At 43.7% G+C, this 428,840-nt stretch overlaps 1 protein-coding gene across 5 annotated transcripts; it reads right to left on the bottom strand.

Annotated features, from left to right (window-relative positions):
- Positions 1-22,120: 22,120 nt before the first annotated feature.
- On the bottom strand, positions 22,121-266,686 carry MITF (melanocyte inducing transcription factor). 5 transcript variants are annotated; one of them, XM_030208542.1, is made up of 11 exons: positions 266,406-266,686; positions 108,257-108,503; positions 55,090-55,317; positions 48,389-48,547; positions 44,036-44,131; positions 42,698-42,815; positions 40,980-41,018; positions 38,449-38,505; positions 36,430-36,505; positions 30,740-30,887; positions 22,121-27,790 (listed from the first exon to the last, which is right to left on the bottom strand). In XM_030208542.1, the coding sequence occupies exons 1-11, from the start codon at positions 266,507-266,509 to the stop codon at positions 27,392-27,394; spliced, it is 1,671 nt and encodes a 556-aa protein (XP_030064402.1). In that variant the 5' UTR covers positions 266,510-266,686; the 3' UTR covers positions 22,121-27,391. The 5 variants fall into 5 exon arrangements, with proteins under 5 accessions (XP_030064402.1, XP_030064405.1, XP_030064400.1 ...); XM_030208545.1 differs by having other exon boundaries at positions 42,773-42,815; positions 108,257-108,506; XM_030208540.1 differs by having other exon boundaries at positions 108,257-108,506.
- Between the last annotated feature and the right edge of the window lie 162,154 nt (positions 266,687-428,840).

Genomic DNA, 428,840 nt, shown 5'->3' on the forward strand with positions numbered 1-428,840 from the left:
TATATCACTCTTCTTCTCTTGATTCTCTAATGTTCTGTAACAACATCACTCTGTATTTATTTCATCACCGGAGGTGGCTAACACCTCACGGTACTATGTAAACCACATTGAGCCTGCAAAGAGGTGGGAAAATGTGGGGTACAAATGCAATAAATAAATAAACAAACAAACTAGAGTATATAGAGTGTACAAATCTATAAACATTCAAGGGGGGATTCTATAACTGGGCCACTTGTATATGTAAACGTACAAAAGACCATCACTTTCACGGACAAGTGTAAACCTACTCACAAGTGGCAGCAGAACGACTATGCCCTATTCTGCAAAGACATACGTAACAGGGAATATTCATATGAGTGGAGCGTGGGAGGGGCATGGGCAGAGCTGCCACTTAGGATGCAATGTACAGAATTCTGTAACTCACACACACCCTTAGGGAGGACCTTAGTGTCCTTGGAGGTGTATAGAGGGTCGTCCTGTTCAAGTATTCTGGGCCGTTTCCATTGAGGGGGCCTTGAAGATCAGATATAGAGTTTTAGGTTTAGCCCTTTGTAGTCAGACCATTGTAGAGTGCATTACAGTAATCCAATCTCTCTATATGGATAATATTTGACCATGTGGAAGATAATTCTATAAAGTGATGTCTAGTTTTAGGTGCTAAAAAAGCTCTTATTTGGAGCCTCTTCTGTTCAGGAAAATAGGAGAAAACATTTGTGCCTAAATTGCTATAAAAACAACAACCCACATGTATAAATTATAGTATTCTAAAGTTGTGCTCAAACATGTGCACCCCCATCCACTTCACTCACTTTCACACTATGCCAGCAGCGTAGCTTGGAGGGACCCTTGGGGGCCTGCCCCCCCCACTTCAGGCTCAGGCCTCCTCCAACACTGTGGCACACAATACATGGCTGGAATGGGTGCTTAAGCCCCACCAGCTGAAGTTTCGCAGCTGGAGCCCAGCACATGCTGCCTTAGCAACAGGAAGTTAAAAGAGTGCTCTAGCCCAGGGGCGTATCTGAACTGCGGCGGTAGGGGGGGCCAGGGCCAGAGTGAGGGGGCACATTATAGCCCCCCCCCCCGCCGCCACCGCCGCTATTGCTGATCCCCCTCCCCCCAGCCGCTGCACATTATAGCCCCCCCCCGCCGCCGCCATTGCCGATCCCCCTCCCCTAAGCCGCTGCCATTGCCAATCTCCCCCCCCCCCCGCTGTTGCTGTCGCCTACCTTCGCTGGCAGGGGACCCCAACCCCCGCCAGCCGAGGTCCGCGTCCTCCTGCCGCTGCCGGTAAAAGAATTCCGTCAGCTGGCAGGGGAACCCCAACCCCCGCCAGCCAAGCCGAGGTCCTTTCATTTCTTCCACTAAAGCTGGCGCCGAAAGTTTCTTCTGAGTCTGACGTCGCTGCACGTTGTACATGCAGGATGTCAGACTCAGAAGAAACTTTCGGCGCCAGCTTTAGTGGAAGAAATGAAAGGACCTCGGCTTGGCTGGCGGGGGTTGGGGTCCCCCGCCAGCTGACGGAATTCTTTTAAAGGCAGCCGGCAGCGGCAGGAGGACGCGGACCTCGGCTGGCGGGGGTTGGGGTCCCCCGCCAGCGAAGGTAGGCGACAGCAACGGAGGGGGAGGGTTGGCAGCGGTAGGGGGGTCCAGGGCGAAATCTGCGGGGGCCCAGGCCCCTGAGGCCCCACGCAGATACGCCCCTGCTCTAGCCACCAATGTCGGCACTTCTGTGCATGCTCAGTTCATGTATTTGAACTGAGTATGTGTGGAAGTGCTGGTGTCAGAGGCTGGAGCAGCCTACCTACTTCCCTGCTTGTCAGACAGCATGTACAGTGCAAAACTTTGGCTTGTGGGACTTGAGCATCCTTGCCAGCAAATGTATGATTCAGGGATGCAGCAAATATTGGCAGCAGGGAGGAGGAGAAGGGGAAATGCCTTGGCCCCCTCAGTCCACCCTCAAGCCCCCTCCAAATCAACTTCTGGCTACGCCCCTATGCAATCACATTTAAACACCATTTTCTAGACTTGTGCCAAAATATTGATATATCTACACATATGCCCATAATTATTGGGCTGTTTAACTTGCAAAGGGGATAAATGACTAGCTTATCTGCATAAATATTTGAAAATGTACAGATAGGAAAGTTATGTATTTGTCACATAACTCACTTTGAAATTTGACCCCCAGATTTTTTTAAATGCACAGACATAACCATCAGTTTTCTTACCTAGATATCCTAAACAAACACTAATCTTCCATTTCTCTGATGAAAAATAATTGTTTTCCATAATGAAATTGAAGCTTGCAGTGAATTCTTTGTACTTAAAATTGGGTGTCAACCTGAATTCGTTTTGGAGTACAAACACTTTTGGAAAATAGTTGCAAAGGTGTTTGCAGTTGCACACCAAGAATAATTAAATGAGTAATTCATGCCCATATTGTCTAGCTTGTGTAATTAATCATTTGCATAATTATCTTTGGTATGCAAGCTTTTTCTCCAAGATTCATCATAGAAAATTATTCTACCCAAAGTTGTCTTTTTTTCTGGTGATCTCCAATTTTGAGAAACAGTAAACCCACTAAAGGTAAAGGAAACCACAATAAGCAAATCAAAAAAATTCATCTGAATGTAGTGTTTGCTTTTCAACCCAAACTGTTTATACCTACAGTACAGAAAGCAGAAGAAACAGTATTTACCAAGCAAATATTGAACTTCAGAGTATGTGAATAAGTTAGCTTGAAACTCAAACATTAAGGTCACAGCAAAATATGCTGAACGTCAAGAATTAAATTTATAAGTGAATGTGATGAACTGTTCTGTCAGACAGTAAAACAAACCCAGTTTAATCTTGATCAGCACTACCATATGTATGAAATGGCATGTAAAATGACGGACTCTCCAGTACTGCCATACTGGTCTTACATGGGCCGATTCTATAACTGGGTGGTACAATATAGGCATCTTGATATCGCATGCTGTTTGTTAATTCTACAACAGCTTCTGGGCACCAAGATGTTATGGAAGACTACCATGTCGGCAGTATGTGCCATCCAAAGGTGGAGGAATGAAAACACCTCTACGAACAGTCAAGGAAAAACACAAAGGAGTAGGGATAGGAGGCTTGTTTATTGCAGCAATTGCACCACTAAGACTCAACACAGTGCTGTGTTTCGGCATGTCTGCCTGTGTCAGGAGTTTATGGATGTGCAGCCTAATCAAACAAGAGGTAATCGATACTCTCTTCCGAGCTAAAGGCAACATTTAAACCTTAATACAAGGATTGCACGTCATTGCGAGAAAAACATCTCTGCGGCACCGTGTCAAATCTTAGTGGTGCAATTGCTACAATAAATGGCTTGTTTTGGACTCAAGCCTCCTGTTTTCTGTGATTGGAAGGGCCATCACACATCCTACTCCTTTGTGTGCCTACATTTTGGCATGGCCTCTTATGCCATGTCAATGGCAGGCATAAATATGGACACCTAAATGTACCAAGCAACACACAAAACTAATAGTACCGTAGAAGTTGGAGACATAGCCATGCCCTTCCTTGCAGTTACACGTTAAGTAAGTGGTGCAATCTGGAGGCCATGTCACCCCTTTCCATATGTCCGGTTGCGTACAGGATTCCTTATAAATTTAATATACTGTCACATCAGATTCTGTCCTCGAGCCTACCTTCTTTTCATGCTGCCTCTTGATTTGCTATTCAGCCATGAGAACATGTTGTTCTTTCCAGCAACATCTTCTAACAATCCCTTCTTCCCATCAGGTTTATCTGGATACCTATAGAAGTTCTTGTTTCAGCATGATGGGGCCAGCTTTCCAGAATTCCCTCCCTCTTTCCTTGAGGACAGAATCATCTTTTAATAGGGTCAAAAGCGTATTAATTTTCCATTACATTTGAGACAGATTGTCCTCAATGATTCCGCCACATTTGTCTCCTCTCTGGAGGTCTAAAATCATGAAGAGAACTAGTTTACAACTTGTATTTCCCTCCCAAAATCTAACCTTATTATACTGTAAACTTTTCCTTCCCTTAAAAGTTCTTCTGTACGTTTCTTTTGTTTTTATATTTATATCTGTCTGTCAATATTGTCTGTTGTTGTATATCTCTTTCCTTCCCTATGTATGTAGACCGCTTAGAGTTTCCATATTTATATTTGCAGTATATCAAATAAACTGAACCAAAATCTGTGCACATAATCATAAACTTATCCAAGTAAAGGACAGTATTCTAGAAATATCAGTACACAAAGGGCTCCAATGGTTAGGCAACTGCCTATAGAACAAGAGGGACAGTCAAAATATTACAACAAAGACTTGCTCAAAACTCATACTTTTTATGTGTGTTGTTCTTGACCCCCCCAATAAACAGCAATTCTTCATTAAGGTAAATATAGGCAACAGCCTATTCCCCATTTAAAATGCAATTAAAATAGTTTACTGTGTGTGGACATCTTCTCTTGTTACTCTTAAATGCTATTCCATCGAGTACAGTTAATCTTCACTGGCAAAGCTAAGTCTCAGGGGATGCCGGATAGGGAATGCAATTTCTGGTAATAACAGCTCACAACAGTGAATACTATCCACTTATCCTCACAATTTCCAGCTATTTTGGACTCCTTTCTGAATTAACCTTTCATATCAGAAGGAGCAATTCCACACACTAGAGACTCCGACACAATTTCATGCATAATTTATTCACTCAAGTTCAACATGAAACGCGGAGTCCTTGACTTTGTCAAGGTGGATATTGTCGGCAGACCTACATGCAGGCAGTAATAGAGGAGAGAGACAATCGCAAGAATGAGATGCACAGCTCAACCTCTTCCCCTCTTCTGCGTGAAGACAAGAGGACAAAACCTCCGCGTTCTTGCAGGATGCACTGTAATCAGAAGAATCTAGTATAAGAACACTCCATTCCTATGTTGGAATTATGATAACAATAATACCGGAGACAAAACATTCTGAATTACTTTCCAGAACTACCAGATATACATAAGTAATCTCATGTAGTATCAAATCAGGCAAAATAAACGATTACCAATGACATCCCTATACAGCTAATGGGGGGGGGGAGGGGGAAGGACAGAAAACATGTTTATTATTACAAAAGCAATTTCAAAAAGTAATATTACAAAGTTTGATGAGACTTGTTAATTATTAACTAGTAAATAAACATCAAATTAAAAAATGCAAGCATTCCATTCCAAACATGCCCCAGCATTAATAAATAAAAATGATTTTTTTTAGAGTGTGGAAAGCATGTGTACGTGCCAAAGCTAGGGACACTTTTGGCACGGAAGGGTCCACGACCATACAGCGTGCGCCAAATCGGCAATGCCGCCCGGCTAGCGCGTGAGCCAAGCAGTAATTATAAATTTGGCATGCGCCGAATCTCACTGTTGAAAATAATTTTCTATTTTCTACCGTGGACCACTTACCCAGCAGAAAACAGCAGTTGGCGCACACTGCATGCTTACTGTGCGGGAAACGCATGAGACCTTACTGCTAAGTCAATGGTTGGCAGCAGTGGCATAGCTAGGTGGGGCCACGGGGGCCTGGGCTCCCCCAAATTTCATCCAGGCCCCTGGTTTTGCTGACAGGGGTCCCCAACCCCTGCCAGCAGAAGCCTTCTTCAGCGCCGGTTTCCAGCGCGCCACGTTCCCTGCCCTGTGCTCTTTCTTCCTCCTGACGTCCTGCACGTTCCTTTACGTGAAACTGAGCATGCTCGGTTTCACATAAAGGAGCGCGCACAGGATGTCAGCAAGAAGAAAGAGCAGGGCAGCGAATGCAGCTGCGCTGGAGACCGGTGCTGAAGAAGACTTTGGCTGGCGGGGATTGGGGACCCTCACCAGCAAAGGTATTTGCTACTGTGGGGTACGGTGGGGGGAGCGACGAGCCGGTGAGGGGAAGCAGCGAGGTGAGGGGGAGCGGAAAGGTGGCAGGGCAGCAGACTAAAATGTGCCCCCCCACCTTGGGCTCTGGCCCCCTCCCAATGTGAGGTCTGGCTACGCCCCTGGTTGGCAGTAAGGCCTCAGGCCAAAAATGGACATACACTAGTTTCAATTTTAGCGCATGTCCATTTTCTGGCCCCTTTTAAAAAAGGCCCTTTTTCCTAGATGCGGTAAAAAATTGCCTAGCGCTTGGACTACCTCAAGCCACTTTTTACTGCAGCTTAGTAAAAGGATCCTCTTGTTAGAATTCAATTAAACTTTGTAATAATATTTATTGAGATTGCTTTTTTATATGTTTCTCTGTTCATTTTTCCCATCACTCTTTTTTTTCTGGTTTTAGTATAAAATATGTTGCAGTGCTATTTCAGCATGGCTCTAAAATAACCTCTTTTGAAATGCTAGCAAGACAGCGATTGCTTGGGTTGGTCAGGTTGGCCCCTCTGGTTTGTCTCCCAATTGATTTTCCATTAGTAGTGAAAAATCTGGGGACTGCTCTTGATAGTTTGTTCTTTGGGGTAGAAGAACTCAGCTGTTGTTGGGGTTGGAAGGGTAAAGGGGGTGAGGGTGGGGTTATTATAGTTGCCCGGTGTTATTATTGTTTTCTATTTGTGATTTATAAACAACAGTTGCACAGAATATTGTTCCTTTTAATACTTTAATAAAAAAGATTGAAATATAAAATCGTAAGTGTTCGAGGCTTCTGCTGATGAGGACAGAGCCCGCGCGGACAGGGCAGAGATAGAGCCCCGAGCCTGCAAGGACAGAGACAGAGTCCAAGGGGAGGGGAACAAAACTTTGTCATTCTCTACTCTGAATGAAACACAACACCAGCTGCATCCAGCCCAGGGGGTTTTGCTGTTTATTCCTATATTTTGAAGCATAAAGTGTTCTCACATTAGTGATGGATTCTTTTTAATTGTGGTCCCATTTCTCTGTCATGAACTCCCTTAAACAGTCAGGCAAGTGTCAAACTATCTGTGTTTTCATGAAAGAATAAAGGTCTGGAGTTTCCCATCATTTTTGGATGGCTTTTTGGTGGCACATGATCCTTATTGTAAAGTTTTCTCTCTGTTTGCTTTAGTTTTATGTGTGGTGGTTGTTAATTGGTATTTTATTTTGTATATTGACCTGGGGATGTCCTGTTGGAATTGGAAGGGCAGGCTATAAATCTTTTGATAAAAAATGATAGGCTAGTTAAAATCAGAGTAAAAAAAATAGCATTTAAAATATACAGGATAGACAAGAAATAAAAAAGATGGGTAAAAACAAATTTTAGAAGAAAAGTCCAGATATATTTTAACTTCTCTGCATTAACTTCCAAAAACATCCTGGAAAAAAATCCCCTTTAATCCCTTGGTTTCTGGGGAGATAATGTGAAAACTGGGAAAAGATCTTGACCAGATCTCTACCAAATGAGATCATTGCAACAAGGAGCATTCTGGTCTGCAACTTTAACTGAAAACTCTGGGGTCTACTTCATTCTTTGCGAGTTGTGGTTGTGATAGTGGGAGGGGGAAGAGCAATTTTATAAGCATTTCCCAGATGTAAAGCATTTTTTTTACCCATGTTGAAAATAGCTCTTGTTAACCCATTAGTGCCCAGTGTTCCCATATGTGGGAACAGATATGGGCACATTGGGCACTAATGGGTTAAATTGCGTGTGCCTGGAAAAATAGTGCATGAGATTTCCATGTAACATTCCTGGAGGTGAAGTGTGGCAGACCAGGGGTACAGTTGCAATGTACATACACACCTTATAAAATACAAGCATATAGCAGGGAATACATGCACATATGCCCAAATTATCGCACAGTAATTGCAAAGCTTCTGAGTTAACTATTGAGGGCATATTCACCTTCTTCCCAAAGAGTTAATGTACAATTTCCTTAACACGTTAACTGTTTTTATTGCAGAAAGAATTAAAAAGTTCAAGCTTCCCAGGCTTTCCCTCACCTCCTGCATGATTCGTACCCATTGATTGGGAGGGGGGGGGGGGTCTTTAAAGTTTAAATGACACAGGAACCATTTCAAAATACTAATCTAGCAGGGCAGGACCAACTAGTTGGATAGACTTTAAGGACTCCGCAAATGAGTGAAGCATCTGGGGAGTGAAGGCAGGGTTAGGCCCATGAGCTTAGGGGCCCTTTTACTAAGCTACATTAGGCTCTAATAAACGCCTAACGTAACACGAAATGGACTACCACAGGACATACTACAGCATCACATGGTAATGCTGAAATCTGTGTGCATTAACAGCGTGGTATAAACTTTTGGGGGGGGGGGGCGTGTCAGGGGAGGAAAGTGGGCATTCCTGCACTAACCAGTTAACACTGTTATATTGCTACACACTAACTGGTTAGCTCATGGATACCATCAGGCTTATTTTCAAAAGAGAAGGGCGCTCATCTTTCGACACAAATCGGGAGATGGGCGTCCTTCTCTCAGGGTCGCCCAAATCGGCATAATCGACAGCTGATTTTGGGCGTCCCCAACTGCTTCCCGTCGTGGGGATGACCAAAGTTCCCGGGGATGTGTCGGAGGCGTAGCGAAGGCGGGACTGGGGCATGCCTAACAGATGGGCGTTCTGGAGCGATAATGGAAAAAAGAAGGGCATCCCTGATGAGCACTTAGCCGACTTTACTTGGTCCATTTTTTCTTACGACCAAGCGTCAAAAAGGTGCCCAAACTGACCAGATGACCACCGGAGGGAATCGGGGATGACCTCCCCTGACTCCCCCAGTGGTGACTAGCCCCCTCCCACCCTGAAAAAAACAACTTTAAAAACTTTTTTTGCCAGCCTCAAATATCATACTCAGGTCCATCGCAGCAGTATGTAGGTCCCTGTGGTGGGGGGAGGTGTGTGCGTGTCAGCGGAGACATAACGAAGGCATGGACGTCCTTCTTTCAAACATTTTGGACATCCTGAACTGCCCCCCCCCCCCCTCAGGGATGACCAAATTTCAAGGGAGTGCAGTGGAGTGGAGGAGTGGCCTAGTGGTTAGAGCACTGGTCTTGCAATCCAGAGGTGGCTGGTTGAAAGCCCACTGCTGCTACTTGTGATCCAAAATCCAAAAAAATAAAGGGGGTGTCGGAGGCATAGCAAAGGCATGGACATCCTTCTCACAGAAACATCCACATTTGGACGTCCTCAACTGCCCGTCGCAGGGACGGAGGTATAGCGAAGGCACCTAACACTTGGACGTCCTTCACCCATAATAAAAAAAAAAAAAAAAAAGACATCCCTGACGAGCACTTGGACATTTTCACCTGGTCTTGTGTTTTTTTTAAGTTGTAGACAGCTATTATACACGTAGCTTGTCTGCGTGTATGAAGCCGTCTTCGGCATGCGCAGAGCAGCCAAGCATAATGCTTGGCTGCTCTGCAATGGCTTATTTATTTATTTGTGGCATTTATATCCCGCTCTTTCCCGCTCAATAGCAGGTTCAGTGTGGCTTACATGTAAGGTACAAAGTATAACAGAGATATTACAAAGTATGGGACAGAGTGTCGCATAGATGATAGAGTTACATAGAGTAGGACAAAAGTGATAGGTGTGGGGAGAGAATTGGAGTGTGGATGGTGATAGTGGTGTGACTTAGGATTGGGGTTTAGGATTTGTCATTTGGGTAGGCTTGTTTGAAGAGGTAAGGCTTCCCCTCCTTAGGAAGGAAATCGTGTGCAAATGAGCTAACAGCGAGCAGCTCATTTGCATGCAATTTCCTTCATTCATGCCCGTTCCTTTCCGAATTGCTAAGGGATCAGTAAGGGAAGGGCTTTTTCTGTTCAGTTAGTGCATCAGTTAGTCCACTGCAGTGCCCCCTAGGGTGCCGGGTTGGTGTCCTGGCATGTCAGGGGGACCAGTGCAGTACGAATGCTGGCTCCTCCCACGACCAAATGAGTTGGATTTGGTCGTTTTTGAGATGGGCGTCCTTGGTTTCCATTATGGCTGAAAACCGGGGACGACCATCTCTAAGGTCGACCTAAATGTGGAGATTTGGGCGTCCCCGACCGTATTATCGAAACGAAAGATGGCCACCCATCTTGTTTCGATAATACGTTGGCCATCATTTTGCCAATGCTGCGTCAGAACCACCAGTCGATATGTCAAAGTCCGTTCAGTCTGCCGATGGTCGCAAGAAGGGCCATTAATACAAAAATTGGAAAACACCTGTGGTAATTTGAAGGGGTTTATAGAACACTTCCCCTCACCCTTAAGAAAAGTCCCTCTCTAACTAACCTGGGCCACCTTAAGAGCACAGATCCCTCCCTGGGAGGAAGTGAGCCATGAGAGGCAGTGTTGCCAGGTGGGCGGTTTTACCGCCCAATTGGGCGGTTTTCCGCGACCCGCCGCGGGAAATTTTTCCCCGCGGCGGGTTGCGGTTTTTTGGGCTGGTTTTTGGGCTTCAGGGCGGGGTTTTTTTCGGCCGCGGGGGGCGGGGTTAGTGACGTTTTGGGCGGGGCCGATGACGTGGGAGGCGGGGCCGATGACGTGGGAGGCGGGGCCGGTGACGGAGGAGGCGGGGCCGGTGACGGCGGGGGCGGGGCCGGTGACGGCGGGGGCGGGGTTGATGACGGCGGGGGCGGGGGTGATGACGCGGGGGTGGGGGTGTCAGGGGCGGGGTTTGTGTTTGGGCGGGTTTTGGGCTGTTTCTTGTGCGGGATTGGGTGGGAAAAAAATTTTCCACCTGGCAACCCTGATGAGAGGTGGAGTCAATACCTGGGAAGTTTAAAAGACAGGGCCAAGGTGAGGGTAAGGAGGCCCAGGGAAGGAAGAACTGGAAGCCCAGCATAGGCCTTTACTGAACACTTCCAGCAATTGAACATTTAAGAGTTCATTTTACAAATGTGAGATAAAAAGTGGTCTTAGAATGCCCTTATGTGGATCTTTTCCACACATAAGGGCATGCTATGGCAACTTTTTACCTCACATTTGTAAAATGAACCCTTAAATGTTCAATTTTAACAAAGTTAGGGGAGGAGTGTTTGTTTGCTTTTTTGGTAAGGGAGGTATTTTTTCTTTTTTTCATTTGTATTGTTTGTAACATTTTTAAGAAATGAAATAAATCACAAACAATACATGAAAAACAAACAAAAATAATTAAGCGTACATCCCTCATACATAACCGTATTCCCTGAAACATGCATGAAAGTTAGCAGCAAGCATTCTACACTGCTAAAATGTTATTCACTAATATATTTGCAGATTGGGTTAAAGCCCATCTTAAACGGGGAAATAGTTTTCATTCAGTGTGGGCAGTCTCTGAGCTACTGCTTTGAAATGGGCATCAGATGCACAACAGAAAAAGTTAAGGGGCCCTTTTACAACGCTGTGGTAGAGCAACCGAAGCATTGGCATGCACCAATTTGGCACTACCGCTGGAGTCAGCAGTAGTGACGCCCCGTCCATGCACCATTTCCAGCGCCAGTGCAGAGAAGGGCGAGGAAAATGATAAAGGGGATGGGACGACTTCCCTATGAGGAAAGGCTAACGCGGCTAGGGCTCTTCAGCTTGGCGAAAAGGCGGCTGAGGGGAGATATGATAGCGGTCTATAAAATAATGAGTGGAGTTGAACAGTTAGATGTGAAGCGTCTGTTCACGCTTTCCAAAAATACTAGGGGGCATGCGATGAAGCTACAATGTAGTAAATTTAAAACTAATTGGAGAAAATCTTTCTTCACTCAACGTGTAATTAAACTCTGGAATTCGTTGCCAGAGAGTGTGGTAAAGGCGGTTAGCTTAGCGGAGTTTAAAAAAAAGGTATGGACGGCTTCCTAAAGGAAAAGTCCATAGACCGTTATTAAATGGACTTGGGGAAAATCCACTATTTCTGGGATAAGCAGTATAAAATGTTTTGTACATTTTTGGGATCTTGCCGGGTATTTGTGACCTGGATTGGCCACTGTTGGAAACAGGATGCTGGGCTCGATGGACCTTTGGTCTTTCCCAGTATGGCAATACTTATGTACTTATGCCACTGGAAAGTGTTTTTATTTTTAGCACCGGGGGCTTATCCATCCCCAGGAGGCGGTAGGGGCTTCCCCGGAAAATGACCACATGGAAAGGTGTCTACTTACTGCACAGCCATTTCCTTTTTTTCTGCCTTTTACTCACTGCAATTAAAGGGGCCTCGGCGCATGGTAAATTCACTTACCAATGCCAACCTAAGGCCCCTTTTACCGCAGCTTGGTAAAAGGTGCCCTAAATGAGGAATCTCCCGTATATGCCCAGTTCTTTCCGATAATAAGTCCTATGTGTTCTCTGCCTTCAGTGATTTGCTTCTACAAATTCACTTACACTTGGCGAGCACTAGAGAGCAACAGCAATTCAATTAATCTCAAACCGACTGAAAGAAGAGCAGACTGTAGAATATGCACATCATATTGAAAAGCTACTGTGATGTTTACTCTTGTGTTTAGAAGCAACATTTGTCTTTCAGACATCTGATTCAATAATAAATCACAACTGATACAGTTCAAATAGAACTTCACCAAGGGCTTATTTATAAGCACAGATTATTTGTAGTGTTTTTCTACATAAATAGAGAAATTGGAGTAGTGGCATTTCATCAATGCAGTAGGAGAGAAATTAATTTTGATTTTTCTACTGTGCAAAGAAAATGCTCTAGGTATGTTTTTATCTATGGGGCCTTTTCACTAAGGTGAACAAAGCCCTAACGCAGGCTCAGCACATGGAAAAATGGGTTACCACAGGACACACGCAGGCATCCTGTGGTCATTTTGCAATCTGCCCACCTTAACCACGTTCTAAAAATTGTTTAAAACTTTTTTTTTTTTTAAGGAGGGCATGTCAGGGGCAGAGAGTGGGTGTTCCTATGCTAACCAGTTAGTGTATCTAAATTACTTGGCAGACTTCTACGGTCTGTGCCCTGAGAAAGGCAAGGACACATCAAACTCGGGTATGCATATAAAGTATCACATACCATGTAAAATTAGTTTATCTTGTTGGGCAGACTGGATGGACCATACAGGTCTTTATCTGCTGTCATTTACTATGTTACCGTGCTACCTGTTTAGTGAATGGATAACGCAGGAGCCCTTATCATCTACAAAATAGTAACATAGTAGTAACATAGTAAGTGACGGCAGATAAAGACTTGTATGGTCCATCCAGCAGGTGGGACAGTCAATTTTAAAAATGACTGCAGGCTAACGGCAACATTAGTGAATGGCCATTAATAGCAAAAACAGAATATTGGGGGTTTTTACGGCTGTAGTAAAAAATGGTCTTAGTACGCAGGAAAGACCCTTTCCTAAGGGCAAATTAAAGCCTATTTTGACCACAGCTTAGTAAAAGGACCTATATGTTAATTTGCAGCACATCTGGCAGAATGTCCTGCATCGCTCGTTCTTTACCCGCTAGGGTCATCAAAACAAATCAGTTCTAATGGTCTCTGGGGCCCTTTTACTAAGCCGCGTAGGTTAGGGTTACCATGTGTCCAGATTTACCTGGACATGTCCTGCTTTTGAGGGCATGTCCGGGCAACCGGGTGGGTTTTGCCAATCTGCCCATTTATCTGGATTTCTGGACAAACGGGCAAGGCTGGTGGGTGGGCCGCCCACCAGCCTGCCCATTTGTCCAGAAATCCGGACAAACGGGCAGATTGCTAGCCTCCCCTCCCCTTACTTACTAGTGCCCTGGTGGTCTAGTGACCTCTTCCGCCTTCGGGGCAGGAAAGAGCCCCCTCTTTCCTGCCCGGAGCGCTGCCCTGCATGCATTCTTCCTGTTGCTGATCCTCGGTGCCGATTCAAAATGGCCACTGAGAGTTGAAGTAACCTTGCAAGACTTCAACTCTCGGTGGCCATTTTGAATCAGCGCCGAGGATCAGCAACAGGAAGAATGCATGCAGGGCAGCGCTCCGGGCAGGAAAGAGGGGGCTCTTTCCTGCCCGAAGAGGTCACTAGACCACCAGGGCAGTAGTAAGGTAAGGGGAGGGGGGTGATGGGAAGGGGGGGCGACGGGGTATGTGACAGGGGGGAGGGGGAAATGTGACAGGGGGGCACAGCGAGGGTGTGAAAGGGGGCAGGATGGGTGTGAAAGGGGGTGGGGTGTGTGGTGGGGCGGGGCATGTGTCCTCCTTTTTGGGGGACAAAATACAGTAACCCTAGCGTAGGTGCCTTTGCGCATCCAATGTGCGTCAATTTGAAGTTACCGCCCAGCTACCACGTGGCCCTTCTGGTAATTTCATTTTTGACGTGCATCCGCTACGTGCGCTGGAAAATAATTTTTATTCTGGCGCACAGCACAGTGTAGATGATTACCACACGGTTAACGCATGAGACCTTACCACTAAGCCAATGGCTGGCAGTAAGGTCTCAGACCCAAAGAGGACATGCATTAATTTTTAATGTGCCACATGTCCATGTTCGGCAAAAATTACAGGCGCACTGAAAAATGGATCTGTGCACGCCCAATACATGCACCTACACTAGCGCAGCCCATTTTCAGCGTACTTTAGTAAAGAGGCCCCCCTACCTTAGCTTAGAATCTGCAACAAGACATGACATCATCAGTATTTATTATTAACTCAATGCATTTTAATAAATGTAAGCAAAAAACCCAATTTACAGAGGGCTACTGTCACTCCTGTGGTTATGTATTTATTTATGCATTCTTGTATCCCACTGTTATCCAAAAACAAGGTTCGGTTCAAAGTGACTTACAATAGTGTTTTTTAATGTGGGGAGGGCATCTATAGTTCGTGTGGCTGTTCATAGAGTTTTTGAAGAGACAGATTTGAAGTGGAAAAGGTAGTGGTAGCTTTTGTGTTCAATTGTAGAGTTTTGATAATATTTTTTTTGCCACAAAAGTTTGACGCAATGCTTCAGTACACTGTCCTGCACACACAGCTACTCTTTCATCTTCAGACACCCCCACCCCGGCACAATTCTGTATGGAAAATGAAGAAAATGGTTTCCTGCACCATTTGCTTTACTTTCCTCATCCACAGGGCAGAAGCAATGGTTAATCACTCCTGTCCTGTGCAGACTTTAAGGTCCACCCATAGGGTGGGAGATTTGGCAGGGAGATGCAGAGGGATTGGGAGAGTGGCAAAGAGGGCACAAGAAGATTTTTTTTTCTTTCAAGCAGGAACAGGAGAGGGAGAAAGGTGCCAACAGGTTTGCTGTTTAATTTTTTTGTAAGTTTTAAATAAATAAAATAAATAGAAGCAAAATAAATTAAAAATGTCTCTGCACCCTAGGAGCAACTGGGTTGGCATATGCACATTTAAACCCATGGAAAGGATAAGTGACTGTGGGGAGAATTGAAGGACAGGAATGGGACAGAGTCCAGGTAAAAAAGCAATGTTGGGAGGTGGGAAGCTATCAACGTAAGTAACCATTAAGATGTGTTGTTTTACTATTAACCCCAGTCAGAGCTGCCGAGAGACAAAGCTGGGCTTGAGGCAAACAGCAGTGAATGAGAGAGCGAGTGCTCTGCTGGCTATAGGTCCTTCCTTCCTGCCATGTCCCGCCTCCTGTGATGTAACTTCCTTTTTCCGCATAGGCAGGACATAGCAGGAAGAAGGACCTGTGGCTGGCAGAACAGCATGTTTTTATTAAGCTAGTCGCCAGCGCCGGACCCTTCTCAGAGGCCGGGCCCGGGGAATTTTGCCCCCCCCCCCCTCCTGGCGGCCCTGACCTCAGTTATTAGGTCTCATTGCCTAAAATGTGTTTATTTCTACATAATTGCTATACTGCCTTCATTAACTGGCAGACCAAGGAAGTTCACAATATAAAAATTACAAACAAAAGCACAGGAAAGGAACTACAGTGATTCGACAGGAAAGTAAATTGTCATGCATACAAGAGAACCACATACACAAGATGACAGAAGGGAAAGAAGGGGGTAGAAAAAGACTAAATGGGGGAGGGGTATAAGGGAACCATGGGACAGGGGAGATGAACCTGTGCTTAAAATAAGGTGAGTTGTGGGGAAATAATGTCTTAAAAGTAGACCATACTGATAACTATGCGCCTTGCTATTTTTTCTAGGTGGGCTGTGCTGGGCTGCTTTATTTATTTAAATAAAATGATAGGAAACTTGAATGAGATTTAAACTCTTTCATAGACACTTCCTGTTTGTTTTTATATGAAAGCACATTCATAGGAAACACATTTACCTCTCTCTCTAGCTCACTTCCTGTAGATCTAGGAAGTGACCCAATGGTCAGTGCAACGACCTGAGAACCAAGGTTCAATTCCTGCATCTGCCACAGACACTCTGTAACCTGGCAAGTCACTAGCCATTGGATCCTGTATAGGTTGCCCACAGTTAAGCAAGCAATTTTGAGCACAGATCGCAGATCCATGCATAAACTGACTAAATAGGTACTATCAATCAATTATTGGCATTAACAAATGCTAATTGGCAGCCATTAGTAGTTAGGAACACAAAAAACGTTAAGAACAGCCATCCTGGGTCAGACAGTATCCTGTTTCCAACAGTGGCTAATCCAGGTCACTGGCAGAAACCCAAATAGAAGCAATATTCCATGCTCCCAATATCAGGGACAGCAATGGCTTCCCCCATGTCTATCTCAATAGCAGATTAAGGACTTTTCCTCCAGGAACTTGTCTAAACTTTTTAAAACCCATAACCACTGTTACCACATCATCTGGTAATGAGTTCCAGAGCTTAACTATTCGTTGAGTGAAAAAATATTTCTTCCTATTTGTTTTAAAAGTATTACCATGTAACTTCATTGAGTGTCCCTTTGTTTATTCTTTCAAAAAGTAAAAAAAAAAAACCAACAACAAAAAACCTATTGATTCATGTTTACCTGTTTTATACCACTCAGGATTTTGTAGATCTCAATCATATCCCCCTTCCAGGTCCATCTTAATAATGGGTTTTGGACTTTACCTCCAGGAACTTGTAGAAACTGGATCAGAACAGATAATAATCAGTATCTAGATAGTGCAGCTGAGTATTAAGTCTGACCACTGCAGTTCAGTTTATTGTATTATAACTGGAATTTATAATCTTATGATACTAATATACCATAGTCATAAGTTGCTAAGTTCCAGAACATACAGACTCTGAGACCATACTCCACATGCTCTGGCCTAGGAGTGAGGTTCATTCCTGTAATGGTATGTGCAAAACTAACCCATTTGGAGAAACTGCTCCCCCCCCCCCCCCCCCAAAAGACACTGTCTGACTGCATTATTTTCAGTATTTTATCTTGCACACTTTTCAAGCTGTGTTTTCTATATTAACCTGAAAATACAGTGCATCACATTTAGATAAACAGCTGGGATCAGCCACATGGTGTTCAGCTTTGATGAATGGAGTGTAGCACAGCATAAGTGGCCATCATGTCATCTAACCAGCTTAATAAAAACATGCTGCATTGTTTTCAAAACACATTTCCCAGGCAATGTGTCACACCAGGTAATATTGTCCATGTCTCACAAAGTCAGGTAAGCTAATGTGGCATGATTCATGGAGCCTTTTATGTTCCTGTCTAGCAATTCATCACCTGGGAAATTTGCAGAACAAAAACAGATTATAGAAACAAGTAATGAAAAATGCAAGTATTGTTGTTCATGGGGGGTTCTGGTGTTCATATTTTACTGTTTGGTGTATTTTTTAATGATTATAAAACCCCCAAGTAACTCTAACCACCTGTAAATAAATTGGAAATTCATTGCAGAGAAGGGCGATGAAAATGATAAAGGGGATGGGATGACTTCCCTATGAGGAAAGGGTGAAGCGGCTAGGGTTCTTCAACTTGGAGAACAGACGGTTGAGGGGAGATATGATAGAGGTCTTTAAAATAATGAGTGGAGTGGAACGGGTAGACGTGAATCGTTTGTTCGTTCTAAAAATACTAGGATTAGGGGGCATGCGATGAAGCTACAAAGTAGTAAATTTAAAAAGAATCAGAGAAAATATTTCTTCACTCAACGTGTAATTAAACTCTGGAATTCGTTGCCAGAGAATGTGGTAAAGGCAGTTAGCTTAGCAGGGTTTAAAAAAAGGTCTGGACGGCTTCCTTAAGGAAAAGTCCATAGACCATTATTAAAATGGACTTGGGGAAAATCCACTGCTTATTTCTGGGATAAGCATAAAATGTATTGAGCTTTTTTGGGATCTTGCCAGGTATTTGTGACCTGGATTGGCCACTGTTGAAAATAGGATGCTGGGCTTGAAGGACCTTTGGTCTGTCCTAGTATGGCAATACTTATGTACTTGGGATTCTGAATGGAATGTTGCTACTCTTTGGGGTTCTACATGAAATCTTGTTACTCTTTAGGATTCCAGAATCTTGCTATTCTTTGCAGTTCTACATGGAATGTTGCTACTCTTTGGGATCTTGCCAGGTATTTGTGACCTGGATTGGCCACTGTTGGAAACAGGATACTGGGCTTGATGGACCTTTGGTCTGTCCCAGTATGGCAATACTTATGTACTTATATATTTAGTGTTGATGTACTCAAGATCCAACCGATTGCCTTGAATCAAAGCTGGAATTGGGACTGCACCACATTAAGGGAGGACCGGATGGATTCCATCTAAACTAGCATGACACCCTGCCGCTGGCACCTACATCTCTAAAAGAGGCAGAACAGTTTTTAAACTAGATCATGAAGGGAAATGGTTACCCTATTCACTATGGAGGTAGTTCTAGGAAAGTATGTACATAGCAATATTTTGGCCACACAGTCTAGAAATTGGTCAAGTATTCCTGATGAGGCAGCCATGAGGCAAGTGAGGTGGTAGAGTCAGTGGGTAGGAATAAAATGCATGAGTGGGTTACAGGAGAGTCGTGACCGGGGTGGAGGAGTCTGAGAGGTGATGTCATCATGCACATCCACCTCCTCGTTCCCCTCTGCCTCTCAATGATTTTGCTTGTTCTAACTTACAAAGATTCTGGTGGCTTTAATGTTAATCAAGAAAACAAAAGCACACATGAAACTCAGTGGAAAAAAAAAACCTAATTCTTTAATGTATCTGTGAAGAACAAGAATTCAGTTTCATTCATTGGATACATTACAACGATCCATCCTTTACTGTGCTATGGACCAAACACATATTATTAACATTACAGTACCAAACATGGCAAGAGGCAGTCATATTTTTATCACTTTTTCAAGAAAGATAGGTTTACTGTATATATATATATATATATATACACCAAATAAAATTAGCTCCTTCCCAGTGCCTTTTATATACCCCCTCCCCCACATAAATGTAAGTGCATTCTTTTGTGCTTTCCCATGTTTCTACACCTAATTAGTTTCACAGGGCCTGATTCAACAAGGCAACCATATACCTGAAAACTCTTACTGGTAAGAGACTGCAAGCTGTAGAGTTATTGCTTTGTACTGTAAACTCCTACATCCCCGCACCCCCCCCCCCCCCCCCCATTGCCCTTTCCCCTCACAAAAAAACTGCATTACATAGCTTCCCATTTATTGCTTGATTTTGGCAAAGAGAGGAAGTTTGGCACGTCATTCTCTTTTCAACTGAGCTGTACAAACACCTGTGTCGAAAGGTAGCTAAGAAAGAGAGACAGATTATTTCACTAGAAACAGAAAGCCCTAAAGTGAATGCCATGAGTTTGTCAGTGTCCAGTATTGTAAGCAACAGCTTTTCTGATGGCCTTACATTGGATGACAGTGCTGTATACTTTGGAACAAGAGATCTGAAGCTTCAGATGGTATCACTCTCTTGAGTCAACTACCATAACAAAAAGGACCCTGGGGGTTAAACACCCAAACACTGGAGTATCAACAGATGCAAGGAAGATAGAGCGGAAAGAAAACTTAGCCACATTAAGGAGCCAAATATCGTTTTGCTGAATGGCTATTTATCCACTCCAAGTACGGGCACTGTTGAGGGCAGAGTTAGATTGGGGGATATAAGTTAGCTTGCTAATATTGGCCAAGCCTAGAGCAGTTATTGCATGCTTAAATCTAGCTGGCTAGACTTGGTCCACCTAGAGTAAAGTAATTTCAGTCATAACCTAGCAAGCTAGGCTGCAGTTAAAATTCAGCTTAAGATAGCCAACCGAAACATTATCCTTTCTGCTGAAAATAAGACCCTTTGCTAATTCTTTCCTGCCAGCCTAAATTACCATCAGTTGACAATAGCAAGATTGGCCTCAGAACAAGCATTCCATTCATTAAATTCTCCGGTCCTTGATAGCCAAAAATAAGATTTGATTTTCAGGACATACATAACAAATAGCCATCTGATCTATCTGCCTATATTTGGTCTACCAGCAGGTTAATTTGCATATTTCAGTTACTGTGGAAGCCAGGCCTGTTTATGGCCCTTGAGGACTGCAGCTGACTAAGATGATCATACATCTTTCCCAGCTGGAAAAGTTGCAACATGGCTGCCGTCACCAGACGTCGAACCAAGAGACAAATGCTAGAGTGCAGCAAATATTAGGCATAAGAATCTCGCAATAGCTTCAATCCTACATTAAGATCAGAATGAATACAAATTAAAAAAAATAAACACCCTGAACTTCAAGTTCAGTTACCGATAATTTTTATTTACTTATCGCCATGTGATTATGTCATTTCAAGACATCAAATACATTTAGGCACATTTGCTGAGCTCTGTTACTCAACATTCATAGTCATAACACCACCTGGATTTTCTGAATGACAATGATACTAGCTTTCAGAAATATAAGTCACTGATGAAGTTGCCAAAACTACATTACATATAGGGGTCCTATTACTAAGCCGCGTACGCATCTACATGCGCCCAACGCACAGCAAAATGGACTTACCGCTTGACTACCGCGTGGCTCTTCTGGCAATTTCATTTTTGGCGCGTGTCTGCTATGTGCGCCTGAAAAATATTTTTTCTTTTCTGGCACGCATAACGGATGCGCACCAAGTGGCATTTGGTGCACGTAGGACATTACCGCCCGGTTACCGCGTGAGTCTTTACCGCTAGGGTCAATGGCTGGCGGTAAGGTCTCAGACCCAAAATGGACGCGCGGCAATTTTCATTACACTCATTACACTCCAGTGCTACAAACATAAATACATTTTTGTAGCGCTGCAAATGACAGTGCGCTAGGGGTGGGAAGAACCGCCAGGCTACTGCGGTAGCCCGGCAGTACTTCCTGTATAGCGAGTGGTAAGGCCACGTTGGGCTTGCCGCCGCTTAGTAAAAGGATCCCTAAGCACTTAGACACGTGTACAGTCACATGCCTTAACCCCTGAATTCTATAAATGGCGCTCAAAATTGCGTATGAAGCCAGTAATTAATATTTAGCTGTTCATCAATTACTGATGGTTAATGGCTCCAATATGGATTTGTATTAAATTCCAATGTTACAAAACTGAAAAGTTGCCAGAGATCCTGGACTGAGATAACCATACTTATTTGGGAATCAAGACATTACTTGGACAATTTATTTATTTATTGCACTTGTATCCCACATTTTCCCACCTATTTGCAGGCTCAATGTGGCTTACAAAGTCCTGTTATGGCATCGCCATTACAATTGGTGGTACAAAAGATCAAGGATGACAAAAAAGAACTAAGCAAACAGTTATAGAAAGAAGACTTTCAGAATAAGGGTGGACTGTTGAAGTGTTATGATTAAGCAAAGTGCTGCTAATAACACAAGTGGCCAACTGGGGGGCAGTATTAGAGCAGGGGACCCTCAACCCTGGTTCTCAGATGAAACTTAGCACGTCAGGGTACCTATAATGAATATGGATAGGATAAATTTGCACGTATTCTCTCCATTGTATGCAAATCTATCTTGTGCATATTCATTATGGTTATCCTTTAAATCTGGTTGGGTGTATCCTGAGGACTGGCTTGAGAAACTTCTAGAGTAACATCTCATACGGTCTCTTCTATTTTCTTCTTCTTCATTTTATTGTCATTTACTTTTGAATGGACAGAAAATTCCATCATCTTCTCATCAGAAACGCAGCAGAAATCTATCAAGCAACAGCTATACTTGTCCTTTTCTATCCCACATCTTAACACTCTGCATTCTTACTTCCACAGCAACGAGAATTACCGAAAACCTCACCACTAAAAATGTTCTGTGTAAACTCTTCTTTCCTTATTTTGAAGATAAAAGAGTAAAAAGAGAGTAAGAAGGAATGAGAAATGCACGTTTTTAGTGGTGATGTTTTTGAGTTCTATTTTTTTTTTTTTTACTGTTGATCTATTTATACTCACAGAACTGAGTTCCCTGTTTTACATTATGGGGGTAATTTGTAAATGTTCGGAACACTAAGATATCCACAAATACATGCCAGATGTACCTACGTACTATTCTGTGATAGTGTGCATTCTACCAATGTGTGTGGTGATGGGAGGACTCTGGGTGTAGCATAGGCAGGAGAAAACAGTTATGTGTATTATGTATAGAATATATACTATAAGTTATGATGTATCACCAGCATTTAGGCACAGACTTTCACTAGGTCAATGACTAGTGTAAGTGCTCATGCCTAAGCACAGTTACACTAATAATCTATAAAGGAAGGGAAGTACCTACTTTCCTTTATACACCTTCCCCCGGATTCTATTTGGGCAGCTCCCAAGATGTGCATGCAACTTAATTGGTTAACGAGCTGTTAACCATCAATAACTGGATGCTAACAACCAATTGACGTTAATTAGAACGGATTAGGATTTGCACATACATCTGAATGCGCGCTAGTCTATAATGCACTAAATCCCACAGTGTGGGACCCAAAAAGGGGTGTGACCATAGGAGGGAGATGAGCGGGTCAGGGGCATTCCAAAAAGTTGCATGCAGTGTTATAGACTAATGGATCGGTGCATCCAATTTGGATGCCAGGATTCAGCAAGTGTAAGTGTGACCCCTAGAGTTGGGCACGGAAATTGGCAATGCTATTCTATAAAGGGTATGCGCTCATTATAGAAATAGTGCTTCATGAGGAGAGTCAACATGGCACCCTAGAGAGCAGATGAGCACAGTGCTCCTCTCTGTTTCAGACCTTATGCCTAAGAGAAGACCGAGGAAGTCTGCTGCTCCATCGGGGAAAGTAAGTAGTACTCTGTCCTATATTCAGCAGAAAATGGAAGCTTTTACTGTGCACTTATCTACCAGGGTAGTCCCGCTTCAAGTGGACGAAGGTGAACGGGAGCCACTCCATTTTGGGTAAATAGCATTTCGCTATCCTCCAAGGAAAGAGAGCCTCTGGGTAATCCTGCATGAAGGCAGAGGAGTGAGGTGGAAATGAGCAGGGCGTCTGTTGAAGACCGCTCGGCTGTCGACCCCTTGGTCCTGGGAATATCGAAGAGTGTTGGCATCCCCAAAGCAGGGTGAAACACAAGCAGGAAGTGATCCCGGAATAGAGAACGTCATCTCAAGTAGTGAGCAAAGGGAAGCCAGAGGAAACCTAAGGATGGAGGCTCAGCTTGGAAGGGTGTAGGCCACTGTTTTTTAACCAGCGAAACCTGCAACATTTACATTAAAGGAAATGTAGAAGACCATTCTTGCTCTGGGTCAGACTAACTTCTCAGACTGCCATATGTCCTGGAAAGATCTCCAACTTAGAACAAAGGGTAAACGAATATGATTCACAGTTAACTTTGGTTCAGAATCTATGTGATACTCTCCCACAGTGCAGCACTTAGAGTCTATATCTGAGGGCCTTGTTAAAGGCCAAGCAAATTTGGAGGTGAAATGTGAGAATCTGAAGAATCAAGTTCAGAGGAGGAATCTCCGCTTGATAAACTGTCCCTATATATTTGGTATTTCTAAGCAAGGTATGTTTAAAAGTTTATGCTATTCAGGCGTTGCATGTGCCAGCCCAGTCAATGCCACCTATATCTAACGTAATCTGACTTCATTTAAGAAAAAAACAAAACAAAACTGGCAGAGATGAAATTGATCAACTGTTTCCTATATCAGAGGATAGTTTAAATCTGACTGCTTTTCTTGAATCATCTAAGGAATAAGTGACAATTCCATCCACACTGGTGGTCACAATGACTTTGGATTACGATCGTGATTGGTTCTTGATGATGTATTTCAGACACAGAGAAACTTTATTTGCATCTTGAAAGTTAGAATTTTAACAGATGATGCAAAGGCAACTTAGAAGCGTTGAACAATTCTGTTGATGAGACCTAGAGTTTTGCTCTAGGGGCTTTTTTCTTAAGTTTCCTTGTAAATGTATGATTAGATATAATAATGAATCTTTTATCTTCTTTGAACCTTCACAACTTATGATGTTTCTGAGTAACTAGATGGTGGCTCAAGGACAAGTTGTGATGGGGCTGCAGGCTTGATTTAGTTTGCATCTCTCTCCGTTGGATAGTTGCATAATATTTGCTCTCTAGGGAATGTTTTCTTTTTGGAGATTTGTTAAGAATTACCTATATTTTATCTCTTTTTTTCTCCCTATTATGGAGGACTTGTGCAATATGTGGTGTTACTTTTATTTCCTCTTTATTACCACCTATTTATTGTCTATCTTCAAGAGATGTCTTGATATGTAATTGAAAAAGTAAATAAAGATTAAAAAAAAAAAAGAATAACGCAGCAATCTTTTCTAGTGCCCATTTTTGAGCGACAATTATAGAATTTCCCCCTTTATGCTGATCAAGCACCATCTGGGCACCTATGTAAAGGTGCACAGTTATAGAATTACCCTTCTCCCCCCCCCCCCCCCCACACACAAGTGCTACTCTATAAAGGGTCACCTATTGGCGCCTACTTTCCTTAATAGCAGGGCTGGGCAACCTATGGCCTGCCATTGAATTTTGTGTGGCCCACAAGACCATGGGAAGTAGATACAGAAAATGTCATTAACCAGAGTCTGGCAAAATACTGTATTTCACAAATATTGTCAAAACAGTCACTCTAGAAATTTGTTTCCATCGTTTTTGGTTACATTTTTACTTACTTATTTAATCACAGAAAGTCTACTGAACTCTGTGCATTTCCAATTCTAACATTACTGTAATGTTGCAGTCCATACTGACTGCACAACAAATAAGGCAGTATATTAAGACTAAATAATAAATGATAATATTGAAATTCATGCAGTCCTCTGTGTATAAAGGTTGCCCCACTCCTGCTTTAAAGAATACTAGTATAACTGCGTATATATGTTTGTATGTGGTCAGCTTGGGCCACGGAACTGGTGTAAATGCTTGCGCCTAAATTCCAGAGATGCGTGCATAGGGTTCCGAATGTTAAGATGCTATTTCCGCACTGAATTTTCAGCGCAAAAATAAAAGTACTCTTAACGGATGCAAGGTGCCAAAACGGGGCAAAATGGCGCAAAACCACACTTACATGCTCATTTACAGAATAGTGCCTAGTGTTTCCGTGTGGATCTGCAAAGGGGGAGTGGCCGTGGGTGGACCGGGCATTCCCTTAAAATGTGCATAGCGTTATAGAATTCAGGGGATCCGCGCTCATCCCAGAATGCCCGTTACACAATACCGTTCAGCGATGAATACTGAACACCATTTATAGAATGTTCCCCATAACTTAACTCATGCGAGGAAGTGTGAGCCCCCAACTAACTGAATGCACACCTACAAACTATGCACAATCGAATACATACATGTAGTTAGAGAATGGCACTTAGCCGGATTATTGCTTTCACCCACGTATTTGCGTCCACTGTCTAGAACTACCTTACTTGCCTTTTCTTCCCTATAGCCGTTCACGGTTGACCTTAACTCGAACTCCTGAACTGCATGATCCCAGGGGGGGTCTGATAAAGGACAGTGAAGTTGGCACTGCTACTATACTGGTAAGATTAGAAAGTATTTCTGCTGTGACACAACTGGAAACTCTTATCTTCTCTGATAGGCAGCATACTACACTCATGTTCGCAATAAATACCATCCAATGTTTTCATATGCCAAACTTCAGTCAGTGCTTGCTTAGAGAAGACTTTAATTTAAGGCACTTCATTCTGAATGATATAAGCTTTCCTGCCACTTACAAGTCACTAAGAGGCTCCTATTGCAAAACCCATTTCGCAATTTGCCTTGTAACATATGTCGTCCCTGTAAAACACATCTGCCTGTTATCATTTTACAAATAAAACTACTGTTATTGCATAGGTCTACACCTGAATAGATAATACATGGAAACTACATTTACAACATGGTTGTAAGTTAAACTAAGAATATTGTTATCAAGTAACAGTTATCTGCATACACAATCTGTACATTTTTTTTACTCAATCATAACTGCTGATATAAACAACAATTTAACAACCATCCTGGGCATCTTTAAGCATTCTGTCGTTAAATTTCAAAGCATATTGATCTTGTCTTTCTGTACCACTAAAAAATAAATATAATTAATAGTTCTATGAAGTCTCATTTTTGTCTATTTCATACTGTACCTTTAAATGTGTTTTTAAAACATTTTCAGGTGAAATAAAATAGAAAGTCACTTTTCGCAGATGCCCCTGCTCTTTCACAAGGCAAGATCCCTGCAAAAAGCTTTCAATCAAGTCTTTACGAGCGAGCGACACACCTCAAACTGAGTTTGAAAAAGGATTTAAACTGCAGCCAGGTTTCAGATGCACTCATTAACAGAATACAAAAAAAAAGGAAAAAAAAAGTACCTCAACTGAGAATCTCACTGAAAAAAAGTCCATGGAAATAAAAAAGTGAACTGTACAAGACGATTTTTAAAATTAAAAAAGGTAAAAGTCAATTATAAATATACAACAAAATCTACTCAGTTTGAAGACTTAATTTGTTTCCTCACTGAAATATATTTAAGAAATATTAGTGCTACTGAGGACTTTTGTTTGCTACAAAATGAATTTCCCATTAAAATTTCTATCACCTTTACAAAACAAAAGCCTTTGGCTAAACCTCAGACCAGGGTGTGTGCATGTATATATAAAAAGACAGAAAAAAAAAACCTTTTGCTTTTCGTAGCAATATGAGTGTTAAAACAAGACCGGAAAGAAAGACCTCACTGTATATTGCAGTTATTGCATTATAAATTCTCCTAGCGTTGTATTACTTTAATACTTTGTGATATGAAACCTAAACCATTTCGATAGATACTCCTTCTTTTAAGGCAGCTCTTTGAAATTAACACATTTCCAAGTAGATACCTCATTTTTTGGTTTCTTTACATTCATTTCTAAGTAATTAATTTACACTAGCCAGACATCAAGGCTGAATAGAGACACAACAGTCTTCTGACCTGTGGTTCTACTGCTTTCAATCCACACGACAGATACTGGTATGCTTGGAGAGCAATACTTTGGAGGCAAGGAGAGATTTGAAATGGAATACATACATTTTGCACAATAAAAAATGTCTATGATGGGCCACTAATGAAAGAAATTCAATTTAAAAGCAAGAGAACCTTAAAAAAATGAATTCTGCTTGAATCTACCGATGAAAAAGGAAGTTGTTTATACAGGGCCCACCCTACTGGTGATTTGCTAACAAGCATGATCGGCCTCGTCCATGCTCACACTACTTCTTCTGCTACTTGCTTTCGAAGCGCCGGGGGACAATGAAGAAAGCAGTGGGTCGGTCACTCCAGAAGAGAGAGTATCATCCATCAGAATGTCTTCCAGTTTGGGTCTTACTTCTCTGGGGACGCTGTAGACCCCAGTGGATTCAGTTAAGTCCTGTAGATTGTTACTAAAACTGATGGTGCCATCCGTGAGATCAAGGGTCGTGGTGCACGAGAGGTCTCGTGAGTGCTGTAAGTTGTCTTGGTTGCAGCTGTCTAAAACCGGCTCCTGTTTGATGACCCGGTTCATCAGGTCTGGAGAGCAAAGACCCACAGAAGGGACAAGGGAGAGTCCGTGTGCTCGAGCCTGCATCTCAAGTTCCTGTAAAAACAAACAGAACCCCCCCCCCAGCAATTGGAATAAATGAATATTGCAAGCTTGCAGTATTTAAATGCTTATAATCTGTTGTTCTGAAAACAAGTGCATCCACAGAGTGTCACTTTAAACAGTTACGTAAAGCCCCAGTGGCATAGCAAGGGGGGGGCGGGACGGGCGGTCCGCCCCAGGTGTCAGCTCAGGGGGGGGGGCTCCCTGCCAGCTCCCCCCCTCGGCGCATCGACACCCCCCCCCCCCCCCCCCCCCCGACCAGCTCCCGCACCCTACCTTTAAAAATAATATCGGGATCCGAGGCGAGGTGCCTGCCCTGCACGTAAAAGAAATGTGGACCGTCGGGCTTTCCCTCACTCTATCTGTCCCGCCCTCTGCTGATGCAACTTCCTATTTCCGCAAGGGCGGGACAGACAGAGCGAGAGAAGGCCCGACGGTCCACATTTCTTTTACGTGCAGGGCAAGCGCGAGGCGCTGAACCTCGCCTCGGATCCCGATATTCTTTTTAAAGGTAGGGTGCGGGAGCTGGTCGGGGGGGGGGGGTGTTGATGCGCCGAGGGGGGGGGGGATGTCATCGTGCTGCACCCGGGGGGGGGGGGGTGCAACAGCGAACCGCCCCGCCCCGGGTGGCAGCCCCCCCTGCTACGCCACTGTAAAGCCCCATAGGCAAGATTTTACTTCGGCTGGTTTTGGAATGTAGATTAAAACATAGTCTAAATTTGTAATTCAACAATATTTTCTTTCTTTCTTTAGATTTATTTAAAGCCTTTTGAAGAAATTCACCGAAGGCAGTGTCCAGCAAAAACAGGGGTCCTTTTACTAAGGTGCACTGAAAAATAGCTTGCAGTAGTGTAGGTGCGGGTTTTGGGTGTGTGCCGATCCATTTTTCAGCGCACCTGTAAAAAAAGCCCCCCCCCCCTTTTATTTTCCTTAAAATGGACGTGCAGCATAATCAAAATTGCCGCGCGTCCATTTTGAGTCTGCGACCTTACCACCAGCCATTGACTTAGCGGTAAAGTCCCAGGCGGTAATGACCTACACGCGCCAAATGCCACTTTGCGCATGTCCGATACGCGCAACCGAAAATAAAAAAATTATTTTTCGGCTGCTCATATTGGACGTATGCCAAAATGAAATTGCCGCAAGAGCCATTCGGTAGCTGGGCGGTAACTCCATTTTGGCACACGTTGGGCGTGTGCAGAGTCTTACATGGCTTAATAAAAGGCCCTCACAATCTGGACATAGGCAATAAATACTTTCAGCAGAAAAACTATTCAAATGACAGTATATATTGTATCTTAGCGCGTATCCTTCCGGCACCTAACTTTGGGCGCCATTCACTGAAATCCGGCCTAAGTGTTTACAATGGGATTTAATGCATGACAGCCACTTTTGCCATCTACTAAAATCCATGTTAAACATCTACTGCAGATTAATAAATAGACTCCTTTATCACCTGTTGTCACAGGTACCCACTTAGATTTAACCTTCTTGTAAAAGACTTATACACGGATTGAAAGAACGCTGCAAACTGCTCTGAACATCTTTGGATAAGCAGTCTAAAAATCCAAATTAGCAGTAGTTCTGCCTCTCTTAACCCCATAAAGCCACCCAGGGAATCACAGTTCTCCAGCAGTTTCACGGGGACCACTGGGCAACTGCCAGAGAGCTGGGTGCCCAGCACTGAACAGAAAGCTTCAAACTGTGGAGAAAATAAGCTTGCATGTCAATATTTTTCCGCTTCTGAAAGTGGGAAGCATGACATTTCAGTGCCAGATGCTTGCAGGGGGAGCAATTTTTTCTGGAGGTTAGGTGGGTACATGTCTTTAAACTAGAATTAGCCATTCTATCGCAGAAGAGGTGAGATGCTAGTTTGCACCATGCAAACCTGACACATATAACGTTAAACTCTTACAGCAAATGACATCTATACATGTTCCACACATACATCTGTTACAATAGCTGATGCTGCAAATAAGCGGCACTCACCGGACTCTAGATCCAAAGAATGCACTAAGATCTTCTTTAAGCTCACATACAACATATTCAATGCACACCTGCTATTTGTGTTTTCTACAAAATGAGACCAAATAAAGTGAAAGCTATATCCAACATGATCAAAAAAGAAAGAATATCCCACAATAAATAAATCATTCAATGGGGAATATAAATATTAATGTGAAAAGTGGGTGACTCTCAGTTACCTAAGCTAGGACGCCAACAGCGTCTGAAGCTTACTAGGATAACAAGAACTCTGAGCACTATGGATTAAATGCTATAGCATTTGATACCTAGATACATCTTTGAGTTCACCCCCCTTTCATGTGTGCATGTGATAGTGAACAACTAAAGTATCCCCAACTCCAATATACAATGTCCCCGAATCAAGCAAAGGAGGAAAAAATTCCCAAAATGCTTCAATGAACTGTAAAATTACTTACCTTCCAAGTTCAGAAACCCTTCAGAAAGTTCAATAAGTTCTAATTGAACTTTTTGAAGGGTTTCTGAACTTGAAGATAAGTAATTTCCTTGAACTTTCTGAAGGGTTTCTGAACTTGGAAGGTAAGTAATTTTACAGTTCATTGAAGCAATTTGGGAATTTTTTCCTCCTTTGCTTGATTCGGGGACATTGTATATTGGAGTTGGGGATACTTTAGTTGTTCACTATCACATGCACACATGAAAGGGGGGTGAACGCAAAGATGTATCTAGGTATCAAATGCTATAGCATTTAATCCATAGTGCTCAGAGTTCTTGTTATCCTAGTAAGCTTCAGACGCTCTTGGTGTCATAGCTTAGGTAACTGAGAGTCACCCACTTTTCACATTAATATTTGTGTTTTCTAATTTTCTTCATGCATCAACACCTGTCCTAGTCTAAATTGCTAAAAGGCATTATTTATAGGAGAACGCTTCACACAGAAACGTCTATTTCTCGGCCAACCTGAATTCTCAGCAGCAGATGCCGGTTGGCATGCTCCAGTTTCTTCTGCCGGTTCTCGAGCTCTTTCGTGCGCTGCTGTTCCCTCTGCAGTTTTCGGATGTAATCTACGGAGGCTTTCAAAATGGTTCCCTTGTTCCACCGCATGTCCCTGAAAATAATCAAATCCCCCACAAAAATTTTTTTTTTAGAGGCTGTCTTAGTTGAAAGCAAAGCAACACACAGGAGGGTCTGTTCAACATGCAAATTCATCCAAGACCAGAATTAAATGCCAGCATGATGCCACGTTTCTAACCTGCCTCCTCACTAACACACTGCCAACAGTTTCTGAACCAGTTCATTTCTGTTGCTTTTCTTACAAACTTAGGGGCCCTTTATTGAAATGTATTAAGCACTTAACATGCAGCTTGTGAAAACTGGGATTACTTTAATCAGTGGGATTTGAATTAGAGACTTAAGTATATGCATTGTTAAATAACTTCTGTTTTTTAAAAGAGAAAGAATGTAATCAGATGTATTATTTCTAACTAATATTGGACAATAAGTATGTTTTCAATGAAATGATTTGACTATACACCGTATTAGCCTTGAAGAAGCCAACCAGATTATCAATGTGGAATAATGAATTAGACGAGTAATAATCTGTGGATAATCAGGTTAATACCACTTTTTTTTCTGTTTACTGTTTAATTGATCTCCTTGTCTTGTTTCACTCTCCCTATTTAGTGGTCTAAGGAAGAGAATAGAATTACCTGACTGAAATAATTCCTATATATTACTTTCTCTGTATTTCCGGCAAGTTGTTTTATCGCTTGTAAAAATTTAAATGGTTATAAATAAAAAATTTTAAATTTTAACATGCAGCTTACCATGTGGAAACTACTAGCGTACAACTACATTAATATGTTTTGAGGTATTTTAACAGTTATCACACGGTAAACTGTGCATTAAGAGGGAGAAGTCAGTAAAAGTTGCCCAAAGCTAGGCTAAGTGTGATTTTTTATAATGGCAGGTCCACACAGAACAGCTATTATAAAATACTAGCTTAAGTACTCATTTTTGCACCTAACTTTAGATGCGATTGCATAGCCAGCCAAAGGCTGGTATAAATGCTCATACCTAACTACTACAGAAACAATCCCAGAAAACAAATATTATATTATAAATTATCCAACTCAAGTGCAACAGTGAATATAAAAAAACTTTAGAATTTTTTTTTTTTTTTTACATTTTATCATTTGTAGCTACCCAGAAGCCTGGCTAGTTGAATGCATCTATTTTTTCTCAAATGCAAATGCTGCCCCTTCATCATTAATACAAGTTTTGTAGAAATTCCTTCTTAAAAGCACATATTCAGAAATGATAATAAAAACCAATAAACTACTTAGCTTTCAAGCTGTCAAAATTGAAGCCTCTGCTAACATGGCCAGGTTTCGATTGCTTCATCAGGGTAGAGGTCTGAACCACATTGCTGCAACACTTCTTCCCTGATGAAGCTACTTTTGGGGCATCCCCGCAGTGGAGTCGGCACTTAACCAGTTAAAGATAAGTGCATAAACAGGACCGCATAAAAGGCAGTCCCTACCTTTACGTTGTTCTTTATATCGCACTTAACCAGCTACATTTTGGCTACTCCGTGTACCCAGAAATTCAATGCCAGAGCCCAGACATGGCCAGCATTGAATTTCAGGGTATAAAGCCAGGGGCAGCAAGCAAACTGTGATCACTGCTGGTTGGTTGATTATCAGGCCCTTTGTTTTTGTCATTTTAGCATGCAGTGTGCTGTTTTAGCATGCGTTAGCACATCAAAAGCAAACTAGAAAACATTAATCCACAAGATTATCCATGACGAATCTCTAAGCTATATGCTCAATTTGATTGACCTTCCAACCAGAAACATGTCTGAATCTTTGCGAAATTACCTCAACCTGCATTACCCCAACTGCAAAGGACTCAAGTACAAAACCTATTATGGATCCAACTTCTCCTTCCTAGGCAGCCAACTCTGGAATGCCCTCCCCAGACCTATCCGATCAATCTGTGACTATCTACCCTTCCGGAAAGCACTAAAAACCTATTTATTCAAGCAAACCTACCCAAATGACCTAGACTAATCTCATGAACCCATCTACCTAATACTTAACCATGTGATAAAGACATTGACCCAAACTATATCTCCCAACTTACTCCCTTCTCCATTACCTATCTCTCCCTACTCATCTCTTCTATTTTTCTGATATATTCAACTTTTACTTTCTCCAACAATATTCTGTATTCCCTATTACTATGTAAGCCACATTGAACCTGCTTTGAGTGGGAAAGCGCGGGATACAAGTGTAATAATAATAAAAAAAAAGGAAGATGAAAAAAACCCCAAACACTTTTGTGTATCCGCACCCTTCCCGACTCTCAGTTTCAAGCATGAGAAATCTAATGGCTATGCTGGCAATCTAACTGACATGAACAAGGGGAAAACACTAATTGGTTTGAAGCCTCTTCCCCACCCTCATCCCCCAAATTAATTAGTTTTCTATTTTCTATTAAAATTAAAGGAACAAAGGGAATCTCTAGAAGCAAACAGATAATTTTATAAAATCATTTCTGCATGTAATGACATGTGATATGAATTGAAAGTAGGACCACTTTAGCTGCATTTATTTGAATGACATTTGGGATTCATGCACATCACTCCATTGTTTCTTATAAAACAGCATCAAGCGTAAAAGCACATGCGATGTCATGAACACACATACTTGTATCGTAGGCACCATCGGGAGCACTGGCTGAGCGAAGTTCACAAGTATGCACAATGATTGTAAACCACACTAATCTGTGGGCATCCTTGCACAATTTGGGCTACATTCTATATATGGCGCCTAAAAATATCCACTTAAACGGTATTCCAAAAGCCACGTCTAAAGTTTGGCGCGATTTATTGAATAAAGGCTTAAACGGAGAGGTCGCACAGAAATTAGGCTCAGCCATTTGCACCAATGAAAACGTGGTGCAAATGCCTGCACCTAAATTTACATGTGGAGCACCCATATTCTGTAATTACGCACATAACTCACAACCACGCCATTCCATCCCAAAACTCCCAAGATTCTCCCATTTCTGCACCCCCTTTTTTTGCACCATGCATAAATTTTAAACGTGGCTCTCACACCTAAATTTATGCGCATAGGTCCCAATTAAATCTAATTAGTGCCAATAATTGCTTGTTAAAAGCCAATTGTTGGCACTAATTGGCTCAGTAGGCCATTGAATTGCATGCACAAATTAGGAACGCACCTAAATTTGCGCATGCAATTTTTTTGCGACTTTTATAGAATCGGTGGGTTTACACACTGTGCCTGAATTTAAGGCATAATTTCTGCCACTAGGCACCTATGTGTCTTTATTAAATAGCACCCACGTAAGCACCCAGTTATAAAATTAGCCTTAAAAAGGGCTACTCAAGATTTTAGGTGTCAATGACAGCATTTTCTGTGCTTTTATACTTGAAGAACAAAGTCACAGCGGAAGAGACAGAAAAGATGATGCTCAAGAACTTCTACTGGACTAAAAAAGTTCACAGCAAAAGTTTAACAACACAATATGGACTCGACACGAGTTGTGTTTCGGCCACTCTGGCCAGCCTCAGGAGTCCCTAAAATAATACATAACATATATATGATAAAAATAAACAGTAAAATATAACGACTGTATATGAGATATATATAGATAGAATAAATTAATACAAACAGCGAAAAAGACCAAAATTGCTCATGCAAATGATATCATCTCTCTATATAAAACGCACCTCCAACGTTCGAATGAAGCCTCTTTTAGCCAAAAGTGAAGGGGGTGAGATCGCATTGTGTCTGCCCCGCCCACGCGTCAAACGTGATGACGTCGAGGGCGGAGCAATGACACTCAACCAATCGCAACGCTCGGCAGCGAAGCGTCAGGGAAGGAGGCGGCGCTCTCAACGTCTAGCCTTCCCTTCGCTGTGTTCCGCCTTCTTCTGACGTCAAGGATGACGTCAAAAGAAGGCGGAACACAGCGAAGGGAAACCTAGACGTCGGGAGCACCGCCTCCTTCCCTGACGCTTCGCTGCCGGAACCGCCACGGAGGTACATTTAAAAACAAGAAAAAAAAAAAAAAACCATGTTGGGGGGAGCGAAGAGGGTGGCCACAAAAGAAAAACAATGGGAGCGGGAGGGCAAGGGAGAAACGACACCATGGATGCGAAGGGGGGGGGGGGGGGGGGGGGAGAAGAGGGCGGCCCAGGCTGGGAGTGGGACATGGGAGAGAGAGGAGCATGGATGCAAGGGGGGGTCATGGAAGGGAGACAGGGGACTTGCTGGAAAACGATGAATGGAGGCGGCAGGGGACAGAGGAGCATGGATTGGGAGGGCAGGGCTCAGGGAGAGAGGGCAATTGCTGGAAAGGGATGAATGGAGGGGGCAGGGGACAGAGGAGCATGGATGGGCATGGATTGGGAGGGCAGGACTCAGGGAGAGAGGGAAATTGCTGGATAGGGATGAATAGAGGGGACAGATGGGCATGGATGGATATGGATTGCAGGGCAGGCCTCACGGAGACAGGGCAATTGCTGGATAGGGAAAAATGGAGGGGCCAGGTGACAGATGAGCATGGATGGGCATGGATTGGAAGGGCAGGACTCAGGGAGACGGGAATTGCTGAATAGGGATGAATGGAGGGGACAGATGGGCATGGATGCATATGGATTGCAGGGCAGGCCTCAGGCAGAGAGGGGAAATGCTGGATAGGGAAAAATGGAGGGGCGAGGTGACAGATGAGCATGGATGGGCATGGATTGGAAGGGCAGGACTCAGGGAGAGGGGAATTGCTGGATAGGGATGAATGGAGGGCACAGATGGGCATGGATGCATATGGATTGCAGGGCAGGCCTCAGGCAGAGAGGGGAATTGCTGGATAGGGATGAATGGAGGGGCCAGGTGAAAGAGGAGCATGGATTGGAAGGGCAGGACTCAGGGAGAGGGGAATTGCTGGATAGGGATGAATGGAGGGGACACATGGCCATGGATGGATATGGATTGCAGGGCAGGCCTCAGGCAGAGAGGGGAAATGCTAGATAGGGAAAAATGGAGGGGCCAGGTGACAAAGGAGCATGGATGGGCATGGATTGGAAGGGCAGGACTCAGGGAGAGGGGAATTGCTGGATAGGGATGAATGGAGGGGACAGATGGCCATGGATGCATATGGATTGCAGGGCAGGCCTCAGGGAGACAGCGGAATTGCTGGATAGGGATGAATGGAGGGGCCAGGTGACAGAGGAGCATGGATTGGACTCACACTTTCACTCTGACTCTCAAACACTCACTCTCACATACACTCTCCCAAACACACACACTCCGAGGAAAACCTTGCTAGCGCCCGTTTCATTTGTGTCAGAAACGGGCCTTTTTTACTAGTATATACATAAACAATCTCATGTGACTTAAAAACAAGTAAAAACATCTAGGAATCCATATATTTTTATGTGTTTTCCCTAAGATTGTACAGAAATGACTATTACATAAAAATGAGAAGGTAATCAAAATGCAAAAAAAAATAAAACTCAAACATACAGATAGGTATACTTGAAGAAGCATAAAGTATAAAATTTCAGGGCACGTTCTTCCCCCACAGATATTCAGGTGAAACAAATTTTACACCTTACTTACGGATCATTTGACTTGGGTATCAAAGTGCCTAATTCTTTAATACGATCATTGATGTTAAACCTCCTTCTCCGTTCAACTACAAGAGATGAAGATTAAGAATTTTACTTTCAAAATTACTAATTGTTTCAAGGTAAAACAATTTAGGAAGCATTCCTGTTCTTTTCGTTATTAAATCTTAATAGGACAAATTTCCGTCTGTGTGCACTCAGTGTATTACTTAGGAAAGGCTATCCCAGAGTTGAACTTCAGGATCTTTCTATAGAGGTTTAATCTTAAGCATAGACATTATTTCAAAATCCATGAAGCAGGATAAAGCTTTAGACAGAGTCAGTTGGAAGCAGGTTGATCAGTCAGTCATCCACAACATGGAAACCAACCACATACAAATTCTAAATGACAAAACCAAAGGTGGTCAACTGTGTAAATCCATCAACTGAAAGTTTCAACTGTGTCACCGGTAGTCTCACTTATGGGTCAAGAATTGGTCTTATTTGTTATTAAGTAGATTAAGTGAAATGGATATAAGTGGTTTGATTATAAATTGGTTTTCCCACTTTTTAAAAAATAGATCATATTTTGTCTTGGAAAATGGAGTAAAATCAGAAAGTTGGTGGTCAAACTGCAGGGTTCCTCAGGGTTCCCCTCTGTCCCCCCAGCTTTTTAATCTTTACATGAGTCCTTTAGGAGATTATTTGTGACATACCTGTGCTCCTGTCCTAAACATGATTCTGTAGATGAGATTATTTCTGTTGTAAAACACTACATTGCAATAGTTGAAAGTTGGGCTATGTCCAATTGTCTTAAATTGAATGTTAAAACAACTAAACTATTATGGTTTGGGAATCAGCAGCGTGTTTTAGAGAGTCAATTGTTTTGAGCTCTGGAATCTCTTTGAAATTTGAAACCAAGTCCAGGGTTCTAGGAATTAAGTACATAAGTAAATGATGTCATTTCTATCTGAAGTGCTATGGTTTACATTGACAATCATGTAAATTCCCTTCCTCCGCTTTGCACCTTAAGCCAGAAAACTCCAACAATACCTTGAAAGACCTTACGTTACCGTTCGGAGGGCTACACTATCCTACACTAAGCCTGGGGAATTGGGTTTGATTCGCACTACAGCTCCTTGTGACTCTGGGCAAGTCACTTAACCCTCCATTGCCCCTGGTACAAAATAAGTACCTGAATATATGTAAACTGCTTTGAAGGTAGTTGCAAAAACCTCAGAAAGGCGGTATATCAAGTCCCATTTCCCTTTCCCTATTTGAGATTCTACATGGAATGTTGCTACTATTGGAGATTCTAGATGGAATGTTGCTACTATTGAGATTCTACATGGAATGTTGCTATTCCACTAGCAACATTCCATGTAGAAGCTTGCCCTTGTAGATCAGCAACGCAGCCGCGCAGGCTTCTGTTTCTGTGAGTCTGAGAGAAACAGAAGCCTGAGCGGCCGCGTTGCTGATCTGCAAGGGCAGGCTTCTACATGGAATGTTGCTAGTGGAGGAGTAGCCTAGTGGTTAGTGCAGTGGACTTTGATCCTGGGGAACTGAGTTTGATTCCCACTGCAGCACCTTGTGACTCTGCGCAAGTCACTTAACCCTCCATTGCCCCAGGTACAAACAAGTACCTGCATATACTATGTAAACCGCTTTGAATATAATTGCAAAAAAAAAGTGCACTCTTCCAAGATACAACATTTCTTTAAACTAACTTTTGTTTCTATTTTAACTAAAGGTTTCACATTAATTAATAAAAACTGCAAAGGGAAAATTGCAGTTGTTAAGATTTCACATTCAATAAAACATATGCTGCAACTACATTAAAAATATACCATTAATATTCAGTGCTACTTTAACACCAGTACTTCGTTTGATGCTAACTTTTATGCTATGTGAAATGACTGGCATGTTTCCGATAAAAATGTCTAATTAATTTACACAGAACAGTATTGTCAATCAAAATGCAGTATGAAGAACCTACAGACAAATATATATATGAAATGAATCAGCAACGTACTTAAATTGTGATTGTCCTTCTTTTGCCTTTCTTTAGCCAACGCTCTTGCTTCCGATTCTAAAAGTACAATAAATATTTGATGAGAAAAAGTTAAAAATCTGGGAGGATGAAACAGTAAAGTAACTTGAATTCATTTCGCCTCACGATTATATAATGATTCCTCTAAGAGGCATTTTCTCTAACACAATATTATCATTCATGGCCGAGTTGGATTGCTCCCTTAGGGCACTTTTTACAAAGCGGCGGTAAGCCCAATGCAGGCTTACCGCTCGCTAAACAAGAAGTATTGCCAGGCTACCGCAGCAGCCCGGCGGTACTTCCCACCCCCAGCGCACCGTCATATCCGGTGCTACAAAAAAATATTTATTTTTGTAGCACCTAGATGTACCCGGCGGTAATCGGGCAGCGCACGGTTACTGCCGGGTTAGTGTGGGAGCCCTTACCGCCACCTCACTGGGTGGTGGTAAGGGCTCCCCCCTGAAATGGCCGTGCGACAAGTGCTTTACTTGCCACATGGCCATTTCCTGCAGAAAAGAAAGACTACCTTCTTACTAGCTGTAGTAAAAGGTGGCCTCGGCACCTTTTGCTGCAGCTTGGTAAAAGGACCCTTTAGTTTTTTTGGAATATCTGTGCAGGCTGTAATACCTTTTTAAAAGGCCAAAATCAATGGCCAAAAAGTGAAAATAGTGTTGTCACTTATTCGCTTTTCACATATCTGAAAGAGACTTGTAAGTCTCCAAAGCTCCATGTACTGCAACACCTTTCTATTTTGGTGCTTTGAAAGGTATCACAACTTACAAAGTTTCCCCCACAACCAACAATATGGCTTCTAGGACCTTTCCTTAATTTTGCAGCTGTAATCCTCTGCTATTGAAAAGGCTGAATTACGAGAAGGAAAAAAAAGTTTGAAATAAAGGTTGCAACATGAGGAAAAATAAAAGGAGTGTGTCCACCGAGCAAACAAACACTGCAAATTATTTAAGCTCTTCAACAGATTCCTAAAAGCTACAAAAAGGATGAAAAAGGAGGAGAAGTTACAAGGCAAGACCTGCAGATTAAAAGAATAAATTTGGTCTAGTCAAGAAAGAGAAAAAACTCAGAAAGTATTCTAAAACAATAAGAGATTTCTATTCGCGGAGATATTTCAGTTTAAATTATAGTACCAGAGGGGTAGAAATTCAGCCAGTGACGGTGAACTCAGTTTTAACCACCGCTGGCATCAGAACTTAATATTCAGGTTTATGCAGTCGACTACCTCTTATGCAGTTAAGTGATATTAACTGCCTAAGCCAGACTGCATAAATATAGGATTGTGTTTTATGCAGTCCGATACGGTTGCTTAACTTAGGGGTCCTTTTACTAAGGTGCGTCGAAAAGTGGTGTGTGCTACTGTAGATGCACGCAGGTCCATTTTTCAGCGCACCTGCAAAAAAGGCCTTTTTTTGCCGAAAACGGATGCATGGCAAAATAAAAATTGGCATGTGTCCATTTTGGGCTCCATTGACTTAGTAGTAAGGTCTTGATGCGTTAACCGGGCGGTAATCGTACCGCCCGGTTTGCGCCACAAAGTAGAAAAGAAAAAATATTTTCTGCCACGTGTATCGGATGCGTGTAAAAAAATGGAATTACCACCCGGGGCTCACAGTAGCCGTGTGGTAGTTCCAAATTCACGCACGTTGAATGCCCATAGGTGCCGATGCGCCTTCGTAAAAGGGACCCTTAGGCAGTTAAGTGCTAAATATCAGCACAACCACATAAGTGCCAACTCTGTCCCCGGACCACCCACAAAATAGCTGGCTTTCACTTTAGCCATCTGTGGCGACATCCAACAGCACTAACCAGTTAACTGTCACTGAATATCAGTGGATAGCACCGTACAAGCGATTCAACTGGCCAGGAGCCGATTCTAGCTGGTTAAATCACTTTGAATATCGACATATTTCAAGCAAGAAGAGGAGGAGGAGGGAGAAAGACAGGTAAACAATTCAGCTGGGGCAAAATTTGGAATTGTGAAAAAAAAACTGCCTGAACAGAAATATTTTGAAATTGTGGAAATAAAAAAAACAGTCCGAGGATGAAACTGGAGTTTAAAGGTAGAAAAAGAAGCCTTGATGGGAAAGGGAAGAGGAGGAAGGCAAGGGTTGGACAGCATACTGAACAGGTCTTGAAGGAGGATGGATTCAAGAGATGCACTATGGAAGGATGGAGGGGTCACAAGATTATTATTACACTAGAACTTGGTACACTATCATTCTCTCTCCAACTCATATTACTCTGGAGATTATCACCATTACATCAACACCCCCACCCCCTATGACCAAGAGAAGAATTTTGAGTGAGCTTTTGGCACGTTCACCCACCCATGCAAGCAAAGCCATGGAGTACCCTTGGTGTTCACATCCTCTCCATCCTTTCAGAGTTTGGGAAAAAAGCTAAGGGCTTTTCTTAAATTCAAAGATTTGATTTTGAGGAAAATCTGTTTTATTATACCATTCATTATTCTTGTGGTTATACATATTCACTTTTATTACCTGTACTGCGCCATGAGTGACTTGCGTCAGAATGGCGCACTAAAAATAAAAACAATTATTAATGATCATGATAGCCAAGTTGTTCGATATCATAAATGTCTCAGAAATATCAACGACTATTGCTATATTTTGATTCACACTTGACATGTTCTCTTAGTACCAGCTCTGCACCACCATCACATTCCAAGTCCTGTTTTGAGCAATCTCATCCTTACACCTGCAAAACGGTGTGCAGAAAGAATCTTATCGCCACCACCCGGAATAAGATACAAATATCTGCCTGCTGCAGCAGCCCAGTAGTTAGAGCAGCAGAATAAGAACCAGGGAGGCTAGCACTCAAATCCTGCCTCTTACACTGGTATTCCTTATGACCTTGGACAAGTTCCTGGAGGAAAAGTCCATAGTCTTATTGAGAAGGACATGAGAGAAGCCACTTGTTGCCCTGAGATTTGTAGCATGGAATGTTGTTACTCTTTGGGGATTCCAGAATGTTGCTACTCTTTGGGGATTCCAGAATGTTGCTACTCTTTGGTATTCCGGAATGTTGCTACTAATTGGGTTTCTGCTAGATACTTGTGACCTGATTGGCCAGTGCTGGTCGCAGGATACTAGGCTAGATGGACCACTGATCTGACCCAGTATGGCTATTCCTATGTTCTTATGTCATCCTTCATTGCTGTGATCCCACCTGGGCAGGGACAAAATTTGTGTACTTAACCGGCTATCCAGCGATATTCAGGGGGAGATAGCCTGCTATCTCCTGCTGAATATTGCCGGTTAGTGCTTATCCGGTGATATCAAGCGATATTACCGGCTATCCACTGATATTCGGCGCATCACCAGCTACGTTTGGTGGCCATAGCAGCTTTAAATTTAAACCAGTGAAAATACACCCAGATATTCAATGTCAGTCACCAGAAATGGCTCAGGCTCAGTGCCGACTGCAGGAGGCAGCCTGGCGACCTCCCGCGGTCTGAATATTGGGTCCTAAGGGTCCTGTTTACTAAGCTGCGCTACAGGCATATGTTTTTAATGTGCGTTAACCGTGTACACGCAATAACTGTGTACGTGCCTACAATATCCCTATAGGCACCTACACGGTTAGTGTAGGCACGTTAAAAAAGTTAACGCGCCTTAGTAAACAGGGCCCTAAAACTTTAGGGGTCAATATTCATCAGAGTTCATCAGGCTGGGAGCCAACATTTAACCAGACAGTACTGCTGAATATTGGCTTGATCACTGCGGCACTGTCAGGTTAGAATCAGGGCAGTTTGAGGGTGGAGTCAAGGTGGAGCTGAGATTTACATGGATACTGACAACATTGAGTACTGGTGCCTGCACAGTTAACCAGGCAAGTTGGACCACACAGAAGGCTGTCCTAACTTTACCTGGTTACCTATGACAGTACGGCACTGAATATTGGCCAAACCCCATTCCCAGGTGCCACCACAAAGCCAATGCTTTTGTCAGGATAAGGCCTGGCAGCCATTACCTGCGTCTAATTTAGCTGGCAGCATTTAAACCAACATTAACCACAGCTGGTTGAATACTGACCCAATAATTTCTAAATAGAGGAAAAACAAGACCTTGATAGATGTTATATAAAATTGCTTAAAAGTAACCATTCGGTCCTTTATGTTACTGCGATAGAAAGGTAGAACCCAAGATTCTTTCAGGACTTGGCATCTTTAACGCAGTCTTTCAAGGTCCGTATTTACCTGTGAGCTCCCTTTTTATGTTAGGAAGATTCGCAGGACAAGAATTGCTGATATTAAGACTGGGAGGAGGCATACCTTGATTACTATAGATGTCAATCAAATTACCAGACACAGGTAACTGGAGGGAACAGAAAAGAATTTGTTTAAATTTGATTTAGTATGAAATAAAGGTTGATAATCCAAACACTCTTGAAGTATCAAGCAGTTAGCTTATTTAAACTAAGGCATACGTGTAGTTATGATATTTTTAAAGAAGGGATTAAAAGACTATTTTTGATCTAGTATCTTAATTATAATCTACTATAAACTGTGTTACTGGTATTGGCGGGCTATAAATGAACTAATTGTAACTGTATTAGACTAACTTTCGATGGGAAAATTAGCTAAGTGAGAATTGTAGAAGTGGAAAAACAAGAGGAAGTCGAACTTTTGATTATTGTGGCTGTCAAACAAATTGCCAGCGACAACCCCAGTTGGGACATTCCAAGGCGCCCTTTTACTAAGCCACGGTAAAAAGTGGCCTGCAGTAGTGTAGGCGCGTGTATTGGGTGCAAGCCCGCCCACTTTTTACCGCATCTACAAAAAAAGGCCTTTTTTTTTAATGGGACAGGAAAATGGCCTGTGGTAAAAATGAAACCAGTGCACACCCAAAACTGGCCTGAGCCTTTAACGCCACCCATTGATCTAGCGGAAAAGGCTCACACGCTACACACGTGGTGACCATTTGGCATGCGCCAATTGTTGATTACCTTCGGAACTGGCGCACATAGGAAGAAATAAATAATTCATCCACGTGTTATGGGCGCACATCATATCTGAAATTACCACCAGGAGGGAACGCTGGCCTGGCAGCAGTCTCATTTTGGTGCGCTCTGCACATGGGTAGAGTTTATTGCAGCTTAGTAAAAGGGCCCCTGTCTTAAAAATACTCTAGGCTAAGGTAAACTGTTAATTAAAAACAAACAAACACAGAATGGTTCTGACCAGTTTTGCAGATTATAAATATTATTAAATAAATTAGCCATATTTTATAACGTAAGTGTGCACTTGTGAATTCCTCCCATGCTCTGCCCTGTTATTCAATTAAATTGAATGCACAAATTGGGCACATGCCCACATTTGTGTGCATAAGTTTTGACGAATTTTATAGAATTTGGAGGTCTATGTACATTTTCAAGGCCTCCATTAGGGAAGAGAGTCTTGCCTTTTTAAAACTGATCATACTCGTAAACATTCATCCCATTTATTCACTTTCTTATCCCATCTTTCTGTCCAAACACTGAAAAATGGGTTCCAAATACAACATCTCTCACCCGGAACGAAAGAAACGCACTGTACCGTGTTTGCCATTTGTAAAGCAGGATCCATCAGGCCAAGAATTTCTTCGTTATAACTTGATTCAAGACTAATTATGTCATCTATGACATCATCCATCTGTTGCAGAATAAACAAATATAATTAACATTCACCAATTCTATTCAATTTTCTCCCCAAGACTTTACTACATTAATAAACCCAATGTTTTGAAATGAGTAGTTTCACTCGGTGTCCAGCTAAACTATGCCAGTAAGCCAGACATGCAACAGTTGTAAAATTTTTCAAACTGTTATTTAGTATTTTCAGGAATATATAGGGCTCACTAACACGTACTTACTGTAGCTAAAAAATGCTTTACTTCGGGGCACGCTCAGTAGTTTTGGGATTGCCGCATGCTAAAAAATAACATTTTTCTTTTTAGTTCTGGGGGCAGGTCTGGGGATGGAAAGTGGGTGTGTTTTGCACTAAGGAGGAGCTTCTATATATGGAGCCTAAAATATCAGAGCTGAAATCAGTGCCAACTAGATTTAGGCGCTGATTATAGAATATGCTTAGTTGATATTTCAACACCTAAATCTGCGCACATCCATTTACACCAACTAAAACATGGTGTAAATCCCGGAGCGTAGATTTAGAACCATGCCCCTTTCCCCCTGCGCTCATTAGAAATTCGGCGCACATCGTTACAGAACACGCTTAGCGAGTTGTGCTCCTAAATTCTAATCAGTGCCAATTAGTGCTCGTTATTGCTTGTTAAGTGCTGATATCAGCGCTCATTTGCTTACTAAACCAGTTAAGTTACGAGTGGTGTTCCGCGCTGATCTTGGTGCCCAAGTCTAAGCGCACTATATAGAATCCAAGGCTAATCGATTAGCACAGCTACACTGCCATGTGTTAACCGATTAGCATGCGGTTAGTGAGTTATTCCTTATCACCTACAAAATAGGTGGCAGTAGGGGTTTGTATGCTAATAGCCATGTGACCATTAATGCTGGAAATAGAAAAATCGGCCATTTTAGCCCTGTGGAAAAAATGGCCTTAGCACGCGGGAATGACACAATTAAGGATGTGCTAAGGGCACTTTTTAATGCAGCTTAGTAAAAGAGCCCCATAGTTTCTGAGTTTTATTCATGATTTGATATCCAGTCCATTGGAGACCATCTCGGTGGCTTACAATTAATTTTATAAATGCACTTTATTAAGTTTAAGAAAACAAAATACAACATAAATTGGAAAGAAGAGGAAGCAACAGCTGTGTCTGCGGACCTCTGGCTCGCCTTATACTCCCCAATAAACCACCAACAGCCAACAAATGGATCTAGGCAGCTGGATCTACAGAAACTAAGGCCAATTCGTCGAGGCATCACTAGGTCCTATGGCCCGCCTTAAACTTATCAAATAACTTTTCAAGACGTAAATAAAGTGGTAGAGCATTGTAAAACGTGGGGCCAGTGATGCTAGAATGTACTTCGGAATGTGTCCAGAAAGATGGTTCAGGTCTGTTTAGTAAATGTGGCTGTTGGGTTCTATTCTGATGTTGGACGAACCCTAGGAGGGGAAAACAAAGGATGTGGATATTTGTGTGGCAGTAGAAAACAGACCTCCATGAGGAGGAATAACCTAATGGTTGAAACAGCCAGCTGAGAACCAGCACGGAGACCCAGAGGTTGACACTTAGGTCTAGATTCTATATAAGGCGCCTCAAAAATCCGCAAGGAAACAAAAATACGCCTAGGCGTATTCTCTATAGTACATCTAAATTTTATAGAATAGGCTTAAATTTCCGTGTGGTATATAGAATACACCGAGTGCCTCTCCACGCCGTCAAATTTGGTCGCGGCCATTTATGCCATGTTTTACTTGGTGTAAATCCCGACGCCTAAATCAGACACAGAGCAGGTATATTCTATAACAATGCGCATACAGTTTAGAAACGCCCGCACTCTGTCCATAGCCACAGCCCCCTTTTCAACTATAGAACTTAGGATTTAGGCGCACCATGTTACAGAATACACAGCGAGTTGTGCGCGTTCATCTTAATACAAATTAGTACTCATAATTGCTTGTTAATGTCCAATTAACAGCGCAGATTAGACAGTTAACAATTAAGTTATGCACATCAATACAGAATATGTTTCGATTTAGGGGCGGAAATTAAGGCACCATATAGAGAATCCTGCAGTTGAACTCCCAGTGCAGTTTTTATAAATTGTATTGTTTTTAATTTTGAGCACTCCAGGGACAGAAAAATACCTATTGTGGTTTATTCTTTAATAAAAGGTGGTATATCAAATTTTAATAAACCATACTGTGACTTCCTTTATCTTCATTTGCTGGAGAATTGCCCAATCAGAGCAACTGTCTGTAACCCGGACCTGACAAGTACCAGATCTAAATAAGAACGGCCATCTTTTTAGACTTGGACATCCCTTCCTCTTCTGTGACTGGAGTTGGTTATCCATATTTTGGGCCCTCCCTAGTTCTGCCCAAAACATGCTCAGACCACATCCCCTTGCCATATGGACATACTGTAGTGTTAGACATCCATATCTTGCCTTTGTAAAATTGAAATTTGGACATCCACGCAACATGGACATCTAAATGGAAGTTTTCAGATGTCCAAAACAAAAGCAGAGCTTCTAAAGTGACCACCTTAGCAGGGGCGGATTTTATTTAGGATGGTCTAAACATCTAACTCCATATGTTATGCACCTATATAAGTCTGATAGATTACAGTGGTTAAAAACTTGCCTGGCACATTTTCATATCAGGAAATACTTTCACTAATCTTTCAGAAGTTACCCCCAGAAAACAGATAATACACAAAGGTTTCCACTTAGAATTTGAATCTAACATGGGATTTTAATGCATGAATGATGGGATTCAAGTATAAATGAATATAAGACTCAAAAGTAACTAGAATACATCATTGCACCAACACTTTATTCTGTTAGACCTTTAGGGAGTGAGGTTGTGTTAACACTAAAAAGTGCTGAAATCTAAATATATCAGTTCTGGATGCTAAAAACCCTCATCACATTCCATGCAAACATCTCTCCTGTACATCTGATACTTGACTATATATCTATTTAGCTAAGATGAAGTGCGCGATCTGAACTCTGAGCCGAGGATTATCCCGTCTTGGTATTTTGGCCGAGACTGAGAACCTGTACAACGTAAGAAGTAGAGAGGGTTTAACATCCTGCCACTTGCCCCCCCCTGCAGACTCTGGTCAAACTAGGATATTAAACCTCCCACTAAAAAAGTATCCTAGCAGTAACAGCTAAAGAGAGAAGCTGGGAAAGATTAGCTTTTAAAAGCAGTAGATATAGTCAAAATAAAAATATATGGGCCCCATAGATTTAACCGATTTAAACTGCATTGGCTGGCTCTGCTGCTGGCATTAAGTAGCACTTAACCAGACAGCGCTGCTCAGTATCAGCTGCCACAGTCACCCTGGCATTATCCAGCTACTGCTGGGATGGTCCAGGGTAGGGTTACCATATTTTGTCCCCTCAAAAGGAGGACACATGCCCCACCCCCACCACACACCCGCCCCCTTTCACACCCTCATTCCGCCCCCTGTCACATTTTCTCCTCCCCCCCCGTCACACAACCCGTCACTCCCCCTCCCCTTACTACTGGCCTGGTGGTCTAGTGATCTCTTTGGGGCAGGAAAGAGTCCCCTCTTTCCTGCCCGGAGCGCTGCCCTGCATGCATCCTTCCTTTTCCTGATCTCAGTGCCAATTCAAAATGGCCACCAAGAGTTGAAGTGATCTCGCGAGGTCACTTCAACTCTCGGCAGCCATTTTGAACTGGCGCCGAGATCAGGAACAGGAAGGATGCATGTAGGGCAGCGCTTTGGGCAGGAAAGAGGGGGCTCTTTCCTGCCCCAAAGCCGGAAGAGGTCACTAGACCACCAGGGCAGTAGTAAGTAAGGGGAGGGGAGGTTAGCAATCTGCCCATTTGTCTGGATTTCTGGACAAACAGGCAGGCTGGCAGGCAGGCTGTCCTATAGGATGGCCCACCCACCAGCCTCCCCATTTGTCCAGAAATCCGGACAAACGGGCAGATTGGCAAAACCCACCCGGTTGCCCCTGTACATGTCCTCAAAAAGAGGACATGTCCGGGTAAATCCGGATATATGGTAACCCTAGTCCAGGGGCAGAGTCGAGCAGAGCAAGGACTCAGGAGGGGGAGGGAAGTCAAGAAAGACAGGATGCCTAGAACTATGACCCAAAGACAAAACAATAAAGACAAAATTGCCATTAAATGCAATCTACATGGCACTCTCGATTTAAAGAGGAGACACTACATAGCTGTCTCTTGAACACAGAACGTGAAATCAAGGGAAAACAGGAAAACTTAAGTTACCTTTGCAACGGTGCTGGTTTTCTTCAACATGTTCTCATTGGATGCAAAACCACAATGTGTATCCGCTTTATAATTCCAAGTCCACTCATCATGCTCTGGGAGTGACATCAACATCGAAGGCTCCTGCACCGAGGTATATGCAGGATTCATGGTTTTTGGCTGAAAAGAAAAATGTTTTGTTTTTAACAATGAGAGCAAGAGCCACCATAGCAAACATCAATATCCCATCAACATTTATCTGATTGCCTCACAAGCAAACAGCCCAAAGCTGTGAAGCTAAGTATGACATATCCTTCCCTCCATGATCACATTGCTAAGATCATATATTAAGCAGGGAATCTGTGACACAAATGGGCTATTTTGAACTATACTGCATGCACAGTGATAGAGATGTCTTCTTTTGGACTATCTGATAAGGAAAGTTGTTTGGCAATCCAATAAAGGTTGAATGCAATGGATTTCTGCTCCTCTATCAATATAAGTAAATCGGTGTCTAGCTGTGCTAAAATTCAACTACAAAGGTAAAAATCTATAATAACTTTACATTCACTGTACACAGTGCTGATGTTCCAGCTTAATTCATTCTCTACCATACAAACTACCTTGCAAAGGTGCTTCTAACTTGATATTTGTGGTTGGATTCATGTTTTTTTTCAATGGACATAGATGGAGGGGAAAGGGTGTCTGGCGACACATCTTTTGGAAACTATCCTTGCAGACCCTGATTCTTGCTGTGAAATACTAACCTGACTGCACCGAGTCTCTCTGGATATCACATCTATGTTCTAATTTCTGGCTACACATTCTATAAATTAGCATCTCAGTCTAGGTGCCCCAGTGCCGTCGACTTAGTGCAAATTCTATAATGGCGTCTTGGTGCTAAGGTTCCTTTATAGGATAGTGTAAGTTGGCACTGATGTGCCTATGCTTAGGTGTGCCCTCTTATGCCATATCAATGGCGAGTGTAAGTTGGCGTGCTTAGTTCCACCATGGAATGTTGCTACTGTTTGGGGTTCTACATGGAATGTTGCTACTATATGAGATTCTACATGGAATGTTGCTATTCTTTGAGATTCTACATGGAATGTTGCTACTCTGAGATTCTACATGAAACGTTGTTACTATATGAGATTCTACATGGAATGTTGCTACTATATGAGATTCTACATGAAACGTTGCTACTATATGAGATTCTACATGAAATGTTGCTACTGTTTGGGATTCTACCAGGTACTTGTGACCTGGATTGGCCACTGTTGGAAGTAGGATACTGGGCTATATGGACCACTGGTCAGACCCAGTATGGCTACTGTTATGTTCTTAAGACACTCCTGCCCTGGGATTGGTAGCATGGAATTTTGCCACTCTTTGTGATTCCACTATTGGTCTGACCCAGTATGGCTGTTCTTATGTACTTATGATGTATATAAACTACATGTGCAACTGGAAGACACACCCATGACCCACCTATGCTATGCCCACATGTACAACCCCCCCCCCCCCCCACCTTGCAGTTGGACACTGTGGGCTACTTTCTATATATGGTGCTTAAAATTTCCGCCCAGATGTATTCTGTAAGATTTAGGAGTGGTATATATCATACGCTTAGTTGATATCCCAGGCCTAGAACTGCGCGCCTCCATTTACACCAATGAAAATGTGGCTTAAATTCCTGCACATAGATTTAAGTGCACTACACCATATGCTATAACAATGCACTTATATTTGGGAACGCCCAGGAAATGCCCATTTCCCTGCCTATGGCCACACACCCTTTTGAACTGCGTGCTTTAGAATTTAGGTGCAGTTCATTACAGAATATGCTTAGCGAGTTACACACATAAATTCTAATTATTGCCAATTAGTGTTCATTATTGCTTGTTAAGTGATGTTAAAAACGCTGATTGGCTTGTTAAGCCAATTATGTTATACATGTTGCTATGGAATACGCTCGGATTTCAGCGCACAATGTTAGGTACGGTATATAGAATCCGGCAGAACCTTCTAGAATAGCACCTAGGATACACATGCAGCTGCCAATTAATGGCACCTTTGACACGCATAAGGGGAGCGAACCGCTAGACACCAGCTTATAGAATGGTTTCGTATATACTTTACGAAAGAGCAAGGATATTAAAAAGAACAGGAAAATAAAATGAGTATATTCATAAAAGGACATGCACACACTACTCAGCAAAACTATCGCTTGGCAGTAAGAGGGAAATAAAGCATTGCTTTTGTTAAACTGATTTTTATTTTAAATTCCCAAAGGCTCTCCAATGCATCTCAGGATTTTGCCTTGTATATTTTACATCTTACAAGATCTAGAAGCAAATTCATTTGGGCACAATTGTGAAGAAATGCACTGGCAGTGAATTTGAAAGACTGAGACCTTATCAAACGTACCTGTAGTCATATGTGCAAGTCAAATCTGTTTACGGAACACTGAGAATCCGCCCCAAGAGGCGAATGAAAATGTTGTTTTAGCTATACTGACCTTTCATACAAATTCCAAACTTGTTTTCTTTTACAAACTATGCAACTGTGTGAAAAACTTATGACTCAGTAGAGAAGCAGCAGGAGAGGAATCAAAAAATACTGAAAAGAAAAACCCATAAAGACCTCTACACTAATATCGAGGGCAAATTTCAAAGGCATTTCCTTTTGAAAATAGACTGAAACTGTTCACTCTGCATGGGAATGAATGGGCATCCTTTTATCTGTGGAAAAAGTAGGTGGGGTTAGTTCAGGGGTGGCAAACAATACATCTGGTCTTATATTTTCAAAACAACATGGGCTCAGTATTCAGAAAATGCTGAACCTCTGATTTATGTATGTTAAATTGTAAATTGTTTAACTGCAGCTGCCCAATGGTTGAAAGAACATTGTCTGGTTTTGAATACAGATAAAACCTTGACATGTTGGACTACTGGTCAAGGATCTCAGCCAACCTTAGTGTCAACTTTGTTAGGTAAGGCTATTCCGTTCATAGCTAGTTTTAGGTATCTGGGGATAATAGTAGATTCGCAATTGACTTTCAATAATCATATCTCAGAAGTTATTAAAAAGGATTTTATATAGTGAGGGTATTAAGCTCAGTGAAACATTACTTTGATGAGAAAACTTTACATACATTGTTTCATGCATTATTTTCTTCCAAGACTATGTAGAAACAGTGTGTTTTAAGCCTGTAAAATGTATTGGATATTTTCCTGTCTTAAATATGTCTGAAGTGTATTTCTGCCGTTTGACCAGCAGATGGGGCATGATTATGCTTAAAGCTGTTACAGAGGACTGACTTCTCTTTCTTTTAGTTGGCACTCAGATAATAGGAAGTGCCTGTAGTGATGTAACCAGTTTTTATTTCAAACTTGATTGTTCTGGGCTCTGATTGGTTTACTACTACTAGTATTAATCATTTCTATAGTACTACTAGATGTACGCAGTGCTGTACACATTAGAGAGAGAGAGATCTTTTTGCAGAAGCTCTGTGAACAGATATATGTCCTGATCTCCCCAGGTACTTTCTAGGAAGTATGCAAATGTTTATTTCATTTTCTAATTGATCCATTTTTCAGTTACTTGTTACTGTTTGCTATTTGCACATTTTTTTTTGTCCACTGTTCCAAGTTCTGAGAATAAACACATTTGTTTGTTCGTTCTGCCTGTCTGAACTGATAAAGAATTCTGGTGGTTTGTGTGTTGGGTCTGTGAGTGTTTTTGGGAACTGTGAGACCGCTGGGAGTGTGGGTCCAGTAACCTAGAAATCACTGTGGATAACTGGAGAGCGGGAGACTCACCCAGAGGCAGTTCTGACCCAGTCGGTGGGAGGAGGGTGCTAGTGTAGAGCACAAGCGGCAGGTGTAGGCGGACCTGAGCTGTGCTGGGGATAGGGCCTCTAAGTGGTCGCGAGGTAACCCCAGGCAGATGGCTAGGCATTTCATGACAAACAGACTATGGTAATGTAGTATATGCTGGATGTTTAAAATCTAACCTCAGGTATTTGCAAATGATACAGAATGCTGCTCTTAGACTGTTGGATAACTACAGAAAATTTGATCATATTACTCCTCATCAATTGAAACATCATTGCTTACCTATGAAATACAAAGTTGATTTTAAAGTGTTGACTCTGGTCCACAAGGCATATTGGGGTAAATTCTATAAATTACACCTAAAGATTTGGCGTGGAAATCCCCCCCCCCCCCCCACTTAAGTGCTATTCTATAAGTTAGGCACAGTTTATAGAATAGCGCTTAAGCGCAGTAGTTGCGTGTAAATTTTGATGCATCCATTTGCACCTACGAAAACATGGTGGCAAATGCCCTGACCTAATTTGCGCACAAACCTCCCTTATTCTATCATTGTGCACATAACTGTAATCCACACCCGTGCTCCACCAAAACACCCATGACTCTCCCATTTCCACGTCCTCACTTCTGGTACATGCATACATTTACATGCGTACATGTTAACTGATTTCAATTAGTGCCAACAATTGATTGTTAAAAAGCCAATTGGAACTAATTGGCTTATTACTCAATTCATTTGCACACTCAATTTTTGGTGACTTTAGGGGGATTATTCAATGACCATTCTGTATACTCCAGTCAGAGTCCTAAGATCTTTACAGGATCACAGGATGGCTATAACACACTTAAAAGAGCTAAATGGGCCTCAACACAACAGAAGCCTTTTTTTATTTGGCCTCTTCTTTGCGGAACGGATTCCTTTCTTATAGTCATGAAGAGACAAATTTGACTAAGTTTAAAAGCTTATTGAAGCCCTTTTTTTTCTTTTTAAATTTTTAGAAGAATTTATAGAATAATGAGAGCAAACAATAAACAAAATGTACATTCAAAAAGGCATGGTACAGTGCTAATAACACAAAGCAAGTAACATCTCAAGAAATCAAGTTATAAGCACAAAGTCAAACAGAGCTCTCAATGAAAATCACCAAAGTGGAGCACTTCCATTTTTACAAATTTTCCAAGTATGAAATACCCAAAAAGAAGTCCTTCTACAACCCCAACCCCGTAAAAAAAAAAAAAGAGGGGGGGGGGGGGAGGAAGATGGAGGGGTGGGAAGGAAAGAAAGGACAGAGCCACCCCGTGTCAACTAGAACAATGACTCAGAAAAGGATCCCAAATAGCTTCCCATTTATCCAAACTTCGACCTCTTACAGCCCCTAAGTCTTTCCATTTCACAAATGTACCATAATTTATTCAGATAAACTATAGATATTATTAGAGAACTGGTTTCCTACTATTACTATGCATATAAATATAGAAACACAGTCTCAAGTATGTAAGCATAAGTATAACTTTTCTGGAGGAAAACGCCTCTAGAAGCACCTTTCCGTATTTATAACAAGGTGAGGGCTAGGGCTTCATCACCATCATCGGCTAAAAACCTCCTTCATCATCGGCGGCTAAAAACCTCCGCCGATGATGATGAAGCCCTAGCCCTCAGCTTGTTATAAATATGGAGAGGTGCTTCTAGAGGCGTTTTCCTCCAGAAAAGTTATACTTATGCTTACATACTTGAGGCTGTGTTTCTATATTGATATGCACCATAATTTATTCAACCATTAGCGGTTCTGCACAACACAATCTTAATGAGACGTGAAGTATGTATATTGGTATGACGCTCTTGGTCGAATGTTTGCAGGCTTTTCTATAATGTAAACGGCATTTCTCATGTTTCTATTGTACGACTATTTATTGTAAACCGCTTTGTTTGATAAAAGTTAAGCAGTATATTAAATCTGTAAATAAACATAAACCACTTAGGGGTCTTTTACTAAGCCATGATAGCGTTTTTAGCTCGCGGTAGAAATCAGCTGGCGGTAAACACCGAGACACCCGTTATATTCCTATGGGTGTCTTGGCATTTACCGCCAGCTGATTTCTACCGTGGCTTAGTAAAAGACCCCCTAGTACTTGGGATAGCGTGGTCTAGAAATTTTTAAATAAATAAGTTGGCCTCACATATTTGTGCCCTATTTTCAGCCAAACTTAGGAGCACAACTTTTAAGCTGAAAATTCATCTTAAAACCATTCGTTTCATTTGTGAGGCTAATTTATGAGCCTAGTACTCAAAATCAGTGCTAAGCTTCTAACTTCTTTTCCCCACCCTAAATTGGCCCCTGTTATCACTCACTTTTTCTGCTCTTAAATTTAAAAGCGTAGTGAAATTTTTAGTAAAAATTTATGAGCTCAGCCCTAGTAACTTTTCAAAGAGGCCAATTTATGAACATAAGTCTCATAATTGTTAATTATATCTTACTTCAATGCCTATCGCTGTTAACTGTTATTTCTATCCTGCTCTCAATTTGCAAAAATTGTACTTCTTGCATTGTAACTTTACCACAATATTATTGTAAGCCACTCTGAGCCCGCAATCAGTGGGAAAAGGTGGGATACAAATGTGATGAATAAATCCTTTGAATCCCAGGCCCCATGTGTTTTGTGTGGAAAAAAGATCTGTACATAAATTAAGTTCAAATCACTGTGAATGTTTTTTTGCCCTAGGAAAGTTTTAAAAAGAAATGTGCACACACAGAGAACTGGTGCAGTTTGTGGGGGTAAAAGTACATGTGGAATTTTAGAAATCTGTCCCCATATCACCAGGATACAAAACACAGAACAGATCCAATTGCAACATAAGCCAAACGCAGAGCAAAGTAGAAATGATGTTACCTCTTTTTCACAGCTGGAGTTTAGTGTAAGCATGGCCATCGGACTGTTGGGCGCGCTGCTTCCAGGTCCGGGTGGCATGACGTGGTCACCAGGCTGGTTCGGGCAGGGTAGGCTCAGAGCTTGGTTGGCATGTTTACCTCCTAAAGTGGTAGAAAGGTACTGCTTTACCTGCTGTCTTTGTGCTTGCTGAATGTGGTACTTGGTTGGATTTTCAAGGTGAGTCTGCACCTGAAAATAAAATAAACAGTCTTACTTTAAGTGAACTCTATGGAGTATAGAGACATGGAAGACAGATCTAGAAGATTCAACAAGGAGCAATCTGCAATGTCCCCCATGCACTTAAAGGTTCGTGTCACATGAAGCCTACAAAAAATACAGATTTCTATTCGACAATTTAAAGGAAGCTTATGTTTTCAGATTATGCTGCTCATTTGGTTGGTAAAGCACAATGAGCATGCTTTTCAAGGCTTCACAAAGACTTTCATAGTAGACTTTCAGAAGTTTAAAATAGCATGAAATGGTGCATTTTTTTTTACATTCTTTCGTATTACAAATACTTAAAGCCAGGCTTAAATTTCTATAATTTCTTTACTAATAGGATTGCCTGAGACTTTTCAAGTCCTTACTATTAGGGAACAGGAAAACTACAAATATTAAATGGGTTTCTACTGACCCTTAATGAATATTTCTGTAAGATGTCTCAGCTTTTAAATGCAACTTAGAAAAACTGCTTGATCTTGTTCTGAATACATCTACTCATGTGTACATATACACAAATATACACACACCTGTGTGCACACAAAAACACTATCCTCCAAGAGACTCAAACATATCATTTATTGATTATGCGATCATGGCAGTTTCCAAAATTAAAAAATAATGAAATAAAAGAAAGGAATATCATGTAAAACAGGGCAGACCTAAAACATTCATGTTTATGCAATATTTCAAATACTGCTTTTCCAAAGGTGTCCTTTTACCAAGCTGTGGTCTTTAATGGTCTTTAATGCATGGGGAAAGGGGAAAGGGAAGGGGAAATGGGACTTGATATACCGCCTTTCTGAGGTTTTTGCAACTACATTCAAAGTGGTTTACATATATTCAGGTACTTATTTTGTACCAGGGGCAATGGAGGGTTAAGTGACTTGCCCAGAGTCACAAGGAGCTGCAGTGGGAATCAAACTCAGTTCCCCAGGATCAAAGTCCACTGCACTAACCACTAGGCTACTCCTCCCAGGATGCGCTAAGGCCATTTTCACCACAGCCAGGAAATGGCCGATTTTCCATTTTCTCCAATTAATTAGTACAGAAGCTCTTACCACTACCATTTTGTGGGCAGTAAGGGCTCACTCACTAATCAACGTGCAGTAATGTGGCTGTGTTAGCTGATTCACGCTGTCACATCCACTCTCTGCCCCCCAGACACGCCCCCTCCGAGAAAAATTCAGAAATTAGTTTCAGTGCGTGATTTGCGCATGTACACTGAGATTTACTGCAGAACGTCTCAGCACATCCTGTAGTAAGCCCTTTTAAGCTGTGGTAACCGCATGCTAGAACGTACTGCAGCTTGGTAAAGAGACCCCAAAGATATCTAGTTTATCTTTTTAAGACGTAGGTTTGAGTTCAGTAATCAAAGATGCGTATGAGGTTGGGGAAAGGGAGAAGAAGAAAAAGAGAGATTAATTTCTAATACTGTGATATAATTTAGGATGGTCCCAGCAAATATAGGGGTCCTTTTACTAAGCTCCAGGAAAAAGGGCCCTGCGGTAGCGGCGAGGGCTGTTTTTCCCATGTGCCAGGGCCCTTTTTACTGCAGTGGGTAAAATGTCCCTCCAAAAAAAAAAATGTCCATACGGTAAGACAACTCTTACCGCATGGTCATACGGCGGGGAGAACTTACTGTCACCCACTGAGGTGGTGGTAAGGGCTCCCGCAGTAACCGGGCAGTGTGCGGCAATGCTCGATTACCGCTGGGTTAACACCACGCTACAAATAAAAAATAATTTCCCATAAATGGCATGGGCTCAAGCCATAACTACCGCCGGCAGCCACATTGGGCCAGAAGTAGTTCCAGGATAGCGTGCGGTAAGCCTGCGATGGGTTTACCACCACTTTGTTAAAGGGCCCCATATTGTATTAACTTACATACATTCCTGCATATCTGTGTCTATCTATATATAAATTGAGAGAGAGATACACACACAGATCTATATATAGCTATTCGTGTGTGTGTACAAACAGCTGCTTCTATGTATAAAACCCGTTTAACATGTAAAGAAGCCTTTTACGTAATTGCATGACTTCATATGCATAGAAAAAGAACATACACTGAAAGTGTGAGCCTAACTTATGCAATCTGGGCTAGATTCTATATATGGCGCCTGAAAATTCCGCACGGACAAAAATAACCCCGCCTAGGTGTATTCTGTAAAGTACACCGAAATTTTATAGAATAGGCTTAAATTTCCATGTGGTATACAGAATAATGCCGAGCACCTCTCCACGTGACCAAATGTAGTCGCGGTCATTTAAGCCATGTTTTACTGGGCGTAAATCCCGACGCCTAAATTAGGCTCAGAGAAAGTGTATTCTATAAGAACACTCATAGATTTTAGAAACGCCCACGCCCCGTTTTCAACTATGCACCACATTGCAGAATACACTTAGCGAGTTGTGCATGTAAATCTTAATTAATGTTAATTAATGCTGATAGCTGCTTGGTAACATCCGATTAACAGTGCTAGTTAACCTATTGTTATAGAATACGCTTTGATTTCCGTGTGGAAATTACAGCGCCAAATATAGAATCCCGGGGTCTATATGTACAAGCTTCAGAGAGTGCAGTTTGGGTGCCGCAGAGACAGGGTTGTGATGTTCACACTTACTTTATAAAATACATGCATGCACGCATACGGACGTGCATAAATTTGCACCTTTATCAAAGCAGGCTTAAAAATGTGTTTGCTGGCTTTTCTGTGTCATTGGCACTGGATTCGGGAGCTCATTTTATAAAGGTACACAGACATTTTTGGACTTCTCACATAGGTGCCCTATTACAAAGATTAAGCCCATCTGTTCTATGCATGTAGAAATGCAGTTTATTAAATACTAGTAAAAAAGGCCCATTTCTGTATGAAATGAAACAGGCGCTAGCAAGGTTATCCCCCCCCTCCCTCGCTCTCTTCCTCTGTCCCCTCCAAGTCCCATGGCCCCCTTTCCTCCCCTCCGATTTCCAGGCCGTCCTCCCTCCCCTCCCCTCTCCCACTCCCCTGCAACTCAACACTTTGTGCATAAGTTTCCATTGGTGGCGCTGCAGGTCCCCGGCCGCCAGAGGTCGCTAGTTCGCAGCTCCTCTCTGCCCCTTCCCTTGGCCTTTGCTCAGCTGCCATGTTGCTGTGTGTGTGAGAGAGTCAGTGAGCGCCTGTGAGCTGCGGCTGCTGCAGCAATGCGCCAAGAACCGGGAGCTGAGTCACCGCCAGCACTCGCACCGGACCGCTGTTGACTCCTTTTCACAGCAGTGCAGAGATTTAAGCTGACAGTCACCATGGAGGCAGTGAAAATCTTCAACAGCGAGGTGCGTAGCGCGGCTTCCAGCTTTCTCCCCTCCCATTCCTCCGTAGAGCGATAATTTACCGGTCGCGTGCTTCCCGCATCTCTCATTGGGATTGTAACCACCTCCTGACGTCAGGCAAGCAATGGTTCTAGTGCTGGCCAATGACGTCAGCAGGTGGTTACGATCCCAGTGAGACACATTCGAACGTTCAAGGAGCAAATTATTATATTAGATGCACCTGCATAACAACCGCCATCTAACTCGGTCCCTGGGAATGCCGCTTAAAAATAGATACACGTTCCATGAGTGCACGTTTTATGCACGTATGTAGTCGTTTACATAGATGACAGCAGATAAAGACCTGCATGGTCCATCCAGTCTGCCCCAACAAGATAAATGCAACTGATATGATGTGATACTACCTATGCATACTTGATCTTGAACTGTCCTTGCCATTCTCAGAGCACAGACCACAGAAGTCTGCCCTGCACTGGCTTTAAACCCCACCAAAGCCAGAATAACATTCAAATGGTGGATTTCTACCGTCCATCTTAGTCTTTCTTCCCTTTTCCTTCTTACCCTGTTCTTTCTCCCCTATCTAATGTAATTGTAATTGATTCTTCTGTGCATTGTAAGCCACTTTGAGTCTGCTTCATGTGGAAAAAAGTGGGGTATAAATGTTCATAAATAAAATAAATAAATAAATAAATAAATAAAGTGCATTTCTTTTCAAAACTCTATAGCTTAACCTCTGATTATATTTAATTCATCTCCCCTTTCGCAATGCACTCCCTGGCTGAAGAGATTATCTAACCTTCCAACTGTTCCAGTTGCAAAAACCTGATTCTACAAGTCACCTACTTGTCGGGCTTCTCTTACCTCTGTACCAAATGGTGGAATTCCCTCCCGAAATTCATCAGAGGGTAACCTAATTATTTGATATTCTGGAAATACCTTAAAGCCTCTCTGTTCAACCAATTTCTCACAGATGATCATAATTAATTTAAACCCCTAACTGTACAATCATTCAATTTCTCAGTCCCATTCTAATTATTATTATGCATGGATAACTAAATTGTTACCTTTTTTCATCTTCTGTTTCCATATTACATATTGTAATTACATCATTTGCTGTGTTACTACTACTTAATGTATACTGTTAATTACAACAAGTTGTTAGCCACATTGAACCCGATCTATTGGGATAAGGGGGGGGGATATAAATGAAATGAAATAAATAAAATAAAATAAATCTACAGGAGCTGCCAACAAAGCCCCATTCCAGCCCATTCGGTTCCATCTAGCCATAATCAGGGCACAGACCACAGAAGTGTGCTCAGCACCAACCTGATTTCCCAACTACTGGCGTTGCATTCTAAGCCCCACTAAGTTTTGTTTTCATTCCTTTCTTTTTCCATGTAGGAATCCTTTGTGTTTATCAATTAATTAGTTAGAATTTTAGAGAAGTGTTTCCGTTTAGAGAAATAGTTTTCTGCGTGTGAAACAGGCTTTACCAGTAGAAAAAGGTTATTAGAATTACCTCCCCAAATACATATATTACATAAACACAGAAAAAATTGTGCATGTATGAACTAGGTGCATTCATATATCTATATATGTAAAGAGAGAAAGAATTCATTTTGAAATAAATGCAAAGAACATACATATTTCCATGTTCTGGACCGACTTTGCATTGTGTTCAATAATCTTTCAGCTAAACTAAGTTACACCGCATGGACAAATAAAATAACCTACCTGGTAATGATTATAGTCAAGCATTTCTGGAACACTAAGTTCAGGATTCCCAAGTCAGCAATCGTTTGGCTGCTATTTTCTTCATATGCACAGATCTAACCTACATCCTTGCTCCCCATCCAAGGGTTTGTAAGCGAGAACATCAGAAGCTGTGCGAGCACCTCACAAGGAACCTCATTACAGCCGCCCAGCTTATAATAACCTAAGCTAATTAGTTATGCATGGAAAGAAACAAACAGTTCATACAAGGAGCTTTTTTTGCTCTATGAAAGTCGAGTCCTAAATATTGCCTGCTATTTTTTTCACGGTTTTGACATCATGCTTTTCCATAAGCATAAAAGGACCTTTTTAATGATGAGCTATCAAAGTTGGATTGATGGCTAGCTGCAGGCAAACTGACTATTCATCTTTAGTTCCAGCTATACTAATACACAATGGTATGTCGCTTGCAGTAGGGTTAAAAGTTGTAGTCGTGCTCTAAAAATCAGACACTGCATTAAAATTTCTACACTCGAGTTTACTCTGTGCATGTCCAGCAATTGATTATTGGAGTACAGTGGCCACTCTATTTATGTTAAGCTGTAAGAAAAGAAACTTTGCATTTATGATAATTTAGCAAAGAGATCTTTAGGTGTTGTTATACATTGTCTTCTGATTACATTTTATCGCGTACTAGAACAGAAATAAGCCGGATTCTGCACAGAATGCTGAGGCAGGAAATAGGTGATATTAGAGTGGGGACTGCAACAGTGCATGTAGTTTTGCATTTTCAAAACAATGCACATTGGACTGGATTCAGTAAACAGCGGCCAAAAGGTTTGGCACAGGAAGATCCGCGTTAAGCTGGTACTCTATAAAGCAGGGGCTTAGCCAGACTTCGGTGGGAGGGGGTCCAGAGCTCGAGGTGAGGGGGCACATTTTAGCCCCCCCTGGCGCCGCAGACCGCCCTGCCATTGCCGACCCCCCCACCAACTTTGACCTCCTCCCCTACCGACAACCCTCTCGACCCCCCTCCCGCCGCCGCCGCCTACCATTGTACGTGCAGGACGTCAGACTCAGAAAAAGAACGAAGCCTTGCGGCGGGGTAGGGTTGGCGTCGGGAGGGGGGGGTCAAGAGGGTCATCGGCAGGGGAGTCCAGGGCAAAATCTACAGGGGCCCAGGCCCCCGTGGCCCCACATAGCCACACCACTGCTATAAAGGGCACTCCGTGCACAGTGCCCTCTATAGAATAGTAGCTTAGGTGACCTTTTACTAAGCGGTGGTAAAATGTGGCCTGCGCTAGTTTGGACATGTGAAATTGGCACGCACTGGATCATTTTTTACCTTGACGGGTAAAAGGGCCTTTTTTAAAATGGGGCAGTAAACGGCAGTGCCATAATATGAAAAGTAGCGTGCGGCTATTTAATGCCTGAGCCCTTACCACCACCATTTTCTTGGCGGTAAGGGCTCACGCGCTACTCATGTGGTAATTGGGCAGTGCGCGATTACTGCTGGGAACGCCCCCTGCGGTAGAAAATTATTTTCTATTATTGGAACAGCATGCACCAACTCCGGAATTACAACCAGGCGCCCATGCTACCACGGCGGTAGAGTCGATTTGGCGTGTGCTACCTGTGCGTTAGCCTTACCACAGCTTGGTAAAAGGGCCCCTTAATGCGGATTTTGCGCCTAACTTTGGGCGCCAGCATTTATGCCAGCCAAAACCTGGTGTAAATGCTGGTGCCCAGTTTACAGCAGTTGGATGCCTAACTTCAAGGAATACCCCCTGAATCCGTCCATGTCCTTCCCCTAGCCACACCCCTTTGGAGATGGACGCTATAAAATTTAGGGTGCAGAAGATGCACAATTGCGCCTAAGGCAGATGCATTTGTATGTTTTATATCACTGCCAATGTACATCCATTACTGATTAATTAGCATACGCATCTGCCCGACTTTGGGTGACCTATATAGAATCGGGGGATTGTGTGCAAGAACAGGAGATGGAAGAGTCTGCAGCTTCTTGATCCTTTGGCAGTTTTCAATGTGAAATAAATGAACAGACTTTCACTCAAAAAACTAGTGCAAAATCCATGGCTTTGCAGCAATTTGGCCAGTATGAACCTGTCCGCTTTGGGACATCCAGTTACCATTTTTAAACTTGCTCCCTGGGACAATGCTACAGTGTGTGAAATGGACGTTTGTTCTTTTCTCTCTCCTTTTACCAAATATAACTAGAATGGAACACAGACTGTTTAAGATAATATACTTTATATGGAACAAATAGTAACCTAGTAACGTAGTAAATGTCGGCAGATAAAGATCTGCACAGTCCATCCAGTCTGCCCAACAAGGTGGACAAAATTGAATTTGGCAATCCTCTGTCTCTCCCTGCCAATTTCGGGGCACAGAACATAGAAGTCTGCCTGGCAACGGTCCTAATTCCTAGCTTCTGAAGTTGTTGATGCCCATCCCAGCCTTGATCCTGATCTATTTTTGCCATTTATGGGACCCAGGACCCAGACCGTAGAAGTCTGCTCGGCGTAGATCTTACTTCCCAACCTCCGAAGCTGCCATCAATGCTCACTTCAGTTATGAAATCAGATTACTCCATAGATGGATACCTTTCTATCCTCACTCACCTCCTATATCTGATTAACTCATGTACAGAGACTCTCTCTAGCAATCTCCCTAGGTAGCTCAACAATGACAAGCTCAATGGAGCCTTGAGCATTTATTCATGTGGAGATGAATTAGATGAAGACTCATGACAGCTCTACTGGCTGCCACAAGTAATCACTTTTAGATCATCATTGAAGCTAAATAGTATTTATATCCAGGGGCATAGCCAGACCTCACAGGGGAGGGGGCCAGAGCCCGAGGTTGAGGGTACATTTTGAGTGCTGCCCCACTGCCTCGCCTCCTTGCCGCTTCCCCTCACAACAAACAAAAACCTTTGCTGGCGGGGGTCCCTAACCCCCGCCAGCCAAATCCTTCTTCAGCGCCGGTCTTTAATTTCACATAGTTTATTTATTCCTCCAAAATGTAACCAAGTTAAAATTGCGGCCTCACTCTTTCATTGGTGGTACCTATAGGCGTAGGTTTCTGAAATGAGGCCATTGCACGTGGCAGTGGTAGCACTTACACACGGGATCAGTGAAATTGCCACTTCCACATGCAAGCTGCTCGGCCCATGCCGTTCATTTTTTCAACATGGCACATGACAGCAAATATGTGTGTGTTGACAGATCCTTTTCCAAAATAAGGAAGGGGAAAGGGGATAGAAGCATGATGACAGATAAGGGCCAAAGGCCTATCCAGTCTGCCCATTCTCAGTAACTACCAACTCTTTCTTTCCTAAGGGATCCCACATGCCTGTCCCACGCTTTCTTAAACTCTGACATAGTCCCTGTCTCCATGACCTCCAGCAGGAGGCCATTCCATGCATCCTTCACCCTTTCTATGAAAGTATTTTCTTAGATTCCTCCTAAGCCTAATTCCTCTTAACTTCATCGTATGCCCTCTCATTCCAGAGTTTTCCTTCATTTGAAATAGGCTCACCTCCTGTACATTAATGCCACTGAGGTGCCCCTGTCCCTATATGTTTTATGACCAAGGCTGCTTACCAATTTCGTAGCTGCTCTCTGGACTGACTCCATCCTATTTATATCTTTCCGTAGGTGCAGTCTACAGAATTGCACACAGTACTCTAAATGGGGCCTCACCAGAGACTTACACAAGGGTACCATCAACTCTTTTTTCCTGATGGTCATCCCTCCTTATGCACCCAGGCATCCTTCTGGCTTTTTCTACCTGTTTGGAGACCTTAAGGTCATCAGACACAATCACCCCAAAGTCCCGTTCTTCTTTCATACACAGAAGCACTTTACCCCCTATATTGTACCGTTCCCCTGAATTCTTATAACCCAAGGGCATGACCCTGCATTTCTTAGCATTAAATCTTAGTTGCCAATTATCAGACCATTTTTCACATTTTTCAAGCTTTGCTAGATCCTTCCTCATGCTATCCACACCCTCTGGGGTGTCCACTCTTTTACAGAGGGGGTCTTTTACTAAAGCTTAGCTTGAGTTATCTGCAGCAGGGCTCATTATATTCCTTTGGGCCCTGCTGCAGATAACTCGAGCTAAGCATTAGTAAAAGACCCCCAGTTTGGTATCATCCACAAAGAGACAAACCTTACTAGACAGCCCTTCTGCCATAGGGGCTGGCTCTGTGGGTGCTTGAGCACCCACAATATTGAGAAAATTCCTTGTATGTGTCCAGGGAGGGGTTATTTCCATTGGGCTGAGCACCCCAATAATTTTGAAAAGTTGGCTCCTATGCCTTCCGCAATGTCACTCACAAAGATGTTAAAGAGAACCTTTCTGTAGTTAAAATGAAAGCATTTTACATATTATATACAAGAGCTTATTTTGTACCTGGGCTATGGAGGGTTAAGTGACTTGGCCAGAGTCACAAGGAGCTGCGTTGGGAATTGAACCCAATTCCCCTGGTTGTCAGTCCACTGCACTAACCATTAGGCTACTAATCGAAACACCACTAAATTGAGCATGTCCAGATCTGGAAGTCTCAATTCTGATCTCTACATTCTATGTAAAACAGGAACCTATGTGTCGTTATAAAATATTAACATCCACTGTAGAAATTGCATCTCAGATGTAGATGTGGACATGTACACATGCTCAATTCAGCTTCAGTTTATGAATCACTAAACCATTCAGAAAACTGTGCCCAAACATACAATCAAACCAGAAACAGCAATAGATAGATCCAACTTCAGTACTGTACACGGCTGTAAATCATTGGCATAGATATGGAACGTGATGATAAAGTTGTGAATCAAGTCAGTTTAAGGTCCAATATGTAAATTAAACAAAAGTAGGGAAAGAACAGACCCCTAAAGTTAGGGTTACCATATTTTGCTCCCCAAAAAGGAGGACACATGCCCCGCCCCACCCCCTTTCACACCTTCGCTCCGCCCCCTGTCACACACACCGACACCCCCCCTCCCCTTACCTTACTACTGCCCTGGTGGTCTAGTGACCTCTTCGGGGCAGGAAAGAGCCCCCTCTTTCCTGCCCTGCATGCATCCTCCCTGTTGCTGATCTTGGCGCCGATTCAAAATGGCCGCTGAGTTGAAGTCTCACGAGGTCACTTCAACTCTCGGCGGCCATTTTGAATTGGTGCCGAGATCAGCAACAGGAAGGATGCATGCAGGGCAGTGCTCCGGGCAGGAAAGAGGGGGCTCTTTCCTGCCCCGAAGGCGAAAGAGGTCACTAGACCACCAGCGCAGTAGTAAGTAAGGGGAGGAGAGGCTAGCAATTTGCCCATTTGTCCGGATTTCTGGACAAATGGGCAGGCTGGCGGGTGGGCCGTCTACATGTCCTCAAAAAGAGGACATGTCCGGGTAAATCCGGACATATGTAACATAGTAGATGACGGCAGAAAAAGACCTGCATGGTCCATCCAGTCTGCCCAACAAGATAAATTCATATGTGTATACTTTACTTTGATTTGTATCTGCCTTTTTCAGGGCACAGACCATACAAGTCTGCCCAGCAGTATTTCCCGCCTCCCAACCACCAGTCCCGCCTCCCATCACTGGCTCTGGCACAGACCATATAAGTCTGCCCTCCACTATCCTCGCCTCCCAACCACCAACCCCTCTTCCCTCACCTGCTCCGCCACCCAATTTCGGCTAAGCTTCTGAGGATCCATTCCTACTGCACAGGATTCCTTTATGCATATGGTAACCCTACCTAAGGTACAGTATCCCCATTGGGTCAAATAGAGACCCATTCCACATCATCAAACAAGAACATTGCTGCCCTTCCAACACTACATCCTTTCCTAAGGTATTGCAATAACCTCTCATGGTCTATGGTATCAAATAATCGAATGTAAAGAGACTCAAAGAGGTAATATCAAGATTCACAAAAAACTCTTATCTATGTCAAAGTCCAGCAATGTTTAATATAATCCTGATGCAGAGTATGATATTAACCTGGAGGAAAAAGCTTCAGATCTCCTTCCTCCACCTCAGCAACAAACTTACTATGTGGTAGGATTTTTTTTAGGGGTTCAACTTTTACGTCAACGGCATAAAAAAACCTCCAGTTTCAAATCATTAAAACTCTGCAACTCTGTATAAATGACTTCGCTCAAAAAAAATGTGGAAAAACACTTAACTTGTGCCGATAATCCAAACACCGACTTGTGGCCAAAGTTTCGCCTATTTAGCTGTTTCAAGGTGTGTCAATTTTATATTGGTCTTTTACTTAGCTCCTCAGTACCTCTCCACTCTCATCTCTCCCTACAGTCCTCCCCAGGAACTCCGTTCACTGGGTAAATCTCTCTTATCTGCACCCTTCTCCTCCACTGCTAACTCCAGACTCCATTCCTTTTATCTTGCTGCACCATATGCCTGGAATAGACTTCCTGAGCCGGTACGTCAAGCTCCATCTCTGGCCGTCTTCAAATCTAAGCTAAAAGCCCACCTTTTTTATGCTGCTTTTAACTCCTAACCCTTACTCACTTGTTCAGAACCCTTATTTTATCATCCTCACTTTAATATTCCCTTATCTCTTGTTTGTCCTGTCTGTCCTAATTAGATTATAAGCTCTGTGAGCAGGGACTGTCTCTTCATGTTCAAGTGTACAGCGTTGCATACGTCTAGTAGCACAATAGAAATAAGTAGTAGTAGTAGTCTTGGGATTCCGGAATCTTGCTACTCTTTGGGATTCTGCACGGAATCTTGCTACTCTTTGTCCTTATCCCTTATTTGTTCTGTTTGTCTGTCCTAATTAGATTGTAAGCTCTGTTGAGCAGGGACTGTCTCTTCATGTTCAAGTGTATAGCGCTGTGTACATCTAGTAGTGCTACAGAAATGATTAGCAAGATTCTGGAATCCCAAACACTACTGCTACTACTACTTCTCTTTGTCCTTATCCCTTATTTGTCCTGTTTGTCTGTCATGATTAGATTGTAAGCTGTGTCGAGCAGGGGCTGTCTCTTCATGTTAAGGTGTACAGTGCTGCGTACATCTAGTAGCGCCATAGAAATGATGAGTAGTAGTAGTAGCTGCACACTTCTCTGCATTCACAAGATGGATTTTATCATACTCCTAGCTATAGATCAAACGTAAATGATCACACCTTGCATTTAAGCATATTTTCATTGTTTGCACTAGTAGGTTCCTCCTTTTCCGTATGATAGTCTTGAAATAAACACTGTAACTAGCACCTTTCTGGCGCCCTGTTATATAGGTTTACCCTACACATGTCTTCAGTTTACTCACACAAACATGTTGCTCCTGCCTCTAGAAAGAATAGACTCACAGCTACAAAATGACATAAAACAACCAAGTCAAGAGAATTCACTTCTTTGAAGATTATGGAAAGGATGAGGCCGTACAGCAATGAAAATATGAAGCAAATCGAAGGACCCCTTTTAAATCAGTTAAAATGCAATTGCCAAAAATATACTTGAGTTGTTCTGTAATAAGTTGTGAGAAGCATAATAATATTCCCTATAACTGCAATAATTAATATTATGATAAACAGTGAGACTTAAGAGTATTTTCTATGCAATTTGACCCGAGTGTGAAATTCTGGTTCATTTGAACCATTTTACTATTCTGCTCTGAAAAAAAAAACACACACCCAGAACAACACTGCACCCCAGGCAAATAGCTTTAAATAAGACATGTGATGTTCCCTCAAGTCAACATAAAAATAATCTCATGCAAAGTTCATCTTTGTTCCAGCAGTATCAAAGCATCTGGCTTGAACTCAATAATGTATTTCTGCAGAGATGCACATAGGGTTTTTTTTTTTAAATCCATCCAAAATGATATTTATCATATTTACACTCTTAAATGCTCAATGGGGATCACACCATCTCACTGATAGATCCTTTGCGGGAAAAAGGGCCCTGCAGTAGAGGCGGGGGCCATTTTTTCTGCACGCCAGGGCCTTTTTTTACCGCAGTGGGTAAAAAGCTCCCCCATATAAAAATGGCAATGCGGCAAGATAACTCTTACGCGTGGCCATGTGGCGAGGAGCACCTGTCACTCACTGAGGTGGCGGTAAGGGCTCCTGCGGTAACCAGGCAATGCGCAGCGATACACAATTACTGCCATGTTAGCGCTGGAAATGGCGTACACTCAAGCCGTGTTGGGCCGGCGGTAGTTACGATTTAGCGTGCGGTAAGCCCACATTTGGCTTACCAACGCTTTCTAAATGGGCCCCTTAGAAGGGCTGAGGAGAAATACGAATAGATTCCCAGGGCATATTTATGAAGGAAGATACCAAAATGGGTACTGGTTTTAATAGACTGCCCTAGGATTGGAGTTAACTTATTTAAAAATGTCTTATCCACCCATCTAATATCTACATCTAGGCAGAGTTCAAAGAACATACAAAATAAATACAAACTCAAAACCCAGTCATAAAATACTCAAAAAATACCAATTATTAAACAATAATTAAACAATACAAAGCATGAAATCATCCTATAATAAATTAACAAATTACACGATAACACTAAGAGGTCCTTCGACCAAGCTGCAGTAAAAAAGTGGACTTATCGCGCCCTTACACGGGTCTTTGACACGCATTAAGGCAATCTGTACCGCAGATGGAAAATGCCCGAATTTCCATTTTCCAAAACATTGCCCATATGCTCAATTCCTTCTGCTCCCAATTTCTCCTATGGTTAATTTACTTCCGTTAACCCCATTAATTTTGCATTTACTACAAACTGTATAGTCTTCTTACAACTTTGTAATTCTTTATATTGTTACTATGTAAGCCGCATTGAGCCTGCCATGTGTGGGAAAGCGCGGGGTACAAATGTGATAAATAATAATAATACACTAAAGTTGTCAGCACGTGGCCATTAATAAAAATTAGTGTGCGAGTCCTTACCGCAACCTACTGCTAAATGCGTTAAAGCATTTTGCGGTAAATTATCTGTCAGCGCATGCTGATCACTGGCTACTTTTTGTTAAGGAGGTGGCATGTCATGGGTGGGGAATGGATGTGGAAGTGTTACCTAGGTAGCGTCTTTTTGGGATCTGCCTGGAACTTGTCAACCAGAATGGACACTGGCAGAGATGGGATGCTGGGCTGAACGGAACTTCATCTGGCTTGGCCTGGCTTATCTTATTTCTTAGGAGGGATGGACATATATTCTAAATGTAATAAAAGTGCTCATCCTTCAGAGTTTTGCCAATATAGAAAATCTTTCTTTCATAAAACATAATGTTATCCAACTGACCGTATAAGGCTGAAAAATATAAAAACTTCTTGTTCTTGAAAAAAGTCAAACGATAATTTATTGCTCTTGAGCTCTGTATACTGATTGCTGGGGGCCTCATTACATGCCTAATATTTTGAGTCGTGCGTAAGAGAAGCAGGAATTTGGATCAACAAAGACGCTGTTTTACTTCTTCAGTTCTACTCACAAATGTCAATATTGCAGTTGTTTGCTGAATTCTTTGAAATAAAGTTTGGTTCTGCTCAAGGCATCTAAGCCTAGGCTGTCCACTAACCACTACAATTTTACCCCCAAAAGTAAGTGCCACAGGGAAATGTGCCTCATTTATATTAAATACTGTGACAGGAGTGACGCACATGGTCTGCTAACTCCCATCATTTTCCACTCTTTTATGCATATCATACCCTTCTTTTAGATGCTCAGGGGGTCGTTTACTAAAGCTTAGCTTGAGTTATCGGCAGCAGGGCCCATTTTATTCCTATGGGCCTTGCTGCAGATAACTCGATCTAAATGTTAGTAACAGGGGCGTAGCTAGGTGGGACCACGGGGGCATGGGCCCCCACAGATTTAGCCCTGGCCCCCTCTACCGCCAACCCTCCCCCGACACTTTCGACCCCCCCCTCCCACCAGGTACCTTTGCTGGCGGGGGTCCCCAACCCCTGCCAGCCGAAGTCTTCTTCAGAACCAGTCTCTGGCGCGTTCGCTGATCTGTTTCTTTGAGTTCTGACTCCTGACGTCCTGAGTGCACACATTCCAGCAAAAGTACCTGGTGGTGGGGGAGGGTCAGCAGCGGAAGGGGGGGTCGAAAGTGGCAGGAAAGGGTCAGCAGTAGGAGTGGGGGGGGGTCAAAAATGGTGGGGGAGGGGCGGCAGTGGCGGGGGTAGGCGGCGGGCTAAACTGTGCCCCCCCACCTCGGGCTCTGGACCCCCCCCTCCCGCCGAGGTCTGGCTATGCTCCCGGTTAGTAAAAGACCCCCTTAGTGTTCAAAACTATTTAATTTTGTTTTAGGGGCCCTTTTACTAAGTTGCTGTAAAAAGTGGCGTGTGACAATGTGGGCACGTGAAATTAATGCATGCTGAGCCATTTTTTACCGTGGCGGGTGAAAAGGTCTTTTTTAGATGGGGCAGTAAATGGCCACGCATATTTACTGCCTGAGCCCATACCGCCACCTATTTACTTGGCAATAAAGGCTCATGCACTACGCATGCAGAAATCAGGCACCGCACGGCAATGTGGCTGCGCTGTCGATTACCGCCAGGAATGCCTCCCCCTTGTAGAGAATAGAAAATAATTTTTCTACCATAGGAAACAGCACATGACAACTTCAGAATTACCGCCAGGTACCCGAGCTACCCCAGCGGTAGTGTCGATTTGGCGCGCATTTGCCCTACCGCGACTTACTAAAAGAGTGCCTTAACAAATTCATATCTCACTGGATCCACCATTCTGAGTTACATAAAAACATATTTAAAAAAATCAACACAAAACAAAGGGGTCCTTTTACTAAGTTGCACCGAAAAATAGCCTGCACTGGTGTAGACGCGTATATTGGATGCGCACAGGTCCATTTTTCAGAATGCCTGTTAAAAAGGCCATTTGGGGGGGGGGGGGGGGGTTGAAAATGGACGTGCAGCAAAATAAAAATTGGTGCGCATCCATTTTGGGCCCAAGACCTTACTGCCACCCACTGACCTAGTGGTAAAGAGGGGAATAATCGAACGGGGACGACCATCTCTAAGGGCGCCCATCTGTAAGGATGGCGCAGCGAAGGGGCGGGGAAACCCTTATTATTGAAACAAGATGGGCGTCCATCTTTTGTTTCGATAATACGATCGGGGATGCCCAAATCTCAACATTTAGGTTGACTTTAGAGATGGTCGACCTAAATGTCGAGATGGGCGAACTTAGAGATGGTCGTCCACGGTTTTCACCCATAATGGAAACTGAGGACGCCCATCTCAAAAACGACCATATCCAAGTCATTTGGTCGTGGGAGGAGCCAGCATTTGTAGTGCACTGGTCCCCCTCACATGCCAGGACACCAACCGGGCACCCTAGGGGGCACTGCAGTGGACTTCACAAATTGGTCCCAAGTGCATAGCTCCCTTACCTTGGGTGCTGGGCCCCCCAAAACCCAAAACTGTACACCACTACCATAGCCCCAATGGGTGAAGGGGGACACCTACATGTGGGTACAGTGGGTTTGTGGTGGATTTTGGAGGGCTCAACATTTACCACCACAAGTGTAACAGGTGGGGGGGGGGGGGGGCCTGGGTCCACCTGCCTGAGGTGCACTGCACCCACTAAAACTGCTCCAGGAACCTGCATACTGCTGCGATGGACCTGAGTATGACATTTGATACTGGCAAAAAAAGTTTTTAAAGTTTTTTTGAGGGTGGGAGGGGGTTAGTGACCACTGGGCGAGTCAGGGGAGGTCATCCCCGATTCCCTCCGGTGGCCATCTGGTCAGTTCGGACACTTTTTTGAGGCTTGGTCGTGAAAAAAATGGACCAAGTAAAGTCGGCCAAATGCTCGTCAGGGACACCCTTCTTTTTTCCATTATCAGCCGAGGACGCCCATCTCTTAAGCACGCCCCAGTTCCGCCTTCGCTACGCCTCTGACACGCCCCTGTGAACTTTGGTTGTCCCCGCAACGCACTGCAGTTGAGGACGCCCAAAATCGGCTTTCGATTATGCCGATTTGGGCGACCCTGAGAAAAGGACGCCCATCTCCCAATTTGCGTCGAAAGATGGGCGCTCTTCTCTTTTGATTCTGCCCCTAAAAGTCTCACACGTTAAACGGGCGGCAATGGTCTATGCGCATACAATGATGATTACCATCTGGTAATCGGTTAGTGGATGTGTGTAAAAAATAAAATTACCACCCGGGCCTCGCGGTAGCTGGGCGGTAGTTCAAAACTGATGAGCATAGGACGTGCGTACACGCCTGCGCAGCTTAGTAAAGGGGCTCCTATGTAACATAGCCTCTTCTGTCTTCCAATTCAGAAGTTCTTCTGGGTAGTCCTGTGGATGTGTTTAGGTTGAGGGAGGACAACAGTGCACATCTATTCAGTTTTCATAGTAGGTGTATCATTAGGTCCTAGTACCCCTGACCGTCTGCACAAAAAGCAGGTGCTAGAGGTGTGCAGACATTGTGTTTAGTTTTCTGTGTCATGTGCAGCTTTTTTGTTTTGTTTTGTTTATGTGAATATGAAGTTTGATTTTGATTTTTGTCTTTATACATTTTTGTTTCACTTGAAATATTTTGGGGTTTTTTTTCCAAAATAATATTCATAGTAAAGCAAAATAGAAAAGATAACAGTATATTGGATTGTTTCAAGAATATTTGATTAATTAGGAGATGGCTGCAGATGCTGCCCCAAACAAAGAAAAAAAAAGCCAACTTGTGGCAAATCACCCCAATTCTCCTGATCATTTATTTATAACATTTGTATCCCACATTTTCCCACCTGTTTGCAGGCTCAATGTGGCTTACATAGTTCCGTAAGTGGTGACTACCATTTCCTGAGAGGAGAAATACATAGTTGAGGAAGAGGAGACAGAGTGGATTAGGTTATAGGAGGAAATCATAACTTGAACCCCCAATGACAACCCACACCTCTTGAACATCACCCAACCCCACCCGATCCCCATCGTCCCCCTGGCACGTATCACCACCCATACAAGAGGCAACCAATTCCCACCAGCACTTACTGGGGATATCAGTAGCATGGAAGTGCATTTTAGAAAGGATGTCCTAGTCGGTACATCACATATGGATGTCCATTTCTCATGTATTTTACAACATGCTGTATGTCGGCGGATCCTATTCTAAAATACATGTGAAACGGATGTCTATGGCTGGTTACACCCAGCACTAATATCTATTTTACAAACGGAGGGCCCTGTTTACTAAGGTGCGTTAGTGTTTTTAGCGCGCCTACACTTAGCACGCGCACTAACCATGTAGGCGCCTACAGGGATATTGTAGGCACATACATGGTTAATGCACGTTAAAAATGTTAACACGCCTATAACATTGCTTAGTAAACAGGGCCAGAGCAAAACAAGGATGTCATCGTGGTAGCATAGGAACGTGTATGTTATATAAAACAGCCAAATAGTCAAACAACCAAACCTTAATGTGAAGAAGTAGTGGGCCGAGACCCAGAGGACCCCAGTTTGGATCCCAATGCGTCTTTGTGATTTTTTTTTAAATTGTGAGCCATCCACTGTGATTTCCTTTACTCCCTTTAGTGGAGAACTGCTTAATTGGAGTATTTTTCTGTACCCGGGATATGCCAAGTGCCAGGTCTACACACAGATGTCTATCTTTTTCGACATGGAAGTTCCTTCCCCATTTGAAATTAGAGTTGGATGACCACATTTTGGCTCCTCCTAGTCTCACCCAAAACACATCCTATTGCCATAAGAGCATATTGCAGTTTTATACATCCATTTCCCAGATTTATAAAATTGGGATTTGGACGTCTATGCAACATAGATGTCTAAATGCTGGTTTTCAGATGATCAAAATACGAATACAGCTTCTAAAATAGGGGCCATAGTGTTGGGGCAGGAGAAATCCTCCTTCGCTCTTCAGCTGCCTTGCAAAGAAGCAAAGGCAGCTGTAGCTTCTGGACAGGAGTATCAGGATCTGGAGTCTTGGAAGAAGGAAACACTAAAGCAAAGACAGCTGTAACCTGGACTGGAATACAAGGATTTGGAGTCTTGAAAGGAAGTGGCTTTGAAGCACAGGTTAAAGCACATATTTAGGAATCTTTGAAGCAGGTGAAGGAACTCAAGATCTGAGGATGATGGCAGTTACAAGTCCTTCAGATTGCACAGAAGTGGGCTGTTCTTGTCCAACAGGGCAGTAACCCAGCATAAGGTTTTTCCTTTGAGTTGTTGACAAATGAAGACCAGTGGCGTAGCAAGGGGGGGCAGGAGGGGCGGTCCGCCCCGGGTGTCAGCTCGGGGGGGGGGGGGGGTGCTCCCTGCCAGCTCCCCTCCCGGGTGCAGCACGATGACACCCCCCCCTTTCTGCGCATCAACACCCCCCCCTGACCCAGTGCCTACCCTCTTCAGCTCTCTCCAACCAGCTCCTGCACCCTACCTTTAAAAAAATTTTGGAAGCCATGGAGAGGCGAGGCGCAGCGCCTCGCGCCTGCATGTAAAAAAAGCGTGGATCATCATCGGGCCTTCCCTCACGCTGTCTGTCCCGCCCTCCGCTGACGCAACTTCCTATTTCCGCAAGGGCGGGACAGACAGCGTGAGGGAAGGCCCGATGACGATCCACGCTTTTTTTACATGCAGGAATGAGGCGCTGTGCCTCGCCTCTCCATGGCTTCCGAAATTTCTTTAAAGGTAGGGTGTGGGAGCTGGTTGGAGGGAGCTGAGGAGGGTAGGCATTGGGTCGGGGGGGGGGGGTGCAACGGCTAACCGCCCCGGGTGGCAGCCCTCCTTGCTACGCCACTGATGAAGACCACCTGGGAATCCCCATATGGGCACCAGGCAGCACTGGAAACAGTTCATAAGGAAAAACTCTAATGCAGAGCTACAATGTTATCCAGTTCCAGTAGGGAGAATTTTTTTGGCCCATCCCGGTTTTGAACTTACAGCCCAAGGCAGTAAGGGATTTACCTACAAAGTTCCATAATACATCATGATAGGCTTGTCAGAAAGCCAAGAATCTCCCTCCTGGAACTGGATAACCTGGCAGCTTTGCTAATGTTTCTTGGATGCCATCAAACTTTTCAGGGAAAGGCTCAGAAGATTCCTAAAAGGTTACTAAAGGGTTTCAGGCAAATGGAGTAATTACAGCCTTTACTTTTTTTTTTTTACAGATGGTTTCACAGAATTTCTGAACAGGAGCACTAACTGGACAACCAGGATGCAGAGAAAGAGCTTGATCAAGTAAATTTTACATAAAATGCATCTGAAAATCCATTTCTATCCAGTCTGAAATGCATTGTATGTTGAATGAAGGCCTCACCTCCCTCTACACACCTCCAAGGTCACCAAGGTCTTCCCAAAGAGTATCCCCTTATCCACACCCTCTCCGAAAGACATTACATGATGTGATACCCGCAAGCAAGTCTTCTCCGGAGTAGCTCTCACGCTCTGGAATGCACTGCCTGAAAGGCTTTGCTTAACACAAGACTATCTCTACTTTAGGAAGCAGGTGAAAACTTGGCGCTTCACCCAAGCCTTTAATGGAAGAGCTAACTTACTAGTCACACAAACATAAGGAGCGACACCGGAAGTATATACTATAGCAGGACATGGTTTAGCCACTCCTACCCTGGCTGAGATCATATTCAAGCACCTTTCTGACTTCACATGCAACTTTCTTTAAGTTAGGCCCCTTACTTTCTAACTCCTGTTACTCTATCCTATCTATCTATATGTTCCATCTTTACTTACACCCTATGCTGTCTATTCAAATGTTGTATTACATATTGTGTTGACATTGTAAGCAGTATACGATGCCATACTTTGTATTGTTATTTGAATATTTTTACTGTTGTAATTGTCTATTGCCTATGTTTGACTTATTCTTGCTGTATACCGCATTGAGTGAATTCCTTCAAAAAAACGCAGTAAATAAATCCTAATAAATAAATGTATTAATATGTGTAACGCATGTTAATAAAAGTCATGCTCTTCATCAACAGGCCCCATTAAAAATAACGTGGAGCTTGCTTTTAAAAAAAAAAAAAAAAATCACATTAACGCATGTTACAGTTATAGAAGAAACTTCAAGACAAATTTAGTGTACTAATATATAAATTTCTTCAGCACAGTACATTTTTGAAATAGAGTGTAAGTATAGCCCCCTAAAAATCAGAAATAGAAATTGTTAACCATATTGTCGCCTCAGGGATCACTTGCGGTATATAAAGTGCAGAAAATAAATAAGGATTTTTACAACTCTTTAATAACACTTGTGCGACATTTGTTTCATCCTGATAATTTATTATTTAAAGAGCGAGATTAAAGGGCAATAATAAAAGTTTCTTGGGGAGAACTAAGGAGAAATGAGACCTTACCTGCTAATTTGCTTTCCTTTAGTCCCTCCAGACCGGCCCAGTGGCATGCACAACCCATCAGTCCAATCCTGGGCTGGTCCGGAGGGACGCTAAGGAATATTTATTTAAAAAAAATATTATATGTATTCCTAGACGAAGGAGCTGTTTGAAATCTCTGAACATATATTTACTATCAGTAGGGTTAAAATTAAAATATACGAGTTTCTGATCTCTTCCATTAACATGTGAAAAAGGTTATTTTTACTTGAGTACATATAACAGGAAGCCAAGTGCATTGTACCAAAAATAGACTAGGTGGTGCAAAGCCAGTGGCAAGGCTGACATTAACAGATGTCAGTCCAGAGCTATTTTAAATCCATAAAAACTTAACATAAGCTTTAAAAATAGAGCCCGTAGGGTTCTGCTATGAGAGCAGAAATAAAACAAGTTAAATAACCTAAAATAGTCTAAATAAAAAGAACATTTTTACAGGTTCTGTAGTGAAAAGGAAGATTAGTGTTAGGGGTGTCAAAAATGTTAGCTGTTGCTTATTCATTAAGAAGTCTCAAAGCAGTAAGCGCTGAATAAGGACATGATATAGTACCCAATGAATGCAAAAACAATGGCCGCCTCGGTGTCATTCAGTGCTCAGGCTCAGCAAAGTGATAAACTGTTCAACAACTGCACATACATTGGGACAAAGATAAATGGCAATTACTCATCCCTGAACAATGAATGAGCTATTTGCTTTGAAAAGATGTTTCATACTTTCTGCAAAATGCCACTGAAATTGTTTATCAAAAGATACAAGATTTTATTACTTCAGAATTGTATTGGGTGGCTAAAATACCCCAACGTCTTCAAACCTCAAGAGTTTACAGAAGAGGACTTTGGAACCTAAAGCTCATCCCCCAGAATGCCAAATGGCTTTTCAACTGGGTATGAATAGAAATCAAACAAAATAAAACATGGAAAAGAAAATAAGATGGACATAACGTAATACATGATACCTTTTTTATTGGACATAACGTAATACATTTCTTGATTAGCTTTCGAAGGTTGCCCTTCTTCCTCAGATCGGAAATAAGCAAATGTGGTAGCAGATAGTATATACTAGTAAAAAAGGCCCGTTTCTGACACAAATGAAACGGGCGCTAGCAAGGTTTTCCTCGGAGTGTGTATGTTTGGGAGAGTGTATGTGAGAGTGACTGTTTGAGAGTCAGAGTGAAAGTGTGAGTGTGTGAGAGAGAGAGTGAGTGTGGGTGTGAGTGTGTTTGTGACAGAGTGTGTGTGTGAGAATGAGAGTGTGTGCAAGTGTGTATGTGAGACACAGTGTGAGAGAGAGTGTGTGTGTGTGGGCGAGAGAGAGAGTGTGTGTGAGACACAGATTCTCTGTGAGAGTGAGTGTATGAGACCAAGCGAGTGTGTGAGTGAGTGTGTGGCACATAGAGAGTGAATGTGATACAGTGTGAGATAGAGTGTGTGAGAGTGAGAGTCAGAAAGACATTGTATATGAGAGAGAGAGTGTGAGCCCTGCCCTCCCAATCCATGCCCATCTGTGCCCTGCCCCCTCCATTCATCCTTTTCCAGCAATTCCCCTCTCTCCCTGAGCCCTGCCCTCCTAATCCATGCCCATCCATGTTCCTCTGTCACCTGCCCCCTCCATTCATCCCTATCCAGCAATTCCCATCTGTCCCTGAGGCCTGCCCTGCAATCCATATCCATCCATGCCCATCTGTCCCCTCCATTCATCCCTATCCAGCAATTCCCCTCTCCCTGAGTCCTGCCCTTCCAATCCATGCTCCTCTGTCACCTGGCCCCTCCATTCATCCCTATCCAGCAATTCCCCTCTCTGCCTGAGGCCTGCCCTGCAATCCATATGCATCCATGCCCATCTGTGCCCTCCATTCATCCCTATCCAGCAATTCCCCTCTTCCTGAGTCCTGCCCTTCCAATCCATGCTCCTCTGTCACCTGGCCCCTCCATTCATCCCTATCCAGCAATTCCCCTCTCTGCCTGAGGCCTGCCCTGCAATCCATATGCATCCATGCCCATCTGTGCCCTCCATTCATCCCTATCCAGCAATTCCCCTCTTCCTGAGTCCTGCCCTTCCAATCCATGCTCCTCTGTCACCTGGCCCCTCCATTCATCCCTATCCAGCAATTCCCCTCTCTGCCTGAGGCCTGCCCTGCAATCCATATGCATCCATGCCCATCTGTGCCCTCCATTCATCCCTATCCAGCAATTCCCCTCTTCCTGAGTCCTGCCCTTCCAATCCATGCCCATCCATGCTCCTTTGTCACCTGGCCCCTCCATTCATCCCTATCCAGCAATTCCCCTCTCTCCTTGAGGCCTGCCCTGCAATCCATATCCATCCATGCCCATCTGTCCCCTGCATTTATCCCTTTCCAGCAATTGCCCTCTCTCCCTGAGCCCTGCCCTCCCAATCCATGCCCATCCATGCTCCTCTGTCCCCTGCCTCCTCCATTCATCCCTTTCCAGCAATTCCCCTCTCTCCCTGAGCCCTCCCCTCCCAATCCATGGCCATCCATGCTCCTCTGTCCCCTGCCGCCTGCATTCATCCTTTTCGAGCAAGTCCCCTCTCTCCCTTCCATGACCCCCCCTCGCATCCATGCTACTCTCTCTCCCATGTCCCAGCCTGGCCCGCCCTCTTCTCCCCCCCCCCTTCGCATCCATGATGTTGTTTCTCCGCTGCCCTCCCGCTGCCATTGTTGTACTTTAGTGGCCACCCTCTTCTCTCCCCCCAACATGGGTTTTTTTTTTTCCTTGTTTTTAAATTTACCTCCGTGGCGGTTCCGGCAGCGAAGCGTCAGGGAAGGAGGCGGTGCTCCCGACGTCTAGGTTTCCCTTCGCTGTGTTCCGCCTTCTTTTGACGTCATCCTTGACGTCAGAAGAAGGCGGAACACAGCGAAGGGAAGGCTAGACGTTGAGAGCACCGCCTCCTTCCCTGACGCTTCGCTGCCGAGCGATGCGATTGGTTGAGTGTTATTGCTCCGCCCTCGACGTCATCACGTTTGACGCGTGGGCGGGGCAGACACAATGCGATCTCACCCCTTTCACTTAGAATGTTGGCTAACAGAGGCTTCATTAGAATGTTGGAGGTGCGTTTTATATAGAGAGATATTATAGTACTATAGGAGAAAAAAATAACGTGTTTTTTTTTTCATGATAAATAATCTCTGTAAGCTCTTACAGCTCCAGTATACCCAGTGCAAAATAAGACAGCCAATGTAAATTCTCAAATTGGACATATTACAAACACTAAAATGAAAATAAAATGATTTTTTTTCTACCTTTGTTGTCTGGTGACTGTTTTTCTTTGCATATTGGTCCCAGTCTGTGATTCTGCTTTCCTTTGTTTTCGCTTAAGTCTTCTGTGCCATTTGTCATTTTTGTCTCGTTTTTCTTTGCTTTCTTCAATATTTTTCAGGCTCTCTCTCTGCCCAGATTTAATTCATTTTTACTATCCATTCTTTAATTTCCTTCATCTACCTGTGGCTTTTCATCTTTTCCTCACCCTTGTTCTCCCCATGCCCCTTCCTCTTATTCTCCAGTCTTTCTCTATTCCCCTTTTCCTTCCAGCAGCTCTGCTTTCTCTCTCCATCCTTCCAGTGTCTCCCCTATTTCTTTCTGCATTCTTCCATCCAGCGTCTTCCCTCTTTCTCTCCCCCATCCTTCCGTTTTCCCTCTCTCTCCCCATCCTTCCATCTGTTTTTCCCCCTCTCTCTCCCCATCCTTCCATCTGTTTTCCCTCTCTCTCCCCATCCTTCCATGTTTTTTCCCTCTCTCCCCAATCCTTCCATCTGTGTTTTCCCTCTCTCTCCCCATCCTTCCATCTGTTTTTCCCCTCTCTCCCCATCCTTCCATCTGTTTTTCCCCTCTCTCCCCAATCCTTCCATCTGTTTTTCCCCTCTCTCCCCAATCCTTCCATCTGTTTTTCCCCTCTCTCCCCAATCCTTCCATCTGTTTTTTCCCTCTCTCTCCCCATCCTTCCCTCTGTTGGTTTCCCTCTCTCTCCCCAATCCTTCCCTCTGTTGGTTTCCCTCTTTCCCTCTCTCCCCAATCCTTCCCTCTGTTGGGTTCCCTCTTTCCCCAATCCTTCCCTCTGTTGGTTTCCCTCTTTCCCTCTCTCCCCAATCCTTCCCTCTGTTTGTTTTCCTCTTTCCCTCTCTCCCCAATGATTCCCTCTGTTGGTTTCCCTCTTTCCCTCTCTCCCCAATCCTTCCCTCTGTTGGTTTCCCTCTTTCTCTCTCTCCCCAATCCTTCCCTCTGTTGGTTTCCCTCTTTCCCCAATCCTTCCCTCTGTTGGTTTCCCTCTCTCCCCAATCCTTCCCTCTGTTGGTTTCCCTCTTTCCCTCTGTTGGTTTCCCTCTTTCTCTCTCTCCCCAATCCTTCCCGCTGTTGGTTTCCCTCTCTCCCCAATCCTTCCCTCCGTTGGTTTCCCTCTTTCTCTCCCCAATCCTACCCCCCTCCCCGCGACACTCCGGGCGAGTCCTGCACTTAGTTTTTTTTTTTTAAGACTCAGAACGTGCGAACGATGCAGCCGGCAGCGATTGAAAGAGGCTGTCTGGGCTGGCGTCTGCGTCGGAGCTTCCCTCACCCTCTGCAAGTCCCGCCTTCGTTGTTACAACTTCCTGTTTCGCGGGACTCGCAGAGGGTGAGGGAAGCTCCGACGCAGACGCCTGCCAGCCCAGACAGCCTCTTTCAATCGCTGCCGGCTGCATCGTTCGCGCGTTGTGAGTGTTAAAAAAAAAAAAACTAAGTGCAGGACTCGGCCGGAGTGTCGGGGGGGGGGGGGGGGGGGGGGCAAAAAAAGGTGCCGATGCATTGGGGGGGGGGGGGAGTTTTGTTTAGTGTTTGTATCAGAAGGGGGGTGCTGAGTTGCATGAATTCCTAGGCAGGGGGAGGAGTAGGGAAACACGCTACGCGTGTTTCCCTACTCCTCCCCCTTTCCTTGTTTTTTTGTGGAGCAGCTGTGCTGGCGACGTCATCCTTGGCTTCACCCAACTCAGCCAATCAGTCATCCTTGGCTTCGCCCAACTCAGCCAATCAGACGTGCTGCACGGTCTGTGAGTGTCATTGCTCCGCCCACGAGGTCATCACGTTTGACGTGTGGGCGGGGCAGACAGTCATGGATGAAAAATTGATCTCTGGCGCCTCACATTTAGAACGTTGGAAAAGTGAGGCTTCAGAACGTTGGTGGTGCGTTTTATATAGAGAGATGGGGTGTGGCTGAGGGCGGACCTATGAGTGAGGGTGAGTGTTCCTGATACCCTAGCCTACCAAGAGTCCTACCAAGAGTGCAGGAGTTCAGTGCTTTAGTGGGTTTTATTTATATAGAAGATAAGCATTACTTTGACAGTCTGACAGGGTGGGAGGGTGGGGGTGGGTAGGAGGTATACATGCTTTGATGTCCCCATGCATACCTCCTACCCATCCCCACCCCCACCCTGTCAGATTGTCAAAGTAATTCTTGGATGTTTCACTTATATATACTATCTGCTACCACATTTGCTTATTTCCGATCTGACGAAGCAGGGCAACCTTCGAAAGCTAATCAAGAAATGTATTGTTATGTCCAATAAAAAAGGTATCATCTTATTTTCTTTTCCATGTTTTATTTTGTTTGATTTCTATTGATAACCTTAAGAGAGGACTAACACGGCTACCATACCTCTCAACTGGGTATGGAAAGCCTGAGTGAGCATCACTACAAATGCAAATTGAAGGATTTTTTTTTTTGTTTTGTTAGTAGCTCACTTTTACTGCAATATCACCTACAATCGTTGATCTAGTTTAAAGTGTCATAGGCTGTCCAGACTATGAGTTGCTTTATTTTAGGTTTCTGCTCAATGAGCCCTGCTGTTAGTTATGTTATGTCCACACTGCCTACATTGTGTGCTGTAAACAGGCTTTTCTTTGAGGGGGTACTTGGGGGTACTGAGTACCCGCACTTTTTCCATTGTCTGCTAAAATTGACCCATGGACCCCAAGTTTTAATGAAAGAGCTCAGGCTCCACACACCAATTCTGCATTGTCATAGATTCTATGACTGATTGCAGGGGGCCTGGCTATTGTGGGGTGGGTCTCTCAGTGATCACCCCACCCCTGAAGGGTGGCCTAGCATTTGAGTACCGGCACCTTTTTTGCTAGAAAGAACGCACTGGCTGTAACAAAAGGCATAAATCACCCCCCATGACCATGGTCAATCATTTTGAAGAGACATCACCTTGAAGCATTATTCATGCAACTTTAACTGTGTTTATGTTTATACCACCATCCCTGAAAATCATCGTAGCACTCTACAAATAGAATTAAAAGAAAGCATAAGATTTAGAAGATAAGAAAAAGAAGAAAAGACAAGGACCACAGAAAGGCAAAAACAAAGAGGGGTCCTTTTACTAAGGTGTGCTGAAAAATGGCCTACGGTAGTGTAGGCGTGTGTTTTGGGGGCGCGCAGATCCATTTTTCAGCGCTTCCGTAAACAAAATGCCTTTTTAAAAAACTTTTGAAAAAAATGTACGTGCAACAAAATAAAAATTGGTGCGTGTCTATTTGGGGTCTGAGAACTTACCGCCAGCCATATAGCGGCAAAGTCTCACTCGGTAACCAGGTGGTAATGACCTGCACGTGTCCAATACTAAAAAGTATTTATGAGACGCATGCCAAAAATGAAATTACCGCAAGAGCCACGCAGTAGCTAGGCAGTAACTCCATTTTGGCGCATGTTGGGGCGCACGTAGATGCTTACGTGACCTAGTAAAAGGGCCCCAGAAGTTCTACCACAAGGCTATGGGCACCAACCACAGAATCCAATCATTCAGTCCCCAAAAGCTTCGGAGAAAAAGTACCATATATACTCATATACGTTGATCTTGTGTATAAGTTGAGGGAAGTTTTAGGACTAAAAGTGGCCAAAAATGCTGCAACCCGTGTACAAGTGAAGGGTGAGTCCCACATTTCTCTCTCTCTCTCTCCCTCCAGGTCCAACACTGCTCCCCCCCCCCCCCCCTCTCTCCAGCATCTCCCCTGTCTTTCCCAAACCCACAGCTTCACAGATTTCAACAAGTTCACAACAGTCTTAAAGCCAGAAGAAAACAGCTAAATCAACAGATTATAGTACATAAGGATTCACAGAGCAGTGGCGATCATAGGTCGGCTGCCACCCGGGGCAGATCGCCGCTGTGCACCCCCCCCCCCCCCGGGTGCAGCAGCGTCCGTCCCCCCAAGGTGCAACATGACCCCCCCCCCCCGGTGCATTCTTGGCTGCTGGAGGGTGCAGAGAGCAGCCGCGCACCTGTCGGTTCTACTGGCTCCCTGCTCCCTCTGCCCCGGAACAGGAAGTAACCTGTTCCGGGGCAGAGGAAGCAGGGAACCAGCAGAGCCGACAGGCGCGCGGCTGCTCACTGCACCCTCTAGCAGCGTGCAGGCGGGGCGGGGCGGGGCGGACCCCCCCCCCCCCCCCCGCCCTTGCTACGCCACTGTCACAGAGTAATTGCTTGGGACCGACACCTCTATAATCCTGGTGTTTTTCCTCTTTTACCAATACATCCAGTCATTATAGGGGTGTCCCAGGTGATCACAGCCTCTTCACATCCTACAGTTCTCTTAGGGTCATAATCCCAATGCTTTTAAGGTACACTTACGTTGTAATGCTTACCGAATTTCCAACGAATGAGACACACCATCTTGCTGTGCTTTTCTAAGCCTAGGTAACCAGTGATGCTCCCTCATTACAGGGCCGAAATCCACTCCTGCTATATATTAGTCACTGTAGAGTGATAGGCTCAGATCTGATCAACTGCAGATTCCCAATAAATGGTTGTTATTCGTACTATCAAAGGAGATAAATAATCCATCCTTTCTGCGTGATGAATTTACCTGGCTGTGGTATTTTGGATAGTCTGAAGCCTTTTCATAGCAACCTGATAAACTCTATTATAAACAGTATTACAGTAATCAAGGTGAACATGAATTGGAACAAGTGTGGCATCCTTATCGAGCCCTAATGGCTGCAATTTGATGATGAGCACAGAAACAAGACTCTACTAATGAAATGAATCTGGGGTTTAAATGTTAAACCACACTCAACAGTTACTCCCAGAACAGGGAGCAAAAAGATCAGAATGAGTGCCTGTCCATCCAGAAGAGGCGTGAAAGAAGAAATAAATGCTTGGCCTGTCACATACGTAGTTAGACATTTCAGGGACTTAAATTTGAGAAAATTAGGGGTGAAGCTATCAACCTGGGCTAATGTTAAGTCAGATTATTTTAGCATTGAATAAAATGGGAATTGTGGTAAAATAACCTGACTTAACAGCAGCCCACATTGATAACTTTCCCTCTTAGTCTGTAATCAGTACGCCCCTTATGATAGCCAATCATTAAATAGTGGTAAACTGGATGAAATGATATCCATATAGAACAGCTGAACAACATTAGTAAAGGGAAAGGGACTAACTTCCCTCTGAACAAGAGTGGCAAGGGGACTAAGGAATAAATTGAACAATATTAGTGCCAACACTGAGCTCTATGGCACCCTAGTCAATAGGGAAAGAAAAGATGGCATTTGCCAGAACTCTGAAAGTTCTCCCAATCAAATATGAAGTGAACCATAGAAGAACAGCACCTCTATGCTAATAAAAGTTAGTGGACAGCCAGGCCAAAAGGGACTAATAAATCCAATGAGATAATGGTAGCATTTTTATCTGCATCAAGCTGTTATCTAAGTTCACTCACTAACAGGCCAATTTTCGAAAGAGATGGACATCCAAAAAGTGACATAAATCGGCACCTGGACGTCCATCTCACAGAGAAGTCCAAATCTGTATAATCGAAAACCAATTTTGGACGTCTTTCTCGGACGTCCATCGCAAGGACATCCAAACCTCAAGGGAGCGTATCGGAGGCGTGTTCAAGGCGGGACTAGGGCGTTCCTAAGACTTGGACGTCTTTGAGCCATAATGGAACAAAGCAAAGACGTCCAGGACTAAAACTTGGACGTTTTCACCCAGACCTGTTTTTATTACGAATAAGGCACAAAAAGGTGCCTGAAATGACCAGATGACCTCCCGTTACTCCTCCATTGGTCACTAATCCCCTCCCACCCTCAAAAAACATGATTAAAAATATTATTTGCCAGCCTCTATGCCAGCCTCAGATATCATACTCAGGTCCATGACAGCGCATGCAGGTCCCTGGAGTAGTTTAGTAGTAGGTGCAGTACACTTCAGACAGGTGGACCCAGACCCAGACCCCCCCCCCCCACCTGTTACATTTGTGGAGGAAACAGCGTGCCCTCCAAAACCCACCAGAAACCCTCTGTATCCACATATAGGTGCCCCCCTTCACATGTAAGGGCTATGGTAGTTGTGTACAGTTGGGGGTAGTGGGTTTTGGAGGGGTTTGGGGGGGGGGGGGGCTCAACACACAAGGTAAGGGAGCTGTGTACCTGGAAGCATTTTATGAAGTCCACTGCAGTGCCCACTAGGGTGCCCGACTGCTGTCCTGGCATGTCAGGGGGACCAGTGTACTAAAAATGCTGGCTCCTCCCACGTCCAAATGGCTTGACTTAGGACGTTTTAGACTTGGAAGTCTTTGCGTTCGAAAATGGCCGAAAATCAAAGAAGTCCAAAACCAAGGACGTCCATGGTATTTTCAAACACAAAGATGGACGTCCATCTTTTTTCGTAAATGACCTTTTCCCCGCCTCCAAATTTGGATGTTTTACAAAGACATCCAAATTCCAACTTATTTATTTATTTATTTTTTAATTAGGATTTATTTACCGCCTTTTTGAAGGAATTCACTCTTAGACGTTTCTTTCAAAAATGCCCAAGTATACTAAACATGTTTCAGTACTATTATGTTTGAGAAAGCTGAAATCTCGTGGATAAAGAGTACTGTTTTTTTTTTTTATGAAAGATAGAAGTTGTAGCAGTATGATCTCCTCCAAAATTTTGGATTTTAAAGGTGCATTGGATACAGGCTGGTAGTTGGCTAGAAGTAAGAGGTCAAGAGTTGGCTTCTTAGGTGATGGCCAGCTTTCTACTCTTTCAATCCACTCCTGCCCCCCCCCCCCCCCCCCCCGGAAATAACCTCCACATCCTCATCTTCCCAGCTGGGATAGAAGTCAGAGGCTGATGAGCAATCCATCAGAGTTCATACCAGCATGCATTGCAAAAGGCCCTAATAAAGCAACACACTGGTTATACTTAAATATGCCGCCACGCATCATACCACTTGAAGCCCACTTCAGACACAGGCAGCTCCTTGTGACTCTGGACAAGTCACTTAACCCTCCATTGCCCCATGTAAGCCGCATTGAGCCTGCCATGAGTGGGAAAGCGCAGGGTACAAATGTAACAAAAAAAAACCAAACATACTCATTAGGGATGTCCTAAAATCTTGAACTGTTGGCCGGTCCTCAAGATCAAAGCCTTAAGCCAGGGTAGGTCTTAAGGTAGAGTTCATGTTATTTTCAAAAATTGAGTTTAGCAAATTAATTGATGAGATCACTGTGGATGAAGGACCTTTGATACAGAATGTTATATTTCAGTCCTATTCTTTTGGCAGAGCAAAACCCTCAAGGATATACTAGAATGCCTGGACCGGTTTCCTTTTGACAATGGAGCTGGTTTGCCAACTCTAAGAGAGGTACCTTTTACAATAATCATAGAATTTCACAACTTAGAGGAATCTATACTTCCCCAGTAGTCATTTACAATTATTCATTTTCAAGACTTTGAAAGCAGTTATATTACTCCCCCTCTGTGTGACATAGTTTACATTTCCTACAGTCCCCATAGCCAATAATTCAATAAAAAATAGCTAGGTCAACCATCAAAGCCATTTGCGCAATCAGCAGCAGTACTAACCATATAAGTGACCTTTTCAGAAAATTGTGACTTGAGCAATGGTTAACTTTTGGCCATTTAAGTTGCTAAACAACCAAGCATTATCTGTTTTGGTACGGGTGAAGTTAGGGGAATTTCAGGGCTGGCCAAAATGTTATCCTTCTAAACAGCAATTTTCAAACACTAGTCAGATAATTTATCCACCAAGTCTAGCTGAATGAATGTCAGATATATAACTTTATACGGATAGGTTAACCATTTCAAAATGAATGTATATGTTCAACAAGTAGCCCTAGATGTTCATCATCACTAAATATCCATAAAAAGTTACACAGTCATCTTATTGAAACTTTACCTCAACTCCTTTTACTTGTAGCCATCTTTCTAAGGACATGCTCGCGGTATGATGTGACAATAAAATCTCAATAAAAATCCATAATGCAACAACAATTAAATCCCCCCTTAAACAATAAAACTCCCTAACAATATTATAAAAATACTAGTAAAAAAGGCCCATTTCTGACACAAATGAAATGGGTGCTAGCAAGGTTTTCCTCGGCTCCCCTGCAGCCACCCATGTCCAGCGATCCTCCTCTCCCCCTGCAGCCACCCATGTCCAGCGACTCTCCTCTGCCCCTGCGCCCACTGCAGCCACCCATGTCCAGTGAACCTCCTCTCTCCCCTGCTCCCCTCCTGCCACCCATGTCCAGCGACCCTCCTCTCTCCCCTGCCCCCCTGCAGCCACCCATGTCCAGCGACCCCCTGCCCCCCCGCAGTCACACATGTCCAGCGACCCTCCTCTCTCTCCTGCCCCCCCTCCAGCCACCCATGTCCAGCGACCCTCCTCTGGACATGGATCAGCTGAGAGGCATGTTTTTTTTTCCCCCCGGGTTCTGAAGTTGACATCATAATGGCTATGGTGATGTCAGCCTGATCTACGGAGCCTAGCAGACCAACTCGGAATGAGCCACGGTCCCAGGCAAGTCAGAACATTGGAGGTGAGAATTATTATATAGGATATAAAATGAAATTTAAATGCATCACTTTTAGACCCAACCAAAATTCAAACAATACAATGATCACTTAAAAGGCCATAAAGAATAACCAAGATTTAATCAACTATTCTGACCATCAGTCTATCTCCATTAAACTGCTCTTCAAAGTTATGTTTATTTTATGAGTGCTATTTGCTTTTTAGATGTGCAAAAAACAACAGCATTTAGACATGTATATTAAACATACATCTAAATCCTGATTTTACAAAAACCTTGCACGTGGGTGTGGTCTAGGTGAGTTCTGAATAGGACTAGCCTGGGGCAAAAAGAAATACATACATTCCCCATTTCAGAAGGGGTTATGTGTTCACCAGCATGAACATCAAGGATTTACACTTTCTCCTGGGGATGTCTAGGTTTTAGAAAGTTGATTGTTTTGCATCATTCCACTGGAGGGAGTAGAAATGGTTGCCCCCTTAATCTCCATGTTTTGTCCCGCCTTCCCCATCTCCAGAAGCAATAGTGGCAAAGTATATCAGGCTGTGACAACATCACAAAAAAAATACACATGTATGTGTCCAAAATGGCCGACACAGAGGTGAATGTTCCAGCACATGCATGTATATGTTGATATTTCAGAACATATATGTGTATATGCCACCACATACAAGATTATGTTATCGTGTTGACCCCCCTTGATATCTTAGATGTTTCTGGTTATAAATGGATGCTCCTGCTATATACGTGACCATCCTCTTTGTATTTACAACTTGACATATCCCAACCTGGAAGTCTCAATTCCAAATGGAAAGTCCTTTCTAAAATGCAACGCCACATTCTCTCAATAGACAAAATTTAAATTTTTCAACCAAGCAAACAAACACAGACTTTGTTATTAGACCCAGATGATCATGCTTTATAAAAGAATTCTTGGTTCAAATTCACTCTATATTTCAGCAGACCTCAGCGATATCACTCCAGCAGTGAATTTGAACCAAGAATTATAACAAAGACTCTACATAGTCTCGACATATAAAGCATCTGGAAATTATATTAGCAAAACACCAGTGAAAAATGATCAAAACCTGCAAGAAAAAGGAATCTTTTATATGTCCAATAACCTAATAAAAACAACCGTTCAGAGCTGCCAAACAAGGGACAGATGGGTATGCATAGTGAATCTATTTATTATCTGTATTTATTTCCCTTTTCATCATTTCTGTTTATCCTCTTCTGTAATGCCCTGCTCCTCACTCAATGTCAGATCTTACTTATGCCAGCAAGTACATAGCTCGCTCTCTCTTTCTTTCCCTTTCATATTGCAAGTCAAGGGTTGCAGTGACCTTCTATGGTCAAAATGGTAAAATACGTTTAAATCCTACATATGTATTGTAATACTGGGACAGACCAAAGGTGCATCAAACCCAGCATCCTGTTTCCAACAGTGGCCAACCCAGGTCACAAATACCTGGCAAGATCCCAACAAAGTACAAAACATTTTCTGCTGCTTATCCCAGAAATAAGCAGTGGATTTTCCCCAAGTGCATTTTAATAATGGTCTATGGTCTTTTACTACTACTACTACTACTTGACATTTCTAGAGCACTACTAAGGTTATGCAGCGCTGTACAGTTTAATAAAGAAGGCCAGTCCCTGCTCAAAGGAGCTTACAATCTCCTTTAGGAAGCCATCCAAACCCTTTTTAAACCCCGCTAAGCTAACTGCCTTTATCACATTCTCTGGCAGAGTTTAATTAAATGTTGAGTGAAGTAAATTTTTCTTCAATTCACTTTAAATTTACTACTTTGTAGCTTCATTGCATGCCCCCTAGTCCTAGTATGTTTTTGAAAGAGTAAACAGACTCTTCATGTCTGCCCATTCCATTCCACTCATTATTTTATAGACCTCTATCATATCCCCCTCAGTTGTCTTTTCTCCAAACTGAAGAGCCCTAGCCACTTTAGCCTTTCCTCATAGGGAAGGCGCCCCATCCCCTTTATCATTTTTGTCGCCCTTCTCTGCACCTTTCCTGGACTGCAAGCAAGATTGGTCACTGCAATGTAATCACTGAAAGTTAAGTTTAATGTTTAATAGTACTTCATATGCCGCCTTTCAGCAGGAACCAGCAAAACAGCCGACCAAGCCCCCTAAAGTCTTGAGAGAAACAATAAGATTTAAGAGAAGATCCACATTTCAGATAAAGTGAAAGGGGATGTTCCCTACTTTTCAAACTTTTCATCTGTGCCAACAAAAACTGAACTTCAAAAAGTCAGCTTTGATGCAATATTGTTTTATCCTGTGGAAGAGATGGCCGTTTTTAAGACTAATTTTTCATACCTCTTTAAAAAATGAATATAAATATATAAATGACACAAAGAGCACAGTATATCTTTCTAGTGTACCAATAATTGTGACGCATGCAGTAAAAAATACTTGAAAGCAGCATGTGTGTCCAAATGCAAGCATGACTAGCCTAATGGTTAGTGCAGCAGGCTTTGATCCTGGCGACCTGAGTTCAATTCCCACTCCTTGTGATCTCAGGCAAGTCAGATAAATGAAAAGTTGGATAATATGGAGAACACTGCATAAACCCTCAAACAATACATAAACAAAGGCATACAGTTCCCAATTTTCAAAAATTGTTCTAAAACAAAGATTTTTAATAGAAATAAATGCGATGGTCGGATAATCGAGATTGTACTATATGTCCAATCATAACGTATATTGGACCTCTGCATAGCTGCTTCAGGATCCCCAATATTTCAGAGACAAAAGGCAGTAAGCTCATTATAGAGATATCAAGCAAAACATGTTTTTCCCCCCCCACAAATCAGTCAAAATGGACTTATTTCCCCCCCCCCCCCCCCCACAAATCAGTCAAAATGGGCTTATTTCCTTTTGCAATGGCAGGGTCATATATAGCGCTGTTTCTACAGCACGGATGGGCAACCACTGTCCTTGAGGGCCACAACCCTCTCAGGTTATTAACATTCCCACAATGAATATGCATGAGATTGATTTGCATGTACAGCTTCCGCTGTATGCAAATAGATCTCATGCATATTCGTTGTAGCAATCTTGAAAATCCAACCAACCAGTTTGTGGCCCTTGAGGACCACGGTTTTCCATCCTGCTCTACAGAGAGACAGAGGCAGAGGTAGATACCGGTAGGTAGGTACCGGGTTACCCAGTTCCAGGCTGGAGACCTTTTGGGTCAGTCCTAGTTTTACATCCCAGCGCAGTGTGGGATTTGTGGTGTCTGGTCCTGCCCATTGAAATCAGTGCTGCAAATCTCATTATGCAACAGGATGGGGTGGTCAGAGATCCAGGACTGTCCCAGGGTCTCCGGGCTGGGGCTGAGTGATGTGGCATCTCTTGGTAACCCTAAAATTATACTGAGCACATTGCAGGCACAAGAACACAGATTTCAAATATGAAAGCAACTTAAGCCTGGGACTATAAGAAAACGAATAAAAATACATGGTGAATGAAGAATGAAAGTAAACAATGAATGAGTGGGGAAAGGGTATAACTAAAACCATGGAATGCTGGTATGACTGCACGATGGCTATCACTGTTATGTGAGTCTGGTATATTTGAACTATTTTGATTCTTGCAACTTGCTTCTCACAGGTCTCCCACTTAGCCATCTCTCTCCTCTTCAATCTGTTCAAAATTCTGCTGCACGACTAATATTCCGCCAGTGTCATTATGCTCACATTAGCCCTCTCCTCAAGTCACGTCACTGGCTTCCTATCCGTTTCTGCATACAGTTCAAACTCCTCTTATTGACCTATAAGTGCATTCACTCTGCAGCTCCTCAGTATCTCTCCACTCTCATCTCTCCCTACATTCCTCCCCGGGAACTCTGTTCACTGGGTAAATTTCTCTTATCTGCACCCTTCTCCTCCACCACTAACTCCAGACTCCGTTCCTTTTATCTTGCTGCACCATATGCCTGGAATAGACTTCCTGAGCCGGTACGTCAAGCTCCATCTTTGGCCGTCTTCAAATCTAAGCTAAAAGCCCACCTTTTGATGCTGCTTTTAACTCCTAACCCTTATTCACTTGTTAAGAACCCTTATTTTATCATCCTCACTTTAATATTCCCTTATCTCTTGTTTGTCCTGTTTGTCTGTCCTAATTAGATTGTGAGCTCTGTCGAGCAGGGACTGTCTCTTCATGTTCAAGTGTACAGCGCTGCGTACGTCTAGTAGCGCTATAGAAATGATAAGTAATAGTAGTAGTAGATATCTAAGTTATTAAGAATTCTCCAGATGGTGATAAAAGGTATAACAGTGCATTCGTACAGGTCCAAAAATGTGAAACAAGTGCATTACTCAATGCCGTTCTTGTTTAAAAGCCAAATTAAAGACTCAAAACTTGTTGATAATGAACCAGCAGGTATTATTTTAGATCAACTGGTTTTTATGAAATGAACCCAGGAATGAAAGGAGCCGGCTAATTACCGACATTCCTTCATGAATTATCTACTGATGTGTGGTAAATCTCTGTGTGCCTTTGTTGTGATCTCCAAATTTATCCTTTACTTATTTCTTGAAAGGTTAAAGGTTGTACTGCTAATTAAGACACCAGTCAAACTGCACACAGAATCGTTCAAGGTGTTCTTACTTCCAAGATTTGGCAGCTTGGCCTGGCACCTCCTAATCTAATTTTATTTCTTGTAGTACAGTGGTAGGGAAAATCCGGCTAATCACCAGCGGCAGACAGGTTGAGCTTGCCATGCAGTGCTGGGGCCAACTGTTACATATCTGTAATTTAGCCAAATAATAATTTCCCTAACCCTTTCTGAACAGCAGAAATGTCTAGAACTTGTCACTTTCTATCCAGTCACTTTCTTAGTTTCAGCTTTTAAACATTAACTATTCTAAAAATGCTGAACAAACGGCACAAGTACATTTGGAGAGCTTTTCCGGTTCGCTGAAGGTCAGGCTCCATTTAAAACGAGGAGAAAATCTGTCCACAGGGCTTTTCTTTATGTGGTAATCTGTTCTGTCAGAGGTACCACAGAAATGGGCAGACTCTTAAGAGCTGCCACACTGGGTCAGACCAAAGGTCCATCACGTTCAGTGCCCATTCCAAGTCACACGTACCTGGCAAGATCCCAAAAAGTGGATTCAATGCCACTTACTCCAAGAGATAATCAGTAGCTTTCCTCAAGTCTAGCTGCTTAATAATGGATTATGGGCCTCTTTTTTCCCTGAACCTGTCCAAACTACTGTACACTACTTGTTCTTACTGCTTTCTCTGGCAACAGAGTTTAATTGTCTGTTGAGTGAAAAATAATCTCTTCCTCTATTTGTTTCAAATGTGCCCCTTAGTAATTTCATACACTATCCCCTAGACCAGTGATGGTGAACCTTTCAGAGACTGAGTGCCCAAACAGCAACCCAAAATCTAATTATTTATCGCAAAGTGCCAACAGGGCAATTTAACAGGTGATGCATTCCCCCCTCCCCCTCCGAGGTCCAGGCCCCCCCCTCCCTCCCAGTTCCAGGGTCCCCCCACCCCCCACCCCTCCAAATTTTAAAAGTCATCTATCTTACCTCGTCGGGGTTATGGCGGCAGCATGCGGGCTCGGCTCGGTGCTTAGTTCAGTTTTCCCTTCGCTCTCTCAGCTCTGGTCCCGCTCTCATTTCCGGTTTCCGCAAGGGCAGGATCAGAGCTGAGAGAGAGAGAGAGAAGGGAAAACTGAACTAAGCACCGAGCCGAGCCTGTATGCTGCCGCCCTAACCCCGACGAGGTAAGATAGATGACTTTTAAAATTTGGAGGGGTGGGGGGGGGGACCCTGGAACTGGAAGGGAGGGACGGGGCCTGGAACTCGGAGGGGGAGGGGGGAATGCACCACCTGTTAAATTGCCCTGTTGGCACTTTGCGATAAATAATTAGATTTTGGGTTGCTGTTCGGAGGGAGGGGGCCTGGAACTTGAAGGGAGGAGGGAACAAACTTCCGGTGGGTGAGGCAATGGCACGCGTGCCAACAGAGAGGGCTCTGCGGGCCCTCTCTGGCACACATGCCATAGGTTCGCCATCACTGCCCTAGACTTTGTAACTCTTAGATGGTACACTGCAACTTCTTGGCTACAACTGTGTTGTTTTTGTAATGGTCGGTAACATTTCACATAGAAGCAACTGCAGGCTGGATTGGGTGGGGGGGGGGGAGGATGGAGAGACGAGGAGCCTGGAGAAGGGGACAGATGCTGTCAGGTGGCAGTGGAAGCAGGAGGCTGATGCAGGAGAGTGAGAAAGGAGAGCAGGAAGTAAGTGGGTGGGCAAATAGAGGGGGCGTGTCAAGATGGCGGATTGACTGGAGGTTGCCTCTCTAGCTCCTTAACTTTTCCGTGGTGCAACGTTTTTTTTCTTGCTCTACTGTTTTCTTTTTTGCTTCAAATGCCGCACACTAAGCGGAAAGGAGCGGTCAAGAGCATACCGGCAGCGGCTTCGGAGGCCGCTCTGTGTCAGACGACGCTCGACAGGTATGCCACCAGCAGTCCACGATTTGCCGGCTCGAGTATTCCCGCGGTGAGAGACGTAGGTGGAATGCCGTTCTCACAGGGAAGTACAACAACATTGTCCTCGCCGGAATTAAATCCTCCGCCTTGCCCAGCCGGCCTCGGAAGTGAGCTGGAAGTCCCGGAAGTGTCCGAAGTTGGCATGAGGGGAACTCTTTCTGCCGGAGCTCACACCGAAACGTTGGGGAAAATTATTAACTTCGAGCAGCATGCTCACGAGGCGATAACCTTAGAATCTATCTGGGCTGCGATACAAACACTCACAACAACAGTTGCACCAATCATGAGTAAATTAGACTCATTGACTACTGCCTTTGAGACTTTTAAGAAAGATTCGGAAAAGGCGAATATAGCCGTCCAAACGGATATCTCTAATCTAAAAGTAAAAACAGATATGCTTATCAAGGACAAATTAATGACAAAAGATCGAACAATTCAAAAATTATAATAGGCGTTTAAATCTACGCCTTCTGAACTTTCCAAGAGCTTTAGAATTAACAGCGGCTGCAATGTTTAAAAGATATTTGATTGAAGTGCTTCAATATTCCCCAGACCTGATTCCTCCTTTTAGCAAAGTATATTACCTCCCCGACTTAAAGCGTGGAGAAAAATCGAAAGAACCTGATGGTTTACAAAATTTGACTGATTTTCTTGAACAGATTGATACTATAGCTCTGGAAAGGAAAACTTTACTAGTTTTGATGGTGTTTGAACAAGATTTGAACTCCTTAATGAAAATATTCTTCAGAAATTCAACAAAAATGTTTCTTGGCGACAGAATTTGGATCTACCCTGATGTGGTGAGAACCACTCAGGAAAGACGTAAAGCTTTCTTAGCACTTAGAGAAGAGACACGAAGTTTGGGGGCTAAATTTCTTCTTTCTTATCCCTGTAAATGCTTAGTAAATTACCTTGATAAGAAATATGTTTTCTTTGAACCAGTGCAACTGAAGGAATTTTTGCAAATGAAAAAAGTTACCAGTTAGTATTCTAGAAGTAAAAACTTGGATTTATTATGTTAATTCGTGGATATCTCCAGGCCTTCTTTGTTATAATTTCATTTCTTCTTTTAAAATATATACCACCGATGTTTCTTAACGCCCCCATTCCTATTTTCTTTCTCTGTTGTTTGAATTAGGTGATCTAAGAAAGAGTTATATATCTTCATGTTGATTTCTTTAAATAATATTTACTCTGAATTTCTGTTGCAAGATGTAAATGCTTGTATTTAAATTGTGAAATTTAAAATAAATAATTTAAAAAAAGAAGTAAGTGGGTGGGGGGAAGCAAAGGCATATATAGTAGAACGCAGACGAGGAGCAGAATAATGGATGCTGGGGCAGAAAGGAAGAGTGAATGAAGGAAGTAGGTGGGAAATGCTGAGAAAGGGGGTTTAAGGGAAGAAGCAGAGAACAGATGCTAGGGATGTGGGTGAGGCAGAGTCAATAGGTGGTTTGGAAAAGAAGAGGGCCATGGAAAGGGTGACAGTCAAAGGAACGAGACAGATCTTTAAAGGAGGTGAGAGGGTAGAAACGGGGAAATAAAAGGGGGAATGGGAGCCTGGATAAGATGGTAAGATATATGAAAGGAGCTGGGGGTGGAGAGGGGATGAGTGGCAGAGGTAGATGACGCTGGAGAATGGATGAGTACAGAGGATGGAAATGGGAGGACAGAGAGGTAAGCGTAGGAAGTGGAAGGAGACTGAAGACTACAGAGGGAGAAGGAAGAATAAAATAGCAGATAAGAGAAATGGAGAAAAAAGATGAATTAGAAGGATCAATGTCAGAGAAAGATGTAAGGGAAGAAGACGGGAAAATTGGAGGGTGGACAATGTAACACCGATTTTTAAAAAGGGTTCCAGGGGTGATTCTGGAAACTACAACCAGTAAGCCTGACTTCAGTGCCAGGGAAAACAGTGGAAACTATTATAAAGAATAAAATTACCGAACACACAGACAAACAAGGTTTAATGGGACAGAGTCGGCATGGGTAAAAGGGCCCCCTAAGTTTGTACCTGAGGCGATGGAAGGTTAAGAGACTTGCCTAAGATCAAAAGGAGCAGTGGTGGGATTTGAACTGGGCTCCCCTGGTTGTCAAGCTCAGAGCTCTAATGACTCCTCCACGATTTATTTCCGTTCTGCCGATTACATGCTTCTTCCTGGCAGTTTAGTAAATCCAGCCTTTAGATGTAAGCACTCTGGGGGCAGGGAAATACTACTACTACTATTTAACATTTCTAAAGCGCTACCAAGGTTACGCAGCGCTGTACAATCTAACAAAGAAGGCCAGTCCCTGCTCAAAGGAGCTTACAATCTATACCTGGATTTGATCTGATAAACCGCCTCTTGCCAGGCATTGAGGTGCTTTACAACCTTCATATAAACAGCATTATAACATCATAATCAAAAAATTACATTCCACCATCAGACACTGTACTCATACTATTTGCATAAACACGCGTTCATCTTTCTGTGAAAGTGAAGGTAACCAACTTCAACACTTGCAGCAATGTCGTTTGCAGGCAGGCAGGCGCGGGGCGCTGCCTGCCATGCCGCTTTTCAGATTTTTTTTAAAGGCACAGGATGGAGAGGAGACGAGGGCTGACTGCAGTCTGCAACGGAGCACCCCCCCCCCCACCCACTGACACCCGGGGCGGACCGCCCTCACCGCCTCCCCCTTGGTACGCCACTGCTCTCGAGCCAAACGACTCGCGTGCCCACAACAAGCGCACTTGTGCATCAACTGCGCTCACTGTGTCTCGCCGCTCGCGCACAGCACCAGCTGTCATTTCACACACTGACAGACGATAGTCGACCATTGCAAAGAGGGAAGAATGGTGTGGTGCTGAAAACCGGACCGAATTCTTTCAGCAGACGAAAAGTTTATCCAGGTGAGTGCCCAGACTCTGCCACACAGATGCCGCTACACTCTCCCCCCCCCCCCCCCAACATCATACACAAACTCTGTCAACCTCCACCCCGTGGGATATGCATAAAGGAATTCTGTGCAGTAGGAATGGATCCTCAGAAGCTTAGCCAAAATTGGGTGGCGGAGCAGGTGGGGGAAGAGAGGTTGGTGGTTGGGAGGCGAGGATAGTGGAGGGCAGACTTATACGGTCTGTGCCAGAGCCGGTGATGGGAGGCGGGACTGGTGGTTGGGAGGCGGGAAACACTGCTGGGCAGACTTGTATGGTCTGTGCCCTGAAAAAGGCAGGTACAAATCAAGGTAAGGTATACACATATGAGTTTATCTTTTTGGGCAGACTGGATGGACCATGCAGGTCTTTTTCTGCCGTCATCTACTATGTTACTATGTATTCCAGAGAAGGGGCCCGGCTTCCTTAAAAGTGGCTTTCTTGTCCTTGAAAAAACAGATATCTGCAGGGTTTGCACCAATAATCTATGCAGGATTAATACCCATGGAAAAAATATCCATACAGATTTGTGCTTGCTTTTTCTGCAGGCACTTTCTTCAGGCAAATCATCATGCAACATTTTGAAAATCCAAAGCCATGGAAGCTATTTTCTCCCTCTCCTAGTCCTGCCTGGGGCTACAATGTCATAGATACAAGGGCAAAAGTCCATGTTGTTGAACAATGAGCATACTTTGATCTGCACAGAGGGTGGGAAATTTTCAAAAGACAAACTTCAGTAAGTAATGGCTTTGAAAATCACCCTCCCTGAGTAAAATATGTCAGGCACACCTTTTCTTATCAAAACCAGCTCTTCACTCTCACTGAATGACAGTTATTCTACTATCTTCTTCTTACACAGTCTATTCAATATCTAACCTCTGCTATGTTTTTATTATTTTTATTTTCTCCTAAACCTGAATGCTCTACAACAAATTACATGCATACAATGAGCAAACTTAAAGTGGGTGCTTAAGAAAAAGAAAGATAAACTGATTTGTCTAAAGTAATAAATACCAATGGTAAAATCAAGATTTCAACTTGCAGCTAACAGTTACACTAACCCCCAGATTCTACATAGTACGACTTGAGTTGGGTGCGCAAATCAGGTCGTATTCTGATTAGCGCGTGCAACTTAATCTTAACAAGCCAATCAGTTTCAATAACTGCCATTTAACAAGCAATTGATGCTAATTGGCTTTAATTAGAATTTATGTGCACAACTTGCTAAGCATACTCTGTGAAGTGATGCGGGTAAATTCTAATGTGTGCAGCCGAAAAGGGGGTGGGCGTTTCTAAAAATGATGTACGCTGTTATAGAATACTTCTGCTCCGCGGCCAAGTTAGTCACTGGCAAGACTAGATTTAGTTGTGTGGATGGGCCCTAGGCATCAATATATATAAAAGGCGAGTGTCGTACTCACTCGCAAATGAGCAGTAGAGACCTTCTCTGCCCCGCCCCCGCGTCAATACATGATGACGGGGGGCGGAACAGAGAGGGTCTGTACTGCGCATTTCTGAGGGAGGGACACCGCCATCTAACGCTCCCCCCACCCGAGTCGCCGCCGCCACCCACCTTCTACCCGGTCGGGCCCTCGCTCCACTATTGAAACAGCGAGGGTCCGGGAACGCAGCACTGAGCTCTGCTGAGCTGCTGACATCGCCCTTCCTTCTTCTTCTCTGCCTCTGTCCCGCCCTCGACGACGTTACGTCACATGAGGGCAGGACAGGCAGAGAAAAAGAAGGAAGGCCGACGTCGGCAGCTCAGCAGAGCTCAGTGCTGCGTTCCCGGACCCTCGCTGTTTCAATAGTGGAGCGAGGGCCCGGCCAGGTGGAAGGTGGGTGGTGACGGCTCAGGGGGGGGGGCCCGAATTCGGAGAGGGAGGGGCAGCGGCGAACTCGGCAGCGGGGGCGGGCCTTTCAACCCCCCCTTCCTATAATAGCCCGTTTTACGGGCTCAAAGGCTAGTATTCTATAAACTGTGCCTAGCTTTAGGAGTAGTTTATAGAATACACATAGGGATACATTTTTTGGTGCCGATTTTTACGACGCCACATACAGAATCTAGCACTGAATGTATCAGAGGTCAGCAAAAGTAGGTGCAGTGGGAAATTGTGTCTTCTCTAACCCACAGAAAAAGTCCCATCTTAGCCACAACTATACTGACCCCTTTCACCTTTATCCTATGCCCCCTTGTTCCAGAGCTTCTTTTCAAATGAGACTTGCCTCCTGTGCATTTATGTCAAGGAGGTATTTAAACTTCGCTAGCATATCTCTCCTCTCCTGCGTTGCTTTCAAAGCATACGTATTGATATCTTTAAGTCTGTCCCCAAATGCTATATGATGAAGACCACTGACTATTTTAGTAGCTGTCTTCTGGACCGACACCATCCTTGTGTCTTTGTGAAGGTTCGGTCTCCAGCATTGTACACAGTGCTGATAACGAGCGCTCACCAGAGATTTAGATAGAGGCATTATCACCTCCTTTTTCCTGGTGGCCATTCCTCTCCTATGCACCCAAGCATCCTTCTAGCTTTCAACATCACCTTTTCTACCTTTAGATCATCACATATGATTACACCCAAGTCCTGCTCCTCTTCCGTGCACAAAAGTAGTACTTCACCCCCTAAACTGTACCGTTCCCTCAGGGTATTTGTAGCCCAAATGCATAACCCTCCATTTTTTAGAATTACATTCTGGACCAAGCTTCACTAGGTCCCTCCTCATGTTATCCACACCATTAGGGGTATCTACCCTATTGCAGATTATGGTTATGCTCTTGTGCAGACAGCTATACCTTCCAATATGTCATACCTGAAAACTGGCCTGGCACATCCAGCTACCTCACTGGGAAAGTGAAGTATTATGAAAGGAAAACCTATTCACCTCTCAATATTCCAGCATAATACAGGGATAATACATGATATAAGGCATCAAGGAAACCAAAGAATGTGCAAGAAAAGAGATTCACGCTTCCAAGAAAAGGTCATTTTAAAAAAATCATAAAATCTAAAAACAAGCATTTTCAGTTACAGAGGACATGGTTATAGTTTAAAGCTATCTTGTATATTTCTGTAGGACTAGTGGTGAAAGAGCATGACTGATGGGTTAGGTGATACGTGTGCAGTGTGGATGTAGGGAGCACATGGACGTGAAAGAAGTTATGAACATAAGGTAAGACTGAAGGGGAGGGGTCACTTGTTACTGAGTGCATCAGACTGGTTGTGTAGGACACAGGATTTGTCACATTGCTTTTAAAAGAACAGATGCCACAACCTCCTGAAAGCGGAAGAGTACTTAAAAGCTGCAAGAGAGAGGCTGCCCAAAGGGAACTTTTGAGAACTCTATCCCTGACACTTCTTTCATGCTGCAAGTGAAAGAAAGAAAAGAGGTGGTGACAATGTATGACTCACACAATTCTCTGTGGAAAGAAAAGAAAATCTGAATTATCTGTTCTCCCACTGAACATATCCTTATCCCTAAACTAGCACCTCCCCCTACTTCCTTTACCCCCCTCTCCCTTTTAATATTACCTACCTACACATCTCCATTACTCTACTAGCTTAGCCTGTTTTCTCTGCACTATACTTTGTTTAAAAAGGGGTTAGACGGTTTCCTAAAGGACAAGTCCATAAACCACTACTAAATGGACTTGGGAAAAATCCACAATTCCAGGAATAACATGTATAGAATGTTTGTACGTTTGGGAATCTTGCCAGGTGCCCTTGGCCTGGATTGGCCGCTGTTGTGGACAGGATGCTGGGCTCGATGGACCCTTGGTCTTTTCCCAGTGTGGCATTACTTATGTACTTACTAGTAAAAAAGGCCCGTTTCTGACACAAATGAAACGGGCGCTAGCAAGGTTTTCCTCGGAGTGTGTATGTTTGGGAGAGTGTATGTGAGAGTGACTGTGTGAGAGACAGAGTGAAAGTGTGAGTCTGGGTGTGAGTGTGTTTGTGAGAGAGTGTGTGTGTGAGAATGAGAGTGTGTGCGTGAGAATGAGAGTGTGTGCAAGTGTGTATGTGAGACACAGTGTGAGAGAGAGTGTGTGTGTGAGAGAGAGAGTGTGTGTGAGACACAGATTCTCTGTGAGAGTGAGTGTACGAGACCAAGCGAGTGTGTGAGTGACTGTGTGGCACATAGAGAGTGAATGTGATACAGTGTGAGACAGAGTGTGTGAGAGTGAGAGTCAGAAAGACATTGTATATGAGAGAGAGAGTGTGTGTGTGACAGAGATACCTCCCTTCCTGTGTCTCTCTGGTGTCAGGCCCCCTCCCCTCTGTCTGTGGTGTCTGAGATTCCCGCCACTGCACCCAAGCAATTGGTGTGCTGGAGGAGGGGGAGGGGGGATTGTTGGGGGGGGGGGTTCAGGTTGGAAGAAGAGGGGTGCGGGGGGGTCAGGAAGCGAGTGTGTGTGTGTGGGGGGGGGGGGGTTCAGGAAGCGATGCCAGATGACTGAGTGTGTGTGTGGGGGGGGGGGGAGGGCAGTGGGTTCAGGAAGCGCTGGCAGATGAGAGAGAGAGTGAGTGTGTGTGTATGGGGTTTCAGGAAGCGCTGCGAGATGAGTGAGAGTGGGGGGGGGGGGTTTCAGGAAGCGCTGCCAGATGAGAGAGAGTGAGTGTCTGTCTGTGTGTGTGTGTGTACGGGGTTTCCGGAAGCGCTGGCAGATGAGAGAGAGAGAGTGTATGTGGGGGGAGGGGGGTTCAGGAAGCACTGGCAGATGAGAGTGAGAAAGAGTGTGTGTGTGTGTTGGAGGGGTGTGTGTGGGGGGTGTGTGTTGGGGGTTTCAGCTTGGAAGATGAGGGGTGTGTGGGGGTGTCTGTAAGTGCTGCGAGATGAGTGAGTGAGTGTGTGGGGGGCGGTTTATCAAGTGTTTCCACATGAGTGTGTGTGTGTGTGGTGGAGGGCTTCAGGAAGCGCTGCCAGATGAGCGAGAGTATGTGTGTGTGTGTGTGGGGGGGGGGAGGGGGTTCAGGAAGCGGTGCGATATGAGAGACTGAGTGTGTGTGTGTGTGTGTGTGTGTGTGTGTGGTGGGGGGGGGGGTTGCCACATGAGTGAATGAGTGTGTATGTGGGGGGCAGGGATTTCAGGAAGCACTGCCAGATGAGAGAGAGAGACTGAGTGTGTGTTGGGGGGGGGGGGGCGTTGAAGTGTGGCCAAATGAGAGTGAGTGTGTGTGTTTTGGGGGGGGGGGGGGGGGGTCAGGAAACACAGCCAGATGAGTGAGTGTGGGGGGGGGGCAGGGGTTTCAGGAAGCGCTGGCAGATGAGAGTGTGTGTGTGTTGGAGGGGGGGGGGGCGTTGAGGAAGTGTGGCCAAATGAGAGTGAGTAACTGTGGGGGGGAGGGGGGTAAGGAAGCGGTGCCAGATGAGGATGAGAAAGTGTGTGTGTGTGTTGTATGGTTCAGTTTTTGGGGGGGAGGGAGGATCCTGCTTTTTAGAAGAAGAAGTAATGAAGCGTGTCCTCCGCGCGATGCCCCCCCTCCCGCCGCCATCCCACCCACAGCGATGCACCCGGTCGCCGCCATCCCACCCACCGTGGCCATCGCACCCACCATCGCGTAGTTTTGCTGGCGGGGGGACCCAAAATCCCGCCAGCAGAAGTCTTGTGTGTGTGCTGAGTGAGTCAGACTCCTCCAGCGATCTTCGGCGTTGCTAGCCTGTGCAGGGCGGGGTTCTTTGCGTCTGACGTCCTGCACGTGCAGGACGTCAGATGCACAGAAGCCCTGGCTGCCTGCACAGGCTAGCAACACCAAAGATGACGCCGTAGTCAGCACACAGGACTTGTGCTGGCGGGGTTTCGGGTCCCCCGCCGGCAAAGCAATGCGAAGGTGGGTGGCTTAGTAGGGGGTTGTTGCGAGGGGGTGTTGGACCTCCTTCTTTTGACCTGCAGCTTTGGGGGGGGGGGGGGGTTGGGTCGGGGCGGAGGTGGGCGGATCTACCATTATGTGGGTGGGGCTTCTAGTTTTTGAGGTTTGGCATGCGGGCGGGGGGGAGGGGGGTGTTGGATGTCGGGACTGTGGACTCCGGAGCTTTGGAGGTGTTTTCCCTTTCCACGGGTGGGTCAGCAGGGGGAGGAGTAGGGAAACACCTCCCCGTGCGTGGGTGCGATCCGTGTTTTTTTTTTCCGCCCTCGACGTCATGACGTTTGACGCGAGGGCGGGGCAGAGACGGCTGGCTGGCTTCACCACATGAATCCACGAACCCCTCAGGGAGTGTTTGAGTGACTTCAGAACGTTGTCTTCAGAACGTTCACGGTGCGTTTTATTATATTAGATATGTAAGCCGCATTGAACCTGCTATAAGTGGGAAAGTGTGGGGTACAAATGGAACAAATAAATAAATAAACAAACAAACAAACATAATGGCAACTATTTGATAAAAAAAAAATGAAGCCCAGATAGGTTTACTCCTGCTGCAGGCCACGGGCAGGAATAAATGTATTCCAGAGGAAAGCTTGAGAGAAAACAAATAAACCCTGGACAAGGGACTAGGCCAGTGGTCCTTAAATCAATCCTTGGGACACACCCAGGCAGTCTGGTTTTCAGGATATTTATACTCCGTATTCATGGACGAGACTTTGCACGCACTGCCTTCGCTGTATGCAAATATATCTCTTCTGTATTCGCTGTGGTTATCCTGACAACCAGACCAGCTGGATATGTCCTGCAGACCCAGACTAGTTGAGTAACTCTTGTGGTCTGGCTCTGGCCAAGAAAAGACAACGTTAATGTAAAGTTCACAGCAGCTGCACATCCTGCTCAAGCCAAATATATTATTTCAAATCATGGTGAATATCTTGTGCAGATGCCTCCCAAACAGACAACTTCACAACAGCTGTTATTTAGGAAAACCTGAATATTTGCTGTTAATGACCCAAAGGGGGCTGAAACTTGTTGAATAGATCTCTAGGTTGGCATTGAATATGACTAAAGATAACCCCAGATGCTTCAGTCCTCATATAATTCCCTAACATCAAATGATAGAGGTCTATAAAATCTTGGATGGAGTGGAACTGGCAAATGCAAATTGATTTTTACTCTTTCAAAAAAAGCACAGACAGGGAACTTGCAATGAAGTTGCAAAACGGTACATTTAAAATAAATTTGTTGCTAAAGGATGGGGTAAAAGCAGTTAGTGCAGTTGGGTTCATAAAAGATTTGGACAAATCCGGGAGAAAAAGTCCATAGACTGCTTTCAAGGTAGACCTGGGTAAAGCCACTGCTTTGCTTTGGCAGTGAGAAGTACGGAATCTAGCTACATTTTGAGATTCTGAACGGTATTTGTAACCTGGATTGGTTACTGTTGGAAACGGGACACTTGGCTTGAAGGACCTTTGATCTGACTCAGTATAGTGATTCTTATGTTTATGGTTTCCTGCACTAGGAGCCTGTACACTTGAGGAGTTTCCTTCTGAGGCTCATAGAAATGTCAAGTAGTAGTAGTAGTAGTATTATGACTTCGATCAGTTAAACCTTTTTTTGACCAGGTAAGTCCTTTGAAAATCTGTACAGGTACTTTGTGGCTACTAACTTCCAAAGGGGGGACAACAAGTACTGCTCCCCTTACAAAAGCTGAATGCAATATACGCTGCCAAAAAATGCCACATACAAAACAGATAACATGGTCTAAAATGACTCAACATTTCAATAACTTCTATGGAGACACTATTATCTCCTTCACGATACTGATCATTCGACTTCCTAGAAACAAAGGAGGGGTTAATGGCCCCTTAAAATAAAGCCTTTGAGATTAAAATAAATGAGACCAGATCCCGTTACCTGAAATCACCTCAAACCAAACACCCAAGGTCTTTTCTAGACATTCCTGCCCACAGGAAATATGACATCCATCATTTCCACCTCACTCCATCTATGGATACATAATTATAGAAGGCTATTCTTAACTATAACACTATAAACACTCCTGCATGACCCAAGATTGACCATCAGGTACAATTAGTTGTCGGGAATATTGTAATACTGTACTTTACTACAGCGCACACAATACCTCTACTGGTTTCAGCACTATGACTTATGAGACACTCTGATCTGTCTACACCTATTTGTATGACTAATTGGAACATGACATGGAACATACATATTAATATGTTTGATGAAGTTTAACCTTACTCGTGGAATGTTGCCTGTTAATTGGATGGCTTTATGTATGGCTAAGTTATAACCTTACTTGCTCAACTGGATTGTTCTCCACCTTTATCTTTACGGTTAAAGCAGAATATAAATGCCAAAATTAAAATTAAATATATCACTGGTGAGACTTTTATCCCAGAATAAAAACCTATGTTTTTGACCCAAGTGGACAGACAGCTTCGCTATCTTCCCTGCCGTGGCTAGAAGCATCCATTTTGCATCAAAAGCAGCAGAGAAGTTCCAAGTTTACTTTAACTGATAAACTGCAAATCAATAGTTTTTTCCATATGGGGTTTCCATGCTTGCAATAAGACTATCAAGTAACTAACAAAATAGACTAAAAAACAACAAACAAAAATAGAACAAGACAAACATAAAACAGCAGCCAGAGTGTAATTGATGGTACGAGATCTGTGACATCAAAATTATGCAGTTACTGTAACAAAATGGCTACTCTCAGGAGCAATAAAAAAGTCCTGATTAGCCCAAGTTGTCTCAGTCTATTAGGCCTAGAACGTATTGTCCAAGCAGTAGATACATTCACCTTCCAGGCGAATAAGCCACCCTGAAATCTGAGCTAGGTATAAACCTTGTTCCTCACAGATTGATTGATTTACATGTAGGGAACATTCCAAATTAAATAATTAGATGGACCAATTCAGGATGTACATGTGCTCGGATATCTCTGTCATTGCTGGATTTGGTTGCTGCAAAGAACCACAAAACAGGAAAGAAAGACATAGACTAATATTGCAAGCTTATATAAAGTAGCTTTCACCCTCCCACTTAAGAAGCATCTTTAGTCCACCATAGTCACTAAATACTTTCAAATGCCTGTTTGACTAAATACAACAATTATTACAGTCTATGCTGTAGAATCTCTCGTAAGGCCCTAGTCACTCAGGGACAGATTCAAAACTCTTATTAGCTACATAGTAAAGATTTATTCATGGACAAAACTCAAAATTAGTCAAGCTCAACACAAGAGGGTCCACAATGAATGCTCAGGGCAGTCTGAATCTACAAAATTTATTTCAGAATTAAGCTACATCTATGTATTCTCTTGGGGCATGTTGCAATACTGTTCCTTCTGCATAATTTCCCATGCATTTTACCATGCTTTTGGATACATTTTATGGAAAAGTATGGAAAAGTTTTCAAAAATCAGAACAGAATAAAGGAAACAACACAGCTATGTATGTACACACTTCAAAATGAGTTTCAATCTCACTTCGGCAGCCTTACCTTCAAGTCCTCTTCTCTTCTGTAAGTGCCTACAAAACCTTTGCTCCTGTATCAACCAGTTAAAAATGCAGTGGCCACCCCTTAGGCTCCTCCAAGACCAGAATGGCAACTCATGCTACGTGTAATCAGTTTTCTTTTGAGAGACAATATTCATTTTCCACTTTTTCATCAGGAATAAAGGGGAGGGGAAAACTTCATTCTTTAACGAAGGTGCACTGTACTGTGTTACTTTATCTGGACTAATTCGCAGTGTGTGAAATTGAGTCTATTCTTAGGTATGTTACAATTTTCCAGTAATTAGGAAGGAAGCTGCATGTCCCCTGTTGGAGAGATACTAACAAGCTCCTGCAGTTTCTATTCTAATGAGGAGTCAAAGCTACTGAAAGCAATCAACTCATTTGAGCAAAAAAAGGGATTAGGAAGGCTGGTTGCAGAGGCTCCAAACTCCCCAAGCCTTTCATCTTTCTGGAACGATACGAGTTTCGATTTTGCTAATTTACACATATTTACAAGTCATAAAATCTAAACACAGTTTGGTGGAAAATGAATTATACTGTAATAAGCTAAGGTTATTAATATGGATACTTTTTAAAGAATTTATTTTTTCACATTTAACTAGAAAAACCTGTGTCCTTATCGTATTCCTGCTTGGTAAAGGGTGAGATAACCACAGCTTACACTGCTCTCTAACCCAAATTTACTCTGCATATAAGAAACTCTTCCACCTGCTTCATAACCAGCAGACTTAAAAGATCATGAACGAAAGAGCAAAAGGATGAGAAATTACATGAGATGGAAGAATAACAGCGAAAAGCTAAGGCACAAGTCACATACCTTGAGGACTTCCATGGGTACCTGGGTGGCAGGGGGTAAGCTGGCAGGGATGCTGACGTTAATGGCTGGTGTCTGACTGATTGGGACTCTGTGTTGCATGAACTGAGCTGCCTGCTGCTTCTGCTGCTGTTCTCGACGCTCTTGCTCCTGTAGCTGCTCACGCATGAGCTGCTGGCGTAGCAGAATCCGTGATGTCATAGTGGAGGAGCTGAGTGGAGGCTTGGAGGCTCCCGGATGCTCTGCTGAGCTGCTGAAGGAAGGCATAGGCTAAGTTACCCAAATGGCCAGGAGAGAGGATGAATGTACATTCCATTCGCAATCTCAGAGCACTCAGTACTCTCGAAATGGTGAAAAGTGACTGCATGTATGTACAAGGCACAAGCAGGGTGTAATGCTTCTCAGCATAAAATGGTGCTCGAGGGCTTGTCTGTATTTAGAAGTCATTAACAGTCAAGTTCAAATTCTGCCAACCTGATAATAACATTTTAAAAATACAACAACAAGCTAAATTCTTGCGTACGACTGCAGATTGCTTTATTATAGCAAAGTCTGTGACACAGCTTTTTGCTGTGCGATTTACTTTAGGAACATTCCTGTAATGCCTGATTCATTTCTGAAGAAAAAAAGCTAATCAACTTTTTTTTGCTTTTTCTTTAAATCTTGAGTATCATCACAGGCAGAGCCAAAACTATATCATTATTATGATTACATAAAATGCACAATATTTACTTGGAAACATACAGTAAAGTCCCTGGTTCAATCCCCTTTCCTCCCTCCAAAAAGAAAAAGTCTACTAAATTCATTCAGCCAGCGTAAACTTTTGTTACAGAGAATCTGCGATCTTTACAGGGATCCTTCTCCTGAATAGAGACTTTAAAGTCTATAAAAGACCGTTTGGCTCTTGCTGGACTGATGCGCAGTCAGAAAGAAGTTATTTTGTTTTTCAAATGAATACACCGTCCATCACAATGCAAAAGACCTGATATTAAAAGATAGGAGGAGAATGGTATCAAAATCAAAAATCATCCTGCTATTATCAACGTGGTTTATAGAATACGCCTAGCGGCCATACCTGCTCATAGGTGCGTCTATTTACGCCAAGTAAAACTTGGTGTAACTACTAGCAGCTAAGGCACAGAGCAAGTGTATTTTTTATCTGTGTGCATAGGTTTTCGGAATGCCCATGGTCTGTCCATTCCACACCCAAGGGCATGCCTCCTTTTTTGGCAGCACGCATTAGAATTTACACGCATCACTTTACAAAATACGCCTAGTGTGTGCGTAAATTCTAATTAATGCCAATTAGGGTCAATTGGCGCTGACTGGCTTAAGTAATTTAATTGTGCATGCAACAAGATTTGCATGCGCAATTTTGATCACACTATGCAGAATCCGGGGGTTAGTGCACAAATTGTGCAGTTTCTAGAATAGTACCATTTACGCATGTAAACTATTCAATTAGTCACTCATTGGCACTAAAACCCACCAATAATAGGTCATAGTTGAATGTACTTTGTGTAAACTGGCACTAATTTGCACTTAAAGGCTACACATTAATATTAGTGCCTAAATTCTACAGTGCGTAACTGCAAGAGGGGTGGAGCAGGGGGATGCCAAGCACTTGCGCATTAACCTTTTAGAATACCAGCGATCACACATGAGCATTTATGCCTGCCATCGAGCAAGCATTAAGTGCTGGCACCTAAATTTAGGTGCATAAGTATGAACTTGCACTCATATTTCTATATCAGCCATTATGCAGATAATTGCTGTTATAGAATTCGCCCCTTATATTTTTATTTATTTGCTGCATTTATATCCCACATTTTCCCACCTATTTGCAGGCTCAATGTGGCTTACAATATAATACAACTACAAACATATTGATGGAATAGAAAATCAGAGTATATATAACAGATAAGGTATATAGGAATATTGTGGCAATCATATTAACGGAGAAGAATTTTAGAAATATTGCTATTAAAGTGCATACGAGAATTATGTTGAGTAAGAAGTGGAAGAATGGGTAACAACATAACATAATGATATCAGGACATGGTGTAATTATCAGTTAATTAGGATGTAAATAAAATAGGCAAATTAAAAGAGTTCCAATGTAACGTGTCTGGTGTAGTTATGACATCATTGATGAGGTTGCTCAGGCATTGGTGGAATAAGGCATTATGACATCACAATATCAGAAGTGAGCCGAGTATAGGGCAATCAAGTAATTGTGACATCACTGATGAGGTTGCTCAAGCATTGGTGGAATAAGGCATTATGACATCACAATATCAGAAGTGAGCCGAGTATAGGGCAATCAAGTCATTGTGACATCACTGATGAGGTTGCTCAGGCATTGGTGGAATAAGGCATTATGACATCACAATATCAGAAGTGAGCCGAGTATAGGGCAATCAAGTCATTGTGACATAACTGGTTGCTCTTAGGCATTGGTGGTGTCAAAACACATGCAGACTGAAAAATTGCAGGAAGTCCTTAGAAAACTGGAAGACCGGGCATTCAAAAGGCAGATGAAATTTAATGTGGACAAATGCAAAGTGAAGCACATTGGGAAGAGCAATCCGAATCATACTTACCTGATGCTAGGGTCCACCTTAGGAGCACTCAAGAAAAATATCTAGGTGTTACTATAGACAATATGTTTAAATATTCTGCCCAGTGTCTGACGGGGACCAAAAAAGCAAACAGGATGCTAGGAATTATTAGGAAAAGGATGCAAAATAAGATCAAGAATATTATAATGCTTCTGATCCGCTCCATGGTGTAACCTCACCTTGAGTATTATGTTCAGTTCTGGTTGCCATATCTCAAAAAAGATATAGCAGAATTAGAAAAGATTCAAAAAACAGCAGCCAAAATAATAAAGGGGATGGAACACCTCTCATATCATGAAAGGCTTTTCAGCTTGGAAAAGAGACGGCTGAGGGGGGATATGATTGAGGTCTATAAAACCCTGAGTCATGCAGAACAGGTAAAAGTGAATTGATTTTTCACTCTTTCAAAAGGTAGAAAGACCAGGGGACACACAATGAAATTACATGGAAATACTTTTTAAACAAATAGGAGAAAATATTTTTTCAGTCAAAAAATCTGGATTTAAAAAAGGTTTGCACAAGTTCCTGGAGGAAAAGTCCATAGTCTGTTATTGAGATAGACATGAGGAAAGCCACTGGTTGCCCCGGGATTGGTAGCATGGAATCTTGCTACTATTTGGGTTTCTGCCAGGTATGTGTGACCTGGATTGGCCACTGTTAGAAGCGGGATACTGGCCCAGATGGACCATTGGTCTGACCCAGTAAGGCTATTCTTGTGTTCTTACGTATCACTTGTATTCTGCTGACATTTATCATACTTCTGAAATATAGTTGTTCTACTGAGCTCTCTAAGAGGCCCTTTTACTAAACCGTGGTAAAAGGTGGCCTGCGGCAGTGTAGGCACGCATTTTGGCCATGCACCGGGCCAGTTTTTACTGTGTCTGCAAAAAAGGGCTTGTTTTTGTAATGGGATGGGAAAAGGGCACGCAGTAAAACTGAAACCACTGCGCATCTAAAACCAGCCTTGGCCCTTAAGGCCACCCAGTGATCTAGCAGTAAGGGCTCATGGTGACCGGTCAGCCCATGCCAACTGCCAATTACCACCAGAAATGGCATGCATGGGAGGAAATAAATAAACTACCCAGGCGTTATGGATGCACACCAAATCTAAAATTACTGCTGGGGGTGCGGTAATCTCATTTTGGCGCACGCTGAACGCGAGTACAGCCTAAGGCACCTTTCTAAAAGGGCCCCAATATTTCTAACACTATCGTATTATTGCTTTTACTAGGATTTAATTCATCGTTTACATCACTGACTGTATTTATGCTTATATTTGATCAGTTTATTTTTTTTACTTTCTTAGCCTTTACGTATCGCCTTTATGAAGAGATTCACCCAAAGTAATGTACAGCAGGTACAGTTTCAGATAAAACATACAATTTTGTTAACAGCATAACAATAGTAAAATGACCAAATATAAGCTAATACAATCAACGAGGAAAACTTGTTACAGTGTTAATACAATGTAAATTATTCATTTCAAGCGGTTCCCGTTGTAGATCACCTTGGATGAATCTCATGATAAAGGCTGTTAATAAATCCTAACAAATACATTTCCCTTACAGTAAACTTCCTACAAATCTTCAATCAAACGTAGGAAAACAAAAAGTTATTATGAACTGCCTTTCCAAAAAAAAATCTGGTGGTGAATAATAGCAGCAAAACAATAAAACAGAAGCACAACTGAGACAATAAATAAAAATGTCATAATTAAGAGCAAAAAAAATAAACAATTGCAAACAATAAACACCAGAAAGCTATGTGGATGCTCTCTGTTTGGCGGGGAACAATTCCCTAACAGGATGTTTATGTTTAATGTCCAAGAAGACATCTATAGTATTTTAAGCTTTTGATAAAGACAACGTAGCAGAAAGCCCACAAAAACACAAGACGTTTATAAACCAGGAACGCTTACCACAGTAATATACCGAGAGCCTAATTCTAAATTTTGAAGACTACTTGCATAGAGGGGATTTATACATTTGAAAAGTCTAAGAGTCCCTATTACTAAGCCGCGTAAGAATCTACACACGCCCAATGCGCGCCAAAATGGAGTTACCACTTGACTACTGCATGGCTCTTGCGGTAATTTCATTTTCAGAGCGCGTCCGATAAGCACGTCTGAAAAATATTTTTTTTAGTTTCGGGCACACGTAATGGATGCGCGCCAAGTGTAATTTGCCGCACGTGGTCAACGGCTGGCGGTAAGGTGTCAGACCCAAAATGGGCAAGCGGCAATTTTTATTTTGACGCACGTTCATTTTCAGCAAAAAAAAATATTAAAAGGCCTTTTTTACAGGTGCGCTAAAAAATGGATCGGAGAGTGCCCATAACCCACGCCTACACTACTGCCATTTTTCAGCGCACCTTAGTAAAAGGACCCCAAAATTAGCCAGTCAGACTGGCCAATCTTGCATTTTCTAACGTGTACATTTCCACTCTGAGGAAGCACAGAATTAGTGTGAATACAGTTGGGTCAATATCGACTGGCAGTGGTGATTGCTGATTCAAAAAAATTAAATAAGAACGTTACTAAATTTATACACAGATGTCATAGAATAGCAACAAGGCCAGATGCACGCACAAATCCAAATTGTTGCAAATTATTGATTGTTGACACCTCGTTAACTCATGGATGGATGGGAGAAAGGCAAGGTAGGAGGGAACTAGCTAGGGCATAGAGGTCTATTATTAATTATTGAAGCACCATAGGATGCATATCAGATAAGTACAAGGAAACATACAGCACCTCAGGAGGATCTATATTCATCATCTTCTAGCAAATCAAATATTAAATACACTTAGGAGTTTATGATGTCAAAAATGTAATTATCACGCCTGTATCACTCCTGCCTATCCATAGGTAATCCAAGTGGTTTATAAAGGAACACAAATAAAATGCAACAAATCAATAAACAGCCCAACAACCTACTACAATTCACATAACTAAAATAAATAACCATAAATATTTTTAAAGGATTTAATAAATCAACACCACCCAGAACCTAAGGGAGAAACACCAAGCTCTATCTATTTCTGTGGACAACACAGAGAGCAGAGCTGCATTTCAAAGTATGAAAGACCTCCATGGGAAAGGACAGCCCAGCCCCAAATGTTTTGAACTTCAAGTTGCTGTACTAGGGCAGTCCAAGCAGTTTTAATCTTTAAAATCAATTTACAAATACATGTATACAATTGCATAGAGAAGCCAGAGCTCTTGTGACAGATATTTCATTTTTCCCATCTATGTATATGTTTAATTCATTGTTCGAGAACACCCTTTCATTTATTAATTTATTTACACATGTATTTAGTCCGCTCTGCTGATAATGCCCAGAATGGGTTAAAAATGTAAATACATAATCATAGTAACAAACACATATATAAAACATCATAATATAAATCATAGGGTACAAAACCCATCATCTACAATACCCCATAACAATATTAAGCGCACAAAAGCTAGCTTGAAATTTCTGGAATCTCTACTCAGTTGAACACCCAAGTTTTAATACATTTGCAAAACTCAATATTCCTAATGAATAAAGGAAGACAATTTCCACACAAATACCAAGGAACAAGAATAAGCACACTTACGGGTTCACAAAAGTTTAAAAGAATTTGCAGTAGGAAGAGAGAAACGCCTTCACCTTGAGAACGCAAAGAATAACAAGGTGCATATAAAGGAAAACTATTACACATTTTGGCGCTACAGAATGAAAAACTTTAAAAGCCAAAACTAACAACTTAAAACAAAGCTTCTCAATAGACAGCAAATGCAAAGATATTAGAACAGGAGAAATATGACAACATTTTGGAGAGTTAGTCAAAAGATGGGCAACCTCTTCAAACTTTTGGCAGGCAGACCTACAAACAACGCACTGCAATAATCTATACAACATATTACAAAGGCATAAACCAGTTGAGCAAAATCAGAGAGAGAAAAATAAAACAGAGTATATTTCAGCTGCCAAAAATAGTAAAAATAACAGCTGACCACAAGAGAAATGTGAGTCTCAAAAGAGAGACCAGCATCTAGGTCAACTCCCAGACTACGTACCTGGTTCTTAGCAGATATAATAGAACCATCCCATGATAATACAGGCCAAAAAAAGGAGCCACTTTCTCTATGAATGCATAAAAATTCTGTTTTAGCTGTATTCAACTGGAGCTTGTTCATAATCATCCATTTCTTTATAGCTGTCAAGCAAGACAGAACTTTTCAAACTGACCATCACAAGAGACAACCAAAGGAACATACAGCTGTATGTCATCGGCAAAAGAGTGGACATGAAAACCATAATCCAAAACACAACTGGCTTAACGAAGAAACTAAACAGTAGTGGCGACATTGGTATCGTGTTTTCCCCTTCACTATACCAATGTCTGTACTGCAGAATTACCTACAACTGAAGTAAAGGTTCCTCACTGTGTCCTTAATATTTAATGCAATCCTTTATACCCAAGGACCAAGTACATGATTTTCTATTTCACACAGAAGCACTTATACAAGTACTAAATATATCACAGAGGAGTTTTTTTTTTCTAATTTTTTCATCTGCATATGTTTAGGGTCTTTCGATTTTAATTTTAGAAACTGCAACAAAGCATTTTTGCTGACACAGTGCCAGACTTCTCACTAAAAAATTCCTTTCTCTGAGATCTCCCCAACCATCTCACCTCCAGCAGCACTTCTCATTATTATACTTCAATTTGTAAGCACACAGCTTAGAAACCGGGGATCAACTTTATTCTTTTTTTTTTTTTTAATTCCCTACTGCAATCAGAAAAATTGCTTTCGTTTCTAATAAGTTGGTTACACTTCCTTGCTTAAAAACAGGCCCCATGAAGGCAGAGTTCCTTGTCTTTCAAAATGGTTGTTCTACAAAAGATCAGACACAGATTTTTTTTTTTTTTTTTTTGCACATGCCATCTGAGTTACTTTTTATTTATTTATTTAAATGTCTTGCCATTGAAGGCCTGTCAGATTGAAACATTCCCAGAGAGGCTGATCCGTTTGATAAAAGAAAGAACCCCCCCCCCCCTCAAAACTTGTTCTAGGACTGATGCTGCTGTGGAATAATCGCGTTAATTAGCTGCTCAAGAGAAGCCTGTGAACTGGTTAAACAATATTATAATCCCTTCAACTGAAAATACAGTAACCTTGCACATATCAACTGCAGTGTCTAAGGACTTTTCAAGCCAGTTTCTTAGACTGCAGAATGAGATCTATTTACACATTTAAACTTGTTTTAGAGTTAAACTTTTTCTAATTTTAGTAATTACAAATCTATTTTCATTGTACTGTCCTCAAATATCAAATATGCAAAAGCAATAGACTCCCATTTGAGAAGAGGAATTAGAGGGATATAATATCCATGCAGCATACAGTCAATTCAAATCTATGCTCTGGCTTAACCTATCAATGAGGAAGATCTGACTCGGACAAGTAAACAGATGAACAGAAGCTTTTCCAGTGAACAACAGACACATTTTTGCTTCAATGAACTCAGAAAAATGGAACACTGTAGACCCCATGTAGAGGGTAATCTTCTATATAATAATTTGTACCTCAACATTCTATGGCTGGGTGGCTGGCTGGGTTCGTAACATCCTGACATCAGCAAGCCTCCAGCGTTCCCTTCCCTCTCACTGTCCCGCCCTCGTGTAAGGACAAAATGACGTCAGAGGAGGGCGGAACAGTGAGAGGGAAGGGAACACTGGAGGCGAGCTGACGTCATGATGTTACGAACGGATGGGAGGGCAGGGCACAGGACAATCGCTGGACATGGAGGGGAGGACAGAATCGCGGGACATTGAGGGCAGGGCAGAGGAGAATCAATGGACATGGATGGGATGGGAGGAGAGGAGAGAATCACAGGACATGGATGGGTGGGCAGGGCAGAGGAGAATCACAGGACATGGATGGGTGGGCAGGGCAGAGGAGTATCGCTGGACATGGAGGGGAGGCCAGGGCACAGTACAATCGCTGGACATCGAGGGGAGGCCAAAATCCTGGGATACGGAGGGGAGGGCAGGGCAGAGGAGAATCGCTGCACATGGAGGGGAGGTCAGAATCACGGGACATAGAGGGGATGGGAGGGGAGGGAAAAATTGCGGGACATGGCGGGGAGGGCAGGGGAGAGAGGAGAAATCACTTTGACAGCCTTCCTAGGGCCCGCTTCATTTTTGACGAAACGGGCTTGGTTACACTAGTTCTCTATAGATCACCTAAATGTAGGCATTAGAGCAGTGGTTCCCAAACCTTGTCCTGAAGGCACCCCAGCCAGTCAGGTTTTCAGCATATCCAGAATGAATATTCATGAGAGAAATCTGCATGCACTGCTTTCACTGCTTGCAAATCTCTCTCATGAATATTCATTGTGGATATCCTGAAAATCTGACTGGCTGGGGTGCCTCCAGGACAAGGTTTGGGAACCACTGCATTAGAGTGGTGTGCCCTAAGCGCATTTACACCCCTAACTTTAGGCATGAGCAATTAGGTATCTAATGCTATAACTCAAGTGCAAAGCCCCTCCCCCGATCTGCTCATGCCCCTCCCAGGTCCACATTCCCCTTCCAGTTATGCGCGCAATGAAAGATATAAATCCGCAAATGAACCTTTTCCGGAGATGGGAAGGCCGTAAAACTAGAGGGCATGAAATGAGATTGAAGGGGGGCAGACTCAAGAAATATGTCAGGAAGTATTTTTTCACGGAGAGAGTGGTGGATACTTGGAATGCCCTCCCGCGGGAGGTGGTGGAGATGAAAACGGTAACGGAATTCAAACATGCGTGGGATAAACATAAAAAATTCCTGTTTAGAAGGAATGGATCTTCAGAAGCTTAGCCGAGATTGGGTGGCAGAGCCGGTGGGGGGAGGCGAGAATGGTGGTTGGGAGGCGGGGCTAATGCTGGGTTTTTACGGTCTGTGCCCTGAAAATGGCAGGTACAAATCAAAATCAGGTATACACATAAAGTAGCACATATGAGTTTATCTTGTTGGGCAGACTGGGTAGACCATGCAGGTCTTTTTCTGCCGTCATCTTCTATGTTACTATGCTCAATTTAAAGAATACTGCCTAATGCAGTTATATGCTAGTTAGCGCCAATTAAGGTCCAATTATAGTCAATAACTGGTCCTTAATACTAATTAGCAGCTAATTAAGCTATTAAGTTATACACAGAATGGACATTATTCTATACCTTGCATGTGCAACTTTGCATACTAAATGACACCTAAAAAATCAGCACCGAAGAAAACCATGCTAAGGGGTCCTTTTACTAAGCAACGGTAAAAGGGGGCCTGTGTTAGCGTCAGCATGTGTTTTTTACGTGCCGGTAAAAGGCTGTCTTTTTTCTGAAAAAGAAATGGCTGTGCGATAAGTGAACCACTTGCCGCACGGCCATTTCAAGGGGGGGGGGGGTGAGCACTTAACGCCGCCCACTGAGGTGGCGGTAAGGGCTCCCGCTCTAACCCAGCAGGTAAGCTCAGGCGCTACAAAAACAGAAAATATTTTTGTAGTGCAGGAATGGCGCGCACTGAGGGGGGGAATTAACGCTGGGCGCCAACCCTTTAGTAAAAGGGCCCCTTAGTGCTGTTCTATAAACCTCACCTAAAGTTAGGTGTGGTTTATAGAATAAGCATAGTGCCTGTCCCCCCCCCCCGACTAAAATTAAGGCGTAACCATTTACGCCAACAAAAAACCTGTGTAAATGCCCGAACCTAACTTCAGTGCAGATCGGGAGCATTCCATAACACTGCACGTAATTTTAAGGAATGCCCATGCCCCTCCCCATTATAATTTACGAGCACATAAATTCTAATTAGTGCCAATTAGCAATGATAATTACTTCCTATCGGTCAATTATTGGTGCCAACTGGCTTGTTAATCAATTAAAGCTGCATACACAATTTGGCCGCACTGTAAAATTTCCACACGCATCTTTAGTCGCCATATATAGAATCCAGGCCTAACAGGAGTAGAAGTTGACCAGAGGACGAATCCAACACTGGAGATAGTGCTAAAAAAAACCTCTTTATCAGTTGCTTGAACAAAAGGACTCGACACAGTCCGTGTTTCGGCATCACAAAACGCCTGCCTCGGGGGTCACAATGGTGTTCAAGGGTAACACTGTACAAACAAAACTGCCCAAATGCATGTGATTGGGAGAGGAAAAAACTGAGCAATCAACCTTTCCCGGGACCGTGTCGGGTCCTTTTGTTCAAGCAATTAATAAAGAGGTTTTTTAGCACTATCTCCAGTGTTCGGTTCGTCCTTTGGACATCCTCCCATCCTGTTTGATTGGATTATCTGACGTAGAGGTCTTTCCTGTTTGCTGTTCCTAACAGCAACATCAGTATGCGCTAGGTGCAAAGACTAATTGCTGGGGGCATGCCCCGCATGTCCTCCTAAATTTACACATGGACATGAGCACTAGTGTGCATAGAAGTCACAATTAGCATCTCCCATTGAGCAAAGTCACACCAACTGCACAAATGGACATTAGCACACATTAATTACCGTACACTTACTGTATTATGCAGTCCATGCCCAATGTATGCCCATGACCTGCCCAAATCCTGCCACCCCCCCCCCCCCAACACCATATACAAGCTAATGCACAAATTAGCACGTGCAAACCTTCATGACACTGCGGTAGATGCTAGTGCACTTCTGCAGAAGCAGTTAATATGCCATAATTCATGCAATAAACAGCTTTACGCATCTTAGTTATAAGACCCCCTATATGGGGTCTACAGTGTATTTAAAATACTTGTTGGGTTATTACTGTAACAAAAAAAATCCCTCTAATTTCATAAAAAATGAAGCTCGTTGAACATTGTGTTTTTTTAGACGTGATTAATTCATTTGTTCCTAAAGCAAAAATATTTTTGGAAATCAATTACTTCTACCTCATTTCTGCAGGTTTCTGAAGTTAAAAATCTTCCAGACATTTAGCCAAATGTCTAATTATAATCTCAGGAGCCTGGACATTGTAATAGAGGTAAAATAATAATCGTCAGGCTCACAATGTGGTCATTTCATTTTCCAAATTTCCAACTCAAGTTACTAAAATCCACTAATGTCATTAACGTGATTTATTTTAGCACAGGGTCCCATTTTCTACGATGAGACCTAGCTGTTAATAATGCACATTAATGCAGCCGTAGCTGTTAGTTACTGTAGCTGCTAATTAACAACTGACAATAAGAAAATAAGTCTTAGATTTTTTTTCTCTCTTTTTTGGTAGAGGGAACATTTTATTGGGTTTGTGTGATAAAAATACTTAATGCTGACTACGGCACATGTAATTAAATAATACACACTTCCAATATGCAAACTGCTTCATTTTAAACAAACTCGCTGGCCTCTGGATGGCAGCAGTGTATACGGTGGGAGACATTTGGGAGGATGTTCAGCAAAAGTGGAAAATATTGATCATGGTCTGAAAAAAAAAATATTCAGAGCAAGTCAGAATATACAGTTCATTAACACCCTCTCTTCCGCCCTTGGACATACCTATACTGCTTTTGTTCACCTCCCGCAGTCTTAAAAGATAAAATGTGCCATCCTGCTCAATACTGCAGCTCTACTGCAAGAGTGCAATACCCATTGCAGCCCAAAACATTTTATATTGCTGGAAGAAAACCAGAAAATCTAGCTGTAACATGCTCTTCTTTTATTCCTGCATTAAACACCTCCACAAAAAAAAAAATGTAAGAACCTGCCCCTATTTTAAAACATTTGTTAATTTCTTTCTTGCCAAAGCCTCTTTCTATTGAGAATCATAGCATTTGCCTTTCTAAACAAATGCTTATTCAGCTTTAATGCTTATTAACCTAGATCAAATCCTAATCTAAGCTTCCTCTTCCCTTCATTCTGAAATGTAGTGTTTCTCACAAACTTCACCGCACTAAGGGGCCCTTTTAATATGCCGCGAAGGGCGCCTATGCACGTATAATGCGCATCAAACTAGAACTACTGCCTGGCTACCACGTGCCCCAGGCGGCAATCCTAATTACCAGCTGATTTCTACCGTGAGCTAACAACACTACCACAGCTCAGTAAAAGACCCCCCTAGATAAGGACAGAAGAAGAAAAGTGAAATGAGAGGCTGGGACCAAACCATTTACTAAAATAAAAAGCCCAGACAGCAAAGGGAGAACATATTTTATTTAAAAAAAAAAAGGAACTGGAAAATGTCATCTTGAAATGTGCAACTTTGTAAACCTCTTTTCCCTGCTTGCCAGTTTAAGCAGCATAGAAAGTTTGAAATAAACAAATACATTTCACACAGCAGAGAAGGAAATACATTTCTGTTTCCCCAGTGTTGAATTATATTCAGATTCGGAGTTCCAATTTCTAGTCTGTGGTGGCTTATTCTGTATTTGAGAGCTCTCTCTCTCTTTTGCAGGACTGATAGAAATGAGGTATTCTGCTAATTTCTGTGTAGGGGATCTGTAGCAGTCTGACTTGTTCTGATTTCCAGTAAGAAGTATTTTGGTATTCTAGGGTGCTGCCTTTTAAAAGGTGGAGCTGTGACTATTTGAGCCTTGGACTTCGTGCTGTTTTATCATGACAGATTGTCTATATAAGTCTGGAATGTGTTCTTTGAAGTGTTTGGTTACTAGACCTCTGAAGGAGTTTTCCCCTTCCCCCTCAGTCACCACTACCTTGGGAGAGAGGATTGTACAGCCCATCTTAAATTTTTCTGCCTGGGGCCATTTAATCTTAGCTATGCCACTGCATCCCTCACATTTTTTTAATATCCCATGATATAAAAATAAAAGGATTGCGAGGGGGGGAAGAAGTAATAATAATAATAAAACTTTATTTATAACCTGCTATATCTGAACAAATCACATACAAAGTATAAAAACAACGAAACATAACAATAAAAACCATTTTATCACTCAAAAAAACTGTACAAAAATTTGCTAAATAACTCTTAAAACGTACTACAAGGTAAATATACATATTATTAAAATAAAACAGTATCATACAACAAAGGAACCAAAAGCCTGAGAAAATAAATAAGTTTTTAAACCTTTTTTAAACTGATCTAAATTCTGCATCAAACGAAGGTCAACGGGCAATGCGTTCCATAATTTCGGACCTCTGATGTAAAAAAAAATAGAAGATCTACATTCTTCCAAATAGACCTAATGAAATGAAGGCACATCAAGTAGCTGTTTCTGAGCTGATCTCAAAAAATGAGCAGGTTGGTAACACCTTAGCAATGGCCCTGGGAGAGATGTGGGTGCTTTGCCTAACTACTGCAAAGGTCTAAAATACAAACTAATGCATGCGTCAAACTTTACCTACTTGAGTACACAGTTATGGAACGCACTGCCGCGCAACTTAAAAACGATCTAAGAACTAACCAACTTCCGCAAACTACTGAAGACCCATCTCTTTAATAAGGCATACCACAAAGATCAACAAATGTGAACATACACCACTCCTCCACTTATATTCAGAATTGTCTTATAATATTTGCTTTTATCATTATCATGTTACCCAAGCTTCTTCTATAACACTAAATGTATATCTTCTAACATATTTCCACCATTCATGATGTATTGTAAGCCACATTGAGCCTGCAAAAAGGTGGGAAAATGTGGGATACAAATGCAATAAATAACTGAAAGTGCATAATGAACACCGTGCTTCCCCATGCCAACTGAAATTAAACCTACAGATGCTCCAAATACAGTTCACATTGCTAACATGTCATCAGCTACTAGAAGAAAAACAATTCTTCAATCCTCTGACAAAAGGTCAAGGCTTGGCTCCCCTTCGCCAAGTAATTTGGTAAGGCCTCAGCTGCTGGGGGGGGGGGGGGGGGGGGGGGTCTGTTCTTTCTTCAGCATACACAGCGGTTTGCAGATGAAAAAGTTAAAGGTCTTCACTCCCAGTCCCTGAGGGTGCCAACAGGTCAGGTTTTCAGGTTATCTCTAATGAATATGCACGAGAGAGATTTGCATAGCTTACCACCTTGTGGTTTAGTAAACATTCCTTTTCTTGCACGCTAAATTGATTTAAACATGCTCTATGGTACGAATTATGTGCCATAGGTCGATTAAGCACATGTTGAAAAGCACATATTAAAACGCTATGGTGTGCATTAGCAAATTTCTATTAAAATGATTTTGTGATTGAAACTGGAAAAAAATATGAAAATATGAAAAAATTAAAACAAGCCAAAATGTTTCTTGCCTGTGCACATCCCTAGAATTCCCAAGCTATACATATTTTCAAGATATACCCAAGGCATGAGATCATGTGTATGCACCATTGATTGGCTGGTTGTACATTTTTGGCTGGTTGTAATGCTGTATTTTGAAGCACAATCCTATTTTTATAAGGTGACTGCTTTTTTTCTTTTTAATAAACAGATTGGTGAGACTTCCGGTGATGCGGTGAGCGGAGCAGCAGCAGCTGAACTCGGCTCCGAGGTCTCCCGCCCCTGAAAGCGAAAACTAACCGCAATTAAATAGTCTTAAACCGACTAAAATACAAATGTGCGACGAATAATACATGGAAAAGTTTTTACAAAAAACTCCACCTGGGATGGCACAGAAATCAACGCGGAAAGAGAGGAACAAGACAGGAGTTGGCGAATCCAAAATGGCGGATAACGCCACGCTGCCAACTCTGATTTTCACTGACGCTCAGTTGGAGCAGCTAACCGCGGCAGTGATAAAAGCGCTAGACCCGCGCTGGAGTGCGCTCTCACAGCAAGTGGAGGAAATTAAGACCGGCCTCGACGGGCTGGGAATTCGGACAGGGGACCTGGAGACGAGAGTAACAGCACTCGAGGACGATGTCCGCTCACAGGCCCCTGATATAGTGAGCCTTAAAAAACAAGTGGCAGCACAAGCAATAAAATTGGAGGACCTGGAGAATCGCTCCCGAAGGAGCAACATTCGAATAGTGGGTGTCCCGGAGAGAATTCCGGAACAAAACTTGGAGTCATGGCTGGAGGCGTGGCTGGCAAAAGAACTAGCATTGACAGACTCCGGGAACCCGCTGGTAATCGAAAGAGCGCACCGCGTGGGTCGGAAAGAGGAAACCAAAAATCGCCCCAGAGTAATAGTAGCAAAAATCCTCAATTTCAGACACAAAGTGGAAATTATGAGGGGCTTTCGGGTAAAAAGAGAGGAGCTCAGATATGATGGACACAAAATCTTAATCTTCCAGGACTATTCACAATCCGTCCAAGAACAGCGAAGAAGCTTCCACCCAGTGTGTACCTGGCTAATTAAAAAGAACATAAAATTTGCCCTAATGTTTCCAGCCCGCTTGAAAATTTTACACCAGGAGAAATGGCACCATTTTACAACAGTGGCTGAGGTGAAATCCTTTTTAAAAGATAAAGGGTATGAAGTTGAAAGCTGAAGGTTTTTGTTGATTGTGGTTGTTCGTTGCCATGTTAAAGATTTACCTGCTTAAAAGTACTGTTGGTTTAGACAAAAATGTTATTGGAGGGACACGGGGGCGGGAGCCTCTAGCCTCTAACGGGAGCGGTCATTTTGCGAGTAGCATCGCGAAATGAGAGGGGTGATAGAGGAGGGAATGAGAAAGGGATAAGGGTTGTAGGGGGGTGGCCCGGATTAGAAAAAGGAATAAAAGGTAAGGAAAGTTTAAAGATACAGACGAGGGAGGGTGGGGGCGGGGGGCAGTTAGGGGGGAGGGTTGGGAAGGGAAGAGGCAGGGAGGATTGTCGGAAAAGGAAAAACAAGAAAGGGGTGGATAAGGGGACAGAAGTAACCTTGCACCATTCAGAGCAATATGAAGGAAGTTTAGGAACCATAGAAATACTTGCGGATGGTAACACTTGGGGGAGAGGAGGGACCCATGAGAGAAGGTTTAAAGGTTGGGGACTATTGATAAAACATAAATACAGCTTCAAATGACACAAATTAAAAAAATTCGTTTCACTTCGTGGAATGTGGGGGGAATCACATCGCCTATAAAGCGGGCAAAAATCTTATCGGCTTTACGCCGCCAAGGGACTGACATAGCATGTATACAAGAGACCCGCCTTTCTGAGCTGGAGCATGAAAAACTAAAAAGGTCATGGGTAGGGGAGGTCTTTTCAGCATCAGCAAATGGGCGGAGACGGGGAGTGGCGATATTGATAGGACGGGGGGTGGCAGCTAAGGCTGAACTACTCTCCAAAGACCCACAGGGAAGATATGTGCTTGTGCGGCTATGGCTCCAGGGGAGGCAATTGGTGTTATTGGGCTTATACGGCCCAAATGTATATGACCCGGGGTTTTATCAGTCCCTTGTACGGAAATGTGCAGTGTTAAAATATCCACTGATAGTGATGGGCGACTTTAACTTAGTGGCGGACCCAACACAAGATTGTTCGAGACCGAACGGAGACCAGAGTAGTGGCCAAAGAGCACGGGCCTTAAATACGTTTATGCGCACCTTGGGGGTCCTGGATACATGGCGCACATTACACCCAGGTGAGAGGGACTTCACTCATGTGTCCAGGGCCCATGGGACCCTGTCAAGGATTGACTACATCATGGTTAGCAGAGAGGTATTTGCAGAAATAATACGAGCAGAGATAGGCCCAGAAGAGATATCCGACCACAGCCCGATATGGGTGGATGTGGAGGCCCCCAGTTACTATCAAGTGGGCAGGGGATGGAGGTTTCCGGGGTACCTATATAGAGACAAAGAATTTTCACAATATCTAACTCAAAAATGGGAAACCTATGCAGCATCTAATGCACAACATATAGATAACCCCAGTCTTTACTGGATGACTGCAAAGGCAGTTATAAGAGGTGATGTGATAGCGTATGTGGCAGCACGAAATAAAAAGATAGCCAGAGCCATTACACAATTAGAAAAACAATTTCAGAGAGCCAAACGGCAGTATGTGAGCAACCCAAATAAAAAGACATGGGAACGGCTAAAAACGACACAGGTAGCTCTTAACTCCCACATTCATGAGAAAGCTACTAGAGCGATGTTTTACCATAGATACAAGCTGCATAGGTATGGAAACAAAGTGGGTTCAATGTTGGCAAAGTTGGTATCGAATTGGAAACCTCATAGGGTGATCACAGCGGTGAAAGATAGGCAAGGGAAAATGAGGACGAACAATGAAGAGATAAAGCAGATATTCGCTCAATACTATTCCCAATTGTATAGGAAACAGCAGGGGCCCAGAGGGACATCATTACATGATTACCTGAGGGAGGTGGGCACCATGCATTTGACAGACCAGGAGATACAAAGTTTGAATGAACCTATCCAAGGGAAAGAGCTTCAGGGGGTGGTTCGAGGGCTGGCACTACACTCGGCGCCGGGCCCAGATGGGTTTTCCGGGGAGTTTTATAAGTTGCTGCCAGTGTCATTTATGGGAACTTTGGGAGCTTACTTTGACAGTGTGGTTCAGACTAAGAGCTTCCCCCGGTATGCAAACGCGGCACTCATAACCCTATTGCCGAAGCCCGGAAAGCCAGAGGACCAAGCGGAGGCATATCGGCCCATTTCTTTATTAAATGTAGACAATAAGATTCTAGCAAAAATCCTAGCAAACAGGCTATCGAACATATTGCCTAGGCTGATAGGAGAAGAACAAACGGGGTTTGTGAGGCAGAGGCAGGCAGGAGGGAACGTCCGTAAATTACTAATGGCAATAGCTCGGAGCAAAGCAGAAAATATAACAACATTACTCCTCAGTCTCGATGCCGAAAAAGCTTTCGATAAAGTAGATTGGGAGTTTATGTTTGGCACACTGCAACATATGGGATTTCACGGGTGGTTTTATGATGCCATAAGGGCCCTCTACACTGAGCCAACAGCTGAAATCCTTATCAATGGGGTGAAAAGCGAAAAATTTGAGATTTGTAGAGGAACGCGCCAGGGATGCCCCCTCTCGCCTTTGTTATTCATTTTGTCCTTAGAGCCCTTGCTTAGAGCAATAAAGCTGGAAGAGGGGATACAAGGGGTTAGGTTGGGAACACAGGACATAAGAGCGTTGGCATTTGCAGATGACTTGCTGATCTTAATTACGAATCCAGATAGCTCCCTACCAAATATACTGAAATTAATCGACAAGTACAGTAAGTTATCGGGTTTCACTTTAAACTTCACAAAATCAATAGCTATGATGGTGCAAGGGGAAGGGGCCGAATGGCAAAGAACTCTCAAGATGACCTGGGTGGAGGAAGAATTTAAGTATCTTGGGGTCAGGGTACCAAAGGATTTATCACAACTATACACATTAAATGTCACTAGGTTACTGGGAGACACATGTGCTAGGTTACAGCTTTGGCAGGCATACCCACTTTCCTTAATGGGACGTATTGCCATAATAAATATGATGATAGTGCCAAGATGGCTCTACGCATTCCAGGTATTGCCTCTATATCTCTCCATTAAGGATGAGAAAATACTAAACAAAGCCATTAGTAGATTCCTTTGGCGGGGGAAAAAACCCCGAATACCTCTGTCGATTTTACATACACCAGTGGAATATGGTGGCCTGGGACTCCAGAATATAAGACATCTGACGGTGGCAAGTGGCATGCGCCACATAAATGACTGGTTGAGGGGCACGACTTATTTCTCAGCCACCATGTTGGAACAGGCAGCGCTACAAACCATGCACTTTGGATATTTACTACATGCACCACGGTCAAAAGTTCCAAAGGAGTTTGAGGATACAGGTATTTTCACAACAGCACGTGCAGTCTGGGGATGGATTTGCAGACTGCATCGATTTTCAGCAAGGACAACACCATACCTGCCTATTTGTGGGAATTTAGATTTTCAGCCAGGACAACTACATAAGGCCTACCGGAGATGGAAACAACAGGGCTTGGTGTACTTGGTACAGGTGCTGACAGAGGATGGGAAAATCAAACCCTTTCATCAATTACAATCAAAATATCATCTACTGTCGTCTGATCTGTTTTATTACTATCAGCTGAAACATTACATAACTAGCTTACCCTGGGATTCCTTAACTGAAGATGTCCAGGAGGAATTGGCGGAAGCATTTACTATCAGATCACAACAGAAAGTACCACTCACATTCCACCATAGACATATAAAAGACACAATTCCTGAACTGGACTATAAGAAGTTAGCAGAGGTATGGAGTGGAGAACTGGATGGGACTATAATGGCAGCAACTTTGAAAGATCACATCCTAGGGTTGAGACGGATGACTGCAATGGCGGGGCATTGGGAGCTTCAGTACCGGATGGTGATGCGAGCCCATATACCACCGAGGAGGGCCTTTCATATGGGGCTCTCCCCGGATGGAGCATGCCCAAAGTGTGGAGCTGAGGGAGCTACACTTGGGCACATGTTCTGGACATGCCCAGTCACGCGAATATTCTGGGAGAGACTGTTAAGATGGACCTCAAGTATGTGGCAACTCGAGTGGAGCCCTGGACCGGAAATGTTGTTCGGGAAACTACAAATGCAAGGCCAGGTGGTCCCGGGCATTCGGGAGTTTGCGGCTCGGGCCATCATTGTGGCCAAAAAAACTATACTCGCGGCTTGGTTGTCCCCAAAGCCTCCTCAAAACCAATACTGGAGAGGGGAGATGATACAGCTGATGAGATTTGAGAGATTAGAAATCAATCGTCGGCCCCCAGATGGAGAACTGAGATTTCAACGCAGATGGGGCCCCTTTCTAGACTCTATGACACCTGCGGCCAGAGGACATTTATTGAATATGTAAATAAAGCAAATGCAAAAGATTGTATATAAAAGGACAATGGGACCTGCCTCTATAGGGGGGGGGGGAGGGAGGGGGGATAGGTAGTAGACCTAAAGGGGAGGGGGAGGGATGCTAATTCAAGGGAGTGGGAGTTATAAAATTCAGTTGTTAAGAAAATCCAGTCACTGATAACAAATATAGAAACGACTGTATTAGTGGAATATGTTGTCTGGAAATTTGCATTACAATATGTTGTGCTGAGTGAACAACTAATAAAAATCAGTTAAACATAAACAGATTGGTGTTTCAAATTTGAGGTAGTCTACCAACCTATTAAGACTTAACCCAAGCCACACTGCAAATCCATGAGTCCTGATCGTTCACTGAGGGGTCCTTTTACTAAGGTGAGGCAAAACTGGCCCGCGGTAGCATGACCACGTTTTTGGTACGTGCCAGGTCAATTTTTACCACGTCTGGGGAAAAGGGCTTTTTTCCAATGGGCCAGGAAAGAGCATGTGGTGAAATTGAAACCAGCGCGTGGCTATTTATGGCCCGACCCCTTAACACCATCCATTGATCTAGCGGTAAGGGCTCTCTCGGCACATGCCAACTGCCGATTAATGCTGGAAACGCCGCGTGTGGTAGGAAATTAAAACATAATTTGTCCCGGTGTTATGGGCATGCACCAAATCTGAAATTACAGCCGGGGGGGGGGGGGGGGGCGCTAGCCTGGCAGTAGTCTCGTTTTGACGCACGCTGCACACGTGTAGAGCCTACCACGCCTTCGTAAAAGGGCTCCTAAACTTTGCAGGTTCGGACCAATTTTTTGGCGCCATATATAGAATCCACCCCTAAGCGTCAATTTCTACAGACTTTTTATAGAATCCAGGGAGCAATGTTAACAATACACTTAGTAAATCTCAAAAGTGGAAACAAACTGCAACTCGATATCTATGGTTATCCAAAAACTGTAACAAAGAGTCCAGTAATACTTTATGGCAGTATACAATACTTCTTTAAAACCGAGGAAAAGACCTCAAAACACCCAAACGCTTACTTTTAATTTTCAGCGTCTTTAGCGGGGGTCGTGGTATTCATCACTGGTCATAAAATCCTCGTAACTTATTTTTTATTTAGTTTGTCAATGTTTAATATATTTCATCAAATTTTATTTATTCTTTATTAAAATAACCTTTTCTTTATTTTCAGGAATTATTAAAAAAATATTTTTGTGCAAAGACAAATATACGGTCAAACAAGTTAGACCCTTTGTTCATAAAATAAAGAAAAGGTTATTTTAATAAAGGATAAATAAAATTTGATGAAATATATTAAACGTTGACAAAGTAAATAAAAAATAAGCTACAAGGTTTTTATGACCAGTGATGAATACCACGACCCCCGCTAGAGACGCTGAAAATTAAAAGTACGCGTTTGGGTGTTTTCAGGTCTTTTCCTCATTTTTAAAGACATATTGTATACTGCCATAAAGTATTACTGGACTCTTTGTTACAGTTTTTGGATAACAATACACTTAGGAAACATTTATTGAAAAAAAAACCCTTTATAATGAAAAATTATTTGCATTAACATTCTCGGTCATACATACATGAGAAACGGGGATCTAATCTCCAATTTATGGGAAACAGACAGCAGGTTCACTGTAACGATATAACACTTCCTGCTGAATCCTTGTGTACCAAACTACGTGCTACAAATTATACAAATCCCTCAGTGTGGGGTAGGAGGTATAGGGAGGGACAGGTTAACTGATTAAAACTGGGGGTACACATTTGAAATGCTGTAATGATTTTGCGTTCTACAACCAAAGGAGTGTCAAAGATTTTCTGCAGGGCTTTGCACTCAATTCCTGATCACCATGCTTAGTCACCAGACACAAAGAGGCTTCTATCCAGCTTTTCTGCTGGTTGGCATGGATTTACATAACCAACAAGAAAATAAATTCTTGGCATTGTGTGAAATCCTTCACACCCAAGAGCAGTGCACTTTACCTGAGGAAACTGTTCTCTTCTACTGGAAATGAGATAGGTAGTGACTCTGATCCAAAATCTAGTTTTCCATACAAAGGGCTACTGATACCTTCCATGTAGCAAAATGCTAAATATCTAAATCAACCTCTAACTGCACAGCAGTGAAGGAAGGAAGAAAGGTATTTTTAGTACAAAACAGGGCTGCCATGGGGGACAAAATTCCTCAGACCAGATCTTCAAGGAGGGTCTGGCAATGGCTTAGATTTTCACGTGGAAATTAAGGCGTGATGTACAGAATTTGGGGAAAGTGTGTGCCTGCTTTCATGTGAGCTGCATGTGTAGATGTTCCCAGGAAGGTAGCTTAGGTGGAACAGAGACAGGTTGCAATGTATGGGCATATTATATGAGTGTACACTGGTACAGTGCATGCATATATTTACATTTTGTTCAGCACGCATGTGGAGTGGAGTGGAGGAGTAGCCCACTGGTTAGTGGACTTTGATCCTGGGGAACTGAGTTCGATTCCCACTGCAGCTCCTTGTGACTCTGGGCAGGTCACTTAACCCTCCATTGTCCCAGGTACAAATAAGTACCTGTATATACTATGTAAGCCGCTTTGAATGTAGTTGCAAAAACCACAGAAAGGCGGTATATAAGTCCCATTCCCTTTCCATTAATGTGCGCACTGGCATTTGTGCGCCGTAGGTTCTGGATTTGGGAACCTATTTCATAAACTCTATCTGTAGATCTTCAATCCTGACTCATGCGAGGCGGCCAGCCCAGCCTATTTCCAGGGTAAGTAGCAGTAGAATGTGGGTGGGATCCAACCAATCAGAAGCTGTGGGGGCAGATTATATAAACATACATACACATACTATAATGCCCATTCATGCACAGACACACATGCAGGCATATGCAAATATACATGTATGACATTACAGCCCACAAAGCCAAACATACACACACAAATTAGAGATATATGCACATGTGCATATGCAGAGCGGTTGGAAAGAATTCCATGAGCCATGCTCCACATGCTTTCTCCACTTGTTGATTTTTCATGCAGGCATCCTTTTAGAAAATCGAGCCCTAAGAGTATAATTTTATTACAGGGATGTGAACGCGTATATGTTGCATCTGTGATAAAATTGCCTCTCTGAAATCTGTCACTGAGGGCCCCTTTTACCAAGCTGCGGCACAAGCTGGGCCTGTGCACCAAGACCCCCTTTTAAAGCAGCAGGTAAAAGGTAGGTCTTTCTTTTCTTTAGGAAATGGCCGTGTAGCAAGTGAAACACGTGCCGCGTGGCCATATTTTTTTTTGGGGGGGGGAGGGGTGGGAGCCCTTACCACTACCCATTAAGGTGATGGCAAGGGCTCTCGTACTAACCCGGTGGTAACCGGGCAGTGCACAGCACTGCCTTATTTCCGCCAGGTACATACCGGCGCTGCGAAAATAAAAATGACGGTGCGCTGGGATTGGGAACTACTGCCAGGCTGCTGTGGTATCCCAGTTGTACTTCCTTTTTAGCGAGCAGTAAGCCGCTTTGTAAAACGGCCCCTAAGTTACACCTGCACCAAGGCAGGACTAACCTCGTACATGGGTGAACCAGTAAGAACTGGGTCTTATACATTTATTTTAGAAAATGCATAGGTGCTGATACTGCTCCAGCTCTGCTTATTCTCTAGCTCTGTGAACAAATGCCCATGTGAAGGGCAAATGAGTGCAGTATTAACCAAATGGTTAGAGCAGTGGGTTAGAAATGGGGAAGCCCAGTTCAAACCTCACCGCAGCTCCTTGTGATTTGGGCAAGTCATTTACTCTTTCATTGTCTCAGGTACAAATTCAGACTGTGAGACCTACAGAGACAGAAAAATATGTACTATACCTGAGCTTCTGGGCTTCAAGGCGATATATAAAAAAATAAATAACTGGGCACAAATGGTATAGCGTGTAAGGCAAGAGGGGGGCAATCTATTGGGGGGGGGGGGTGGCATGGCAGTGCTGCCACTTATGCCGAATTTTGCTAGGATTGTATAACGGAATCTGGATGACCAAGCGACATGAAGTGGGAACAGGAATGTAGATAGCTGTGTCGCTTATGGACGCCACTGAAATGTCTATACGCCACACAACTATGATATGATAGAGGTGTACAAAATAATGAGTGGGGTAGAGCGGACTGATGTGAAGCGTTTGTTTACACTTTCTAGCAATAATAGAACCAGGGGCACAAGATGAAATTAGAATGTGGTAGGTTTAACACAAATCGGAGACAGTTTTTCTTTACTATGCGTGTAGTTAGACTCTGGAACTCATTGCCGGAGAAGGTAGTGACGGCAGCTGGCCTTGCTGAGTTCAAAGGGGGTCTGGATAGATTCCTGAAGGAAAAGTCCATTGATCGTTATTAAATTTGAGGTTTTTGCCAGGTTCTTGGGGCCTGGATTGGCCACTGTCAGAGACAGAGTGCTGGGCTTGATGGACCTTTGGTCTTTTCCCAGCATGGCGGTGCCTATGTGCTTATGTACGTTCATCAACGGTCTTTATCAAGACCAACGACGTTCTAATTTTAAAGACACACCATTGAAAATATTTGCGCTTGCCAAATATTTTTACTAAGAGTCCTGAAGCAGGCACTATGTGCCGAAACAAGGTAATGTGTTGAGTCATCATTTAATAAAAGTTTTTTTTTTAATCTTCATATCAAGAGTCCTTGGTCTGTTTTGAAGAGTCAGATCCTGTTCCCACTTCTCACGTGGGACTCTGGTGTTCTTTCCACTGCTGTGGTTCTCGACCATGTGATGTTACAGAATAGCTCTCGCCACGCGGCACTGGGTCACCTGAAAGGAGACACTTACTCACAGAACCGTCCTCGTATTGAATGCAAGTAGGCATTACGAGCCAGGTATTCAAAGGCTTTATAAATTTAACAGTGACCACTAAACATACAAATGCCTTACCTGTGAGTTTTCAGCACCACTACACATGGGCATTTGTTCTATATGGGCTAGATTCTATATATATATATATATATGGCGCCTGAAAAATCCACGCGGAATAAATTTCTGCCTAAGCATATTGTACAAGCCATGCAAATTTATGAATGGTATATAGAATTACACTTAGTTGCTATCCCAGTGCCTAAAACTATGTGGATCCATTTACACCAAGGAAAACTTGGTGTAAATAGTGGCTCGTAGATTTAAAACCCTTTAGTGTCCAATGTTCCCATCAATCTGTTCCCATATGGCTTATTACGGGGACATTGGTTATTATGGGAACATTGGACACTAAAGGGTTAAGCACAGCAAGGTGTATCCTATAACAGTACATGTAAATTTACGTGCGTAAATCTAGGCGTGCTATATAGAATCCGGGGGCACATACAGGGGTACCACAGGGATTGCCAATATCACTAATAATTTTCAATGTAATGATGACGCCACTCAGAACAAACAAGTTAAAGCATTTTGTGGTATTTGTCTTGTTTCCATGTGCTTATCCGCACATAGCAAAGTTTCAAGAACATTTTTGGGAGGGAGCATAGCATGGGTGGAGAGTGCGTGTAAATGGCTAATGCAGAGTTAATACAGGAGTACTTAGCGCCCCCTAAAGAGGGGGCAGTAAACTCTAGGCAGCTACCACGTACTAATGACACTAGCCCAAAATAAAAATGTTAAAAAGTGGCATGTTAGATCTGCAGTTAACGCACGAGAAAACCACGTTGAACCGCTTTAACCACAAATCTTAACACAACTTTCGTAAAAGGGTCCTTTAGTCCCTTTACCTTCAAATTGAGACCTCTATGCCTAAATGTAATGAAACTGTCAAATATCAACGGCAATACTCTACTATATTGTCTACAATGCTCAATACATAACTAGTAGAGATAAACTAGGGAGTTAAATGCAACGTTTGTTAAATGTAATGAAAGCTTAATTATTTTACTCAGTATTTTGGGTAGTAGAGTTCTGCTCTGCGTGTGCAGGGGCAGATATCTATGACAGGCCCCCACCCCAAAGCTCATTTTAAGTTTTTTTTTTTAATTTTCTACCTGATTTTAATACAATGTTTGTAAACTGCTTTACATAAGTATTGCCATACTGGGAAAGACCAAAGGTCCATCGAGCCCAACATCCTGTTTCCAACAGTGACCAATCCAGGTCACAAATACCCAGCAAGATCCCAAATATGTACAAAACATTTTATACTGCTTATCCCAGAAATAGTGGATTTCCCCCAAATCCATTTAATAACGGTCTATGGACTTTTCCTTTAGGAAGCCGTCCAAACCTTTTTTAAGCTCCGCTAAGCTAACCGCCTTTACCACATTCTCTGGCAATGAATTCCAGAGTTTAATTACACGTTGAGTGAAGAAATATTTTCTCGGATTCATTTTAAATTTACTACATTGTAGCTTCGTCGCATGCCCCCTAGTCCTAGTATTTTTGGAAAGCATGAACAGACGCTTCACATCTACCCGTTCAACTCCACTCATTATTTTAGAGACCTCAGCCGCCTTTTCTCCAAGCTGAAGAACCCTAGCCACTTTAGCCTTTCCTCATAGGGAAGTCGTCCCATCCCCTTTATCATTTTCGTTGCCCTTCTCTGCACCTTTTCTAATTCCACTATATCTTTTTTGAGATGTGGCGACCAGAATTGAATACAATATTCGAGGTGCAGTCGCACCATGGAGTGATACAAAGGCATTATAACATCCTCATTTTTGTTTTCCATTCCTTTCCTAATAATACCTAACATTCTATTTGCTTTCTTAGCCGCAGCTGCACACTGAGCAGAAGGTTTCAACGTATCATCAACGACGACACCTAGATCCCTTTCCTGGTCCGTGACTCCTAATGTGGAACCTTGCATGACGTAGCTATAATTCGGGTTCCTTGGTAAACAGTTAACAAGCAAATTAGCCAGTGCTGTAAGTTACCACACCTCTGTGCTAATACTATGCTAATTCATGTTAACTGCTTAGTGTCCCCTTTGTAACTCAGGCCCCCGTGTGCGCTATTTTCCATTCCCACCCAAAAACACTCCCCAGGAACAGCTCCCATACTTTTAGTTATATTCAACGAGGGCCATTTTCAGAGAGCCGATTTAAGAATTCAATCACTATTTACTCATATAAATGGCACTGAAAAGTACCTTTCTTTATTAATTCATGCCTGCTGGACCTGGTTTCCAATCAGATGGTGCAAATGCTGACTTCTCATTGGCCAAGACATCCTCAATCTCAAATAATCGACAGTTTGGCAACACCATCAGTAACGTGACACTTGAGATGTGTACAAACGTTTGCAGCAGAAGCCAACAAGATGGGCAAAATTTGTCTATGCAGAAATACCGGCCAAAAAATGTTCCCTTCTGGGAATTCTATCATCAAAGAATTTAACAGGAACATTTTGGATCAAGTAGTCCAAAGAACTTCTGCAGAATTACCCAACTTCTGGTCATTTTTTAAAATTCCTTTTCGTAAATCCTTCATGCCCACTGCCACCTAGAAATCTTTAACCCTTGGTTTTTAAGTTCCCTTTTTTTTTCACATAACTACGTCCTAAAAATAGCTCTACAAGTTAGTGTTTTTCCATTTTTTTTTGCAATCCGCCTTTAAACACACCTTTCACAAGCTGGTAGGCATAATACCTTCCCAACTTAATCTAAACCTCTCTCATAACCCAAGAACATTCAGTAAATAATTAATACACTCCAGAGGTGGCTTTCGCCCGAGTCTTGACTTAATAAAATGCCAGAAGTTGATCTGCTTGAATGCCTGTTCACTTAGGGATAGAGCTTTCAGTCAGACTGTACATCTTAAGTTGTGTTACTACTGTTACTATGTAGCAAAACACATTACAAATGGTTTACGGGCAATAGCTGCATTCCAGAGGCAGAAGGGAAAGACACTCAAACTTCTTTTCAAAAATCGGCAGTACACAAACCTCTTTAAATCACTACCCCCTTCATTCTTTACAGTGTGCCAAAAGATAACCGCCAATTAAAACCCTAACTTTTGCCACTCAATTGGAAGGTTCAGCAGCAAAATGGGGGTGAAACGACAGTTAGATGTCGAAGGGGTCCTTCTACTGAGCTGCGGTAAAAGAGGACATCTGCGCTAGTGTCAGCGCGCGTTGACATGCGCCAAGGCCCCCTTTTACCGCAGTGCGTAAAAGGCTGTCCGTTTTTGGGAAAACGGACGTGCAGTAAGTGAACCACTTACCACATAGCCATTTCAGTGGGGAACCGCGCTAACCCGGCACTAACTGGGCAGTACACGGCACTGCCCGATTACCGCTGGTTAATTTCTGATGCTACAAAAACGGGACATGTTTTTATAGAACCGGAAATGGCACGCACCAGAGGTGGGAATTACCGCCAGGCTCCTGGTGGTAGTTCCAGATTGACACACAGTAAGCCCTCGGTGGGCTTACCGCTCCTTAAGGACCCCTAACTGTACTTAGGCGCTATTCTATAACTGGACGCCAAACTGTTCTAGCATATAAATGCAAAGGAAGTGATCACAGGGGCGGGTCATGGGCGTTCTATTTATTCAATACTGTCAGGCAACTAAGCTGCCTTTAGGCGCTCACATTGATCCCTGCCATAGAGCTGCATTAAGTGGTGTAACCTAGATTTTGATGCTTAATTGCTGATTACGATAGAATTCTATTAAAAGAAATTAGGCACACAAATTTGCCATTACAGACTACAAGCTTAGTACCTAGAATTGGGTGCCTATCTTTTAGCATCCTTTATAGAACTGCCCCCTACAGGACATAGAGGAGATTGTACATAGCAAAAGCTGCCACTGGCAGTGTATTGTATAATATTAGTGCATCAATCATTTATACTAGAGAATGACGTGGGGATGGGGACCCGTGGTAACCACGTGGATGGGACGGGGACATATCCCGCAGGGAAAGATACCACAGGGATGGGGACAGAACCTGCCCACTTTGTCCCCGTGCCATTTTCTACTTCAAAGCCCGTTAATGAACTGGACTGTTATTTATGTTTGAGTGATTCCTACAATGATATTTTGATTTTTTGGAAAAACAAGCAAACATGCTGGCCACAACTAGCAAAATTTGCATGGGGGATCCCGTACATCCTGCTATCAGCACTTCTTCTAAGAAGACTTCTTCTATTGCAGGAAGGACTGTGAAAGACAGGAGAGCTAGACTGAATCCTGAGATTGTTGATGACTTCTTATTCATCCACAGATTTAAAAAACCATAACAGTGCTCCATAGGGCATATTTTTCCCCTCTAAGAGTTGTATTTTGTACCCACGGACATTTTAACAGGATGGATTAGGATTCTTTGGGGTAGTAGAAATTAGCTATTGTTGGGGATGGAAGGGTAGAGGGTGGTGGTGGTGGGAGGGTTATTATAGCTGCTCGTTGTTATTATTGTTTTCTATTTGTAATATACACAACAGTTGCACAGCATATTGTTCCTTTTTATACTTTAATAAAAAGATTTAAATATAAAATCATAAGTGTTTGAGGCTTCTGCAGATCAGGACAGAGCCCATGAGGATGGGGTGTGGACGGGGCCAGAACCTGCCGGGATGGAGACAGGGTGAGGATGGGAACAGAACCTGTAGAGATGGGGTGGGGGCAGAGACAGAACCCATGGGGAAAGGGCAGGGACAGGGACAAACTTTGTCCCCATATCATTCTGTAATTTATACAGCACGATACCACAGAGTTTAAAAAGGGGTTAGACAGTTTCCTAAAGGACAAGTCCATAAACCTCTACTAAATGGACTTGGGAAAAATCCACAATTCCAGGAATAACATGTATAGAATATTTGTATGTTTGGGAAACTTGCCAGGTGCCCTTGGCCTGGATTGGCCGTTGTCGGGGACAGGATGCTGGGCTCGATGGACCCTTGGTCTTTTTCCAGTGTGGCATTACTTATGTAAAGGAAGCACACTTCAGACACATTCTAAAATGCGCTAAAATCTGTTTAACATTCACTAACAGCCAGTGTTAATGCATTGCAAATGAAGCTTGCACTTCCGTAGATGGTAAAGAACACGTGGACATGCAGACAGAACAAACTACAATAGTGACAGTGCAGTTTGGGGGGGGGGGGAGTGGAAAAGGGGTTAATGCACAAAGTCGACAACAGAAGATGAGGTCAAAGATTATGATGGCCCAGAGTAGTGGACAGAGCAGAAAAAAGGAGGGCTGGGTAGGTGGTGGAGGGACTTTTATGTCCAGAATGGTTGCTGTGCAGGAAAAAGATGGGGGAGGGAGTGGGACAGGAGTAGGAAGAGACGTGTAGAGAAATTATCAGGAAGTGAAAAGAATGCTCAGATCTCTGCATCCCACTTTAAATTTGCCTAACACCAGGATACTTTATTTGGTATTTTAATTTGGATTACCATTCAACAAGTTATAAGCGATTGGAAGGACATCTCTTTAAATCCAGTTGTTTGGTGGAATGCAGTATGCTTTGGTTTTAAATAGGAAATGAAAGCATCTGAAAAAGAACAAGAAAACATCTGACTGTAATGAAATTAAGGCAACCTGTGGAGGGCTATTTTATTAACAATCTAACTTTAATCCTTACATGCCATTTGCGTACAATCTTTTCTTTTATTTGGACTGACGGGCTGGATTTTTTAACAAGTACTGTTTTTGTTCTCATAATGTACAAGTTAGATTATTTTTATGCAATTGATGAAGGAGAAAAACATTAAGTGTTTGAACTTTAAAATGGAAAGTAAAAAGAATGGTGTTGCCTCAAAAGAGTTTTGCTTATCATAAACTAGCCATTCCTATGCAGCGTTTCACATGAACCAGTGTTCTTTACTTTTGCTGATGAATCTATATATTGGTTTCTCAATCTCTCTATTAGTGACTCACCAGGGGAGGGGGGGGGGGGCCTTTCACTTAACAGTGGCAACTTAAATTTAAAGACATACACCTGTATAGTGGACGGATAGACTAATGTTAGCCCAGTGGGATAAGAACCTGGGGAACTGGGTTCGATTCCCATTGCAACTCCTTGTGACTCTGGGCACTTAACCCTCCATTCCTGCAGGTACAAAACTTACAAAGATTGTGAGACCACTAATGGAACCTACCACAGAAAGGCAGTATTTTCAAATCCATGATCCTTTACCCTGTGTATCTACTGTTTTCTGAATTACTACATATGTCAACTTTCTATGTGCTCTGAAAATGAGCACCTATACTTCAGGCGCAAATCAATTAAATCCCATCATTTGAAAAGGTTCATTGATGTAGCTGTCAGCCCAAATACACTCTTATCCCGACTGAAATGGAGTGACGGGTATCGTGATGACAAAGTTTCAGATAAAGGAAATGAGCGACAGACACAGGGGTACCCATAGAAGGGAGCATTCAAAAACAGATGTACAGAAACAAACAATTGTGGCCAATTATCATTAAATTCTGGGGAGGGAGGGGGCAGGCGACCTCCCCCCCAACCCTTGCATGGTGTCATCTAGTGACCAGGCAGTCTTTGCATCTTGATGTCTTACCTGCTTTCTTCCTTTCCTAACCTAAACAAACTGAAGGGAAAAGTTCCTTACCGCTGGAAGCTCTGGAAGGAGCAGGGCAGGAACATGTGCAGCTTCAGCGGCTCCATCTTCGTCTCCTTCCAGGTGCTGCGCGAGCCCTTGGAGCCCAGAGTGAAAGTCAAAGGGAGCCCCGGCCGGGGAGGGGAGGGGGGAAGAGGGAGGTGGCGCCGGGGGGTGGGGCTGGCGAGCGGGTCCAGGCAACGCCAATCCGGGCTCAGCTCTCGCCTTGAGCCGCCGGTGCCTTTCCCTGGATCAGGCAGACCTGTTCAATCCAGCGCCTACCTGGGTCTCTCTCTCTCTCTCCCCCCCCCCCCCCCCCCGGCCCGAAACGTGGACTTTCCCAGGCACTTCTCAATCTGTTGATTGCACAGGCTAAAAATAATTCCTGTGCATATTTTCCATCGGGTTACTTGCTGCACTGCTGCTGTGGCTTAGGACACTTGTTTGCGTTGAGCTGCAAAACCTTTTCTTTCTTCTCTTTCTTAAGCCCCCCCCCCTCGATCTCTGGAACTAATACCCCCAGGTGCCACAGGTCGGTGTGGCTGTGCTGACTGCAGGATCCCAGGGCTATGTTCGGGTGGGTGAGAACCAAGGCGTGATCAGACAGTGCCAGCAGCAGGTCCTGCAAAATGTCCTCGTCCCCATCCTCGCGACAGCCTGTAATTCAGTTTAGCTGTTACTATCATTATTATGTTTTTAAGCAGGTTGGGGGTCATTTTATCAACAACCTGCACAGCTGAAATCTACACCAGAGTTTCTCATCTCAACCCGTTTCTCGGAAAACATCAAGTTGGTCTGGATTCAGGGCTTTCACAATAAATATTTATGAGAGAGAATTTGCATGTACTACCTCCACTGTATACACATCTGTTTCATGCATATTCATTGTGGATGTCCTGAAAACCTAACTGATTGGGTGTGGCCAAAGCCAGGACTGAGAGCCACTGATCTACTCCTATAGCTTGTGCAGCCTCTGCAGGATTTTCAAAGCAAAGGTTTTGAAAATTACCCCAGAAAAACTGTGGAAACATATAGGGTCTGATAGTCAGCCATCCATGGTGAGTGCTGTGCGCAATGCTGACAGCGTTATTGCAGGAAATTCAAAGCCAATTAAGTGCCGCTGAATATTATCAGCTAGCCCCCACCAAGCCATTGAACAGGTCAACAGCTGGCTAAATTGTATTGAATATCAGGCCCATAGTTTTCCGAATCTGTCAGCTTGCTTAAAGAAAAAGCTCAAAGGCATTAACAACCCACTCCTAGCAATTTAAGTGATGTTTATAGGTCAACCCAAGGTGCTTTATATTCTCCCTGCAGGGCTGGACTGCAAATATTCAAGTAGCATTTTCAGACTGTGATTCATCCTCAGGAGATGCACACCTAGCTGTTAACTCCATCTCTAAAAATCAGTATCAAACTGCAATCCAATCTACTTGAATACATTCATATCCCTAGGTGCCAAGGCTGTGGCTGATGGAATCAAATTTATTATTAGCATTGGTAGGAATAGTAAATTTACAATGATCACTCTGCACGTACAAATTTAAATGCTAAGCAACAACATAGTACAAGGTGAAATGAAGTGTGTTCTGTGTTTATTTGAATTCCAGCAATGAATGACTGAGCAAGTCTTACTCATAATTGGGAAGGAAAGCTCCAGATGCTAAGACTAGAGTTGGAAACTAAGAGGTAGCAGATGTGTGAGGCATTTCCTCCTCCACAGATGCAGAAAGGACAACTCCCCCCCCCCCCCCCCCCTTATTTTCAACTTCTGATCTTGGACTTTTGTGATCTCGGTTTAAATTTTAGATTTTAGTTGCACAGACTGGGCAGCTGTATCTGTTGAAACTGATTAAAAATCAAAGCTGGAACAGGCAGTTGTCAAGCCCTATGACATAGTGCTGTACCTTCATCTGATGACTGTCAGAGTAGGGTTGCTATATTTGCTCCCCCCAACGCTCCCACTACGCCCCCTGTCACACACTCCACCCCACCCCTCGTGACACACAGCTCCTGTCACATCCCCTTGCCCCTATCACACACCCCTAAAGGTGTCCTATCCTCCCCTCCCCTTACAAACAAGGTAGTAGGATTATGTTAGGCATCAGAAAAAGTATATATGGATTACTACCAAAAAGTAGATAAATGAAGGGTATCAGAAATGATCTTCTCTGATATAGGGTTACTATATGTCTGGTTTTACCCGGACATTTCCTCTTTTTGAGGACATGGCTGGGCAACCGGGCGGGTTTTGCCTGCATGCTGTTCCTTCAAAATGGCCGCCAAGAGTTGAAGCGGCCTCGTGAGACTTGGCGGCCATTTTGAATCTGCGCCAGGACCGGAGTCAGCAAGGAACTGCATGCAGGCGCTGGGGGGCCGGAAAGAGGGGGTTCTTTCCTGCCCGGAAGAGGTCACTAGACCACCAGGGCAGGAAGGGAAGGGGAGTGGAGGATAGGACACCACTAAGCCGGCCCACCAGCCTGCCCGTTTGTCCGGAAATCCGGACAAATGGGCAGGCTGGCAAAACCCGCCCGGTTGCCCGGCCATGTCCTCAAAAAGAGGACATATGGTAACCCTATGTCAGAGAAGACCATTTCTGATACCCTTCATTTATCTACTTTTTGGTAGTAATCCATATATACTTTTTCTGATGCCTAACATAATCCTATTACCTTGTTTGTTTTCATGGGATATAGGGCTCCTTTTACTAAGCGGTGGTAAGCCCAACGCGGGCTTACCGCTCGCTAAACAGGAAGTACCGCTGGGCTACCACAGCAGCCTGGCGGGACTTCTCACCCCTAGCGCCCCATCATTTCTGGCGCTACAAAAATGTATTTATTTTTGTAGCACCAGAGTGTAGCCGGCAGTAATCGGGCAGTGCCGCGCGCTGTTCGGTTACCACCGGGTTAACACGGGAGCCCTTACTACCACCTCAATGGATGGCAGTAAGGGCCTCCCCCCACACACAAAATGGCCACGCGGCAAGTGCTTTACTTGTGCACGGCCATTTCTTGCAGGAAGGCGAGACTTCCCTTTTACCAGCTGCGGTAAAAAGGGGCCTCGGCACATCTGTAAAACACACACCGAAGCCAGCTCCAGCCCCCTTTTGCCACAGCTTGATAAATGGGGACCATAGTTAATATCTTCCCTATTTTGTGGGTTTGCCCTTCATTTGTGGCAGGATATAGTATAGATTTAACATCCCCCTTGAAAAGTGCATTCTGCATATCCCAAGAACAGAAAAGTGCACTCTGCACCTCCCAGGAACAGAGGACTAGTTATTACTAAAGAACTAGGCAAACTGGAACAATAAAGACATTTATTAGGGCACCTTATAAATCATCTTGTTAGAATTTCATTTTATACCAAGAAAGCTGCTCATTTACTGCAAAATGAAAATAGCAATGGTCCTTATTTTAGAAGCCCTATTCACAACTTAACACGTAAATACCTAAATTTACTCATGTGTAAACCACACTTTTATGCCAGCATTTATTAACATAGTAGATGATGGCAGGAAAAAAAAAAAAAGACCTTCACGGTCCATCCAATTTACCCAAATAAGATAAACTCATAGCATATGATGCAACTTATAGGTTTTTTTTTACCAAACTGCAGTAAAAAGTGGCCTTAGCGCGTGCTGACGTGGCTCATTCCCACTCGCTGCCATTTTTTCCTCATGGGTAAAATGGCCACGCTCTAATTTTTACACTTAGCGCATGAGCCCCTACCGCCATGAGCTGTGCTAACCGATAAGGGCAGAACACACCTAACTCTCCATTCCCATACCCAATGTCAAAATTACCACAGGATGCCTGAGTGTACCCGCAGTACAGCATTTTAAGCTGTGGTAAGCACGCATTCGTGGGGATGAGGAAAGGGAAATGGGACTCAATATACTGCCTTTCTGTGGTTTTTGAAACTACATTCAAAGAGCTTTACATAGTATATACAGATACTTATTTGTACCTGGGGCAATGGATGGTTAAGTGACTTGACCCGAGTCACAAGGAACTGCAGTGGGAATTGAACCCAGCTCCCCCAGATCAAAGTTCATTGCACTAACCACTAGGAATCTCCTCCGCTGCTTGAGCAGTCTGCCATTTTCAGGACACAGACCATAGAAGTCTGCCCAGCACTGGCTTTATTTTCCAATTACTGGAGTTACGATCTCAGCACTGCTAAGTTTTGGTTTGATTCCATTCTCTTTCCATATAGGAATCCTTTGTGTTTATCCCACACATTTTTTTGAATTCTGCTACCGTTTTCGTCTTCACCACCTCCCCTGGGAGGGCATTCCAGGCATCCACCCCCCTCTTCATGAAAAAGTAGTTCCTGATATTACTCCTCAATTGACCCCCTGTAACCTTTTTTATTTATTTTCATTTCTATCCCACATTGGCTAAGTCGCCTTATTTTCTAACTCCTCTTACTCTCTTACCTATCTATATGTTCCATCTTTGCTTTACCCTTCACTGTAAATTAAAATGTTCTATTACATATTGTGTTGACATTGTAAGTAGTATACTATGCCATACTTTGTATTGTTATTTGAATATTTTTACTGCTGTAATTGTCTATTGCTCATGTTTGATCTATTCTTACTGTATACTGACTTGAGTGAATTCTTTCAAAAAGGCGGTAAATAAATCGTAATAAATAAATAATTTTTTTAAAACTCTACACTTGTATACTTGCAGTAGCTGTAGATTGCAAGGGGGAGGAGCTGGGGTGTAACTAAAATCTGCATGTATTTCTAAAGCAGAATGCACTTGCATTTCCCACCATATCAACATTTGGTCTTAACATAGTAACATAACATAGTAGCAGAGCCGGTAGTGGGAGGCGGGGCTGGAGGTTGGGAGGCGGGGATAGTGCGGGGCAGACTTATACAGTCTGTGCCAGAGCCAGTGGTGGGAGGCGGGACTGGAGGTTGGGAGGCAGGGATAGTGCTGGGCAGACTTATACGGTCTGTGCCAGAGCCGGTGGTGGGAGACAAGGATAGTGCTAGGCAGACTTATACGGTCAGTGCCAGAGCCGGTGGTGGGAGGCGGGGATAGTGCTGGGCAGACTTATACGGTCTGTGCCAGAGCCGGTGGTTGGGAGGCGGGGCTGGTGGTTGGGAGGCGGGGATAGTGCTGGGCAGACTTATACGGTCTGTGCCCTGAAGAGCATAGGTACAAATCAAAGTATGGTATACACAAAAAGTAGCACACATGAGTTGTCTTGTTGGGCAGACTGGATGGACCGTGCAGGTCTTTTTCTGCCGTCATCTACTATGTTACTATGTATGTTACTATGTAGATGATGGCAGAGAAAGACCTGCACGGTCCATCCAGTCTGCCCAACCAGATATCTCATATGTGCTACTTTTTATGTATACCTGACCTTGATTAGTATCTGCCATTTTCACGGCACAGACCGTAGAAGTCTGCCCAGCACTAGCCCCGCCTCCCAACCATCAGCTCCACCCCCCCACCACCGGCTCTGCCACCCAATCTCCACTAAGCTTCTGAGGATCCATTCCTTCTAAACAGGATTCCTTTATGTTTATCCCACACATTTTTGAATTTCGTTACCGTTTTCATCTCCACCACCTCCCGTGGGAGGCCCAGTTGAAAAAGAAGGAAGCAGATGACCATATTACACCTGTGACTGACCCAACCGACTGGTTCAGCAATATGGTAATAAAATAAAGCCTGAGAAGCTTAGAATTTCTACTGATCCAAAGTTTCTATACCTTTCAGTGAAGAGATCTCACCGTAGCAAGCAAATACTGGAAGATGTCTTATATGAGCTGCCCAAAGCTCACTTGTTTACAATTGCTGATACATGATTCACTCCTGCAATGTAAATTAGGGGGACTTTTACAAAGGTGCACTGAAAAATGGCTTGTGGTAGTGTAGACACGGGTTTTGGGTGATCGCCAATCCATTTTTCAGCGCGCCGCCACTGCCTTTCACATGTAGGTTTGGGCCAGATTAAGGGAGCTCTTCCCCTTATTCCCCCCCTCTACTCTGAAAATAAATAAGGATTGAGGTCTCTGTTGTTAATTAGCTGCATGTACACAGGTAGGTTTGCAATATTGCAGATAATTAAAGGAGCAGCCTAATGGTTACAGTAGCGGGCTAAGAACCAGTGAAGACATAGTTCAAATCCCACTGCAGCTCCTTGTCATCCTGGACAAGTCACTTATCTTCCACTGTCTTGTGCCAAATTAGGGGCCCCTTTTACTAAAGGGTTTTGAGCACTTAACACAGGGTTAGCATTCAGTAACAGACTACCGCACGAGAACGTTAATTCAATTCAGGTCTTATATACCACTAATATCCCCTTTCCAGGGTTCAGTGCGGTTTACATTGATTCGACTGTAAAATTATAAGCTTGTATAAGGAGATTAAGCTATAAGTCTCAAGGGAGGTAATGGCATAATTGCAAGGAACTGATGGGACAGTCTTTGGTGAATAAGAGTGCAGTGAGGAGGAGATCATCCAGTGGATTTTGGGGAAAACGAACATTTTTAGTTTCTTTCTAAAGCTAAGGTAGTTGTTGTCCCTTCTAATGGCAATGGGGAGGGAGATCCATAAGGCAGTTCCAATCACTGGAAAGACTGAGTTGCAAGTCTTCAACAATACCTACAACCCTAGTAGGGATGGGAAGATAAGAAGAGCTGGTCTTTTAGTCTTTTTGAACAGACCAGATTTAGAGATGCTATCTTGGTCAGTAGATTAGATGTAGAATTTGAAAAATAATGCAGGAGGCTTTAAGGGATTATGTGGCAGTTTCTGAATTTATCTGTGAGCGGGTGTAGCATGGGTGGAGAGTGGGAATGAAGGAAGCAGCTAGTACATTATACTTAGTGTGTGCTAATTGCCTAACGCAGAGTTAACATGGGAGCACTTAGTGCCCCTAAATAGGGGGCAGTAAGTGGACCCGTGTTAACATTCTGCAGGTACTGCATGCTAATGGTTACATGAACCCAGGACATGCAGTAAAAAAAAAAAAAAATAGAATGAACGACTCTAAAAAGCAATACATTAAATCTAGGCTTCGTGCATGGTAAAATCCTGCGTTACAATGCGTAAAGTGCAGATTTTATTGCACTTTAGTAAAAGGATGCCTTAGATTGTAAGCCCTCTAAGGACAGGAAAATATGTAAATGTGACAAAAAAATGCCGATGCTTATATATGTAGATTGTGAAATATCGACTTATACGTGTATACTGCTGAATTTTCTCCATTCAGGGCTACAATGTGATTCTATGTAAAATGTCTGCTCCTACCACACATGCACTCCTGCCTGTATATTACAACAGGCTCTATGTTGGCAGATGCTCTTCTAAAATACCAGAATTGTACATTAATGTATCAATTCTGATTTCTATATTCTATCTTAAAATGGGGCTATGTAATAGTATGAGAGAGCATAGAGAGAAAATAATCCTCATCTTCTAGTTCTCAAAATCCTAGTCAAGAATCTTAAAGATGTACAATCATAGATTTGTGGTGTCTGAGAAGCTGCCACACAAACCGTTGCACCTCTTAATCTTCGGAATGTTTTCATGAACCAAACCTTCAACTGATGGTTAAGTCATAGGCTTTTTTTTTTTTGTTCCCTATGCTCTATTAAGTCTTCTGAAAATGCAGAATTAAAGTTTATGGCAACCATCAAGTCCCATTGCATCGTGGAAATAGTGCTACTGGAAAAAAATGCCAAAAGATTCAGTCAAGGCCCAACAAGTAAGATTTTTTTCAGGACTTGACCTTTACTGACTTCATGATGTAGATACCCTGACGACAATCAGGAAGGCAAAATATTAGCATATTTGACTCCTGTGGAAATGAATTTTAAAGAACCAAACACTGCAACTTCTCCACAAGTCATTGTTGAAAAGGATAACACCCCTCACCCACCAAAAATGTTACGAATTTCATCTGAATTGGATTTTATGACCCAACCAAATTAACGTTCTTCAACTTCTAGGCAACCCCCAACTTGAAACAGTCAAACTGTTCACGCATCTGTGGCTGGAGCAAAGAGTCCGATCTGAAACTTGGGAAAGATAATGCCAGAAATTACTCTGAACGGAGCCGTTAGTCTGAATCAATCATCACGTTTTGCGACGTCTACAAATTTTAATTTCTGAAAGGGGATTAAAAAAAACACATCCCAATAAAATTATGAATTAAGTGTCCATGTGTTAATATAGTACCGCTAGTTATGAATAGCTGCTTTTCAACTTCTAAGAATCAACAGTCACCTTGCTAGGGATTTGTTGAAAGCAGTTCAGTCAGTTTCTGCTTTATCAGTGAATACAGACGACGTTAGAGTGAGCCTGCAATCTACCAAGTTCAATGAGAAGTCTGAAAACTAAAAGGAAGTAGAACAATAAGTGAGAAGACTGGTGTAGAGATATGATTATGCCACACTGATAATGTCTCTATTCTACAGGCGTCAAACCAGTTTATCCTCCTTATCAGAGAAAGCAAACAGGAGAGATAATGTGGTCGCCATCAAGAGCATTAAATATTTTTTACTCGACGGCAAAAATATCATTTTTGGTGCTTATCCATGGCTTGGCTGTTAGCTCGTGGCAGTAACGCACATTGTGAACTGTTTAAAAAGCACAAAGAGTGCTGTAAATATTTGCAGGCAACTTCGTTATGGTCTACAGAGCAAGCAAGAGATTGGCCACAGGCACTTCCACAGGGGCTGCGGATAAATAACGGAGGGTGGTATGAGAGAGTGTAACACACGTCAGCATAGCTCAGAACTCTGGCAAGCTGCATGCTTTCCCAGTCCCAAAATCTGCAAACAAGCTAATTGAGTAATGAAATACCTCTTTTGTTTAAAAAAAAAAAAAAAAAAAAAGAAGGTGAAAAAGGACTGGCCTGGTTCCATTCCCAGAGCAGGTCATTTGTTCCCCAGGTTGACAAGGGTTGCTGCAAAACAAGGAAGGAAGTCCCAGTAACTGAAAAACGTGTCTACTGACTGGATTTATAACTCATCAAGCAACTGCCTTGCTAGTTTCACACACACAAGGACTAACATTGGCAGCAAATACTTTATTGTAGCAGGAGTTGCTTTTCCACTCCTACCCTAGCTGAGATCATTTTCGCGACCCTTTCTGTCTGCACCTACACCTTTAAGTTAGTTCCCTTATTCTCTAACTCCTGTTACTCTATCTTATCTGTCTATATCTTCCACCTTCGCTTACATCCTATGCTGTCTATTAAGATGTTTTATTGCGTATGGTGTTGATACCATATTGCTTTGGGTGAATGTTTTCAAAAAGGTGGTAAACAAATCCAAATAAATTATGCATGCAGAATGGATGTGAAGGAAAAATTAGGTCTTTCCTGATAATTGTCTTTCCATTAGTCCTTTCCACTATTCCAGAACCTGTGGGATAGTTGTGTCTATCAACCAGCAGGTGGAGATAGAGAGCTGAAAACTGAGCTGAGACATATCCTTCTTGGCATCCAGTCCAGCTCCTCAGTATTTGCGTAGTAAGGAGAAACTATGAACAAACACAACAACCTCAAACAACTCACTAACCGAACACTAACCAGATGAGCAAATATGTGTGGATCTCTCTCATCTCTGCACAACTTGTAGAGAACACCAGGTATGTAGGAAACACCATTCAAGGTGACAGTCATTATTTGACCCATTACTTCACACCCAAAAGGGCAGTTTAACTAGACGTGACTTTGACACTGCATCTGCTGCCCAATGCCGCAACCAGTTGCCGACACGCCGTGACAACAAAAGACATCCTGTGGGCCATAACCCATGTCATAAATAGCTTCTGGCAAGTAGGCAAACCCTACTTCCACCTGGGTGTTATGGTGCCCGTCTTGTGTTGCAGACTGCTGACGCCACTTCAGGCATGCTCTAGCCACAAATAAGCTGCAAACTGTCGCTTGAAGACCCAAAGAGGCCACTTCAAAGGCTTGTTTCAGCAAGCCTTCTAGCTTCCTATCTTGTAAGTCATTTAGGGCAATGCCTCCTTCCAATAGTAAGGTGGTCTTCTTAGTCACTGCCATAAAAAAGGGAGTCCCACCCTAGGAAGCTGCAATTTCTCTTTCTCCTCTAGAACCAAGTTGATATAATATTTAGAACTATTATAGAAAGGAGTGGATGCTTATTTTATGTGTGAGTTTGTTTGGTTTTTTGATGTACACAATGATTTTGCACGCTGTATTGTACACTGCCAAAAATGGTAGATTGTGCAATATAGAAATCTACTAAATAAATAAATATTCAGTGGAACCTAATCAGTTAGAAAGCCTTCTGTCTGGTTGAATTCTGCTGGCCTGCTCTGTCCCTGACATTTACTGGCACTTAACTGAGAGATGCCACAGAATCTCAGTACAGACCACTGCGGCGCTATTAGTGGAGTGGAGGAGTGACCTAGTGGTTAGAGCACTGGTCTTGCAATCGAGAGGTGGCCGGTTCAAATCCCACTGCTGCTCCTTGTGATCTTGGGCAAGTCACTTAATCCTCCATTGTCTCATGTACAAACTTAGATTGTGAGCCCTCCTGGGACAGAGAAATATCCAGTGTACCTGAAGGTAACTCACCTTGAGCTACTACTGAAAAAGGTGTGAGCAAAATCTAAATTATTATTAGGGTATTATTAGGAAAGGTATGGAAAACAGATGTGAGGATGTTATAATGCCATTGTATCGCTCCATGGTGCGACTGCACCTTGAGTACTGTGTTCAATTCTGGTCGCCGCATCACAAGAAAGATATAGTAGAATTGGAAAAGGTGCAGCAAAGGGCGACTAAAATGATAGCGGGGATGGGACGACTTCCCCATGAAGAAAGACTAAGGAGAAGAGTCGGCTGAGGGGAGACATGATAGAGGTATATAAAATATTGAGTGGAGTGAAACAGGTGGATGTGAAGCGTCTGTTCACGCTTTCCAAAAATACTAGGACTAGGGGGCATGCGATGAAACTATAGTGTAGTAAATTTAAAACAAATCAGAGAAAGGTTTTCTTCACCCAACACATAATTAAACTCTGGAATTCGTTGCCGGAGAACGTGGTGAAGGCGGTTAGCTTAGCAGAGTTTAAAAAGGGGTTAGACGGTTTCCTAAAGGACAAGTCCATAAACCACTACTAAATGGACTTGGGAAAAATCCACAATTCCGGGAATAACATGTATAGAATGTTTGTACGTTTGGGAAGCTCGCCAGGTGCCCTTGGCCTGGATTGGCCGCTGTCGTGGACAGGATGCTGGCCTCGATGGACCTTTGGTCTTTTCCCAGTGTGGCATTACTTATGTAGTAATGGGGAAGTGAGTGGAGGAGTAGACTAGTGGTTAATACAGCAGCCTGAGAACCAGGGGAACTGGGATCGATTCCCACCGCATCTCCTTCTGAGCCTCGGAACATCACTAAACTCTCCATTGCCCCAGGAACAAAGTAAGTACCTGTGTATAATATGTAAACCACTTTGATTATAACCACAGACAGATGGTATATCAAATCCCATCCCCTTTCCTGGGGCAGAATCGAGGCTCATCATTTAGCAGTGATTTTCAGTCCACTGACCGGGTAAGTGCCTGAATAAAGTTAGGACAGGGAAAAGGCTGTTCTATTTTTAGCCACTTTATTATTCGAGCACCAGTCTGAATATCGGCTGGTACCTAGTTAGCTTCTGGTGGCCACCAAAGACTTGGATATTGAATATCCAGGTCATTTTCTGCCCATGGCAGTCAGCACCTCAATATTGGCCTGTTTTAAAGTTTGTTTTACAGTCATTTTATGCGAGACCTATTCATGTATCCATATTACACTATATATTTTTAATATATGTTTTGTAGGAGTTATCTTATGCTGTTTGCCTGAATGTGGCCACATCAGGTTTCCTTTGATTTGCTCCACTAAACGTTTCTGCAGTTGCCATACTGCCTTTCTGCCTTGTGTTGTGTGCCCTGGTGCACAAGACAGTTAGAACTCCGCCTGAATATTACCACAATAATACAGTACCAACTGTACATCACTATCCAGGAAACACAGAATTCTCATTGAAGAGGCACCAGATACAAATTTCAGTTAGCAACTAGATATCACTTGGTGAATATTTACTGGAGCATATTTACCACTCCCTGAACTCCCAAACCCCACCCCTGGCTCCAAATCAGTCTCTCTTTCTTTTCCTCCCTCCCTCCCCAACCTTATTTAGGCTGACTTGACCTGTCGGGTCTCTGTTGCCCCACTGGCCTGTTCCAACCTCTTTGCTCCCCCCCCCCCCAAAATGCATGAGGCAGACCACCTTCTACCTCTCCCTGTTCAGTACGTGAGCTCTTACAAAACATGGCAGCACCGGTGGTTGGGAGGTGGGGCTAGTGGTTGGATGGCAGGGCTAGTGCTGGGCAGACTTCTATGGTCTGTGCCCTGAAAATGGCAGATACAAATCAAGGTCAGGTATATATATAAAGTAGTACATATGAGTTTATCTTGTTGGGCAGGTCTTTTTCTGCCGTCACCTACTATGTTACTATGTACCTTTCACTGCACAGAGCGCCCCTTAGTGGATACAGCCAAACAGCTAGTCTACACATCAGGGCCGCCAAGAGAATGAGCCGGGCCTGGGGCAAGGCCGCCGACGCCCCCCCCCCCCCCCAAGATCATCGTCGCTGCTGGGTTCCCCCCCCCCAGGATCGTTGTCATCGTTGCAGTCGCTGCCGCCGGGTTCCCCCAAGGATCGATGCCACCGCCTCACCCTCCTCGATCGCTGCTGCTGCCCGCCCTGGGTACCTTGGGTGGCAAGGATCCCAAGGCCCCGCCAGTAGATGAGTTCTCCAGCGCTGCTCTACTTTCTTCTGCCGCGTGGCCTTCCCCTGCGGCTGCTTTTTCTTTCAGGTCACGTATGCACAGCCTGAGGGGAAAAGCAGCCGCAGGGGAAGGCAAAGCGGCAGACTCTGTGTCTGTTCCTCCAGGTCCTCCCCAGCCTCCAAGGGGGGCCCGGTGCTGGAGTTCTCTCTCTCCTGCTCCTGTTGGGACACGATCTCCCGGGTCCCGACAGGAGCAGGAGAGATAGACAGACCCCGGCACCAGGCCCCCCCCTTGGAGGCCCGGGGAATTTTGCCCCCCTCTGCCCTGCTCCACATGAAGCCATCTGCAGCAGTTAGGTGCATTATAAACATAATAGACAGATAGATACTAGATACTAATATGATACATAATCTCTTAACAGTACTTTAGTTAACCTAGCATTGAGCATGTATCAAAATAAGTTAGAAAATGAAACCACCAGCATTCAGCCTTTTATTGTGTCTTGCTACAGAACAATTAGAAGCGCACAGTATTTATCTTTAATGCATGAAACAACTGCATTTGGCCAAAGTCCTGAAAAAAATACAGGGTTTTGTCCATTTGTGCCTGTGTTATAACTCTATTTTACTAATGCATCTGTACACTAGAGGGAGCCAGATTTCTTATCTCACTGGTATGTCTAATTCTGTTTGACAGAATCGATACCGATCCATAGTCAATAAAGGCGCCTGTGCACGGAGTACTATTGGTCTGAACTTCAGCAGTAAACCTACGCAAAGATGCATCCCTTCAGATCTCAGCAGTCTGAAGAAAGGCACAAAAGAGGGCAGTGCAAACGTTTTCAAAACTGATACATTTTGACCCCTGCCATCAATTTCAAAAACACTTCGCTACATTGGTCTATGATACAGGGACAGAGGCATCTGGGGATTGCTCCCCCCCCCCCCAACTACCCACCGAGGACATCCCCAGCACATAGTGGGGGACAGGCTGAAGACTTGGGGGTGGACTATGTTTGAAAGAAGATCGGGGGTTATTTTGGAACAACAAAATTTGCAAGGTTTAATCCAAACTGTATTGTTTATTTTACATAATATATAGAATTACTTTAAATGCTTTTCCATATCACTATTTTTTTTTTTACATTATTCAGTTAGCAACCTTATACAGACTAACCGGATAAAATTAAGACAGCAAAAATGTTGTCTTAACTTTATCTGGTTAGCTATCTTGATATGGCCACTAACCAGTTAGTATTTCCGGGTTAGTGCTAAACTGGACATTCCGCATGGCCAGTACCGAGGTACCAGCACCATAATTGGCCGGCATTTTGCCAGAACGCTGACCACTATGGTTACATTATCAGTTGGCCATTTTTTTAAAATCTTGCATTACCATCCCAATTCCACCTATTTATTTATTTATTTAGATTTTGCTCACACCTTTTTCCGTAGTAGCTCAATGTGAGTTACATTCAGGTACACTGGATATTTCTCTGTCCCAGGAGGGCTCACAATCTAAGTTTGTACCTGAGGCAATGGAGGGTTAAGTGACTTGCCCAAGATCACAAGGAGCAGTGGTGGGATTTAAACCGGCCACCTCTGGATTGCAAGACCGTGCTCTAAGCACTAGGCCACTCCTTCACCTAGTCCTGCTATATTCTTTTGTGCTGGCCTGAAGTCATCTGAAGAATGATTTAGACCTTCCACCTTTGCCTAACTTCATTCCTCCCTCATGAGTGGAGGAGTGGCCTAGTGGTTAGGGTGGTGGACTTTGGTCCTGGGGAACTGAGGAACTGAGTTCGATTCCCACTTCAGGCACAGGCAGCTCCTTGTGACTCTGGGCAAGACACTTAACCCTCCATTGCCCCATGTAAGCCGCATTGAGCCTGCCATGAGTGGGAAAGCGCGGGGTACAAATGTAACAAAAAATCAATAAAAATCTGGATGCTCTGCCTTTGCCATCTTCTTCCTTAGGTATCATAGATGTCTAGCAAATAAATGAGTCGAAGAACCAGTTCCCCTTGGGATGTAGTTAGAAGAAAAAATATAGTGGGGATCACTGGGAAAAGAGGACCGAGGAGACCTGGTTCTCAATGAGATTCCTTTGTTGTGTGCAAAAAAGCTGTTCCAAAGAGTCGACACAGACCGTGTTTCAGCAGTAATACCTGCATGAGGAGTCCTAGGTTCTGATGGAATTCATCAACCAGCAGAACAAACAAGAACTAGATACAACGTCCGGTTACAATAACTTTGTACCAAATAAAACGCTTGTGTAGCCCTTACTTAGAAATTCTGTATCAGAGTTTTACACAGTCCATCCAAGTTTCTCTTTACTTCCTAAAGGGGAGGGGGTACACTGCAGGGATGAAGAGACAGCATGGCAAACAGTAGTTCTGAGTTGCTGTATCGCCTTTTGCCAGCATTCTGAAACGAAATGGCAGCTGAAGAAGCAGTTAGAGACTTATCTCCCACTTCTGGGCTGAAGTCTCGAGATAACAGCTGCATGATTTCACTGCTGTTATCATAAGAACTTTGTCTTGTAGCAAGAGGTGAGGTGAGATGAAGAGCGGAAAGTAATATTTGCTGCACACTGTTTCTTAGATCCCAAAGACTGGGGTAAGGGGGATTTCTCAGCCCCCCCCCACCCCGCCATATGAGGTGCTCCACAAAATTTTGCTTGAGAGGACCCTCATTTGAAGTTGTGCCAATTGACCTGATTACTTTAATACCCCATTGAGGTTTAACAGTAAGATACAGAAACAAAAATACACTCAAACTGTATTTACCTAATACTAGTAAAGCTATGAATTGGTGGGTGGTTCTGTTAGTCTTTAGGGTGTTATAAATTTACTCTGTCTATATACAGTGAAATACCACATGCAATTTAAACTCAGCTGGATCTAGGTGAAATATTTATCATCAGGCACCCTATAATAAAAAGAGAAAGCACCATCCAAAACCTTTTCAGGCACACGCACATCAGCCACATCCAGTGCGACTGAAGAGTTTAGGTTCTTCTGGGCAACTTTCAAGAATACTGGGAACAAACCTCACTCCTGAGCCGGGGTATGTTGCTAAGGATCTCCATGTCTCATCTCTACACTTGCATTGTGCAAAAGAGTGCATTTCTCTGGAATTTATAAGGCATAATATATACAGTACAGCCCATATCATGCAATGCAATAAAATGCAGAATTGCATAATTAATCAATTAATTAATTAGATTTGCTCACACCTTTTTCAGTAGTACCTCAAGTTGATTCGTTTTCTGAAACGTTAGGGAGGACCTTCATGTTCCATTGTGGGCTCCGGCTCCTATTTCCGCATAGCCAAGGTTGTAAGCATTTCTGAAGTAGCGCTCGCAGTCAGAAAGGAAAAGCAGGACAGCCCGCCATTTTGATATCCCTGGTTGACAGTGGCATACTCTGAGGCTCATTTTCAAAGCACATAGACTTACAAGTTACATAGGTTTCTATGTAACTTTGTGCTTTGAAAATGAGCACATATGAGTCTCCTGTGCCTTGGAGTCACTGCTTATATTCGCACCCCCCCCCCCCCCCCCATAAGAACCACTTCACGAAGTCCCCATGCTTTTGTTTTTGTTATGTTTTGGCTCCTCCTTCCGTGTCCTCCTCAAGCTGTCATCCAGGGCTTCAGCCCCCTCCTGACAACCCTCACCAGTACACCAGTGGTGGTTGGTATTTACCAATATCAACGGATACCTCATTCCCTTTGAATCTGTTCTATGTGAAACCATTTTACAAAATCTCGAACGACCCTTATATGCTGTTCTTTTAATATATCCAAATAGATGAATACTGAAGTCCTCACCGTGAACAGCAACTGCAGGAAGGTTGTATGCCCAGAGCCTTGAAAACTGCATTGGTCCGGCCACTATACCTCAATGTACTGGCTAATTACAGACACATCTCCTCTCTTCTCTTTGCAAAACTAATTGAAAGGGTGGTATAATGAGTTGATTGCATACCTGAATATTCATAACTTATTGGATAAAACCAGTTTGGGTTCCCTGAACATCACGATACTGAAACTTTGTTTATCTTTCTTCTTGATTTAGTTAAGGCAGGTTTTGATAAAGGTAAACATTTTCTGTTGATTACATTAGATATTTTTTGTTTTAAATATTGTTAGTCGTTGTTTAGCTATTTTTTTTTTTACTGTGTATGTATATTGTTCTCCACTTGGAATGTTGAGATATGTGAAATATAAACACAATTAAATAAATAAGAAACATAACTCCCTGAATATTAATATCTTTGGGATATTTGATAGCCCTTCATAAAACTTACAATAGTATTGACAAGCTAAAGATCTCACAAAGCCAAGCAAATACAAGAAAAATAGTTTCCAGGCTGCAATGCCTTGCAGCAAATAAAACAATAGAACAACAACAAAAAAAGACTTTCATAAACAGATGAGCCTTATGCTGTTCTCAAAACTGGATCACAGAGATAATTTGTCATGTTCAGGGAGTACTGCATTCCATAAAGTGGCATCTTCTACATAAAAAATTGAAGAGCAGCATACATCAAGTCTAATGTGCCAACATGATGGTACATGCATAAGTAAGTATTGCCACACTGGGACAGACCAAAGGTCCATCAAGCCCAGCACCCTGTTTCCAACAGTGGCCAATCCAGGTCACAAATACCTGGCAAGATCCCAAAAAAGTACAAAACATTTTGTACTGCTTATCCCAGAAATAGTGGATTTTCCCCAAGTCCATTTAATAATGGTCTATGGACTTTTCCTTTAGGAAGCCGTCAGACATTTTTAAACCCCGCTAAGCTAACCACCTTTACCACATTCGCTGGCAACAAATTCCAGAGTTTAATTGCACGTTGCGGGACAGTAAATTAATTACACATTTAATTACACGTTGCTGGTAAATTCTCAGTGAAGTGGCAATAGCAAGAAGGGCTTCACTATTCAAAGCTTTGTGTATCAGGCTCAACACATTAAGTTTCACATGCCATTGTATCGGAAGTCAGTGACCTCCATTTTCTCTCTCTGTGGATAACACTCTCATCCTCCCTATCTCATCAGCTCGTAACCTTGGGGTCATCTTTGATTCCTCTATCTCTTTCTCTGCACATATCCAACAGACTGCTAAAACCTGTTGTTTCTCTATAATATCACCAAAAGTTGTCCCTTTCTGTCTGAGCACATTATCAAAACCCTTATATAAGTCACTGGCGAGGCCCCATTTAGAGTACTGTGTGGCGTCAATATACAGGAAGCAAGCCTTTTTCACATGAAGGAAAACTCTGGATTGAGGGGGCATACAATAAAGTTAAGAGGAAATAGACTTAGGAGGAATCTAAGAAAATACTCTTTCACTGAAAGGGTGCTGGATGTGAGGAATGGCCTCCCGTTGGAGGTGGTGGAGATGAGGACTGTGTCAGAATTTAAGAAAGCGTGGGACAGGCATGTGGGATCTCTTAGGAAAGGAAGAGTTAGTGGTTACTAAGGATGGGCAGAATGGATGGGCTATTTGGCCCTTATCTGCAGTCATGTTTCTATGTTTCCACACTCTTATCACCTCTTGCTTAGACTACTGCAACTTCCTTCTCACAGGTCTCCCACTAAGCCATCTTTCTCCCCTTCAATCTGTTCAAAACTTTGCTGCACAACTTATAGTCCACCAGTGTTGCTATGCTCATATTAGTCCTCTCCTTAAGTCGCTTCATTGTCTCCCTATCCATTTCTGCATACAATTCAAACTCCTCTTATTGACTTAGAAGTACATTCACTCAGCAGCTCCTCAATACCTCTCCACTCTGATCTTTCCCTACACTCCTCCCCGGGAACTCCATTCATTAGTTAAATCTCTCTTATCTGTACCCTTATCTACTGCCAACTCCAGACTCCATTCCTTTTATCTTGCTGCACTATATGCCTGGAATGAACTTCCTGAATCAATACGTCAAGATCCAGCTCTGGCCATCTTCAAATCTAGGTTAAAACACCACCTTTTTTGAGGCTGCTTATCTCCCATTCTATGCTCCTTATATCACTCCTAAGGAATCATCCTACATCGTAAAGCTGATTTGCCGTAGCACAAGTTATTTCACCTAAACCTGGTAGAGACATAACCAAAGTTCAAAACTTCCCTCCTATATCTTTACTTAATTTAGACTGTAAAATTATGGCAAAAGTACTAGCTTCAAGAATAGAGATTATTCTTGACTCTTTAATGCAGCCCAATCAAGTTGGATTTATGTCTGGCAGATTCATTGGTAATAATGCTAGAATATTTCATGACCTTTTGAATTTTACTAATACCAAACTCTCTTCTTCTACTTTGGTTCTTTCTTTAGACACAAAAAAAAAGCTTCAACATCGTCGAATGGACCTATTTATTTAGAATTCTTGATTGGTTTGGATGTGGTTATGATTTTGCTAAATGAGTACAAGTATTATATACTAAACCATGTTCTAGAATCCAGATTAATGATGATCTTTCTGATAATGTCACTCTCGGAAGGGGAACCCGACAGGGATGCACATTGTCCCCTCTCTTGTTCAATTTAGCTTTGGAACCCCTATTGATTGCCATTAGAAATTAATCTAATATATCTGGTATTGTTATTGATAAGAATGAATACAAACTCCTGGCATATGCTGAGGACCTCGTGATCTTTGAATACTGAGTAAACTGGAATAAATCTGAAGCCGTCTATGAACACCCATACAACACAGACGGATATGAGTTTTACTAATTTTCGCTGGTCTCTGCTATGCATTCAATATCTTGGCAAACTCTTTCATAGAGCTAAAGAACAACTGATGGAATTAAATAAGAATAACATGTTTAAAAAAAATAGATACCTTACTTCAGAGATGGACCCCATTAACTCTCTCATGGTAAGGTCGACTTGAAACCATAAAAAGGACACATGCCTGTCATTAACTAATATATTAGTATGCTTCCAGTGTTAGCTCCTCTCTTTTTACAAAAATATAGATTAAAAAACTTACTAAATATTTATGGAAAGATAAACAGCCCAGAATCGCCCTAAAAACAATTAAAGTTTCTAAATAAGATGGAGGAGTTGGATTCCCATATAGGATTTCTATACTTATTACCTTGCTCACCTTCTATGATATGGAGCCCAATAGATCTCCAACATAGCCATAGACCTGATTTACTCCTAATAGAAGAGGGGGGAGCGGAGAGTGTGCATTCCATGACGTTGGGAGACCGGGAGATCTGAGGACGGTGCCACGGTCATCTTTGAGAGCCGCCCTCCTCTGCATAAAGTGAAGTTGCTTCTGAAGTGCCTTGAGGAGCAGAAGTGTGCATTCCATGATGTTGGGAGGAGCTAGGGAGATCTGAGGACGGCCCCTAGCTCCTAGAGAGCCAGCCTCCTCTGCATAAAGTGCATCCACAGGCACATGCCCCAAGGGGCACGCTAGGTTCCTTGGGAGCTGAAAAGCCGGGGGCTCTGCTCATCTCCTTATAAGGTACTGACATTGTTTTTCTAGTTACTTATGTACAATATGGGGAAGCACAAAGCCAAGGTGAAATCTCATTTTCCAACTGAGATGGTCAGCACCCCTAGGTGCTGGGACCAATGGTCAAGCATGTTTATAAATAACTCAGTAGTAATAGAAATCTCTGTGGTCTAGTGCCTCTCTGAGTTCTGGGGGCAGACCGACCCCATCTCCACCAACCACCCCCATAGTCACCCAAAGAGAAATATTAGTGGAAATGTTTGAACCTTTTTAGGTTCTTTTTTTGTATATGATTTTATTTGTTCTCTGTTCCCTCATTGATGTGGACTGATTGTTTCTAAGTTATTTGTGTATATGCAATTTAAGTAAAATTCTAAATTAAATAAAACAGAATATAAGAGGCACTTTTATATACTATCCTGCTTATTTTTGAAGGAGATCGCCGGCCATCTTCCGACACAAATCGGGAGATGGCCGGCCATCTCCTAAACCCGGCCAAATCGGTATAATCGAAAGCTGATTTTGGCCGGCTCCAACTGCTTTCCATCACAGAGCTGGCCAAAGTTCAAGGGGACATGTCGGCAGGGTAGCGAAGGCGGGACGGGGGCATGGTTACGAGATGGCCGGCTTCGCCCGATAATGGAAAAAACAAAGCCGGCCCTGATAAGCATTTGGCCGACTTCACTTGGTCCCTTTTTTTTCAGGACCAAGCCTCAAAAAGGTGCCCCACCTGACCAGATGACCACCGGAGGGAATCGAGGATCACCTCCCCTTACTCCCCCAGTGGTCACCAACCCCCTCCCACCCAAAAAAAAATTTTTTTTAATCAGTTTTTTTGCCAGCCTCTATGCCAGTTTCAAATGTCATACCCAGCTCCCTGACAGCAGTATGCAGGTCCCTGGAGCAGTTTTTAGTGGGTGCAGTGCACTTCAGGCAGGTGGACCCAGGTCCATCCCCCCCCTACCTGTTACACTTGTGGTGGTAAATGTTGAGCCCTCCAAACCCCCCAAAACCCACTGTACCCAATATAGGTGCCCTCCTTCATCCCTAACGGCTATGGTAGTGGTGTACAGTTGTGGGGAGTGGGTTTGGGGGGGATTTGGGGGGGGGGGCTCAGCACACAAGGTAAGGAAGCTATGCACCTGGGAGCAATTTTTGAAGTCCACTGCAGTGCCTCCTAGGGTGCCTGGTTGGTGTCCTGGCATGTCAGGGGGACCAGTGCACTAGAAATGCTGGCTCCTCCCACGACCAAAGGGCTTGCATTTGGCCGGGTTTGAGATGGTCAGGCCCGGTTTCCATTATGGCCGAAAAACGAAGCTGGCCATCTCTAAATCCGGCGATATCTAAATACGGCGATCTCAACATTTGACCTAAATGTTGAAATTTGGCCAGCCCCAACCGTATTATCGAAAGAAAAGATGGCCAGCCATCTTTTTCGATAACACGGTTGGCTCCGCCCCTTTACGGAGCCAGCCCCATTCAATTATGCCCCTTTATGCCTCTTAAACATCTACATTATACTCTACTTTCAATCCTTCCCCTGATATAGAACCTGCAAGATCTACACTTATAGCTTTATATACGTTAGATAAAATCTTACCTTCTTTTTGTTGGCAGTCTTTGATTGCACCAATTTGGCATAATGCTAAGATGCCGATAGACAATAGAACCCTATATTTGCATTCTTGGTGTACGCTTGGAATATGGTCCTTAAATCATAACATTGAGAATTCATTTCTATGTTTTCAAGATTTAGTGGTAAAATATAAAACTTTCTACCACACAATTTTATAAGTGGGTACAACTGCAACATAGCATTAAGGGCACCTTTTACCAAGCTGCGGCAAAAGGGGGCGGCATCAGTGTGTGTTTTTCACATGTGCCAAGGCCCTGTTTTACCACAGCTGGTAAAAGGGAAATCTCGCTTTCCTACAGGGAATGGCCGTGCAGCAAGTAAAGCGCTTGCCGCACGGCTATTTCAAAAGGGAGCCCTTACCGTCACCCACTGAGGTGGTGGTAAGGGCTCCTGCACTAACCCAGCGGTAACGTGGCATCAAGCGGCACTGCCTGATTACCACCGGGTACACACTGGTGCTACAAAAATAAATATTTGTAGAACCAAAAATGATGGCACGCTAGGGGAGGGAAATATTGCTGGGCTGCTACGGTAGCCTGGTGGTACTTCCTGTATAGCGAGCGGTAAGCCTGCATTGGGCTTACTGCTGCTTGATAAAAAGGAGCCCTAAAAGAGGTTTTCCTAATATAGCAAACCTTAAACCGATTTCAGATCTAGAAAAAGACTGTAACCGAGCCATTGTATTGGACCATACTTCCTCTTTTTTTTCTACAAGAAAATGAGAAGTAAATTATTTCCCCTCAGTTCATCATTGAGAACAACTTGGGAAACAGATTCCAACTGCAATGGTACTGAAGTCAAATGGCACGTTTATTTTCAATGTATTAACAGACCCACCTTTCCACCAGCCTTGCACAAACATTGAACTTTCTAATCCACAGAGTACCATGGACTCCACGTAAAATGCTTACGGCTGGCCTTGTTCCTCTACCAGAGGAGACCTAAAGCACATGACATATTATTGTGCCTTGATTCTATCGGTTTGGGCAGAAATTAAAAATTTTCTCTCTATAACAGAAGATTTGATTTTTCATATAATTATGTTTAGATCAATAGCTCTGTCTAATCCCTTAAAAAAATGGCAATCTCGTTTACTAGATATCGTTTTAGCCATTACCATACAAATGATTTTTTTCACATCTTTACTAAATATCACTTTTTGGTGGATTCATGGATTTGAATGCAAAGCTGCTGAATGTACTAACAGATACAAATCTGTTGATAAAGTTTGATCACCAATTGCCTCTTTTTAAAATATATCTTGATAGTTCATAGGCAACCCTATTAGGTCATTGACTCATAATTATATTTTTATTTTGGTGTGCTCAAGTCAAATTTTGTGATACTAATATTTTTTTAATGTTGTTCTATACAGGTACTATTTTGTTTCAATGTATGTGTGATACATCCTCTCATCTCGCTGTATGGTTTAATATTTATATCAATGCTGAAAGTTTCTGTTCCTTACTGTTAGGCACTGTTAATATTTTTTATAGTTTCAAAAATAACAAATTATGTGAACGTAAAAAAAAGAAGCATAGTGTAAGTGTCCCATATACAATAAGTGTAGTCTCTATTCTCACCTCTAGTATTTGAATTCCAGTGCTGTCAAATGTGTATATTTTTGATACTGTTTCATGGTAGTTCTATCACTAGGGTTTTTTTTACTGTTTTGAAGTTTACTTCATTTATTGTATTTATGTTTATTCTTGGTTTTACTATTATTCCCTTACTCTTAGTTGTTCTGTCCGTTACCTGTCTTATTTAGATTGTGAGCTCTTTGAGCAGGGACTGTCTTTTCCTGTATGATGTACAGTGCTGCGTATGGCTTGTAGCGCTATAGAAGTGATAAGTAGTAGTAGTAGTATTATGCTGTTAACAAAATTTTAAGTTTTATGTTAAACCGTACCTGTTGTACACTGCCTTGGGTGAATCTCTTCATAAAGTCGGTTAATAAATCCCAATAAACAAACAAGTAAGGTTGGAAGGTGGAATTAACACTGATTGGTAGAATTTTCTGTCTAACAGTATCCCATTGCAATAAGACACTGACAGAAAATTCTACCAATCAGTGTTAATTCCACCTTCTAACCTTATTTATTTATTTATTGGGATTTATTAACCGCCTTTATGAAGAGATTCACCCAAGGCAATGTACAGCAGGTACGGTTTAACAGCATAATAATAGTAAAATAACCAAGAATAAACATAAATACAATAAATGAAGTAAACTTTAAAACAGTAAAAAAAAAAAAACACCTAATAATAGAACTACCATGAAACAGTATCAAAAATATACACATTTGACAGCACTGGAATTCAAATACCAGAGACATAATACAATGTTAGCATAATACTAATGATACACCTAATAAAGCATGCATTAGAGCATTCAACTAACATAGATTTACTTGTCCATTGCTTCTTGCTTCTGGGTCTGTCTCTCTCCTACTGCTCCTATGTGCTGAGACCCTTGCTTAGTAATTTATTAAAATTAAAATTTAGAAGTACCTAGGGCCTTGTTTACTAAGCTGTGCTGTAGGTGCGCTAACGTATAGCATGCACTAACGCTAAAGACACCCATGGGTGGCTCTAGCATTAGCACGTGCTAATTTTTAGCAAACGCTAAAATGTTAATGGACCTATAGAGCGGCTTAATAAATAGGGTCCCTAAGCATTTTCTCCAGAGACTCTAAGGGGAGGGGGGAGTTATAAATGTGGGCTACTGTCCCACTAGTAGCCTATGTAGATAATCCTCCCCCGGTTTAATGAGAGAAGTCCTTTAGTAATCCTGGCCCTTATTATGATACAGAACTAGCTGTCAATGAACTGATGAACTGATACCCAGAGAGCTACTGTGATTTGCCTGCCGTAGCACAAAAAGCAGGGACTGGAACCCAAATAAAAAGCTGTCCTTTCCTGTAATTAACTGGCATGCGAATCGAAAAAAAATATCTACTTAAGTCATCCATTCATATGCTTTTTCTAACCAAATGATGGAAACCACATCCCTGATGGTTCAGCTCCTGCAGCCACTATTAATACACAGTTGTTAATCACACGTATAGTTCTTTTTTTCATCTCAAAATGTAAGATCCTTAGGAATTTAATTGCTAGCACGTTTCCCACATGATTCAGCATGAGAGGGTTTATGTCTCTCTAACATTGAGAGGTAGTCAAAATAACATTGCATCTTTGCACAATGAACTTTCTGGCATTCACAACCCCGAGTGTCTTCCGGGTGCTGACAGCCAACGTGAAATATGACGAACGCACCAAAACATTCAATACAACTTAACAAGCTGCCTGCAGAGCTGAAGCAAGCAAAAAACAAATGATTCTGGAGATAACAGTTACTGTACCTTGGAATTCCTCGCCGTAGCTTTTGGCCAAGTAAGCAGAGGGAACTCATGCCTGCCACACTGACTTCTGACTTGTCAAAGGCAAAAGAGCTGCACACAAATGTCTTAGCCAAAAGCGCCTTCAGTTCTGACACCTCTCATTTTCCCCCTCCAACCCCCTCCCCCTCACTATTAACTGTCTGGTCTTTTTTTTCCCCACTAAAGAACTTCTGCAAATCAAAATGGATGAGTAATGACTGATATTTTCTGAAGCTGCCAAGTCTCACACTGAGTATGGTTTGGTTCCCATTGCTATTCACATGCAGTACTGGCCTCCCATGCAACTTAAGTGTTTGTTGATGCAAAATTTCAATACATATTTGCTAACTGAAAATCCGGTAGTTTTCCTGTTTAATAAAGTTTCTGTGTATTAGCAAACTCATCATTTTGGCATAACATTAAATTATGCTTCTGAGGTCGGCACTTAAAAATTCTTCTTTTTTTTTTTTTTTACCTAACAGAAAAAATGTACCACTTAAACACAGTGGTCCTGCATGCTGACTCTATTCACTGTAGTGTTCACTGAAGTCATCCTACTGACAGAGACAAGATCCTGGACAGATCTGAATGTTTTAAAGTAATTAAAACCTGTTGTATTCTCTTCTGGACAGGGTGAACAACATGAAATACTGTACATTCTGAATTTCATCAGTAACCCAGCCATAAACTGGGAGCTTTCTCAGGGGACAGGATGATTAGGGGCTGTTCAAATGGAATAAAAACAGATTACAGATTCTCATGAGTTGTTAAAAACAGGTGTCTTAAAATCCAATAAGAAGTTTTCTAACATAGATCTGCCTTTACTACTACTACTACTACTATTTAGCATTTCTATAGCGCTACAAGGCATACGCAGCGCTGCACAAACATAGACGAAAGACAGTCCCTGCTCAAAGAGCTTACAATCTAATAGACAAAAAATAAAAAATAAGCAAATCAAATCAATTAATGTGAATGGGAAGGAAGAGAGGAGGGTAGGTGGAGGCGAGTGGTTACAAGTGGTTACGAGTCAAAAGCAATGTTAAAGAGGTGGGCTTTCAGTCTAGATTTAAAGGTGGCCAAGGATGGGGCAAGACGTAGGGGCTAAGGAAGTTTATTCCAGGCGTAGGGTGCAGCGAGACAGAAGGCGCGAAGTCTGGAGTTGGCAGTAGTGGAGAAGGGAACAGATAAGAAGGATTTATCCATGGAGCGGAGTGCACGGGAAGGGGTGTAGGGAAGGACGAGTGTGGAGAGATACTGGGGAGCAGCAGAGTGAATACATTTATAGGTTAGTAGAAGAAGTTTGAACAGGATGCGAAAACGGATAGGGAGCCAGTGAAGGGTCTTGAGGAGAGGGGTAGTATGAGTAAAGCGACCCTAAAGCAGGCTGGGATGTGAAAGTGGCCAGCATCAAAAACTGAATGATACTGTTCCAATCTCTCTAAAGAGGTTCCATCAAATGCTAACCCCTACCCTCTGCAATATTGACATACACATTTCCCCTAAGCATTGTTCCAATGTACATTGCAATTTTGATTCAACAAACATCCACATGTTCATTTCTGGACTGGATGAACGCTGCCACATTGAAGAAGAAAATGGAATCTTTCAAATTGATACACATCAGATTGAAGGAATTCATATTTGAGGGAATTTGATCTTGTTTCACTGAAGCCTTGTTGACTAACTGGCCAATCCTTTGACCACTAGACCTCACACCTCTCTTCTATTCAAAGAACACTAAGCACTAGCACAGGGGTGGGCACCCATAGTCCTTGAGGGCCACCAGAACCCAGCCAGGTTTTCAAGATTACCAACATAAACCTGACGGGGTTGTGGTTTTCAAGGACCGTGGGTGTCCACCTCTGAACTCGCAGCTACTCAATGGCATGAAGATATACTAGAATATCTGAAGAAAAAAGACGTGGAATTCTATTTTGGATCAATTTAGGAGAGCTAAAGCCATGGTCTAATGTTAACACATGAAAGAAGGATGTCTTCTACTGGACACAACATGACAACTCATACAAGATAATTAACATAATAAGGAAATACCAAAGAGTAAAAGAGTCTGGGGTTTGGAGAAGGTGGAATGAAACAAAGATTTTCATCTTGTACTATATTTCTCTCTTCAATGGCACCTAGTCCTTGGAATTCTTTGCCGATAGAAATGAGGAATGAAGAAAATTATGCCGAGTTTTGTAAGTTACTGAAATCATGTCTGTTTTCTCTCTTATATTGTTAATTCTCACTTGTAAACTGGTTATTTTATTGTATAACTAGATTTAATGATTTGTTGTAAACTGTCTAGAACTCATGGTTTTGATGGCGTATAAAAGTTATCATTATTTAATATTATTAGAGGAGGATTTGGGATGGCCATATTAACTGTTCCAGGTTTTGTTTTTAAATTTTTTTTTTTTTTTTTTTTTTTTACAGAGTTGGCAACCCTCTTTTCAAGATCCAAAGCATTTTTGGGTAAATAAACAGCCCACAAAAGGACAGCATGTTTTTAAATGCCGTTTTATACCTGGATTTAAAATCCGGGTATAAACAGGGTGCAGCCAACTATCTGGGTACAAGCAATATTCAGGCCAACACTGAGGATAAGCAACCGAGGGGTGCTTTTACTAAGCTGCGGTAAAAAGGGGGCCTGCGCCAGCATCGGTGCCTGTTTCTGACATGCACTAAGGCCCTCTTTTACTGCAACGGGTAAAAGGCTTTTTTTTTTTTTGTAAAGAAATGGCCATGCAGTAAGTTTGCACTTACTGCAACCATTTCGGGGGCGGAGCACTTACTGCCACTCGTTGAAGTAGCGGAAAGGCTCCCACACTAACCTGGTGGTAACCGGGCAGTGATTACCGCCAGGTAAACACCAGCATTACAAAAATAAAAATATTTTTGTAGCACCAGAAATGCCACAGGGCTGCTGCACTAGCCCAGCGGTACTTCCAGTTTAGTAAGCAGTAAGCCCATGTTGGGTTTACGGCCACTTAGTAAAAGACCTCCCCCCCCCCCCCCCCCCCACAATGAAGTTAAGATAGCTTTATCCAGTTCTTATCCGGTTGGCAGACTGAAAATCGCCACTAACCAAGTAAGTAACTAACCACTAACTAAGAACAACTCATAAAGAAACTTCAGACCACTCAAAATACGGCAGCCATGCTCATATTTGGAAAAACGCGATTCGAAAGTGCCAAGCCCCTCCGTGAAAAATTGCACTGGTTCCCAATCAAAGAACGTACTGCTTTCAAAATCTGCACCCTGGTTCATAAGATTATCTATGGCGAGGCCCCGGGATACATGACAAACCTCATCGACCTACCAATCATAAATACAACCAGATTAACACGATCATATCTAAACCTCCACTACCCAAGCTGCAAAGGACTCAAACACAAATCAACCTATGCATCTAGTTTTCCTACATAAGCACACAACTATGGACCGCACTACCGAAAGCCGTGAAAACAACGTACCACCACCTAAACTTCCGGAAATCACTAAAAACTTACCTGTTCAAAAAGGCATACCCTACCAACCCTACTGAAATACCTGAACCCTGCAACACTACGAAACCAAAGAACATAATGGACATAACTTAACTCTTCCTCTAAATGATTCCCTAATATGTTTGTTCCACATGAACCTTATTCTTCCATAACATCACTGTGTAACTGTTTATACCGGAATTGGTGAATGCCTTTACGGTACTATGTAAGTCACATTGAGCCTGCAAAGAGGTGGGATACAAATGTAACAAATAAATAAATAAATAAACAAACTCTGCTGTTGCTCCACCTTTGGACTGCCCCAGTACGACCCAGAGAGTGTCAAACAGTCCACCCGGATATCAGCAGTACTATCCGGGTTTGTCCTGAATAGACCAGGCAGGAGCCTCCCTTGCCTGTATAAATTCTCTTGAACATTGGGCTTCCAGGGCTAGATTCAGTAAATGGCATTAAAAAGATATGTAAATCAAAACAAAAAAAGTGGAAAAAGCCAACCAAAAAAAAAAAAAAATGCTGATAAAACAACCCAACATGGGCCGTGTTTCAACAGAGACTTTGTCAGGGGAATCTTAATAAAAACAAACATAAATGAATGAATTAAAACAAATAAATACAAATAGAGTAATAATCCAACAGACAAATAGAAAACATAATCCAGGAAAAATCTGTGCCAAAAAAACTCGGCGCCAATGTAACTCTATAATGGGCGCTGAAAAATAAGTGCCCATTATAGAACAGCACTGAGTGCCAATTTTGGCAAGGACTTAGTCCTTCTTGAAACCAGGTGTAATTCCCAGCGCTTAATTTGGTATTCTATAACACTGCGCACAAATGTTAGGAGCACCACTAACTCACCCAAGCACCTTCCATGGCCACGTCCCCTTTTCGGCTGTGCGCTATGAGATTTGGGTGCACTTTATTATAGAATAGCATGTAGTGAGGTGTGCACGCAAAATCAGATTGGTACCAATTAGCACCCAATTACTGGCACTAATTCACCCATTAGCCAATTTAGGGCCTTGTTTACTAAGCAGCGCTAAGGGCTGTGATAAACACAGTGATGGCCCTACCCTGAGGTGGCCATCAGAGGGCACTTTCCTACAGGAAATCAGGAAAAGGCATGATACGGTCCCTAGAGGGAGCTCCAAGGAGATAGCTGGGTAATGACCTGAAGGTGCCAGGAAGCTCCAAGGTGAAATCAAGGTTATTCCCCGAAGAGACAGCTAGAGGGTGCTCAGGTCATAGGACCAGGTTTTTCCCCAAAGTAGCCACCGGGGTGGAGTTGTCAGAGCAGGGGAGGGAAAGGTATTGAGAGAGAGTTCTAGACCCAGATCTTTCTGGAACCAGGGGGGCGAGGTCTAAAGAGGTGGGGAGGTTTATTGGCCACCCCATAAATAGCTTCCTCTCAGAAGAGGTAGGGGAGACGAGATGGGGACCTGGAAGCCTGAAATCTAATGAAGGAGATTTCCTGGGAGATGGGAGAGAAGGAGACTCTAAAAGCCATGAAGGTACTTATCAGGCTATGGACAAGTTATTGATAGAACTGTGTATTGTTTGAAAGTAACTAACAGCCGTGGGGTGGAGGACAGGAGTGTATAGTTAAAGAGAGTGAAGAACATCCTGTCCAGGGGAGGAGGCTGTTGACACTGAGACCCAGGTCTCCCAAAGTAAATGGTCTCAGTGAATGAACTTGGAAGTGAATAATAACTGGAAAGACATGGTTCCCACAAGACTGCAGCAGAGTGCTAATGAAGTGAATTTGCATCTATTGGCTGTCTCTAATTTGCATACTTGCAGAAACTGAGGATCCCAGGTGATAGGCCCAAGGAAGGGATCAAGGGGCCCCACCAGAGACCCAGAAGGGTGCCCAGGTACCAGAGGCTATAACAGGGGAGGGGTCTCCAATGACATAAATAGGGAACAGTCACCTTGAGTGAAGGAGGAGCCCCAAACATTGAGACCGAGTGTATAAGCAGCCTTAGAGGAGACTGGTCTTTGAGCTTTTCACAGACACCCAGTGTTAGTGAGTCTTGGCTGAGGGTGTGTGAGGCTGGACAGGAGGCACCAGAGGGCTCCCTGCACATGAGAGGACTTGTGGGGGTTTATAAGGTGCATTAGCATTTTTAGTGTGCTAGCATTTAACATGTACTAATTTTAGTGCGCACCAAATATCGGCACCATACATAGAGTCAGGGGGTCCATGTTTAAAGTTCTTCTCATCTGTATTTTTCTACAAGTATCGTTTCTCAAGAGGCACTTTTATACAGAATCGATTTGTTCTGATAAATCAATTAAAACTAGTGCCTGTTTTCAGCTGGTTTTTTTTTTTAAATCACTCAAGCATGCAGAGTGGTGTTTAAAAAAAAAAAAAGATAATGTAGCTTTTTTTCTCATTTTTTATTAAAAAAAATTAAATAGACATTACTAGCCAACCAAGGTGTATTTCAATTCCATAGCTGAGACTGGGCACATATCCATCTCTCTGTAAATATAAAATACAGACACCTGCAAATACACTGGATCTTCTTGTATATCTACTGACACTCCAAAAACTTTCTCACCACAGTTCGCAAACAGACTGAAACTGCAATTAATTATCTCTGTCAGTGTTTGCCATGGAGCTCATTGTAGTACAGGTGTAGTAAAGTTAGTTCTCACTTCTTTTGATTTTTCTTTTCCAATCCACAGACCTCTTCCATGCTGAGATACTCATACTACTGGGCACAATCACCCTTATGTTTAAGAGATTCTTGATATTCGCTCTAATTCTATACATGGCGCTAAAAATTACGCAGACGAATTTGAGCGCACACCAAATATAACTGTCAAATGAGTCAATTAGTGCCATTAAGTGGGTGCTAATGATCAATTATCAGCGCTAATTGGCATTATTTAAATTTACAGGCAAATCTTTAGGCATCAGGACCCGTGCTTAAGAAAAGGGGGGCACAGCCATGGGAAGGGCATGGGCGGATTGGGGCGGTCCTGAAATCTGCACGCAGTTTTATAGATTTTGGAGCGAGAATTTACTCCAAGTAAAACCTAGTATAAGTCCTCGCGCACAAAACTGGGCGCAGATCCTGGTGTCAAACAGTATTCTATAAACGGTGCCCAACTCTGCGCAGTTTATAGAATAGAACAGTTTATCAGCACTGATTTTTCGGCGCTATATAAATAATTCACTCCATACTGCCTTTCTGCGATATCCTATATAATAAAACACACCTCCAACATTCTGAAGCTGACTGCATGGCTGAGGCATTCCTGCTCTCTGTATCCATCTCCTGAATTGACATCACGTACTTCCGGGTTCGTCACAAGCAGAAGTGACCAACCACACGAGGTTTCTCGGCTTCAGAATGTTGGAGGTGCATTCTATTAAATAGGATTGGTCAGTTCCTTGAAGCACAGCCAGAGCTCAGCGTCCTGCACAGTAACGCTCAGACACCAGAGAGAGAGAGGGGGAGGGGGGCCCTGACACCAGAGAGAGAGGAAGGGAGGGGGGGCCTGACACCACAGGGGGGGGGGAGGTATCTCTGTCACACACACACTCTCTCTCTCTCACAGTCAATGTCTTCCTCTCTCTCACTCTCACACACTATCTCACACTGTATCACATTCACTCTCTATGTGTCACACAGTCACTCACACACTCTCTTGGTCTCATACACGCCGTCTCACAGAGAGTTTGTGTCTCACACACACACTCTCTCTCGCACACACTGTATCTGTGTGAAACACACTCTCTCTCACACTGTGTCTCACATACGCACTTGCACACACTCTCTCTCTCACAGACACACTCGCACCCAGACTCACTCTCTCACACACACACACACTCGCACATTCACTCTCTCTCTCACACACAGTCACTCCCACATACACTCTCTCAAACATACACACTCTGAGGAAAACCTTGCTAGTGCCTGTTTCATTTGTGTCAGAAACTGGCCTTTTTTACTAGTATTACATATTACATACAGGTACTTTCTTGTCCGTACTGGGCTCACACTCTAAGGGGTATGTTTATTAAAGGGTGTGGAGGCCTAGCATGCACTTAGCAAAACATATTAAGGTGTTTTTTGGCAAGTAACCTTTTTGCAATTGCTAAACACACATTTTCTGGAGGAGGCATGAAAGGGGTGGAGAATGAGCTGGACACGCTATTCTGCTGGTGTATCAACATGTATCAACATTTGCACGTGTTAACTGGTTAGTGTGTCCGTAACAAGTAGAGTGGGTGTGCAGCAGGGAAGATGGACCTATATGTTGTTAAAACTGGTCCTTCAAAGCTATACAATGCACATGCTTTTATCTCTCAAAGTTTAACAAAATCCTTTAGAAACAACGTAAAAACCTATAAACAGCTTCTTAGCTATATAATTGCTTACAAGTAGTGTGATAAAGTTTATCAATCATACTTTGGGACCTTCTGATCTCATTATGGCAACATGGATTTCATTACAAAAACTAATTGACAAACTATTTTACTTTTATGTGATTGGCAATACGAGCTGTGGCACAAGAATGTGGAAAATGATTATAAACGGTAAAAAAAGTAATTGTAAATGATAATGACAAAAATATATGTGACTGATGTAAGTAGTATATCGATTTAATAAAGTAAACTAAATTGAACAAATTGTTAAACAGTTATTAAACTCAATTTAACCTAATATTATGTAAAAACATGTCATAATGTTAAATAAGTAAAATAAAAATGAAACGTTTAAGTAAGAAAAAACCCAACAAAAACTGATGAAAAAAATGAGTAATTCAGCCAATAATATAGAAAATACAAGCACAAAGAAAACAAAGCACAAATGAACAACCAATGAACACTCAACATAAATATTTCAACAAAGTGGTTAGTTTTACCCTGTTGAAGGCAGTCTAAAAACTGCATCACACAGACCAACATAAAATATTCAGGCAAAAAAAAAAAAAAAAAAGACGACTGAAAGACAAAAGTATCAACATTTGGCAGTGTTGAGCATTTTAAGTGGCCATTTCAATCCTCCCACAACTGAATCATCCAAATCAAAACTGGTTGTCCACCAGATGAGAAAGTTAATGCACTCCCTTCTCCTGCTCTGCACGAAAGGCATTCATTTATGTGTAGGGTCATACAGGGACCCGATTATTGACGTACGTTTTTGCAAAAGATAATACAGGGTAACTTCCAAGCCAGTGTGTTAAATGTAAGGGCCAGGTGGTATATATGATAATGTACACAAAAAGGGGAGGAAAAAAACAAATTCCACAAAACACAAAGGGTCCTGTTTACTAAGCCGTGCTATAAGTGCACTAACACTAGAGACACCCATTAGAGACACCTATGGGTGTCTCTAGCGTTAGCGTGTGCTAATTTTTAGTACGCTAAAAAGTTAGTGCGCCTACAGCGCGGCTCAGTAAACAGGGCCCAAAAAGTGGCAGAAAAACACAATGGGAATGACCAAATATAAAAAGCTGATGATCCGAGAATTTCCAAGATAAAAAGATAAAGGGAACTGCCCCATAAACATGGCTAACATTACAGAATTATTCATCATCAAAGAGTGACTGTGCAGCATCTAGTACATACCAGCTTTTAAGTATGAGAGTAGTTAACATATTCTATTTTTACCTCAGAAGGGTGTGTGGTACTATAGAACAATATATCAACAGTACTGAATTTCAAAATGGCTCCCATTTGAAATAGCTTAATGAACTGATGCTTTCACAAGCCTATCAAATTCACCTTATTTAAGAAATCCTCAATCAACCGCATTCAGTACTGTCTGAGAGCTCTTCCCAGCTGAATGACATTATTTAGATAGCCTTATTTATAGGTAGTATATCAAGTAAATTGAATCTTGAACTTTGACACCAATTGTTCTCAGCCTCATCAACCATGTAACCTAAAAAAAAAAAAGCCAGAAAATCAAAAATAGAAAATACCAGGAAGGCTTACGTAAGGATTACATTTGCCTCTGTTGCAAGGAGAAGCCTGCCAGTTAAATTCTAGTGTCCTATATTTCCTCAAAAGAAGCCGAGAGTTTTTATTAATTCATGCTCAGTCCATCATAACCAACCCTATGGCAATTTGACGGCAATTTTTAGCAGCTTACCTAAGAGCAAAGTCTGATCTTATAAGAAATGGAATCAAAGACCAAGCAAATATGGTAAAAAATAAATAAATAAAAAGCCCAGAAATATTTCTCATTGTATTGGGTGCCACAGTTCTGATTAAAAGGAATCTTCACCTGTATAGGTTGCCTATACGTATTACATTTTATGAACCCCAGAAGGAAGCTCTCAAGTATGATGCAAGTACTATGGTGGGTGGTAAATTTGAGAAATTGACATCATAGTTAGCCCACATACCCTGGTTTTGGTATGTGCAAAATTAACCCCCCTGGAGATACCTCTCTACAATTTTCCATTAGAAATTTGATTTAGCAGGCCCCTAGCTACAGTGGCCCTGATTGTATAGCAGGCAGAGAAATAGAGAAACAGATTTCAAAACTAAATCCGCACAGGCCTCTATCAATCCATCCCCACCTTCCCCCTTCCCCCAATATACATAGTCTTCCCCATGGCTAAAGCTAATTGCTTAGTAGTGAAATTAGGTGGCTACATTTAGCCAGAATGGGAAGGACAATTTTCAGCAAGACCAATTTATCTGAGTAAATATTTACTGAGTGGCTTTGAGTCTGCTGATCTCACAATGCGTATCCATTATTTAAACAACCAGCTAAACCAAGCCAGTATCTACAGAAGTGTCGCTTTCTTAATTTCCAACTGTTTATTGCAAATAAGTGAAACAGCTAACTTACTGCATGAAAACAAGAGTTCTGCCGAGGCAGGATGAGTCCTTAAAGCTGGATACCGTTCAACTGGATGAGAGAATGCTAGCCTAAAAGAGTGAAGTGTGGAGTGATGATAGTGATGGGTGATGGGTGAAAGTTAAACTTTAGAAGGAAAGAGTTCATTGCGGGAACGAAGTGGAAGAGGAGTTGGTCTCTTTGGTGAACAAAGAGGATTCTTCTTCAGGAGAGACAGGGAGAGAGGGACAGAGCTTGAGTCCAAGATGGAGAATTCCGCTCTGCTGGGGAAGGGATGCAGAAAATACCCTAAGATTCTTAAAATATGTTTACATCTCAGTGGTTATACCACTGAGCACATTGAAAGCTATGATAACAATACTGTACAGCACAGTCAGTCAATGTTTACATACAACCAAGGGACTAAAATATACGAAGCAAGGAATCTTAGTCATCTCTGCCACATCTGTTAATCTACATAGATGAGAAGACGGAAGTCAAGCTGAAAAAGGACAGCATTCTGATGAAGCTAGAGGCAAAACATGGCCCCATGTTGGCTGCGGATCCTTTTTGAGATAAGTTATTGCATGATGCATAAATATATATAATACATTTTATTATAAAATGAGAAATTAAAAAAAAGAATGCAATACATAGTAATATTCTCTGCGCATATCCAGCAGATAGCCAAGACCTGTCGCTTCTTCCTCTATAAGATTAGCAAAATTCAACCTTTCCTCTCTGAGCACACCACCCAAACTCTCGTCCACTCTCTCATTACCTCTCACCTTGACTACTGCAAACTACTCCTCACTGGCCTCCCACTTAGCCACCTATCCCCCCTTCAGTCCGTTCAGAACTCGGCTACATGTCTTATCTTCCGCCTGGATCAATATATTCATATCACCCCTCTCCTCAAGTCACTGCACTGGCTTCCGATCAGGTACCGCATACAGTTCAAGCTTCTCCTGCTAACCTACAAATGCACTCGATCTGCAGCCCCTCCTTACCTCTCTACCCTCATCTTCCCTTACGTTCCTACCCGTAACCTCCGCTCTCAAGACAAATCCCTCCTCTCAGTACCCTTCTCCACCACCGCCAACTCCAGGCGCCGCCCTTTCTGCCTTGCCTCACCCCATGCTTGGAATAAACTCCCTGAGCCCATACGCCAGGCCCCCTCCCTGCCCATCTTCAAATCCTTGCTCAAAGCCCACCTCTTCAATGTCGCCTTCGGCACCTAACCACTACACCTCTATTCAGGAAATCTTGACTGCCCCAACTTGACATTTCGTCCTTTAGATTGTAAGCTCCTTCGAGCAGGGACTGTCCTTCTTTGTTAAACTGTACAGCGCTGCGTAACCCTAGTAGTGCTCTAGAAATGTTAAGTAGTAGTAGTAGTAGTAGTAGAAAATGTTACATAAAGACCCATGAGGAGGCAGGTGGATTGTGTGTCCATGTGAAATGAGTCACTGCTGAGGTCTTGAATACTCAAAGTTATGGCACAGAGTATGGGAGAGTTGGGTTTGTTTTGCATGACATCTGTTAATCTTGGCAGAGGGAACTAAAGAAAGTAATCAGAACATGAGGAGTCTAAACTCTTTGTACAACACATATTTTTCCCAAGTTAGGATCGCAGAACTTAAACCTGTATCAATTGATAGTCAACCTGTGGTAGTCAGTGGTTTACTAGCCGCTGACAGCTGCAGGCAGAACTGGATATTCAATGCCGGGCTATGCTTGCATATTGGCAATGAATCATCCAGGGTCAGATGGCGACCCAGAAGTTATGCAGGTTCCAGCCGCACTTAGGGGTTCATTTACCAAGCTGCAGGGGCTGTTTATCCCGAATGCCAGGGCCCTTTTTACCACACAGAGTAAAAAAGCCCCCAGCACAATGTGCCAGGCAGACTTTGTAGGTTTTGTGTCTGTATATGGCAATCCGGGTTAGGATAAGCTGGAAAGGACTTCAGTGGCAACTTCAGTAGCTGGAACTGAGGACAGTGCTGGGCAGACTTTTATGGTCTGGGTTCCGCAAATGACAAGACGGATTTGGATAGGCTGGAATGGACTTTGATGGCTACTCCAGTAGGTGGAACATAAGGCTAGAGCTGGCAGGACCTCTAAGGTCTATGTCCCAGAAATGCCAAAGAAAGACTCATGATAAAGTATATAATATCACATTCATTATTGATTATTGAGTTCTACTGTCTTCCCGTCTCCGGAAAAGGTTTGCTTGCGGATTAATACCTTTAAAATATTTGAACGGCTGTATAAACAGGGGTGATATGATACAGACGTTCAAATGTTTAAAAGGTATTAATCCACAAATGAGCCTTTTCCGGAGACGGGAAGGCGGTAGAACTAGAGGAGAACTAGAGGACATGAAATGAGGTTGAAGGGGGGGCAGACTCAAGAAAAATGTCAGGAAGTATTTTTTCACGGAGAGAGTGGTGGATACTTGGAATGCCCTCCTGAGGGAGGTGGTGGAGATGAAAACGGTAACTGAATTAAAAAAACCGTGGGATAAACATAAAGGAATCCTGTTCAGAAGAAATGGATCCTCAGAAGCTTAGCAGAGACTGGGTCTAGTGGTTGGGAGGCGGGGCTACTGCTGGGCAGACTTCTAAGGTCTGTGCCCTGAAAATGGCAGACACAAATCAAGGTCAGGTATACATATAAAGTAGCACATGTGAGTTTATCTTGGGCAGACTGGATGGACCGTACAGGTCTTTCTCTGCCGTCACTTACTATGTTACTTTGTTACTATGATTTAATCATTGTTGATAATGAGTGTGACTGTTGGGTAGACTGGGTGTACTGCTCAGGCCTTTATCTGCTGTCACTTACTATGTTACATTTAACCACCAACTGTGTACCTAAATGTACAGAATGATGACATTTAGGTGCCTAGCCTCTGAATTCCATATAGGTTGCCATAAATTGGGCACCAGCACTGCCACCAGGTTTTGGGCATAAATACTGGCATCCAAAGTTAAGTGCAAAATCCACGCTATGCTTTTATTCTGTAAGGACTGCTCTGTGCAGAGGAGGAGTAGCCTAGTGGTTAGTGCAGTGGACCTTGATCCTGGGGAACTGAGTTCGATTTCCAGGAGTTCAATTTCCACTGCAGCTCCTTGTGACTCTAGGCAAGTCACTTAACCCTCCATTGCCCCTGGTACAAAATAAGTACCTGAATAAATGTAAACCGCTTTGAATGTAGTTGCAAAAACCTCAGAAAGGCAGTATATCAAGTCCCATTTCCCTTTCCCTATTTGAGATTCTACATGGAATGCTGAGATTCTGTTGCTACTATTTGAGATTCTACATGGAATGTTGCTATTCCACTAGCAACATTCCATGTAGAAGCCTGCCCTTGCAGTTCAGCAATGCGGCCGCGCAGGCTTCTGTTTCTGTGAATCTGACGTCCTGCACGTACGTGCAGGACATCAGACTCACAGAAACAGAAGCCAGCGCGGCCGCATTGCTGATCTGCAAGGGCAGGCTTCTACATGGAATGTTGCTAGTGGAGGAGTAGCCTAGTGGTTACTTCAGTGGACTTTGATCCTGGGGAACCGAGTTCGATTCCCACTGCAGCTCCTTCTGACTCTGGGCAAGTCACTTAACCCTCCATTGCCCCTGGTACAAAAATAAATACCTGAATATATGTAAACCACTTTGAATGTAGTTGCAAAAACCTCAGAAAGGCGGTATATCAAGTCCCATTTCCCTTTCCCCTTTATAGGATACTAGCTTAGTGCGGATATCTCAGCATCAAACTTTGGATGCCATTTACTGAATTCCACCATCTTTAGTCAGATCTCCTTCTGTATGCCTAGGAATGTAGAAGACAAACATGTTGGATATACATTACTGATGTTACAATAACTGCTACCAACATGGAACAAAGCAAGGGAAAAAAAAACAGATGAGCAGGCATTTATGAGCAGTATATGTTTTCTTGCAAAGTTCAGCTGAGATCACAAAATAGCATCAATGCTGCTGACTAGTAGAATCTAGTTTATGGCACTGCTATCGATCATACTAGTTGTGATTAATGGCAGTAAGCAGCTAAATTTAAAAGAAAAATCTATTTGATGTTTCTCATTAATTATAAAATGGCAGTGTTATGGAATGGCACTGTGGGTCACCTGGGTGGTCCAGGCTTGGTTGGCTGACCAAGGTTGGTAACTGGTCTCTTCTTAAAGAAAAGATAAGAAGCTGTAGGTGGTTGAAATTAAGTTTATTTAACTAGTGAATCTCAGTTTGCCCAGCAGTCAAATCTGAGAAAACAAATGAAAATACTGCTAGCAGAATAACAAAGCAAATATGCTCACTTTTTTTTTATCGTTTTTTAGAAAACAGATGAGACACACAATCTAACAACCAAAAAAGAAACTATACAGCAGCAGCACCCAAGCAAAAAAAAAAAAAAAAAAAAGTAACAGTAACAACAAAATCCCCGGATAGAACCACTCAGTGACCAAGCAAAAAGACCATACAGGTCCCCCGTTCCATTTTCCGTATTCACTATCCTCTATCCCCACCCCAACACTGTCGGTTCTCCCCTCCCACCACCAAACCTTCCTATGGCTCTACAACTCATCCGGAGCTGCTTAAGAATCCTCTTCTACAGCCCATATGCCATTCTCATGCCATGCTCCTCCCATTCCACCATTTACAGTTATTCCTGCAGAATGTTTTACTCAATCGTTGGAGGATAAAGTACATTGTTGGGATGAGGTGTTGAGAAGGACATTTGATGAGGTAGCTGCTTTGCAATGTAAAGTTTATTCAACTAAATGGTCTCAGCTGTGGTATGATGGTCTGAAGCTTCTACAGAAGCAACTGAGACGTGAGGAAAAAATTTGCATAAGGCATGCTCTGGCGATTGCCGGGTTTTACTGAATTGCGTCGGTATTATAATGCCCAGGTAAAAACGACAAAGAGAGTGTATTATGTACAGGCTCTTCGATGGGCATCCAGTCAGACAAAAAAGTTATTTGCTGTGTTGACGGAGCTTACTGGCAAGGAGCAGGGGAGTTGATTTGCCATCTCCTCCCATGGCAGTTTTGGGAGATTATTTGTTTGGAATGTGGCGAATATGAGGGCACATTTGCCATCTGTTAATTCTGCAGCATCTCCACAGCCATGTCAGATGTTGCAGTCTCTTCTCCTGTTTCAACACATTTTGTGATGTCAAATGGGGCATCTTTCATGGAGACATGGCACACTTTTCACCCATGCTCTTTAACTTCACTTAGTAAATTGATTTCTACTATACAAGTTACTTTTTGTGATTTGGATCCTACTCACACTGGATTAAAATTTCTAAACATGGTTTGTTGCCTTTGTTGTTGCTTGTGGTCAACTGTAGTCTTTCAGGGGAGGAGGGGGGGGGGTTGTGCCATTGGCATGGAAGCGAGCTACAGTTTGTTCAGTTTTGAAGTCAGCTACTGTAGATTCTTAAGTGGTCACTAATTATAAACAGATTTCTAATTTAAGCTTTGTTTCCTAAGTAGTGAAGGCTGTGCTTGTGCAGTTCATCCAACATGTCAAATCCATAGGGGGTCTCCATCCGTATCAATCAGGCTTCCGGACATCACACAGTACAGAAACAATTTTAGTATCGCCGATGAATGATGTTCATAGTGCCCTGGATAAGGGTTGCCCAGTGTTGTTGGTTTCATTAAATCTTGCCTCGGCATTTGATATGGTGGATCACTCTCTTCTTTGTGCCCAGTTCCAAACCATTGGGCATTCAGGGGTTGTGTTACAATGGTTTGGGTCATTTTTATCTGACTGTACTTTTAAGGTAATATTGAAGAGGACACAGTCCTCACGGTATTCACTTGCTTGCGGGGTGCCTCAAGGGTCAGCTCTCTTCCCAGTGTTGTTTAACATCTTTCTTGGCCCTTTGCTTGCTCTTATAGATGAGATTAGAACTTATCGTTACGCAGATGACCTACTTTTGCTGGCTCATAGTTATCTTCAACATTTAGATCTTAGCCCTTTGGAGAAATGCTTGGCAGCTACAGTAGAGTGGTTAAAGGAAAATCATTTGATTTTGAATGCTGGGAAAACATTGGGCTAGCAGTTCGCTCGTCCATCCTGTTCTTTCATCTAAATTAGAGGGTCAGTTGCTACCAATATTGGATAGTTTTCAGTATTTGGGTGTTGTTGCTATCACTTTTTTTATTTGAGGAGCAAATATCAAATGCGATGCAGAAGGGATTTGAGGTTGCAGTGACTTCGGGCTGTTTGTTATGTCTTCGATGAGGAGAGTGAGCACGCCCTCCTTCATGCCCTTTTGATTTCTAAGCTAGACTATAGTAATATTGTTTATGCAGGGGTTTCTGTCACGAGTTTAAAACATCTTCAAACATTACAAAATGCAGCGATTCAGTTGTTGTGGAAATAGTCGCAAGTTTGATTATGTAACTCCTCTCTATCTCCAGTTTCATTGGTTGCCGGTCATATTAAAGTTGTTGATTCCGGTGCACCAAGTGCTTTATGGTACATCACCTTTATTTTTGCAGTCCGTGATCATTTCCTATAGATCGGTTCAGTTGTTATGGTCGGATTCGAAAACAGATTGATTCCTCCCACCTTCTTCTGCTTGTAGAGCAGCTACTCGTGAGGCAGCTCTTTTCTAGTTGGCGCCTACTCTTTGGAAGCATGTTCGTATACGTGCACACACATTTTTCACATTCATCAAGTGTTATATTTTTTGTTTTTTTTTAATTGTTGGGTTTTTTGTTTGTTTGTTTTTTAACCTTTTCTTACCTTTTTTCTGTTGCAAGAGCTGCCAAAACTGCTTGGTCTGGATAATCCAGCTATGACAAAGAGACTCCACCATAATTGATTACTACAGTGACTCTGCAAGCATAAGCACATTAACTTTACTCTGTTCATGGAAGCTCACCCAATTAATCTCCCTGTGCCAAGTGAAGCAGAGAGAGACTGGGTCCTTAAATTATAGCGAACAGATCTCAGACAAAACTTCGATTCTGCTGCTCGGTTTAGTAAGCCTTTCTTCTAACTTAACAATAAGAACATATAAATCAGACAAATATGCATACTTCCCAATGTATTGTATTAGGGTAAGATTTAGTACAAGCTTCTTTTAAAATATATTTGAAATCAGTTCTAAATATATTCTAAACAAATGAGAAAAGTTGATTTTTTTTTTTCATTTCATACTGATTTCAAACTAAGTATCAATCTATTTGGAAGGAAAAAGTTTAAAAATATCTACTATAATAAAACGCACCCTCAACGTTCTGAAGACAACGTTCTGAAGCCATTTAATGTCACTCCCAGGCTGAAGGGTTCGTGGATTCATGGTGGTGAAGCCATCCCACTCACAATGTCTCTCTGCCCTGCCCTCGCGTCAAACGTTATGACGTCGAGGGCGGATCTATAACAGTGAAGGGATCGCTCGAACCACTCGACCACGCCCCCACCCACACAGATGTCACTCTCTTCCTCCAACGCTGCCACTTCAGCGCCCCTCCCGTCCCTCCCACCGACTTCAACAATCACCCCTACCTCCAATTTCAACACCCCCTCCCTTCGCGTTACTGCCCCCCCAGACCCCCCCTGGCACAAAACTGAGGACAACACGCTTTCCTGCGGAAAACATCCCCCAAAGCCTCTGGCTGCTACCCGCCCCAGGTCGCTCGCTCGCTCACCCACCGATGCCACCGCTAAGCCCACAACTTCGCCACTCCACCAGCCCCCCCTTCCTAGCAACGGACCACGCCCCCTCCAATGAACGAACACTGCCTCTCATATCGCTTCTCTTCGGGTCTTCTTCCTTCCCTGTGTCCCGCCCTTCCGGAAATTACGTCACAAGAGGGCGGGACACAAGGAGGGAAGATGACCCGAAAGGAAGCGAACTGCTGGGCTGGCGAGGCATACTGCGTGCAGCACTAGACCGGAGCTTCTGTGGAACAAGAAAGAGGTTGGTGGGCCAGGGATGGAAATGGTGACCGCCGATCTCAGGGGCAGGGGCGACTGGAGAGCTCAGGGGGAGGGGCACGGATGGCCTGGCCTGCTGCGTGCAGCACTTTATAACGGGGGTAAAACGCAGGGGGGGGGCCGTTGACCGGCGATCTCGGGGGCAAGGGCAACCGCAGAACTCAGGGGGAGGGCCATGGATGGGAACAGAAAGGGAATGATGGTGGACATGGGGTTCATGGGGACAGATGCTGCATGGCAGGGCAATGTAGGAGAAAAGGCAGAGAAGTCAGGGAGCACTCTGGAACTGGGAGGGAGAGAGGACCCTCCAACTGTGATGGACGAAGGGATCCAGAAACAGGGACGGAGGGAGGGACGGAGGATCATCAAACACAGAGGGAAGGAGCGGGGGACCAGGAACTGGGAAGTAGGGAGAGACCAAACATGGAACTGGGAGGTAGGGATGACCATGGAAGAGGGGGGGGGGGGAAGTGGGAAGTGACAACAACCCTGGAACTGGATGGACCACACAACTGGGAGGGAGTGAGGAGAGGGGAGGGGGGACCCTCCCTCCACAGACTCTCATTATCACACACACTCTCTCTCTCTCTCTCTCACACACACCCAGTCTCACTCTCTCTCTCACACACACCCAGTCTCACTCTCTCTCTGTCACACACACACACTCGCATATTCACTCTCTCTCTCTCTCTCTCTCATACACTCACTCTCACACACACTCTTTCGGACATACACACTCTGAGGAAACACCTTCCTAGCGCCCGTTTCATTCGTTTCAGAAACGGGCTTTTTTCACTAGTATCATATAAAGACAACACAAATGAGCTACTGTAAGCACCAATTTCATAACAGGGTAAGCCATGGGGGAGAAAAAAAAAAGAATGCCTCTTTTAGAAAGGCAAAATAGGTGCCTATAATGTATCTCTTTATAAACCAGCCCCCCCCCCCCCAAAAAAAGTGCACAAATTCTCACACACAAATTTCTACCTGCTCTGCGAATGTGTAAACGTGGCGTACCCTGTTCTGCTCAAACTATGCCCCAGGGAACACCGATGCAAAGTGTACATGAAGTTCACACATCATGTCAGTGTGCAGTGTGCATACCTATTTGTACTTATTTGGTTGTCAATTTTACAAGCCGATTTCTGCATTAAACACAGGCTTTATTGTGTGCAACGTGGTGGATCTCGACCCAGACAAGAAACAGCCCGTCAGGTTTTCAAAATATCCACAATGAATATGGCTCCAGTAGATTCATGCAAAACAGAGGCATTACCTTCAAATCTATCTCGCACACATTCCGGACCGGATTCAGTAAATGGTGTCCTAATTTGGGTGTCGGAAAAAAAATCAGCACCCAGCTGAATTCTATAAAGGGCGCTGCAGAATGAGCGCTCATTACAGAGCAGTGTCAGGTGCGTGGAGTTGCACCAACTGAAACCTGGTGGAAATCCTGGCGTAAGTTGGGCGTGCATTCGCAATTTTCTGGGATGCCTCTCTCATGACCACGCCCCCTTTGCAGTTGCATGCAAAAACACTTAGGCGTTATCCTGTAATTAGACACATAAGTGTATTTCTGTGCACATCTGCCATTTCAGTCCTGTTTTGGCATCTTGCATTTATTAGAAAGCCTAATTCGTGCCCATCTTTGTCTCTGTGAATATCTGACCAGATAAGTCCCCAGGACCAGACTGAGAGCCCAGGTCATAATACATGATACTCCACAGTCACAGAAAGCAAACTGAGCTTTTAAAAACTCACAGAAAGCACACGTAATAACAATAATTATTAGCCAAATAAAATATTCCATTAGATGCTGAGTGATCAATTAATTCTCTTGTATCCCTGTTTCACAAACAGCTGTCCAAAGTTTTCAACTTTCTTCATTAAAGCTATGAAAACATTACTATCATCCTAAAACAAATAAATTTTAAACTAGCAACACTCATTTCCTGAAAGGTCATTTACTGTTAGTTACTTTTGAGTCAAAGGCCCTCAAGTAGTTTTGGCTTTCAGCTATTAACAGTTGGTAACGACCCTATTTTAGAAGATTCATGGCTTAAACTGGCAGCTGCCAACAATCAAACATTTATTCATTAAAAAAACACAGTCACATAAGTAAATATGATATTTTGGGTTAGAGTCGCTATGGTTTTTCAAAGTTGTCTCAGTTAGTTCCTGGAATTTCTCCGAGGGTGGTTAACGAGTAACATGACCCCTAGCAGTAGGGGCGCCATTCTGCTAAAGGTGCAGGACCGGGCCTGGACCACCACCGATTTTAAAGGTAGCCCCTTATAGGGCGTGGGGGTAGGGAGATCTTGAGGGTGAAGAGGGGGCTTGAACCAGGGATGGGTGAACCCTGCTCTGCTGGCACAGGAGAATCGGGCCATGGGAATAATGCTGCTTCCAAGGTGGCTCACAAAGCAACATTATTCCCTTGTCCCGGGATTCAGCAACCTGTGGTATCAGGATCTCACAGGCTGCCGAATGCCGGGAGAAATCATCAAGGTATCATAAAAGGTGAACTTTTACTGCACCTTGATTAATTCATCCCTAAGGGGCCCTTTTACTAAAGATTAGTGTGCATTAATGGACATTAGCGTGCGCTAAGTACCATGTGGCCCATACGTATATAATAGGATGCTGAGCATTTAGTGCACGCTAATGTCCACTAGCACGCATTAAGCTTTCTTGTAAGCACAAAGATATTTCACATAACCTTACTTCACAGAAAAGACCAATAGCAATTGGTCTCTTTAAGAACATTTTATTATTACATCATAGTGTCATAACTGCCTTGGCAGATACATAGACTCTTTGCTGATGCTATTAAATGAGATAGAGTTATGGGGTTCTTTTACTAAGCTGTGGCAAAAAGTGGCCTGCGGTAGTGTGGGCGCTTGTTTTTGGCACTCGCCGGCCCAGTTTTTACCGTGTCTGGGAAAAGGGGGGGGGTTCAATGGGCCGGGAAAAGGGTCTGCAGTAAAACTGAAACCAGCGTGTGCCTCTTTACGGCCCAAGCCCTTAACGTCACCCATTTATCTAGCGGTAAGGGCTTATGCGCTAGACGTGCAGTGACCGGTTGGCATTTGCCCAACTGCCAATTAACACCGGAAATGCCAAGCGTGCTAAGAAATTTTTATTTTTTAATTTATAACCATTTAAATTTTTAGAAGTGATAAAACAACTTGCCAGAAATACAGAGAAAGTAATATATACAGTGGGGGAAATAAGTATTTGATCCCTTGCTGATTTTGTAAGTTTGCCCACTGACAAAGACATGAGCAGCCCATAATTGAAGGGTAGGTTATTGGTAACAGTGAGAGATAGCACATCACAAATTAAATCCGGAAAATCACATTGTGGAAAGTATATGAATTTATTTGCATTCTGCAGAGGGAAATAAGTATTTGATCCCTCTGGCAAACAAGACCTAATACTTGGTGGCAAAACCCTTGTTGGCAAGCACAGCGGTCAGACGTCTTCTGTAGTTGATGATGAGGTTTGCACACATGTCAGGAGGAATTTTGGTCCACTCCTCTTTGCAGATCATCTCTAAATCATTAAGAGTTCTGGGCTGTCGCTTGGCAACTCGCAGCTTCAGCTCCCTCCATAAGTTTTCAATGGGATTAAGGTCTGGTGACTGGCTAGGCCACTCCATGACCCTAATGTGCTTCTTCCTGAGCCACTCCTTTGTTGCCTTGGCTGTATGTTTTGGGTCATTGTCGTGCTGGAAGACCCAGCCACGACCCATTTTTAAGGCCCTGGCGGAGGGAAGGAGGTTGTCACTCAGAATTGTACGGTACATGGCCCCATCCATTCTCCCATTGATGCGGTGAAGTAGTCCTGTGCCCTTAGCAGAGAAACACCCCCAAAACATAACATTTCCACCTCCATGCTTGACAGTGGGGACGGTGTTCTTTGGGTCATAGGCAGCATTTCTCTTCCTCCAAACACGGCGAGTTGAGTTCATGCCAAAGAGCTCAATTTTTGTCTCATCTGACCACAGCACCTTCTCCCAATCACTCTCGGCATCATCCAGGTGTTCACTGGCAAACTTCAGACGGGCCGTCACATGTGCCTTCCGGAGCAGGGGGACCTTGCGGGCACTGCAGGATTGCAATCCGTTATGTCGTAATGTGTTACCAATGGTTTTCGTGGTGACAGTGGTCCCAGCTGCCTTGAGATCATTGACAAGTTCCCCCCTTGTAGTTGTAGGCTGATTTCTAACCTTCCTCATGATCAAGGATACCCCACGAGGTGAGATTTTGCGTGGAGCCCCAGATCTTTGTCGATTGACAGTCATTTTGTACTTCTTCCATTTTCTTACTATGGCACCAACAGTGTCTCCTTCTCGCCCAGCGTCTTACTGATGGTTTTGTAGCCCATTCCAGCCTTGTGCAGGTATATGATCTTGTCCCTGACATCCTTAGACAGCTCCTTGCTCTTGGCCATTTTGTAGAGGTTAGAGTCTGACTGATTCACTGAGTCTGTGGACAGGTGTCTTTCATACAGGTGACCATTGCCGACAGCTGTCTGTCATGCAGGTAACGAGTTGATTTGGAGCATCTACCTGGTCTGTAGGGGCCAGATCTCTTACTGGTTGGTGGGGGATCAAATACTTATTTCCCTCTGCAGAATGCAAATAAATTCATATACTTTCCACAATGTGATTTTCCGGATTTAATTTGTGATGTGCTATCTCTCACTGTTACCAATAACCTACCCTTCAATTATGGGCTGCTCATGTCTTTGTCAGTGGGCAAACTTACAAAATCAGCAAGGGATCAAATACTTATTTCCCCCACTGTAGGAATTATTTCAGTACGGTAATTCTATTCTCTTCCTTAGACCACTAAATGGGGAGAGTGAAACAAGGTAAGGAAATCAATTAAACAGTAAACAGAAAAAAAAACGTGGTATTAACCTGATTATCCCCAGATATTACTCATCTAATTCATTATTCCACAATGATCATCTGGTTGGCTTCTTCAAGGCTAATACGGTGTATAGTCAAATCATTTCATTGAAAACATACTTATTGTCCAATATTAGTTACAAATAATACATCTGATTACATTCTCTCTCTTTTAAAAACCAGAAGTTATTTAACAATACATATACTTAAGTCTCTAATTCAAATCCCACTGATTAAAGTAATCCCAGTTTTCACAGGCTTCATTCCTTTTAAAGTAAAGGCATGATAAGAAATGTAAAAATAATTTGTTCTGTCAGTATGGGAGTGTGCCAAATCCAAATGACCACCAGGGGAAGTGCTAGCCTGGCGGGGGTCTTGTTTTAGGGCACACTGCATGTGCGTAGAGCTTACTACACCTTTGTAAAAGGGCCCCTAAATCTTTTCTGTGAAGGAAGACTGTGAGATGTTCTGGTGATTACAAAAGATCTTTATGTTTTACTAGTGGAACCATGCCCGTTTCCTCAACAACGAAACGGGCCCTAGGAAGGCTGTCATGTAAGCTTTTTTTTTTCTCTCTCCCCTGCCCTCCCCTCCATGTCCAGCGATTCTCCTCTTCCCTGCCCTCCCATCCGTATCTCCCGATTCTCTCCTCCCATCCCATCCATGTCCATCAATTCTCCTCTGCCCTGCCCTTCCTCCCTCCCCTCAATGTTCCGCGATTCTCTCCTCCCCTCGATTTGTACCTGAATGTTTTCTGGCTGGCTGGCGCTGGCTTCCGTTCGCAACATCCCTCCTGATGTCAGCTCGCCTCCAGCGTTCCCTTCCCTCTCACTGTTCCGCCCTCTGACGTCATTATATCTTGACGTGAGGGCGGGACAGTGAGGGGGAATGGAACGCTGGAGGCTGGCTGACGTCAGGAGATGTTATGAACCCAGGCAGCCAGGAGATGTTACGAACCCAGGCAGCCAGGAGATGTTACGAACCCAGGCAGCCAGAAATGGAATGTTGGAGGTGCAAATTATTATATAGGACATTGTGATTTTACTCCATTGCAGGTAGCAGCTAAAAAGACAGCCATGTCATGTTTTATGGACTACCTTATTTATTGTATTTAGGGGAATAGTTGTTAATGTGTGTTAACGCAATATCACAAGATATTTGCCTCTTAACACATGTTATACAGCAACCATGCATTATATTATAATACATGCTAGATTAGGTTATCACAGGATTTATTTATGTATTTATTTGTAGCATTTGTATCCCACATTTTCCCACCTATTTGCAGGCTCAATGTGGCTTACATTGTTCTGTAATGGTGATCACCAATTCCGGAAATGAGAAATACATAGTAAAATGGAGGTAACAGAGTGGATTAAGTAGTCAGATAAAGAAAGTTCATTTTCATAATAAATAATAAAAGGTATTGGATTAAACTTCAATAGTGATAGATTAACTTAAACAATCAGGAATATTAAACTTCAATCGTGATAAATTAGCTTGAACAATCATGAATAAAGAGTTACGACTTGTGTAATTCTGGTGTAAATTTTGTTACTGGTAGTTAGGATGGATCTTTGTGGTATGCCTTATTGAATAGGTTGATTTTCAGTAATCTTCGGAAATTATTTATGTTGTGTGTTGTTTTTATGGATTTTGGTAATTCATTCCATATTTGCGTGCTTATATAGGAGAAACTGGATGCATATGTTGATTTATATTTTAGTCCCTTGCAGTGGAGATTCAGGAACGTACGTGATAATCTAGTAGAATTCCTGGTTGGTAGGTCTATAAGGCTTGACATACACCCCGGAGCTTCACCGTGTATGATCTTATGAACCAGAGTGCAGACCTTAAACGCAATGCATTCTTTTAGTGGAAGCCAATGCAGTTCTTCTCTTAGGGGTCCAGCGCTTTCATATAATGCATATAATGAGATACAAAGCATGCAAGTGCATGCAAAACACCTCCTCATTATTATGAAATGTAATAACGCAGCTTACTGTGCACTTCACAAACTGCGCTACTCTAGGAAAAATAATGCCAGCTCATAATTGGCATTAGTTTTTCTGCTAGGGACCATTGGGCGTTATCATATGGCCTGAGACTCCCACACTCCATCTTAAAAGGGACCAGTCTAGGAAAGAGATAGGTGGCTCTCCCGCCCCCCCCCCCCCCTATGATACCCCTAAATTCCCAGCCCCCAGAAAACACATTGTATATGGCAGCCAAGCTCTGTGCCCACTCTTGTAGACTCACTGGACCCCTAACAAAGACCCACACTCACAGAGTACCAATACTCCCCAAATGCCCCGTAGGACTACCTTAAGCCATCCCTAGTGGTCTAGGTTGGCCAGGCAGATGAAATCTCAAATCGCTCCTGCCTCTGCCAATACTGGGTTCAAAATTGTGCCCATAACCTCTAGTGGTAGTTTCACAATACAGTAGTCAGGCTGCCATATAAAGGTTAATTGTGTAAACTTTGGAGTTAACCCCATACATTATATTGTTTTGTTTTGGTCTTTAAATCTGTGGTCAGCAAAAGCATAACTTTTGGCCAGACATCTATCTCACTATCTGGTCAATGTTACCCATTTAAAAGAAGCACTACAGAAGCTGTTTTGGGAGTGGGGCTAAAAAAAAAAAAAAAAATAAGTGGATAGCACCTAACTTCAGTGTTATCTGTTTATCTTTATCCATGCATAAATAGTTGGCCTAACTTCAAAAAGATCTGACTATATTTACTGAACTTAATTGCATGCTTCAATTACACGTTTAAGTTTAGGACCTCATAGTCACAGGTCCTACTTAAACACTGCAGCTGAAAATCCTCTTAAAGATAGCTGGATAATTTACCTGGATATCATAAAACAGCGCTCTCCTTATGCCAACTACAAACTTATCTGTGGAGGAGATAAGAGAGCAGAATTTTTAATCTAATGGACAGACACCAATTTCAACCTGTAAAATCAGCTGCCTTCAACTCCTTCAGATGCATTTAATCCAGTCCCAGCTTCCCTGCCATCCATGTCATTGCAGATAGCAACGTACCACTCTAGAGCCCAACCGAAACTGAATCTGTGGCCGAAATTGGCCAGAAAAGGAAAAAACTGCCCCAATAGCCCCCACTCCCTCTCCCCACTCAACCAAAAAGAAAACCCCTCCTGAGCCCCGACCATGCCAGCAGCCCCCCTTTCTGATCCCCCATCCTGCCGGCAGCCCCCTTCTGGACCTACCTAATCATTGGTGAGTAGTGGGCGCAGTAGCATCCCCCCACTTGCTCCTGCGCACAGCTGGTTCCATTAGAAATGGCTACCGAGACTGCTGCGAGAGGTCCCAGCAGCCATTTCTAGACTGGAATCAGCATAGGCAGGAACGAGTCTCTTGCATGTGATGGTTCCAATCTCAAAATGGCTGCCTGAATCACCTGGGGCAGTCTCGTGAGGCTGCTGTGGGAAGTCTTGGCAGCCATTTCTACCAAGCAGCGGCATTGGGCAGGAACAAGTGGGATTTGTTCCTGCCCCCGAAGAGGCCACTAGGGCATCTTGAGGTAGGCCTGGGGAAGACCTAAGGGTGGGCAGGTGGGACAGGTTGAGAGTTTTGGTTTCAGCCGAAAACGCACTGGAATTTTTGACTAAAACCCGAACCACAGGCCAATTTCCGTACCGAATCTAAAACCAAAATTCGGTTGGCCTCCATACCACTCATTTCTGGATTCTGGACATTCCTTTAGTGTGACATATATGTTTGAGCTCTGTAAAAAAAATACATAGAAGTATCTTTAGAGGTTTGTGAAGCATGTCTGTCTGTTGGGGCACAGAATGCAATGCAATACAGCATATCAATAAATATGGAACTGCTGGTAAATATGCCCAGCAGAGCTATATGCAAAGAGCTTCCAAACAAAGTCAAACAAGGCGGACACTGTCAACATTTCAAGTCAATAAACATTTGTCAAATATTATCCAAGCTCGCAATGGAACTGTAAAAATGTGATGATCTAAGTATTCAACTTTCTCTATGTTAAAACATTCTTCCCGCAGACACAAAATTGGAACAAACCTTTTTTAGATGAGTTTCATACTTTACCAATATTTTTAGCAATAGCCAATATTTTCCTAAATAACTCCTATGGAAATAAATTAAAATAAATTTGGAAAGTTAACATTTTTATTACACTTTAGCCAGAAAACCCAAGTTCAATATAGGCTGAAGAGGCTGGGGCTCTTCAGCTTGGAGAAAAGGCGGCTGAGGGGAGATATGATAGAGGTCTATAAGATAATGAGTGGAATGGAACGAGTCAATGTAGAGCATCTGTTTACGCTTTCCAAAAATACTAGGACAAGGGGGCATGCGATGAAGCTGCAGTATGGTAAATTTAAAACGAATCGAAGGAAAGTTTTCTTCACTCAACACATAGTTAAACTCTGGAATTCGCTGCCAGAAAAGGTGGTTAAGGCAGTTAACTTAACGGACTTCAAGAAAGGGTTGGACGGCTTCCTGGAGGATAAAGCCATAAATTGTTATTGAATGGACGAGGGAATAATACAGTATTTCTAGGAGGGGCGGGACAAATTGCTTGTTCTTTTGGCTGCTGTTGGTGACAGGGTGCTGGGCTCGATGGACCCTTGGTCTGTCCCAGCATGGCGATGCTTATGTACTTATGTATTACATACGGCCTCTTTTACTAAGGTACGCTAGCGTTTTTAGTGTCCATAGAAATATACAGACGTCTCTAACATTTAGCACACTTTAAATATTAGCATGCACAAAAAATGCTAGTGCGCCTTAGTAAAAAAAAACATAGTTACTTAAAAATGATAAAATACAGAATATAGAACAATCACCTTACTTAAAAATTAAAAATTAAAAAATAAAATACAGAATATAGAATAATAATCACCCTATGCATATATATATATATATATATCCTATCCTACTCCAATCCCCACATTAAACATAACATGCACGTTTCTTACTTAACCTTCTCGGGGTAATAAATCCATACTACACCAAAAAAATGTCTAAACCATCATTGTTTTAAAATCTCAATCTGCTAGGTCAGCATTCCAAATGACACTTTCACGACTGTACTATCTAGGGCTCTACCAAATAATTTTATTCGATTCATCCCTGAATAGTGCTCCAAATACATTATTTGTATTCGGCTGAACAGTGATTTAAATTCGAACATGAATAATCTGGGGCTCTACTGTGGTTAAGTCCTACTGAAATGAAAACACCTGATCTCTGATTTCACACTGCAACTTTTATTATTTGTCAAGTTAAAGCTCAATGCCCATTATTCATATTTGGACAAGTAACATTTTTCATTATTCGTATTCCACTAAAAATAAAAAATACGCCATTTGGTACAGCTATAGTATCATCAGTATCACTCTTACTATACTTTCGTTAGCTCTATTAGATAGATTAATCCTGTCAGCTATATCTAGATGTATTTTTATATCTTAAAATAAATACACAAGTTAATTTTACCCTACAGTGTGTTCTTTTGACATGAATATGAAATGATGTTATTACTTTTCAAATAAAATGCACAGGATAAAATAAAGCCTTGATTTTACCTAGGATAATGCTGTCTTTTAGTGTGGTGAGCTGTTTACTTACTCAAATGGAGAAAATTAACCCTAGGCATTTAACCCCCCAGATGATGCAATCCTTACTAATCTGCTTGCAGAAGCATAGCAAAGATTTGTATGTGTTCAGAACATCTGCCATATCCCTGCATCACTTCATTGAACCGCACTGAACATTATTTTTTTATGTAAAAAAAAATATTAAGGCCCTTATGAAACACAATAGCTTTTCCCCTACGAAAATGTCTCCAGCTGTTGCGGTGGTGCTTTTTTCTTGCATTTCAACAACACAGCCATTAAAATAATCCAAAGGAAAAGTTTCATTTTGATTAGTTTATTAAAATACTTGCTATTACCACCTCTCCTCAAAAAGCAGCAAAGAAACCTAAATAATATGGAAAAAAAATCTAAATTTTTTCCACTAAGTCTAAAATAATAAGTGTCAATAATCATCCACAACAGATATTTTTATTATTATTTATTTTAGATTTTGCTCGCACCTTTTTTAGTGGTAGTTCAAGGTAATGGGTCAGAGGGTATAGGGTCAGGGATTTGACACACTGCCTTTCTTTGGGTAAAACCAAAGCAGTTTCTGTATACTATATGAAGGTTCATTTTCTGTCCCTAGTAGGCTCACAATCTAAGTTTTGTACCTGGACCAATGGAGGGTTAAGTGACTTGCCCAGGGTCACAAGGAGTTACAGCGGGAATTGAACTGAACACCCCTGGACGTCAAGCCCAGTGTTCTAACCACTAAGCTACCCCTCCACTCCTCACAGACAAAAACCAGGGGAAGAAGGAACAAGAGAAATGCGGACCAAAGTAGTCCATGTAAAAATAAACACGAATAAAAGAGAGACAGAGAGACAAGAAACGACCTACACTGTATATTTATTTTATTTATTTTGACATTTATATCCCACATTTTCTAATTTAGATTGGTTCAATGTGGTTTACAAACAAAATACAATTGTTACATTTGATGAAGTGATCTGTTTCTGCGAGTTGCTTGTTTGTGAGAAACGATGGTTGAGTAAGTCTAGCTTTTTATTGGAGATTATTTGAGTTGGTGGCTAGTGGCTTGTTTGGAGGAAAGAAATATCAAATTCAGATTAGTGGTCAAGTTAACAAGTTACATTCTGGACGACATATTCGGCTTCGTGATCTCCCGAGTCTTCATAGAAGAACTTTTTGAATTAGGCGGCTTTGAGCTGTTTGAGGAATAGCATTTGAAAATTGAATCGACGCATGCTGCATTCCTCCACTAACTTAAACACACCCACAGGAGCACGTCTGTATAACCCAGCTTATAGGTAAACGCACTATGGAAGCGGCAGAGACTTTTAGCCAGGCTCAGGAGGGGGATTTTCACTGGCAGGTTTACCCAAGCAAATTGGGAGGGGAGGCATTAAAAGGTCCATCATCTTTTGACCTATTAATACCTGAATTCATACTACTGTTTCCAAGAGTCGTACATATAAGCTTGTTCACCAAATGCTAGTGTTACGATATTAGAGAACATTTCTGTTCATGGGTTCCTGAGAAGCACACAGGAGAGAAGTGTTTCTATGCTGCACAGCCTCACAGCTGTCTGTTCAGGTGCCAAATTATAGCAGCCTTCTCTGGTTTCTAAATTTATCTTCTGGGTCTATTCATTGGAGACGTTCTTTGTGTTATGAGTCAATTTTGAAGGGGTTTGGGTGCTTCACTTTGAGAGTTAGGCCCTAAGTTGGCCTAGGGTTACCATATTTTGTCCCACAAAAAGGAGGACACAAGCCCCGCCCCTTTTCACGCCCCACCCCTTTCACGCCCTCGCTTCACCCCTGTCATATTTTTCCCTCCCCCCTGTCACACACCTCGTCACTCCCCCTCCCCTTACCTTACTATTGACCTGGTGGTCTAGTGACCTCTTCGGGGCAGGAAAGAGCCCCTTCTTTCCTGCCCAGAGCGCTGCCCTACATGCATCCTTCCTGTTTGTGATCTCGGCGCCGATTCAAAATGGCCACCGAGAGTTGAAGTCTCACGAGGTCTTTCCTGCCCCAAAGGTAGAAGAGGTCACTAGACCTCCAGGGCAGTAGTAAGAAAGGGGAGGGGAGGCTAGCAATCTGCCCGTTTGTCCTGGACAAACGGGCAGATTGGCAAAACCCTCCCGGTTGCCCGGACATGTCCTCAAAAAGAGGACATGTCCGGGTAAATCTGGACATATGGTAACCCTAAGTTGGCCTTTTTACAAAGAGAGCAGGGTTGGGTTCCTAGATTTAAGGTCCTGTTTGTGCTAGAAATCTAATGTAGGTGCCTAAAAACTGGCTGCAGTTAAGTTGAGAAACAATTCAGGTTCTTAGCACTCATGTTTTTGCAATGGGTACCTAAATTTTGGTTCCTAAATCTAAGGAAGTTAACTGCAGACCTAAATAAGGGGCCCTTTTACTAAGGTGTGCCGAAAAATGGTCTGCGCTGGTGTAGGCGCGTGTTTTGGCTTTGTGCAAGTCCACTTTTCAGCGCGCCTGCAAAAAATGGCCTGGGGGGGGGGGGGGGGGGGACACAAAAATGGACATGCAGCAAAATTAAAACCAGGACGCATCAATTTTCAGTCCGAGACCATACCGCCAGCCATCGACTTAGCGGTAAGGTGTCACACGTGAGCTGGGCAGTAATCATCAGCGCACATGCGCTGCTGATTACCACTGGGTGAGCGCCAGAGGCACGCGGTAGCTCCAATTTCATGCACACTGAACGCGCGTAGGCACCTAAGCGTCTTAGTAAGAAGGCCCCTAAGTTCCTAGCAACTACATTTATGCAAATTAAAATTTAGGTGCCCTAATTTGATGAAAATCTGCCCTACTTTAATGACTGAGCATTTTGTTTTGAAAACTGATGTTTTAAGCAAACAAAATTACGAAACACATACCTTAATTTGAATGGACCTTTGTGCTTGTTTTCTCCAGAAATTCAAAGAATGTCTCAACAGGTGGATGTGGAAAAATGGAAGCAGTGCTAAACCCAGACAGGACTTCATTCAAAATAGCAACTATTGTATCAACAGTACATTTCTGTTAGTGGATGCCATAAAGGACGTTTTCTACTCCAGCAGCACATCTTCCATATAAATCAGTGAACACCTACAATATATCGTTATTTCTTCAGACATCCCTTCCACTAAAAATTGTCACCTAACACCTGCCAAGATTTTCATCAGTCGAATCTTTAGACACACAATGGTCTGGTTCTAGTTAAAACCATCAGCATCACTGCAGGCCTCAAACTAGAAACCAAATATGAAAACATGCACAGTAAATGACAACAGATAAAGACCTGCATGTAAACTGCTTAGAATCAATCAATTCATTTGTACTGTATAGAGGTATATAAGAATTTTAATAAGCAAACTAACTCACTGATGTCCAAATGATCAGAAGCAAACGCAGGCGCTAGAGGCTGTTAGTACCATACTAGTGCCTGCGTTTACTACTGTCCTATGATCAGAGCCCCAGAGCATGTGAAACAATGCAGTCGTGGGCTCTGAACGCAACTAGCATGTAAATGCATTTAAAACAGGGCTCAGCACAAGTAGCATGCAAATGCATGCTAAATGTATTCCTCCCTAATGATCAGCGAGCAGCGTGCCAAATCCTACGTCAGCTCGGAGCTGGCATTAGGGTTTGCAGACCATTAGTAAGGAATGGTGAGCCCTGTCCAGTATTGCATGCTAGCAGGCCCCTCATTCCCCCCAATGCACTAGCCCCCCCCCCCCCCATGCAGGCACCCTGACCCAACCCCCCCCCCCCAGCAACATGGGGGCTGGAGGTCTGGAGGACCTCCGGTCCCCCCGACCCCCCCTCCGACACAGGTTCGGGATGCTGAAGATCCGGTGGGTCTCCAGCCCCCTTAACCCCTCCTAGCATCACCTCAAATGTCCCTGGTGGCCCACTGGACCTCGATTCAATCCCCCCCCCCCCCGACCTGGTAGTCTAGCGGCCCTTCCCCACCCCCCTACCTTCGTTGCAGGAGGGAGGTGTTATCCTTCCTTTTCCATTAGCGCCACCCCAAAAATGGCGGCACCCAGCCCTGCCAGTGCATCCTGGGATGTGCTGGGCAGGGCTTCACACCATATAAGGGAGAAACTACTGATGTCTAGGGCTGTAGTGTCCCATTAAAAAGTCTGGAAAACAGAAGCAGAACAGACTGTATGAAGCAAACAGCTTTTATTCACCACTTTTAGCTCCCAGATTTAAACAAATGCACTCAACATGGTCATGTTAAAAATACAGCTGCATCAGGAGTGAATGAATGCTGTAAACTTATACATACCTTAGTAAAGCAAAAAAAAAAAAAAAAAAACACACATATTTAAACCATAAGAGAATAAATTAAAAACAAAATTAAAACATGTAAATAAACCACCCATATCAATAAATATAAAAACTTAAATATATATATATATATATATATATATATATATATATATATATATATATATATAAATGTATACATTAAAAAAAACCATAAAAGGAATCCATCACCTATAAACCAATAAGCACAAAGACAAGGTGGATAACCCAGCTAGTATAAAAGTCCAAGCTTCACCAAACTGGTAAAAACTGATTTAAAAAAAAATTAAAAATAAAAGAGGATGGAGAAAGGTAGAAGTATGATGTACTCACTACATGTAAGCCCAGGTTAGAGATACAGGTGAGTTTGCTCCTCTTCTGTTTTCCATATTGGATTTTGTGGACCGTTTGCCTTGTTGCTTTCTCAACCAGTAAAAATTCTGCCCGAGGTGTTGACTCACTTCTCCCTTCTGCAACAATCTATATTTGTAGTTGAGATTCTTTCTTCTGAATTTTGCCTAGACATGAACTAAAACCAACTTAGAAGTACACTCTTCCTTGATGATACAAAGTTTCTAAGCGGGACTTCCCGGCAATAAAAAGACTACTACTCATGCCTTGACTAGGCTTTGAGTAATAATTATTCATGTCGTGTCTTTTACATTTTTAGTCATGGATTTTTCCAGCACTCCCAATTTTTACCTTAAACAGCCTAAGGTTCTCTGGTATCAGAATCGAAAACATTCAAAGCACATGTTTAGCAAGGGATCATCCATTCTACAGGTTCTAATGAATCTGAGGGGAGACATGATAGAGGTATATAAAATAATGAGTGGAGTGGAACAGGTGGATGTGAAGCGTCTGTTCACGCTTTCCAAAAATACTAGGACTAGGGGGCATGCTATGAAACTACAGTGTAGTAAATTTAAAACAAATCGGAGAAAATTTTTCTTCACCCAACGTATAATTAAACTGTGGAATTCGTTGCCGGAGAAAGTGGTGAAGGCGGTTAGCTTAGCAGAGTTTAAAAAGGGGTTGGACGGTTTCCTAAAGGACAAGTCCATAAACCGCTACTAAATGGACTTGGGAAAAATCCACAATTCCAGGAATAACATGTATAGAATGTTTGTACGTTTGGGAAGCTTGCCAGGTGCCCTTGGCCTGGATTGGCCGCTGTCGTGGACAGGATGCTGGGCTCGATGGACCCTTGGTCTTTTCCCAGTATGGCATTACTTATGTACTTATGTACTATCCACATCCCTAAAAAAAAAAATCATCATTCAGAATATTCTCTCTTAAAACTCCAGTGCAACAGCAAGCTTACCAAATCTTTGATTAAAAACAAAAAAGTAATTATCTGATACATTAGCTGTCTGTGTGACAGCTTTTCATAGACATGGTTCAATCCACTGATTTACAGCACTTTCAACTAAATGTATTTATTAGTCTAGCTTCTCGACATCAACAACATATTGCATACAGGTACAAATTACTTTGGGGAAGCTGCTTGATGCAAAGTGACTTGCACAGGACCTCAAAATTTAACACTGGGACAAACAAGATTTGTAACCTAATCTCTGGATTCTCAGCCAATCACTCTACTAGGCCGCACCCTTTTTTTAAGGATGGTTTTGTAGTCAGAATACTATCCTGCACTGTATTTTCAAAATACGTACATTTTCAGAACTTTATACATATAGTATCAGGCCAAAAATATGACTAAAGGGCCCAAAACTATCTATATAAGAAGGGGCCAAGTTTGGGGCAAGATTGGGCCAAACGGTATCCGGATAGCTGCACTATACCGCTGCTATCTGGCTAACATATTTTTACTTTAGGTCTGTCAAGTAGCAAGCCTAAATAGGCACTTTGATGTTGTTGAATCTTCTTCTATTCAAAAATCAATCTAGTGCCAGTGTTTTGCAATGATGATAGCCTAGAGAAAAAAGTGCAAAGTCCACGAGGTAATTTGAAATCAAGGAAAAGATACCCAAGAATTCCGAATCTCAAACAGGCAGTTTGAAAATTGGTCCTTACGTTCAGAGTACAGGAAGGTCTGCTAGAGAAAAGAAAGATACTGGGGCAAGAAAATGTAGGTCATATTTGAAAACACTTATTTCTGATGTGATGCCCTTTACTTCATAATTTGTGTCTGCCCCACTCAGAGGGAATATCTCAGTAATGCAAAGTTATTCAGATTGGACTGCTGGGTTTTATTTCTGATTTTGCCTGATTTAGTCTACCAATCTCGTTTCCTTTCCATGTTAAATATGACATCTACAAATTCAAGAACTAGGCCAACCCAGAGGCCAGGAATACTGGCAAGTGCAATCACAGACCCTTGGAGGGTAAGAATAAGGATTGGGGGGGGGGGGGGGACAGAGGGAGTCCCCATCATACAAGAGCAACACCTAAAAGCCAGATTTAGGACCCATGATTGCAGGGATCCCCAACCAAGGATCTCACTGTGAGGATTTTAGATGAGTTGGAAGGGTAGATATAACAGGGGACAGGAATCCCACCAAGTTGTGCCTCTGGATCCCAGCTTTTGTCCCAATTGGAGTGGAGTAGCTGCCTAAAGGCTAGAACCAGGGAAGCTAGGTTGAAAAAGGGTCTCACTGCAAGGACTTTAGATGAGTCAGAAGAGTAGATCAGGAATCCCACCAAGTTGTGAATGAAAACTCATGGCTCTGGATCCCAGCTCTTGTCCCAACTGGAGTGGAGTAGCTGCCTAAAGGACAGAGCAGCAGATCGAGAACCAGGGAAGCTAGGTTCAACTTCCACTGTAGCTCCTTATGATCTTGAGCAAGTCACTTAACCCTCTGTTGCCTCTTACCTCAGTCTTCTAGAGAAAGGAAAATGCCTACTGTACCCGAATGTAACTCACCTTGAACTACTGCGAAAAAGTATTGAGCTAAATACAAATCCTTTTCCCTTTCCAACTGAGCTAAAAGCCCAAAGGCGCACACAAACGCAGCCAGGCTCTCTCCCACAAAACATAATCCAAGAATATTTAATTTAAAAAAATAACGATAGAGCAAATAAAAGTCATTCTTCTATTGCAAAATCAGATCCAGTAGCTCCAGGGTAACTCTTGTGGATACTGTAGAGATGTGGCCCTTTCATCTATTGATTTGTAATGTACCCAGATGGAGTCAAAAGCTTCCTGCTGCCTTAGATATCTTAAACAATGTGTTTATGTTTATTATCTTACTACACCGCCTTTCCAACAAAGTTTATTAATAAAAGTAATCCATTCTAAAAGTGAAGATGTTTCAACAGATTTTCAGCTCTTTAAAACTTAAAAAACTGAAAATCTTAACTTGAAAAAACAATTTTTGGTTGATTGGGCTAGTCTGTAATGTTCGCCCTCTAGTGGTGAAAGAATAATATTAGTTTTTTTTCTTTTATGTTTTGTTTTATTTTTATTTATTATTCAAGTGGAGCTTCTACCACTTAATCAATGAGAGATTCTTCTTGGCTGCTTATTTCGACCATACATTTACTGTTTCTAGTTTTCACATGGATCATGGTCAGAATATGGGTTATCAGGGAGGCTGGGTACATTTTTTTTTTTTTTTTTAATCTGGTTGGAGGGAGAGTGTGTGTTTTGTTTGTAACACACTTCAGGCTTTTGATGAGGCTATCAAATACAGTAAAGATGTATTTCCTCACAAATTTGCCAAAATATTACCAAATCCTTAAAACATGTAGCTTGCTGCAGAATGACAAAGGATTGCCATTTTTTTAAAAAGATTTACACTCCAATAGTCAGCACATGACGGTCAGCATTTTTTTTAAACACTGACCATCACTGGCTAAATTGGCCCCCAATATTCAGTGCTGGGCCATGTCTGCGCACTGAAGCTTAAGCGGGCCTAGTCGATATTCAGCCAGGGCCTGCATAAGAGACAGAGTTATGCAACCCCGGCTGAATATCGAGCCAGAATCCGCATAAGCTTTTTTTTTTTTAAATGTGAGCCCATGATGCATTTTCCCTTTCCCCTCAGCTTGCAGCCACATGTCACTCCCCCTTCTCCCCAAACACCCCTGTCCCAACCAGTTAGTTCAGGTATACCCCCCCCTGCCAAAGACCACCACTGGACCACCAGGGATCAAGGTAAGCCCAGGAGTGGCCTACTTGAACTACTGAGGGGTTAGGGGTGGAGGGGCATTTCGAAGGGAGGGGGAGTGGTTTGTGACTATAGGCTGGGGGGGGGGGGTGAGGGCGCAACATTTTTTAAATTTTTTTAAATAAAAACTTATGTGGTTCCCGGCCCTGTATTCAGCCAGGACCCACATAAGCTAAGTGGGTGAATTCAGGTCAGCATTTGAGCTGTCCTAAGTTCACCTGCTTAGGTTATGCAGGCCTTGGCTGAATATCACTGGCACCCACATAAACCCCAGCTCCTCCCGAATACCAGCCCACTTTTTTGGGCCAGTCAGAGGTAATATTTATTTACTTATTTATTTGTTGCATTTGTATCCTACATTATCCTACCTATTTGCAGGCTCAATGTGGCTTACAATATTCCGCATGGCAATCGCCATAACAGAGTAAAGATACAATACTAATTAGTTAAGAACATGAGTAACATAGTGGGGAAAAAAAGCATTAGGTATAAAAAGATCATATACGGAGTAACAGTTGAAGCATTAATGCATTAAATTTCAAATAATGGATCGTTGTGGTATGCTCTGTTGAAGAGGTAGGCCATAATGGAAACCGAGGATGCCCATCTCAAAAACGACCAAATCCAAGCCCTTTGGTTGTGGGAGGAGCCAGAATTCATAGTGCACTGTTCCCCCTGACATGCCAGGACACCAACAGTGCCTAGGGGGCATTGCAATGGACTTCACAAATTGCTCCCAGGTGCATAGCTCCCTTACCTTCGGTGCTGAGTCCCTCAAACCCCCCCCCCCCCGAAAAAAACCCACTCCCCACAACTGTACACCACTACTATAGCCCTAAGGGGTGAAGAGGGGCACCTAGATGTGGGTACAATGGGTTTCGGGTGGGGTTTGGAGGGCTCACATTTACCACCACAAGTGTAACAGGTGGGGGGGATGGGCCTGGGTCCGCCTGCCTGAAGTGCACTGTACCCACTAAAAACTGCTCCAGGGACCTGCATACTGCTGGCAAAAAAAAATTAACGTTTTTTTTTTAGGATGGGAGGGGGTTGGTGACCACTGGGGGAGTAAGGGGAGGTCATCCTCAATACACTCCGGTGGTCATCTAGTCAGTTCGGGCACCTTTACACGGCTTGGTCGCAATAAAAAATGGACCAAGTAAAGTCGGCCAAGTGCTCATCAGGGATGCCCTTCTTTTTTCCATTATCCATTATCGGCCGAGGACGCCCATCTCTTAATCACGCCCCAGTCCCGCCTTCACTACGGTGCCGACACGCCCCTGTGAATTTTGGTCATCCCCACGACAGGAAGCAGTTGAGGACGCCCAAAATCAGCTTTCGATTATGCCGATTTGGGTGACCCTGAGAGAAGGATGCCCATCTCCCAATTTGTGTCAGAAGATGGGCGCCCTTCTCTTTCGAAAATAAGCCTGAAAGCCTTCTTTCAGTGACCATGATGTGAATTCCTGTATGATCTCAAGCTTATTTATTGCTAAGAGTTCTGGAGACGCTTCTCACTCATCTATACCAAGATATACAAGCGAGCTGGGTGATTTAAAAAACACTTGGACGAAGAGTCATCAGCTAGACATCTGCAGGATGAGCTTAATGTTAATTCCATGTCTTCTTTTCCATTCTCTCTTCCTAGGGTTTTGCTGAATATGTCAGCATGCTCTGGGTGCAGAACTAACTTTCTATTTCATACGGTGGAAATGTGTATCACGTGGTGATGAGCTAGTTGTAATTGTGTCCATTGTTAATGGAGAGTGCAGAGCACACATGATAGCAACAATCTCAAATGATACATCTGTCATTACTGAGAAGACTTCATTTGAGCCTCCATCTATTAAGATCACATTTTTCTCTGTGCTCACTTGCATGTGTCCGTGCTACCAAATGGGAAATGGAGAGCAGAAACTCTCCCTCATGACAATGCAAAACCAATTCTTTTACTTCTCACTGTATTCCACAATATTTCTTTTCGTATTAGATTTTAGGAGCAGAAGGTTCATGATACTGGTTAACCTAGGGCTGTATAAATCAAAATACAATCATATAGACGTAGTACATATCTTACATATATATTTATATATTTGACAAATTTCTATCCCACGTTATCTATAAAATCTAAGCGGGTTACAACCATCACTCAAATTTCAGAACGTATAATCAATGTATACTATAGAATTATACAACAATAAAATTCAAACATACCATTTAACAATTCAACCAAAGACATATAGTTGCTCAAACAAAAAAAGCTTTTAGCTTTTTTTCTAAAAGAGATGACTGATGTTAATTTCCTCAGATCCAGGGCTGTGGAGTAAGTACACCAAACCTTCGATTTGAACTCCAGCTCCAACTAGTTTAGGGCATTTTTTAAAAAAGTCGCGTTAGCAATTCCCATGCAGCAAATGAGAGGAAGCCCATAGGAATTGAATGGTCTTCTTCTCATTGCCACACCCAGAAACTGTAGCGTGGCTTTGTAAAAGAGGCCCTTAATTAAATGAATTACAAATTTGATAAACCACCTTTGAAGACAACGACAAAGTAGTATAAAATATCCTAAAAATTAAAACAAACAGAACACAAAAACCATCATAAATAAGGCAAAAAATAGACCAAATACTCAAAAAAAAAAAAAAAGAAACCCAAAGTTAACAATATAGATAAAATAGCAACAAACAAAAAACAAATGAAAAATAGAATTAAATCAAAAAGAAGAACATGGGCTTTTCAGTAAGTGTAAAGTCAACCTCTTAGCTATCTGGAAAGCAGCCAGAATAACATTGCTATTAACCAGCCACATTCCATTCTAACATCACCCTAGTGCTATATGGATAGAGCCAAGGGGCATAATATTCAAAAGGGTTTAACCAGGCTGAGAAAGGCTTCTGCCCTGTTAAAGCCCACTGAGCTGGCCGTCTACCAATATTTAGCGGACTTAAGTGAATATTGCCTCTGACCGCCATGGCCCTGCCAGTTTGAACCAGGGCAGTCTGGGGTGGAGCTAGGAGGAGCTGGCACTTAACTAGTTAGCGTTAATATTGAGTCTGCTAACTGGTGAAGTATGAGGATAAAGTTAGGACAGCTATCAGCAGTTCAAAAAAATGGTGACCACCCCAAAGTGTTTACAGTCCTGTAAAGGACTAAAATACAGATTAACACATGCGTCCAGCTTTTCCTACACGAGCAAGCAGCTGTGGAATGCTTTGCCATTTGACGTGAAAACAATGTGCGACCTAATCAACTTTCGGAAATCACTGAAGACCTATCTCTTCCACAAGGCACACCACAATGATCCATCATAGGAACTGTAATGCATCGCCGCTTACCTGATATCCCGATTGCTTAATTCTAGTATGTTATCCATGTTCTTTATGTAATACCAATTGTATCTTTTACTCTGGAATGGCGATTGCCATGACGGAACATTGTAAGCCACATTGAGCCTGCAAATAGGTGGGAAAATGTGGGATACAAATACAACAAATAAATAAATACAGCAATTCTTGCCATCACTATCTGTAGAGTTGCCACAAAAATCAATGATGGCGGACCTATATTTAGCAGCTGCTGACTATTGGGTCTCATGTTTTCAACTGGGAGTTAGCACCCCCACAAAAAAAGATGTAGGTGTCACCGTAGACAATATGCTGAAATCTTCTGCCCAGTATGTGGTGGTGGCCAAAAATGCAGCAAACACGATGCTAGGAATTATTGGGAAAAGGATGGTAAATAAGACTGAGAATATTATAATGCCTCTGAATTGCTCCATGCTGTGACCTCACCTTCAATATTGCATTCAATTCTGGTCACTGTATCTCAAAAAAGATATAGTGGAATTAGAAAAAGATCAAAGAAGTGCAAGCAAAATGATCAGGAGGATTAATTCCTCCCGTATGAAGAAAGGCTAAACAGTTTAGGGGTCTTCAGCTTGGAAAAAAGGGAAAGTTGAGGGGGAGATATGACTGAAGTCTACAAAATCCTGAGTGATGTAGAATGAGCAGAAGTGAATCAATTTTTTACTTTTTCAAAAAGCACAAAGATTAGGGGACACTCAATAAAGTTACATGGAAATGCTTTTAAAACAATTAGGAGGAAATATTTTTTCACTCAACGAATAGTTAAGCTCTGGAACTCTCTGCAGGAGGATGCAGTAACAGTGGCTAGCATATCTGGGTTAAAAAAAAAGGTTTGGACACGTTCCTGGAGGAAAAGTCCATAGTCTGCTATTGAGATAGACATGGGGAAGCCGTGGCTTACCATGGTATTGGTAGCATGGAATGGTGCTACTATTTGGGTTTCTGCCGGGTATTTATGACCTGGATTGGTCACTGTTGAAAACAGGATACTGGGTTAGATGGACCATTGGTCTGACCCAGTATGGCTATTCTTATGTTCTAATCCTATTTTGAAAGTTAGTAAGTACAAAGTGAGTGCATTAAAAGTGTTTATTCACTTTCCATCTCCTATTTGTGGAGGTGGCTGAAAGAACAGCAAAGTAATGCCGGCAAGGTGTTTGTAGTTTCCTTATATGTGGCATTTTTATCTATACAGATGGCAGCTCTGTCCATAAATATTAAAATTTGCAGGTGCTTAAATTAACACAGTCACTATGAGGCATATTTTCAAAGCACTTTGGAAGGCTAAGTTCCATAGGTTTCTATGAAACTTTGGGAGGCTAAGTGCTTTGAAAATGAGCCTGTATGCCAGCTAAAAATGCAGCCCTGTGTTCTTTCCTGTGTCATACAGAGTCTGAGAAAATTGGAATAGCCAGTACAATTAAAGATTTGACAGTACTAAAAGCAGACCATAAAGAGAGTGTGGGGAGCAATGAGGAAGTGCTGCATTACACACATGGATGTGGCTTTTTGCACGTTTTGTCTTTTGGGCTTATTCAAAGTCATCTTTTCATTTCCTCAGGTATTGCTGTCTATGAAGAAGTCCCAGCTTAATGCAATTAATCGTGCCAAGGTTTACAATGAAATATTCCAAATGGAGAATAAAGTATGCTTTGTTCATTTTGGGCTCAATCATCTCTAGGGCTTTTTTGCTCATTTATTATCTTTTTAGACCACAAGTGTACTAAAGGGTTTTATTTTTTTTTTTTGGCGGGGGGTGGGGATTTGTGGGAAAAATGCTTCATATAATCCGGCCTTAGGTTATGGAACCTGGCATATTTTGCAAAGGCAGCATGATTTTAAAAAAATACAAATTCCAAGAAATAGATCTTCAATGGTAAAAACAGTGAACACACAACAACAGATAATAATGAATTGATATTTATTTATTTATTATTACATTTGTACCCCGCGCTTTCCCACTCAGAGCAGATTCAATGTGGCTTACATAGTAACAGGGATTACAGAGTATTGATGAAGAAAAAAAAAATGAGTTAAGCATATCAGAATAATAAAAGAAATAAGTAGGTAGAGATAGGCAAGAGTGAAGGGAGTAGAAGAGGTATGAGCAAGGGTAGGTGAGCAATTGGAGGAGGGGTAGGGATATGAATTGGCAGCCCCACCCTTCCAAAAAAGCAACTAAAACTGGGTTCTGTGGAGCACGACTAGGGGCAATTCCTTATCTGTTGCATATATGTGGCTGGCAATACAAGAATAAGGGCAGACCAATTATAGTTCTATGTCAAGGTTTAACATCCAGTTCACAACATCTGGGTCAGCTAAGCAGATTGCTTTAGTCTTTCTGCGATACACAAGTTTGAGACAGGTTGTTGCAATGTGGTTCAGTGAGTACAGTTCTCCACATACAGCCTTCTGCAAGTCCCCGATGCCTCAATTTAAAAAAAAAAAACAAGTGCATTTTCCCCATTCCCTATGTAACAGTTCAACATGGTCTAATATTTTATGTTGCAGGTGGAAACCTGGAAACTTCATGATTGATCCACAACCAAATTTTTGTGGAACACTGTTTCTGCAAGATAGATGTCCTGCCAATGGCTCTGAGCACTGAAGTGTTTAATGAAAGATGAAGAATGTGCAACTAGAAAGATGATACCTTCACACATTGGGAGTTCAGGGTCCGACATGATCTTCTGTACTCTCAAACTATAGCCAAACCCCATTTTACCATGGTCACCAGCAACCAGGTCTTTATCTATCACCATTTGCTATGTTACAGTGTTACGTTACCCGCATGATGATGTTCAACTGGAAATTAGTTTCTCTGAAGCCCAGTATTTGTTTCAGATAAGAATTTTCAAATAAAAAGAACTTTTGATACAAGATGCTCTACTGAGGTGGTTCCCAAACCTGGTCCTGGAGGCACCCTAGTCAGTAAGGCTTTCATAAGTATTTCCGTACTGGGACAGACCAAAGGTCCATCAAGCCCAGCATCCTGTTTCCAACAGTGGCCAATCCAGGTCACAAATACCTGGTAAGATCCCAAAAAAGTTCAATACATTTTATGCTGCTTATCCTAGAAATAAGCAGTGGATTTTCCCCCAAGTTCATTATAATAGTGGTCTATGGACTTTTCCTTTTGGAAGCCGTCCAAACCTTTTTAAAACCCCCACCTTCCAAACCTCATGAATATTCATGAGAGAAATCTGCATGCAGTGGAGGCACTGTATGCAAATCTCTCTCATGAATATTCAGTATGGACATCCTGAAAATCTGACTGGCTGGAGTGCCTCCGGGACCAGGTTTGGGAATCACTAGCCTACTGCATTCGGCTATACAGAGTACCAGATCCTAAGCTGTACATAAATGGGGGATTTCTGTTTTTAGTGATGACCATTTCCAGGTTCCCTAAAGATAACACATAAAGCCCTCCTCCACAGGCCTGTCATAAAATTTCTCTGGCGGATGCAAAACGGTCACGTCACCTGTACCTCAATTCAAATCATCTATACTGTAGCCCAAGTACACCGATGTTACATAAGAATGTTTGCTTATCAAGAGTCAATATCATCTGGGCCAAGGATGATGTAACCCAGTTTTGTAAATGCACCGTATTCTCATCACAACACATAAACTTTGTTTAATGCTTCAGGATTAAGATATTAGTATAATAGAACCCTTTTCTCCACTTTGAATCTCTGACTTTTCACGGTGTTAAAATGTTTTCTGACCATTTTGTTTGTTGCCTAAGCAACAAGTTTGCCACTCACTAACACCCTGTCACATGCCTAGTTGTTTTACTGTCCCTATCAACTAACACTTGTCAACTTTCCAAACCACATGAGCAGACAGATGGTCAATATCTTGAAAACTTTCTCTCTGGAATTTCTTCAACAAGGGACCTACAAGACTGAACCAAACTTTTGCTAAGAATATAAGGGAAAGTACCTGGTTAAAGTCTGTTCTCTCCACTGACCACATTACAAGATTGTGTCATGCTGAATTACCCATTACAAGTAGCTCAAGGTGGATTAGAGAAGCAAATGGTCAGTTACAAACAATTTTACATAAATAACAAAGCACGTATAATATGAATCAAGAGATAAATGTCTTACGAACAGCCAAGTTTAAAATCCCTGTTTGAAGATAAAGACCTTATCGAATGAGGTAATAAGTTCCACCAAAGCAGTCCACTAATGAAAACGTTCTTCTGTCATATTTCTCATAATCTAATTAGCTTCACTGTTGAGACCTATAATCAAGAGAGTTCTTTGCCTGAACGCAAAGGCCAGGTAGCCTAATCTCCCCAACTCTCCCCTCCTCCTAAAAAAAACCCCTAGTTTAGCCACTTCATCATGCGATGTCCACAGTCTATGCATCTGCCGCTTTGGAAGATTCAATACTAATAAATTACAGTACTTGGGCGCCTGCATTTACACCAGGTTTCAGCAGATGTTAAGTCTGGCGCCAAAAATTAAGCACTACGCGTTATTTATAAAGAGTGCGTGCCCTTATAAAATTGCGCTTGGTGATGATTTTTGAGCGCCTTTTATAGAATCCTCCCTCACCATGCATATTGGCCAAATATCAGTGCTTATTATATACTGTATACATTTAAGACACACTGATCTGCAATGCCCCTAAAACACACCTACATATAATTATTTTTTTCTATTTAAGTTCTATATTTTTTTATTTGCATTTAGCTGATACCTTTTCAATAGTAGTTAAAGGCGAATACTGAATCTCAGCCTCAAAGGAGTCACATAAGGTGAATTTAGGCATTTCCTTATTCATAGTAACATAGTAACATAGCAAATGACGGCAGATAAAGACCTGAACGGTCCATCCAGTCTGCCTAACAAGATAAACTCATTTTACATGGTATGTAATACTTTACACGTATATTCGAGTTTGATTTGTCCCTGCCTTTCTCAGGGCACAGACCGTAGAAGTCCGCCCTGCACCGGTTTTATTCTCCAAATACCGGCATTGCCACCCAATGTCCGCTAAGATTCCCTAGATCCATTCATTCTAAACAGGATTCCTTTCTGTTTATCCCACGCATGTTTGAATTCCTTTACTGTTTTCAGAGACAAGGAAGAAGTGGGAAACTACAGACCGGTAAGTCTCATGTCGGTGGTAGGTAAAGTAATGGAGTCGCTGCTGAAACAAAGGATAGTTAACTTTCTAGAAGACAACGGGTTACAGGACCCGAGGCAACATGGCTTTACCAAAGGAAAATCCTGCCAAACAAATCTCATTGACTTCTTTGACTGGGTGACAAAAGAAATGGATGAAGGCCGTGCACTGGATGTAATCTACTTGGATTTCAGCAAAGCCTTTGTTACGGTCCCCCAAAGAAGACTCGTGAATAAGCTCAAAGGGCTGAACTTAGGACCGAAAGTGGTGAACTGGATAGAAAATTGGTTGACCGACAGGTGGCAGAGGTTGGTGGTAAATGGAATCCGCTCGGAGGAAAGGATGGTGAGCAGTGGGGTTCCTCAGGGGTCAGTGCTGAGGCCCATTTTGTTTATTATATTTGTGAGAGATATTTCCGAATGGTTGGAAGGAAAGGTTTGCCTTTTTGCGGATTACACGAAGATAGCCAATAGAGTGGATACCCTGGAGGGAGTAGAAACGATGAGAAGGGATCTCCGAAAGTTAGAAGAATGGTTGAGGGTCTGGCAGTTAAAATTTAATGCAAAGAAGTGCAGAGTGATGCACTTGGGGTGTAGAAGCCCAAAAGAGAGATACCGAATAGGAGGGGAGAGATTAGCAAGCTTGACTCAGGAGAGAGACCTTGGGGTGTTGGTGTCGGAGGATATGAAGGTGAAGAAACAATGTGACAAGGCAACGGCCGTGGCTAGAAGGATGCTAGGCTGCATAGAGAAGGGTATAACCAGCAGAAGAAAGGAGGTGTTGATGCCCCTCTACAAGTCATTGGTGAGGCCCCACTTGGAGTATTGTGTTCAGTTTTGGAGGCCGTATCTGGCTAAAGATGTAAAAAGACTGGAAGCGGTGCAAAGAAAAGCTACGAAAATGGTATGGGATTTGCATTGCAAACTGTACGAGGATTGACTTGCCAACCTGAACATGTATACCTTGGAGGAAAGGAGAAACAGGGGTGACATGATACAGACGTTCAAATATTTGAAAGGTATTAATCCGCATACGAACCTTTTCTGGAGACGGGAAGGTGGTAGAACTAGAGGACATGAATTGAGATTGCAGGGGGGCAGACTCAGGAGTAATGTCAGGAAGTATTTTCTCACGGAGAGGGTGGTGGATACGTGGAATGCCCTCCCGCGGCTTACTCGCTGACTCCCCTTCTTATATAAACCCATATGCTCAGAAATATGTGTAGTATGATAAAAAAAATCCTCAGTCTACTAAGTCAAATAATTCTGTTTACACTCTCTTACAGTGGCTGCCTGTCTATACCAGACAAACGTGTTTGATGAGTTCTGATCAGCTATAAATTTCAGTGTTAGTGCTCTTTTCCTTCCACTTATAAACCATATTTGTGCATAAAAAGCCGATTTATGAACGCTATGGCATGATGGGGTTTACTTTGCTGATAGGTGTATAGAGCGGCTGGATTGTGACAGGATGTGGGCATCGCTCACATGCACATGTGTAGATTATCTGTTAATCTGTGCATGCACAGACATCTATACCTGCTTGAGAGCGTTCACACCAGCAAAGTAGGCGCGATTTTTGATGCTTGCTAGAGTATTCTATAAAGACATAAAGGCACCTATTCACCTCTTTTAAACCAGGCTCCCCGTTATAAAATTACCCTTCCTTATAAGATGGAAACTTGAATGTGGTCCCTGTTAATTAACATTAATGAGGACCAGATATAACTGCTGTTGGCTGGTGCTAATTGGCACTAATGTTCGGTTACTGTCTTTAGTTGGTATTCTATAAAATGTGCACATAAAATCCATAGCGCACAGCTACAAGAGGGGTCCAGGACCCGGAAGGAGCATGGGAGGTTCGGAGTGTTTCTAGCACTTATGCACACGGGTTCTAGAATGCTAGCAGTCACGTGTCTGTCTACGATTAGGCACAAACATTTTACACAAACCACTGAACTAGCATGTAACTTTAGACCGAGAACAAAAAGAAATCCTCAGTAAAACAGACCGTTCATTTGAGCTCCAAACATACCGACTGAAAATGAGAAGCATTTCAAACTCGGCTACTCGAAAGTTAAGAGTACTGTACATGACACCTCTTTCTGAACTGAACACATACTGTACCGTACCACAGAACACAGACTTACAATAACGCTTTCGCTCCGAGTTCTTCTCAATGGAACATTACCTATGTTTAAATCTGTTTATTGACATAAGATACAGACAGAGCAGGCATAGCACTGCAACATTAATATAATACAAATACAACTATGTGCTTCCCGCTTTCTGCTAATTGTCCAAACTTTTTCCCCTTTCCCCCCATCCAACCGACCCCACCTCTACCCCCCACCCAATGTTTCGCAAATATTTAACCTGCTATGCTGACTTACTTTACAACAAATTAAACATTACCTATAATAATAATAAAACTTTATTTCTAACCCACTAAATCTGAGTCATTCTTAGAGGGGAACAAAATTACATACAAAGTAAAATACACAACATAGCACTAATACAAAACCATCCATTGCTACAACTCTAACGCAAGAGTATACAAAGTAATAAAAACAGCGCAACCTCATTAATCTAATGACCCACCTGCTTGAATAAACATAAATGCCATATATACCCTCTCTGATGACAGTTACTGTTCAACAGGTCGTCCTTCGTCAGAATACTGAACAAGGTTTTCCCATTTGTTTCTCTACAATTTCTCTCATTGGAAAAACTGAACTAGATGGCCCCAAGTCCTTGATACCCAATGCGGGCAAATGAGTTTGTCCATTCTTTGGAACAGGTAGGCAACACAATTGGTTATTAGAACACTCTTCTAAAACTGTTGCACTGCACCTTGCTTGGACCAGTTCTGTTACATCAGAAATTAAATTAAACTGAATCATCCAGTTCCAGTAAGGAATAAGCAGAACTTTTGCCAAGTCACCTTTTCTGCAGTGAAAGTTTGCAAAAACTAATCTAAGCCAGCAACTAAATGGAAAAAAATGCCATAGAGCAGACATGCAACCTATACGTTTCATTTTAAATACAGGCTGGCAAGACCCATTTTCTTTTTACTATTCTGGCATCGGTTAAACATTTATGTAAATTATTGCTACTTTAATAAAAATGCAAGCACACGAAAGACACTCTGTTCCTGTTTTGCATATAACAATGCAAAAGAAACCTTCACTGTATTTCTGTCCAGTATTCAAACAGTTTTCAAGACCTAAATACTTTCAATATCATAAATTATTAATTAAAGTAGGAAGGAAAACCCTCAGATTATTACAAGTAAAATATGTATTAAAACTGTTTATTTTCCATCACAGGCTAAAAAAAAACCTTCCACCTTCCTCCATTTATTTTAATGTATTCTTTTAAAATTGTATAGTTTTTATAAAAAGTCTATTATTGTTTTAAGTATCTATATAGTTTAGATACTGTTCCTTTTGTATACCGCACTGAACTCAAGTTACGGGAAAGCTGTGGTCAAGAAGTGTAGCATTGACATTGACAAAAAAGTGGGCCAGCTATATAGAAGATCTTAGTCCTATATTCTTCCAACCTAATAACTTGATATGAGGCAACATTAAAAAAAAAGCATTGACCTCCAGATCTCAGCGAGAGTCTAGGCTGGTACACATGATAAGTTACCCTCGTGTACAGTAGGTATATCCATATCCCAGAGGGCTTATACTAAAAGCCTCATTTACCAACCTGAGTTAATGTGTTAAACATTTGAGTTAACAAATGTTATTCAACACAAGCTCTGTTATTTATCGACCACCTAGTCCTGTTCCGCCCAGGTACCCTCTGCTAGATGAAACTTGTAATGAGCTCCCCAACTGTAATGTATTCCCCTTCTATTCTTTTTAATTGAGCCTCTTCTCTGCCTCCCCCCAGACCTCAGGCTTCTGTATCCTCATTAATCAATAGGGCTGGAGGGTCTGACTCATGCCATCACTTCACTGGGAAGCAGGAGCCATCACAGCTGCAGTGGCCACCTTCCATTCCTCCTTAAGATAAAGCACGTCACCTCCATGCCATCACCAAGCCTTCCTGCCCTGTTGGGACATGAGACTCAAATCTCCTGCAGCCTCAGCCACAGGGTCAGGCTGAAATCCTGCTTTCTTGTGAAAGAACCAGTAGAATTCTCTAAAAGCTTTAGGGTGAGAGTTAAAAAGAACTAGACCAGTTTGTCAGAGAAGCAACTGGAATGAAGCCTCTCATGGGACCGCCAATCCTATCAATGATAAATGCACGTACTTGCATTGCAAAAGCTCCATTTTTAATCATCAGAAATGCGTGAAATGTGAAACTTGAAATGCCTAAATTTAGAGTTATTTCTATATATTTTAAAATGTACACTCCAGCCTCTTATACAGTAATTATTTCAGGAAGGAGTATTTCTAAGAGAAGTAGGAAACACTTCAAATTAAAGAAGTCACCTTATCTGGCCAATTGTGATTTCTTGGTTTTCAAGTTGTACGCATTTAACTCATTAGCTTCCAGCCTCTCTTTTTACCCCACCACATCCATTTCAATGAAGAGTGAATCCTAAAAATTAACTCTCTACATCTGTCATCCACTCAGTCCATTCAGCATATAACCTTGGTGTAAATATTGACTCCTCTCTTTTTCTCTGCACAAATCCAACACACTGGAAACTTTGTAGTTCTTTCTCCATAACAGCATTAAAATTTGCCTCTTCCTTTCTGAACATACTATCAAAACCCTTATCCAAGCCTTCATCATCTTCTAGTTAATTACTACAACCTGCTCCTCACAGGTCTCCCACTCAACCATCCCAACACTCATATAACCCCCCTCTTCTCAAGTCACTTTATTAACTCCCTGTCTATTTCACATATAATCCAAACTTCCTTTGCCCACTTACAAATGTATTCATTTTGCAGCTCATCATTACTTCATCTTTTCCTACACCACTCCTCGGAACCCCACATCCCGTCTGAATAACAAGACTCAGGTGTTCTACCAAATGACAGTACTTTGACCATATGTCATGTTTGAAATGCAACTTTTTCATTTTGGGTCCAATCAGAGTTAGTAGGGTACTTGTGTGACTTGGACACACCATATAAGCAGAATTATTTATTTTAAAAAACATTGGGTAAAAAGCAAGAGAGAATGGTGATGCAAAAATTCAGTTGGGGGGGGGGAGACAGCAGATTTTGTGGTATGGTTTTAAAATGTTGTCATTTAATTGTTTCTCTTTCAGCAATTTTCTCCTCTCCTTTGTACTTCCAACTCAAATCAGGGACCATACGCCTTCATTCACAATTAGCAGAGATCTTCCCCTATTTTCTCCGCCTCTCTCACCCACCATATCTAATCTGATCATTGCAGCAACTCTCCTGGGCCCACAGCTCTGTACCATGCACCATGGCTCTTTCTGAAATCGTGAAATTATGTCTGCATCTGGCCACCAGGAGTCACCCTTATACAACGATCATAGTGCCCTCCCCATGTAGGACCTTTATGAGCATTACCTTTGTGGCATCTCCAGGCCCAGCCAGAAAGACCCAACTCTGGGATCAAATCAGTGACCTTACATATACCACAGCACTAGAGTCAGCCAGAGGGCCAGTCTTTTCCCATTCTATGGCCAAAAAAAAAAATAGGGAGTGTCACTTTTTCACAAACACTTCCACAATAAACCAAGTCTATGTCATTGATGGTTTTTTAAAAAACTTCCCACTTTCACAAGTAGCAACTCAGGAATCCCATTAATACATGAAATCATCACCACATTTCTCGCAGTCAAAACTTTGAAAAGTTTCCAAAGTTTAAAAAAATGAAATATAACTGGCAAAAATTACAGCGGTTTCTGTCCAAAACAGTCCTGAAGGAATGCAGAACCTGAAGTATTTGTGATCTCCTAAGAATAGTGTTTGTCCGAAATGTGCCAAACCAGTTCCACACAGATCTTTTTTTTTATTATTGAAATTTAATAGTATACAGTAACCAAACAGTATCTCAATACCAGGATACAAAAAAGCTCCAGAGATACAAGGAAAATTAACATCTTATCACAGAAAAAGTTCTAATATTCATCCACAAATAAAGAAATAAGATCCATGGTGAAAAGGAAAAAGAGAAAAGGAAAAAAAAAACAGGCTAAATATTTATTGGAGATTCGCTCCTCTCATCAGTTACTTCACGCACCCCCTAACAGTGAACATGTACATGTACCCCATAACATGTACCTCATAACAATGAACATGTACAACAGGTACATCCTCCCTGGAAACCAAAAAAAATATTCAAGTTGTTTTGGTTCAAAAAACTGAAATTGCTTACTCTCAAACACATCAATACAAACAGAAGGACAAAGTAACAAAAAGCTAGCTCCTGAAGCCTGAATCTTGGTCCAAAAGACCAGGAAAGCCTTACGCATTGTCTGTGTTCCTCTTGCCAAATCACACAGATCATTCTTAAAGAACAGTTCCACAAAGATCAAATGTTCAAGGAAACTACCGGGGGTCTAGACACATCTGTGTTGGCATCAAAAGACAATACTGAAAAATAGAACAATCACCAATAAACAAGGGAAAAGATGCACTCCTGTGGCATTAGGAAAGAATTGCACTGGAAGAGCCACTTCAACTGGTCGGCTGGTTCATCTCGTTAATGCTCAGACTGATCCAGTCCTGCTTTTACCCACCACTGCATATGTTCTTGTAGTCCAGGCTCTCCTTTATGGATATCACAAGTGCCTCAGCATACCAAGATATAAAAGGCACAACTGGATCAAACTATCTGCAAAGAGCAGAGCCAGCCAAAATTGCTAGTGCTCACTGGCTTGTGTCACAGCTTAGACATGCACAAAGAAACTTATACCCCTTCCACTGAAACTCAAACAAGAAGGAAAGCTGTATTCCTTGCAGCTGTACAGCATCCTTTCCACAAAGGATCAGTTCCATCCTCAAGGGGCCATACGAGTCCATCTCCACTGTATCACCTTCGTCTGGTGGGCTGCAGTAGTGTCTTATTCCTGTCTCTGGCACGAGGTCTGCAGTGCCACTATATTCTATTCTTCACCACTGCACCTTCTATGGTGGCGCTTCAGGTCCCAGTGGCAGTGTTAACTGTCTCCTGTCACAGACAATTACACACAAATGAGAAGATAACAGACGGATGGATGGACCTCCCTATAAAAAGCCTTTTTTGTCTCTTCAAGAAAGAATACCTTATTAATCAAAGTACCCTGGCTTCCCACCATAGCAAAGATCACCTTCAAATTATGTACCTTTATCATTCAAATCCTACATGGCACAGCTCCAGACTATATGGTACCATTAATAAACTTACCTCAAAGAAACACTAAATAAGAGGCAAGATACTCTCTCAGACTATACCTGCCAAATTGTAAAAAAGTGATCTACAAAACTGTCCACTCTGCAGACTTCGCTTACCTAGGAACCAAATGGTGGAACTCCTTACCACCCAAAATAAGATATATACAGCAATCTAATATAATAATTTGCTCCTCCAACATTCCAATGTGTCTCACTGGGATTGTAACCACCTGCTGACATCACTCCTCCAACGTTCTTCTCCAACGTTCCAATGTGTGTCACTGGGATTGTAACCACCTGCTGACGTCACTCCTCCAACGTTCTCCGTCCCCCCTCCCTCCCAGTTTCATAGGACCCTGGAACTGGGAGGGAGGGACAGAGGGAGGGGGGACCCTGGAAATGGGAGAGAGGGAGGGGGACACTGGAACTCGGAGGGGGGAGGGGGGCTGGAACTTGGAGGGAGGTGGAGGGGACAGGGGAGAGATGCTGCACATGGATGGATGGATGGATGGAGGGGGCAGAGCACAGAGGATGTTGCCTGCATATGGATGAATGCAGGGGAGAGAGCATAATGCAGGGGAGGGAGGGGACCCTGAAACTCGGAAGGAGGCACGGAGTGTACGATCCTGGAACTCAGAGGCAGGGAGGGAGGGGACGACCCTGGAACTCAGAGGCAGGGAGGGGGACAACAACCCTGGAACTCGAAGGGAGGGAGTGAGGGGGACAACAACCCTGGAACTCAGAGGGCAGGAGGGAGGGGGGACCCTGGAACTGGGAGGGGGGCCCTGGCACACATTCTCATGCTCACACACACACTCTCTCTCTCACAGACACACTAGTCTCACTCTCTCTCTGTCACACACACACACTCGCACATTCACTCTCTCTCTCACAAAGTCACTCTCACACACACTCTCTCAAACATACACACTCCAAGGAAATTTGTCAGAAACGAGCCTTTTTTACTAGTATACCAGATTCAGCAAAACCCTCAATTGTTCTTATACAAACAAATTCTCACAAACAACCATATCTCAAACAACTAATTATTACTCCATTTACCATTAACTTTCTCTTTGCTTCACGTACAATTTCTCACTCATAATAGATTTTCTAAATGTTAAACATCCATAGGTATCCCAGTATGTTTATGATACTGTATTGTAAAATTGGATTCTTACAACAAATTACTTTCTTATGCATTATTCTTTATTATTTTATACTGTTTATTGTAAGCTACACTGAACTCAAACTTGTTAGGGATAATGTGGGATATAAATGTCACAAATAAATAAATAAAGCCTTTACACATTCACAAAGAACTACGTCCATTTTAAAAAGCCGTGGCCTCATGTGGAGTAACTAAAATCTCCACAGTGCTTGACTGCACCGTGAACCCTCTAATTCTGATTATGTCTCTGATTGCCTAAGAGGAGCAGAATTCTTCTGGAAAATTCTTTTGATTCACCAAGGGGGTCCTTCAGAAGTGTTCAACATTCAGTCAAAATCATTCAGTTTTTGTGCTAAAAGATTCATGTGGTTAAAATCTTCCATATTTCAACTTTCTGGGCAGATACAATTTGCTGCTTTCAGCTGCTGACCTACCGATGACAAAAACAGACCTCAGTTTACTAAGCACTTGTCCTTTCTCTCCTCTTTGCTACATAATTAATGCAAAACTAACGAACAAATCTGTATTTTAATTGAGGAATGCTGTTTTTGTAAAAGTACAAATCAGCCTGTTAATTTTGGAAGTCAACTAGGTTAACTACCCCAGCCGATAATCTAAATGGAAAGAAAATGGTGCCTGGTAATACAGTAAATAACTGCAAAAAAGAGACCACAATGACCAATCCAGTCTGCCCAGTCATTCCTGTCCACTCTGCTACGGAGACACCCTAGCTGCTATCCACACAAGCATGGCCGCTTACGGGGTACGATTCCTTTTCCGAGGCAGCTTTTTTTGTCCTTCCTCATGACTACCCTACCATGCAGGGGTGAGGAGCATCCATATTTAATTCAACAGTTCTCCCTCCCTATCATGTTTTACCCCCAAGCTTTTTTAAAAAGTCCTGACAGCTACCAAGACTAGTGGAAAGGAGGAATAGCCTAATAGTTAGAGAAGTGAACTGGGAACTGGAAGAGCCAGGTTCAAATCCCACTTGCTCCTTGTGGCTATGCATGGGAAGGAGGCAACTGCAAGCTACTCCTGTATCAGGCCAAGAAAACCACAAGGGGGGAGGGGCACCAGAAGTCAACTCCGACTCAAAAGCACAACTGGACCAAAACTAGTGAGGCTGCCAAAACACCTGGCCACCTAAATCCCCCTGGATTTCTTGCACAGTATCCAGACATCACCAACTTGCCAACACTGACCCAGGTGGGGAATCATAACCTGTTTACCAACCTGACTACACCACGGCTTCCAGTTTACTTATTAAGATTTATTAACCTTTGTGAAGAGGTTCAGTCAAGATGGTGAACAAGTGTAGCTGGACATTGACAACTCACATCATAGAGTAAAATGACCAAACGAAACACACATTTGAAGGGCTTATTTCTAAAACCTGCTAAGTCCACTTTCGGCAAAAAATGAGCAATAGTTTCATATGGACAAAGGTTATTGCTATCTACCAGTGTAGTTAATTGTTGAGATGAAAAGCATTTTGTCATTCACCTACAGCCAGTTAAAAATAAGATTTGTTTCCAAAATTAGTTAAGCCTTGGCAGATATTAATTCCAAAACCAGTAACGTCTTATGGCTGTAACATACCAGGTAGCATGGCAGAGGTCTAGACTAGCGGCTATTGCGTGGTAAAACCTTTACTGGCTACATAACATAGCTTAGTAAAGGAGCTCCTTAGGAAATAAAGCCTTAACATATGAACAAATTGTATTATGTGGCATTATCTGTCGAGCAGAGAAAATACACACATCCTTGTCCGATGCCCTGCTTGGCTGATTGCTAGTACTCCTGAGGTAACTGCTTCCTGGCCAATCAAACAAAGCCATGTCAGTCATTTTGCACTTCAAGTGACAAAAAAAAAAAAATCTAATCCAATTTCATGGCTATTATTCAAGAAGGCAGAACATATCCTGAGATGAATCCAGGACCCAAGCTGTTCTTTATGTACTAACACCTGAGGGCATTTTTGTACACTGCTTTCATAATATACAAACACCACAACCTAACATTTTTCAAAATCTCTCCCTGAAATGATCAGAGATGCACAGCTGTATAACACTATCAGACCATGAGTCATCCATGGAACAACGGACTCAGTGCACACTGCTTTATCACTTCAGTCTTTTCAATAAAATGAAAGAGAGAATCGGGGGAGGGGGGGGGGAGGAACTATTGATGTAAAAGTCTGAATAAAAATCCACTTTTATTTTCCAGCTAAGCTTTTTCATATTTGGCCATAAACAATTGTGATTCTCTCTCGCCCTTAAAACAAAACTTCTACCTTATTTATTTTGATTAAAGAATAGTCTTAATTCCAATACTACTGCTTTTAAAAAGTATATATTTTCTCTTTTTTTTCTCAGTTTGTAAACTTCACCTCTCATTTTCTAAAACAAAATATCTTAGACCAAAACATATTTCATTTTGATAAACTGAAAGGTTACTGAATTAGAAAATGATGTTCTTATCGACTTAAAAACTACATAACACACACGTACATGGGCACACAAATTTTTTTTCTTTTTTTTTTTACCAGTGCCCAATTCTACCATACAATTAAAGAGCATCTCGCAAAACACTGTTCTCTTAGAAGCCTCCCTATGCTCATTCTGAACCACTGCACTAGTCTGTCATAATTTTTTCTAAACTTTTCACTTCATTTGGGTTTTTCCTCCAATTTTCAGACTTTTCCCAGTTCATTTCAAACATTCATTTTAATTTAAAAAAAAATGTTAACACATGCTAATTGACTTAACACACATTAATTCATAAGTTAACATGTGTTAAATTGATTTAGCATGCATTATATTCTTACCGCTCACTAACGAATTGAACACATGCTAGTGAATGCAGATCCCTAGCAAGGGCCCTTTAAAAGTGACTCAGTAAAAAGGAATTAAAAGCACCTAACCTTCCTTCTGCAACGGGGAATGTCCCTTTTCTCAGCCACAGACAAAAACTACATATACGTTTTGCAGCAGGCAAAAGTATACACGTTGTTACACTTTCTGCATGCGTTCAGCCACACAGAAATGGAAAATGTTCCAAATACAATTTGTATTCATGTATGCTGTGGTAAATCAGCACTATCTGTAATGTTTTAATGAAATTACCACGGGAACGGGGTAGGGTCAAAGCCTGCCCCCATGTCATTCTCTAGCGCCTTCCTACATACATCGCGTCATCTCACCTCACCTTTGCTTAACTTGTTGTTCGTCTCTAGATTAAAATCATAACATTATTTTGACTAAAATTTTAAAATATACATGTAATGTTTTCCTTTGGTTCTAGGCCTACAAAAGGCTCAGCATAAAATATAAAACTGCAAAACATGAAGGGCGGAGTCAGAGCTTGTGAAAATGGGGTGGGGACCAACTTACCCCGAGAACATGGGTTGCCAGATGGGCGGTTTTCCCGCCCAATTGGGCGGTTTTCCGCAACCCGCCGCGGGAAACTTTTGCCCGCGGTGGGTTGCGGTTTTTTGGGCTGGTTTTGGTTTTTTTGGGCGGGTTTTGGGGCAGTTTTTCGGCCAGCAGGGGGTGGGGCTAATGGTGACAGAGGCGGGATTTATGACATTTTGGGCGGGGTTTGTCGACGTATCGGGCGGGGCGATGATGGTGGGGGTGGGGCTGATGACGGCGGGGGCGGGTGATGACGGAAGGGGCGGGGTTGATGACGTCGGGGGTGGGGTGTGTGCGGTTTTTGGGCTGTTTTGCGTGGGAATTTTTTTCTTTATATAGTAACTCAAGCACATTTAATTGAATGTTGCGCTTAATGAAGGTCATAAAGGGGGTACATTTCTATAACGCAGGTGCTAAGTTTTTACACACCAGTTATTACATTAAAAAGCACTTATTATTCTGCAATCACCTAATTAGTTTCATGGCGGATCACAAACAACTACTAGGTAACTCTAGAGAATTACATAAAACCATAATAAAAATACACAATAACAAGGCATAACTCAGTCAGAAGTTCCTTTTCCAAAATAAACTTTCTAAATAAGTACATCTTTAGTACTTTTCTGAATGACAAATAATTCTTAATCGATCTTGATGTTTGCAGTAATACATTCCAGATTAAAGATGCTCGATAAGCTAAGGATGATGTTAACTGTTTATGTTTTTAACGTTAGGGAACTGTAACAAAACCAAATTATATAAACAATAGGACTTTAAGCTACGGGAAAGTCTTATATGACAGTAAGTACTGCAGAATCTAATAAGGAGGACTAAGATATTTAACGTGCAGGGACCAGTAACACATCTCATAACTTTAGTGATTATCCCAGGCAAATGTATTCTTATATACCAGTGATGGCGAACCTTTCAGAGACCGAGTGCCCAAACAGCAACCCAAAATCTAATTATTTATCGCAGTGCCAACAGGGCAATTTAACAGGTGGTGCATTCACCCCCCCCCTCATCCCCCTCCCCCTCCCCCTCGTCCCCCCTCCACCTGCCTCTGAGTTCCAGGGCCCTCCCTCCCAGTTCCAGGGTCCCCTCTCCCACCCAGTTCCCCTCCCTCCCTCCGAGTTCCAGGCCCCCTCCCTCCAAATTTTAAAAGACATCTATCTTACCTCATCGGGGATAAGGCGGCAGCAGCGGTAAAAAGCATGCAGGCTCGGCTCGGTGCTTAGTTCAGTTTTCCCTTCTCTCTCTCAGCTCTGGTCCCACCCTCGTTTCCTGTTTCCACAAGGGCGGGACCAGAGCTGAGAGAGAGAAGGGAAAACTGAACTAAGCACCGAGCCGAGCCTGCATGCTGCCACCCTAACCCCGACAAGGTAAAATAGATGACTTTTAAAATTCGGAGGGAGGGGGCCTGGAACTCGAAGGGAGGAGGGAACAAACTTCCGGTGGGTGAGGCGATGGTGCGCGTGCCAACAGAGAGAGCTCTGCTTGCCCTCTGTTGCACGTGTGCCATAGGTTCGCCATCACTGTTATATACTATGCAGTGCTAACTCAGAACTCTTTGCTGGACGATGTGGTGACAGCAGTTGGCGTATCTGGGTTTAGGAGGGGTTTGGACAGATTCCTGAAGGAAAAGTCCATGGTCTGCTATTGATACAGACATAGGAAGCAACTGCTTGCACTGGGATTTGTAATATGGAGTGTTGCCACGATATGGGTTTCTGCCAGGTCCTTTTTACCTGGCTTGGCTACTGTTTGGAAAACAGGATGCTGGGCTAGATGGACCATTGGTCTGACCCAGTATGGCTACTCTTATGTTTTTATGACATCATCCTCGTTGACACCAATGTGAATCGTGTACATCAGTCCCCTTCGAAACATGGTGTCAGGAGCACCAGGGAATTAAATTTTTATTACCTTAGATGCACCAATGCTATGAGGGTTGCTTACCTTCTAAGGACTTGAAATGGGTGCGTCGGCTTCCGTTGACTTGGGTCCAGACCATTCAGCCCCAATGTCTTTGAGGGACATGACCATACTGGCTGAGCCTCAGCCTTTGCTGATAGCTCCACTTGAGGAGCAGATCTGGGCCATACTTCAGGAGGAGATGGGCTGCCTCCTATCCCAATACAGTGCTGAAATATCAAGGATTTCAACATCAGAAGCAGTGGAGCTCCAAGGCAATCTGGAGACTCATGCCCTGCCTGTTGCACATTTAATGCTGGTGCCTTGCAGGGTATCAGAGCTGATGCACATCAAGACAATGATGATGTCCAGTCTCTTCGTACTGATCTTTCTGGGTGTCTGAGGAGGCACTAGAGGTCCTCTTGGCATATAGGTCTCTTGGTATTCCCTCAAAAAACTCCCCTCTACATGAGAGGAGGAAGTCTCTTGAGGAGCTCTCCTTTTCTGATTTCCAAGTCTGGGAGGTGGTGGAGATAAAAACGGTAACGGAATTCAAACATGCGTGGGATATGCATAAAGGAATCCTGTGCAGAAGGAATGGATCCTCAGAAGCTTAGCCGAAATTGGGTGGCGGAGCAGGTGGGGGGAAGAGGGGTTGGTGGTTGGGAGGCGAGGATAGTGGAGGGCAGACTTATACGGTCTGTGCCAGAGCCGGTGATGGGAGGCGGGACTGGTGGTTGGGAGGCGGGAAGTACTGCTGGGCAGACTTGTACGGTCTGTGCCCTGAATAAGGCAGGTACAAATCAAGGTAAGGTTTACACATATGTTTGTCTTGTTGGGCAGACTGGATGGACCGTGCAGGTCTTTTTCTGCCGTCATCTACTATGTTACTATGTTATATGTTATATATATATGTATATATATATATATATATATATATATATGTATATATATATATGTATATATATATATATGTATATATATATATGTATATATATATATATATATATATATATATAACTATAAATATACATATATACACACACAGACATATATATATATATCACACACACACACACACACATATATATATATATATATATATATATATACATACATATATATATATATATATATATATGTCTGTGTGTGTGTGTGTATATATATATATATATATACACACACACACACATATATACATATATATGCTAGGTCTCTCATGTGTGGTCCTGTTTACTAAGGTACGTTAGCATTTTTAACGCACCTAAATTAACGCGTGCGCTAACCGTGTAGGCACCTATAGGGATATTGTAGGTGCATACATGGTTAACGCACGTTAAAAACGCTAACGTACCTGTAACACGGCTTAGTAAACAGGGCCCGTAATGTCCTGATATCAATGTCAACAAATCTATGAATATTTTTTAGAAGGATCTTCAGAGTTCACAGCATCAACGTTGCTTAAACTGAACTGAGTCAGAGCAGCAATGTGCATATCTTCAATCCAATGTTTTTTTTTAAATAGTGTTCATCCAGCTTGCACTAGCTTTATAATAATCTTACTTAAAGGTCATCCAGCAGCCTTCAACACTTTCAAAATTTAAAATCAAGTAGTATCTTTTCACACTTTAGTTTACTGGATTCTACCATCCACTCACACGCATAAATGGCAGTACTGAGCTGAGCCTAAGCACTCTTCTATAATTACGTGCTAGAAGGTAATTTTACAACAGTGAGACCATTTTTAGGAACTAAGAGTGCGCTTATTTGAAGCCTATTTTATAAAAAAATAAAATTTAAAACAGGACGCGGCCTACTTTTCTATAAAGAAAATTACCATAGCCGAGCAAATCTGTGCCTATAATTTAGGCACAACTACGTACACAAGTCGTAGAACATAAGGAGTGGAGGAGTGGCCTAGTGATTAGAGCACTGGTCTTGCAATCCAGAGGTGGCCGGTTCAAATCCCACTGCTGCTCCTTGTGATCTTGGGCAAGTCACTTAACCCTCCATTGCCTCATGTACAAACTTAGATTGTGAGCCCTCCTGGGACAGAGAAATATCCAGAGTACCTGAGAGCTACTACTGAAAAAGGTGTGAGCAAAATCCAAATAAATAAATAAAAATACTGGAATAGACCAAAGGTTCATCAAGACCAGTATCCTGCTTCCAACCAATCCAGGTCATTGTTACAAGTACTTGGCAAGATCCCAAGAACACAAACAGATTTCATGCTGCTAATCCTAGAAATAAACAGTGGATTTACCCAAGTCCATCTTAATAATGGCTTAGTGACTTTTCTTTTTGGAAATTATCCAAAACCTTTTTCAAACCCTGCTAAGCTAACGCTTTTATCACATTCTCTGGCAATGAATTCCAGAGTTTAGTTACACGTTAAATGAAAAAATATGTTCTCCAGTTTGTTTTAAATTTACTGCTTAGGGTCAAATTGTGTGCCCCCTAGTCCTAGTATTTTTGAAAGAGTAAAGTCTCCACTCAGTTTTTTATAGACCTCTATCATATCTCCCCTCAGCCATCTCTTCTCAAAGCCAAAGAGCCCTAGCTGCTTTAGCCTTTCCTCAGTGATGGTGTAAATGCACCTAGATTGTTTAAAAAAGTACATACACTATAGTATTCTCTAATTTACACTCCACCCAGACTCTGACCATATCTACAACCACCTTCAAACTACATGCCATCACAATTATGAAACAAGTTTATAGAATAGCGTGTAGCCGGAATACTGACATTTAAATGAATTTGTGCACAGTAGAAGGCGACCAAAACTGGTTTCGTTGGCTTCAACCGAAATTGGCTGCTAGGGCCCAGCCCAGGTCAGCCCAGCCCAGCCAAGCTTCTGCACAGAATGAGCCTTCCCTCCCCCAATAAAAATCTTTTGAAGTTTAAATGGTCAAACATTAGAAATGACAAGAAAAGACTGAAGAAAGATCTGAATTTTTAATTTATTACCCACAATGCACTATTACCCATCACCTTTTGATCACCTATCAGCCTCCCTTTTCCCTTTCATACTATCCCTGGAATGCTTTTTGCCATTCATTTATATTTTCTGGCAACAACCTATTTTGCTTATTTTGACCTGTCCTGAGGATTAACTCCTGAAAGTTAATCAACTATTGTATAAAATTAGTCCAAAAAAAAAAAAGGAGTATCACCTTACAAATTTAAAAGATTTTTGTTCATGTTCATTTTTATTTCTGTGCAATCCAATAAACGTTATTACAGCCCACAGAGATTCCACTTTTCTACAGGGCTGATATCACTGCTGTACTACAAAATGACAAAAATTCTAGTTCCAAGCAGTGATGACAATTAAAAGGATTAACACACAATGCTTTGAAGTTTTTGAATTGCTTGTGCCCACTTGTACCAAGATAAATTGCTGATAAGAGCCTTGGACACAATCTAATTTGTCATAAGTGAAAACAGAAAGACCCTGTTAGTGAAATCCACAATAAAGTGCTGTTAAGTTGCCCAGATAGTTTTCATTCCACTGGAATACAAGGTCAGCAGTTTGCCAACCAATGGCATTTTGTAAACACACATTATAAAAGAGGAAACATACACAAGTGGAAAGTGCAACTGCTGAGTACATTTTTTTTTGTTCCAATGGGATAGCAGTTCACTCTGTGTCATCTGTGCCACTTTCACCTAGCAAAATGTGTCTTTTTCAGCTCTACAGAAATCCAAAACTGTCAACAGTATAGCCTACTACAGTGCACCAGGAAAGAATGATAGCTTGAAAACAATCTGAAATGGGGGCACAAGGTCTAGTTTTACCTCCAGTGATTGAGGCTGAAAAGGTTATAAAAGCAACACTCACAGTGCCGCTCCTCCCATCAACCCAAAAGGCACCTGGCTCCATACCATAGCAACACCTACTGGCTGCTTCAGACCCTTGACAGCCAAAACTAGAAGAAAAGCGCATAATGAAGAAGGAAAGTCCCTGGCATCACGCTGCGTGGCAGCAGTAAAATTAGAAAGCGGACAGAAGCTCTTGGTCAATAAAGAAAATACTAGTAACATTTTTTTAAAGTACAGTATGGTACCTCAAGAATTTTGTTCTCCTATACGAATCCTATGGCGTCTCATTCAACACAAGAACAGGGGCATATTCAATTTAGCAAAATATCTTTACCTAACTTAGGGGTATGTTTACTAAGGTACGTTAGCATTTTTAACGCACCTGTACATTTAAGGCGTGTTAAATGCCAACATGCCTATACATTTCCATGGGTGTGTTAGCGTTTAACATGCGTACACCATTTACGCGCATTAAAAACGCTAGCGTGCCCATAGCACCGCTTAGTAAATCTAGCCCTTACAGTCCCTAGAGTAAAGAAAGATTATAAACAACATGATGTCAAGATAGCAATACCAGAAGAAAAAAAAAAAAAAAGATTAACATTGTGTAATCTGAAGTAGCACAGTAACTTCTATTGTATTCACTCTGACCTACTCTGAAATCCAGCAGCTGCCGAGCAGCCAATGCAGGGAACAGGAACAACGTGCTATCGTCCACGCTCTTGCAGCACAATGCGTAATCAACCATCTCTATTCAATTTAACAGTCACCCCATGCTCTAATTAGATTTTTTCACGGACTCAAAAAAAAAAATCTTTCAGTCATAAGCGTGCTGTTTTCATCTCTCCAGCACACACGCAACTGTTTCCTGACAAGAAATCTCTTTTTTAAATCAGATATCCCTGATAAACAGCTACCAGTTACTTACTGTATACATTTCTGATTCTAACAGAGCCCGTTACAAACGGCCAGAGGACCCTGTGCAACACACAATTTAAAAGCAACCAAATGACCAAAACAAAATACAACAGAAGTCAGATTCAGTGGACAAGCCAAATAGCAAGAAAATGTTCCAGGAGAACATTAAAGTGTTCTTACAAGAGTCATGACTTACACAATTTTGAAAGATGGCTCAATTAAGAGAGACTTAGTATGTAGTATTGTAATTAAGGGGCAGATGCAGCAACCAAACGTAAAAAAATCTAAATCGTTAAAGTCCCTAACGATTTTAAAATAACGAAAAATGCACCAAAAAAAAAAGTCACACATGCTGAGATCGGTATTGAAACGTACAATGTATCAAAGAATCACAATACCCATCGTTAATCGGCCCCCAAATCATGCGCAGAGCAGCCAAGCGTTATGTTAGCTGCTCTGCGCATGCCACAAACAGTCAAAACACAGTCAAATCACAAGCACATGGCTCCCAAATCAAAACAAAAATTTAAAAAAAGGGTCGGGAGGGGGCAAGGGCGCTCATCAGGAGCGTCCTGTATGGACGGCCTTGCCCCCCCCCCCCCCGCTGCTCCCCACTTTCCGCCGCTCCCCCCACCCCGAAAAAGCAAAATTCAAGCAGCCCCTGCCCCCCTCCCTTCCTCACTACTCTCTCACCTCAGCTCCGCCTCCCGACATCCTCCGTCCTGTGCCCCGCCCCCTTTTGGGGTCGTCGCCGCCATTCCCCTCCTCCATCGGGCCCCCCTCCCTCTTACCGGGCCCGTGCAGCGCCTCTCTCCTCTGTCCGAAGGCGCTGCACGGGCAAGAAGAAAGCTGATGCCTGCCTTCGCCCAGCTTCGATGGCGCGTCTTTCTCCTGCTGGGCCCGCCCCTGTCTGACGTCGGTAACCCACGTCATATTTTGTGGACTGGAATTTGAGCTTTGCTCATTATTTCTGTACACATCTTTACTTGATTTTGAAAACTTATAAAAATAAAAAAAAAAATGTAATTAAAAAATATTTAATGTTTGTACTTAAAGATAGAAGATGCCAAACACTACCAATGATCGCAAATGGCAGATCAACACATCATTTGCTTTACAGCAGTGTTTCCCAAGTCGGGTCTTGGAGTACCCCTTGCCAGTCAGGTTTTCAGGGTATCCACAATGAATATGCATGAAAGAGATTTGCATATATTGGAGGCAGTGTATGCCAATCAAATTCATGCATATTGATTGTGGATATTCTGAAAACCTGACTGGCAAGGGGTACTCCAGGACCGAACTTGAGAAACACTCTTTTAGAATACATTCTCATCACAATACTTTTCCATTTCTAGAAGAATCCTCCTGAAAAAGGCCTAAGAAGAGATGAAACGCAAGCAATGGAGAACATATAGCACATCACAGAGAGGTAGAAATGTTTCAGAGAAAGGTGATGATCAATTTTAAACCAACCCAAAAGGACATGGGTTTCCTCACTCAATAATCTGATACAGGTCCCTTGGAACTAAGTATTCTTCTGTCTCTGTCAATTCCTGCCCCCCACCACCAACCCTATCCATTTACAATGTTTAATAGCCCATGTAGACTCTCTTATGACTGAATCTGTACTATTTAAACCCAGTACAACTGTGCCATTTCTTCACTGTCCTGAAGAAGAAAGCATAGCTCTTGAAACCTACTCACAGATGAACTTAGATAACAAAAAGGTCTCACCTAGAACTTGTTTGTTGATCCTTATTTCTACATATTCAGGTGAATTAACATGGCAATCACTACACTTTATTCAGGGTAAGAAGACAGAACTCCCTGTAGAAGCCAAGATAACAAAATTACAAGAGACCTAAGTTTATACGGGAGCGCTATAGTCAAGGGGAAGATCGCCCTCCTAAGGGCTGACATGTTCATTCAAAGTGTCTCTCCCCATTTCAGAGCCTGAAGGAGCAAGGAATATGTTTGTTAGACCTGGAAGATGATTTAGACCTAGACTGGTACAAAAACTGTGTTTAATGGCAAAATGCTGTGTTTTGCTTCAATGAATAAAGGAGAACCCAAATGGAGAAACCAAATGTATTGTTTGTTGTGTATGGAGCGACTGTCAGTCCATGGGAAAGGAAAATAACAGATTTTATCAGGATTTAGACTCCATTCCTGGATTCTCTCAGGGCTTGATTACGAAATATGCTTCTAAATCCCCCAGGAGTACAACATGTACAGTTGGGCCTTTTTATGGTTCATTAACTTTGATTGTGAGTTTCATGCCCTGTGCATGGAAATGATTTTGTGCTGTATTTTTTTTTTGGGGGGGGGGGTGGAGGTGGGGTTTGCATTATATTCATTTTTGTTGATGAACCTGGAAAAGTTTATTATTGTTCATTATGGGGCTTATTTTCAAAACATATGGTACTTCGTATGTCTAAGTGCTTTGAAAATGAGTCCCTATATATACTAAGTCCAGCTGCAAATGATAATCTTTGAAAGTTCCAATAAACATTGATTTTTCATTAAAAAAAGGGATAGAGCCCTTGTGGGCTACCTTTTTTAATTTTAATTTGTGGCACCATTCAGCATCACCAGCAAAGTGACCCTTAAGATGCATAGGAGAACACCAACACAATTCTACCTGTTAGGAATATTCAAGGCATCCTGCAGTCTATTCCTAGGGTAGTTAAACCGTTCAAATAGAGAGACTGAAGTTTCTGATTATACTGGAAGTTTGCAAGTCCACAAGGACTGCACAATCTCTGCTGAAACTGACCAAAATCACCCAACAGACCATGGAAGGCCCAAGATGGTGGCACAGAGCACTCCGGCCTCATGCCATCATCGAGATCAGAAGCTGCAGAGGAGTTAAGCAAGCAACCCAACACCCTGGAGATTCTAGATTTTGCGAGACCATCTTTGGACACAGAGATGAGTTTGTCTACGATAAAAGGACATACCACCATTCAAGACACCCTTATGCAGATACAAGCAGATTTAGGTGGTGTCTGTGCCAAACTGAGTGATATGGCGGAGTAAGTGGAGTAATCAGAGAACAGAATTTAGGCTGCAGAAGATGATTTGCAACTTTTAAATCAAGATACAGGTACTCATGGTCTACAGATACAAAAATTACAGAATAAAAATTGATGACCTGGAGAACAGATCGAGACATTTGACTCTTGGGAATCCCAAAGGGGGTGGAACGAAACAGTTCATACAGCAACAGTTTAAGGATCTATTTACCTCACCTGCCCTCACAGAGTCATTAGTGGTGGAAAGGGTGCATAGAATCCCAAGACAACTGCCACCAGGAGCTAAACCTAGACCACTTAGCCCGTCTAGACGACATGCTTACATTCTAACAAAGGAGAAAAAAAGGGGCTCCACAAAGTTAAAACTAAAAAAATGGTTGGGATATGCCTAGTGGTCTCCCATGCACCATAGAATGCTGGAGATCCACATTTATTCTCTCTTTAGAAACTAGTCACTGAGCTGCCCACCATGAAATATGAGCAGCCTCATTGCACTCTGGAATGATTTTTTGCTAAACTCACTCTGGAAAACATCCCATCATGCAATAGGCTAAGCCTTTTTGCAGCTCCAGATGTAAATAAACCTTTCACCACATCTCTTAGGGGGACGGTTATCACCACTGGCTATCATTAAGACATGTTGTACTCGAAACCCAAGTTATTAGTAACTAGGTCTCATTGCATAAAATAGGACCTGTGCTAAAACAGCACGAGTTATTGTTAAAATAACATCATAATGATGTCTCATGTTTATAACTTCCTCCCTTAGCGTGGAGAGTTTCAGTCTCTGATCACCACAGCTGATATTGTGATGTCATAATACCTCCTTCCACCAATGCCTAAGAGCCAACCTCATCAGTGATGTCACAATGGCTTGATTGTCTTATAGTTGGCTCAATTTTATTACAAAGAACAGCGATTTCAATTTCTAGAGACATTTCTATTTTTCTTTAATTAAGGGGGAAAGTTATCACTATGGGCTATCGTTAAGGCACGTTGTTTTACTGTTAACCCCAGTTATTTTAACTAGGTGTCATTGCATAAAAAGGACGTGCTAAAATAGCACAGGTTAGTGGTAAAACAACATAAGTACATAAGCATCGCCATGCTGGGACAGACCAAGGGTCCATCGAGCCCAGCACCCTGTCACCGACAGCGGCCAAAAGAACAAGCAGTTTGTCCCGCCCATCCTAGAAATACTGTATTCCCTCGTCCATTCAATAACATTCTATGGCTTTTTTCTCCAGGAAGCCATCCAACCCTTTTTTGAAGTCCGCTAAGTTAACCGCCTTAACCACCTTTTCTGGCAGCAAATTCCAGAGTTTAACTACGCGTTGAGTGAAGAAACATTTCCTCCAATTCGTTTTAAATTTACCACACTGCAGCTTCATCGCATGCCCCCTTGTCCTAGTATTTTTGGAAAGCGTAAACAGACGCTCCACATCGACCCATTCCATTCCACTTATTATCTTATAGACCTCTATCATATCTCCCCTCAGCCGTGCCTTTCCTTATAGGGAAGTCGTCGCATCCTCTGTATCATCTTTGTCTTAATAGCAGCCCATGTTGATAACTACACGGGCACATGATATAAATAAAATCTTTTATAAGACTATTTGTTGGTAAATGGGTATTTAACTGCAGAGAAAGGTCATTGGGGTTGGGGGCAGGAGCTGACCCTGCAAGGTATACAAATTTTGCTGGAACTTCATAGCTGAAGCCCCCACAAGGTCAGCTAAAAATTGACTGAAAAATACAGTATGTATTAAGAGGTAGGGAATAGTACTGATCACAATTTTATATTTTCATAGAATTTTTTTAATATGTATTTTTGGGAAAAGACGCTAAAGAGATTACAAGATGTATACTATGTTTTAAGAGAAGATATAAAATAATAGCACTAAAATTGCATCTTAGACTTTCTTACGATTTATTTACTTTTTTCTGTTTTGTTTTTCTAGGGGTATGCTTACTTAGGTGCGCTATAGGCACATTAGCATTTTTAATGCGCATTAATCGTTGACGCACGTTAAATGCTAATGCGCCCAAGGACTGTATTGGTGCATTAGCGTTTAACGTGCCTTAACTTTAAAGGCACGTTAAAAACGCTAGTGTGCCTTAGTAAACATGCCCCCTAATCTTTTCTTGTTGGCTTTATGGTTCAACTAGTTAAAAAGGCCCATTTCTGACACAATTGAAACGGGCGCTAGCAAGGTTTTCCTCAGAGTGTGTATGTTTGAGAGAGTGTGTGTGAGAGTGACTGTGAGAGAGAGAGAGAGAGAGAGTGAATCTGCGAGTGTGTGTGTGTGACAGAGAGAGTGAGACTGGGTGCGAGTGTGTCTGTGAGAGAGAATGTGTGTGCCTGGGGCCCCTCCCTCCCACCCCGTTCCAGTGCCCCCCTTCCTCCGTGTTCCAGGGTGATCGTTCCCCCTCCCTCCTTCCGAGTTCCAGACCCCACCTCCTTGCCTTCCTCCCTCCGATTTACAGGCCCCCCTTCCTCCGATTTCCCGACCCCCCCTCGGAGTTCCTGACCCCTGGACCCCCTGCCGCGACCCTCTCAAGCCCCCCTTCCCACCGTCAACCCTCGGGGCTTTGGAGCCCATCTGTGAAGAAAGTTACGGACACAGGCAGACAGACGCATAGAACGTTGGGGGTGAGAATTATATAGTGACATCAGCTAGGGCTTCGGAGCCCATCTGTGAAGAAAGTTACGGACACAGGCAGGCAGACGCATAGAATGTTGGAGGTGAGAATTATTATATAGGATTTAGGCTGTACATGGCTTTATTTATGTTTTGCCGTCCTTGTTCACTATTTACATTCTGACTGTATACCAATTTAAAAACTATTTAAAAACTAAGGTCCTCTTTTACTAAACTGCGCTAGCGATTTCTGGCTCAGCAAATGTGCCGCAGTCCGTTCATTCTGAATGTGCTGCACTGCATTTGCCATGCAGGAATCGCTAGTGTGGTTTAGTAAAAAAAAAAAAAAAAAGTCCCTATGAAAATTAAAATAAACTTAGAAAAATTTGCTAGGACTTCTTACAGTCCTTTTGTCTCATGTTTAATAAGAAATTCCACCTAGAATATAGCAGCTTTCTTTATTAGTCCTTTGCATCCATGTTTCGCAGCAATGCAAGGATCCAGATAAGAGTATTTGCCGGAAGTACCATGTTCCTCTGATTCGAGCTGAAAATTTGACATGGATTGTTAGGGAGATCAACAAACATCCCTGTTAATTGAATGTCCGCTTTCCCTTTGGAAAATAAGCTATTGAAGATGAAAATGGGACCCTGTCAGGGAGGTAGGGGGTAGGGGAGAAGGAGACACAAAGTTAAACAACAACTTCTCTGGTTCCACATTAATGGAAACATAAAAACCCAGATGAACATGAGATACCACCTAAATCAAAACTCATCCCAGGGCCTAGGGAACTGTATGTACCCCTACAAAAATAACTTTCTTGGCAAAGAAAATAATATCAAACCACTCTAAAGTCTGGAATGTAGGGATTAGAGGCTTCCCATCGTTGAGCTTCAGTCTTGCAAAAGACCATCACAGAATCTTAGAGCTGGCTCTTTCTACTACAAGGACGGCTCCATGGGCCAACATCCGAGAAGAACATCCAATTGATACTATGAGTAGGGAATGCAAATTCTTCGAAGGGCATTAATCACAAGAAATTTAATCTATTTCAGATTTCAACAACTTTTCTTATCCGATGACCCTAGCAGCAATGTGAGAGAACCTGTTTCGAGTTCTGGGCCAGTCCACTGCACTTTGGGATGGAAGAATACGAGCTCCTCTGATCTACTACATTATGTTCCTGGGGATGTTCTGAACCCTGTGTGAAATAGTTCAGACACCATAAGAACATAACATAATAACAGTAGCCATACTGGGTCAGACCAATTGTCCATCTAGCCCAGTATCTCATTTCCAACAGTGGTCAAGCCAGGTCACAACCATCTGGTAGAAACCCAAATCGTGGCAACACTCCATGTTACTGAACCCAGGGCAAGCAGTTGCTTCCCTATGTCTTTCCCAATAGCAGACTATGGACTTTTCCACCATGAACTTGTCTAAACCTTTTTTAAACTCAGCTACATCCTCTACCAAAAGAGTTCCAGATTCATTGTGTGAAAAAATATTTCCTCTTATTTGTTATTAAAGTATTTTCATGTAACTTCCTCAAGTGTCCACTAGTCTTTGTACTTTTGGAATGAGTAAAAAAAAAATCAATTTACTTCTACCCATTCTACACCATTCAGGATTTCGTAGACCTCAATTATATCTCCCCTCAACCGTTTCTTTTCCAAGTTGAAGAGCCCTAACCTCTTTAGCCTTTCCTCAAATGAGAGGAGTTCCACCCCCTTTATCATTTTGATCGCTCTTCTTTGAACCTTTTCTAATTCTGCTATATCTTTTTTGAGATATGGCAACCAGAAATGAAGACAATACTCAAGGTGAGATTGCACCATGGAGCAATAATACAGAGACATTACAGCATTTTCGGTCTTATTCACCATCCCTTTCCTAATAATTCCTAGCATCCGGTTTGCTTTCTTGGCCACCACCGCAAACTGAGCAGAAGACTTCAGCATATAATCTACAATACCACCTAGATCTTTTTCTCGGTTGCTGATCCCCAAGGTGGACCTTAGCATCAGGTAACTATGATTTGGATTATTCTTTCCAATGTGCATCACCTTGCATTTGTCCACCTTATGAGAGCTGAAATAGAGAGGTTATTCTAGGTTTTTATAAGACATGAGACCACCTCTGTATTAACATTATTTATCATTGTATCCCTGAATTTACAAGGTACTTAATGGAAGGCTAAGACTATGTGCTGACCCCAAGGCCCCAAAATTATGAAAATCACAAAAAGTTTGGGAACCCTCTGACAAAGGAGCACATATACCATAAGGCAGTCACGAAGGAACAATGAACATGACTAAAGGAGTCATTTAGAGAGACATTTAACATGTTGAAAGGGGATTTTATATATGGGAGGGGGAAAGGTGTCATTTTATAAAGACTTTTTTCATAAAATTACCCTATGTGGAGGAGTAGCCTATTGGTTAGAGCAACGAAGCCAGGGTTCAAATCTCCTTGGGCAAGTGAACCTAACCTTCCACTGGCTCAGGTACAAATTTAGGGGTCGATATTCTCAGTGCTTTAACAGGCCATAAGTGTTTCCTGGCCGGTTAAATCACTTCTTCGAGCTAACCAGCAGCACTTAACTGGATAGTGCCACTGAATAAGCCTGGTTAGCACCCAACGTGGAACTGGTTATTTTGGGGGCATTCCAGGAACAGAGTCAGCACTGCATCAGCCAAGGTGACCTCAAATAGGATTGCATTAAAAAAAAAATCGATCCTATTTTTATGCAGTCTAAGAACAGGAAAATATCTACAGTACCTAAATATAACTCACACTGAGCTACAACTGAAGAAAAAAAAATCCCTCTCTGGGAGGCTATTTTGTAAAAGACACACAGGCGCTATGTCGCTTTGTCAAGTAGCTGCCTAATTGACTTCCAACTTTGGTGACCTGTAACAAACTTATCCTGTAGGACAGAAATTTTAAATTTATTTATTTGCTGCATTTGTCTCCCACATTTTCCCACCTATTTGCAGGCTCAATGTGGTTTACATTATGTTACAAGGACAATCATATAGATGGAATAAGAATTTCAGAACATTGTTACAGATAAGGTGCATAAGAATATCATGGCCATCATGTTAACGGAATAATAAGAATTTCTACTTATAATTATATAAAAACATAACATAAATGAGATCAGGACAAGGTGTAATGTTCAATAATGAGGATGCAAATAAAATAAACAAAATAGGAGAATTCCATAATAGTTGTTTATGAAAAGTTAATAAACACAACTAAAGTGTTTATTAAAAAATAGCTTATGATGCAGAAACCACACCTATAGCTCGGAATGGACAGACCAGCTCTTCCTCTCTACAATTCCCTAATGTGTCTGTACACACGAACCTTATTCTACCACATTACTGTATTCATACCGGAATTGGCGAACGCCTTTACGGTACTATGTAAGCCACATTGAGCCTGCAAATAGGTGGGGAAATGTGGGATACAAATGTAACAAATAAAATAAAAATAAATAAATAAATATATTACAGGTGAAGACATTTAGACGTGCCTTGGAACATATAATTAAGTACCCACATAAATCTGCATTTTTCTATCCTATGCAAATATATGCATGCTCTTCCTAAACTCCGCCCCTGTGCACACCTACCAGCAAAGTACACAACATCAAGACAAAGCGTAACTTTTATACCAGGCCACTCAAGTGAAAATGACTGTATAAAAATACCGTGCAAAATGCAAAGTGCATGTAAATCCTGGCACACATAGACAAGTGTATTTATGCCTGTGCTGACACATGCGTGCCTGACACCACTAGAAACAGATGCAAATGGCAATTTAGAAGGGAAAGTATACATGTATTTGCCTTTTCAGGGGCACCTTGAGGAGGATCCAGAGGGTCCTTGAGGCAGCCCAGGTTTGGGCGAAACGTGCATGTCGGACAATTTTCCCCCTGGGTCCGACAATGAAATGAGATAAGTGAAAAAAAAATTTTTCAAAAATATAAAGAATGTTAAATGTTAAAGAACCAATGAAGATTTTGATGTTAATTATATCACTGTAGTTGAAGTTGCAGTGATTAACATCACTGAGGTTTTGGGATAATTAGTTTTGAATAAGATACAAGACATAGAGACACATGACTATGGAAGACTGTTGAATTAGTCTGATAAACAGTTTTATATGTAAAATATATTCACTGGATTTCAGAAATATAGATTATATGGTAACATTAGTACATGACCATTAATACAAAATATATACAAAAAGGCCATTTTTACGGCTGCGGTAAAGATGGCCTTAATGTGTGGGGAAACCCCATGTAAGGGTGTGCCAAGGCCACTTTTTGCCACAGCTTAGTAAAAGGACCCCTAAAAGTCTTCAAAAAGTACGCAGATAACATTTTTTTTAAACCTTGATTTTGTAAACACAATAAATGATAACATGCAGTGGTGTGACACAGAAGAGAAAGCTCAACTGCCTTTTCTCAGCGTCCAGGCCTGCCTCCCTGCTCCCTGGCAGCGCTAGCAAATAAATGTTCTCAGAATAGATCTGGCATTTGTTCGTCTCGGGCACCACCTGGACAAATCACATCACAGTTCATCGAAAGACTTGTTTGCTGTGGCAAATTCTTTCAGTTTGACATTTGATGCGGAACATATGGTGACAGACGAAATAAACTTTAGGCAGACTTTGCAGAACACTAGACTACCTCTCACAGGCTGGCACAGTTCTTGATTTTTATCCCGGCGTATTTAAGGAAATCAGAAGATCCTTTCCACACATGCAGTGGGTAACCTAGGACTGGTTCCATCCAGTAACTGTTGCTTAGGCAGTGCATTTTTTTCTAGCGAAAAAGGTGCCGGTACTCAAATGCCAGGCCATCCTTCAAGGGTGGGGTCATCACTGAGGGATCCACCCCACAATAGCCAGGCCCCCTGCAACCAGTCACAGAATCTATGACAAGGCAGAATTGGTGTGTAGAGCCTGAGCTCTTTCATTTAAAACTTGGGGAAATTGGGTCAATTTTAGCAGACAATGAAAAAGGTGCCAGTACTCAGTACCTCCAAATACCCCCTCAAAAAACAAAAACAAAAACAAAAGCATGGCTTTAGGTATCGCTCAGTCAACTAACATATTAGATTCTTTCAAACTGTGTTTTCACCAGCTAGCATTGTATTCAGTCCTACTACTGAATTTATCAGTGCTATATATTTAAAACAGGCTTTCCTAAAACCATGCTGGTGACCCCAAAATCAATCAGCTTCAAGGATATCCACTAGGGATGTGGATGGCCAACAGAAAGTCCAGTTGGTCTTCAATCTGAATTAAGTTTTTGTGATTTTCATGCGTTTCTTTTGTGTATTTCCACACATTCCTGATTTCGGCAAGCACGGTCCCTCTAATTCTATAAAAGTTGCCAAAAATTGCACATGTAAAGTTTGGCATGTACCCAATTTGTGTGCATAATTTAATTGAACAAGCTAATTAGCACCAATTGGCACTAATTAGATCTAATTGGCATTTATGCATGATCTGAAAAGGGTGCAGAGAAATGGATCATGGGTGTAACGTGGGGGCACTCTTAAAATTAGCATATGATATAGAGAATAACAGGGATATGAGCCCAATGTAGATGCGTAAATCTGCGCCATGTTTATTTGGTGCAAACGGCCGCTCCTAAAGTTAGGCGCAATTCCCAGGCGTAAGCAACTATTCTATAAACAATGTCTAACTTTCAGCACAGATTATAGAATAGCGTTCTTTCGGCGCCATATATAAAATCTAGCCACGTTCACATCAAGAACTTTTGTGTGTGTGAAAATCGACTACATATACAGCATGCATGCTAATTCATAGATAAACACGCACATGCGATTTGTGCATACTATAACTTTTAGGCACATATATAAACTGAATGCACATTGGTGAACGCACATTGCAAAAACCAATAATGAATGTATCAGATTTTCATATACTGAATTTTCGACATATGCCATATTCACTATAGATATCCTGAAAAAAAAATAACCTGGGTCAAATCGGACTAATTTGGGAAGCCCTGATGAAAAATTGTCTCTTTTCACTACTTTGCACTTCCCACAATCTTCTTGGGAAGCATGAGGAAGCCTAGGGGTAATTTTAAGAAGCAGCAAAGCATCCGGAGACATTTTCCTCCAAAACCCTGAACCATCTACCTGCCACAACTGATTAAGCCACAGGTAGAAGATTACACAAGTTCAACTCCACATTTAAAAGTTAAATAAAAAAAATTAATCAGAAAATATGACCACTGGACTGGGTCAGCTTGACTACTAGGGTGGAACACTTCGGGGGGGGGGGGGGGGGGGGGAGAGAAGAGAGGAGGCAACAGGTTAGTGAGTTTACAAATGCCTTGAATATCTGCCCCCTCCAAAGTTCTTGTTTCAGAGGGAACAGGGCCCGGCATGCCTTGAATATGTTGCTCAGGGCAGCAGCAAGGCTTTTTTCCACACATTGACTGTTCCGCCGGTGGTTCTCCAGTGGGGATAAAGACAAGGGAGACGACCGCTGAAGAGTTTGCCAATAGGAAAAGGCAAGTAAAAATGAATCATTGTGACTTTGCAAGTCCTCTCTTTACTCTGCACCTGTGTTTCGACCGCAGGATTGAATATCAAAATGAAAAGCTGAAATATAAATATTGCAACTTGATTTATCCTTCCCCTCTTCCCCTGCCCCCCCCCCCAAAAAAAACATAATAAAATAAGCAAGCGGTGTTTCTGAAATGAATTCTTTGTTTACAAACTCCAGCCTGATGAAATAAGAAAATTCTTCTCGAGTCTTGTTGTTCCCTTAAGACATATTTGCGACACCAAAGCTCAGTTCCTGGCTCAGCACATGTGACCTGTTCTAAATAAAAGCTACTTTCCACCTCTTGCACAATTGAAACAGATATAAACATTGGCTGCATGGCAGAAGGGAGGGGAGGGTAGGAAGAGGCTAAAATGCAGAAGAGCCCTTGGCATCCAGCTACTGAATGAAGCAATGGGAGAAACCCAGCAAAGCAACGCCATCAAGTTTCAATCTAATGAAGCTATCAAGCTAATTTACCAAACGGATTTAGCATCTGCCTATGACACTGCATCTCACAAGAAAGTTTAAATCAAAGCATGTGTCACTGACTGGATACAGTATTCAAAAGTCAGTTCAGTGTCATTTATTGGAAAAGATCAAGTATCACTGCCTGCAAAATTGAAATGTGCAGTGAGGAGGCAGCGCTGCAGTGTTAAGAACATAAGAATAGACATATGTTCTTATGTTCTTATCATATAAAAACTGCCTGAGGCAGTGCAACCCAGGACAATGCAAAAGGTTCCCCTAGGCTGAAATGCTACTAGGAGGGAATTCACTACAAGAAAGGTGTTTAAACCTCGGCCCTTGCCAGGTCAGGTTTTCCAGATTTCCCCAATGAATAGGCATGATCTATTTGCATAAAACAGAGGTGGTACATGCCAGGGGCGTAGCCAGACCTTACGGCGAGAGGGGGGCCAGAGCCCGAGGTTGGGGGCACATTTTGAGTGCCGCCACCCCCATCCCCCCCACCGCCACACCGCTTCACCTCCCCCCCGCCACCGCCTCGTGGCTCCTCGCACCCCGCCTCACCTCGCAAATACCTTTGCTGACGGGGGTCCCCAACCCCCGCCAGCCGAAGCCTTCTTCAACGCCGTCTTGTTCCTGCCCCACTCTTCTTGCTCCTCCTGTCCTGTGTACGCTGACGCTCCTTCTCAGTTTCACGTAAAGGAGCATCAGCCAAACCAGGGGCCCTGACATAATTTGCGGGGGCCCAGGCCCCCACGGCTCCCTGTAGCTATGCCCCTGGTAGTGACCACTGGGGGAGTAAGGGCAGGTCATCTGGTCAGTTTGGGCACCTTTTTGAGGCTTGGTCGTGAAACAAAATGGACCAAGTAAAGTCGGCCAAGTGCTCGTCAGGGACGCCCTTCTTTTTCTATTATCGGCCGAGGACAACCATCTCCTAATCACGCCCCAGCCCCGCCTTCGCTACACTGCCGACACGCCCCCATGAACTTTGGTTATCCCCGCGATGGAAAGCAGTCGAGGGTGTCAAAAAAATCGGCTTTCAATTATGCCGATTTGGACAACCTTGCGAGAAAGACGCCCATCTCCCAATTTGTGTCGAAAGATGGGCATCTTTCTCTTTCGAAAATTTTATTTATTATTATATTTGTATCCCACACTTTCCCACTAAAAGCAGATTCAATGTGGCTTACATAGTAATAGGTAACACAGAATTTTGTTATGTAAAGTACCGGCTCAGGAAGTCTATTCCAGGCATATGGTGCAGCAAGATAAAAGGAACGGAGTCTGGAGTTAGCGGTGGAGGAGAAGGGTGCAGATAAGAGAGATTTACCCAGTGAACGGAGTTCCCGGGGAGGAATGTAGGGAGAGATGAGAGTGGAGAGGTACTGATGAGCTGCAGAGTGAATGCACATATAGGTCAATAAGCGTGATAGGGGCTCATTTTCAAAGCACTTAGACTTACAAAGTTACAAAGTAAGGAACTTTGTAAATCTAAGTGCTTTGAAAATATGTCTCTATTTGTAAGACTAAGGGCTCTATTTACAAAGACACACTAGTGTTTTTAGCGCGCACTAAAAATTAGCATGTGCTGTGTAGACACCCATAGGAATATTATGGGCATCTGCATGGCTAGCGTGCCTTTGAAAATATACCTCATAGGCAACCATGCATCTTTATGAAATAGCACAAAATAGATGCCTTATCTGCTAAACTTAGGTGTTCGGTTACAAAAATCACCCTCCACTTACATAGCACTGTTGAAGATCAATGAATAATGGATTTACACATCTACTAACTTGATAATTTCTTGAAGTTACACGCAAAATAATTTTGTACATCCAAGGACCTAATTTTTCAAATGTTTTCTTCTATTCTGCGTCTATGTTGGGGGGAAATAAAACCCTTATAAATCTGGTCTGACATTTCAGACAATGTCTTTCAGGAGTCTCTTCAACCAACAAGCCTCAAAAACAGCGTCTCTTTAGTCCCCAAAAACCCACAACAATGAACTTTTGAAAGAGCAGCTACACAATCAAAGTCCACGCCAGCAGCAGTCTCTTTGTACGAATGATTTGCATAGCGTCATTATTGCCTGGCTTCTATTTCTGGAAAGCTGCACCGTCTGTTCAGAAAGACAAGATGGGAGGATGTCATTAGTACAGGAGCCCAAGAGATAGAAATGAACTCCCTTGAGAGGTTTCTGCAGGATCAGCAAGGTAGCACTAGCACTACCCATACTCCAATCCTCTCCCCCATATCTCTTCCTATTGTCCTACTCTTTATAACTGGATCATCTCTTTACACTTTGTACCAGACTTTGTGTTATCTCTGTGATACTTGTGCCATACCTTGTAAGACGCACTGAACCTGCTATCGAGGTGGAAAGAGCAGGGTATAAATGCTATAAATAAATAAATACAATTTTAAAAAATAAGAAAAGTTTCAGTTAGCAGACAGCAAAAAGAACAATAATTTTGGAGATCATACAGCATAAGAAGGCAAAGTTATTTTAGTAACCTATGGAACTTTGTAAGTAAGTGCTTTGAAAACGAGCCTCAAGCTGTCTCTTATTCCTCAGTTCTGCCAAATCGGATCGACAAATGACCCAAAGTAATTTTATTCTACAGCACCACTGTGGGTGCATCTCCTCAGTCTTTATCCCCAGCCCGAGAGCTGCCAAAAGAACAGGTTTTCAGGATATCCTTAACAAATATGCATAAATGATTTGCATTAGAATGGATGTAGTAGGCATGGATATTTCCTTCATGCATATTGATTAGGTGTGGTCAGGTTATCCCTACTGAATATGCATGAGAGAGATCTGCACTACAATGGATGTAGTAGGCATAAATATCTCCTTCATGCATATTCATTAGAGATGGTCAGGTTTTCAGGATATCCCTAATGATTACGCATAAGACATCTACATTACAATGGATATCGTTGGCATGCACATCTCATTCATGCATATTCATTAGAGATGTCCTGAAAATCTGACAGGTTGGCAGCCCTGGGGGGGGGGAAGGGGGAACAGACTGGGGGCCAGATACACTAAACTTTACGAGCCAATAATGCGCCATTAACGAACAAGTAGTAAACCCTGGCATGCACTAAATACTTTTTTTCCGACGACTAGCAGCTAAACGCAAACGGAATGCAGCTGAGCAAATTGTGTAGAAACCCTATTGAAATGAGATGCACTAAGCTTTTCCGCTTGCCCTAACGCTGGAAAACGCCGGGAAAGCTAACGACCTCGTTGGGCGCAGGCTTTGAAACTTATAAAATGTAAAAAAAAAAAAAAAAAAATCGGGAGGGGGCAAAAACGCTCGTTAGGCGTGTCCTTTATGGGCATTCTTCACTGTAGGTATTATAGGTATTATTAAAAAAATCACAGGCATCCGCTGCACCTATGGTATGCCGCACCCCCCTCCCCCTGCATTGAAATCAGAACTTTTACGCACGCTCGGCCCCCCTTCCTCCCTCCTTTCCTTGAAATGACAGCTTCCCCTCCATCCTATGCCCCCCATGGCCCCGCCCCCACCGCCCCCCCTGAGGTCAACGCCGCTGCCACTCCCCCCTCCACCCGCCCCCCTCCGTCTGCCACTGGGCCCTCGCTGCGCCTCTCACCTCCGTGTGAAGGCGCTGCACCGGCAACAACAGCTGATTGCCTCCTCGGACTTCCCTCCTTTGCTCCTGGCCCGCCCTCGTCTGACGTAAGTAACCTACGAGGAAATGCCCAACACAGACACAGAACACAGGGCCATAAAAAATTTTTAAAAATCTAGCAAAATGCACCCGATGCTGGGCTTAATAAATAGTGATGAACATCCTTTCAGGGATAAACTACCTGAACGAGAGCAAGGCCACCCATGCTACTTGGGCATGGCGGTTTCTTCCAGGTTTATGACTGAAAATTCTCCCTCCTTTTTATTTTAGGCACTCAGGGACCAATATAGGGGTCCTTTTACTAAGGTGCACTGAAAAATGGCCTGCGGCAGTGTAGACGTGTATTTTGGCTGCGCATAGAATTATTTTTGAGCGCACCTACAAAAAATACCTTTTTTAAATTTTTGATGAAAATTGCCACACATCCATTTTGGGTCAGAGACCTTACCGCAAGCCACTGACCTAGCGATAAGGTCTCAAATGGTAACTGGGCGGTAATGGTCCAAGCACGTAGCTGCCGCGTGTCAGAAAATAAAAAAAATTTTCAGATGCGCATAGTAGACACGCCAAAATTGAAATTACCACAAGGGCCACATGGTAACATCAATTTGGCATGTGTTGGGTACGTAAGTACATAAGCATCGCCATGCTGGGATAGACCAAGGGTCTATCGAGCCCAGCACCCTATCACCGACAGCAGCCAAAAGAACAAGCAATTTGTCCCGCCCCTCCTAGAAATAGTGTATTATTCCCTCGTCCATTCAATAACATTCTATGGCCTTTTCCTCCAGGAAGCCGCCCAACCTTTTTTTGAAGTCCACTAAGTTAACCGCCTTAACCACTTTTTCCGGCAGCAAATTCCAGAGTTTAACTATGCGTTGAGTGAAGGAACATTTCCTCCGATTCATTTTAAATTTACCACACTGCAGCTTCATCGCATGCCCCCTTGTCCTAGTATTTTTGGAAAACGTAAACAGACGCTCCACATCGACCCGTTCCATTCCACTCATTATCTTATAGACCTCTATCATATCTCCCCTCAGCCGCCTCTTCTCCAAGCTGAAGAGCCCCAGCCTCTTCAGCCTTTCCTCATAAGGAAGTAGTCCCATCCCCTGTATCATCTTTGTCGCCCTTCTCTGCATCTTTTCCAATTCCACTATATCTTTTTTGAGGTGCGGCAACCAGAATTGAACACAATACTCGAGGTGCGGTCACACCATGGAGCGATACAATGGCAGAATAATATCCTTATTTTTATTTTCAATCCCTTTCCTAATTATACCCAACATTCTGTTTGCTTTCCTAGTCGCAGCAGCACATTGAGCAGAAGTTTTCAACGTATCATCAACGATGACACCAAGATCCCTTTCTTGGTCCGTGACTCCCAACGCTGAACCTTGCATGACATAGTTCTAGTTTGGGTTCCTCTTTCCCACATGCATCACTTTGCATTTGTTCACATTAAACATCATCTGCCATTTAGACACCCAGTCACCCAGTCTCCCAGTCTCGTAAGGTCCTCTTGTAGTTTTTCACAATCTTGCTGTGATTTGACGACTTTGAATAACTTTGTGTCATCGGCAAATTTGATTACCTCACTAGTTACCCCCATCTCAAGGTCATTTATGAATATGTTAAAAAGCAGAGGTTCCAGCACAGATCCCTGAGGGACCCCACTAACTACTCTTCTCCATTGCGAATATTGACCTTTTAATCTTACTATCTGTTTCCCATCTTTCAACCAGTTTTTAATCCACAGTAAGACACTACCTCCGATCCCATGTCCTTCTAATTTTCTCTGTAGTCTTTCATGAGGGACTTTATCAAACGCCTTATGAAAATCTAGCTACACAATATCAACCTTTGTCCAGCACACAGTCTTAACACGTGCACTGAAAAAAAAAATCCACAAGCTATTATTAAAATGGACTTGGGAAAATCCACTGCTTATTTCTGGGATAAACAGCATAAAATGTATTGTACTGTTTTGGGATTCTTGCCAGGTACTTGTGACCTGGATTAACTACTGTTGGAAACAGGATACTGGGCCTGATGGACCTTCAGTCTGTCCCAGTATGGCAACACTTATGTATGTGTAATTAAACTCTGGAATTCATTGCCGGAAAATGTGGTGAAGGCGGTTAGCTTAGCAGAGTTTAAAAAGGGGTTGGACGGTTTCCTAAAGGACAAGTCCATAAACCGCTACTAAACGGACTTGAAAAAATCCAAAATCCCAGGAATAACATGTATAGAATGTTTGTATGTTTGGGAAGCTTGCCAGGTGCCCTTGGCCTGGATTGGCCGCTGTCGTGGACAAGATGCTGGGCTCGATGGACTCTTGGTCTTTTCCCAGTATGGCATTACTTATGTACTCCCCAAGCACCAAACTAATGGCATGAAAACCACCACGCCGTTAAAAAAATGTGAATACGCCCACCATTCTCCATTCCTGCCAGCGCATGAGCCAATGCCCACTCAGCACAGGGACCAACTCGCACATGGATAGGCACAAGGAGACTTTTCACCAGAGCACCTCCAATTCTTCGAACCTTCCCCTCACACATACAACAGGCCAAAAATACTTAGGTGGTCCCAGAAGTGTCGTGTTGACGCCTTCCAGCAATATCTTGAAAAATGGCATCTTCTGACCTCTAGCATTATGTTAGAACATATCACCAGTTTTCAGCCTGCCAAACAAGGAAAGTACCGGCTTATTATACCACTACAGGTCAAGTGACACCAATGCCCTCCCACGGGAGGTGGTGGAGATGAAAACGGTAATGGAATTCAAACTTGCGTGGGATAAACACAAAGGAATCCTGTTTAGAAGGAATGGATCTATGGAATCTTAGCAGACATTGGGTGGTGACACCGGTATTTGGAGAATAAAACCGGTGCAGGGCGGACTTCTACGGTCTGTGCCCTGAGAAAGGCAGGGACAAATCAAACTCGGATATACATAAAAGTATTACATACCATGTAAAATGAGTTTATCTTGTTGGGCAGACTGGATGGACCGTTCAGGTCTTTATCTGCCGTCATTTACTATGTTACTTCTAAAGATGGTAGCGCCAGAGGCAAGAAAGCATACACAACCTTCCTGCCTCCCCAAGTTGGTAGGAGAAGGGGTATGGAAAGGGCAGGGAAGTGTCTTGGGGCCCACAGGCCACTAGGGAGAGGCTTTGGGGGGGAAGGGCCTGTCCAAGGCCCACTTGGGCCACCAGAGATCTTGGCTGAACACAGTCATCTGAGGCGAAGTGCTGTACGACATCTCAAATGACCTTGTGTACTCACACTAGAATCACTCGGATTTCATATTTGGACTCTTTGCAAACCCCCTTTAGCACAGTGGTTTTACTGCTAAGTTTACCGCACTAGAAACTCTATCAGGAGAAAGATTAGTGCAGCAAAACGGGGACTAAACTGCCACCCTATGAGGATTATTTTACAAAAAGATGAGAAAATTAGGTGCTTATATGTGGCCCATTTTCTAAAGACCCAAAGGTGCCTGGTCTTTTTCCTTGTTTGGGAGTGGGTGTAAACAGATGAATGCATTTTATAAAGTAAATCTCAACTCCGCCCCAGAGCAAGCCTATTCCAAACATGCATTCAAAGAAGTGCGATCTTGCCATATAGGTGTGCATATTTGATATATATATATATATATATATACATGCACGAAAATTGATTTTATAAATTAACTCTTAAAAGGACAATGCGGGTTACTCCATCAGCCCCTCAGTAAACTGTGCATGGCAAACCTCACTGGATGTTCTCTTTCTCAGATAATTAGCTGCCATTTACTACTCTGGCCAACTTTATGTTCTTCGTAAGAGAATGTGGCCCCTACTGATTACAGCAAGGGGCTGAAAACTAGGGGAAAGCAGAGCTGAAATGCCACTTGTCCCTCTGACACTCAAATGCTGGGTGGGATTCACGTGGGCGGGGCTTCCCCTTACTTTAAACTTCCCGTGCCTTTGCCACATTTACATGACCGCAGTTACGCCAGGTCTACGGCCGGTTTAAGTGTGGGGCATGGAAATGTACGACGCACGGATGCTGGGTTACGCTAATATTCTGCAACGGAATCCAAACATCAGATACCATAATAGAAGAGTCCACTTCACACAGCACCAAGCCACCAAAGTGAAGGCACAAGTATGAGTTTGTGCAAGAGAATTTGTGCACTACTGGGAGGGGGGGGGAATCACTGTGGAAGCCATTTTATAAAGGGACATGGCCATGTATACGCTGGAAGAGAGGTGGGAGAGAGGAGACATTATAGAAACGTTTAAATATCTCAAGGGCATTTATGTGCAGGAAGAGAGCCTTTTCCAAATGAAGGAGAGCTCTGGAATGAGGGGGCATATGGCAAAGTTAATAGGCTTAGGAGTAACCTAAGGAAGTATTATTTCACAGAAAGGGTGGTGGAGGCATGGAATGGCCTCCCGGTGGAGTGTAGGACTGTTCCAGAATTTAAAAAGGCATGGGATAAGCATGTGGGATCGCTTAGGAACAGGAAGAATTAGGGGTTAAAGAGGATGGGCAGACTGGATGGGTCATATGGCCTTTATCTGCCGTCATGTTTCTATGTTTCTATACTGCCTTTATATACACACACAGCCACCTCTCAAATTTTTATATATGCCCCATTACAAAATCAAGCCTGGAGTGTTCAGACCAGTCGTGTCACACATGCAGGCCACGGGCCACCCGCATTGTAGTATCTAATCCACATTCTAAATTTATTATCTGGTTATGGTTTATTTAAAATTTAGTATATCACCCTTGCTGTAACAGGGTGGTTTACATAGAGTAAAATAAAAAATATCAAATGAATTCAGAAAATGGAAATCCAATTTAACAGGAAAGAAACCATTCACACAACACTGGAGGTATAAAAAAATCTGAAGTACAAGATGGTATGTAATATAATATAGTGGGGTCAGTGTATTCAAGATGCCACACTACCAGAGTCTTTCCCCTCCCCAAAATCCCTTTGAAAGAAAAAGGTTTTGCGGGCAGTGCGAAATTTTAGGTAACAGCAGGCGTGGGGGGGGGGGGGGGGGGAGACATTCCATAGGGAACATGCGTTGCAGTAGAATGCAAGTTTCCAACTTTATTAGAGGCTTTTACCCTGCTCAGAAGGAATGGATCCTCAGAAGCTTGGCCGAGATTGGGTGGCAGCGCCGGTGGGGGGAAGCGGGGCTAGTGCTGGGCAGACTTCTACGGTCTGTGCCCTGAAAATGGCAGCTACAAATCAAGGTCAGGTATACACAAAAAGTAGCACATATGAGTTATCTTGTTGGGCAGACTGGAAAACTCTTTTTATTGGAAAAAACTAAAAACAAATAACATACAAATCAAAAACAAGCCCCTAGCTATACACAGTCCTCCTATCTATGTACACCCCCTCCCCCTCCTCAATAGTACAGTGGAAACTGTTTATTAGAAAAACCAAAGAAAAAAACCGGACATGCAAATCAAACCCCAGGCTCCTAGCTAGACATGGTCTGCCTATCTATGTACACCCCCTCCTCAATAATACAATGGATCAACCCCCCCCCCCCGACCCCCCACAACCCCTTCAGACAACTGGCACACAATCCCCTGGGAAGCATGTCCCCTCATGGCGGCTTAAGCCTCACGTGTCTCCACCACCTCGAAGTCACCCCCACCCCTTTTTCCACCCTTTCCCACTTCGCCGCTTCCTGCACCGCCCTTACCACATCCCAGCTGACTACCTCTGCCGGCCGGACCTCCTGGTACAGGGACACCCTGCAGCGCGCCATCCAGAGGCAGTACCGCAATATCACCGAAATCAGAAAGCGTGTTACCGGATCCCCGCGTCCCTCTCCACCCTCTGGGCCGTACACCCAGTCCGCATAGCTGTAGTTGCGGAAACTGGGGATCTGCAGCAACGAGGAAACCCGGTCAGAGACCTGGACTGTAAATGGGCAACCTCACCAGGAAATGCTCCATCGTCTCTTCAGTTCCAGCACATTCCTCCCTCGGGGCACCCTCTATCCCGCACATTGCGATATTTCAAATTTCCTCGGACGTACAGTCTACCGTGAAAGGACAGCCACGCCAGGTCTTTATACTTCACCGGGATGCGGTTCGAAGCAATCAACCGTAACCCCTGCTGCATCCGTGGGGCCGGCGCGTCCCTCAGCGCCAGAGGAGCTGAGAACACCTGCGCCCGTACTCTGTCCATCCAGACCCCCCCGTTGTCCTGCCTTCACCTCCCCCACCGTCAGCCCCCCACACCCTCACCAATTTCACTAGGGTCTTGCAATAACTCACCCCCCCCGGGGCCCCCCTTCGCAGTGCACTACCCTCCCCCCCCTCCGCCATAGGTCCCAATATCTCGGCCACCACTGCAGGACACTCCTAGCCCACCCCGGTGGCTCCCGCCCTACCGCCCTCCCCAGATTGAACTGCAGGAACAAAGCGCTGAAAAACAGGACTGGGTTTATCATACCCACCCCCCCTCCCTCCTAGGCAGATAGGTAACATTCCTTTTTACCGGATTCGTCCTGTTGCCCCAGAGCAGCCGGAAGAACACCCCATACAAGGCCGCGTACCGGCTCTCCGGCAGCAAGCAGATGTAACTGACGAACAGAAACAAAGGAACTAAGTGTGCCTTGATGAGCTGTACCCCGCTCCCCCATGGTCATTTTCCACCCCTTCCATCTATCCACCCTCCCTTCACTTCTTGGAGACACCTATCCCAGTGTAGAGCCTATAATCCCCCTTCTCGAAGTATATTCCCAAGACCCGTATACGTTCCACAGCTGTAGGAAACCTACCTCCCAACTCAAATTGCAGCCCTGATCCCCAACCCACAGGCTATTGGACTTTTGAAAATTGACCTGCGACGCTGTTGCCTGCGAGTATTCCTGGATCAGGTTCTGCAATCTACCTCCCTCCCTCTGGTCCGCTACCCACACTGTAACGTCATCTGCATACGCCACGACCCTTAACTGGTTATTGTCCCCCACCTCCACCCCTTCCAGCCCCTCCGCCCCCCCCCCCCCTTCTCCAGCCGTCTTATAAAAGGGTCGATGGCGTATGCATACAACAGCGGGCTGAGTGGGCACCCCTGTCGGACCCCTGCCCCTACCTCAAACCCTGCCCTCTCCACCCGTTAACCAGGGGAAAACACCCCGCATGCCGATAGAGTAGCTGTAATTGCTCTATCCAGCACTTCGGAAACCCATAGCGCTCCAGAATGCTCCATAGGACACCCCACTGCACTCTATCAAACGCTTTTTCCTGGTCGAGTGTTACCAACAGCCTACCATGCCCTCCCACTCTACTGCGTTCTACCCCCTCCCGCACCCACGCTGCAGCTTCCAAGACCTCTCTCCCTTTAACCCCACATGCTTGCGAGGCTGCTAGCAAATCCCCAGACACCTGCCTCATTCTCTGGAATAGCATTCGCACGAAATGTTTTCGATCCGTATTAAGCAGTGCTATAGGCCGCCAGCTGGCCAGCATCGCCGGGTCCTTCCCCTTACTTAGTAGGATAAGAGCCGCCTCTGTCAAGGAACTAGGCAAGGAACCCTCCAAACTGGGCTGCCCCCATACCCTCACCAGGATCGGCACCAGCTGCTCCTTAAAGGCCTGGTAGAACTCAGTTGTTAGCCCATCCGGCCCCGGCGAGGTCTTCCTGTGGAGCGCCCCGATGGCTTCCTCCACCTCCTGTTCTGTCCACGGGTTCAAGAGGGCCTGAAGCTGGGGTCCCCCCGTGACCTATCCCCGGGGTTCCTTCCACATAACACTCCATCTGCTCCATATCAATCTGCTGGGCTGAAAGGAACGCCGCAAAGTGGTCCCTCACTGCCCCCAGAATCCCTTCCCTGGTGTCCTGCAGGACCCCCTGTGCATCCTGCACCCCCTCCATCACCCTGCGCGCCCTCCGCTCCCGGCAGCATGCGAAGGGATCCGGGCTACACATTTTCCCGAAGTCCCGCTCATACACCAAGGAGGTGTAGCGGTTGTACTGTACCTGCTCCAGGAGTGCTTGGAGATCATGTATTTCTTCCTCCCTCCCCCCTTGTGAAATCAATGTGTCCCTCTTTTTCTTTATCGCCATGCCCAACTTTGTCCTTTCCCTCCCCTCCCTTCTCGCCTGTCTGAGAAAGAATCCCCGCGTTCGTCTTTTCACTGTATCCCACCACTCCCCCAATGACTGAAATGCCCCCTGCACTGACACCTGATCTTCCAAAAACCGGCGGTACTCCTCCCGCACCTGCTCGCTACCTAACCACTTTAAATTTAGTCGCCATAACCCCTTCCCTGGCCTCTGCGCTGCCGCCCCCCCCACCTGAAGGAGGACCATGTGGTGGTCTGAAAAGTCCACGTCCACGGTTCGTGGACCCCCCAGACAAACCCCCTTCTTTACCAGGAATCTATCGATTCTACTTTTACACTGCCCTCGAAAGAACGTGAACCCCTCCTGTTCCTCACAGAAGGCCACATGCGCGTCTACCAGCTCCGCCTCCCGCATGATCCCTGCCAGCCTCACCCCGTCATAGCCCACCTGTACCGATCGTCCCCCACTATCCTTTTTCCGCAATATGGGTGTTAAAATCTCCCCCCCAGACTACTTGGCGCGAAGTGTATAGGTAGGGCTTGATCTTCCAAAGAGGAGCACCTTTCCTTCTTGCTTTGGGGCCCGTACACATTCACCACCCTCAGTGCTCTATCCTCCCAAATCGCATCCACAACAAGACATCTCCCCACCCCAGCTCCACCACTCGCTGAATATTCAACCCGGGGGACTTAAATAAGATCCCCACCCCACCATTACCTCTCCCCCGCCAACCCCCACACCGAGGGACCCCACTTCCAGGCCCGCCTTGCCCGCCTGATCACCTCAATGGACCGCAGCCGAGTCTCCTGGAGCAGGAAGCAATCTGCTTGGACCCTCGCGAACCAGTCATACGCTAAACCCTGCCTTCTTCGGAGAGGCGATGCTGGCCACATTCAGCGTGGCAAATGTCAACACTAGCCTGCCATCCTCATTGCGAGTCACGGGTCTGCTCACTCCCAACTTCTTTCCTTATCTCCTGGGATACCCCCTTCTTACCCTGAAGCAGGTCCTCTGCTATGCGGTCTACATCATCCCCTGCCAGATCCCCCTCCCCCCTCGCAGCCGTCCTGTCTGCACCTTACCCCCCCCCCCTCCCCCTTTCTTCCTTCCTTTCTTCTTTGCTCTATCCGGACCCACCCCTGATCCCTCTCTCTCCCCTCTTCACCCCCACCCCCTACCTCCTCCTCCGAGTCCTCCACCTCCCCAAGTCCTCCAAGTCCTCCAGATCCTCCTCTAGCTCCACTCTGTCCCCCCAAGCCTGCACTTGGGCCTTCACCACCTGCCCGGCCCCCTCAGCTTTCCTCTTACTCCCCTTTCCCCTCCCTCCCTTCCCTCTTCCTCCTCCCTCACCCCTCCCCCTCCCCCCAGAGCCTTCCCGCCCTTTCTTCCTACCACCAGTACCCTCCTCCAGTGCTTCCTCATATTCCGTTTGCCCTCTCCAATCCCCCCTGCCGCCCCCTCTTCCTCCATTAACTCCACCTCTTCTCCTTCCCCCTGTTCTTCCTCCTCCCTCCCAACCTCCCTATCCTCCTCCTCCTCCTCCAACACCTGAAATCTGTTCCCCCCCCTCTTCCCCTGCAGCGACCCCTCCCTGCCCACCCTAGTTTCCCCCACCTCCGAAACTTCCTTTCCTCTGTGGCACTTGTACCCACTCCCCCTCTCCCCCCTGCTCCACTCCTGACCCAGCCCCCTGCCGCCCCCCCTCCTGCATCCCTCCTTCTCCCCCCTTGCCCCTCCCTGCCTATCACCCCCTGCCCTATCCCCTCCTCCATTACCCCCCTCCCCGTCCCTTCCCCCACATATCCCACTCGTTATGGGCCGCCCTAGGGCAGTTCCGATATGCATGGCCTAACCCGCCGCAGAGGTTGCACCTGATCGCGGTGCAGTCCTCTGTGGCGTGCTGATCCCCGCATCTTCCACACTTTACCATTGGGCATGACATGCTGAAGTGCCTAAACGAACCACATCTGAAGCACTGCCGCGGCTGCCCCTTGTAAAAGCACAGTATCCTGTCGCGACCAATAAAGGCAGCCGAAGGAATGTGCTGGACCACATGGCTCTCTTGTCTCAATTTGACCAGGGCTCCCCAACCTCCTGCCCAAACCCTGCTTGGATCCGGTAACTTTGTAAGTGGGGATCTCAGCTCCGCGTACCTCTGTAGCCAGTAGGCTAAATCTGCCCCAGAGATAGACTCATTTCTCACGAGCAGGGTGACCTGCACCAGGTCCGGCTTGCTGATTGGAATGGCCCTGAGGTCCCGCCACTCCCCCTTTCCCCTCACCCCCTCGTACCTTTCCCAGAATATTTCCATCCCCCTCTGGGTCATGAAGCTCAAGTCATATTCTGGGATGTTGATGGGGTGTATACACGCGTAAAAGTCCTCGGGTATAAACCCCATCCCCATCACCAGCCTCAAGACCCGATCCCTGGAGGGCATTGCCCCCTCCCCTATCCATTTGAGCTGTACCACATTTCGCCGCTTAGGCAGCTGTCCACCCCCTGTCCCCGCTCCCCCCCAACCCCTCCCTGGGCCCTCAAACCACCCGATCTCCCCCCCTCCTTCCTTCCCCTCCCTGGACTACTGCCGCAAAGGACTTGGACCCCAGCCCCCACCGCCCCCCTCCACACTTGTTCCAGCCCTTCCCTCTGCCTCCCCCCCCTTCTGTCCCTCTGCCCCTCCCCTCATCCCTCTCCCTTCCTCAATATCCACCGCCCCCACTCCCCCTCCCGCTGTCCCCCGTCCCCTTCCCTCTCAGACAAACATCCAGCAACGTCCATAATCAGTTCTGCGGCTTGGGCTGCCTCCAAATGATTGTCCTGCCCATCTCCACTTCCTGGAACGTCCCTGCTCGTCCCGGCCACTGCAGGCTCCAGCCTCTGGGCTAATCGCTCCTCTCCTCTGTCTCCTGGCGATACTCTGGCACCTGCCCGTCAGGTCTGCAGCTGGCGATACCAGACTCCCTGCTCGCTCCGCCCCCAAACTCCCTCCAACCTCCGGCACCAGGGGCGAAGCCTCCGGAACTCCGCCGCTCCCCTTGGCTCCTTGCTCCCAGCCGTCCTGCTGCAGGTCCTGCTCCACCACCCGCTGCACATCTGTTAGACTTACCATGTCCTCTTCTGTAGTCAACGAAAGTCTCTCAACAATCGGGTTACTTCCCCCTTGCTTCTGGTGCAGTCCCTCCTGCGTTCTCCCAATGGCTGGCGCTTCCCGGGGCATGGCTTGTTCTGTTCCTGATTCCGCCACAGGCTGGCTGTTAGCACCCCCCGATTTCACCTCTTTTAATGGACAGCTGGTCAAATGAGCTCCCAGCTGCTGCCCGCTCCTATTCCTCTCTCTCCGACCCCTCTCCTGTAAACCGCCAGCTACTCCATGCTCAGGGAAGACCTCCCCTGCTCCCGGACTTCGTGGGCGGGGCTTCTCCAGATGCCATGCTGCTTCGGTTTCCACTTCAGTCATTGCAGACCCGGCCAAAAATACCGGAGTCTGCCTCTGCTGACCCTTTTCCAACAGGGCCTCCTTCTGTGGCAACTGTCTCTGCTGTTTGCACAACTGCAGGTAAGCCCTCTGAGACTTCGACCACCACCTCTGTAGAAAACAGGCTGCTACCTGCGTCTCCCTCTGCTGCCTCCATTATCTGGAGTTTTGAAAAGTTACTGAGTTCTGTCCTCCCCTCCACAGGTAGGATTCTCTACTCCAGCCCCCACCTCAGAGCCATGTCCTGCCGCTGCCTCCTTATCCTCTGGCTGCTGGGTAAGTGCTCTGGACTGTGTTGCCAACTGTCTCATGTATTTTAAAGTGGGGTCACCTCTGAACCCAGACAACTCTTTTGATTCTAATGCTGCTGAAGACACTGAAGCTTGCTGCAACTGTAGTGTTCCTGAACCCCCAGACTGTGGTATAGAAGCCATCCTTTCTCGGTTAACATAGAGCTCCCTCAAAGGATTCACAGAGCCCTTTTTTAAACAGTTCAACAAGTGTTCTTTTTTCCCCAACAACTTCGATATCCGGGCTTCCTCTTTAACATACATTTGTCTGTGCTCCGCTGGGGCAAATTTACACATAGTTCTTGCCATTTTCAGACGTTTTCCTAGTTCCACTACTTCTTTTTCCACCAGCTTAATTCATCTTACAATATTTACCACACTACTTGCTGGATCATCAGGGTCATAGCTCACTTCAAGGAACTCCTCATCTGACGATCCACTCTCCTCACTCTCACTCTCAGCTGCCTCCAGCAAAGGCTTCTGGCAAACTTCCATCGCCTCTTCCTTCTCCCTTCCTTGGAAGCGCCCTTCTGGGGCCTGTACTATTCTTCCTCCCCCTCCACTGTCTTCTCGCTTACCTTCCGCAAGCTGGGCCATGGAGGGGGAAATGCTCTGGTGGCCTCCACTGGGCTGCTTCTCCCTTCGGTCCACTGGACTCCTTTCCCTTCTCCCGGTAGTCAAACCAGGGAGAGAGCCACTCCTTTCGGCCTTCTGGTCCCGGGCCCCAGGAGGCCCCATAGCCTGGGACTTTCCTGAGGCCTTCTCCCCAGGGACCCTCCTCATCTTTGGGGAGGGAGCTAGGTCCTCACTCCCTTTCCACTGGAAGTCAGCAGAGCTCTCTAAAACACCCTCCTTCCTCCTCAGCAGACTGGATGGACCGTACAGGTCATTCTCTGCCATCATCTACTATGTTACTATACCCCACCCATCAAGGAATGTCTGAGCGGCTTATGAGGTACCGTTTCTGGTTCACTCTAAAGTGGCACATCTAAGATACAGATTTGGAGATGACAATCATTAAGGGATGACAAACTCTAGGAGGAGATAAGGAATAGCAACAGCAGCAAGATAAAAAGGTACACTATGGTAAAGGGCCTTAAAGGTAAGAGTAAGAATTTTAAAATTCTATACGACAGGCAACTGGAAGCCAATGATAGTGAATGAAAACAGGCGACATGTAGTCAAAATGCTTTGCTCTTGAAAGACTCTGTAGAGCCATGTTTTGTATGGTTAACTACATAATTTATTTGGCTCCTAAGTAATGGGGAGAAAAGGGAGGACAAATATTTTAGTGTGGCCTGTCGATGAATGCGTGGATGCCGTAGCGGCCCATCATCGGACCCCTAACTTTGTTTTTGAAAGCTTTTCTCCCAGGCTGTAACTTGCAAAGCTCTTTTTCAAAAATTATTACCTATTTTAACGATCGGTTTGTTTTCCCTGTCACAACAGGAAGCACATCTTAATTTGAATTTCTCTGTACAATACTTAAGCATTATGCTATATACTGTTCCAACATATCGCTCACACCGCAATGTCACAGTCGAATTGCTTGGCTCACTTACATGCCTGAAAGCAATTATGAAAGAAAAAAAAGAGAGCGAGACAAATGTCAAAGGATTAACCACAGAAAACAGAGCTGCATTTACATGCTGAGAAAACCAGATCCCTCAGTGGACAGGCACCAGGTTTAGGAAACTCACACCGTATGCTCAAGCTCGCTCCGCCTAAAGTGATTGATGAATACTACTAGTGTAAAACCAGTTAGTGGCTATTGCAGTATTAACTTTGTGGCTTCATTACCCTAGCTTTATAGTGAATGAATTTCCACGTTGAAAAATGTTTTTTTTTCCAAATAGAATAAGTGAAAAGGTCTTATTTAAAGAGCATGAGGTAACCAGACAATACAGCTGAAGATCCCACTCAGCCGTGGCACTGTATAATCACAATTTAACTTTCTCACAGTGCCTTTTGGTTATCAATTTCTTGACACAAAAAGTCAAAGTAAGATAAATTCACTGCTGTTTACAACTGGCTCCCCAGAGGGACAGGAAGAGAAAGTATGAAGTGACTTCCCCAAGGTCACACAGTGTCAGCAGCAGAGGGTAACATAGTAAATTTCACCAGATAAGGACTTGCACGATCCATCCAGTCTGCCCATCAAGGTAGCCACAGCCAGTCAACAGTGTTGCAAACTAACATCTTACTCGCTATCATCCTTAAGGTGTCTACCCCCTCCCCCTCCGAGTTAAACTTCTAGCATATATCACAAATGTGATACAGAGAGGCATAATCGAAACGGATGTCCCGATGGAGGGGCGGGGAAACCCGTATTATCGAAACAAGATGGACGTCCATCTTTTGTTTCAATAATATGGTCAGGGACATCCAAATCTTGAAATTTTGCTCGTCCTTAGAGATGGTCGTCCCTAGACTTGGTCATTTCTGATTTTCGGCGATAATGGAAACCAAGGACGTCCACTTCAGAAACGACTAAATGCAAGCCCTTTGGTCGTGGGAGGAGTCAGCATTTGTAGTGCACTGGTTCCCCTGACATGCCAGGACACCAACCGGGCACCCTAGGGGGCACTGCAGTGGACTTCATAAATTGCTCCCAGGTACATAGCTCCCTTACCTTGTGTGTGGAGCCCCCTAAAACCCATTTACCCCCAACTGTACACCACTACCATAGCCCTTACAGGTGAAGGGGGCACCTAGATGTGGGTATAGTGGGTTTGTGGTGGGTTTGGGAGGGCTCACTGTTTCCTCTACAAACGTAACAGGTGGAGGGATGGCCATGGGTCCGCCTGTCTGAAGTGCACTGCACGCACTAAAACTGCTCCAGGGACCTACATACTGCTGTCATGGACCTGAGTATGACATCTGAGGCTGGAAAAAAAATATTTTGAAAGATATTTTTTGAGGGTGGGAGGGGTTTTAATGACCACTGGGGGAATAAGGGGAGGTCATCTGGTCATTTCGGGCACCTTTTTGTGCCTTGGTCGTAAGAAAAACACGACCAGGTAAAGTCGTCCAAGTGTTCGTCAGGGACGCCCTTTTTGTTTTCCATTATGGGTTGAGGACGTCCTAGTGTTAGGCACACCCAAGTCCCGCCTTCGCTACGCCTGCAATACGCCCCCTTGAACTTTGGCCATCCCTGCGACGGAAAGAAGCTGGGGGACATCCAAAATCGGCTTTCGATTATACCGATCTGGGCGACCCTGTGATAAGGACGTCCATCTTTCGATTTGTGTCGAAAGATGGGCGTCCTTCTCTTTCAAAAATGAGCCCGAAAGTGTGCATACCTGTTCTTGTTCTGTCCTTGCTATTTTTGGATCACAGACCATAGAAGTCTGCCTGACACTGGCCTTACTTCCCAACTGCTGGAGTTGCTGTCGAAGTCCACTCCAGCCCATCCAGATTTGTTTTTTTCCATAATAGGTAGTGGTGGCCCTACCATTAGGCCAACTAAGGCAGGGGCCTCAGGCAGCACTTTTCCTAGAGTGGAATCTCCCCCTTCCTTCCTCCACCCCTTTCCCCGAGTTTACCTTCTTTTTTCATTTTTCCAAAAAGGCAGTGGCGGCAGCGATTCCCATACATTGCCCTGCTGCCAGCACCAGCCTCTTCTCTTTACTGCGGCCCGCCTCTCCAACATAACTTCCTGTATCCTCAGAGGTGGGCCACAGTAGAGAGAAGAGGCCAGTGTCGGTAGCAGGGCAGCATACGGGGATCACTACCGATGTTGATGACTTTTGGAAAATGGAAAAAGAAGGTAAATTCGGAGAAGGGGGGTGGAGGAAGGTGGGGAGGGAGAGATGCCAGACCTTGGCCCAGGGGAGGGGGGGGGAGGCAGCATCTCATCCCTGCCTCAGGTAGCATCTTGCCTTGGGCCGCCCCTGATAACCGGGACACAAACTATAGAAGTCTTGCCAGCATTGGCTTTACTTCCCAACTTCTGAAGTTCCCATTACAGTGCCGCTATGTTTTGTTTTGATCACATCCCCTTTCCATATAGGGATTCTTTGCTTTTATCCCATACATTTCAAATTCCATCACATTTTTTGTCTCCATCACCTCCCCGGGAGGGAACTCCAGGGCATCCACCACTCTCTCCATGAAAATCCAGAGCTCCACACCTCACTGTCATTTAAAATTGGTCTCAGACTAGTATTAAATGAACTTCCATGACAGCCTACAATTAATTTTGCAGCTTTGAAAGGAGATTTTTTTTTTAAAAACCTCTCTTACCTGTCGAACTGGCTAATGATTAACACTAACCAACCTCCTCGCATTCACATTTTCAAACGTCTCAAGCCACAGTGAAATGTGCTCTTAGCGGAAGGCCATTGGCTTCCAATTAGTTTTCAACTGCAAAGTCAGCAGGGACCATAGCAACCTGTGTGTGGATGGTTTGGTTGCACAGGTGAATGGGGGCACCAAAACATCACCCCATCTCCTGCCTGGCTGTGATGCAGTAGGCAGGGTGGGAGGGCAAGGGTAATGAGATTTGATATACCGCCTTTCTGTCGTACAGTCGACGCAGGTTACATTTATTATATGCAGGTACTTTCTCTGTCCCTAGTGGGTTCCTGAGCCGGTACGTCAAGCTCCATCTCTGGCCGTCTTCAAATCTAAGCTAAAAGCCCACCTTTTTGATGCTGCTTTTTAACTCCTAATTCACTTGTTCAGAACCTATTTATCATCCTCACTTTAATATACCCTTATCTCTTGTTTGTCCTGTTTGTCTGTCCTAATTAGATTGTAAGCTCTGTCGAGCAGGGACTGTCTCTTCATGTTCAAGTGTACAGCGCTGCATACATCTAGTAGCACTATAGAAATGATAAATAGTAGTAGTAGTCTTGGGATTCCGGAATCTTGCTACTCTTTGGGATTCTGCACAGAATCTTGCTACTATGGGATTCCGGAATCTTGCTACTCTTTAGGATTCTGCACGGAATCTTGCTATTCTTTGTCCTTATCCCTCATTTGTTCTGTTTGTCTGTCCTAATTCGATTGTAAGCTCTGTCGAGCAGGGACTGTCTCTTCATGTTCAAGTGTACAGCGCTGTGTATGTCTAGTTGCGCTTTAGAAATGATAAGTAGTAGTAGTAGCTCACCAGCTACATGTTTATACTTGGGGCAATGCAAAGTTAAGTAACTTTTCCAGAGCACTAGGGGGTGTGTCACAGAGGGCATGTTTCCAGCTCAGGATGCCCAGACTAGTCAGTAAGTATTGCAGCAGGTTACTGAATGGGACATATTTCCATCCTGAGCTCCCGCTGTGCCTGTTCTTCACTGGAATGCAAGGAACTATTTCAACTTGTCCAAAAAAATACTAAAATAAAATTAAAATAAAAAAAACACACTAAATATTACAAAATTACAACATACAGAATTTCGAGAATAACGGGCTCTGACAATAGCAGAAGGGTAGAACTGGCCACCAGCAGAAACGGAGCTCACACACAAAAAGTGCAGCGCTGCATAAATTCTGTAGGACGCACCATACCTAGGTGGCTGGAAAAAGTGCTGAAGGCATCTGTTTTCTTCTCACATCTCCCTATGGGAAACCAGTGCCCCAGACAAAGAAAGATGGCAGTACAACACAGCAGAATAACCAGAATCAAGACCACAGCTGAGGTTTTCAGAGCTGGAGATCGGCCCAATGTGAAACGTAAAGGGTGCGAAGAAAGCAGGGCTATCAATTTGCAAATCATTTCCCCGATATTCCACAGAACTGACGCGTTCACCAGAGACTTTCTGCACTGGGGCTGAAATTGGGTAGCCTACATGGCACTATGAAGCTGGTCCCATCTCCACTCTGAGCTCTGGAGGCCAGTAAATAACAGACTTTTAACCACCAGTATGTGCCCATCTTTATGACATGGACTCACACTATTCTATGTGAAAACATTTCTACCTCTGGACACACAGAATGTAATATTGCCAGATTAATGAGGAGGAATCTGAAATTATGCAAACATGCAGGCAGATGATCAAAAGCCCTGTCCTGTTCCAAACAGCGCTCTAAAATAGCGCTGGAACAGCGCGGGGCGCTATTAGACCTATGATCAGAGATAATGCATGCAAATTTAAGCAGTGCAATTATCTCTGATCTTGGGGTAGAAGTGCGGGCAAATTGTGCCTGAGCATGTGCTCAGCACAATCCACCAGGACTTGTTTGACAGGTCTGGGCTATCAAAAGCCCAAACCTGTCAAATACAGGGGCTGGAGATCCATGGGACCACCAGGCCCTGACTACCCCTGCCCCGAGCAATGGGGGCTGGAGGACTGGCGGACTTCCAGTCCCCCCGACAACTCCCCCCCCCATGTTCAGGGAGCGCTGGAGATCCAGTGGGTCTCCAGCCCCCGCAAATCCCCAGAAAATGGTCCCTGGTGGTCCAGTGGCCGCCGGCAAACCCCCCCCCCCCAGTGAGCGACCCACCCCAACTCCCCCCCCCCCCAGCATTTTCTGCCGAATCTCTGGTGGTCCAGTGGCCGCTGGCCAACCCCCCCCCCCTCCTAGCGAGTGACGGAGGGGCTGGAGGTCTGGCGGACCTCCAGCCCACCCCAACTCCCCTCCCCCCAGCGTTGTCTGCCAAATCCCTGGTGGTACAGCGTGAAAAAGAACCCCCTCCTGGCCCCCCTACCTTAGTTGGAGGAGGGAGGTAGCCTGCCTCCCTCCTCTTCCTTGGGTTGACGCCGCCTCCACAAAATGGCGGCGCCCAGCCCCTCCCAGTGCACCAGCTAGATGTACATTTTCCGCTGTGGTTTGGTTGCTTTTCCTTCCCAGAAAACTTGATCTAAAGTGAATCAATAAATATTTCCGCTTGGACTGCTCATATGCCAAACTGAGCCGTGCACCTTGCTCACAAAACAATGGCTCATACTTTCACACATGAAAGCAGTTAGAAATAGATAGTGGTTGGTTCTTTCCCTCTTTGCTGGGTGAAAAAAAAAAAACTTGCTTTTGCTTTGTTAGTTTCCTGCTGCTCCTTCTGGCCCCACAAGCTCTCACTTCCCCTATTTTAAATCTCTCTTTCAACCCAGTCATTGCAGTGATTTCCTAGGCTAGCAGTCATGCACACTAAAGTTGCCCACTAGGGGTCACTGTCGACAGCTTATGGCTCCAGATCCCAGGTCACATTTTCCCTATTTTAAATCCCCATCTCAATGCAGTCATTGCAGTGAAGTGCTAGGCCAGCAGTCATGCACTTAGGGATCCTAAAGGTGCTCACTTAGGAGTCAATGTTGCCCTGGCCCCACTTTGTAGCACAGGCCAATCTATGGGGCAGAAGACCTGAGCCAGAAGCTGAACCCAAACTTCTCCACTTGGCTGTGCATAGCACTGCCACTGGCTACCCCCCCCCCCCCCCCCCCCGCCCAAAAAAAAAAGCAGTTTGATGTGTGTACTATCTATTCAGCATGCTGAAAAGATTCAAAGGAAACAAACAGCCCCTGAGCAGAAATGTGCTGCTTAACATGTTCACAAACGTATAAACACCCCAGCTTAACTGACTGAAGGAAATGTTTCAGTCACTACCTCTTTAAATCCAGGACCCTGGCACCCATTTTCCCCTGCCTTGGTACACGGGATCTTGACAGCCCAAGATTAAGTAATGCTTCTGTCAAGAACCACCAACAATACCCCGTACACAGTTCCTGCCCCACCATTTCCCCTCCCCCAACAGCCGCCCAGTAAGAGCAAACACAAGTCTACTATTATTCCCAGTAACGCTAAAGACAAAAGAGAATCAAGAGGGGTGGGGAGAGGGGGAGCTGCTCATACTCCCGTCATTGTTTCCAGATAAACAATAGTGCCCACACCTCTTTCTGTATCTGTTATTCAGCAGCCAGAGGATGGAATAAGAAGCATTAAATAAGAGCAAATTATTCCACGTCAGTCGGTTGCGCAGCCCACCAGTGCCAACTGCCCCAACCAAGGGAGAAGTAATGCCCTGCTTGGCTAAAGTACACACTTTAAATGCTCCTTCACCGCCTAATGCACAAACCCCCGGCCGCCGCTATTTCTTTCTATAGCTATAAGCATATCTTCAGTGAAGGTCCCTGCTCCACGGAACTTACAATCTCGATGCAAGATCCGAGGCTGCTACTGCATTAAAAACTCCCGGTTTTATCACCAATAAAAATACTTTGTTTAAAAAAAAAAAAGTTATCCGGCTAGGCACGATAAGTACAGCATGCAACTCAGAAAGCACCTGTTGTCATTTTCAGCACCCCCTCCCCGTCATCCTGTTCACCGCAAAGGTGAATTCCTGCCTAGCGACAGATAAACAAGCGCATAAGTGACCCCAGAAAGCAGAACTTGCACCCACATACTCCGAGCAGCTGTTACTAACCTGCTCTTCAGAGGCTGACTTTTCAGCTCGTAATACGTTTTGGGCTCTTCATGAAAGTCTTCTCCAACTTCGAAATCTGCCACGATCCCCGATTCTGCCTGCATGACTAGGACTGTCAGTGCCACGGGGGTGAGGGATAGGGGATGCGGGTACAAGGGGAAGCCAACGAGCCCCCTGCCACTGGTGCCACCTCTCTCGCGCTCTCCTCTCTGTAACGTTGCTTGGTGTGTCAGCCAGGGAGCAGACACAGAAGCTACATCAGCTGGCTCCCCACCCACAAGTACTTCCCCAGCTAGAGTGAAACTGCAGCTTGCATAGTGGCAAAACACAGGAAGCACACACGGAAAATCATAGAGATCATCCCTGCAGAGACAGCCCTTAAAGACACAGCACATTCCTCCACATGCCACTTGTCTCTTCTTGCACATACACAGACTTTCCTTCCGCTGCTGAAAACAGCAGGTATAAAACGTGGTTACAAGCAGCATAAGGACTGTAAAGGTTGACAGAACTGCCAAGTTACCCAGTTCTAGGCTACAGACTTTTTGGCCAATCCTGGTTTTGAACTTTCATCCCAAAGCAGCCTGGGATTTGTAGTGCTTGATCCTGCCCTTTGAAATCAATGCTACAAGTCCCATAATGCACCAGGTGGCCAGAAATCTAGGACTGGCCCAAAATCTCTAGTCTGGAACCGGGTAACTTGGCATCTCTGAAGTTACCCAGTTCCAGGGAAATAAACTTTGAGGACTGGTTTTGAACTTACATCCCGAAGCACTGTAATATTTGTAGCCCCTTGAAATCGCCATAATGCACGGTGATATAGAGTTGTCAGAAATCCAGGATTGGCCTAACATCTCCCTCCATGAACTTGTAACTTACAAGCTCTGGAGGTTTGCCCTTTTCTATGTAGGGATTTGTAGTTCAAATTTTTGTTTCATTCATCTCTCCTCCCCCCCCCCCCCCCCCCCCCCCCCACACACACACACACACACACACTCCCCAGTTGCAATACAGAAAGCTAGCAAACAGAGATGCCAAGTTACCCAGTTCCAAGCTGGAGATTTGGGACAGTCCTGGTTTTGAACTTACATCCCAAAGCAGTGTGGGATTTGTAGTGCCTGATCCTGCCCATTGACAGTGTTGCAAGTGGCATAATGGGGTGGTCAGAAATCCAGGAATGTTCCAAAATCTCCAGCTTGCAACTTGGTGTCTCTGGTATGCTGGCGTACAATTGTTCAATAGGGGAAAATGAGGGCGAGCACACACCCCCAATTCCACTAATGCTCAGTAGCTCCACCCCACCTTCTAGAAAATACCTTTTTTTTACACGCACATTTCGACCGTTCATATATGCTAGCAGTACATTTGTTCGATAGGGGAAAAATTAGGGCGAGCACGCACCCCCAATTCCACTGATGGTCATTAGTCAAATACCATTTTTCACAAGCACATTATGAGCGTCCATGTATAACATGCTGGCAATACTTACAGATCTTGGGTAGGAAGAACGCCTGTTAAACAGACTTTGCAGCACTTCCCAGCCCTTATCTATTCTGAGGATGTCACGCCTCTTCCCTGGATGGGAGAATAATCGCTTTTCGTTGGTCATGAACAGCTGTGCTAGCCACAGCACATCCATGTTGGAGAAGTTGGGCTTTTTTCCACGTGCAGCCATGACTTCTCCAACAAATGTTGACTCCTAACCACTGCTCACTTGCCCTGTCCTTTATCCTCACCTCTTTATTCCCCTACCCTTAATTGTTCTGTCTCCTATCTTATCTAGATTGTAAGCTCTTTGAGCAGGGACAATCTTTTTGTGTATAGTGTACAGCGCTGCGTATGCCTTGTAGTGCTATAGAAATGATAAGTAGTAGTAGTAGTAAATGTGCACATGAGCGTACCCTTGCATATATAGCATGTCGGAGGCTTATGCACGCACTACATGGACGTGCTTATGACAGCCACATTGAGCCTGCAAATAGGTGGGGGAATGTGGGCTACAAATGCAATAAATAATAATAGCTCTGGACTTACCGGCAGCCTCTGAGCAATATATCACGGTAAAGGGTTCGGAATGCTTTTGTGTATGGGTCGGAAATGGTAGTGGATCGCAACGCGTCCGCATTACTATAGTAGTTAGCTCATTTGCATTCCGTTTTCGTTAGTCGCTACCGTGATAGGAAAATGGCTCGGAGAACCCTTTTGTACATGTCCCGGTTTACTACTTGCGCGTTAAACTGGCTAGAACCAGTTTGAAAACCACGTTGTTGGCTCGTTAAGTTTTGTGCGTCTACCCCTGAATACGGCGGGCGGAAGTGCACAGTTTAGAGAGCCATATGTACATAGTGCTAAGGCCACACAATGGAGAGAAGTATTTCACCGAAAAAAAATAACAGAGCTGCCAAGGCGCTCAGCGTATTCTATATACCACACAGAAATTTAAGCTGATTCTTTAAAATGTAGGCATACTTTAGAGACTACGTCTAGGTGTAGTTTTATTCCACATGGATTCTTCAGGTACCATATATAGAATCTCCCCTCTGCGCTTAACTACCAATAGGCATCAGCATTTGCTCCAGCTTTTGAGCAGATGTAAGGGCTCACACTTAAAGTTAGCTGCTTAATTACAGATGTATTATATAGAGAGAATCCCCCAACTACATGAACAACCTTATCGACCTCCCAGCCACAAATAGACCATCATCATCCCGTACCCATCTCAATTTACACCTCCCCAGTTGCAAAGGTATCCTATATAATAAAACGCACCTCCAACATTCTGAAGCTGACTGCATGGCTGAGGCAATCCTGCTCTCTGTATCCATCTCCTGAATTGACATCATGTACTTCCGGGTTCGTCACAAGCAGAAGTGACCAACCACACGAGGTTTCTCGGCTTCACAATGTTGGAGGTGCATTCTATTAAATAGGATTGGTCAGTTCCTTGAAGCACAGCCAGAGCTCAGCGTCCTGCACAGTAACGCTCAGACACCAGAGAGAGAGGGGGGCCTGACACCAGAGAGGGGGGGAGGTATCTCTGTCACACACACACTCTTTCTCTCTCACACACTCTTTCTCTCTCACACACTCTTTCTCTCTCACAGTCAATGTCTTTCTCTCACTCTCACACACTCTATGTCTCACACTGTATCACATTCACTCTCTATGTGTCACACAGTCACTCACACACCCTTTTGGTCTCATACACTCAGTCTCACAGAGAGTCTGTGTCTCACACACACTCTCTCGCACACACTGTATCTGTGTGAAACACACTCTCTCTCTCTCACACTGTGTCTCACATACGCACTTGCACATACTCTCATTCTCACACACACACTCTCTCTCACAGACACACTCGCACCCAGACTCACTCTCTCTCTCTCTCTCTCGCTCACACACACACACACACACTCGCACATTCACTCTCTCTCTCTCAAACACAGTCACTCTCACATAAACTCTCTCAAACATACACACTCCGAGGAAAACCTTGCTAGTGCCCATTTCATTTGTGTCAGAAACGGGCCTTTTTTACTAGTTAAATATAAGACCTTCTATGCATCCAGTTTCTCCTTCCTGGGCAGCCAGCTTTGGAACGCTCTGCCAAGATCCATCCGAACAATCGGCGACCATTTACCCTTCAGAAAAATGCTGAAGACTCATCTCTTCAAGACAGCTTACCCGAATGACTCTACTTAACTTTTAAACCCTTCCTATTAATCCCAATCCTGATGTTTACTATACCTTAGACTATATCTCCCAATCTCCTTATGCTTTTATCTTTTTCCTCTCCATCCTTTGCCCTTTATCTTTCCCTCTCCATCCTTCCTCTCCTCACCCCTCCCAATCTCTTTTCCTTTTGCTTATCCTACCTTTGTTTACCTTTACATACTCAACTTACTCATTCTCAAAACCTCACTTTCACTGCTTATAATATTCTCCTCTAAGACTTTGCTATTGTAATTGTATTAACTATGTAAGCCGCATTGAGCCTGCAATGTGTAGGAAAGCGCAGGGTACAAATGTAATAAATAAATAAATAAATAAATAAAAATGTAAACTAGTATTCTATAAAGGCAATTATGTGTGTAATTGCTGATATAGAGTTCGCACATAGCGCAGATTATCCAGGCACTTAACTTGAGGCAACCTTTTGAGAATTACCCCCTGAAGTCCAGATTCAATATATGGTGCCTAAAAAAAATCAACACAAAAAATGCGTTTATTGCTATTCTATAAACCCCATCTAAATATTATAGAATAGGCGTAGCACCCATCCCCATGACTAAAATTTAGGTGCGATCATTTACACCAACTAAAACCTGATGTAAATACCTGCACTTAAGAGCGGATCGGGCGTATTCTATAACAACGCACATAATTTTTAGGAATGCCTGTGTTACGCCCATGACCCTCCCATGGCCCTGCCTCCTTTTGAGATCCATGTGTTAGAATTTACGCACACCACTTTACAGAATGTGCTTAGAATGTTGCCCGCGTAATTTCTAATTAGTGCCAATTACTACCGATAATTGCTTGTGCTTGTTTGTAGCCATCAGCACTGATTGGCTTGTTAAATAATTAAGATGTGCTTGCAAATTGGACATGCAGCCAATTTGAACGCACAGCTTTAGTTGTCATATATAAAATCCAGAGGTTACTGTATAAAATACCCTCTGTGTTCCCTTGCCTAACCCCGAAATAATCAAAATATCCTCAGTAAATTTGTGGTGACTTTCAGATTTCACAGGGGACTGATAAGAACATAGCATAAGAACATAAGTGTTGCCATACTGGGACAGACCGAATGTCCATCAAGCCTAGCATCTTGATTCCAACAGTGACCAGTCCAGGTCACAAGTACCTGGCAAGATCTCAAAACAGTAAAATAGATGTTTTGCTGTTTATCCTAGAATATGCAGTGGATTTTCTCAAGTCCATCTTAATAATGGCTTATGGACTTTTCTTTTAGGAAGTTATCCAAACATTTTTTAAACCCTGCTATGCTAACTGCTTTTACCACATTTTCTGGCAACCCATGTGGTAAGATGTTCAACCCAGCAGCAGACGATATCTCTGGCCACAATCTTGAGGTTTCACACCAGACCATCCTTCAGTTTCCTCTACATTTACCCATTCCTCCTAACAAACACTACTAATTCTCTGGTCCTGTTTAAATAGGGACACACCTGGATAATTATTTTCTTTTGAGATCAGTCCCACTATTTTGCTGAATCATTTGAAATACATTTGTTCCTTTGTGTATTGCACAGATGTTGCTTTTTGGTTGCACTAGCGTTTGTATCAGGACTAATGCAGGATTAACACTTTGTGGGACCCAGGCAAACAAATGCATCAAGCCCCCCAGAGTAACATAAATACATTTCAAATCTCCCACAAATGGGAACCCATCTAATTCTGACTACAGGGAAAAAATACAGCTGAGGAAGAAATGAGTTTGCTGACTTTTGCTGACTGGAGGAAAATGCACAGGGGGGTGGAGAGAATAGATAGATCTCTTTGGGCAGCATTAGCTCTAGTCCCCTGCCTGCCAGCAAATTTACTAGGGCAAAAATCTGCCTTATGATTCATTGAATTTGCACACGTGAGAGCGCTCCTCCTAACACTGCACCTTAGGCACATGCCTAGTCAACCTTTGCCTAAATCATGCCCTGTTAAAGACGTAGATGTACTCCATCCACCATACTCTGTTAGATTCTAGCATTATATCGTATCAGAGGAGTGAAGTCTTTCACAATAGAATTCAAAATATAGTTCCAGTATGTTCAATTCTAATTGCTGCTGGTAATTGCTGCCCAGTTTCTGCCAGGTTAGCGTGGGAGCCCTTACCTCAATGGGTGGAGGTAAGTGCTCCCCATCAAAATGGCCACGCGGCAAGTGGTTCAGTTACCGCACAGCCGTATCTTTTCCAGCAAAAAAGACAGCCTTTCATCCATTGCGGTAAAAGGAGGCATCAGCGTGCATCAAAAACACACGCTGACTCTAATACAGGCCCCCCCTTTTACCGCAGCTTAGTAAAAGGACCCCTAAGTGCTTAAATTCCTTTACAGAATACTAGTAAAACAGGCCCGTTTCTGACACAAATGAAACGGGTGCTAGCAAGGTTTTCCTCGGAGTGTATATGTTTAAGAGAGTATGTGTGAGATTGACTGTGTGTGAGAGAGAGAGAGAGTGAATGTGCTAGTGTGTGTGTGTGTGTGTGTGACAGAGAGTGAGATTGCTGGGTGCGAGTGTGTCTCCTCTGTCCCCCCTCCAGTCACCTAGCGATTCTCCTCTCTCCCCTGCTCCCAATCCAGCCACCCAGTGATTCTCCTCTCTCCCCTGCTCCCAATCCAGCCACCCAGTGATTCTACTTTTTCCCTTGCCCCCCTCCAGCCACCCACCAATGCTCTTCTCTCCCCTGCCCCCCCTCCAGCCACCCAGCGAGTCTCCTCTGTCCCCTGCCCCCCTCCAGCCAACCAGCGAGTCTCCTCTGTCCCCTACTCCCCCTCCAGCCACCCAGCAAGTCTCCTCTGTTCCCTGCCCCCCTCCAGCCACCTAGCGATTCTTCTCTCTCCCCTACCCCCCTCCAGCCACCCAGCAATTGTCCTATCTCCCCTGCCCCTCCTCCAGCCACCCAGCGATTCTCCTTTTTCCCTTGCCCCCCTCCAGCCACCCAGCAATTCTCCTTTTTCCTTTGCCCCCCTTCCAGCCCCCTAGCGAATGTCCTCTCTACCCTGCCCCCCCCAGCCACCCAGCGATTCTCCTCTCTCCCCTGCCCCCCCTCCAGCTACCCAGCGATTCTCCTGTGTCCTCTGCCCCCCCTCCAGCCACCCAGCGATTGTCCTATCTCCCCTGCCCCCTCTCCAGCCACTCCTCCACTTTAATCAGCATATATTAAATTCCCCCATGTGCTACAGAAAAGGACAGAGCACATCCTATATAATAAAACGCACCTCCAATGTTCTGAAGCCGTAGTTCCAGAACATTGCAGGAATGCTTCAAGGTTAGAAGGCTTCACTTTCTCGGCTTCAGAACGTTGGAGGTGCATTTTATTATATAGGATTATATGAGCATATACACAAGTGCAAGCACTTACACTGGTCATGGAGCTTACAAAAGTGTGTGCACCTATGTTCCAGAGATAAACACATAACATAGCATTCTATAAGTTACATATGTAACTTTGCACTCTGCCCAGACTCTGCCCATCCATATACCCACCCACAAACTACACACTATGGGTCACTTTTTCTAAAGGGCATTAAGCCCTTAACGTGAAGTTAACACATGCTATCAGGCTACTGTTTTGCCTGCTTGCATGAACTAACCCATGCATTACCAATTTAAAAAAATATATTTTGCAGTGGGGCATTTTCATGGGCAGATAGTGGGCATTCCTGCATTATACAGTTAGTGTGTTATGATTAGTGCTCAGTACCTCCTAAATAGGAGGTGGTAAGAGCTTCTGCATTAACTCTAGGCAGGTACCATATTTCAGCTTGTGCATTAATGATCTCATTAATGCACAAGCTGAAATAAGATTTTTTTAAAAGCAAAACAAAAGTGCTATGTTAAATCTGGGTTTAACACACAGGAAAGTTCCACATTTTAGCACAGCTTAGTCAGTGTACCCGAATGTAACTCACCTTGAGCTGCTACTGGAAAAGGTGTGAACAAAATCTAAATAAATAAATAAATAGTCCTTATGTAAGATATGAGCATATTTACAGAACAGACTTTGCTACATATATGATATTTATAGGTGTATGTGTTTACAGGAGTATGTGCACACATGCATGCATATATGCCATTATTCTAATAATCATTTATTTATTTATTGCATTTGTATCCCACATTTTCCCACCTATTTGCAGGCTTAATGTGGCTTACAATTTTTCCGTCATGACTTATGCTATTTCACAGTACAGATACAATTGGTAATATATATAGAACATGGATGATATAATGAACAGTCAGGTAAAAAAGGGAAAATATACAATAGGTATCACATATTGAACATGAATTACATAATAAAATTAGACAATACGATAGAGGGAGAAAATAATCCGATTATTAAATAAATGATGGTGAATTACGGTTCCAAATATGAGTCATTATGGTATGTTCCGTTAAAGAGATGTGTCTTCCGTGCCTTACGGAAGTTAATTAGGTTGTGAATTATTTTCAGATCAAGTGGTAGAGCGTTCCACATTTGCGAACTCAAGTATGAAAAGCAGGATGCATGTATTAATCTATATATGATGTGTGCATACTGGTGCATACTTACAGAATAGCAGAAAATGGTTATTTACACACCACATGTGCACAGAACTATGGGGTCCTTTTACTAAGGTGCACTGAAAAATGGCTTGCGGTAATGTAGACGCTTGTTTTGGGTGCACGCAGAATTATTTTTTAGCGCAGCTACAAAAATGCCTTTTTTAAATGTTTGCCGAAAATGGATGTGCGGCAATATGAAAATTGCCACACGTCCATTTTGGGTCTGAAACCTTACCACAAGCCATTGACCTAGCTGTAAGGTCTCACGCAGTAACCGGGTGGTAATGGTCTACATGCATCAAACTCCATTTGACGCACGTAGCTGCCATGCGTCAGAAAATTAAAAATATTTTTCAGACGCGCGTAGTGGACGTACTCCAAAATTGAAATTACCACAAGGGCCATGTGGTAACCGGGCAGTACCTCCAATTTGGTGTGCATTGGGCATGCGTAGGCGCCTATGCATCTTAGGAAAAGGGTCCCTGGAATTCCAGTATTTACACATATTCTTCCCATCTAAATCCAGGTGGCTCTTACAGAATTACTTCTTAGGTGTCCAAAAGACAAAGCTGCTTCCATTTAACCTTGTACAAGGCTGTGTCCACCCAACTTTGGAGGTCTACCTTGCAGATCTGAGGGTTTCCTTGAAACTGCGGCATTATCTTCCCCATGATCTGTGCCCATTTCACAGCAAGACACAGAACCCAAAATTGGGAATTCTGGTGTCTTCTGTCCAGTGGCGTAGCAAGGGGGGGCGGGAGGGGCAGTCCGCCCCAGGTGTCAGCTCGGGGGGTGGGTGCTCCCTTCCAGCTCCCCCCCCCCTGGGTGCAAGACGATGACACCCCCCCCCCGACCCAGTGCCTACCCTCCTCAGCTCCCTCCAACCAGCTGAGCACCCTACCTTTAAAGAAATTTCGGAAGCCGTGGAGAGGCGAGACGCAGCGCCTCTCGCCTGCAAGTAAAAGAAGCGAGGATCGTCATCGGGCCTTCCCTCATGCTGTCTGTCCCGCCCTTGCGGACATAGGAAGTTGCGTCAGCGGAGGGCGGGACAGACAGCGTGAGGGAAGGCCCGATGACAATCCTCGCTCCTTTTACTTGCAGGCGCGAGGCGCTGCACCTCGCCTCTCCACGGCTTCCGAAATTTTTTTAAAGGTAGGGTGCTCAGCTGGTTGGAGGGAGCTGAGGAGGGTAGGCACTGGGTCAAAGGGGGGGGGTGTTGATGCGCTGAGGGGGGTGTCATCGTGCTGCACCCGAGGGGGGGGGGGGTGCAACAGCGAACCGCCCCGGGTGGCAGCCCTCCTTGCTACGCCACTGCCTCTGTCCTTATGAAATGGCCTCGCCACCGAAGTTGAGCTTTCACTACCATTCCCTCCACACTGGCGTATAAAATTTAAGTCAAAGGTGATGTTTCCAATAAGCCGTATTTACACATGTGCATGAATGAGATCACCTATGACAAACAATAAAAATCCTAAAGTTATTTAAAAGAAAATCTCACCACAACTTCTTCTATCGTGCACACAACATTAAGATGTTATTCCATAAATATCATGTTTTTAGATATGTAACTTCTTCTTTTCCTTATTTCAATAAAGAGAAGTATCTCATACTCAGATGATTTCTGGCACATGACTCCATGCCATGTTTCTAAATTTGTTTAGAACCTCTTTCATTTTCTGTAGTTATAATGTTGATAAACAATACTAGTAGGGAAGGGAAAACCCACTGTGGCAAATTGAGAACACCATCCAGCTTATAATTGAAAAAGAAAAACGCCTATATTGCGACCCAAATCGGGAGATAGACGTTTATCTCACAAAAACGAATAAAGCGGTATAATCGAAAGCTGAATTTGGACATTTTCAACTGCACTCCGTCGCGGATGCGGACAAAGTTGATGGGGGCGTGTCAAAGGCGTGGTGAAGGTGGAACTGGGGCGTGGTCATCGGCTGATCAGAGATAGGCGCCTTTCGCCGATAATAGAAAAAAATATGCGTTTTTAACGAGAATTTAGGGCACTTTCCTGGACCCTGTTTTTCCACGAATAGGGCCCCAAAAAGTGCCCTAAATGACCAGATGACCACTGGAGGGAGTCGGGGATGACCTCCCCTGACTCCCCCAGTGGTCACAAACCCCCTCCCACCACAAAAATATGCCGTTTCACAACTTTTTATGTTCACCCTCAAATGTCATACCCACCTCCCTGGCAGCAGTATGCAGGTCACTGGAGCAGTTATTAGGGGGTGCAGTGGACGTCAGGCAGGTAGACCCAGGCCCATCCCCCCCACCTGTTACACTTGTGCTGGTAAATGGGAGCCCTCCACACCACCCCCCAAACCCACTGTACCCACATGTAGGTGCCCCCCCTTCACCCCTTAGGGCTATAGTAATGGTGTAGACTTGTGGGCAGTGGGTTTTGAGGGGGATTTGGGGGGCTCAACACCCAAGGGAAGGGTGCTATGCACCTGGGAGCTCTTTTACCTTTTTTTTTGTTTTTGTAAAAGTGCCCCCTAGGGTGCCCGGTTGGTGTCCTGGCATGTGAGGGGGACCAGTGCACTACAAATCCTGGCCCCTCCCACGAAAAAATGTCTTGGATTTATTCGTTTTTGAGCTGGGCGCTTTCATTTTCCATTATCACTGAAAAACAAAAACGCCCAGCTCACAAATTGTCGAATAAAACATGGACGTCTATTTTTTTTTTTTTTCGAACATAGGGTTCGGTCCGCCCCTTCACGGACCCGTTCTCGGAGATAAACGCCCATGGAGATAGACGTTTTCGTTCAATTATGCCCCTCCATAAGAACTCTGAAGATTCAAGTTTTCCTCAGTGAAACATAACATTTTCATGTACAAGCTTTGTCAAATTTATTTCTAAAACTACTACTGACAAAAGCACTGACAAGTTCAACCAACACAATAAAGTCTCCTAGATATCTGTATTCCTCCTGTAGCCTCTCAATTGTTGAAGGGGCCCCAGAACACCCAAAAGGAGCTGCAAGCATTGGGAGCTCTGCTAGCTTTTTATTGTGATAGAGGATATGTCGATAAGACCCTTTTTTTTTCCAAACTGGTCCAGTTGTACCTCCCAACCAATCTGGTTTATGGAACAACCACAAAGAACGTACATGAAATGAAAATGCATGCAAGAAAGACAAAGCTTGCAAAGTCATCTCATTTAGCCCATTTATCCAGGTTTCTGGGCTTGCAGGCTGGCGGGTTGACGGACGGATGGTTGGACCTTCTCCTCCCCGTCTGAGCCTACCATAGCACACCCTGGTGGTCTTGTGGCCTCTTTGGAGCAGGAAAGAACTCCACTCTTTCCTGTCTGCTGCTGCTGACCTCTCCGCTACTGCCTCTTGTGTGGCCACCTCTTGAACATGTGTACAAATTGTTATTTGCATGTACATAAAAGCTGTTATTTACATGAGGGAATGCTTCTAAAATGAGGGCCATGGGCACCGATATATCCTTATAAGAGCACCTTCTTGCCTCAGTCTTGGAACCTATTCTAAAATGACCTCCATTCCCCTGGATTCTATATAGATTGCCAAAGTTGGGGGTCCAGATCTGCACATAAGCTAATTACTAAATTGAGTGCCAATAACCAACTTGAGTTAATTGGCACTCATTTGAATGTATGCGCACATCTGCCTACACACTAAGCCCAAAGTGGGCTTACTGCTCACTGAAAAGCAAGTACCGCCAGGCTACCACTGCAGCCCAGCGGTAGTTCCCACCCCCAGCACGCCATCATATCCAGTGCTACAAAAATATATTTTTGTTGTGCTGGTGTGCTGCCTGGTTACCACTGGGTTGATACAGAAGCTCTTACCAACACCTCATTCCAAATATGTAGGCACAGTGTTGTAGAATGTTGTAGGGTTAAGTGCCCAACTTGCGTGTCAGGATTTACACCAAGTTTCAGCTATCATTAGTCCTCACGCCCAAGTTGGGTGTGGGAATCCGCTCAAAGCGCTATTCTCAGTCCAGTGGCCTTTGGAAAATAGCGCTTATCACAAATTTTTCCCCTGCCTAAATTTGTGTGCCATAGTGTAGAACAAATCCTGACAGAGACGATAAGAGATTGCATATTTCTCATTTAAAATATTTATCTGGTTATCGTTTTAAGCATTTGATATAGTAGGCAAATAAACCTCAACATTTCTTCTTTTTACTGAGTGTTTAGTCAGGAGGAATGTAAAATGTATTGCCAGATGTCTTGTTTTGATGCAACCCATGTGACATGAAGGTTGGCGTGAGCCTCGGCATGTTTTGCTGTAATCACAAAATATGGGGGCAGTAGGGAACTTTGACATCTCTACCAGTGATTGAACTGAATAGCACATTTAGCAGTTGAACTTTACAGAAAATGCATGTGCATTATGAAACAGGAAGTGAAACAACCAAAATAACAGTGTGCAATGCAGGTTTCAAAATTACAAGGGCATAAAAAGTTTCAAAGAAATGTCAAAAACTCGTTACTTTACGGCACCTGGTCAAAAGAAACCAGACAAAAAAGGGTCCCGACATAAAAGTCCCTGACAAAATAGACTCCCGACAAAAGGGCCTGATGAAATAGATTTATTTTTGAATGGTACGAATTTGAAGGGTACAAAGAAGTGGAGGAGCCATAAATTACTGAGAAAGTCCACGGCTTGTCACCTGAAAGTCCTGGCACCTGCCTACTGCTTGACTTCACTATCCACACTTGGTATCTAGTGAGAATCATAAATCTGCTTGAAAACATAATCCAGCTTGATTAACAGTCTATTTTGTCTTGGGTTGTTTTGTTGTGGGGGGGGGGGGGGGGGGGGGGGGGTTGGGAGGGTTTTTTTTTTGTCATGGTCTGTTTTGTTGGGCTTTTATTGTCGGGGTTTTTTTGTATGGTCTATTATGTCGCGGTGCCTTACTTTACTTTATTAGTTGTCAATATTCCCATTACAAGTTCATTGCGACTTACATCCAAAAGAGAAAGGGGGAATGTATTAGAGTAACGTGGAGGGGCACAATCGAACGTCGCCGGCGATCTATTTTGGCGGCAGCGGAACAGCTGGCCGGAACCATATTTTCGAAAAAGATGGCCCGCCAACTTTTTTTCGATAATACGGTTTAGCCCGGCCAAATGCCAGAGTTCACCGGGTTTGAGATCGCCGGTTTTGTTTTTCAGTGATAATGGAAAAAAATGGCAGCCATCTCAAACCCGGCGAAATCCAAGGCATTTGGTCATGGGAGGAGCCAGCATTTGTAGTGCACTGGTCCCCTGACATGCCAGGACACCAACCAGGTACCCTAGGGGGCACTTCTAAAATTAAAAAAAATATATACAAATAGCTCCCAGGTCCATAGCTCCCTTACCTTGGGTGCTGAGCCCCCCAAATCCCCCCAAAACCCACTGTACCCACATCTAGGTGCCCCCCTTCGCCCATAAGGGCTATGGTAATGGTGTAGAGTTGTGGGGAGTGGGTTTTGGGGGGGTTTGTAGGGCTCATCACTTAGCACCACAAGTGTAACAGGGGGGGGGGGGGGGGGATGGACATGGGTCTGCCTGCCTGAAGTGCACTGCACCCATTAAAAACTGCTCCAAGGACCTGCATACTGCTTTCAGGGAGCTGGGTATGACATTTGAGGCTGGCATAGAGGCTGGCAAAAAAGTGTTTTATTTTTATTTTTTTAGTGTGGGAGGGGTTTGGTGACCACTGGGGGAGTATGGGGAGGTCATCCCCCATTCCCTCCAGTGGTCATCTGGTCAATTGGGGCACCTTTTTGAGGCTTGGTCGTGAAAATTAAAGGACCAAGTAAACCTGGCGAAATACTGATTAATGCCGCTTTTTCTTTTTCCATTATCCGCAAAAGCCGGCCATCTGGTAGCCATGCCCATGCCCACCCATGTCCCGCCCTCAATTCGCCGCTGACACGTCCCCTTGAACTTTTGCCGGCACGGCGACGGGAAAGCGGCAATGCTGACAAAAACGCCGCTTTCGATTATACCGATTTCGCCACTTTTGCGAGATCGCCGGCCATCTCCCGACTTATGTCGGAAGATGGCCGGCGATCAGTTTCGAAAATAAGCCTGATAGTAACATAGTAAATGACGGCAGATAAAGACCTGAACAGTCCATCCAGTCTACCCGACAAGATAAACTCATTTTACATGCTATGTAATAGTTTATATGTATATCCAAGTTTGATTTGTCCCTGCCTTGCTCAGGGCACAGACCATAGAAGTCCGCCTTGCACCGGTTTTATTCTCTAAATACCGGCGTCGCCACCCAATGTCCGCAAGGATTCCATAGATCCATTCCTTCTAAACAGGATTCCTTTGTGTTTATCCCATGCATGTTTGAATTCCATTACTGTTTTCATCTCCACCACCTCCCGCGGGAGGGCATTCCACGTATCCACCACCCTCTCTCTCCATGAGCCTGCCATGAGTGGGAAAGCGTGGGGTACAAATGTAACAAAAAAAATGATAGCTTTAACTTACACATATCCTGAGAGGTTTGACACTGGGGTTCATTGATGAGACATTGCAATAATGATAATTTATGCACCACCTTAGCATCACATACTGTTCTTTCTGCAGTTGAAAAGATAGTCTAGTATAGCACGGAATACATTTTTTTATTTTTTAAATTTCTTATATACTTCTTGCAAACCCAAAACACTATTGAAGTGGTGTAAATTTAGGCACTGCAGGTATTTTTCTGTTCCTGGAGGGTTCACAATCTGAGTTTTGTACCTCAGGCAATGGAGGGTTAACGGGCCTGTGAGACCCCCCCCCCCCCCCAAAAGTGAAAGCGGAGCAGGTACAAATGCAAATTAAGCATGCAGGACAAACACAGTTTGCAACTGTCAGGGTTGCTACGCCCCAAACACAGCCCACAAGTCCGATGGTTCACACATGCACACACTATTGGCAAACAAGTGAACTCATTTCTGATAGTGCACTATTAACAACATTCATTTCAAAATGGAAAAAAAAAGAAGGAAAAAAAATGATAAAACGGTTTTGGTTGTCTATCACTATTTGTCACACCAAAGCAGCTTTGCTGCTGCATACTGTTATATGGTGACCATTGCACTCCTAACCTGTCCAGTTTTATATGCCATGCTCATAACTCAAAGTATACAACCCAAGTAGCTAAATCTTGCAGCAGAACAGACTTATTTTTAGATCAGATATCTGTTCTTAATTAGGTAAGTGATTCTCATCTAAAAATAGGGGACAGAAGTGATGTACGTGCTAAAATATCTGAGACTCTGCAGAGCAGAGAACACTGGAGCTTGCCAACTCTTATAATTGCATTTGAAGATACAGGCTTTCTGTTCTATAGCTTGATTCGTCCACTAGTTGAATGATTCTGTTCCTTTTTACCATCTAGTCATCAACCTTTAGCAATTTTTCTATATTGCTTACAATGTCCAGGAATCTGAGCATACCCGGTTAATGCCGCTGAACATCCATCTAACCGCTAAAGCCAAAACTTGGGGGCAGAGTCAAGGTGGAGTTGGTGTTTAACCAGATAAGATAATTAGCAGTCTTATCTTTGTCTAGTTTAACTTATCTGATTAAAGGGGTCTTTTACTAAAGCTTAGTTTGAGTTATCTGCAGCAGGGCCCATTTTATTCCTATGGGCCCTGCTGCAGATAACTTGAGGTAAGCTTTAGTAAAAGACCCCCTAAATGTCATCCATCCATAAATAACCAGATATTTAATACCAGTACCTGGACATAGCTCCGCATTGAATATCTGGGCACAGGTTCCATAGCACCAGTCAGCATCTCCCACTGGCTGAATATTTTGCTGTGTAATTTCTTGCTGTGTTCTCTTACTTTCAAGTTAGCTGCGGTTTATATAATAGCGCTTATGCCCAGGAATTACGTCTAACTTTAGGCCCAGCCATTTGCATCAACTAAAACATGGTGCAAATACCCAGATGTAAATTTAGGCACCGATGCCATTATTTTCTATCTATGCGCATAACTTAAAGGAACGCCCCTGGTCCACCCATGACCTGCCCATGACCCTCCCATTTCCACACCCCCTTTTGTGACTCGTGCCTAAAATTTACACACAGATCCCGCGCCTATTTCAATTAAATCTAATTAGTGTCAATAATTGTGTTACAAAAATTATTATTGGTGTTCATTCAATTGAATTGTGCACCAAATACTTGAGTTTTTGACAAAATCTGAAGACCTATTTGTTTCAAAAATCTTACTGTTAATTAATTTAATTGTTTTCTTTTCTTTTTGTATTATTTTTATAGCCTGCTTTGAACCATTTGTTTGGGAATTGGCGGGCTATAAGAATCATGTTATAACATATCATATTACATCATGTGCAATTTTCTTTTTTTTTATAATGGTTTTATTGCAGTTTTTTAAAACATGTAACACAACAAGGAACCAGATATGAAACAGAATACATAAAATAGAGTGTCCCTGCCCCACCCCGATACAAGTGGATGTTGACATAAGGTAAGTTGTAATGCTTCAGACTTGTGTAGCAGACTGAAGATGAGGAAGGGGAGGGGGAGGAACAAATAAATAGGGATGGGGAGGTAGGCTAAAGCAGCAGGTTTAGGCAGGGGGAGGGGTGTAAACAGGAGCTATGCACCTTGAGTTTGTATGGGATTGGAGTCCTAAGACTCTATGTCATTATCAATAGTTATCATTGCTTCTCATTATCATTTATCATTGACATTATCATTGCGGGGGATGGGGTATAATAGGTGATGGAGGTGGCTAGGACTGAGGCTGAGACAGGGAGGTAGGTAGGGTGGGCAGGTGAGCTAGCCTTTTCATTCTAGAGTGGGGGGAGACTGCAAGTTTGGGAGAGTCTGTTTGGGTGCTGCCCCGAGGTAGGCAGTGCGTGTCCAAAAAGGTCAGGATGGGCCTCCAGGCTGTGGTCCATTTGTCCACCTAGTGCATGAAATCTTTCACCATTCGCTATGAGATGGAGCTTAGTAATCCAGTCCAGCTCTAGATGGAGGGGGGAGAGGAGCACGTTTTTCCACTTTGCAACAATGGTCAGCCTGGCAGCAGGAAGCTAAATAGCCAGCGCCTGTCCAAAACCAGGTCCCTGGGAATCAGTGGTGACATACAGCATCGCCAGTGCAAATGAGCGTTCCCACCTCTGGCCCTTGGTCCTGTGTCCAACCTCCCAGACTGCAGACCAAAACGTGTGTAGGCTAGGGCAGTCCCATCACACATGTTTGAAGGTTCCAACTACACCACAGAATTGCCAGTATGAGCTGGGGATGGAGTCTGAGATCTTATAGAGTCTATGTGGTGATAGGTATAGTCTCCGAAGTAGCTTAAATTGGGAATCCTGGTGGGTGGTGGGTGGTGAAGGTAGCAATTTTCCTGCAATTTAGAGAGATAAGCTCCCATTGTGGTGCAGATATGTCCAGTTGGGTGTCTTGTTCCCAGATCTTTTGGTATGCCATGGGGAAGGTGGAAGAGTAGCATATAGAGCCTGGTCGAGAGAAGCAATAATGCCTTTAGATGATTGGGCTTTGCAAAGCACTGTTTCAAGTGGGGTGAGACTCCTCGGCAAGGTGGATTTGTGCAGGTGCAGAAAGTATTCCAGTTGCACTAGAGCAAAGAAGTGGAGTGGAGTTATACAACACTCTATTATCTGTTGTCTGGTCAAGAACACTCCCTCATTTATGAAGTCCAGGACACTGTGCATATTGTTTTGAGGCAACCACCGAAATCAGGTGGGGCAGTTGAAGCCTGGTGAGAATAGTTTGTTGCCTAAGATGTCCAAGAGAGGAGAGAGAGGTCCACTGTGAGCTTGTTGTAGGCGATGACCTTGGTCCAGACATGCCAGGTGGATAGGAGAATGGGGTACCTTTGGAAAACTGGAAAAGCCAGGGTTGAACTGGAGAAAGAGGCTGAGTGAGGAAGGCAGTAAGGCCTGCTCTAAGTTATCCACTGTTTGTCTGGATGTCCTTGTCTCCAAAAGTATAATGTGCAGATTGGAGGCCCAGTAGTACTTCTTCAGGTCCGGTAAAGCCAGATCCCCCCCCCCCCCCCCCCCCCCCCACCCCGAGCCAAAGGGAGCATCAGAGTCTTTAGCTTCACTTGTGGCCTCCGCCCCACCCACAAGAACTGTGCTATGACATGATGTAAATCCACAAAGAATTGGTCAGGTATTATATATGAGACAGACTAAAACAGGTATAATATGCAGGGTGCAACATTATTTTGATCACATTGACCCAGGTGTTCAGTGATTTTGCCAGGAATTTCCACTTAGTCAGGTCTGCTCTTATTTTGTCTAGTATCATGGGGAAATGTAGTCGATATAACATTGAGATATGAGGGGGGAGCTTTACTCCTAAGTATGTCATCCTCTATGGTTGCCAGCCAAAAGGGAGCATTGGTTTCAGCCTTCTGAGTGCTGAGTCGAGGACATTGACTGGCATATCTATAGACTTAGTGTCGTTCAATTTCTAACCAGATACAGAGCTATAGTATTTGCACACCTATAGGAAAGCAGGGAAAGAGTGTTCCAAATTCATCAGCATTAGAAGGGCATCATCAGCGTAATGAGCTAGCTTTTGAGGGAGGCCATCCACTGGAATCCCCCAAATGTCTTCTACCCCACATATAGCCTGTGCGAAGGGTTCTAAAGCTACTACAAACAGGAGGGATGATAGAGGGCATCCCTGTCTGATGCCTCTCTTTAGTTGGAAGGGTGGTGTGAATCTCCCATTTACTCGAATTTTAGCCGTGGGGTTGCTGTACCCACCACTGTACAATTCTTAGGAAGTTAGGGCCACGTTTTAAGCATTTCAGGACTAGGTAGAGGAACCTCAACTCTACTCTGTCGAATGCCTTTACGGCGTTGAGTGCCAGAAAGGCAGCAGGTGTCTCCTGATTGAAATTGAAATGTTGGAGGACGTTCAGTACTCTGCATATACTGTCAAAACCCATCCAACATGTGCATGTGCAATTTTTAGTGACTTTTCTAGAATCAGTGGGATAATGCGGGACAGCTTCAGCTTACTTTTTGTTTTATGTCAAATTTTACTGTTGTGTATGGATAAAGTTTTTATGGGTGTTTTATTGTGATTAGGCCCAATATAAATAAATGAGGCCAAACATATACCCCCAGATTCTATATAGCGCACCTAGAGTTCTGCGCCAAAATACAAGCGCATAACAACACGCAAAACTGAATTGGCTTAACAGGCTAATCAGCGTTGATAACAACTCGTCACAAGCAATAATGAGCATTAATTGGCAATAATTAGAATTTACGTGCTCAACTCGCTAAGCGCATTCTGTAATTCAGTGTGCTTAACTTCTAACATGTGCAGGAAAAAAGGGGCATGGTTATGGGTGTTTTGTGGGCATTCTGAAATTTACGCACATAGTTATAGAATATGGCACCTAAATTTACATGCTTGGATTTATGCTACATTTTCATTGGTGTAAATGGAGGCACGTATCTATAGGTGCTAAGATATCAACTAAGTGTATTTTATATACCGTACCTAAATCTAGGGATCGCTGAAAGAATACGCTTAGTCAGCACTGATTTCTGTGATGATTTTTTAGACGCCATATATAGAATCTCCCCCGTGATGCTTTAGTAATAATTTTCTGCATGGTCATAGCATTGACCTGGGTATTAGGAAGCAAGCCCATAGGAACCACAGAAAACTTTCCTTTTATAATATTAATCACTTTTCTGAGCCCTCAGGTTCCCTCATATAAAATACAGATAAAGCTATCAGAACACTAATAAGAAATTGATTATCTCTCATGGCCCTTAGGATGGGCAAAGAAATTAATATGTTATTAACTTAGGTTCAGTGGAAATAATCTTTTCTCCACTTCAGTGTTTGGAAATAAAAGCAAATTAAAAATATAAGGTGATGCTATTTATTGGACTAAGCTTATATATTTCTTGACTAGTTTTCAGGCACTGACAGTCCCTTTCTCAGGTTAAAACAGAGCTGAAAAGTGCTCAATATGCCGTTTCTTACTGGCAGCCTGCCGTCAAGAAAATAACACAGCCCCTTTATTTCCAGAGCTTTCGCCCAGAGACTCCCTCACTTAATGGCAGTCATGCTCTCCACAGAGACCTCCCAAGCTGTCTGTTTCTCCCATGCACTCTGACTCACAACACGGCCTGTTTTCCCCTATCCCTATCCATCATTGATCTTCTGCGTCCCTGTCTCTCCCTGTCCAGCATTTATTGTCTGTGCCCTTATCTGTCCTGTTGCTCAGCTTCTCCTGTCTCTTACTATGCTCCCCAATCCCCACTCCACCTCAGGACTACATATCTCCCCAGCCAGTTCCCGAGGTGCAGCATTTCTCACCATCTCTTTCTCCTTTCTCCATACTCCTGCACGAGTCCTGCATCCCTTCCTTCCACCCACTCTCTCCCATCCTTGCAGTCCTTCTTCCGTCATCGGGGTCTCTTCTCAGGCATGTCCCGCCTACACGGAAAACAGGAAGTTGCATCAGAATAGTTGGGACATGCCTGAGAAGAGGCCTCAATGCCGGCAGAAGGTTAACTATGTTAATCGATGATGCCAAAGTACTATGGAGGACCATGGAGACAGTAGAGAGTGGGTGGAAGGATGAGAGAGAGATGCAGGACTCACGCGGGTTGGGGGCAGATTATTTATTTATTTGTTGCATTGGTAGGCAACATTTTCCCACCTATTTGCAGGCTCAATGTGGTTTACATAGTACTGTCAAGGCATTTGCCCAGTCGGTTGATAGCAAATACAAGGTTGTATAGTGATCGAATGAGGTATATGTGGAGAGTCGGAAGGGATGAAGATTGTGTGTTGTCCAGTACGATCATTAGGCATGCTGTGTTTCTGGGTGAAGAGGTTTACGTAGGATCGTTGGGGTAGGCCTTTTTGAAGAGGTTGGTTTTTAGTGATTTCCTGAAGTTCAGGTGGTCATGTTTTGTTTTCCCAGCTTTTGGGAGGCCATAACGGATAGAGAGATACCAGAGTCGAGAATAAATTTGCAAATGTGAAACAGGGCAGCTGGACCCTTCATATGCAGGTTCCCAGGGGCAGCGGCCCTCATTGCCCATTGATTAATAGCACTTACATGCATGATTGGTGCCACATGTGTAAGCGCTAGGTGCAGGTGCTATTCTATAAAATATAAGTTTAAGTCCCTTATCCCTGGATTCTATATATAGTGTGCAGATTTGCATGCCAAAATGTGGGCGCGCTCCTGAGGTGTGCATGCAAATTAATTCGCTGACAAGTCAATTAACGTCACTAATTGGATGCTAACAACCATTTATTGATGTTAATTGGCACACATTAAAATTTGAATGCACATCTGGATGTGCAGTATTCTAGAAGGCATGGTGCCTAACTCTACTAGTGCGTAATTCAAAAGAGGCATGGCCATGGGCGTGCTCGTGTTGTTACAGAATACAGTCTCAATGTGCCAAGCTTGGGTGCTAGCATTTATACCAGGTTTCAGCAGGTGTTAAATCTGGCACCCCAAATTTCGGCTTGGGAATTCCCACTGAGTGACCTTCTATAAAGGGTACACGTCCTTTATAGAATTGCGCATAGTGCCGATTTTTTGCAGTGCTGAATTTTGAACACCATTTATAGAATTTCCCCCTTAGGACCAGATTCTATATATGATGCCAAAAAAATCAGTGCCAAAAAAATATGCTTAGCGCTAGTCTATAAACCTTGCCTAAAGTTAGGCGCGGTTTATAGAATTCATGTAGCAGCCATCCCATGACTAAAATTTAGACACAGCCACTTATGCCAACTAAAACCTGGTATAAATGACCATGTCTTATTTAGGAATGAATGAGGCATATTCTGTAACAGTGCCCACGACCCTCCCATGCCCCTCCCATGGCCACACCCCTTTTGTGATCCACGCATTAGAATTTACGTGCATCACTTTACAAAATATGCTTAGAAAGTCATGTGCATGCTCGATATTGATTGCCAAAAAGTTTGAGTTAGATGACACTCATATAGCACATGAAGTAGCAGCCCTGGTAATCTTTAAATCAGTTGCAGTTCATGAACACTTATCTGACCACCAAAAACAGTTATTTGATATTCTAAATTACAGTAGCACGAAACCTAATCTTAACTAACTGGAAAGATGCGAGCTTGTTAAATGCACACTTTTGGTGGCAATCAGTTTTACTATATCATAAACTTGAACTAGCTGCAGCCACAGTTTCAGGAGAAGAAACACTTAATTTGGTCTACACTAGATGATTATGTAAAACTACTGAACCTAATCAATAATTGCAATAATAGGGGCCTTTTTACTAAGCCACATGGAGGGGCATAATCGAACGTTGCCGGAAAAATAGATCGCCGGCGATGTATTTTGGCGGCGGCACAACAGCTGGCCAGAACCGTATTATCGAAAAAGATGGCCGGCCATCTTTTTTTTTTGATAATACGGTTTAGCCCGACCAAATGCCAGAATTTGCCGGGTTTGAGATCGCCGGTTTTGTTTTTCAGCGATCATGGAAAAAAATGCCGGCCATCTCAAACCCGGTGAAATCCAAGGCATTTGGTCATGGGAAGAGCCAGCATTTGTAGTGCACCTGTCCCCCTGACATGCCAGGACACCAACCGGGCACCCTACGGGGCATTTCTAAAAAAATTTTTAAAATACCAAACAAGCTCCCAGGTGCATAGCTCTCTTACCTTGGGTGCTGAGCCCCCCAAATCACCCCCAAACCCACACCCCACAACTCTACACCACTACTTATGGGTGAAGGGGGGCACCTACATGTGGGTACAGTGGGTTTTGGGGGGGGGGTTGGAGGGCTTAACATTTACCACCACAAGTGTAACAGGTAGGGGGGGGGGATGGACCTGGGTCTGCCTGCCTGAAGTGAACTGCACCCATTAAAAACTACTCCAGGGACCTGCATACTGCTGTCAGGGAGCTGGGTATGATATTTGAGGCTGGCATACAGGCTGGTAAAAAAAGGTTTTGATTTGTATTTTTTTAGTGTGGGAGGGGGTTGGTGACCACTGGGGGAGTACAGGGAGGTCATCCCCCATTCCCTCCGGTGGTTATCTGGTCAGTTGGGGCACCTTTTTGAGGCTTGGTCGTGAAAATAAGAGGACCAAGTAAACCCGGTGAAATATTGATGAACACCGCTTTTTTTTTCCCATTATCCACGAAAGCCGGCCATCTGGTAGCCACGCCCATGCCCGCCCATGTCCCACCTTCGCTACGCCACCGACACGCCCCCTTGAACTTTTGCCAGTGAGGCGACAGGAAAGCGGCGATGCTGTCCAAAAAGTCGCTTTCGATTATACCAATTTCGCCACTTTTGAGAGATCGCCGGCCATCTTCCGATTTATGTTGGGAAATGGCCGGCGATCACTTTCGAAAATAAGCCTGATAGGTGCCTACGCGTGCCCAATGGAAGCCACTTTGGAACTACTGCTCAGCTACCGCGTGGCTCAGGCGGTGATTTCATTTTTCACGTGCGTCCACTACAAGCACCAGAAAATTTCCAGTGTGCGCTGCTAACCAGGCGGTAATTGGCGGTCTGCGCACGCTGACGATTACTGCCCAGATAACTTATGAGACCTTACCGCTAAGTCAATGGGTGGCAGTAAGGTCTCAGGCCCAAAATGGACACACGCCAATTTTTATTTTGCTGTACGTCCATTTTCGGCCCTCAAAAGAAAGGCCTTTTTTTGCAGGTGTGCTGAAAAATGGACCTGTGCGCGCTCATACATGCGTCTACACTAGCGCAGGCCATTTTTCAGCGCACCTTAGTACAAGGACCCCATAATGTTTAAATGTAGTGAGCTAAAGTTGATGATACTATTAATATTAATATTAACATGTCAGACCTTATTGATTGACCTCCCAGGAACGCTTTAAGAGCAGCATGCACATTCCTGCGACTTCACTTCCCTAGCTGTAAAGGTCTAAAATACAAAATAGTACATGCGTCCTGCTTTTCCTACATTGGCGCACAGCTGTGGAATGCATTGCCACGTCATCTGAAAAGTATTCATGACCTCATCAACTTTCGAAAATCTCTAAAAACTTTTCTTTTTAACAAGACTTACCATAATGATTAACAATAGGAACTCTAATACATCACCAATTACTTGATAATCTAACTGTTTTCCGATATGTTTTTTGAATTGATTATATCCATTATGTTACACCTGTTCTTTATGTAACCAATTTTTTATCTACTCTTGATTGACGCTTGCTATGATGTATTATTGTAAGCCACATTGAGTCTGCATATAGGTGGGAAAATGTGGGATACAAATGCAACAAATAAATAAATATATTTCCTACCCCTTAACCGCTGAACGACTTTGAATGTTGTTTTCTATTCAGAATCTACACACTTTATATACCTTTTTGTTTTTTGTTACTACATGGTACATTTACTGCTTGTTGGTAGCAATTTGCATCAATATAGGTAACTTAGATCATTGGTTGTATTTGTACATTTTTATTTGTATTAAATACAATTAATAAAGTTTCTGGGGGAAAAAAGAAAGTCGCACGTATTTTGAAGTTATATTGAAATTTTTAAAAAAGTCATGCATGTAAATTCTAATTAGTGCCGATAATTGCTTGATAGTGGCCAATTATCAGGGCTGATTAGTTTCTTAAACAATTATGTTGTGCACAGAAATCGGCTATGCGTGCAGATTTGTGCGAGCAACTTTAGTCGCTGTTTATAAAACCTGGGGGTTAGCATGCAAATACATGGGGGTTGTTTTTTTAAAATTATTCTTTTACAACAATACATCAAACCCAGTTTGAATTAGAATATAGAGCCAGTTTCAAATAATCTAATAACAAAATATACTATTCCCAACTAAAAAAAAAAGTATGTTTAAGAAATTGGTTGCTATATAGTCTGCAAATTTGAGAGCAAGAATTCCCACTAACCTCCAAGGAAGAGGAAATAAATCAAGAAATAATAGCATATTGCAAACTAAGCAAATGAGCAATCCTAGTAACACAAATGGCTCAGGGAGTCGAAAAGAGTTTTGGGGTCCATCTGCAACAGTGCTTTTTCCTTCAAAAAAAACATTGTAATTGAGAAGCTTCATAAAAAATACCGGTGTGATTGTCTAAACAAACAACAGAGCCACAGGGATATCTTAACAGAAACTTAGCGCCTATATCCAACACTCTTTGTCGAAGGTTCAGGAACTGTTTTCATCTGGATTGTGTAGACTTAGATACATCGGGAAATATGGAAACTTTTGCCTCAAAAAAATTCAAGTCCTTAGTTTTAAAGTCAAGTCACATTGAAGCTTCCTTACACTGATTAAAGACAAAAGTTACCAACAATGTAGACCTTAGTTTAACCCCTTCTTCTGTTTTTGCATTGTTCCAGGTAAAAAAGAACTAAATAAAGATGTAATATGGAAAGATCAGGCGGAGCCCATGCCAACGGCCATCTTGCTCCTCTATGAGGGTGTTAACATGGATGGAGCATGGTCATTTCACCTAGTGACTGGCGCAACTTATAGAATAATGTACGTGGCGTGCATGGCGTGTTGCATTCAGGTGCACCCACTTATGCCTGCCATTGAGTTGACATATGTGGCCGCACCTATATTTATGTGCATCAATGCTTTAAGCCTGAATTCTATAACAGCTTGGCCATGCCTAAGCAACGTTATAGAATTGGTGCTAAGCACAGCTTTTTGTAGTGTTTAATTTATGGGGCCAATTTATAGGATTGCCACGTAAGGTACACTTTTACTAAAGGGTTAGAGTGCAGCAACAGGCTTGCCGCGTGCCAATCTGGAACTGCCGAAAGGAGTACGGGGTTAGTTTCCCCCCCTCCCCCCCCCCCCAGTGTGTTCCATTTCTGGTGCTACAAAAATATTTTCTATTTTTGTAGTACCAGTGCTTACCCAGCAGTAATTGCGCAGTGCTGTACGCTACCTGGTTACTGCCAGGTTAGCGTAGGAGCCCTTACCGCCACCTCAATGGTGGAGGTAAGTGCTCCCCACTGAAATGGCTGTGCGACAAGTGGTTCACTTACCTCACAGCCATTAATTTCCCCCCAAAATGGCCAGCCTTTTACCCACTGGGGTTAAAGGGGGGCCTCAGCGCATATCAAAAACACAAGTGAAACTAGCGCAGACCCCCTTTTACTGCAGCTTAGTAAAAGGACCCCTAAGTTTGTACCTGAAGCAATGGAGGATTAATGAGCTTGCCGAAGATCACAAGGAGCAGCAGTAGGACTTGGTTCCCGGGTTGTCAGGGCGGCGCCATAACTGCTAGGCTCCTCCTCCTTTCCGCAAATGTCATCCCTTCAACTTGCCTCAGTTCCGAAGGCTGGATTCAGAGCTCTGGTCAGGAAAGGAAGGGAACATTTGAGCCAACAGGATGAAGATTAATTTTCCAAAAGAGTGATCAGTCCCAGGGTCTCTATCCTTGAATTATTTATACTCCTTAAAGAGCAGGGGGCTCTGCTGACTGAACTGGAAGAGAAAGATTGGCTTTAGTATTATTAAATATTATTAAATAAGCATGAGGAGGCAACGCTTCATTTCAGTAAAGTGAAAGCAAAAGCAGCTAGAACATGTACTCTTGAAGGATAAAGTATTAGTAAAGCATGAACCACAAAGCACACCCATGGTAATACGTAAGTCAGGACTGGAAGAGTCGAAAAAATTAATTGTTAACCACATTAATAGATTGCTTTGCTGTCAGCATTTCAAAACATTTTTTTTTAGGAATGTTGTATCTACAATATCGAAACACAAACTTAGAACCCTACAAAACAAAGCACCATCTCAACACTCAAGGAAATTACCAAGTTCCGTCACAAGGTGTCATATGTAGACTAAAAATACTTTGGAAGAAGGCTTGAAACTGGAAGTGTGCTGTGAAAAGGTACACAAAAGAGATTCGGTATTAACTGTTTTGTGTCTGTTTGTTCTTTTGTTTGATAGCATTAAAACTATAATAATAATAATAATAACAACAACTAAATATTACCATAGCACATAAATAGAAATCTTAGGGGACATTAGTTTCTACATTCCCATTCCATTAGTAACTTAATTAGGAAATCACCAATAATAAGATACAAGCAGAAGTCCAGCAGCGAGATGGGGGCTATCCAGTCTTCTGCACCGAATGTCACATGTTTGATTATCTCCCAGTTGGTGAGAAGTCGTATGTGTGTACTTGGTGCAAAGAGCTCCTAGCACTCAGGGAATGGGTTTGACCTCTGGAGGCTACAGTAGCAGACCTGGAGGAACTGAGGCAGACAGAGAGGTTTATAGAGGAGGCCTATAGGGACATAGTAGAGAAGCCCCACTTCCAGTTTGGCAACCTCTGTGCCACCATGGAGGAGAAAGGTCTCCTGAAAGGAAAGCATCACTGTCGAGAGGCAGGAAGTAATCCTGTAGCCAGGACCTGCCTTCCAGGGGATGCAACATCCTCTCACACCCCTCTCACACCGAGGATGTGTCTCCAGTGGTTTCCGCACAGGAGGGAAAGGTTAGGACTGCCATTGTAGTTGGAGATTCAATTATTAGGTATGTAGATAACTGGGTGTCTGGTGGGTGTCAGGATCACTTGGTCACTCACCTGCCTGGTGTGAAGGTGGCGGACCTCATGCAGCAGCTAGATAAGATTTTAGATGGTGCTGGAGAGAAGCCGGCTATCTTGGTTCATGTGGGTACCAGTGACATAGGAAAATGTGGGAGGAAGGTTCTGGAAGCCAAATTTAGGTTCTTAGGTAAAAAGCTGAAATCCAGAACCCCCCACCCCCCCAATTCCACATGCAGGGCCCAAGAAACAGGCAGAACTCTGCAGTCTCAATGCATGATGAGGTATTAGCAGTGGCGTACCAAGGGGGGGGGGGGGGCAGTAGGGGTGGTCCACCCCGGGTGCACGCCGCTAGGGGGGGTGCCGCGCGCCAGTCAGCGTCGTTGGTTTCCATGCTCCCTCTGCCCCGGAACAGGAAGTAACCTGTTCCGGGGCAGAGGGAGCATGGAAACCAACGATGCTGACCGGCGCGCGGCACCCCCCCAGCGGCGTGCACCCGGGGGGGTTTCTTTTGCCGGGGTGGGGGGTGTCCCTTCACCGGGGGGGGGGGTCGCACTGCACGGAGGGCGCTGCACCCGGGGGACGGGGCGCATCAGCGATCCGCCCCGGGTGTCAGCGCCCCTCGGAACGCCACTGGGTATTAGTGCAGGGAAAACGGGTTTAGATTTGTTAGGAACTGAGCAACATTCTGGGGAAGGGGGAGCCTATTCCATAATGATGGGTTCCACCTTAACCAGGGTGGAAACAGGTTGCTGGCAATGACATTTAAAAAGGAGATAGGGCAGGCTTGGGGAAGGCCGACAGTCGCTCAAAAATGGATAGTTCGGAATAAGGTATCTTTCACAGATATCAGCAAAACAGGGAAGATAGGGCATCCTGATAACAAGGTGTTAATAGAGACTATAATAGATCAGGTGTCTTTAAATAAAAAGCAGATAGACTTTCAAGATTGCAAATCATCACTGTCAACTGCTGAGCAAGATGCAAATAGGATCAACAAATATAGTTTGAAATGTCTATATGCAAATGCCAGAAGGCTAAAAAATAAGATGGGAGAGTTAGAATATATTGCACTAAATGAAAAAATAGATATCATAGGCATCTCTGAGACAGGTGGAAAGAGGACAACCAGTGGAACACTGTTATACCAGGATGAAAATTATATTGCAGTGATAGAGTGGATCGAATTGGTAGAGGGGTAGCATTTTATGTTAAGGAGGGCCTTGAATCAAATAGACAAAAAATTCTACAGGAAACAAAACACATCTTGGAATCCCTATGGATTGAAATTCCATATGTAAGGGGAAAAGGATAGGAGTGTATTACTGTCCACCTGGCCAATATGAACAGACAGATGTAGAAATGCTATCAGAAATTAAGGAGGCTAATATACTGGGGAACACGATAATAATGATATTGACTTGGTAAATCTAACATCCGGGCATGCCAGGAAGGTAAAATTGCTTTATGGAGCAGCTGGTTCAGGAGCCAACAAGAGGAGGAAGAATTCTAGACCTACTCCTTAATGGAACGCATGATCTAATGCAGGGCGTAATGGTGCTGGGGCTGCTTGATAACAGTGATCATAACATGATCAGATCTGATATAAGCTCTGGAGTAAGTACGCACAGGAAATCCAATACACTGGCATCTAGCTTTCAAAAAGGAGACTATGATAAAATGAGAAGAACGGTTTAAAAAAAAAAAACTTAGAGGACCAGCTGTAAAGGTCAAAAATTTACATCAGGTGTGGATGCTGTTCAAAAATACCATCCTGGAAGTCAAAGCCAGATATATTCCATGTATTTAAAAAGGAGGAAGAAAGGCCAAATGATAAATGGCATGGTTAAAAAGTGAGGTGAAGGAAGCTATTAGAGCTAAAAAAAAAAAAAAAAAAATCCTTCAGAAAATGGAAAAAGGATCCGAATGAAAATAGGAAACAGCATAAGGAATGGCAAGTCAAATACAAAGCCGAAGATTGCGTTGGAGGCAAAAACACATAGTAAAAACTTTTTTAGATATATTAGCAAGAAGCCGGCAAAAGAATCAGTTGGACCGCTAGATGGCCAAGGGGTAAAAAGGGAGCTCAGGGAAGACAAGGCCATAGTGGAGAGATTAAATGAATTCTTTGCTTTGGTCTTCACAGAGGAAGATGTGGGAGAGGTACCGGTGCCAGAAATTGTATTCAATGCAGACAAGTCAGAGAAACTGAATCAAATCTCTGTAAACCTGGAAGATGTAATGGGGCAAACTGACAAATCACCTGGATCGAACGGTATACATTCCAGAGTCCTGCCAGAATTGAAAAATGAACTTGCGGATCTATTGTTAGTCATATATAATTTATCTTTAAAATAAAGCATGGTATCAAAAGATTGGAGGGTGGCCAATGTAATACTGATTTTTAAAAAGGGTTCTAGAGATGATCCCAGAAATTATAGACTGGTGAGCCTGATGTCAGTGCCGAGCAAAATGGTCGAGACTATTATAAAGAACAAAATTAGAAAGCATATACATAAGCATGGATTAATGAGACAATGCCAACATGGATTTAGTGAAAAGAAATCTTGCCTCACCAATCTACTGTATTTTTTTGAAGGGGTGAACAAATATGTGGATAAAGGTGAGCTGGTCGATATTGTGTATCTGGATTTTCAAAAGGCATTTGACAAAGTACCTCATGAAAGACTCCAGAGGAAATTGGAGAGTCATGGGATAGGAGTTAATGTTCTATCATGGATTAAAAACTGGTTAAAAGATAGACAACAGAGAGTAGGGCTAAATGGTCAGTATTCCCAATGGAGAAGGGTAGATAGTGGGGTTCTCCAGGGGTCTGTGCTGGGACTGCTGCTTTTTAACATATTTTAAAATGATCTAGAGATGGGTTTAACTAGTGAGGTAATTAAATTTGCTGATGACACAAAGAGGGGCATAATCGAACGGCGCCAGCCAAATCCATGGCCGGCCATCTTCGGGGCCGGCTCCGTGAGGGGGTGGAGCCAAGCGTATTTTCGAAATACGCTTGGCGCCGGCCAAATCGTTCGCCGGGTTTACAGCAGGATCGCCAGGTTTACCTGAGATGGCCGGCTTCGTTTTCCAGCCATAATGGAAACCGGGCCCGGCCATCTCAAACCCGGCGAAATGCAAGGCATTTGGTCTTGGGAGGAGCCAGCATTTGTAGTGCACTGGCCCCCACTGACATGCCAGGACACCAACCGGGCACCCTAGGGGGCACTTAAAAAATTTAAAAAAACAAAAACAAAAATAGCTTCCAGGTGCATAGCACCCTTACCTTGGGTGCTGAGCCCCTCAAATCCCCCTCCCCAAAACCCACTCCGCACAACTCTACACCATTACCATAGCCCTAAGGGGCGAAGGGGGGGCACCTACATGTGGGTACAGTCATAGGAGCCAACTTTCAAAAAGTATTGGGGGTGCTAAGCCTAGTGGAAATAACGCCTCTCTGGACACATACAATTAATTTTCTCAATATTGGGGGTGCTCAAGCACCCACAGCACCCACAGAGCCAGCTCCTATGGGTACAGGGGGTTTTGGGGGATTTTGGAGGGCTCAACATTAACCACCACAAGTGTAACAGGTAGGGGGAGGGATGGGTCTGGGTCCACCTGCCTGAACTGAACTGCACCCACTTAAAACTGCTCCAGGGACCTGCATACTGCTGTCAAGAAGCTGGGTATGACATGTCAGGCTGACATACAGGCTGGCAAAAAAAGTTTTAGTTTTTTTTTGGGTGGGAGGGGGTTGGTGACCACTGGGGGAGTAAGGGGAGGTGATCCCCGCTTCCCTCCGGTGGTCATCTGGTCAATTGGGGCACTTTTTTGAAACTTGGTCCTAAAAATAAATGGACCAAGTTCAGCCAGCGAAATGCTTGTTTGAGCCGGCCACTTTTTTTCCATTATAAGGCGAAGCCGGCCATCTTGTACCCATGACCCCACCCCACCCCCGCTACCCTACCAACACGCCCCCTTGAAGGTTGGCTGGCGCTGTGACAAAAAACCAGTTGGGGCTGGCCAAAATCGGCTTTCAATAATACCGATTTGGCCAGGATCAGGAGATCATTGGCGATCTCCCGATTTGTGTTGGAAGATCGCCGGCGATCACTTTCGAAAATGAGCTGGAAAGTTATTCAAAGTTGTTAAATCGCAAGAGAATTGTGAAAAATTGCAAGAGGACTTTACGAGACTGGGAGACTGGGCATCCAAATGGCAAATGACATTTAATGTGAGCAAATGCAAAGTGACACACGTGGGAAAGAGAAACCCGAACTATAGGTACGTGGTGCAAGGTTCCCCATTAGCACTCACTGATCAAGAAAAGGATCTATGTGTTATTGTTGATGATACTTTGAAACCCTCTGCTCAGTGTGTAACAGCGAATCAGAAAGCAAATAGAACGTTAGGTATTATTAGGAAAGGAATGAAAAATAAAAATAAGGATGTTTTAATGCCTTTATGTCGCTCCATGGTGCAACCTCAAGTACTGTGTTCAATTCTGGTCACCACATCGCAAAAGAGATGTGGAGGGGCATTTTCGAAAGGGACGTCCAAGTTGCGAATTGGACGTCCTTGCAAAATGGCGAAATCCAGGGGTGGGGAAACCCGTATTTTCGAAACAAGATGGACATACATCTTTCAATTCGAAAATACCGTCAGAGACATCCAAATCCTTAAATTTGGACGTCCCTAGATTTGGTCGTCCCTAGACATGGACGTTTCTGACTTTTGGCGATTTTCGAAACCAAAGACGTCCATGTCAAAAACATCCTAATGCAAGCCATTTGGTCGTTGGAGGAGCCAGCATTTGTAGTGCACTGGTCTCCCTGACATGCCAGGACACCAACCAGGCACCCTAGGGGGCACTGCAGTGGACTTCATAAATTGCTCCCAGGAACATAGCTCCCCTATCTTGTGTGCTGAGCCCCCCAAACCCCCCCCCCAAACCCACTACCCACAACTGTACACTACTACCATAGCCCTTATGGGTAAAGGGGGCCACCTATATATGGGTACAGTGGGTTTGTGGTGGGGTTTGGAGAGCTTGCTGTTCCTTCCACAAATGTAACAGGTGGGGGGGGGGGGGGGGGGCCTGGGTCCGCCTGTCTGAAGTGCACTGCAGTACCCACTAAAACTGCTCCAGGGACCTGCATGCGCTGTCATGGACCCGAGTATGACATCTGAGGTTGGCATACAGGCTGGCACGACATATTTTGAAAGATGTTTTCTGAGGGTGGGAGGGGGTTAGTGACCACTAGGGGAGTAAGGGGAGGTCATCCCCAATTTTCTCCGGTGGTCATCTGGTCATTTTGGGCACCTTTTTGTGCCTTAGTAGCAAGAAAAACAGGTACGGGTGAAAACATCCAAGTGTTCATCAGGGACATCCTTGTTTTTTTCGATTATGGGTCAAGGACGTCCAAGTGTTAGGCACGCCCAAGTCCCGCCTTCGCTATGCCTCTGACATGCCCCCTTGAACTTTGGCCATCCTTGCGACGGAGTGCAGTTGGAGACGTCCTAAATCGGGTTTCGATTATATCGATTTGGACGTCCCTGGGAGAAGGATGTCCATCTTCCAATTTATGTCGAAAGATGGACGTCCTTCTCTTTCGAAAATGAGCCCCATAGTGAAATTAGAAAAGGTACAGAAAAGGGTGACAAAAATGATAAAGTGGATGGGAAAACTTCCCTATGAGGAAAGGCTAAAATGGCTAGGGCTGTTCAGCTTGGAGAAAAAACGGCTGAGGGGAGATATGATAGAGGTCTATAAAGTAATGAGTGGAGTGGAACGGGTAGACATGAAGCGCTTGTTTACGCTTTCCAAAAATACTAGGACTAGTAATTTTAAAACAAATCTGAGAAAATATTTCTTCACACAATATGTAATTAAAGTCTGGAATTTGTTGCCAGATAATGTTGTAAAAGCAGTTAGCTTAGCGGGGTTTAAAAAAGGTTTGGCTAACTTCCTAAAAGAAAAGTCCATAAGCCGTTATTAAAATGGACTTGGGAAAAATCCACTGCTTATTTCTAGGATAAGCAGCATAAAATGTATTGTACAGTTTTGGGATCTTGCCAGGTACTTGTGACCTGGGTTGGCCAATGTTGGAAACAGGATGCTGGGCTTGTTGGACCTTTGGTCTGTCTCAGTGTGGCAAATGCTTATGTTCTTATGCTTAATGTATTTATTTATAGCACTTGATATCTGAGGTGACTATGCAGTTTACAATTTCTATTACAGGTACTGTGCACTATCCTTAATGGGTTCACAATTTAGGTTATATATTGTACCTGGGGCAGTGGAGGGCTAAGTGACTTGCCCAGGGTCACAAGGAGCAGCAGAGGGAATTGAACCTGGCTTCCCAGGATCTCATTGTTTATTTTATTTAGATTATTTTTCATTTCATTTTATGTCTCTTCACTAAAACCAGGTTGAAAGGTGCTGAAGAGAATGGCCAATACCACTGCTGATCCTACTGATAGCGTTCGACAGGTCGCAGTTTGGCAATATTCTTTAATGACCTCTGAAGTTCAGTTTGAAAATAAAAGTGAGTTCTTTTTTTGATGTAGGTGTCTCTCCTTTTAGCCAGGGAGTTCATCCTGAATGCCTGGGAAATGTGTATGAACTCAGCCATAACACTGCAGTTTTATTCTTTCATTCAGCAACACACAGTGATATTTCCTGAGGGTTCACCATCTGCACTGCGCTGCAGCAACCGTTTTCTGCTGACATGTTGCAAAATATGCCATATTCTGTGCTAAGATCAGGGATGGGTCAATGAATTTATCCATAAAATAAATATCTAACATGGAGATGGTGTAGCAGAGGCTGCCAAACTGGAGATGCAGGAGCGTAGCTAGACATGCCATTTTGGGTGGGCCCCGAGTTAACTTGGGTGGGCCCTTCCCACGCCTAACCCTGTACATACAGTTTTTTAAAAACTTTCATTCTGCCCCTGCTATCATCATCTTTCTCCCTCTCCACCTAGCATCTGCTCCTCTATCCCCCCCCCCCTCCCCGTCTACCTCCAAGCCATCGCCGGCAGCACTTCCAGTAAGCAACCTACATCAGCCCTGCAGGCTTCCCTCTACCATGTCCCCTCCAGTGAAGAAACAGAAAGTGACATCATCGAGGGCGGGTTGCAGCAGAGGGAAGCCTGCAGGGCTGGTACAGGTTGCTTACTGGAATCACTGTCGGCGATGGCTCAAAGATAGATGATGGTGGGGTGAGCGTTCACAGAGAGACGGGTAGCTCCCATGAGAGAAAGGGAGAGAGAGAGGAGTGAGGCACTGCTAATGAAATGCTTTGGGTGCCACTAGACTGGGTGGGCCTGAAGCAAGAATGGGTGGGCCTGTGCCCACCCAGGCCCACCCGTAGCTACGCCACTGTGGAGGTGGGAATTCTCTACTATGTATATGCAATATATAGACCTTGGGAGCACAATCAGATGATAGGTTAAAATATTCATATAGTTGGGGTTCTCGGAGCATTCAAATTACCTTGTCTTCGTATGTAGATTTCAGGAGTTCTGTACTGAAATCTGAATGTAGAGGGTCACTGTTATAGAATGCACTTGTTCCGTGCCTAAGTTGGTCACCGGCATTTACACCAAGTTTTAGTTCGCATAAACGCCTGTGATGTAATTTAGTTACACGGATGGGCGCTAGGCATATTCTATAAACTGCACCTAACTTGAGGCATATTTTTTTCAGTGGTACTATACATAGAATCTAGCCCTTTACCCCCAGATCTATTTGTACCATTCATGTCCCACAGGGGCGGACTGAGGGTGGTCTGGGCCCCCGGGCACTGAGGGTGGTCTAGGCCCCCCACCAAGCCACTTCCCGACACCCCCCCCTGCTACCCTTGCCACTGCCCCTACCTGAGGGGTCCTGGTAGTCGGGTGGCCTCCAAGGGGGGGAGAACATGTTCTTTCCTGCCCATTGTGCTGCCACTATTCCACCGCCCGCCGGCACTGCCGTGTTTTCAAAATGGTGGCCGAGACTTCCCACGGTAGTCTTGCGGGTCTCGACAATCTCGCGAGACTTCCACAGGAAGTCTCGGCTGCCATTTTTAAAATACAGTGGTGCCGGGCATGGGGGGGGGGGAAATAGCGGCAGCCCAGCGGGCCGGGCAGAAAAGAACATGCTCCCCCCCCCCCCCGCTGAGGCCACTAGATCACCAGTGGCATGCCAGACATTTGGGCATCCGGGCAGTGTCTCTGGGCCCCCTAGAGCCTCTGGGCCCTCAGACACTGCTCGGTTGCCTGAATGGTCAGTCCACCCCTGCAGACCTGCCAAGTCTCCCGCATTCAGCAGGAGACTTCCGCTTTGGCGGGCCATCTCCCACCCTCCCGCCAAAGCGGTGAAGTCTCCCGCTGAGATTTCATTGGCCGCCGCCACTGCTTCTCCCAAGGCAGCAGCAATGGAAAAACAAAACAAAAAAAGCAAACGCGCAGAGCCGCAGCACTGCCTTCAGGCATGTGCTGTCAGTTCTGCCGGTCCTCTGCCCCCGGAACTGAAAGTTGACGTCAGTAGGGGCAGAGGACCAGCAGAGCTGACAGCGCATGCCTGAAGGCTGCTGCGGCCTTGCGTTTGCTTGCTTTTTTTTTTTGTCGTGGATGTAGTTGCTGCATAGCACAGGCTGCATCATGGTGAAGGGATCGGATGAAAAGTTGAAGCCATTGATTGGTCTCTGTAAGTAAGTAAATTGTAACCTCTGAGCTGCTGCATCCACGGTTGTCATTTTTATATTGTTGGTAGCATTTTTTGTTATTTATCTCACTTAAATTTTAAAAAAATTGCTGGCTTGTGCAGTATACAGATGTACTCAGAAGCAGGGCCGCCGAGAGCCGGGGCCAGGCCAGGGACAAGACAACCCCCGCCCCCCCCCCACCTGAGGTCGCCGCCCACCTGAAGTCGCCGGGCCCCCCTCCACCCGCTACCAGGCCTGGAACTAACCTTAAGTCTCCTTCTTTCACTTTGCGCAAGCAGCAGCAGGGCAGACCTCTCCTCCTTCCTTCCGTGCCCCGCCCTCGCGGATGTTATGTCAGGCAAGGGCGGGACACAGAAGGAAGGAGTGGCCTGCTCTGCTGCTGCTTACGCGAAGTGAAAGAAGGAGACTTAAGGTTAGTTCCGGAGCGAGGCGGGTGGGCCACACTGCAGCGGCGGCGCCGGGGCCCCCCCCCCCCCCCGGTTTTGTCCCCCCTGTCCCCCCCTCTCGGCGGCCCTGCTCAGAAGAAGTAATAAGGGAATAACTTTTCATAGATAGAGTAGTAATTTGTTAGAAAGTGTAATCAGTGTATCATTTGGAGGAGCTGGTTATAGGGACACCCTAGCACTGTTATATTGGTAAAGAAATTTTTTTTTTTCTCAAGGTAAACAGCCTCTATGAGAATCAGGTGTTCAACATTCAGAGTTTTTATTTATTTATTTATTTACTTATTTATATAATTTATATCCCATAATTAAACATGAATTGGGTTGAAACCTGGGAGCACTTAAACTGTTTTTTTTTCCCTATGCCTACATCAAAAGAAATTCAAGATGAAACAAGGTAGAGTGGGTGGAGCCAAGAGAGTGGGTGGAGCCAAGACAGCTCTGCCCCTGACAGCCCATGACAATGGTTTCTCAAGTTAACCAACTAATCAGATCTGGGTGCATAAGGTTCTGTAGAGTCATGCACAACAGAAAACATTTGGAAAGGGGTATCTTCTACCAGAAAGAGCTACCTCTAAGCCTTGTAAAGTAATTGCCTCAAGATGCCTAAGCTGCAATTACAGATGTAAATGATGTCTCTTTATAGACAAATTGTAGCTTATGCACAGTGTGGTTTTCCAATCAGCTAAAATCTACATCTCTGGAGGTAGACTTCTATTTTAATGTGGGACAGTGTATAATTTCAGCTACTATTTTGAGTCTAAAATTGCAAAAGAAAAAGAAATCACTGTTAACATTCATCTTGCATATACTTCTCTTAACAATTGACAAGGATATTGACTTCTGTTTAATTGCTAAACATTTTTGATAGAACAGCTGGAAGCATAACATCAGACAGTGATTTAAATGAGAATGGACACAGATGGATTGCTCCTTTTGAAAAGAATAAACTCTAATTTTAATTAACAAGGGAGAACCTCTCAAGCATGCATATGCATGAATTTTTCACTGCTCTACAAATCTAACTGTACCAAAGACAACGTCACCCTTATCTGATCAAGGTCCTTCCAATAAGGTAGGTGTCAGGCCTCTGCTTCACCTTCCCTCAAAGTTCAGACCTGATCAGTATATCTTCAAGGAAGTTATCATTCCTCCGAATGGACAAATAGATGGATTAAGCCAGCGTGAGTTGAAAAGTCCTGAAAATTGGCCCTAAAAGAACAATGTAAAGAACTATATTTCCTGCTCTAGATATCAAAGTTCAGCTTTTCTGGTGATGGAAGACTCAAAACACTGCCACCTAAATAATATGAATCATTGACTTGATTCTTCATTGAAAACTAATGGTTAGGAACATGATAATTCCTGTAAAATGTCAAAGAGTTATATATCCGAGTGCAACAGGCAATGCTCTGATAAGAGAGATATATCACCACACAGTCCTCTTACAGGGATGACACAACTGTAAATATTCTTTAATCATGAATGAAAATGTAAAGCCAGTTCGAATAAAAGTGTTTGGTGTGTGGCTTCACCAGCTGGATTTGAGCATAAGCTTAAACACAAGTGGGATAAAATATCTCCAGGTCAAGAGGATTTCATAACAAAAGTTGAAGGCACACTAAATCAGATTTGACAGAGTGTATTTGGGGGGAGAGGGGGTGGATTCTATATATGGCGACTAAAGTTGCATGCACAAATTTTGCAGTATGGCCAAATCGCACAAGCAACTTTGTTGATTAACTAGCCAATCGGAGCCGATAATTGGGCAATCACAAGCAATTATTAGCACTACTTGGCACTAATTAGAATTTATGTGCGTAACTTTCTTAGTGTATTCTGTAAAGTGGAGCATGTAAATTCTAAAGCACGGATCTCATGAGGGACGTGGCCATGGGAGAGGCGCACAGGCATTCCTAAAAATTACACGCAGTGTTATAAAATATGCCCATTCTGCATCTAAGTTAGGCGTGGGCAGGTACACCAGGTTTTAGTTGGTGTAAATGGCTACGGCTAAATTTTAGTCACAGGGACAGGAGTACACCCGTGTTCTATAAACTGCACCTAAGTCTAGGCAAGATCTCTGTAGAATAGTTCTAAGTGAGGTTTTTATCAGTGCTGATGACACAAAGTTATTCAAAGTCGTTAAATCGCGACAGGATTGTGAAAAATTACAAGAGGACCTTACGAGACTGGGAGACTGGGCGGCTAAATGGCAGATGATGTTTAATGTGAGCAAGTGCAAGGTGATGCATGTGGGAAAAAAGAACCCGAATTATAGCTACGTCATGCAAGGTTCCACGTTAGGAGTTACGGACCAAGAAAGGGATCTGGGTGTCGTCGTCAATAACACACTGAAACCTTCTGCTCAGTGTGCTGCTGCGGCTAAGAAAGCGAATAGAATGTTGGGTATTATCAGGAAAGGTATGGAAAACAGGTGTGAGGATGTTATAATGCCATTGTATCGCTCCATGGTGCGACCGCACCTTGAGTATTGTGTTCAATTCTGGTCTCCGCATCTCAAGAAAGATATAGTAGAATTGGAAAAGGTGCAGCGAAGGGCGACTAAAATGATAGCGGGGATGGGACGACTTCCCTATGAAGAAAGACTAAGGAGGCTAGGGCTATACAGCTAGGAGAAGAGACGGCTGAGGGGAGACATGATAGAGGTATATAAAATAATGAGTGGAGTGGAACAGGTGGATGTGAAGCGTCTGTTCACGCTTTCCAAAAATACTAGGACTAGGGGGCATGCGATGAAACTACAGTGTAGTAAATTTAAAACAAATCAGAGAAAATTTTTCTTCACCCAACGTGTAATTAAACTCTGGAATTCGTTGCAGGAGAAAGTGGTGAAGGCGGTTAGCTTAGCAGAGTTTAAAAAGGGGTTGGACGGTTTCCTAAAGGACAAGTCCATAAACCGCTACTAAACGGACTTGGAAAACTCCAAAATTCCAGGAATAACATGTATAGAATGTTTGTACGTTTGGGAAGCTTGCCAGGTGCCCTTGGCCTGGATTGGCCGCTGTCGTGGACAGGATGCTGGGCTCGATGGACCCTTGGTCTTTTCCCAGTATGGCATTACTTATGTACTTATGTACTTATATGATTTTTTTTGGTGCCATATATAGAATTCCCCCCTACAACAGTTCAAACAGACAGGATCTTCACACTTCAATATGGCATAGCTACAGGGGGCCATGGAGGTCTGGGCCCCCTCAAACTGGCTCCGGGGCCCCCGCTTTGGCTGGCAGGGGTCCCCAACCCCCACCAGCTAAGGTATCTGTCCCACACTGGTCTTACATTGCTGGTGCCCTGTCCTGTTTTTCAGCGCCTTGCGTGCTCATTTTAATGAAACTGAGCATCTCATCACAGCCACACTCCACTCTGACCCTCATAGAAAGAAGTGCTCTTGCAAACGGAAAATACCAAAGTCCTTACTTAAAACAATATGGGGCCAATTCTTACACTTGCCATTGACATAGCATAAAAGGGTTTATCCACACACGGGCACGCTAACGCCAACTGTATGCTCGTATTCTATCATAGAATCTTGGTGCCAAGATGGCATTATAAACTTGGCACTAACTGGAAGTGTGCCCAATTTGCATGCACAATTTAATTGAATAATGAGCTAATTAGCACCAATAATTGGCTTTTTAACAAGCAATTATTGGAAATAATTAGATTTAATTGGAATTCAATTTACACATGTAAATTTAGGTGCGGGATCTGTGCCTAAATTTTATGTGACTAAAAAGAAGGGGTGTGGAAATGGGAGGGTCATGGGTGGAACAGGGGGAGATAGGTGTCCAATTGAGGCATGAACATTTGCACCACATTTCAGTTGGTGCAAATGGCTGCACCTAGAGTTAGGTGTCATTCCCCGATGTAAGTGCTATTCTATACACCGCGCCTAACTTTAAGCACAGCTTCTAGAATAGCACTTTTTTCGGTACCATATATAGAATTCACCCCAAGTTACAGTACTGGGGAGCCTAGACTAATGCGCTAATTTATAGAATTGCCCCTTTTGCCTTCCGGAGGTAGGAAGGTGGTAGAACTAGAGGACATGAATTGAGATTGAAGAGGGGCAGACTCAGGAGTAATATCAGGAAGTACTTTTTCACAGAGAGGGTGGTGGATACATGGAATGCCCTCCCGCGGAAGGTGATGGAGATGAAAATGGTAATGGAATTCAAACATGCATGGGATAAACACAAAGGAATCCTGTTTAGAAGGAATGGATCCACGGAATCTTAGTGGAGATTGGGTGGCGACGCCGGTAATTGGGAAGCAAAACCGGTGCTGGGCAGGCTTCTACGGTCTATGACCTGATCATAACTGAATAAATATGGATGGGCTAGAGTGTAAATTTTAAGGGGTTTCGACATTAGCTTCAGAACTTTTAGTACAGGAACAGTGCTGGTATCACATACCATGTAAAATGAGTTTATCTTGTTGGGCAGACTGGATGGACCGTATAGGTCTTTATCTGTCGTCATTTACTATGTTATTTTACCACAACTCAAGGTCCCATTGTATGCAATAAGAACCTGTGCTAAAATGCACGATCTGTGGTAAAATAACCTGTCTTAACAGGAGCCCACATCGATAGAACTATTTACAAATATAAACTCACTATTTTGACATGCAAAAACCGCACAAGCCTTCTAGAGTGACCTCCTAGTCCTCTGCTTTATAAGTCTTACTTTAGCTGTCAAATTACATTAGCGTTCATCTGTTCTTGACAGAGTGAGCAGTTTCCGTAGATCCATTCCTTTGCGGAGATTGGATGGCGACGCCGGTATTTGGAGAGTAAAACCAGTGCAGGGTGGACTTCTACTGTCTGTGTCCTGATCGTGACTGAATAGATAGGGATGGGCTGGGGTGTAAATTTTAAGGGGCTTCGATGTTAGCTTCAGAACTTTTAGTACAAGAACAGTGCTGGGAAGACTTCTACAGTCTGTGCCCTGAGATTGGCAAGGACAAATCAAACTCGGGTATACATATAAAGTATCGCATACCATGTAAAATGAGTTTATCTTGTTGGGCAGACTGGATGGACTGTACAGGTCTTTATCTGCCGTCATTTACTATGTTACTATAGTCTATTGAGGCAGATATCATTAGTGGGGAATAGGTAGTCCCCAAAACATGCATGAACTTCATGCTTTATTTATAAAATAATTTCTTCCACCTGGCACATTATTGAAAATGGTGTTATTAGTTACCTTGAATTAATAGTTAGTTATCCACGTAGATGACATCTGAGAAAACACCACAAACCTAAAAATGTTTGTAGAAGCTCTTTGTTCTTCTCATGTTCTAAATAATTTAGGTTTTCATTTTCTTAGGAATGTTTGTAGCCCAGCTCAGAAAGGTACATAAGCACATAAGTGTTGCCATACCGGGAAAGACCAAAGGTCCATCAAGCCCAGCATCCTGTTTCCAGCAGTGGCCAATCCAGGTCACAAATACCTGGCAAGATCCCCAAAAAGTGCAAAACATTTTATACTGCTTATCCCAGAAATAGTGGATTTTCCCCAAGTCCATTCAATAACGGTCTATGGACTTTTCCTTTAGGAAGCCCTCCAAACCTTTTTTAAACTCCGCTAAGCTAACCGCCTTTATCACATTCTCTGGCAATGAATTCCAGAGTTTAATTACACATTGAGTCAAGAAACTCTACTCATTATTTTATAGACCTCTATCATATCTCCCCTCAGCCACCTTTTTTTCAAGCTGAAGAGCCCTAGCCACTTTAGCCTTTCCTCATACAGAAGTCGTCCCACCCCCTTTATCATTTTCGTTGCCCTTCTCTGCACCTTTTCTAATTCCACTATATCTTTTTTGAGATGCGGCGATCAGAATTGAACACAATATTCGAGGTGCGGTCGCACCATGGAGCGATACAAAGGCATTATAACATCCTCATTTTTGTTTTCCATTCCTTTCCTAATAATACCCAACATTCTATTTGCTTTCTTAGCCACAGCAGCACACTGAGCAGAAGGTTTCAACGTTTCATCAACGACACCTAGATCCCTTTCTTGGTCCGTGACTCCTAACCTTGAACCTTGCATGACGTAGCTATAATTCGGGTTCCTCTTTCCCACATGCATCACTTTGCACTTGCTCACCTTAAACGTCATCTGCCATTTAGACGCCCAGTCTCCCAGTCTTGTACGGTCCTCTTGTAATTTTTCACAATCCTCCCTCAATTTAACGACTTTGAATAACTTTGTGTCATCAGCAAATTTAATTGCCTCACTAGTTACTCCCATCTCTAGGTCATTTATAAATATTTTAAAAAGCAGAGGTCCAAGCACAGACCCCTGGGGAACCCCACTAACTACCCTTCTCCATTGAGAATACTGACCATTTAACCCTACTCTCTTTTCTATCTTTTAACCAGTTTTTAATCCACAATAGAACACTACCTCCTATCCCATGACTGTCTAATTTCCTCTGGAGTCTTTCATGAGGTACTTTGTCAAAACCTTCTGAAAATCCAGGTACACAATATCAACCGGCTCACCTTTATCCACATGTTTGTTCACTCCTTCAAAGAAATGTAGTAGATTGGTGAGGCAAGATTTCCCTTCACTAAATCCATGTTGACTTTGTCTCATTAATCCATGCTTTTGAATATGCTCTGTAATTTTGTTCTTAATAATAGTCTCTACCATTTTGCCCGGCACCGACGTCTATAATTTCCCAGATCTCCTCTGGAACCTTTTTTAAAAATCAGCATTACATTGGCCACCCTCCAATCTTCCGGTACCATGCTCAATTTTAAGGATAAATTACATATTTCTAACAATAGCTCTGCAAGCTCATTTTTCAGTTCTGTCAGTACTCTGGGATGAATACCATCCAGTCCAGGAGATTTGCTACTCTTCAGGTTTACAGAGAATTCATTAAGTTTCTCTAATTTGTCAGCTTCGAATACCATTTCTAGCACTGGTATCCCACCCAAATCTTCCTCGGTGAAGACTGAAGCAAAGAATTAATTTAATCTCTCTGCTACAGCTTTGCCTTCCCTGATCGCCCCTTTTACACCTCGGTCATCTAGAGATCCAACCAATTCTATTGCCGACTTCCTGCTTTTAATATAGCTAAAAAAATTTTACTATATGTTTTTGCCCCCAACACAATCTTTTTTTCGAAGTCCCTCTTAGCCTTCCTAATCAGCGCTTTGCATTTGACTTGACATTCCTTATGCTGTTTCTTATTATTTTCAGTCAGTTCCTTCTTCCATTTTCTGAAGGATTTTCTTTTAGCTCTAATAGCTTCCTTCACCTCACTTTTTAACCACGCCGGCTGTCGTTTGGTCTTCCGTCCTATTTTTCTAATATGCGGAACATATTTGGCCTGGGCTTCCAGGATGGTGTTTTTGAACAGCATCCACGCCTGATGTAAATTTTTGACCCTCGCAGTCGCTCCTCTAAGGATTTTTTTCACCGTTCTCATTTTATCATAGTCTCCTTTTTTAAAGTTAAACGCTAACGTATTTGATTTCCTATGTATACTTACTTCAAAGCTAATATCAAATTCAATCATATTATGATCACTGTTATCAAGCGGCCCCAGCACCATTACTTCCCGCACCAGATCATGCACTCCACTAAGGACTAGGTCTAGAATTTTTCCTTCTCTCATCGACTCCTGTACCAGCTGCTCCATAAAGCTGTCCTTGATTTCATCAAGGAATTTTACCTCCCTAGCGTGTCCCGATGTTACATTTACCCAGTCAATATCGGGGTAATTGAAATCACCCATTATTATTGTGTTGCCCAGTTTGTTCGTGTCCCTAATTTCCTTTAACATTTTGCATCCGTCTGTTCATCCTGGACAGGCGGACGGTAGTACACTCCTATCACTATCCTTTTCCCCTTTACACATGGAATTTCAATCCACAGTGATTCCAAGAAGTGTTTTGTTTCCTGCAGAATTTTCAATCTATTTGATTCAAGGCTCTCGTTAATATACAATGCTACCCCTTCACCAATTCGATCCACCCTATCACTACGATATAATTTGTACCCCGGTATGACAGTGTCCCACTGGTTATCTTCCTTCCACCGGGTCTCACAGATGCCTACCCTATATAATAATTTGCACATCCAACGTTCCATGTCTGGCTGCCTGGGTTTGTAACATCTCCTGATGTCAGCCAGCCTCCAGCATTCCATTCCCCCTCACTGTCCCGCCCTCGTGTCAAGACGTAATGACGTCAGAGGGTGGAACAGTGAGAGGGAAGGGAACGCTGGAGGCGAGATGACGTCAAGAGGGATGTTACGAACGGAACGGAAGCCAGCGCCAGCCAGCCAGGGAACGTTCAGGTACAAATCGAGGGAAGGAGAGAATCGCGGGACATCGAGGGGAGGGAGGGAGGGAGGAAGAGAAGGGAAGGGCAGGGCAGAGGAGAATTGATGGACATGGATGGGATGGGAGGACAGTAGAGGAGAGAATCGTGGGACACGGATGGGAGGGCAGGGAAGAGGAGAATCGCTGGACATGGAGGGGAGGGAAGAATTGCTGGACATGGAGGGGAGAGAGAAAAAAAAAGCTTACATGACAGCCTTCCTAGGGCCCGTTTCATTGTTGAGGAAATGGGCATGGTTCCACTAGTTATATCTAATTTTTCATTTAGTGCAATATATTCTAACTCTCCCATCTTATTTCTTAGGCTCCTGGCATTCACATATAGACATATAAACTAGATCCTGCAGTGCCTGCTAGATTCTATCTGTTAATGCTGCGGTACAAAGTTTTTAAAACTAAATGGAATAGACTATGGAGATTAGTTGATAAAATTTGCTTTTTATATTTTTATTTTGCCTAACACTAACCTACAATTCCTCCTTTAAACCCCAATCTTTAAGTTCCCAAAGCACAAAGCAAAATAACGTTCACTTACCAGAGAAATGTCCTCTTCTCTTGTAACTTCTCAGAAAGGTAGGTCTTAAGGATTTTGTCTGCCAAGTGAATTATGTAAAACATTTGGCTAATACTAAAGCAGTAGCTGATACACAGCTGGGCACTTTAGAAATACTACACAACACAACAAGGGCACAGATTTCATTTATGGTTTCATTCGTTCTCAGAAGAGATGGGCAAACTTATTTAAAAGAGGTTCCTGCAACAGCTGGAAAAAGACAGAAATATACTGAAGGTTTCTAACTTGAGGTGGGTCTACATCAATTGCCCAGAGAGCTGATGGGGAAAATATTATGGATTATTCCAACAGGTCTACATTTTCCAACTAATTGTACTTCATCTTCACAATGTATTGTAAGCCACACTGAGCCGCAAATAGGTGGGAAATTGTGGGATACAAATGCAACAAAATAAATAAATAAAAATAAATAATTAGGCTGAAATCAGCTCAGTGGATTTGGATTTGGAATTGCCTTTCCAAATCTAAGTTGTGCTGATTAATAATTTTTTTAAGGCATTTTCACACATATATTGTGACAAGGCAAGCCCCAGAGACTCCCCAGTGAAGCAGTTGAGCCCATAACTACGGGTCCCAGAAGTCATTGCAAGGATGAGTGAAGAGAGTAGTCCTAAAAAGATGGAATGGATTCCCAGTCCCAGCAGGAGGAGCAATGGCTCGAGGCAGGGTGAGCCTGTTACTCCCTTCCCCACTAAAGGGCGAGGGAAGGATGAAGCAGCTCAGTTTCCCTGGCTTCACCATCAGTATTTAATTCCCCCCAGCTGTGAGAAGGGAGAGCAGATTTCCTGGAGGATCTCAGTCACCAGGAGACAGGGGAGACGAATTGAGAGAGAGAGAGTCCATGGAGTATGTGGAGGAAGGAAGTAGCCTGCTACTAGAGCTGCCTAAGAGAGAGGAGCCAGCTACCATGGAGTGGGAGAATTCAAAGGTTGCCCTGCCCAGCACTTGAAGGCAGTGGAGGAGGCCACACCTGGCGTGGTGCCGAGAGGTGGAAGAAACTGCCAACCCTACTCCTTACAGGGTTCCCTCTGTGCTGTGAAAAGGCAAGTGATTTGTGGTATTGGTTTGATGTGTAAAGACTGTCCATGAAGATTTGTTCTGAACTATTGTGCTGTATTGGAAGTGTTCTGAACTCTTACTAAACCCTTCTGAAGGAGGGGGAAGGGAAAGCTAATGCCCTAATAGAAGACCTGAGCATTTGCTAAGGGATTTGGGGACCTGGACTGTACCTTTTTCTTTTGAAGATTATCCTATGAGGACTGTACCTTTTTCTTTTGAAGACTATATTAAGAGGGCTGAATCTTTTGTTTTGAAGAATATATTATGATTTTTGGTATGAAATTGCCTTGATAATAAAATACTTTGGCCCTGAGTCCCAGTATTGGCAGTATTCTGTCCTGGAACCCTGAGAGCCCCACAGGCTTGCCGGATCTACCCAAGAGGAGGAAGCAGACCTCCTTTACAATATGAACAATATGGACTAAATTCTATAAATGGTGGCCAAATTTGGGCACCATAAAAAATGAACATGAAGTGCTATTCTGTTGTGGTTCCAGTTCACAGGTATGCAGTGAAGGTAGGCCATCACTCATTCCCTCTAGGTTTCCTTAACCCCACTCTGGCCCTGCCTTTGATAGTTCCTGGTTCCTGTCCTTTCGGCTCCACCCCTCTTATCTCACTTCCTCTTTGGGCAGGACTAGGAGTTTTAAGGTAGTTGAAACTACATGAGGGACTATTCTTAAGGGTGAGAGGCAGTGTTGCCAGGTGGGCGGTTTTACCGCCCAATTGGGCGGTTTTCCGCGACCCGCCGCGGGAAATTTTTGCCCGCGGCGGGTTGCGTTTTTTTTGGGCTCCTTTTTGGCTTCGGGGCGGTTTTTTCGCCGGCTTTTTTCGGCCGCGGTGGGCGGGGTTAGTGACGTGGGAGGCGGGGTTAGTGACGGGGGAGGCGGGGTTAGTGACGGGGAGGCGGGGCCGATGACGGGGGAGGCGGGGTTGATGACGGCGGGGGCGGGGGTGATGACGCGGGGGCGGGGGTGTCAGGGGCGGGGTTTGAGTTTGGGCGGGTTTTGGGCTGGATTTTGGGCTCCTTTAGGCTGGAAAAAAATTTTCCACCTGGCAACCCTGGTGAGAGGCAGTGTTCCATATACCCCCTCACATCCCCCTACCACTGTCAATTAGCACTAGGGGACAAAATCTCTGACCAGCCCTGAGAATGCCTCAGGAGCAACCCATTTGTCAGCTGCTAAAGTTTAGTTTCCAGGAGAGGGAAACGCTCCCCATAGAATCCAGCCACTGAGCTCCCTGCTTAGTGCCTGATATTTTTGCTCTGGCCTTGTGTGTGATTGATGGAGAATTAACTGTCTTAAGAGGTTATATAATAGCACTATAAATATGGTGTAAGTGCTCTGGAAATGCATCCTGGTGATATATATTCCCTTATATCTCCCAGCCTACACTACAGCAGTAAATCATCATTTTTACCTCAGACCTGCTCTATTACCATTTTCCAAATAGCTGTAGACCATACAAAGCGAATAATTCAGCATGGAGCTCCTTGCCTCATGCTTTTGAGGTAGTGCTGTCTGATTTCACAGATGTTAATTATTCAGATCTACTGTTAATTAGTTGTCTGAGCTATTCATTCTGGAGTCAAGACAAAAAAAGACAGGGATCACCTCCCTGGAGGCAAAAGCAAGGGGGTGGGGGGTAAGATTCTTTGTTTATAACTCCTCCCCTCTCCTCTGTTCATCTCCAAACACACCATTTTAGTCAAGTTGCCAGAGGCCAGACCCCATGAGGACATTTAAAATTAAGCACTTGAAATGTACAGGGTTGTTTCACGCCCCCATCTGCTTGAACATGTAGGTAAAAGCTTTAATAATACTTCCCTAAGAAAGTATTCTGCCAGCCTAGGAATCCTACTCCTTTGTCAGAATCTCCAAAGCCAGGAAAAATATTGGTTCTATTATTTTTTCCTAGACCATACAATTTGCGTGAAGCTCAGTGATTTATATACAGTCCTTTTGGAGTGCATTTAAGCACATGTGCAGTTTTCAATACCCTCTAAATAATTATTCAAGCGTCACTCTAGATGGGGAATCTGTGCAAACACAACAGGTAAATTAGCTGTAATTGCTTGAACTGTAGAAGCCAACCCTGTCGGTAGGCCAAATATGTCTTATTCAGTCCTATTGTGCAGTATTTATAGAAACAGACACATTGGTTGCTTTGTGTTTGGAAGGGTGAAAGTCGCCGTGCTATGTGCTCAAAGAAAAATCCTGGAATGTGTGGTTTTCCCACAATAAATCCACTCTACGTCCTGCACAGGTTTGAAATGTGTGATCAGTAAGGCTTCACTACTGGTTACTGTCCATTTGCAGATCTTTCGTATATTTATTTATTTGGGTTTAGCACACCCTTTTCAGCAGTTGCTCAAGGTGAGTTACATTTCGGTGCAGTAGGTATTTCCATAACCCTGGAGGGCTCACAGTCTAATGGGCTGATATTCAGCTCACGGTGCTCAGCGGTTTTAAAAATGCTAACTGCAGCAGGATATTCAATATTCAATAAATGTGTATATTTTGATACTGTTTCACAGTAGTTCTATTACTAGATTTTAATTTACTGTTTTAGGTTTACCTCATTTATTGTGTTTATGTTTATTCTTGGTTATTTTACTATTGTTATGTTGTTAACAAAATTGTACGTTTTATGTTAAACTGTACCTGCTGTACACCGCCTTTGGTGAATCTCTTCATAAAGGTGATTAATAAATCCCAATAAATAAATAAATGCCTGGGATCCGGCACAGAGGCCAGCGGCAAACATGATCTATAGGCTCTTAAGACAGGACTATGAATGGCATCTGCACCCAGATTCCTTTAGATGGACCTGAGCAATAGATTTTGAATCATTAGTATAGCAAGTCCTTCGTTATGTTATTAAATTTGTTGTTTACTCTTACTTGCAGTTCTGTTTCAAATGTAAACCGTGTTATTTGATGTTCCATTTCAAATGTAAACCATGTAAACTGTCTCTGTTACACTGTAAGCCACATAGACCCGAACTTGATTTGATTAATTTGCGATATAAGACTAACTAAATGAAAATGAAAAAAAAAATGAAAGTTTGGCTTACAAGCTGAAAGTACCACATAGTAGAAGGAATCTTTCAATTGATGCTGTCAGGTCATCCGATCAGATGTCAAACTTGTGAGTTCTTGTACCAAGTAGAGCGCTGCTGAGCCTGGTACTCGGACCAGGTTCTGCTTGGTGGCTGGACAACCCTGGGTTTCACCTGTGCTGACCGCTGTTCCCCAGAGGTTGAGCCCCTAGGTGTGGACGGCCTGCAGGACTTATGGGACGGAGCTGGAAGCGGGGTGGTGAACGTATTGGCCAGGCAGGCAGCAGGTCAAGAGAGTAATCCAGGTACAGGCAGAAGTCAGTAGGCAGGCGGCAGGCAAGAGAGTAATCCAGGCACAGGCAAAGCCAGTAGGCAGGCGGCAGGCAGAAGAGTAATTCAGGTAGAGGCAAAGTCAGTAGGCAGAAGGCAGGCAAGAGAGTAATCCAGGCACAGACAAAGTCAGTAATGAAGAGGGTCTGATGAAGCCCTTATGGAGGTTTTCTTGAATATATTCCCGCATGGTATTAGATTCCTCTCGAGAAAGGGTGTAGAGCCGGCCCCGAGGGGGCACTTTGCTGGGAGTAGCTCAATGGGGCAGTCAAAAGGGCGATGTGGAGGAAGGGAGTCTGCCTCCTGCGCATTAAAGACATCTTGGAAATCACGGTATTCCTTGGGGAGAGAAGCATCACACGGGCACAAGACCCCCGGGAAGGCCGCAATAGTCCTCGGGGATGGCACCACCGGCATGAGACATGTGGCAAAACATTGAGACCCCCAACTGCCGATATCACCCATAGTCCAGTTGATACTTGATGTGTGTAGTCGTAACCAGGGTAGGCCCAAAATAACGGAATGAATGGCCCGGGGAAGCACCAAAAATTGAATCACCTCCTTATGCAAAATTACAACTTGCATCTGCAAGGGCTGGGCAACGTGAGTGATGGAGTAGGGAAGAGTTAAATCTTGAATGGAGTTCCTTTTTAGCGTAGGTTTGCAAAGAATAGAAGGAGCTCCTAGTTGGTTCAGGAGACCGGCATCAATAAAATTTCCTCCTGCTCCTGAATCGATCAAAGCCTTGGTGCTAACAAAAAATTCTTTCGATTGCAAGGAGATTGGAACAGAGACAAGGTTATCTGGAAGAGGTGAAAAATGACCAAGAGCCACCCCCTTCAGTGACTCTGGGTCCAGGCATTTCCCAGTTTATTCGGACAATGTCTTAAGAAGTGGCCAGCCTGCCCACAGTAGAGGCAAAGTTGATTGTTCCGAGGGTGAGCCCTTTCTTTCTCAGAGAGGCGATGCCATCCGATAACCATTTGCTCTTCAGGGACTCCAGTAGTAGGGTTCGCCGCACTTTTGGGAGAAGAAGGGTGCGGTGTCCGAGGAGATGATCTCTGAGAGCGGCACTGAGTAGAGCGTTCCAGTGACCTTTCTTGAAACCGTACGTCGATACGGACACAGAGGATGATCAGAGCATCCAAAGCATTCGGAGGTTCCCGGCCGGCCAGTTCATCTTTGATCCAGTCGTTGAATCCTTGCCAGAAAATGGCCATAAGGGCCTCTTTGTTCCATCTTACCTCTGAAGCTAGAGTTCAAAAGCAAACGGCATAAGTACCAACAGAACAATTGCCTTGTTGAATTCGTAGAAGTTCTGTGGCAGCAGAGGAGGGCCGTCCCAGCATATCGAAAACTAACCGGAAGCAGTGAAGAAATTATCCAAGGTCAGTGAGTAGAGGGTCCCATTGCTCCCAGAGAGGAGAGGCCCAAGTCAAGGTGGATCCGGAGAGTAGAGAGATGATATAGGTTATCTTGAGTCTATCCGTAGAAAGGGCTGCCGGTTGCATTTCAAACAGCATAAGACATAGGTTGAGGATCCCTCGGCAAGCAGAAGGGGTGTTGTCGAACGTGGGAGGCTCAGGAAGCCGCAACCCTGGAGTAGGTAGGGTTACCATATGGCTCCAGAAAAAGGAGGACAGATTGAGCCAGTCTGGGTTTTACTTCCATTGCTTTCAATGGAAGCAAAACCCGGACTGGATCAATGTGTCCTCCTTTTCTTGGAGCCATATGGTAGCCCTAGGAGTAGATAACATGGATCTGGACGAGACAGCAGGAGGCTGTCATTGGGATTGAAGGTTTGACATCTGGGAACACACATCCTGTAGAACTCCGGACAGACGGTTTCGCTGGGCCTGTTGCTGCTGAAGAACCTGGGCCAACTCAGACAGGTCGGGTTTGTCCGGCGAACTCATGGCTTCGGCTTACTGTCAGACTTGTGAGTTCTTGTACCAAGTAGAGTGCTGCTGAGCCTGGTACTCGGACCAGGTTCTGCTTGGCGACTGGACAACCCCGGGTTTCACCTGTGCTGACCGCCGTTCCCCAGAGGTTGAGCCACTAGGTGCGGGCAGCCTGCAGGACTTACGGGACGGAGCTGGAAGAGGGGTGGTGAATGTATTGGCCAGGCAGGCAGCAGGTCAAGAGAGTAATCCAGGTACAGGCGGAGGTCAGTAGGCAGGCGGCAGGCAAGAGAGTAATCCAGGCACAGGCAAAGTCAGTAGGCAAGCGGCAGGCAGAAGAGTAATCCAGGTACAGGCGAAAGTCAGTAGGCAGGCAAGAGAGTAATCCAGGCATAGACAAAGTCAGTAATGAGGGACAAGTAGATAAGAAGCAGACTACAGAGTTAGTAACACCTACCAAAGTAGAAGCCGAAGCATGGAGTCCAGGAAGAGCTCAGCTGATAAAGTGCTGGCGTCTGACATCAGCAGGGAGAAGGAGCACAGCCATAGGACAAGAGCATGGGAAGGAGGAACCAGAAGACCAATAGGAGAGAAGCAAGGGAAGCCAGGTAGAGAGAGAGCAGACTCAGGTGTGTGGAAGCAAAGCAATCAAGGAACCTGCAGCCAGAGAAGAACTACACACACATGGCTCAGGGCTGTGCCAGTCAAGTGTGCATGTCGACAGGACCCTGCGCAGCCCGAGGGTGCCGCTTGCATTGAGGTAGGGGATATGACATCAGATGAATTACAAACAAGAAGACAAACACCTCCTTTAAGAGAGAGAGAAAAGGCAGTGCCAGAGGACTGTTAATTCATCAGTAAAGCACACAACTGCCTCCAGCGCTAGATAAAAGATTACAATTAATATCAGTCAAAGGGAAAATGAACCCTGATTAAACTCCTCCTCCCGCTTTCTTTCTCTCCATCTCCAGGCCACAGCTGGTTTAAAATTGGGCAGCCTTTTCTGTGCAGCAGCAGTCCCTCAATTTACCCATTACCAAGAGATCTCCTGGCTTCCTCCTCCTCCCCCCTTCCCAGGAGGCAGAGGTGCTGAAGACAAAGTACCTGAGGTACACACACACACACAGATGCACATGTACATGCAGACACGCACACACACAGATGCACATGTACATGCACACACACACATGCATATGTTCACGTGCACACACACACATGCATATGTACATGCACATACAAGCGTATACATCCACATGCACACACAGATGCACATGTACATGCAGACACGCACACACACAGATGCATATGTACATGCACACATGCACATACAAGCGTGTGCACCCACATGCACACACACACATACACACAGATGCATATGTACATGCACACATGCACATACAAGTGTGTGCACCCACATGTACACACACACATACACATACACACAGATGCATATGTACATGCAGACATGCACACACACAGACACAGACAAACACAGATGCATATGTACAAGCACACATACACACATGCACTCACACACATGCACACACAAGTAGCAGAGGCCATAGGTGCCAACATTTCACAAATTACCCCCTCCCTGGACACAGTGAAGAGCTTGCTCAATATTGGGGATGCTAAACACCAACCCACACCCAAAGGTCTGGCTTCTATGGCAGAGGTTCTCCACCTAGCATTTTGTAGGTACTGCGGAATATAAATCAATTTTCAAGTTTATTATCATTTACTAACCTGCCAGTCCGAGGTTTTATCTAGGCGGCTTACAATTTCATTGATAATAGTGAATGTGAATATAAGACAGATAATGACAGTGAGGGAAGGGGGGGGGGAGAACTCCAATTTACAAGGAAAGGGGGGGGGGGATAAAAAATAGGAATGCTGTTAAGTAAGTCAGAAAAGATAAGTAACACTTATTGGTAGCAAATGCAGACACTTAAGCAAACGTATCTTGGATTAAGAATGTTTTATGTTCTTTCTTACATACAGGTAGAGTCTATATAGGGCAAAAAATTGGTTAAGAAATTTCAGAGGCACATTCCTTGAACAGAAAATATTGAGGCACGGGTATGTTCATAGGATACTTGTTGAGAGGTCGGTACAATGAGTAAATTCTAGTCTTGTGAGTGAAGAGTGAGGGAGGGGAGATAAGGTAACAGTAGACGATTGAGGTAGAGAGGTTCGTTAGATGCTAAAGTTTTAAAAACCAGTAAGAGTAATGCTGTAAATAAATAAATAAACAGAGATTTCAAATTCAGAGATCTGAGCTATAAGGAACTACAATTTCAAATTGGGAAAAGCTGATTACACTAAAATCACTCCTTTGAATTTCAACCAGACTGCTAAGAATTTTCCAGTGGATATTTAAACTTCCCAGTTGGTGCAGCTTTAAAGCACTAGCTGTGGCATTTACCCTTAGATACTATATATGACATCCAAATTTAGATCCAATCTAAGATGTGTGCACAACATAATTGGAAAATTAGCTATTAATGAACAATAATTGGATGCTAAGAACTGGCACCAATTAGCGCATCTGGCTATTCTATAATGCTGGATGACCAAAAGGGTTATGGCCACGGGAGGGGCATGGATGGGTCAGGACCATCCCAAAAAGTTGGGCACAGTGCTAGAGAATATGGGGGATCTGTATCTAACTTGCTGACCAGGATTTACAGCAGGTTTCAGCTGGCATAAGTCTGGCACTCAGGGCTCAGGAATCTGCTTTAAATACTATTCTATAAAGGGCGTTTAACGTCGATTCTTTTGAAGCGTACAGCTGGACGATTTATATTGAAACTTTTCCAGTTGGACCTCTCCGATATGTTTGGATTTGGAACTTATTACATCACTTCTTCTTGATCAATAATACATTCTGACAGAGCATTTGTTGACCCCTGAGGCAGGCGGCTTTCTGCCGAAACACGGCCCTTGTCGGGTCCCTTTCACTTACGGTGCTTTGTCAATAATTATTTTTTATTTTATTTTTTACATTGTTTGCTGGAAATGTTTTGGTGAACCCTACTTTTTTTTTAATATTGTTTATTTATAAATGTATATTCTTTACAAGCTATTACAACTTGAACAGGAAAAAAACAGACAAGCATAATTTTTTTTTTTAATCTTTTTATTAATTAACAGTTTTTCAGTACAAACATTAACGCATGCTAACAGTAGACTCCATTCTTTATGCAGTACAAAACCCACAGATCTCCCCCCCCCCCCCCCCCCTCAGGATAACACAGCCAAGAAAATACACATTGTTTTGCCATAGAACCCACCGAATACAAACATCAGCCTGTAAGCCCCCGCCACTCTACATAAGTAGACCAGGTTTTAAGAAATCTCACCATTCCTCCTCTTCGCAGGGCAGTTAATTTATCCATCATACAACAGTAGTCCACCTTGGTAAGTACTTGGTCCACAGTTGGTAGTATGTGTTGTTTCCAATATTTTGCAATTAAAGTCCTGGCTGCTGTAACAATATAGCGTAAAAGTGCAGAGCAGGAGCCTTTACTCTCTCTTGCAACTATGTTCAACAGACACAAGCCAGAATCAAACTTTATCGCAAGCCCCATCCCGCTCTGCAATCTGGACTGTAAGTCCTGCCAGAACTGCTGTATCATTGGACACTCCCACCAGATATGCCAAAATGTACCTTCTGCCCCGCACTTACGCCAGCAAGCTGCCGATCCATTTTTAAAAATGCGGACCAGTCGGCTAGGGGTCATATACCATTGATACAACATTTTATACCCATTCTCCAGTAAAGGAGTAGCTACTGAAAATGCCAATAAACGTTTAAATATTCTTTTCCAAACCAGTGGGTCATATGTAGTACCCAGTAAAGTCTCCCATTTCTTAATGTATTTGTCCAGTGGTTGGGTCTTATGTAACAGAGCTCTGTAAATGCGAGATATCCCCCCTTTACCTTCCCCTGATCTCATGGCTAACTCAAGCTCTGTGTCTGCAAGGGATAAGTCCTCTCTCACTTTTCTCTGTATAAAGTCTCTAATCTGCATATAAGAGAAGTGGTCTTTGTCCCCTAATCCAAATTCCTCCTGGAGTGTGTGAAACGAATGGCACTTCCCATCTTCCCATATTTGGCCCAGCAAGCGCAGCGAAGCTGCTGACCACTGTCCATATACCCCATCTGCCCGACCTGGAGTAAAGTCGGTTGCATAGATGATAGGGGTCATCACATGGTATTTACGTCCAGGGAACCAAGCCGCTCTACATCTAACCCACTCCCCCAGGATCACCCCCATCGGACCTCGTATTCCAGAGATAAGGCTTCACAGGAGCGGCAAGGGGAGCCATGCCACAGCCCATATTGGCACCCCTTTTAAGCCCCATTGCGCATCATAGGTCCATAACTTAGTCGGGCCTCTCTGTACCGTGGACAACATCTGAAATAGGGCAGCTTTATAATATAGGCTAAAATTAGGCACTCCCATACCCCCATCTTTCTGCAGTTGAAAGAGGACACTACGAGCCACTCGGGGTGGTCTTTTACGCCAGATAAAGGCAAACATTTTCTTATGAAGAGTGTGAAAAAATGTATATGGTATATGAACTGTCACCGCCATAAAAAGATACAGAAGTTTGGGGAGTAGTGTCATCTTAACCGCTGCTATTCTACCCATCCATGACATATGCAGCCCTCCCCATCTGTCCAATTCTTGCAAAAGTTCGCGTAATTTGGGTAGAAAGTTTTCCCGAAATAGGTCCCCAGTGTCTGGCGTCAAATTAACCCCCAGATATCTAATATGCTTAGGGGACCAGAGAAAATGGAAGGAGGCTTGTAACTGCTCCTGTAGCTCATTCGAGCATTGTATAGGCATGATCTCAGACTTTTGCATATTAATTTTGAGACCAGCCACCTGGCCATATCCCTGAAGTATCTGCATCACGGCTTGCAACGATTTCTCAGGCTGCGACAGTGTCAACAATATATCATCTGCATAAAGCAGTAGCTTGGTTTCATGCCTCCCTATTCTAATACCTTGTACTGTAGCGTCTGCTCGGATCAAAATTGCTAGCGGCTCCATGGCTAGTGCGAACAGTAATGGGGAGAGGGCACAACCCTGTCTTGTACCTCTAAACAATTCAAAAGGCTCCGTTGTCGTGTCATTAATCCGCAGCTGACTCATCGGCTGTTGGTAGAGCGCTGTGACCCAGCTTAAATATTGACCACCAATTCCAACCTTCCGTAACAATTCAAACAGAAAGGGCCACAGCACCCTATCAAATGCCTTTTCGGCGTCCAATGACACAAACACTGCCGGATGTCCCACTTGTTTGATTCTATCCAATAGGTGCTGCGCCCGCCTAGTGTTATCAAAGGTCTGTCTATTTGCTATGAACCCGGCCTGGTCTTCGTGAACCAGGTATGGGAGCACTTTCTGCAGCCGGGCAGCCAAGATGGTGGTCAAAATTTTATAATCAGTCCCCAGCAGGGAAATTGGCCGATACGAGCCACAACTCTGCGGGTCTTTATGTGGTTTTAGTAATAAGACCACTTCTGCCAGACGCCAAGATCTTGGAAGCCCGGTGTCAGCCTGTATAGCATTAAATACTCTGAGTAAGATTGGTGCTAATAACGAGCTAAAATATTTGTAGAATCGGTTATTGTACCCATCTGCTCCTGGGGCTTTTCCACTAGGCAGACCCTTGATTGCTGATGTCACCTCCTCTAGCTCTATAGGGGCAGATAGCATCTCATAATCATTCCCCCTCAGACTCGGCATATCTATGTTACTCAAATAGGTCTGAAGGGCTTCCTCCGCCACCCCCCCCATCAGGTCTATAGAGCCTCTGATAGTACTCCGCAAAAAGTCTCTTAACATCTGCCGGTTGATCCCAAATCCGCCCATCCTCCGTTCTCACTCTACTAATGACATTCCTTTGCCTTAGCTGTCGTAATTTATATGCTAATATTTTACTGGCTTTGTTATTGAATTCATAAATTCCTGTTGTGTCCTCTGCATCTGCTCTTTAATAATCTTGAGGTCTAAGTCCAGCAATTGCACCCTAGCTCTATGTAGTTCCACTTGCTGGCTCGGGGAGGCCTGATTCTGTTTGGCTAATGGTTCTAACTGTTGTATTGTTTGTCTCAGAGCTGTCTCTTTTTCCCTGTGATCTTTCTGTAAAAAGGCTTGCATTGAGATCAAAGACCCCCTGATCACTACCTTCAGGCTTTCCCATAGAGTCTCTGGTGCTATGCCCGGGACATCATTGAATTGCAGAAACTCCCTGATCTCTCCTGCGAGTTTCTGAATGTTTTTTGGATCGTCTAACACTCTATCAGGGAACTGCCACTTCATCTGTCTATCTTTTACTGGAAGTCCCCGGAGAGTTATAGAAAGAGGGGCGTGATCCGACCATGCTCTTGTATGTATTTCTGAAGATTCCACCTGCATAGCCACGCCCGCACTTCCCATCCACATATCTATTCTCGAATAGGAGTCATGAGGAGCAGAGAAGCACGTATAGTCCCTCTCTCCCCTATGTAACACCCTCCAAATATCCACCAGGCCCCACTGATTTAAGAACTGCAGCAAATTATCCCGGTCTGATTGCGCATAATTCGCTGTCCCTCTCGAATTATCTAAAGAAGGGTCCATCGTCAAATTAAAGTCCCCACCAAGCAAAAGCTCCCCTTGCACACACCGCGACAGTTGAGCACCAAGTGTATCATAAAATGCTCCCTGAGCGTGATTCGGGGCGTAGATGTTAACTAATGTATAAGTATGACCCCCAAGATTCCCCACCACAATCACAAACCTGCCCCCCACATCTTTCTTGACCGTTTGTATTTCCCATTGTTGCCCTTGTTTAAATAGGATCCCCACACCTGCTGTCTTTGCTGGCTGCCTATTAGATGCCAAATATTGATGTGGGTATCTAGAGTGCTGCAGCAAATGTTCATGTCGGGGTAACAGGTGTGTCTCCTGTATAAAGAGAACCTCAGCCTTCACCCTCAGCGCCTCTCGAAAAAGCCTCCTACGTTTTAGAGGAGAATTAAGACCTCGTACATTAAGAGATAAGCATATAAACCCAATCATGGTGGATCCTTATCAGCAACTCTATCATCCTTCCTCATGGTCCGTTTCAACTTATCAGAACAATGTGTAGTGCTATCAGTTTCCTGAGAAATCCCCGGCTCCCACCCCCCTCCCTCCTCCCTTCCCCTATCCTTATTTAACCGATGGGAAACTGTATCCCACCTCCAAAATTATGAGAACGGTGACTACCCACACGCCAGTAGATGTCCCGACTATCCCATATACTTGTATATAACCACATTATTATTGCCCTTACTTTCCCCAAACATATCAACCCGTGAGCACACAAATCACATCAACCAAACATTGAGCCTCAATGTTCATAGCACAACAGTCAAGTTATATTAGAACGTGATGATGGCAACTGCTTATCAGATTGTTGTCTAGTGAGGCGCCCCTTGCCTCTCGCCACTCGCGTCCAGCGTTGTCTCATCGGGCGTGCGGCCCCCTCCACTCTGGTCTGCTCCTCCGGGACCCTCCGGGGTGCCTCCACCTCTGGCCATCTTTCACGAGCTTCCTCCGCAGTAGCAATCCGATGCCATGTTCCATCTTGATTATATGCCAAAGCAAAAGGGTGCTGCCATCTATAGGGTATTCCTTTATCTCGCAGATATCTGGTAAAGTTCCGCAACTCCGCTCGTCTTTTTAACGTGGAAGGGGCAAGATCTTGATAGATTTCAATCGGGAAGGATTCCCAATGCACCACTTCCAATTTCCGTGCCTTACGGAGAATTGCTTCCTTCGTTTTGTACTCCGAGAAACAGGCGATAATGTCCCGAGGCACATTAGCTTTCATACGCGCCAGCACTCTGTGCGCTCTGTCAATTTTGATCATGGTAGGGGTCACTTCTTGCCCATCTTCAGATAGCAACATACTCGCAATTTGCTGTGTGACCTGCTCACAATTCACATACTCAGCTTGCTCCGGGATGCCTCTAATACGGAGATTAGATCTCCTCCCCAGATTTTCTAGATCTTCCACCTTTTCATTCAGAGACCTACACATGGCCTGTTGCGCCTCCAGCGTAAGCTCGAAGGAGCTCAGGGCTTCCTGCTGGCTCTCCATTTGCTCATCTAGCTCCTCCACACGATGTCCCATTTCGGAGATCTCGCCGCGGAGATCTGCTGCTAGGGTCGCGAAATCTTCGCGAACCCCTTTAATGTCCGCTCGGATTACCTCCAGCAGTGCCCAGAAATCTTTTGCAGAGAGTTCCCCCTCCACCGCAATATCCTCTGGGGAGCTGTCGCGTCGGGCCCTATCAGCTTTCCCGCGCTCTTCTGCGGGCGCCATCTTGTCCGCCATCTGAAGCGGCCGGTAGGAAAAATCTTTTAAAGATTTGCGGGGTCCAGACGCCTCTTTGCCTGCCATCCCCGTGCTCCGCTGCTCCTCTAGTACTCATTTTATAAGTCCGTGTGCTCCGAGCTCGCCACCATCGGCTATATATTATCGATCTTCGCTACTGGCGTGCGGAGCTGTTCTCTCACACTGCCATTGCTCAGCGTGACGTCACCGCTCTCTCGACAAGCATAATTTTAAGAGTCAAATCAAAATAGAAGAATTACGTTTACATCTTGTATTAGACCACAAATAGTGTGTGGGGGGGTCCCCATTATAAACTCAGGAGATGAGATTCAAAGGAAAATATTTATACATTTAAGAGAAAAGGCATAACACTTTATCCTCCATTATCTTCATAAAATTCCTCAAACCATAGATCTTGAATATGCGAATTACGCAGGACAAATAATTTTTTTTTGATCGATAAACTGTCTTAAACGTTCTGGGTAAAGAAAAACATATTTTGTTCCCAAGTATTTTAATGTTGCATTTGCAAGGATAGTTTAAGTTAAATGATGCTCCCAAGGCTATTGTCTCAGTTCTTAACGCCAGGAAGGCTTTTCTTCTTTCCTGGGTTTGCTTGGTAACATCAGGGAAAACCCATATTTTTTCTCCATAAAATAATGTTTGCAAGTTTTTCAAAGCTAACCTTCTCACAGCTTCTAGATCTTGTTGAAAAATAAATGAAACGAGTAAAGTTTGTCTCTCTGTTACTGCTGGTAATGACGTTTCCAATATTTCTGAAATGTTCAGTTCCTGAACTTGTGGTAGGATCTGTGGTTCCTCTTTATTCCTCTTATTAGGCAAATAATATATCTTATTTAACGGCGGAATAGTTTCTGGGGTAAATTTCAAATTCTCAATCAAATATCGTTTAAATATCTCCAATGGAGCATATACTGACGTTCAAGGAAAGTTCAATAAATGAAGGTTTAACCTTCGATTATAATTCTCAAAATATTCCATTTTACAGTGTATTATAGAGTTATCCTTTTCAAGTTGTACTGAAGTTTCTTTCATTCTATTCATTTCTATATTCATACAATCTATTTTCTCATTAACTTTGGTTTTCATGGTAGCAAGAGCTGTGGATAAGTTTTGCACGGTACTCACTAATGTCTCTATTTGGCCTGCTGAATTCGTCACATTCCGATCCAGGTGCTGGAGTTTATTCCAAATAGACTCCAGCGTTACCACCGCAGGAGCAACTTTAGCTGTTTCTAGTTCAGCCGGGAGATTTAAAGTTCTCCGGGCCTCAGCCGGAACATCGTTCTCGGGACTCCCATGCACCTTACTTTGGCTCTGCGTTTGCAGACCAAATTTTGAGCACCATTGATAGAATTCCCTCCCTTAAAGTGCATCCTGTGTTTGGCCATTTTTTCTACACTAGGCATTGATTTGGTGCCTAACACAGCTTAGTAAAAGAGCTCCTTTATTTCCCTGTTACTGGCAAATTCAGTGCTTGATTGTTTCACTGAGAATGTATAATAATTGCACGTGAAAAAAAAAATGCTAAAGGAGAAATCAGCGCATTCCCCGATGAAACATCTAGAAACAAAAGTAGGGTTACAGGAGCTCCATGCAACATTCCTTATATTCATGGCTAACCTGAGTTTTCTTTTTCACTCTGCACTCTTGCTTCAATAATACAATTACTCCCCAAATTTTCTTTCCTTAGTCTTTATGATTTGATGGTAATAAGCTCATGCATCTCCTGCTTTGATTGATCTTCTCTAGTTACCAATCTTCTTCTGAGTAAAATTCAAGATGTTGCTTTTGATATTTAAGGCAATGCAGGATATATGGCACTTCATTATCTCTCACAGGCATTGGAGCAGACTCTGTGGGTGTTTGAGCACCCCCAATATTGAGAAAATTCCTTGTATGTGTCCAGGGAGGGATCATTTCCATTGGGCTTAGCACCCCCAATAATTTTGAAAAGTTGGCTCCTATGCTCACAGGTAATTAATATATATCACTCTCTGAGTGCATTATGATCAGGTAGTACTCAGTGTTTACAGATTCCATCCATGATTATGATTTGGTTGGTTGAGTCTAAGAGATATTGCTGATCCCTTAGAATGAAACCTGATATCACTTGAGCTTAGAATGATTTTTATCATCGGGTCTTTTAGGAAGCGTTTGAAGGCTCATTTGGTTGGTCGAGCTTTTGCTATTTGTGGTTCATTAGATGGCCTGTCTTATTTTATGTTGTATTTACTGCTTTAAGTATTTTAGATGTGCAGTTTTTTTTATTGTTTTCAAGCCTGTGATTATGAATGTGCTTTTCTAATCTGCTTTGGAAGTTAAGAAATTAACAATATATATTTGGGCACACAAGTTATAGAATAAGGACAGTTGTGCACCTAACATAATTTAATAATGAGCTGATAATTTGTGTTAATGAGTATTAATAGGCTATAATTGGACTTAATTGGCACTAAGTGGCACCAATTAGCAGTTACATGCGTAACTGCCATTAGTCACTATTCTATATGATGCACGCTCAAACTCCACAGAGCGCAATTCCTAGGGGAATGTGGACCTGGGAGGGGCATGGGCGAGTCAGGCAGCTATGCACGCAGGTTACAGAATGCTAGATTTTGTTAAGCAGTTGTTTTTCTGTGATTCCTACATACAGAGAATTACAGTAGTCTAGTTGCAACAGCTGCGCCAACATCTTAAAATGGCTCCGGATAAAATAGGAACGGATTAGCAGTAGCTTTTCAACTTTAAAAAAAAAAAAAAAACCTTTTGGGACAAATTTTTAATCTGAGCATCCGTAGTCATAGTTGAGTCTAGGATAACCACTGACACTCTTGATTTATGATCTACATCCATCCAAACATGAGACACAACTTGGGACATTAGTCTCACTTACACCAAACCATAAAATCTTTGTCTTATCTGTGTTCAATTTGAGCTTAACAGAAAGAGGCCCACTAATTTCCTCCATATGATAACTGATTTAATCCTTGGAGCCGGTACCCCTGGTTCAGGCTAATTGACCCCCCCACCCTTCCCCCCGTACTCCTTATTTTTCAATAACACAACACACCAGTGTGGGATAACACAGGCCGCAGCTTGCTTTATTAACATTACTTAAATAACAATAACATAACGACCCCCTTTTGCCCGAGCTACAATTTTACAGACACACCACAGCAACCGCTGCCCCCCCCCCCACCGCCACTTGCCCTGACAGCAAGTGGCCTCTTCCTCCAGCCAGCCTCATCCGACTCCGCCACTTCAGCAAGACCTATCTGGTCCGTTTTGGACCGCAGCAACCGTATGCGGAGCTCGCCTTCCACAATTGTCACACACTGCCGCAACACGCCGGTCACCGCCACCACCGACTGTCTCTTTTCCACTAATTCCCCTACCCGAAAAGCCCTGTAAAAGCTAAGACATATGCTGCCCGAAATAACTTTGCTTCGTACTCCGTGCATGTTACCTGGTCCAGAGTGTGCAGAATACCCAGCAGAAGCGTGTGTGTAATTGGCTTGCGCCCGTCCTCCACCCGCGGTGTGGACCGAGCCCAGCCCTTTAGCGCACTGTGCACCAAAAAACGCGATGGCGGTTGGGCCCGCCCATGGCCTTACTAAAAAAAGGTAAAACCCGCTAGCCTCCTGTTAACTGCGCTCCGAGAATTCCCCCGTGCCTTCTCATATGCCACATATGCCGCTAACAACTCGTCAGTACTCCCGCCCGATAACACACCTTGGCTTTGTAAGAACTCCTGCACACCTTGAAAACCCCACATATAAGCAGACCAGGTGGTTGGTGCCACTGACGCCTTCAACAGCTCCCATACTTCGGGTCTCCGAAGCGCCAGAGCTGAACCGGCATCTGCTGCCCCTCCGCGTCCACCTCCGGGGCCAGTGTTCGAAATGTCTGGAATTGGAAATGGGACAGGGCATCAACCAGCTTATTCTGAACTCCAGGAACATGTCGGGCTCTCAAATGCGTATTGTGAAGATGAGGCTATTGTGAAAATGAAGTTCCCACCTCAGGATCCCAGGTCCCTCTTTCACTCAGGGTGAGCTGGTTCTCAGTATGCAGATTTTATGCAAATTAGTCTACTACCCCTTTCTACTCAGGGTGACCTGGTTCTCAAAAAGGCAAACATAGTCAGGTCTCATCAACAGGATTTTTCTCATACAAATCTTTATTCCAGCCTCTGGGGCACACTTCTTTTAGCTTAAAGCACTTTCACAAGCTTAAACAGTTCTTCCAGCTTAACCATTTCTTCCTACTCAGTGCAATCTTCCAGCTTAAACATTTCTTCTTGCACAGTTCAATACCCAACAGATTTCTTCCCCCTGAGCCCTCCCACACAGGCATCTGGGCTCAGTACTAACAGTCCTGGACACACAGTCCTTCCTTGTAGCACACAGTTCTTATACTTGATACTCTAGGGCCTTCTTACCCCAGCCGTATTAACTCAGTCCTTCTTTGTAACACACAGTTCACCACCGGGCCATAGGGCTCAGCCAGTACTTTCCATGGGGATCTTCCTGCTTCAGCTACCAGCCCTCCTTTCTCCCTCACAACTCAGGTGGGGTATTAAGTGGTTAATGGCCAAACAGGACCCAGCCCATAACCTGCTGCACCTGTTTCCACCTCCAGGACTCTCCTCGGTCCTAGTGACCTCCAGCTATACATCCCCTTACTGGCTCCATTTAGTGACTCACCCAGCCCTTCTCCATGGACATTTTAGGGGAACAGCGCCCTCTAGGGGCCTAACCAGGGTAGGATAGCCTCTTCCTTATCACAGTATTTAAGCGGAGACATCGCAAGATTAGCTCGCGCATCAAAGCGTTTACCCGTAGACACTTGGCCACCTGTTTATTAACTACTACTACTACTACTACTATTTAGCATTTCTATAGCGCTACAAGGCATACGCAGCGCTGCACAAACATAGAAGAAAGACAGTCCCTGCTCAAAGAGCTTACAATCTAATAGACAAAAAATAAATAAAGTAAGCAAATCAAATCGATTAATGTGAACGGGAAGGAAGAGAGGAGGGTAGGTGGAGGCGAGTGGTTACAAGTGGTTACGAGTCAAAAGCAATGTTAAAGAGGTGGGCTTTCAGTCTAGATTTAAAGGTGGCCAAGGATGGGGCAAGACGTAGGGGCTAAGGAAGTTTATTCCAGGCGTAGGGTGCAGCGAGACAGAAGGCGCGAAGTCTGGAGTTGGCAGTACTGGAGAAGGGAACAGATAAGAAGGATTTATCCATGGAGCAGAGTGCACGGGAAGGGGTGTAGGGAAGGACGAGTGTGGAGAGATACTGGGGAGCAGCAGAGTGAGTACATTTATAGGTTAGTAGAAGAAGTTTGAACAGGATGCGAAAACGGATAGGGAGCCAGTGAAGGGTCTTGAGGAGAGGGGTAGTATGAGTAAAGCGACCCTGGCGGAAGATGAGACGGGCAGCAGAGTTTTGAACCGACTGGAGAGGGGAGAGGTGACTAAGTGGGAGGCCAGCAAGAAGCAGATTGCAGTAGTCTAAACGAGAGGTGACAAGGGTGTGGATGAGGGTTTTGGTAGAGTGCTCGGAAAGAAAGGGGCGGATTTTACAGATGTTGTAAAGAAAGAAACGACAGGTCTTGGCAATCTGCTGGATATGAGCAGAGAAGGAGAGAGAAGAGTCAAAGATGACCCCAAGGTTTCGAGCTGAGGAGACAGGGAGAATGAGAGAGCCATCAACAGAAATAGAAAATGGGGGGAGCGGGGAGGTGGGTTTGGGGGGGGGAAATGAGAAGCTCGGTTTTGGTCATATTTAATTTCAGGTGGCATTGAGACATCCAGACAGCAATGTCAGACAAGCACGCTGAAACTTTGGTTTGGATGCAAGGTGAGATATCAGGGGTAGAAAGGTAGATTTGGGAGTCATCAGCATAGAGATGGTAGGAAAAGCCATGGGATGAGATTAATGAACCAAGGGAAGAAGTGTAGATAGAAAAGAGGAGGGGACCAAGAACAGAACCCTGAGGTACGCCGACAGGCAGAGGGATAGAAGTAGAAGAGGATCCACCAGAGTGAACACTAAAGGTGCGGAGGGAGAGGTAGGAAGAGAACCAGGAAAGGACAGAGCCCTGGAATCCAAGTGAGGACAGGGTATTGAGAAGTATGCTGTGATCGACAGTGTCAAAAGCAGCGGAAAGATCAAGAAGAATGAGGATGGAATATTGACCTCTGGATTTAGCCAGTAATAGTTCATTGGAGACTTTAGTAAGCGCAGTTTTGGTTGAGTGGAGAGGGCGAAAACCAGATTGTAGTGGGTCAAGAATAGCATGTGAGGAGAGAAAATCAAGGCAGCGGCGGTGAACAGCACGCTCAAGTAATTTGGAGAGATTGTCACACCAGGCTACAATATTCCGATTGCGCAATCTCTCTGGCGACAACTCACAGGCTACCACTAACGGGAACAATTCCAAAAAAGTGATATTCTGGGTGGTCCCGGCTCTGACCCAGCTGTCAGGCCACGGGGCCGCGCACAAGGCCCCCCCGCAATACACCCCAAAATTCAGCCCCCCGGCCGCATCCGAGAACAACTCCAGGTCAATCGTGGACACTTCCTGTCCCCGTATTGCCAACGTACCATTGAATGTTGACAGGAAGTCCAGCCACATGCGCAGGTCTTTGCGCACTCCTGCCGTTATCCGGACGTAATGATGTGGACGCGCCACGTTTGCTGTCGCCGCCGCCAGGCGTCGCGAGAACGCCCTCCCCATCGGTAAGACTTTGCAGGCAAAGTTAAGGCTACCCAACAAGGCCTGAATAGTCTGCAAGGGCGCTTTCTTTACCTGCAAAACCGCGACTATCCGGCTCTCCAACTGTGCCATCTTGTCTACCGGTAGCCTCGTGACCATACGCGCGGTGTCAATCTCTATACCGAGGAACGTGAGAACCTGAGTCGGCCCCTCCGTCTTTTCCTCCGCCAGTGGGATGCCAAATTCCTTAGCTACTGCGGAAAAGGTCTCTAACAACCGCGTACACTCCTGGCCGTCCGCAGCACCAACAAATAGAAAATCGTCCAGATAATGTACTACACTATCCAGCCCAGCCCTCTGTAGCGTCACCCAGTGCACAAACGAACTAAAGCATTCAAAATAAGCACATGATATGGCACAGCCCATGGGCATACATCGGTCGAAGTAGTAACCCCCATCGAAATGAAAACCCAGCACCGGAAACGCCGACGGATGCATGGGCAACAGTCAGAAAGGCTGCCTCTATATCCACTTTTTCTAGCCGCGCCCCCACCCCCCATCGGTGTACCAACCTCACCGCGCAGTCAAATGATGTATACTGCACTGTGCAAAATTCCCTGGGAATGCCCGCGTTCACCGACCTGCCGTCTGGAAACGAGAGGTTGTGAATGAGTCGGAATTTTCCCGGCGCTTTTTTTGGAATCACCGCCAGTGGTGACAACATGAACGGTGAAAACGGCCACTCTACAAATGGACCCGCGATCCTGCCCAGCCGAAGCTCCTCCTGCAGCTTGCCACGCACCACTTCCTGTAGCCGTGTCACCGACTCGGAATTCTGAACCCAGTTATCCTCTACGCAGCCCCGGTACGGCACAATAAATCCCCCCGTAAACCCTTGCTCTAGTGTGGCAGCCACCCTTCTCCTCGGGTATCGATGGAGCCATGGCAGCATCGCATCGACTTGCACCGGCGTTGGTGCCCTGCCAAAACTATTGCTGCTTTCCGGAAGCCGCCCCTCCTCCTCCTTTCTTAGGACATTTGGTGGCAGGATGGTTTTGCCCGCAGGCGGAACACACATGCCGGAACTTGCAATCCTGGAAGGGACACGCCGCTCTATTGTAACGCCAGCACACGTCATTCGGCGCCCCCGCCCCACTACTCCCCCCCGCCCCTGCCGCCCGAAAGGGCTTACTCGGTACCGTCGTCGCTGACCCTCCTCGGTTCTGACCTACCACCGCGCCCATTCCCGATTGCGGAGCCATATGCACCAGCCATAGGTTAATGTCCTGAGATCCCCAAGACATGTGCATGTTCTCCTCCATTTTATCTCTAAACGCCTCATCGTAGTTAAGCCACGCCCACCCACCAAAGCGTTGGAATGCGTCCAGCACCGAGTCAGCGTGTGCCAATAACAGCCCATATTGTCCCGGGTCACGTCGCCCCCAAACACTGGCTAGGCGCAAAAAGGCGCGCGTCCAGTTGATGACATTCTTTGCTACCTTGCGTTCCGGTTGTCGCTCCTCCGTATCCTTTTTGGTTTTCTTAGCCTTCCGCCTCCCCCTACCCTCCATTAACCTAAATATATTAATGCACGTGCGCTTTCGAATTTTTTTGCGTAAGGCCAATGGGACTTGTTCCCACAGTTCGGATAAGGCCACTAGCACCGGTGGGCCCCTGGACCCCGTTCCCCCCAACTGTCCTATGCCCTCCCTCTGAGTCCCACCTGCCCCCTGCTCCGCCTTGCTAGAGGTGGTCGAGCAGGATGTAGTGTCACTAGTTGAAGAGGAAGAAGAATCCCTATGCCGCCTGCCCCTCCCCCTCTGCTTGCGCCGCCCTCCTTCGCTTCGCGCCCTGGACGGCTCGCCTATATTACCTGCTCCTGCCGCCGCGCTGTCTACGCAGAGTGGATCTGACGCCACAGCAAGGGCCCCTCCACCGGCCGCAGTTCTCAGCCCCGCCTCCTGGTTCAGCAAGGTCCGCTCCAGACCCGCCGTCTGTAGTCCCCTCGCACCTCCGGTCTCTTCCTGCAGTAACTGCCTGGCACCTTCTCGCGGTCCACGCACATCTCTCTGCTCCGGTGGCTCCTGTGCATCCGCTGAACGCTGTACCTGTGGAGACAAATCCAACACCGCAGCAGGGGCTGTCGGCCATGCTTGCCACTCTGCACCCCCATCAGAGGCCCCCCGTATCCCACCGCTGGCGCCCACCATCTATCTCCGCCTCCATACCCTCTTCCCCACAGAGCCATCCATGCTGGTTGGGGAGATGTCGCCCACGACGCCCAGCTCCCGAATGGCCATGGTCCCTGCCCTACCTGTTGCCACTCCGTCCCCTGCCAGCCTCGTGCTGCACCGCTTGGCCCCGGCAAATTATCCCCGTAACCCCGGGGTCCACCAGACAAGGTCCCAAACCCCTGCAGTTCTGGGCCCGGCATCTGCCTCCCCGCCTGCGCCGCTACCGGCGTAGGAACCCTCAGTTGCTCTGGCGGAAGTGGACCCGCACTCCCCTCCCCCTCTACCCACGCTTCAACCCCTGCTCCCTGTGCAACATCTGGTGTACTAATCCTGTCCAAGGAGCTCTGAGTCTTTTTTGTCTTCCCCTTTTTCCCTTGCTGTGCAGGCTGCACGTGTTTGGTTTTGCTTTTCTTTTTTCCTCCTCTCACTCCCGCTGCTCCCACCGCGATTGCCATCAAGGCAATATCTTTTGACCTGCGTGCCCCCGACAACCCTGGCACCCCCTACCTCGTACCTGCTCTGGGCTGCCATCAAGATCATCGCTGGTGCAGATTGAGACCTCTGCCTCCCCGTCCCCATGCTCATTTTCAGCCTCCATAGCCCACACATCTAACCACCTCCGAGGATCAGGGAAAAAACAATGCCCTGATCCACGAGCAACCCCCCTCCTCTATCCTTTTCCTTTAGCCCGCCTCTTTTTCCCCCCTGCCTATCAGGTGTCTCCAGGCCCCCTAGGCCCCGCCCCCTTGTCCCTCTCACCCAATCAGCTGCCTCCCTCGACGTCCACAGAGCCCTATGGGGCGTCGTGCTCCTACAGCCCGCCCCCCCATCGTCCCGAACCTTCTCGACGGGTCCCGGCCCTCGATTAACGGGGCCCGTCGAGACAAGCTCTCGGCCCCTTCATTAGTTATTTAACAAACTATCTTGAGATAGTCCAGTTGAACCCAATATAAAAATATCATTTGCATAAGATAGAAGTTTCATTCCATGCTCAAGTTTAACACTCTACAAAGTGAACATATATAATATGATACTTTATATGTATACCTGAGTTTGATTTGTCCTTGCCATTCTCAGGGCACAGACCGTAAAAGTCTGCCTAGCACTGTTCTTGTACTAAAAGTTCTGAAGATTCTGGAATCCTAAAGAGTTACAAGATTCAAGAATCCCAATTAGTAGGAACATTCCATGAAGAACCCCAAAGAGTAACATAATAAATGACGACAGATAAAGACCTGTACGGTCCATCCAGTCTGGCCAACAAGATAAAACTCATTTACAAGGCGATTCTGGCGTTGGCGGTAGAGGAGAAGGGTACAATTAAGAGAAACTTAGGGGTCCTTTTATCAAGCTGCGGGGAAAAGAGCCCTGTGCTGGCGGCTGGGGACATTTTTCCCACATGCCAGGGCCCTTTCTACTTCAGTGGGTAAAAAAAACAAAACAAAACCCAGTACATATGACCATGCGGTGAGAGGACAGGAGTTACTGTACAAATGGCCAATTCATCAGTGTAAAATTCTAAAGCTGGACCTTATTGAATCCTGGTCCTGGCCAGACATACATCACATCCATCTTCTTGTAGACTGGTCAGGGCAGGTCCAGGTTTGGGGGAAGTTATACAATAATGGAGATATAGGTGAATCCCTGCAGAACTCCATAGTATTTCAGACTGCTAGGAAGTTCACAGCTGTATTAGTTTTCTTTTGGCCAGTGAATGTAGATTTGAATGAACAAAATGAAAATTAGCAGCAGGTTAAATGTCTGTCCCCTTCAACCTTCATCAGAGCTCTTTATGGCTGCAGCCTGTCATATTAGCACTAATGACTTGAATCCTACTAGTAAGTATTCTTGTCTTGTAAAAGACACAAGTGCTATAGAGCTGGACTTTTCCAAACGATCTAGCAGAGCTCTGCAGGTACGGTTTACCTGTCACCAGAGCTCTCCTTTCTGTTACTAAGCACTGGTTTATAGATTGCATTAATTATAGACTGAAATAGGATGAGACGGGGGACTGAGTGGCAGGCTCATTCACCCGGCAGCAGCTGCAGCAGGAGGCCGTGCAAGAGGGAGGGAATAAGTGCGGGGCTGTGGATGAAAGGGAAGAAGCCCAGGAAGAGGGTGAGGCGTGGTGCAGTGTAGAGTCAGGATGTGCAGAGGGAGCTTCTTACTGAGCCTCTACGATCGCTCTGCACCGGCTCAGCCTTCACGTTCCAAGAAAGGAGAAAAAGGAGAGGCGAGCGTCGGGAGAGAGGAGAGACGGGCAGGAAGCGATTTAGCACTGCTGGGGGACGAAATCCCGATGCTGCAAAGCGGGATCTCCAGCTCGTAAGAAAACAAGGTACGTGCATGCACTGAATGCTTTGTTGCTCATGTTGAATGTGCAAACACTGGCAAATCCCCTGCCCGGTAGCCTTGAGGATCACCAGAGACAGAGAGCAATTATTAGCCACTGACTGACCCTGGGCTGAGCGGCTAAAGCTCAGACCCTGCAGCTTCGTCCCAGGTCCAGGGCAAGACCAGTGCAGCAACCTGGCTGGGTGGAGTCCTCAAGCTGGAGTAATTGTAGCCCAGGATTTGGCGCGCCTCCTCTTGGCATGGAAACGTTATACTTTTAGTGTAACACCACTGTTCTCAGGTTCAATAACCAGATCGTTCAGTGGTTTTAAAGGCACGTCGTCTGCCTTTTGGTTTGCAAACGTGCATCCTTTCAGTACTAGAGTTTTGTTCTTGCATGCGATTAAAGGTTAATTTCGCAAGGGGGAGTGGGTGTGTGGGCTGGGGCTGTGGAGAAAAGAAAAGCTGTGGGATCAAACCCAAAGGATCTGGCATGGCATATGCAGTGAAACAGCCTTGATATGAGCTTGCTTGCTCAAATCACTGCATGCCTAGTCGGGAAGAAACTATTTCCAAGTATTTCAAGCACCTGCGATCCAGATGTTGACTATTCTCTTTCCAGGTGCGCCCTGCAGACACCGGGCTGGGCTATAAGTATGGTCAGAGAAAGCAGTTCTTTATGTCTGCTTTAATCATCTCGTGTATGTAATCGTCAAAGTTTTATGCGGTGGAAGCAGTTTCGTGGTACTGTACCAACTTCCAAGGAAGATGTACCGCTCACTGCAATGACAGCAAATGCTTTGCAACTGTTGGGTAAATCATGGGCTCAGCAGGGCTGGTAACATAACTGAACAAACCAGAAGCGAAGGTCAAAGAGAGAGAGAAAAAAACAAGACTGACTTTGTAAAGTCCGCCCTGCATTGTATATGTGCCCACGTTGGAACACATGAATTATGGCTGGTGCTATTGTCTTAGTAGAATTGGGTTCTTTTCTGATTTTCTTGGAGACCTGCATGATAATAAGATCATCAGCTCCCCTGACTCTCAGAAGGACAAGGTCAAGCTTCAGGGAAAAGCAGAAGAGTGAACGCTTGCACCCATGCCATGGGACCCAGCTCTGTGGGTGCCAGTGGGTTCTGAGCAAGCTCGTTCACTGTATTCATAGAGTGGTAATTTATATTGGGCCCGCTGTCTGTGGTGGAAATGGACCTAGCGCATGGTCTTTCCCACGTACTAAGGCTATTTCTACCATAGACAGAGGGCCGGTTTTCCATTTTCTGAATTGATGACCATGAGCTAATGTTTATGTATTTAATTTATTTATTTACCACAGTTGATATTTCGCTGGGGCCTACACATACAGTGGGGGAAATAAGTATTTGATCCCTTGCTGATTTTGTAAGTTTGCCCACTGACAAAGACATGAGCAGCCCATAATTGAAGGGTAGGTTATTGGTAACAGTGAGAGATAGCACATCACAAATTAAATCCGGAAAATCACATTGTGGAAAGTATATGAATTTATTTGCATTCTGCAGAGGGAAATAAGTATTTAATCCCTCTGGCAAACAAGACCTAATACTTGGTGGCAAAACCCTTGTTGGCAAGCACAGCGGTCAGACGTCTTCTGTAGTTGATGATGAGGTTTGCACACATGTCAGGAGGAATTTTGGTCCACTCCTCTTTGCAGATCATCTCTAATCATTAAGAGTTCTGGGCTGTCGCTTGGCAACTCGCAGCTTCAGCTCCCTCCATAAGTTTTCAATGGGATTAAGGTCTGGTGACTGGCTAGGCCACTCCATGACCCTAATGTGCTTCTTCCTGAGCCACTCCTTTGTTGCCTTGGCTGTATGTTTTGGGTCATTGTCGTGCTGGAAGACCCAGCCACGACCCATTTTTAAGGCCCTGGCGGAGGGAAGGAGGTTGTCACTCAGAATTGTACGGTACATGGCCCCATCCATTCTCCCATTGATGCGGTGAAGTAGTCCTGTGCCCTTAGCAGAGAAACACCCCCAAAACATAACATTTCCACCTCCATGCTTGACAGTGGGGACGGTGTTCTTTGGGTCATAGGCAGCATTTCTCTTCCTCCAAACACGGCGAGTTGAGTTCATGCCAAAGAGCTCAATTTTTGTCTCATCTGACCACAGCACCTTCTCCCAATCACTCTCGGCATCATCCAGGTGTTCACTGGCAAACTTCAGACGGGCCGTCACATGTGCCTTCCGGAGCAGGGGGACCTTGCGGGCACTGCAGGATTGCAATCCGTTATGTCGTAATGTGTTACCAATGGTTTTCGTGGTGACAGTGGTCCCAGCTGCCTTGAGATCATTGACAAGTTCCCCCCTTGTAGTTGTAGGCTGATTTCTAACCTTCCTCATGATCAAGGATACCCCACGAGGTGAGATTTTGCGTGGAGCCCCAGATCTTTGTCGATTGACAGTCATTTTGTACTTCTTCCATTTTCTTACTATGGCACCAACAGTTGTCTCCTTCTCGCCCAGCGTCTTACTGATGGTTTTGTAGCCCATTCCAGCCTTGTGCAGGTGTATGATCTTGTCCCTGACATCCTTAGACAGCTCCTTGCTCTTGGCCATTTGTAGAGGTTAGAGTCTGACTGATTCACTGAGTCTGTGGACAGGTGTCTTTCATACAGGTGACCATTGCCGACAGCTGTCTGTCATGCAGGTAACGAGTTGATTTGGAGCATCTACCTGGTCTGTAGGGGCCAGATCTCTTACTGGTTGGTGGGGGATCAAATACTTATTTCCCTCTGCAGAATGCAAATAAATTCATATACTTTCCACAATGTGATTTTCCGGATTTAATTTGTGATGTGCTATCTCTCACTGTTACCAATAACCTACCCTTCAATTATGGGCTGCTCATGTCTTTGTCAGTGGGCAAACTTACAAAATCAGCAAGGGATCAAATACTTATTTCCCCCACTGTAAACATAAGTTGCCGGATTCTATATACTGTGCCTAGTGTCCCGCGCCTAAATCTAAGCGTACTCCATCACAATGTGTGTAACTTAATTGGCTTAACAAGCCAATAAACATTGTTAACAGCACTTAACAAGCAATAAATGACAATAATTCGAATTGATATGCACAAATTGCTAAGCGTATTCTGGAGTGCAGAGCATTTTAATGCGTGCAAGCAAAGGACATGGTTATAGGCGGGAGCATTTCATGGGTGTTCTAAAATTTACATGTGTAGTTATAGAATATGGCTCAGTGTGCCTAAATCTATGCGCTGGGGTTTACGCCATGTTTTTACTGGTGTAAATGGAGGCTCATAGATTTAGGCAGTGAGATATCAATTAAGCGTATTCTATACACTGTGCCTAAATCTAGGCGCTGCTTATAGAATATGCTTAGGCAGAAATCTACCTATGCATCCAGCAGCTTCTCCTTCATTGGCCCACAACTGTGGAATGCATTGCCCAAATTCTTAAAATCAACTCAGAACCATCTAAATTTCAGGAAATTACTGAAGACATCCTTATTCCAGAAGTCGTATCCTCCAGACTCAACTGAAGTTACTGCTTTTTTGTCACAGCAAAAATTTTGGACCTTATTGGTCGTTTATTATCTCTTATTATCTTTGTTGTTTTATACGATACCTATATGATCACTACCTTTCTTTACATTGTTTAACTGTATTTTACTGAACTGTAGTCTGCCCTATGGTATTGTGTAAGCCACATTGAACCTGCGATTAGTGGGAAAATGTGGGGTATAAATGTGCTAAATTAGTAATAAATAAATGAATAAAATGGTTTATGCGCGGATTTTATAGGTGCCATATATAGAATCTCCCCCTAGTGCATATTTGACAAAGAGGTGTACACATGGGCAGAGTCTGAGTGAAACTTACACTTAATTGTCTAGTGCAGGCTTTCTCAACCCAGTCCTTGGGGAACACCGTCCCATCAGGTTTTCAGGATATCCACAATGAATATGCATGAGATACCATTGGCATACACTTCCTCTCTGGAATGCAAATCTATCTCGTGCCTCGATAGAGCTTGGTGTTCCCCAAGGACTGGGTTAAGAAGCCCTTGTTTAACATAATGAACCCCTATAAGTTGTGCACTTATCTGATGCTCTTAGGTGCTAGCACTCATGCCTAACTGTTACTCGCATATTTAAGTGGTTACAGTAGCTTTATATAAAGGAAAGTAGGTATGGGTCTGAGATACCCTGACATAGAATTGCCCTCCATGTGTCTAGCTCTATATTTTATGAAATACAAAGTACTTTGCAATTCCACCTCTCCAAACATTGAAATGCCTCCATGCAGATCCCATAAAAGTCAGTGCACACTTTCTATGTTTGTATTTTTTTATGTGCTTATGTGGTTGTGCAGTTTTACAGAAGCTTTTTCCCCAAGTGTAAAACAGGCTTTCCATGCAAAAAAGCATAATAAAATTACCCCTTTTAGTAGATATTATACCATTCAAGCAGTGTTTTGCAGTCTCAGGGCTAGACCAGGCTTATTACTTATTCACATCATTTGTCTACATTCATTAATCAAGCACCCCGGAGTCTTTTTACTAAGCTGCGGCAGAAAAGTGTCAGTAAAATGGCTCATTTTCTATATTTTCTACTACTACTACTTATCATTTCTAAAGCGCTACTAGATGTACGCAGCGCTGTACACTTGAAATGAAGAGACAGTCCCTGCTCGACAGAGCTTACAATCTAATTAGGACAGACAAACAGGACAAACAAGAGATAAGGGAATATTAAAGTGAGGATGATAACATAAGGGTTAGGAGTTAAAAGCAGTATCAAAAAGGGGTGGGCTTTTAGCTTAGATTTGAAGATGGCCAGAGATGGAGCTTGACGTACCGGCTCAGGAAGTCTAATCCAGGCATATGGTGCAGCAAGATAAAAGGAACGGAGTCTGGAGTTAGCGGTGGAGGAGAAGGGTGCAGATAAGAGAGATTTACTATTAATGGCCAGGCACTAATGTCGTCAGTGCACAGCCATAAAAACAATAACCCCCAAATTCTATATATGGTGACTAAAGTTGTGCGTTAGCCATGCGGCCAAGTTGCACATGCAAATTATTATTTAACAAGCCAATCAGCGCCGATAATTGGCACTAACAAAGCAATTATCAGCACTAATTAGAATTTACGTGTTCAACTTTCTAAGTGTAGTCTGTAAAGTGGTGTGCATAAATTCTAATGTGTGGATCAGAAAAGGGGGCATGGCCATGGGAGGGGCATGGGTGGGTTGTGGATGTTCCTGAAAATTACACACACTGTTATGGAATTCACCTAATCAAGCACAGGCATTTATACCAGGTTTTCATTGGTGTAAATGGTCATGCCTAAATTTTAGTAATTGGGACAGGAGCTACATATATTCTATAAATAGCGCCTAACCTTAGGTGAGGTTTACAGAATAATGCTAAGCACTTTTTTTTTGGCATGAGCCCTTACCCACCACTCATTATTTTATAGACCTCTATCATATCTCCCCTCAGCCGTCTTTTCTCCAAGCTGAAGAGCCTTAGCTACTTTAGCCTTTCCTCATAGGGAAGTCGTCCCACCCCCTTTATCATTTTCGTCACCCTTCTCTGTACCTTTTCTAATTCCGCTATATCTTTTTTGAGATGCAGTGACCAGAATTGCACACAATATTCAAGGTGCGGTTGCACCATGAAGCGATACAAAGCCGTTATAACATCCTCATTTTTGTTTTCCATTCCTTCCCTAATTGCGACTATACTTAATGCTTTAGAGCAGAGGTTCTGGCCCTGACCTGGGGGACCCCCTGTCAGTTGAATATTCATGAGATAGATCTGTATTCACTCCTTCCATTCAATGAACATCTAGCTCCTTCATATTTGCAGTGGATATCCTGAAAATCTGACTAGCTGGGAGCCCCTGCTTTATAAAGATCAATTATTTGATAAGATATTCATATTTATTATGGTAGCCTCTGTTTCTGGCAGGTGATATCACTACTACTACTACTACTTATCACTTCTGTAGTGCTACAAGGCATACGCAGCGCTGTACACCATACATGAAAAGACAGTCCCTGCTCAAAGAGCTCACAATCTAAATAGGACAGACAGACATAATAATTAAGAGGTAAGGGAATTAAAGAGATGGGGATAAAAGGGTACAGGGCAAGTGAGTAGTGGTTAGGAGTCAAAAGCAGCGTTAAAGAGGTGGGCTTTTAGCCTGGATTTGAAAACGGCCAAAGACGGGGCTAGATGTACAGGCTCGGAAAGTCTATTCCAGGTGTGAGGTGCAGCGAGATAAAAGGAACGGAGTCTGGAATTAGCAATAGAGGAGAAGGGGACAGACAAGAGAGATTTATCCACAGAACGGAGTACCCGAGGGTTATATCATTGGCATTCTGTCAAGAATATGGACTGGGTTTATAGTCACACTTCTTGCACCTTTTCTGCCTTCATCATCAGGTAGCATTTAAGGTGAATCAGTGTTACAAGTGGTTATTCTCAGCGTGCCTGCATGGGGGGGGGGGGGGGGGAGTTAGAACTGTAAACTAAGTCAGTTTTCTGTTGGTTGTAAAGTGACACATTATTGTAAAATATGAATGTTATTCTGTGATTTGGGGTGAAAACACTGCAGATTCTCAATGGGTGACATGGTTCAGATTAAGGGGACGATTTCCTAAAGTGTGTTAGCACCATCACATTCAGGAAACAACTTTCTAATGTTCTATAAACGGTGCATTAGTGAACTTGTGGTACCTAGAATGTGAAAATCACTGTAATGCCCAAGAAATTGAGTGCCATCACACGTTCATTGATTTAAACAGCTAAAAGTTGGCTACCATTATCATTTGCCTTTACTATCTTCATTTATTTGAAATTTAAAAACACCTAGCCCACATTGTCTAACAACCTAAGCAAGTTACAGCTTCTTCATTTATATTGTGCTAATAAGGTTCAAAGGGACGTAGAAGCTAATGACCCTTCTAGAGGTATTCTTAACTTTTCCATGAGCATTAGCAGATTAATACATTGCTGATGTCTCCACCCCCTTCCACTTTTCACAGGGGCCAGGGCCAGCATTAAGGGAGTTGCCCTGGGCCCTTATGCCACAGGAGACAACATGACTGCCTCAAACTGAAGGAAACATAGCCTGCAGGGCAGTGGCGTAGCCACAGGTGGGCCTGGGTGGGCCAGGGCCCACCCACTTAGAGCTCAGGCCCACCCAACAGTAGCACACGTTTAGCGGTAGCTGGCGGGGATCTCAAGTTCCGGCAGCTGAAAACTTCCCTTTGATGGTAACGAAAATGCTACTCTCCATGATACCGGCACCTCAGTTTTCAGCGCATGCCTGCTGCAGACTGCCAAGGTGGAAAGAAGCATTTTCCTGCCAGCTGAGATATATTTTTGGTGGTGGTTGGGTGGGGGTGAGAACACTTGGTGCCCACCCATTTCTTGCCTAGGCCCACCCAAAATCTGTTGTCTGGCTATGCCCCTGCTGCAGGGGGGTTTTGGATCCCCTCCCCAGTTTCTGTCCTGGGCCCCTGAGTGTCTGCACCTTCCCTGACAGGGCCGGTCCATAGATTGGTTCCCTCCCCCCTCCCAACCGGATCTTCTGCCCAAGATTATGTCAGGGACTTCAGCTTCTTCTTGCCTCTTGATTCTGCCGCCAGAGATCACAAATTTAGCCTACCCCACCTACTGGCGCACAGGAGCGCTTTGGGTTGGATCGATCCCTACACGATCCTGCCTCATTGATTGATCGGATGCTCTTCTTGGCCCTGCACGTGCAACCCTCCACCTACCCCCCCCCCCCCCCATAAACTTTCCATGTTCAGTAGCAGAACAATTTTGATCTTTGTGGCAAATTCAGATCCAACGAGTTTTTGCAAGTTCACCTTCTTCTCAAAGTATTCTTTGAATCAGACTGTCTTAGAGTACTCTGAACAGTTAAATCTCCACGCATCCATACTAGTCTGAATAAGTCCAGATTTAGAAACATCAAACAGAGCAGTTCTCCAAGCAAAGTCAAGTTAAACATTTGCAGATCACAGTTTGGATTCCAGCCTGGTGGTGGGAGGGTCGCCCATCCCTGTTACGGAAATACTAAGTACACCCATTTTCAAATTATTTTCTTTTAATCTAGTTTAATTGTTGGCAATAGGATAAAGCCACAAAAACATCATCATTTTTAAAGTTTTTTAAAAAGCTACAAATGTGGGGGTTTTTTCCCCATTTTTGCTTAGATGATTAATAATGTATTACAAGTTTCTCTTCTATCTGGAATCTTTGGGAACTTGTGCAGTGGGAAAGCAGGTTCTAAGCACAGGCTGGCCCCAACAGATCACAGGAAATCATCACAGTGTCTATACCATCCTACTGCTCGCAAATATCCTGTGACAGGAGCAGAGTTTAATGTTTTCACAAAGGAAAGAAACGGTATTACCTGCTATTCTGTGCAGCCAGGTAGGGATGATGGAGCCAGTAAGAGAATTCCAGAAAGCTTGGAACAAACACAAAAGATTCTTAAATAAAGGTAGGTGACAGGGAAGCCAGTGATTAAGGGGGCCTAAGACAGTACACCAGGAATTAAATTGGCCCTCTAGATGGGCCTTAAGTCCTTATCTAGATCTCGGTTTTAATTTAGACTGAGGTCAAGATGAGATGCATTAAGGTATAATGTATATTTCCCTGCCCCGCAGGGTTTATAATCTAACAGGCAGATGATCAAAAGCAAACGCTGGCGCTAGAGGCTGTTAGCACCGTACTAGCGTTGACGTTTGCTACCACCCCATGATGAGAGCCCTCGAGCACGTAAAACAACGCGCTCGAGGGCTCTTAGCGCAAGTAGCATGCAAATGCATGCTAAACAGGGCTCTTAGCGCAAGTAGTCTGCAAATGCATGCTAATCAGCGCTTAACACATTCATCCCCAATGATCAGTGTCTAGCACGCCAAAGATTGGGTCACTGGCTGCGACAAACGCTACACCAGCTCCAAGCTGGCGTTAGGGTTTGCAGATCATTGGGGAGGAATGGTGAGCCCTATCCAGCATGCATTTGCATGCTGGCAGGCCCCCATCCCCCCCTACAGCAAACCTGCCAGCGAGGGCAGTTGAGGACATCCAAAATTTGGACGTTTCTGTGATGGGGCATCCAAAATTTGGACATTTCTGCAATGGGCAGTTAAGGACGTCCAAAATTGGATGTTCCTATGAGAGAGACATCTTTCTCATAGAAACATCCAATTTTGGACGTCCTTAACTGCCCATTGCAGAAACGTCCAAATTTTGGATGTCCTCAACTGCCCCTTCGCTATACCTCCGACACATAAGTACACCCCCTTGAAATTTGGCTGTCTCTGCAACAGGGCAGTTGAGGATGTCTATCTTCCGATTTAAAGATGGGCGTCCTTCTCTTTTCATTGGTCTCCAGCCCAGATCTGTCAAACAAGTGCTGGAGGATTGTGCTGAGCGCATGCTCAGGCACAATTCTCCCGCACTTCTACCCCATAATCAGAGATAATTGTGCTGCTTAAATTTGCATGCATTATCTCTGATCGTAGGTCTAATAGCACCCCGCGCTGTTCCAGCGCTATTTTAGAGCGCTGTTTGGAACAGCACAGGGCTTTTGATCATCTGCCTGTAAAAGAGGAATGCTTACTAAAGTACATTAAGATTTTGCATTTACCGTGCACAAATTAAGCAGGGTAAGTTGAAAGTCTTCATGGTCATTGCATGTCCTCTGCATTTATCCCACAGAAATGTTCATTAGCATGCATTAAATTTGGTTGCAGTTAGCACTGATGGCCTTAGCACCTTCTCTTCAGGAGATGGTAAATTAACCTACGTTAACTGCATAAGTGGCAGAACACAGAGAAAACCAGGTGTTAACTGCAGGATGCCGCCAACGCCCATTTTCCACCTATCACCTGCCAAGTTCCTGCCTCCCTAATACAACATGCAGATAGCATGCAAATTTGGGCATGCTATTTGTCATTCCACTGCAGTAGCAGTTACTGCATGTTAACTTGTAATGTGTTTAGTAAAAGGGCCTCAAAGTTAGCGCCAAACTGAAAACCGGGAGCGTTCTGGGAGGCGGAGTCAGCACTCGGCCAGTTAAGTGATGATATACAGCACTTAACTAGCCAAGTTAACTGCATAAATAGTCAGACCTATCTTTATGCTGTAGCCCATAGCCAGTTAAGTGCTGAACATCTCACTTAACCAGCTCGGAAACCGAAAATTCAATGCCAGCCCCCGGACTTGGTCTAGCACTGAAGTTCCGGGTTTAACACCGTTGGCGGTCAGTGAAACGTTGATCATCACGAGTGGAATATCAGGCCCCTCCCTTTTTCTACTGCTGTCTGGTGGGGAAAATGTTTACCTTTTCTGGTCCAGCATTTATGATGATGTCATGTTGATAGGTTTTTGCATCTATGTTTTGACAATTCTGAGATAGATCCAACTGGTGTGAAAGACAAACTACTGGCATAATTCAGACACTAGAAAATTGAAATTTACTTGAGGTTTTGGAGTTCAGAGGCCCATGTCCAAGCCTGTGAATTTTGCTTGTAATATTTTAGCATGAATGAAAACCCCAGTGAATGGATTGGCAGAAGTGTGAGTGCCCCCCCCCCCCCCCACCCCTCTGAGCCTCATTTGAATTCTGTGCTTCCGCAATGCCCTCACTTTTTCTCTCTTTTTTCACATGGGTGAAATCTCTTAAGGGCAGAGTTTTACTTTGTACAGCAAGATCCCAGACCAAAAATATCTGTCTGCATGCAAGTGCTCGTTTACTTAAAATTAGACCTTCATGAAAACAGGTTGTGGGAAAATGTTTAAAAGAGAGAGAGAGAGTTGTGATCCTACTATTTTGATGAGACTAGCGGTAAGTGGTAAAAGCAATTTGTTGGGATGGGAGAGGTCTGAGCATATCAGTTACAGCCAGTGTTATTAGTTTGAAAGAACATTTCTATCAGTTCGGCCCATAACGAGCAGTGCAGCTCACTGCAGCATCTTTTTACAATCACTGTTGCAGTAAAAAACTTAGGGGACTTAGTTCAGTTCCACTAGGAGTTGTTAGCAAAACAGCACTAAGAAGCACTGCACTCAGCACAGACAAGATTTTTGATAGAACAACTGCTATCAATAAGATGTACCAGATCCAGCTGGGAAAAGGCAGAATAAGCCTCAAAATGAAATCATACAAACCTGTGTTCCCCAATGATAAACGTCTAAGGGGCCCTTTTACTAAGCCACGGCAAAAAGTGGCATGTGGCAGTGCGAGCGCGTCTTTTGTGCGTAGGCCTTTTTGCACCTTTGTAAAAGGGTCCCTAAATGCATAGGAGGCAATTTAGTATGAAGTGCCAAAAGACTGAAATCAAAATGCTTGTGAAATGCAGGGTACTAAGCACTGTTTTATAAATGCACTAGTAAAAAAGGCCTGTTTCTGACACAAATGAAGCGGGCACTAGCAAGGTTTTCCTCGGAGTGTGTATGTTTGAGAGAGAGTGTGTGTGAGAGATGGAGTGTGTGTGTGTCAGAGAGAGAATGAGAGAGAGACAGAGACAGCGTGTGTGTGTGTGTGTGTGTTTGTGTGTGTGTGAGAGAGAGTGTGTGAGAGACAGAGTGTCTGTGTGTGTGAGACTGTGTGTGTGTGCGTGATAGACAGAGAGTGTGTCAGAGAGAGTGTATGTGAGAGAAAGTGAGTGTGTGCCCTCACCCCCCCTCTCGCAGGGCCCCCCTCCCGACCCCCACCTCTCTGGTCTCAGGCCCACCTCCCCACCTCCCTCTCCCCCCCCCCCCCCCCCCCGGCTTATCAAACTCCCTCATCACTGTCCGGCCGCTGCTGCTTCTCCTGTTGAGCAGCAGCAGCCGCTACAAAAAGAAAAAAAGCAATAAATGGGGTCTTACTTAAAGGGCAGAGACGTGGAGGCGAGAGGTGGAGCAGCTGCAGAGACTGCGTTTTAAGACTCGGGCATTTGCGAATGTTTTGGGCTGGGTTTAAAAACATTTATCGCTTTTTTTCTTTTTGTAGCGGCCGCTGCTGCTCAACAGGAGAAGCAGCAGCGGCCAGACAGCGTTACCAGTGGCAGCTGCAGGTGGTGAGGGGGTTGATGTGCTCGGGGGGGGGGGTGTTTGATGTGCTTCGGGGGGGGAGGGGGTATTTGATGCGCCGAGGGGGGGGGTTCTGCAGTGCCGCGCTTGTAGTTTTTTGATGCGCCACTCCCTGCCACTTGCTCCGAAGTGGCAGGGAGCGGCGCACTGACAGCTGATTCCCAGGCAGGGGGAGGAGTAGGGAAACACACTCCGCGTGTTTCACTACTCCTCTTCCTGCCTGGGAATCAGCTGTGAGTCATGTCATCCTGGCTCGGAGCCTAGCTCAGCAACTCCAGAAGCCACGGACACAGGCAGTCACTCATTAGAACGTTGGTGGTGAGAATTATTATATAGGATTTGGGCACCCACATTTAGCAGCAAGCAGGTGTAAATGCACACATCTAAATGTTGCATTTTAGCATTTAGCTTACAGTATTCCACAAATTATACACATAAATGTAGGACCCACCCATGCCGTTTGACACACGCCTAGGCCCCCCTTTTACTGTAGCAGATAAACGGCAGGGTTTTTAAAAAAGAAATCAACGTGCGGCAAGTGAAGCGCTTGCCGTGCACCCATTTTGAGGGGAGCATTTACTGCCAGCCATTGAGGTGGCGGTAGGGGTTCCCGCACTACCCTGGCGGTAACCGGGCAGTGTGCAGCACTGCCCGTTTAGCGCCGGGTACACACCAGCACTACAAAAATAATTTTTTTTTTGGTAGCACCAGAAATAGCGTGCAGCAGGTGGGTGCCCGGCAGAACTTCCCTTTCAGCGAGTGGTAAGACCGTGTTGGACTTACTGCCGCTATGTAAAAGGGCCCCTATGTGCATTATTATTTTTTTTTTTAGTTACATTTGTACCCTGTGCTTTCCCACTCATGGCAGGCTCAATGCGGCTTACATATACAGGTACTTATTTGTACCTGGGGCAATGGAGAGTTAAGTGATTTGCCCAGAGTCACAAGGAGCTGCCTGTGCCTGAAGTGGGAATCAAACTCAGTTCCTCAGTTCCCCAGGACCAGAGTCCACCACCCTATCCACTAGGCCACTCCTCCACTAATGGCACTTACGCTCTGGGGTTGATGTTCAAAGTAATTTAATCAGCCAGGAATAACTCCTGGATGGTTAGATCACCTGTCGGGGCACTAATTTTCAGCAGCATTTAGCCGGCTGGCGCTGCTGAAAATAACCGGTTAGCGCTGAACTGAAAACTGGCTATTTGGGGGCATTTGAGGGGCAGAGTTGGCAGGTTAAATGCCTATATTTATTTATTTATTTGTAGCATTTAGATCCCACATTTTCCCACCTATTTGCAGGCTCAATGTGGCTTACATTGTTCCGTAATGGTGATCACCAATTCTGGAAAAGAGAAAATACATAGTTAAGATGGAGGTGACAGAGTGGATTAGATATTCAGCTATAGAAAGTTCATTTTCATGCTGACAAGTAAAAAGGTATAAGATTAAACTTCAATCGTGATAAATCAGTTTGAACAATCAGAACATTCACAAGCAGATGATCAAAAGCCCCGCACTGTTCCAAACAGCGCTCTAAAATAGCGCTGGAACAGCGCGGGGCGCTATTAGACCTATGATCAGAGATAATGCATTCATATTTAAGCAGCGCAACTATCTCTGATGATGAGGTAGAAGTGCGGGAGAATTGTGCCTGAACATTTGACAGGTCTGGGCTGGAGACCCATGAAAAGAGAAGGACGTCCATCTTCAAATCGGAAGATGGATGTCCTCAACTGCCCTGTTGCAGGGACGGCCAAATTTCAAGGGGGTGTCTTTCTCATGAAAACATCCAATTTTGGACGTCCTCAACTGCCCCATCATGGAACCGTCTAAATTTTGGACATCCTCAACTGCCCTCGCTGGCAGGTTTGCTGTAGGAGGGAATGGGGGCCTGCCAGCATGCAAATGCATGCTGGACAGGGCTCACCTTTCCTCCCCAATGATCTGCAAACCCTAACGCCAGCTCGGAGCTGGTGTAGGGTTTGTCACGGCCAGCGACCCAATCTTTGGCGCGCTGGTCGCTGATCATTGGGGATGAATGCATTAATGCTGATTAGCATGCATTTGTAAGCTATTTGCGCTAAGAGCCCTGGTTAGCATGCATTTGCATGCTACTTGCGCTAAGAGCCCTTGAGCGCATTGTTTCATGCGCTCAAGGGCTCTGATCATGGGGCGGTAGCAAACGCCATCACTAATATGGTGCTAACAGCCTCTAGCGCCGGCGTTTGCTTTTGATCATCTTCCTGTCAGTGCTTAACCAGCCAGGTTAATCGCACAAATAAGAGCACATCAAACTCAGTCCTATCTGGTTAAGTGCTGAACATCTCACTTAACTGGCTCTGCGTTAGCTGGCTCGGAATCCTGAAAATTCAGTGCTGGTGCCCGGACATGGCCCAGCATTGAATTTCTGGGTTTAATACCGGCAGCAGTCAGCCAAACGCTGATCGTCGCCATCTGAATATCAAGCCCTGAGATTATAGAATGATGAGGATAGCGGGATAGAAGCAGAATGTGAAGAGATAGGCCAAAATCTATTTCTGCCTATTATGTAGCTTCCTATACATATTTTCAGTTTCTGTAATGCAGTTAATTCATTGCAAGCAGAATCTCAGCATATTCTTCTGGAGCTGGGAGACATTCCCTTAAAACATAATGGAGATCGTTTTGAATGGGGAAGAAAAGGCCTCAGAAGACTACAGACCGGGTGATGATTCCCATGACTACAGAATAAATTTGTTCCTACAGATGCTGCAAGCCTAGTTCATCTAAAGAAATTCACACCTTTTGTTTTTAATTGGATTTCAAAAAGTGAGATTAACAGATTTGCTGGAACTTGCTGATTGAGCAGTAGGGTCCCTCTTTCCCTGGAGCTATCAGAGCAGAAGGTGTGGGGGGTCACACTAGCTTGAAGTTGCGGACAAACCTTCGTTTTGTGCACAGTCTTGGCAGTTAAGACAATTCCTTTAATAATCGCTCCATAGGCCACGCGCAACAGTATTAGGAAGGAACTCGACCAACTGTAGAACATGTCAGCCATAAATAAGATCAGGAACTTCTTAAGGAGCCCTTCTACTAAGCCGTGTAAGCGTCTACGCATGCCCAATGCACGCCAAAGTGCAGTTACCGCATTGGTACTGCGTGGCCCTTGCAGTAATTTCATTTTGGGTGCACGTTCACTACCTGTGCCCGAAAAATATTTTTTATTTTCTAGCGCACATCAGCTGCACACGCCAAGTGGCATTGGGTGCATGTAGGTCATTATCGCCCGGTTACCGTGTGAGACTTTGCCAGGTCAATGGCTGGCGGTAAGGTCTCAGACCCAAAATGGATGCGCAGCAATTTTGATTTTGCCGCACGTCCATTTTCGACAAAAATAGAAAAAAAAAGGGCTTTTTTACAGGCACGCTGAAAAATGGATTGGTGTGCACCCAAAACCCATGCCTACACTACCACAAGCAATTTTCCAGCGCACCTTAGTAAAAGGACCCCTCAATGAACAGCAGGATAAAGCACAGTGTGATTGAAACATGGAGGGTCAGGAACAGGCTAAGGTAAAAATGAATATTTTGCAGTTAATTTTGCATAATTAGGATACTTAGGGCCCTGTTTACTAAGGTGCATTAGCATTTTTAGCATGCACTAAAATTAATGCATGCTAAATGCTAAAGACGCCCAGGATGCTGGCCATCAGGTTGTCATAACCACATTATTTCATTAACTGGACCTCCATTTTTAATCGTGCAGGTATATATTGCACTTATTTTATTGTTCTTACTTCCATCTTCTTCTGTACAATACAACTGCATTTCCTTAATTGCATTTAGTCATGTAAGAGACCTGGGTTAAATTCCAGGACCCAGTTTCTGCTCCTAAGAAGGTGGGGGAAGCCATGAAGACATCATTAACTGCCCCTGGAGAGACTGACTACCAAACATAATGCAACAGCAACATCTGTGAATAGGATTCTGGGTATGTGTGTGTAAGCGGACAAGAAAAATGGGTTTTTTTTTACCTGCTTCGGGGAGCATTTGGGGCTCCTAGTGTGTCCTGTCGGTCCCAGACTGGTTCCAGGCTGATCTGGGGCTAGCCTGGACAGGAGGAACCATGTTGGGATCCATTTCAGGTCCAGAATACATCCAGGGCTTGTGGGTGCTGCCAGCTGCAACAGAAGCAACCTGCCATGAAGGCACGTCTGGAGTGGAGTGGAGGAGTGGCCTAGTGGTTAGAGCACCAGTCGGTTCAAAACCCGCTGCTGTTCCTTGTGATCTTGGGCAAGTCACTTAACCCTCCATTGCCTCAGGTACAAACTTAGATTGTGAGTCCTCCTGGGACAGAGAAAATATTCAGTTTACCTGAATGTAACTCACCTTGAGCTACTACTGAAAAAGGTGTGAACAAAATCTAAATAAATATGAGGGAGTTGGGAAAATCACCTGCATGAAGCCTGGCTGCCAGAGCTTTGTGCAGCTTTTTGTGCACGTGAGGTAGGTGCCCAGAGCTCCGACAGGCCTGAAATGAAGCTGGGGCCTCGAGTAGTTTTGAGGCCCGGGGAACTCCCACGTCTACTCATAGGTGCTTCCTGACGTCATGGATGGCGGTGACCTTTTCAACCTAGGTACCAGTTTTTTGGCCACGTTCACTGGTGTTCCAGGGAAAATTTTTAAAATTTAATATTTGGTAGTTGGGGTCTTTAGGGGATCCTTTTAGGTAAGCCATGGGGGTCTAGACCTTGTAAAATTTTATTTTTACCTGAAAAACTGGAATTTTAGGTGCAGAGAGCTGGCAGCCTTTAGAAAGTGCGTTTTGAGGTTCTGTCAGTTATAAATATAAGAAGGGAATTTATTGTAATTTTTCATGTGGCCATCAAGAGATTTTAACATGATTTTTGGGCATTTTGGAGTGAAATTGTGTGCCATCTGAGAAAACATTTATTTTTGAAATTTAAAATTAGAGGGACTTTGGTATAGATGTGCTGAAGCTGTGCAGTGAGTTGATAATGTTGTACGTTAGATTTTGTGGGGAAAATTAAAGAAAATGTGCTTTAACCATTATAGTCGATGGAGACTTGGGATTTCAAAATGGAGCTGAGTACTGTAAAAATTTGAGTTCCATGTTTCTGAGAGAAACTAAGCTCTGTGAGTCAACTGCTGATTGGCTGGCGGGGATCAGATGATGCCAGCAGGGCCCCTGTTGTTATAGTAACAGCTTGGGCAGCAGTGTTGCCAGGTGGGCGGTTTTACCGCCCAATTGGGCGGTTTTCCACGACCCGCCGCGGGAAATTTTTGCCCGCGGCGGGTTGCGGTTTTTTGGGCTTCTTTTTTTTCTTTTGGGCGGTTTTCAGGCGGTTTTTTCGGCCGCGGGGGGCGGGGTTAGTGACGTTTTGGGCGGGGTTAGTGACGTTCTGGGCGGGGCCGATGATGGGGGAGGCGGGGTGTCAGGGGCGGGGTTTGAGTTTGGGCGGGTTTTGGGCGGGAAAATAATTTTCCACCTGGCAACCCTGTTGGGCAGCAGCTAGTTCAGTTGGGAGCTGAGGTTGGTGAGGAAAGGTTGCTGTTGGTTGAGCAGGCAAAGTAGGAAATTCTTTTAGGCTTTGGAGGTGTTTAAATAATTGGGCCCCAGATCGAAAAGAACAGGGAGCAGACACTTACGCATAATTTAGGTAAGTGTTAATGCTGACAGAGAAATGTTTAAAAGTATATGTGTATCTTCCATTGCAAAATAGAAATGCATGCGTACTTCCTAGGCCTACCCAAACCATGCCCAGAATACACCACCTTCAAAACAGTGCATGGGAGCATAGTTATCAACATGGGCTAGCATTAAAAATGGGTTATTTTACCTCAACTCAAGGTCCCATTGTATGCAATGAGAACCTGAGCTAAAATGCACTATCTGTGGTAAAATAACCTATCTTAACAGGAGCCCACATTGATAGAACTATTTACAAATATAAACTCACTATTTCGACATGCAAAATCCACACAAGCCTTCTAGCGTGACCTCCTAGTCCTCCGCTTTATAAGTCTTACATTAGCTGTCAAATTACCTTAGCGTTCATCTGTTCTTGACAGAGTGAGCAGTTTGCTGTCAATAGAATGGATGTGTTTCACACTGGAAGCAGCCTCTTCAAAATATTCAAGCCTATTACATCACAGCTTTCATCCATACTTAACAATGGAATGGCTAAACGGGAAAAACAAGCTGTCAACACAATACAATACAATGCAGTACAATACAATACAATTCCTTAAGGCTAGGGCTGTCTTCCAAATTGCTGTCACTTGATTATTCGGGCCCCGGACCTGCATGTATCTCTTCACATGCTGTGCCTGGAGGATGTGCTGACAATTTTTTTATCAAGGGATATCCTCAACACCTCTGCTACTCAATCAGATATACTCTGTTTTCATAATTCAACAAAGGGCATCCACGAATCTCCAGGAACCTTCTCTAGAATACCGTGGGCCCATCCTTCTCTGTTTTAAAGTATATAACTCATTTGAAACACTATAAACTGTGTCCACATACTAACACATACACATACTTGCACACAGGCTTAGTTTATCAAAAGATATTATTATCAAGTAAGGAATAGCTTTAGATTGATTATTTTTGAACTAAATTGAATTTCAGGCTAAAATCTGGAAATATTGAAAATTGAAAGCTACACCCTACTTTTACTTGATCTAATTCCCTCTTAGAGGCCGTCCAAATTTCAGTTTCGGTTACAGTGCCAAAACTGGCCCACAATCCTTTTTTTTTTTTGTCCAATTTTGGTTTTGGATGAAAAGCTATGGACATGGTTTTGGTTTCTGACAAAACTGACTATATGCTTTTGGTGGAAGCCAAAAATTTGTGCTTTGTCCCGTTTGTCTTCTTCCCCTCCCCTCCAAACAGGAGTTCTCTCCCCTCTGCCCATTTATAGGTGCCTGCTTCAGGCCTATCGAACAATCCTTGGTGGTCTAAGGTTGTAGTCAGAGTAGGAGTGATCTCCAGTCACTCTTGCCCATGCAGGCCCTGCTCTCAAAATGGCTACCATGACCTCTAGTAGCAATCTTGTGAGACTGCAGCAAGAGGTCATGGCAACCATTATGAGAATAGAGCTGACATGGCCAAGAGTGACTGGGGATCACTCTTGCTCTGAATATAGCACTAGACAACCAGAAATTGTAAAGTAGTCTGGGAGGGGGGCAACTCTTTGCATTTTTGGCGGGGAGAGTAATGCGATTGTAAGTAATGCAGCTATGATCTTGAGAGGAGTCACATGATAATTTCCAAGAAGGATGCTTAACCAAGTTCATTCCATCAGCAGCTAAATAATCATTTCTACATCAGCCCTCTCTTATATTCTTCCCCTTTTGCCCAGATCTTAGCGAATGGTGAGTTATCAGACCCATTTATCCTTCAACGGGCATACATCAAGGATGACCTGTGTCACCTTTATTATTCAGCTTGGCTTTGAAGCCTCTTCTGGCTGCGATTTGATAAAATCCCTATATTTCTGGTATAACTGTATCTGGCATAGAATTTAAATTGTCTGCACATGCAGATGGTATTTTACAATGGGGCTTCTTTCCAAAGCATTTAGATTTAGTTCCTTAGGTTACTATCAGGCTTATTTTCAAAAGAGAAGGACGCCAATCTATTGACACAAATCGCAAGATGGGCGTCCTTCTCACAGGGTCGTCCAAATCGGTATAATGGAAAGCCGATTTTGGGCGCTCGTAGCGGATGCGCGCCAAAAATTAAATTACTGCAAGGGCCATGCGGTAGCTGGGCGGTAACTCAGAAATGGCGCGCATTGGGCATGTGTAGGCACTTACACGACTTAGTAAAAGGGCTGATATACTCCCTAGAATATCAATCATCAAAATAAAGGTTCCCAAGACACAAGGAAGTGTTAATTTCTCAAATTTATTACTATATCATGTTCTTTGTGCTATGACAAGGTGCTATTTGACTCATCACAACAGATTTTGACCTCTCCACATTGGTTACCTATTGAAAAGGCTGTATTCACTCCTATCTCTCCAAAACTACAGGCATGTCATTCTCTACCTCATACGCTACTAATCCTATTATTAGAACTACTTATAACACCTTTAAAGATTTAGATTCTACTTCGGAACCCCCTTGGTCAAAATCATTATATTACGCCATATGGCACAATCCCCATGTTTTGATAGCTAAGAAAACAATCTCTTGGTCCATCTGGCAGACATCTGGTATACGGGATTTAGGTGCCCTTGTTAACTCTCTTTCTTGGAAGACTTTCGCAGACTTAACAATCAAAATGTAATCTACCTAGCTCTCAGTTTTATAGATGGTTACAACTGATGTCAGCTTCAAAGAAATCTGACCTATCTCAACAGCATCTAAAAGATGTGCCCAGTTTATAGTCTTATTGTAAACAATTCAACACCCTTGGTCACTCAACTTCTCAGTTTTATAGACTACTCAAATCTTTATAATATAATAATTTGAGAAGACTGAGAAGAAACTGGGAGGAGCATCTAGCCTATCTTTTCCAGGATAATGAATGGGATATGTTTTGGCTTTCCACTTTTTGCTCCTCTTTAACTTAAGCTATGTTCTTCTTATCTCAAGGGCTTGTCACTTTTTGGAAAAGAAAAAAAAAGATAAACATGGAAGAAGGTTGAGGAGGGAAGGGGGAGATGCCACATCATGGAAAAGGCCTCCTGAGTCCCCCGCCTCAGATGGCCTAATAGTAAGGCCACCACTGACCAGCGCTCTGGAATTCTCTGTCCACCGACTTTAAAGTGGAGAGTTCCTACCTTCAGTTTAGAGCCCTTCCGAAAGCCTATTTTGTTCTCTCTAGCTTTGCCTGCTAGTTAATGATACGGGCAATGGTTGGCAGGCAACGACATTACCTCTGATCTCCTTCCCCTCTTCTGGTTTTCTAGCCTCCCTCTTCTTCTCATTTTTCTTTGTCCTGTCTTGATTGTAGTTCCTTTCTGATTTTAGGAATTTATGGTTGTGAGTTCATATTGTGAACCACTTTGATTCTGTTGCTTGAGAGGCAGTATATCAAGTATTGAATAAACATAAACATATATATTAGAAAATAATTTGTAATTTTTCAGAACATAGAGTCTTCACATTCAGTGATATCAATGTGCTTTTTTTATTCTGGACTGTGCATCCGGCTGGTATAATGTCTGCAGTGTAGACCATTGTCTGGACTCCTTTATCCTATTTTAGTAAGAATCTATATCATGCTTGTTCTTAATCAGTTTTAAAACTAAGTACAAAACAGGAAGCATTTGAACGCTACTTTCTCTTGTTACTTGTACACAGTTTGGGTAAGCATAAAAAACTGGTAATCATAATTTTTTGTACACATTCTCACAAAGTTCCTCTCTCAGAGGATATTTAACTACAGCCCAAAGGTAAAATGAGGGAGAAATACTGCACCAGCAGTATGCAAGTGCTGTTTGTCTTTTGAAGAAATAAGGAAAAGGACTGTGAGTCCTTTCTTGCAAAATATACGACTCACATGTATGAAGAGCAAGGTAGCATAGCTTCTTCCATGACACCTGCAGAATCAGTAGTTAAGGTGTGACATGCCATCCTATAATCCAATCTGCTAAGGAATGGAACATGCTTCATCTTGCCAAGGTATTAGTTATTTACTCTAATGTTGTATTCTGCCTTCTCATTAAACCCACACAGAGGATTATAATAAAATACAGCTAAATTATATAACTGAGCAAAACAATGTATGGACTCAGAGCTTGCAGTGAACTCTGTGGGAGAAGCCTCATAGGAGCTATTACATTATTTTAATGACTAAAAAAAATAAAGGCAGCACAAAGGGGGGGAGGGGAAGCCTCACCATAGATCAAGGAATAAAAACTGCATTGTTCACTCTTCACTGACCCATCTGGATCGTCTTCACTGACACATCTGCTTCCCTACATAGGTGTGGACTGATTTGATACAGAAAATGTGTGCGAGCAAAGGGAACTGAATTCTTTAGAAACTCAAAAAACAAACAGTACCCTTATGGAGAAATTATATAACCTCATTTTTTTTTTGGGGGGGGGGGGCGAGGGAGAAGCAGAGGTGTAGCCTCAAGTGGACCTGGAGGGTCACACGCCTTTCCAGTATCAGTTAAGCCTTTCAAGTTTTAACTGCAGTTGGCATGGACTAGTACAAAAACTAGGGGATATTCCTTGAAGCTAAATAGTAGCACATTTACAATAAGTAGGAGAGAATATTTTTTTTACTCAAGGTATAGTTAAGTTCTGCAACTCATTGCCAGAGGATATATGGTAAAAGCAGTTAATATAGCTGGGTTTAAAAAAGGCTTTGAACAAAGTCTTGGAGGAAAAGTCCATGAAATGTTATTAGGTTAGACCTGGAGAAAGCCACTGCTTATCCCTTGGGTTGTTAGCATGGAATCTTGCTACTTTTTGGGACTCTATTAGTGTAATAATAAAGCAAGGAAGAAGGGCAGAACTATGGAACGCTCTGCCAAAAATAGTAAAAACAACGTACGACCACCTCAATTTCTGGAAAGAACTGAAAACAAACCTGTTCGGGAAGGCGTATCCCACTGATCCAACATAAAATACTGAGTACCTGCAACACAACAAAACCAAAGATCGTATTGGACACAGCCAATTTCCCCCTTCCTCCCTAAGCTCCCCATTATATCAACCATACATGAACCCTATTCTACCGCAATAACACCTTGTACTTGTTCATAACGGAACTGGTGAACGCCATTACGGTACTCTGTACGCCACATTGAGCCTGCAAATAGGTGGGAAAATGTGGGATACAAATGTAACTAATAAATAAATAAACATCAATGGTAAAAGATACATGTTACCTAAACTGTATCAGAAGTAAATTCAACGTTGAGGCATCATCAATCAAGTGCACCGGCTATGAGATCTCTTATAGCCTCAAGCTATTTCAGATCTGCAGCACAAATTGTAAGATAATCATTTGGGACTCTGCCAGGTCCTGGTCACCTGGACTGGCCACTGTTGAAACAGGATACTAGGCTATATGAACCCTACATTTCACAGCACACAATTCCAAAGGGAGCGTGGTCATGAGAGGGACATAACATAAGAACATAAGCATTTGCCATACTGAGACAGACCGAAGGTCCATCAGGCCCAGTATTCTGTTTCTAACAGTGGCCAATCCAGGTTACAAGTACCTGGCAAGATCCCAGAACAGTACAATACATTTTATGCTGCTTATCATAGAAATAAGCAGTGGATTTTCCCCAAGTCCATCTTAATATTGGCTTATGGACTTTTCTTTAAGGAAGTTATCCAAACCTTTTTAAAACCCCACTAAGCTAACTGCTTTTACCCCATTCTCTGGCAACAAATTCCAGAATTTAATTACATGTTGAATGAAGAAATATTTTCTCCAATTTGTTTTAAATTTACTACTTTGTAGCTTCATTACATGCCTCCTAGTCCATGTATTTTTGGAAAGAGTAAACAAGTGATTAATGTGCACTCATTCCATTGTACTCATTATTTTATAGACCTCTATCGTATCTCCTCTCAGCCGTCTCTTCTCCAAGCTGAAGAGCCTTAGCCATTTTAGCCTTTCCTCATAGGGAAGTCATCCCATCCCCTTTATCATTTTCGTCACCCTTCTCTGTACCTTTTCTAATTCCACTATATCTTTTTTGAGATGCAGTGACCAGAATTGCACACAGTATTTGAGGTGCGGTTGCACCATGGAACAATACAAAGGCTTTATAACATTCTCATTTTTGCTTTCCATTCCTTTCCTAATAATACCTAACATTCTATTTGTCTGGGATTCCCAGGCAGGCTGTCAGATTCAAGCAGTGTGGGAACCATTTTGGTCTACTTTAACACCCACAACTCGCAGCAGAATTTTGAACTTTTGATAATTATATTTTTTTTCAACTTGGTTCTGGACATTGCTCATGGGGCTTTGAATTCCAGCTTGTCCTCAGGGGTGGGCTCAGCGCAGGTGAGGGAAGGAGGGTACAGGGAACAATTTTCAATCTACTGGAGTGTGTTTTGTCCTTTGTTGCTCATTGATGTATTCTGTTTCGGGCATGGATAGTTATGGTATGGATTGTATGTTGCTTCATTCTTGATAAAAAAGATTTCACATAACAGAGGAGAGACTCCCTTTTGAAAACAGAGTCAGTGATCTTTCCACTTAAGTATGTCTCAACCCAACTGTGATAATCCCTGAATCCAAGAAAACGAACAAAAAAGCCTGAAATAATGGGGGAGGAAGGAGGGAATTTGTGATAAGACAGTCTAACCCCTTCTTCTTTTGCCCACTAATGGGTAAGTCTTCAGCCACTCAAGTGTTTTTCTTGATACATAGCTCTCTGTTTCGTTTGTTTCCATAAGTTCATCCGATTAAATTCCCAGGCTCCAGAGGATTAGAGGTCTACTCTGCACCAACCATAGGTGCCACCTCTCTGGCGCCCTGATGCTCAAAACTCCGGCGGTATTCCGAATAGCGCTGTAAAAATACCATCGGATCAGCACAGAAGAACAATGCTCTAATGCTCAATGCTAATGAGATGCAAATATAGGCGCGCTCGTAGCGTTGAGCATTAGAGAGTTCGGCAGGAGGATTGTGCATTGGCGCAGGAGAAATGTGCTTGGCACATGCGCAGAAGAGTTCTAAGATAAGCTCAGCTCCTGTGCACATGAGCCTGATAAAACCTGAATGCGAAACACACACTGGCGTCTGTTTCCTGTGTCTAAATGTAAAGTGTTCATGCTAAAAAAAAAAAATTTAAAAATGCCCAGTAAATGCACACACTGGCGTCTGTTTTCTGCAGCCTAAATATAAGCATTTTAAATTTTTTTTTAGCTTGAACACTTTACATTTAGACACAGGAAACAGACACCAATGTGTGCTTTTGCGTGGGGCTCCTGTTTCTCATGACAAAATTAACCCTTGCAATGGGATGCACATTTTAGAACTGATATTATCTGGCTCTCTGCCTAAAGGAAAAATCTGTCCCTCTTGCAGCAAGCCAGGAGATAAGACCATAGCTTCAAATATGCAGCAAAAATCCAGTTATGTACATCAAAACTTTCAGCCAGGACTTTGTCATCTTTCTGGAGTATCTTTGCTTGTAGCTATGGATGTGTATCAGTGCCAATCCAGTTTGAAGCCAGATTCATTTTCTAAACAAAATGTTCTGGTTAGTGTCTGGGAGAGGCAATATTTTGGCTCTATGAAATCTGTTAGTTTATTGTCAGTATTTAAAAAAGGTTATGTGATTATGAATTTTTGTGAACAAAAAAATGAGGAGTGGAACACTTCTGGGACTGTTGCTAGGGCCACCTGTGTTTAACATCAGTGAGTGATATTGTGGAAATGTAAGTTGGAAAAGTCTGCAACTGAGCTGATACCACGGAGGGAACAAATTAAGAAGTGATCATTCTTGGCAGTGAGCTTTTGATTCAAAGAAGGGCAAAATAATGCATCTGGGTGCAGAAATTCAAATGTTTGTGTTTATGTTTATTAGGATTTGATAAAACCACTCTTATTACAATTGCAAATCATAGCCATGTGCAATAAATAAAATCAAGAAAAACAAGAAAAAGAATTCCATAAAAATAGAATACCATTCAAACAGATGTAAACATACTAGAAGAAGGGGGAAAGGAACCTACAGGCAAAAAAAAAAAAAAAGCTTCAAAAAATAAAACATATCAGCCAACTGCAGATCTCCTCTGGGACAAAACCACATATTATTCAAAAGCTGATGAGAAAAAGTAGGTTTTCAAGCCAGCCTTACAATTTGCAAAAGAAGACTCAGACCTGAGCAAAAGAGTAAGACTGTTCCATAAGAAAGGTGCTAAAAAATAGAAGCCTCGTATGAAGGGCCTGAAAAGTGAGTATTTTAAACTGAATTCTCTGCTCTACAGGAGACCAATGAAGCTTTTTTAAGAAGAGGGGAGATATAATCCCTACGTTTTGCTGTACATAGCACCTGAGCCGTGGTGTTTTGAAGGGTCACAGTACAGAGAAGAGGCCAGTGCGGGTGGCAGGGCAGCCTGTGGGAATCGCTGAGACTTTTGGAAAACAAGAAAAGAATGTAGATTTGGGGAAGTAGGATGAGGAAGGAGGGGCAGGGGAGATGCCTCTCTGTGAAGAGTGCCACCTAATGCCCCCCCCCCCCCCCGCCTCAGTTGGCCCAATGGTAGGGCTGCCACTGGTAAGGAGATCAACTCAGAAGCAACATCAGGAGGTAGCTGTCCACTTTCCAAATCTGTCAAGAATATGTTTCACAACAATTCTAGGAGAATCATTTATGTTTATGGCAGCTCCTGAATTAAACTCTCTTCCTAGATCTTTAAGAACTAGTTTGAGTTTACTACTCATTCCATTGTGGGCTTAACACCTACAGAGTATGTTTGTGTTTTACTAAGCTGCATCAGTAATGGGCTTAGCGCATCCTTGGCTCTTCAACCAAGCTTTTAATGGAAGAAGTAACTAACTTGTTAGTCTCACTCACACACACAAGGAGTGACTCAGGCTGCACATACTGCAGCGGGACATGTTTATCCACTCCTCCATGTGCGACTTTCTTCAAATCAGTTACCTTACTTTCTAATTCTTCCTACTTTCTTACCCATCTATATGTTACAACTTTGCCTTACCCTTCACTACCAATTATAATGCTTTATTACATATTGTGTTGACATTGCTAGTATACCATGCCATACTTTGTATTGTTTTCTAATATTTTTATTGCTGTAATTGCCTATTGCTCTTGTTTGATCTATTCTTACTGTACACCGCCTTGAGTGAACTCCTTCAAAAAGGCGGTAAATAAATCCTAATAAATAAAATAAGTAATGCAGGACTCTCCTGCTTGTTAAGCCTATTTTCAAGTGCAGCTGTAAACCAAGGCTTTTTTCTATTTGTTGAATTCCTAGCCATACACTAACGTTAGCAAAAGTGCACAGCCATTTATTAAAAAATAAGACGGGAAGGACTAAGAGCTCCCACGTTATGGGTGTGATTAGCGTGCTGGTGATGTCAGCAAGCTAGTGGAATAATGTTTCCATGACCATTATTCATCCCTGACATGACCCCCGCAAAAAAAAATCTGAAAAAATAAATACCATGCGTTTAGCCATTTTTCTTGTGTTAAACTCTGGCTACAGCACCAAGTATTAGCCTAGAGGTTAGTGCAGTGGGCTTTGATCCTAGAGAGCTGGGTTCAATTCCCATTACAGCTCGTTGTGACTCTGGGCAAGTCACAACCCTCCATTGCCCCAGGTACAGATAAGTACCTGTATATGCTATGTAAACTGCTTCGAATGTAGTTGCAAAAAACACAGAAAGGTGGTATATCAAGTACCATTAACAAGATTCCATGCACAATCTCAAAGAGTAGCAACATTCCATGTAGAACCCCAAAGAATAGCAAGATTCCGGAATCCCAAAGAGTAAAGAGAGGAGGAGTAGCCTAGTGGTTAGTGCAGCGGGCTTTGATCCTGAGGAACCGGGTTGGATTCCCACAGTAGCTCATTGTGACTCTAGGCATGTCACTTAACCCTCCATTGCCCTAGGTACAAATAGGTACCTGTATATACTATGTAAACCACTTTGAATGTAGTTGCAAAAACCACAGAAAGGCAGTATATCAAGACCCATCCCTTTTCCTTCTATCGGCTGTACCTGATAAATTCTGAGCCCTGCCAAACACTGGAATATTCAGGGTCAGTATCTGGATAGGTCCTGGAATTCCACATCTAGGGCTAGTTCTGCCGATGGTGGTCGGTGCTGTCAGAAACAATAACTGTCACGGGCAGAATATTGGCCATAAAGAGGGGGAGGGGAAGGATCCTCTTTATGGTGATGTCCAGACTGCTACGTTTAGACGGTTTCCTAAAGGACAAGTCCATAAACCACTACTAAATGGGAAAAATCCACAATTCCAGGAATAACATGTATAGAATGTTTGTACGTTTGGGAAGCTTGCCAGGTGCCCTTGGCCTGGATTGGCCGCTGTTATGGACAGGAGGCTGGGCTCGATGGACCCTTGGTCTTTTCCCAATATGGCATTACTTATGTTTGTATGTTTGCTTGATTTTTGGTATTTACTTTAAGGGAGAGTACTGTTGTATGTTTCATTGGTTGTTACTTGTTTGATGCTTCATGGGTCATTAATAAATATATTTCAAAAAACAAAAAAAAAACAGAAACATTTCCAAGGAAGAGAGCTCAGCCATTGTACTTTTACAGCTTGGCAAGCAGTAGAGGCTCATTTCAAGTAGGTGCCAGAGCTTTTCTCCTTCCAAGCTGCAGAGCTGTATTATGTTTGGGATATTTAGCATTTCCAGGTTATAAAAGACACACCGAGACAGTTCTGTTCTTTCTATATTGCATGCATGGACTTGAAGAATTCTTTTCTTTGAGTAATCAGAAGTATGAGCTCCTTCATGCCCAGGGTAAGAGTCAGTCTGTCCTGGAATCACCTGCTGACTTCTATAAAGTACTAACCAGGAAAATCTACAATTATTGCATTGCAGGTATATTGTTAAATCGTCCCTTCCCTCTCTATTTCTCTATCACCCCACTTTCCACAGGAGACTCTAGGTTGAGTGTTTTTCACATGGAGAGATGTAAGAGGTAGAGATAGAAACAGACAATTACAATGGATTTGCTGATGTTCCGTCTTTAATCAGGTTACATGTGTGGCCTTCTAACGGGGTACAACATATTTTCTCCTTGTAGCTGCTGTATCTCTGAGGATTTGTTAACATTTATACTGTTAGGGAGGTGTCTTATCTGTTCCCTTCTCCACTACTGCCAACTCCAGACTTCGCGCCTTCTGTCTCGCTGCACCCTACGCCTGGAATAAACTTCCTGAGCCCCTACGTCTTGCCCCATCCTTGGCCACCTTTAAATCTAGACTGAAAGCCCACCTCTTTAGCATTGCTTTTGACTCGTAACCACTTGTAACCACTCGCCTCCACCTACCCTCCTCTCTTCCTTCCCGTTCACATTAATTGATTTGATTTGCTTACTTTATTTATTTTTTGTCTATTAGATTGTAATCTCTTTGAGCAGGGACTGTCTTTCTTTTATGTTTGTGCAGCGCTGCGTACGCCTTGTAGCACTATAGAAATGCTAAATAGTAGTAGTAGTAGTAGAACAAACCACTCACACACCATCTCCAGCTGTTATTCACATTCACCGTATGCATACAAAGGGTGGGGTTCTATCTATTGCAGCCTTTCATTTTCTGTTAAATTGGTTTGTTGTTTATTTTCCCCCACATTTTATACTTTCATCTATGACTCCCCCATACTCTTATGTACCCTCAACACAGCTCTTTGGCCAGTAGGGGCCACTATAACAGCAGCAGTTGTCTTCCCACACTTCCCTGGGCTGAGCATCCTAACTTTACAGCTTATCCCCCCCCCCCCCCCCCCCCCCCCCCGTCTCCATTGGCCCAGACAGATAGGGCTTCCAAAATGGGAACCAGGCCTGGCCCATCTGTCTTACAGCTGTGATATCTCTGAACCTGTTTATCTCATACCTTTTGGAGAACTGAGATTCAGTGCTTTCAAATGATTTTTGTAGTTGAGATACCATACATTAGTTTGGTAAAAGTTTCTGCTTATAGTTTTAAGCTATTATTTTAAAAATCAGTTAAATAAACCCATTTTGGCTGCCGAATGCACTTCCTGCCAGTAAACTTTCTTTTTTGGACTGGATACCATAAACAGAGGCAGATAAAGTATTATATGGCAGAGTTGCAGCAAAATTCCAGTTTTGTCTAAGCGGAAGTCTTGACGATGACATTTTGCTTTTCAGTGCTTCATGTTGTGTTTTCTAGCTTTTCATATTTGGCCCTCATTTTAGAAGGCATATTTGCATTTGATATGGGCCTAAACCAGCATATAAATGTTTATCTTGCATAATAACCATCTAAGTCCTCATTTTAAAAAGCCGGGATAGACTTCATTCCTTGTACCAACTTCTCACTGGTGAGGAAAGCTCAAGCCTTTTTCGGAATTACAAGTGCAATATTCATTGCCTTCTTCCGATCATTTTGCATATCTTCAGTTGAAACATTATACCAGGAGCTTAGACTGGGCCATCTTTGTGAGGAAGTTCAAGATACTCTTAACTCTCCATTAACCCTGGGCTCCCAAAACAAAGTTCCTTTGGCCTATCATCATAGATATCTTCAAGAGACGACTGGATTATTCGCTGATAGCCCAGGCCTAGTTTGCCAAGCTCAATGTAGATATTACGTCGAATAAGGTGAAGGACTGTATCTTTGATGTGCAATGCCAGTTTGGAAGTGTGACTTTGTGGGACCTGCGATACAAATTTTTGTTGTGACTATATTTCACCCCACCGGGCTTTCAAGGTGTCACTCTGCTCGTCAGGGGCCTGTCCTAAATGTCAACATGCTCGTGCAAGTCTCAATCATATGTTTTGGAGCCAGATGCTGCACAATGTCTTGGCTTACTGGACACATAGATTTACTTTGTTGTCACACTGGTTGCTTGATATTTACGGGCTTTCTACGCCAACTCTTCCTGGGATGTGAGGTTTTCTTTGCAGGACGATTTTGAAGAGGAAGCCGTCTATCTTACTTTGTTGGCGGGAACCCACTGCTCTGACTACTGTCATGTGACACACACAAATGATTTCTTTATTGGCTCTGGAGCATATGGACATTAAGGAAATCTCCGTGATTAAAGGAGAATGGTTCCAGCGCATCTCGGAGAGAATATTAAATCAATGAGTGATTTCTTTTGAACTCAGATTGTGTTTATATTTCCAAGTGGTGCAAGATGGGACAGGGGTGAGGGGAGGGTTAAGGGCAGGAGCAATTGTTTAATATTCTCAAATGTTTCAAGGTCAGTGTTACCTGATTTTAGTGACTATAGTCCATACTATGTTATGTTTGACTCTGACCTCCTGTTTATTAAGCCACGCTAGTGGCTGCCACACGGCAATGCCGACACAGCCCATTCAAAGTGAATGGGTTGTGTCAGCATTAGCGCACGACAGCCGCTAGCACAGCTTAGTAAACAGAGGGGTTAGTGTGTTTGCTTCATTAAGTGGCTCAATAAAAATGATTTATGTAAAAAAAAAAAAGCCAGGATATGCACGTCTCAAACCCAAGTGCATGTGAATGGCAAGGGGAAGTGGTCTAGGTGTGTCGTGGTGGGACAAGGACATGGCAAATTCATAGCCATTTATTTCCCATTTCAGTAGGGGACTTAGCTTTTATGTCCTAAAAGATGGATGTCACGAGATACATCTGCTACCAAGCACATCTAGGATTTGAGGTTACCTCCTTAATCCCCCAGTGGATTTTGTCACTCCCAAATGCCAGACTGGCAAAAGAAACCAGTCATTGTGCCAGCATCTACATGACTGGTTACATTCTCATGGTCACAAAGACATAGAACAGGTTCTACATAAGTATTGCCACACTGGGACAGACCAAAGGTCCATCAATCCCAACATCCTGTTTCCAACAGTGGTCAATCCAGGTCACAAATACCTGGCAAGATCCCCAAAATGTTCTATACATTTTATGCTGCTTATCCAGAAACAAGCAGTGGATTTTCCCTAAGTCATTTTAATAATGGCCTATGGACTTTTCCTTTAGGAAGCGGTCCAAACCTTTTTTAAACCCTGCTAAGAAAACTGCCTTTACCACATTCTCTGGCAATGAATTCCAGAGTTTAATTACAGTAGATTCTGTTCTAAAATACTGCTAAAGCTTCAAATTCACTGACCTGAGCCTCTCAATTCCTGTCTCTAAGACCAGTTTAAAATGGGGCTGTTTGCTTTTCCCTTTTCACCTACCCTCTCTGTTTAGTGTCTACACAGCTAGCAATCAGAGTGAACATTTTTGCCCTAGCCATAACACAGGAAAGCAATGCCTCCAGACCCCTCTCTAGAATCTTCTTAATGTTATTTGAGTCCCAGGATAATGCCATATGTTCCTGGATATGCACTAAAGAAACACTGCTTGCTTTAGGGTCCCTGTTACAAAGCTGCGGTAAAAGAGTCCCTGCGGTAGCATCGATGCATGAATTTGCCACACGCCAAGGCCTCTTTTACCACAGCAGATTAAAACAAAAAATTAATTAACTAAACCTGACAAATGACCCCCCCCCCCCCCCCCCGCCACACACACACACAGAAATCCAGCAAAATGAAACAAAACAAAATAAAAAAAAAAACAGTATACACACTCTTAATTCCTCTGGTCTTTCTACATTTATATGATTAAAGTGGCCTAGTGGTTAGGGTGGTGGACTTTGGTCCTGGGGAACTGAGTTCGATTCCCACTTCAGGCACAGGCAGCTCCTTGTGACTCTGGGCAAGTCACTTAACCCTCCATTGCCCCATGTAAGCCACATTGAGCCTGCCATGAGTGGGAAAGCATGGGGTACAAATGTAACAAAAAAAAAAATTATACATTGAAGCTCTATATCCCACAGGAAAAAAATGTGAAAATAAAAATAGGATAGGTGGAATGATTTCAGACCAGTAAAATGTGTAACAATCAATCTGTTGCTTAAAGCAGTGTTTCTGCCTAAGTCATTAGTCAGTAGAGCCCCTGGTTGAGCATAAAGAGGAAAGAAGAGGATTCAGGCACAGGGCAGTTACCTTAAGGAGAAATTGAGAAGGAAACCCAGAGAGACAAACTCTTGGATGTAAGCAAGACTCACTAGAAAGAAAATCACTATTCAAAATGGCCTATGCAATAAACATTAATGTGCTTGTTATGACCCTCAGGTGCACACTAAAAATAATGAACTATATGGAAAAGCCTTATCTTGGCCTTGAAAGACCGTCAGTCTATACATATTTGCATATCTATGTACAAGTGAAAGCATCACATTCAAAATAAAGGGTTGCCAATGCATTGTGGGCATTTAAATGTTTGTCCATGAAGTTGTTTTGTGAGGGGCATCCCCTCCCCCTGACTAAAACAAAAACTGGGAGGGGGGGGTTTACATCTGGGGGGGGGGGGGGGTTGTCCGACAGAAGTGTCTTAGTCAGTGTGCCTCCACATTCTCCCCTCCCCATAGGGCAGCAGCAGGGCAGGGGAGCCATGGAGAAGAGGGAGAGAAAGAAATGTGATAGAGAACTACACCACCTTCCTCTACACAAAGTAAATATATTTCCAAGCAATAGGATACCAGGAAATAAAGGTTTTGCTATTAACGACACTGTTAGTGTGGCTAAAAACCACTGCAGATGCAGTTGCATATATAAATGATAGAGTTACACGCACAAATACCAACTTTAGATGTGAGCAATTACACCAGCCTTTGACATAAACTTAGGCGAGCGAATGCCACTCTGTTCTAGAACAGCAATTTTGCACGCAGTTGCTCTTATAGCATTTGCGCTTAGGGCTAGATTCTATATATGGCACCTGACAAATCCATGTGGTAAACATTTCCGTCTAAGCGTATTCTACAAGCAGCGCCTAGATTTAGGCGCTGTATAATGAATATGCCTAGTTGATATCCCAGCGTCTAAAATTACGCTCCTCCATTTATACCAACGAAAACGTGGCATAAATCCCTATGCATAAATTTACGCGCACTGGGACATATTCTATAATTATGTGCATACATTTTGGAATGCCCATGAAATGCCCATTTCCCTACCCACAGCCATGCCCCTTTTGAACTGTGCGCATTAGAATTTAGGTGCAATTCATTCCAGAATAAGCTTAGCGAGTTATTTGCGTAAATTTTAATTATGTTAAATTATTGCCAATTAGTGCTCATTATTAAGTGCTGTTATCAACGTTGATTAGCTTGATAAGCCAATTAAGTTACACGCATTGTTATAGAATACGCTTGGATTTCAGCACGGAATGCTAGGCGCACTATATAGAACCCAGGAGTTAGCGCCTATATTTTTTTGTGCCTAATGTTCGGTGCTCTTTCTTGACTCTACCCCTTCTGGTATTCCTATGAAGGTATTTAGCATTATGTTTGATGGAGGCTGCTCATCGTTGATGGTTGTATCTTTGTTCTCATTTTGAACAAGCTGGAAAAGAGGGTCATAAAAGCTCATTGAATAAAGCCTGTACATTCCCTGTAGAAGGCCCAGCTGTAAATTTTAAGCTACCCATTGTGTTTTGGGAATGGTCAGGTTTCCAGCCCAATGTTTGCAGGTACTGTACATACAGTCTGTTGCCTAGACAATGACATTCAGTACTGTTAGGCGCTTTCTTAGCTGGTACTTAACACCTTGGCCTGGAGTATAATTCTGTCTTGAGAACCTTTATTATGTGAAAGAATCCATCGTCTTTCACAAATCACAATAGAAGCCCTGTTGCTAATGTGCTATGAAAAGATCCTGAAGCTCTTGAGGCCTTCCTATGGTAACCCTGTTGACATTTCACAAACTGGTAGGAAAGCCTAAATTGTTCTGGCAGGCTGACAATCCTCTTTATTAGAATCTAGAGGTTGTAAAACAGTCACATTTAAGGGGAAATGTTAAGATTTTGCGGAGTCCAGTCTATATGTCAAAACTCAAGTTTTTAGTTTTTAATTTTGTCATAAAAAATCGAAATAAGATATTGTGGGGCCTAAAAGTGTCCTGCGCTGGTCTAGGTGCGTGTTTTGGATGTGCACAGGCAGTGGTGTGCTGGTAAATGTGTTGGATTATTTGTAGTAAATAATTAGCAGATTTTAGTACACACAGCTTCAGCTTTAGAAATGTTAATTTCTTTCTTCATCTCTCTCTCATTCACCCCTGAATAATTCACTGCTGAGTCACTTTAAAGTTGAAGTAACAAAACATCTGTTTACTCACAGTTTGTAGTTAGATTATAATCAGACAGGCCTATATCTACATATTACTATACATTTGTCTTATCAGCTCCTTCCATGTGCTTAGATGGTAATGGATGCTCACACCACCATAGATCCTCTCAGGTTAGGAGAGATCATGAGCTCCATGTGCTCCATGTGCTGCATCTGCTGTGTCTAACCCCTACAGGAAGTTGCATAGCTGTGTGACCTCTCTAAGTAATTCACATCAGAGGTCACAGAGTAATCACAGAGAAATAATAGGTGACAGTCAATGCATGTAAAATACAATTACATTCCAACAAACCCCTTCTCATGCATAACTGTCATGCAATTATTTATTCATACAAAGTCCAAGCTTTATACGCAGATTCACAAAATGTTCTCTGGGTAACGGTTTGGTCATGATGTCAGCTGTCATCTCACTGGTGTGACAATAGTGTAGACTGATGACCCCTTCTTTCGCCAACTCTCGCACGTTGTGGTATTTCGTTGCGATGTGCTTGGTGCGTGACTGAACCTTGTCATTCTGTGACAGTCGGATGCAGCTCTGATTATCTTCCATTATCTGGATTGGTTTCTGTTCAGCTATTCCAAAATCCAGCATAAGTTTTTCAATCCACATCAGTTCTCTGCACGCTTCCGATACAGCCACGTATTCAGCTTCTGTAGAAGACAAACTCACAATACTTTGTTTATGACTGGCCCATGAAATTTGTACATTTCCATACATAAACACATATCCACTTGTGGATTTATAATCAGAATGATCCCCTGCCCAATCTGAATCACAGTAACATATTAGTTTTGGATTACTATTGGCTGAAATCTTTAATTTACAATCAATGGTACCCTTTAAATACCTTACCATCCTTTTAACTGCAGTCCAATCTGATTTGGTAGGTGAGCTGACCCTTCTGCTCAAAATTCCTACTGCATTTGCTATATCAGCCCTGTATGTGGTAGCTAGATATAAAAGCTTACCTATGGCTGATCTATATTGGATGTTATCTGGTAAAGGTTCTCTTACTGTTTCATCCTTCAGAAAATCAGTGATCATGGGAGTGCTTACAACTTGGGCATCTTGCATACCTAAACTTTCAATAAGCTCATTTATTTTCTGCTTCTGGCTTAGAAGATAAGAACCATCATTTTGTTTCTCAATTTCTATACCAAGATAGTATGACACATTACCAAGTTCTTTTATCTCAACATTCTGGTTTAAACACTTTACAATGTCCTTGTACTCTTGCTCACTTTTGCTTGCAATGAGCAGATCATCAACAAAAGCTAAAATGTATGCATATTGTCCATTTGTGCACCTAGTGTACAAGCATTTATCTGCTTCACCTTGCTTAAATCCTAAATTTGTCAATATTTCATGCAATTTTTCATTCCAACATTCTGCACTTTGCTTTAATCCATAAAGACCTTTGTTTAATTTACACACTAGCTGTCTTTGTTTTGTATTTATGAAACCTGTTGGCTGTTCCATGTACAAGTCTTCAGTTATATCTCCGTGAAGAAACGCTGTTTTCACATCAATGTGGTTGACTTGCATGCCTTTTGAGACTGCAATGCTCAGAAGTGTTCTTATTGTCGTGTGTTTCACTACAGGTGCAAACACTTCATCAAAATCTTCTCCATATTTTTGAAGATATCCCTTTGCGACTAATCTGGCTTTATACCTTTCCACTTTTCCTTGTGCATTCCTTTTTAACTTGAATACCCATTTGCATCCTATAGCTTTCTTGCCAGGAGGTAATTTTGTAAGAATCCAAGTATTATTTTTATCCAATGCATCAATTTCTTCTTGTGCAGCTTTATGCCATTCAGCAGCTTCTTCTGCTGGCATTTTCTCAATCTCATCCCATGTTAAGGGCTCTTGAGCTTCTGCTGACTTTGTTAGGTAAGACAGTCTTGGGGGTGGAACACCTTTGTTTTCCCTGGATGAGCGTCTGACAACAGGTTTGTCTGACCTTTCCGCATCCTCTAAATCTGAGAGTCCTTCTCCAATTGATTCCCCTTCTCCAACTGTACTGTCTTCTTCAATGATCCTTTCTGTGTCTGCTTCCTCTGTCTGTTCCTCGTTAGATACAGATGAGTTGCTTTCAGACATCTGCCTTGGTATGGCATTTATATACACTGGCATGTCTATTATGGTTCTAGTTTCATATTCTGGATGATAAGGCTCATCTGGGATAATCCAGCCTTTATCAACCCTTTTATTTTCATCAAAATATGTAACATGTCTTATGCCAACAATGCCAGTTTTCAGATTCAAAATTCTATATCCTTTGTGTCCTGGAGCATAGCCAACTAAAATGCCCCTTTCTGTTGTGGAATCCAGCTTATGCCTTCTTTGCTTTGGTACATGAGCATATGCTGTACTTCCAAATGTTCTTATGTGTGACAGGTTTGGCTTCCTACCATGCCATGTCTCATGTGGTGTGCGCTCAGCGCCTTTAGTTGGCATTCTGTTTTGTAGGTACACTGCTGTGAGAATGGCTTCCCCCCATAGTCTTTTAGGGAGATTGCTATCTGACAGCATACATCTGGTCATTTCCACAAGTGACCTAAATTTTCTCTCTGCAACAGAATTTTGCTCTGGTGTATAAGCTACTGTTGTGATATGTTGAATGCCTTCTTGTTCTAGAAATGTGCGCATGCTTTGTGAAGTGAACTCACCACCATTGTCGGTCTGAAGAACCTTTGGTTTTCTTTCAAATTTGTTGCTCACCATGGCTACGTATTTCTTCAGCATGTCTGTGACTTGACTTTTCTCTTTCAGCAAATAGGCCACACAATATCTAGAGAAATCATCCAAGAATATTAGCACAAATCTGTTATTTCCCAATGATGGGATATTAAACGGTCCACATAAGTCACTGTGTATTAAGTCCAGTACTTTATTACTCCTATTTCCTGTGTATGCAGGAAATGAGGGTCTCACACCTTTTTGAGTAACACAGTCTATGCATTTCTCCATTTTACCAGCATCTGCACTTATCTGAATGCCGGTGGCCAGTTGCTTACTGTAAAGATCCTGGATCACCTTAGAATCACGATGTCCCAGGCGGCGGTGCCAGATTTCCAGACTACATTTACCATCATTCTTCCTTACTTGCGCCATATGTGAGGCTTCACCTGAAATGTTCAGCTTATAAACATCATTATGCATAAAAGCTTCAGCATACACTTCATCATTTTTAGAGATTGTGCACTTACTATTTTCAAAATGAATCACAAATCCCTTCTTATCTAATGTAGATACACTAAGCATATTGCAAACTGCTTGGGGAATATACAAGACATCACTTACAGGAATTTCTTTAACTTCATTAGACACTTTGCATTTTAAGAATCCAATACCTTTTGCTTGGATCTTAGCAGTCCCTGCGTTTGCAGTTTTAAGAATACCTTCCTCTGGACACATTTCCTGAAAGAAATCCTTACAATTGGTTAAATGGCATGTGCTCCCTGAATCCAAAATCCAAGTACTTTCATTTGAATTATTATTTACCATAGTCAAAGATTTTTCTGCCATTAGAAAGCCCTTGTGTTTATCTTTGTCCTTCATACATTTCCTGGTTTGAAAATTCTTTAGTTCCATTGGCTTAGGTGAGCTAGAGGGAGTGTTTTGTGTTTCCTTACACCATTTAGATACATGTCCCTCCTTTCCACATGAGTAGCAAATCAGCTTGCCCTTGGGTGGAGTTTTCCCATAGCTCCGCCTTCCTCTGTTCTTTGCCAAGAAATTTGTTTCATTTCTCTCTGACTTGCTTTGAGAACAGATCTCCTCAGAATCATTTATTATGCATTCCTGCCTTAGTTTTGATGTTGCCTGTTCAAAAGATTGCCCTTCAATGGCCTCATTTACAGACCTAAAAACATCAAACTTCTTTGATAGTGAGGTAAAAAGAAATGCTCTTTTCAATGCATCACACATGGGAATTCCAGAAAGTTCTAACTTTTGAAATGAAGACATAAGATGCATAATGTGATCATTACATTTACTTTTATCCCTTAATTTGGTTTCATTCAACTCTGCTAACCAAATTGGTTGCTGCTTTGCATATGTAGTTGCATACATAGTTCTCAGTTTATATAAAATGTCCTTTGGTGTATCTTTTCCCTCCACTAATATGGCTTGTTTCTCTGAGAGAGCTTCCAAAAGCATGCACTTCACATAATAGTTTGCATTGTCCCATTCAGCCATATTTTCAGCTGTTCTGTCTTGGTCTAAGCATATATTTAATCTTTTTGCTCGAAGGAGACATATGAATCTTAGTTCCCACTGCCGATAATTAAACTCAGTTAATTTAGGCACCTTGAGAGAATAGAAAAATGGTGAATTTCTTCCCTCAGCCATTTTCTTAGCCTTCTGTCTGCTGTGTGGGGGGAGAGAGAGACAGACTGAATCTTTCCTTTAAAACTTAAGAGAAAAATGTGGCCTTTTTTTCTGCCTGGTAATATTTCTCTTCTTTTTCAATTCCTGGCCCTGGGCCCATAACCCTTTTGTTGGATTATTTGTAGTAAATAATTAGCAGATTTTAGTACACACAGCTTCAGCTTTAGAAATGTTAATTTCTTTCTTCATCTCTCTCTCATTCACCCCTGAATAATTCACTGCTGAGTCACTTTAAAGTTGAAGTAACAAAACATCTGTTTACTCACAGTTTGTAGTTAGATTATAATCAGACAGGCCTATATCTACATATTACTATACATTTGTCTTATCAGCTCCTTCCATGTGCTTAGATGGTAATGGATGCTCACACCACCATAGATCCTCTCAGGTTAGGAGAGATCATGAGCTCCATGTGCTCCATGTGCTGCATCTGCTGTGTCTAACCCCTACAGGAAGTTGCATAGCTGTGTGACCTCTCTAAGTAATTCACATCAGAGGTCACAGAGTAATCACAGAGAAATAATAGGTGACAGTCAATGCATGTAAAATACAATTACATTCCAACAAAATGTTTAACAACAGGCTCTCTCCCTGGTCCCCCTCTGCGCCCCCCCCCCCCCCCCCCCCCCCATTGCAGAGCTGGCTATGGCCGGGGAGAGAGCCTGGGGGGGTGTGGCAATGCATTTCTCCAGGAAAAAAAATTAAATGATCCCAGGTTCCAATCTAGTTAATGTTTAATGTGTGATAAAATGCCTTAAATAAATATAAACTTTTAATGTTGAGCACCTGATTCTCAAAGTGAACATATTCCAAACACTATAATGAAAATAAAATGATTTTTTTTCTATCTTTTTGTCTGGTGACTGTTTTTCTGATCATGCTGGCCCAGTATCTGATTCTGCTGCTATCAGTCCTCTTAACTCCGTTTCCAGGGCTTCCTTTCCTTTCTTCTTCATTTCTGGTCCTCAGCTTCTGCCTATTTTCTTCATCCATGTGCAGTTTTTCTCCTCTCTACCTTTTCCCTCATCTCATCTCCTTCCTCACTCTTCTCTCCCCTCCATCCATGTCCAGCATTTCTTCTCTCTCCCCTCCTCTCCCCTGCCCTGCATGCACCCATGACCAGCAGTGACCCTCCTTTCCCCTGTCCTCCATCCACCCATGTCCAGCAGTGACCCTCCTCTCCCCTGCCCTGCATGCACCCATACCCAGCGACCCCCTCCATCCACCCATGCCCAGCAGCAACTTCCTTTTCCCTCCTGCCACCCCCTCCCGAGTTGTTTGGCGAATTCTCCTCCCTCCCTCCCGATCCGGTCCCTCACCGACCGCTTGTTCTTCGAATTCTTCGGGGCAGGCAGTCTTGCCTGCTCGCTTCCAGCGCTGACTGTCCTCTGCTGCCGATTCATGCTTCAAAATGGCCGCCGAGACTTCAGCAAAAGTCTCGTGAGGCCGCTTCTGGAAGTCTCAGTGGCCATTTTTAAAGCGCGAACCGGCAGTGGGGGACAGTCAGCGCTGGAAGCGGGCAGGCAAGACTGCCTGCCCCGAAGAATTCGAAGAACAAGCGGTCGGTGAGGCGGTGAGGGACCGGATCAGGAGGGAAGGAGGAGAGGCAGAGCCGGCTCCCTGTGTTCAACAACCGGCTCGCAAGCGGCTCCAGCACACCACTGTGCGCAGGTCATATTTTCACCACACCTGGAAAAAAGGCATATTTTTTTGTGTGTGGCCAAAAATGGACGTGCAGCAAAATTAAAACCAGCGCTCGTCCATTTTTGGCCTGAGACCTTACCACCACCTATTGAGTTAGCAGTAAGGTCTCACGTGCTAACCGGGCGGTAAGCGGCCAGCATGCGTAAACTGCCGATTACTGCTGGTTAAGCACCACGCAGTAGAAAATAGAAAATATTTTCTACCGCGTGTTTTGGACGTGCATCAAAAATGGAATTACCACCCGGGGTACGTGGTAGCTAGGTGGTAGTTTCAATTTGGCGCACGTTGGATGCATGTAGGCGCCTTAGTAAATGGGCCCCTGCGTTTGAGAGTTGCATAGATGGTTTAAAAGAAGAGTATACACACATATAACTGGTTTGCTCTCAGCTGCACATCCTGAGAGGTGTCTCCATGCTACATGTCTTGTGAAAAGGGAGGAGAATTTATTTAATTAGGTTTTTTGCTTTAAATGTGCTTTTCTTTGGCTAATTCAGGAAAGTGTATTGCATGTGTGGAGGAAATCTTTCCCAAAACACTGGCAGCTCCCAGGAGTAGGGGTCCTTTTACTAACCTGTAGCAAAAAGTAGTCTGCGGTAGTGTGGGTATGCGTTTTTGGTGTGCACCAGGCCAGTTTTTACCGCATCTGGGAAAAAAGCTTTTTTTCAATGGGTTGGGAAAAGGACCTCAGTAAAATTGAAACCAGCGCATGCCTATTTACAGCCTGAGCCCTTAATGCCACCCATTGATCTGGCAGTAAGGGCTTATGTATCTGGAGTTTCAAAAGGCGTTTGACAAGGTACCTCATGAAAGGCTACAGAGGAAATTGGAGGGTCATGGGATAGGAGGAAATGTCCTATTGTGGATTAAAAACTGGTTGAAGGATAGGAAACGGAGAGTGGGGTTAAATGGGCAGTATTCACAATGGAGAAGGGTAGTTAGTGGGGTTCCTCAGGGGTCCGTGCTAGGACCGCTGCTTTTTAATATATTTATAAATGATTTAGAGATGGGAGTAACTAGCGAGGTAATTAAATTTGCTGATGACACAAAGTTATTCAAAGTCGTTAAATCACGACAGGATTGTGAAAAATTACAAGAGGACCTTACGAGACTGGGAGACTGGGCGGCTAAATGGCAGATGATGTTTAATGTGAGCAAGTGCAAGGTGATGCATGTGGGAAAAAAGAACCCGAATTATAGCTACGTCATGCAAGGTTCCACATTAGGAGTTACGGACCAAGAAAGGGATCTGGGTGTCGTCGTCGATAACACACTGAAACCTTCTGCTCAGTGTGCTGCTGCGGCTAAGAAAGCGAATAGAATGTTGGGTATTATTAGGAAAGGTATGGAAAACAGGTGTGAGGATGTTATAATGCCGTTGTATCGCTCCATGGTGCGACCGCACCTTGAGTATTGTGTTCAATTCTGGTCGCCGCATCTCAAGAAAGATATAGTAGAATTGGAAAAGGTGCAGCGAAGGGCGACTAAAATGATAGCGGGGATGGGACGACTTCCCTATGAAGAAAGACTAAGGAGGCTAGGGCTATACAGCTTGGAGAAGAGACGGCTGAGGGGAGACATGATAGAGGTATATAAAATAATGAGTGGAGTGGAACAGGTGGATGTGAAGCTTCTGTTCACGCTTTCCAAAAATACTAGGACTAGGGGGCATGCGATGAAACTACAGTGTAGTAAATTTAAAACAAATCGGAGAAAATTTTTCTTCACCCAGCGTGTAATTAAACTCTGGAATTCGTTGCCGGAGAAAGTGGTGAAGGCGGTTAGCTTAGCAGAGTTTAAAAAGGGGTTGGACGGTTTCCTAAAGGACAAGTCCATAAACCGCTACTAAACGGACTTGGAAAACTCCAAAATTCCAGGAATAACATGTATAGAATGTTTGTACGTTTGGGAAGCTTGCCAGGTGCCCTTGGCCTGGATTGGCCGCTGTCGTGGACAGGATGCTGGGCTCGATGGACCCTTGGTCTTTTCCCAGTATGGCATTACTTATGTACTTATGTACTTATGCGCTACATGCACAGTGACTGGTATGCACGGCCGCCGGAAACACTGTGCACAGTAGAAAATTAAAAAATTATTTGTCTTGGTGGTATGGGTGCACGCCAAATCTGAAATTGCCACTAGAGGGTGTGCTACCCTGGCGGTAGTCTCTTTTTGGCACGCACTGCACGTGCATAGAGTGTGCCGTGTCTTTGTAAAAGGGCCCCTTATTACTCGAGAAAGTCCCAGGAGAAAGTAGCTATCTCTTGCTAGCGTCATTAGCATATTACTTACCTAATGCCTCAACATATTGACTTGCCACAGTTTTAATTGAAAGTGGTTTTCCCAAGTTACACTTAGCAATTAACTCCTTTAGGGATTTCTGATACAGTCTGAACTTCCAATCTTGGAATCTTGATTGTATTTTGCAATGGGGTAACTTTGAGCATGTGGAAAGATCCTGAACTGCTGAAGGCTCTGTTGCCTTGAAAAAAAGCACATGTGGATTTAAAACTCTGTCCCAGTTCTGTTCCCAGGAATGCCTACACATCATCACCCAGGTTCTATATAGCACGGCCGAAATTGTGCATGTAAATCTGCTTGTATTCTGGATTTTCATGTGCAGGTTATAGAATATGCCTAGGTGGAAAATTTTCAGGCACCATATAGACATGTTTATCCACTCCTACCCCAGCTGAGATAATATTTAACCATCTCTCTGACCTCACGTGCAACTTTCCTCAAATCAATCACCTTACTTTCTAATTCTTCCCACTTTCTTACTCATCTATATGTTTCAACTTTGCCTTACCCTTCACTACCAATTTTAATGTTCTAGTACATATTGTGTTGTCATTGCAAGTAGTATACCATGCCATACTTTGTATTGTTGTTCGAATATTTTTACTGCTCTAATTGCCTCCTGCTCATGTTTGATCAATTCTTACTGTACACCGCCTTGAGTGAATTCCTTCAAAAAGGCGGTAAATAAATCTTAATAAATAAATAAATTCAATCTAGCCCTAACTGCCTGACAAACAGTAAACAGCTAATCGGAAACCACTTCCAGGTTGGCACTGGATCTAGGTACCCATGCTGAATACCCAGTTTTAACTGTGGTAGCTGGTGCTTTGCTTAAATGTTGCCACACTTCAATGTTGACCATTTATAAAGTGGCTAATATTCCTCATAGCCTTTAGCCTCTGATATCCACTGCCAGGCCTTTCAAGATATCCATAATGAATATGCATACAGTTCAGGTAGTGGGCATGCCAATTCATTAGGGATATTCTACAAACCTACCCTACTGGCAGCTCTCCAGGAAGACCAAAGTGGTGCAGGGGAAAGGGGACAGAATTTACTGTACCACATTTTTGTGGTTACAATCAAACCAGTTTACATATTATATACAGGTACTTATTTTGTACCAGGAGCAATGGAAGGCTAAAGTGACTTGCCCGGAATCACGAAGAGCTGCAGTGAAGAATTGAACTCAGTTCCCCAGGATCAAAGTCCACTGCAATAACTACTAGGCTATTCCTCCACTAGCAACATGCTAGACCGTTATTAAATGAACTTGGGGAAAATCCACTATTTCTGGGATAAGCAGTATAAAATGTTTTGTACATTTTGGGGATCTTGCCGGGTATTTGTGACCTGGATTGGCCACTGTTGGAAACAGGATGTTGGGCTCGATGGACCTTTGGTCTTTCCCAGTATGGCAATACTTATGTACATAGAATATCAAATAGTAGCAACATTCCACGTAGAATCTCAAATAATAGCAATAGAATCTCAAATAGGGAAGAGGAAATGGGACTTGATATACCACCTTTCTGTGGTTTTTGCAACTATATTCAAAGCGGTTTCCATAGTATATACAGGTACTTATTTGTACCTGGGGCAATGGAGGGTTAAGTGACTTGCCCAGAATCACAAGGAGCTGCAGTGGGAACTGAACCCAGTCCCTCAGGTTCTCAGCCCACTGCATTAACCATTAAGCAAACCCCCTCCATTCTTAGAGAATTATAATACATTAAGAAACAGCCTTGGACAAAGGGAGAGCATGTCTGTCTAAATTGTGGATAATTTGGGAGGGCTGCTCATTCTGTAAACCTTAAGGACACAGAGAGTGCATGCTAAGGAATATTGCATAAGGCAAAACGGGCTGTGACAGGTTTACACAAAAGATACAGAGTGCTGCAATGGTATTAACCTAACCTTTCATTCCAAAGGCAGATAGGGTTACTCACACCAGATCTTCAAAGTCATAAAAGCTTAGGGGATATGAAGAGAAATAAATTCAAAACAATGTAAAAAGGATCATTGATATGATATACCACAATTCTGTGGCACAACTAAAGCAATTTACATATATTTATATTCAGATTCTTTCTCTGTCCCTAGTGGGCTCATAATCTAAATTTATGCATCTACAACCTGAAACAAAATAATCCACTGGTGTATAAAAATGCATGTTATGGAACCCTGCCTTACCGAGGTCAAAGAACAGATCGAAAAGATCTAGATTAGTTTTGCAGTCTTACCTGAAAGAGGTATTTCTGGTCCACAGTGTGACGCTTAGGGGTCCTTTTACTAAGGTGCGCTGAAAAACGGCTTTTGGTAGTGTAGGCGCGGGTTTTGGGCACACGTCGATCCCTTTTTCAGCGCACCTGTAAAATAAAGGCCTTTTTAAAATATTTTTGCCGAAAATGGACATGCGGCAAAATCAAAATTGCCATGTGTCCATTTTGCATCTGCGACCTTACCGCCAGCCATTGACCTAGCGGTAAAGTCTCACGTGGTAACCAGGTGGTAATGAGCTACGCGCGTCAAATGCCACTTGGCGCGCGTCCAATAAGCGAGTTCGAAAATAAAAATGATTTTTTTTCAGCTGCGCGTATCAGACCCGCGCCAAAAATGAAATTACCATTTTGGCGTGCGTTGGGCGCACGTAGACACCTATGCAGCTTAGTAAAGGAGCCCTTTAAAAAGGTTCTCTGAGGGGACGGAGATTCACTAGTACTCAGTTCATGAAATTATAACTGAGCAAACCAGGAGTATCATCAAATTTTAAAATGCTTCCCTTTATTCCTCCTGCCTGAGCCATTGACTTCAGCACTGGAGAGAAGGGGCTGCAATGCAATTCTTATTTCTGTGGTAGAGGAACTATAAAGTCTCATGGGTTCATTTGTCTTTTTTTTTTTTAATGGTTTGGACAAGTGATTTAGTACTAGATATGTCAAATTTATGAAGCTGGTGTGTAAGTACTTTTATATTTCACAGCATTGGACTCACTAAAGGGTTCTCTTGACTGTGTAAAGGAAAGAAGGTCAAATATACTATGGTCAAAAGTAAATAAGAAATTATGAATTAATATTTCACAAAGACTCTATAGATGCCAGCATTTCACAGAGTGATAGATTTCAGTAGCACAGGACAAGAGTGACACATGCATAAAATGAATCACTGTTTCTCCAATGGAATGAACTAAAAATGGCCATTTTTATCTTTGTAGCTTTTATTTTTGTAATGTAAAACTCAGTTTTCTTGAAAGAATGTATTACATAGAGAAAGTAATTGAGTCACAAAAAGATATAGTGGAATTAGAAAAGGTGCAGAGAAGGGCGACGAAAATGATAAAGGGGATGGGACGACTTCCCTATGAGGAAAGGCTAAAGCAGCTAGGGCTCTTCAGCTTGGAGAAAAGGCGGCCGAGGGGAGATATGATAGAGGTCTATAAAATAATGAGTGGAGTTGAACGGGTAGATGTGAAGTGTCTGTTCACGCTTTTCAAAAATACTAGGACTAGGGGGCATGCGATGAAGCTACAATGTAGTAAATTTAAAACGAATCGGAGAAACCTTTTCTTCACTCAATGTGTAATTAAACTCTGGAATTCGTTGCCAGAGAATGTGGTAAAGGCGGTTAGCTTAGCGGAGTTTAAAAGAGGTTTGGACGGCTTCCTAAAGGAAAAGTCCATAGACCGTTATTAAATGGACTTGGGGAAAATCCACTATTTCTGGGATAAGCAGTATAAAATGTTTTGTACATTTTTGGGATCTTGCCAGGTATTTGTGACCTGGATTGGCCACTGTTGGAAACAGGATGCTGGGTTCGACGGACCTTTGGTCTTTCCCAGTATGTCAATACTTATGTACTTATGTGTGGCCAGCATCAGAGGGTGACTGCATAAGTGTATTTTTCTTTACACCGAAAATGCACAACATTTAGGGGGTATTTTACTAATGTGTGCTAGCGTTTTTAGCTTGTGCTACAAATCAGCTGGTGCGAAACATTGAGATACCCTCAGGAATATAACGGACATCTCAGCGTTTAGCGCCAGCTGATTTCTAATGTGTGATAAAACCGCTAGCGAGCCTTAGTAAAAGACCCCCTTAGCTAAGTTGCTTTGTAGGTAGGATATGGGGCACTTAGAGAACATGGTGGGGTGTTTGTCAACAGAGCTGGCGAGTTGCTGGGCATTTTTGGGGTGGACTGAATAAGTTACTCACCCTATGTCTTGCTGAGTACTTTCATGTGAAGACGCAAATGTATAAAATCGAGACCCAGGGCCAGCCCAAGGGTATCTGACACCCTAGGCAAATCTTTAGCCATGCACCTTCCTCACCCCCAGCAGATGGCTTGAAGATCAAAATGCTCCCCCTACCTGGTGTTCTTCATCATTCTCTTTCCTTACTTCCCTCCCCCTAGGTCTCTAACATCTCTCTTTTCTACCCCCTTCCAAGGTCTCAAGCATCTCTCTCTTCAACCCCCTACCCCCATGGTTTCTAGAAACATTCTTCTCTCGCTCCACCTCCCCTCTGTCCGCAAGGTGTTCAGGCTTTACCTCCCTTCCTCCAGGGCAGTGACGCAGCAATTAGCAGCTGTATCCTGGCCAGTGCAGGGCCTTGAGAATCGTTTCATGCTCAAGATTTGCTGGCTCTCGCCCCCTCTTAGACTGAGTGACACAGGGGTGAACAAACTCCCAGGCTCCTCAAAGCGCTGGGTAAGCTGGGGGTGACAAACCAAACTCTAAGCTCCAAAATGACCCACAAGGAAGAAGAACCTGCTAGTTGAGGCTTCGTTTCAACTGAGGCTTCATTTCAATTTTTTGGCTGCCTTTATCTTTCAAAAATATCCTCCCCCCCCCCCCCCAAAAAAAAATGCCCATTCACAGCAAACTGAGCAGCTCCTGGCAGTGACCTAGAAGTCGCTCCCTGGGAGAATAGGAAAAACATAATATCATGATGCTCTGCCTGCAAATTTATTGCAAGGCAGAAGGGATAAAAGACCCCTTCTAACAAGATCTACCCCAGTCCCTTATAATACTAGGGGTCACTCATTAGTATAAAAGCTAGGCTGAACCATTGCAGCAACCTCCATTAGGGAAGTTTGGAAGAGGCAGTACATTCATTACTCTGACCTCATCCGTATAGCTTGACCCTTCTATTGGGACACAGCACTTACGAAGGGTCCCTCGGTGCTCTTACATAAAGTGCATTAAATTTAATAGAAAGCAGGGATGGAAGCACCTTGACCTCAAGCAGGATTCCCTCAATTGTGCCTTTCTCAAAACACTTTGAAAATATCCGGGATGTGCTTTCATTGGAAATGAAACTGAAAATTCTAACAAAATGTTGTCAGTTTTTGTTCATATCATTTTAAAATTAAGTAATGCTTCCTGGTCAACTCCTCCTCTCTTCAGTCCTTCCTGATCAATCTTATATTATCACAATCTTATGTTATCACTGATGGTAATATCTTCTTTAAAGGGTAAAAATGACCTCTGGTTCCTCCTGCCCCATCAGTTCAATTCCCACTACAGCTCCTATGAGGAAAGGCTGAAGTGGCTAGGGCTGTTCAGCTTGGAGAAAAGACAGCTGAGGGAAGATATGACAGAGGTCTATAAAATAACGAGTGGAGTGGAACGGGTAGACGTGAATTGTTTATTTACTCTTTCCAAAAATGCTAGGACTAGGGGGCATGTGATGAAACTACAATGTAGTAAATTTAAAATGAATCGGAGAAAACTTTTCTTCACTCAACGTGTAATTAAACTCTGGAATTCGTTGCCAGAGAATGTGGTAAAGGCGGTTAGCTTAGCGGGGTTTTAAAAAGGTCTGGACGGCTTCCTGAAGGAAAAGTCCATAGACTATTATAAAATGGACTAGGGGAAAATCCACTGCTTATTTCTCGGATAACCAGCATAAAATGTATTGAGCTTTTTTGGGATCTTGCCAGGTATTTGTGACCTGGATTGTCCACTGTTGGAAGCAGGATACTGGGCTAGATGGACCTTTGGTCTGTCCCAGTGTGGCAATACTTATGTACTTCTGACTCTGGGTCACCCCTACTTCTTGATTTTGACTGTGGTTATATATGTGGGGGTTTCTGCACCCTCACCTGTGGGTTCCTGCTTTGGAGAACATACATTTAGTACCATGCACTAAATGCAATGTGAATTCCTCACCCATTCTCCACTCATAATCCACCAGTTCCTGCCCCCCAACATGGCCTGCAGTTAACACGTGATGTCATGCCAGCATGGTAAGAGTTATCATGCTCACATGCTAACAGCCCATGCTAACTTAATTGCGTATCAAACTTTAGTACAAGGCCCCTAAGACAGAGAGACATAACCCATTAAAATATTTTGTAATCAACATTTGAATTTCAGTCCCATATACAGTTTTATAATTAAGGGGTCCTTTTACTAAGCTGCAGTAAAAAGGTCCTATAGCGACTCATTACAGCGGGTCTTTTCTGCGCACTAAAGCCATTATTACTGCAACAGTGACATGGCCGATTTTCTATTTTTGGAATTAATTGCCATCCATTAATGTTACCCAAAAAATGCCCACTCTAAATATATCTCTGAGGTAATTAGTATTATGTATAATCACGCACAAAAAATAAGTATTCTTATTGCTGCTATAACCATTTAACATATGTTTAACTAGAAAGGTCTCTTCAGACCATCAGAGGCGATTCTCCATTAGTTGGCGGTATTCCACTGTCAGCTATCAATGCGGTAGTAATTTCCACCTATCTCGTCATCAGTCATGGTATAGAATACCTTTGTGCATGATCATCCATTAATGTTGCCATTAACATGCAGTCATTAATAGCAATGACTGTGTAAGAGCTTACCACCACCAATTTGTAGGCGGTAAGGGCTCATGCGCTAATTCTGCGCTAATCAGCATGTAGTAGTGTAGATACACTAATTGATTAGTGAAGAATTGCCCACTCTGCATTCTCCCAGACACACCCCCGTCCACAAAAAAATTAAAATATTTTTAGCACATAAATTAGAAATTTATCATAGGATTCCTGCAGTAAACCCTTTTAAGCTGTGATAAGCATGAGCCAGTGCTTTTCAAAGCTCAGTAAAAGGAGCTCTAAGTTTGTTTGTGTGCACTGCTAATGCTAATCATTTCTATAGTAGAGAATGACATGGGAACCGGGACCCACGGTAACCGAAGGGACAGAGACAGAGCCTGCAGGGATGAAGCAGAGACAGAGTCTGAGGGGATGGGGTGGGGACGGGGAAAGGATGGGGACGGAGCCCATAGGGATAAAGCAGAGACAGAGTCTGAGGGGTTGGGGTGGGGATGGGAAAAGGATGGGGACAGAGCCCGTAGGGATGGGGACAAACTTTGTCCCTGTGTCATTTTCTACTTTGAAGCCTGTTAATGAACTGGACTGCTATTTATGTTTGAGGGATGCAGATGACAATATTTTGATTTTTTGGGAAAAAAAACAAGCAAACATGCTGGCCACAACTAGCAAAATTTGCATGGGAGATCCTGTACATCCTGCTACCAGCACATCTTCTAAGAAGACATCTTCTATTGCAGGAAGGACTGTGAAAGACAGGAGAGCTAGATTGAATCCTGAGATTGTTGATAACTTATTATTCATCCACAGATTAAAAAATCATAACATTGTTTCAAAGGGCATATTTCTCCCCTGTTAGGGCATACAAAGCGGGTTGTATTTTGTATCCCTGGACATTTTAACAGGGTGGATTAGGGTTTCTTGGGGTAGTAGAAGTCAGCTATTGTTGAGGTTGGAAGGGTAGAGGGTGGTGATGGTGGGGGGTTATTATAGTTGCTTGTTGTTAGTATTGTTTTCTATTTGTGATTTATAAACAAGAGTTGCACAGCATATTGTTTCTTTTTATACTTCAATAAAAAGATTTAAATATAAAATCATAAGTGTTCGAGGCTTCTACAGATGAAGACAGAGCCCACAGGAATGGGACAGGGATGGGGACAGAGACATGGCCCTCAGGGGGTTTGGACAGATTCCTGAAGGAAAAGTCCATTGAACATTATTAATTTAATTTTTTGTTTTGTTTTGGGGGTTTTGCCGGGTTCTTGAGGCCTGGATTGGCCACTGTCGGAGACAGGATGCTGGGCTTGATGGACCCTTGGTCTTTTCCCAGTATGGGGGTGCTTATGTGCTTATGATGTGGACAGGGATAGGGTGGGGACAGAGACAGAACACATGGGGATAGGGTAGGTGGGACTCAAACTTTGTCCCCGTGTCATTCTCTATTCTATACATTCCATGCTATCAATCCCGGGACAAGCAGTGGCCTTCCCCATGCCTGGTGCCTTTGTTTCCATAGGCAGTTTTACCATGACATAACAGTGAAGGCATAGATAATCTTAGATCAGTCATTCATTATTCTAGCTGGATGTGTCCACTTTATTACAGTTTTTTTCTTTTAGGAATAAATACTTATAAGAATTTAATACTGAAAATGTGCTACATTCACTGGTAGTACATGACCAGCAGTAGAACAATAGTATCTCAATTTCAATGTGAGAAAATGGTATTCTGCCAAGTGTCCCATGCTAGTTATTTCCAAAGTACTTTTACTTTTGATAGCTACAGATTCACATGGGTTAGTAAATGAACTAATTGCTATTTCAAACTAAGCATAAATTATTTTGATGTATGCCCCTTCTGCAGCTTTTGGTAGGTAATTTACCGAAGGTTAAGCAGAAATGCAGGCTGAGTTTTAGGTCAAGTTGATTAAAGAAATGTGGAATAATTGATGCACTTTTAAAAACAGCTCTGAAATGGCAGCAAGCCAAGCTTAATTTATGAGTCTGCTGCATTGTCTTCAGAACTACTGTATGACAGCTCGAGATGGTATGAGATACTGTAGTTAAAAAATCATTACATGCTAATTATTTGCAAGCTGAAATGCAATTATTGGGGGGGGGGGCTCATTAAATCAGTTTCAGAGAGGAGAATCTCACTTTTAAAATCAAATCACTTGAAACAATATTGGTAAATAAAATTGCCAAGAGTATGCAGAAAAATGAGAACACATTACAAACACAGGCAAAGGGGTTTTTGTAGTGCATTCTCTCATTGCAGTAATGCAGTGTGTAGGAAAGGTGAGTTTTCCTTTCATTATCTCAGGAAAAGAATTGAATGAATGCTGTATAAAATGATACTGTAATTGTTTTATGGTGACTTTTATGAACTTACCAGTTGGCATCCACCAAAATCATTTGTTTTCTAGGTGGCCCATAAATTATAATAAATAAATAATAGGTCAGGTGGTGTGAAGGGGGGGGGGAGGGGGGGAAGAGCAGGTTAATATTCAATGACATTTTCAAGCCAAAAAGCTAAGTACTTTTTTGAACTAAAGAGATATCTTGTTACTCTTTTATGAATGCAAATTACAAAAGAAAGATAAGGATACTTTTGAAATATAAATAATACTATAAAAAATTTTTGATAAATAAAGTAAGGACCAATATTAAACGGTTTAAAATTGGATCAATGAGGATTGCGGTATCGCCCCTATCTGTATGCTTGGCTCATTGAATCATTCAGCCAAAGAGGAGGCGGCTACGCTTGTCTGATAGATCCTATCATGACTTTTTTGTCCTACTGACCTTTTGAATATAAGGCTGAGAAACTGTTGAGAAGTAGAGCATAATTGTGACTGACATAGAAATACATTGGCATCTTTAGCGTTTAGCGTGTGCCTATTTTTAATGTGCACTAAAAATGCCAGTGCGCCTATGTAAAAGACCCCGAATTCCGAACTATAACCATAAACGAGAGGTACATTTAAGAGGGTCAGTTTTCAAACTGTCCACGTTAAGGGCTGGATTCTGTAAAAGGTGGCCAAATTTGGACACTGGAAAAATTGGTGCTCAGTGCCACCCTATAAAGGGCGGTCCAGGATGAGCCCTCTTTATAGAGTAGCATCAGGCCCAACTTATTTATTTGCATTTTGCTCACACCTTTTTCAGTAGTAGCTCAAGGTGAGTTACATTCAGGTACACTGGATATTTCTCTGTCCCAGGAGGGCTCACAATCTAAGTTTGTACCTGAGGCAATGGAGGGTTAACTGACTTGTCCAAGATCACAAGGAGCAGTAGTGGGCTTTGAACTGGCCACCTCATCTGGATTGCAAGACTGGTGCTCTAACCACTAGGCCACTCCTACACTCTTGCTTGCCAGGATCTAACATTTTCATATATTTGTAATTTTATTTGTTTTCTATTCTTATAGCCCCTGATGCAGCCCTGCTGGGCGAAACACAGCCTGTGTCAGGCAATATAGGTTATATGCAATTTTATTAATAAAGATTGTGTATATCCACCGCTGATCTGCTTTTTTTGTCTTTCACTGCCAGGATCTACACCAGGTTTCAGCTGCTGTAAATCCTAGCAGGCAAGTTGGGCATGCATTCCGGGTATTCCATAACTCTGCATGCAAATATTCAGAATGTCCCTAACCCACCTACATCCCTCCCATGGCCACGCCCCCTTTGCAGTTACACACAAAGACACATAGGTGCTATTCTATATCTAGACATGTAAGTGTATTTTCACGCCAATCTGCCGTTTCAGTCCCGTATCAGCACCTTGCATCCATTAGAACACGTTTCCACGCCCACAGCTGGGCTTCTAATTATTGTCTAACTTTAGGCACCATATAAGAATTCCTCAGGAGGGGGCCATGGGCGCTCTTTTCCCCTTGGGGTTTGAAGCGGATTTCATAACGAAGGTACATTCATACTTTTCATGTTGAGATTTGCTGTGGATAGAAGGCACAGTGTACAAGATTTCCCCTTGGAAAATAACACATGTAAAAGTTGAAAATGCAACCCACGCCTGTTGTTTTCCTCCCTAACCTAAACAAACCCTTGGAAACACCTTTGCTATGGAACAGCATATGATGTCCATTTGGCTGAGAGAGAAGAGCAGCTTTCAGAAAGCAAGTTGACACAGTGAAAGTCCTACTGACCTGCAAAAATGCCTTTGAAAATCGCCTCTATAATATGATTGACTCTGGTGCTCTACTGTTCGCATTCTGTACTAGAAACCCTTGATGCAGTGAAGAACTCTTGAAGACGCCACTTGACGCAGTGTAGAGTTGATCTATTATTAAAATGAAATTTATACTCTGAAAAAATGCCTTGTTATCCTGATCAACTTAGATCATATCAATGAAAACAAAGATTAACCAAATTCTTATCTTGATGTTCTGCCCTCTAATTACAAATGCATTAAGCCTTTCACGACAGTTGTATCATGTATAAGTATTATAAATTCATGTATATTCTTTTAGGAGCTCTTTTATGACGGTATGATAAGATTTTACACTTGCGGCAAATTCTATATACAGTATAGTGCCTTAAAAATCGGCGCTGTAAAACCATACTGTTAGTGTGATTCTATAAACTACGCCTAAAGTTAGGTGTACTTTATAGAATATGCGCATGTGCTATTCATGCTCCTAAAATTTAGGCACACCCTTTTAGGCCACCTAAAACCAGGCCTAAATACCTGCACCCAACATAGGCTCACATCGGGTGTATTTCATAACAGTGCACATAGTTTTTTAGAACACCATCAACCCACCTATTTCACGCCCATGGCCACCCCCCCTTTTTGGCTGCATGTATTTGAATTTACATGCACCGCATTATTGAATACACCTAGAAAGTTGCACTTGTAAATTCTAATTAAAGCCAACTAGTGCTGCTAATTGGTTTAAATACAATTATTGGCACTGATTGGCTTGTTAATCAATTAAATTGTGCACGCAGTTTGGCCAGGAGGTAGGATAATATTTTAATCATATTTTCCACACGCCTTAGGCAGCAACCCCTCTCGCCCACTCCTAGCTATGGTCCTGCCCTTCTACCCATCACTGGTCACCAAAATCTCTTTTCCCCTCAAAAAAAGAGAAAGAAATTAGAAAAAAAAACACCCTAATTTTCTGGGAATGCACAAAATGTTAGAAAACTCTCCAAGGGAGCGGAGGAGTGGCCTAGTGGTTAGGGTGGTGAACTTTGGTCCTGAGGAACTGAGTTCAATTCCAGGCACAGGCAGCTCCTTGTGACTCTGGGCAAGTCACTTAACCCTCCATTGCCTGCCACATTGAGCCTGCCATGAGTGGGAAAGCACAGGGTACAAATGTAACAAAAAAAAAAAGTTTATGAAATACAGTACAAATTTAAATTACTTAAAATGCAGATCTACAAAAATGTGCCACATAATTGCCGTGGAATTTTTGGAAAATCTACTGCAGAGTTTTCCAACTCTTGCCACAGAATTCTGCCGAATCTGCCACAGAAAAATCAGAGACTGTGCCTGCAATGGAGCAGCACAATGGCACCTCCCTGGTTTACTTAAATTCAGTACAAGTTAATCCTATGATAGAATCCTTCCTTCTTTCAACAACATGTTAGAATATTAATTGAAACTGGAGGAAAAGCCTCAAGTGACGTGACATGACGTGACGTGTTGTAACTCTGAACTTGCAATTTACCCTGTCTTATATCTATGGAGTACTCACTCGCATCATTGGCATAAAAACCTCCAATCTTTCATAATGTGGTATTCGCTATGTATAAAGCCTAAATCACTCTTAATCACAATTCTATGGAGTGTTCAGACTACTAGGAACTTATCTTTGCAGTTATACAGTCTGGTTGCTATCCACGGCCAACTGTGGTCAGAGTTTCGGGTCCTGCTTCAGGGTCCGTGGTCGTAACTGTCTATAAAATATTCCTACTGTCTGTCACAGAAAGCAGCATATGCTAATAGCCCTTTTACTGAATGGTTGATCGATCGATTGAGTCGGCATTTCTATTCCACCCAAAAACTAGGTGGATCACAAGCCACATACACATTCCTTGATCCACCGAAGCCATTCCTTTGTGTACTCAGCAGCCACAGGCAGGCAGATGTGAGAAGCTTTGATTACATTCCTAGTTCCTGCAAAGATGGGAGGGTGACATTTGGAAAGGGTTTGTTGCACACAGACTCATAGACCTCAACTCAGCTTGGTCTCTCATATTTTTACTGAACCATACAAAATAGCGAAGATTTATTGAGAAATAAGTGTGTCCCTGCGGACACTTCTGCCATGATATACAGTCCCAAGTGCTGATATAACAAAACTTCCCAGCTGTCTTTTGGCAGCAGACAAGATACAGCTTCCCAAGAACAGCTGTTCGGCTACTGTTGCCAGGACCCTTGTACACGCGACGGAGCCTTTTTCTGTTACTAATTTGGGGTTATTTATTTGTCAGTCGAGTGGCAACTATCAGTTGTAGTTGATGGGGTATTATGTTTTCTGCTTTTTCCCTTGGCCAGCTGCTGGTTGATGCATCACTGCATGGCAGAGGATTGTTGTGGAGTAGGTGAAAAGTGATGCATGACAGCGCAATAAAAGGGGGGAGGATTTGCAAATGAGGAAAACCATCAGAACATTATAACAGCTAATTGCAATATGCAAAGGCCTCATTTTGGAGGTGTGAAAGAAAGACCCTACACAGGAACAAATTACTGGGGGTTTGTCCATTTGAGAATATATCTGTGGCCACTTGGTATAGTCATTTGTCTTTGTAACCTACGTGAGTAACATAGTAAATGACGGCAGATAAAGACCTGTACGGTCCATCCAGTCTGCCCAACAAGATAAACTCATTTTACATGGTATGTGATACTTTATACCCGTTTGATTTGTCCTTGCCTTTCTCAGGGCACAGACCGTAAAAGTCTGCCCAGCACTGTTCTTGTACTAAGTTCTGAAGATTTTAGAATCCTAAAGAGTTACAAGATTCCGGAATCCCAATTAGTAGCAACATTCTATGTAGAACCCCAAAGAGTAGCATAGTAAATGACAGCAGATAAAGACCTGTTCGGTCCATCCAGTCTGCCCAATAAGATAAACTCATTTTACACGATATGTGATGCCCTCGTGGGTCATTCCTGCACACTTAGGCCATTTGTAACGCTGGGGGTAAAATGGCCGATTTTCTGACATTTTCAGTAATGGCCATGCACTAATATTTACATTAGTGTATGAGACCCTACTGCCACCTATTTTGTAGGTGGTAAGGTCTCACACGCTAAATCTGCGCTAATCGCTTAGCAAGCAGCAATGTAGCTGCTCACACTAATTAGCACAGAATATGCCCACTGTACACCCCAGACATGCCCCCTGCACAAAAAAAATTAGCGTATGCACATGGCAAAGTTACTATAGGATGTCTCTGCACGCTCTGCGATACGTCATTTTTTGCTGCGGTTAGTTCGCATTAGTGCTCTTCAGCACTAGGGCTCTTCAGCTTGGAGAAAAGGCGGCTGAGGGGAGATATGATAGAGGTCTATAAAATAATAAGTGGAGTTGAGTGGGTAGATGTGAAGCGCCTGTTTACGCTTTCCAAAAATACTAGGACTAGGGGGCACGTGATGAAGCTACAATGTAGTACATTTAAAACTAATTGGAGCAAAGTTTTCTTCACTCAATGTGTAATTAAACTCTGGAAATCGTTGCCAGAGAATGTGGTAAAGGCAGTTAGCTTAGCGGAGTTTAAAAAAGGTTTGGACGGCTTCCTAAAGGAAAAGTCCATAGACCGTTATTAAATGGACTTGGGGAAAATCCACTATTTCTGGGATAAGCAGTATAAAATGTTTTGTACATGTTTGGGATCTTGCCGGGTATCTGTGACCTGTATTGGCCACGGTTGGAAACAGGATGCTGGGCTCGATGGACCTTTGGTCTTTCCTAGTATGGCAATACTTGTGTACTTATGTAGTGCTTACTGCAGCTTTGTAAAACGGTCCCTCAGTTTGTTTCAAAGATCTTTATACATCAGCTGGGCACCAGACACAAGACTGTATTTGTTTTTCTGAAGGGTTTATGTTAATGTAACCTGGGTCTCAAGGCCCACCAGCTCAGCTTAGTTCCACACACTCAGTCTGACCCTGGTCACAGGCCACAGGGAACCATACTCCACACTCGCAGTCCCAAGTCGCCTGCTCTCAACCTTTGGAGTGGGTTAATGGTCTGGAATTACGATCCATTATATTGGGCAGGGGCGGATTGACCATTTGGGCAACTGGGCAGTGCCCAAGGACCCAGAAGCTCTGCCCGATTGCCCACCACCACCACCGCAGCACATTGCAGCCCTCCCCGGTCCTACTTTGAAGGGTCTGCAGGGGCAGGAAAGAATCCCACTCTTTCCTGCGCACTGCCGCTACGCTGCATGGCGGCGCCGGCACTGCTATGTTTTAAAAGTGACTGCCGACACCCGTGAGACTACCGTGGTAAGTCTCAGCAGCCATTTTGAAAAGCACTCGCAGCTGTACCGCCAGGGCATAGTAGCGATAGCGGGCAGAAAAGAGTGGGGTTCTTTCCTGACCCTGAAAAAGCCACTAGACCACCAGGCCCTTTAAGGTAGGACCGAGAAGGGTGGCAGCGGTGCAGGAGGGGGGTGGCGGGCAGTGCTGGGGGGCCCCAACCACTCTCAGTCTGCCACTGATATTGGGAGTTTAACAGAAACTTTATAGGGGTACTTCTTTCTCAATCCAAGGGCAAGAGTCCTCGCTCTCATACCAGAGACCACTCTTCACTCCGGGGGGTTTTATTTAACGCAAGATAACTCCACTTCCCTCTTTTTGTGATTCAGGTATATATATATATTTACACTTTTGCCTGTCCATTACCTTTCCTGTTGAGCCAGAAATAATCTCAGGGCTGCTCCTGCTACTCCCAATATCAGTCCAAGTCCCTCCCTCTAGGCTGTCTGTTTCCAGTGAAACAACTTGCAGGGCTGCACCCTGGCCTTGAGCAGGCTCCCCCCCCCCCCAACTCCCCGCTCTCGATCCTGCTGTCAGGCTGGGTTCCCCTTATCCACCTGAAGCTCTAACTCCTTCTTATTTGCCAATAATAGGGGCAACAACTGCAACTTTGTTCAGCCCGGGTTTATTCTGCACTCCAGGATCCCCCAATACTCCCAAGGGTCCTGGCAGGGGGAATAGGGAAGGGAAATGGGACTTTGATATACCGCCTTTCTGAGGTTTTTGCAACTACATTCAAAGTGGTTTACATATATTCAGGTACTTACTTTGTACCGGGGGCAATGGAGGGTTAAGTGACTTGCCCAGAGTCACAAGGAGCTGCAGTGGGAATTGAACTCAGTTCCCCAGGATCAAAGTCCACTGCAGTAACCACTAGGCTACTCCTCCACTAGCAATGTTCCATGTAGTAGCCTGCCCTTGCAGATCAGCAACGCGGCTGCGCAGGCTTCTGTTTCTGTGAGTCTGACGTCCTGCACGTACGTGCAGGACGTCAGACTCACAGAAACAGAAGCCTGCGCAGCCGCGTTGCTGTTCTGCAAGGGTATGCTTCTACATGGAATGTTGCTAGTGGAATAGCAACATTCCATGTAGAATCTCAAATACTAGCAACAGAATCTCAATAGTAGCAACATTCCATCTCGAATCTCCAACAGTAACAACAGAATCTCTACATTCCATTTAGAATCTCAAATAGGGAAAGGGAAATGGGACTTGATATACCGCCTTTCTGAGGTTTTTGCAACTACATTCAAAGCGGTTTACATATATTCAGGTACTTACTTTGTACCAGGGGCAATGGAGGGTTAAGTGACTTGCCCAGAGTCACAAGGAACTGCAGTGGGAATGAACTCTCAGTTCCCCAGGATCAAAGTCCACTGCACTAACCACTAGGCCACTCCTCCACTAGGCAACCAAAGACCTCATTTTCCCTTTTACCATTTTCCAGCTCCACCACTGCTGTCACTCACTACAGGGAACTACTTTATCTCAGCAACTTCCCTGCCAACCCCTCCCTTGGGCAGGCAAACCGATCTCTCTCCAGCCCACTGGCGGGGCACCTCCCTCCTCCCAGGGCCTCTGGAAAAATGTATCACCACAGTTTTAGTAATACCTATATAATGGGGTATTACATTAATTTAAGTTTTTTAATTTATTCTGAGTAGAGAGGTGTGGTAGCCGTGTTAGTCCACTTTTAAAGGTAATCAATAGAAATCAAACAAAATAAAACATGGAAAGAAAATAAGATGATACCTTTTTTTATTGGACATAACTTAATACATTTCTTGATTAGCTTTCGAAGGTTGCCCTTCTTCGTCAGATCGCAACCTTCGAAAGCTAATCAAGAAATGCATTAAGTTATGTCCAATAAAAAAGGTATCATCTTATTTTTTTTCCATGTTTTATTTTGTTTGATTTCTATTGATTACCTTTAATTTATTCTGAACTGTTTTGCCAGACAAGTGGGGGGTGGTGTGTTACACATGGAACAGCCGACACTCATTTAGCAATTTTATACATTTCATTGTTTACTTTGTTCTTATTGTGAAAAATCATTTTTCTCTGGTCATTTCCTAGTGAAAAATCACTCATGACAAATAAGAAAAGCTGAGTTTATTTTTAAAAGAGATGGGACATTCATATGCTGTCTGACCACTGATGAGGCACACCTTTTTGCTAAGCAATATTTTGTATTTTGCTTTCAGTCTAAGAAGCAGAATACGTGTTTTCTGTTTACAACAGAAAAGTTCTGCTTTGTTTTATAAATTACCACAGTAGAGCACAGTTCAACCCCTTAGTGTGGTTGTTATCCATTATCCAATATATACACTTGTATATATCAAGCACAGAGTCTTTGGATGTTCTGCCCCCTGGTGTATATCCAAGTACAGGACACATGCAATCACTACAATTTAATTTTAATTCTTCTTTTCAAACCTTAGCTTGAGGCAAGTTACATTCCGAGTCCAGTGTGGATTTCACTGATCCAGAAGGCTTTTTTTTTAAATTACATTTGTACCCCACGCTTTCCCACTCATGGCAGGCTCAATGCGGCTTACATGGGGCAATGGAGGGTTAAGTGACTTGCCCAGAGTCACAAGGAGCTGCCTGAAGTGGGAATCGAACTCAGTTCCTCAGTTTCCCAGGACCAAAGTCCACCACCCTAACCACTAGGCCACTCCTAAGGGGTCCTTCTACTAAGCTGGGAGAAAAAGGACCCTGTGGTAGCGGCGGAGGCTGTTTTTCCCACGTGCCAGGGCCCTTTTTTCACAGCCGGTAAAAGCCCCCCCAAAATGGCCACATGGTGAGAGAATTCTTACTGTGTGGCCATGCGGCAGGGAGTCTTTACCGCCACCCATTGAGGTGGCGATAAGGGCTCCCGTGCTAACCTAGCAGTAACCAGGCAGCGCGTCACGATGCCTGATTATCACCGGGTTATCACCATGCAAGCCATTTCCGGAGGATTTCTTTTCCCCCAGAAATGGCAAGGGCTCGGAGTGACTACTGCCGGTGGCTGCGTTTGACTGGCGGTAGTCCTGGAAGAGCATGCGGTAAGCCCACATTGGGCTTACCGCTGCTCTGTAAAAGGGCCCCTCAGAGCATTGTTCCCATAGACACCAGGGGTGTAGCCAGTATGGGGCCACGGGGGCCTGGGCCCTGTAGATTTGCCCCTGGACCCCCCTGCCGATGACCCCCCCTCCAGCTGCCACCTACCTTTGCTGGCAGGGGGCCCCAACCGAGCCGAGGTCCTCTCCTTCCCAATCCCGCGCAAGACTTCATTCTAGTCTGACGTCCTGCATGTTGTATGTGCAAGACGTCAGACTCACAGAAACAGAACGAAGCCTTGCACCGGAAGAAGAGGACCTCGCTGGCTGATCTGTAAGGCCTTGTTCTGTTTCTGTGAGTCTGACGTCCTGCATGTACAACGTGCAGGACGTCAGATTAGAACAAAGCCTTGCGCGGGATTGGGAAGAAGAGGACCTCAGCTCGGCAGGCGGGGGTTGGGGTCCCCCGCCAGCAAACGTAGGCGGCGGCAGGAGGGGGGATCGGCAATGGTGCCGGGGGGGGGGGTCAGTGGCACCGGGGGGCTAAAATGTGCCCCCTCACCTCGGGCTCTGGACCCCCCTCCTGCTGAAGTCTGGCTACACCCCTGATAGACACCATCCCCTAATTCTATAAAAGTCACCAAAAATTGTGTGCACAATGTAATTGAATTAGTGCCAATAATTGGTTTTTAATGAGCAATTATTGGCGCTAATTAAAATCAATTAATATGTACGTGTGTAAATTTAGGCACATGCTGCCAGATTCTATACATTATGCCTAGCATTCCGTGCTGAAATCTAAGTGTATTACATAACAACACATGTAATTTAATTGGCTTAACAAGCGAACCAGCATTTTTAACAGTACTCCAGACCACCCAAAATACAGCAGCAAGACTGATATATGGTAAAACACGATTCAAAAATGCCAAACCCCTACGAGAAAAGTTGCACTGGCTCCCAATCAAAGAACGGACCATCTTCAAAATCTGCACCTTGGTACACAAAATCATCTACGGCGTAGTACCAGGTTACATGACAGACCTAATAGATCTACCAACCAGAAACAGTATCAGATCATCAAGATCATACCTAAACCTACATTATCCAAACTGTAACAGACTAAAATACAAAACAACCTACGCATCCAACTTCTCCTACAAAAGCGCACAACTTTGGAATGGACTCCCAAATACAGTGAGAACAATCTATGACCACATAAACTTCAGAAAATCACTCAAGACTCACCTATTCAAAAAAGCCTATCCCAACGATCCAACATAAAATCCCAGCACCCAGCAACACAACATTAATAATGATCGTACTGGACAATTCATAATTTTCACCTCTTTCGAGCCCTTGATACCTGATGCAAACCTACCTCACCTGATCACAATATGTAAGCTCTATTGAGCAGGGACTGTCTTTCTGTGTCAGGTGTTCAGCACCGGGGCGCCCGATTACTGCATGTCCGATTACTGGGCGCCAGATTACTGCACCGATTACTGTACCCGATTACTGGGCACCCGATTACTGGGCGCCCGATTACTGCACCAATTACTGGGCGCCCGATTACTGGGCGCCCGATTACTGCACGTCCGATTACTGTGTGCCCGATTACTGCACGTCTGATTACTGGGTACCCGATTACTGCACGTCCGATTACTGTGTACCCAATTACTGCACATCCGATTACTGTGTGCCCAATTACTGCCTGCCCAATTACTGGGCGCCCGATTACTGGGCGCCCGATTACTGGGCGCCCAATTACTGTGTGCCCGATTACTGGGCGCCCGATTACTGCACATCCGATTACTGCCTGCCCAATTACTGGGCGCCCGATTACTGGGTACCCGATTACTGCATGCCCGATTACTGGGTGCCCGATTACTGCACGCCCGATTACTGCCTGCCCAATTACTGGGCGCCCGATTACTGGGTACCCGATTACTGGGTGCCCGATTACTGGGTGCCCGATTACTGCACGCCCGATTACTGCCTGTCCGATTACTGAACATCCGATTACTGCCTGCCCAATTACTGGGTACCCGATTACTGCACGTCCGATTACTGCACGCCTGATTACTGCACGTCCGATTACTGCCTGCCCGATTACTGCACATCCGATTACTGGGCGCCCGATTACTGCCTGCCCGATTACTGGGTACCCAATTACTGGGTGCCCGATTACTGCACATCCGATTATTGGGCGCCCGATTACTGCCTGCCCGATTACTGGGTACCCGATTACTGCGTGCCCGATTACTGGGTGCCCGATTACTGCACGCCCAATTACTGCCTGCCCAATTACTGGGCGCCCGATTACTGTGTGCCCGATTACTGGGCGCCCGATTACTGCGCGTCCGATTATTGCCTGCCCGATTACTGGGTACCCGATTACTGGGTACCCGATTACTGCACGTCCGATTACTGCCTGCCCAATTACTGGGCGCCCGATTACTGGGTACCTGATTACTGGGTACCCGATTACTGCACGTCCGACTACTGCCTGCCCAATTACTGGGCGCCCGATTACTGGGTACCCGATTACTGTGTGCCCGATTACTGCCTGCCCAATTACTGCACGCCCGATTACTGCCTGCCCAATTACTGGGCGCCCGATTACTGTGTACCCGATTACTGCGTGCCCGATTACTGGGTGCCCGATTACTGCACGTCCGATTACTGCACGCCTGATTACTGCAAGCCCGATTACTGAACGTCCAATTACTGGGTACCCGATTACTGGGTGCCCGATTACTGCACGCCCGATTACTGCCTGCCCGATTACTGAACATCCGATTACTGCCTGCCCAATTACTGGGTGCCCGATTACTGCACGTCCGTTTACTGCACACCTGATTACTGCACGCCCGATTACTGAACGTCCGATTACTGGGTACCCGATTACTGCATGTCCAATTACTGCCTGCCCAATTACTGGGCGCCCGATTACTGTGTGCCCGATTACTGGGCGCCCGATTACTGCGCGTCCGATTATTGCCTGCCCGATTACTGGGTACCCGATTACTGGGTACCCGATTACTGCACGTCCGATTACTGCCTGCCCAATTACTGGGCGCCCGATTACTGGGTACCCGATTACTGGGTACCCGATTACTGCACGTCCGACTACTGCCTGCCCAATTACTGGGCGCCCGATTACTGGGTACCCGATTACTGCGTGCCCGATTACTGCCTGCCCAATTACTGCACGCCCGATTACTGCCTGCCCAATTACTGGGCGCCCGATTACTGTGTACCCGATTACTGCGTGCCCGATTACTGGGTGCCCGATTACTGCACGTCCGATTACTGCACGCCTGATTACTGCAAGCCCGATTACTGAACGTCCAATTACTGGGTACCCGATTACTGGGTGCCCGATTACTGCACGCCCGATTACTGCCTGCCCGATTACTGAACATCCGATTACTGCCTGCCCAATTACTGGGTGCCCGATTACTGCACGTCCGATTACTGCATGCCTGATTACTGCACGCCCGATTACTGAACGTCCGATTACTGGGTACCCGATTACTGCACGTCCAATTACTGCCTGCCCGATTACTGGGTACCCGATTACTGGGTGCCCAATTACTGAACATCCGATTACTGCCTGCCCAATTACTGGGTGCCCGATTACTGCACGTCCGATTACTGCATGCCTGATTACTGCACGCCCGATTACTGAACGTCCGATTACTGGGTACCCGATTACTGCACGTCCAATTACTGCCTGCCCGATTACTGGGTACCCGATTACTGGGTGCCCAATTACTGCACGCCCGATTACTGCCTGCCCGATTACTGAACATCCGATTACTGCCTGCCCAATTACTGGGTGCCCGATTACTGCACGTCCGTTTACTGCACGCCTGATTACTGCACGCCCGATTACTGAACGTCCGATTACTGGGTACCCGATTACTGCATGTCCAATTACTGCCTGCCCGATTACTGGGTACCCGATTACTGGGTGCCCGATTACTGAACATTAATAATGATCGTACTGGACAATTCATAATTTTCACCTCTTTCGAGCCCTTGATACCTGATCCAAACCTACCTCACCTGATCACAATATGTAAGCTCTATTGAGCAGGGACTGTCTCTCTGTGTCAGGTGTTCAGCGCTGCGTGCGTCTGGTAGCGCTATACAAATGCTAATAATAATAATATCAGTTACCAACCGAATTGGCAACAGCCTCACAGTACTATGTAAGCCACATTGAGCCTGCAAATAGGTGGAGAAATGTGGGGTACAAATGTAACAAATAAATAAACTTAACAAGCAATAATGAGCACTAATTGGCAATAATTAGAACTCATGCACATAACTCGCTAAGCGTATTCTGTAATGAACTGTGCTGAAATTCTAAAGCACACAATTCGAAAGGAGCATGGCTGTGGGGAGAATGGGCATTTTGTGGGCATTCCAAAAGTTACGGGTGTAGTTATAGAATATGGACCAGTGCACGTAAATCTACGCACAGGGATTCATGCCACATTTTTGTTGGTGTAAATGGAAGCATGTAGTGTCAGGCACTGGGATATCAACTAAACGTATTCCGTATACCGCGTCTAAATCTTATAGAATGTGCTTAAGCGGAAGTATTTTCCATGTGGATTCTTTAAGCAGCATATTTATTTGTTGCATTTGTATCCCACATTTTCCCACCTATTTGCAAGCTCAATGTGGCTTACATTGTGCCGGAGTGGCAATCGCCCTTTCCGAGTTGAGAAATACAAAGTGATATTGCATTAGAGTTCATAAATGATAAGGTAAATTACAAAGTAGCTTTGCATTAAAGTTCATAAATTATAGAGTAAATTATAGAGTAAGTTAGACAATCAAATATAGAAAGTTCATATCCTGCATAAGAAGTATATAGAATCTGGCCCATGATCCACGCCTAAATTTTACACGCATCCTGGAAAAGGGGGCATAGAAATGGGAGGGTCATGGGCATTAGGGGGTGGAGCATAGGCATGGATTCCAGTTACGTGTGCAATTATAGAATATGGGGAAGGTCAAACATGGGCATTTGCACCACATTTTCACCTAAATTTAAGCATGACCCCAGCACTTAAGCTCTATTCTATAACTTTAGGCACGATTTGTAGAATACCGCTTATGCATTTTTTTTCAGTGCTGATTTTTTTAAGGCACAATTTATAGAATTTGCCATACTTGGAGGTCCTTTTACTAAGCTCGGATTTCACACTAATACACACTTAATGCAGCATAAAAGCCTAACGCAGGATGCGCTAACTGCGTGTTAATTATTGCTTTGGAATTTTTACGTGAGGGGGTGTGTTGGGGCGGAGAGGTGAGCATTCCTGTGCTATCCAGTTTGAAGTGTAACTGTAAGTATTCTGTAACCCACACTATAACTGCTAGGCTCACCCCTGACTCGCCCTTCTCCTCCCACGTCCAAACTCCTTGCAGTTGCACACTCTGGAATCTGCGAGCGCGGATTATAGAATATGGAGCAGGAGCAGTTATGTGCTTAACAGCTAATTACTGCCAATTAGTACCAATTAACACCGATTATTCCAATGATTGGTTGTTAATGCCAATTAGCAACTCATTAAGTAATTAAGTTACATATGTAACTGACCGTATTCTATAAACTATGTATGAAACTTTGGGGCTCTTTCTCAAAAGAGAAAAATGTCCAAAAAGTGGCATAAATCTGCATTTGGACGTTTTTCTCACAAAAATGTCCAAATTGGTATTTTCAAAACCAACTTTTAGATGTTTTTCTATGAAGGCCACCAGAACTGTGTTCGAATCACAAGGGGCATATCAGGGGTATGGTAAGGGTGGAATATGAGTGTTCCTAACACGTGGACATTTTTCTGCCATAATGGAACAAAGCAAAAACATTCAGGGCTATAAGTTGGATGTTTTGGTCTAGACTCTAGACCTGTTTTATTAATGATCCACAATCTACATTCCCTTTAGAAAGAACCTGGCTGAAATCTCCAAAGAAATCAATCTTGGCTTGCACACCATGAACAAATGGGCTAATACCTTTCAGTTCAAACTGAATACTGAGAAAACACACTGCCTTATCCTTTCATCTTTACATAATAGGTTCAAACCTTCATCACTAATCACTCCAGACCTTAACCTTCCTATCTCTGAAAGCCTAAAAATACTTGGAGTAATCATCGATCGCAACCTATCACTTGTTAGCCAAATTAAGTCCGTAACAAAGAAAATGTTCTTCTCATTGTGGAAACTCAAGCGGATAAAACCTTTCTTTCCCAGAGAAGTCTTTCGACACCTAGTTCAATCAATGGTATTAAGTCACGTAGACTACTGTAATGGAATATATGCTGGTTGCAAAGAACAACTTGTTAAGAGACTCCAGACTGCCCAAAATACAGCAGCCAGATTAATTTTTGGTAAATCCAAATTTGAAAATTCTAAGCCCCTTCGAGAAAAATCACACTGGCTCCCAATAAAGGAAAGAATTAACTTCAAAATTTGTGCCCTAGTCCACAAAATTCTTTATGGAGAAGTCCCAGGATACATGAATAACCTAATCAACCTTCCTTCTAGGAATACATCAAGAACATCTCGTTCATTCCTAAATCTCCATTATCCTACCTGCAACAGCCTCAAGTTTAAATCTACTTACGCTACCTCCTTTTCCTTTATCAGCACCCAATTATGGAATGCTTTACCAAAAGCTGTCAAAACTACCCAAAATCATCTTAACTTTAGGAAATTACTCAAGACCACCTTATTCAAGAAAGCCTACTCCCAGGATCCAACATAAATCCTAAAGTCCTCCAAAGGAATACATTAATGGACTATTTTGGACTCTTTTTCTGTTCCCTTTTCCCTCCTTTCAACTTGTTCTTCTACACTCTCAGTTTACAACAATATATTGTAATTGATTAATATCCAAGTTGGCGATTGCCTTCTCGGTTTAATGTGAGCCTGCAAACATGTGGGAAAATGTGGGGTATAAATGTGATAAAATAAATAAATGATTATGTCACAAAAAGTGTCCTAAATGACCAGATGACCACTGCAGGAATAAAGGAATGGCACCCCTTTACTCGTTCAGTGGTCACTGACCCCTCCCACCCCACAAAGATGTAAATGAAACAGTACATACCAGCCTCTATAACAGCCTCAGATGTTATAGCCAGTCCTATTACAGCAGCAAGCAGGTCCCTGTAGTAGCCTAGTGGTCAGTGCAATGCACTGTAGAGAAGGTGATGCCATGAGTGGGAAAGCGCGGGGTACAAATGTAACAAAAATAAAATAAATAAAAAAATAATCCTTACACTTGTGGTGGAAAGTGTTACCCCAACCCCTAAACCTACCGTACCCACATATAGGTGACACCCGCAGCCATTAGGGCTACTGTAGTGGTGTATAGTTGGGTACAGTATATTTTTTGTGGGTTTTGAAGGGCTCATCATACAACATAAGGGCATAATGGTGAGATGTGTACCTGGGGCCCTTTATGTGATGTGCACTGCAGTTCCTCCTGGGGTGCCCCACTGCTCTGCTGAGATGCCTGTGTGGCCAGTCTACTAGGAAAGCTGGCTCCTCCTACATCCCCAATGGCTTGATTTTGTGCATTTTTTTACTTGGACTTTTTTTTTTAAGTGGTCCAAAAAGATAGACGTACTAAACACAACAACATCTAGGAAATGGTCATTTTCAAAGAAAAAAAGATAGATGTTTTTCTGGTATGAAAATGATCATTTTCACTACTTGATTTTTGGATGTTTTCAGCAAAACATCATCGGATTTAGACATCATATCAAAAATGCCCCCTCTTTGCCTACTAGTCGCATAGTTGCACATGAAGTTTTATAAAATTAGGGGCCAGCGCATTCTGCACCTGTTTCAAGATGCACAATTGATGCCTGTGGAACTATTTTTCCTTTTCACAAGTTGCACAAACTGAACAGCTTGAGTAAGAGATGTAGCATTTCAAAACTGTCCTAAGCAGATATCCTTCTGAGATTTTTTATTTTTTGCCTCACACTTCTATCTTACCCTGAGAAAGGTATCAACATTCAAAACACTGAATATCCATGAAGAGAAAGGAAAGGCAAGATGTGAAGTGAAAAGAAGATACTCAAAATAAATGTAACAGGAGAATTTGCCGATGAGTCTGAGGTACTTGATAAAAATAAACATTCCCATCTGTTCTGACTCTCTCAGGAGCCAGGCAGAGTGATTTGTTTACAAAACGGGAAATATTCCTTCTGATATCTGGATGAGACATTAAACAACCTGCATGAAAGACTCCACCAAAACATATGAAGAACCGGAGACATCTGGTTCCACAGCTGTTCTGCGAATTCTAGTGATGCCAACCAAATAAGAAAACCTACAATATACAAATGTGAGGCCTTCTTGTCTTCATTTAATTTATTACCTTGATCCAGGGAAATGATATAATTCTTCCACCCCTGGGGGTCTTTCAGTCCAATAGGGAGTGTACTAGAATCCCTCAGAGTTTCCAAAAACTTCTTCTCTTGGAGTGACCAGAAATAAGGATGTACTATCTCTTTTGAATCCTAAACTCTAAACTTCAAACTCTATATTCTTTTATACGGAGGAAAAAGCCTCAACAGACTCCCGAAACATAGCTCTATGGCTAATAATTTGTTGGAGTGCTAGCTGTCATCATAGGCTCCAAAAAACATTTGATGCTTCCGTTTTTTCTGTCGCTCAGTCTCTCTATGCCACGGCCGACACTGGTCCAGGTTTCGGTACTTCTTCCACTTCCTGCCTCAGGGTCCATGGTGCTGGTGACTCTCACTTCTCTATAGTCCGTGCCTCCGGAAGCAGCAAAAGTCAAAGCAAAGATAAGTGCTGGGTTTGACCTTTAATCAGGGAGACTCGTTGCCAGTGGGGCACAACCTCTGATCTGCAGTTAACTGTGAGTAAGCATGCTTATTCCAATAAAGGACGTTTTCGTAGAGATTAGTCTTCAGGTGTCAACTGGTGTGCCAATGTTATATAGCAGCAACAAGTCCTAGAGACCTGCGTGTATACAGGTCCCTGGAGCACTTTTAGTGGGTACCGCAGTGAACTTCAGTCAGGTGGACCCAGGCCCATCCCCCCTACCTGTAACACTTGTGCTGGTAAATGGGAGGCCTCCAAAACCCACTGAACCCAGATGCAGGTGCCCCCTTCACCCCTAAGAGCTATGGTAGTGTTGTACATTTGTGGTAGTGGGTTTTGGGGGAGGGGGTTAGGTGCTCAGCACCCGTGGTAAGGGAGCTATGCATGTGGGAGCATTGTCTGAAGTCCACCGCACTGACCTCTAGGGTGCCCAGTTGGTGTCCTGGCATGTCAGGGAGGCGAGTGTACTACGAATCCTGGCCCCGCCCATGACCAAATGGCTCAGATCAGGACGTTTTTGAGCTGGGCGTTTTTAGTTTCCATTATCGCTAAAAAAAAACAAACGCCCAGCTGAAAAACATCCATTTTTTCGAAAATACGGTATGTCCCGCCTCTTCACGTACCCGTTTTCGGACATAGACGCCCATGGAGATAGGCGTTCGCGTTCGATTATGCCCCTCCGTATATACTATGTAAACTGCTTTGAATGTAGCTGCAAAAAAACATTTAAAAAAGTGGTATGTCAAGTCCCTTTCCTTTTACGTCTGTGCTTTCTTAAAATACTCTGCTGCACATTCTCCTTCCTAGTTTTTCATAATTTTAACATATGGAACAGAAATGACAAGTTCCCTGTTTCAGTTTTACTTAGTCATAACTCTTCTATTTTTGGCATTACATATGCTATAAGTCCTCTTTTTTTGATGCTGTACAGTTGAGTTTGGAATGAGATTTACCCCTTGACCTGGCAGAATGACAACATTGTTAGTAAAGTGTAATACTGGCCAACAAGATTTCTTCCAACACAAAGATACATTTCAATGTAAAGGCTTTTACAGCACAATAATTTGGGTTACATTGTATAAATTCTGAGGCTTTAAACTGTTTAGCTTGGAGGCAAATTTATAATCCACAAAGAGAGCTTTTGTGACCTGTCTAGAGCTCTGTCAGGGTGTCTCTTGCTAACCATGTCAAATTGGCAGAGGGCAGGGAGTTGAAAAACACCCAAAGGAAAAGGGAGGGGTGTAATATGGCAGTCAAAAGCATATTTAGCTTGGAGAGGAACATTAGACATTTTACTAACATTTTATACCTAGCTCATATCTGCACATTCCAGATATTTGAAAATGGTAGCGACGCAGTCTTGAAGCTTGAGACTTTTTTTTTTTTAAGCTTTCTATTTTGGCCTGAGCCCATTTGAACTTTCCTGTTTCAAGTCACCCCTTTCCTGCTCCAGATGGTCGCCTTATGTCTGCACATGCTCATTTGTACCATTACTGAAATGTGGGAGTAGGTTTGCAATCTGATCCTACTCTGATATGGTGAATCACAGAGTAAGGAAGAGGCACACAGAACATTCTGTGGATAACAACTCTCATCAGCTCATAGCTCTGGGGTCATCTTTGACTCCTCTCTCGCTATCTTTCTTTGCACATATCCAACAGACTGCCAAAACCTGTCATTTCTTTCTCTATAACATCACCAAAATTCATCCCTTCCTTTCTGAGCACGCTACCAAAACCCTTATCCACACTCTTATCACCTCTTGCTTAGACTACTGCAACTTGCTTCTCACGGGTCTCCCACTAAGCCATCTTCCTTCCCTTCAATCTGCACGACTTATATTCCACCAGTTTCGCTATGCTCATATTAGCCCTCTCAAGTCACTTCATTGGCTCCCTGTCCATTTCCGCATTCAGTTCAAACTCTTCTAATTGACTTACAATGTGCATTCACTCTGCAGCTCCTCAGTACCTGTCCACTCTTATCTTTCCCTACGCTCCTTCCCAGGAACTCCAGTCATTGGGTAAATCTCTCTTATCTGTACCCTTCTCCTCCACTGCCAACTTAATTAGTTAACAAGCCAATCAGTGTCAATAATTGCCACAAGCAATTATTGACACTAATTGGCTTTATTTTAGAATTTATGCGCAGAACTGTGTAAGCGTATTCTATAATGTGATGTGTGTAAATTCTAAGTCGCATAGTTGAAAAGGGAGCATAGCCATGGGTGGGTTGTGGGCATTTCTAGAATCTATGTATATTGTTATAGAATGGAGTGGAGGAGTGGCCTAGTGGTTAGAGCACTGGTCTTGCAATCCAGAGGTGGCCAGTTCAAATCCCACTGCTGCTCCTTGTGATCTTGGGCAAGTCACTTAACCCTCCATTGCCCCAGGTACAAACTTAGATTGTGAGCCCTCCTGGGACAGAGAAATATCCAGAGTACCTGAATCTAACTCACCTTGAACTACTACTGAAAAAGGTGTGAGCAAAATCTAAATAAATAAAAAATAATAATAAATTACACATGGTCAGTGCTTAAGTTAGGCATCCAATACACAAATTAGTAGAAATTATGATCGGAGTATCTAATGGCTTGCAAATAGATATATATATATATACCACTATAGTATAAAGGGAAAGTTTCATATGGTCACCAGGTTAGTTTTTATCACCAATAAAGGTGAGCCCCTATTTTGTGACAGTTGTAATCATCGACTGCCCCCCTCCTGCCTCTGTTTTCAGTTTCTTTTGCTCGCTTTTTTTGTGAAAAAGGTTTTTTGGAACATTAAATCTTTTTTCTATATTTTTGTCTTTAAATGTCTCAGTACGCTGTTGTTACTCTTTTATGCTTAAAGGTCTCTATCTACTCCCTTGTAGACCATATTAGAAACTCGTCCCAGCTGTACTCATTGTAACCAAACCAGTGGTGTAGCTAAGGGTGGGCCTGGGTGGGCACAGGTCCACCCATTCTTGCCTCAGGCCCACCCAGTCAGCAGCCCATGAAGCCCCTAAAACTCTTCAGTGGCAGCACCTCACTACTCTCTCTCCCTCTTCTCCACTTGTGGCCTGGCATCTGCCCGTCTCTCTACCCCCACCCCCAGTCTACCTCAGAGCTACTGCCGGCGGCATCCTGCAGCAGCCCTGCAGGCTTCTCTCTATCATGTCCTGCCCTCAATGATGTCACATCTTGTTTGTTTGGTGGGAATGCGGTAGAGAGAAGCCTGCAGGGCTGGCGCAGGTTGCCTATAGGAATTGCGATGAGCAACGGCTCTGAGGTAGGACCGGGGAAGGGGGTTCAGAGAGAAACGGGCAGATGTTGGGTCATTAAAAAAAACCCACTATATTGTATGTATGTACAGGGGTAGGGGTGGGGGTGGGAAGGGCCCACCCAGGTTAACTCTGGGTCCACCCAAACTGGCAGGTCTGCCTACGCCCCTGAACCAAACAATTGCAATCAACACTTATCTGTGCATCCAGGTGCTAATGTTGCCCCGACAGGTGCCTGTTTCGCTCCGTGTGGCTTTTTCAAGGGATAATCGCACTCGGGACCTGGAAAAGTAGAATATACATTGGTCAACGCTGTACATCTGATGTTATCCTGGCGTAAATGGATATCATAACTTCTGGCTCACAGTATCACAGCCTCCTCGTTTGCTCGTAGCGCTTTGTGCTTTAGTCATGGCGGCATTATATAGGCAATTGCGTTTCATGCACATCCGGTTTCCGGTTGCTAACGCAATCTATATCGTAACAGAAGGTGCCTCACATAAAACACCCCCAATGGATACATGTGTCGAGTCCTTTCGGTTCCAAGGTATCTAAATGATAGATCCAAAAATCTAATTTAGGTATCAGCATTTACACCAGGACTAAAGTTAATCACTTGTATGCAGGGCTTTTTTGAGGGGGTACTTGGGGGTACTGAGTACCGGCACCTTTTTCATTGTCTGCTAAAATTGGCCCATGGTCCCCAAGTTTTAATGAAAGAACTTAGGCCCTACACACCAATTCTGCCATGTCATAGAATCTGTGACTGGTTGTAGGGCAGCTGGCTATTGTGGGGTGGGTCCCTCAATGATCACCCCAGCCCTCAAGGGTGGCCTGGCATTTGAGTACCGGCACCTTTTTGTCTAGAAAAAACACACTGCTTGTATGGGTGCTCAGCATATTCTGTGAACTGTGCAGAAATGTAGGCTTATTCTATAAAGTATGCCTACATTTAGGCATACATTATAGAATATGCCTAGGCATATTTCATGTTGGTGCTGATTTTTTTAGGTATGATATATACAATTTAGTCTTATGCATCTAAGTACTAGTATTTTATTACCGTAATTTTAGAAGCTCTGTTCATGTTTTGAACATATGAAAACTGGCATTTAGACATCCAGATGGCATGGACGTCCAAACCTCGATTTTATAAAGCCAGAATATGGACATCTAAAACTGCTGTATGTCCATATGGCAAGGGGGCATGGTCTGGGCATGTTTTGGGCAAGACTAAGGAGGGGCTAAAATATGGACATCCAACTCTTATTGCAATCCAAAAAGATGGCCATCCTAATTTAGACCTGGCCCTGGTGCATTCTGATGACAGAAAGGTACTCCAATTGAGCAGTTATTTGCTGGATGGAGTAAAGGAAGTCATAGAATGTATTTTTCTGTCCCTGAGGGCTCACAATTTCAAAAACAATGAAAGAAAATGACAATGGGACTTGGACCTGTAACCTTTGCATTTTTGCTCTGGTTCTCAGCTAGCTGCTCTAACCATCAGGCTGCCCCTCCACTTGGATGTCTGTGTGGCCATTTTATAACACGGACATTCATATGTTGCCATCGTTGCCCGTGTCCCTTCTTTCTCACCCCCCCCCCCCATTCATAGTTTAGACATGTCAGTTTGTAAAATGGATGTTCATGCTGGCAGAAGTGTAGCCAGGTTTTGTTGTCAGGAGGAGCAGACCGTTTGTAAAACAGGTGCCAGGACAAGGCTGAAGAGCTAATTCAAATAGGCACCATTTCATTCAAAATCCATTTGGGGGAGTGACTGCTCCCCCTCTGCATTCTGGATGTAGCCAACATTTGGGCATCCATTTCTCATATATTTTAGAACAGGCTGTATTATCAGCAGATTCTGTTCTAAAATACATGAGAAATGGATGTTCATATCTGACGTACAAATGTGGACATTCATACTCTGAATTGGATGTCCTTTCTAAAATTCCATTCCACACATCTATATGCACTACAGGTGCATAACTGCGGATGTCTAGTTTATAGAATGACCTTGGAATGAACTACCAAAGAAGGTTAACAGGCAAGAAGCATATACCCAACACAACTGAAGTCCCTCAACCAAGGAAACCCTTACAACAGTGCTGTGTGGATGAGAAAGAGCTTTAGCCCACATAACTCATCCATCACATTCTGATACTTCAGTACCCAGTTATAAAAATGACCGTTGAATCTCTTCCAACTTTTCATCTGTATTTTGAACAAAAGCCACAGTTGCTTTACCCTATGGTTTCAATGCTACACATGACATTGGTTTATTTAAACTCTTCCAATGTTTTCCAAACCCATTTCACTATTTATAGTTTCTAAACCACACACTCAAAGTTCGTTTATAGAAACACGGAAAATGATGCCAGATAGGGACCATAAAGCCTGTGTGCAGTCTGCCCTGTTTCATTCCTGGTACATTGCCTTCATCTCGTTGCATCCAGAGCTCCTCAGTGCTTATTTTGGACACGGGAAGGCGGTAGAACTAGAGGACATGAATTGAGGTTGAAGGGGGGCAGACTCAGGACTAATGTCAGGAAGTATTTTTTCACAGAGAGGGTGGTGGATATGTGGAATGCCCTCCCATGGGAGGTGGAGGAGATGAAAACAGTAATGGAATTCAAAAGTGCATGGGATAAACACAAAGGAATCCTGTTCTGCAGAATCTTAGCGGAGACTGGGTGGTGATGCTGGTAATTGGGAAACAAAATGGGAACTGGGCAGACTTCTACGGTCTGTCCCCTGATTGTGACTGAATAGCTAGGGATGGGCTGGACAGGGCCGTGCCGATGTGGTAAGCGAGGTAAGCGCCGCAGGGGGGCGCCCACCTCTGGAGGGCGCCGCCGCGGAGCTTACCCTCGCCCCGCCGAGGCCTTTAAATCTTTTGGTCGCCCCGGGTGTCACCAGAAAGGGGGGTGCCGCCGCTCCCGCTGTCTTCATCCTGGCACCCCCCCCCGCACCAGCCCTTTAAATTTATTTGCCGACGCGATAGCGAGCGCAGCACCTCGTGTGGAAGTAAAGGAAGTGGATCCGATCATCTCATTGGGCCTTCCCTCACTGTCCCGCCCTCCTCTGACGCAACTTCCTATTTCCTCTAGGGCGGGACAGTGAAGGAAGGCCCAATGAGATGATCGGATTCGCTTCTTTTACTTCCACACGAGGTGCTGCGCTCGCTAGCGCGTCGGCAATTTCTTTTTAAAAACGGGTGGCAGGGAGAAGACGAGGCAGGGTGAGGGTGGGGGACAGATGGGGTGACCGTGAAGGTGGGGGAGGACTCCGATAGCAGAAGGGACTGGGTGGGAGACAGATGGGGTGAGGGGGACTCGGATGGGCAGAAGGGACTGGGTGGGAGCCAGATGGGGTGAGGGGGACTCGGATGGGCAGAAGGGCCTGGGTGGGAGACAGATGGGGTGAGGGTGGGGGGCACTTGGATAGCAGAAGGGACTGGGTGGGAGCCAGATGGGGTGAGGGGGACTCGGATGGGCAGAAGGGACTGGGTGGGAGACAGATGGGGTGAGAGTGGGGGGCACTTGGATAGCAGAAGGGACTGGGTGGGAGCCAGATGGGGTGAGGGGGACTCGGATGGGCAGAAGGGACTGGGTGGGAGCCAGATGGGGTGAGGGGGACTCGGATGGGCAGAAGGGACTGGGTGGGAGACAGATGGGGTGAGAGTGGGGGGCACTTGGATAGCAGAAGGGACTGGGTGGGAGCCAGATGGGGTGAGGGGGACTCGGATGGGCAGAAGGGACTGGGTGGGAGACAGATGGGGTGAGGGTGGGGGGCACTTGGATAGCAGAAGGGACTAGGTGGGAGACAGATGGGGTGAGGGGGACTCGGATGGGCAGAAGGGACTGGGTGGGAGACAGATGATGGGGTGAGGGTGCGGGGCACTTGGATAGCAGAAGGGACTGGGTGGGAGACAGATGGGGTGAGGGGGACTCGGATGGGCAGAAGGGACTGGGTGGGAGACAGATGGGAGAAGGGGCATGGAGCTGGAACTGGGGTCTGAAAAGTGAGCAGGAGGGAGAATGGGGTCATGCCTGGGGCAGGGGTGGATGGGAGAATCAATGGATCTGGAACTAGGGGCAGCCGCAGGTGGGAACTGGGAGCCGAAAAGAGGGGGCAGTGAGAGAGGGGGGATAGATCCTGGATGGAATGGGGAGTGAGAGGGAGGGCAGACCCTGAATGGATGGGAGGGGGAAAGAGAGAGGGCAAATGGTGAATCGAAGGAGCAGAGAGAAAGGGCAGACAGTGGATAGAAGGGAGTGAAAGAGCAGAAAGTGGATGGAAGGGGGCAGAGATAGAGGGCAAATGCTAGAGGGAAAGGAGAGAGAGAGGGCAGATGGTGGATGGAAGGGGGAGAGAGAGATGGCAGACTGGGGCAGATGGTGGATGGAAGGAGCAGAAATAGAGGGCAGATGTGGATGGAAGGAACATTAGAGAGGGCAGACACTGGAGAGCAGAGAGAGAGCGAAGACAGATGCTGGATGGAAGGAAGACGGTGAAAAGAAGATGAGGAAAGCAGAAACCAAAGACAACAAACTGTAAATATATATTTTTATTATTTTGCTTTAGGATATAGTATTTTAGCTGTGTTAATAAATGTTTATAAATAGAACATGTAAATAAGGTAATCTTTTTATTGGACTAATTTTAATACATTTTGACTTAACTTTCAGAGAACAAAACCCCCTTCCTCAGATCAGGATAGGATACTGTAACAGCACTATACTGTATTGACCTGAGGAAGGAGATTTTGGCCTCTGGAAGCTAAATGTATTAGTCCAATAAAATGGTATTATTTTATTTTCTGTATTTGTTTTATTTCTATTTGTTAATTTGTAAAGTGGTGATTGGTATTTGTTAGTTTTTTCAAATTTACATCTGCTGTCTTTATATTTTGCACAGTACTAGGGGACAGTTTCTGTTTCTGTGGTGTTGCATTGTATACAGAGTCTGGCATCGGGGGTTCAGTTTAATTTTTGTCTAAATAGAAAGTTTATGATTACTTATTCTATAGTGGATTAGGGTGTATCTATTTGTGAAAAAGACATGGCTTTCGGTTGGCATTGACTGTGCAGGATCGACGATCTGTACTAATCTGTCTGTTTTCGTTTTACAATAGGTGAATTGATGTTCTAGTGCTCACTAGTGTTTAAGATGCTTTCCTTTCCCTTGTGTGACTCGTAGAAACGACTGCTTATGGTATGGTAAAATTGCTCTATAGGTCGTGAGTGTTTTGTATTCTCGGTATGCCTAGTACTGGATTTGGGGGGGGGGGGGGGTGTTAAACAATGACCGGCCCCGGGTGTCAACTACCCTAGCTACGCCACTGCTGCCGACGTCTCCCTTGCCTTGCACTCGTTGGTTCCCTCAGTGTCCTGCCTTCTTCTGACGTCAGAAGAAGGCGGACACTGAGGGAACCAAGAGCGCAAAGGGAAGGGAGACGTCGGCAGCGCGCCGCTTTCACTGACGCTGCTGCGACCGGAAGTAAAAGATTTAAAGGCCCCAGGGTGCGGAGGGAAGGGCAGAGAGGCATGGATGGGAGGGCAGGGCCCAAGGAGAGGACAAATTGCTGGAAATGGAGGGGAGGGGATAGAGGAGGCAAGGATTGCTGGCTATGGATGGAGGAGGGAAGGGCAGAGAGGGACAAGGATGGACATGGGGGCCCAGGGAGAGGACAAATTGCTGGAAATGGAGGGGAGGGGAGAGAGGAGGATTGCTGGCTATGGATGGAGGAGGGAAGGGCAGAGAGGGACAAGAATGGACATGGATGGGAGGGCAGGACCCAGGGAGAGAGGAGAAATTGCTGGAAATGGATATAGAGCAAGAAATGAAGAAGAAAGGAGAAAAGTAAAGAAATAAATGGAAAGGAAGCCCTGGAAATGGAGTTAAGAGGACATATAGCAGCAGAATCAGATACTGGACCAGCATGATTGAAAAAAGAAAGTCACCAGACAACAAAGGTAGAAAAAAATTATTTTATTTTCATTTTAACGTTTGGAATATGTCCACTTTGAGAATTTACATCTGCTATCTTATTTTGCAATGTATAGCAATTTGTTTCTAAGAATATTGCTGACAATTCCTTTCAGTGTGGCAAGTGGTGAGCGATCATTTTCATGGGGGGGGGGGCGTGATCATTTTCACGGGGGGGGGGGGGGGGGGGCGCCAACTGATAGTCTGCAGGGGGGCGCCAGAGACCCTAGGCACGGCCCTGGGGCTGGAGTGTAAATTTGAAGGGGCTTCGACATTAGCTTCAGAACTTAGTATGAGAACAGTGCTGGGCAGACTTCTACTGTCTGTGCCCTGCGAGTGGCAAGGACAAATCAAGCTGAGGTATACATATAAAGTATCACATACCATGTAAAATGAGTTTTATCTTGGTGGGCAGACTGGATGGACCATACAGGTCTTTATCTGCCATCATTTACTATGTTACTATGCCAGGTCTTCCTGAATTCCTTTGTCCCTTTTGTCTCCACCAGATTGCACCACAATCCTTTCTGCAAAGAAATATTTTCTGATATTGAAGGGTGGCAGATGCATGAAATATCATCCCAGCTAAATTGGGGTGCTGCTAGACTTTTTTAAATTATTTTTTTTACAAGAAATATGCTTATTTCCCACAAAGTTTCTGTTGTTGAGAGCAATTATTGTTATTACTGTTCAAGTGTGGCCTATCACAGCCAATGCCAACTGGTTTTAACTCTATTAATTGGGTGCTACCAAAGGACCTGGGAATCATAGATTTTGGCACAAAATGTGTGCTGTTCCAAATAGGGTAGTTTTTTTTTTAATTGGGGTGCTATGTCTTTTAAATGTAAAAATTCCTTTTTTTAAACTATGAGGTTGATATTCAGCCAGTGTGCTCAGTCTTATGCTGACCACTGCTGGAATGCCTGAAAATTCAATGCTGGTATGTGTCCGGACTCTGGAATTGAGTTTCTGGGTTTACGGAGTCAGCTAAAATATAACCAGTTAAAGGGGCCCTTTTACTAAGATGCATAGGCGCCTATGCGCGTACAACGCGTGTCAAATTAGAATTACCGCCCGGCTACCGTGTGCCCTGGGCGGTAATTCTAATTTGGACATATGTCCAAAACATTCAGCAGAAAATTTCTATTTTCTACTGCATGGCAGTAACCGGGTGGTAATCGGCAGCATACGCACGATGATGATTATCGCCCGGTTAACGCCTGAGACCTTACCATTATGTTAATGGGTGGCAGTAAGATGTCAGGCCCAAAATGGACGCACACTGATTTTTCTTTTGCTGCATGTCCATTTTCGGCAAAAATAAGGCCTGTTTTGCAGGCGCGCTGGCAAATGGACCTGCGCGTTTCCAATACATGTGCCTATACCAGTGCAGGCCATTTTTCAGCGCTCCTTAGTAAAAGGGCCACTAAGTGTGATATTCAGCACTTAACCAGCTATGAAGCACTGCATAAAAATAGGACTGACTGATATATGGTTCTGTTTATGGGGTTACCTTGGCCAAGCACTGAATCCCCCAAATAGCTGGTTTTGAGTTTGGTGCTAACTTCAGCAGCACTAATCAGTTAAGCACCACTGAATACTGGCAGCCAATCAGCTCAGCAAGCTTTAACCATGTCATACTTCTCCTTATTCAATATCACTGGCTCTCTATCCCCTTCGCATCCATTACAACATCCTATAAAACATAAGAACATAAGAGTAGCCATACTGGGTCAGACCAATGGTCCCATCTAGCCCAGTATCCTGTTTTCCAAACGGTGGCCAAGCCAGGTCACAAGTACCTGGCAGAAACCCAAATCGTGGCAACATTCCATGTAGAACCCCAAAGAATAGCAAAATTCTGGAATCCTAAAGAGTGACAAGATTCCATGCAGAATCTCAGAGTACCAACATTCCATACTGCAAATCCCAGGGCAAGCAGTTGCTTCCCATGTCTGTCTCAATAGCAGACTATGGACTTTTCCTCCGGTAATTTGTCCAAACCTTTTTTAAACCCAGCTACGCTAACCGCTGTTATCACCTCCTCCGGCAAAGAGTTCCAGAGCTTAGCTATTCATTGAGTGAAAAAAATATTTCCTCCTATTTGTTTTAAACGCATTTCCATGTAACTTCATTGAGTAACCCCTAGTCTTTGTACATTTTGAAAGAGTAAAAATTTGATTCACTTCATTCTACACCACTCAATCATACCTCCTCTCATCTGTCTTTTTTCCAAGCTGAAGAGCCCTAACCTCTTTAGCCTTTCCTCATTCTCACTCACAAGGTACTTTATTTATTTTTATTTTTTATTACATTTGTACCCCGCGCTTTCCCACTCATGGCAGGCTCAATGCGGCTTACATATTGTATACAGGTACTTATTTGTACCTGGGACAATGGAGGGTTAAGTGACTTGCCCAGAGTCACAAGAAGCTGCCTGAGCCTGAAGTGGGAATCAAACTCAGTTCCTCAGTTCCCCAGGACCAAAGTCCACCACCCTAACCACAAATGCAGAAAACAGCATGTATGAAAAGCAGGTGCATCAGAAGATTGTGCCCAGTATTGCACAAATGCCCTGGGATTCTATATATGACAACTAAAGCGACACGTGCACTTTTGGCCACTCCTCCACTGGTACCCCCTCTTATCTTTCTTCCCTTCTTCTTCCCTACACTCCTTCCAGAGCTCTCTGTTCTCTTAACGATAACCAGATACAACCATGAGTCCAACTGAACCTGTGCCTCCCTCTGAAACTCCCTCCCTGTTCTCATTCGCCTGGAACATTCCTACTCCAACTTTAAAACTGTTTTGAACCCCCCCCCCTTTTCCAATCATTTAGAACCCCCCCCCCCCCCCCGAAGCCATCCCAGGATCCACTAACATTGCAGTCTCTTTCACCTTTGTCCCTTTCTTCCCCTTCTCTCTCTCTGTTTCCTCTTTCCTATAATACATTGGCATTCCTTTCCACTTTGTTTGATTTTTTATCAAGTTTTTATGTATATTGCTTTGTTATCTCTTTGAGGAAAAGCGATCATAATAAATTAAATCAAATCAAACCTGCCAGGAGCCTGTCCTACCCGGTTAAATCCTTGGTGCCTAATGGTTAGAGAAGCAGACTGGAGTGGAGGAGTAGCTTAATGGTTAGTGCAGCAGGCTTTAATCCTGGTGACCTGGGTTCAAGTCCCCCTGTAGCTCCTTATCTCCTTGAGCAAGTCACTTAACCTTCCATTGCCCCAGATACAAAAGCCTAGATTGTGAGCTCTCTAGGGACAGAAAAAGTACCTGTATATAATGTATACACCACTGTGCACATCTAGTAGTGCTACAGACCAGGGCCGCCGAGAGACTAGACCGGACCCGGGGCTAGGCCGCCCCGCCTCCGCCCCCCCCCCCCCCACCTCCAATCTCCATTGTTCCCCCTGCCGCCCCCTGTCGCTCCCCCCGCTGCTGCCACCCTCCGTTGTACCACCGCTGCTGCAGTCCCCAGTCTCACCTGCCTGCCTCCATGGCTCCGGGTCCCCTGCATTCAAAGCGGCAGTCGCAGATCGCCTCTCTTCTGGCCTTCCCTCCCTGTGTCCCACCCTCGTCTGATGTAACTTCCGGTTTCCATGAGGGCGGGACACAGGGAGGGAAGGCCCGAAGGGAGGCGATCTGTGACTGCCGCTTCGAATGCAGGGGACCCGGAGCCAAGGAGGCAGGCAGGTGAGACCGGGAACTGCAGCGCCAGTGGCCTGACCCCGGTGCCAGGCCCCCCTTGGAGGCCCGGGCCAGGGGAATTTTGCCCCCCCTGCCCCCCCTCTCGGCGACCCTGCTACAGACATGATTAGTAGTAGGTGTCTTTACCAAATAAGCACAGAAATTCTCTTGCAAAAAGTCACATCTGCACCAAAGAAGGTGTAAATATTAGCAAGTGGCGCATGCATGTTTTATAAACTAGGCCAATCAAGGCAAATACAATCTTTAGAAAGAGCTTAGTAGTAAAACTATTCACACAAACTGCTCCTTCATCTCAATCTCTTTAAACGGACCTCAGGCACAGCACTCAAAGGTTCCGAATTTCATTACCTCTGAGATTTATAAAATATGCACCTATTTCACAAATTTGCCCCAACTCCACCCATCTACACACCCTGGACCAAATTCTATATATGGCACCAAAAAAATTGGTGCTGAAAAACACACACTTAGTGCTATTCTAGAAACCTTGCCTAAAGTTAGGCACATTTTATAAGCTACATATAGCACCTGTCCCCGTGACCAAAATTTAGGTGCACCCAAATGCCTGTGCATAACTTAGGCACAGATCGGGCGTATTTTATAACTACGCGAAAATGTTAGGAATGCCCATGATCCGCCCATACCTTTCCCATGGCCACACCCTCTTTTGAGATCCGCATGGTAGAATTTACGTGCACCACTTTATAGAATACGCTTAGCAAGTTGTGCGCATAAATTCTAATTAGTGCCAATTAGTGTTGATAATTACTCGTTAGTCACCAATTATCAGCACCAATTGGCTTGTTAATGAATTAAGTTACATGCGCAATTTAGACGCACAGCCAAAAGTGCACGTGTCGCTTTAGTTGTCATATATAGAATCCCAGGGCATTTGTGCAATACTGGGCACAATCTTCTGATGCACCTGCTTTTCATACATGCTGTTTTCTGCATTTGTGTTTTATGAAATTACAACTAAAAAAGGCCCATTCCTGACACAAATGAAACGGGCGCTAGCAAGGTTTTCCTCGGAGTGTGTATATTTGAGAGAGTGTATGTGAGAGTGACTGTGTGTGTGAGAGAGAGTGAATGTGCGAGTGTGTGTGTGTGAGAGAGAGAGTGAGTCTAGGTGCGAGTGTGTGTGTGTGAGAATGAGAGTGTGTGCAAGTGCGTTTGTGAGACACAATGTGAGAGAGAGCGAGTGTGTTTCACACAGATACAGTGTGTGCGAGAGAGAGAGTGTGTGTGAGACACAGACTCTCTGTGAGACTGAGTGTATGAGACCAAGAGAGTGTGTGAGTGACTGTGTGACACATAGAGAGTGAATGTGATACAGTGTGAGACATAGAATGTGTGAGAGACAGTGTGTGAGAGTGAGAGAGAGAAAGACATTGACTGTGAGAGAGAGAGTGTGTGTGAGAGAGAGTGTGTGCGCGTGACACAGCTACCTCCCCCCTCTCTGGTGTCAGGCACCCCCTCCCTCTCTCTCTATGGTGTCACCCCCCTCTCTCTCTGGTGTCTGAGCATTACTGTGCAGGACAGCTGAGCTCTAGCTATGCTTCAAGGAACTGACCAATCCTATTTAATAGAATGCACCTCCAACATTCTGAAGCCGAGAAACCTCATGTGGTTGGTCACTTCTGCTTGTGACGAACCCGGAAGTACGTGATGTCAATTCAGGAGATGGATACAGATAGCAGGAATGCCTCAGCCATGCAGTCAGCTTCAGAATGTTGGAGGTGCGTTTTATTATATAGGATTCCTATAATCTCATAGCTCTCTTTAAACATAATTGGATGAAAGTGGATAAACACCAGCATCAGATTTTAACTTTAGATAAAACACTGGTATAAAACACTGTAGATAGAATGGAGTGTGATATCATGCTCTGATCTCTATAAATGAGGGAGTAATTTGAATCTGACACCCAGCTGTATCCATTCAGCAGGATGGTTTATCTTATACATCTATTGTCATTCGGGGTCTGCAATCCAGCCCAGTGTTTTTCACTCCTCTTATGTATTCAGTGACTTCCTGCAGGGCACCAAAACAGCTGATTTTGTACTTTTGGCTCAGGAGGTGACTGCAGAATGTAGCTGTGCTTTTGAAAAGAACCTTTACAGTGCAGAATTTCAAAAAATGTCTAAAGCAATTGACAAAGAAGTGAAGTACACCTTTCAAACACCAGCTATGGTGTTCATCACTTTGGGTAGCTGCCACAAGAAAAACACTTGAATTCTGTTTACTCAGTGCTATGGCAGGAATCCTGATGGTGAGGTAGGTACCAATGAGAAGGGCAGTATTATATTTTATGAATCATTGTTATATCATCCCCATTTGTTTGTGCTAAACCATACTACAGCCAGTTATTTTCTTTATTCTTTCCAACTCAACAGAATGTTGGAAAGACAGTATACATAGAGGACTGAAAAATCTGTCTGTCCATCTGTCCAATCCTCCTTCTGTCTAGAGGCAAAATAATTCTGCAGACTGAACGGAACAGGTTCACATTTGGCCTGGCGGAAGAACCAGAGGGAAAAAACACAGTAAATTAAAAACTGGGCCAGATCAGACAAGGCATTCCAGAGAAATAAATCCCCCCTCCCTCCCTCCCAAAAAATGCCCCAGTGTCTTTCTATGGGAGAGGCATTTGCAGTAGCTTCAGAATCTATTGACAGTGACATCTATCGGCTAAATAAATGAGCACACTCAATTTATTTTTTCTTTTTAACCCAGTGGAATGTTGGAAAGAAATTACACATAGCGGTTCAAATATTGTCTGTCAGATACATACCCATCCACAAGTAGCACTTACCCACACACAGAGAGGCAGAAAGATTGGAAAGAATTCTATGAGCCATACTCCACATGCTTTCACTGCTTGTTTTAATCTTAAACTGGAATAGAGAGGGCATTGGCTTATAAGTGCATTCACTCTGCAGCCCCTCACTACCTCTCCACCCTCATCTCTCCCTACACTCCCTCCCAGGAACTCTGTTCACTAGGTAAATCTCTCCTAATTGCACCCTTCTCCTCCATCGCTAACTCCAGACTCCGTTCCTTTTGTCTCGCCGCACCATATGCCTGGAATGGGCTTCCTGAGCCATTACGACTAGCTCCATCCCTGGCCACCTTCAAATCCCGGCTTAAGGCCTACCTGTTTGATGCTGCTTTTGACTCCTAACTTGTCACTTACTCGAAACCTTATCTTGTCCTCCTCTCTTCAATAGTCTCTTTCCCTATGTGTCTTTCTGTCTGACTTACCATTATCCTTATTGGTCCTGTCTGTCTGTCCTGATTTAGATTGCAAGCTCTTTTGAGCAGGGACTGTCTTTTCTTCATGTTCATTTGTGAAGCGCTGGGTACGACTGGTAGCGCTATAGAAATGATTTATAGTAGTAGTAGCATATGGCTGCTTCCTATTACTTTCATCTTTAAAGTCCCTCAACAGGTCACTTTTCCTTTCTTTTGTAAGGTGGTGTTTGCCCTGGAACTCCCTCTAGAGCTCCCTCTGTCTTCCAGACAGGGTAACTGTCCCGTACATGTGAAACATATTTTTCATAACAGTAACTAAATATAAATAAATAAATAAATAACTAGCTCTTCCAGAACGTGTTATTGTCAGGTATTTGCCAATGATCTTCAACAAATCAGATTAAGGAAGTGAGTTAATTGCCATGAAGACAACAAAAATGAACTTACTTATAGGAAGGCTGAACAGTGATAATCACCTGTGTATAGACATAGGCAGAAGAATTTGATGGGCCCTGGTGCCTTGGCCCTACCAATTTTTTGCCCATCAGAGCATCAACAATTAGAGAGATGGGGGAGGGCTGGAGACTTATTTGTTTAGCTCCTCCAGCTAAAAAGATGTTCCATTGCCAGAGTAATAAATGATGCATCAGTGTTTTAAATTTTTTTGTGGGTGTGAATGGCAAAAGCTTTACGTAAGACATAAGCATCGCCACACTGGGACAGACCAAAGGTCCATCTAGCCCAGCACCCTGTCTCCGACAGTGGCCAATCCAGATCACAATCACCCGACAAGATCCACGGAGCAAAGCATTTTGTACTGCTTGTCCCAGGAATAGTGGATTGTTCCCTACGTCCATTTAATAACATTCTATGGCCTTTTCCTTTAGGAAGCCGTCCAAACCTTTCTTAAACTCTGCTAAGCTAACCGCCTTGACCACATTCTCCGGGAACGAATTCCAGAGTCGAATTACGTGCTGAATAAAGAAAAATTTTCTCTTATTTGTTTTAAAATTACTGCACGCCAGCTTCATCACATGCCCCCTTGTCCTAGTATTTTTGGAAAGCGTAAACAGACGCTCCATATCTATCTTTTCCACTCCACTCATTATTTTATATACCTCTATCATATCACCCCTCAGCTACCTTTTCTCCAAGCTGAAGAGCCCCAGCCGCTTTAGCCTTTCCTCATAGGAAAGCCGTCCCATCCCCTTAATCATCTTTGTCACCTTTATTTTACGTTTAACAATACTTTGAATGTTCTATCTTATTGTAAGTCTCACAGTTCAGGTCTATTTAGCATTTGTAATGGAGCTTTCATGTTTAATAAAATACATACTCTGCTTTTACTTAAGATTGGGCTGAGCCAAATTAATGCTCCAGAAAAAGCGATTCTATACCAAAACAAATTATTATGAAAAAGTTTGGGTCATAATTAGAGCAGGAACCATTTTTAATAAATTTGCTGAAGGAAAAGAGGGATTATACAATTATTGTGTGAACTTGTTTGATATCTACACCAAATTTTCAGACTATGTAAGGGAAGAGGGGTTCAATTGGATTCTGACCAGGGACAGGCAAACTCTGCAGGACTCCAGGGAAACACAATATTGAAGCACCACCCCCTACTGGCAGGAATGCACTTGGAGGACTCCCACTCAACTTGGAACAGTGGTGGGTAAAGTCTGTGTCCGAATAACTTCTGATTAGTGCCAATGATCTGGATATGGCTGAGTATGGACCAGTATGTGAATAGGGCACAACCCACAACAGTTACTATCAATGGACAGATAGACACTGTGATTTGTATAAGAGGCTAAATAAAAGAAAATTACGTTAATATTTACAAAGATAAGGCACATATTCAAATTATATACTTAAAATTATTTACATAATACAATGAGTAAATTTAAAATGAATCAGAGAATACAACTCACACAGGAACAATTGGAAATGTGCATTAAGCGGATCTACAAATTAACTGAGAATGTGTGCTGGCGGGAAACTCAATATAAATTTATTTTTCGTTTGTACATATCACCGCATAGAGCGTACAGAGCCACGCTGAGAGACACTGACTCCTGCCCGAAATGCGCCCGCGCAAATGCACACCTGGGCCACATGTTCTGGTCCTGCCCAAAGATACATGGTTTTTGGAAAAACTTGGCAGAGCATGTATCGGACATGTGGGGAATTCGATGGCACCACTCTCCCAAACAACTTTTCCATGTATTTACTGTTCAGGGCCAAGCGCCGACTGGCATAAGGGCGTTCCTCCAGAGGGCAACCCTGATGGGGAAGAAAACAATCCTACAAGTGTGGCTGACAGAGGAGCAACCCACAGTCAGTTGTTGGAGATCGTTGATGATACAAATGTGTGCTTTGGAACGGCATAGCATTACGGACCTGGCATCAGAGGCAGGAGACCTGTTCTGCAAAATTTGGTCCCCCTACTGGGACACCCTGACACCAGTTGCTAGGAGCAAAATTTGAAATGCTTGAACTGGGGGAGGGGGGAGGCAGGGGAAGGGTGGGAAGGGTGGGAGGAGAAGGGAGAAAATCTGGGTAAGTTGAATACGAAGTGTTAACACACATGGTTGTAGCATGAGATGTTGTTTGTAAGCACTGTGTTTCGAAAACAATAAATATGATTATTAAAAAAAAATGAATCAGAGAAAATTTGTCTTCACTCAACGTGTAATTAAATTCTGGAATTCGTTGCTAAAGAATGTAGTAAAAGCACTTAGCTTAGCGGGGTTTAAAAAAGGTTTGGCTGGCTTCCTAAAGGCAAAGTCCATAGACCATTATTAAAATGAACTTGGGGGAAAATGCACTGCTTATTTCTAGGATAAGTAGCATAAAGTGTATTGTACTTTTTGGGGATCTTGCCAGGTACTTGTGACCTGGATTGGCCACTGCTCAGTTTCACGTAAAGGAGTGTCAGCATGCACAGGAGGAGCAAGAAGAAAGAAGAGCAGGGCAGTGAACGCGGCCGTGCCGGAGACCGGTGCTGAAGAAGGCTTCAGCTAGTGGGGGTCAGGGACCTCCACCAGCCAAACCAGGGGCCCAGGCCCCCATGCCCCCCCCCATAGCTATGCCACTGGATGGTATAGTATCTATCTCCCTTTCTGTAAGGTTGTCCAAGTAGGTCTGCTGTATTGAAATCCAGAAGACACAGGTTAGGACTTTAAATTTACCCTCCTGAGGCACGGTAGTCATTAAGGGGGGTAAGGGGGGGGGAATGCATAATGTGCTGTATCGTACACCTATATGAGATCAGGTTAATCAGGACTCAGCAGAGAAGCAGATAATTGTATATAGCTTTGGCTGAGCAGAGGATGAGAGTGTTAAGTAGATACTGTTCCCTTTTAATCTAGCAGAGAGAGAGGTGCACTGAAGGGCCATGTGTGTGTATCTTCCTTCTCCCCTGATTACCACCTTAAATAATTTAAGGTAGTATAGTCTGAATCCAGTTTTTTTTACCCCCTAATATAACGTGATACCCTTTTACTGGAGTTCTGTTGGGAGCAGAGGGAAAGGATATCATCTT

Source organism: Microcaecilia unicolor, chromosome 6, assembly GCF_901765095.1.
Source record: "Microcaecilia unicolor chromosome 6, aMicUni1.1, whole genome shotgun sequence".
NCBI classification, from domain to species: Eukaryota; Metazoa; Chordata; class Amphibia; order Gymnophiona; family Siphonopidae; genus Microcaecilia; species Microcaecilia unicolor.

Excerpts from the sequence above, each read along its gene's own strand:
- MITF (XM_030208540.1), bottom strand. The coding sequence starts at position 266,509 with ATGCAGGCAGAATCGGGGATCGTGGCAGATTTCGAAGTTGGAGAAGAC. Across the intron at positions 48,548-55,089 it reads ACTCCAGCTGTGAAAAAGAG|CCAAAAACCATGAATCCTGC; the intron begins GTAACATCATTT and ends TTTTCTTTTCAG. Across the intron at positions 38,506-40,979 it reads TCACTCATGGCGCAGTACAG|AATCGGAAGCAAGAGCGTTG; the intron begins GTAATAAAAGTG and ends TTGTACTTTTAG.